This window comes from Harpia harpyja, chromosome 10 (assembly GCF_026419915.1).
Source record: "Harpia harpyja isolate bHarHar1 chromosome 10, bHarHar1 primary haplotype, whole genome shotgun sequence".
Taxonomy (NCBI): Eukaryota; Metazoa; Chordata; class Aves; order Accipitriformes; family Accipitridae; genus Harpia; species Harpia harpyja.
Genome location: NC_068949.1, coordinates 42,755,252 through 43,269,344, shown reverse-complemented (window position 1 = coordinate 43,269,344; position 514,093 = coordinate 42,755,252). Strand labels below are relative to the sequence as shown.

The 514,093-nt window shown below is 42.3% G+C and overlaps 6 protein-coding genes and 3 long non-coding RNA genes across 23 annotated transcripts; 4 read left to right on the top strand and 5 right to left on the bottom strand.

Moving 5' to 3' along the window:
• The first annotated feature begins 22,080 nt into the window (after positions 1–22,080).
• Positions 22,081–48,325, top strand: DHX32 (DEAH-box helicase 32 (putative)). Its single transcript, XM_052798527.1, has 11 exons — positions 22,081–22,400; positions 25,189–25,382; positions 26,827–27,199; positions 29,902–30,147; positions 32,400–32,499; positions 32,607–32,765; positions 42,466–42,657; positions 44,351–44,500; positions 45,594–45,784; positions 46,661–46,842; positions 48,133–48,325. Exons 1-11 carry the CDS (start codon positions 22,131–22,133, stop codon positions 48,323–48,325), a joined length of 2,250 nt encoding a protein of 749 aa, XP_052654487.1. The 5' UTR covers positions 22,081–22,130.
• LOC128146785 (uncharacterized) lies at positions 35,225–46,005 on the bottom strand. Its single transcript, XR_008236841.1, has 3 exons — positions 44,375–46,005; positions 38,665–38,820; positions 35,225–35,403 (listed from the first exon to the last, which is right to left on the bottom strand). It is a non-coding gene; the product is annotated as an uncharacterized LOC128146785 (long non-coding RNA).
• Positions 48,326–48,546: 221 nt separating the features above from the next.
• BCCIP (BRCA2 and CDKN1A interacting protein) lies at positions 48,547–60,412 on the bottom strand. The gene is made up of 7 exons (XM_052798528.1): positions 60,152–60,412; positions 56,780–56,854; positions 56,013–56,093; positions 54,790–54,882; positions 54,061–54,248; positions 52,537–52,714; positions 48,547–48,966 (listed from the first exon to the last, which is right to left on the bottom strand). The coding sequence occupies exons 1-7, from the start codon at positions 60,293–60,295 to the stop codon at positions 48,796–48,798; spliced, it is 930 nt and encodes a 309-aa protein (XP_052654488.1). The 5' UTR covers positions 60,296–60,412; the 3' UTR covers positions 48,547–48,795.
• Positions 60,413–60,707: 295 nt separating this feature from the next.
• On the top strand, positions 60,708–79,680 carry UROS (uroporphyrinogen III synthase). Of its 4 annotated transcripts, none has more exons than XR_008236839.1 (10): positions 60,708–60,845; positions 66,089–66,178; positions 66,899–66,982; positions 67,991–68,087; positions 69,852–69,926; positions 71,179–71,253; positions 75,503–75,570; positions 76,066–76,151; positions 78,144–78,242; positions 78,866–78,961. XR_008236839.1 is itself a non-coding variant. In XM_052798529.1 (10 exons), the coding sequence occupies exons 2-10, from the start codon at positions 66,116–66,118 to the stop codon at positions 79,010–79,012; spliced, it is 810 nt and encodes a 269-aa protein (XP_052654489.1). In that variant the 5' UTR covers positions 60,710–60,845; positions 66,089–66,115; the 3' UTR covers positions 79,013–79,680. The 4 variants fall into 4 exon arrangements, 2 of the variants coding, with proteins under 2 accessions (XP_052654489.1, XP_052654490.1); XM_052798529.1 differs by having other exon boundaries at positions 60,710–60,845; positions 75,503–75,586; positions 78,866–79,680; XM_052798530.1 differs by lacking the exon at positions 66,899–66,982 and having other exon boundaries at positions 60,710–60,845; positions 75,503–75,586; positions 78,866–79,680.
• A 4,642-nt stretch (positions 79,681–84,322) lies between these two features.
• Positions 84,323–113,743, bottom strand: EDRF1 (erythroid differentiation regulatory factor 1). 3 transcript variants are annotated; one of them, XM_052799012.1, is made up of 25 exons: positions 113,584–113,743; positions 112,504–112,712; positions 110,335–110,401; positions 109,284–109,409; positions 108,642–108,766; positions 108,010–108,169; positions 106,636–106,737; positions 106,223–106,344; positions 105,116–105,227; positions 104,244–104,391; positions 104,061–104,169; positions 103,604–103,715; positions 99,906–100,166; positions 97,917–97,988; positions 97,654–97,804; positions 95,204–95,392; positions 93,942–94,142; positions 93,330–93,552; positions 91,291–91,510; positions 90,730–90,888; positions 90,294–90,443; positions 89,460–89,613; positions 89,071–89,186; positions 88,168–88,331; positions 84,323–85,172 (listed from the first exon to the last, which is right to left on the bottom strand). In XM_052799012.1, the coding sequence occupies exons 1-25, from the start codon at positions 113,647–113,649 to the stop codon at positions 85,001–85,003; spliced, it is 3,690 nt and encodes a 1,229-aa protein (XP_052654972.1). In that variant the 5' UTR covers positions 113,650–113,743; the 3' UTR covers positions 84,323–85,000. The 3 variants fall into 3 exon arrangements, with proteins under 3 accessions (XP_052654972.1, XP_052654973.1, XP_052654974.1); XM_052799013.1 differs by lacking the exon at positions 106,636–106,737 and having other exon boundaries at positions 113,584–113,742; XM_052799014.1 differs by lacking the exon at positions 113,584–113,743 and having other exon boundaries at positions 112,550–112,713.
• A 9,065-nt stretch (positions 113,744–122,808) lies between these two features.
• On the top strand, positions 122,809–290,142 carry LOC128147143 (uncharacterized). The gene is made up of 3 exons (XR_008236945.1): positions 122,809–123,425; positions 125,911–125,966; positions 289,990–290,142. It is a non-coding gene; the product is annotated as an uncharacterized LOC128147143 (long non-coding RNA).
• A 5,092-nt stretch (positions 290,143–295,234) lies between these two features.
• Positions 295,235–437,879, top strand: CTBP2 (C-terminal binding protein 2). 7 transcript variants are annotated; one of them, XM_052799421.1, is made up of 11 exons: positions 359,810–359,864; positions 360,368–360,467; positions 374,548–374,707; positions 425,761–425,915; positions 427,229–427,373; positions 430,233–430,439; positions 432,219–432,433; positions 432,906–433,036; positions 433,884–434,011; positions 434,799–434,916; positions 436,579–437,879. In XM_052799421.1, the coding sequence occupies exons 3-11, from the start codon at positions 374,650–374,652 to the stop codon at positions 436,757–436,759; spliced, it is 1,338 nt and encodes a 445-aa protein (XP_052655381.1). In that variant the 5' UTR covers positions 359,810–359,864; positions 360,368–360,467; positions 374,548–374,649; the 3' UTR covers positions 436,760–437,879. The 7 variants fall into 7 exon arrangements, with proteins under 7 accessions (XP_052655380.1, XP_052655381.1, XP_052655378.1 ...); XM_052799420.1 differs by lacking the exons at positions 359,810–359,864; positions 360,368–360,467 and adding an exon at positions 295,235–295,413; XM_052799418.1 differs by lacking the exons at positions 359,810–359,864; positions 360,368–360,467 and adding an exon at positions 364,838–365,012.
• Positions 437,880–438,858: 979 nt separating this feature from the next.
• ZRANB1 (zinc finger RANBP2-type containing 1) lies at positions 438,859–486,940 on the bottom strand. 4 transcript variants are annotated; one of them, XM_052799426.1, is made up of 12 exons: positions 486,795–486,921; positions 478,560–478,624; positions 473,744–473,841; positions 472,132–473,030; positions 459,699–459,886; positions 457,933–458,086; positions 455,410–455,481; positions 454,660–454,858; positions 450,634–450,754; positions 449,640–449,769; positions 444,142–444,371; positions 438,859–443,234 (listed from the first exon to the last, which is right to left on the bottom strand). In XM_052799426.1, the coding sequence occupies exons 4-12, from the start codon at positions 472,943–472,945 to the stop codon at positions 443,016–443,018; spliced, it is 2,127 nt and encodes a 708-aa protein (XP_052655386.1). In that variant the 5' UTR covers positions 472,946–473,030; positions 473,744–473,841; positions 478,560–478,624; positions 486,795–486,921; the 3' UTR covers positions 438,859–443,015. The 4 variants fall into 4 exon arrangements, with proteins under 4 accessions (XP_052655386.1, XP_052655384.1, XP_052655385.1 ...); XM_052799424.1 differs by having other exon boundaries at positions 472,132–472,982; positions 486,795–486,919; XM_052799425.1 differs by lacking the exon at positions 478,560–478,624 and having other exon boundaries at positions 486,795–486,940.
• A 22,911-nt stretch (positions 486,941–509,851) lies between these two features.
• On the bottom strand, positions 509,852–510,457 carry LOC128146734 (uncharacterized). Its single transcript, XR_008236831.1, has 3 exons — positions 510,317–510,457; positions 510,152–510,200; positions 509,852–509,997 (listed from the first exon to the last, which is right to left on the bottom strand). It is a non-coding gene; the product is annotated as an uncharacterized LOC128146734 (long non-coding RNA).
• Positions 510,458–514,093: the final 3,636 nt, after the last annotated feature.

Sequence of the window (514,093 nt, the reverse complement as noted above, 5' to 3'; positions counted from 1 at the left end):
AGTAAATATGACAACACTGCAAGAACATGCACACAAGTTACTTACTAAAGAGTAGCAAGCTACAGGTGGGAGAAATAACTTCTGTGGATCACCAGAGCCCAGGGAAGAAAAAGCCAAGACAGTTAACAAAAATCATCAGAAGGAATACAGGTTCTAAGGGTAGGATTGCTGGAGGCTAACAACAATTTTATCAGCCTCCCCACGATCATCAGTTCTGTGATTGCCAACCACCGGGGTTGAATAGGTGTCAAACAATGCAGCAATCAGCACACAAGGATTTTTATGGATTTACAGCTTAACTAAGAAGCATCTGCCGAATCCCCAAAGAAGTCTTTATGCTGAGGTTCTGTAATTTCTGGACTACCCTAGCTGATACCATTTAACACACGGGGTGGAGGTGGCGTTTAGTAACAGCCTAGAAATAAAAGACATAATTACCCACCTGCAGAACCCTAGACCTAAAACGACATTATTTGGATGGTACCCTCTAGGCTACAGAAAATTCCTGAAATTCTGTAAATGAAGAGCAACGCCTAATGCAGATTAATTCCAAGCTACCTCCCTCTTTCTTCGGCATTATGCTTTTAAACAGTGCTTCTGCACATCCAGCACACTGAACTCACCTGCCTAAGTGACTTAACTGCAGCTGTTTAATCCTTCAGTAAAAGGGACTTAAAAACTGACCTACAATAAACAGAAACTGGCATTTGACTACGTACTGGATCTTCAGTGAAAATAGCATAATAATACTTTCAGGGTACAAGGGAAGATAATCAGCAGGACACACAGGACAGTGTACAGTGATGTACAGTGATCGTTTGCTTTTGAATATGGAGAAATAGGTTTTCTTCAAGCAACTCCCTCACAAAATGTACATGAAGTGGAGAGGTCTGACACAGAAAAGGATGCCCGCTTTTTATCTGGCAGTGCTCCCATGTTATGTGGAAGTCTGCTGTAGTTTAGCTTGGGACAGCCATTTTTAAAGACAGATATTAATTTTGTTTGATTTCTTTCCTTGCAAATCTACGAATGCACACATGGATTAGTGAGCGGAGGGGGGGGGAAATCACTATTGGTTAGAGCTGAGTACATACAGACCTTCAGTAATACATAAAGAATACATACAGCAAAAGTTTCCACTCTTTAGATCCCATGTAAAAGACATCACTTCTGACCTACAACGTTCAGTGCTCAAAACTGAGGCAAAAGCGGATTGTCAAAGCCCCCCGGTTTCCTGAACAACACGGACATGAAGGCAGAGACGCACAATTGTTCTATACACGGCTACAGGACTATTATGCCTCAGCTGCTTGATACCAATTCTCTGGCTGGAGATCATCATCCCCTCCAGAGAGTCTGCAAGGAAACTCTAATCTGCTTCACTGCAAGTTCAACCAGCTCCAACCACACTCACTGGATATTAAGCTAACTGGTTTAAACTAAGCAGATGAGAACCTGCACCCTAGGCATGGGCTAAGGGAATGGTAACCTCCAGCCAGGGGTCTGAATGGGCATTTGATTGTTTTCAACTTCAACACCTATAGCAAAATCTGGAAAATATCAGACAACCCAAGACAAAAATCAACAATATATTTTTTAACTGTGATCTGAACTAGATGGTAAATCACAATCTCCAGATGTGAAAAAACAATGACATAAAAGGTACTTCATATAATTTAATACAGATATTGATATCATTCTAGATATATACAGCAATATTTATATGTCCTACAGTCTCTATGTATCATATAGGAAATATACTCACTCTATACCTGTCTTTTCCATTTCCATTCTTCTGTCTGTTTTTGCTTCAATATGAATGCTTGCAGAGTAAGTTTTAGCTAAAATCTGCAAATGTAACAGTTAAGCCTGATATAAAAGAAGATACACTGATAATTGAATTTTGAAAGTACAATAGCATGTCATTTATGCTATTATAACATTATAATGGCAATTATAATGTAAATAACATTTACAGAACATTGTATAACACCATTATTAAAACATTTAAATAACATAATAATGCTATTTAACACTTCTAAATCTGTTCTTTTAGACCAGAACATTTTCTTACCCTCCCTGAAGAATGTAAAAAACTGCCTTTACACCGTTTACACTAACAGCCAATGGCATTGTTCTCCATCCATTGGTTCTCCTATAGAAAGTAAAGCACAAAGCATTTTTTCCAAAAAAGAGTTGGACACATTCATTTTAGTCGTACAGTATTAAGCTCCTGCTGGTAGATTATTAATCTTCATGTTTCATAATACAATATTCTGATATCTTTTAGTTTCCGGTTTACTTACTCCAACAACAGAACCCTTATCACAATTTTCAGTTAGCTATGTTTCATGTAATATATTATTCGAAGTTGTGATAAGATCTGATATCATTAATGTGACAAAATATTTCAGATATGGCCTTCTTTGGAAACTCTGAAGCGGCTTCAGAGTCTGTCTTAAAAATACCTTCTAAAGGAAACAAAATAGGATCAAATGAAGTCTTTGTATCCTTTTGCTCACCAATTAATTTTAACATCTTTTTATTAAAACAAAAACAGAGGTTAGGTTTAGATTTTGCATGTTTATAGTTCTTTGTGTTTATTTGCTAGGTAACCCAAAGCAAATATTTTTCAGGTAAATACATAACACTGGAATAGTCCCAGAACCATGTAGAGAGGCCCCTAACAGCCATCCCACATATGAAGAGGGGAAACAAGGGCAATGAAAGCTCAAAGAGACAAGTTGCAAAACCAAAATAGGAAGAACAAAGCTAGAGGCAAGGGCAAAACAAAAGATAAGAACATAACAACTGAGCACAGTGACAGTGCTTAGCTGCAAAAATTACTTGCAGGGAGGAGGAAAAGAAAAGGAGATACAGAAGGGAACAACACAAGAGAGAAAAAGTATGAAAGAACAGGAAGGAAAGCTGAAAACACTCAAAACTTTTGTCAAGTTGAATTGAAGTCTTGTATTTCACTACATTATACTTCCCTGGAAAACGTTGCAACTCCGCTGCAAACCTGCAAATCAGCAGTCAGAAAAAGGGAGTAGCACAAAATCCCAACCCAAAAGAGGAGCTATAATTTAAAGTAACAGAGAGCTTGTGGAAAATAAATACAACTAAATGGAGACTATGGAGAAGAGGAAAAAAAGAGATAAAGGCTGCCCCCAGCTCCCAAACAGAGGGTGCAGAGAAGATGGAGAGCCTCTTCCCTAGGTACACGATGGATGCTTTGGATGATGGGAAATTCTGACTTGATATAAGGAAACTATTTATTTTACCATGAGGTGGTAAAACACTGGAACCAGAGCACAGAGAAGCTGTGGGATCTCCATCCGTGGAAAGCTTCAAAACTCAACTGAACAAGGCCTTGAGCAACCTGCTGTAGTTAGATCTGATCTGAGCAGAAGGCTGGACTGGGTGACCTCTGTGGGTCCCTTCCAGCCCACAAGAGTCTGTGGTTCTCCACGAGAATCCTTTTTCAGAGTGAGGAAATCTTCACAGCCTGGTATAATTTTTAACAAGAAATTAATCTTTTAGCTAGGGAGATTAAATACGTTTTTTCCCTTGGTTTCACACAAGAGATCTGACCTTTCACAGGAAATGTGATTATTAGATGAAAGCAATGAATCTGTGAAGGTGAAGGTCACATATTTGTCTTTTGAAATAAATTCTTCATGTATTATCTGAGCTGCTCAGTTGCAAACATGCAGGCAGTCATATCGCATGGTGATAACACCTTTATTTACAGAATTTACCAAAAGCAGTGAATAAATGACAAGTCCATTGGTGACGACATTCACCAATTAACAAGCAGCAGCTGTTTGTCGTCTTTTCTTAGGGTACAATTGATTAAAATTGCATGCTTCATTTACGCTAAATTCTCTTGCACTTTACCAAAGGGGGAGAGAAAACTTCTTGCAAATAGAGCAGTTTATTTTCTGATTTATTGAACATCTTTCCAGCCGAATACAAATTAGAAACCTATTTTGTTTTGTTGTGTATAATATGCAGACACTATTTGAAAAATCAGAGTTAAAATATTTTGAATATTAAACAAATAAACTGTAACAAAAACCAGCTGGTGCAACAAGTTATTTCAGGCTTAAACTATACGTCCTTTTCTATTTAGTCCACATGTATATGTACACAGATACACACACAAACACACATATGTATGTTATATATATGTGTATTAGATAGTATGAACTGACATGTTAGTATTAAGACTTTCTGGATGTTAGATCAAGCTGAGGACTCCTTGAACCAGCATGGTCTAATCTGCAATGCAACCAACCTACAGCAAAACTACTTAAAGAGATTTCTGCTTTGTGCAGTTATGTAATATAAAAGCTTGAATGCAGTTAGAAAGTATCTAAAACCCATGATGACATCTCAGCTCTTCAACGTAGTAGGCAAAGGCAGACTAAGATGCATCGACTGGAGCCTGAAACTAAGGAAGTATACACCAGAAACAAGGTGTACCTTTTTAACAGGGGTAATTAATCTCTGGAACAATTTACGTACTACTGTAGTGGATTCTCCACAGTTATTCCAGTTCAGCCATGAGCAAGAATTTGAAAAAAAAATCCTGTTGCAGATGTTATGCCAGATATTAGATGCTGCCTCTAATGATCTGGGCAACTTGCACAGTAACACTTTTCAACTAAAAAAAATATTTTAAGGAAGTTCTGATTACTTAAAAAGCTGAAGCTTTGTTATAAATGCATGAAGAAATGTCTCAGATTTGGAAGAAGTGCTTCCAAACAAATGAATCTGCTTAAGTTTACTGCATCTAAGTCTCTCAAATATTCTATATAACAATTCTTAAACACTATCAGTTTTAAACATCAAAAGCATCCATAAAAACACATGTTCACATTTTAGGAGTGCTCTCCTTCACTGTGGAAAAAACTTCTGTAATGCCAACTTGGAGACTTAATGAAAAAGGCTCATGGTAAAAAACTAATTCCTGAAGTAATTTCAGGTGTTATCTAAAAATATGCAAAAATAGAACTTCTGAAAAACTTGCAAATGAGTTGCCTGATTCCAAGCAGACATTATTTAAGCCTGACAATGTTTATTAGAAAAAAGTATTTACTATTTTTATCGTTAATGATTTTTATATTATTCTCATGATAGCTGAACATCTGCCAGTTACAGAAGGTAGTCTTGCTTCTGTCTGCTTAAGAACACCCTTTATATAGTTGGCCTCATCCCACTGGACACCTCCAACAGCAATTTTTAACAACTTTAGAAGCACAACATGTTCAAGGCAAGGTATTCACTGACCAGGGTCTCAGACACCTGAAAAGAAATGTCACTTATATTCTCAATAAAAAATGTTAAGTAAGTCACAGGAAAGAGCATGCATGTCTACACTTTCATTGATAGAATCATTTCTGGTATCACAATCATATTTTTCCTAAATCCAGCAGACATGAGATAGGCTACATAAAAATTTTGCAGCTGCTTTTCCTCTGGCTTACCGTGAACGACTGTTACTTGGCTAAGGAAAAAAGATTTTCAATTTTTTTTTTAAAAAGGAGGAAGGAAATCAAGTAACCTTTTATTCTTCATTTTTAAAATTATGTTAGAGAACACTCTAGATACTATTATAACTACAATTTAATCTACAGAATAACTTTAGTCTATATTAGTTAATCTGAGTGTTAAAGTAAAATTATGTGATTTTTCCTAATGTCTGCTCAGAAAACACATTTTTTTAAGCATTCCTTTTTTTTTTTTTTTTTTTGTAAATCTAAGGAGTCCTTGAATTAGTCACTTCATTATAATTTAAAATCTGTACTACTTTCTAGTAGGGAACACAGAGATAACTGGACTATAAGCAAAAGCTCCTTTAGGACTAGTGACCTTTAATCAATATCTGTAGGACATTCTTGGCTCACAGCCACCTACGACATGCTGTGTAGCACATCCTCTAAAAAGAAAAGAAAGTCTCATATGTTCCTTCAAATATTCCAAACACTTTCCAAACATTTCAGCACATAGCAAGTGATCAGAGATGTTTCTACAACGTTTTCAAAACATATGCATTATCCCTCAAAATAAAATGTCCTCAAGTTCTGCATCACTGCTCCCATACTGATGCATCTGTCAAATCTAGGCACCAAGATATAATCTATATTGCAACAAAATGATTTTTTTCAATATAACCTAAGTCATAAATTAAGACCAGGATACAAATGCTATAATGACTGTTTTTCCAATTAGAGCACAGCTTTTTCAGTTTTGCTTGTGTCCCCAACTAAAGAGATTTAAAATTGTCCCCCACAGGAAAATCCTACTTTGTAAGTAACCCTAACTGTGCCTGTGAATTAGCTGTTCTCATATGAAAAATGGCATTTAGAGACAAGAAAAGACATTTGCACATATAAGTACCTCAGCTGCACGTGTAGTTAAAGCAGTATCTGAATATTAGACATCTTTGGCAAGCACCAAAGGGCAACAATATGTTTTCATTTACAGATCTTCTACAAATTTGAATACTAACATACTTCTAAAATGTGGGAGTGAAGATTTCAAAAGAGCAGTTTTTATCACAAATCCAAAGCGAAGTATTAAACAAATATTTACAACAATTCTGAAGTCCAGCATATTATACCTGTTATTTTAAAAAAAATACTCCTTCAAAAGAGCTTAATTTATTAGAATTTATTTTAACATTTAGATATTTTTGAATGCTGGGTATAGTCAAAGAGGTATTTATGGAATAGAAAGAAGCCAACTGGACAAATCATAAAAAATGTTAGTACTAATACAGTCTAATTCTGCCACCTAGTGACAAACTCTCCTACGTAAATTTTCGAAGGACATTATATGTGTCACTAGAAAACACAGTCATCTGTAGGAAAAGGACAAAAGCATGCAGCCTTTATAACCAAACCAGCAAACTCGAATTTTACTACCACCAGCTCTTTCTATTTAGTTCAGAGGAAAGGGAAACAGAAAGACTCAGTACTCATTTGTGACTACCTAAAAAGTGAATATGTTATCTAAGCATATGGAAAGTATTGGTTTGTTACAAGTGACTCCCGAATTGTCAAGAGCTTATTTGGGAGATACCTAACACATAAGCAAGGTAAAAAAAACCAACATCCCCGCTGAAGTCAATAGAAGTTGTGCACGTTATCCCTCCATGGACTGACTCTCTTTACATAAGAAATCACACTATGATAGATCTGAAGAAGACAGACATGCCAGATTCCTAGGTATGCAATAGCTCTGAAATTATTCAGGACTTGCAATGTCCCCTTCTGAAAAAAATCTACATGCAGCAGAGTAGAAAAATATTCCATACTAATATTTACAGTAAAAATGATATTATTTCAGATATGTATTAATAAATTACTTTAAATGTTAATAATATAATGCAAAATTCTAATTTTACATTTTACTTTTGAAAAAGATACATTTACGGCACATATTCAGCATTTCAATCACTCTCAGCTTCAAAATGCTTTACAAATTTGAAGACAGTACCACATTAACTTTGCACCTACGTATATATGACTCCATAAGTATGCAGCATTGGATCTCCTTTCTTCAACTGAATGTTATAACCATCATCCTTATGATCCTCTTCCATCTGCTGCTTTTTCTGGGGCCCAAAGGAACTGCATATAGTGGTGTGTCACTTCTGTAACTGGAGGATGTGGTTTATTGATGGTTCTTTTTCCTAAAAATGAATAAATATTTCAAAACATTACTTTTACAATATAGTTTGTAGAAATACTTTCACATATGAGAAAATGGATTTTGGACATTCAATCATAAATTACGTTATCGTTTGATTTAGCACTTGTACCTATAATAGGTGCTTGGAGAACCACAAGTACACACAAAAACTATGCACAAATTTTGCATCTATATCTAAGTAACAGAGTCAACTTTTAAATACACTATTTGATGGAGAAATAATATCTAAAGTTATTGCATTGGATTACTTTGGCAATCTGGCATGGTTGTCATATTAGCATACTAAGCCTATGCATTCAGTTTTAATGCAGTCTCTACTTCTCACTATAAACCCTTCTATACACACAGAGCTCTTCTTACTGAATTTCTTTTCTACAAATCTGAGATACCACATGTTTGCAGGAAGGCTTTGAGCTACTGTATATCAACATGCAGCTCAAGTCACAAAGCAAGCAAATCTAGGAAGCAAAAAAAGACCAAAAATTTGGAATAACAATTCAGAAGTTCCCCTCTATTTTTCTATTTAAAAAAAAAAACCAAACAAATCATATATATACACATAATCTGGACAAAAGAAACCTATTGGTAGTGTAATATATAATGTTAAAAAATCATAGAATCATAGAATCATTTCGGTTGGAAAAGACCTTCAAGATCGAGTCCAACCATTAACCATGCCCCCTAAACCATGTCCTGAAATGATGTAAATCATCATGCACGTATGGTCTACAAAGTCTACAAAGAGCTGCTTAATTAACCAATAACTGCTCAACCTCAGATACTGAGTTTCTTCGCTGTATAAAAGGAAAATCTCTATTTTTGTGACGACAACAAAAAGCAGAGTTGGTCACCCTCCTGCATTTATAGCCTGGATGATGAAATACATGGTGGCCTATACTTGCAAAGCACGGCTTTACAAACACACACCCAAAAAGTGAGGACAACAAAAATCTGTATGCAGGAATTTTAAATTAGGCAAGACATATCAGTTAAGGTAAGCAATTTTAAAACCCAACCAGCGTTTTCATTTCTGGTTAAACTGCTTCCAATAACAAAAATCAGGATATAAGAAAGATAATTTTGAAAACAAAATGTGACTCTTGGTAAGCATCAATATAATGAGAAAAATACATAAATGAGAAAAATATCTGTGCGAAGGGTGAAGAGAGACAAGGAATGTTGGCGTTATACATCTTCTCAGGGAATACAAGATCCCATAAAAATAGCAGAAGAGTGGAAGATGCATTTCCAATGATAAGGAGAGGAAAACCTCTGATTTTGCAAATTATTAGGATGTCTGACAGTCAGGCTGGCAAGAAAGTATTTCTCAAAAAGCAAGCAGGTGAAAGAGTCAAACTCTGAAAACACCCCCACACCCCTGAGAAGCTGGGATGCCCAATGATATCAACACTTGCAGCTGACTCTTAAAAATGCCATTTTTACATAAATTTCCTTTCATAAAGGAAAAAAAGCAAACTCTAAAGGCGTCAGTATGATAAATATTACCTGAACTCCATAAAAATATTGCTAGGTTTCCTTAAGAAGTTGCCATTTACAGAGGCTGTGAATGAAGTAACCTTAAAAAATTTAAATTGCTCTTCAGTTATGTTTTAAAACATTGCAAGATGTACTTACCCGTTTGAAACTACTGTGAGAAAGCCAGTAGTGTTTTCTGTGAGCTATACTACACTGTACCAAAACAGTATGAATACTGTATTTTTTTTAAGCCAATGACTAACATAAGTCCTGTTGCATTTAACAAAACCCACTCATTATTTATTCTCCCTCTGATTCACACTATTCTGCACTCATTCCATTTAAGCCTAGGTAAGCTAAATGTCAACTCAACTACTTCTCTTATGACAAAAATACCTTACAAATATATTCTTAACATGTTATTAGTTAATTATACGCCTCGGTTGTAAAACTTCTATCACTTTTGCACAACATGGTAACCACCAAAAGCGCTGGGCTTAGATAGAAAGTAACTAGGTTCAGCAGCATCCATACAGCATAACTAACGGATTTAATGTTCTCCACCCAGGTGGTATAAATGCTTCGAGCAAGTTTTTACATCCTCTCCATGCAAGACATCCATTTTTCAGGGCACATTCCCTTTCAACACATAGTCTGAATTATTAGTGTGTCTAAATTTCCCCTTGTTAGAAGGACCTGAGCTATCGTGGCAGGTGCCTGCTCTTTTGATAAAATGGTTTCATTTCCCTGAAGAAAAGTTGTCTTTCATTGCAAAGCCATGAAGCAGCATTTAATTTGAAGGAAAGTCCTCTAAGCTTCCTGTTCCCATTATACTTTTACACATTGTCAACTACAATTTGCGTAGTTTCCAGATGCGTGCAATAGAGAATGGTGTATTAGCAAACACAAGCCTTCAAGACTTACTACCACCTTCAGAAATCCTAAAAACCGGAAAAGGAGCAACCTCGTACTAGACGAACTGAGCTCTCCATCCAGCTAAGTTCTTTGGCCAAAGCAGCCTTCAGAAAGAGCTGGGGATCACATAATGCAACCCCTGTTTTATGGTTACATTTCTGCTGCCAGCCTCTCGAGGTAACTAGGTCCTACTCAAAGGAACTTAAAAATTCAAACATTTCATGAATGATTTTCAAATCCCTTCTTCCCTCTGTTTATTTTTGGAGCACAGAGAAACAGTATAAACAAATGATTTATCAGAAGTCTATATGCCCCCACTCCCACCTATGGTTTTTCTGCAGTCTGGAATAATAAAGTTTTACTAGAACAGTGAGACTATTTTTCTTCAAAGTTAACCTAAAACATTTACAGCTGTTTTGTGTATAAAGGAATGAATTATACACACATGTACTACATTTCTGTTACCATATACATACCTCTACCATTTCCACTTCATGATTTGCTCTCACTTAAATCTCCTTTCCTTTAAATGAAGAGAAAACACTGTCTTCATTGGCAATAGTTAACAGGCGAATTAGCTAAATCCCTGTCCACTGGATACATTTTAGCAAGAGCAAAATTGGACTTGCTCCACCAGGAGCAATTGGACTCTGGACTTGCTCCACCAGGTCCAAGTCCTCCTTATGTTGGGGACCCCAGAGCTGAAGGCAGTACTGCAGGTGGGGTCTCACCAGAGCGGAGTAGAGGGGCAGAATCCCCTCCCTCGACCGCTGGTCATGCTGCTTTTGATGCAGCCCAGGATACGGTTGGCCTTATGGACTGCGAGTGCACATTGTCGGCTCACGTCCAGCTTTTCACCCACCAGTACCCCCAAGTCCTTCTCCACAGGGCTGCTCTCAATCCTTTCATCCCCCAGCCTGTATTGATACCAGGGGTTGCCCCGACCCAGGTGCAGGACCTTGCACTTAGCCTTGTTGAACCTCATGAATTTCACATGGGCCCACTTCTCAAGCTTGTCCACGTCCCTCTGGATGGCATCCCATCCCTCAGGTGTGTCAACCGCCCACTCAGCTTGGTGTCATCAGCAAACTTGCTGAGGGCGCACTTGATCCCACTGTCTAGGTCATTGATGAAGATATTAAAGAGCACTGGTCCCAATATGGACCCCTGAGAGACACCACTTGCCACTGATCCCAATCTGGACATTGAGCCGTTGACCATTACCCTCTGGATGCAACCATCCAACCAATTCCTCATCCACCGAACAGTCCACCCATCAAATCCTTATCTCTCCAATTTAGAGAGAAGGATGTCGTGGGGGACCATGTCAAAGGCCTTACAGAAATCCAGATAGATGACATCCTTAGCTCTTCCCTTTTCCACTGATGTAGTTACTCCATCGTAGAAGGCTACTAGGTTGGTCAGGCAGGACTTGCCCTCGGTGAAGCCATGCTGGCTGTCTTGAATCATCTCCTTGTCCTCTGTGTGCCTTAGCATAGCTTCTAGGAGGATCTGCTCCATGATCTTCCAGGCACAGAGGTGAGGCTGCCAGGTCAGTAGTTCCCAGGGTCCTCCTTTCTACCTTTTTTAAAAATGTTTCCCCTTTTCCAGTCACCAGGGACTTCACCTGACTGCCACGACTTTTCAAATATCATGGAGAGTGGCTTGGCAACTACATCAGCCAGTTCCCTCAGGACTCTGGGATGCACCTCATCAGGTCCCATAGACTTAAGTATGTTCAGGTTCCTCAAGTGGTCACGAACCTGATCTTCTCTTACAGTGAGCAGGAGCGACTTTGCTCCTCCAGTCCCTGCCTTGCGGTCCATCCGCTCAAGAGGTGTGGGAAGAGAGGTTGCCAGTGAAGACTGAGGCAAAAAAGTTGTTGAGTACCTCAGCCTTCTCCTCACCCTTTGTTACCAGTTTGCCAGTTTTGCTCATCAGGGCGGGTACGCTTTCTTTGACCTTCCTTTTCTGGCTGACATACCTATAGAAGCCCTTCTTATTATTCTTTGCATCCCTTGCCAAGTTCAGCTCCAGCTGTGCCTTGACCTTCCTGACCCCATCCCTACACAACCAGGCAGCGTCCCTATACTCTTCCCAAGATACCTGTCCCTGCTTCCACTGCCTGTGCATTTCCTTCTTACCCTTTAGTTTGACCAGCAAGTCTTGACTCACCCATGCCGGTCTCTTACCTTCCTTTCTTGATTTCTTACACCTGGGGATCAAGAGCTCTTGCGCTCTATGGAAAACATCCTTAAAGATCTGCCAGCTCTGTTCTGCTCCCTTGTCCCTGAGGGCAGTTTCCCAGGGGGTCCTATTGACTAGTTCCTTGAAGAGCTGGAATTTTGCTTTCCTAAATTTCACGGTCCTCACTTTACTCTTCGCCTGACCCATACCCCTCAGGACTGCGAACTCCAGCAGTGCATGATCACTGCAGGCCAGGCTGCTTCCAATCATGACATCACCAATTAGCTCACCTGTGTTGGTGACCAACAGGTCCAGTATTGCACCCACTCTGGCAGGGCTGTCTATTACCTGGCTTAAGAAGTTATCCTCAATGCATTCCAGGAGTCTCTGGGATTGCCTATAGCTCTGCCATGCTACTTTTCCAGAAGATGGTGGTTGAAGTCCCCCATGCAATTTGCATGTTATTAAAAATACTATATCTGTAAAGAATTAGAAAAAATCTTGCCATTTGAATCAAGGAAATAACATTTTCCACAGACGATGAGTGTCTCAGAATTTTCTACACTTTAAACCCACTGAATAATAGTAAGCGCAGGAGAAATAAGTCAGCTTTAGTCCATTTTGGGCACTCTCTCTTCAGCAGCCTCTGTGAGCACAATTTGCATTTTGGGCATTTAGGCACAGAGCAAAGCAAGCTGGATGGAATGCCATTGCTCCTGCTCTGGAGATCAGAAATCATACATTAAGGTGGGGAGAGGGGATGAAGGATGAGTGTGTGATTTGGGGTTTTTTACCTCAAATTATTCCATAATCTCATCACTGGATTCCCAACCTAAGAAATCAACGCATACCTGCACACAGATTTCAATGAGTATGATTTTAGTGCTTTAACTATTCTGAGAAGCTTTTCCCCACCACCACTTAACTTGAATCACATTTGTCTCACTTCACTGTCGCTTCATCAAACATGCATTGCTCTTCATTAAGCTCGAAAGCATATACAACACAGTACTTAGCATTAGATATATTTTACCTACAGGAGAAAGAAACAGACAAAAAACCCCTCCTTTGTACCTTGCTAGAGCCAAGACTGTGATATATTGCCCCACTTGTATAAGATTGTTCTTAATGATTTATTCAATAAGGGCCATGACTGAAAGTAACTGAAAAGCAAGAGTGCAGAAATAATGAGTAGGTGAATTTCAATACTCAACAGTTCATTCAAAGCTCACAGAAACGTGTAATTCTTGAAAATAAACAATACCATTTAGTCCATCCGATTATATTCTAATGTGTAAACCAAAATACTACCTTTACACTCCTACAAAAAGCAAAGATAATACATTTGCCTCCTGTTTCAGAGGCTCTAATTTTTTTTTTTATCTAATTATTTATTATTATAAGAGATACCAGATTTCATTACCATGACCATATAGCCCTTCCTAACATATTGCAGAAAGGTTCTGGTGCTGCAGTTTACTTTAGCACTATCAAAGGAAAAAGTCAAAGTTATCTTTCTGGAAACTTTCAAAGTTAAGATGACATAAAAGGTGAAACTTTCTCAGAAGGAGCAACATAGTTACTGAGAATGAAGAAAAAAGTACTAAAGCAGATGTTTTTCTTAATCAACATGTAAAATTATATTTTCTTTCTTCTACAGAGGTAAACAGAAATTCAAGATCAAGAGATTACTCATTATCTAGCATTTACTTTTTTGCTTGCATCTGAAAGCTATAATGAAGTTTGACCTCACATAAAGGGTTACTCTACCTTGAGAAAATAAGCTACATTTCCATAATTCTTTTAACCACACACGTCTCTCAGATACATTAACAACATTTTCTGGAAGAAAATTTGGCTTGATTTATATCAATGGCAAAATTCCCATTAAATTCAAAGGCCAAAAATTTAGTTCTGCATCTGTAATGAAGCAGACATTCACACTAAATATTATCTGCATATACAACAACAAGAAGGACTTGATTTGGCAGAGTATAGCCATGCCAATTCACATTGACTTCCCTAATATTTTGGCTTGAATAATGACTGTAGGGTGAAAGCCAAAGAAGGAAGACTGACTCCATTTATGTCTGCAACAAAACTCCTACTGACCTGATTAGGCTTGGAACTTTGTAACACCTCAGGCAAAATCAATGCAAAATGGTGGCCAAAGCAATGACGTGAGAATTTCTGGGTCTCGAGTTGACGATCATGGCGTTACAACAGCTCTGTAATGAAACCCAACAGTGACAGTGACCAAAAGCAGCTGAGAGGCACTGAGCCAGGGCAGTGTCATATGAAAACAATCTCCTAATGTTAAAACAAAACAAACTTTTATTTTAGAGCACATTGATCCTTGCCAGTTCCCACTGACACTAACTGTGTGACCAGAGGAAAACAGCCATGTCAACTTCAGCTCAGTTCAAACAGTAATGGAAAAAAAAAAACAAACGTTCAACTGCTGCATGCAAAGTCAGTCCTTCATAAAGGCAAAGTTCTCATCCTTTCGACTCAGTTTTTATTTACAGTACTGCAGCATTGTGTTTTGCAGGAGCGCAGTATTCGCTTATTGGAAGACATCTGTAATGTGCAACATTTTCACATCTCATGCTTCATTAAATAAGTTATTGAGTTACAAGTTCCTTAGAAGTTAGTAAGGATAAACAAGTACTAATAAATGAAATCTTTTGGAACGTGAAACAAATCAATAAAATTTGTACTTACAACAAAGTAGCCACAAAATACTTCTTATATTAAGAAATAAACTAGACTAACTTTATGTATGCATTTTCCATTCTGCATGATCTAAAGCATTAGAAATCCATACCCACAGAGAAAAGAATAAACCTCAGTGTAGAGAAAGGCAGACACCTGTGACATAACAACACTTTGGGGGGGGTGTAATATATTTTATTGGGCAAATATAAAAAATAGCCACATCACTCAAAGCCTAAAGAGGCAGTTGGAATATCTTAGAATACAGAAAATTAATTCTAGAGTAAAGAGACTTCTCATTCTATCATCCATCAGAGCAGCAATGACCACTCGGAAAGTTTCACGCCTGCTGCCAAAAGTTGTAAAGAAAACTGAAGCCATGAATTCACAAAACAACTGCTCAGCCACACTCTGCTGACACAGCAGGTCTGCTCGTCTCTGCAGTAACCTTTTCTACAGTTGGAAACATCTTCTGAATTTGAGGTAGGTAATCCAAATAGCCCATATAACTCCTTCTCAAATTCTTTGGGTTAAATCATGGCTCCTTTTCATCAAGTGCAAAAGCCTGCTGACTGCTAGGTGACTAAAGGTTTGCCTTCCACTTGATCCCTTGTCAGCTGCCCATAAATCTATCACCACCACTATTTACCACTATCTGTAAAGGCTTCACCTTGTTCATTTTCCATTACATCGCACAGCTTCCTCTTTCATTGCTGAACATCCCTTCCGTATGCTCCACTTTACCTCCCCAAAACCCAGAAATTCATATTCCAGGCCATGAAAATATTTCAGCCTTCTCATTCAAATTAAAATAGAACACCACCACTGATATTTTTACAAACATAGTTCCCAACTTGTTCCAAGAGACTTTCCAGAGAATATTTTTCATCAGCTTATAAAGCAAAAGCACTCTCTGACAAACAGCCTGATGTTTCTCTATCCCCCGCACTGCTACAGCACTAGTTTTTGTTGCTGCCCCATCAGACATTTTGGCCCCTACCCAAACTTCTTGTCTGTAGTTCCCGTCATCTGGAACAAACTGTACTAATACTGTCTAGCTGACTCTTCATCTCATTTCAAATCCGAGATCAAAATATCCTTTATTCTCTTCCCTATTAATTATCTCTATTTCTTCCTCCTCCTCCTGCTGTTCCAGCTCTGGAAAGCGTTAAGTCTACAGTATGTGTGAATGTTATTCTAATGAATTGAAAAGAAAATGCTGGTCTTGCTTTTTCTAAACAACATAAAGAGAATAGAAAACAGATGAAGACATCCCATTACATTAAAAAAACACTAATAAATTAGAATAAAATTCCATTTAGGCCTCCTATCATCTGTCGTCTTAAGATGTCTTGGTGTTTAAATAACACTTAAAGCCATTCTCTAGAACAGCTCAGGAAAAAAAGTACTTGCAAAAGATACATATAGCTACTAGTTTGCTTTTCATATCATCATTCAAATGAAGAGTAAACAAACAGATCTGATGCCTGGCTGACAGTTTTGTGGATTATGTCCTAACGCAGCTATACTACAGATAATGAGATAGCCAATGGTTTTATTAAGCAAATGGTGGTGATAAATATGGTAATATACAAGAAAAATTTGTTTTAAGCTGTCTTTTTTTTTTCTAATTATGAAAGTTAAGGGCATTCAGCCTGTGCCTCATACCAAGCTGGTCCATCCTGCAGTCCTTTCCTGGAGATGATCTGGGGACAGAGGGTTCTGGCAGTAACCTCCCCCAGCCTCCTTCCTCACCACCATCTCCTCTTCCCAGTTCCCATCACCAAAATGAACGTGCTTTTCAAACTCAGCAAAATCCCAGCAGTTCTAGGTTTGCTCGGCACATGTGATAATTGCAGTACTAGTGGGAACCTAACGCCTGTTACTCTACATGGTAACAACTACAAGGTCTTTCCAGAGGTACTGTTTTGGTTTAAATGGTACATAAATTAATCTTACGTATCCTTATCTACAAAAGGATACCAGATCTCACTAGTGAAAATCATCAAAATTGCTCATGCTACTGATTTGGGATGGGCAGGATACTGAACAATTAATAAAATACTGAATTGTATATTTAATTTACTTTTTCTCCTTTTAAAAATAAAATTTACTTAAACTTCAGTTTATGAAAAACTATATTAAGTCTAGAACTCACTGTAACCCACTGGTAGAAATAATACTCAAGCAGTTTACATTTATTTCCAGTACTGAACCGAGCAAAGTCACTGCATTGTACCCAGAGCCTGCTGGAATGATAAAACAGCTTCTGACCATTAAAGACTCCACATGAAAAGAGAATATTTTCTTGATTTGAATCTTGTAGGATTATACTAATCTCAAACCATCCTCTCAAGTCACTAGCTATTAGGCCACACTTCCTTTTCTTAATAAATCTGATAGGAATTTTAAAATATTATATTTTTGTTATTATTTTCAAGATTATTGAATATGTAAAAAAATTACATTGTGATTTTAAGTGAATTCCAATTTCAATCCACAATTAGAAAACCACAAAAAACCCCAAGAAGTGCCTTACATACTTTTACTTCACTTTCACATAAACGTGAAAATGAAGAATCTCAACAACAAGCAAGTATATTGCTTACACATGCACAATTTCAGCTCAAAACCCATAACATTCTCATTCAATACTGGGCAACCAGTAAGTTAAAACTAGATTTTTTTTTTTATTTGCTGACTTGAAACACTTTGTTCTAAACCAATCTATCACTGGCTGACAGTACTTTTAAGAGCAGTAATGCAAAACTAATAATATTTTCCCGGCCGACAAAAACTTAAGTGGAAATTAAAACACAATAGAAGTGTGACTCATCTGTGCTGCTATAGTCTCTTTCATATGATGGAAAATTTCTATTTTAGTTTTACAGTTTGCTCAATAAACAGTAATATAGTTACAGTATAACCAAGGTTAAATGTTGCTATCAGTAGGCCAACAGAGAAGCTAACAGAGTCTTCAAATCAGAGGGTTTTTTTTCCACATTTGTTTGCTGTCAACAGACAGCAGGCACCAAGATTTCATATTCATAGCAGTATGAAAAGCAACCAGAAAAGAAAAAAAAATCCTGCAGAGACTATTAAAGTGTCATTTTTAGTAATAGGACTCCATCAATCATGGTGATGTTCTCACCTCCAGGTTCTACTCGTGCTTGGCACTGCCTCCCCCTGCCATCAGCTCCAGCGGGTTTATGCACACAGGTTACTGGTTCAGCTTTCATCATACACAAGACGACCCCCATCCCCATCCCCTGTCCTACTTTTATCTCAGAAAAGCTCTTCAATGAGGATTTAACATGGGCCAACATCTAGCTATCGCCCAGCCCTCCTACTTGCATCACCTGCCTGGGTTGCAGGGGAATGCTGGCACCGCGATATTGTGGATGGTGAGCGCAGGTCCAGGGGACAGCCTGGGCTTCTCCTTCTCCTCGACACCTTCGTGGCCCTGGAGTCCGACAACTGAGGCCACCCAGGGAATAAAGTTAAGCTATCTGGGTAGGTGAAACAGAAAGATGTCTACTTTTGGAGGCCATCGGTCTTCTGTGCTGCCTTGGCTCCACATAACCCTCGCTTGGTCTCGTCAGGAAAAATAATGAGTTCAAACAGATGACAGCTCCTGGTGTAAAGTGCAGGGGAGCAATTGGGAGTTGTACCAGGCACACAAATACAAATATGTTACTAGCATACATCTTTTTTTATGTTAAAAGGGAAGATTAGCAAAGCCTTCAGGACAAATGTAATTCAAGGTTAAGAACAGCCCCTCCACTTTCAGCTGCAAAGATGCAGTTCCATGTCCTGGTGGACATACGCAAATGCTGGAGGGATTTGGCATCAAAAGATTGTGTGCTGGAAAATAGGCTGGACAGAAGAACTGTTCTTCACAGCATCTGCTGGTTCTCATCTAACAAGAACAAACTATAATTTTGCTTTTTAAAATGTGATATATTTCACATTCATATTTCATATGCTTCATTTGCTTCATTCTAAAGTAAATTTAATCTGAAACCCTCTATTTAAACAACATTCTTGGGGAAAAAAGAAGTGACACCCTTAAATTCCCATTGCGATTGCAAACTATCGCTGCCAAAATGGGGGAAGAAAAATGGAACAGAGAAGAAAGAATTTTGTAATGCCATTGATACTACAAATCCAAATTCTGTATAAATTACACACAGAAAATCCTCCTCCTCTGAAAGATTTAATAGCAAAGCTGCAAAGAGTACCTATATATTAACAAGGCTTTATTAAAGAAACAGAATATGTTATGTGGTATTTACTGCTTTCCTACAGCACGTTACCATAAGCACTTGCACAACAACGTACAATTTAAATCAATAGCAAAGTTCTCATTTATATCTTTGAAAGCAGCTTATACCCTAATTTACTAAAAGCACTCATCTGCAGCTAGTGTTTCTGTTATTTATTAGAATTACTTAAATCCTTCTGTATTATGCTAAAAAGTTTATCTTGTAAATCCTTAAGGGCCTAGCTATAATGACAGCAATCAGAAGAGATGATCAAGAAGCCTTATCAGAAAAGGGTGCGACACTCCAGAGGGAAGAAGAGATCTCACTAAATAGCAAAGCCAAAGCCAAGAACGACTGCAGCGGCACTACAGGAGACAGAATGGTCAGAAGCCAGTGGAGTGACACGGACCAGGACAGAATAGATAGACATCATGAGGTCAAAATCAAGGACTATAGGAGGCAAGACCAGAAACCAGTACTCTGGAAGAAAATGGCAGAGCTCTAGCAAGGAGGCATATTGAGTAGCAAATTGCTACGGCTTGGATGTCTTAATTCGCAAAGGCAATGCTCAATCACGGTCCTAACCCAGTGTTTGGCTTTGTTCATTAGACTCCTCGACTGCCAGAGAAGCTGGCTGCGGAGAGCTGTTGGGCTGGTGCTCCAGGAAGAGGCTCAAAGTACTCAATCAGATACCTGGCTGAAGATCAGGGTAAAGCTTTTACATGGCCCATTTTAGCAAAGATAAATAATGTAAACCTGTTAACAACCTGTTCTGTTAAAACATTCATTATCACAAAAGGGGTATTAGTTTCATAATATTTGGTTTTCAAACAGTAAACATTCTTCTTGATTTGGTAACATTTAAACTTGCGCTCTTCCATTACAGGTACCAAAAAGGAAAAAACAAAAAAATTGCTGTGGTATGACCATTCAAATTTGTTCAATGAACCAGAAGATATTGCTGTCCAACCCTTAATGTTTTGAAGACAAGCCTATACTGGAATTGAGGAAAGCAGAGAGCACATACTGCTGCTGCAGCTAAGCATGTGAAAAACAAGTAAAATGCAGGGTAATAGCAATTTACTGTTTGCTTCATGTCATTTTAAGCTGATTTTCCCCCCAAAAAACCTCTGTAGGATTGTAGTTTCAGTCCTCTCATGACATTTATGCATTATTGAGTGATTTCAACCACATTTGAGAGAGGCAGAGATCTCAATGGTTGTGAGTTTGTAACCATAAATAGGGAAGGATGTAACACAAAATCAGATAAACCATTAGGTACCAAGCAATCCACCAAGGTCACAGGAGAAGTGGTTTCCAAGTTCACCTGAACATGAGCGTGAAAACTGGTCTCCTGTCATCCTGTCATCTTCACAGGTATCAGGTACATCCTCACTGGTGGTTAGTCCGAAGCACGTTTTGCAGTACTGCAATGCCAGAGGGTGGGCAGATAAGTTACCTGGTCCTTTTGCCTTTCAGAGATGCTCCTCCAGAAGATCACGTTGGGTTTTGGCCCTCAAACTGGGCAGTCTGTCAGCCTTTGCTGCCAGCCACTCTAAGTGCCAATAATCAGCCTGTTTTGTGAGCAGCATATAATTGGCCTTATCTCATTTGGATTGAGATATTCAGACTGCTGAACAAAAGATTTTCCCCTACTCCTCTTTGTTGGTTTTCTATGCTGCTGTCCTCAGAAAATGCATTAATAGCATTGTAGCCAATATGGTCCAAAGCTATGAAACAAGAAAAATTTGTAAGAAGAGGCAATAACTTTTATTATATTACTTAGTGCAGAAAAAGCTTGGTATAGAAAAAGCATACAAGCGTTGTGCTCAGTCTGTTCACGACATTATCAGTATCATTGTTCAACAGGACACTTGCCTCTGGAACTAAAATAAAAAAAATGTTATTTAATATTTTTGTTACAGTACAGATCAGTCAAGATTAGGAGACTCTATTTTGTTACTTTTGAGGCCTAAGAGTTGGAGTTAGTTTACGTCAGTAATTTGTTCTTCCCCCATCTTTCAAGGCCACTTCTGGTGCCCTTGAAGGATTAGAATTGGCATCTCTCTGCTTTTTTTTAATGTATTAAGTACATCTTAGATTTTTAATTGTGGCAAAAAGCTGTTAAAGCCTTGCAAGATTTCCAAGTTAATACACAGAGTACATAAAAAGACTTTGCTACTCCAACTTTCTAAACCACTACAAATAACATAAAATAAAAACACTGCCTGTTCCTGACAGACGCTTTCACGCAGCAGTTACCTCCCGTTAACCGCACGCTCGCAGCCCCTGCGCTGTTTTTGCTGCACCCATTTTTGGTGAACCCCATTGTGCCGGGATTAGCCAGCCACATGACAATCTCTGCAATCACAATAATCACTCCGTAGCCTCCTATTCACGGCAGCCGGGGCACAGGCGAGAGCGATAAAGGTCAGGCTCAGCGTGCTTTTTCCCAATTATTCTCCAGCCCGGCCAAGCAGTAGCAGACAAGAGCAAACACACTGGCTGGTACTCACGGTCCGGCTTTAACGTGCTACTAAAGGGCAAAAGCTACTCGGTTTCTGTTTAACGTCTTTTGGATTAATCACTGCTATTTTGAAGAGTTTGGAGGATTTTTTTAAATATGTTTTGTCGAGGTTGTTGAACCACTTGAAGTGTGACAAACAGACCACAAAGGCGGCAGCTGGACCCCAAGACTGAACTTTTAAACTGAAGAGCTGGGAAATACTAATCCTGAAGCAAGCAGAAATGGATTTCCTCAGGTTTAGGGGGCCTGAATGATCAATCAGTACACAAAGGACCCCTTCCACTAATAAAGTTTTTTTGCTGGGAATAATATATGTAAGAAAAATGGAGTTTTTAACCATTTCTCCAGAGATCCACTGCTTTTCAGAATTACTTGACTGCAGTGACGGTGATGAAGAGGAAATACTAGTATGCGGAGAAGATTTAGAGCTTAATCCTTTTGATGGCTTGCCTTACTCTTCCCGTTATTATAAACTTATGAAAGAAAGAGAAGAACTTCCAGTATGGAAAGAGAAATATAGTTTTATGGAAAGTTTGCTCCATAATCAAATTGTGATTGTGTCAGGAGATGCTAAGACTGGCAAGAGCTCCCAGGTCAGTACAACATACTTGGTTGGGGTTTTTTTATTATTTTTAGAACATTTAATGTTGTACACTTTTCAGAGTTACTATTTTACTAATAATACATATTTTTAAAACAGAAAAATCTTTTTGCAATTTACTATTTTTACTATTATTTAATATTTATTATATTTACTATTTACTATATATATATATATACTTACTATTTTTTTTTTACTGTTCACTGCTGTTTCCCTTTACTTATGTTAGGCACATCAATATCCAGATTTATATTATACTAGTATCCGGTTTCTGTCAGTAGTGGGCTATTGCTATGCCAAGTACTGTATGGTATTGCAATACAATAACATCCAGTTCTGAAGAGTTCAGCTGCGGTGTACACACACAGAATTGTATTGAGTTTAGCAGTTCTCAGTGTAGAAACAGATGTGCAGGCATCTATTTTAATTTGAGGTGTTAAGGCCAGAGAGGGAAAGTGAAATACAGAAGGTGGCAGAAGACTAATGCAGTGAAATATAGATTTAAAATACGTATATATAAGCATACATTTAAACAACTTCTTCAAATACTCACAAACAATTGGCACTTACTTTACATTTGTCCATTACAAGCTGTTTTTACTTGGTTAATGATGTCTTTTGGGCTTCCGGGTAAGTTGAGCACTGAACAGTAACACTTCTCAGACTGTGATTGTCTGACACAGCTTCATAAACAACTGAAAAATCTCGAACTACAACTTTTTATGTACTAAATACTAAATTTAAAAATATCAAGCCCTTTCTGAACACTGAAGACCACATGCATTAACTACTATAGTTTAAAATTCAGAACCAAATATACACATAACCTTAGAAAAATTCTGTATAAAATTTTCTTGTATCTATCAGTATGTGCACTGTAAATTATTGCTTTGTTTGTACATCTAAACACCACATCTCAACTTGTAAACCTATCAACTATATACTTTAATATGTATTACAGAATGTATCAGCTAAAATCCTTCCCTACTAAAATTACAGGTGTATTTCTACTGTCTTTAGAGAGGCCATGGCTAAGTGTAAAATACTTTAGGATTTATTTCAGATTGCATTACTATTTTATCAATAAATCATCCCTTCTACATTTGGCTGGCCACTATTTTGTTCATTTGAGAATTTTATTGCCTCCTCCTTAATAATGACTAAAGTTGTCATTTTATTCTCTTTTTGCCCATCATCACATTGAACGCCCAGTGGAAACGGTAAACTCTGCAATGCCTGCATTGGATTCAATGCATATTCTTACTTCGAAAGTGTGTTTTGGTTCTGATTAGTGCTATAACAGCAAAAAAATACAGTGGATTTGCAGGCAGGTCATAAGAGAAGGTGAAAAAAGTTCTCAGGGAATGAAGGATTGAAATCAGTAGGGCTGTTTCTCAGGGAGAAGTAATGGTCTTTCCCTCACTTCAGCCAAGAGCAAATGCTTTTTCCAAGAATACACAATTGCTTTACAGAACTCATATTAAAAGGCATCACTGAAGCCAAGATCTCAGTTGACTCTAAACACACAAATATCCCCTAGGACTATCAAATTCTTTTGTAATAATATGTAACAACCTAAGTCTGTTACCGCAGCAAGCAGAGAAGAATTTTCAAGCAAGTGTTATACGCCAAAACATTATTGTTTATGATTGGGATCAGGCAAAAACTTTCCTGCAGGTAAAGCTGTAGGATAATTACTGTTGCAGGGCATCTCATATCTGCCAGAGACTTTCATGGTGGACACTGCTAGAGATCACATATGGAAGTAGAGACATCATACTTCTCATTGAAAATTCCTATGCTCCTATAAAAAGGATACACGCCTACCTGGTGCCTGTAATTTTTTTTGGAGTGCAAAGTCTTTAGCCCTTGTTATTGACTTTAATTTATACAAAACAAACTTTGAATAATAATAAACTACATGCTAAGATACGTTAGCTTTTCCAATTGCCCTTAAACAAGTTTAATAAGATGTAACACATTGCTGGCTGTTTTTTAAATATTTTTAGAAACATAAATAATTATACAGGAATGAATTATATGTGGCTGATGCACCTAGTTTATATATGTTGATTAAGTAAATGATTTGAAACCTAATACACCCACTAAAATAATATTTATAATGTAATTTTACTTTCTCATGACAGTAACACATTAGTATTTTCTAGTGTTGATTTTTCTACTGTAAATATATAAATTAGAGAGCTACTGCATAAGTTTCTGGAGCAGTTCAGTTTCATTTTTATTTGTTTACGGAGTAATCAATCTGAAATTACATATATTTACTATGGCATCTGTCAGTTTGAAATCCCCTTCTTCCTGGGACATGTTTCTCATGTCAAGCACCTGAATATGATATAGCATGGGCAGTTTTACTACTGAGCCAGCTGAGAAGCCCCTGACAACAACTGCACTAACACTGTTGGATCAATCAGGAGATGCTTAAGAATGATACTGCCAGTGTTACCTGCTCCCCAGAGGCCAATTCTGCCGCTTCTGCGACATATTCAAACTAATCTAAGTCCAGTTGAGAAACTCCCAGGTAAACCTTCTGGCCCATGTCACTCCAACTCTTGACTACTTAAGAGATTCTGGGTCTGGACATTTATCAAGGCAGATAATTTCTGTGTTGGGTGCAGCTCATCCATCAGTAGTCAGGCAGACGATAAGAAGCGGGTGCTCAGGTTGATTTAGTTCTTCCACACTGTCTACTTCTTTTGTGTTACAGTCTCTGCTAAGTGTGTTAAATACCAAATATGTCTGTTTTCTTATTTACTTAGATTCCTCAGTGGTGTGCTGAGTATTGCCTTTCTGTCCGCTATCAACACGGCGTAGTCGTATGCACTCAGGTCCACAAGCAGACAGCGGTGTGGCTGGCACTGCGTGTAGCTGATGAAATGGATGTCAACGTTGGCCATGAAGTGGGCTATTTCGTCCCATTTGAAAGCTGCTGTACAACAGACACTATCCTGAGGTTTGCGTGTTTGGTTTTCAATGCCTTCAAACTAATATGTAGCCTATAGTTCTTTGCAAGTGCAAAAGTTTGTAGCTGACAGCACTCCAGTCCCTAGCTCTTCATTGCACCACTCCATTAACATGGTCAGGACAGATAACCTAACAACCAGGGGGAAACATTGCTATAGTTGCAAAAGATTTTTGCATACAGTATGAAAACAAAAAAACCCAACTCTGCTTTATAAAGTTGTGTATAATATTTTAAAAGGCAGATACTGGAGATTTTGTGATTGATCAATAAACTGTAAAAGGCTTGAAGGAGGTATTCTGTGCTAAATTGTAGTAGAGATTTAAGTGGGCAAGGTTACCGTCTGTGCAAAACTTCATTAAGCACCTCTGTAACCTCCATATCATTCCACTTTTTCTTTCTCTGTTTTCCAGTACAGGAGTGTTCATTACCATAAGAGAACATGGGATAATCCATCACAAAGTAAAGCTGGAATTTAAAAGCAATCAAAAATCATGGCTAGAAAACAGTATATTCAGTAACAAGAGAAAAAAGCGTTTAGGAGGATTTTTAAGAGATAAGAAATGAACTTAATGTATTAAATATAGGCAGGTGACAGCAGCAACACAAGGATTCAGATTTTGAGCCTCTCTGAAAGTTAGGAGAGTTATTTTCTCTGGTTCCTTACTATGGCAGGCACAAACTATAACATCTAGATCATAAGCCTTTTTCCCAGTCACTGATTTCCAGTGGAGAAGAGGATACTCTACTCACCACTTCTGAAAATCAAGTTCAACCACTCTTCCTTTTGTGTGTCCTTCCTCTTTCATGGAGAACTCTGTAAGCCTCATCCTGCAGCACATCTTCCTGCAGCTGCTCGTGATGAATCCTACCCTCTCCCACATCGAAACTTGGTTCAAGAATTCAAGTCCTGCTGAGCAACACAGCAAAAAAATATCATTTAAAAAAACTTTCAGTAGCAGGAATAATAGGGATAAAAGTGAGGAGGACCTTACGGTATGAATTAATCTCTCACCTTGGTTCTGGCACTGCCTCAAGTGCTCATGTACACCTTCTTTTCCTCATCTAAAAGTATTAGTTCCTAGCTTGAAAATTGGTTATGGCATGCAATATGCTTAGATGGTTTGGAAGATGAAAGGCAATATAAGTTATGATTTTAGGGCAGGTGTATTTCTTCTTTTGCCTAGAGCATCCTTTCAACCACAGTGCCACTTAGTGTCATTGAATTACATTGAGTTTCTAGCTACTTAAAGAAGGATTTAAATACATAGTTGAGACTGTGATACTGGCTGCAAAATAGACCCTCTGTTCTTACCAAATCTTTCTTGTTAGAACAGAAAGAACCAAGCTGCCCCCAAGACCCTGAATTAATTTCTTACAATCAAATCTGAATATTCCAAGAAACTTCGCAGAGTTTTCTGTTTGTATGTTGCAGATACTGTACAGATGATATGCTACAAAGGGAAATGATGTCTACACCTCTTCTGAACTATTATGGCGTTATCATCTTGGATGATGTGCATGAAAGAACTGTTGCAACAGATGCATTACTTGGCCTTCTTAAAGATGTCTTGATATCAAGACCAGAACTGAGGCTGGTAATACTCACTGCGCCTCATATGTCCAGCAAACTGCAGAATTATTACGGCAGCATCCCCTTCATAAGAGTGGAAAACAAACACCATGCAGAAGTTGTATACTCTTGCAGCATTCAGAAAGACCACTTTCTGTCTGCACTAAAACTGCTCTTTGAGATACACCATACAAAAGAGAAGGGTGACATTGTGATCTTTCTGGCATGTGAACAAGTAAGTTATTAACTGATTCCAATATTTCTGATTTTAATCAAGAAACAATTTACATCTGTGTTTTTATATGACCTATAAATATCTTGTTGCCAGTATCTAAGACACCAGACACTGCCAACAGTTTTTATCATTTCAGGGTTTTTTCTACAAAGAAGTTATGGTATACATAACACTATATTATATATATATATAGCATAAACTAATACAAGGAACTATCAGATTGTCTGTAGGCTTAAAGAAAGGCCATCATCCTTCTGTGTGATGCAAAAAGTAGCAAAGGCGGCACACAGGGACAAGGGCCATAGATGTAGGGAGTTAATACATCACAACCTATTCTGGCATTGGGTACACCACACTGTGTTATCCCTCTTTTGCAAGAACGGACAGATGTCCAGTTTGCATAAATGTCCTACTTCACATGAAAGTTTTTGCCTTAAACCTGCCTAAAAGGTTCTTCCGTTTGCATTCTCCTTTATGGCTGCAAACTTCCTAACCATTTGTGTACACAACAGCAGGAGGCAAATGTCAATCCAGAGGTGCTACAGATAATGCAGGAATCTGCATGGGCTTGGCTATTCTAAATAGCGGCATCTCTGAATCCCTGAAGACAGGTGTGATGCCCTAAATCCACTGCTGCCAGGATTGCATGATCAGGTCCTACTCCAAAAAATTTCACAGTACTTTATAACTGTCAAAGCAATCTGCCCATCAAATAAACATTCCAAGACTTGAAATTCTTATAAATTATTATTATTTCCTGATAGTGATCTTCAACCTTCCACTTTGTATCATTAAATCTGCTTTAGAGCAACAAATTCACATTAGTAGCTCCAGGAGATAATGACTTTTCACAAGCAAAGATAAATTGCCATAAACCACCCATGTAGAATTGCTTTTCACTGTAAAAAGGGATGGACATGTAACACTTTCACTAATGCTAATTATCAGTTGTAAACTTTAGAGACACAAGTTTTACAAATGATGAATTAATGAATTCTCTGTATCATTTCCCATATTTACAATAAGTAATGTAAAGAGACAAAACACATAGTCTTTCCATTTCGAAGGACTGGGAATAAAGTCTTATTTCTGCTAAAAAATATTTGATGGGCAAGTCTCACACAATACTAAAATAATAATTTCTTTCTTGCCAAGAAGAGATTACTTAGTTCTCTCTCTCATGATGAACAAAACACTCATTATGAACTGTTACCACACAGTTCACATCCCATGCATTCTTGCTTAACTGTGATTTAAAGTTTCATATTGCTAATGGCTCACTGTTCCCTAGCACTCAACTGTCTTTTAAGCTGAACAAAAATATGAATAAACTAAGAACATTAAGATTTATGTGTTGTCTTGGTGCCAGCCTTGCTATTAGATGCCACTGTCGTATCTTCATAAGAGTTTTTATAGAATACTTTCAGCCTATAACTACTATGAATGTAGTGACATTCTCAAATAGAAACTCAATCTGGTTTCTCAATTTTGAAAAGTGTTTGCTAATAAAAATGCTTTTGAAAAAAAAATCCCTTTCAAACTGAACAAGTCTATGAATGATTTTTTTATACCTTTAAAAAAAAATTGTTGACAACACAAATGATTTTATATTTTAAAAAAAGACTAAAACAACAACAACAAAAAACCTTTTACAATTTATATTCAACCCCTGAATTTGTGGACTGTTTTAAAGGTGATGTTCCATTAACACAGCTTAGGGACATTTTATTGACTTTATTAAGCCTTCATAGAGTTTATTAATCATTAGGAGGGACACCCCCCCCCCCCCAACAAAAAATCTTCACAATACTTATATGTCCTTAAACATAACGATTAAGGTAAAGTAGGGAGGTTTCTGCATACTTTTATCTTTTTATGTATTGTAGTTGGACTAAGAACATAATGGTAGTTTCCAAAGTGCCCCAAAGAGGGGCTCTGCCATTTTAGCCCTTCCAGTGATGGGGACAGTAGGGATTGGAGAAGGTTGGAGCAGTGATTTGCTGTGATCTGTTCCGACTCCAGGAGCACCCGTGCACATGGCACCTTGGCCAGCAGTGCAGGTCACCCCGTTGCCAGCCCCGGGGTGCACCGTGCACGTATAGTGAGCTATCTCCCAGAGGACACTGCCACTCAGGGCACCCCACGTGCATAACTTTGGTTCCAGCAAAAGAGAAAACATTTTGGGCACAGCAGTGGGGTACCTGAGTACCTGCTACAGCATCACCAGCCCTACACACATGACAAATTTGCACCAAACTCTCTGGCACTAAATCACTGATGTGGATGCATCTTACATATCCTATATACATAAAGTTTAGTGACCTTTTTGTAATTTCTCAGCCTTGCTATTCCTATACAATATTTTTGGACAACTGTCTTTCCCTGGAGGTTGGTTTGGATATCATCAAAACCAGAAAAGACTATTTTGAAAATTGCAGAAGAGAAGACGACATTTCAAAAAACAGCCCAGCTTTTCCCTGGTCTATAGTTAGCGGATACAGTCAGTAAATTCTCATACATAGTTCTGTTCCCTTTTGTTTTCCTTTAATTATTAATCATATAAGATTTAAATGTTGTTATACTTTGATACATAGTTAAAATTCATTTTAAAGTAAAAAAGTTGATTTAAAATTAAATATTTATATTTGTTTTACATATTTGAGAGGGAGGGAAAAAAAAATATATCTTTCTCCTGATTACAGGAAATTGAAAAAGCTTACCAAATGATCAGACAGGAACAGTCTAATTTAAATCCTGACCTTGGAGAACTCATCCCAGTTCCTTTATACCCCACAAAACAAGACCTAATTCCCAAACCAAATCAAGACAAACAGAAATGCTGCAAAAAATACAGAAGAAAAGTGCTACTCACCACAAGCTTTGGAGAATCTTTGATTTGGATTAAAAAAGTAACCTTTGTCATTGATGTCGGTGTTGAAAGAAGAAAGGTTAGTAAAGTTAACCAGAATCAGTATGCCAAAAAATGAACTATGCATAAGATTTTTTTCAGGGTGGGGTAAAGGGAAATGTGCAGCTAATAGATTGATGCAAATGGTTTCTAAAGGATCAAGTATTTTTATATTCTTTCATAAGTCAGATTCTATAATATTTTTAACATTCAAATTAACAAAATTTAAATACCTTTCATGGACATCTGATGTGAAAACCAAGCAAAAAAACACAATTACTTCCTAAATTCAGTCAGAAAACAAAATCTTCACGTTTCTAAAGCCAGATTAACACTCCCAGCTGAAACTGCCATTCATTTGGGCACGAAACAATTGACATTTCACTTGCAAACTATATCTCACTTTAGTTTGGGCCTATGAGTCATAATTATCTCTTCAGTATTTTATCGATAAAGCAAAATACAATCAGTTCTTGGCTACCTATTGGCAGATTACCTGGTTTAGTAGATTAACCTCATCCCTTGTTTAACAACTTCGTAATCAGTGTAGTGCCACAGATCACATAACGCCACGCGATGCTCACACAGGGAACCACTCCTTTTTAAAGCTGCTTGTGCTCCTTCTGGATACGTGCTTCCATCCAAGTACCTCAAAATGCTGCGATTTATCAAATTAATCTTGACCTTTTACATTTCATTCTATGTATGTCCTCAGTTCTTGTTTTCCACCCTATCCTGGGAAGGACTAGTGCAGCTGCAAACACGTATCTCTTGTTTCTTTCATTTATACAAATCTGATGTCCTAAAGAATGAGTGACTATGTAGGAACAAGTCATTACATGAATTGGAAAGCTGCACTACTACAGGCTTTGTAACAGTCCTATGTGTTTTGCTAGTCAAAATAAATATTGCAGGAATAGGCAAAAGAAACAATATAATACAGTTTCTTTATACAATCCAGAATGGAACCACCAAAATCAAAGTGTTCCTGAAATTTTGGACCAGGGATCATTAACTCTGATTAGCCTTGAAAGTAGTTCAGGCAAAAGCTTGGGAACTACCACTACCTTTCATTTGCAAAAAACTGTGTCTAACACTGTCATTTTTAAAGGTTCTCATATGGGAGTTTTAAACTAACTCAGCCTCAAGTTAAGGAAAAAAGAAAAATTGTCATACTTTTGTGTGAAACTAACAAAAGCCTAAAAGCAGTTTTCAGTTAGGCCATGCATAACAACTTACTTCTGGAACTACAGTTGTCTTGGATGACGGAAATGAATCTCACTTCCACAGTAATCTGAAGCCCAAAGTAAAATTCAGTGCTTCCAGACTTCTGTGAATCAGAAATGTGAAGCAATAGGAACAAATCAGTTTCAACACAGTCCTGATGGCCATCAAATCACCTCTATTGGTTATGCAATTTTTACCCTTTAAATCAACTATTTCGTCCTAACAGCTAAAGTTTAGTCCTCTAATATTGATGCCTCAGCAATTCAAATTCACATTCAGTCCACACGGCTAAAAGTCAATAGAACATAAGAGGGAACAGGCAAAGTTTTGTGCAGAAAAAAGTCCTGCATAAGTCTTGCAGTTGGGATATATAATAAATTTACCCAGAGGAAGAGAAATTTGTCCCCTGCACTGAAGCTCATTTTATCTTTTTTATTAAAACCCTGCTTAAAGTAGACAAAGTTGATTCAGATGACATGATTAGAAAGTTGCCTTATCCAGATGCTTTATGTCTTGCCATATACTACAGAAGCTTATGGACATCATCTGGTGGTCAGAATAGTGAGTGAATTGGCTCCTCAGTTTAATCAAAATAAAGTACAATTAAGAAAAAAATAAAATGGGGCATTGTACACCTTTGTTACAGTCCTTGTCTCCTGTACTGAAGTGACAGATTTCAGTATTAAGACAACAATCTGGAGTTATGGAACAAAATGCTATCAGACAACGTTGGGATTCTGTCATTGGAAGAAATAAATAATCTTTTTTGATGCTTTTCTCGATTATACCATAGATATACATTTTGTGCTTTAGTAAGGTACATTTCTTCAGAAAAAGACATTTATCTTAGAGTATACTTACAGAGTTATTGCAAAACTTAAGTGTCTGTCAATTTATCAAAGTGCTGACTGCTCTCATTTCCAAGCTGGTGAAATATGTAGTATAAAAAGAAATGAAAATGTTACTACACTTTCTGTAAAATGACCTAGACAAAAATTCAATACAGACCATTAATATTTTTGTAGTCTTCACTTATCTGATGCTTAATATCTCTTTCATTTAAAGGTGTACAATCCTAGAATCAGAGCAGACTCTGTTATAACGCAGCCTATCAGCAAAAGTCAAGCAGAGATGCATAAACAAATTCTGGGCATGTCTTCATCAGGTAGAATTATTAGCTCAAAATTTAAATCCATTAGCTCAAAGTATTAATAGAATCAATGTGGCAATGCAAAAAAAAAAAAGAAGTAATTTTCCTGAAATCTCTTCCAGGAAAACTCTTCTGCTTGTATCCTGAAGAATTTACATACAAAGAAATGAAATCACATCTACCAGCTAAAATACAGGAATCTAACCTAACTAGCATGGTTCTCTTCCTGAAGAGGATGGATATAGCAGGGTTCAGACACTGTGACTTCATAAGCAGGCCAGGTAATGATGATGCACCAATTTTCCACATTTTTATTATTATTTTTGCAGTTATTTAAAGATTAATTTTGTCCTGTTATTCACAGTACTGTTTTTTATTGAAGTACTTGTAACAATATTGCTACTGCTTTTACCACTTATCTGCTAGAACCATGCACAATGCAATAGTTGCACTTAGAAAAACGGTACCGTGTATGAACTGTTTGCTCTGAAAAAGGCCATAAAGTATCTGAATGGAATTGGAATGAAAAAATCAATATTCCAAATATCTTCTTATCTAGGTTTCATATTATTTTCCTGGAACCCACAAAGAAAATTTGTCCCCCATCGTACAAGGCATTGTACACATATCTAATAAAACATATTCCTTTAATCAAAAGTTTACAATCCAAATAAACTACTGTTGTTACCTAGGAGATATATTTGGAGGAAATCAGCTTTCTTCTTATCCTCCAGCATCTCCCACCTCAAATTTACAATAAGCCGTTACTTAAGGACAGTATTATTTATAAAATAAAGCCAAATAAACTTTCAATACTAGACAGGGAATACTCTGAATTTTGAAGTAAAAGTGTGAAGAAAGTGGTTGCTTTTTTTTTTTTATTTTTCTGACTTCATATTTTAGGGCTTTTTCTATAGAATTATATTCTCCTTTGTTCTGACCTACCACAAAACCCAAGTACCACTGCAAATTCTGCTATTGATTTGAAGCCAATTAAACTGAGGGAAATAGTACTGATTACACTGGTTTGGGGATCACGTGTCCTACCGCTAGCTTCATTTATGATAATTTTCCAGTGCAAATAGGAAGAATTCCTATATTATCCTCCCTTTCCTCATGCACATACACAAAATTAGAACAATCACTTGTCTTCTACCTGTTGTGCACTGTAATTAATCAGTAATAAAGAGTTTAATTTCCACTGTTGCATGTTGTGATAGATTGTAAGTGGAATTTTTAAGTAGAATTTATTCTACTTTTCCCTTGACTGCCTGTTTAGCAGAAACATGCCTAAAAGAAATGTGAAATAAGCATTGCCAGTCTGAGCAGTAACTCATTCAAGACTGATGAGAATTAGAGTATTTTGGTGCTATGAGTGTCACCTCTTGTGTCGAATCTAGGAAACCTTAATGGAAGATGGTTATGGAATACAGTTGGCTTCCACTCAAATTTAGGCAGTATTTTACCAAAAGAAAAAAAAAAAAAATCTAAAATGTATTGTTGCTTTTACTGAAGAGAGGTTGTGGCTGCCCCATCCCTGGAAGTGTTCGAGACCAGGTTGGATGGGGCTTTGAGCAACCTGGTCTAGTGGAAGGTGTCCCTGCCCATGGCAGGGGGGGCTGGAACTAGATGATCTTTAAGGTCCCTTCCTACCCAAACCATTCTGTGATTCTATGATTTAAAGGCACAATGGAGACAGTTGGTATTCAGAGAGAACGAAACGCTAGAGGCATTTAAGGAATTCACAGATGTAGGAATTCTAAGTTTTGTCTGGTTTTTTGAGATAATGCAGCTGAAGAAAGCGTCTCGCTGATGTGCACAAAATTGTAAAGGCATTTGATGAATGCATCAGCTTTACTTGGATTGGCATCAAATTTGAAAAAGTTTTTGCTAACTAGATCAAAAGCGCAAGGTCAAGGTATTGAAAAGTTTGAGGAATTACTGAAACAGCGTGAGGAATATTAGACAAACTCTTTGAACAAAGAAAAAATCCCACAAACACTGTAGGGGGTCCACTGAAAGGAGATGAGAAAGTCTGCACAATTTCCTCGTCTCCTTCCTGTCTTAAGGCCCCACACAATTAAACATTCGAAACATTGCTTTAATTGTCTATTACAACGCTTCCTTTATCCTAGGATAGATCACACATTGGCTTTTTTTGCCTTGGAGCTTTCTTTTTCCAACTTCTGAGTGGGCAACAAACCTCTTCCCTCCTAATACTTAAGTTATATCCCTACCACAATTCTCCAGAGATGACTATAAAGCTCACACTATCGGAATACAGACAGTTTGAAGTATCTGGTTGGTCTGAAAGAAACAGAAATACTGAAGGAAGCAAATTTGTAAGGGGAGTTAGTTATTGTATTAGACCAACTTACAGAACTCAAAATATGTCAAGCTTTCAAGCACATAAAACCTTCTTTTGGGCCCTCCCAAGAACTTTGGGTCAATGATCTTAGCCTGTGAAAGCCCAAGTCTTCTCATTCTGTGCTGAGATAGCCCCAACCTGCCGTACACACTCAATGCCACACAGGTCTCCAGCGGCTAAAGAAGCATGACCTCCTCCAGCAGAAGTAGAGACCGAACCTAAAGGCACACCATGGAGTCCTTGCTGCCCAGCTCCAAATACCTCTGGTATCCAGTTAAAGGGTAGCCCTGAAGCTTTTTCATTGCTAGTCATAAGGTCAAAAAGATGTTACACCTTTCTGGATTATGTACTGCAGGAGAGTGTTGCAGAGTAGGCAAAAAGAAGAGCTATCAGAGATGGAAGGCATCCTTTCTTGAGCAAGAGATTTTAGCTTCCCAAGAAGGTTTCATTATCTTTGCTGCAGTTGGTTTAGTTGCATAAGCCTTCTGTAACCTGAAGTGATGAAAAAGGCTGAGGAAGAGGAGGAGGGCTCTCTGAGACGGTATACAGACCTAAGTGAAAAAGATGAGCAACAAAGCTCACAAAACAAGCAGTGTGAATTTTCTGACCCTAAGAAAACTCCTGGGCATATCAGTTCTTATTCACATCTACTGCCAATGCATACAAAGCCAATTTGCCCACCCTCGACCAAACATGCCACAAGATCAACTGGACCAAAAAAACCTCCCACAAACAAGCAAACAAAAAGACATGGCAGTATTTCTATATGCTCTCATTTGACCTGGCCAAATCATACAGATGCTAAAAACACAAACAGCCTTTCTATTTCTGCCCAGCACAGTTTGTCCTGGGCTTGGCTATTCCGTGTCTCTTCACCTCCTTGGACTTGATTTCCCTTTGAGTAAAGCAAGTAAACACATTGCAGCATCCCCCATGTGCCACACATGCCACAGGCTTTCCTATCCACCATTTCTGTTCAGCTAACATTCTCAAGTTTTCTTTGCAATTGAAACAGATGGAGGCTTTGGGTTCTTTTAACCCAAGGTGAATTTTTCCTAAACAAAATAATGTTTTCACTGAGATGACAGAGTAACGTATGGACATGAACTACTGAACAAACAAATCAAAAGTACACCGAAATTCATAGCAAGAATTCAAAGAGAAGTACTTCACAGTCCATTCCCTGTACATGAAGTAGAGAACATATAGCAGATAAGTAAAGAAACAAAAATTACATCAGTAAAACATTTTATTTCTGCTCAACAACAATGTGCATAAGGTTTTTTTCTGCTGCTCTGAGGAAAAATAAAAGCCTGGATTAACTCTGACTCATTACTGCATTGTGAAAGCAACAAACATGTCAGGCTTACAGCTGTTGCATTTAATTCACACTATAATCGAGATGAGCAAATGCAGTGGACTTGTTACCCTTTTTAGAATTCATGAGCCATATGAAAATGTATTTGGCACTGCAGCTCTGAAGTGCATTATTTGAATTCCTGTGCCACTATCATAGGGGCGTGTTTACATTTTTATCAGTTAATCAGCTAGATCTTTACTGTGTTATATAATGGGACAAAAGAACTCCTTTCCCATAGACTGCAGCAGCATTATGTATTTTTGTAAATCACAGGAAAATCCTTATTTAAAGTATGCAAATCAGTATAAAGATGAAGCCATGTAAAATTTCCATAAGAAATCAAGGTGAAAGCAGTTTGCATATGCTGCATTCATGCAGAATTACCATAAACAATTTTCAGATTAAAATATTTGTTGATGGTTATGGATACCATGACTTTTGAGTGCTATGCTATTATTATAACCCCACTGAGAATATATTTCTAGAATATCCATAACAACAAGAGTTGTATAAATGCATATAATTTCAAATTGTTTCAGAAACAAAATTTGTTTTTGTATTTTTTCATTAGAAACAGACTGTCAAAGACAGAAACTCAATGCACCATGTAAAGTCTGCTCAACAGAGGTCACTTCATGGCAGATTCCTTATCTTATGTTCACTTGTTGATTCTTTGATGTCTTAATTTCTGCATTTCATCGATTAATTAGTATTATATATCTCCTAATGAAAAGCTTTCTGATAGCATAGACGTGGCCACGTACCTCATAGTCTTCACTGCACAAATCAGTGGAAAAGCATAAAAGGAATTGGAGGAGGTAAGGACCAGACAGCAAACACACACAGGAATCAAAGTATGGACTGGACAACCTGATGCTTAGCAGCAGTCCCATATCTATGGGATAAGAGGCATCAGGAATGGCAGTCAGGGCAGTATGTATAGCCCAATAACTGAGCACATACCACACTGAATGTAGACAATTGTTTAAAATAGGGAGCTGGTATCACAAAGGGCATCCCCAAAATGAGAAGGGGTAGCCCTCATTAGTAGGTTAAAGCTGGACTACTCTCATGTCACTTACTAGAGAGTAACAAAAGAAACCAAAGTGATTCAAAATATTTTTTATGCCATTATAGAATATTTAAATTATACTCTTTGTGGATATACATGTTGCACAGTCACATACATGCTTTGAGGATGACACAAAGCAGATAGAAAACCAACTTCACTAAACAGCCAGTGCTATCCCTGGTGTCTGGATATTACTCAGTATATTTGTGTTAGGAAAATGCAGGTCAGCCTCTGTCCTGGCTGTCCCTGCTAGCAGAAAAGCACAGTAGGGACCATTACCAGCCAGCTTGGAGGAGTGAAGACACAACATAAGGGGGAATGGAAAGATTGCAAGGTATGCGTTTGGAAAAGTAATTTTTAATCATCAACTATAACTCTAATTTCAAAATAATAGTTATGGAATTGGTGACTTCAGAGCATGACAGACTCAAAAAATCCTACCTCAGAAGCTATAGGGGGGAAAAAAAGAGAATCAAGATGAAACCTGCACACAGAAGCTTGTCCTTGCAGAAGAAAAATCTTTGCATAATTTGAAGAAAACTTGGCACTAGATTTCTCCATATCTTCAGTTTGCTATCCAAGGACAATGTTAAAAAACAGTAACAGAAAACGTCATTCCCCAGAACTGTTCTCCCTGCAGTAATTACTTTGGCAGTTCTTCATGCCGTTAAGCCTAACAGAAGCTGGAAAAACTTGTGGTTTGCCAGGCAGTGAATCAGCTCCTTAAAGACAACATCCCTTCACCTGAAATTCATGTCAGCTCTAACTTTATAACAGTTATTTCCGTGGAAAGAAAAGATCTGTCAAGGAAAAAGTATTTTACGTACTCAACATTTTCACAGAGTAGGAGACCAGAACACAGGACCTGTAGATCCTCTAGATAAGCATGATACAGCAGTTAAATGGGCTATTAAAAATCATGAAATTTACGTTTCATTCCTATCTCTATCATTCACTTATTACAGAACTTTGGGCAAATCACTAAATCACTTGCTTCCTTACACAACAAGAATAATACTTTTGTATTTATTTTATCACACCTTAAGCACTTCAATTTCATCCATGTCAGATGTGATACTGAAAAGATTAAAGGTGCAGCTACCTTTAGAAACATAACTTACTCTGTTCATGTCAAAGTTACAAAAAACTGTGAAACAACAAATATCATTTTAAGTCAGCCTGAAACTCTCAGAGAAACGATTTCAGTGCTAACAATAACATTTAGTTAAGTATTTGCTTTACTAAGCCTAAGTATGATCAAGAGTAGGATCTGTATTTATAGAAAACTGGTCAGATTTCCTGAAACAAGTCCAGAGCAACCCAGTCTTAAGTAGCCAAAGAACACAGGCAAGGGAAAGAAAATATCAGATAAAGAAATACCTTTTAAACTTCCAGGGATGTGACAGTTTCTTGCTGAAAATACAGGACACATCTTGAGAGCTTCTTTTTAACTTTGCTCCCGTGAAAGCAGCAGTCAAGTCACAAAGCCTTGTGGTTTGCCTCGATGGCAGCAGTGGTTGGCATTGGCAAGCAGCCCTAAAAATAATGACTCTTGCTAGAAATCATTGTAAGACAATGCAGGTTTCTGTTCCTTAAAAAGAGCTTTCCATATCTAAACGCTTACACTACTTTTGTTTTACCATAGTTTTTATTTAAAAAGGAACCATACCATAAAGAACTCTCAAATGAGAGTTTGCTGTTCTTACAATGGCTTTTTATTGAGTTTGTGCCTCAAAATGCAGACCCATACCTAAAAGCCCCATTCTGTTTTTCTTTTTTTTTTTTTTAATTGTTCCTTCACCTGCTGTAATCTATCTTTACTATCTTGTCTTTTCTAGCACAATAAAACTCCAGGAGTCTTCGTTTTCTTTTTTTTTTTTCTTTTTCTTTGGTAACACTCATAGCAAAATAGGGAAGTAATTTGTGCTTATAAATCTCAAGGCAACTAACTCTAGGGCATAAAAATGCAAATTACTGATGCTACCAGGGGATTGAAAATGGCTGCCATATAACCATATATTTTGTACGTTCTACCACAAACTACTTTGCTGATTTCTGGAAATTAGCTTTCCATGATTTCCTAGTAATTACTATATGTCTTAATGACCATTTTACTCTCCCTGTATTTTCAGTCACCGATACCTATTTCCTGCCAATTCTTCATCAGCTGTTACTTTTCATTTCTTTAAACTTCCTAAGTATTTTCTTCTCAGATGCTTTAGCTATTGCAAGGGCTCATCTTTTATCCCATTAAACCTCATATGTCTGATAACAAATGTTCTCTCTAGACAGAAACCCCTCATGTTGTACAGGCAGAGATACGAACTCTAATACTGAAATGAAACAGGTCCACAGTTTTAACAGGAATTTACAGACTCATGAGAGAATTTCTCTAAAAACTAATAGTAAGTGTTTTAAAATTAAGTGAAGACACAACACTAACAGATTCACAGGCTGGAAAAGTTCTGTAAAAGCTCACGTAAGGGGAATTAATAAACTATTTTTTCCCTTCAAACATTAGTAAAAGAAAAGGTTTAAAAACAACCGGTGCTTGCTTGCTTCCCATTTTACCTTTTTCTTTACCTTATTATAACTAGTTAATTACAGTGATAGCAATAAACTAGCAGTTCACTGCCAACAAAGTGAAAACCCAAACTCAAGATTTTCTTGCAGGAAGGCAGGGCACCTGAAGTGCGGCATTATGGCTAAACATGACGTACCAGCTCCTTACAGGCTTGCTTTTTCTTTTAATTGTCGTGGTGAAGAAGTAGCCTGCCAAAGACAGGTTCCCGTTCATACTGAATTCAAGCAAGAAATTATTTCTAGTCATCTACTAATGGAGATAAAAGAACAAATACACAACATGCCTGTGTGGGTAGCTGTGGTTGTGTTTTGGTTTTTTTATTTAGAGATTTTTTTGACATTAATATGCAATGTGACAGCAGTCCACAGAAGCCTGAAAAATTGCCGGTGCAGTCATTTATTTCCCAGTGCTGGGTATGCTCGGCTGGGGACAAGGCCAAGTCCTGCTGTAGTGGAATTTTTGCCACCAACTTCAATGGGACTAGAATTTGTTATCCATAAAACAGAGAGAAAATATCAAACAGTCCCTTAAACTGGAATAAGGAGAAAGTTGCTGCAGTGATAGGAGAGCAGTTATGAATTTAAATGAACTGGCACTCATAAAAGACATTCACCATTACAATAAGACCTCAAATAGAAAACTACCTTTGAAAAGAGCTGGGAGGAAAGAGCCTTCACACTTCAAGAGTTCCCAAATTTCCACCAATGTCCTTCATGCTCTAGCAACTACTTTTTGGAGAATGTAGGCTTGACAACTTCCACTCAGCTTTCAGGTTCACTCTCTCTAGCCGCAGGACTGTAGCCACCGTGGTTGCACATAAAGCTCTTCTATGCTTGTTTTGCCAAAGGGACCTACTTGCAACAACAGCAGATTTCCTACAGACCTGCTCAAGTTCTCATTTCAGGTACTGATTTGCTTAATCCTGTCCTTTCAGACATGTTTTCTTATAACTGCAACTGTGAGGGTCTGAATTCCTTACACCATTCATTCAGCAGAACAAAATGTCACTGAGAAAACACTTAGACTAACTTTTTCAAAATCTGAAAAAAGTCAGAATAACACTTCAGATTCTTCTGGCACCACCTATCAAAAGAAAAAACAGTCAATAATAGTAAAAGGGTTAGGGTATACATAAGCTGATTCTGTCTTCCATTGCCTCAGATGCAGAAAAGCAAGAGAAAAATAGTGGAAAAAAAAAGGTAAAGGAGAAATGCAGCATGATACTTAATGAGAAAGGAGAGTCTTTGTCAAACTCCTTTATTATTTACTCCCACCCAGCTGAGAGGTTCAGAAGAGCTACTACAAATGCCATCTTTTGCTGTATCAGGAAATAACTGATAAGATGTAATGATAACTGATGAAAAAGGTGTATTTGTGTCCATGGGGATAAGCCACTTCTGTATCTTCAAATCTTCTGGGTTGTTGATTTCATTCACCCTCATCCATGAAAGAGGAAGACAGACCTATGACTTGTGCAGGTACTCCTCATAGAATAAGCTTAATATGCCATTGATCAAAACTGAATTAATTGAACAATTAATTGAATTAATTGTTGATACTCTAGCAGTCTTCAGAAAAAGTACACAGACCACTTTAGCCTGAAAGCTCGGTGTTCAACATGCACAAAGCAAACCTTCCTACCAAACACTCCTGGCAGGCCTCCACTTGCATTTACCTAACTTCTAAGATACAAACCCAATCACTTCAGTCTTTGTTCTCCTCTGCTTTCACTGTTCAGACGCCCATCTTAAACGCTAAACCCTAACTCATTATATCCTTCATGTTTGCGCCTCTTCAGTCCATCTCGTATTCATGCTCCCTACTCACTGTGTGGTCCAAATTCACTTATTTCCTACTTCTTTCCCAAATCAGTTTCTCAGCCTACCTAATTATTTTCCTATATTCACTCATTATTTTTTCTGCCTCACTGTTCACACTTCTAACTATGGAGGTTGTAAGGAAGTTATAACCTACAATAAGGGAAAATTGAACATTTAATTTTGGGCAGTGAGAAAGTACAGCCAATTGCTAGGGAGACATTTTCTTTTACTATGTTCCCTTTTTTCTTCTGACATCATGAGAAACTGTGTAAAAAAATAATAAGAGCTAAAAAAAAGGCAACCAAGAGAACTCCAAATACCTGCAAGAATGGTAAGACATCTACAACTTCTGTAGATGTTTGTGTATCTCTCATCACCCCTCGAATGTGACCACCCCTCTCTAAAATGAATGAATGTACACACAAAAAAATACCTGAAGACTACCAATAGTGGAAGGAGGTTTTGACATAGTCTGGGCGCAATACACTATTCAGCACTGTGTCTGGACTTTTGACAAAAACTGTTCTGACACAAAAAAAGATCAACAAAGTTATTTGCAGCCCTATAATTGTTAGCCCTTATTTTCTTCCTCTAGAATGTTCTCAGCCTTCCATTCGTCTCTTTTATTACTTTTTCTTCTTACTCATTGTGAAATAATAGAAGCTGACTTCCATTATTTTCACACAGGAAATATACAACTGAAATACTATGAGAATTCAGACATTCATTTATATGTAGCCATTCTCAAGAATTTGAATTATCTTTCCTTTTTATTAGCTCCCGAAAGCCTGATGCAGGCTTTGGAAGATCTCGATTATCTAGCAGCCCTGGATAATGATGGAAACCTTTCTGAATTTGGAATTATTATGTCAGAATTTCCCCTGGATCCACAACTATCAAAGTCAATCCTGGCTTCGTGTGAATTTGAGTGTGTTGATGAAATGCTAACCATCGCGGCCATGGTAACAGGTACTCATAAATAATGTCTTACTGCATGGCTTATGCCACCTGCCAAATCCACGTAGACTCTTTCAAAGTCTTATTCACAAGGGCAACCCAAAGGCAAACTTTTGTTATTCACATCCTACTTATTTCAAGTAAATTAGTATCTTTGGCTGTTTAAGTCTTGACTTCAAGCATGCAATGAAACACAAGTAATGAATCCGTAAGTAGCGCTCCATTTCCATGCTTCAGCTGCCCCATTAGCTTCCAACCTTTTGTCAGAAAGCATACACAGGACATCCCTTTAAAATGAACATTCTTATCTCACACTCATGTACATTTGTTACAGACTGGAGCAGCAAATGAGGAGAAACTCTAATTATAAACAATATTGAACTGTTGACCTACAAATAATTACTTTGTGATCTTGTTTCTCCACTTCAAATATTTTATAAAACTAACATAACCTTAAGTATCCATACCATTCTGTCCTGATGGATCGCTCTGCTCCCACATGGCACTGTGAGACAAACCAGCTGGCCCCAAAGACTGGACGCATGAAGTCTGGACTGGAACATTTATATTAGAAGGTTGTTAACTATAGAACTGCTTTCATATGATGCGACAGAACTTTCAAACCAACGCATAAACCCCAGAGATTTAAAACTTTTTCATTCTGCGAAAGCTGCTATTGAAATCTTAATACATCAAAGATGTACAAAATCAAAGATTTTAGGATAACCAAGAGGAGGGTGACTCCAGAAGTTCAAACAGCAAATAATGATGATGACTTCTCAGGATCCTACCAGACAGTGCAGGACAGGGCTAGACTTACATCCCTTCGGGTCTCAGTGTTACATAGTGTTGGTGGCTCCAGCAATATTTAGCTGTCTCGCTTCTCTCCACAGCAGCCTCCTAACCATATAGCACTATGCTACCGATTTTACTGCATAACTCTAGTACAGAACCAATGCTTGAGAGCTATCTACTGCTCAACAGCCACAGCTTAACCTTGCCTGTAGAGAATGTTTTAGCATGGCATTGTTGTGCTCTGCCCAGAGGGAACATCTTAGGCCCAGAAATTGGTGAGGAGTCTTAGACAGCAAGGACATGAACACACAGGATACCATGCTGAATTAGTTGTTTTCCTTATAGAACAACTTGGTTTTATGCCTAAACTGGCTTGATTTTTAATAGTGGGCCTAAACTTGTGATAAAATTTTTAAGTACATACAACAAATGTAAACGATTGAGCATAGGCACACTTTAGTTTTTAAAAAGCTCAACCATCTCAAAAGACACAATTACGTAGCACAGTACCACAACAGAAGTAAAATGCACTGGAAGGCACAAATTTCAACATACAGGAGCAAGTAAAGGCATTACATCCATAGATTTAGTTTCTTTCTATATTAAAGAAACCATATGCTTGGATTCTGGATAAATTGGAACATGCCATTATGAAGCATTTTCGGCACCAGTCTAGGAGAAAGCTGCTCACCTTCTTTTGTGTTTACAGCACAAATTAACTAAACGAGATTGAAAGAACATCCACATAAATAAAACCTTAGTGAATGCAATAGATTCAGTTTTTCAGCAGCAATCCAACACTGAAGATTAAAGGGAACCGAGAAAGGAAAAAAACAAAAATACCAGTGGAGTTACTATCTGTGCATGCACCTGCGTGTCTTAATAACCACTGGCTTGATTTTTTTCTAAGCTCCGAATTGCTTCTTACACGCACCTCCCGGAACAGAAGAGATCGCTCTTACTTGCTGGCGAAAATTCTCTCACCCTGCAGGAGATCATTTCACCCTTATCAATGTCTTCAATGCCTTCAAGGAAGCCAGCGCCAACTCTGCAAGCCAATGTAAGTGTACCCATACCAGACAAAATGAAGCACATTGTAACCAATTTTGAAAAAACAAAACAAAAATCTGAACAGTCATTGTTAGCATTAATTCATAAACCCTTTTTGAATGATTCCTTCTAGAATTGCTAATTTGCAGGGAGAAACCCAAAATAGTAGACATTGCAAATGAGTATTAGTTTTAGCTTACTAAGTAACTGAAAATGACCTAGGGCAGCATACCTCATCCAACAGGGATACGTAAGCACTATTACAATTGTCATTTTAAGTGATACTGTACAAAAACAGAATGATAGTTCCTCCTGTAAGAGCACATAATCAAGGTTTAAGATGTGAAGTGACAAAGTTGAGGAGGGACTTGATTCCCCCAGCAGCCTAACAATTCTGGTGTTTTTCTGATAGCTGTCAACTAAAAGGAAAGTTTAAGGGAAAAAATTGAAAGTAGTAAAGTTCACATTTACAGGAAAGCAAATAAAAGCCAAGGGACTGCACAGCAGACAGCAGCTCTTCACAGCATTTTCCTGTGCTCAAACATCTTGCTCAGGTTCATTTAGCCTGAGTCCAGTACTTGGAATGCTAAATTTGCATATACTAACTAAAAACTTAGGACAGAACAGTAGGATTGTTTCACGTTCAGTCATGCTCAATGCTGAAGAGAGGTCCAAGAGAACCTGTCCTTCACCAGCATGCAGGATCATCACCAGCATTACAGATGTGATTTCAGTTCCATATCCTGGCCTGAATCCAGAAAGCCTGAAAATAGACTTTCTACTCATTCCATTTGAAGCTATTAGTTTTTACAGACTAAATAAGGGATTTTGAATATTTTTATGCAGAAAGATATAGCTGAAATTCTATAAAACCAAGCAAGGATATCGAGTATTGCCCACTTTACCAGCAATATCAATGAGCCTAAGCTGTCCACATGGCTCTTGTTATCAGAATTTTGGTCAGCTCTGACATAGCTAGTCGCTCCAAAATGTTTTTAATCTATTGCACCAGTCAAAGAGCATTTTATAGTGCAGTATCTCTGTGGATAGTACCTATCAGTAAGACTTTGCTTTAAGCCAAATTACTGTTTTTTCCTCCACAGACTACAGTAATGAGAAATGGTGTCGTGATTATTTTCTAAGCTGTTCTGCACTGAGGATGGCAGAAATTATCAGAGCCGAACTAGTAGAGATTATGAAGCGTATTGAACTTCCCATTTCAGAACCGGACTTTGGATCAAAAGAAAATATACTAAGCATTAAGAAATCTCTCTTATCTGGTTACTTTATGCACGTAAGGAAAAATACTGTGGTTTCATCTTACTGCATTGTTAAGTTATATAGAATGCTTCCAGAGAACTTAAGTTAGGTAGTGAAATCTCTTGATCATCAGAAAGGATAAAAGCCATTTTTCCCAAGTGTACCAAACATTTCTGCCAATGCCAATCTTCTGTCTGGGGTTTAGCTATCACAGCATGAAGTCCACACACTTCCCTGCAAGAGGAAAACTGTCAATATGCCTTTCACTCACAAAACTTTTTTGCCTCAAAAAATTCTTTAACTTGTAATATTCTCTCATACATTATTTCCTTTTTGAAGATGTTTTTGTGAAAATACCCTGGAAACAGAGAATTGACTTGTTGAGTATGTTTAGATATACATAATATACAGTTTTCTTCATCTCAACCAAATGAGGTACTCTAACTGTAATTGTAAACATGAACAAGAAAGATTTAATATATTCCCACTCGAAAACATGCTTTCCTTCACATCACTATGCTCCACCTAAATACAAGAATGACTCCTCCAAACTACACTACTTCAAGTAGTATTTTAAAGTCTTACAATTCTTTAAGAATACATCTGTTTTCACACAGACCCTTCAAAGCCAAGTTCAGATACTTATTGTGTAAGCGTGCCCTCATTTGTTGCAGACAGTTCCCTTTCAAATATACTGATCAACATTTTCTTTAACCCTAAGCCTCATTTCATAGTATCCAGTCCCTAGCTTTCCCACAGAAATTTGGGAAGAGGTTTAGGCTCTCCAGTTGAAAGTATCTGAATACGAGTTTAATTCCTGGGTTTAATATAATAGGGAAACACTGATCTATGCATCTCATACATTCAATTAAGTAATGGATAACTCCTTGCATTTTTTTTTTTTTTTTAGATTGCTCGTGATGTAGATGGCTCAGGTAACTACTTAATGTTAACACACAGACAAGTGGCCCAGCTTCATCCTTTCTCATCATATTATAACACCAGAAGGATTCCTGAGTGGGTTTTATTCCACGAGTTTAGTATATCAGAAGACAATTCCATCAGAGTTGTCTCCGAGATATCACCCGATCTGTAAGTTAACAATGATGAAACTGTTTCTTCACTCATACCTCTATCACAAAAGCAAGTTAACTTAAGTCACAAACAGGATAAGGATGTGTGTGTACATTGAGAGCAATGCTTGGAGAAGTCAACGCCAGTCATCTCCTTTTCCTTCATCTCTGCCATAAAAATAGCTATCGTCTGGTTCTGTTGAGAAAACATTCCAAGCATAACTGATTCACTCTAGGTATAGATATGGGTTTAAAAAAACCAAAAAAAAAACCCCAAAACCCCCAGTAAAATAGGCATAAGAGGACAATTTTCATACCTAGTCAAGCAACAAGAGGAGTTGACATCACTGGAAAGGTGAAGAAATTGCTGCTTTTCATACTTTTTATATTCACTAGCGAGCATATATGGGATAAATTTTATTTCTTTGTTGCCAGTATTGTTCTGTCACTGTGTGTAGCTTTGCTTGATGTCTTCATTTTCGTTCAAAACACTCACTGCATTAGAGCTCAGAACTATTAAAAAAAGGGAAGAACTGTGATCTCCCACCCTTACTATTCTTTTCATGCAAACGAAAACACCATTTAAGTCAGCCTTTTTTATTTCCTAATGTGTGCTGATCTGTTCAGGTAATGAAGTAAGTCTCAATGTCTGCCGCTGCAACTGTAATCAATTCATCCATTGAAAAAACACCTTACAAGTTGCAAAAGTTTCTTACAAAGTAAAATATACAGAAAAAAAAAAATCAAGGAAGAGTTAACACAGCAGTGTACTCATAGATTAATCTAGCTGGAAATTTCTTTGTTCCCTGAAAAGCTATTTTCCAGCAAATCTTTTTCTCGACATGTTTTATGTACCCAGCCAGCTAAATCATCCCATATCAACTGTTTATGGATTCAAGAAAAGACTACAGTCTTCCTTCTGCAAAAATCTCTTTACAACGAGAATATACATTTCACTGTCCTATCTTTTCTATTTCCAATGTTTATAAGAAAGGCTTTTTCATAATTTTATTGAACCCAAAATATGTTCAAATCCAGAAAAATTACTATTTAATGTGATCTGCAGCATTGAGTACTGAACGACAATCACCTGAAGCGTAGACTGAGTACATTAAGTGCAAGTCTACTGAAAGCATAAACTACTACTACATCTTGCAGAGTTTTGGTTTTGAGTTGAAATACCAACTTTGTAGCTTTATGCATCAGCATGTTGCTGATGTCTTTTGTACAAGCCTGGAAATAGCTACTCAAACGTTTCAAAATTCAATTAAAAAAAAAATAATAATGTTTTGTCTTCTTTCCTCACCAGATTTGTGGAGCTGGTACCTCAGTATTATTTTAGCAATCTCCCTCCTAGTGAAAGTAAGGATATTCTGCAGGAAGTGATCAATCACTTGTCACCTGTTTCAACCATGAAGGAGGAACAGAAAACTAACAATGACAACAAAGAAAATGAAAAATTTCCCCAAAGTCCCACTGAACAAAGATGTATTATTCAGTGATTTTAGACTGAACTATCATATATTGGACAAATATAAATAAAAGCAGTATATGCAATATACAACCCCATCTTAACCCATGTAATTATTTCAAACTTTTGACATAAACATATTTAACAGAAGAAACACAGAAAAAGCACTTTTCTCAACAAAAGGAATTGCATGCATTATTTCATAACAAAAATATACGATTTAGATTTGTTTAAAAACATATTGAGCAGATCTTCAAGTTTTCTTGTAACATTGGGGTTTTATTGACCGCTTAATGATGATACCAAAGCATAGTAAGATAAAATATTTAAAAATATTAATTTGATGGATATTTTTAATTGTACCACCTACTTGTCTTCTAAGTGTACAGAGGAAGCATTTGAGCAGTACAAAACCATTAACTCAATAGCAGTCTTCTGAAAACATTGTGAAATCATAGTTCTGCATGGCTGCTTTATAAAAAATGGTGTTTATAGGAAAGTTCAGAGTGAGAGATAGTCTTTGAGTTTATCCATAATTACATTAATTCCATCAGCTGGAACTATCATAACAGTCCGCAAAGGTTTCATTGGTACATCATCAAAGGACCATTTGCCGCCCAAACAGGTGTCACTTTCCTCTTGCACAGAGTAGCTGAACTTCAGAAGGGCTTTCTAAACAACAGAAATAAATGCATTAGGACAAAAATTTTTAATTAGCTTGAAGATATTACATCATCTAACCAAAGTAAAAACGACCCTATTATGCACATGCTTATTAAGAAGTTATTTTCTTCCCTCTCAAAAGGTCCACCAAAAAAACCTAGAAGAGAATCCACTATTAAGTGTTTCAAACTATTTGCTTTTCACAGAATTTATATCATTCATATTAAATTCTAAAATGATTGCTATCTTTATAGTTTGGTATCAGAAAAAAGACCTAAGAGGAAAAAAAAAAAAAACCAACAAAAAAAACCAATGCCCCCTTTAAATGCTTAGTGTGCCTCATTTTAGATGGTTTTAAGACAGCATTTCATTCCATGTTATCACATTAAGAAATGCCAACCCTCAGAAGCTATTGTGCCAACTAGCAGGGATCCTTGACCAGTAACAGGAATATCAGGTTCTTAACAGACTTTCAACCCCGGAACAAGAGCAAACCACTAGCTGTGTAATTTTGAGAATTAGCAGATCAGCCAAAACCCAGGTAAAAGGAACAGCGAGAAGAGTGCAGGTAGAGTAGAGCCTGCATTAAAGATGATAGCTTGGTGTAGTCAACATGTGGCAGGCCTGTAGCAATGAACAGGCTCTGCTCTTCTCATGGCCTACTCTAAAACTGCTCAGAGTCCTAAAAATTAACGTATCTGTAAGAATATGCCGTACAGTAATCCCCTCTTTCACACTGCCAGTAGAAATTAAATATTAAGGGGATGGGCACTAATATGAATTCTGAGCAGAATTTCAAAAAGCTCTTGGAAAGTCTCTAGGTGGCTGGAGCCACTAAAAGACACACTGATAAAGGATGCTTCTTCAAATAGGTAGGTATCCATAACGTGTATTATTTCTTTTCAGTGATATATATGGCATACAGATAGAACAGTCCCTATTTATTAGCTTTCCTAGACAAAATGCCTGATGGATAAGAAAAACTTAGACCTAACAAATGTTCCTAGTTCCCACACAAGTCAGATTAAAAAGTATCAACTCAACTTCTAAGCAGAAAAACTCATCTAACCTCTTCCCTTTGCAAGGGAAGTTAAGATCCTGTCTCCTTTTAGGCTTGCTATTTACTAACAGTATCTCAAGGTTGGAAATTTAATTTTGGAAGAACCATCACATTATTTGGGTGGCTTTGTGCAAGAACAAACAATTTGAGCAATGGAGGCCCTAAACCTTTAATCAGTTCCAAGTCGGGTTATAATAGAGCTTTTCTTCTGCTCCCTCAATAACATTTTAAGGAACAGAATAAAGCACAGGGAACTGACAAGTGCAAAAAGGCTTCTCTCTGTTTTATAGGGCTCTAAGTGTCCGCCTCACTGCATTTAATACTATTTTATGGCAATCTAATTAACGTTATATGTAATCAGAGAGGATATACGCTCCAACACTAATTTAACGCATATACATTATTAAGTACAGAGACCCACTTAATCTAATATCCTCCATAATGTTTAAAATGAATTTGTTAAAAACACTAGAAAGACTGTTGAAAAGAAAAGCATGTTCAGTTTGAGTCTATTCACTTGAGTTGAAAATTATTGCAATTTAGATAAAAGCACACAATTAGTCTTTAAAATGCCACTCAAAATAACAAAACCGAGATAAATACAAAATAGGCCTTCTAGAACATAATACCCATGGACACATGGGCATCACAGGCTTCTCCCCTTCAGTTTTTCATTAACATGTTTACATAGAGTTCAAGTTCAGTTGGTAAAGCTGCTGTGGCAGGAACACAAAAAGAAAATCCCAAACTGTCACTGCATAGAGGCTACAACAGTATTCCCTATAGCCAACAATGAATTCACCCACTTACATTTTTCTTCTTCCCAAGAAATAAAGTTCCGGCCATATCATAGCCTCTAACAGAGAATGTCATGAATGATTACATACAGGAACCTTTGCCATTAACCATATGTTGCATGTGCAAGTACTTTATCCTGTAGGCACTGCCAGAAATGAAAAATAATAGTCTCCTGACAAAGCAATAATACTGTAGAATAATATTTTTAAAGCTTTGAAAAAAAAATAAAGAACAATGAAAACTTCTTTGCATTTCAAAGTACATTTTAAATTTAATTTCCTGCATCTTCCCCTTGCCTGATCTGGCTTGGGACCAGCAGAACTGTGTAGACAGGTTGCCTTAGGAAATAGGAAGTAATATTTTCATCTCAGTGTTTTAGCACTTTTTATTAATACACCTGTCCTGAGTAGAATACAGACAGAAAAGCAAAGTGATAGCTAGTTATTTGGATCTTCAAAAGTTTTTTATTCTGAGCATTTTTTGAAAGTAACAGGTGTCCGAAAGGAAACAGATAAATCAGCTTTCCACATATAACCAACAATGACACAAATGCAGAGCTTTGCATCTGTTAAGTTTCTTGGGAAGAGATCTCGAGAGAAATGCATTTAACTGCATTACCAAATCCAAATAAAGCCTCAACAGCTGTTTTCTTCTGACACAGGACTAACTACGTAGAGGGAAGGAAAAGAGATCTGTGTATTTAAGCATTAACATGCATTGCAGATGCTGATCAAGACTGTAACAAGAGAGATTCCTCTGCATTTTTTTTAATCTTATTCTTCCAAGTGCTTAAAGATGTGACACATGATTAAGTTAGAGCACCCTTGCAAGTTACTACCTGTAGTTTGAGCTGCCACTCTTAAACGTTTGCAATGTAAATCATGTCAGCTTGAATCTCATGGACAGATATTCAAGCTAACCTGCACTTCCTGCAATTCACACACCCCCAGTCAGTCTTCCCTGTTCAGCTGACACAGCAATTTAACAAGTCTTTCACATTTCTTATTATTCAGATTAAAGACGACAACTGCACTGTTCCCCAAACAAAAGGAATTTCAAACTTCGTAAACTCAGAAGTCCTGAGACATGCTGCTAAATTCAACATCCAGATTTATTACCACTTGTTCGTCCTAAAAATGTGGACATTCCATTCACAGTATTTCAACAAGTCAGACAATTATTACATTCAATTCAATCTCTTCAGCATTGCTATATGAGTAAAGAGATGAAGTTTGTTAATTCTTTGAGGCCAAGACACTGGCCTCAAGACAAAGTAACACCTGACCTTTCCCCTAAAGTCTCTGCTTATTTCAGGTATTCTTTGAATTCCTCCATTATTCTCATAGCACTGGAGGCCCTATCAGGTAGTAACGCTGCCACAGGCGGTCTATGCCATACCATCTTATAGTCAGATTAATTGTGACCTGATACAAATAACATATTAGTAAATTCATGCCGATACAGAGGATTAATTTAATAATTTGGACTTAGGGATGGCACACCTCTCCACGATTCTCTAAATACAAAAGGTGTTGTGTTCAATACATAAAAATAGGTTGCTTGCTCAACTCTCAACACTACTCTAAAAAGAGCTGGATTTGATTTAAAAGATATGTGACCATATCTTATTAAAAGCCCCCCTTGAATTTAAGGTGAAACACCTTTTTGCTGATATGTAAAGAAAAATAAACATTTTAAATTAAAAGAATCACATATGTTACCTCATAAAAGAATTCTTCCTCTGCATTTGCAAACATTAATTCCTCCTTTTGCTGATTTCTCCCTTCCCTCCTCTTAGAATTGCTCTTTGTAGCTTCTGTAAAGGTCTTGCTGATAAGAAGATAGTAGTGGCACTTTCCACAAGGTTTGTTTGTTCTCTGTGCCTCAGTCAACTCTTTCCTAAAGATAAATAAACGTGTACAGATACAATTTAAAAGTACATTTACGTACACAATTTAAACCCTCAACAAGTGTGTAAGTAAACCTTATAATGTGTTAGTATCGAAAGGATATTCATATTGCAGCCTATTCTGAGTGCCTCAGAAAATAAATTTTGCATACGCATTCCTAGTACTTAAAAATACTATTTGCACTTTAAAACAATAAAAATATGGATGTCTTTCGACATGTCACAATATAACCCTTTTTTCCCAGAATCTTGTTTATGGTAGAGAGTCTGTGAAATGATTCCAAGTGCAACTCTCCTGAAAATGCATCACACTACCACTTCCATGAGGAACTATAACTGAAGAGCCAGAAAATACTCTTGCCCACCCTTGTGTTAAACATGTTGTCACTGCAACTCTCCAAAACCTTTAAGACAGAGAGGCTGAGATCTCAGTTTCAGTTGTGACAAGTGCTCTACTAGTGGTAAACCTCAAAGCTAAGCCATCAAGCACCTTATTTCTTTCTCTAAAAACTTTCCTGACCAACCCTATCTACATGTTTTCTTTCATATCAAGGTAGTAATTCCTTAAAGGTCTATTTTATTGTTTAAATGAGCTATGATAGCAGTCAACTTAACCTGACTTCTACTCTCACCTCGCATGAAAGAAAAGAAGAAAAAAAAAAAAAAAAAATCTTCATTTGATTACTGGAGTTCCTTACCCAACATAATTTCCTGGTTTTCAACACAGCACTAAAACAATGTAACGCTGTATCTCAGTGGATTTATTTACTTACTGTCACCCAGCCTATGATATAAATCCACGCACTGGTAGAGATCAACCAGCACCTAACCTGCTTTACTCATTTACTTGAACCTAATCAAGACACTGCATATGGTTTTCATGGGCCAGAACTCATGCACTTTGTAAGCCTGTCCCTCAGTCCAAATCTTCCATTCCAGAGCCAGACATTAACACAAGAACAGAAACATCCAAGTTGCTCGTTATCAGCATGCTACAAAAAGTTCTCATTTTTAAATTTTCCTAGATCAAGATGAAAATAATCTGCAATACAAAGATAAACTACAATATACATGCAGCTATTTCTGCAATAGAACAGCACATATTCTTAAATTATTTCCTGTATCTTAAAGTATAGAGTTTGAAAAGCCTAAAGGTATTAAAATATTAAAAAATCAACTAAAGATCTTACACGAGATTAAAATAATTTTTTCTGTTCATGTCTCACACCTATAGTATCACCTGTCTTAACATAGTTTATATACATAAGATTTCCGAAAAAATATGAAGAAAAAGTACTATTCAACATCATGTCAAAAAAAACCCAAACAAACTTACTGAAGCTGCTGGTGCATTGGCAGAGCAATCTGCGGTGGTACGTTAATGAATCTTTCACTGAGCAGAAGACCCACAGGCTTAGTACTGTCATTTAGGAGTTTATTCAGTTGTTCAACTACATGCTGTTCGCAGCTCTTCTCACACCGACTTAGAATCAGCTCTTTGATTTGTTCAGCACACTGTGTACCCTAGAATCAAAAAGTATATTTTCTTCACATTATAGAACAATTATTTACACAAGAAAACCTTGAATGTGGACTTCAGGAGAATATTCTACAGACCTATTGGCAATTTCCTTAAGCAGTCCCTAAAGCACTGTACAAGTTCTCTGAGATTATTTACCAACCCTGAAGCTGAGGGCAAACAAAGGCTCTTAACCGATAGGAATGCAGCTAGGAGCTGCAACACCAGTACACTCAATAGCAAAACTCAAAAGCTGCAAAAGGTGAAAGTGAAGAAATACAAGAGGCTGACAGCTCAGTTACCCTGGAACTACTTCTTAGACCTAGTTTTAACACTCTCTTCCACTCTTTGCTTTATGTTTGACCTTCAGCAAATTACACAGGACTAGATCCAAAAGAAAGCTAAGTGATGTGCAACTTCTAAGACCATAGTCCTCCATGGTGGAATTTAAAATCCTGATGCGGTTGTCTAGGCTTGTTATACAAGGCAGAAAGGCAGGACGCAGTCTCACTTATTACTGTCTAGATGTTAATGAGGAATACCAACCTTCCTTTCCGTTAAGTTTAAGCAGCTTATAAAACCAAAGACTTCATCATCATCTTCATCATCGTCACTACTGTCTTCCTGGACTTCTGCTTGCTATTTAATGAAAGAAAAAGCAACAACTCATATTGACATTCTATTTCCACTCTCTGCAGCAAGAAATGTTTTTCTTTCCAGAAGATGCTCAGCAGATGACAACCATCTAGGTAATCTGTACAAACACACAACCTACAAATTCTGGTTACGGTTATGAAAGTGCTGCATCATTGAATGTCTCTGTGTACTTAGAGTCAGCTATATAGAGAGCCAGGTCATGTATCTTCTACAGCAGGATCTTTTGAAAGGCACTAAAATTTGATAGCTCACATATAATAAGCAGCATCTCGGTACAAGGGGTGGCAATATCTTAAGCAAAACCAATTTTCTTCAGTTTCTAACGTAGGGAAATAAACATGCAAAGTCTTTAAAACCACAGAGCAATAGAGCTTTGATAGAGAGTGAAACAAAAAGCTCAACAAAACTCTGCAATGAAAAACTTGGGGAAAGAACTGGGAGTCATGCAGTTGTAATATAAGGATTGTATTAAACTTGGGCAGGAAAACTGTTGGCGCAGGACAAAAAGGGAATGTATAGCAATGATACCATGCAACACGGTACAACAGCACAACTGTGCCATGGGGCAGCTTGTTTGGGTTTGAAAGCAATGTGGCCATGACATCTTGAGCATTATACAGTGCTGAACAGCCAGGAGTAACTCAGGAGCCTCTGCAGAGTGCTCCACTGCCATAGCAGAACTTGTTCAGGACTCGTTTCAGGATCCTTTCCTAGGCCCAAAGAACTCTGCACAAAAGGAAACTGTATGCAGGACATTTTTGGACTATTATCTCTGTACATCCTGAGAATGTATGGAAATCACAAGGTCCTATTTCTTATGGTGATGGTAACAAACTTCTCCATAGCATTTTCAGCATTATTCTCTACTACAACAAAATTCAAAGCAAAATCAAAAAGCTTTCCATATGTAAAAAGAAATCAACCAAAAAAATAAATCAAATTCCTTGTTTGGTTGAAAGTAGGCATGGAAAATTCCAGCTCCCATAGAAGAATTATTCTCAAAGCAAGAAAGCATACAAATTACAAAGACAGGATCCCCTTCTGAAAGTCTGTGATGTCATTTCAGCATAAAAAGTGTTGTACTTCATTTACAAATGTAAATTCTGTCTTACCTTGATAATACTTCCAATATGATTCTGTTGTATTAATATATCAGTTAATTCAGCAGTGTTAACAGGAGCTTTTAGAAACAACTGGAAAATAAGGAACAAGTATTAAGAAGTTTTAGGCCTGATGATATATCATGGGCAACTCAGTAGAAAATAAAGTCAGTAATTTCTCTAAGTTGTTATGCAATACTCTGTTCCATTTTTAATTTCCATTTAGTGAGTTTATTTATTTAACTTCCTTCAATACAATACTGTAAAGACTAAAAATCAGCTTCTTGAAGCACTTGCTCCTTGACCCTCCACAAGCTGGCATTTTGCATACCTGGTATCCTTTTGAGTTTGGTATGATCTGAATGCTTGCTGAGCACAGGTTTACAACAGAAACATTCAAAAGAAGACTGGAAGCTGCCGGGTTGAACAGACAGATTACTTGTTTGTCTGTTTTCTAAGGGCTGTAATTTTTAAAAAAAAACAGCTCCAGGAAGCTGATTAACATTGAATGAGGTTTTCTGGGCAGCAACTAACACAATGAAGATGGAAAGATTATACACACCGTGGAAGAACAGCCCTACAGTTCATTGGGTAAAATTCTTGAAACCATGGTTTAGAAGACACATGTTCTTTGTGGCAGTAATTGTTTAATCATCATGAGCTGAAGAACAGTAAAACTATGAATCAATACAGATAATGTGAACTGATGACTCTGTGTAACTCTTTAGATACTATTTATCAATGAACATATCAACGAAGCTAACAAGAAGTCAAAGTACCTGCTGTAGTAATTTCTTTATCCCATTAAAGTCATTGTCTGATATGGAATGTGCTTCGAATTCAATATTCACTTCCTACGAAGAAGTAAAATAGAGAATATCAAACATACCTGGCAAGAAGCTATATCAAAACAAAGCTAAACTATAAGAAACTTGAAGACAAGTAATGGTCAACATCAGAAATGGAACTTATTTCCATCTTTCAGTAATCTCAGCAATTGTTACAGTTATCATTTCTTCTGTAATCTTTAGAGAGCACCTGTAAAAGTAAAAGTAACTTTTTAAAACTGTGTTGTGAACAAACCTTTAATGCTTTGTTCCTGCAATCTGGTTCACACAATTATGTTTACCATAGCCACATAGACTCTTACTGCGGAGAGGCTTGATCCAGGCAGTTAAACTCTTAAAACTGCAGGATTGGAGTGTAACGCCTTGGCTAAAGATGAAGATTACTGCAGACATTTAAATAATTACACCCCAAACCATACTTCTGCTAACTCTCAAATCCTAATGGTATCATTAACCCCACTCTGGAAGTCTGCTCAGTAGGCACAGGATGAGACCTCGTCACAGCAAAACAGAATGTGAACTTCTGCTTCTCCTTCCAGAACAAATGCTGTGCACCTACCAAACATTTCTACTGGTATTCTATATTAATAGTACTGCCTGCCAAGGCTGCTTTGCCTACCTATTCTTCTGTGAACCACTGTTCGAGATCATCCACATTTACTTTGCCTTGCAACTGCTGGTTTGGATTCCACTTTCTGAACAATCTAAGCCACTGAGCCTTACTTCTGTCACCAATGAAGACTCGGAACTCTCTCCAGTCCCATATTGAGGTCATGGTCTTTATTGTCCACTGGGAGAAGGGCCTTACAGGCAAATTTACAACGTAGAAAGCAGGTATACAACCACTTTTGAGGGAAAAAAAAAAAAATACAGATTGGGTCACACACTCAGATATTCTTCTGTGGTCTAGTAAAGCAAGGATGCTCTATAGAAGTAATACATAAGTGACTTTCTCAAGGAGGGCACATGATTTACTTCAGAAGCTACTTAAATAAGAAAACAGATTGTATCTTTGGTGTATACAGCATTCACTCCTGGCATCCAGGAACTTTTTGACTGCTTTGAAATTCAAGGATCTCACTGAATGATTAAGCCAGTAAATTCTGAACAAAACACAGTTTACAGTGGTTCTGAACACTGTGCAAATCATAGCCATAAAATTGATATAAAACCATGGGAGCACTAGATGTTCTAACACTGGTCTTGCTTCATGGCTTTTCCACTACCCAAAATAACAGCCTGGTATGAGAGTTTACAAACCCTCCATCTTTCATCTATTAAAAAAAAAGGCAAATAAAGACTCATCATATATTTTGGTGTGTCCTGTCTTGCTACTGTGTACTTTATTCTCGTCCCCCCCGCCTTGCACCCAAAGCAAAGCAAGAGCCTGCAAAGCAAGCTGTTACACGCAACAACACTCTGCTATGTACAACAATACAGAAGTGTGCAAAGCTCCTTCTCAACAACCAGGCCCTACCTGGCAATCATATTATTGTTCTCAGATTGACAGAATTACACATGCTTCTTTCTACGAAGAAAACATCTGCATGAAGGAAGAGATTGTCCTTCTTCCACGTTAAGTGGTAAGAGGTGAAGGGAAAGGCTAATATGGCAAAAACAAAAATGCTGAGAATTACAGAGAAACAAATGCCCTTCAAGTATATGACTTTACAAATTTCTAAGTTTGTACAGTTATAAGTGTTCAGTACATTTCTTTAATATTAGCAATGCACACCTTGATGTCTTATACAAGAATTGAGGGAAAGTCAACACATCTTTATATCAACACTTCCAAACTGAAATAGATGTAATAATGATATATCATCCTCAAAATCTGGGCTACTAACTTAAAACAAGTGTTATATTGCAAATTTTAGCCAGTGCACAAACAATTGCAAATAAAACACAGTAGTGCACACCAGTGCAGGACATAGGGCAACCATCCTCAAAACCCCTGTCACTGAAGATTCAAGAAACTTCATCCACAAACACCACAATAAAAAACACTGTCCTACCTACATTATGAAGGAATGCTGAGCACAAAAAAAAAAAAAAAAGGGAAAAGGGAAAAAAAAAAGGATTACTGCCATTAGCTTTAATTTCATAGTGTCTAGACACTAGTGCAACATCTTGTATCAGTTTACAAACACCAAACAGTACAAAAACTACTGGCAGTGCTAGTCAAGAACTTCACAAACATATGTCAGCTCAAACTAAGTCAGTACCCATTTAACATGGCAGACATTTCTAGCACATGGTAAATTCGCTTTTCCATCATGTTAGTATGACTGATAACACAACCAAACTTACACTTTTTATCATGACAATGGTTTTTAAAAAAGGTAGGGTTTGGTTTTTTTATTTGCTAACATAAGGTAACTAAGGCCTCGTCTAAGAAAAAGGAATTAACTCAAAGTGAAATCCTAGCGAAGACAATCAAGTTAGCAAAGTATTTAATTTGAAATGTAAGTTAAAACCCATAGATACTTTTGTTCTTCGGCCCTTTTAAGCTCTGTGAAAATGACAGATTGCCTTATCACCCAAGGATTTTAATAAGAGTTCAAAGTCAGCGCATATCTCTTCCTTTCCTAGAAAGGGGGACTCCTCCCTCAGTGTTGTGTTTCACAATTAAATAATGCATTTTCACCTATGTCCAGGTGCAGATATAGAGAGAGCGAGCAAGCTCAGAAAAGAAATTAATGTTTGATTTCCGTGAGGTCTGGTGTTTTTTCTTCTCCCCTCCCCCCCCCCCAGCCCCTTACACAAAAAGCAAATTAGAGCAAATCTTTTGTGTTGAAAGCATTATTTTCAAGTGGCTGCCTGCAGTCCCACACAAGAACGACGCAGACAGGCTACACGCAAGGGCCAAGTCTGTACAACTGACTGCGGCCTCGGGGATTCCGACATTTAAAAAAAGAAGAAAACAATAAAAAAATTAAGACCCTCCACAACTTTTAACGCAGCAACAGGAACCCACGGCCCCACGCTGGGGCCCCCCCCTCCCCGACCCACGGGTGCTTCGTAAGGGGCTTTACAGGGGGACAACCCCCCCCCCCGCTCCTTCCCAACAGCTTCCAGTCACGGCTTCGTGTGCCCGGCTCCTTGTTTCTATCGTTTTACAACTTATGTTAGCGACGGTGGATCAAAAGAGGAGGGGAAGGCTCCGGAGGAGGGCAGGGGATGGCCGGGGGGGGGCACCGAGGGACTCTGAGGGGAGGGATGGCGGGCGCGGGCACCGAGGGACCCTGAGGGGAGGGAAGGCGGGCGCAGGCCCCGCGAGGGGCCCCGCTCCCCCCCGCTCACCTCATCGATCCTCTCCTCCTCCTCCTCCTCTTCTTCTTCCTCCTCCTCCTCAGAGTCCGACTCGCCCGACTCCGGCTCCGAGCCGCGCTCCTCGGCGGCGGGTTGGGGCTGAGGCCGAGCCCTCCGCTTGGCCGGCGTCGCCATGCTGCCTTGGCGCGCAGGCGCTCCCCACAGCCGGAATAGGCCGCGGCGGAGAGAGCGGCCGCGGGCAGGCGCGCTGCCCGCTCCGGGTGGCCCGGCTGCCGGCACTGCGCTTTAGGCGAGCGCCGGGCCGGACACCCTCAGCAAGGGCCCGGCGGGAGGGCTGTGGCCTCGGCCGGGCCGGAGCAGCGGCGGGTGCGGGCCTCCGGCTGTGTGGTGACCGCAGCGCGGTAAACCTCCGCAGGCGGGAGTTGGGGTTCTGTCCTGCCTGCCCGCCGTGAATCCCAGGGAAAGGCTGTGTTAAACGGCGAAGGGACGGGGGTTGAGGGTCCCGGGGCCGGGCCTGCCCCCGCTGAGGTGTCTGAGGAGCTGGGGGGGGGGGGACGGGACACACGTCCCGGTCCGCCCCTCTCCTTGCTCCTAAAAAAAAAAAAAAACCACCACAACTTGGGATTCCCTCTTCGTGCTGCTGATGTCACCTGCTTTAAAAGAAATAGAGTATTCAGGGAAAGTCACCCGGACTCTGCCGTGACTCCAGACACGCTTGGAAACGGTACGTGGAAGCGTGGGTGCGTGTGAATTGTTGTCGCTGCCTGCTCTGCTTAAAGGCAAGCGAAATAATTGACCCCTGCGACAGATGTCTTCAGGTTTCTTCCACCCTCACCACCTCTGTTCTTGGCCTGGTTCTGTTGAACCTGTCCGTTACACCGTTGTGACGAAAAGAAAGCCAGACGGAGGCTGAAGTAAAGTACAGGGGCCTAAAAATCTGTCCTGAGCATCTATGACGTTAGTCAAACTGCCGAAAGCCAAATTAAAAAAGGAATCAAGTGCTTACTTAAAAAAATAATTCCCAGACTTGTTACACGTAATTCCAGGCAAACACACAGAAAAGGCAGTGAGGTGGAGTACAGTAAACACAATGTAAATGTGGCTTTCATAAAAATACTCATCAGGAAAATTTGTTGAAAAATGCTAAGCACTAAAAGCATAGAAGTGGCCATTAATGTTTGAGCTCATTCATGCAGACCGTGTTCCATTTAAGTCTTCATGTCTAGTTAAGAAAGGTAGGTGTTAATGAGGTCATTTGAGGAAGAGGATTGGGCATTTGCTACTGCCAGCCAGAAGAAATGCAAGGCACAGGGCCTGGGATGTAATTTTGGCTTTATAAATATAATCCAAATAGAATTTACATGTCTCTTTAAAGTATCAAACATGTGTGTGTTTATTTTTTTTAATTATTTTTTGAGAGCTGTGTCTGCTCTGGGAGCACTTAGGTCATTGCCAAAATACAAATACTGATACACAGGGTAAGAATTAAGTGTGGAGAAAGATATATTGGCAAAGCCCTTTACTGCTGCAGTAAAACTGCCTCTGTGGGGATGCAATCTGTATCTATATACAGTTTTCCATTTTATTTTTGAAACTATATCAGTCAAGAATGACACTAATTACTAACACTGCTTTTGGTAAAAGTCCATGACGTAGTAGAAGGATCTGAGTCCTTTGCTGCTCCTCTGGATTGCCACGTTAAAGAACCAGTTTTGTTGTTGAGTTTTGCAACATAGACACCCAAACAGTAGGAATTGTTGTGAAATCTTTTGGTGGTTGTTGTTGTTACTTGATGATACAGGTATTACATTATCTGTGAATTTGGTAGATTTCTGAACCATACTTCATGGCAGCCTTACAGGTAGGCTTTTTTTCTTCTCTGGTTATTAAACCCATCAAATCATAGTAAAAGAATATTGGTAAGAAATGCATAGCTTCAAAAATCCTAGCCCAGGGATTTTAGAGTTTTTTTAAAAATCATATCTCAGTAGTGTCTCCTAATTAATTTCCATTTATGTTTATGATGGAACAGACAATTCCCTTTGCACTTGGCAATCAAACCTTATTGTGTGACCCATACAGTTGCTTATAATCAGAACAGTGTTAAAAAAGTTTAATATATTTTGCAGCTCTTGGTGTCACGTAGCAGCAAGAAACAAAAGGACCCATTTATTTCTTTTTACAAGCTGTCCTCTATTAGAGATAGTTGGCAATTAGTTTGGGGACAGCTTTTGAAATCAAAGTTGAGTGACCCACAGACATGTTCTTTCTGTACAATGTTTTATATAAAAAATCTGCAAAGGTTTTTTTAATATGAAAGAGTATTGCTCATTTTTACTGCAGTAATATCAGGGGGACACATTGTAATTAGCTTTATATTTTAATTGAAGGCACAGGGATGTTGAATTTTACTGTGTGATGCTGTGAATGGGAAACATTTCAATTATGTCTGTAAGCATAATGTTCTGAATATGCAACGTGACCTAAAATTACCCTTCCTCTAAATTAAGTAAGGTGGACTTAAGTAATGTGAACTCAGAGAAATGGCACCAAACTGGTTTTAGCCTTCAGTCATGATGTAATGCTTCAGACACTCCAGTCACTCTTGTAGTTTGTTATCAGAGCTAACTGGATGGTTCCCAAACCTCAGATTGACTAATACAAGTTTTTCTTCATCTTTGTGTCTGTGTGCTCAAGACAAAAAATCTGTTATCTCTTATTAGCTGTTTTCAAGCCTAATGGGTTTTAAATGGTATTTTTTTAACATTTGAAGAACAATCTTTGCAGGGTTGTTATTGGTGCTCAGGCAAACAAAGTGCTTGTTTAGTGAGCCAAAAGTGGGCAGTCAGCATCATCCAATAAACGAAGACTTGGCAGTGTAAAACTTATTAAGGTTATTCATACACATTCTCTTTTCCAGATACAGATTGAGCACTGCTGGACTCTGCTAAGTCCATTCATTGTTCTAAATAGAAACTTTTAATGGTTGTTCAGAAGTTTGCGCATACCTCTGATTAAATATATACTATATAAGATATAATTTATAAACAAAATATATAAGATACCTAAAGTATATCTTTGTATTGTAAGTATTTCCCTCAGAATACATCAAAAATTACTGAAGATGCTGCACGTCTTCTTTATGTGCTTTCTCCTAATGCTCTTTTATTCAAGAGGAATGTTTGTCAGGGTTCTTGACTCTAAGTGTATTTAGCAGAAAGCTAGCTGTTTGGAAAATTGTATTTCAGTCATTTGTAGGGCACTCCTTAGTAACATCTCAAGGACACAAGTAAACCAATAAATATACTGTATTTCTCTTACCATTCCCAGTGCAGTGGGACCCCCACATCATTGCAGCAAGTCACAAAAACTTCTCTGTACGTTTTTTTCCCCGCAAAAAGAATCCATCATGAAGTTTTAACTTGTTCACCCTTTGAATGTATATTGGCATATTTTTGGTTTGAAAATGTGCTCATGTGTGCTTGTTCCTCCTCAGGATCTTGTCGGCCTTCTTTTCTGCCTGCCCGTTAAGATGGCCTTTTGCCCCGATTCACAGCAATGTGTCAGTGGTGGGGGGGGCACACTTGCTAAGAAAGTGTTGGGTGTGATGACCAGGCCTTTGGAAATGGGTATATTCCACGAGTTTTCCTTTGGCCACGCCTGTCACCAAATGCGTGGGAACCTGTCTGAACTGCGTAGGCAAAAAGAACAGAACGGTCTGAGAAGTTAGTGGCTGTGGAAAAGGAGACTAATTTTTTCAGCAGTAAAACCAAATGCAGTCAGAAGGTAGTTGCAGATCAAAATACGTTTTTCATGAATGCACAAACTTACAGATTCTCTAGGTCAAATTTGTCTTCTGTTGGACACTTGCAGCCCCTTTTTGGGGTCGATAAACGAGCTGCCTTCTGGCAGAATTGAAAATAAGCCAGTGGCTTCTAGGAGTGCCAGAGCTGTGCAGTCTTGCTCTTTATACAAGTGAGCCAGATGGCTGAGTCCAAAATACAGCTTGTATGATTTCTTTGTAGAGGAGACAGCTAGGTAATTGCATCTGGCAGTAGTTCATGATATTTTATGACTTTGTAATTATTGTTTGGTTTCAGTATATATTTTGTATGCAGGATCTAAACAAAATAATTTGATTATTGTAAGTCACCTTGTTAAGCATGGGTGTTTACCCATTTCTTATTGTTATTCATTACTTGACACAGTAATAAGGCATAGGATGGGAAGTTAATTTGTTCTAACTACCTAAAGTAATTAATTAGAAATCGGCTTTCCCCAGGTGTACCTGAATTAACTCTCTCATGTCATCTGGGGGTTTTATTACAATGTTTTTGGAAATTGCTCTTTCCGGAAAGTATTGTTATCTTGTATTATACAGTTTGGAAGGATTTTTTTTTTTTTCCTTACATTTATGTTTTTTTGACTTCCTAATGTTATTAAATCTTACATATTTTGGAAATAGGAAGGTGTGGTAAGTTAGAGCTAACATTTTTATTGGTGCTGTTAGACTTTAAGAGTACTAGTAGAAATGTAAGTTTATCATACTTAGAGCATAAGCACTGAAGGTGGAGTTACAGGAAAGATTGTTAGTAACATCAGTATCAGAACAACAATCTATACTACAAAGAACTATGGGCAAAGAATGTTTTTATAAGAATGTTGGATTTTTAAAGTGAAGACTGTTACAATGTTAAAGTAACTGAGAAAAGTCACTTAGCCCTACCTTCTTCAAGCTACTAGCAACTGGATACTCAAGTATTTGGGTGTCCAACTCTTGAAAGCCATGGATGAGATCTACTTTGGGGTCTACTATGGTCTTTGCTCTAGTTTGAAATCGGTGAGAATTACACTTTTTGAGAATGTGGCCCTTGACAAAGTCCTTGTTTCTTCTTCTGTGTGTGTTTTTAGTCGTTCCCTTTGACTTCACTGGCCTTGGTATTTCAGAACTGCAAAGCCCTGCCAGTTCCCATTGTGTCAATACTGAGCGCTGGAAGACTTGTGGAAACGAGGACTTCCGTGTCTAACGGTTAAGACGTTTTGTCTTTGATGAAGTTTTGAGGATTTGAATGCATGTCATGCAAATGAATAAAATTTGAAATGTTCTGTACATTTGAATATTGATAATTATTAATTTTAAAGTGAATTTGCTAGTATGTATCAGGAAAGTAACACATAGATAGTTAAGGTAAATATGCAATTAGAGAATGGATTTTTGTTTGTTTGTATTATCACATTTGTTTACTTTGATGCTTGGTATATTTGCTTACATGTTGTAGCAGTCTTTGAGTTCAGCACCAAAGTCAACTTTTAAGGAACTGACAACTATCTTCTATTTTTATGACAGAATATATTTTTTCAGTCTTGCCTTGTTTACTATAGATATATCAAAGAAGGCATAAGAATATCATATATATTATATTCAGATGTATAAATGTGTGTATATATACACACACATATGTTGGTATTTTTTTTTAAAAAATTGAAACACTGCCTTACACGTTCTCCCCCATGAAAAGGGTGAGACCCCAAATGCATCAAATTAAATCACTTGATACATAAGTGCTTGCATACTCATTATGATGAGCATAAGGTGGAAACTAGCATGGAAATGAATAGAATAGAATAAGTTTTTATAGATAGGAGCTTATTACATTGCTGAACATGACTGCATTGTAGGGGTTGTTACTTCTTTTACAAAATATTCTCCTTTAAAATGTACTCTCCTTGATGACTTTCGTTATAGCTTCTCCCTTAAGCAGTATTATCTAAAGACAGCATGTTATTTGTTGGTCTTATCAGGGTGGATGTTCATGCTCAGAGAATGTACGTTAACTGCTTACTCATTGTATAGAGAGCAGTGCAACTGTTAGCAACCCAGTTTCTTTGAAGCTGAGCTATTAAAGTCTCTGTTGAGTAGAAAGACGTCTAGATCTAATTTAGATAAATTCTGTTATTGTATTTCAGAGTTCTTTTGCAGTTATTTGGTAAACAATGAAGGTTCTGTTGCTGAAGGATCCCAAAGACAAAGATTCAGGACCAGATCCGTATATTAAAGTGAGTAAATTTTTAAAAAAGTAAACAATTGTGTCGTTCAGCAAGAGAGATTAATTTAATTGTTTCAAGTGAAAAAAGTTCTTAAACAAAATTACGAATGCATGTCTGAAATTATGCTAAGAAAAAAAGTATGCTAGAAAATTTACTGTTACTGAAAAAATTATTTTAGTTCTGGGGCATTCGTACTGAATTCACCGTTAAAGCTCTCAGCAAAGTACTGATATTAAAACTATTTCATTTTAATTAATTAATATTGATTATGTTCATATGGATAGAATTAAGATTACAAAAAATGTTAGTAGTAGTACTGGGAATGTAATGTGAAAAAGAGGTTGTGGTCCTTTCTGCTATTGCCTTTAGTCATGTGAGTAGGTCTTACTTCTAAGAGCAGTTCTATTGACTTTAAAGAATTACAGAGATGTACAAGAATATTTGCAGGACTAGGTGATCGTTTGTCACTTAGGGACTTCAGAGTTATGTGCTGGTGTATACTGTAACTATTCAGTAGCTATGTAGGAGGCCTCAGTTTCACAGTTGTTTGTTTAGTATTATGTTGTAATACTAAATAACTAACAAAACCAGATTCACTAGTAAAAGGAAGTAAGATGCCTTTGTATTTTACTTTAGTAAAAAGAAATATTTGTGCTTAGTCAATTCTTTGAAAAAGAAAAAACTACTGTTTGAAACCTATTTCAAGTGCTGTAAACCTTTTTTTGGTAGGAATTAAGATTATATGGATTTGAAGCAACTTTGATTCCAGTTTTGTCATTTGAATTCGTATCTCTTGAAAGCTTATTTGAAAAGGTACGTTTTAAATTATTTCAGTTGTCTTATTTTCAACAAAATTTAGGCCATGGTTCCTAAGATGCCGTGTCTTATCTTGATTTAATAATGCCCTCTGTGGTACCTTTTTTTGTGTTTCCACAAACACAGTTGTATACAATACAGTATTGTATACAACGCAATACAGTATTGTATACAACATCAAGTATGTTGCCCATACTTGTTGAAGAATTAAGTTGATCAGATAGAAATCATGTTTAGCGTGATGGAGCATAGGTAGTCATAGGTTGGGGCATTTAGTCACAACAAAAAATGAGAAGACTGTAGTGACAACTAAAGGTTACCTGAGGTTTACCCTTACGTTGTACTGAAATAGTGTACTGCATCTCCTAGTTACATGGCATAAAATTGCATAATCAGTGTTTTCTTTCTACTCTTTCTTCAATGTATATATTTCATTTTAAAATGTGAAAAGGTTTTCCAAGGAAGGTTCCCTTTATTGACAATCTCCAACAGCACTGAATTTTGTTAGGTGTTTGAATGTATCATGATCTTCATCTACAAGTGATCCAAGAACATTTTTCCTTTTTTTGTACTGATCTTTGAGAGCCCCTTAGCAATCTTAACTGTTCTTTGAGGGGGCAGGGGGCAAGCAGCTGTCTGGGTAGTACCCTCTGTGTTACTACTTGGAATAACAGTTCATTTCTCTTGTATGAATTTTTAAGTACCTCGTATGTCATTCGCCTGTCCGTCCAGCTCATTTCAGTGACAGGAATCCTTGTCCATTCCTACAAATTCTCAGAATTAATATAATCTGTGCAAGTTTTGTTCTGAATTTGAGCTTTGTTATACATTTCTGTTATAAATACTCTGGATACTGATAGTAATGAAATATTTGCCCTTTTCGGTTTCAGACACTTATTGAAGCTGTTTTGTTCTTCACAAGTTTATAAAGAATTGACCAACTTAATTTTTAAATTTATCTATTAATTTTTTAATTTACTTCTTAAATTTACTGTTTGTAAGTAGCTCTCTCATCCAGAATGTTATGGAGGCCTAGTTTTTACCAGTCCAAGAGCATTAGAAGCCATCAAGCTATGTTTAAAAGAGAATAGTAAAAGTGAAGGTAAGTGCATATTTATATTCCTTAGTCTTTCTGTTTCAGTATTTTATGGAGTCTGTAATTTTATTTCACCCACCAGTAGGTGTTTGGAGTATGCCTTTTTTAAAAAGCTATATATCATAGTTCTTTTGGCATCATAAAGGCCTCGTGAAATTGAGCTTTTAAGGGGTTGAGGGCTGGGTTTTCTGCACTTATGCTGTTGTTAGAAATGAGAGAGCTTTTGGTGCAAATTACTAATTAGTATGAGCTTTTTCAGTTGTGGTTATCTTTGCTAAAAAGAGTTGTAAACAGAAACTCATGCGTGAGGAGTATTTTGCTGCAGTGCCTAGTTTTGCTTACTAACCACTTTCCTCCCTTAAAGAGAGGAGCATTTTGTAGAAACTGGCCACTGCTATTTCAGTGTAGACTTCACGTGGAGTCTTACAGAAAAACAGATTTCTTTGTCTTGAATATAAAATTTTTCAAGTGAATTTAGCATTAGCTAAAAAGCACTGAAGACATGGTGATACATGAAAGCCAACAGATTAGTTGTAAGAATCCTGCAGAATGCCAAATAGAAATTACCATACCAATGATCTATCAAATCCTTGTAAACTCTTCTGAATTCCTATGCTAAGTGTTAACTACTGGCTTTGAGTTTATGTGTGCACTTAAATTGTATCATTACTTTATCTGCTCCATATTTTGGCTGTAGTCATACTAATCAATGTACAGTGAGTAAGGTTACACTCTTGAGTAAATACACTGTCAGCTCATTTTAGCATTTTCAACAGCAGAGGGCTATATTTTAGGATTTTTGGTCAAATGTAGTATCTTACCTAAAGTTCGTCTGTAGTTCTGATTAGTAATTTGGGGAGTCTTTAGTTCCTATTTGGGTTCCTTTCAAAGGTAATAAATCCTTTTCCTTCTTTAGAATAGTTTCCTATGATTTTTTTATTACTGTTGTAGTTTCTATTTCTAATTTTTTTTTTCCCCAAGAATACTAGAAAGGAACTCAATGTCCTATGCTGTACTGTTTTAAGACAAGATAGTAAAAGACTTAGTGTATCTATTTTTGACCCGTTAGGATTTCAGGCATAGGGATCAGGTAGCTGGATCCAAGAAGTGTAATCTATAAGATACAGCCTGAAGGAGGAAAACCACTTCCTAGTAATTTTATTTTGGTCTCTGGTAGATTTTATTTCTGAGCTGATAACTTATTTTTGGTGTACTTTTAAAATAGAATCAGTTTCTCTATTTTTCTTGTATAAGAAAGAGTTGTGTTATAGAGTACTGTAGTGCATGAATATAGATTTTTACCCTTTTATTTTTTGTCATATAAGATTATATGTGGGTTTTTTGCCTAAGCCTTCAGCTTTAAACCACGAGTTTGTATGTCTAAATCTCCCTTTGTACTATGTGCTGTTTTTTCCTATGAGTTTTGATGCTTTTTAAAATTCTTAATGCCAAAATATAAATTAACATTGCAAGTTGCGTGTGATCTGGCATAGGGCAAGTGTGCATTAAAAATGCTGCTTAGCAAAAGCAGCTAAGAACTGTTTATTCAAATTAAGCTTTTAAAAACATGTTGTAGACTGCTGTTTACACAATGAAAAAAAATACATTAAAAATGCATTTTGTACGTCCAGATTTTCTGAAATATGTAGTGGAGTATTAGTTGTTATTATTATTATTTTGCTGTATTTGTAGATTAAACAGAAGTCCAAATACACATTTAGCATTTGTATTTTGTTGCCACATGCTTAAATTTAATTTAATGTTTTTCAGCCTGGTCAAAATCTCTTGAACAAAGATGGAATACCAAACCAGTATACGTGGTAGGAAAAGCTACAGCTTCTCTAGGTAAGCTAGGGTTTAAAAAAAGAAGTCTTAGATAAATCTGTCTTGTAAAGTACATTTTTTGGAATATTGGCTGCTATTCAAGGGTGCTTAGAAGAAAATATAGGGAAGTTTTATAAATGGATAATTTTGAAAACAGGTAATTGTATACACATTAGAACTGTATGTGCTTAGTTTAGATAAGGTTCTAGCTTCTGGTTTTTCATTACTTTTGTATTGTGATGGTAACTACTTTAAAAGTTTGGTCAAAAAAAAGAAGAAAAAACCCTTTGTTCTTAATTTGCATGTGGTTTTTTTCGTTCACTTTGGAAATTAAATTGGATGAAGGGGATTATAACATGGTTGTCTGAGACTGTACAAAGTGTGATGCACTGGCCCTTCATTCCCTCAGTGTTCCTGTGAGGCATTTGCCAAGCAGAAGTCAGCAGTATACTTCCCATTGACTTCAGTGGGTCAGCTGCTTTATTCGTCTTGACACTGGTTTTAATTTGATGCAATACATATTTTATGTACATAAAAAAATACAACGTAGATTTTAGTTTATGAAAGCCTTTCTTATTGTAAGAATGCATTGTAGCTTTAGCTTCCACTGAACCACACAGGAAATATTATGAAAAGACTAGCATTTGAGAGTTTTAAGAGTCTTGATGTTTTTCTGCTTCTAGTACAAAAATAGTTCAGATAAGTACTGGCTACCTCTGTAAAAAGCATATTTTTTCAGGCAGGTTGGTTAACAACACTGAATCACCAACCGGTAACACCTAACAAGCATCTTGAATCAATCAAGTCCCAAATTAGTTAATTTATCAGGAATTCATCTTAATGCTACTTACTGGCTTAAGAAAGACCAGTGTTATACTCAGATTTTCTGATAGTATTTCAGCTTTCACTACAAAGAAGAGCGATACACTTGTTGGGAAGCTGCCTGCAACCGTACCATGCCAGGAATTGCAGCCCATTCAGCGCAGTCAGACAGTGCTTTCTGTTTCACCGCTTCAGGTAGGAGAGTTTAGAAACTCTCCAAAACAGCTTAGCTATCCCCAGAATTCTTCTTGTGTACTTTGTCTTTCTAGAACCAAAATCAAATCTTTCGTAGCATGTTACTACTTCAAAGGCTCTGATTTTTTGCTTTTCAAAGAAGTATTTGTGAGTGTGGATCAAGTTGTGTCTCCCTTTTCAACCCATGTTTCTGTGATAGTAAATCTGAATTGTTCTCATTGATTTAAATGTTTTTCTGTGCTGCTTTTGGTTATAGTGGAAGAAATTGGTCTTATTCCACAAGGAGAAAAGTCTGGAAATGCTGAAAAATTAGCTGAATATATTTGCTCAAGTAAGTATCTAAAATATTCTACTTAAATTAAGCTAATGTATCTTCCGTTGTTTTGGAATTTCCTATAAATCAAGTGTACGCTGAAGCGGAGAAGTACTTACTGCATATATCTCTTTTATACAGAACCCATGAATCAACTTCTGGTAATGCAGGTGATATCTTTAAAAGATGATAAAAAATACTTTGAAATATCTATGCAAAATACTAATTTACATGAAATCTCAGACTCTGTAATTGATTAATAATACTATATGACCCAGTAGAGAAAGTATTTTTTTTACTAAAAGATCAGAGCTGTAATGATTGGAAATTGCTGCTTAATCATAAGATTTAAATGATTGTGACTGTAGGTGTGCTGCTTCTCTGTGAACTTTGGGTGACCTGACTTCTCTTGCTTCAAACCAGTTGATGCTGGGGATTTCTCACCATGCCATAGTTCCAAGTAGATAAGGGGAACTCCTTTCCTCAGAATGAACATGTGGTTTCAGAGGAATCTATTTTTCAGCACCAAAGGAGAGTGGTTTTGAAGAAGATGCAGAAAGGGTTAGTTAAAATGATAGTTTGTTTTGTTTAACCATTTTGTTATGGTTGAAGCTGGATATGCTGATCTGTTTGCTGCTTCTAAATGTATTATCAGATTGTTGGGTAATTTTTAAAAGTTTAGGTAGTCTACTGCCTCGGGGGTTTTTTACTGTAATTTGTTAAAATTTCCAGTAGTAATAAGAAACATTTTTAGGCTTAGGGACTCATTATTTTTTGAGTGGGTGGGTCAGTACAAGCTGTGAAAAAAGAGGCTGTGTTTTTGTACAGCCTGGGATGTAGGAGTTGGGTGAAGAATGTCATAAGAGGGAGCTGCCAGTGCAATGAGTTTGACCTCGGAGCTTCTGACACACGTGGTGGTGTTCCAGGGGATCCACGACTGAGGTGCATGCTGCCTTCGAAGTGTCTGTCTTGAGCATCGGCTGGGAGGAACAGTTATCAAAAGAAGTCAGCAAAATTAGTCCCCAAGCACTCTGAAACTCGTTGCTAAAATAACCTCTGTACCAGGTGAAAATTGCACCTAAGGTTCAGTATCTCAGCAGCAACCTGTTAGCTGGCAGATTCTTCTCTGTACTTTTACACGACCTGGGGTGCATCCCCGCTCATGTAAGAAAGCAGGGAGCTGTGTAGTGGAGCCTCATAGTGAAATTGGAGGGTAGCTTTCAGTCTGATACCAAGGTATGTCCTTTGCTGAAGGACTGTCTGCCCCAAATTTAAAAGGGGGAACAGAAACCTTCATCTAGAGGCTCATGCAGTGTCCACGAATGGGACAGAGAATGACCAATGCTTTGAAAAGCCGTGTTATTCAGTCAGTCAAGGTAAATAGTCTGCCTTTGGCTAACCCTAGTCAGAGAAACAAATGACAGGGCAATTATTCTAGATGTTGGATGAATTATTGTATCTGCTGGTTTAAAAGCCCTACTGCTGACCACGCTTTATGAACTTGCTGAATAAGGTGCTAGGTGCTTCAGTAGTGGAAATGATGTCAAGAACCCTGACACGTTATTTTTGGCTGTTAGGCATGTTAGATGTGAAAGAGAGTGTTGATTAGCAAAGTCTGCATAGTAGCAGAGATTTATAGGTAAAAGAAAAATTGATTTGAGCTGGCAAGTATTGTTTTTTATGGGCAGAGTGCTCTGTTATTCATTGGCAAATAAAATATTTTAACTATATGGAATATTTCATGATAAAAATTAGAGCTGCCAACACAAGATTAAGTAATAAATTCTGAAAATTAAAAACGAAATTTTCAACACAAAAATGCCATAAGTGAAGAATAACCCACATCTACTCTTCAAAAGATATTTTAAAACAAAGACTGGTTTTAGCTGATTTTTTAGTGCTAGGAAATTTACTTCTGGTAATGAATTAATGTTTGCCAGTTTGCAGATGGAGGGTTTTTTTGAGAAGGAAGATGAGAAAAATACCTATCTCTTTTGTTGCATGAGTGTGAAAAAAACCCTAGGATCAGGTCTAAAGAAAACAATGCATGTAGTACCAGGAGTGGAAAAATTCCTTGTTGGTGCACCTGTGACTGGCACACTTACTGCATCGTAACATCTTCTTGGTTATTTTCTCAGTCCAGTCGGGGATCATCCCGGTTCTTTCTCCTCCCTTGGGAGCTGCTTGGTTCACAGACCCTGTTACTTCTGACCATGTCTGATCCCGTGGCTATTTCCCTGCTTTGCCTGCACCCTCTTGCCGAGTTAGGAGCTGGCAGTCACAGAGGGAGCCGGACAGGGAGCAGCACTTTCTGGTGAGAGCAGAGAAATTCCAGAGCCAGCAGCACCTTCTGGTAGCCACCACAGAAAGAGAGAACTATGTGTTTACAGCCTTTTACATAGAGTATTCTGAGGGCAGTTTCATACCAGAACACCAGCAGGCTATTTAAATTAACACAATGCTGCAACATTTCCATTATCCTTGCAAAAATGACTGCCTTTGAATACCCTTCGGTTTCGATAACCGAACAGTGAATTTCAATCATTGGAGACTGCCTGTTGTTGATACATATAATCATACTCAATGATTTATTGGATTTTGCATACTTATGCACTCTCAATTTATCAAGTGGTTTATAAAAACCTCTGAAGTACAGATTAAATTACATCATGTTCCCTATTATGTATATATTTAATTTTGTTTATGCATAAAATGATAAGTAAATGAAAAGAATAGCTCTAAATTTGTTATATCATTAGAATTTATTGTCAGAATAAAAATAAAATCTGAAGCAATGAAATTTCTTCTGGTATTCACCTTTTGTGCTGTGGTACCCACTTCAGCTTAAGTGATTGGGAAAATAAAGAAATTTACTCCTTAACTAGCTAGTTAGCTTTACTCTCTTTTCAAGGCAAATATTTTTTCAGTTTTATTACAGTGTAACATTTGTGTTGGTTACAGAAGTAGGGGATACCATGAGGGCCAATGCTTGTTGTATTGTTCAGGCCCACTAAGGAATTTTTCTGTGCTTTGTAAACACAAGTCGAAAAGGATTAGTGTTTCTTTACAGATATCATACTGACATTTCAATTAACTGACATGAGTTGCAGGAGGATTAATGCTGAAATATTTAGGTTTTATCTTATTATTTTACAATCTCTTTTACATTCTGTCCCAAGTTCATTTGTCCTTCCTGTAATTTATTACAAGCATATCTATGGCTTCTAATAAAACTTCAGTGTGCATTTAGGACAGTCAGATATATCTGTGTTGACTCCTGCTAGGGTCTTTCCGTTTGATTTTTACTATGCTGTCCTTCCCCCCACCCCCCGAGGCATCTCTGATGCCTACTGTTATAAACCAAGAATCTACTTCCAGCACTTAAAAAAAAAAAAAGCATTTATTTTTCTAGTAGTCATCTCTTAAACATTTGTATTAATGTATCTGAATTAGTAATAAAAAAATGTGTTGAGGAACTCTCATTTATTTTGAAAGATGAATGCAAAGTTGCGTGCAGCTGCGTAGAATTTAATCTTGAAATTTTCTCTGTATTTGTTATTTATAGGAAAGGCAAACTCTGTGCAAAAAAAGCCTGCTGTTAAATTCCTATCCAAAAATCAAATTCTTCCTTGATTAAAATGCTCTTTATCTTTTGCAAAGTGTTAATATTCACTTTTATTAGATAAAATCTAGCAGTGAAAAACCTGTCAAAACAATTAGTTTAAGCCCTAAACCCGGCAAATTATTGAGAATCTCATACAGACAGTGCTATTTGCTAGTTTCAGATAGATTGAAACTTTTCAGCACAGTATTTCTGTCCTCTTCTTTGTCTGCCTGAACATTCTTTTATATAGAGCAAGCTGTCATGTATTGAGTGGGACTAAGATTTTAAATATAAAATTGAGGAAGATTGTGTTTCTGAGGAGGAGGAGGAGGAGATAACTTGCACAGTACTTGTTTTGCTTTGTAGAATGGCAAGGAGAATAGAAATGCGGTTTATCTTTTGTGCAGTCTTTTTAGCCAATGTATTCATATTATAGGTATGGAATATTTTTTAATTTACATGCTAAGTAGCCTCTGTCCTCTGAATTGTGGATGCAGTTGCACTGCAAATGTTCTCAGTTATCTTACGGCTGTGTCTGTGATGAGGCATGCAGCATTTACTGCAGTGTTCAACACCTGATACCTTTAAAATGTATTAAATGTATCATGTTTAGTCTTTATTAAAAACATAAGTTAATTAAAGTTCTTGCTTGTGTATTTACAGGAGAGAAACCTAATTCCTCAGCTCTTCTTTTTCCTTGTGGAGCCCTGAAAAGAGAAGTACTTCCTACAGTACTTAGAGGAAAAGGTTGAACTTCCCTTGGAGCCTCATTTTAATTAGTCAGTTATGAGAAAAGTTGTATCTAGAGCTTGTGAACCAAATTTGAATACCTAAAAATTGAATTTGCTATTAAGTTGGCTAGAAGTTAGAGGATGGGAGTAAAAACCGCGAGGTTGGATTGCTGCCCACAGCGCTGGGACTGAGCTGTAGCATGACGTGAGCAAGGTTATTTGCCTTGTTCTTCACCTGCGTTCTCTTCTGTGCGATGGGAGATAACTCCCAGAAACGCTGCAAGGCTTGCCAGTTTGCCAGAGTGCTTCGAGGTCCTCTGATTACAGATGCTTTAGTACATCTTGAAACTCTAGAAGTACCTTTTCTCTATCTTTTTAATCTTTTTAGCCTAAAATAGTACACTTAAGTGCAGTTAGCATGTTGAGAGTGGTTTTTTGAAATAATAGAAATTTAATGAAACCCTGTTTAATTATGAATGTATATCCTGATTCCAGGTATACCTCTGGAAAGCCTTACTGTTTATCAAACAACCCAACACGCTGACCTGCAAGAATCTTTGAGCAGTTACTTCTCACAACAGGTATTAGATGCTGATGTAATTTGAGGTTTTTTTGAGGTATATGATAATACCTAGCAGAATGTACTCCTTTTTTTCAGCTGTCTGTAAATGGTAATTGTGGTGATACGGGAATATCCTGCATGGGCTTCTTGTTTTGTTTCCCTGTTGACTACCAAGAAAATCTTTTAGCAAAAGTTTCAGACAGAAAGTGCAAGTCCCTCAGTTATTTCTTATGACAATTGTAAACGAGCCCAAAAGACACAAGAAAGAAGAAAAACAAAACTTTTCACATTTTGTCTAACTTTCAAAATACATGTATGTTTCAGAATTACTGCATAAATAATTACATATATAACTGCATAAAAAATTACATATTCAGTTTATTTCTTTGAGCTGGACAAGACTGCTTTTTAAGCAATACCGTGTCAGAAATCACATTTAGTGAGGATATTTATTGAACAGCTTTATTATTAATTTTCATTAGTGTAATTGAAATATCAGTGGACATCTTTGCTGTATACTACAAATCAGAATCCAGTAGTAATCTGCCCTACATAGTTTCAGTGTTCCTTCTCTGATTATCCAATTTATGAATGTAGTATTCTCATTTTAAGTGTTAGAATTCCAAGTGGCATGCTGTTGACCAGTGTATTGAGATATATTTGCTAGAATTATCAATATTTTTCTCTTTTTAAAACACTCTAGTAAATGTCATTAATCAAGGATCAGTGCATAATAAAAGATTTGAAGGTACTAATAATGGCTTTTATTTTTTCAAGACTGGCTTTCTGAATTTTCCATTTGTAGGAGCCTACGTGATATCTAGGATTAATTTTATTCAAAATGCAGGCCTCCCTTCTTACAGAAACTTGGCCTCCTTGAGCGTGTTGCACCTCTTTTTAGAATCTGTGCATTAATGTCTTGTTAAATTACATACTGATTTTAAAGTTCTTTTTCAAGAGGTCCTAAAAGGTTATGGTGTGGGCAGTCTAACCAATACAATGTAGTATATCCTGATGTTCCCCAGTGGATATTGCAGTTCTGAACCCCACAGTATTTGGTTTATAGCAGTTACAAAATTGAGTCAGTAATGCACATACATTTTGTAACTGTCTGAACTCTTTTTATGGAACTCCTTGCTTGCCGCAATTAGATGTTAGTTTCAGTGTAAAGCTGCTAAAATGTGTTTCTCATGCGCTTTTTAGTTGTTCTTAACTGATGATATCGTGGTTATATATTTAGTGCGCGGAGAGCTGACATAAAACGACAAGTGTTTAGCACTTGGTGAGACAATGAACAGCACTGTGTTAAACTGTCATTCTGGCCTCCATGAGCTAAGGCTAGCTTCCAAGTCATGCGCTATAACAACAGATGTAGTTTGAGTGGAACTAGTGTATCTTTCTTGTCAGACAGAAAATCATGATAAAGGAGGCATGTGCTTTGGGTCCGCAGCTCAAGAGCTTGGGCCCTTCACTCCAGACAGAATTTTGCAGTTTTCTTTTGGCTACAGAAGGTTTCTGCTGCTACCTTAATTAGGCAGGCTTATTCTGAGAGCGAGCGAGCCCTTCCAGGGGTCTGCAGTTTTAAGGCAACACCTCATCTTTGCCAGAGCTTCTCAGGGCGGGCAGAACTTAGGGTAAACCACATGAGCTAGGAAACAGAGAATATGTGCAGAACTGAGATAGATGGGAATGGATTTAGGGAAATAGCTTGCTGAGTTTTCTTGCTGAACAGGAAAATAAGTACAGCTGCAGAACACTTTCAGTACATTTATCAGCAAGTGCTTGTTTGACAAAGTATTTGTTTCAAGTCATACCTGAATTTCAGCATTCTGTGGTATGGCAGGCTGTCTGCACCACAGGATACCCTTTCTGTTGGCTTAACTGCTGTTCCTCATTAATAAAAACACTTCACGTCCATATAGAGACAGTTGAAAGGATTTATGTGAATGTGTGCTGATACACTGCTGGAATAGTGAGTAGTATATGCCAACCTACGGTTACTTTTACTCAGGGATTTCCAGCAAGCATCGTGTTCTTCAGTCCATCTGGTGTCAAATTTTGCCTCCAGCACATTCAGAAGCTTTCGGGGGATTTAATCAACCGTATCAAGGTATCTTCTCTTTAAAAGGGGTGAAATACAACAGGGAGTAAGTTTGGGGTGGGCAAATGAGAGATAGGAAGGCTGTTAAACCCTTTACAAACCTTTGTTTTCTCTTTTGTTGGTGTTTTATTTCTCTGAAAAAACAGATTATAGCACATACATAGATAGCATAACATTTGTATTTTATATAGCTGAGAGCCTTTTTTTAAAAAAAGTAATTGTTTTCACCTAGAATTTTTTTCCCCAACTAACTTGCCCAGTCTCCACTGGGTATAGGCTTTTTTTTCTGTTAGTGATGTGAAGGTATGAATAGTTCTTGCTTGAATCAGGCTGAGGCATATTAAAATTCCTCTCACTTTTCCTGTTTTGAGGGACTAAGAGCTTTAAATGTTTATAATGGTGAGATAAATAATAATCTTTCCTAAGTAAATTCTAAGGAGCTCGATTGATAGGCGGTTTTTAATGCTGAAAATCTTCAACCTGAAATGGTTAGTACAGTTTAGTAAGCTCAGCCATGCAAGTTGATACACTGACAATGTCAGCAAAGAAGGAAGGATATGTACCTAAGTAACTAGTAAGAGCTGATGCCATAACTGACTACGCTATGATAACTGTAAATAATGTCATTTCAGTTTGCTGCTATCGGTCCAACAACTGCGGAAGCCATGGAAGCAGCAGGAATCCCAGTTAGCTGTACTGCAGAGAGTCCGACTCCCCAAGACCTCGCCGCTGGGATCCAAAAAGCACTTCACTTACAGAACTGTTCTTTAGCTAAATGAGAGCACAGCATGCGTTCGAAGGTGAATATGGTGCTGTAGAAGACTTTTCCATTTTCCAGACCTGTTGTCCTGCAAGAAAGTATTTTTCAGGACTATGCAACACTGTCCTTGTCAGGGCCTTGTGTGAGAAGCTTGCATCTAAACATCTAAGAAATCTAGAATTTGTCCAGCATATTTTAAAGCATCTAGCTATTCCCCTTTTTCTCATGTGTGCAGTGTAAATATTTTATGTGGGCATTCCTTGAAAACTAGTTGTGAGAGGCTAATCTGCATCAGAGTAGTATACTGAAATAAATGTATCACCTCAGGTACCTCCTAGCACACAAGGTAAGGATTTTCCTTCTCTGTATAGTCAGTTTTACGTGCACATCTTCTTTTTCTTTTGTAGAAGAAAAGGATACTTACAGTGAAGTATTTTCTGTTGTAAAGCTTACTTCTTCATTGTTCTGCTTTTCAAACATTTATATTAAAATGATGATTGTAGATTCTCAGTGGAATAGGACAATCCTTGAAGTGAAGTTGCACTGCGTGGAGCTAATAGCAGGTCAGCTGTTGCCACTCAATATCCTTAAAGTACAGGGTCTTAAAAAATTAGGTTTTGGTTTCTGTTTCTCTAGTGAAGGATGATTTAGTAACAGAGAAATAAACTGCCTTATCATCATTAATAATGGTGTTAGAGTTGTCTTGGATGTGGTTTATGCTTTAATTGTTTATCTGTGAAAGGAGAAAAAGTAATCCTATTTAGTGCTAATGCTAAGAAATTCATAGAAGATTTAAATCATAATATACTCAATTATAATCCTCATGGAAGTCATTCATGTTGTTAGTATAGTGCTGAGGTTCATAGAATAACAGAGAAATCCTCATTTGCTGTAAGTTTCTATTAGCTTAATTCTGAGTATATGACCTGAATTTCCAATTAGGTAAGATGCTCCATACCTAGAATAAGAACCCAATTATGTTAATATAAACTGAAGTAATTTCAAATTGTGTATGTGGATTCATCAGTCAGACTGGGCACAATAAGACAACCATTTTGCTTTATAAAGCAGTTCAGTTTCTTGAGATGAAATAGAGTCTCAGAAGTATACTAATTTCTGCAAGATAATGTTGAACAGTGGGAGGAATACTTCATCATTAAAGAAGAACATCCTGTAGGATACTAGAATCGCTGTGGTAACTGGATGTGGCTGCAGGATGGTGTAGACATGCCCCGGGGAAAGAAGGAAGAGAATGGTTACGCAGCAACTGTTGACTTTGCCCCTCCCCCCCCCCCCTTTTTTTTTTTTTTAAAATGAGTGAAGTTAAGCTGTTGAACATTCAGATTCAGCTGGGTAGCGTCATTATAACAACAAGCATGCAGTACTGTTCATCTCTTCATTCAAAAATAAATCCACGGCAGAGTGAGGATTTGGAAGTCTGTTCAAGTCCCCTGCAGTACTACTCACATCTCTAGTGTCTGACACCGTAGAGGGCAGCTGGGAGAAGTTTTGTGCGAGTTCATGCCTTGGGGAAGAGGAAGAAGAGGAGACGTGGTCAAGAGAAGAGGGTGAGAACCGGAAACAAGCCAACCGTAGGCTTGTGCTCCCTTGGACTATATGGCAAATTCTTTTGCTAGCGTAAGTTACATCTATTTGTTTGTCTCCCTCATCAGCCCAGGCCTATTTCTACATGTCTTTCCAGCAGAAACTATCAGTAGCCATCATGGCCGAGTAACACGTACTCATCACATTTAATAGAACAATGTAAAACCAAGACTGGGCTCTAGGAGGAAATCGGGTTGCCTTGCTTCTGTCACTTCAGATAGATCGTGTGCTCCCTCTTGACGTGTGACAAAAAGAAGATAACTCAGAGGACTTGACCTGCAGTAGAAGAGGTTAACCTAAGTAAGTAAGGAAGGTGTAGCTGGCATTTGCTGTGGGATGTGGAGGCCACGCAAACAGTTGCTGTGACTCGATACCATCTCTGAATCTGAAATTCAGACATACTGTTTGTCAATGAAAAACACCAGCTTGAGAAAACACCGGTTTGAGAATACCAGCTCTATACCTTGGTTCACGGTAGTATGCAGTAATGTATCGCAGTAAAAAGAGAAAAGGGAGTAGAATTGCAGCAGTTGAACTGGTTTTTATCCCTTTCCATCCAGATCAGCTACGTAGAGGCCTGGCTTGGCTTTATCCAAGGAACCCTCCCACAGCTGAAACCACCATTCCCAGATCACCATTGCTACCGAGTTCTCCCCAAACTGGGGCTGGGGAATTCATCCTTGTGGAAGATCCAGACGACAGTCCATACGATGGGCCCTTGGTTATTTTACCTGCTACCGACCTGGCTTTAGAGCACTGTGCGAGCCTCCTCCCCGCACACAAACGCCGCTCTAAGGAAGAGACCACGCTCCCAGCTGCTGCCTTTGCAATGCTGAGTCTGCCTGTGTAATTAAGAAGCAGGAGATGTTTTCCTGCAGAGGATGAGTCTTACCCAAGCGCTGCAGCATTCATAAACCAGGGAGGGCTTAAGACTTTTATTAGTAAGTAATTTGGCAGGTTACAGACCTGATCTATTCTATGTATGTGACTCAGTGAGGTACTGTGAAATATTCCTTCCATTTTGTTCTAAGGAAGCAAGAAGAGGTTACACAACTTCCCCCACAACCACAGGAACAGACAATTAACTGGTTCTCAGGGCTTATGCTGAGGCTTTTCTCGTCAATTGGCTGACAGTCATGGGCCTGCAGAAGCACACAGTGGTATTGATGCTAGCAGCTGCTTCTGAAATAAGCAGGATAAGGGAAGGTGTAAATGGTGTTTTTCTTCTGGCTACTTTCTACAGCGCTCATTTTGGTTTGGGGTTTTTTTCTTTTTTTTTTGAAATCGCAGAAAAACCTACTGCCCCTACAACCCTCACCCCTTTCCATTCTTCTCTTCTGTATTGGGTTTGCGTGGCACAGTTTTGGTAACAGGGGGGCTACAGGGGTGGCTGCTGTGAGAAGCTGCTGGAAGCTTCCCCCGTGTCCAACAGAGCCAATGCCAGCCGGCTCCGAGACGGACCCGCCGCTGGCCGAGGCCGAGCCCATCAGTGATGGGGGTAGCCCCTCTGGGAACAGATTTAAGAAGGGAAAAAAGTTGCTGCAGCACAGAAACTGCAGCAGAGAGAGGAGTGAGAAGATGTGAGAGCCCCAGCCCTGCAGCCCCCCAGGTCAGTGCAGAAGGAGGGCAGGAGATGCTCCAGGCGCCGGAGCAGAGATTCCCCTGCAGCGCGTGGGGAAGACCACGGTGAGGCACGCTGTCCCCTGCAGCCCAGGGAGGTCCACGGGGGAGCAGATCTCCACCTGCAGCCCGGGGAGGAGCCCACGCCGGAGCAGGGGGATGCCCGAAGGAGGCTGTGACCCCGTGGGAAGCCCGTGCTGGAGCAGGCTCCTGGCAGGACCTGTGGGTCTGTGGAGAGAGGAGCCCACGCTGGAGCAGGTTTGCTGGCAGGACTGGTGACCCCGTGGGGGACCCACGCTGGAGCAGGCTGTGCCTGAAGGACTGCAGCCCGGGGAAGGGACCCCACGCTGGAGCAGGGGAAGAGTGAGGAGTCCTCCCCCTGAGGAGGAAGGAGCGGCAGAGACAAGGTGTGATGAACTGACCCCAACCCCCATTCCCCGTCCCCCTGCGCTGCTGGGGGGGAGGAGGTGGAGAATTCGGGAATAAAGTTAAGCCCAGGAAGAAAGGAGGGGTGGAGGTAAGGTTTTTTAAGATTTAGTTTTTATTTCTCATTACCCTTCTCTAATTTATTACCAGTCAAATCAATTTTCCCCAAGTAGAGTCTGTTTTGCCTGTGATGGTAATTGGTGAGTGATCTCTCTCTGTCCTTATCTCGACCCACGAGCCTTTCGTTCTATTTTCTCTCCCCCGTCCAGCTGAGGAGGGCAGTGACAGAGCGGCTTTGGTGGGCACCTGGCGTCCAGCCAGGGTGAACCCACCACACCTTCCTTCCTAAAGTGTGCCTGCTCCCTCAGATTTTCTCAGGAGAAAGCAGTGCCTTTCAGCGTGGATCAGTGCAGTGCCTGTAAAATGCATTCAGGCAGGCAAAATCTCTTAAAAAAAAACCCCATTTAGGGAGTTTCAGTTTCAGGAGGACCAGAGATTACACTCTAGTCTGACACTTTTTTTTGGGACAGACCTTCCAGCCTGTCCCTCGTGAATGAAGTGAAAACTGCAGCACTGCGTGCACTGACCTCTTGCCTTAAGACAGCCTGCTAGATTGGATCTGATCAATGGGTTTCAGCTAGAATTTCCCCTTACCATCAGGAATCTGCCGGCAGCTGTCAGAGCAGTAGACTGTTCTCTAACCAGGAATCTCTCTTCTCTGCAGCCAAAACACTGTTACTGATCTCAGCAGTCTTCCTTAGTCACCCCTCAGCTCCTCTGCTCTGAAGAGATTTTTGTCATGAACATATTTCTTCTACCCCTCACCCTTGCCAGCCTTCCCGATGACAACAATTTGAAGCTTAGTGCTTTTAGCCTTCTTACTTCAGAAACCCACTGATCAATTTTCTGCAGCTTTGACCTCACCAAAAGTGAGGGGATGTAAGGGGTGTTGCATGGAGCCAGCCCTGAGGTGGAAGGCAGGAAAAGACACAGAACCCTAAGCCCCCAGTCTGCTTTCTTCTTCAAGTCAGTCATTCCAAATCGGAAGCAACAGAACAGATACATACGATCTTTCCTCCTTTCACAAGGTGCTTTTGCTTCTCTCAGGTGCATTTGTGCTCTGTGTTACATCAGAAAGATCTGATTTCTTCTGAAGACAGATCTAAGGATGCACTTGTAAAACCATGTTTAAATTGTCAGGATAGAAATGTCTACAAACTGGGGTTTTCTGGGTGAAAACACACCCCATGCAAAAAAGCATCGGTCTGTATCTCTCACCATGAGCATAAGAATCACCTCCTCAAAACAAGCAGCTGACATAGTGAATTCACTACTTGTGTCTAAGTATAGAGATTAAAAAAACCCCACACATGCACGTGTACACACATGTAAAAACTGTTCCTACCCTTAAATAAAGTGTGTTTTATATAATAATGCACCACATTTGTAGAAAAACATGAAGACATCAGATGTTATATTTTTGAAAACTTTAAATAATACACATTTCCAAAAACAGAGTCCTCGCATGCTGAGATAAGACTACATTCATTTGTTAGGCCTGATTTTACAGTTTCTTTCCAGCCCCCACTGCCTTTCAAATAGTTTTAATTCTGTTGAGCAGTTTGCTTCTCTGATGAGGGTCATAACAGTCATAAACAATAAAAACAAGGCAGACTGATTCATGAGTTTATATTTAATAAATAAATTTTTATTTAAAAATATGCTCTCATTTATTCACAGTTTCAAGTCTGAAAAAGGTAATACTACTCTTGATCGATTCAAACACAGCTAAAACCATTCACTTTCTGGGGTAAATGAAGTCCCAGTGATGGCTAATATTTGCAAGAGTCTTGCATCAAAGCTAGAAAGGCACACATTTTTGTGCAGGATAGTAACTGTAATAGAAGTAGTGTGTCCACATATTCAACAGAAATTTCCTTGTGGGACTTCGGTTCATGTTACTCGTTAAAGTGTTTCAGTGAAGCCTTGCTTACAAAGTATATTTCATGAAATATCAAACCAGAGCAACTGTGAGATTACATTTTTATGCAAAACGTTTACATCACTGCAAAGCCCATTATCTGTAAGAGAAAAATCATTAATTTCTCCAATGTGAAAAATTGTTATGTTTATATCCAGAACCCCGAATTGGCATTTCAAACAAAGAAACGCTAGTAACCGAACCACTACAGAGTTCTTGCAGGATAGAAAGGAATTCCTGTTCTTTCCCAGATGTACAGTGTAACCACACAGGCGGTATTAATTGCCTTCAATAAATACAAATATCACATGGGAAAAAATACCACTGATCCCATGCATAGCAAGGCACTGTTTCTGCTATTTTGCAGCATTTCAGTCACTGAATTCCTCCATTACTAGCTTCGTTATTTTGAGCCAGCTGTTCCAGTAAATTTAAGATTACCTCTATTCGTTCTAGCAGAGTCATACTTTTGTTAGCAGTTGCACGCAACAGCAGGGAGTAAACTTGCTTGTTTGTTTTAAGAACAACTTCTTCTTCATTAATGCCCCTAAAAAGAAAACAGATAATACAAACTATTAACCTGACCACAATATTTTATTCTGCAAATTATCAAAACAATTATTACATAACAACATTGATGACCATCTCTGTGAAACCACATGGCTGGCGTTTTGATTTGAGTCTCTTACCTCCTCAGTTCTTATTTCCTACCATTTCACAGCACTGCAGTCAGAGCCTCTGTTTATACTGCAGGAGGGATAAGGCGTTCTGATTTTTATTCGGCTCCAGTCCATTTGATTAACTCATAATCCCAAGTCACATCATAAACCCTCCGAATCCCGCTCTCCACGCCAAAACTCTGTACTTTTGTCTACGTTAGCATCTGATCAGATCATGCCAAACGCAGACAGACACCTGAACACTCGGGAGACACGGTCTCTTTGCTCCCCGCTGCCATGAGCTCTCCCCTCTAAACCACTACGGACATCATTTTCCCGTTCAAGACTGAATGCCATGATCTGGCCTCATTCTCTCGAGTTCCATACATCTAAGCTATTTCCCTACAATAGAGACTTTCCCATGTTCAACACCTCTGCACAAAAGAGCTTCTCTCTTCTGCCAGTCTGCAGTCTAAGCTCCCACCAATTTTCTCCATTTGACAAATATCGTTGTAAATCCCTTATCAGACATGTGCTGGTCTTCTGCTTCAGCGCTGTCACCCCTCCTCTCTGCCACCCTGCTCTGCTACATTTAATGTCCAAGACTAATAAGTAAGTGACCCAAACCAGAAAAAAGAAAAATTAAAATGCTGCCATTGATACTATAAATAAATAAAGCATGTATGTGTGCAAGCAGCAGTCAGTTTAATTGCAAATGCTTTGGGAATTACCAAGAAATGGTGAAGCAAATTAAATTCATAACACTTGGCAGAAATCAGACAGGTTTGTTTATTAAACAGAACAGGTAGTCAATAAAAAGCCACTGAAATGCAAAGTATTTCCAGGATAAGTTACAACAATTCCCAGAATGAAACATTACTTTCAATTACTTCTTTCCTCCAGTTTACATAGCCAAGTTCAGTTATGCTTATGTATTTAACTTCTAGAGGGTAAAACTCTGATTTCATCCAGTTTTATTGCCAGTCTGCAAGTTTCACTATCAAACATCAATTTTACCACGTTCTGTTCTCTGCCAAAGTGCATCTGAGACCCTGAAATAGCATTCGTGAGCTCCAATTTCCTCCCTTTTCAGTCTATTATTAAAACAGAAGGCAGACATTATCTTCTTCTACAAAGCAGAACTGAGGAAACGTACGCAAGATGTACACAAGGTACTAGAAAGGTTGAACAAAAGGTAGTTTTAAGCTTAGCCTCAATCCACCATTGTTTAAAAAAGTTTAACACATTACAGCAACACTCCCATTTCACAGTATTCAAATTAAAACTGTAACGCGTTCCCTATATGGAATCTTCAGTACCAAACCCCACTCGGGAGAGACAACGATGAGGAAGTAAATGGGGAAAAAACCCACAAAACAAAAAAACAGCAGTTTTTTGTTTTACAACATTTACCCATATCCTAGCAGAACTAAAACAATTTACTCCATTACTTGGGACATCTGCTTGGTTACATATAAATTATACTTTAATACTCTGCATTTCACATATTCAGATTGCCACCTTGTGGAAGGTCTTTTTTAAAAAGTGAAAGCACCAAACAATGCACCTAAACCACTGCTAAGAAAGCACACAGGCTTTCTTCTCATATCATGTTTTTCTATTTATCAGTCTCCTACTATCGGCAGACAAGTTACTGTGCAGAATGAATTCATTTCACAGTTTACTTCTAGCAAAATAGCACTTGCATCAGCAATGCTTCAATCTGAAAAACTATTAACTTCCAACAATAAAAGAATTCTCTAGAACTATATACTAGAACTAATGCCACATTTTCATAAATTAACTTTATATAACATTAGAAACAGCAGTAGTATGCTGCTGTAACTTCTGCAATCACACACATTTGCTGCTCAGGGAATAAAAGGTATTTTTTGGATCCCAAAAGCAACAACACACACATTCAAATCTAACCAACAGAAGCAATAGTGGTGGTGTAAGGAATTCCACTGCCGTACCTAATGCCAACAACACTTCAAGGTCAACACAAAAAGAAGCCACGTTTGTTTTCAATCGCAGCAGCAAGACAGAAGATTGTTTTTTCACTGCACTCCATTAGGCATTAGAAAAATTCTTTAACACCCGCAAGTATCTTCCCCATATACATCCCTCTCTATTTACAGCGTTACTGATGTGCCTACGTTTATTCTGAAGTATTTTGCTTGCTAAACTATGCTGTCACTGATATATTTTATCAAGATATATCAAAAGATCAGCAGTACACAGTAGTTTCTCTCCCACTAACTTTCACATGCTCTGTCACAGATGACGACCAATGTCAATTAAGATAAAGGACACCATATATGTGTACCTCATTCCCTGAACAAACATTTTGATTAAAAAAAAAACAACCAGTCAATGGCAAGTATGCCAGCAAAATTACAGCAGTACAAGTTAAACTGCTTTGTGTATGAATTTATACCTGTGAAGGACATAGGATTTATATCCTCTAAAGGGTAAGTTAGATATCACAAAGCATGATAAAGCATCAGTGATTCATAACTGTACCATGCATTTCAGACAACAATTACAAACTATTATTTTCCTATCTGAATACAGCCATTCAAGTCTGACTTTTTTGTCCTCGCTCAGTCCTGGACTGCTATCATGAAAGAGGAGAGAAAAAACCTGTCTAGACACACTCAGTAAAGATGTTTCTTGGTCATTCCCTCAATTGCACACAAAAACATAGAAAACTTGCAAAATTTAGACAATCAAGGCATATCTCGGCTCCTTCTCCACACAGAAGAGTCACCTCCATAAAAGAATAAGTATCACACTGTCTAGCATGCTTAAGTGTACATAGTTTGTATGGATTTATGGATGAGAATCACATCTACGCACACATATCTAGCTTCAACTTACCCAATTTTTTTTTTGGTTGAAGTTAACAATTTAATGGATTGGAGGAGAAGGAATGACATTCTGGACTCAAAAATACTAAGCAGTTTCAATACTTCTTCTTTGTTAAGTCCAGTAGGGGAATCATTAGGTGACACATTCTCAGCACTACTTTTATCCTTGCTTTTCTACAACAGGAAAACAGAAACCATTTCACTCAACCCCACCATTAAAATGCACTGCAATTAAGTCATACAACCACACTTCCAGGTTAGCTTACTCTTCGCAGGAGTGGTACCAACATCACAACTGCTATGACACCCTGTTTATGAGGCTTCAGTAGTTAGCTCATATCCACACTGTACACAAGTTATGCCAACTGCCTGTGTTGCACTTACATATTGGAGTATTTAGTTATAAAAATGTCAGGAAAATATGGACTTGACTACGACATCTGTTGCTCAAATTGTCAGCAAGGGACAAACACGTGTCAGCATACATTGCAAGTAATATAGGCATCAAGAACCTATTAAAACTAGCTACAGATAACCTCCTACACTTTAATATTTCAATATTAAATATGCTATGTAGAGACAATCCCCATTTATATTGTACATACATTCTTAAGTTCTTTAGGAAGACTTTTAAGGGATAATACAGAGTTCCACAGAAACCCACTCACTCAGACAGTCACTCAGTATGCATCCATATACAAACATGTTTTAATCCATCTCCAGATCATGTTCTAGAGTAATTTTTTTTATCCACTTCCACTTAAAGGCTAGAAGAGAACCCTGTCCACACTATTTAAGCAACTAGCTCTACTGAAAAGTAACCAAGCAATAACTTAATTGCCAAATGACCAGTTTTACATGAATGCAAGAGATACAAGGGAGCAGATAATCAGACCGCTTGACTTTTTTTTACCTGTTCACTTTCTGCCACTAGCTCCTTTCTGATGAGCTGGAATGCACCCTTCGCTTTCACCATTATATCTAGGGCCCCAAACAAAGTCTTTAATTTCCCAGCACTGCTGTTCTGACCTAAAAAAAGTAAAAACAAAGGACACAAACAGCTTATGTTATGGATTGTACTTTTTCTTCCATCCAAAGATTTCAAGAGTTCTCATGAGAAAAGCACGTACTGTCCTAGTCAACTGAAAACTGGTAAGATAAAAATGTCTCTTCTCTCTTGAAGAAAATTCTATTCTGAGAAGCAGATTACTCCTACTCTCATATACAAAGTTATCTAAAAATGAAATTAAATAGATAATGGTACTTTGGAAAGCTGTTGTAGTAAGACAGAGCTAGACTTACTTGCCATCTGGAATTCTGCAAATGCCACTCTTTCCAGCTGCACACGAAGAAACTCACAGGGTGCATCCTTCAAGAGTTGGAAGAGTCGTACTGCCTTACTATAATGAAGATCAGCAAGTACTCGGTGTTGTTTCCTCAAATGTTCATCACCAACCTGCACTCAAAGTATGGTAGATAGTAAATCCCAGAGAATTTGTATGTCCATAAGGTAACCATTAGAAAAAAACCTGCATATGTTGGTACATGAGGTACTAACAATTGTTCCCCAGCTCATTTCATAATGGTTCATCTAAAGGTCTGCACATTTCTAGAATACATCATCAGCCTGCCATCTTTGAAGCTATTGTAATTTCATAGCTAATGCTAACAAATTCACACCAAGTTGAATTAAGTTAACCATAAAGAATAGTAATTTGGAAAAAAAAAATTAAAAAAAAAATCAGAAAGCGACTTGCAAGTCTACACTAAGGTGTTAATAAATCATATGCTAATGTTCTAGCAGAGGGCTGTCTGCTTATATATCAGAAGAGTGGCTGGGATGCAAAACCAAACCAAAGAAAATATTTATCATCAATGCTTCTGTTATGAGAGAACAGAACTACTTAGAATAGACAGAACCATAAAGCTCAATACACTCTATAAAAGACCGACTGCTCTTAAAAGTAACATTGTATTTCACAATGATTTGCAAATAAACCACCTCATATTTCTTTGGTTAAATCCTTTAAATAAATATACCCCAACTACAGGTAGAAGGATAAATATCAATCTCCACACACATTGGACACGTTAAGTGTGGAACCTATACAGAAAAACAAAAGTTTGTACTAATACCTGGTTTCTCAGGCAACTGTGGTACATTGAAGCAAGCCTGTGGTGGATGGTTGCAGCCCTGTATTGGCAGAGAGGCTGCCGTGCAGACACTGTATCAACATCGCAGTATTTCAGGGACTTCTTCATGGCCTCACTAACTTCCTTCTCTATCTACAAAATAAAACAAAAAAGCATAGTGCGATTACTTTGAAACTAGAACGCCACTACGTGCAAGTGTAAGGGTTAAATCTCTATTTCCGGCATTATCTTTTCATTAAGCAAAACCTGAAAATGCAAGTGACTAAACATTTTATAGTTTGCAAGAACTACTTCACAAAAGTTCTTCAATCTAAGGAAGGTTTACAAGTTATTCCAATATCAATTTTGCTCACTGTTTAGTTTTTCAGGAAGACAATAGCGTATTTTACCAGATGTTGTCACAAATGCTCTTTACTACCTGTTCCTGAGCCTTTCGAGATAGTGGAGCATAATCCTGCTGTAGAGTTGCCATAGTGAAATATGTAGTAGACAGCTCCCAGTTCACAGAATCCCAAACAGCTGGATGCACATCTCTCTTACCCAGTGATCTTAATGCCTTCAGATAGTAGTCAACAGCCTACAGATTATAAATAATATACACACATGGTTACCGCTTTACTCATTCTCAAGGAAGCATTCCAAAATAATCTGTCTGAGCGTTCTTCAGTATTTTCCTTACACCCATTTTGGTCATAACTTTAATCCTGACCATGCATTTCTGTCTGCCTTCTGTGTGGTATTGCAGTCTGTTAAACATCAGGATCTGAAAGTCACAGCATTTCATATATCACAGCAATGGAAGCAAACCTCAACAACAATACTGAAGCCTATACAGCAAGGATTAAGATAATATGAAAGCAGGAGAGGTATCCCAAGTTATTACATCAAGACTTACAGATATTTACAAATATATTTACAAATGTTCTATGGTAAAAGGCATATTAGGGTATAGGCCATTCTAAAAATACTATCATGTTACCTTATTATAATAAAGCGCCTCTTCTGGGGAAAACTCTCTTTTGAAGTCACCTTCAGTTGCACAGTGCGCTTGAGCACAAATTCGCATCAGTCTTCCCGTGTTGCACAGCAGCAGAGCAGCATTGGTTGCATCATCAATTGACTCAAAATTCTGAATTCCTTCTTCAAAGCAAGAGAAGCTTTTCTTCCAGAGTTGCTGCTCTGTCGTCGATACATTTTTACTCACTAGGGTTAAGACACAAGGCTTACCACCTCATTCAAATTCTTGAAAGATACTGAACAAACATTTCCATTATGTTCTTTTTCTCGTTTTAGAGTTTAAGGGTGGTAAATGATTCTGAAGACCCAATTCATGGAAAATACTCTTAAGAAAACCTCAAACATTAAAATCTTAATACCTAAAGTGCACTATTACACATACTATACTTTCAAAAGAATTGTGATAACATGACAGACAAAAACTAGGGTAAATTAACAGGATAAACATAGTTGGTTTTTTTTTTTCTCCACAGTAATATTCTGGGTACCACAGTTACTTCTATAAACATACAGTATGAAACAAGTAAAAAGTGACTTCTACAGGCAAGTGACATTCAGTATTTGAGCTTTGACTTCAGATAAACAGCAGTTCTGCAAAACCACAGAGATTATGAAAAATTACAAAATTAAAAGTCCAACCCCAAATCCTTCAAATATTAATTGGACAAAGGTCACAGAAAAAAGCCAGTATTTGGGAGACTGGAGCTGTTTACAATGAACCACCAGCATCTAATTTGTTCTAGCTCATATAAAACTCTTACTTGTTGTCCTGGTTTCGGCTGGGATAGAGTTAGTTTTCTTTCTAGTAGCTGGTATAGTGTTATGTCTTGGATTCAGTGTGAGAAGAATGTTGATAACACACTGATGTTTTCAGTTGCTGCTAAACAGTCAAGGATTTTTCAGCTTCTCCTGCCCAGCCAGTGAGAAGGCTGGAGGGGCACAAGAAGTTGGGAGAGGACACAGCCAGGACAGCTGACCCCAACTGGCCAAAGGGATATTCCATACTGTGTGACATCATGCCCAGTGTATAAACTGGGGGGAGTTGGCCTGGGGGGCAGATCACTGCTCGGGAACTAACTGGGCATGGGTCGGCGAGTGGTGAGCAATTGCATTGTGCATCACTTGTTTTGTATATTCCAATTATTTTATTATCATTTTATTATTGTTATTTTCTTCCTTTCTGTTCTAGTAAACTGTTCTTATCTCAACCCACAAGTTTTACTTCCCCCCCCCCCCCCCCCCCCCAATTCTCTCCCCCATCCCACTGGGTGCTGGGGGCAAAGTCAGTGAGCGGCTGTGTGGCGCTAAACCATGACACTTGTAGACACAACATTATTGGTTTTGCTTTCAAAAGACAAAAACCCACCAAACACCTTACCATACCAGGTTGCCCTTAGGCAACCTCCATTTCCTAAAAAAACCAACCAACCAAACAAAAAAACACAAAAAAACAAACACAAAAAAACCCCAAACACAACAATACAAAACCCAAAGAAACAGAAAAAAAAAAAACCAGAAACAAAACCCAAGAAAACCCAAAAGCAAAGCCACCAAGGATTTACTTACCAAAAGACATACAGACTGACTTCACTGAAACTATTCTTACGTTTAAATTAAGTTTACGCTTGTTCATGCTGGGCTAAACCGAACACATCAAGAATGCAACACGCCCTCCCTTCTATAACTGAGTTGGCTTAAAGTTTCCATCATGTTTTTTGAGGGCATTCTACACGCTTCAAAAGAATTTCTCCAAAGCTATAGATTCCATTATTCAGTTTAGGCTCAATTAAGTACAATGTACAAGCCACAGTAAATCTACTGTAGACAACTAGTTACAATGGACATTAAAGTTACATAACATCAATTACAGAAAAGTATTTACTACTAAGTTCTTTAAATGTCGTCTTTGTAATCAGAAATACTCAAGATTTCTCGCACTATTAGTGAACATGATCGTTATTGTAGCTCCGCGAAATAGTAAGAAGTGGAAAAAAAGAATACTTGCCCAGTCTCTCAGTCTGCACTGCAGCAGCCTGGTTCATGTAAAACACTCCAATCTCATTCCTGATATTGCCCATCCTCTTTAGTACCTGTATATGCTGCTCTGGATTTTGGTTTTTTAGATTACTGAAAAGTAAAATTTCATAAGCTGCTTCATAACATTTACAGCTGACAGAAAGTTGGCACTCCAAGTCTGTAGACAAATCTGTAGCCCAGGCAAACACTAGAAAACAAAATTCAAAGCCTGCATGTCAAACAGTATTTCCAAACAAACTTACATCTGTGACAGTCTAGAGGAAAATGCCAAAAAAGATGACCAAGTATAATAACCATGTCAGAACAATCCCACAATTTCTGCACATAAGTAAAATTTACCCATTACTTAAACAATGTCTCCCGTTATTTTACAGCTTCAGGCATGTCATACAATATCTTGACAACCTCCTTACATATGACAGGCACAATAAGCTTTCTCTGAAGAAAACAGAACTGAAGCTTAATAAACCCTCCTCCAGAAATGTTACTAGTGCATGGTTTTGAGGAAGCACAATGAAATTATTTATGTCTGTCACATAACTGCATTATGGCAGTTATCTTGTATCAGTATCATACCTTGGCACCTGGATTCTCTATGAAGACTGTGTAATATTTCCTGATCTTCTTTTGTCTGGTAATTATACTCTTCAAGATATGCAGCTCTGTTGTTTGCATTCTGAGCAAGCATTAATTGGATATCTCCACAAAGGGTTAAACACTGACAAAGAAATACTAACACTTCAGGAAGCATGCTGGCGCAGAGACAACAGTAGGTATCTATTAGAAAAAAAAATTCCATGGATGAGGGAGCAGGAAAGAAAAGAATTAAACATCAAAAGGTTTGACACAGACTGACAATATAATCGGTTTTTATGTAACCTGTCACACTTATTCTCTGTATGCAGACAACACATGTTCTTCTAAGAAGAACTACCATATTTTAAAGTCATAGTTGCTCTACACAGCTGACAGTTTGAAAAAGAGCAGCTATGTTGACCAAGATGAGCAGTGAATCTGGTAATTACAAATGCTAATCTTAGATTTGACTGAAGGAAAACCTACTTTCTACAGATTAACTCAAATGAGATACAGCATGAAAAATTAAATTCCACAAGGTACAGTTTAAACTTGATTCTCAAGTCTTTAAAAGACTGAAAGCTGAAGAATGCTTTGAGTTATTGATAAGCATATTGATGCTTTGTGTTAAGATCAAGCACTCTTGCTTTATAAGCCTCCTCCCACCCCAAGCCCTACAAATACTGAAGCAAAATAGCAGCACTACAGTACTAAGCTAATGGCATTTTCTGATTAGTTATTCTCATTATGGTAGTAATATTCTGAACAGCCTGATCTTCCTTCCTTCGTTTTCCTCAGTAATACTTGAAGATGTACTTCATTTTAGAGGAGTATCCAATTCAGCTGATGAACAAGTTTGGTATTTCTGAGTCAGGAATATGTTTAAATGAAATGGGAACCACCAGGCATTTCCAGGCAAAAAACATCTGCTTGCAGCGATAGCACTTAGACCACAGAATACTGTCTTGGTCTTGGCACCAGGACTGACTCTCCCAGCTTCAAATGCTCTGAAGCGCTGAATCTGCACTCTAAGTTTCCCAATCTGTCAAAATGGGAGCACCTTTCTACCAGTGACAGGAGTTATTCTTACTACAGACTTCCCTGCTGAATAATGAGCTAGACGCTTAGTTTAACTAAACACATGGTTGTCAGACTTGTCACTGCATGCCACTAGGATAAATCATGCACAAGAGAAGTATTTGATATCATGAAAGGTTTATACAGGCAATGGTACAGATGACAAACACATTCTAGCAACTTACCATGGCACTGTAAAGCCAGCTTGATGTATCGTAATGCTCTCCCATATTTCTGTAGAATCATAGCAGCATCAGATAGGACATAATAAGCCTTTGATGACTTCAGAATGAGCTGGAGTTTCATTTTATATTGCCACGATCCAGGAATCATTCCTGACTGACTGCAATGCTTACCCTTCTGAAATGAGCCCACTGTAACATGGAACAGAACCTCATCAGTAAATCTCATCTCCATAACATATGCCAGAGGTTGGACACAACTTCATCAGCATACAGACAGAATGTAAACTGCCTTATTACAGCTCTGCACAAGTAGAGTTATGCCAACTTGTCTGCCACTACATTTTTCATCTGCAAAATGGACCCACTACTTGGAACTTTTCCATGTACTCCACCTGATAGTGGGATGCTCGAACACAGTAAGCACAGTGACAATGCAGCTAACCTCTCATGCTTTAAACAGCCATTGCATCTGTGTTTCAAAAACTAAGACTATTCCGTTAGGTAGCAGTAGAAAAGAACAGGAAAGCCACAGGCATAGTTTGTCATGTCCTCCACCAAATCCTTAGGATACATGCTCTGCTTCTGTATGAACAGTCTCAAAGTGAGAAAGACTCCATTTGTGGGTTTAGCCTCCAGCACAGGAGGAACTGGATAACCCGGTCCTTCCCACAAGAAAAAACAATGTCTGTCTCACACTCATTTCAAGACATTCTCAGCATGAGATTATGAAGGTTCCTTCTTCAATGCTGCAGCAGTTATGGAACCAGAAAGAACAGGCCACTGAGTTTAAGTTTACCAATGGACAGAATTTTGTCCTGACAGTATTTGCACACAGAAATGAATCTCTTGTTTACAGGTGGACCTACAAGGCCTGACTTGCAAGCCCACTATCTTTAGTAAGTTATAGAAGAACTACATGTTTACATTAGGACAAAGACAAATCTAATACAGTAACACCTCATGCAGTTGAAGATACAGAATGCACATATACTGTATCTATATACTAATCAGAAGTAGTTCTCTTCAAGAATTAAGAGCACTTATCCTTTCTGTATCTATGTAAACATACACATGTAGCAGAGAAACTACATAATTTGCATCACAGGAAACAAACCAACCCAGACAGTGGAGAAGCAAAAGTTCCTCCCTTCTGTTTGAACTATTTTTCTCTAGGTTGAATTCAATCCTTACGACCTAAGCAAGTAGCACCATTGCTACTTCAGGGAAGAACTCCAGCACAGCTCCAGAAATCAACCAAAGTATTTTTTTCTGATCTGTGCTATATTTATCTCCTACATCCCCCAGGAAACACTTGTTTCTAAACAGAAAAAGTTAGCGTGCAGACATTCTCCTTGCCAGCTGTCAAGCAGCTGCAATGTGTCATCAGTTCCAAATTCTTCTGAAGGCAGAAGACAAGAGCCTGGCTGCCGGAGAGCTGAAATAAGCACACTGTTCTTGCTGAGCTGACCTAGGTAAAATTTCTCAGTAGGTCTCGGTAAAAATTAGTCTCACAGTCCATATTAACAGTACCATGCAGAATTTATGTAAGCTCAATATAATATAACTTTCTGATGGAGGTGTTAAATTCTGTGGTCACATATCTGATAAAAACTAAGAAAGTATGCATACATCTCCAGGTCATTGACATTCAAGAGACAATCACAAAATTGGAAGTGAAACATGGGAACACTTAAATGAATAATTCGGAACTGAACTTGCTTACTATTTAGAGATTTTCAAAGGGGGAAGGGAGGAAAAAAGAAAGAATAAAGAATTGTAAAAATATTGAAGACAAATTTCTTTCTGAGTTATGCTTATAGGGCTTCTCGCCCTGCAGAGAACTCTACTACCTTCAGAAGAGTCTATGGCACTCCAGAGAAAAATAAAATACAGACTATAGTCTGAAACTTCTGGAGTTTGAGTATTTAAGCAAACAAAACATCTTTTATTTTCTGCTTCCTTCCACAATTGTAGAGGTACAAGAAAGAAAACAAAATCCTAGTTAGCATTTTACATGCAGTTCAGAAGCAAGCATAAAGTAGCAGAAAAAACTGCCAGAAGTAAGAAGTTCTTCCACAAAACTTCCAAGTCACAAAAAAAGAATGAAGACTGTTTTAAAAACAATGCACACAACTTACAGGGCTCCACATACCAAACTCCAAAATACTAAGCCCTTATGGAAGTCATCCGCAAGCCATATCTAAATAGGGTCCAGTAAAATTATGTGTTTACTAATAAAGGATGCTTTGATATGCAAAAATATCCCAAATGAGCTATTCTTTTCATACCTAAAAAGGAACAGACTGTTCTCCAATTCTCAGTATACTGCTTTTGCTTATGCAATAGTATAATTAGTGACTTCTAAGTACACTGTTTTGACAATCAAAATAAAGTAGCAGCAGTGTGTGTTGGCACTGGAAATGTCTTATTTGTACAACAATACAACTTACTTTTGTCTAAAAATAATGCCATCTGTTTTTCCAGACACTCGGGACCACCACTGGTGGATTCATCTTCGTATTTCAATGGGATTGGTGTGCTGGGGTCAGCTGCAGGAAGGTCACCCTCTTTTTTAACACTGCTGTCAACAGACTTCAAGCCCTGCAAGAAGAAAGCATTTAATTCACCTTGAAAGCAATATCTAGCAAATACAGAATACATCAAGAGTTGGGTACTAGGTGAAACTTCATTAGAAAATTGATGGTAAATTTACCTCCAGGACATAGTTGAGCACTAGCCTGCAGCGCTCCTCGGTGCCATGGCAGACAGGAAATGCACAGCTAGGCTTCATTGAGGGGGCAGCAGGGAAGAAATAAGAAGAAAATAAACGTTCAACACGTGAAACATCAAAATTACTGGCTAGAAGATACAAATGAGAGACAGCACTAAGAAAACCTGTTAAGGGAACTGAACTCTACACTATGAAGTGTCACAGTATTTCCTTCCTTTATCTCAGTGAGCAATTCATATACCTGGTCATCTACACTTGGTCTCTCCTGGTAATCCCAAAGACAATGCAAAGAAGAGAAGAGATGAGATGATGCTATTCCATAACAGTAATTACAAAAGTATCCACAGATGGTCTGTGATGCAGACCCAGGAAGACAAGCAGATTCAATACTATACAGAAACCACTTCCTCACCCTATACATCCAAGTTGCACTTTCATCACCTTTGAGCAACTCAGTGCCTTGGGTTTGGGGTTTTTGGGGGCAGGGGGAAGGGTGGGGGTGATGTATTTTTGTTTTCTTCTGGGATAGAGTAGAAGGGGGAGAAGAAAAGGGAAATTGAGTGCTTCTGCACCTGTACAAGTTGTTGTATTTTCAGCTGATGGACCTTGAAGTGTTAGAAATTAAGATAGCAACAAGAGTTACAATTTTTTTTTTTTTTTTTTTTTTTTTTTTAGGAAATCTTGTTCTTTGCACAGACATTAGAAAAAAGGTTTAGCTTTTCACCAATGAGAGTCATTTTGTAATCATATCCCTATATAGGCAAGACAAGCAAAACACCAGAACAAAAGTAAAATTCTATGAACAGTTTCTTCACTGATCTTCCCAGTTTCTCATATTCCTCTATTTTGTTTCAATAATAATGCACAGAAAGTGCAATGAAGGTAGCAGTATTACACTTCTGCTGAGTTGTTTATGAAGCACACGTATGTCAATGAAGTTTCAGATATACTTATGGTTATGCACCCAGGTAAATGGTATTCTGGCAATTACAAAGTGTTAAAAGCATTAGGAATCTCAAATTCCTGACAAGACAAAATTGCGCGATGTATGTCAAGAAAAGCTTTATTTACTTCTGTTGATATTGTGCATATGTTTGCAAGTCATTTGAGATCTATTCTAAGAACTTAATCATCTGTTACTGTTCTGTTTTTATATCGGGTTTGCTATACTATTACGTGTTGTTCTTATTGTATTTACTGTTCTGTCTTATGTTGTCTTTGCTGTATTACCACTTATTGCTTCGCTGTATTACTACTTAATTCTTTAATAAAACTACCCCTGGTACTCCTGCTCTGTTACCCTGGCACTGGAAAGGTCAGGATAGTAAATTGGAACTCGTATTCATGACGTGTCACACCAACCTAAATTTGGACAAAATACTAATTGGAAATGTCAAAATTTTACCAAATGTGCAGAGTAAAGCTCCATCTCTCTTTTAAAATTAACTATAACCAGAACTTCAAGGAGTCAAATTGCTGTATTCTGACCAGTTACCGTGGAAAGACAAATCAAAGAGGGAAATCAAAGACTAACTCTGTGGACGTGAAGTAGCTGATGCTCCCAGAAAAAAAACCCCAAATGTTAATATTGCTCCAGGAAAAAAAATACTAAAATAACCTAGGTATCCACACAAACTTGTGGTCATCTACAGCTCATACACATGGCCACAGTTGGCAATATTTTCTCTGCTAGAGTGACAGGAATAGTTTTTGTGTAGCCAGCTATGCAGAATCATGCCACAACGGACATGTGCAAGGTGGCAGAGAAAAATCTACATTAAACCTGCTACACTGCAAAATTCAAAGACCTCAAATTTTATGAGCAGCTCATGAAAAGTTTCTTTCCCCACTGCCTCATGCTTCAGTTCACCTGAAGACAAAACTAACAGGTAACTGAATTTCAATAACAAACCTTGCTACATGAACGGAATCTTTCAAGAAACCCTTAAAAAAATCCATGACTTCACTTACACGTATTCGATGAACAGATTTGTATTTTTCTGGTACCGATAACTCTCCAACAGATTTGATTATAGCCACTGCTTTATTGTCATCTGGTGGATCAGAACTGTTATTGTAAGAACCATTTTCATCACTGTCTGGCATTTCTTCCTCTTCCTCGCTATAACTTTCATCAGAATTTCCATTTATAGGGAAGTCTGTACTGTCTTCTTTTTTAGGTTCATCCAACTGAAAAAGCTCTGATAACATGTAGTTTGCTGAAGCAATAATCTTTTCAAATAAGAGAAAAAAAAGTAGTGTTTTATTTTCAAGTTAAATTTTTCTTTTGAGAGGCAGCAGCAATATAATTTGTCTTAGAATAAGGAGTAAACAGTACATGCAAGTAGACATTTGATAAGCTGTAAATACAGCCTGTACACGCACACGCACACACACACACTGTATGACTGTTTGTTTTAGCATTGAATTTTTAACAATATTTAAGAAACAAATCACGGCAGACAGTATGTTGTCAACTATCTGTATATGTGCGTGGAGCTCCCACAACCAAGCTTGCCCACACTTGGTTTCACCCCCCACCTTACAAGGTCTTCATCTCCTGTTTTGCAAGTGAGGGTGTAAAGGTAAAATTGGGAATACAGACACCTTGGCCCAAGACAGCTTTGGTTTTTCCCTTTAAAAGAAAAATAAATAAATAGGGGCAGCTCTTGATCACATTCCTTTCTTCTGCTTCCCAACATCCTCTCTACTTCTGACCGTTCAAAAAAGACATTAAATTTAATGCCACTGAAGCCCTCTATTTCGGACAGCATTGTTACCGTATTTCGTTCGCATGGCATGGTTTTGGTAACAGGGGGGCTACAGGGGTGGCTGCTGTGAGAAGCTGCTGGAAGCTTCCCCCGTGTCCGACAGAGCCAGTGCCAGCCGGCTCCCAGACGGACCCGCCGCTGGCCAAGGCCGAGCCCATCAGTGATGGGGGTAGCCCCTCTGGGAGAACAGATTTAAGAAGGGGAAAAAAAAGTTGCTGCAGCACAGAAACTGCAGCAGAGAGAGGAGTGAGAAGATGTGAGAGCCCCAGCCCTGCAGCCCCCCAGGTCAGTGCAGGAGGAGGGCAGGAGATGCTCCAGGCGCCGGAGCAGAGATTCCCCTGCAGCCCGTGAGGCAGACCACGGTGAGGCAGGCTGTCCCCTGCAGCCCAGGGAGGTCCATGGGGGAGCAGATCTCCACCTGCAGCCCGGGGAGGAGCCCACACTGGAGCAGGTGGAGGCCCCCAAAGATGGCCGTGATTCCATGGGGAAGCCCACGCTGGAGCTGTTCGTGAAGAACTGCAGCCTGTGGGAGGGACCCCACACCGGAGCAGGGGACGAGTGAGGAGTCCTCCCCCTGAGGAGGAAGAAGGAGCTGCAGAGACAAGGTGTGATGAACTGACCACAAACCCCATTCCCCGTCCCCCTGTGCCGCTGGGGGGGAGGATGTGGAGAACTCGGGAGTGAAGCTGTGCCTGGGAAGAAGGGAGGGGTGGGGGAAAGGTTTTTTAAGATTTGATTTTATTTCTCATTACCCTACTCTGGTTTGACTGGCAATAAGTTAATTTTCCTTAAGTCAAATCTGTTTTGCCCGTGATGGTAATTAGTGAGTGATCTCTCCCTGTCCCTATCTCAACCCACGAGCCTTTTGTTATATTTTCTCTCCCCTGTCCAGTTGAGGAGGGGGAGTGATAGAGCAGCTGTGTGGTGCTTAGTCCCTGGCTGGGGTTAAGCCATGACAGTTCCTTATAGTTCCTGGTTCTAGTAAAGGGCACATTCTAGCTCCTGGTTCTGCTGGAGTCTAGTGAGACCAGACCAGAATACAGTCCAGCAATTTCATACAAAGTAGAATTGAGATACAAGTTCTCCACAGTAGCACTGCTATATCATGTAAGCTATGTTAAGTAACTTTGCATCAGAACAGCAACCTTTTGGCATTAGACATTTGGCTGAACTGCCAACCAAACAACATTTTACACTTCTTGTGTATTTTTGAAGGGCTTTTTGCAGAGGTGTTAAAAAAAAAAATCCCAGAAAATTAGTTATTCTACTAGGCTGTTTTCTGAACCAATATACAACTGCTGAGAAGGGAAAGGAGGCCACCCCTGTGCAGGAGCATGAATTCAATTAACCAGCTCAAATAAGCACTCTCTCCTGCCCTACTGAAAAGTTACGTATGGAGTTAAAAATCCCATATAGGAAAGGGAAAAGGATTCAAGCCTGATCAAGTTTAGAAGAGAATAAAAATCAACTGGTAAAGAATGAGTATTACCTGTTCTAAAAGCTTGTAGATCACAAGATGCAAACCAGAGAAGGATCTTATGCAAGCAGAAAAAAAAAAAAAAGTTTTCAAGAGCTTCTAGGGGGATTTTGAAAGCTTTCCACAACTTTAGAAGGAATCTACAAAATAGTTACTAATTTAGTTAATATATGCCATGTCACCTCTTGTAATCCATTTTAAATACAATTCAGATTTTTCACATCACATTTTTGGGATCACTTTTCCGTTGAAAACAGCTTAAATCTGGACCACTTACACATAAATTAAATTATACTTTGGATGAGATTTCAGTTTCAGTATAGATATTTTTCTGAAATTTATGATGCGTTGCCTATAAATAGTAAAAACATTAAGTTACCGTGTTAATGTACCATAGCCTGCATAAAGCAGCTCCTGCCCCATCAACTTCCAAGCCTCCTGCAGTATCCCAGTTTAGATTTTGGTTAAACGCATTGATACACCCTTAAACCATTCTGAACCTACAGATTACTCAATTTAAGAGGAGGAGGAGATTGTGAATAGACTCAGTCAAAAACCCAACGAGAAAGTAGCATACTCTGTTATCTTCTGCAACTAAAAAGGAAGCTAGCACATCTGACAGTAGTAATTTAAGACACACACACCTTCTTTACCTCCCTAAACTTTAATAAACTACTGTCTTTCAGAGCAATGGGATTCCTGTTTTTCTTAGAAAAGGACCAGAATCAAGTACTGGAATAAAGGAGGTCAATACAGTTTCATCTCCTCTTCATTACTTTTCTTACTCCTGCTGAAAGTGCAGAGCATCTCAAGGTACCGATGGCTGATGCAATGGTCTAATGAACAGATCAAGAGTTTGAGGTTCCTTTTCTGAATCTCCCACCTAACACAGAATAGCTGAGGTTGGAAGGAACCCCTGGAGATTGTCTAGCCCAATCCCCTTGCTCTAAGAAGATTGCTCAGGACCACATCCAGTCGGGCTTTGAGTATCTCAAAGGATGGAGACTCTATAACCTCTCTGGTTGACCTGTCCAACATTCAGCCACCTTCAGAGTAAAAATGTTCTTACATTCACATTTTACAATGTCTACCTAAGATCTGCTTCAGTGTCTGTACAGCTTCCAAACACAAAAGGGCTCTTTGAGAACAAGAGCAAAAGAGCAAATGTAATGACAAGTTCCTTTTTAGAGCAGGACAGAAGACTCATGCGGCAATGACAGTCAGTGAAGGCTACTTACTGGGGAAAAAAAAAAAAGTCTGGGGCTTCTTTAAACATAAATCAATTTCTAAGTTTATAAATAAATTTAAATTCTCTCCCTTGCAAAGGGAGGAGGAACCACACAAAATATTACCAGGTGTATTACAATGATGGCATTTCTACTATATTTACACAAAGCAACAAGAAAACACGTAATTCTTACTTGAGGATGTCTGCCATTGTCCAATAACTTAAGACAATTAAGGAGCAATGTTCTGATAGTGCCATAGTGTTTCTTGTTCTGGTTTTTCTTCAGCATCATATTGCAAGCAACTCTAAAAGAAAGTTGAACAAAATAGTAAATCCCTGGATAAATTCTTTGTGCTAGAAGAAAAAAGAAAAAAGAAAAAAAAAATCTTTAAACAATACTACTGCAAATGTAGATCTCCCAAACTTCAGGATGGGTCTACAAAACTTACTCAGCAAGAGTGTAGTTTACATGAAGAAATGGTGAAAACGAGAAAGTCTGTTTTGATTTAGTGAGACTGAGGCTTACCAAGCTTATGTGTAAAAGAAGATTTTAACTTAATGCATTTTCATGTCATCATAATTTTTGGTCTGTATTCTTAATACAACTGCACCAAGAACTAAGTATTACAGCAAAAATTATAAAAACTCACTTGTATAGAAGAATTGCCACCGGCATTGTAAAAGGGTTTTGGTATTTGTCTTCTGTCTCTTCACAAAGGGTGGTTAGGTCATAGAGCTTTACTATATCACTCCCACTTGCTGGAAGGTAAGACCTTTCATTAATCAACGTGACATTAACACAAATCTTTTCAAATTGATCTAAACCTACTTACCTTTAAATAACCAGTAAGTATGTCCTTCTTTGGTGCAATTTGATTTCAGAAAAGATAAGATATTTTGAGCAATATCTTTTATCACTTTGGTAGAAAAATTAGAGTTTTCCAAATTGGGAATATCTTCAGTCTTTATCATTTCATATTTCTGCAAGAAATATATGTTAAAGCTCAAGATTAGGAGGGTTTTCTGCCACCTACCCTCCCAAAATCTACAGATCAGTGTCAATGGCTAAAAGAAACAAAGGCTACTATTATGATACAGTGTCATGATAAACTGAGTTAATTTCTACGATTTACTTTAAAAGCAAGTACATCTTGATTATACTACTCAATAAAAGCTTTAAAGAGGATTCACTTCTGTGACAAACATGGTAAATGGAGAACAAAAGGTGAAAAAAAAGAAGTGGTGAAGGTGCAACATCTAACTATTACTTCGATGAAACCTAGTCAGCCTAGTAAGCAACTATATGCTACCAGGTACAACAGAAAGCTGGTATGTGTGGTCTACTGTAAAATAGTAAAAACAAACAAAAGTTTAAAAAGCATGCATCTGTCTTGGCAAGTGAACACTACAGATTTTAAGATGCAAGAAACTGATGTATTTCTGCTGCTACATTTTTTATTTTTGCCTTCAGTCATACATCAGGTGAAGAAGGAATCTTGCATGCATGGAAAGGAAAAAAAAAAACCACACACAGTATTTTTGGATGACTGTTGCAAGCTGCATAGATGCTTCTCACTCTGCAATAAAGGATTTTTGTAATCTTTTTGTGAGAGCCGTAAGATTAGAAAGAGATCTGTTACAACTGGAGCAATTCCAGAAACTGAAGAATGGCTTAACTAGGCATAATGCAAAGAGCCAGACTTACCTGAACAATTCCATTAACATGAAAGCACATCACAAGCTCTGGTACATTGCATATTAAGTTGTCCAACCAATAGTCAATTCCTGTTAGCACATTTATTGGCTTGTTGTTATCCCTAAAAACAAATATTTCTAGTGTTATTTAAGTCTTTACTCACTCTTCAGAAAAAATTAGGGATGTTTACTAATGGAATTTAGATTTAAGTCACCCAAGAGTGGATGGATACTAAAACAATTATTTGTGAATTGTTATAAAGAGGCAAACAATGAGTCATATCAAACAAAACAGATGTACTGATCTCTCCAATAGAATACACTCACATTCCCTCAGCAGTTTTGAATTTTTGCCCACACTTACACTGAAACTTTAAAAAGCTTCAGATGTCACATTATTACCAAGATAATAAGTACGTAAGAAGTTCTAAAGGAATATCAGTATTAGCTGCAACTAATTATAGCACAAGCCTTCTCCCAGACCTTCCAAAATTCCTTGCAAAGCAAGGTACTGCTCATTCCTCGATGCATCTTGAAAAGACGACAAATACACCAAACAAGTTTCAAGTTTTTGCTCATTCTTTCCGATGCATAGGCAGGAACAGAAAGACTGGTAATCAAGTGATCAACATAAAGCGAACAGTAAGACAGTCAGAACTTAGAACTACTATAGTCACAAGTTTTAAGTACTTACGCCCTACTAGCAGTTATTGAAACTCAGAATCCCAGTAGGAGAAATATTACTGCCCTCTTATAAAAATAGCAATAGAACGAAATTAAGGACTAGATGTACAGAAGCGTTTTAACACTTAAGATTCACACTGAAGTCAGGAAAGGTTGTAAACTGCCAGTACTTTCAAATACAGATTTATTTACAGAGCCAGAAAAAGCAGCAGAGCATCTCAAGTCTCAGTGCAGTGGCACAGCTTTGGGACTGCTTCTGTTTTTCCTGCACTTTACAATGCCATCACCACTTAAGTCTAAAGCATGAATTTTATTCCTTAAACTGCACATAAAAATTAAGAGTCAACCAAACAAAATGCAGATAGCTAAATAGCAAGCAAAGCAACAAGTCAGTCAAGGCTGTCATATGTATCTCATTAACTTCAAAACTCACCTGAGACGCAAGCTCACAGCAGGGTATCTCCCACCTCCAAATATAGGCATATTTGATCCTACTAACATGTGGATATCTTCAAAGGTCCACAAGATATTACGAACAAAGTCATTTTTAAGTCCCTTCGTTAAGAGAAAAAAATTGGTCTATAAATCACTAGTATAAAACTTGTTCTCTATAACATTCTGTGGAATTATGAGAAAGCAAGAAGCAAAAGCAGCAAATAAAAGACAGCACATAATGAACTATGCTACGCATTCACATTAACTTAAAAGACTGAGATCACAGATGCCACAAAAGCTACTTCTACAGGGGACTTAGTTTTTCTCTTGGTTCCAATTTAGACCAAATTTTAAAATGTTTGATTAAATTGGGGGTTCAGTGTTTGAGCTCAAATTTCACATATAGCATACCTGACTGTTTTCCCCGTCATTGAACAAAGTAGTCAGGTTTTGTTCTTTGGGGGCTGAGGCCACATGCCCCACTATATATGAGGGTTCAAGAGGCACACTTCCCTGTGAAAAGCACAAGGATAAGGAGTGATTCTGCTGCTGAGGTAAAGTTAGGCCATTAAAAAAAAAAAGTCTGAACAAAAGCATGAGGAAAAAATCTTTACCTCTAACATCTTTAAATAAATATGTATTGAACTACAAAAAGCTTCTAGTCGGTGACTAGAATGCTTCTTTTCTACAGCTAGTACCAAAAACTTGCACTTTATATTCTCAGAGGCTTTGGAAATAAATCAGAAAGTTTTTATAGAAACTCTTTATTACCCCAGGGTCAGCACCAGATTATCAGTCTCCAGAAGTAAAACCTCTATCCTGATATCTTATTTATAAATTAAAGGACACTGTAAAAATGCACAACAGCTTCTTTACGATTAACAGTCTGCTGTATTAGGCAACAGCTCCTAAAGAAGGTGGAAGAGAGAAGTAGTCCTTTTTCAAAAAGCTTTCAAGTACTGAAATATTTCTCCACTTTAGCATATTACCACACTGCAACATACACATTTACAATTTTATGGATAATGTAGGTTAGAGCCTTCATAAGTGAGCTGACCAAGTAAGTATTTGGCATACCAGTTGGTAATACTGTCTACGCGTAACTATAGCATCATTATTACATAAATGTAGACTGAATACAACAGATCTTTCAACTTCTCAGAAATTTAATCAATACCTGTATTATATTACTCAAAACCCACAGGAATTAACAGTTTTCATAAATAAGCTTAGCCACAGATTGAAACCTTGGATTAGGGCCTAATACTGATCATAGTTTGTTGCATAATTACTATCAACACCTTCATCTTCCACTTGTGTAACCTCATAGCAAGTAGTTGTAAATCTTGCTTAATTGTTTTGCAAACATTTTCATAGACCTTCATTTTCCTTTTCACCTAATAAATTCAGGGCCACAACAGATTCATTTTAATGGCGGATTTAAGAAGAAAGGCCAAAACCTTAGGCTTCCATACACACCTTCTGAATATCAGATTTTCCTACTTTTAGGTAAAGTCATTGATGACTACTCCTAGCCTAATGTTTTGTTTCCCAAAAATGCATAGATAAATATGTATTTAGCATTACAGTGACAGAAAAAAAAAAATTCTGAAATTTGGAGCTCTGAAACACTGGCATAAGCTAAACCGCACGTACTGCCAAGTCCTTCTAATGCCTTAGTTCATTTCTTTCAGCAAAAAATACTGCAGCAGCACCTTTAAAACCTTTCAATATATATGTCTCTATGAAAACTAAGGTGCCATTTAAAACATTACAAACACTAACCTGGTTAGAGGCACCTGGATCTTCAGATAATGAAGAAGGCATTTCAAAAGGAGCTGGCCAGGACGACCTTCCTGCTTCATCACTCTCACCTGAAACAGGACCCTCCTGATGCTGTTTTGAAGTGGAAGGAACAGGCTGAGCAGCTCCATCACCATTAATACTGACAAAGCAACATTAAAAAGTTCAGTCGACAATATGCAAACAGATCCTTTCTAGAATTGTTATATTTGATGCCCTGTTCTCAAAGAATGACTTTGCTAATACGCTAAAAGATTGCTATATCAGCAAGTTGTTCATTGCTCAAATTTGTACAAAATTACAGCAGGTGTCACAGTCTACCTTGCATATTTTAACTTGTTCTTCCCTCAAACCCATAAATATTGAGATATGCAGTTAATTAAGTCATGCTGTTTATTTTATTCTTTAATACTTCAGTTTTACTTTAAAATACTTCAAATTCTGTTAAAACATTTACATGTCATTTCCTGATGTCATCCCTCAATTTCCTCTGTATACGGATAAATCAGTAAATAAGATAGACCATAACGGAATTTTAGCATTTACTTCAAGACAAGAAACCAGGCAAAAGTAAGTGGTGCAGAGTTCCAAGATTCATGCAGACATAAGGTTACCTGTAATACAAAAATTTAGAGAGTATAGCCTTCTGGTACCAATGTTCTTTACTCTTCTTTTTTCGTTGCCACTTCTGATCAATCAGCCTTTGATAAAACTCTTTCAGCCACGTCCAGTCCCCTGTCTAGGCAATATCATAAATACAAAATTAGTATCAAGAAGCATCTGGAAAGTAAACCAAGTGCCTCACGAACTTATGAATACTCATCCACAACAACAACAAAAAAACCCAGAAAATAACTTCACAGCTAAAGTCTTGAATTGGTCATTTATTGAAAATGCTTCTTCTAGGAAAGTTACGTTATTACTGAAAAGTTGACTTCATTAGAAAGTCAGATACACGGTAAGAGGTTACACAGGTAACAAATACTTATTAATAATAAAACTAATAAAATAGTATAGCAATACTGAAGTAATTACAGGAAAGTGGGGCACAGAATTTTAATCTTACAATACCATAAATATAGGACATCAGATGCAGTTCGTGGGTAAACCGACTGCTGCAGAGTAGAGCACCTTTTCTACTCGCATATGATTCTCAGGCATTTTGATACATACATGCTTTCTTGCTGGCTACAGTATTCTTGAAATAATGCATTTTGACCATACGACATACTTAAAAAAAAAAAAAAATGGTTAACCTGAGATGATCTCATGAAGAGTTCTTGAATATCTAGCTCATCCAACAAAAGTGTCCGCCCAATGCGATGTACTGCCATGCTCACATGTGACTTGCTATAAGGTATCTTCAGAAGTTTTTTAATATTCTTGCAGGAGAAAAAGAGAACAGAAATAATACTCAATACAATTATACTGCATTGTAAGACAATTCTCAGGAAACTGTAAGCAAAGAATACACTACTAAAATTGCAGAAGCACAGGCAGGCAAATAAAACCTTGTAGTGCCAGTGATTTTAAGAAGGCCATTCTACAAGAAGTTGCATTTGTTGAGGTCAGAGAACATGAATGACCATGATAAAGAGACAAAGTAGTCAGTATAAACCACATACATGGTTTAAACATGGTCTCTCTTTGGATCATCACAACCAGGCAACATCAAAAGTGACAAAAAATACAAATGGATGGTTTGGATTTTAAAAGCTTTATCTTCACCACAGGAATACCAACACTTTGTCAGATACCCAGAGGAATCTGCACAGAGATCTAAGTCTGAATAAAAACCTGCCAAACATCAACACTGAGACAGTAAATGAGTATGTATGTTTCCTCTTCTGAAGTGCCTCATCTGAATTCTACAAGTATTACCAGCACCAAAAGAGCTGACAAAAATCAGAGGAAAGAAGAAGGTTGAAGGGGATCTATCTCTTCTAGATAAGAATAGAAAAAAAAATCATCTTGAAAGTAATAATTCACATTAAAATAACCGATTTCAAACACACAAGACAACTACATTGCAAGACTGATGTGCTGCATTCACTAAACCGCATACTTTAGCTGAAGATTATTTGTAGAAATCCACAGGAAATACAATTTTGTCTCTACATTTCTTATTCAGTGATCACAACTCCCTTAAATGACAGAGCAAAAGTTAGGTAATCTGTTTGTGTTTCACTACGGGATCTTTACTTGTTCTCAAAGGACACAAAGATGACAGAAGCCATGACAGTATCTTAAAATAAGGTTTATACAATGTAAGAGTTCGAATGATAGAACTTAAAAAGTTATACATACCTCTGAATCAGACACAACATCTACATCATTTCCAACTGAGTCAATGAAGTCATACGCCATCCCAAAGCTATTTAGAAAATATTACAAGTTAAGACAAAGGCAGTGTGACATTAAAGATAGACCTGTTTTTTTTAAGTTTATTAAATCTTTGAAAGTTTTTTCTTGTCCTGGTTTTGGCTGGGATAGAGTTAATTTTCTTTCTAGTAGCTGGTACAGCTTATGTTTTGGATTTAGTACAAGCAGAATGTTGATAACACACTGATGTTTTCAGTTGTCGCTAAGTAGTGTTTAGACTAAGTCAAGGATTTTTCAGCTTCTCATGCCCAGCCAGCAAGAAGGCTGGAGGGGCACAAGAAGTTGAGAGGGGACAGCCAACCCAAACTGGGCCAAAGGAGTACTCCATACCATGTGATCTCATGCCCAGTATATAAACTGGGGAGAGCTGGCCCGGGGGGGGGGGGGCGGGGGGGAAGGCAGATCGCTGCTCAGGAACTAACTGGGCATCCGTCAGTGAGTGGTGAGCAGTTGCATTGTACATCACCTGTTTTGTATATCCCAATTCTTTTTTTATTAGTATTGTCATTTTATTATTGTCATTATTATCATTATTACTTTATTCCTTTCCGTTCTATTAAACTGTTCTTATCTCAACTCAAAAGTTTTACTTTTTTTCCCCCGATTCTCTCCCCCATCCCACTGGGTGGGGGGGAAGTGAGCGAGCGGCTGCGTGGTGCTTAATTGCTGGCTGGGGTTAAACCACAACATATCTTCATTAAAAAAAAAAAAAAAAAAAAACCAGTCTAGCTAAAAATTACCAGGTGTAATTAGATCTAAAGTTAATTAACAAAATAATTTCATTTTTACATTCTGCAAGTTTTTCAAAGATATCTTTGGAAGTGCTTAGATCCAATTTCAAGATGTTCTAAGAGGTAGTTTAAATTTTGTTAAAATCAAGAAAATCAGAACTATTTAGTGTTTGTTAAGACAGCTATGGGAAATTGCAGAAATTCAGGTTTTAATTTTTTTTTAACACTAAAAACGAGGACAGTTTTTCAAAGAGTTTCTCTTTAAGGCAGTAAGTACGTTAAATACTTTCATTTTAGCAGCCGTCATTTTATTTTACCTCTTATTTATGTTTTCTAAAACTGGCCTACATGTAGCAGACACATCCTTGTATCTTCATCCACCCTCATTAAGGCCTCTCTAAATTACAAGCTATTTAAGTTAGAATATTTCAGCGTACAGATCATTCTTTAAAATTAAACCAGATATTACTATAACCCAAACAAATACATCATGTGCAAGTGTCCGAAGTTATACTTTCACTATTAGCTTTTTAATACCAACACTAGAGACAGAGATTAAACTGCCAGCCTCTATTTGACAAACAAACATGATATCTAAAATAAACAGAAAAATTCATAAAGCCCTGGGGAACATGTTACTCTGCTCAGAAACATACATCTCCTAAAACAGATTATGAGGATTTCAACACAGACCCTCCGCAAACTGTTAGATTTCACTAACTACTTGACTTAGTGTGAATTTACTTGTTCAGCGCAGGATTTAAGCCTCCTATTTATAAACACTCTGAACTCAACCCATCCAATTATTTAACAAATATCCATACCAAAAGGTTAACACTGCTTTTTGGTGTTGCCCCTTATTTCACCTTCTGCATTCACTCTTGACATGACTATGAAATTTCTATTGCCATTAGTTAGCCAGGTCCAGTTTCTAAAGATCGAGAAGAGCCATAAATTGGCGCTGTAACTTTCAAGGGGAAGAACATTTTTTCCATTTTCACCTGTTATCGGAAGCAGAATGGCTGGCTGAACCAGTCTAGTTTGACTTTGGCCAACCGGCAACAGCCAACCAGGAAAGAACATGAAGTCAGTTTGACTTTGTCAGGCAAGGTGTCAACATGCACTTGAAAAAAGTAATAATCAACAGCATTACCAATATCATTAATCATTTACAAAGGAGTCAAGATTATGGCATACAGGCAAGAACTAAGGATGAAAAAGTAGAGGGAGAACGGTTAAAAAAACCCAATAGCTAGTTGCTATGGTAAAGTCTGTACTTTATACTTTGAATTACATAGGGTCCAAGTTCACTCTTAGAATTATTATTAAAGGCATGGAAAGAATAGGGCCTGCTGTTATTTACCTTGAAAATGGTTTACTTTTTTTGTTGTTGCCAAGAATGGTTGTACCTGCTGGTCCCAGCTTAGCGCTTTCGCGTAACCAGTTGGCAGGTGGAAGTTTCAAGTCTGTTTTCTCCTGAAGACGAGCAAACGCTGCTTGTGGTGGGGCAGATGAGTATTTCACCACAGCACTGCTTTTCACTTCGTTGCCTCCAAGAAACAACACCGACCCCTAGTTTTCAAAGGGAAATATTTGCTTATAAAATAACAGAAATTAACACTATCAGACTTGCTCTATAATAAGCTGTTTTTAATGGTAACCGACCAAAGGCCAGTGCTGCATTCACTCGTGATTTCCTCCTGCACACGTTCACGAGTATTTCAGTTACCCTGATTCCAACACTTGCGTCAAGTGTATGCTCCGCTTTAGGAGTTACAAGGCTAAAGTGCTATTAAGGACAGCTCCCCACGGAATGTGAAATTACTCAGAAAGGCCGAAACCAAAATACAATTCCCAGTAATGCCGCAAAAGTTTGTGAAAGTAAGTGCTCGCTAACAAACACCGACATTAAAGCTAAACACGTTTCTGCCTTTGTAAGTAAGCCTTGTGACCGCACATTTCTTTTCAAATACAGCAGAACACGCAGCCGTCACACTCGCGTTAAGAGCTGTGAACCTATACACGTTAAGGGAAAAACAGATCCACAGGATACTATTTACGTAAACACAACGCAGCGCACCGCACTTAAGCGTAACAACAGAAATACTGCTTACAATTAAGGCTTAATCATAATTAGTACGCTCCCTACTGTACTCCAGTCCTGACAATAGCGTTCCCTTACTCGCCAAACTGGAAAGAGGATGCAAGCCTATGAGGCAACCGAAAACATTACTGTGGGCTGTGTTTACAGCCCCGCGCTTGCCGCGGTCAAACCGGCGGCGCCCGGCGCCGGGCTACCGGCGGCGGCACCGCCGGGCAGCGGCGGGGGAGGCTGCGGGACACCGGTACCCCTCAGCCGCGGGACCGACCCCCGCTCCCGCTGCAGGGCACCGCGGGCAGAGTCGCGTTCCCCACACACACACACCGCCCCCCCCGCCGTTACCTGCTTGGGTTCCTCCGCGTCTCCCCTCAGAGGGGCAGCGGCCCCCACACCGCAGAGCTCCTCCATTTTCCGCTCGCTTATCCGGTGCCAGCCCCGGGGCTGGTGCCGCGGCCGGCCGGGCGATGGAAGGGAGGGAACGGAGCGGGGGGAACGCTCCCTCAGGCGGGGCGGGAGGCGGGGGCAGGCCGGGGGCGGCAGGCCACTGTCAGCGCCCGCTGCCGGCCGAGAGGCGGGAGGCGCGTCACGCCGGGAACTGCCACTTCTCGCGAGACTCACCCCTCCCTCCTTCTCTCCCTCCGAGATAGTCGCAGGGAGGTGTTAGAGGTGGGGAAGAGCGGGCTCCTGGCCAATAGGAGAGCGCGGAGGGTGGGGCTTGCGGGAGGGGCGGGACCGAGGCGTGAGGAGAAAAGGCGGGCGAGGCGGGAGGCGGTGGCTGCGTAGGGTCGCCTCACGCCTGGGTTTGATTTCTACGGGCGGCTTCCAGCTCCTCAGGGGCGCTGAGCCGAAGCGGGTGGTTGAGGTGGGGGCTGCACCAGTACCAGTACCAGTACCAGCTGGTCCGGCCACGCCATTCTGTGCGGTACCCGAGGAGTGAGGTGCTGTGGGCTCCAGGTTGTGCATTTCTGTGTGGCAGGGAGCTGCCGAGCCTCTGGGGCCTGCTCATGCCCACTGCTCCCGGAACCCGGCTGACCTGGCTTGTCCCAACCCTGTCCTGAGAAAGGACTAGTACATTGCCATGTTAGGTAGCTTAGGTAAGGGAAGGGGCCTGTGGGGCTTATTGGTGGGGTTTGTAGGCGTGCCGAATAACTGTAACCTTAATGAAACCAGTGGACGCTTGGTGATGGGGCACCTTAGGGTGTGTGGGGATCAAGAATTGTGTGCCAGCCTCTGCTTATGCACTGAATTTGACAAAAGCTTAGCTGTGATGGCCTATTTGAAGGCAAATGGTGCCTTGAATAGTGCCCAAAGGGTTTTTAATCTTTTTTTTTTTTTTCTCCTGTTAGATGACATTCTGTATTCTCCATGCCACAAGAGATGGTACAGTTTGTGACTGGTTAGGAAGTACAAATGCTGGCTGCCTGTCATTCTCCTCCTAGACAACTGTCGTGGTTTAACCCCAGCCAGCAACTAAGCACTGCACAGCCGCCCGCTCGCTCGCTTCCCCCCCACCCAGTGGGATGAGGGAGAGAATCGGGGGAAGTAAAACTCAAGGGTTGAGATAAGAACAGTTTAATAGGACAGAAAGGGACAAAATAATAACAATAATAATGAAAGAATTGGGATATACAAGACAAGTGATGCACAATGTAGTTGCTCACTTGTGGACTGATGCCCAGTTAGTTCCCGAGCAGGGATCTATGCCTCCCCCCCCCCCCCCCCGCAACTCCCCCCAGTTTACATACTGGTCATGACTTCACATGGTATGGAATAACCCTTTGGCCAGTTTGGTTCAGCTGTCCTGGCTGTGTCCCCTCCCAACTTCTTGTGCCCCTCCAGCCTTCTTGCTGGCTGGGCATGAGAAGCTGAAAAATCCTTGACCTAGTCTAAACACTACTTAGCGACAACTGAAAACATCAGTGTGTTATCCACATTCTTCTCATACTGAATCCAAAACATAACACTGTACCAGCTACTAGAAAGAAAATTCACTCTATCCCAGATGAAACCAGGACAACAACATACATAGCAACTGGGCCAGGGTCTGCCTTTCTTCACTAGTGTACTTTTCTGACCTGCCACTGATCCTCATGGAGCTTAGACGATCCTAGTCATCTTTGAAATTCTTTCTTTCTCGTCAAAGTTGATAGAAAATAGCCTGAAGACTTGAAAATTATGATGGGATCTCAGAGACAGAAAGTGCAGTTGCATAAGCCTTGCTTCCTTTGTAAACCAAGCTGAAATACTCTAATTTTGCATACTTTTATTAACACAAAGCATGTCTTTCAGCAGTAACAACAATATTATAAATAGAACAATACACTTTGGTATGCAAATATACATACAGAATCTATTTAAGAAAATAATTATTTCAGATAATGTTTTAAAGCAGCTTTAGTCAAACTTTTATTATATCGGACCTATGCCTACTGCCATTGCAGATTGGCACAACTCTTTCTTAATTAATTATTCCTTATGTTTCGTTAGAATCCTTTTATGGTATTAGGATGGGACCTTTTAAAGTTTCAACCTGAAACGTTTTCAGCTTTACCCATAGCTCACTGGAAAACAGCAGTAAATACAAAACTGTTGCAGTTCTTCAGAAAAAAAAGAGATTTTAGTGGAGTAGTATTTTAAAAGCCAAAGTGCTGCTTGTTTGAGTTTGCAATAATGGGCCCCAAGTTACTGAATCTGAAAATGAGTAGAATGGAATGAAAACAAATTGTAGGTTCATCTGCCTGTCGCATTTTTTTATCCTTCTCTAGTTGTTATCCTTCTCACTGGCTTACTCGGTCTTAAAAATAGCCTCAGTTATCTCCACAGCCTTCTGAACTGATCCTGGCACATTCAGACATGGGCATAGTTCATTACAGTCAAGGCTGAGATGACAATACAATCATGAAAGTATTTCAAAACATGTTGCTCTTACAGCTTGTTTATAGTTGTTCTTTTTTTTCCTTAACCAAAATTGCATTATCTGGAACAGCTTATTTTTCATTAGCAAAGTTTACATTATCCTCTGTAAATTGTCATAAAAGTCATTTACCTACTTTTGTACTTAAAAGTAACTTGCGGCATGGCATCATTAATTATAACAAGTTCCAAATAATCACTCTTATCTGTATTATCAAAAGTTCAGCAGATACTTAGAGAAACAAAAAGTAGGTCATTTAAAAGAAAGCCTTGAAAAATTCCATGATGGCAGCTAGTATTCCCAAATATCATTACCTACGTCTGATAGTAAGATGGAAAACTAGATTTTCCCGCAGGAACTTTGTAATTGCACTTTGTAAATGGCTACACCTGTCTGAATCATTCATACTTAACTAATACAAGTACCATATTTTTTCTTGTTCCGTTTGCCAGCTGTGGTATCTGATTCTCACGTAAGTTAGTCTTGATTATCAATGTATTGGAAAACAGGCCACTTACCATTTGAGTGTCATGGACTTTACAGTCTGTCAAGGCCTGGGAGGCAAAGTCTTGGTTTGTGCTTGGTTTAGTGAGAAGTTCTGCCTTGTCTGCAGCTCACCCACTGGCTCATTTCACAGTGAGCAAGGGCTTTGTGCCTCAGTTTTTCTTTCTGTGAAATAAGCCTTACATTTCGGTTGGTTCTCCACTTCCCCATCCATAAAAATGTGTTACAAAATGTTATACTTAAAAAAAAGTCTGCTACATTCATCTTGGAGACTATGCCTGTAATATGAATGAACGGACTAGGGACTTTTTTGGCCAGCAGGCAAGTGACATGGTGCAGATGGCATCCATGATCCAGTGCTGTCTGCCACCCGGCAGGGCAGCCACCCCCAAATTTCTTGAGGGACACAGTCCCCGATGCCAAACCCCTGCCAGGGCAGTGCTTGCTACCGGAGTGTGCCAACAGTTAAATGGTATGGATGTTTACAAGTCAGTGCTCAAACTCGGAGGCAAAATATCCTTAAGGTGCTGTCAGGTGTTTTTTTTTTTAACAAATATTGTGTATGCGATTAAGATAGAATCATAGAATCATTTTGGTTGGAAAAGACCTTCAAGATGTGTGTATGTGTAAAGCGATTTTAGAAAGATCATGAAGTTACATCTTAAAAATAATATACCTAATGTCCTTGGTTTTTTCCTCAAAAATGACCCTCCTTTCTTCAGATATTACCATTCAGATTGTAAAGTGTTATTGAAGTAATGGTGCAGAACTAGTTAATTTTTGAACCGGACTCCATTCCCCTCCCGTTTGAAGACAGCATTCAATACTTTTACCAACTTTTTTTTTTCCCCAAACGCAGGCGAAGGGTAAGAGCAGCGTTGCCTTCGCTCCTCCGGCTCTTACTGAAACACCAGGATCACTTAGTGACGCAGTCAGGGAGGGTCTGAAGTCACGGCGGGGGGGTCCCGTTCCCCTGTGAGCTGGACAAGCGGCCGCCGTGGCAACCGGGGTGCCCGGGGGGGTCCCGGGCAGAGCGGCCGGCGGCGGCGGCGGCGCGGAGCCATGTCCAAGGGCCGGTGCTCCCAACCCAGCGAGCAGCGCGCCGGCGCCTGGGTGAGGGCAGGGGGGAGCCCCCGTGTTCCCCCCGGGGCTTTTTTTTATCCTTAAACTCTCGAAGAAGCGCCGTGTGGAGGGTGACTTTGTCCTGTAGCCAGAAACGAGGTTTCCCGTTCCTGTTGTTTATGAGGAAAAAGTGCCTTAGGTATTCAGAGGAAGTATGCTAAAGCGAACTCTGGCAGGATTTTTTTTTTCTCCCCTCAGTTTTCCAACAGTGCTGGAGGTCTCTTATTTTATATTTAGCCCTAGTTGATTATCTTTATCTTCTGGAAAATGCCAGCTGACGTTTGCCTCAGTTCTCAGCCTCAGAAGTGCCCCGGCCCCCATCGGAGACCCTGGGCTGGGACATCTGGGCATCCCAGGGTACTGTGACGCACTCCTGGCACAGGCTCTTCTTCAGTCTCTCAACCCCTGGGCCTAACGTTTGGCTGAGCTGTTCCCCAAAAGTTTTGTGCTTTCAAACCTATGGTCGTACAACAGCAGGAGCAGCATGGGGTTAAAAAAAAGACGTTATAGCATAAGTGGGTTTGGTAGATGGATTATCGCTATATAAACAATTTTTGGAAAGTTTCTGGAGAAATAATATTCTTGTCAGTTTTACTGATGTACGTCATGAGGTCTTTATGGTAGGGGTTGTGTTATGTGGGGGAAGCTCCTGATTTTTCCAGAGGCCGCTAGGTGCTGCTGCAATCCAAATAATAAAAAATAAATGGGAAAAGACAATTTTGCCAACATTTCTGATCCTATTTATTTGGGGTTTTGTTGTTAGCTTTTTTTTTAAATGGGTCACAATTTTAATTATTTTCTAGTTTGCTCATGTTGGAGTATGCCAGGATCAACCTGAGTCAACTACAACCTCTGCACTAAAACAGGTCCAGAACTCAGGAGCAGCTCAGTATGTTGAGGATAGATTGCCGCTAGCATACAGAACTCGGGAGCAGGTGAGTTACTGTGGCAATACACTCAATCTACAAAGCTCTGTTTTGCAAGATATCACTTGCTAAGTTATGAGTAAGAATAGCACTTATGGTAGTTAGCAAAGCAGTCACTATGGTCTGGCAGACTTTGTGCCTCAGGGAGTAAAATGATTGCTAGCTGTGCTAAGGAAGAAACATATTTTGCTGCTACTCAGTTATAATTTTGGATACTCAAAAGTCCTGCTGTAGTTATTGCTGATTTCCAGCATCAGTTACTTTTCCCTTTTATTAGCTACTATAGCTGTTTGAGGCATGTTTATGTGCCAGAATATATTCTGATGAATCTCAGTCCAAAACCTGCGTGTAAAGCCCTGTAAGAATGTTTAATTGAAATTTGATGGTCTGTTTTGAATTAAATGTCAGAAATTCTGTATAGTCGGGCAAAAGATTTTTTTTTTAATCATTAAAAAGTTAGAGGCTTCCCAATTCAAACATTTTTAAGGCTTGCTTAAAAATTTGGAGATTTGGGACAATTTTGGAAACAAACAAAACACTATTTTAAAATCACGAGTATTTAAAATGTTACAATTTCATAAGCACATTTTTATGGCCTGATTTTATCATCACACTGAGCTTTGCTTTACCCACCCACTTTGTGCACAGAACATTTTCTATTTTCATTTTCTATAAGCATAGCAATTATATTGAGTTCATTTCACAGATTTTGCTATAATGAAGAGCAGAAATGGACTAGGAAGGAATATTTAAAAGGGAAGCTTGGGGCTATTGAAAAGAAAAAGGGAAGATTATACTGTAACATGAGCATACATTATGTTGATATTATGTATACCTTTCTGTGGAGCATCTGGCCTTAGCCACTGCCTGAAAAGGAGAACCAGGTTAGATGGACCTTTTATCAACACTAGTATGACTGTTCACCTGATGTTTTATGTCTTGTATTTACCAGCCCTTCACTGGTAAAAAGAATTAGTGGGATTCCTATCTGTCATAAATCAAGAATTAAAATGAGATCAGCAGTGAGAGCACGAAGATGCATTAAAGGCTAAAATGTGATGTCACAGAACAATCTGAGGAAATTTGTTTATGTGACACTTAAAAAGTGCTGAATAGAGTGTTTGAAGCTCACTGCATGTGAAGCTGGATGCCTCTAATCTCTTTGTATGAGGGAACTCACTGGCTGGGAGGTTAATTAATTTTCTCAGTAATATAGTACTGTTTAAGCTTATATTACCTCTTATTTCTTACTTCATGATAGTCCTATAATTATTCTGTAATAGATTTTTTTTTACCATTAGTTAATATGGGTAGTCCTTCCAAGAGCTGATACTCAATATTTACCATCTTGGTTTTCAATTTTCCTGCAGCATATAGGCACTAGTAATAAACACTATTCTTAAAATGTTAAGATTGACGTGTAATTGCAGTAGGATATTTTAGTAAGTCTTACATTTTACTGACTTAGAAGGTGCTTATTTTTAAACACATATATGAGAATGTATCCGTTGAATTTACTTACCCATTGAACTACAGTCTGGTTGAACCTGTATGAGAAAACAAGTGAACGTGTGGCACGTACCTAAAAAAGGTAGAGAATCTGTCTAGTATACCAAATGCCCTAAGATATGATCATGCAGGTGACTCCGTGCAGGCAGATTTTGTATTTGGTGATTCTTCTTGCTGGATCAGGCCTCCAGTTACATTTATCTTTAGAACTGATTCAGAGTCACTTACTCTTGAAACACATTTTTTAAATTGTGTTACATTAAAACTTGCTCTCCTGTTTGGAGGTGAATATCATAGTTGGAGGATGAAAAACATATTCCACAATATTAAAAGTAAAAATTGCTGGAGCATTTACAGAAAAACCAAAAAGTTCCCAACATGAAGCAGGAAAGTAATGCTTGGGGAAGAACAGAAGCAATCTAATAGTCCGGAAGAGTTTTCAGTGTTTCAATTTTTAGCTATTTTAATAATATTGCAATGTTATATAATAAACAAACTTAAAAAAAAACCCCATGTTAATTTACTTTCAGAATAGTTCTTTTGCAGTTGTCCTTTTTTTCTTCTAAAACTCTATTTTCATTTTAGAGACTGGATGAACATTATGTTAAAGAATGAGATTATAAATTAGTTATGCAGTTAATACCTCCTCCACTTCCCCTGCAACAAGCAGTGTACATGACATTCAGTACATAAATCATAGATTAATTCAGTTTTGAGGTCCCTTTTGTAGTTCATTTTAATTAGCTTTAGGCTTACTAGTGAATCAAATAAGGCAATCCTGACATATCTAGTATTTTGCTGCTTGCAGACAGAATGTATCATTTCTTATTTGAAAATTCACACTTTTATATTAATCATGTATATATTCAGCAAGTCAAGGGAACACAAACCCTCCTGATGGTTTTGTAAAAAAAAAAAAATATATACAGAGGGTTCACATTGCCCCTATAAAATTATGCACAGTTGAAGATTTAACATATGAATATGACTTCTCTGTTAGAACATAGGCAGCTGTAATTTCAGCATCTATCGGAATATAAAAACTAAGACTAGTAGACTCCAAACAAGGTATGTGAAAATTCATATTTTTTTGCTATAATTTCTTTTTTTCAGAGAGCAGTGAACAACAATTTCCCATTTTCTTCTCATGACAACAGACACTGTCTACAAAATGTAGGAGAGTATTTTGATTTTGTAAGTACCCAGCACTGAGAAAAACCAAGCAAGTTCATATCTCTCAGTCTGCCAGAGATTAAACAGAGTATCTTTTCTCTCCCTTGCAAATATTATAGATGCTAAAAATTGTGAGAAGTGAAAAATGTAAACAACAAAGAAAAACATACTTTTTATTAGTATAGTGGTGGGACTCCTCTGGGGCTGGCACAGATATACCTCAGCACACATGGTCATTGAGAGTGGCAGAATTCAAGGGGAACAACAAACTCATGATTTGGGTCTCTGACCGGCATCTTCTAGTGGTCCTGGTTGTTATGGCTTAACATGGTTTTGTACCCAGTTATATGTCCTATTAGTCTGCTAAAAGTGATTTGCCTTGTGATGAACTTTTGTAGGGGTCTCAGCCACTGATAATTCACAGTCCCACATATGTAGTTCAGACTCATCTTTATCATAGTTTAACCGAAATCCCTAGGACACCCACAATATATTTTCAGAATGTATAATTTTCCATTCCACATCTCTTTATAATATACCTGTTTAAATATATATTGCAGAAGCCACAACTTTGAATAGAATTTAAATTGTTTTGGGCTTTTCTGTATGTGCAACATTTTTGTATTTTTCCACTTCAATTGTTGACGTCTTTCTAGGCAGCAAAACAAATAGTGCAGTTCACAAGATAATAGGTAGAGGAGGAAGCAGTGAATTGTGATATGGAAAGTTTGTCTGACTTTGGGCTCTCTTAGACCTAGATTTTTTGGTATTCATTATTCACTGAGTAACCTCCATTTCTGTGCACTTTGTGCAGTGTCTCACAGTTTTAGAGATACTGATCAACCATAATTCCAAATAAATTTCCTACACGCTATGGAGTGTGAAAATCAGGCTCTGTCTCTCTGTGTTTGGACATACAAGGGATAGCTTTGAAGATTCAGATTTCATGGTCTGTCTCGGTTTCTTTATTGCAGTCTGAACATAAAATTATTAACCTATCTATTTCTTTGGGTTACTCTGAAGATTCATTTAGCCGAGTATAGCTAAATAGGCTTGAGTATATAGTATGCTACAGAAATGCAAAGTATAAGTGGTTATTAGTACTAAGAGGTGGAAGGTGAACAGATTTCCCATTATATATGCAACCAGAAATGTTCATGCAGGCAAGTCTGACAATATTATTTTTGACTTGCTGAAGATGAACCATGAGTTCTTGAAATCACTGTGGTAACAGCTTCGTTAACTTCCCAGTGGGGTAGTGACTGTTACAAGATTAATCTGTGAAACTGTGATTGTAAGTCATATGTTTAAATGAATTTTTCTTTCAATTTTTTTGCTAGGGTATGGGCCGGAGGAAGGTGGAACCAGAGAGACGGCAACAGAACTCACAGAACTTCTTCCTATGGGCTCATGAATCAGTTCCTAGCAGCGAGGATGGCTTAACCATTTATCAGACATCTTTTGTGAAAGATCAAAATACTGAGAGTCCATTTTGTAGGCGGTATCCAAAACACCACTCAGGAAAATGTTGCACTGACAAACCTGTTCCTGAATGAAAAAAACCTGCAGCCAAACAAGTCATCTTAATTATAAAAACACCTTTATAGCACTGACTTACCATCATCAGAGCCTTTTCTCGAGATCTGAACTACTTGTTACTCAAATGGATGATGAAATAAACATTTGTGTAAAGCAAATGTGGTAGTACAGTTGAGAGTTCATTGAAATCAACAATCATATGTTACTCTGAAGACATACATTACTATAAAAATTTTAATGAAGAGGAGCATTATAAGGAAAAGCATGATTGTACGTATTTTTAGAAATACCTCGATTAGGTGAACAGAGGTAGTGATTGTACTTGTGTTATCTGATAACTGGTTGACCCTCATCTTGATACAAAAGCTCCTTCAACTTCAGAATCAGTGGTGTGGCTGTGCCTCAAGCAGCTGACAGGATCTGTGTTGACAGAAGTGTATAATGGAACTGGATCCTTGAGAGTTTACCACAATAGGGAGCCAAAACTGCATGTTCAGGTAAGAGAGAAACTTTTCTGAAAGGTTTCATGGCTATGAAGGCAGGTTACTAGCCATTAGAGAAACTAGATAAAAAAGAAGCTGCACATCACATTGCTGTGCAAAATAACTGATGTTCGGTTATAACACAGGAGTTGTGTAAGTAAAGAAAGAAAGGATGTTGTAAAGGATGTTTGCGTGCCTGTGCGTGCACTCACAAAATGTGAGTGTACGTATGTATGCATCATTCATCGCAGTAGGGAGAAAAAAAGCTCAAGCTGAATGTGGAAGGTTGCATGAACATTTGAGTTTGAGGTGGACTGGATCTGAAAAAAACTCATGATTTTATAGTTACATGTCCCTAAGGAAGGGAATTCAGAACAAATCCTCCAAGCACTCTGCTCCCAGAATACTTACTGGCTTTAGGATATGAAAGGCGTTAGAGTCAGACCTCCAAATAATGTGTTTTCCTCTTCTGGATCATTTCCATTAATTCAATAAAATAATAAACCAAACTGTGTGTCTTAAAATATACTAGAAATAACCTTGTTGCCATGCAAAATAATGTTGACTAGTAAAATTTAAGCATAAGTTTATGGGATAGTTTCCTTTGTTTACAAGATAAATGGAAAAATAAACCTCAACCCTTAGAATTCCCTGCATTGTAAGACATGCCTTGAGAATGAGCTATGTTAAGAGATGATTTCTGCCTTTCAGTGAACACATCTATCTTTTTGTATCAGCATGCAATGGCTGACTTTTTGTGTGCCATCAAAATAGATTGTATTAGAATATTTCCCCAAACGTGTAGCAATTTTATTAGCACACGCTGAAATAATAAACTTCTTTTTTTTATGAAGTTCCCCCTACTAAAGTTCTTGGGGTGCTGCACAATACATAGAAATGCAAAACATTAATGAACAACGTAAAAACAGATAAAAAGCCAAGTAACATAGTGTTATTAAAAAGAATTATTTTTTCTCAAAGTAAAGACAGCCTGCCTGACAACTCTAGAGTCACAATTTCCAGAGCTTTAGCCAACAATTTCATCTCCAAACTGATTCAAAACTAAAGTGTGTGCCAATCACATGGTAAATGAAGTACCCCATGCTGTTTGGCATACTCAAGAGGGCAATCTTGGACCTCCATCAGAAGGAAGAAACACATTCTTGCTACATTAGTAATGTTTATCTGTGGTGTAGCATTACAGCTGGGTATGGTGAAATAAATTGCTGTAGTTTGTTATGCCTTAAAACACCAATAGAAAGATTCCAGATTTCTTCTCCCCCCTCTTTTTTTTTTCCTTCACATTTTGACTCAAACATGGATTTTTTTTTTAAAGTAACTGTGGATTAATACATGTTCTCAACTATATTGCGATGCAGATTCCACAGGAGAAACTGGAGAGACCATGAAACCTCTATACAAACTGAAATACACTGTGCTGGGTTGAACAAAACAGGTGATTCCCACATATCTCATGCTCTGGCTTTTTCTTGGGTAAATAACATGAGATACACTGAATTTCAAAATGAGTGATAAATGCCCTAGATAAATTCCAAAAAGTCATAGCCTTGTGTTCTTTGGGTAGAAACCATCAGTTTTGTTTAATCTTGTGATAATAATGTCTCTAAGAAGGCCCTATTGAGTTAAAATATTTTTGCAATACAGAGGTTTTTTTTTCTTGGTGGATGGAAGAGAGAGGAGGAGGGCTGGTAACTCCCATAAAGGTTCCTAGTCAGTGCAGGAAAGTGGTCCCAGCTGGTAGTTAATTAGGATCAGATGGGTGTTGGTAGGCTCAGCAGAATGAGCATACTATGGGTTAACTCAGCCAAATAGTATTCTGGAGAAGTAGAGGTTATGCTCTAAGTGATGCTGATAAAGATGGACTTCTTTGTACCTTGTTTTAGTTGGGAAAAAAAAATCCAAAAAACAAGCAAGTTTGTTGCAAAATTTCCTTGAACACTATTATCAATAATTTGAACACAGCCAAAACCTCTTTAGAGAAACAACAGGCTTCGTACGATAATCCTTTTGAATGAGCAGGTATCTTTGCCCTCTGTTTTTATTCCTGAGCCTGCATCAATTTAGGGACTGTCTATACAGCTTTCTCTAAGAAGTGTCTTTCACATTAATTTAAAAGTGTTTTCAGTATGTTAGCTAAATTCACAGAACTCAAGCAAAATTTATTAAAAATATTAAACCAAGGGGCTGGGCAGATGGCTGCAAGTTCTTTTCGTTTAATGAGTTGCTACTTATCAGCTGAACCCTGTGTCCTGGGTTAGCAACAGGCTAAGGTTGGTGATTAATATGGCTGAGCTGAAGAGTAGCAATTTTGTCACTTAACTTCCCATGCCCTGGTTGAAGACAGCTTGCTTCTGAGGTTGCATTGGTTCAGCTGCATTGGAATACAGTCTTATGCTTGTGTCTGCATGGTTATGTCCACTTGTTTAAAGTGTGTTTGGTTTTTTTTTTCTTTTTTTCTGCCCTGGTTGCTGGTAACTAGATCTGAGAAAATGGTCTCATTCAAAGCTGCTGTCTCTTGGACCGTGTGGCCTCCTGGTAAGCTGGATTTCAGTTTCTATAGCTGTTTCATTTATGAGGTGTTGTGACCTATGAAATGCTTTTAATAGTCATTTTCACCCTGATAGGCAAACTGCTGATGTTGTATGATAGCAGATTGGGTTTGGTACAATAGGAAGCAAGATTTAAATTTTGCCTTTTGTTTACTTAAGTGTCTAAAGAAGCTTAAAGAGATTCTTAAAGCTGAACTGCCTGGCCTGTGGGGAGGGTTGGGTGGAAGGGGGAGTGCTGCTGCTCCTGGAGCTAGTAATTCAATGGGGATGCAGCAGCTTGACTTCCAAGTCATCTGCTGCTAATCTAATAATTCTGTGTTCATAATCGAATCACTCTGTGTAGCTGAAATGTTGTTTCTTAGCATGTACTCTCAAGGTTAGTCTGAGTGAAGTAACTTGATATAGACATTGTACTGAAGATGAGCCCTTTTCCTTCCCTGGGCTACACAGTAGTAATACTGTCTAAACCCAAAACTGGTGCTGATTTATTTACGGTGATATCGTTCAAGTATGGATAATATGAAGCTTCTATAAATGTTCTTACATGGGTTTAACTTTTCGATAGCTGAGCAAAATACTGGTATAACTGTGATGGTGCTAATGTTGAAGCAAAAGGATAGGCGTGTATCTAATAGAAATGTTTATGTTGATACAGTGGCCATGCTGGTTGACAAGAAATAAAATTCTGAAATTAAGTAGAAACTTTGGATTAGGCATCTCTACCTCTACCTCTAAATCACAGTCTGCAAACTTTTTTTATTATTATTCCTTATCCTCCCCCCTGCTGCTGCTGCATTATCTAATGAGCAGTAGATGGCAAGTACAGAGACCCATTCCATTCTGGAGTGGGAATGGACTATATAGAGCTGCCTCATCCCAAGTTTCTTGTTTTATGCCTGCCTCCCCAACAAAGTAATAAAATAACGAGCTGTTAAAACATTATCTCTGGAATATCTAATTAAAGGGAAGTCTATTCAACAGGGAAGTAATCCTAACTGACGTTAAGTTGGATGTATGGCAATAGCGGGTGTGAGTGAACCATTAAAGCACCCAATTTATGATTCAGGCAGGCAGCTGTGTAGCATTTATGAAAAGCATGTTATCAGCTTGCTCTCTTGTCTGATCATGGTTTGTTATACTTCAGTATATTCACCTGAAAGTGAAATATCTCAAATTATCATTTCTTAAATGTGGTGTACAGAAAGAGGTAAGTTTCAGCCGAGTAGAATCAAAGAAGTGCTGCTTGGAGGGGACCTCTGGGACATGTCTAGTCCAGCTTTTTGCTCAGGCCAGACCCTTGTTAGCACAGGATTGGCTCAGCCGTGACTTTGTTGATCTCAGTCTAGAAAGCCTCTAAAGAGGGAGCTTGCACAGCCTCTCCAGGTGACCTGTTCCAGCACTACAGTGCAGTGCTAGAGAACAATATTTTCCTAATATCCATCCTGAACCCCCCAGTCTGCTCTCTGTGACTGCTGACTCTTAGTGCATCATCAGGCTCTACCAAAAAGTTTGGCTGCATCACCTTTGTAACTGTTCCTCAAGTAGTCACAGACTGGTCTTAGCCTCATCTTCACCAGACCAAACCAACCCATTTTCCTTAGCCTCTCCTCACAAGTCATGTGCCTCTGACCATCTTACTTTTTGCTGGATCCTGTCCTGTTTCACTGCAGCCCAAAGCTGGTCACAGTATTCTAGGTTCAGCCTACAATACTGAGGGAATAATAACATCTCTCAGCCTGCTCATGGTAAGTGATTCTCAAAACTTTAATCTCTCCTGAAGCCAATGGGTTGAAAACATCTGTTTGGACAGCCTGTAAAACAGGGTTTAAAAAAAAAAAGCGGCGTGAGCTTGCATTTTCTCCTTCTTTCTGAGGTTATGCAGCTAATTCTGTATGTAGCAAAAGTGGAAACTATGTAGAATTTAGAGACTATATATATTTGAACTTCTGTTAATCTGATGGCAGATGCTAGAGACACCCAAGTCCCAGAAGTCTTCCATAGGTGCTTAAAATGCTACTTCTGGACAAGTCTAAAGTGCCTTAGTCTTGACAGCACCAAGTTCAAACTTGTATCGGGGAAAAGATCCACAAATTAATTATTCTCATGTCACCACCATGCTTTAAATTGGAAAAATACTCAAACAGATCAAGTTCTTCAGAGGGTACATGAAGAGCAGCTATTATCATGTCTGTGTGTAAGAGCTTAATTGTTACAACACCCATTTGAAATAGGTTCTATTCTTTCCTCTATTCTTGCATTGTTTCAGGGAGAGGGTTATGGCTTATTACACAGTGGTGCAAGTTTACTTTCCTCTTCCTGCAGCTGTCTCGTGCATGGAATATTTAGGTGTTCATTAAATCAGCAAGAGAAAGTTCACATGTCTATATGAGTGAGCATGATGATCTAGCCCAGGTGTTAGGACACCCACCAGAGAGAGCGGGTTGCCTGGGTCAGGGTCCTTGTATGGCTTTTAAATTTGAAGTAAACATTAACTGAAGCAAGGACTGGAACTCAGGTCTGCCTGCTCACAGATGAGTGCCCAGACCACTGAACTAGAGAAAACCCTGTGCTTTCTTTCAAGCCCAATGTTTAACTATTTCATAGAAAATGTAGCAGCTCTGGTAGAAGGGGTATAGAGTGGTGATTTCTCCAGGCTACCTGAACCAGTTCAGAAAATCAGAAGAATCTTAGGAATACGGGTTTTTTTCTCCCCTTGCTGTGGGATGTCTAGAAATGGTGATATGATGATCATAAAGCACCACCCTAATAGCAATGAATTAATCCTTACAGTAGCCCCATGAAGTATTTAAGTAGTAGTTCTCATTCTGCAGATGACTTAATTGTGGCATGCTATACTGAGGGTGATTGCTCAGTCAGCAGCCAAGCCATGACTATAAAATGGAGGAGTCCTGACTCCTAGACTTTTACTGTAACCAGCACTTCTTACCCTGTGCATAGATTTGCTATGGAGTATTTAGAGCTTTGTTAGAGACCTACTTGCCTGACAGTGTATTATTTTAAAAAACTAATGGCTGTGTGTATGTTTTTATGATCGCTTTCGATATTCTGTGGAATGAGAGACAAATTTTGTAACTCAAAGCATGCTATTTCTGAAACGGAAGGGGTTTTTTAAATTTAAAATGAACACCTGCTCTTCCTCTCTCATCCCCCTCACCTCCAAAAATAAAGATTGTGTTTAGATTGTCTAGCATATTCTAATACCTACAAATGGCAGTGCCTACTATGCAAACAGACTAACAGAAATATCAAGTACTGTGCTCAGATGTAAATTCTTGTGGGATCAGGCTCTATAATACTAACCAGACATTCATGCCTCAAATGGCATTTTAGGCATGCGTTAATGACCCTAAGCGACAGACCTTCTCATCTTATTGCTTAATTAATCAATGGCCCAGTGGCACATTGGCAGTGCTCTTTTTCAAGCTGTGCCTCCCCTCAGATGGTAATCAGATGGTATATAGCTGTATCTACTTATGGGAAAGTCAAAACCCAATAAATAAAGTTTAATTTCCTGATTCCCCTGGGATATAGTGATTCTTTTTAACAATGCTTTTTCAGTTGAGTTGAAATTAAAAAACAGCATGATCAACATATTGCGTAATATTTCAAGGATGGAGTTAAGTACCAGGTTTAAAGACTTTAAAAAAAAAAAAAAAAAAGACTGGTGGGGGGAAGACTGTTGAAAGACTGTTGATACAGAAGCAGAATATTTTCCATCAAAAATGCCTCATCCTATTTTTATTACTGGTGTTAAACTCTACGTTGTCGGCTTTTAAGCATTACTGTGAAGGTTTTCTGTACAAGTGTGGCATTAATTTTCATTCTAAATTAAGTTTGCTATCATTCGGAATAGAATTAACATTTAATCTTAAAAATATTTTGTAACATGCAATACAGTTAGGTACCATAGGAGGGCAGGTGTGTTGAACAGCTTTATTTTGGTATGAGTTACATTACTGTAAGATCTACTGTAGTGAGTTGAATTATCGGAATTGTACTGGTATCAGCGAGCTCTCAATCATGTCAGAGAAATGCAACAACTTGATTTGGACACAGGTGGCAATATGTAAGTCTCATGGGTTTTATGGATTTAAATATCTTTTTCCAGTTGTTCATTTTTGATGCTTACAAAGTTCAAAGATTTTTCAATCCACAGTTATTTTGTTTTGTCTTTGAGAGCCTATAATCTGACTACAGTTACTTATTTAATCACTGACAATATCCAGCAAATTAACAAAATTAGTTCTTTAGTTTACAACTTAGATTTAATTCAACTTTTTATTTTTCTAGTATCAAGTTTTCAATATGTGCTAATTTATGCTACAGTTTTCTTTATGCTTCAAGTTAAATTCGGGCTTAAATATAAAAGAGCTTTAGCCTCTGCATTAAACAATTCCTTATGAAATTTGAAATTCCGTTCAGTCTTTTTCAAGTGAGAGGAAAAACGAATGAAACTTGTTTTGTTAGAGAAAGAAATGTGTCTGCATACTTTCATGACTTACATGATCCCGTCTTGCGGAGTAATTGGGAGGGACCCTGCTACAGTGATGGGTTCCTACGCACTGAGCTTGTGCCGAGGTCCCCACTGACAGATGGTTAGATTCAGAAACACTGTCTCAGAAAATAGTTGTGATCTCTCCAGTCTGTCCGTTTGGCTCTATTTTTTCTGACCCCTAAGTATCACAAAAGGGAGATCCCTGCTGAGTTGTTAGGCAGAGGCTGTCCTGCAACCCGGGAGTCCTGCTTTGCTGTAATGATTGTAGAACGAAGGCTTTCAATGGGCAATACTATTTCTTCTGAAAGCGGAGAAAAATTTCCAGCATCTTGAGCTGAAAGAGTAAGATGAACGTTTCATCTATCTCATATAACGAAGTCCCTGAAGTAGAAGAGGGCTTGTTAAGCAGTGAAGACATTAAGAGGTGCAATTTCTAAGACAAATCCAGTCCTTCAGATGCAGGAATAACCGTGTGGCAGCCTGACCCTTTCTTGCTGTTCAGCTGACCCCACTTCTTCCTTCCGAGACTGGCCGAGTCTCTCTCGAAATACACGGTAGTACCTGCAGAAGGGATTCAAACAGATTTCCTGCAGCATGAAGCAGCTGTAAACTGCTGTGGAAGCAAATATTCTTAGGTCACAGGAGGGTGATGTGGAAGAGTGGTATTCTCTTGTCCTCAGCCCCAACAGCCCACAGAAAGCAAACACCACTGTGCTCTAAAAATAAGTTGTCACGGGGTCTGTTAGCAGATGGGTCAGTGCTTGCTTGCACAAGTGGATACTTTTGTTCCTTATCCTTCTACAACACAGCTTTGGACTATCAAGTTTTTCCAAAGCATAGTTTTGGGACTATACCTTAAGGAGGAAGATCCTCCTCACTTGCATTCTCTCCCTTATTCTCTGGTTCCTCTTATATTTAAACTATCCAGATTCTGATCTTACTGCCAAAGTAGATATCAGAAGCCAATATGGCAGCTGTCATACAGGCAAAGATCCTGCTGAGATCTGTAAGAATAATTCATGTGTCAGAACACAGGCCAGATGATAATTTTATTTATCTTGATGTGCAGGTGTCTTGTTGGATAAATTCAGAATAATCTCAGCCCACTGCCCAGTGTATGGTCTAAATGCTCATATCTAAGGCAGGAATACAATCTGTCACAACTGTTGATGTCCTTAATACACTACACACAGGAAGTCTGTCTTCACATTTTCTTTGCACTTTAATAACGAGTATGTACAGCTTGCTTCCTATAATGAAAACCTCTCTCCCATTTTCCTGAGCGGCATGACTGTAGGCTAATGTGCCAACATTGCTCTTTTACAAAGATGCTAAAACTTTTATAGCCAGCTATATGTTTTGCTATTTCTTCCCTACTTCTCCCCACTCCCCTTTAACTCCCCCCAGTAGGATTTTTGCAATACATTTCTAGAAATATTGTATGCATTCTGACACAAAACAATATCTTCAGCAGTAATAATAAATTAGATGCAGTGGGAATTTAAGCTTGTTCTTTTGTCCGAGGTGATATAATGGAAGTCATTCATAATGAAGAAAAAAGTAATTGTTATGCAGCATTTTTGTATTAAACATGCCTCCCCAAATTATCCAGAGTATAAAAGAGAATGTTTTTAGAGCTTTGTTACAACCATGGTTGAGCAAAATGCATGTGAAAGTCCTCTTATTTGCATAAATAGGATTTCTTAAAATACAAACCATTTGTATTGTGTTAAGCTCCCTCAAGCCTTGCTACCTCACAAGACGTATCATAGTTTTATCATTAATCAAAACAAAGCCCAAATCAATAAACATGCATAATCAGGAGTCTCTGATTCCAGTATGCAAATACACTACATATTGATGAAATGTTTCTGAATCTAAAATAGTTTTACTCTTTTTTTTTTTTTTTCCTCTCAGAAGTCCCTGAGCCTTTTAATTTTAATATTTTATGCATTGCAATGCAAACAGTATGACTTCATGTATCGGAGATAATAAGTTAAAAGATAAATGTTGGCTGAATCTCCTCTTAGTTTTTGTTTACTTTGTTGACTTTAAAGGCAGTTTATGCTTCTGAAAGGCTGGTAATTACTTGACCTTGAAAGGCCCAATCCTGCAAAAGCAGTTGCTCTGCCGTGCACTTTCCAGCCAGTATCAGAGCAGGGGCAGCCAGGTCCCCGGGCCCTGTGCCAGGGCCGTTTGTTAATTAGTGAAAACCAGTTGTTCCTTATGTGTAGGGCAATCAAAGTGTTACATTACAGGGGGACTGATATGACGTTCAGTCAGGACAAGTTTTTGTCCTTGGCCTGTGGCTAAGATAATGATCAGTACCTGCAGCTTCACGGAGCGAGGGCACTGTTTGGGGGGGTACGAGCTCTGCTTCTAACCCTGCTCAAAGCTCGGCTCTTCTCACACGCTAGCAGATCATGCAAATCATTACTGATACGTATTTAGTGCTGCCCTCTGTAGTTTTAAATTCCTTATCAAACATACGCACATTATGATACAAGGAACATTACGGTCTGAAGATGGATCCAAAAACAAACATTTCAACAAGAGACTCAATAATTTCATATGTTTCAGGGGCGTTGCACCACTACAGTTAAGAACCTTGATCAGCGCGTGGCTCAAATTAATGCTGCAAATTCCTTTAATCTGAACCACAGTTTTCAAACAAGTGAGCTGTGATGGGGTAAATCTTATCAGCAACTACTGCTTACCTCATTCTGAAGCTGTACGTATCCATAGCAAGTACAAAACACAGACCCAGGAAATGGGCACATCAACAACCAAAGGATTAAAATAAAACAAAATTCTATGAAGGCCGAAGTTAAAGGAAAAGAAGGATGAAAAAGATCAGTGGTAGAAAAGCCAGGCTGCAATTAAGTTGAAAAAGTTCCTTGTTTGCTAGTCAAATAATAAGCCGTGTCAGAGCTGTAGAATTGGCTATTCTAGCGTAATTGCGTCTCTTGTGTATCTGTGGGACTCTGTTAACCACAGGCACGATCCTCTCGTGAGAGTCATCCCCTCTGAGCTGATTTATTAGCAATGTGAAAAGTTTAAAGGTGTGATGTTTATTTTATATCCTAATAAAATAAATGTGGCAGCAATCATAGATTAGGAAGCACAGTTTCAAACTGTGAGAGTCTTTTAGGCTTATTAATTTGCTGTAGTTGGGTTTCACGATGGGTATGTCTATTTGCCAAGTCATGCTTATTTACATTTGCTCAATGCTTGTTTTCACAACCATGGAGTGTGGAAAAAAATTTCTTATGCCTTTGGTGGGAGTAGGTGCTCACCTGAAGAGAAATGGTAGATCCTATGTGTAGCTGCACTCCCTATTTATGGAAGCAGCCCCACAAAAGTCAACAGGATCATGTGTGTGTATGTATACGCATACATACAGATAGATATCTAAGGTGACGGGTGCAGTGAGCTCCTCAAAGTCAGTTACTTCTTGACTCTCGTTTCCTACAAGGATGGTTTATGGGAAACTTTGTAGTTACACTTTTTTAACTGATTCTTCAATGATCTGATCTGAAACTTTTCTTTTAAAAATAGGATAGCAGTTTTAATTTTCATGGCAAATGCCTCCACTAAGGAGTGTATTTGGCGAAGCGAAGAATAAAGGTTACTGCAGCGATGGGTTGATGATCAAGAGGAACTGACGTTTCAAGCCAGAACATCTCTTGATGATGTTCTTCACTTAAATTGCTTTACTGCTCCTTCATAGTGCTTGGCACGTGTTTGCCTACCTCTGTGTGCCTTAACCACGCTGCTTTTAGAGGATGGTGGTCTCTGGCAGCAGTGTGCTCTGCCAGGATAACTGTGTGTGCTAACAACACTCCAGAGAGTGTGGCAAGTTATTCCTCAGCATCTCCCTCGCTACTTAATTTTGCGAACCAGCAAAAGGAGTGAGAACTGTTTATCTTTGTTTCAGCCTTTGGTTATACAGTGTGAGGTAGAACTTAATCTCTAACTTTTTCCTTCCTGATTTTGGTAATTGTAGTGGATTGCTGCTGGACTATAACATGCTTACAGTAGCTGTGTCTGCTTTGTCCACTGTCACTTAATAGATTGCATGCATGAGATATAATGTTGAGTCTTCTACATATGCTTGTTGTTTATTTTAACTTAATTTCTCATTTCAGTAGGTCTAAGGCTAATAAGTAATTGTTATGACCTGAGGTACCTTGCACACAAGTTCTGCTTTACGTCTTTTTGTACTCAGTTATCTTCAGAAAGGAAAAAGAAAAATCCATCAGCCAAACCAGGAGAAACAAACTACAAAATCTATCTGTTTTTGGCAAGGATGGTAGAGCAAAATACAACTGAGTTCTTTTCCTTATTGCTTGTGGAAGGTATTCAAATAAATAAGAAACTAGACAGAATGAGAGTGGTGATGCAAGCGATTAATATTTTTAAAGCTCTTGGGTTTCTTTGGCTCAAACTTTCTGCAAAAGGGTGGAGTATTAACATTAATCACAAGCAAGGACCTTCAGTCTCCAGGACTGTCAGTCCAGCACCTCTACTCATTGCTGCATTTAAAAAGGAGGGAATAAAAAAAATTATCTGGTGATCTTGCAGGAACATTGCAGAGGGTAACAAGCTGTGGGGTAAAGGAAAACACAATCTCTTCATCCAGGTCTGAGGGCTGTAAGTTTTAACATCTGTATTGCAACTCAAAGGAATGAATCTCATTGGGTTTATTAATCTCTAGCTACATGGACTACCACTTACGTTTAGACTCGTACAATGTTTTGTGTTTTGAAAATATTTTTCACATGAGACTTCTGAAGTGCATTGAAGAGAATAAATGGACCTCTCTCCACCCTGGAGAGGTATAATTAACTACTTGGCAAAGATAGGATTGGAACCAAAGAAACCCCTTGCCTTTATCTCCTTACCCAGCTCTAAACATTTTCATGACCTTTTTTGGAAAAGTTTTGCAAAAGTAATATCAAACAGAGGACTTTTTTTCCCATGTCCTCCTCTGTTTTGTTGCGCAGTGTGGTCTGTTTTAAATAAGCTCTACAGTGCAGTCATTTAAGGAAATGAAGATATTTCATAGCACGCTTAGCATTTGCATTTGAATATAGGCCACCCTGCTGTTTGATTAAACTGGAGTTTAAGAAAACTATAAGAATCGAGGTTCATATGCAGTGCAGTACTTCACACTCAGATTGCAAAGGTTGTTGAAGGAAAAAAAAATGATAATATCCTTGGAAGTACATGACTAATGAGAATATATATAGCACTTCTGAGACAGCTCAAATATATAATTATTGTGAAGATTTCACAGACACATAAATATAATGATCTTCAGCTAAGTAAATTGCTACCTACCAATGAAATAAATATGGTCCCTTCAGAATTTGAAATAATTCAGTACTGTAGGTGGTGGGAAATGATTCACCTTAGCTGTTATCTCTGGAACAGTAATATAGAAATATATCTGCCAGTACTGTTACATTTACATTGTTCTTCATATCCTGTGGAGTTTGTCAGAATATCTGTGGTCCCCGCTGATTTCCACCCCCTTATTTTGATAAGGCTCCACACAGCATGGCTCAACAATGGGTTGGAGCAGCTAATATTGTTTACCACAGTAGGCATCTCAGCCATAATATTTTTCCAAGAAACACTGATGTGTTTAAAGGTCAGGTTGATACTGATTTGACTGCTAAACATGAATTCATTTTTCTAGGAGTAGAAGGGTGTACATGCCTTGGGATAAAGGTTAAACTGTTGTTTATGCACTCAATAGGTGGAAAACACAAGGCTTTAATACACAAATCATAATAGCCTATTCTGGTCAGTCAGGGAAATGCGGTGCTTTACATTTAAATGGAAGCTTTGAATCCACAGGCGTTCTCTGACTATTGCTATGGAAGAAAACTCATTGAAAACTTCAGCGCTTGCCCGGATGATCTAGACTTTGCAACCAGTTTAAACTTTTTTCTGAGCATGGTAGTCCAGAACTCATCCACGTCTTTCAGCAGTGCTGGTAAAATAGAATTTTGCTACGTCTGATGGGATGCCAGAGACGGGCCCCTCCTGCTACGGTAAGGGGAGTGAAAGGAAGGAGGGAGGGAGAGAGGGACAGCCCTACAAGTTTGGATTTGTTGTTCTTGCCATCCTCAGTGGAGTGGGAACAATGCTTTTGCCAAAACGAAGGTCCTGCTCTCCCCTTGTAGCTACCATGTCTCCTGTTCAGGTGCCTCTTTCCATGGCAATGAAATCGTGGTCAGTAAGGCTGGCTTAGCCATGGACGCTTCTAGCAGGCAGCTGCACTAGACACCTGGATTTAAAGGAAGAGGTGATGTGTTCTGATAGCTTCAGCTGGGCTGGCTGGGCTCCCTGGGAAGGCAAAACTTAGCCAGAACATGCTCAGTTCCTGATTTCTTAGAGGTGAGCCATCAGATGGAAGTGTGAGCACTCGGTGCTGACCTGTCCTCTATCTGCAGTTCCCTCTGTGCTCGATCTGTGGTGTTCTCCAGGCTAGGTGAAGAGGGTAGCACATCCCAAAGCTGAGAAGGAGCCTCTACAACATGAGTACAAATAGAGACCAAGGATACACAGGCACATCCACATAGGTGTCCTTTCCTGGGTTCCATTTTCCAGGTACTTGTTCTTATTTAAGTATCATTTCCTCCAGCCTCTGAAAAATTATGCTGCTCTTAAGAGATTTTAACCAGACCCCATGCTTGTTTTTGTGGGAAGTGTTTTCTGCTGCCTTCAAAGGGTGTTCTTTGCCAACAGTCTCCTTTCTTTCTTGCACTGATCCATGTCAGTCACCCCCTCCTTCACTATTCCTCTCCTTTTCTCTTCCTCCAGCCTCTCAAGGTCTGAGTCACCTCATTTACCCATCCTGTTTATACCTTTCCTGCCAGCTTTCTTCTTTCTTTCTGTAATGAGAAAATCTTTAATGTCAGGTTAGAAAGAGGCGATGGTAGCCATGTGGGAGGCTAACATACTTTTCAAAGAAATAACCAGTGCTCTCTGATCACACTATGTATTTCCTTAACCACACCTTTTGATATTTTGGGATAGGGCTTTTGGGGCTGTTTAGGCGTGTAGAGGGGACTGTGTCACAGGTTGTCTGGTGCCGTTTTCAGTACGGTATTCAGCTTCTGTCTTCATTGGGGCAATGGGATGCCTCTGCAGTAGACCAACGCCAGCTCTGAAGATGTATTTTAAGAACTCAAGTTTGCTATCAGTGCTGATAAGCACACAATTTCTGCTTTTAACTTTGCCTTGTAAAAGCATCAGTTATTTTCACTCTTTTTTTTTATTTTTAACATTCATTGATTCATTTGGGTTGCAAACTCTGCTTGAAAGCCTCAAAGTCCATCCAGGATTGTTCCTATTGAATTATCTTATAAATGTTTTCTAGATGTGTTGTTGTATTTTGTTTCTACAGATTTTGTCTCTGCAAAGACTCCAGTCCTGGCACAGCAGCTCAGGTCACTTCTTTGATCTGGTTTTCAGTGGAATGTTCTGACACCTTGACCATCTTGGCATTTGCTTTGAGAACAGATGGAGAAAACAGTCCATAATATGCCTGTTGGCCTAAAAGCAGAGAATCTAGTAGTGCCATGAGTGGCTTGCTTGCTGACATCAATAGCACAGGATGCTGTATTTGATTAGCTTTGCTTTCACAACGAAGACCCACTGTATTGTTTTGAAGAATGTGTTCAGTTGTTTTAGCAAACTTAAAAATCCCCCGTGGCTACAGAAATAAAACGTTCAAGTCAAATGGCTGCCATGTCAGGGATAAAAAGCCTTGCAAAATGTTCTGTCTACAGATCACCCTTAATCCTAAAGCTGTATCAGTTCAGAAAAACTTCTGGATTTCTTTTTTTCTTTCATCTTCTGAGGACAGATAAATCTAGAAACCCTGCAGGAGGATTTCTGACTTAGCAAACAGAGCTTGACTGCATTTTGGTTTGGTATTTTAGCTCAGCATTACAAATACTTGTGTCAAAGATCTTGGCTTGAATCCTGGAATTATTTCAGATGCGGTGGTGTGATAATAAGAAAAAAATCCTTCCTAGTTTTTCATGCCTGCCTCTTATTTCTGCCAGGTTGCCATTACTCTCTTACTGAAGAGGAGACGTTGAAAAGCTAACATTGTATTCCTGAGGTTTCTTATGGGAAGATGTTTCCGTGGATGTTGTTTAAGGAAACTTCTTAGGAAAACACGACACAGGAAAAAAAAAAAAAAAGGTCCACTTGAGGAAAAACAGCACCGGACTGGAAATGAGAACTTTCATTTTCTCCCTGCTGTATGTTTTTCTTCTTCCACCCCCGCTCCTCGGGCCAAGGAGTCCCATGCCCTGTTTCCGTCCTTAGTATGAATCATACTGCACTGATAACTTCTAATTGCTTTCTTAGAAAGCCATCCCTCTGACTTCCTGATAAGTAGTGCCTTATCCCTTAAATGTTGAGCAGTAGTGACAGCCACATGTTAGATTAATTCCAGATATGGATTTTACAGGGGTAAGTCCATATTTCTTAAACATTTTAATAAGTATTTAAAAATATTATAAAAATAGATATTGTATCTAATATCTACTTTTGTTGGTCTACTTTTGTTGGTCTACTTTTGTTGGTCTACTTTTGTTGGTCTACTTTTGTTGGTCTACTTTTAAGGAAGTTAAGTGAGTATTTACATTTGGTTGTTATTTTAGAAATATAATCCTACAGATTTTTGTAGAAAGCAGAAAATTGAAAAATATGGGATAAATATCGTTCCATGTTACAGTTGTTTCAAACCAGAAAGAAGAAGAAAAAAAAAGCTTAAGAAGAGAGATGCTAGGTTTCTTTTCCTTTTTAATAGCAAGTAACACATATTCACCACAAAGTGTTAGTTTAAAATATTAATTGTACAACATAGAGGATACAATTTGATTTCCTGTTTACCGGTGAATTTTATATCATCCCCATTACCACAGTGTCTGAGCATTTTTGAGTCACCCTTTAAGTGACATAACTGACATCTGTCATAGTTTTCATGTCTCTTCTTATGGAGATTTGTTTATGCACATCATACTTTGGATTGGTACAGTCTTGATTAGGTACTTTCCCCACCTCTGAAAGGTACTCACCAGGCAAATAAACCACATACCGTGTAGTGAAAGTAGACCATGAAGTGTTTGATGAATTTTTGGATCCTGAATTGCTGATCAGAATAGTAGGTTGAGTGATGCCTCGAGTCTGAACACTTCCTAGCTTTGCATCTGTTTTTCACCAGAGCATTCATCATTGCTAGATAAGCGTTTTCTTTAATGGAAACATAGAAAGCATAATGGGTAAGGAAGACACAAAAATACAACATAATGCCTGGTTGTATAGGTTGAGACGTAGTATTGCACTGCCATGTTGACACTACCTTGAAAGGAACTAAAAAACCTAGTGCTTTCTCAATAATAGCACAATACAAACCTTTAAGTATGAGATGTTGCCTGGGCAAGTGTAAGGCCTATTTAATGGTAAAAGGAAAACAAACATCCCAGATTTAAAAGGAAAAAAAAAAAAGAAAAGGTGAAAAGACTGTGGTTCTTGTTAATAGTGTAAGGCAAGGATTGTAGACACCTTCAGATTGAAAAAGGCAATTAATATTTATTTCATATCAAAGTAGATTGCTAATTAGGGCTGTGCTCTTCCCATCCCCCAGGGAAATAATCAGATGAGTGAATCTCATCTGGAAAGTTCATGTATGGCAATGAGAAGCTCATCATGAAGATAAAACCAGAAAAGAACCTGGACGACCTGATGAGATGTTCAGCCTATCTCATAGACTTTGCTCTCTAATGGGGTTTAAAAGACCTAGTATTAGTGAATTTATTTTACTGGTTTTCTGGTGACACTTTCTAAAAGGCCATGATTATATATAGCTCAGTCACTTGTCAGTGTCCTTTCATTAACATGCCTAAAGAATCTTAATTGCTCAATCAGAATAGCAGATTTTTCCTCTGCTGGTAAAGTTTAAGAGGTTATTCAAGCCAAACAGAGGAAATGGAAATCCTGCCCAAATGGATCCAATAGAAAGAGCAAACTATTACAGGAAAAAGTCAAGCAAGACTAAGAAGGAAATTGAAGAGCAAACAACTGAAGATAGAAAGATAAACAAGAAATTATTTCAAATATACCAAAAGCAAGAGTGGCAGGGGGTAAGGGACAAAGGCAGTGCTGGATATTGATATGTCAGAAAATGACAGAGCTGAAATAAACCAAAAAATTGAAAAACAACAGATAAGCTAGACTAGATGGACTTCAACATTTAAATGTTTGAACTACTAAATAAAATACGGAGTCTTTCCTACCTGCTGGGTACAGTGCCATCCTATGGGCGTTCAGTTCTGTGTACCTTTAAGTAAACACCCAAGTGATTAAGTAAGCCTATCTTTGCTATAATGATGAGTAGGAATGATGTAAAATTTTTTGTTAATCAAGAATGCCCCCTTTTTTTTTCTTGACAAAATCTTGTCTGTATGTGTGCAGAAGCAGTTTGTTTTCCATTGGAAAATTTCAAATCTTACCAGCCTTCCCAATAGCACCATCAAGGTCCCCTCCATTGAAAATTGAATGTTTGGGTTTTGGATGAAAAGCTCATATTTCTGTCTTAAAAAAAATTAAAGAAATTATTTGGGAAAATTGCTGTTTCCAACCAGATCTAATCATAACTGCACTGTAAGACATTTGGGAAAAATATAGCTGCTTTGAAAATCATGCCTTTCTGATCTAGTAGATTTTTTTTTTTTATGGTTAACTAGTTAAGATAATAAATTTGGACTTTCAAATGTCTATGATAAGCTGGGAGAAGAACTAAGTTGTCAGGGAAAGCACTAATTTTTCTTCAGTTTCGTAACTACTTTTTAATCTGAAAAAAAAACCCCAACAAAATCATCAGAACAACAGTCAACTTCTAGTGTGACAAAAAATTAGCAGAGATCTATCCCAAGGATTCATACCGCATCTCATTCAATCTCTTTACTTTCAGGATACAGTGTGAACAAAAAGACACTAAAATTTACAGATTAAACAAAATAGCTACTTACTGAAAACTAGAAAGGCTGATGAAACTTTGAGGGAACCAATATACATTGGTGTTTGGACATCATAAAAGAAATGAAATTAGGTGTTAAAGTTGCATTAAAGCATATTTAAAAGAATCATTATAACTAACCACACGGCTGTAACACAAATAGTTTCTAAATTTATTCCAGACCCTCAGGAAAAAGATCCAGAAGTCCCTGTAAGAAGATTAATGGATAACCTTTCAGATGTATAACTTTCAGCAGTTAAATATAAGGCTGTTTTCAGAAATGCATAAAAGTAAAACTGAACTATTATAATGTCTTATGTCCATTCTATGCACAGCATTACCTGAATTGCTTTACTCGATTCTGATCAACCCGTATTAGAAAAAACTTAGTGGAAATGGAAGAGCTAATATATTATTATACCTACGGGAAAAAACTTCCCCAAAGAATTTGAATAATGAATAATAAACTCATGTAAACAAAAAGCCTTCAAAACAGTTCAAATAAAACCCGGTAAATTTAGTAAAAGAACCATGCAATTTTCATGATGTTTTCCTGTGTGGGTGTGTATTTAAACTGCTTCAAGTTGATTCTTTGATGTTTTGTAGATTGTATTATGCACTTTGAGGTATTCATGTGAGGAAAGGTGAATGGCTGGAATTTTTTCTTTTCTTTCTTTAAATGCCCTGTTTGCTATTTCAGATTTAACTGAAAGGTAGAGGTTGTCTCCTAGAAGCTTAATGTTATTAAATCAGGAGCAAGATGTCTGACATGGTTTGGCATTGTTCTCAAAAAAATAATTAGACAGTGTAGTGGAGTCAACCCCAGTGGACTACAGGTATATCTGCTTTATAACCTTTAAGGCACGAGTCTTAATTACACTGTGGCAGTAGTCACTTCAGCACTTCGGTCCATTTTGCTGGATGTTGACCTTACCAAATTATCTCGTGTTCTAAATGCAAAGTAGCTGATTTTTCCTAAATGCATTTCTTGGCAACCAAGAGATAAATTGGTCTGGTTCCATTTTTAAGAAGGACTTTGTCCTTTAATGGTCCTTAAATTAATCCGGTAATTCCACCTGAGAGGATGGCACTTCTAGAAAGCATATAAAAAAATAGTGCATTGTATTGCTTGCACGCATTTACAAATATTCTGTAGTCTGCTCCTATTCACACAGAAAAGAGATTTCTACAGTTGTTTAAGAACTGATATATAAATAGATTAATAGCATTAAAGAGCAGCATTTCTGTCTTTGAATTTAATGGTAGAGCTTTAGAGGAAGTGGAGGACAGTTTGTCCAAGAAGAACGCGAGTTCATTTTCAGCAGAACTAGATCCCTTAAATTAGGTGATAGTGATACATTTATAGGTATACAACGTAACAATTTTTAATACATCTCCAAACCACATTGTTTAGTCCATCTTAATTCTTAGACTGATCCTTTAGAATAAGAGATTGTTAATAACCTCTCTTATCTAGTGAAGCTGTAAGGATCAGTGTTTGGGGATTTACATCCTATTGCCTTTGCTCCTTTACATAAGACAAGTTTTTAGGCTCAGAATTTCAGTGGCTGTTCTGGGATTAAAAAAAAAAAAAGGTGTGTTTAGGGGAGCCAGAGCAGAACCCAAGTCTGTCGCTCATTCCCAAAGTCTCTCCACAGAGTCCTTTGGTTTTTTTTTTAATATCTGTGATCTCATAGGGCTTTGCAAGTATTACTTTGGAGAAAAGTGGATGCTGTGTTTAACAACAGGGAAGCCGTAGCACGAGAACTGTTAAAGAACCAAACCTGCAAGATACTAATGCCAAGAGCTGGGCTGGATGTTCCCACATCATATGATGCAGCCATGCTTTCTCCTTTCCTTCCACAAACATAGATAGTACCTCTACCTCCACCAATCAGTCTGTAGTTAAGGTAAGGCTTTTGTCTTACACCCTGTGTGCAGGGAAAGGAGACTGTGTTGCCTGTTTCTTCCTTTCTAGTAACCTGAAGGACTGAGAGAGTCCAATGACAGCCTCAGAAGAGAGATCTTAACGTAGCACTGACTTCATGAAAGCCCCTCTGAGCATCACATACAACAGTGGACAACATCTACCACTTGAAACTGTTGTCACAACTTTGCCTTTCTTTACTTTTTTAATGTGTAGAAGGGATGCATGTGTAGTATGGACTGAAGGCATTCTCCGGCAGATGGGGCTGCTGCAAACTTTTGCATAACCCAGCACACAGCTCATCCCTCCGGACGTACAAAGAGGGCAGTTTGTCTGTGTACACACACTGACTTAGGGCATGGATGTTTATCACAAATTTCCTGAAGAGGTCTTTCCACCTGAAAAGACTCCAGAAAAAATATCTGCCTTTACTTAACATAGCATAATGTGTTTTGAGCATCGTAATTACAGCTATGTATGCCAATAATAAATAAAGCAATGCAAAAAGTTACTTGGCAATATAGCAGCTCCATCATTTAAGATTAGAAGGACATCAATCTTGGTGCCTTCAAAGAAAGACTTCCTTTACTGGCCACAAAAAGGAACTAAATCAAGCTATTAATAAATCTGTAATAGTGTATCAGAAAAAAGAAGGGACTCTGCATGCTCCCTTTCACTTGGTTATGGTATCGGAAAGTCTTTATAGTGTGGTATACAAAAAAAAAAAAAAAAGAGGGCTTGAAGAGTATCTGTACTTACACTCCTTCTGTCTGATTTCTGTAAAGGTAATTATTTACATTTCCGTGATTCCAGGTTAAGACAAATAAGTAAGGTTAATAACAGTAGTTCAAGCTCTCTTCCTGACTGCTTTTTCTCTGAAAATTTTAATGTTAAATTTCCTTCTTGGCCACACAAGTAAAGAGGAAGGAAAGAACTCTTAAAAGAGTTAAACTTTCAGTTCAGTATCTGAACCTTTCTCTTAAAGTCCAGGATAGTCAATGGAGATTTTAACACTGTCCTTAATCAGCAGGATCCTAGAGGCCTCAGAGAGTTTGGATTTGAAACAGGGAAGTATTTATCAGTTAGAAGATTAGTAGTAGATTAAAGTGTTGCCTGCATCAGACTTTTGCAGTTATTGTAGATAAAGTTAGTATGATATGCTACTTTTAAATGAATACAGCTAAGGTCCCATCATACCTCACTTTGAACAAACCTCCTGTCAAAAACTGAGCTGGACTTTAACGTCTCTGCTGAAATGCCAATTGCAATGAGGGCAATTAAGTAAAAAGCAAAAGCCACAATACTGTTTTCACTTCCGTCTTCCTGATTCAGAGTTCTGCATTCATTCCTTTGGGAATGGAAGAGTTTGTATGGAATGGGACCAAGACTTGGGAGCAGAGACCTGCCCACATGGAATAACACACGGAGATAGGCAGAGCCAATGCTCCAAAGAGAGACTTTTGTGTGTGTTTGTCTTCCTGGTTGCCTTTGATGGGAACAGGGCAATATTACAAAGTAGTTAAGAACGTATTTTGTAACTGAATTAAAATGGTTTAAGTCCATGATGCTGCCAAAAGGAGGATCTGGGCTTCCTCCTGGTTCTCGGGCTCATGGTCCTAGTCTGTCTAGAACTGACAGCAGTGCTCGAGTAATTATGCAGATGCTCAAATCAACAAGATGATGCTGCTAAAAGCACACTTATCTGAGAAAGGAAAAGGAAAGTTTAGTTTCTTGCATGGACTGCTAGAGCTGAAAGCAGCACTGGAGATGTGCACTCAGGATGAAAAGCAGGTCAGGATGACCCCTTTCAGAGCTAACGTAGACTTAAGTATGCTTCAGCTGGCTGCCACACTGTACCCATAGGCACCTAAATATTAAGTAAAATTTACTGGCTAACTCCAGAATGGAGTTCCCAAAAACTTTAACTTCCTGGCTATGCAGACCTGAAGATGCCCAAGTCTTTAAATGCTTCTGTTCCTTACCTGTGTTTGCTAACTGCCCGAGAATTGTCCTTGGTCTCAATATCAGCTTTGACAAAACCAGGTGAAGAGCTCCAAGCATAACTCAAACCTGATCCCCAAAAAGATTCAGAGCTGTAGCTGAGGAAGGATGGAAGGACAGCAGAAGGAGGGAAGTGATCTGAACACCAAAATGTCTTGCAAATAGCTGTGATCAGACTACTTAAACAAGTAAATGTAATGTGTTGCATAAATAGAGAGGTATGTCCCATTTCCTCCTTTGAATAGTGAAATTCAAATCTCATCCCTCAAGTGACTTATTTGAGTTATAGGTGGATGGGGCAGGAGCATTACTAATTTTTCCTGTTCAAGATTCATTAGTCCAGTGAACACTAGTAGGAACTGGAGTCCGTAACCTGGTACATAGGGTACTGACTTTGAAAGGGGAAGGGCTGAATGGGATCTGTCTTAAATCTAGTGACTGTTTGGCTTGACGTACGGAGGAGGGATGCTCTAAAGGCAGTCTAAAACCTATTATATATTGAGTTGCTGCATCTCTGGGAAGTTATCAAATCTTATTAATCCTAAAATCAGACCTTAACGTAATTTATTGAAGGATCACAACTTGTGCATTTATCTGCTTGTCATACTATTTGCAATATAGTGCTCTGTCTTTTTATGACCCTCTGTGGTGGTATCATCTGACTAAGAATACAGCAAGCCCTTGGGCAGAATGATTGCTGTAGGTTAACTTTCTGCTATTGTGTGTATGAGTGTTTGCGCTGTAGCTGAATTAGCCACCTACCAGGACAGCAGACAGCTGGAAATCTCAAGTTTCAGGCAACCCCATGTGAGAAGTGCATGTACAGAAATGGTTTTGGTTGATTCTGCTGAAAGATTATTTGGTTCAGTCTGAACAGTGACTTTTTAAAGACCAAATGTGCTTCGGAAGCATTGCTTGAGAGATTGAGGTTAGAGGGTTGGTTGGTTTTATTTATGTGGGGTAAAAATAGGGGAGATTTTAGAGGGAATGGCAGTATATGCATAATGATGTTGATTTTAGTACAAACTGAGCTCTGCATCTACTTCTGGAAGATAACAAAAAATGGGACTCTTTTCCCATAATTGTGGTTAAATAACTGCCCTGTGGCTGCATTTCTGATGTCAAAATTAACTAAATATATTTTGCATTGCTTTTATTGCCACTGGCAAGTGAGCAAGTCACTAATAGTAACAGAGCCGTTGTGTAATCAAAGCTAATCCTTACTCATGGTAAGAATCGGAGTCAAAAGCCTATAATCCTACTGTAGGCTACATTCCTCTGTAGGTTTCCTCTTAATATCTCTTGCTTTTTGCTCCTTGTGAACTATTTTCTGTATTTTTAGATTAAATTCTTGACCTAAAATTTGTATTGTTATTTTTTTGAGGTTTTTTCCATGGGGAATGTGTTCTTTGAGTTTGCCTCAGTGCCCCCTTCATTGCGTAGCAGTCTGCTGTTATGTCTTCAAAGACAATCACAGTACTGGCAGCGCTTACACATTTCATTGCAAGCCTTGCTCTATTTGCTGCATTGCTCACATTCCATATTTTTAGATTCCTCCTTTATTTCTGAGACCCTCAGCTTTTATTTAATAAAGTAAGAGGAAATAAAGTCTTTGTGGCTGTGGAGAGAGGTCTACCATAAAGGCATATAAACCAGAGAAGAATAAAAGAACTTCAGATTCAGTCCCCTATTTTTGCAGACCTGATTCAGAAGTTTTGAATGCTTCTTCCAGCTTCGTATCTTAATGTTTGGTTTACAATGGATTGTGGTTAAAAGGGACATTGTGCACATGCACATGTAGGTGTTTGCAAAGGCTTTTCCTCTTGCCATCATTGAACAAGTGCATCTAAGTCCTCTGCACTAAACCATTCATTGGTTAGTGGTTCTGGTAACAGTTGCTGGAGATTAATTATAACTCTTTAGTGCCTGTATATGCTGATTTCCTGACATACTGAGTTTATCAAATCAGTAATTAATCAGTAACATCTGTTCTGTGGCTTCTTGCACGGAGTTATTTTTTTGGAATGATGTACATCAGTTGTGATCCCCAACTGTAATATATGGCTTCAGTGCCTATACTGGAATGGACTGTAGATCCATCGAGTGTGCTAACCAGTCCTTACCAGCGGCTAACATCTCAAATTGGAGAAAACAGACTGCAGGCAAACCACAGTGCTCACAGACCAGCTCAGTGCATGGCTGTGTGGGAAAATTCTTCTCTGAGACCTGTCGGCAATCATCTTGCAGCCTGGAGCATGAGAGTGAATACTTCTTATTATCTTGATTTGAATGGACACAAGCTCTATAAAAGGTAGAGAAGTCCCCCACCCTCCCTTGCTTGTGTGCCTGACCTGGGGCAGGAGGGCTCTCTGCAAAGGCAGTCTGCCTCTTTGGGTAGTAAGATGCCTGGAAACAGTGGAGAGCGGCACAGCAAGCCAGCTCAGGCAGGTCTCACTGCACTCTGCCATGAGTGGATGACTACTGTATCATAGAAGGTGGTGCTAAAAAGGAGAACTAGCCAGAAAAAGCATTGCCTAAACTAAAACAGAACATTTTCCTTGCAATTTTTTCTTCTTCCTTTTGCCAAATGTGCATCTCTGATTGACTGACCCAAATAATATGAGAAATGCAATCCTGAAGTGGCAGCACATTAACTAGCAGAAGGCTCACGTAGCAGCCAAAGCGGTAGGTTACTCTTGTGCATCTGTGTATATGACACAATTCAGTCATTAGATCCCTTCTCCCCCGCCCCTGGAGGCAGCTCTCAGAGGTTACGCTCCGAAGCATGCTCCCGAGCTTCTGGTCTCTGTTCTGCCCTCTTCCGTGCCCAGCGCTCCTTCAAGTTGGGAAGGAGATCCCTGGACAGGACCCCTTGTGTAGGGGTCACAGTTCCTGCCTCTGGACTGCCTTTGCTATTATCATTAATATGTTTGGGCTTGGTGTAACTTGTTCTGTGGGAAGGAAGCAGACGAGCAGTGCCACTTGGCATAGAGGGTTACAGGTAGGGTCAGCACTGTCACATCGGAAGTTCCCAGGTGAACTTTAACAAGGACAGATGGACTGTGGCTCTAGGCAACGCTTAAGCCCTAGATCAGGCCTTCTGAAACCACCAAAAGTCAATTTATTGGTTTTCTGTCCTCTCTTCCTTTCTTCCTTCTCTGTTTTTCCCATAAACTACTTAGACTTGCTCATTTGGAGGTATTTTTCCTTTCTGAAACTTCTTATAATTCTTGCAAATATAATCTTCGGTATTGAAGGACAGTAAAAGGAACCACAAATCGCTTTGTAGCCAAAGAATAGCCAGTATGTGAAACAAAGCTGCTTTAAAATCTTTTTTTTCTGGCTAAAATAAAAAAATGGTTAAAACTGGGAGGAGACTACAGTGTTATCAATGATGAATTGAATGAGGAAGTTTGCAGATGGACATGCATTGGTGATTAATTTGATCAGAAAACAAGATTTATGACCAGTCTGCAATGTACTCATACTGGTTTAAACTCTATTGAAATTATTTAATCTTGTGTTAAAGTTACGTAATGCTGGTGGAACTGAGATCGATATTTTTCTTCCAGTTGTTTTAGGTGGAAAAGAAGAATAGAAAAAAGTTTATTTATGAAGTTTTGAGATTGTTAGAGCTTCAGGTACCAAACTCCCAGTTGGATATAGTGCCATACTCATTCTTTCACCTGCAACAATCAACACTTCATTATCACTTGCCTTATAATCTGGAAACTTAATTACTACCATCAATTACTACCACCGAGCAACAATTTCCCACCACTTACCCTTCCCTAACACAATACATGTACTAAACTCCATGCCTAATGTAGAAATTAAGTAGAAAACTTTCCATGGAGTTTCAGACAGGTATTTTGGATTTGTCTGTTCATTAGAAGTATCCTGTAATACTGCATATTGTTATATGCCGCCTCTTGTGTTTCCAAATAAACTATGGTAGTGAAGTGTGAAACCAAAAACTTGATACACTGTTTCTTGAAGTCACAGGGAATTAAAATAAAAAGCTTTATTGTCTAACAAAGAATGCTTGTTGCTTGTCATCAGCAACAATAGATTTTTTCCTTGCTCTTAGAGTTTGAAAATTTCTGCCAGTACACGACCATGAATGAAGAGTTTTTACACAGCCCCAATTTTTTTTTTTTCTTTTTAGATTAGTAGAAGTTTTGTGTATTTTGGAATGCAGAACTTCCCTTGAAGGTTTATTTTAAATAATTTTAAATCTAGAGGGGCTCTACAGGATGAGAGATACACAAAGCATTGCAATAGATCTTATAGAGAGGTTGTGGCATCTCCATCTGTGAAAGCTGGTTGGCCTCAGAAGTCACTAGGTATCATGATCCTGTTTGTGGCTTGGGATGAACCAAATGACCTCAAAAAGTCCCTCAAAATTCTATTATTTTGTGATTACGCAGTAACTTGCCAAAGTTTGCTCTCATACACATCTTGTATAAACCCAGGCTCCTATCACCAGTGAGATAAGGATTTATACCAGGATGTTTCAGAAGCAAATTAGGAAGCCCTGCAAAAATCCAATGGCAGTTGTCTCTTCTGGCACCTCATTTGTTTTTTGACTCCACAGTCCTCAGAGGCAATGAAAAAAAAATAGAAGACACATAACTATAAATATAAAGACATCAGAGGAAAGACACAGTGGACGGGTATAATGAATGGCAAAAGATGATTCAACAGGGAGGAAATGTCCGTATATATTATACATAGGAGACAAATAGCTTTTAAAATCAACAGTTTATTTTGCTGAACTTTGTTAATTGCAAACATGTAAGCGAAAGGATCAAAAAGCGTTAGAACGCGCTTCATCTCTGTTAGCGTCTGATAATAAAGATTGAATCGGTGAATATTATGGTGAGTTTCCACCAGTTCAATTCATTGCCTTTTCTTTCATGTACATATATTTTCTAAACTGTAGCAATGAACACTTGTGTTTCTGAACAACTCCCTTAATGTGAATAGATTTTTTTTTTTTTTAATATTAAACTGAGTTGCATATAATACATCTCTTTTGCAAATGGAGGTGCTTTGGATAGCGATAAACATCCTCTTCCTGCTATCAAGAGTTTGGCCCTGTGATCTGTCTTCATCTTGTAGCTGTCTTACTCTTGTGTAGCTGGTGATAGGAACTGGTGTTTACTAACTCTGCAGACAAGGTGAAACACTGAGATCCAGTAGAAAATGACAAAAGCTCCACCGGAGACTTTGCAGCATTTTGCATGCATTTTATTGTGCAGAATGGTGTTTTACTCTATTCCAGCTTTCAAGAACTGACTGAAGAATAATTTTGTATTTAAACTAAGTAGACATTTTAAACTGGCTAAACTGCTTTATCTGTCAACATTTGTGCCTCCTGTCAAATGGCTAAACCTTGCCCTTCAATGTATTTGCAATTTCCTTTTAACTGTCATGCGTTTGCAGAAAGTAGATGGCCCATATGCTACTTCCGGCAAATCTGTTACTTCTTTTAAGCCAGAAATGGTCATTAGATCTAGTTTAGTCTTGTATGTAACATATAGTCCAGGATTTCACCTGGCTATCTTGTTTTTGAGTGCAGTCATTTTTCATTGAGGAGGAAGAATCTGAGTCCCATTTATTAAAACCGTCTTTGTTCTCATACAGGAGGAGAATATAGTCAGAGATAATCCTTATCTCCCAGTCTCTTGATATTGCAGAAAAGCAGCTATCTTGAGAGCTGGGTTTCAAGTAGGATGGAAAAATCAGAGATTTTTTTCCTCATGAAACTTCATTTTTAATTTTTAAGTAATTGGAAAATATGAACAAAAAATAATTGGAGGAGGTCAACCATTTGTGATCACTGCAAATAAACTAAATAAATTACAGATGGCATTTTTATTAACAAAATGTTCAAAATGCCTCAGTTGACAAATATATTTAGCTAGAGTGTATGATAAAGTGATGAGCAAGTCAACAAAGCAAACCAAAAATAAGAGATTATTCCTTTTGGAGATGATGCACACGAATTGCAACTGTTGATAGAAGAGCACAGTAATTGGAACCAGCGGATTAATCTGCACGTACGAGGACTAGGCTCAAAGCAGGAGGAAAAGTTTCAATAACAACAATGGGAGCATTGTTGGGAAAAATGCAGAAAACCCATCTGCTGAAGACATGTGACTGAGTCATACACAAAAATGCAGAGGAGATCTGTGCATCCCAGAGAGCAATCTGGTACTCAGCTGAGAGAAGATCTGAGCTAGAGACAGGCTGGACCTGCCTTCTTGAACACCTTTCTAATGGGGGGAAAAAAAAAGATCCTAAAAAGAAATTTCAAATAAAAAGTTCCCACTTGTTCAGTTGATGGAGTGACCTTTCCAGAAACTCTTACAAATTTCCAACCTCTGAGTCTTAGGTTTGAAATATGAATTTAAAAGGGGGGGTTGGGGTGGGGAAGGAGGTAGAAAGGGAGTGTGTCATTTCTTTTGGTATTTTGTTTCCAGCTCTATCCTTTGATCTCTGGAGCAGTGTAGTTCAGACAATCTGTAGAAATATTGCTAAACCAAGTTACTTTGTTATACTTTACTTCAGCCATTTGTCAGCATATGCCATAAAAATTTTAGTTTTCTCTCTTGATCTTTATCAGAGATTGCTGTTTCTCTTTGATGTCTCCCTCCTTATTTGACATTTGGGTCTGGTTTCCCATTTAATTATCTAACTCTCTATTGCTATTTTAGTTTAAAAGTTCACTGCAATATTTTACTCCTCCTGTTTCTCAGTCCATTCCTCTGTGCTCCAGCTGAGGCACAAGAAAATGATGAGGGTAGTCACCATGTCAAGGAGTTTTGTGCCTGAGCCCTCCTGTGAACAGAGGGGAGCACAGACCTGTTGGTCAGTGAGCATGGGCTGCAAATGTAAGCTCAAAAGCTGGGTCTCCTAAATCAAAATTTCCAGGGGCCGTTCTTTAATTAAATGGTAAGCTTAGACCATTTCATGTAGGTTTGAGAGTCTGAAATGTAAACAGAAATGTAGTCAAAACAGCTGTAAAATACGTCATTTAATACAGTCACAGTTCCTACAAACCACCTTATGAAAATACCATCCTCACTGGTTGGCTGTGTCAGAAAGCAGAAGGAGTTCCTCCAATTTTGTAGCCTAGCTGAGAAGGAGATTTGCCCTCAAGAAAGTCAAGCTGAAGCAAGGTGGACATTTTACCTCCCCTCCGAATTTCTAGGAGCGGACTGAACCGGTGAGGAGCTGAGACTTAGTGCGACAGTCCAGCAGACATTAGGTGTCTGTTGTACGCACTTATTCCAGAAAGATGTCTCGTTATAGCTGGAAGCTCTTGAGGTCAACTGGTTCTTGGGGCTGCTTTGCAAGCTGTAGGGCATTGAACTAGGTGGGGGTGACCAAAGAACGAAGGATGACTTGATCTAGTCAGTTTATTGCTGTGTAGTGTGGCCACGTGAATGTGATATATGAAGGACTGTCTGTCTGCTGGCATGGCTGGAGAAGTGCGTGTAAACCAGCGAGGTAACCATGCCAGTTATGGTTAACATCAACGTCAGTGATGTGATGAAGTCCTGGTAAGCTCATACTGGGTCAGCAAGTGGAATAGAGAAATTTCAGCTTCACGCAGAACATGACAGGTTAGAGGAAGAGAAGTCTGGGCACTCTTTCTTGCTCTGCGGTATGGGGCAGGTTAGAAAAACCTCTCTATGGGTGCTCTGAGATAAAGGATGAAAATATTTCCATTGATTATTATTAAGAGCAGAACCGGGGCCATGTACAGCTACAGGGTAAGTCCTGCCATATGGGCTGAGGGTCTTTAGTGGAGGGTGCGGAGCTCTGTCTGGCAGGCCCAAAAAGCATACCCACTGGGAGCCTGCAGCAGAGCCGCTCTGCAGACTGAACATATTGTGCTTCTGGCTGGGTGACCTCCTCCCCCGCCCCAAATTTGGCAGCCAGACTAAAACGGTGGAGGGAAATACTAGGTTTGATCAAACCATTCTTTTTTTTTTTTTTGGGGGGGGGGGGGTGTCTTTTTTCCCCCTTTTCAAATGAAATCTTTGAAAGCAAAGAAGAAACTAGGGAAGTGATGGTCCCAACCTGCTTACATTCAAGAGTCAGAGTGCTTGTCTAGAATCAAGCAGACCTAGGTTCAACCCCCTCTTTTCCCTGAGAAGGCTGAAGTTCGCATTTCCCACTGTTAAGGAAAATAACCCAACTACTGAGATATCTGGAGATGTATTTAGATATGTGGAGATATTTTCACATATTTGCCATGCGTCTTTTCTGTTAAGTCAGTTCTTCTTTGTAGGAAGTACTCAAATATTGATGGAGCAGAAGAGAAAGACTGTGAGAGTGACTCCCTGGCATAACGTTTCAAGCCAAGAAGTATTTTCTGCTCTTTGCACTGCAATAGCTTATTTTTGTCTGCCAGATGAGGCACTTCCCACAAGATGGTGCTCAGAAATACACTCCTTTGGAGACAGGCAGAAAATATTCTCTCGCCTCTGGATTCCCTGGACACATCCAAGGCTGGAACACCCCGTATACCACATCTGAACAGGGTTGTGAGTTGGTTTGCTGCCTGCGTGGAGATGAGGCTCTGCATTTGTCTGCCTCGCCCTGATTTACCTTGCCTCCCAATGTGAACTGGGATTTAACAGGGAAACAAAGGAAATGTTTGAAACTCAAGGTAGGTGTTTGGTAACAAGATGTAAGCAAAATAAATAATTCTGTGGTCCTGCTCAGTAATTGAGAGGGAGCTGTTCCCTAGCTCTTCCCTCTTACTCATCTAGATTGTGGTTTGGGGGATATTTCAGGTGAGTAGATCTCCTTGGGTGGTACAAGGAACTTGATCCCAAGCCGTTGGGTGTGAAGGAGTGTCCTCTTATCTGCCCATCAAGTTTTATTCTAGCTGAAGTTATTCAGGATTTCTTGGGCAATTTCTAGGTTATTCTTCAGTTTAGTGTTCAGGGGTTGGGGAACAGAGTTGACTGTGTTAATTAGGAAGAGGTCATGATTTTGTGAAGCATTTTTTTAAAGTACAGGGAGGAGTTTGATACTGGGAGAGATGTTTTTCAGTAATATTTTCTCTTCTTTGGTGTAATTCTGTTCAAGTCAACTTTCAGCATGTATAGAATGCCTCGTCTCTAATGGGCAGTGACAATAATACACCAATGACATTGGAAAACACCTTTTTCGTTTAGCTTCTCAAAATGCAAGAAATGTAAGTCTCAGGGATCTCAAACTGTTGAGCTGTCTGTTTTCTCGCTTAAGGTCAAATTTAATCTCATCCCTCCCGGTACACCAATAAGCCTTTTCCTTCACTTGCACACAAATCCTTAGTAAGTGGATTTTTGTGTGAGGACCTGCAGGGGAGCAGGAGAAGTGGGGATAGCTGGTCCATCCCCACTGACACGGGCAGAGGAGTGCTGCAGTGTGGGAGCCCCATGGGTGGCCCATGCAGCGACACCAGACAGGTCCCTGGCTCTGCATTTTGGCAGATCTCCTGGCTTGCTCTAACAACAGGCTTTGCATCCTTTGCACAGAAAGGATAGTTCAACTTCAGGTGACTGCAGAGCTGTATTTACTTCCCTGGCATCTTGTGTGTCCCCGTGGAGGAGGGAGTTTGTATTTGATTTGTAGCCATGCGTTGCTTTAAAAAGACTGCTAATATCTTTCTAAGTTTCCTTTCAAAGTTATCACAGGGGAAAAAAGAGAGCTAAGGCATTAAGGACATTACACGCTCAGAAGGACAGCAGCAGAAAAACAAAGAAACTTAATCTGGGATACACAAAGAAGAAGTGGGGGGGACCATGATGTAGCTATAATGAGAAACGGCAAGATTGACATGAAAAAGATGGGACAGGCAGCAGAGTATAAATAGTAGCTGCAGTTTATTTGTAACTTTCATTTTTAGGTGGGGATGATTGACACATGGATGGGCTGGATGAAGGTAACCTCCCTGATCTTTAACTTGCAGGTCACATGGAGAAAACTTTGAGAAAATACTCCAACATGTAGATGTCAACTTGAGTGACAGCCGCGTGTGAGGTGAATTGCATTTACTGGCTTTTTTACATGCATCACTTCACAGAAATGATGGCTGCCATTTGAACAAAAAGACATCCTTCCCGACCGGGGTCAACAAACTGACAGTGCCCACCCATTAATAGAAAACACTGTCATTTAAAATAAAATGCTATGGAGAAAACTTCAAAAATCTATTAGCCAACACAGTGGATAGTATCAGTTTATGCACATGAATTACTGTATACCATTCCAGTGTTAACGTACAGCGCAGTGTGTGGTACAATTTTCATCTGTAACAATATATATAGAATGCCATATGGCTGACAGCATGTACTACACATGTCAGGCTCTTCTGTTTTCTAGCTCTGTACATCTTATTTGCTTCTGTCTAATTATCTTGTTCTGTTGAGGGGAGTGAGAGAAAATAATAAAAGCCAATGAGAATTCAAAAATCAAGGGCAACAAATAGTGCCAGTTACTTAATTTCAGTGTTAATGTGTTTCTGCAATATTTCTTAAAAGATGCAATTGGACATCCGTTGCTCGAGGTGGAATGTGGTGCCGTAATAAAGGCTCTAACTGTGGCATTTAAAAAAAAAAAAAAAGGCAGGCAAATGAGAAGGAACAGCCCTGCTTTATGTTGTCCGCTTACATTGTTTAATTCTAGGCATAATTTTTCCAGCTGCTAGAATGTGCCTCTGTTGCTTCCTATTCTTAATTCTCTGTCTAAAAGTAGTATCTGGATTTTTTTCCCAGCAGAAGCAAAATAGAGCTGAAAAAGAATGCTACAGAGTTGGACCCCAGGATCTGAAATGGTCTGAGGAGCTCCTCAGAAGTTTAAGCCCTGAATTTAAGTTTTTCTGAGGGATCTTATATTGTTTAAAGGTCAAAGCCCCACGATTTGTCTTCAGAGATTTAGTCCTGGCTCATCTGTCAGTCACTCTCACCCTCGTAAAGGCCAGAGGCGATTGCCAGCACCCCCCCACTTGCTGTGCTCGCCTCTTGTCGAGCACTTGCTCCACTGAGAAATATCTTGTTCTAGACTGGGAGGAGGAAGCTCCCATCTCTTCTGTAGTGGGAACTGGAGATAGAGAAGAAAAAAAATAGGACTACCACCTACTTGCAAAGATCCTGAACGGGGCAGAACTACTCCCGCTCTTCTGCTCCTCTGGCAGTGGTTGCAGTGATGGAGTTGAAGACTGTTAGGAAGATTGCAGGGCAGCTGCAGAGCTGCTTAGAGGGTCTGGGATGTGTGGGTGCCCGGGATCCTCGGATTTTTACTCATTTACAAAGCACGTGTGTATTTGCCTTCAAGTATCAGGCTGCAAAAATCTGTTGGATTTTGTATATAGATTCTGGGTACATTCCTCCTGACAGCCCTTGAAGAAGGGCAGGTATTACTTAGTTGGGATTGAAATGTGCTTGTATTTCACATGTGCGATGTAACTTGTCAAGTACCGAGTACTTCTAGGTGGTGCTGCCCAAGCGGGGCATGCAAGGGACCGGAAAGTTTGGGGACGCGTGGCTGCTGCAGCCTTCAGGCTTTGTGTTCTTGCAGGGCTATGAAGCAAAACCCTTAACTCCATGGTTAGAAATGATTGGTTGGTCCACCATGAGCTTAAAATAGTAACATTTTTGGATCATTAACTTTTACTAGCTGCTGCTTTTGAAATGAAGCTCAATGCTGTGCTGAAAAGTCAATACAGTTAGAAATAATTATAAAATTGGTCAGGAAAAGCAAATGACGCAAACAACTGGCTTGGTGCACCGATAGGCTGACAGATGCTAAATAGTACTAGTTAACATTAGTCTGCGTATATAGTACATTCATGAGTTAGGGGCATAAAGTGAACTCCATTTTTAATCCGCACAGCATGGTCTTCCAAGCAGGAAAAAAAGACTTAATCCATGAATGTGGTGTTCAGAGCTGCCTTGGTGGGGGTACCTATGGTCTATGTGATTGGAATGTTCCAAAAGGGGGCATTCTTTGATCAGTAAGGCAATTTTCTCTTAATGTTTTCAATGGCAAAATGGTTTTTATAGTAGAAATCTCATTGAAAATTCAGGAAGCAGCCAAAGTTAACAGCACTCTGCTCTGTTGTGTGAGGATCCCTTGCCATATTTTCTCTTAAACCTAATTAAACATGACTATCCATTTAGGAAAAGAACCCCAAGTATCAATTTCCAAAAGTTTTCTTAATTCAATATATTATCACTTTATACCATGACATTTTCCTCAGTGATAGGGCCATTTCTGCTAAACTTATAGCATGATTGCAGCTGGAGTTTCCTACTCCCAGAAATGTGTGTTCTTCCTATGAGTTGTCGTGATCTTTGTATCAATTCCAAGTACATGATATTTCATTAACACACATTTCTTCTCGTTCATATTTTTGTTGATTGTGTCAGATTCCTTCTGCACAAATTCCATGGTAATTATGAGGAAGAAGCATGTTCCGCGCTCCCATTTTGGTGTGAAACCTGTTCCAGCAAATGGCATATAATTCCTCTCTCCTGATTTTAAAGAGGAGATTTAATTTTCACACCAGAGGTGTCTGAAATTCCAAAATAGGGGCACAGTGCAGCAAGGCAGAAATAGAAAACTTTTAACATAGAAAATAGGAATATTTGATAGAATAAAAACCAAAAAATTGAAACTCTTAAAAAAACACTCTGAAGCTTTAAAGACAATAGCCCCTGTCTCAGTGATGGAGAGGCCATGGCAGAATTTTCTCTACATCCTGCTCACTGCAAATACTCTGGTATCTGGTAGGGGTGAGGCACAGAAGGACAGATTTCTTACAGATGGAAGGAGTCCTAGTCCTAGTTTTTATATTCCAAAAAAAGTAGTTGTTGCAAAGTTGAGAAAGAGATTACAACAGCATTGAAATACTTTTGGGGGAAAAAAGGGCCTGGGGCAGAAAAGCAAGGACAGGGTAGCCCTGGAGCCACAGGAAGAAGTGAGCTGTGCTTTCCCTTGTGTGTGCTCACTCAGGACACAAACGACGTTACCTTTGCTCTACATTTCTATTTTTCCCCCTAAAAAAAGGTAATTTAGAAAAATCAAAGTATCAATACATGTTTGAGTCTGAGCATCTTACTGAATAACCACTTTGTTATATACATACTTTTACAAATGTTATATACTATGAGTTAAATTCGGCTTTTTCACCCATAGTCATGGAGATTCAGCCCTCCCAAAATGGATAGTTGACAAAGACGCGGTATGAATGGAAAAAATAGCTCATGTATCCATGGCAAATTACAAGATCAAGTTCTACTATGTTTCATTAGTGCAATCCATAGTACTTCAGTTATTTGAGCATCATTTCTCTGGCTTTCCACCAGGGCATCTTAAGCAGTGGAGTATACCATGCTCTAATGTCTGTCAGATTGATCAGGCTGAGGAGTATTTTGGTATTGAATAAATTATTTTTATGACATCTTGAAAATAACACTGAGCTAGGTTACCCTCTAGGCTCAGGCAAATGAGGCAGTTGCCTGGAGCAGGAGACTGTATGGGAAGCTAAATGGCCGTGGCCCTTATCCACTGCCTGCTTTGCTACAGCAAAACCCCAGGATAGCCAGAGCAGCTTCTGCTGCTAAGCAAAGCATGATCCTGGAGGGAAAGCATGGCAGGTACGGCCAGCAGGAATAGGGTGTGAGGAGTGCCCCCACAACAGCAACAGTAAATCTCTTTCTTTTCCCTCCCGTGGTCAGCAGAGAACCAGCCAGACGCCTCAGGGCCCCTGCCTGCTCCCCTTCCTGTACCCCAGTTCTTTGTTTCAAATATGCTCTCTGCCTTTTTTCCTTCTATCTTGCTCCTCATAGGCATGGCCCAGCTGAAGCTCTGGCCAAACCCTGTGCTCATATCTCCAGGATATGAACGTTCAATATTGCCTGTGCTGCTGGGAAACCTGTGACATATACCTGTGATGGTTAGGATGCCTACACGATGGTCATAGATGTCATTTTGTGACAGTAATATCTCAATAAGCTGACCTGCAAGAATAATATCTCCGGTGCCTATCCTGCAGCTTTTATGCATACCTCCTGTAGCTAAAGCTAAATGTTGCCTACCTAAATATTCCCTCCTTGTTAGTAGATCACGCTGGGTTTCTCCTTCCCTCCGGTCTATTGCTGTGAAGACATTACAGAGCATCTCTGTTTCTGTCTGAGAAAATGACTGTATGCATTGGTGTTTGCTCTAGAGCTGGCTTCTGGGTAATATTAATCATTAATTCTAATGAAGTTAGTGGTTTGGGTCCCATTTCTGTGTTGCAGTTTTGTAAAGAACACTTATATTCTTAGGATGAAAGGTTCAGAATAAATGCGAGGTATAATCTGTAATGGGTATGAATAGCTCACTTATTGAAAACAGTGTGAGTGATTAACTTTGGCTGTTTGGTCATTAATTTTGGTCACAGGCACTTACAAGAAAGCAGAAAGCCTGCAGGGAAATCACACCAGGCCTTTGCAGCTGCCCTTTCCACCAGAAAAGACATTCCCGCTTCCTCTCCTTTGTGACTACAAGAGCTATTCCACAGGTGGAATGGGTTACCATATGGATAGATTCTAGTTACATGACCCTATACAATTGTTAGTTGTGTATGTGTGCATAAAGCACGTATAGATCTCAGTGGCTTCCCCTGCTGCTGCCAAATAACTCAGTACTGACATGGATGGCGAATGGGGAGCCCATGGGACTGCAGTTCTGAGGGGCCAAGTGGAGACGCTTCCATGGTGCCAATATCTCCTTCTTCTTGGGAGAAGAAGCTTCTCAACCCTGTAGGCACTGCAGCCTGGTCAAGCTGTTTCCCATAAAACCTCTACAGTTGTGACCAGGGAGAGGCTACTGCAGAGAGGAGAAATGGCCTGTCTCATTGTAGCAGGGTCTGCCAAGTGTGGGATCCTCAAGGAGATAAGTGTGAGACAGGGCCTGAAAGGAGTCTGGGGGGAAAACATTGGGTCCATCCAGTCTGGAGTCTGTGGTCCTTCTCTGGCACTTGATGTAGAACATCCAGAAACTGGATCCGACATCAGCCTTTGCTCTGGGTCCTGTTGCTCAGACTTTCAGGAGGTGTTGTGGGTGCACCAGGGGCCATATAGCTTGCCTCTGTTGCTGCAATAGGCTGCTCGTTTGTAGGTTACACATCTCTGCCTTTTGTTACACATCTCTGCAACACTCAGGCCCCTCAAACCCAGTTCATTTTCATTTCTGGGGAACAAAGCTGTTGCTGCAGGCCAGCTGTGTCTGGCCTCACTTGTGCAAAAGTTTCCCTATTTCTCCCCAGCCGAGCCCCAAGGTGAGCAGCGTGCTTCATGCTGATGCCTCTATCTGCACTGTCTCCTCTTGACTTTGGTTGCATGTGAAAATTCATCTGTTTTGCTCCTTCAAGGACATGTGTCTGTTCTGGGACAGGAGGTGTATTTGTGCTTCTAGTTCTCGTTACCCAAATACCACTGTGTTTCTATTCTTTCAGTTAACTTATAATCTGCTATTGGAACTGCCTACCCTATGGTAATATTTCCAGCCTTGTGTATCTGGCTACTCAGTGGGAAAGACAGTTCCCAGAGCAACTGCTGCAATAAATGCTTTTTGGCATCCAGATGTGTATTCTTTCGTTTCCCATGCTGTGCACGTGCTGTCTCTTGCATCCGTGCATCAACAAGTGTGGACAGGTATAGAGGCATATGGTGGTGTTATTTCATTGCTGACACTGAAGAGAGGCTTTCTCATAAGAAAGAAACCAACTCAGCTACACCTGCGTTGTTACAAAGGAGACCTCTTTAAAGTCAGCGGCAATTCTTTGCTTCAGTATTGACTGGCTTGCAAGTGGGCAATTTGCTATCCATTTCAGCCACAGATATGGCTGAAAGCATCCCGCTGAGAGATTGTGTGTATGCACTATGCTGTTTGTTAAGCAAATGATTCCCAGACAGGTACGCTGGGATAGGAAGCCAATCTTGACGTGACAAAGCCAAGCTTACATAAATGTGCTGTCATTAATCCTGTTCTGTGTTGGATTGCTCTTCGAGAGTGACCCTGCGTTACAGAAAGTGAATGCAGAAGAGATCTGTGATTCTTGGCGGTGCTTTATGCCTCATTCCTAAAACAGCAGAAAACATTTAATCCATTTTATTCCAGCAAAATGAAATTTAGATACACAATTAAGAAAAATGCCTCCCATGGGATTTCCTGCACCCGCATAGCTGGATTTCTTTTCTGCTGCTATTCACTACACATGGTATGCCGATATTGTACAAAGGATCTACAGATTCAGAAGCTATAATGGGGGACTTTTAGCTCTTTGAATTTCTTTATTATCCTTCTTCTATCTGTACCATATGCTAAATAATGCTGTTAAATTTGGCTTTGATTTTTATTGTTTTACAGTCTTGTAACATTTATAATCTTGGCTAATCCTAAGAGTGTCTGTTTGGGAGCCTTATTCATTATTTAGGCCAAAATATTAAAAAATGTCTGTCAGTTCTGGGGCCTTGCTTTTTTGTGAGTTTCATTTAGGTTTTCTGGACTTGTTTTTTGCAGCAGTGTAGAGCATCCCTTTTCCACCGCTGAGAGCAGAAACTTCAGAGGAGTATTCCTGTCTTGGAAAGCAGAGGAGCCCTTTGCGCTGCACTGAGTACCGGGTGCACAATGGGTCTTCTCTGGGGGAGATGTGCAGTGACCTCTTGTGATTGCCAGGCACTAGGCCACACTTTAACGAAAAAAAAAAACCCAAAACCAAACCAATCTTTTTGTTAGCCTGGCCATACTTTGCGCTAAGAAACTATGTTTGCTTTTTGTCAATTCCCCAGCAATGTCTGTAGGACACAGCATTCCACAAAACCTCCTGCCTAAACTCTTGTATTCTAGTTGTGAACTCCTGAAAAACTATTCTGCTTCATCCCTGAACTGCTACTTTTCAGTATTGAGTAAACTCTATTTCAGTAATGAAACAAATAGGTTTTCCAATGTTTATTTTATTCACGTTTCCCGATGGTGCCTAAGGGCTGACTGTTGTACAAATGCAGAGCAGCAGGCAGCTCCTGCCCTGCCGAGTTGCGACCTAAGTAGATGAGACATGCGGTAGGGTGGAGGGAAGGGTCTGACAGGCAAGCAGGGCAACCAGCGCGGTGGCAGCAAACGGCAAGCCGGCTCCATGGCTGCGTGTGTGCTTTGTGAGTTAGAGTGGGGCTGAGGCACCAAAGAAGTGGGGAGAGAGAGCGGAGGACAAGCAAGAGAAACAGGAACGAGCTGAGCCTGAGAGTCAGCAGGAAGAGATTTGAAGACAATAGTTAGTAGAAAGCAGTAAGAGCCCTCTTTCCTGTCTCAGAGTGTTGTGGCAAGGGGAAACTGGTGCTACTGAAGCTCTAGGAGCTGTACGTGGAGGAGTGAGAGTGGTTAGGAGCTGGATGTGCAGGCAGTGCTGCCCGTCACGCTCACCAGTGGTACCTGGTTCCTTTTGCCAATGCAATTCTGCACCTGGAGCCCCAGGTCTTAGTTCTTAGCCAAAGAGGTTGCAATGTGCTTTTTTTCCTCCGCAAAGTACCTCCTGCAGTACATACCCCCGTGCAGCCGTGGCTGTGAGATGCTGCCATGTATACCCAATGCTATAGATTAATAAACCTGAATAACAGAAGTCTATAACGACAGCAGCTTGACTAGCCAAACAGCCAGCTTTGTGAAGCAAAGTGCATTTACTTCCCATCATGAGTTCAAAGTGTGGCAGTAATCCTGGACACTGAATATATAGACTTCCACACAGCACGTGTACTTGCCGAAAAAGGACATCTACTACAAAACTTGTACATAGCCAAGCCTTCCCATGCTGGTGATGAATATTTATGCCATGAATGTAGAAAGGAAGGTGGCATCTTCCATGATGAATTGGGGGCTAAATGCTATGACTACATTATTTAGAGCGCTTTATTATAAGGGGTTACAATTTTTATTGCCTGTTGCAAAGCAGATAGATACAGTAGATCTTCCCAAAGATCAAAGTGTGTCTCTAGGGCAGCCAGTAAATTAGTGGAGATTATAAATGAGTGCATAGTCATTGATGTCTTGAGAGCTCGGCTCAAGAGATCAGAGAGTATTCTTTCCCCCTTTCTGTTCATAAGTCTCTTTCTAGAATAGATTACTTTTTTTACACTTAAAAGCAATATTCATGGACTTCATAAGAACAAGTATTTCAGTAGGACATGCTCTGATCACATCACTCCCTGTTGTATATGGTCTTATTATGGACTGATGCTTCCCTGTAATAGAGAGTCATGGAGACTGATGTCAGTGATGTGTGTTTGGGGAATCGTATCACTTAACTAATTTCATCATATTTTATAGCAAGTACAGCCTCTGTAGGAACTTTTTCGGCAGAATGGGAGCTCTTCGAATCTCTGTTATGAGGTGCAACGAGTGTATGAAGCAAAATAAAAGCAAATTAGAGAACACTTCACTATCCTGAAAGAGGAGATTATAGCTATGGTGGGGAAAAGTAAATGTAAAACAAATCACACTATGCCAAAAATTGCAAATAAAAAACCCAAGAATAAACATCAATTTCATGAAGGGATTTGAAGTTAACTTTTAATATCCAAGCTGGGAGAGAAGTCAGAATTGTGTCTTTGTGCAGAAAATGGAACAGAGCTCTCATTTACTATAACAAATCTGGAGCCTGTATATTGTAAGAAAACCTCAATCTGAAACATTTAAAAACTTTTTTAAAAGTTTCTGTGTATTCCGTGAAATAGAAAGAAAAAAATAATCCCAAACCAGAGTTTTCTGCACCATTCAGCTTTAGAGAAATGCTTCGTGTGGAAGTTACCACTGCGGAAATAACTGAGTGCTGGTGTCAGTGGAGATAACTGTTAGGTTTTCAGGGGCGGCTTTGATTCATTTATCATAGCCCTATTACAGGAGGTTTCTGCTGTCGTTGCAGCGGATGCTCTGGTCTGGTCGGTCTGAGAAGTTTAACCCAGATGAGAGGTTCCTAGTGGAAGGAAAGACTCCTAGTGCAATATGAAATACAATGAGCAGATCAGTTGATGGTGCTTTTCCACCTGGCTGTCTGCTCCTGTCATATGCAGAATGACTCGGACAACATTGCAATTCTTCATTTGACTGCCCCTGGGTGGCTGAGTCAATTTTAGGAATATGCTACTTTTTCCTTCAGGCCTATTCTGAACCTTCTGAGTTCTCCTGAGTTCAATAAACCAGACTTTTTTGCCTTTGCAATGACAAGAAGGTCAGCTCCATTAGTTTTATTTCTTGTTTAAATGAGTATTGGCCATCATGAAAATACTACATAAGCTGTCAGGTAGAGCAAACACGGTTTTGATAGGCTGGGCAATCTTAAGTAGTATGAATATCTTGCTCAGTGGACAGGTTATGTTATCTGATCTTCTAGTCTTGACTTTGCCTGCTGGGGCCAAGTCCTGTGCTTGGGTTGCAAATGTGTATGGGCACAGTGGGATGATGTTTTGTATGGAGTGTAGCATCTCATGACCGGCCACTGAAGCCTGTGTGGTTGCAGGGTAAGAGGTAACCAGCCCTCAGGACTGTTTCCAAGTGAATTGTACGTTCTTTTTTCTAACTTAATCCATGCCAATGACTCGAAGGAAGCCAAAGATGTCACAAAGATGCCATAAAGTCCAATGTGATTGAAAAGTACTAGATGAAACACCATGCCACAAGTAGCTTCTTGCCAAGAACAGGTTTGCCAGTAGGAGATGAGTCATTGTGGCACACTGCTGAAATGCTTCACTCCTCACTGGAGGGACTTTAGATGTGCCTTTGTCTTTTCTCTCCTCTTGCTATGAGTGGTAGGACTAACCAGGACAGGCAGTTAGCACCAGCAGAGCAGTGGATTTTGTTCTGTAGATCAGCATGTTTTGGTTTGGCTCCAAGTCACACATTCCTTTAGCTGAAACACTACTACAAGTTGTAGACATCCGTTGGCCACCCTAGCTGCTGCAGGAAAATTAGACATGAAAGTTTACAAAACAATGCTCTGTCTTTGAAGATGTTAACATTTTGATGAGGAAATCCAGTCTGTTAGAAATCCCTGATGATACCTGTCGCTGTGGTAGATTGCATAAAACAAATTGCTAGCTGTAAATAAAAGTGCGTAGGCTTTGTTTGCCATGTTTGCACTATTACCCAACTTAAATGAGTGACATACCATAAAGTGACATGCTGTCCTGAGTGCGTCGCTTGTGCAACATAGTTCCTAAGGGCTTAGCACTGAAAGCTTCATTTGGGTGAGTGTCTTAAGCTGTAACATCTGCTCAGAACTGTAGAAAAATTGATATTATTAGTTTTTACAGAAGGAAATTCCTACTCCCCATGTGAATTCCTTTGGAATTTGTTTTCCCTCTCTGGATGCAGAAGATTTAATGAGTGACAAACTACCACGTCAAGAACAGGTCTGATTATTGATGCTTTTTCATATGGAGAGGAGTGGGTTATTTGGGGAATTTCTTTGCTTGCAATGTGGATCCTATTTCCTAAGGTGATTCCTGGAATTTTTGTCATTATGGTGTTGTGCTTTTCTACCTAACCTTAAAAAATATTTATCCCGTTTTTTTAGACTTAATGTGATACTTTCTTAAATGTCAGTTGGTACCAACTTTGATGACATCTGCTGCTGCTTTCTGTGCTACTTAAACTCCACTTTAATTTCCTCTCTGTCTTTGTTCAGAGGTCTTGATTACCCACTTTGGTTGTTACACAGTGTAACTGTTTGCTTGATTGTTAAGATCCATCTGAGGACAAGCTAGGTTGAATGGCCAATGCAATGTAAACATGTGTGACTAATCCGTCTGATATGGTGCTGTTTGGTCTTTAATATTCTGGGCTGAAAGATAATGTCTGGATGCGCCTGTCAAAAGGGGGTGGGAAAGGGGCAAGAAGCAGCTTCCTTTGGATCTGAAGAATAATCTTGAAAGGCTATCAGGTGGTAAACTGAGATTTGAACGAGTCATTAAAATATGTTTAACTGTTGGGGTTTTTCTGGGATGTGATTGTCTGAATCAACCTTTCATTCAGGTTTGAGTGCTCTGGGTATACTTAAATAGCTAAATTACCCCTTTCGTGTTTCTGCACAGGAGAAAAAATACACTTAAACATTTTAGCTTTTAAAATATGGGGGGAAAAAATCTGTCCCTGTCTGCTGTGGTGGAAATGTGTGGGAATCCTACCTGAATTATCTGGCATGACATGTTTTCTCCCTGTCACTGGATTGCTACTCTGGTTTTCAGTTCTTTCTGGGTGAGGAAACATCTACATGAAACACAGATTGCACATGAATGTTTGTCTTGTGAAAACAGGTGAAATGACTCAGTAAAAAGGCATTTGGCCTCAGAAATGTGGATGCTGAATGTTACTACACTAGTATAGTAACATGCTGTGAAAAGGGATGGGAAATTCAGAGATGTTTGAGTCAAACACAGAAGAATCCTTTTCCTTTGGGGAACGTGTTATTGACCAAGTTTCTCCTGGTACCTGAGGGAAGTGGTCGAGTTCAGAGGGGGAATATGAAACAAGGTGTTTGCAAAATAATGAAAGACCAGGCAGTCAGAGTGAAAAATAACGCGTTTATCTCAATGCAGAGAGTTTTGCTCCTTCGCTAGGTACCGCATCCTGAGCCCTGTTTGGCAGAGCCGGCAGTAGTACGCTGCTCATCCGCCTCGCACACTCCGGCATGCCCGTGCAGGCAAAGAGGACGGGCTCCGGCGTGTCTGCATCGCCGTGGCCACCGTATCGCCACGGCTGATGGGCCGTGAGCTGATTCATATTGATCGGGATGCTGCTGACACCCGCTCAAAGCTCCCGCTCCCATCGCCATGGCAACCAAGAGCCCGAATACTTGTCCACATACTTTAGGAACCTCATTAAATCAGGCAGCAGGACAGCAGCTGTGGTCTCAATGTGTTACGCTGACAGCCGGGGACTCGTTTTATGATGCTCAGGTGATTTTTGGCCCTCTCTAGGCCAAACTGTTGAAAATGTGGGGATAGTGGGACAGATGGCAGAATAAATAAATATTGCCAATATGTTTAATGTGCACACATCTTCTGAAAGGTGCAAAGCAACCGCGCTCAGTTTTATCAACTCTGGTAATTTTAAACAAAGCATAAATAAAGGATAAAAGAGTACAGCTGAGCTGAGGGGGCTTTAAAAAATTTATTTAAGAAGCTGATTTTAAGAGCAAATGGATTGAACTTAGGGCTTATAGTAGATCTCACAAAATGTTACACAATTAAAGTTCTCTTATCTTGATATATAATCATTAAAATTAAACCAAGCAGGGCCCAGATTGGTAATTTTTACCACTGCCTTCCATGAGGCTCTGCCAGAGGTAACATCAACAGAATAATATCTGCTATTTCTTAGGCAGAGGAGTTTCTCGTGCACCATAGGAATGAAATACTCCAGCCACCCCCCCCCACCTTTGGCTTTCACCTAGCTCTCTGGTACACTCCCCTGAACTGGGGTTTGGTATTATTAGCGTAAATGTGACTTTATACCATGGGGCTATGCTAAAGATAGATTTAGCCCAAAATCTAAAATCATGTACAGTGTATTTTATGTGATAACGATTGCAATTATTTCATGTTCTTCATAGTTTGCCTATTTTGACTTAGGGTGTTAGAAAGCAGTAAAGTCAGAATGTAATTAGACACTTCATGTCCCAGTATTTTGCATAATTTTGAGTTGGTTTGGGCTTTTACATTATTGCATAAATAAAGTGGAAGAATGGTGGCATAGAGTTCTCATACTCCTTTTTAGTGTAAACAAAATTGGTTGCATCGCTGATGAATGATTCCCCCTGGTGAAAGGTGGTCACCCAGTGTATATTCATGGTTCCGATCATTTCAAGACCAAAGAAAGCAAGGAAAACACCAAACTACATAGAATAAGCATATTACAAACCCCAAGATCTCAAAGATTCAACAAGAGCTGAAAAATAGCAATACTGTCATCCAGGTGCTTTAATTTTCTGTGAGGGAAATGACAGATGCCTCAGACCCTAAATCATAATTCGTAGATACTAAACAAAGAACCTCAATTAACCACTAGTAAAGCAATTATTAATATTGGCTGGAATCCATTCTGCCCAGGGTCTCAGACTGCAATCCAGTCCAGTCAGCTGCCCAGGACTGTCTGACCTGGTAGGCACCTAAATTCATTTGATAATTCCCTACATCATTTGAAATTGCTCTGGGCCCTTAACCTTATAGCCAGGACTGGGTCCTGTGTTTTGCATTTGGATTTTTTGGTAGCCATTGATGGTGTCATACAAAACAGGCACCTATCATAGGACATGTGGCCTGAAATGCAAGAGTTTCTGCCTGCCCAGCTGGTGCAAGGTGTTCGGTGGGAGTGAGATATTGTCTGAGCTCCCCTCTGGCTGCCTCGTGAGCTGTGTATGCCCGCCTGCAGTGTTGGGAAGAAAGGCAGAGTCCTCTCAATCTGATTATCTCCTGGCGAGAGCATTTTCTTGTGAGGTCAATTCAATTGCCCTCAATGCCTAGTACATAGGGCCACCCTCTTTCGTCCCCTAGACTAGTATGCAAAAGCAGAGCCCCACTGCTGCTAATCTGATTGCTAAGAACATTCAGAGATAGAGCTAGAAGACCTGGATCCACAGTGGACAACGGCACCTGATGTTTCCTATTGCTTCCCCATAGCCTCGAACAGGCAGACATTCATCTTCTCATGAAAAGAAAACCCACTGAGGGGTTAGTAAATCTATAAAAACCACCTCTTGCTCAAAAAATCTTTCATTTGCAAATAGTTAGTGAATGGGAGTACTGGTCTGGCCACTCTAGAAGACAGGACTCTGCCCGAGATGGACCTGTGGTCTCATCTCAAGTATGACCATTCTTATGTTTAACTTTAGTGGATTGGATTGCTGTCTAGAGGCACTTAAATTTTGTATATAGCTGTTGGGAAGAAGGAAATGCATACATTAGACAGATTGGATTGCTCTCTGTGATTCTTCACGTTTTCCATTAACTGCATTAAAGATTAAGCAGTTATATGAGATGAACCCGCCTGCCCCTGCTCACTGCCCCTTGGTGCAGGTATCTAAAATCTCAGTCAGTCAATGATTAAGATAGGTATATCAGAGAGACTGTCAGGATATCCTCCTTAGAATAATATTTTTGGACTACTCCAGCCATTTTAGGAATCTGTCCTATGCATGGAAAATTAGACCCTTTCTTTTTTTGGCAGGTTTATTTTCTCATCCACCGTCTTCTTTTGTGTATTTGGAATTCAAAACAAATGCATTGCTTTATATAGTTCATGATCGAGGGCACTTGCTATGCAGCTAATTTTATTCCATCCATTGAAAAGAAAAATGATACAAATACCTTTTTTGACTGTGTGAATAAGATGAGCAAAAAGAATCTAAATTTAATGACCAAATCTGGGTTGGCTTTCTCCTGCAGTAAACTCGGGGGAATCTGCTTAAGTAACTAATGTGCACAGAATCAGGCTTTAAATGTGGCCGTTTTACCTGAGAGAGCTGAAGGACCGACTTAATGGCATTCTCCGTGAATCCTGCACAAGAGAGAGATAATGCCACTACATATGCAGATAATATGTGATCGTAAACTGCAAGTAACTATGTGATAAAAACGGCTTTTGGTTGCCAGCACAACCCATAAGAGCTCAAGGAAAGCTACTGGGGCATTTCTGTAGCCCAAGTGCTGCATAGCATTGCTGATAAACAGTCTCTCTTGGGCCAAGTTTTGCTTTTCCAAGTGGAGCACAAAATGTTTCTGACACATGCTTGTCAGGACTACTCACCTCCACCTTACCGGTAATTTGTAACTGTGTAGGTGTTGACCATGGAAAAATACATTGGAGTCTTGACTTTGGTAGGGTAGAATTACACACCGAGTCACAGATGAAGTATTTGAATTCTTAGTCTGTACGACAAATATCCAAAATAATATCATATAAGAGAAGGGAAAATCCTATTTATAATGGCAAATCATTAGTAACTGACACAATTAGGATAGTGACAGAGGCTGTCCATGCCACAAGTAACTCGTAGTGATGTTTAATAACTGATAATACCTTTATTCCTTTCCTATATTCATTTTATGGGTGCTTGCTTAACATATAAATATTTGTATTGTGTAATTAAAATGAATTAATGGATTCCCAAAAAACATGTATTAATTTAAAATGACTCTCAGTAAAACCAATTAAACAGCAAGTAATTGTTTTACTTTGTATCAGTAGTTTTAAATTGGCTTTTTAAATTGAGAAGCAAAATATAGCACAGTGAATGCACCTGTGTTTCTAATTAAGCAGTCCACATTGAAAAAAACAAACAAGAACACTTTAAAATGATAACAAGTGAAATCCAATTCAGCATACATTTTAGTATTTGTTGTGCCCAAAGATAATGCCTGAATCTCATCAACTTCAGTGAGACTTCAGCAAAGTTAGAAAATACTCCCTTTTACTTAGTACATACCCCCAGACTTTGCTGAAGAGTTGACTTAAATTAAGGCCCATGACAGGCAGTAGTCCTGTTGGAGCCATCAGAGTTATATTAGCACAGGAGAAAAACGTACCATGTGATAGAAGGCATCCAGGTGGGAAGAACCATCTTCTCAAGTTCTTCTTGAAGGACATGAATTTGTGCATGCTAAAGGCAGAAACCTCACTTGCTCTCAAGAAGAAATGACCATTTTTCCAGTAACAAATTATTTATTCATTAAAAAAAAAAAAAATTGGTCAGTCCAAACTTTTCTATAAGGCCAATCCAAACTTTATATAAAAATGATTTTTGATTCTGTATTTACAAAATAGCAGTGGGCCATTTTTCTACTCCCATGCTAACTCGATGATGGTAGTAAGCCATATAAGAAGGCTGGTTCCTGCCTGGTGTGACTAATTCAGACACCCAGAATACCCCAGCAACTACCTGGAAAGCATTTTAAGGTGAAACTCTGCATCTCCTTTGGAAATACCAGTGGGTTGGATCTGGGAGAGGAGCGTGCGGTGAAGGAGGTCTCCACCAGCTGGGGAACATGCTGGTTTGAGCATCTGCTCCCCGGAGATCAGGGTCATGCTGCCAGGACTTTGTCTTGGAGGTGCTGCTGGCGAGGGACATGTCATCGGCTGTAGAAAGGGATTAAAAGCAGATTCAGGTTAAATTTATTCTTTCCAGAGCTTATACGACTGGGAGGATGATGTATGTTCGGCTCTCTACTGGCCCAAGGCTAGTTTGCACATCCTGTGGGAAAGGGGTCGGCTACTTGGCAAAGTTCCTTTGTGAGCCAGTAGACTATCAAACAGACTCTCAAAACCTCGTTAGTAGCATCACTTGGATTTATCTGTATATAAATACTGGTGAATTAGGAGGTAAATGTGTTCTTCAGCAACTGTATAATTTTACAGATTCGTTTTCAAGCACTACCATACTTTAAAAATTAATCTCTTTTAAATGAAATGTTCATTTAAAAATGATGTTTAATGAGGTCTAATGCATCCTGAGATGCTGGCAGGAGAAGGTTTGTTCTGCAGCTGATCCTGACAAAGGAGGGTGGGGAGGTAATTAACAAAGACAATCAAACTTTCATTAGTATTAATAAGGCCTGCAAGTTAAAATGTTTTGATGCAAATGACTGCTATTTGTGTTTCAAAACACCATTCTTTTATATCAGTACATCTTTTAAAGATGCTTTATTATGTGGGTTTCTAGTTGACACCACATGTAATAGATTTCTTGGAAATAGAGTTTAACCATTAAACATGAGGATGTATGTCATTATTTTTTTCAGCTAAATGCCTGAAGGTGAAGCTGAGTGAATTTAATGCATTAAGAAAGGTAATTATCAGATAATCTTGATTGCCAAGATTCTTCCTGCTCCAACAAAAACTGATGGTGGCATAATCTGTGTACACGAGCATCTCATTTTTCCTTTATGGCTTTGATTTAGGTTTGACAGTAGTATGCAGCAATGTTTCTATGTTATATTTGTATTTTTCTTCTAATATTTCTTCTGTATTTCTCATCTATTTCCTTGTTCATCCCCATAAATTACACTTCTTTTACCAACTCCTTTTCTTTAAGTAATAATTATATGGTCAAATGGATTGCTGTGCATTAAGGGCTAGAGGGAAAAAATTGGCAAATTTTCCAGTAACAGATTTTTTTTCTCCTTTTCTGAAAGCTGAGGTGTAAGTTTGTCACAGCTTTCGCAAATCTTCTTTCTCAGCAGTCATGCATCAAAGGCTTAGAACTGCAAATGAATTATTTTGATTACTGCTGCCCTGGGAAGATCTCCAGGGATGGGAGGTGGCAGGCTTAGCTACTGTCCATTCCTGCCAGGCCAAATCCTGCTCCCAGGGAAGTAAGGCATTAGTAATTTTGCCACTGACTTCCGTGGGGCTAGGATTTAGCATGTAGAGCACAGACGTTTTTCTTAAGAAAAAAAAAAAAAAAAATCAGGCTCCTCTCTGCTCATGGTGGTCAACTCCCCAAATTTGGTGGAATTCAATATTTTGCTTCCCTGCACTATGCCAATATTTAGGTGAGGCAAAAGAAGACAAAATGAAGACACCTGAGGAGACAAGAAGAAATAAAAGAAAAAAAATTCTTTCCAGATATATTTGCATTATCAAAGGCAGAAGCACCTTTTCCTTCCCCGGGTTTTTGCTTTTGTCTGATAGATCCTTACAAGACTGATTCTGCCCCCTCACTACAGGAAAGCCTTAGAGATGATGATAAGGATAAAACTGATGAGGACTTGGAGAAAACAGTCAAACCCAAATAAACTCAGTATTTTCTGCAGGATTTTTTAATCAGTTCACAAAACCCTGTACTACAAGGCATGTAGGGTTTTCTTCATTACAATTTTTCCACTATGCTTCTCAACTGGTAGGGGAGAAGGTTGGGGCAGGAGGAGTTTCTGGGACTGGAAGCCTCTCTCCACATGCTTGTCTCCTTCATTTTCGGTCCAGCAGAGCTTACCTTACTTGTGCTTGGCAGCTTCCCCAGGCCCTTAGGGTCAGCTCAGCCTCAGACTCCACTCTCTTGGGTACTGAGTGACAGCCTGTTTATTGTAGACCCTCATTTTCAGTCTCTCTGAGCATGTCTGCCAGGGAAAGTCATGATGAACCTGGATTTCCAGTGCAAAAACTCTTTTTGCTGACTCCCTGGCTGTTCTTACTGCCTGCAGCTGAACCTGCACCTGGAAAACCTTACCCTCGACTGTGTGCGGGTGCCTTGAGAGCAGAATAGCACCTCCATAAATAAGGGCACAACAGCTATTCTCCAACTGCTGTGCCAGGCTACTCCGTTAGTAAAGACCTGTGTAAGCCTGCACCAGCTGTGCAAGTTTCTCCTTCCACCTCTGTCAAAGCAATTTTTTAACAAATCTTTTGTGTCTTTTGATCTTGGGGCTATCCATTTTGGCAAATAACCTTGTCATCAATGCCTGGTACTTTTGGAGTTGATCCTTGTGCCTCAATTATGTGGCATTCCTCTTTCAGAGGATGCTCCTCTAGACCACTCTTACCTTTCCTCCTGCAATCTTCATCAATCCTTTTGATCTAGCTCTATAGCAATAATTCCTCACAAACAAAAGCATGCTCTTACAAAATGATACAGCAATTTTTCAGTTTTCTATGTCCCTCAGTTAACTTAACTGAGGCCAGAATAAGTGAACTGTTGGTTTTCTGTTCCTTGAGTATATGCAGGGACTCTTTAAAAACAATTTTGTTTTTCTAAATAGAAAAGTGAGATAAATATATCAAGTATCCCCAGCTGTAAGGAAGACGTGTATATTTTTCATAAGCACATACAACCCAGCAAGGTTTGGCTTAAGGCACTTCTTTCTGATCCCATGTTCTGAATCTACCTTTTAGTGCCTGTGTTTGCCTTCAGGGCAATTTGGAGCCTGTATTCTCCCCTCTTCTCCCCTTTTCCTTTGTCACCCACCCCTTAGGGCAAGTATCTTCTTGTGCCCCACAGAGGGGTATGGTCCTTTGGAAAATTACAGATAGCACTGTATCCCCAAAAGTAAACACAAAGGTAGAACGAATTCTATAAATTGGATCATTGCAAAGGGCAGAAAAAAAGATAGAGGTGGACTTTTTTGAAACAAGACAATAAGGTCTTAGAAGAAAAGCTTCAGGTTTACTTAATTAACTGAAGCAGAGGGTCCATTTCAGGATACATGTCTTCTGGCACTATGCTGCTGTGGGGCTGGCCAGCTTCCAGAGCAGAGCACTTGGCTTTAATTTTCTTCAGTCCTATGTAGGTCTTCCCACAGCTTCTTCTGACCTTGTTGGTGTTCCTGGTTTGAAATCCCTCTGTCTCCTTGGTGGTGGGGAGATGGATTGATCTCTTGTTATCCCTGAATACTTACTGTTATCGCAATTTCCCTGCAGACCAAGTCTTAGAGTAGTACAAACCTTCCCTCAGAGGCAGAGGGATTTCCTCAGCCATGCCGTTTCCCTCTGCCATCTCCAAACAAAAGGGATGTTCCCTCTCCTTTTTCCCTTTGGCTGTCTCTACCTCAGTTGCTATGCAAGGAGCTGTGCTTTCCCCGGGCTTGTCACAGGTATGGAACCAATCCCTTCTTCATCACTAAGCCAGCCCAGCCCTGCTATACTGGCTGCTCCTCTCCGTGTGAGCTGGGGAGGCTCAGACAAAGTCCAAGAGCTGGGAATTCCCAAAGGAGATTATATCTTAAAGCACAAAAAATCCATGGAAAGTATCAAACGACCAAAAAGCATTGCTATATTTATACAGCAGCAATAGTGGATTTGCCAGATAGCATGAAGGCAAAGTTCTTGCCAAGGAGGGCATATAAAATAGTCTCTTATTTTAATTAAAGTAATTATTCATGGGACTCCAGATGTTTTTAAAAAAGAAAGAACAAAACCCGTTGCCTGACAATGAATAGCAACATAAATTGTCTGAGTTCTCTGTGTCAGAAGGGCAGAATGGATCCACTGATCAATATATCTCTCCGGTTTTATAAAATAATGTTAATAGCCATTGCTGTCAATACTCCTATGGAAAAAAATTTAATAGAAGATTATTGTCATTCTATGACTTTTTTAAAATAACCATTCATTAGAATTATATCCTTCTGCAAGTTGTCTGAAAAAACGGCTCTGAAAAGGACTCCCTGCTGTACTAAATTCTATAGGTCTTCAGAGGAAATTCCATAGAGCTGTATTACATTTCTATAGATTTAATTCCTAGTGCTTTCTATGGGAGTTTTTCTCTGGGAGGACATATGTGAGAGATCTAATGCCCTACTTGTACGTGCTTTAGTATTCAGTAGTTTTCATCCTTTTTTTGTTTGTGGGCTACCGAAAAATTTTCCACTAGAACGTGTGGGCTCTTGTATATTGAATTTAAGCTCAGTGACCATAGACTTAACTGCTTTATGCAGGAATTAGAAGTCGGCAGACTCCAGTGGATCTGTGGACAACACGTTGGGAACCACTGCTTTGTTTCTTTCCTTTACGCTGGCCATGGAATAGAAAATCAAAAACCACCACTCCCTGTGTTTGTAACCCACTGAGAATAGCTGCCTCCGCATTTAGACTTGTAACACATTACTGTAATCATCACCATTGTCATTTATTAATTTACACAGATTCACATCTGCTTTTCCAAAGTGAAGATCAGGCTGGAATTATCCCCTGAAGTAGGAAAACAGGAGCAGTTTTAAACCATAAGTAATACTACTGCCACGGTGTTAGTTTTCAGAGAAGCAGGATTAGGGGAGTGGCGGGGATGCTCAAGGAAGAAAACATCCCCAGGCTGCTGGGAAACTCCAAATATGACAGAGTGTGCAACTAATAAAAAAATCTGCAACTACAGTACTGAAATGCAGCATGTGTGTTTGAATGTGTGTGTGTTCAACTTTGGGTTCCCACTGATACTTATTAAAACATGAGAATCAGTGGACTTTTATTTTTTCAGAGACCAGTATTTTGCCCCCATTTTGGTGTTGAAAGACAGAAGAAGAACCTGTATAATATTGCACATAATTAGATTTTCTTGACTTCTAGACAGTGAGTGTTTATTGTTGTATCCGTCTCTGTAAGCAAGCTAGACAAATCATTTATAAAAGTGTTCTTGCTGGCTCTGAGAAATCATACAGGTGAAGGAGCAGAAGTTTTAAATTATCCTGATGCAAAACAATTCTCAAGGCAGGGTAGACTTTTTTTTTATGTTGTAGGAACTTTGCAAGTCCCCATGAATCAGTGCATTTGGAATCTTATGGAACAGGTTCAAAACTGTCAAAAAGGTCTATTCAATATTGAATATGCTTGCACTGTGAATAGCGGAGAGGAAAATCCAATGTCTGCCAAAAGAATGTAAAAAGGACTGATAAAACAAGCAGAAATCAATTCTTTCAACTCCAAAAGGTTTTGTTTCTTTTTTTTTTTTTTTTTTTTTAAGTAAAAAGACATAAACACAAAAGCTGCAGTTGAGAGTGTCTCTTTCACAGCACTTTTGTAGCCATTTAAGCAAAACAATGCAAAGCAGCTTTCTGGAGGACGCTGGCAGAACATACTGTAGCTTTCAAACTTCGCACAGGCTGGTGAGAAATGAAATGTTTGACTGAGAAGCTGATGTGGGTTTGGCAACATTGCTTAATTGATAGTGTAAAAAGAAAGAGGATTCTGCTTCCACCATCTGCAACAGTAACGGGGACCAGCTCTTTGCCTAATAGCATCCGTAGCGTTTCTTCCACCTCTGCCTCACCAAAATAGGTTACTTGCAAGGAAACAGTCCAGCACATGTATCTGGAAGGATCAAAGAGTGTGAATTTCCTTCCGGGTTTAATTGCTAACATGAAACTCCTCTTTGGTCTTTCCTTGTACCTGTTGGAAGAAAGATTGTTTAGAAATCAAGTGAGGGGCAGGGGCTGGTAGGACAGACCGCTGAGGTCTCTGCTGGGCTGTAATGGCCCTTCCAAGGCTCGCAGGTTGGTGTATACCCCAGCTGAGAGGTGTGAGGTGCTTTAATGTAGGACTTCCAGCGTTGCTTGTGCATTTGATAATGCGATTGGGATTTCCTGCTATTTACGAGTTAAAAATACTTTGCAAGCGATTCGTGGCTGTCATACCAATCCTTGCTCTTCTTTGGATGCAATGGCAGAGCCACCTGCGGAAGCATTCGGGTGAGCCCTGGCTGAGTACCTCCACACACTGCAGTGCAAGTAAATCTATCACACTCATTTTACATGTGGTGTTTCACCTAGTTGTAGAGTACTGCGTATACCGCACCATGCCAGCCAGAGGTCAGGTGTCTATACCCAAAGTTACAGTCTTCCTCTTACCTGAAATCTACCTGCTTATGTTTGGGTCCTATTTTGTTTACAAATAGACCTAATCACTGAAATGGCTGTGTGCATTTTGACAACGTGCTCTGTCCTCCCACTTTGAGTAGGAGGATTTTCTTGTCCTTGAGCAAACACAAGAGTTGCCTTGACGGTCCAGAGCGTGGCCTGTTTATTCCAGCATCCTATCTCTGGCAATGCCAATGCAGGGAAAATGCAAGAAATATAACAAGGCCAGTTAATGGATAAGCCAGACCAATTCAGAACACTTCTTCCCAGTACTCATAAATCATGAGCTAAATTAAGCCCTATGACAGAAAGTTTTAAATCTCTTAAAAAAAACAAAACAAAACACTGACTTTTATTTTCAGGTAACAAAAGAGTGATCTCTCGTGGAGTTTTCCACACTTCCCTTAGCTCCTTCCTTGTTTTCCTTTTTAATATGGAAAGGGGCCGATCTAGCCCTGATGTTGCACAACTTAACCAAAGAGCAAGTTTCCCAATCAAATTACTTGAGCGTCTGTATGACCAGATTTAGGAATAGAGCACTTAGTTGTCAAATTTTGATATGAAAGAATTTTGCAGAAAGCCTCTGGTAAGCATAAAAGTTTTATCCCACCAGCATTTGAGTTTCTGTAATGCTTAAGAGATAAACTATAGGACAGTTCCTGCTATTGTATAAATATAATCTGTGAAAATAATTTTGTGTGATGAGAGTGTTTGTGACTAAGAAGAAGTTGCACTGCGCATTGCCATTATCGGCTTAATCCTCCTCAGTGTCCATCCATCTGAATTCCATTCCCAGTCTGCCTTCAGGCATGTTATGTACAATTAATAAATCATCCTTAGCAACTCTGTTTTTTTCCATATATGTAATTTTGGCTGATTTATGTTCAAAAAAGGGGGCAGTACTATTGTACTAACTGGAAATATTTTTGTATAATGCTTGATATACAAAGCCTGTATTTCTAATCTCTCTTTTATTTAGTAGCATATATCATGCCACTCGGACAAAGTTGTAATCGTAGTAAATCTGCACCCAGAAGTAGAGAACAATGTCTTGGTCTAGCAAGCCAGTTACAGTTAAAGTAAAGAATACACTTGAGGTGACAGTGGACGACTCACAAGCAGGAGAAAATGAGTGAAATGTATTGAAAATTTGTTTTCATGAACTTTTCACCCAGCTCTGATTTGGACCCCTGAGCACAAAGCTTGTCCTCCTTGCTCTTGGGAGCGTTCCCTCCCAGCAAAGATTTCCTGGCTTTCTCCCACCACTGCCCTCGCTCGGGCTGCAGTCCAATGTCAGTGCTAAAATGTCTGCTGCCTTTTTTCTCCTGTTTTAACAGTTAGACCTGCTCAAACAAGGACCAGACTAAAAGCTGGTGAAGTGCCTGTGCTCTGAGTGCATCAGCAATGCTGGGAATGTTGCTTCTCTTTGGGAGCGTGGTGGGGTTGTGGAAGGAGAGAATCCCACCAAGAGCTGTGCCACAGCTCGGGTGGGCACAGCAAAGTGTGATGTGCGCTTCTCCAGCACGGACAGCCTGAGGGCAGTGTCACGTTGTACATCTCTTTCACTTGACCTTCTCTTGTCTATTAGCTTGTACTGGAGTTAGGTGGAAATGGTGGATCGTTGTCGTGCAGCTCCCTCCCATTACAAGCAAGGTTTTCACTTGGCCTGCCCTCCAGCTTTTACTGGGCAAGAAGGGAGTCTGCTGGACATGGCCAAAGCCAGACAGCCATTTCCCTTTATGAGCGTCAGCACTCATGTCAACAACAGAGTGATGAAGTGACATTATTTTATGCATAGCTCTTCAAGATGTATGTAGTCCTTAAATGCTAATAAATATCTCTTCATTTTTACACATACTAGCGAGAATCCTGACATTTTCTAAAATGTCAAAGCTGCAGTAGTAACTTGCAAAAATTTATACCTTAAAAAATCTGGGGACCCTGTTTGCTGACTCTATTTAATTAATTTTTTTTTAAGTCCTAAATAGGCAAACACAATTTCTTGAAATGGTGTAACCCAGAGGGAAGCATTTAAATGTACTGGCCTCAGAGGAGATGACCCCTACTCTTGTGACTTGTAATTAAGAGCCTCTCATTGAAATTGCCAGGAGTGTCTGTTCATTCTGGCTGTCACTTGTTTTTACTCCAGCTGGGTAACAAGAAAAAAGCGGTTTTCTTGCAGGTTTTTATCTGGAAAAATCACAGCAACCTGTTGTGACTGGTATAGATCTGTGAGAGAAATTATAGCAATGTTTTGATATGTAGCGCTAGTGGTAATGCTTCTGTCATCGACACCCAAAGCTGAAGGCAGTGATAAGTTCACCAGGAGAGGAATTAGATAAAGTAATCTGTAATAAATAAATTTGGTCTGGGTTGTAAATCGCTTCAACATTCTTCACAGCATTTTGTCTCCCTCACTGGCCTTCAGAGGTTTGGTGTCTTCCTTGTACTTGACAAGTGTCTGTGTCTCTTCCCTAATGAGCAATTTGAGTAGGACAGCAGGTGCGAAGGTTCTGAAATCTGAGCTTAGGTTTTTATAATTGAAATTTTGGGGTTTTATTTTTGCTTCCCAGAAACCTACCAAATATTATGGGGGTTACTTCATATGCAGTAAGGCTGAAGAAAAGGTTGCAGAGGAAGCAGAATGTCATTCAATGGAAACCTTGCTGAAAAATTTGAATATTGATTTTATTTAAAAAAAAACAACTTTAAAGTTTCGAAATAATTCCACATAAAATGACTTTTTTTTTCTTTTAGCAGACAGTGCTTACAAAAGTGTGCTGCTATCACTACTCCTGTATTGTACATATATGTTACTTCTTATTACTTCCATACAATATTTGAAACCAAGCACCACCTTTCTTAACACTTCTTTTTAATAACAGAGACCCCTCCAATACAGATAAGAATAGTTCACCACATTTTATATTGCCTCTTTCTTTCTTGGAACCAAGAAATTGTGCTTGGGACAGAGCAATGTTTCTGAAGAAGAGGTTTGTCTATTCGTGCTTCCCAACAGTTCATGAGCCAGAGATAAATGAGGCAGCAGCAGAAGCACCACCAGCGGAGTCTGGAACAAGTAGAGCTGCGCTAGGTGAAGCTGGCTCGCTTTGCGTGGGGACATGGCAGCAATACTACCCACCTCCTCTAATGATGTGCTGCAGGTGAGCGGGGAGACTTCTCCTGGGTCACCCCTCGTTAGTTGATGAGACAGTGACCGAGCAATACACTTTTCCTGGCCAGGCTCCTCCATGCCCGGTGCCCTCCCACAGCTAGTGAAGGCAGGCAGCGCCTGCCTCTGCTTCCCGGGACACCCCGCGGCTCCAGCCAGACTTCCTTCTCCTCCCTCGGCTTTTGCTTCTTCTTAGATATGTTTTATACTTCACACTTGGCTAAACCTCCCCTGGATACGAGCGTGTCGCTGTATATTTTCAAACTCCTCATGTGGCATGCCTTGCAGTTAGCTCATTCTTTCTGCTGGGTAGAACCTCAATACATTAAAAAAAGGATTAGTATGTGCAAGCACAAAAAAAATCAGAATACTGTAGAGCACTTAATTGGCCAACTGCCGTCAACCATTTCAGCACTTGCATCTTCCTAGCTACTTGTACCGTATTGTTAGAGGAGAATAAATCATTTGACACAACTAGGTTTTAGAAAAATATGTGAAAACCATTCAGGCAAAAAATCAGTTGAAATGTATGAAATTTTCCATCTGAGTGCTCTCTGCTAAGAGAAAATATTTCAGTGAGGTGCAATATTTAATCTTGTTTTAAAATAAATAGTTTACTATATAAAATCACTCAGGGTGTGATTTTTAAAATGCAATGTAATTTTATTTTAGTTTTAAGGTTTGTACCGAGAAATGCTGGAACATGACAAATAAGGTCTAGGCAAACTTGTGCATTAGAAATAATCCTGCTGCAGTTGAGTTGTATACGGCACATGCACAGATTTAAATGTACGACACACTTAAACCGATGGAACTCTTGAAACATGGCTAACACAGAGGAGAGCCCAGGCTTGCTTTTAGACAAAGCGTGGCTTTCCCACCTCTACAGTACATAACCTGGGTGAGATGTTTTTCCTCATTTATACTGTTGGAAGTGGTGGATTTGCACTAGCTCAGAGGAGGAAGGAGACCAAGTAAATGATGGTCTCGAGGGCTGAGCCCGGGTGGCTGTACCCATGTCCTGCCAAGGCATTGCATGGTGCACACGGATGGTTGGGACCTCTGGCCCTTGGTTGTTTGCATGTTTAGAGTATGTCATAAAAATACAAAGTTTGTGGAAGATCAGTATGTATAAAGGTTTTATTACAGACTCAGCTTTCTGGACAGAGATTTAAATATAGAAAAGAGCTTGTCGTACCTGAAGTAACGCATTGAATATGTCCAACATTTTGCTAAGTTATGAAAACTGTAGGGGTGTTGCAACATATGCATGCATGTACCCAGTCATGGCTCATTAAAGTCCTAATCTTGAAAGCTGCTGAGAACAGTAGACATTTCTCTGAACTGTGCAATCTTTTGCTCTGAAGTTTTATGATCTACAGGAAAACAGTACTATATCCGACATCGATACATGACCGATACAATCAAACAGTAAGTGGCTCCGCATGCATTCTCTTAATTGTTAGCTGTCATATTGAGATTAAATTGGGCATTAAATTAAAGTTAAAGAGAGATTAAATTGTGACCTGAGGGGTAGTAAAGTCATATTAGCACTTAAATATAAACCCCATTGTTTATTGGGAATGAAAGAACTCACGTTGCTTTGTTTGTAGAATTCAGTTTATTCTTCTTAATACAGATTAAGAAAATTTAAAAATAACTTCTGACTGTGTACGGTCTGTGTTTACTCTCTCAAAGACAGAGCAAAAGGAAAAACTTTAGGGTCCGGAAAGCTTTCCCATGACCCTCCAGCTGCTTCTGTAACACTCTCCTCTGCTCCCCTGGTAGTGATCAGGGAACCTCCTTAGCAAATCCTCTGTGCACTGCTGGGCATCTTGGGTTTTATGGATCTTAGAAACTGAATTTGAATCATTCTTTCTGAATGCATAGGGGAATGTTTATTTTCTTTGACTTTGGGGTTGGAGGTATTTTTCTTGTTTTTATCATTGTTTTGGTGACTCAAACAACAAATATGGGGTTTGGTCCTTTAACAGGAAGGTTAGCAATGTACGGTGCAGATGCTGAGAAGGGCGGATGGGTGGGGGGTGAGTGGTGGGCAGCAGGTCCACATAGGCTGGGGTTTGGGAGCTGCAGCATCTGGAGGAGGCTGCACATCACAGCCCCCATTTCCCACTGAATTTGAGACTTAAGTGGGACCAGCAGCCCTTGTCTCCCATAGCAGCAAGACATTGCCAAGCAGCTAATTGGCTGCATCTTGTATCTTTGAGAGGCCCTATCTTCTGACTCCCACCAAATCCCTGCCAGTGCACGTAACCTCTAATTGAAAGAAAAGAGAAGCAGTCTGGCATGCTGCTCCTAAAAGCTTGCTAATCTTTGCATTAATGACCTACTCTTTGGTTTTGTTTTCTTCCTGCTTGTGCTATCGTGTTTTCAGCTCTGCTTGCAACGTTCCTTCTCTCTGTATTTTGTTATTTCTCCGTGGTTCGTAGTGTATGTCAGTCACTGTCCAGCTGAGATTTCCAGCGGTGACTGGGAAGATGGTAATGAGCACTCATTCAAAGCACTTAGGCCTTTGGGGGAATCCTGGCCGTAAATGACTGTGTCTGTGAGTGGCAAGCCTTAGTGCACGATATAGACCTGGCACAATTTAGCTCTAAAACCAGCATGCCACTGCCCTGCATGGACCCTAGATGAGGTATGTCTTCTGTCCATGAGGCTTGGTTTTCCATGGTGAGTGTACGAACAGGGTGGTCCCAGACATAGGAACAGGAGGACTGAGTAATGCATAGGCTGTGCCTGGCTGAAAGTGGTAGCTGAAGATCCAACCCATTATATTTTCTGTTCTTTTGAGGCTGAAAATAATGTTGATGTGAAACATGGCATAAAGTTAAATCATCAAAACACATAGTGAGTTTTGGTCTTTTAGGTATTGTCAGGCAGAGAACTGGACAACCTTGGATGAGTTTCATAGCTTGCGTGAGACAACAGGCTGAAGCAGTGTCTAATCTGAAATAGAACTTGAAGGTTTCTGGCTCCCTGTCCAGTGCTCAGCTCATTAGACCATCCTTCCTCACCACTTCAAATAAGCTCTTCTACAGTTTGCTCATTTAAAACCCTTTGTTCCTCTTGCTCCATTTCTTATTTATGAGAATGTTAAATTAAGCATTTGCCTTAAATCAAATCATGTAAGTCTGTGGTATACTTTTCAGCAAATATTATGAAATAAACCTTGTCATATAAACAATTAAAACAAAGAGCAAATTCAGACGTATTCTAGACATTGAGCAGTCAACCTTTGCAATGAAATGCAATTGCATTCATAGAAAAATAAATTATGAAATTAGATAATTAAAAACCATACCCAAACAGGGCCATTGCATAAGAGCTGATATATAAGAGCTCCATGAGATCAGTTCTTGAACCGTAGACCTACGGAGAAGATGATACAATGCCTCTCACAGCAAAAACCTCCCACAAATGGGCATGAGCCATAGGCATGAATTACTGTAATTACAATTCATTTAGGAAAATTAGGCTTCATATTACTCATAGATTTGAAAGTGGTACGGGCATTTGAAGAGAAAAGGTGATGATCCCCATGCTCAGGAGATGATAGAAGGTTCTTGGAGTCAGGTGGTGGCATCTCCAGGACAGCTCCTGGCCATCAGAGCTTGACAGAGGACTCCAACATGAGAACTTGGCTTTAACTGCCATGAGATTATTCAAGATTTAGATAATTTATGTCAGCTTCTGAGCCAGATCCTGTGCTAATCTGTACTTTGTGCAAATCCGTGAGCTTGCAGTGTTGGAAATTAGAGCAAAATTGGATCAATTTATGCAGAATTAACATGGTAGTGGGTGATGCATACTTGTTCCCTTCATTTCTGTTGATCATGTTTTCACTGGATCTAAATTTGCTTGCTCCATGGTCCACTTAATTGCAGTTGTACACTGTGGATATTATCTTGCTCTCGGTTGGTTTCTGTAGACTTTGCTAAAGGTATTTTTTTCTTTCCACCTGAAGACTGAATTGCATGCTGTTTTCAGAGAGGTTTTGAGGTTAAATGCTCCAATATTTCTATTGCTATTTCTGGGCTTGTAGTAAAGTTTTTCTCTGCTATTTCCTCACTGACCTCTTTAAAAATTGAAATTACTTTGGGCTCCCTGTTATGTTTGCAGAAGACTTCTGCATTTCACCCCACTGTTGTGGCATATTATAAATATTTCCTTTGATGTGTGTCTTTACTCCATTCCCTCCCACCCTCCTCTTTTCCAGAAGGGCGTACTGTTCCCTTTCATTTTCTTCCACACCATGGCTGCTTATCAGCAGCCCAAAGCTAGGAGTTGGTTCCCTTTAGCATGTAAATAAGCAACACTTTTTCCAGTAAGTAGCTCAGGCTGGCATTATATGCCAGAAACTCTGATCTACACAATGATGAGTTCAAGTTCTGCATTGTGCAAAGGGTTTTTTCTTTCACAGTAGGAAAGGTGATCAGTCTGCAATTAGTCCTCTCTTTCCTTCTCCTTCCCTCTCCTTCCCCAATCTTTTGTAACTCCATCTTTGCTAGTTTCTTGTCTGCAGGACCAAAGCCAAAGGTAACTTTTTTGGAATCCATTTAATGTGACAGTCCTCCCATCATCCAGCTCTGCATAAAATTAGCCTGTCCTCCAGCTGACAGTAAATGATGTGGCATTAGAGCAATATTTGGAAAGATGTGCCTAGAGTTCACTATTCTGGTCAGATGAGCAGGGAACATGCTTTTGCATTTTAATTTGAAATTCAGTGAATATTTTGAATGCCACAGCATGTCTATAACATTATTTAAAAGATCCTGTGCACTCAGGCATGTAATGATTGACATTGGCTGTAACTTGATGCAATGTTGCACTGTTTTAATTCTTTTTGGGGCAGTGTTATCTTTGATCACTTCGTATTCACTTGAAAAATCCCACAATTGCAATCCCACATTATGTTTCAGTGAGGATGCCAAGTTCTCTATGGTACATAGCTATTCAAGGCACTTTGTCCACCCTCAGGCTGCTCATTAAAGTGATGGCAGTTTCTATTTTAATGAATAAGGTAGAGTGCAAATTCCCAACTTCATTCACAGACCTTGAATGGTAAAAAGGAGTGGGTTCTTTTTTCAGTTCCCAACTTCTTTGTTTTCTTGGAAATTGTGTAAATGTGTTCATAACCATGGCCACAACTCCATGTGCATGCAAAAACCATCCAAGTTTTTTACTTGTGTCCAGGGTTCATATTATTAAACTTCATTCTGTGACCAACATCCCCCGTCCCAGATTTCATTTCTAGACACAGTTACGTGCCCATATTGCGAGAGGTAAGAGTAGGAAGATGTCTGACAAGAAAGACTTAGTTCCCTCTTTTAATTCTCTGTTATTCCCTCGCTAATCATCGGTACTGTGCCAGAAAGCCTTTCCATACAAAAATAACATTCCTCACTTGCAGTGACTGCCATTTAAAAGACTGCACTTGCCCACAGTTACAGGAATATGAAAGCTGCTGCACATTTCCTCTACGGTTAAAATATAGCACTTTAAGGTAAAGCATGAACTAAGTGCATCACTGAAGTGCTGCACAAGTGTGAACAGTCAGTGTCAGGGAAGGAGGCAGAGTTCCCCGCTCACGCTCCTGCCTATTGTCCGTGTGCCATTCAAAACTAACGGCCTGGATGCCTTCTTTTGACTGCTGTTACTCCTCGGTTTGCTGTGAAAAAACTCTTTTTTCCTGCCCATTACCCAAAGTTTGGGAATAGCTGTGGCTGCCAAGTGGAGGTTTTTGAAGGCAATGCTGAGTTGCTCCCTGAAACTGGGTTAAGGAGCACGTGTATTTTTTGCCGTGCCCACGTTTATTTCTATCCCCCCTGCAAGCCAGAGGGAGAGATGTTTTGGGGCGCCCGTAGCTGCCCTGGCTGATAACAACAGCCAGCTGGGGGGATGCACCGATGCAGAGATTTGGAGCGCTGGGCTCACCCCTTGGCTATCAGTCTGGCGGTGGGAGGTTTCGCTTTGGGCTCTGTTTCAGCTTGTGCTCAAACTCAAGAAATGAGCAGCAAGAGCCACTGAAGGCCCTTTCCAACCCCCCAGCACTCTGGTAAAGCACCCTTTGCGCTTCCCCGAGTTTGGGCAATCCCTATGTGTCTTTTCCACAAGGCCAAGCCATGGGGCAGTTGGAGACCCACCAAGAGGACTCTGCCTCCATCTTTCCCCACCCGCAGCTCCTTGGACCTCATCCAGCTTTTCTGCGGAGATTTTGCCTTTAGCTGGGAGGTACAAGTTTCTTTGCTTAGTGCACTCTGATTTTTACCCAGTTTTATACAATCAGAGAATCAAGTACAGGCGCCTTTTATTTTTTTCCTTGAGAAAAACTGAAGATAAATATTGAAATAAAAAAAGGGGTTGGTATTTAATAGTATTAAATAACTACACATGGTTGTAGGAGACTAAGGAATAATTTGCATATTATTTTCATGTGCATATGTTCTTTCAAAATCCTCTCGCTGAAGCATACAGTTGCAGAGGGGAAGCTGAAACATTTAATTATTTAATAAAAGCAGCTCTTGCCATGTTTTTGTTATTGTCATGGCTTTTACATGCCAGAGGATCTTTGTGGTACACAAAGAACATGATCCAGAAGGAAGAAGTCCTACCTCTTTCCAGCTACACTAAAGCACCTTTTTTCCTTAAAACTCTTCACCTTCTTTATCCGTGGGGCTTAGGGCTCCTGGGATGAGGAGTTGGCCCCGACACCGGGGAATTCCCACCCCATCATTGTGTTTTGATAGAAACCATGTTTGACTGGAAAATGTGATTTATGGTAGCAACTGAAAGTAGGTCCATACACACCTGAGTCAGAAATGTTAAATAACTACCAAAACTTGTCCAGTGTTTTCTGGAAGTGTCTTTCTTCATTCAGTAACTTTATATTTGCATCTGTTACCAAACACCGTTGCCTCTGTTTCATGTACACATCCACAGCGAGATGTGCACGTAGATTTCAGTTTCCCCTCATGATTTTCACCATTTGACATGTTACTCTACTGCGTAAAATGGTCTTTCCTTCAGGCATAACTTTGATGATCTGTTTTATACTTTATAATTTGGAGTGATTAGTGGTTGCTGTGAACTCGGATTTGCAATACAACTATAATGTCATTTGCGCAGTTACATTTTTTTCCTGAAGTCAAAAAGTGCTAGTTTCTTTTCTTCTTTACCCTGTATTAGTAGAATTTATTACACTTGGGCCATGCAAAACTGACACCCCTGGAGAGCGTGGTCTCCCTGGACTCCTCTGTCGGGCAAGTCAACCCAAGTTGGGGGGCTCCTTCCCTCTCCCCATCTGCAGAGGCTGAGGTTTCCCTCTGAAGGCTCCCAGCTGCACAGAAGAGAATTTTTTACTAAAACTTGCTGTTTTGGTAAGATTGGTGTCTGCTCCCGGAGAGGGAGCACTGTCACCATTGAGCAGTCGCTGGGCTTCGGTGCTGCCTGGCTGGCAGGAGATGTGTCCCAAGTGAGCCAGGCTCACTGCAGAGCCTGCACGGAAAGTTTTGGCTCTCCTTGGAGAGATTCCCTGGGATGAATCGCGACAACTGGCTCAGCTTCAAAACTGCTGAAATTAAACATTAAATAAAAGGTTGGATTGGGTTTTTTTTACCTTAACTGGTAGCTCTGTGAATTCAACAGAGAAAGCTACTCGGTGGCCTTTTTGGCTTGAGCATCCTCAATACAAAGATTTAGTCTTTGGAATTTTAAATTATGATTTGATGATTTTCCACGTGCCACAATAGATATCGCTCAGTCTCCTAGGGCTGCATGAGCTGCAAAAAACCCCAGAGAAAAAGCAGGAGAGTTAAACAAACAAACAACACCTCAGTGTACAGAACTTGAGCTTTTTAAGGAATAAACACATAATCGCAAGGACTGTGGTCTTAGAAGTGTATGACCCCTAACACGCAAAAGTAGTAGATCATTGAATTTAAAAAGAGTCATTTTCCAGAATGTAATTGCACCTTAAGGGCAAATAAATACCTTCTTGCTGCTTAGACTGGTAGCGTTCCTTTCCATAACTGAAGCATCAGGAATAATTATGCTAAAAGACACTTAAGCTAGTAGAGAAAACACATATTGCATTTTATGATGCTCTTGCTGGGCTTCTTGTGTAACATGAGAGAAATTATATTAACACTGGTGCTACATCGGTGTAGAATTACACCCCCGTGTTGGTCTGAACTGCATTGTGCAGCTTTCCTCACTTTTTATAGCTCTATTAGTGGTTTTCAAAAATTGTGGGCTAAAGGAGTATTAAAGTGTCTTGGCAATGTACTGTTGCTCAATCTTTTTATTGTGGGATTACATATACCTTGTTTCTATTTGATTTTGATTGCTTGCTTGGCCTAGATTCTCTGCAAGCATTTGGTATGACTGAATAATTTTTAGTTGTACTTTCTTGCCATGCTTTATGCTAATCTGCTGATGTTTTGCAGCTACAGCATTGCCAGTCAATGCTGCAGTCTACAGTCTTTATCCTTTACTGGATTTTTAAAAGGGTATTTTATTGCCTGTCATTACCATTCATTGTGGCTTTATGGACTGTGCTCGCCGCTCGCGCGCTCTCCCGATGCTGCGGCTGCTGCTCGCTCCCCACCGCATCTCCCGCTGCCTTTGTTCTGCCGCGGGGACCGGCCCCTCCAGCACAAGTTTTATATCGTCCCTTCTGCCTCCCGCCCTTCTGGAGTGCCTCGGCTATCCCCTTTTACTGGGACTGCTGGAGCTCGCAGATGGGAGAGTGTAATTTCAGTTCCTGAATGTCTTCGTGATTTAAACGGAATGGTTTTTTCCAAATATCGCTGGCTGTTTCACAGGGTAAATGTTAAATACAAAATGCATAATGCATTATGCTTCAGGAGTTTTGATACCTCTCAAGCGTTTTTTATTATGCTAATGCATATTTGAAGGAAATTGCAACGTTTCATTCAAATGACATAATTAATAATTATTTATTAAGAACACATTCAATTTCTCATACCCTGCTTATGAATATTTCTCGACCTTATTTAATAACATACGGGTATGGGTCAAAATCAAACCCATATCTGCATTTCCTCAAAACTTTGGTGGCTTGCGTAAAGCAGAACTCAACTCTAAAAAAAATTTTATGACCTTGAGGAGGTTCTTACAACTCAATGCTCACCTTCTTTCATCTTCTTTGATAGGTATACAATTTTGGATACTTTCTTTTCATTGGAGATGCTTTCGGGACAGTTAAATCAAGCCATCAGGAAAATATTGAAGCTGTATCAAAATAGGGGTTTGTCAGTCTAACTTGCTGAAAAACAAATATAATGAATCAAAATAATTTTTTAATGCAGATGGGACCTAATAGCATGCTCCTAGCCCATAGACCCGTAGACCCATGGATGAGTGTTGCCCATGAGCCCATCAATATTGCCTCTGGTCACAAGAAATAGGGAAGTGACAGCTGAGGCTGGCAGGCAGAAAACAGTCTGATGTTGCCTATGGTGCATCACTTTTTCAGTGCTGTTGTCCTTCTACCTGTGAAGGTCTGAGATCATGGAAAGGAAGGAATACTGGAGATTTACTAGTCTGGAGTTAGACATGAACAGAGGTATTTCTGTATGAATACGAATATGCATAAATCTTTGCCTGACTACTCAGCAAAAGGAAAATGGATAGTTTCCTATAGCAACACTTAAATGTTTTTATTGGTGTTTTTAAAGTAAATAAATCATTCACTCTGTACTTTTTCGTGAAGTGATTTATATCTTTAAAATGCAGTGTTCTTTCAAAGCAAGCGAATGTGTTAGATTGGGAGAGCAGGAGCAGCACTGTGAAAGCCCTGCTTCTCAGGCTTGATTATCTGCAGTGGCTGTTAACCAACAAGTTAGCTCCCCTGTGCTGCAGAGACATACATTTTAAAAAGCCTGGCTTGAACGCTGACTTCAGTGGGAGCTGAGTGCTCAACACCTCCCAGGATTGGACCTCAAATACTTATCTGTATGAGCTTTCCATTATTCATCCTACAAATGAAACTGGTTGTAATGTAAATTATAGAATGAATCTTTCTATGGCTTAAGATCCTGTAACTTAAACCTCCTAGGCTGCTTATCTGCCTTCTGCCACCTACCTACAGTTTATCCAGTGCACTTGGCATTCTTGATTGTTCCTTGCATATAAATTTCAATCATACCCACAGGGTACCTCTATTCTATAATAGCTTGCATTGTGAGCAATTTAGCAAGAGAACCGTTCTGCCCAAACAGTGAGAGAGACATTTGCTACTGGGAAAAGCAAAACCCTTGGGAAGTACCATGCATATTCCTCACATAACGCTGTAATAAGGCAATTGTATTGAAATTAAAATAGAGATTGAGAGATTTATCTCCCCTTTCAGTCGCATGGTATCATGGAGCTGTCCGGGAGCCTCTAAGCAAAGCAATCCCACGTATGCAAAACCAGCTGTCTCAGAAAGTCAGGCTGATTGGCTAACGATGGCTTGATACCTTCTACAAAAGTCATTAAAATTCTTTCTTATCTCAACAGAATAACTTTGCACTGTAATAATCTTATTATACCCCACTTGTTCTATTCCTCTGCCAGCCAGGTTAAGCACAACGCCTGCCTCTGTGATTCTGTGCCTGCCTTTCATCCCGCTTGGCGTTCGGCCCCAAGCCAGCCCTTTGCACAAGTTTCTCTGAAACACCATAGATGCTGCTGCAGAAGCTCCTCTGCAACATTAAGAAGTGAAAAATGGTCACTGGCAGTGCATGCACATACACCGTAGACCTCAGAAAAACCCTGCAAGGAGTGTATTAACTGGAGTAAGGGGGAAAGCATGAAGGAAGTCTGTGTGGTAGCAGTGCTTTCCAAGAGAGGTAGCAGTAAACTCCGTCCTCCACCTGCACTCCCACTTTCTGTCCTTGGCATAAGGGGGTAAGGGAGAACATGGAGAAGAGCATGATGGGTTAAGGAAATGAGGCCGGTGTAAGCAGGGATGAAAGTGGAATGAGTCTGTGAGAAACTGTAAGGTGGAAAAGGTGCCATTTGTATGATATCAGCCAGGACTGTGATTTGGAGCAGTTCTTAAAGTATCCCAGCCAGATGTGTTCTTTTCTAGTGAATCCTGAGAAGCTTGGACATTTTTTATTGCATTTAAATCTGTGTAGGTTTTAATTTAAAAAAAAAAAAAACCACCCTTGTAAGTAATAAAAAATTGCTCATGTGATTTACCATCTTTTTGTACCTCATAGCAGCACAGTCGGAAATGGAGCAGTCTCTTTGGAGAGACCACAGAAGGGCCCCACAGCAGGAACTGTTTCAGGATGTTGTAGGCAAAGGAAGTCTCACAAAAGTCTTCTTGGGAACCTAAAAGATGTATTCAGTGGTTCCTACCAGTATTAGAAAACAGCAAGAAGGATTATGCTTAAAATCTATTGCAAGTGATTTCCTTTAATAAAGTTAAGGAGATTTCTCTCTGTAATACTCATCATGTTCCTCCTGAATTTCATTCTATTATCATCCTTATTAGTATTTCCTTGAAGCCTTCCTAATATTTATGAGATAAGAGAGTTTTGGCCTCAGATATACAGGAAAGCATTTTAGGGAGGAAAGACTGTTTGTCTGTCAATCACAGAGCATGGCAGAGTGCTGGTGTGTCCTGCTGGCATGACCACAGGAGAAGAGTGTAAAAAATGTATTTGCCAGTTCAGCAAATGAACAAAAATGCAGTTAACTTCTTTTAGTAGTCCTTTCCAATCTGAACTGGAAATATTTTCTCACCGAAATGAAAAACAAACCAAAATCTGAAATACTTTTTCGGGTCAAAACTGGTAGTAGTTCTCTGTTAAATAAAATGTCTAAATTTGATGTGGGGCGACTGCCAAAATCAAAGAAAGGAGGTTTCAAGGAACAGTGATGATAGTGGTTTTCTTTTTCCCCAGCAGTCTTTAACGGGAAGTTCGCCCATGGCAGGAATTGCATCATCCAAAGGCCTCCAAGTTAGGACTCACTCTTAAGAAATCAGAGGTACTAGCTCAAGCAGCATGATGAATTGAATTTGAACCAACCACTCTTAGGTCAGTGTCCTCACAAGAAATCTCTGGAGCATTTCTGGGCTGGACAGTCTGTCCTGTGAGATTCCACACTGTAGAAAACACTTGGAGAAAGTGTAAGTGTCTTTATGGCGTGATGGTACCACATTTGCCTAGGAGAAACCTGAAGGCCGGTCTCTGTCCAAATACATAGACATGAATTAAAGGTTAAGAGACGTTGAAAAGATGTCTCAGAAAGTCTGTGGTGTGCTCTACCCTCATCTCTTCTACCGTCATTCCTCCCACTAAAGCCAAAATGACCTTTCTCAATCTTGTTTCTTCTACAGTTACTACATTATATTCCCAATATGTGCGCAACACCGTATGTAGGGTGGGGTGCTTGAGCTCAGCTGGAAGAATCTGAATCTGCAGAAGAAAGAAGATTTTCTGTTTTTTTCAGTGTGGCCCTCAACTTAGGAGCTTTATGAAATAATTCTCTTCTTTGGCTTCACCTTCAGTAGAAAAGTAGGGAGATACCCTTTATCCTAACCTATCCATTTAGACACATGATTTTTGCATATATTTAAGAGAAGCTTTTAAAATCAAACTTTAAGGGAGGATCAATTTGTTATGTTTTAGCTGTCATTTGCAATAATCCCTAGGCTGAAGTCTTGGTGTGAGACATCATACAATCAAGTAGTAAGAGAAAGTCCTTGTCTGAAGAAGCTAATGGTCTAAAAATGAAAAAAAAAAAAAGAGAAAAAAAAAAAAAAAGCTGTATATTCCACATGTTTACACGCGGGAATTCAGACCCACGTTAAATGACTGATCCTGGGTGGCTCCTAGAGTCTCTGGTAATCTCAAGAACCAAAGTCATTACTTCAAGCCCCAGTCCACATTTATGTGCTCCACGCTTGCTCATTTCTTTCTCTAACAGGTAGAATAATCAATATTTCTCTAACACTGCCTTTAGCCAGCTCTAACCTGCTTCTGTGGAAATTAGTGGCAGAAGTCCTGACTTCATGTGGAGCACCAGCACAGCCAATGTGCATTATAAACACAAGGTGGTAGTAATTATGTCTATTCGTTTGCTGCACGACGTCTGTGTAGGACTTTCCTCTGTCTTTGTCCCAAGAGCTACAATATGTCTTAAAATCAATGAAATCGATACCTTTAAAAAAGATTTGTTGATGTTTGGACTGCACATAAAATTAGATCCTCTGATTAATACTACGACAATGTGACAGCATCATTACATTACAGTACGTGAAGCCCTTCCTCGTTCACCCACTTACAAAGAACTGTATCATGTAATAATAAAGACTAAAAATTACAGCTAAAAGAATAGTTATTGACTTCCAGAAATAAACTGCAAACTCGTTCCATTGTGCTCCCTTTCCATATGCATTGTATTGTCATTTATTCACGTCCTTCCTCATGCTGGATGTCAGAGCACTTAACAAAGCAACAAACAATGTAGTCCCACCACAGGGTTTATGCGGCGACTGCTATGCTGTAAATAACAGCCCATCTTAACCAGCCCCTCGGCTTAGCAGCTCTTCGGAAGAACGGTGCTGGAGGCACTTCGGAGTGAGTAACCATCTCCTCCTCTGGTGCTGGTGGCTGCATGAGTTATCCCTGCGAGCTCCAAAAATTTAACTCTCTGCTTATAAATACTGGACTCGAGGGTTTGTCTGTCTTTTAAAAGATTAATCTAAGTGATAGGTATTATTTCCAAATGTTTGCCGGTTTCAGCTTGTTCCCTAGACTCTCCTAGAATGTCTTCTCAGCTGTCTTAATTTCAGCCCCTGGTTCAGGGAAGAGCTTGTCTGTGATCTAAATTTTGCAGGTATAAAGGTAATGTAATGTCACTTTTATTAATAAGCTTACATCCTTGTAAATGAGAGCATGAATGAGGTTTGTGCATTAGGAATGCAGTTCAGATGGCTGACCTTGCTGTGCGCGCTGTGTCCTCTGGACGTAACTTAGGGGTGCAGAATAATTTTGGAAAATAAGTGTATGGGAACTTCTGAGCCTGCACACAGCTCAAAAAGCTGGTGGCCAAACTCTCTGCCCACTGATAATCTTTTTATACCCTAGGGCCTTCAGAGAAGTTGTCCCTGAGTCATATTAACATCAGAAGCAAATTGGCTTCAAGTTGTCCAGCACTTCCCTTCCTACTGCTGTAGATGTGCCACAACACCCGAGGAGTTTCTTCTCCAGCGTTCTTGGGCTCTGGGAGTGTTTCTGGGACCAAGGAACTAGCAAACGGGAATGCTTTGCATTCAGACTGGGTTGACTCTACTGCTTAGGTTAATTAGATTTATGTCCCATCTTATAAACTTTTGTACCATCTTACTGCACATCCATAGATTGACCTCTCAGTAGATTGGTTTTAATTGCAGTGCGGTGTCTCTTTTATTATCAAATGTTCTTCTCTGTATTTTAATTTTGGTTACAAACCTGTAGCTCCTATAAACCCAGTCTCAATGATATTTTCTTTCTGGAGTAGCTTGTGTTTCTCTTGCATCTGTGTAGTAAGAGAATTCACTCAGTTCCTTTTGAAAATAATTATTTCCCCCCCTTCCCTGACTTTTCAATCTTAAATAACTGTGTCAGGGTATATTATTTTTTAAAGCCTTGATAAGAAGCTATTTTATTATTCTTCAGATGAGTAATCAAAGTCATCTGAGACTGCTAGGTGAAACAGAATGAAATAACATGCTGAAACAGAGTCTTTTTAGAGAGAACAAAGCAGCTGGTAATTGGCTGCATTATCTGAATGTGCCTGTTTGGTAGGAGGAGCTGCCAGGCACAGGGATGCTGCGGGAGGTATACGGTGCCCGGCAATGGTGATGGTGTAAACCAGAATAGGGACAGTCTGCTTCATGGTGTGTTTACTGGAAACCAGGAAAAGGAAGGAAGGAAAAGAAGATTTGAAAGAGTTTGGAAATTCCAGAAATGAGGAAGGAAGCTCCAGCTCAGGGATGTGTTGCAAAGGCTTTCTGGAGAGTAGCAGAAACAACTCACTGCGTTGTTATCCAGAAGACAAATGGGAATAGGGGGATGTGGCTGTGCTGTTCGGGTGAACTGCCTTCAAGTGTGAGTGTGCAGCCATGGCCAGATGTCACCGGTGATGACAGCAAAGGTAGAAACCTGATATGTTCTTGAGAGGACAGTTTTTGTAAGGATGGGATGAGAAAATGGGCTACAGGTGGGTGCTGGGTGAAGTTACAGTTGGTGAGCCAGACGAATGGCTCACTGTTGTGGTTTAACCCCAGCCAGCAACTAAGCACCACACAGCCGCTAGCTCACTCCTCCCCACCAGTGGAATGGGGGAGAGAATTGGGGAAAAAAAAGGTAAAACTCATGGGTTGAGATAAAGACAGTTTAATAGGACAGAAAGGAAGGAAAAATACTACTACTTCTACTAATAATAAGAGAATATACAAACCAAGTGATGCACAATACAATTGCTCACCACCCACTGACTGATGCCCAGCCAATCCCTGAGCCACGGTGCCCCCCCAGCCAACTCCCCCCAGTTTATATACTGGGCATGACATAATATGGTATGGAATACCCCTTTGGCTTGTTTGGGTCAGCTGTCCTTGCTATGCCCCCTCCCAACTTCTTGTGCAGTCCCGGCCTCCGCTGGCAGGGCAGTATGAAAAGCTGAAAAGTCCTTGACTTAGTATAAACACTGCTTAGCAACAACTAAAACATCAGTGTGTTATCAACATTCTTCTCATCCTAAATCCCAAATACAGCACTATACCAGCTACTAAGAAGAAAATTAACTTTATTCCAGCCGAAACCAGGACACTTGCTGTCATCAAAAAAGAGATGTTCTCATTCCCCCTCTCTGCTACTGGCCATAGTCTTCTTGCTTATCTGGTGCTGCTTCTGCCACTTATGAGTTCTCATCTTGAGCCTTGACAGTTTGCTAGATTATCAGGAAAAAGGTGGAGCAAGTCCAGGATGTCCCCCACTTTGCCATGGTGGGACTGGCTGTTGGGTCAGCTTGGCCATCCTGTGCACCGTCGCTTTGAACCACTTATTGATGGAGGGGACCTCGAGCTGTGAGGAGTGGGCAGAAGGAACCACAACCAATGCTGGCCCTTGCTGCTCGCTGAACCATCAGGTAGTGGGGCAAGGCTAAGTGATTAATCAGTAACTCTAATGCTACCACGCTATTGGGAGATAAACCTACCCTCTGCAATAAGTTGTAGGAAAAAGAGAATGAAAGACCTAAAATCTGGGCGAGTGGCAGCAGCGGGCAGCGGGTGCCGTCCCACTGAAGGGCAGGGAAGTTGGGCAGCAGGGAGAGGGATTGCTCGGGGAGCCTCCAGAAGTGGTTCATGCGTCAGTGATTTGCTTTGCAGCTAGACATCTGGCTTTTGTTTTGTTTGTTTCTTCCTCTCTTTTTGTAAATTAAAATGGAAGATTCTTATCTTCTAACTTTATAGCTTGAATTATGGGACAGTACAGCCATGTGAAACACTTGTTAAGATGGCTTTGAGCATACTCACTATTAAAACACTGACCTAAAGCATCTCTTTTGTTCTGAACGAACAAAGTGTTTCTCTCAGAAGTATGTCATATTTAATTTCATTTTGTCACAGCGACACCCCATTGAGTGTTAAAGAAAAAAGAAAAAAAACAATTTCATTTGCTTCCGCTCTGCGTGAAAATGAATTGAATGTATGAAAATTGAAGTTTTGTAACTAAGTAAGTTCTGTAACATTAGGAGAAACAAATATACCTGGGAAATGTGTGCTGACCCTGAGTGGAAAAAGTCAGTTCTGTTAGATAGTGTGTGTACACGAATGTAGATTTTCCTGTATCTTTATATGCACACAGACTTGCACACTTCTTCATGTTTTCTGCTGAAAATTGCCCTTCACAAGCACACCTCTGCCAAGGAGCCTCATGCAAACCTGGGTCTTGGAGATCATATTTGCACACAGAAGATGTCACTCGGATGGGTCATCCCCACGTTGTCAACGGGAACCACATTTGGAGCAAGCTGCTATTTGATCACGTGGAGTCTGGAGCACAGTGAGGGTCACCTGCAGAAACGTAGGCTGCTGGAAGGAGAAAAGGGACCTTGGGGCAAATTCTGCTCTCACTCATATGCAGCTGCACGGGATTATGCTGCTGCAAGAGACAGCCCTGGTCTGTGGGCTCCTGAGGGTGCTCTGAGCAGCTGGGTCATCCTGCTTAGAGGGTTGGGCAGAATAATTCAGAGAAAAATAAGAACTGACTCAAAGCTTTGCCTGCACAGCCTGTTGTCCTTGATTTTGCACATTGCTGAAGATGAGCAAACTCAGCAAGGTGATAGGTAGGAGCAGAGAGAAAGACTGAAAAATTCACTGTAGCAAGACTTCAGATTGACCTACGTATGAGTATGTCCCTGGTATTTAGTCAGCTGGGGTCCATCATACTTATGAATAGATATATTTGAAGTAAAATTCTTGCTGTTGTTTGTGACATGGGGAGATGACTGTTAGGGGAACGTTCACTCATTTAATTATCCTTCATGTAAGGATGGGAATACTTAGAATATGTAAAAAAACTCAGAGATACTCAGTAAGGTATTTTTGTCTTGTTAAACACTTATTCCCTCCTTCCTCCCTGTGAACAGCACAGGAAGATTCAGAGAGTTCAATATTGTTATGGTTCATATGACAATTGAATCCCTCCTCTTGTTCCATGCAGGCTTAATTAGCTTTTTCATGTGCATTTACTTGTTCTTGCTGAAAAGCCTGAGATGAGAGTGAAGATGTTCAGGTAATTAAGTAATTATGAAATACCCATCTCTTTCTTTGGCTGCCCCAGGGAAATTCGCCGACTCGCTAACCTGTACTGCCACTGCCTGCCTTGTCACCTGCATTGTCACCTGCCCTGTCACTTGCGTTGTCACCTCCCCGTGAGCTGCGGTCAGGCTGCGGGGTCAGTGCTACGTGGCGTTGTTTTGATAGTCATCACCAACATACGTGTTACTGAGAAGCTCTCTGATAGCGCGTGTACCGTATTTTGGCGTAAATGCAAGGAATTGATTCACAAATAAAGACCTAATGAGTTGTCCTTTCTGCTGCGCTAGGACCATTCCTGGTGACCATCTCTCGGTACCTCTGGAGAGGGTGGAGAGAAGGTGCGTGCCCAGCGCAGGCAGGAGTGGAAAGCAGCAGACAGACCCACTCGCCCGCCTTTCTGGAGACTTCATAAGATGTCCCCATGCTAAGGGCTCTTGCTGAGCCCCGTGCCCATTTGAAATCGCAGGTGAAGTGGAGATTCAAAGCCCAGGCTGGTTGGCAGCGAGAGGAGGTTGGCGAGGAGAGGTGTGGGAGTGTGCTACTGCTGCCTGCCCAGCTTGGCGTGTGGCCGCGGCCATCAGGGGGTTTGCCACGACATTTAAAAGGAGGAGAGATGGCTTCTGCGCCGTGCTGGCGCAGTGCTGGTGAACAGGCTTTGTACAGGCTGATCCATTGCCCGTCATGGACAATTCCCGCTTAGGTGCTTTGGGGTGGTGTTGCCCATGGATGAGAGGGGCAGCAGAAGCACATTAGTGGTCCTTGCAGGACCGGACAGCTTGGATTTTGCTGCCCTTCCCCTGTGATTGACAGCCTGCATACATGTATGGCACTTTTCAGACCTCACTACAAACACTGAAATTATATGCTTTAGCTGAAAGACAGCCAAAATGTCTGAAAGGCTCATTGTTTCCCAAGCAATATTTTCAGTACAAATTGAGCTGAATGGTTCTTGAAAACAATTGTATATTAAACTCCAGCAAATATACGTGCTGTTCAGGCCCACACAGGCTAATATAAACGCCAGCGTGACTGGATAAAAGCACAATGAAAGGTTCTATTTTTGTTAGTGTCAGTGACCTTGCGTGGCTGTTTGAGGACTGTTCAATCTCCTGTTCAGGATGTATAAAATTAATATACCTAAGGGGGAGGATGTTATTAGGAGTTAGCTCGGAAATGCTACAGGAAATGCTGCAGATAGATGGCTGAAATTACCCTGTAGACATTGTTCAAACAGATCTGTGTTTAAAATTAAACTTACAAGAAAATCCTTTTACTAGTTAGTCACCAACAGAATAAGTATCTATTGATTGCATCTCCATTTGTTACATCTTAATAAAAGAAAGAGTTTTAAAACTACATAAAAGAACAAGGGGGGAAGAGTGTTAGAAGTGTTATTAACATATTAAAAGATAACCACAATGGATATAATAAAATACATTATTCACGAGGCATGATAGCAAAACTCAGTGAGAGTGTCTTTGCCCCTGCAAGTTCTTAACATCACTGAAAAGAATTATCTCTCTTCATCTATTTTCTGCTGCCTCTGCTTTACCTCAAAAGCCATACATTACTCCCCCAATCTATTTCATTGAGCAAGATAATTATCTATGCATGGATGCTTTAGCATGAAAGACATCTCCCAGGAAGTACAACTTTCCCATTTATTTTTTTTTTTTAACAAAAGGGCTAAAAGAAAGGTGTGTGGGAGAAGGAAATAAGGATCAGTGTTTAAAACATAGCTAATGACATGCTAATGTGCACAAATGAATATTGAAAGAACTCAAACATTGCTTTGAAATTAATTATACCACTCCCTTTGTCCTGTAGAAATGGGAGATTAAAACCTGTACAGCGATGTTTACTATGTTTAATTTTCAATTGTTTCTTTGATGTAACAGATAGAAAGGTTTGCACCTGCAAAGTAAAAAGGCTCTGAACAGATTGCAAACATTCTGCAAACACTTCATCAAGAATTTTAGTTGTCAGCCTCCCCAAGCACAAGGGAGCCTTGATGATATCTTTGTGTGCCTTTGACTCCTTTTGATTAATAAATGCAAACAAATTTCGCTCAGTAACCTCTGGTTGCAATCTATGCATGACAATTAGGGACAGCCTCTGGTGAAGGGATGCACTGAAGTCTGTTCCCCCTTCCTTTCCTACACAACAAATAGTTGATGTTTAATGTTTTTTGACAATTAGAGAATGAAATCTTTTGTAGTTGTGCAATCCTGGCTACTCTTCATCATTCTGTTCTCAGCAGAGAAAGATTGGTGTTTGTTATAGTACTACAGTGGTTTGGGTGGATGGGCTAATTTTTTTGTCTCCTTTTCTTTTCCTAATGCTACTTCATGCCATTATTGAAATTTGAAGTGCAAACGCTGCTTTTTTACTGAACAGCGTTGTGAGTTCCATCAATATGATGGATTTCAGCAAGAACTGTTAGGAACTTCCATAAAACCCAAGTAAAGTATTGCTTGACTTTGTGGGTCCACCTCGAAAATAGTGCTAAAACTGTCTTAAAATGGTAGGGAAAAAGCCCAACACCTTGGGCAAGCAGCAGAACCTGTACGTATTTACCCCTGTGCTAGGGCTGCGGTCCTGTTACTGCACCCCTTATTCCTGTTTAGTTGTTTGGTAGTAGGCACGGAGGCCGACTCGACTCTCCCATATACTTGCACATGGCAGCAGCTTATCAAATGAGGCAGATGGTTTTAGAAATGAATGAACTGAGTTGCTTTATAGGTGGGAACAGATGCACAGACAGAGGATGCATAACTTGTTTTTATTAACTCTTATGTCCTAAAGGTATGGTTAGCTGCTTGAAGGAATTCAGGAGAGATGTAAAGAAAAAGTAAGCTGACAAAACCTCAGCCAAAATAGGCTTTGCAAGGAAAAAGAAAAGAGATACTGAGGCTTTTTATGGGTAAGAAGACAGAACAAGAAATGAAGACTATACAGAGGGTGTTGTATAGAAACAATCAAAGTATGACCCCCCCCAAATCAGTGTCTGTGTCTTGGTTTTCAAGAAAGGTGATAATATGGGACAGAGGCTGAATGGCTATGGGAATCAAGCTGTAAGAATTTACCTGGTCTCAAGTAGATGCAATATTCAAGTTGCTCAGTGTGCTCAGATTAGGAAGGGTTAATACATTTGTTTAATTGGAGACAGTGCTGTAGGTTTGGAGAATAGCACACACAGTAACTGCACTTGAGAATGGGGGCACAAGGGGATGAACAATGTTCTCAACAGCCAAAGCCTGATTGTCTGATCTCAACAGTGTACCAAACTTCAGATGCTATTTGGAGAAAAACAGTAAATAAAAGCTTTAATTAAAATAATTAAAAAATAATTTGCAAAAGAGGATATAAATGGAAAACAGAATAACATACAAATTTTTTTGACCGATGGTATCACATACCATGCTAAGCTGAAAACTTTCTCTGATAGGGTAACTGATTTTCTTGACAAAGAAAATGCAATAGGACTCATCTTTATGGACTTCAGCGAAGCATTTGATATAGCACCACATGGGAAATTATCGGTTAAAATGGAGGCAGTGGAGATTAGTAGAAAACCTGAAAGGTTGATAAGGACTGAGCAACAGGTGGAAATGAAAACAGATTGCATTAACAGAGAAGACATCACCTTAGAAGGAGGTTATCCGTAGCATTCCCCAAAGTCTGGTCTTGACACTATCTATCTTGTGTAATATTTCCAGTAATGGCCTTGGGGAGGAGGACCATGCTAACTGAGTTTGCAGATAGCACAAAATTAAAAACATCATCAGTACAAGAACTTGCTATGTTGTATACAAGGAATTTGGGACTGGAATAGTAGAAAAGGATAATAAGATTGAGTATATGCCCTTAGGGACAAACAGTGACAATTTCTGCGATAAGCTGAGCCTCGCAGGTTAGGGGCACATAGGTGAAAGAGCAACCTGGCCATACTCTGCAATCCCAGAGGATTTTCAGCCATGATATGATGCCATGAAGGTATTTCGAGTAGTGCTGGTGACGTATCCCTGTCTGTAGGCATCCTGCTGCTTCTGCTGAGCTGCCGTGTGTGGCTCTGATCCCGCTCGAGATCCGCAGCTGGCCCCAGCGCTGAGAGCTGAGATTTCAGGAGAGGATACAAGAGCCTGGATCATTTAGGCCAGCAAAATAAATGCTGAGATAGGATATGATCGTTCACTGATAAATGCCAAGGGAACAAACAGAAGTGAGGGAAAAAGAGCTAATGGACAATGTTGACACAAAAACAAATGGATATAAAGTGACCATTAATACATTTTCTGATCACAATTGGATTCCCAGCCTTCAGAGATGCAACGTGCCTTTCAGCAGGAGAAGCAGGAGGGAGAAATATAACCATTTATAAGATGTTGCTTTATCAGATTATTTGGTGTTAAGCAGACACTTAACAGCCTCATCCCATCCCAGTGTCCCTTTTATTCTTTATGTGGTGGATTTGACCCCTTCCCATGATAGGAAAGCACATCACTTGCTGGCGATGCTGCGGGAGTGTGTAGGGAAGGAATGGGAGCATTCCCCAGGGTTTCTGGGACATCGGTCTGAGGTGACTATCGAGAGGCGACTGATTACAGGACCCGTCATTCAATCCTAAAACCATAGGGGAGGCAGCAAGTCTAATTACTTTAGGGTGGCATAGGGAATATACACCTTCCCGTGCTTTTCCTCAACCCCCAGAAATACCTCCTGCATCCAGACCATTCCCAAGGCTGTGTTGCTGGAGGTGCAGCCGTTCCCACAGCATCCTGAGGCAGGGTAGGTCCTGGGTCCCACACTAACACAGCATGTAGTCTGCCCTCAAAACCTCCGGGTTTTCTTTTTTCTTTCTTTTTTTTTTTTAATGAAAGCATAAGTTAGGAGGAGTGGTGCCTGTAACATTTGCCAGACGTCGCATGGAAGCGGTAACACATGCTGAGAGCCTTGTATATCTCGCAGATGTTTAAAATAATTCCACCTCTAATAACTCAAAATGTTTCCCTACCTTCCAGGTGAAAATAGCTCTATTCCCTAGATCTCAGTAGGGATTAGGAGCTTAAATGAGATTGACATTTTACATCAAGTAAATTTTAAGTTACAAATGGGCCCAAAAAAAAAAAAGTAGAATAATTTTTCTAAAGGCGAAGCATCATCAGTTTTCCCAAATTCCACAAATGTGTAATGATGAGTCACTGGGAATTCAAGCATATAAAAGCAGTTGTTTGCTAGGGATAACTGAAAATCTAGCTGGGAAAAGTTTTCCAGAGTATTAGAGGTGATGAGGTGGAAGACTGGTCATACACTGAGAACAGTTTGTCAGCATCAGTCTTGCAGGAAGAGATCCTGAGTCCTTAAGTCACTGTTCACCACTCTATTACCTGAAAACGACGCCAGTATCTTAGTTTACTTCTCCTCTTTTTTCCTGGTAAATCCTGAGGTGACAAATCAGAACATCTACAACAGGTGTGAAATGTTTATGTAACTAGTAAAAAAGATTTAAAAAATAATTAAATGAAAAATTGCCTTCACATTTGCTTAGTTGCCCCTCTAACTGTTATTGATGTCCTCGATCTCCATCTCTAGCCCCTGTGTTATGGCATGTCCCAGGGCACTGGTTCACAACAGCCCTCGAAGGAAGATGCTAGGAGAAGAGATGCTAGTCCATGTGTAAATAGTTACAGAGAAGGGACCTGGAGATGGTGTCCAGAAATGTTCCTGGGGGCTGTGTGCTCAGGATGGGTTTGTTTTCATGCAGTTCATGTGTACAGTCCTTTACGTCCAACTCTTAATAATACCCAGTTTAGTAGTGTTGGGGCAGATATATTTATTCTCTGTGTTATTTAATACCCAGATAACTACTGCTGGGGCATTTAATGAGTTCTTTAAAAAAAAAATCCACTGTGAGCCACACATTCTCGCATACCTCCGGCCTTATTTCATGCACTTAATGGACTCCAGCCTATGCTCTGGTAGTTAAAAATCTTCCATTACTATCACTCCAGCATTTTTACTGCTTTTTTTTATTTGCTCAATCATTTCACAGTCCAGTTGTTCGGTTTTGGTCAGGTGGGCTATAAAATATTCCTGTAACAAGTTCAATCTCTGCAACATCTCCGGCCTCCATCTATAATGACTTTGCACCGTTGCTAGTTTCTCCCAAATCACCGCTTTCAAGAACTAACAAATCTTCTTTGCAGACAAACACACATCCCAAACACACACACCTCCTTCCCAGCAGCTCCCAAACAGCAACAGTGTTTAATACGCTTGGTTATTCTGTCCCCATTGGAAAGATATCATTTAAAATTTCCTGAATTTGAATAAATGAAAGCTTGCAGTGGCTAAGCACCAATTTACCCTGCTGCCTACCCACGCTTTTGGGCTCCTCTCAGGGTTGTTGTTCCACAGTCCTATTTTCCTTGGCTTTTGGGTGTTTTTGTGTGTGGTTTTTTGCCCTTCAGTTTGTTTCATGGAAGGTTTGCCCAAGCAAGAGCTGGAAAAGCTTGGCTGAAGCCCCATGAAGGGTCTGTTTGGCAGGACCAAACCCCCGTGTGATGGCTGCAAGGCTCAGTCCACGCCGAGGGACCGCCGGGAGCTGCCGGTGAACGGCTGTGTTGTTTCCTCTGCCAGCTGCAAAGAAAAGGCTGCGTTGTGTCCTGTGCCTATGTGTGCAGGCAAGGGGGGGGGGGTGGTGTAATGAGATTGCGCCCTGCTCACATGCATCTGTCATCATTTCGGTCCTTGGCTGGCGGGGCGGTGACGCTGCTGCTCTCCGCTGCTGATGGTGAGCCCGTGTCGAGCATCCTTGCGGGGCATGCGGGTGATGCTGCGGAGGGCTGTGACCATCTGCCTCCTCCGGCCGGAGTTGCTGCCCAAGCTGTGGGGAGGAGCAGGGAGCCCCAACTCGCTCTACGAGAGCCTGTGGCCCTCTTTCCCTTGCCGTGGGGAGATGAGTTGATGGATGGTATGTGTATATGTGTGCTCTGGAGCTTCCAGGCGCTCCTCGGGGACAGCAAATCCTCTGCCAGGTCCCAAAAGCTCCCCATGCATCTGCCTGAGCCTGCCCTGCCGGAATGATATCTCCGTCCAAGACACAGTTAAGGAATATTGTGCCCAGGCCAACCCCGGTGTTTATGAGGCAACCCAAGGCTGTTGAGCTCCATACCAGATTCAGGCACTTTCTGGAGGTCCTTGTTTGCTCTGCGGGCTCTGAGCCTTTTAATGGACACAGATTCCCATGTATTCACATGTGAAATAAGAAACGGGACATTTAATGAATGATATATTAGGAATTTGTGGTGGTGGTGTGACTGTGGGTTTCTCTCCTGAAGCTTGTGATGGGAGGGAGGAGGTTCAGCATCCGCAGAGGCTGGCGTGCGGCTTGTGACTTGGCACAGCGCTCGCTCCTGCCCTGCGGCACCATTTGCGTGCTCATGAGAAGGAAGATTTCAGCATCTCTCTCCAACGTGCTGCGGTTCTGCTCTTGGTGAGGAGGGGCAATGGAGAGACTCAGTCTATAAGCCAGCAGAAATTTTAAATAAGGGAAGTTACTTCGCTCCATGTCTTGCATTCAAATAGTTGCACGTTCCCATGAGGCGGACCCTGCATCACCAGCCAGTCGAGCTGGCAGCTCCTGTTGGATTGGCTCATTGATTTACTTCATGTTGTAACTCGATGGAGTGGTTACAATATCTGTGGGGTTTACGCTGCAATCTTCCTCTGCCTGACTCACCTGGCTGGCTCCGATTATCTCCTTCCCTGTCTATCGTACCAGTCAAAATCGCTTTCCAGTCCTTTCCCACAGGTAAACATCATCTCCAGCCCATGATGCATTTTGTATCTCTCCAGAAAGTAATACCTATAGAAGTCAGCACTTCAGTGATTTATGTAATTAAAATATGATGGATCAAGTCATTAAAATTCACTAGCGCTGATACACGTGTTCACAAGTACACAACTTGTCTCCAACTATGCCTGCCCCATCATCCCAAGATGACCTTGTTTTATTACTTAAGCTTTTACTCTGTATCAGAAAATTATGAATAGCAGAACCAACTGAAGAGTGGAATTAAAAACAAGAGTGCCTGGTATATTTTTCTGCTTGTATTTACTTTGTCACTTCAAAATGACAGCTTTGAAATTCCTGCATGATCTTCAGCATGTTCTAAAAATGACAGCTACTATAATTCAAATTTACTGCTGTATTTTTTTTTACTAGTAATGAAGTTGTAAATGCAGCATTTCTTTCATTACCTATTCATTAAAGATATGACATGAAAACAGAGTTACCATGGAAATGGCTCTGTGAATTCTGAGTACATAATAAGAATTTCATTGTTTACACTACAGCATAGATAACTGATGGGTGTTGTTGTTGCTGGTAAAGTCTTATTTAGCCTCAGGAATGCTTGTAAGGGGGGAAAGGTTATGCAATTGGTCTTCCACTAAGTGCCTGCATACAAGCAAAGCTCTGTAAAATCATCAGTGCAGAAGAGTTTTATGATGAAAAGGACTGAATATGTTTTGAGCTTTAAATCTTTGAGCATCATTTGGAGTTGAATATTTAAACATTCAAAATAGAGATAGCCTAGTTTGTGTGTTACTAATAGTCTCATCACAGATCTAATGCGTACACATCTCGTCTAAATAAATTAACATACAGAAAATTTAGGAGTTTTTATACTTAAACTGAAAACAATAGGTTTTAGTAGCATGAAAGCATCAGATTTAATAAATAACAATGTCAACAGCTTTGCAAAAAGGTAAAGGTGCTAGAAGCCTTATTTTTGCACCAGGGCTTGCAATTTCAAATGAAATAATGAAAATCGGGAGCAGTGTCCTCTAACTGTATAACAAGGACTGCACTTTTGTGCCGTACTGCACCTATGAAAAGGATCTGGTTTTATACGTAATGGGACTAGGAATATTCTTAAACAACCAAATGCCATGGTGACCCTTTGACAGCTAAAGTCAGAGTGATGGTCAGCAGCACTTTTTCTAGCAACAAGGTTTTAATCCGATTCTGCACAGCTCTAACAAAACCCACGGAATAGGCTTGAGCCCTGTTAAGAATAAATGAGTCAGGATTGTCATTTATGCCACAAAACCTTGAATGCCTCTTTCTCATTTGAAAACCAGTTCATTCTAGGGAATGAGCCATAAAGAGAAGCATTATAGATAGTGTGTTATAAAATAGAGTGATAATGATATCTCCTTTGTGCCTTAAATAAACATTTAACTGTTCCTAGTTTTAAATAATAAAATGTGTACATCTGCACAAAGATGAGGAGTCTGAATGTGACCGGGCATGTCCCGAGTCCTTTGATGTCTGTGACAAGATTCTCCTTGATAATAAAGGTGCTGAATTGGGGTGTTTGATTTACATCAGTACTCTCCTGTTCCAGAGTTGTTTGCACTAGGCAGCACTAATCACTCCTAATTGCAGTTGATTGGCAGAATAACATTAATGACGTCCCTAAAGCAGCTTGCGCGTTCATTTTCCTAGGTCCTTTGCAGGAGGACTGTTTCCTCCCACGTCTTCCAGTTGGTGAGATAACGGGTGGAGGGAAGGGACCATCCCAGTGACACGCACGGCAGTGACAGGTACAGCCCCAGGTGTCAGGTCTTCCCAATCCCAGCCCTGTGCTGGGAGCTCATGCTGACTCTCATTTTAGTAGAATTTGGTAAATTTGGGGAAAAATTAGACATGGCAGCCGTCATACATAATAAGACATAATAGCTTAAAGCAATAAGACTGTAAAGAGCATCGGATGGGTCACCTACATGCAAATAGCAGCTAGTACTTTCTCCCATGAGCTAGTCTGCCATAGTGCAGTGATAACCATATTAAATCTGTCTTTATGAATACTTCCAGTATTCTGAGGGACAGCCACGGACTGCAGTTATTGCATAGTATAAATAATAATTTTGTAGGAAAGGATTAGAGTGTTATTCCTCAACATATCTGAAGTTACTTTAGGAGAAGAGATTTAGGCAGTGGGGGGACTAGATGCTACTGCCACACATTCACCAATAACTTATAGTTTGCCTTGGACATTATGTTTCATTGGCTTGAGTGGGAAAAGACGGTTAAAATACTAGATTCTCTCCTGCTCCCGGTAAGAATTATCTTCCACCTTCAGCTATTAGAAAGGATACTGCTGTCCACACACTCATCTTGGTGCCTATCATACATCTCTCTTGCATGTGTTCAGCTGGCATGTAGGGATGCGCTTTGGCTTTGGCTCAGCTCGGTCAAGTTATGCAGCAGCTGATGGGCGGCCAACAGCATGTGGCACAAGAGGGGGAACAGTTTTCACATCTTGCTGTTGATTACCAAATGAAATGTAACTCAGATTATTGGAGCTGCTCAGATTAATGATCCTGGTAGTGTTTTAACTTTGCAGAGCATCTGCACCATATGTGATCCCACCAGTGTTTTGTTGGTTGAATCACTGCTGTGACAGAGCAAAGAAAAAATGTTTAAATCACATCTTCTATTGGAACCAGTAGGCAATGTTTTGCTTTTGATAAAATTTCATCAGACACAAAGAGTAGTTAAATGAAAAAGGAAAGCTGTTTGAATAATGAGTGCACTGACCATCATATTAAATATAAAGACTTACACAGTAGGTTACATTTTGGACCTAAATTGCTTGTTTGAGTCTGTTTTGGTTTAAAACATAATTATTTTTTTCTTTTGCAGTGTTGTAAACTATTTTTACTGATTTTATGGGTAGGGTCGAATTTTGCTGATCAGATAGAAGAGCACAAAGACAAAAACGTTCTTCAGCTGCCTCCTAAATGCACGACGTGCCATAAATCAAAAACTATAGGAACTATGTCTTGGTCTGAAGAGTTTACCTGGCTCCTCGCATGGAGTTTTCCTCTGCGTGGTACTGCAGGGAGAGAACGAGCAGGAATTTCAGCCCTCCCTAAAACCTCTTTGAGCGTTTGGGTCTCCCAGCTGCTGCTGGTGTCCCATTGCTGAAGGGTGCAGGGGCATTGGTACTACATCCAGCATCAGCTCAGTCCACACTTAGCTTTTGCATGGAATCCACATTAGTCTCTGGGGCCCCTACACGCCCCTCATCACAGAAAACTTACTGCAGGATGTATAGATGAGGCTGGGGGTATATAAATAACAGAGGTATTTCACATTTTACTGTATTTTGCAGTTTTGGTTCTCCAGGCTTATTTTCTACACAGCAGGCGCAATTTGCACATAATATCTTTGCTGCTGGACTGTGAACATTTATGCTACGTGAAGTTAAGCAGCTGGTATAAAGCCCTCAGAAACAGAGTTTTATAAAAGAAGTGCTGACACACTTTTAATTGGAGTGCTGGATGCCACAGGAGCACTGTGTCATAAGCCTAGGTAGTTAGTGTATCTTATTTTGCAGCTTGCAATGTCCAAGCTATAGGGCATGACTGGCTTTTTAACGCAAAGTATAGCTTATTTCCAACTGTTGAATTGCAGGTACTGGGAGCCTTGCTTGCTCTTAAAACTGTTATTAGTAATTCGAAGAAATTGATTATCTGAAGAGCAGGCAGATCCTTGCAGGCAGGGGATAAACACAATTGTTTGCTGTCAGGGTGGTTTGTTTTTTTAAAACATTTATTAAAACTGCTAGAAACCATGCTGGCTAAAAGTGTAGTTTGCAATTTTCTGAGTGCTTTATGTCTCTTTCAGAAAAATTCATTATAGTAACAGAGTAACCAGGCTGACTCTCTTTGTGTAAAACAACAGACTCTCTGGAGATACTAGAGGGGTAACAAAACAAATGTACAATGTCCTGATAGAAATAAAAGTATTGATCTGATGAATATTGCAGCCTAAAGACTACATGTTATTAGGGTGTAATGAAATCTTGTTGTTTTGGCTTCAGAGCTATAGCGCTGCTGCTGATCACTACAACACTGAGTTATTCAGAAATTGCATCTTTGGTAATACTCAGGCGTTTTAGAAGATGCCATCAGCTTCCTTGTTTCTTTTTGTTCTTCTCCCCCATCCAAATGCTCTTTTTTGACTCTAAATATTCCATAGATGCTTGAAATAAAGCCTTTCCCTCCTGCTTTTTTCCTGTTTGACAGAAGCCGAGGTTGTGGTTCATCGATACAGTAAATCTGGCACTAAGACTCTTGGTATTGGATCCAAAATGCCACAGGCAACTGATGCAAAGTGCTGATTCAATACAAACTGACTCTCATAGTTCAAATTTATTTGGAAATTTTTTGATAGATTATAGCATAAGGTTTTCTGCTGAATCAGGTATTGTCAGTACTCCTACTGCTGCAGTAAAGTTGGCATAAAACCAGCATGAACTTAATCTCATCTGCTTTGTCTCCTTCAACAGAAATACGATCATGTGCCCACTCCTATCGCAGATCAAACGTGTGTGCTGGGAAGCCCAGGACTGTGCAGGCTGGGTGTTACCGGCAGCAGAACCTCCGCCTGAAATGAAACCTGTTCTATCACAGAGAAAAGAGAGGGTGGAGGTATTTGAGGTGCCATATCCAATGTCAGAGACAACTTATCCATGGAGCAGCCATTCTTGTATAGCTCCCCTGGGATGCAGGTGTTATCAGATAGGCTGGGAGTTTTGTGGTGATCGGCCCTTCTCACTGACCAGTCTTTCCTTAGTAATTTCTACAGTCTGCAATTGACCCCTCAGTGGATTTGCTACTGGCCCTGCACTCACGCTGCTCATCAGTAGCCTGGTTCAGCGGCAGCGTTTCAGTTTATCTGGAGCCGTTGCCTCCAGACTGTGGTGTACGTAGCAGTCAGTGCTCCAGCCCTTTTCCCTCAGCTGTGCTGCAGTGAAATTACTGGACCCAGAAAGCACTTCCCAACTCCGTGGTGACTCAGGTAATGCCCTCATGTTTCCTGCTCACAGACAACCCACCCATAGCGGAGTGCACCTCCCCAATATTCCAAGCAGCACCACCTCCGCTGGCTTCCCTCCCTTGCTCCTAGTCATGAGGTTGGGTTTATATATAGCTCTATCCATAGCTATGCCCAATTTCATGTTTTGGACATAGATGAAAGACAGCCTGAAAGTTTCAGAGGGAAACAGACCATCCTTTGCTGCACATGATGTCTTCCTACCCTTCCAGCCTTGCATTATTAGCACAAGTGTCCTTCACTGCTATTTCACTTGAAATCAATCTCTCCAGCACTGATTGGTATGTCAGATTCCCTCTGTAGGCAAGCTTGCTGAACACTTTTATTGTACTGCCTGGAGGCAAAGTGGTCCCACAAAGAGCCCTCTAGACTGAGCTCAAGGTCACAAGTCCTAATAGCTTCTTTAGGATGGCTGCATTCTCTGTCAGAAATTCACTTTCAACCTGATCTTGCTGTGGAATCAAATCCCACTCAGCTTTAGCACCGGTGAAAGCTGTTGTCCAAACCAGACCATTGCTTATAAAGGACTTATCTGCAGGTTTTTCTGGAGCTCTGGTTCTTCCCTACAGGGAGTAGGTTCTGGCATCAGGGAAACTTCTGAAGTCAGGCAGCTATCTCAATCTTCTAAAAACAAACACACAAATTCAGTGGTTAAGTGTTATCAATTCAACATATAAGTAAACATTTCTTCTACTGAGTCGTCTGTTCAATCCCTTTTACCACTGCAGGCAGCGATGAATCCTCTGCATTTCACTTTGCTGCTTAACTACAGTTCATCTTAGTCAAGGCGTGGTGCAGGTTTGACAATGAACTACATAAGGATGAAGTTACCAAAGTTGAACTTTTTACATTGCCCCTTATAGTACGTGTGTAGCGTCATAGGTAGCAGGTCTGCTCAAGCAGACCTCACTCATGGAGCGAGCGAGTTCTGGGCAGCTGCCTTTGGTACTCCCGTGTCCAAGGAGATCAACAGCATGTTGGGATATTCCCCTATTAGGACTCTTTCCCTCTCTGCCTCTCTTCTAATTTGGTGTAATTTGTTTATTTGTCTTAGATGCCTGCGTTCAGTCCCGCTTGTAGTTATCTCTCGATACACATAACAATAGGTTGTCAATCTGTTTTATCATACATAGAATCATAGAATCATAGAATGGTTTGTGTAACTGTCAGATAAAGGAAAATAGCTAACATTTATCTCTGGAGGCCTTTAAGATATTATTATTGTTTTATTATACATATAGCATTATCTTCTTGTTGTTTAGGGTCATTTTAAGATCCAGTGCACTTCACCTTTATGTTCTGCACATTACATGCTTTTGTGTGTGACCTTTCAACAGTAATAAAGGGAGAGGTTTCAAGAACACATCCACTTCTGCTGTATATTGTTCACCTTGAGCTATGCTCTTCCTGTTTATGACATGATAATTTTCATAGCAACCACTTTCCATACAACATAATGCAAATGAACGTGGTACTGCATCATCCCCATACCACTCTCGCAAAGTTAAGTAGTTGCTGTAATGGAAATGTTACGGTAAGAAGGTGTGAGGTAGAGACAATAGAAAAGGATAGGCTGCCAGGATTTGATAGGTGAGAGGTATTGTATGTTGAGGTAGAAGAATGACTGATGTAGGATGGCAACGTGGAAAACAAGCAGTGAACAGAGCCTTTGAATATTGGATTTTTCTGGTTTGGTGACCATGGTACAGGAAACACCGTATTAGTTTAAGTAATTACCAAATAATTTAATATGAAATTTTTGTTAAAATCAGAACAAACAGAAACAAATAGTTCAGATTAACCAAATGTTTTGGTCAAGATATGGGAAGAGGTTATATATTTTCCAAATTTAACACAAATGCAGTTTTGAGTCCCTTTCCACTGTGCCACACATGGTGCCGTTCTCTTAGGAATTTTTTTTAAAAAGAAAATATGAACTCACTGAGGCCAAGGAAGGTGGATTAAGATATTGAATGTACAATGTAGACTTATATGGCAACCAAGATTTCCTTCCAGACAGGAGAAGGAAAGGAATCCATTTTAAGATTGCTACCACGGGTACTTGTAGATACAAAAGCCCATGAGAAGACTCCTATTACCTTCCATTACCTTTTGATCTAACTCTTGGAGAATTGCTACAGGATATTAGTACCCATGGTAAGAATTCTCACAGAGAAAACATAGGAGCTACAAGCCCTGAAGCAAACCACATCAGACACCCAATAGGCCCATGTGTAAAGAATTTATGTTAAAAGCCATATTGGGTAAGTTTGCACAAGGACACAGGTAGTTTGTAAGAAAATGTATTTTCCCCAAATCAAGCACCAGCATCTTTTTTTTGTCTTTCTGAAGCTCTGGTATCAGTATTTGTGTCCCTCCACTTTTGGGGTCTGTGCCCTTAGAATGAGGTGTGAGTTCATTTGTTGCAAAGGATAGTGAAGAGGAGCAAAAAAGCTGTTCAGACTTGTGTTATATGCCAGGTAAATACAATCACTGATAGTGCAGCCATTTCACATTGACTTTACAGTTATCGTTGCAGCTAGATTATTTTCCTGTGTTAGATGTTTTATATATTAAGCAAAGATGCAAAATGCTTTCCAGGGTACACTGCAATTTTGCTTTTTAAGTTGGAAACTAATTTACTCTTGAAACCATAGATGTTTAAAAAATGGCATTGCTTGAAAAAATTAGCTTTTCATGTTCCCTCTAAATTAGGAGAAGAGACTAATTGCTGTGTTTTTTATAATACGGTGGAATACCCTTAATATTTCTTCTGGAGTTGCCTAAATTGGGAAATCTCTGGAGGCCCCAATCTTTCTCCATCAAAGAGAGAGAGAACCTGTGGCCATGTAGGCTCCTTAGCTAAGGTGCCTCAATAAAGTACCTGCAGTCTGTTGTCCCCAGCCTGAGGATGGCTCAGAATAACGGAAAAGTGACTTTTCCCTAGCACATTACTGCACGTCAGCTAGCCCGGGGTAACCATCTATGTAGGCACTCTCCATCTATGTCCTTTGCAAGGCAGCGTGTTGCCGTAGGTTAGTGTAAAATCAGAGAGGGCTAAGTTAACTCAAATTATGGTGTGTTTTCTGCGCACTCAGAGCATGCACACAGACCAGCTGATGTATGGTAACTTACTCACCTGATGTAATTTGTGGTTTGTGTGCTGGAGCCCTTGTAGTCTACAGTAATGAGGTTTTAAAAAGACAGATGCTTCCTCAGCTCCAAGGTCTCTTGGAAATGTTGTGTATTTCTGATGTCTCTTTTCACAGTGGAGCTGATGTTTTCCAACAAGTTATTATCACTGCTCTCCAGGTTTCAGATACACTTGACTGTGTCTGGCCCATGTATAGCAGTCACGCTTTTATTTATGAATGACTTCTCTGATGCGTTTTGGGGGAGAAATCCATTTCGTAGGAATCTGAGCATTATAACGCTTTTATATATGCTGGGTTTTGCATGTTTAGTTGACACACAAAGTGTACCACTATTAAGAGGCAGATAGCTGTTGGCTGTCCTCACAGCATGACAGGCCTGAGCACTTTCACCTTTGTCACATACGGTTTGTTCCCTGAAATGTTGTGACACCTACCATCGACCTTGGGTTTGCCTATTGCATGTTCACCTCAATACTCGGCAACTTCTCTACCCCGGGGTTTAGCAAACACACATCCTTTGAGTTTGGGGGTCCGAGGCTGGAGCCACCTCTGCTCCCTTCCTCCACAAAGGAGCCAACGTACTTCCATGTGGAGATACGTGAGATGCCAAGTTACTGACTTGAATCCTGGCAGCGATACACCCACTGGGCTAATTCGCTTGGGAAGATACCTTGTTGACATGTCCAGGTCAATATGCCATTAGCTTGAGCTGAAGTGTTTGGAGATTGCCACATCTATGCAGCCCTCCCTCGCACAGGGGATAGCCCTTCTGCAGACCTCACCACCTGGGAAGATGGAAGGTGATGGCCTCACTCTTCATCAATGAAGATGAAGATGATGAAGATGATGGCCTAACTCTACAGGACCCCCTAACTCTGATGGAGCGAATGGGGCTTTGCACGTCTCTTCAATGCAGCTGAGCTCAAGAGGCCTGCGGCAGAGAGGATGTATGTTTTATACCACTCTTCTTTCCCATGTGCCTTTTAAGAAATGGAAAGCAAATTGCATTTGTCCCTGCTGTTCTACAGTGGTTGGGTTTACCACTGCTGCCACCACTTCTTGGGAGCAATCCCACCCTCTAAATCTGTTGTGCAGTACCTGGGGTCAGAGGACACAGAGACTCTTCAAGGAGGACAGAGACATCCAAATACCTCATCTTCATCCGTCATTCAAAACACATGAAGTTCAAAGGGCATCAAAGTTGTCTTAAATGTCCTCCTTTAGTATGCACATGCAACACCCTTTCACAGACTGAAAGGCTGAGACATCCAACCCAGTATACTCAGAAACAGTTTATCTTGCTGAAATATGTAGTTACAATGGATGGTCTTCTGTGATTTATTTAGTAGTGTTCTGTTTTTCACTCTTTTTTTAAACTCAACCCTCTTGCTTCTGCAGTACAAAGGAAGAGTCAAACCGACTACTTAACTGACTGAATACATCACTTGGGATGTTTCATTCTAAAAACCTGGGTGGGTTTTTTTTCAAATTATTTACACTTCAGAGTGGAAAAATAGCAACATTACTATAGCATTAGATTAAATTTCCCCAGGTTAATGGGCTCAGTGTCACAAGTGCGTTGCCAATGGAGAGACCATAAAGGCACGTTCCTTTCACAATATATTCGACTCCATGAATATATTAAAATATTTTTCCCAGTATAAAAAGAACGGAAATAGCCTTTTGTTTTCCTCTTTTCATAGCAAATGCTCCTGTCATTCGCAACACAATGAATTCCTTGAATCTGTACCAGTCAGTTTCTATCCTTCCTTCAAGACCCAGAGGCCACTGGAAAAATCCGTCACATGGCTAAACTTTGCTGAATATATTTAACCAGTAAATTATTTATCTTCTGAACTAGAAGAACCAATACTCATTTATGTTCTAAAAATGGTTTGTTTTACTTACTTTATGAGTTAGGTCTGCAATAGTAGCAAAGCCAAAGGACATTTAATTAAGTTATATTTGCTTTTTCATGATCTTTCAGCTTTAGATTATAAATCATGAATCAATGAGTACTTAATTTCCTCATATAGCATTAAAAGTAATTGCTTCATAAATTCGTTTTAGTAATCCAAATATTTGCACAGAGTGCAGCACAAAGAAGTTGTTTCACTGATGAGAGTTCTCACTTCCCTTTCCCCTCTTGGAAGAAAATGGGGTTTGCTCATTTGGGGTCCAGTCCTTCATGTTACAGAAGTCTCTGAATACTAGTGGTGGTATTGTGTTAAATATTGATGTCATACAGATTTTTTTGGTCATTGATTTCCTTGGCACTTGAATTACAGTGAACTTCTCTCTAAACCCCAGTCTGGCAAGCAGAATCTTGTGAGTAGGTCCATGATCCTGTGCAGGGCCACCGAACAGCCATTAGCTACAGATATTTCTGCTTTCTTTCCAAAATCCAAGCCCAGATGTGGAGACATGCTTAGATCCTTGTGTATTAGATACTGCATTCTTGGACTTGAGTTTCCATTTAGCAACATGGAGCAGAGAAATTCTTCCTGCATCACTCACCACGGCAATGTACCATCTGTATAAAGAACCAGCTGGGTGAGAAGCTATAGCCTTCCAAACATATTACGTATGTAGAGTACATACAATGCACGTATGTATTGGGTCCTGCTCGATTATAATGGTTTGTTATCAGGCATTGCTGGTTTTCCCAAGTGGAGGATTTCTTTTACTGAGTTGTGGACAGTGTGCTGAAAATCACGGTCTTTTAAAAAACAAAATGTCACTATAGTGCAATGGTCCAAATTGTATGCAGCTCCGTGAAAGCACTTTTTCAATTAAAGGCTTCATTTGAATTGGAAAGCTGATGAATTGGTTTCTGATGGAAAGAAGAGGAAAAAATTGCCAGCAGCTGCTGTACGGAAAAGGGTCAGCTTTTCCAAGTTCCTATAAGACTCGACCGATTCCTGGTGCTGTATCTTGAACACCTCTGAAATGGGTTTCAGTGGGCTTTGCATTGCTTCTTAGCCACAAAGGTGGAAGATAGTGAACTGATACTGTGTAGAACCATGCAGGAATAGAGCTTGTGAAAAGCAGCTGACCTCCAGCATCATCTGCTTTGTGGTGCTCCTAGGCACAAGAAGAGGGAGGGCATCCTAAAGAGCAGCTGTAGAGCATGAAGCACACCTGAGGTCTGGCTGGTAGGGCCCAAAGCCCATGCTCCAAATGGGGCTGATGCAACATTTCCTCTAGACTTCACACACCCCCAATCTGTGATTTTTAATGGGATATGCCCAACATAGAGAGTTTTCTCTAGCTGGACTTTGAGGAGTTCCCACAGGTATCCTTAGGCAATGATAAGTCAGGCAAAATCTCCAGGGGAGTGAACAGCAATCTGGGCAAAATAAAGGGGAAGGGAGGAGGAGGTAAAGGAGGAGCTGCTGTGGCCATAATTCCCTTGTGTCTGAAAAAGGTTTTGAGAAGGAAGTGTTTTATTTCTTTAATGGAGATATGGGTGGCAGGGAGGGGTCAGAAAAAGAGGCCTGGGGTTAGAAACAACTGTTATCTTGGAAGAAGATCTCCACTGGAGTGCAATGGAATAATCAAGATTTATTTATAAAATATTGCTATTAAATAAACATTACAGAAACTTTCGAATATCAAGCTTATTTATAGCTTTAGGCGTGAAAACCCACATTAGTATGTTGAATTATATGAGTTCACTGCTGCCTGCTAGCTGACAGCACGTCAAATTATTTGCAAATATTTTCTGGAACAGTAACCTTGAAGGATGCCAGCACCATTCAGTGTAACCTTATCACGAGACAGGAACCAAGTGATGAGATGAGGACTGAGGATACAGAGTTTTTAGCAGCAAGCGACCTCTGACTCGCTGCCTAAAAACAGAGTTCACGTGGTACCTCCCTCAGCAGAGAAAGATGCTTTTTTGTCTCTGACATTTGTGCTGGTTCTGTGCAGGGGTTTTGGAAGATGGTGTGAGTGATGTCTAGATGAGAAACTGCTCTGGGCAGGAATTTGAGAGTACATTGGTCACATTTAAGTGGGTTTATCTCCTCCAGCCTGCAATACCAAGCTTCTGTGAAAATTATGTAATCATTTTAACAAAGTGTTCTGTAATTGACATGAAAAAGGCAAAGTGAAATAAAAATGAATTTCTCTGTAAGCAGGAAGGTTCATTCATTTTAACTGCAATCTGCAAGAGGGAAAAGGGAAAAAAAATCCCAAATGCAGGCTTTTTATGGAAATTGTGGCCTCGTTGAAATTATAAGCTTTCTGCTATTTAAATGAATAATGTTCCCTAACACAGACTATTTTCTCATTTAAAAGTCTGTTGGGGTATAATTTCATCCTTTTACTGTCTGCTGTGTTTTAACTTACAGCAGTCTGACTAAATATTGTATTTTCTATCCATCAGAAATTGTCGGTATAGTTTGTGCAACAAGCATTTGTTGCTCAATTAGAAGGCTCTGACTTTGAAGTGTAACATTCTGCACGGAGGTATATAGGACCCTTGTCACATGTAAAGCAGGTGGTATTAAAATGCATATTTTCTTCCCTGGCGATGGGCAACAGCGATGACACCTGCTTGGGCGCACAAGGAGTGAGAGGCCATAGGAGTCCAAGTGATTGCACATTACCTCTGGGCAAGATGCAGAGAGGCAGGCCAAGTGGCAGAATGACTGTCCTCCCTGCGAGGAAGGGACAGAGGGGACAGGCAGGACGAGTGACCAGCTCTAACCCACACCAGGCAGAAGACCCGGTCCAAGTGGTTGTGGCTTTGGCACCCCAGACATGTTGGGGGGCTCCCTTGGGTGCAAAGTGCTTCTTCACACCAGCAAATTCAGTCCAGCACAGGCAGCCAAGTGCCTTTATATCTGAAAAGCAGTGATTTCCATGTCCCACATGCTCCCAAATCTTAAGTCACTGCTCCCAAACCTGGTCTAAAAATAATGAGATATGAGTAAATACATGCACTTTTGGTTTCCTCGCCTTCTGGTTTTCAAGCCATTTAGTATGCACCCGGGTCACATCTTCATGTTTTTATCCATAGCTGTGATGACTAGTACTTTATCGTTGTTGTTAAAACAAATGCTGAGGTTCTCACATACTCACTTGGCTGGGAGTTGGGGCTTTTAAAGAGCATACTGTGGGGCTCACGGTAAAATGATGAGAGCAAGCAACTTGCAGCGTAAATTACCTTCGATCTTTTGAGGGCATCTTCGTTAAGCAGAAGGACACAGCGGTGAAAGATATTTAATGACAACAAAAAATGTCTTGCCTCAAAGATGCAGTTAACCTTGACAAATAGGTGTGAATCCTCTAAGGAGCAATAAAAGTGCTCACCTATTTTATGTCTGTCGGTCTGTCGTTTGGATGCTGGTGCTGGTGCATGCTCTATCAATTCTTACAGTATTTCCAGTGGCGAGGCCAAGCGGTTTATAAAGTTTTACATGCTGCCTGTGTGCCGATAGAATTACAGCCATGGCACCACTGTTACAGCAGGAGAGGAGTCCCCAGTGGCTGATGGCGAAGCACTGTTTGTGCGAGGTGAGCATAGGGACCCGTGCTGAAACCAGGCTGCCCAGACTGGGCAGGCAGGCAGCAGGCACTGCCTGTAATCGGCAGCGGGAGCCATACCAGAGAGCCCGCAGCAGGAGTGGCATTGCTCTAAAACAAGGGTTGGCACCTGCTTCCAGGAGCCTCCTCTGCTTATTCCCCATTGGGGAACACCTTCTGGATATCTACCCACAGTTTTATAATGCTGAACTCTTTATCCCTCCCACAGGGACAACTGCAACTTGAGGACAGCAGCCCTTACACGCACGATGATAAAAATTAGCACCCCTGGAAAGCCACTGTCCGTGAGGCTAATCTTTGTTACCATGTTAATTCAGTGATTAACTGCAAAAGTTCCTCTCTCCTCTTCTCCTGCTGGGGCGGGGAACATCCCTGACTCCATGATGCTGTCATTACCTGAGCTGCTCCGTGGTTTGTCCCAGCCGGTGGAGAGGCACTGGGGGAGAGCAATTGGGGACGACCAGCACTTAAGTTAAATTGTGGTCTCACCATCTATACGGCTCCTGGCCTATGGACCCTGATGATTCAGACACCCTCTGTTGAAAAAAAGACTTAAACGTGGGACAGGTATTTTGAGGCCATCGTGAAGGCTGCGTTCAAGCCTGAGTTTGCTCTGCACTGAAGACATGCACATTATGAAGGGAAATCGTTACTTTTTCTTTTTAGTCCTTCCGTGCTTTTTTTCCACAAAAAGTCCTTACCAGCTCTTGTTTCATTTAGAAATATGGAAAATACCCAGCTGTAGATATCCATGGTGAAAATGACACCGCTTTGAGAGGGCTCTTAATGCTGCTTCACAAAATAGGCCACACCATCATACCTGGTCTCTTGCAGGCCAGGGGCAAATACCTGCTAAGCAGCCTGAAATCTTTGCCATCTGCCTGGATGAACATACCCCACATAAGCAGGACTAGGCATGAGCAACGTAAGTGGCAATAACAGTGGAAATTCAGATTGCACCAAGAGACAGGGCTGGAGGCAGTTAAGGTGCAAGAAAAGACCAAGCGAAGAGTCCCCGCATGGAGCACTGCCATTGATCAGCATGGAGATGATGGCCTGGGTATACGAGTTTTCAGCTCCAGCTATCAATATCACAGCTGTTTCGAAGGTCTAGCAAGCCTGCAGGTTTGCTTCCTAATGCCCTTACCTCTTTGCATTTACAAAAGCAATGCAGTTCAAACCATGCTAAAAGCTTTTGGCCAAACCAGGCTTGACCTTCACAGTCCCCATGGCCACCAATCTCCTGAAGGAGGCAGCCGGCAGCACCAGTGTAATTATGCCCTTTCAAGCTGCGATTAAACTCATCAAAGCCAAAGCTGAAATACCCTCTCTGTCCTTCCTAGGCCTGTTAAGCAATGGAGTGTCTTCTCTCATGGCAGGTTTATTTAGCACACCTTAGGAGACATTTCAGATTTGCTCACGTAACCCAGCTTTGTACTGCAGGTTGAAGGAACCAACCTGGTTAATATGTTAATTCTTCCAGAGCTGAACAAACTCTTCTTACCTCTCAGGTCCTCTCACTCTGGCATCTGCAGGGGGATCTCCATGTGTTGAATGGGCACAGTGTTAACGTGTTAGCTTAGTTTTTGTCTAATTGTCATTTTGGCTTGACATAGCAGTCCTAATGCTTCTCTGGCTGCGTGTCCATCTTGCTCATGCCCTTTCTGTGACTGATCATCCACTGCGGAGTTCCTGAGATGTGGCAAGAGGTGGGAAGGAGCTTGCCTTTCAATTGCTGCAACATGTTGCTTAATGCTATTTACTTAGTTTCGGCTTGAAATCTTACTCTTCTCTTGCTTATTGTCATTACTCCCAGCAGTTTGTTTCACCTCTTATCTTGCCTAACATGAAGTTTGAATAAAGTCTCATAAGAAACAGCCCAAGTATGCAATAAATAGCAGCCGTAGGAGGCCACAGCCAAGTACTTCCAATTCTTGCCTTTTCTATTGTTTGTACTTAAGGATACATTTTAGACTTCACAGTCCAAATTCATCCTATTCAAATGAAGTTACCTCAGAGACATGCTTGGCTCTGTTGCTTAAAAAAAATAGATAATCCCAAACAGCAGGATAATTTTATGACCACTAATTACATTTGTTGCTATGCAAGCTAAGATAATGATAAGAGTAATCGTATCTCATGCTTCAGGGCATACGCTCATCACCTGTGGATGTCAGGAAGGAATTTTTCTCCCTATGTACAGAACAGTTCAATTAACTAGATATATTGTGGTGGTTTTGTTTTCTTTCTGTTTTCTTCCTCCGAAGCATCGTCTATTAGCTGCAGCCAGAATAGGTATACCAGATTAGATTAACTGACAGTCTGATCCAATATGGGTATTCCTAAATCCCCATACTGGAAAGTAAAATCAGCTGAGGAAAAATATGTAATCTTTTGCAATTTGGAAACAGGTTTGTTTTTTTTTAAATGCCTGAATATCCCACCTGTAACCAAAGTTGAGAGTGCAGCAACACTGAGCTTTGAGCTACTGTGTCGCATAAAAACCAGTGCCACGAGTGTTCCGGTTTGAGGAGACTTGGAGCATTGCTCTCCTCTTTTGACTCGGCGAGTAGCATCTGCATTCGAGCACCACTGGGTCCTACGGATTATGTTTGTGGCTACCCGTCACGTTGCATTAGAATAGCCAGCCTCAGCCAGAAAAGCAATTGAAAGGCATTGGAAATCTGCCTCGCTGCCCACATCCAGGGAATAAGCTCTCTGATAATCCTAATAGAGAAGATCAAATTTGCCAAGAAAATAGAAGAGATTGTTTGTATTTTGCTTCATTCTCCTCAACTATCTTTCTGCTCCTCACAAGACTTAATCAACAGCTAATAAACCTTAGCTTCTCGGTGCACAACAGAGTATTGTCTTTCTAGTACTTGTGTTGGGACTGGGATTTATCTGTTATTGACTTCATCCCTTCCCTATCCTTCCCTTTTGTTTGGTCCCCATTCCCCTTTTCTCACTAGCGCTTGCTTTATTTTTATCTCTAGTAAAGCAGGTCTGCCATTTAATTAGCAGATTGGACTCTACCTGAAGCCAAATGAAACGTAGTCTCCTGTCGACCTGCATGCAAGGTAGAAATTCCATGTCTGAAGGATTTCAACATTTGTCTTTGCTCGTTTCTGGACAAAATCAGAAAACTTTCAGGTTTATTTCTGAGAGAAAATTCTGAAAACAAAATGGTTTGGATTTGTCAAAACTTGTTGGGCCTCTATTTTATGTTACCAAACCAGCCAAAAGGAAGCCATTTCACAGCAAAACAATAGCAACTCTGCATTAATTCCACTGGCCTGGGGTAATGAAAAACTTAATAGTACCATATTCAGATGCAGCTTTTGATGGCAGATGAGACGAAGAACTCCTCAAAAATTAAACCAGATCTGCCCTTTGCTATTAGGCTAGTGTGCTGTGCAAAAACCCTCCTGAGCTGAGTGGCTGAGCGGCAGTGCTGCAATCGCTCGGGAGCAGTCGCTTTCCCGACTCTGGCAGCAATCAGGTTGAATCATGAGATACGGCTATTCTTAACATCTATATACACCTGTGTTATTAACTGTTCATAAAACTATACGGCCCTTTTAAAACATCCAGCTACAGTTATTTAATTCTCTTGACTTGTACAATAAAAACGAGATGGGAGAGGCTGTCAAACACTTCCCCATGAGTCAGCCCCACAAATACGTATCTCACGGGGCACCTGAGCTCCTGTGGTGCTCAGCATCACTGAGCATTGAACCAACATCACCTGAATAAAACCTCTTGATTCATTTTGAGAAGAAAGGTGTCGTATCATAATCAAATAGCAGAGGTCAGTGTAAGCAGTGACAGCTTATTTTCATTGTCGAGTCTGCACTGCACAAACACCTATCTGTCAGCATTCGACTGGTTCAGTTCCAGGCAAAATGACTTGCTTGCTATCCAATCTGGCGTGCTGGCAGTGCGGGAATGCAAACAGCCAGTCCTTTGTGTTCACCTGCAGCTTTATTCCCGTCATCAATAACTGCTAAAAAGGCAAGTGAAATTTTTTGTACGTTGATTCTGGAATTATATCACAGCAGTGGTTTTGTTTGATCAAAATTTCTAAATTTTTCTGTAACTTGGAAGAGCATAAAAATTACAGTCTTGAAAATTACACATATGCCTCATCCTAACTTGAGGAATTCTAAAAGCTACTTGTGAGACAAGTCATGCTTACCATATTCCTTGCAAGTTGTCCAAAAATGTCCATCAAAAGCAATGGCAAAATGGTCAGTGCAGCTGGGAACATACCACTGCAATGCAGAATTCTCCTTAGCTGAGACTTCCAGATCTATACACTTGCACAAAGTATGCATTAACAAGACTGAGCACTGACCTATCAGTTTTATCTGTGTATCTTTAGATCCACAGTATCATAAATACGGCTGTTCCCAGGGGCTTTGGCATGGGCAGATGCCATCAGTCCTGCCTCTAACAGAAGTCTACTGAAGCTGAGGGTAGTTGGTACTGATGGGGAGTGCACAGCATTTTGCAGGTTGACTCCAAGGGATAAGTTGCCTGTTTCTTTGGGTTTTTCTCCAAGCTCAAAACCATAGGAGCTCCACACAGTTCCCTTTACCTTTTTCAAGAATTCAGATCCAAAACTTTGTATCTGGCTCAGCTCTAGCTTTTAAGAGAGCATTGCAAGTAGAGAGTGTGGCATTAGTTGTGGCACACAGAGAAAGAGAAATGATTAGGAGGACAATTAGGAAAGAAGAGTAAACATGGAGCTGGAAGAGAGGTGACACAAAAGAAAATTAAGTTACCTCTGCAACAAGAGACAAATCAGGAAGGACTCCAAGGAAGTGGAAGTTCACATGGTCAGAATAACGGGAGAAGTCAACTTCAGCAGGAGAATATAAGCAAGATTTCAGAAGAGGGATGGATGGAAAGTAAAGAGGAGAAAGACAGTTCATGGGCTTTGGCTTCAAAGGGTAGGGGGAAAGGATGGATTTAGTACTAGAAAGAGGAAAAAAAAAAAAACAAGTGGGAGAGCCTAAGTGCAGGGGGAGCAGGAGAGTCAGGACTAAGGCCACACTGAAGTTACAAGTCTGTGAAGTGGAAAGTTTAGTAAAGTTATCAGCTCTGACAAAGAAAGTGTTAGGAGGGAGGAAAACAGCTTTGTTCCAGGGAAACCAGATCTGAGATAATGGCAAGACACTTAGCAGGAGAAGAATTGAGAGAGCGAGCTGGAGACAACAGAGGAAAGAAGGAAAAAAATGGGCAAAACAGAGAGAGGCCTTGGGCTCCTTAGCATTAAAACCCCGACTTCTTGGGAGTGTTCACACTGAAAGAGTGACTGTGTCCTTTTATTTTCTTTTACTTGGTGACCAAGAGCAAAGATAGAAAGAGAGATAAGGCTTAAAACTAAAAAGAAACCTGCTCGGCTCATCAAGTTTGTTTCTCAGACACCCAGAAGCCAGCAAAAAGCCGTAACACCACTGGATTGTGCAGGGGAGGTGGCTCAAGCAAAATAAAAAATAATCTGTTTACATCTGGCAACAAACAAATATCTTAACAGCAGCTGGGAAAATCAGTTCTCTTCTTCTTATACATGGGAAGTGACAGTGCCCAGATTGAGACACCGCTACAGAAGCTGACGTGCTAAATGGCAATTGTTTGGTACTGGGTTCCTGCGTACACCCACATATATTACATTCTGATGTTTAATGTTCACAAACCATTAGATACATGTATATTTATGGTTTGATAATCAGCTGTCATTAACAGATGAGTAAACAACATAATGTTCATATTTAGGAGGAATATGCAAACTAAAGAGAAACTGCCAACTCCTAAGAACATTTATTTTCTCTACACTTAATGGGGGGAAAGGAGGAGGAAATACTCTGTCTGTAAATTAATTATGGGATATTGGCAATGCCTCCACTACTGTACAACTGTAATTATCTCATCTCAGTGCGTGGGACTGCAGTCATGCACCCCCAGCTATTCACATCCATGGGAGTTAAGAATATACCCATCAGTGTACGTTTCCTAAGTTAAATAATTTTTTCTGTCTCTTTGAACTCGGAAGAGCAGAGAAATCATGATCTTCTCAACCGCTGTTATGCCAGGATGGTGAGGCCTTCTGCCCTACTCCCTTCTTGTAAATCAAACGTGTTTCAAACTTCAGGAGAGGGTGGAAACTTCTCCCCATTGGTAATGCCAGTTTAAGTAAAGCTGCTTGACTTGAACAGGGTTTTCATGCAGTTTTGGAGATGTCCTCTATTTTCTTACAGATTTGCTTTTATCCATCAACTACAAGCAGAGGAGACCATGAAAACACATTCTCAGCCCCTCCACAAATGTCCCTGAGATGAATATGGTCCAATGTAGTTCTCACTCCCTGGTAATATCTTTAACAATCCCTGACAGTGCTTTTCATCCAAAGACACTTTATGAAAGGTATCATTATCCTATTTTTATGGATGAGGGAAACTGAGGCAGAAAGCAGGATGGGATTTACCCAGGGATGAGGCAAAAGAAGTAGAGAATTATAAGGAAAGGTCAGGTCTGGAAAGAATGAATCTGCAATGATGAGAAGACACTTCATTGGACATGGCTGAGAGAGCTGGAAGAAATAGAAAGGCATCCAGTTAGGGATGAGGCTGGGAACAGACTCCAGTCTTCTGACTGTCACCTCCCCACTTTCCTACCAGCTAGGCCATGTGCTTGCAAAATGGTACACGTATTTATAACGCATATGGATACTTGACAAATAGCAGATTAACATTAACAGTAGTTTCCTGGACAAGGTAACCAACTTTTCCCTTAGCTGATTCTTTCCCCGCCTTATAAAATTAGAACATTTTGCAATCCATTTTGTAGATGAAAACAGCTCATGTACAGATGCAACAATTTGGCATGTTATCACACCAGCATTTTCAGCGTGGGATAGCAGAGCCTCTCCAGATGCTAAGTATCAGTCCCTTCAGCAGAACCAAATTCACTAATCTGGTGCTTCCTCCTGCCCATAGCCAGGCTTATTGGGGAGGATTATCTCGTTGTCCAGGGGTAATTTTCCCAAATAAATGGGTCAAAGCTGGTGCTGGCTCCCCTCCTGCAGCCCCGCTGAGTTCAATGGCTTTGCTCAGAGCGCAGACTGGTTCCTCATTTCCATCTAGATCCTTGGGCTGTGGCTGAATAACTAGAAGTGGCAGGTGAAACTGAAGGTTTTGGCTTTGTTTTTTGTAAAGAAGAGATGAGTGCAGCAGAACAACATATGGTACACTGCTTGGCTAAAAATGATTTAGTGGGAAACTATTGCTTCATTTCTGTCTCTCTGCAACCACATACACTAATGTAGTGGTGTAACTATTAATCTAATAAACTGCTAATATTTATTATTAATTGAACCATTTAATCTAACAGTGGATTAGGGGAAGGAAAATGTAGGACTTAATGACTCTGCTGATTGGTATAAATTTTAACAGTGAGCACAGGCTGTATAATATAAATTGTGTTCCTCCTGCTGATAAATACCTTGTAACTGGAAGAAACTGTGCTCAAGCAAAACTTGCACTGGCTATCAAGAGGTATTTTGTTGTTGTTGTTTTAGTGTACACCGTAGGACTTAACTCCAAAAGATGAGGTCACTGTTTATCACTAGTTGTTATTATACTAATAGCAAAGTAAATGGTTATTAGTAATGTCTGCTTAACATTAGAGGTCATCTTACATCCAAAATAGACCTCTGAATGGATGGTATAGTGCTGCTATGAGAAACTGAAGTGCAGTATAACAAACCTTAATTATCCTGCACTTCTAACCAAATCCCCTGTGTTGTCTGCAAATCCATCATTGCCAGGGCTATCTCTAGCCCACCCACTGTTGTGAACAGCTCCAAATTCCTAGTTTTCTATAACTGGAAGCAAGCACGCACCCACATCTTATGGTAGACAAATATCTGCTTAGTGCTAAATCCTGTTTCCCAGACACTGGTGCATGGGAGCCTAGGAATATTTCAGTTTGGACTGGAGAGATGCTTCAGCTCTGTTACCTTTCAAGCCTTTGTAGTCAGAAGCGATGTCTGTGTCCTGTGGGGAAATTAATGGAAAAGCCCAAACTTCCTAATGGGACGTATCTTGCTCTAAGTTCTTGGAGGACCTGAGATCTTAGACTTTATCATTGTGACATTATGGGCTTTAGACAAGCTATTTTTAGAGGTTTCTTTAAAATTTGATCAGTTATAATTTTCCCTTTCGTATGAGCTCTATAGCTAATACAATAACTCTTGGAAACATGGCAGCACCCTTTCTAAGTGGGGGGTATGAAAAATACTCCTAATTAAAAATATTCTTTGAAACATTTGCAAATTAATTTTTGATTTTTTTTTTGGTTATACGTAGGACATATGGTGATGTTGTGCGGCTCACAGGCATTTTGATCTTAAATAAGTTATTGCGGCAGTTCCAAATTTCGTGCTGAGAAAAAGCTGATGCCACTTTCCAGGTCTCATGAAAATCAACGGCATGTTGTTATTCTTGGCTATCCTACCGTAGGGCTTCATGGGGCTTGATGTTAGCAGAAAGAGTCTGGTTCAGTCTATGTCTTCTAGTGCCAGCAGAGACCAAAGAATGGAGGTCATCCTCCATTTTGTATGTCCCCTCCCCTAATTTTGCTCTCCATTTTCTACAGCTGATGGAAACATGCCCTGTGCTTTTGCTATGAAAGCAAGGATGTGTTAAAGAAACCAGAAACCTATCTTCCCCTATCTGGAAAATCTATCGTGGCAGGGTGGGGGGGGGGGTCCCCCATCTACTTCTGGTAAGTGAGCTGGGAGAAAAGCTGGTTCTTACCCTCATGGCCTCTGGAGGTCAAGGGAGGAGAGAAATGGAAGAAACAAAAAGCTGAGGGATGAATTAGAAGAAAATAAAGAATTGGTGGAAAGATTAGAGCAGGGCAGAAAGAAAGGAAGAGAACCTCTCCACGAAAGAGATGACCTCATGGCTTGCTTACCTCTTTGAGATATAAACGTGCTAGGAGTTTTGGCAGAAGTTGCTTTATGAACTTGCCTTGGTTGGGAGCTCTCGATCTAGCTGCAGTATAGGCACGTCATCCTACTAACACAGCTACGCTGCCTCACATTTCCCATGTTATCCCACACCTTCTACCCTTCACGCTCCCAAATTAGCTGAATCTGAAAGAAAATGCAGCTAAGACAGTCCAAGGCAATGGAAAAAGTGAAGGGAAAAAGTTCAGCAGAAGGACGTACACACTAGAAAGACGAAGCAGAGAGAGAACTGAAGCAGAGGAAACCCTGATACAAAAAAATTATCAGGATTTGAATATGGAAATTTGAAAAACAAAAGACACAGCAAAGTGTCCTCAGTTCCAAGTAGTAGCTGTCAAGTCACATTTTCTGAGCAATCTTCAGAAAAAGAAAAAGGGGGTGCAACGCGTTAGCGAAGGTGTCAGCATTCAGCCGGCACAAATGCTTAAAGTTGAATTGACTGCTGCTTTGGCACAAAACCCAGGCTCTGCCCTCATCTGCATTGTACTTCTGAAAGTTAATAATAAACGTGACTCAACACTCACCAAAATCAGTGCAGAGGACCTCCCTTGCTTAGCTAGGTGTTGAGTCCTGCTGCGAAGACCAGTTCCCTGCTGTAGAAGGAAGTAGCTCTGAGGGCGAAATCTCTCACCTGGGAAAGTCTGAACTATAAACCAGTTTTAGGAACTGGTGGCGAGGGAAACCACAGCTCTTGGCTGGCCCAACACAATAAAGCAGCTCAGCGCTTGCTGCTAGCAATTTTGCTAAATGCAGGTGTAATTTTTCAGGCGTGCAGGTCAGAGCCTGCATCTCCTTCACCTGTGGAAATTGCCAAAAGTCTCTTGACCTCCCTGGAAACATGCTGGTTTACACCATGGCTCCCTCTCAACCAGTTTTCTTCTTCCTTCTCTGAGTGCTGGTTGATATTTTACAGGTGTTTTCTTGCTCCTGATGCTCATTTAGGTTGCCAGGTTGTTTTGGCTTTTGGTGATTCTCGTGCCCAGCAACAGAATGGGGCTGTAAAAATTTACTTTCTTGTTTACATCCACTCAGCAATTTTTAAAAAGAAAAGTGGGAAAAACCATAAGCAAAGAATCAATGCTTGCGTTTAATAGTTAAGCATAAAAGTCATTCTTAAACAATATTTTTATTTCACTTTTAATGAGAGACCAGAAATACCACTACTGGGTTTTTAAGGCCCATAAGGTGTTAGTACTCTTGTTATCTCTGATGTTCATGGTCTCTCGCACACCATTTATGCTGGACATTATTTTTGACAATGCAGTATGGCAAATGCCTGGACTGGGATTCCTTGGAATGAATAAAAGATTTATAGTGGAAATTCTACAAGTAATATCTTGTTATAATACATTTTTGTGCTAACTGCAAGTGACAAGTGATTGCTCAAACTTGTTCCTGCAGCTACCAGGTTTTTCTCTTTAATCCTATATTAGTTCTACAGAAAAAAATATGAAATACAAGGAGAGCTGTCTTTTCATTTATTTTATCTTGCCACTATAGGAATATTTTTATGGTAAATTCAATATACTTTGTCCGAAATGTAAATGGAATGTTCAATATATTTTTAACTCAAGCACTGTTTAAACATTAAAATCCTCTTTTGCAAATGCCATTGTGATAGAGGTTCAAGACTTTGCAGGGGCTTAATAACTTACTGAGAGGAAAAGAGGCCAGTTTTGTAGTTAAGACTTGATTTTAGAGGCTTCACTTCCTTGCTCTGCTGCAGGCTTCCCATGGGACCTGGGCTAAGTTTTTAATTTTTGTGTGCATCGTTTCCCCGTCCACAAACTGGACACTGTGGGCAATGGGTGCTCTGCAGTCTACAGGGCAGGGAAACAAAGGGAAACATTAAAAAAGACTAGACACAGTTAGGAGAACTGCAGGTGGGCATTGATGCAGATCATAGAGGGGATGGTGCTATCATAAAATAATTTGTAATCTTCTTTGTTTGTAATGTGGCAACCATATTTTGGGGTCATGAACATAAAGCTTGGGAGCTTTTGTGTATATTAGTTCCGCTATCATCTACATGAAGTCATAAGACGCCATTTGGGTTGTGAATTTAAAAAATCTTTAAATGAAAGAGGAAAACCACAATGAAGTTTGAGACTGGTGGCATGGTGATGTGTCACTGCAGATTGCAGTATATTCGTGTTTGCAGTGCAAGCAATGCAGACATACCACCCTGGTGTACCAAAGTGCAATATTTCACTTTGAGTAGAGGTTACGATCAAATGTTTCCGAGGAATGTACAAGAACCTCCTCAAGTATCAATTAACAAACTCTATCCAAACTAAATTTTCATCCCAAGTCCAAGGCTGTTTTGGCAGTTTATGTCCTGAAGGTTGAATATGTATCCCCTGCATCCCTTTTTCCACGCTAATCTAAACACAGGATGTTATCTTTATTATGTCTTATCAAAACTTGCACAGGATTTTATTTTGCTTCTGTATGAGAAGAAAAGGAAAGGAAGAGAGAAACTGGCTCGGGTTTTGGGGGAGTAAAAACAAACTGGAGGAGCTCTTGGAGAAAAGATGTAAAATGGTCTAAGGTGATGTAGCTGCTCACTCAGGGAGCGGTGAGCAGCAGCTGAGTAATACCTGGCTCCATGCTCTGTCGGCTTCAGCAAGCCTCTCCATTCTGGGCTAGAAAAACACTTTCCAATTCAATATCCAGGCAATGTTCAGGTTCTTTGCTGAGATTGCCAAAGGTACCCATTTGGGTACTGGTGATGGCCTATGTATGGATGGCTGCTTACCAAAAATTGCACTGATAACACCTGCTGTGTCTGTCAGCTTTTATTGCTACCAGATGTAATTGGATTTAAGTGGTGACAGGAGTATGAGACAATCTGCCTCTTAAAATGGGATCTTCTGGACACAAAAACTTCTGAACCTTGGTCTATCCTTTTGTTAATCGTTCTGCTGGTTTCAAGATTCCCATGTTGCTTTTGGATTTCTCACTGATTCATTCCCACCCATGTCCGTTTAACAGAGCTTACATGAGGACAGCCGACATCTCCATTTGTTTCTATTTTCTCTCCCTTTACTTTTTTCTCGTCATACTTGGTACCAAAATTTTCTTCAAGCAGAAGTATTTCAAGAGCCATTAGCTTTTCCTTGCTAGCCTGAGTGTTGCAGTAGCGGATTGTATCGTAATTGTGTCTTGTTTGTTACAACTAAAAGCTGGGCTCATTGGTTGTATGAATTTCTTGGTTTGTAGCCAAAATCAATCTGTGCATATGTTTATCGTGCTGTGACACAGTTACTGTTTTTTTAAAGCAGTAGTTTCTCTGACAGCTTGGCTCGGTGTCCTCTGGATAATATCAATTTGCCGTAGGTAGACCTTCCTACTGAGTTGCAAATACTTCCAACCCACCAGAGTCAGGACTGAGCCCGCTCACCATCGGTGGGTCTGTATCTGTAGCACACTCCTACTCTCAGGTCTCTTCTTGGAGCCCAATCTGCAGTTCAGAGACAGAAACGGTGGCCCAGATTTCTCAATCCCCACATTGTTTCTGCTCTCTCACTTGCATCTTACAAGTCTGCCTTTGTGGACAACACAAAAAAGCAGACAAAGCAATGGATTAATGAGGTTCACCTTGCTCATCAAGGAGGCTGCAGAATAGCAGTTCTTCCAAAGCAGCAAATGCCATTGTGCTGTCCTTGATCTTGGTTTCATCCCTTTTGTGAATCCGCAGCTTTGTCAGTATTGTACTTCAGGAAAACCATCACATCTTCACTTTACTTCCAGACTAGTTTTGGTGCAAGCAGCAAGAGGTGTGATCAGGCTTGTCTGCACTGAAGCCACTGTCATGGAGCCAACTCCATGGGTGGTAGCTGAAAGACAATTATGGTTACGTCTTAGATAGCTCTGTCTTGGCTTCTCAAAGACATTCAGCTGGAGATCAACCTCCTTCCTCAGGCAAGTGATTCTGAATATATCACAATAACCTTGTGGTGGATATTTCTCTATTTGTTCGGCTTCAGACCGAGGCTGAAAGCACTGCTGGAAATACACTTTAGCCAAAGGTTGTTTAGGTCAATTGTTCCTTCTGGTATTAAAGTTATGAATCATCCTGGCATCAAGGTGTGACCTTTCCTCCTTACACTATTATGTCACCAAAAAGAAGGCAGAAATGGAAATAGGAAGATGATTGCAATAAATTTCTCACCACTGATATAATGTCTCGTGTGCACTAGGAGTATTGCACTCATAAACCTCATCTTCCTTGGCACAGATCCACACTAAACTTTGTTTCTACTAACAAAATACTTCTCTTTTTCCAGCACAGCTTTCTCGGCATCATAAACCACCTGCTGGAATGAGTTCTCTGAAGTGACAGTGCAGAGATTTCCATCCAAAACTGATACAGGCAGTCCGAAAAGCTGCACTCACGCAGTGCAGAGTCCCCACAGGAATGATCTTTCCAAACAGAATGTTTTGATGTTGCTTGTCCAGAGGCTATAGTGAATAAAAACATTTGAAAAAACTAAAGCGTAGGTAACAGTGAGGGAATAAATGTCAGTTCTTGATCTGTATCTGCCTTGGAAACGGTTAAATTTGCAGAGCAGAAACTCTGTGCTGGTTATTTACTACAATTCTAATCTCTCACTAAAAAAGATTTTCCCCTACAATGAAAACTCTTGAAATTAAATTTGACACATTGGAGTCTGAAATAAACTCTATTTCAAATAAAATTGTATCTTTGAAACAACATACATCAAAATACAGAGGAAAATTGCAGGGAGATTATGATAGGATTAAGCTATTTCCTGCGCAGAGCGATAGCGCTGCAGCCCTGTCAGGAGCTCTTCTCCAGGATAATGCGGTTGTTCACCATAAAGCAGAGCTCCTGGAGGATGCTATTCCCTCTCTAACCTGCCAAGTGGAGTGGTGTTAAAAAAATGTTGCTACTAGGAAGTTTGTCACCTCGTATTTCAGCTTGGTTTAGTTTCATTGAGTTCAGGTGGACTGTGTTATCCTGAGCTGGGTCCCCCAGCTGAAAAGTGGCCCCCAGGGACACAGCGGTGGGTTTTTGGGTGCTTCATCGAGCTTTCAGGAGAGGGAAGGGTGCTTTAGCCAAGTCTGCGATAGCACTTTGTTCAACGTGAAGGGCAAAGAGAGTGGGAAGGGAGGGTAGCAGATGTGGGGCTTGGGAAAGGGGTGCAGGGCGCTCTGCCGGGGCATCTGGATGCGGGCAGTCGACCCCAGAGTTTCTCTAGGGTTAATCACCTTCAGCCCCTCTGTTCAGGAGAGCAAGGAGAGCTCCCTGTCACCTTCCTCCCATACCTCTCCTCAGATGCCCTTCCTACAGAATTGGTGCATTATCAGGATTTAGTGTAGAGTAAAAACCTCCCCGTATTGCAAACCACTTCTCCCATGAATCCAGAAGATTTTACAGCATCTCACTCTGGGTGTCAGTCCATCATCAAACTGTACATGTAAAATGGTAACGGATAGTTTGATTTTAAAAGAAACTTGTGGGTTTTCTATGCCGTTGTAAAAACTCTTAGGCATATAGAAAATGGCTAGCTTTATATAATAGCAATCCTCTTGTCAGTGTTCCCAGACCTCAGCATTATTTCCCACTAACCTTTTTAAAGAAAGATAAGTCATATAATTTCTTGTCTGTGAGCAGGATGTGTCTGCACTTTGGGATTGCGAAGATGTGCTATCCCTGACCAACGTAGCAGTGCCAATAAATGCCGCAGGCATGGCTGTATCTCTTGAACCGAGCTGGCACTGGTGTGCAGGAGATAGTATTGCTGCGACAGGGCAGGAGGAAGCTTCCCGGTGTAGCTGCATCTGCACGCAGCATGCTTTGCCACGGTGCTTGCAGTGGGAGAGTGTTCCTACGCAAGCCTGCCTTTCAATTATTAATAGGAATTGGACTTTCTTCTTAAAAGTGAAGAATGTGATTCATGTTGAAGTGTTGAAAACCCTATTCCGTCTTTGCTCCCAAAATGTCAATATTTTGTGATGTTTTATTTTCTGATAGCATTATACATACGGCTCACCATCCCAGTATGATAAAAATCTGAGAATTATATCATTTTTTTGATAAAAGAAAAAGAACCAAAGCGTGCTTACTCTAATTTCTATGTAACTGTTAGTAGAGGACTAATTAGTGTGAACTTTTGTATCATGATTCCATGTAACTTATTTAAAAAAAAAATCTATTTATAATCTGATTCCTGTATTTTGACTAATCAAATAATTTGCAGTAATTAGTTTTCAGGATTAATAGAAGTAAAAGGAAGAAGCCATGGGAGACTAGCTCCATATTTTAAGCATGCATAAGGAGTTATTCCCATTTCCATTTAACTTTACATTCAGTTTGCAACTATTCCTGGGATAAAATTAACACATAGCAATATTATTAATATCTTGAACTTACACAGTGCTTTGGATATACCCAGATCCTCCATGGATCATTCCTACCTCAGTAGAGTTGGGTTTCTGCCCTGCCATCACACAAGAGCTCCACCTCGTAAACCATTAAATTGTCACACAAATCAAAACTTTGCCTATCTGGACCATGTGAGTGGGATCACTCGGCTACAGCTCAATTCCCAGACGTCTCATTTAACGCTTTCAGAATTTATTTCCAAAAGCTCTGATCCAGCATGTGATTTGAGCAGGCAAGTGGTTCTGTTGAAATCAGCTGATACAGTGTGGAAGTTAGGCTCAGGTTTATGTTCTCGGCTGAATGGTGGCCCTGGCAAGGGAGGGAATGGAAGTTTGGGGATGTAAAAACACCATCTTGCGAACAGGAGGGGTCAGCATCCTTCCAAAGTCAGGGTTGGCACGCTCAGAGAAGGCAGTATCCAGAAGTGACTGCTGCCAGCAGGCAAAAGAAGCTATTCTGTGGACGCAGAGATTAGGGGCAAGGGGGACAATCAGCCCACCCAGGAGGTTCCACGTAGAGGTTCCCATCAGCTGTGACTGTCTCTTGGTTTCATTGTGTGCTCTCAGCCCCTGCTCTGCTCCTACCTTGCTATCCACTGACCATCTTTTTGACATGTGAATGCACCTTTGCACGCTACTGCAGCACAAATAATAGGAAGAAGAGGCACACAGTGGCTAAAGAAAAATCGACCTTTTGCTCAGGGCAGGTGCCACAGGCCATCCCAACCAGGCCACCTGTAAACGGGCACCTGATTCCTCTGACTGGGCAATCAAAACCATTTGACTGCAAAGTCTAGGCTTATCATTCCCATATTGGCAATGACAGCTGCTGTGCTCACACCACACTAAGCACTTCTAAAAGGCCAATGGGTCTTGTATAAACTCTAGCACAACATGATGGGTGAATAATAAAAACAGGGACCTGGGAGCACTATATGCCCTTTGACATAGTTTGTTATGTTGTTTTATAACAATAAAATTGAAGCTTAATTTTATTTACCAATACATTCACAATACGTATTTGGATCAGTTCCTCAGATAAAAAAAAATGCTGAATTCTATCTGTGTTCGATAACTGACAGTCTAGATGCCTGTTTGCTATTGATGTAGTCAACATGTTTTGTGTAATACCTAACAGATAGATAATATCTATCCCTGCCCCATGGAATTTACTTTCTAAGCAACAGTTGTTAGTGGATTCAATATTTGCTGAATTGATTAAAACCCATTTTAGCTTCATTCAAGTCATTTTCCAGTTGCAGTAGATCTATAGTGAAAATAGTTTACGGTTCTTTAGGGTCAATATCCAACCTTATAAGACTTGTTCACCTAAAACAGCTGTTGAGGTAGAGGTGTGTGCCTTCAGCCAAAGTTTTCAATGAGTATGTACAAGATGTACCTTTCATATAGCCCAGATATTGTTATTGCAGCCACCAAAAGGTCACATGTTGTTGTCATAGAGTGACAATTGTTTTGTGAGGAAATATATTAAACACTTCTAAAGTAAGATTATCTTATTCCACTTCAACATCTGAACCACTACAAATATTTACAAATTAAGTAAGCTGCAGGAAAGAACATCCAAACGCTTGAAATAAAAGAGCAGGAGTGGTTGGCCCTGATCATGATGATAGTTTTACCCTTGTAAGTGCTTTCACCTGGTACATTGAAAATACTTCTTGCAGAGAAGAGAGGCCTTCCTGAAAATGCCACTAGCTGTCATTTATGCATTGTTCCTGGTTTTGGCAGTGGGCATTTACACTACAAGGCCACTGCTTATTCGACTTCCAACACGCAAGTTTCCCAGTGAAGCAAATGTGAGTTATACCATAAAGATGTAAGACATATCGTGTCACTTCAGACCGAAGATTCAAGTAGCCCAGTATCTTCTCTGCAACAGTGGCCAGGAGAGAATGTTTGGTGAAAAAGAGTAAGTAGGAGAAGAGCAAGCACAGTGTCATCTTTCCACTGGAATATACTCCCAGCTTCTAGGGAGTTTTAGGGACTTCCACAGTCCTACCATTAGAAATTAGAGTCCTAAATCAATTATTTTTGTGTCCTACAGGTAAAAAAAAAAAAATGTTTTCCATTTCATTATTATGTTTTACTAGAGAGAGTGGAGCAACTAAGTAACAGTATCTTGCAGATAGAAGGTGCTATTGAACTGCAATGCGTTTCATACCATCTGGTGCATGTTGCAGCTGCATGTTGCTCCTAAGAAATGAGAGTTGCAGTCTTGCAGGGGAGCAAGTGTTGCTTGACTCCATTTTTACAAAGAAGCGTAGCAAAGCTAGCCATCAGCATTTGCCCCAAGCCCTGCTTGCACTTGTAAGGCTGTGTCATTTCTCATACCATTCACATCACCGTGTACTGATGTACTTCAGAGCAGTGTATTAAAAGAGATGACTAACATCTTTCAGATGCTTTCTTTCTCCTGTCCTCTCTTGTGTAAGCAGTGTAGTGTTTTATTTGGAAAGGTTTTGTTTCTGTTTCTAATGTACATGCTGCTGAGCCTTTATGACTGAGAAGGCAAGTTCAGGAGTACATCTTGTACTTTTAGTGGAAGGTGTTTGGGTTTGTGATTGCTGTTATTTCCTGTGGGAGCTGGCTGTCAGAATTATCTGCCACAGCATTATGTAGTGACTTGCAAAGATATTATACCTGGGATTGTGGATGTTACCAGCCGTGCTGGAACCTTAGGCCTTTTAGCAGAAGTAGTTGGGGAAAAGATCATGTCTAAATACCAGAGTGCAAATCAGAGCCAGCCTCTTATCTTCTTCCATACAAATCACTTCTGCTTAATTAGGTATAACTTCCTATCCGTTAAGCTTCACAAATTCCAGGAACAGGTTAGGAATTAGTATCCCAGATTTACATATGGAAATCCAAAGCCGTGGAGAATCCATTATCCAACATCATATGGGAAATAAAATACAGATTTCCTGACATCCACGAGGTTGTCCTCTTAGCCAGTTATACAACCCTAGGTCATATGAGCATTTAACGGAGACAGTGACAGAACAAGATGGATAGCAAAGTTGCCAGTTCATATAGAGGAAGATTTCCATAAATATGCAAAGGGGTACCAAGCTCCTGAAGTACCACCCTGTGCAATGCCTGCCCCAGTGAAGCCAGGAGATTGCAGGCAGTAATGAATGACCAGGAGTGGAAGCTTGCCTTAAGGATGGTCATTTATCTCATTAGTTATTAATTGATGAATTTTCAACTATGTTCCCACTGCACTGATTGGTATGGATTCACACTTGCAATGAGTGCACAAGGAACAAGAAGAAGCTTTTGCACTCATGTGCAGAGGAAAGAGGGAACTGTTGACTGTCAGCCTCTATGGGGTGACATGGCCGAGGGGAGAGGAGAAGAGGTTTTAATAGCAAAAAGCAGGATATCAGACTTTTTTTTCTTAATCCCAACTGAAATATTTAGAGTGATCCTCTGCTGATTTAACAGGCCCAGCAGTTTGATGAAAGTGAGATAAACCAGAAGAACAGCAATGATAAAACATGCAGGTCTTGATAAGGAAATACAGGGTGCTCAAAGCCAGCTAAGTGCTTTCCCCTACTCGGCTGCACAGCCTGCCCTGTGACAGGAGGAGCAAAGCGGGAGATGGCGAGAGCGATCACCTGAAGGAGCAGAGATGATTAAAAGTATAGCTCCCTTGTCACACATGGTGATATTGTTAGCACGTTTCCTTAAAGCTCTTGTGCACTGACTTGAAACTGGGAGGTTACTTGCTGAAACTGCAGTGTGCCTCTTGTAATGGAGCCAGTTTGTTAACAGAGATATCTATAAACGTTGGCAGCCTCTCTCCATTTGCTAGTGGAGAGATAGCTACATCCTAAAAATCCATGGTAGTTTTCTGGTTGGCACCGAACTGGACGAGGAGACCGATTTTGGAGCTGGTGCGGAGGCAGCACTCCTGTCCCAGCCCTCGGCTGGCTGCTCTCGGCGCCGGAGTCACTGCAACGGGGCGGTGGGAGGAATTATTTATCCTGCTGAATAATTACCTGCGTGTAACAACAGGCTTCAGTCTCCTGAGCTATCAATCTGCAGTCTTTCACCAGCGTTAAATTAACTGGGGAGGAATCTGCAAGTGTGTCTGGAGAATATATAGGAAAAGTTCAAAAGTTTAGTGTGCTGTTGAGGCTGCATGCTCACTCCACATAGCGAGAAGGAGAATAGCTTCTTTAGAAACGAGACCTCCCTGACCCACCTGTTGCAAAGACAAAAAAGAAAAGGAAGCAAAATGATGATGCTCTTTATGATGCTTTTTCTGAAGCCAGCCTTTGGTTTTGGATCCAACTACTTATATGGGACTGTACAATGTAAGTGCTATTGCAGCAGTTGTCCAGTTTCTACTTTTTGTCATCAATGTCCAACATGCTGTAAAGAACAAATACTTCAGGTCAGAATTTTTAATAGTTATTAGAGCAGAAAGGAATAAGGAAAGATGAAGAATTTTCAACAGAATTCTTGCTCTCAATGTGGTGTGTCAGGAGAGACTGTTACATTTGTTAAGTATTGATTTTTTTTTTTTAATAAAAAATGAAGTCCATTTCTTTATGGGAGATTTGAGTGATTGGATTCTTCCAAAGCTTCTGCATGCTTATGTAAAAAATCTTGTGAAAGATATGATGGACTCTGAATGCTGACAACTGATACGCCAGCAACAACTGGAACCCAATAATCCCACAGTACTTATGTAAAATTCCAGTACAAATGCGTCCTTAAAAATTAGTCTGGTGAACTTAATTTTACACCAATTTCCTTATCTAGAAAATTATTCAATTTTAATTAAAGGTGTTGTGGGTATACACTCTACAAATACTGAAAGTACACATCATTATTTTTTGTAGATATTCACCAATGCTTTGAAAGCTTCATTATACTTTGTTCTGCTACTGATATCTATACTGGACATCAGAGTACGGTAGTTAGAGGACTGAAAATTCACATTAACTATTTTACAAGCCTAATGGTGCCTTGAAGATCCTACAGTCTAGACAACTACTTGAAGAGAATATCAGACCCATGCAAGATGAAGAGACTTTGCTGCGGTCAGACAGTGGATTTGTGGCTGAGATAGGAACAGATACAAGGTCCTACCTTCCTGCTCCACACTGCATACGTTGGACCGTATGAGGTAGCCCTTTGGGGTTGATATGTTTCTTTTGACTTTTTAATTTGTACATTAGCTCTTTGTACATTTTGGGTCCTGCAAAAAGGAAAGAAACAACTACTCTCAGAGGTGGGCTTTTGCAATAGCAGGAAAAGCCATAGAACTCTTCTTTCATTTTAACATCACTGTTGATAAATGTATTCTGATGGACCACTCTGTTTCTCATTCATGGAGATATTTAGTACATTCCTTTAATGGTTGGTGATGCACAAATCGGTTTTAATATCAATAATGAACAATTTGGATGACATTCAGATTCAAGATGTGCCAAAAAAATTTGCTACACGTCAGGATTTATTGAGTACGATACAATGAGGTTGCCAAAGAGGCTGGAGTTCCTTCAGCAGAAAAGTAAACAGATGGTCCCAGGAAAGTGAGCACATTCTTAAACACTGAATTGCATTTGGACAGAAAGGAGTCACATCTGCCAAAGCTCGCTGGCCAGAAGTATGGCGGAAGGGAGCCATCAGAAACTAATGTGACATTCTTCAAGCTCTTTCACTTAATATTGATATTAGTAATCTAATAGGAATGTTCCAGAATTGCCAGGTGTCCTTTTGGTTGGCCAATTTGGGGGAAGGAGACATGATTAACAGTTAGTAACTGGATACACATATGCACTGCGGTCTGAAGTGTTCATTGCTAAATATATCCTTTTAGGTCATCCATGTCCACCTGGCCTGGAGCTAAAATGGTAGACGCTCCTCATTTCAAATAATCTGTTTCTGATTTCTGCTACCAGAAGCCAAAAGATAATCTTGCAAATGTGCATGCCCCTCTGAAAGAATGGCTTTGAGAGAAGACACCAGATCTGGGAGTGCATAGCACAATTATTCTGGAGATCTTCTCAGACTTAGCACGGTCAGGGGTTCAGGATCAGGGTTCAGGAGGTATAAGGAGTAGGATATGTGAGAAAATATATAGATTTTATGAATGCTAATGGATTTGTGCTTGTGCAGTGCTTTGTAAATATAAACTGCAGTGTAAGGGAAAAGACTGTCTTGTTCTTCAGCTGCATTTGAACAGCAGAGTGGAAAATCATCCAGCATAGTACTGTATGCGAAGGAGACACATCCTCTGGTTCAAGCAGAGTCTTCAGAGGTGCAAGATAAGGTTCTAGCTCTTGGTCTAGCTTTGCAAATAGTAAAAATGTCACTAAGTCTGCTCCGTGACTCAACTTCCCATCGTAATACAGGGATCATAATACTCACCTCACAGAACTTAATTCATCAATAAATACAAAACATGAGGTCCTTGTATGGAAGGATCTGTAGGATAGCACTAACTGGGCATCGCTGCGAATCACAGGAAGAAATCACATCACTGATGTGGTGGCAGAGGTTGTCTGGAGAGCAAGGAGCTCTGTTAACGGTCGAGGTGAGACAGCTAACACACTCAGTGAGTTATACACACAGTAAAATGTTAAAGAAATGTTAAGGTTCAGTTTGCGACTGGCACCTACGAAGATGTGCAGAGGTAGCGTATCAGTAAATGCAGTCGAACGGAATTTATTCCTTCTTGCATACAACAAACAAACAAGTGAATTTCACCGTTTTATTTCCTACCCTGAAGCTGGCACATGGAGCAATGGTGCAGCGAATCTCACACAGACCTGGGTGTCAGCACTCATGGGTAATCAGTTCTCAAATGATGCCAAGAGAAGTGGGAATTGTGAGCTTCACCTTATCCCTCTTCTCTGCACCTTCCCATCAGCGAGTCTGGGTACACCTTCGTGTAAGTTAAAACTGGTAGTGTGTGTTTCCTAGGTACTGGGAGATGGGGAGAGGGTTGGTGTCATTGCTAGGTGTGAGGTTTCTCCCTGGGCAGAAGTTGCTGTGAACCGTGCCTGTCCTGTAGATCTATGTGGTGTGGCTGTTCTGCACAGTCTGCCTGTTTTGTTGTATAGAGTTAACAATGTCTTCGGTAATATACACTTTTGCCTTGACTATCATATATATATATATTATTTCTTGGGATCAAGCTTTTTTTCCCATCGCAAGGCTAACCACTGCCGGGTCTCTTTTCTGCCTTTTAGTGAAAGAGTCCTTCCTGCCTAGAACAGGTGATTTCATCCTCCACATCTACCCAGCACAGACCTCAGTATGTCACACCTCAGCCTATGTTAACCTCAAGCCTCACTATAGGGAGGAGCAGCATGTTTGTGTTACAGGCAAAAACCCTCAGAAGTAAAAGCTCTCACAAACTGGGTACAACGAGCCCTTTCATCCTCTACTTCCAGCCCCTACAGTGACAAATGCGGCATAAACTGTTTGAGCAAAACCTCCCACTGCCATCGGGGGTGATGGGAAGATGCTCAGCACCTTAGAGTGGCACGCAGCATCTTCCCCTAGCAGTACCAAAGCAAGTCCCCTGCCAGTGTGAAAGGAATAAAATCTTTCAGTCTATCATCTGTGTGTGTAATGGGGAAATGGGTAAAATTTTCTTGCCTGTGTTTATGCAGGAAGTCAGACGATACGATCATAACGGTCCCTTCTGGCTGCAAAATCTATGAATATCCCTCTGTGCTTAGTGGGGTGTTTCATGTACACGTAGTGAGCCTATTTAATCTCTGGTTTAACTCCACTGACATCAGTGAGTTACACCAAGGATAAATTTGGCCTTGTCACTGTGTTTTGTACTGTAATTCAGTTCCTCCTTTGTTTAACACTTTTGGCAGCTTAATATATTATAAGTGCCACGTATGTATAAAATGCATTTCTTTGAGCAAAGAAAAATATGCTAATATGCATATTCCTACTTTGTCTCTTTCTTGTTACCAGTTAATCAATCACACAGAATGTTTGTGACACTTATTAAAGGGAATGAGTAGATAAAAGCACATGACTTTCATTTATGAGACCCTGATAAGTTGGAAATACAAAGGATCTTACCAAAAGGAGTCAGTGTATACTAATGGGTAGAACAAAGAGCCGAGAATGAAAAAGACGTTGAATGTGGATCCCAGTTCTATTAACTCCCTTTGTGATCTTGTGTAACTAAGCTATTCCCCACACTTTATACGTGTGACCAGCTCCAATCTGGAGGCCATGCTTCAGTTGAATATCATTAGGCCAATCATTCTTTTAAATAAAATACTTCTGTGCTGTCAGCTTTTAATTGCTATCAGCCAGAAATCCAGATTAAAATCCTGGAGCCTGGATCTGGGAAGATTATGTTTTTAGTCTGTGTTCAGATGCAGCTTCAAAAGAAAAGCAAATCCCAAATGCAGTGAATATCCCTTTTTTTTTTCCTCTCTTAATTTCCTTGTGTATTTGGATTGACTGGCAAATCTGCAAATCTTTATTCCACCTGGTTGCATGGTACAAACTGAGAAATCTGCTCTTCAGCTGAAAACTCTGAGGCTCTAGATAAATAAACGCCTGGAAATACCAAGTTGAGGAGCAGAATGGATATTGATCCAACACGCAGTGTTTCTCAGAACACATTACTTTCCTTTTCTGTGGAGAGTGGGTCTTTCTGAGAGCAGGAATGCCGCCCCGGTGGCAGGTGCTCCAGCACAGACAATAACAGCGGGGTGAGGGATGCACGCTGCCTTTGCAAGGCTGGGAGGAAAACTAGCACTCCAGCCCAGTTGCCATGGGGTTGTCCAGGTGATGGTTATTACAGCGTGTTTCAGCACAAGGGACCCCAGGAACCTTCATAGGCTAATTGACATTTTATGCACGCTTCTCCTTACATATCCCAACTCCAGATGTCCCCATCCTGGGGTGGGGAGAGAGGTGGTGGCCATCTAAGTGTCTCTAGCAATATTTTTCAAGTGGAACGGGCAGATCTTGGCCACGGGCTTGGCTCTGAGGCACAGTCCCGTTCCTGGGGACATGTAAATTCAGCGCCATGGGACAGCAGTGCTCCTCCGCTGCACCCAGGCAGGCAACATCAGTCCCGGGGCTGCCCTCGGTGCCTCTCAGATTGAGGATCAGGGTCGCAGAGCTGAGGAAAATAAACATTTCATGGGCTTGTTCTTGTGTTGCTTTTTCCTTACATTATTTCCTGTAGGCTGCTATATAGCTTTTCACTAGCTTTTGAAAGGCAAATGTTAAAAATGGCCTCTGAGAAAAACAGTACTTGCCTCTGCAAGTTAATTTAACGGTTGAGTGTATGAGATGGTGACAAGTGGCAATGCACACTTAACCGTAGAGCAACCCCCCCCACCCCGAAAGCTGGCCCTCTAGTAACTGTGGAGGTTGGGTGCCTTCTCGCTAGGGCGTTTGGCTCCGTCAGAAGGAAGTTTGCGAAGGTGGCTGGGCAGGTTAACAGCTCCCTGGGAAATGAATCAACCACTTGACCTTGCGCTTCTCAGAGGAACCTCCAGCTCGCAGAGCGATGCCCTCGTGTGCATGTCGCTTCTCCCTGGGAAGAGTGTGGCAGAGGAGAGGTATGGGTCCCAAGGAGAGGAAGGGATTATTGGAGGTGTGCAGATATCCCCGAGATAAACAGCTGGGTTTGGCACTGCTTGGAAGAAAGGCTGAGGTCTGCCATTTTCTCACCAGGTTTAAACATGCAGCCGGATCAGGTCCAGCGCCCGGTCTGGGCAAGGGCAGAAGAAGCCAATGGACAGAGGGTGGTCAGCCATGAAGGAGAGCTGAGCTCTGGTCCTGGCTTTGACGCTGCTCTGTTAGCACCGGGCAAGTCATTTTCTCTCTCTCATTTCCCCATCTGCAAAGCTGGGATGATGATGCTACCCTGTTTCGTATCGTTCTTGGAGATTCGCAAGTGAACAGTGATATTGTTATTATAAATGAATCTGTAAATCTATTAGTTCAATGCTGCAGCAGCATAATAGCACACAGTACCTTAAATATGGTTCTTAGGTGGCTGTATGAAACATATGCTGTTGTTATTTTAACTTCTTTGTATATTTTCTAAATTCCTCCCTTTTGGTAAGAACAATTACATTATAAAGTTTGGAAACTGAAGAGAAGCGTGCAGTGTAAATGCTCAGGAATGACTAATTTTGAGAGTTTTTTACAACAAAGAAGTTCAAAATGCAGTTAAAGGCCTGACTGTTAACAAATGAAAAAAGTAATTTGGATACTACCAGCAGTGCAGGAGGTACTTTTATTAGGTAAAGCAATGCAAAAGTTTGGCATGGGTTCAGTAATAATAAAAGAGCAACTATAAAGAGTTAATTATCTCTGATCCCTAAAGGAAGTATATCTTTCCTATCATCATCGAGGCCCTTTGTAGTGCAGTGTTGGGAAAAACACAACATTTTGGCTGAGAGCCCAACACCTGGCCTGGGAATCATGTTTTACAGTGGCCAAAGATCATCAGCTTCTACTAGACAGAGTGCTAATAATGTGAAATCGGTGCTGAAGTTACCTCATTAGTAGCACCACAAGTAAACTCCATAGCATTCTTTCATGGAAAAAAAAAAGAGAAGAGGCTTGGAGTCATGGTGTTTGCCTTGCTTTGATCTTTAAATAAAAATGTCAGTGTCGTTTCCTAAATGAAAAAAAGGTATGGCTGTTGTTGGCCTAACCCTTCCTTGTCAAGTCCCCCTCACTGCAAAAATGGGAAATAAAACCATACAGGCTCTGTCATCTGTGTTCAAAAAGGGGAAATTAGGAAGAAAAAAAACCCTGTAGAGCTATTTGGAAAATGCTCCCTCTTCTACCATTCACTCCAGCTGAATATTTCTAATTTTTTTTTGCCATAAAACCAGATATTGGTGAAATATTTTGATTCACATGTAGCCTGTCCCAGTGGTGCTGCAAGTGCATCATGACTCCACACTCCTTGGCAGCCTGAATGGTGGCAGCCTTGATGCTTTCTAGTTGACAGGGATTTGAACAGAAAACTTTGTGTGTGCTTATGTGCATGCATGCATGTATGCATGGATAAAGCAAAGGAGTTTTAAGAGAGCAAATCATACCAAAAAAAATTCCCCTGACAACTGTAGAGCAGGCACACAAACACATGTGGAATCTGTGACAGGTTTAAGCATTACTAAAAATATACATCTATGGACACTTTTTGCGTGTGACAATGAGTTGTTACAGGTTGGGGATTTCGCTGGCTTTCCCCAGGCCAGCGGGGATGAAGCATCTTGGCTGAAAACAAAAAGAGGCATATAAAGGAAAGCTGCAAGGTCCTTTACAAAGAAGTAGCCTTTTTTTTTTTTCTGTTTTCTGGCTGAATAGTCTCATCTTGTTCGTATTACCTGGATAGCAATTAATCTGTAGTCTTCTCTTAAACCTGCCCCACGTTATGCCACCGCTGCGTGGCCCTATGAGGGCAGAATAGCTGAGGAAGATTTTAGCAAAGCTGATGATCTTAGTGAGGTTCATACATTTCTGGTGGGGAGGGACCCCGCCGCCGAGGAGGGGGGCTGCAGCACCCTCCCTGTGCCCGGTCCTGCCCAAGTGCAGGGACGAGGAGCCACGACATCTTCGTGGGGTCCTTCGGCAGAAATGAAGTTCACCGTCCGCCGCAGCTGCTGGAAGGGAAAGGAGAAGGGAGGCCCCCGGCAGCAAATCCAGACTGATGTTTAGGGCTGTTTGGTCCTGAACCAGGACTCCTCTCATCAGCTTGATGGGGGAAAATAAAAGCCAAAAAAGCAGGTAGTTTCTTTAAAAGAAAGTGACAAATGTGGAAAACAATATCTGTAGTCATTTGCTTTGCTAGAAAATAAATCTTTCTTTAAAAGCAAACGAATAAAACCAAAAATTTAAATTGCAAACGCTTTACAAACCTAGAACAAATCCTTCAAAAACCAGTGGGAAATATTTCTGTTTTGTAAGGATTTAATTTCATCTGCCCCTGTTCAGAAATTCAAGTCGGAAAGCAAGGCCGCCCTTTATTATGTATGCCAGCCAACAAGTCCCTTCCATCCTTTAATAACTGTGTCACAACACCTTTTTCAGATGCTTGATGGTATAACGCAGAGGTTAATTGGTTATGGAAATGGCTGCTAATGTTAGAAGTATGAGGGTAATTTGTTCCCCCGAGCGGGAAGAAGACGCGGCAGCGGCACGTGAGCTGTTGCATCCCCCCCCAAAGGCCCGTCTCCCTGCTGTCCCCACCACCGTGGCTGTGGGATGCTCTCCCGGCATGTGCTGGTGACCTTCCCCTCCACCCCGGGTTCCCCAGCCCTCACCCCAGCGTTGCATGGGCTGCCACGCCAGAGGGGGAGATCTCACGTCCATACTTGTCGGTACCTTCCAGATCTCCCGGGAGGAGCAAGTGAGCCGGCCTTACGTGAGCCCCCATCCCCAAGGAAATCCAGGTGGCTGCATCCCTCCTGCCCAAAGTCAGTCTAATGCCCGCGCTCTGGGGATGACGGTGCTGCTTGCATTGTGTCTGCCACGGACATATGCTTAAGATCTGCTCTGCACTGCTTCCAAAGGCAACTTTCCCATAAGAAAAGTCCTAAGAGGCATGAATAGCAGCCAGGTATGAGCTTTTAGGCCAAGAGAGGGTTTGAATGCGTTTCTGCTTCTTTGGTATTTGTATTTCCTAAGGGATGTCCTCCCTGTGCTGACATTTTCAGGTGACCAGGCAGGCAGGTCCCAGCCTGGCTCTGCAGTGACAGCGTGCTCTGTTTTGGTGAGATCTGGTGCTGCTGAAAGCCAAACCTTGGTTTGGCTTGTTGGGCCTGGCCCAGAGCCCGGGGGGAAGCGACCCTTGGTTCCCCATAAGGGAGGAAGCTCGGTCCCTGGTCCAGGCAGAGCTTCTCTGCCCCTGCAGTGGAGGCTCACTGGCCGTTGATGGCAAGCGTGGCATGATACATGATGCACCAGGCAGCAGAAGGGTTTGGAGGGGCTGTCTGCGGTGGTCTGGATGCATCCTGGCAGGTGCTGGTGCCTACACCAACGAGGTGTGGGTGCCTACACCAATAAGGTGCTGCTGCCCCCCCGGGATTCACTAGGGCTGCTCTTTGGGTTGACATCATGTTTTAACACCAACTTCTTAGTTAGGGAAGGAGCATATACGTTACCAAGTCCTCTATCCTGTATTCACCATGGTTTAAGTTAGCGTCCAAAGTGCAGCAAGTACCAATATACTGACATCACTACACTTCATTTTGCACATTTCCCTTGCTCAGTAATAAGGGACATTACTTTGGCAAAGGAAGAGTTAACAATCCCCATAGACGTACTTATGTTTATAACATACTCATCAAAAGCTTTTAACCCAGAATAACATTTACACGAAGGCTGCAGAGCTCCATCATGCTGCTAATGCTTACAAGATTTCCCTAAATACTTTTCCGGCAGCTCTTCTTATGGAGAGAGTCCAGAGGGAATAAGTGAGCCGGAGCTGGGCGCGCTACCCTTGTGCGCATCCTTCCCAGTGACACCATTGCCGGTCCAGCCTTGTCAGATCCACTCACCTGCACACCTCGGTGGGGTGGGGAGCTGCGGGGGTCCCATGCTCCAGCATGGGCTGATCCAGGGCGGCTGGAAAGATAGTTGTGGCTGTGGTGCAGCTGGGCTGGTGCAAAGGAACAGTGATGGATCAGCTCATCGGATCTCCCATGTCCCAATGAGAAGGCAGGGAGGCAGATGCTTGAGACTTCACCACTAAGAGAAAGAGCTCTGGCAAGTGCCACCCTTCCAGGGAAGAAGGACAGGACTTGCAGTGCTGTGCTGCACGCATTTGGCTTTCCTTTAGATCTCCAGTGAAAAAATTGAAGGCTCCTGCCATTTCATTCATCCTTTTCAAAACAAGAGAGTGAAAAAGGCTTCTCTTTCCTCCGGCTTCCTCATTCCCCAGTCCAGAAAATAATGTGCCACTTAGATGTCTGCATTTCCCTTGATGACAATTTATTGCAACAGAAGCGCCGTTAATTTGGCTGCATGGCTTCCAGGTGGGGCTGTGCTGGAGCGGCGTGTGCGCTCGCTGTCCTGCCAAAAGTCCTCAGTCCCCAGCCCCGAGGAAATGAGCTGGCACCCGGCGAGGCACCGTGTCCCTCCGGAGGGGAAGCATCCAGCTGAAAGTCTCAGCTACTGAGGGTGGGTTTTTCAATTTCTAACCTCCTTTTGCTTTAGAGTAGTCCAGACATTAAATAGCAAGGCTGGATCTCTGAATCCAAAATGCAGCAAGTGCGAATCGATGTAGTAAAGCCAATGGAGCCAACAGAATTTACATTAACTGAGGATCAGGCCCCCAGTGTGTACTCCATAGCGTGGTAAATTCTTACCTGGAGGCACGAGCATATTTAGTCCTGACATCATGGGAACATTACCTACCTGTAGCGGCTTAATTTACACACTCCCCAACACCTTTAAGATGCTTTATAACCTTGAAAATCCCCTGACAACAAATATTCTCCGCTAGCATATGCCAGCAAGGAAATGGTGCAGTATAGCCATACCAATTAAGACTGAACATTTCATGCGTCCATGGTATTTTTTTATTGAGGTACTGTCTATCTTTTTAACTAGGTTTGTTTTTATTGAAGCAAAAACCTGCCCTTTCAGATGAGCAGGCTAGTCTATCAGAGCTGACATTTAGTGGAAAACAAAGTGCAGGCATGAGAAGGTTACGAGAGCTGGCACATGCTTTAGCCCAGATTAGCCCATAACAGAACTGGACCCGTCTAGTTTTACTTTCAAAAAAATCCTTCCATCAGTAAATTTTGTCCTGCTTGTGAGCAGAGTAGGAGGCCAGAGCAGCAACGGTACTCGACAGCTGTAGAAAATAAGGGTTTGGGATTTATTCCGTCATATCCACTCCAGAATTGATAAAACAGGTCAGGGCTGGCTCTAGTTGTAAGCTCAGTGGCTAAATCTATGGTGGCTTTATGTTTTTGCACCGAGGGGGCACGTGTTTGGTGTGCATCCTGAGGCAAGGAGCCGAGCACGGTCCCCTCTCCAGGACAGAGCGTTGTCCCCGGTGTCATCCCCGCTGTCCTCCACTCCATCACCCCATATCCACTCCTGCTCCACTGCCGCCTAGCCCAAGGCAGTGTCTTATCTCTGAACAACCTCTGCTCCCAGCAGGATTCGGGCCGTGGGCGCTGAGCACCTCCCAGCCTGTCCATTAGGCCTGGCAGGATGTGGTGTTGTTGGTTACTGATTACAGCAAATTTGGCCATGAAACCGCCATCCTCACCTCGCTCTCTCCGTGCAGCTGCCATTGGGATTGGCAGGAACTTTAAGCTTTCTTAACTGTGGGTTTCTAATGGCTTTTTTGGACCATTGTAGGTAAGCAGGTTTTATTATCCATGTCCAAATAATAATAAATTAATTATGCAACCTAAACTTGTGCAGTAGATATCCGATTGCAATCATGACATTTACTAACCACTGGGGAAGGCTTTTCCTGGCGTGTGTTATTTGCATCGTACAGTCAGATATTGGCCCCCAGCTGAAGGGCAAGGGTCCTTTGCCCTAAGACAAAGAGACTGTCCCAACCCCAGGCAAGCCACAGTGTAGCTTTGTGTGGAGATAAAGCAGGAGGGAATCAAACTGAATTAATGGCAGGAGTGTGAGTCTTGAAATCATGGAGCAAGCGGGCTTTGCACAGGGAGGGCACTGGGGAGGGACTGGAAGAGAAGTGTTGTCTTCCCAGGTATCGGTAGGAAGTTTTTTGCAAGCGAAGGAGTTGCAATCTTGAGGTTTTGGAGCTATCATCACCAAGTTGCCTAGTATTTTTGTGTTTGAAAGGGTTTGGAAATAATATTCAGCTGATTTCAATCCCACGTAGAGTGAGCTATTGTAGGCTTTTGGCATTCATGCCTTGCTCTCAATGAAATGGAAAAGACCAGTCGCTGCCAGTCTGAATCTGGGTTTAGGTTTGCTCCAGAAGAACCTGGTCAGCACAGAAACTAATCAAATCCACAGAGTAAAAATTTTTAGGAAAATATTTGCTTCTCTAAAACTTAAAGTCTGAGTGTATTTGCTTTTCATACAAATGTCATTATTTGCTGGTAAATATTAATAGTGGAGATATTTAAGATAAATGTTTGGAAGAAAAGCTTTCCCTCTGCAATTCAGTGCCCTTATCTCCCTATTCATAGACCCAACTCAAAATTCTTTACTCTTAACATCATCATCTGTTGTCATAGAAACTATTGCAATACATAAGTACTCTAAATGACTGCAACTTCCTTGAATGGCAAGGGATCAAGATGGACTGTGATGGGGGAACACTTTAAACAGGTATATCTATTGAGAACAACTGATGGCGAGAAGAAGTATTCAGTCTCTCAACAAAGCAACGTGTACAACATTCATTTTTATGCTGACAAAATCATGGGACGGTATTTATTGAACCTTTTGTTTATTTTGTGTATTCTTTCCTATGAGACATATAAACCAGGAGGCTCTTTGTTTTCTGTGTAGTCCAGTTCTGAACTAATTTTACTGGGATTTCTTGGTGAAATTTCCTATGAAGAGTTTGGGCTTACATTCCTTATTTCTTAAGTTTATGTTTATTTATACCTTGCTAACAAAGAAATAATACGTCATCTGCTTTTTTTCCTGTGGTTGAGAAAACCAGCACTGAGCTTTGCCTCTTTAGCATTTATACACCCATATTCTCTGCAAATGACTAGTGAAAATACATTCACCAAAACCAGTTAGGTTTTAATTCTACAGCAACTTATACACCTCCAGTAAGTCTGCAGTCCTTTAAGTCCCATACATCTATCTGAGGTATGTACTGTTCCCAAGAAGCAGAACAGAAGGTCAGTTACAAGTTATCGGGTTTTTTTCCCCTTGCTATAGCTGCAAAATGCCAGAAGAGCTTCAATTTGAAGCCCAAAGAAACTGTTATTCCTGCATCATCTCAGTGGAATGCAAAGCTCAGACAGGTCCTTAGGATGTGTAAATGTCACAGAGATTCAGTTTTGCAGAGAAGTCATTGACACTCCAGTGACAGCACAGCAGTATTTTGCTTCTGGTTCAGTACAAATTACAGACAACTTGACATTAGAGACCTTCGAATGCAAAAGCAGACTGAAATCCTACATGATCAACTGACTTTCCCTATTTACAAAAACACAGCTTTCATTTAGACGTCTCTTCGGGGACAAATTGATGGAATGGAAATGGAATGGGGAGAAAAGCCAGGGAAGTTTCTCATTTGCATGGTACTGCTCGCTCCATGCTGAAACCTCTGAAGTATGGCTGTGACTCTCCCTTGCAAGGTACTACATGTAGATGTTACTGGCACATCCTTGAGCTCTAATGTTCAGCCTCTGCTCCCTGAACTCCCCCTGCGTAAAGCACAGAGAGCCAACCCGTTTAAATAAGAAGAAACCTTAGCAGCGCTTCCAGTCCTTGCTTGTATTGTTTATTTCAGATAATTGCCTGTGTTCATATATTTTGTCTGGTAACTTTGCAGTTATCCTCTTATCTTTCTTTTTACACATAATAACAGCCCGGTGACCATTCTGTTAAGATGGTTGAACGCAGATTGATTCTGCACTTTAAAGTCATTTGCTGAACATAAGACAAGAGAGATCACAACTCGGCTAGGAACTACTGCGGGCCATGGGTCAAAATAATGCTTTGGGCTCTACAGACAAATTAAAGAGCTCAGATGCAGGGTGTTGCGTGTATATGGGGCCAAGATATTGGGTGAATGGCAAAAGGACTGGAGCAGCAGCTTTAACTGCCTGTGAAGTGGAGATATCCTGACATTCTCCCAGCTTAACCTCGTGGAGATCGAGTGACTGTTCAAACATTGCTTTAAAAAGCACAGGAGAAAAGGGGTTAATAAGAAAAAAAATGTGCCAGAATATGTTAAGTGTGCTCTTGCCCCAAAGAGTCACCCCATGACCTCAATTCCTACTGGCAAATGAAGACCAAATAAAAAATGCAGGAAACATTTTCATGGCTACACTGCCCATATTTTGATGTCTTACAGGTTGGGTGGGGGTTTTTTAACCTACTCCCAGCTGTGGCTGTGGGCTGCCTACAAAAGCAGCCATCCCATACCTTCATCAGAATAAAAATGAGCATTCCCTGCGAGCCCGGGCTGCATCTGCTGGGGATGCTGGGGCAGGGGCTGGGCCATCAGAAGAAGGGATCTTGTGAGCCCCTCTCTGCCATTAGAGAGGGCAAAGCTCCTCCTTGGCAGCTCCCCAGTCCTCAGCGGGAAGACGAGGGTGGCTCACACCCGGGGACGTGAGCACCCGCCGCGATGTCCAACCTTTCGGCCGTGGGAGGACTTCTGCATTTCAATTCCCGCGCTAGCGGGACCGCCTGACTGGGATCGGAGGAGCAGCAGCCCAGGTGATGCCAAACTCCTAACTAGTGATGCTACTTGGTGAAGAAAAGTCACGGCAACTTGTGGCGCCAGCCTAGCAAAGCTTGGGCCAATCGGAAGGCAGGGTTTATATTGCCTAATTAATTCAACTGTCATGAAATTAAACTATCATGTACTTTGATATCTGTCTGTTTTCTCAGGTGCAGTTATATTTGAAGAGACCCCACGCCTGTTTAGCTGTGATCCCTTTTGGAAATAATTGGCGTGGTTTTGATTGATAATGTGTATTCCTCTTTAAAAGAAAACACACTATTTTTCATAATCAGAGGCTGAATGCATAATGAGTGCTCTGGTGCTGCCTTTAGCATCAGGTCTGTCAAACTGCACAGTTATTTCCATATTGATGCAAACTAAGATATTACACTCCCTCATTACATTGACATGGCACATCTTTCAACAGTCAGCTTCCAATCATACGTTCCTTGCAAACAAAATTACCTTCATTTTCTCTTTTGCTACAGAAGGAACTAGCAGTGGAAATGTGCCCTAACAAGCTAATCAACTAATTTTTAGAATATGTTTGAACCATTTAATATTCTAAAAGAAAACAAGAAAAAGTTGCTAATGGGTATGCTGGCATAAACAGAAATAAATAGACAACTGGTTGACTGAACATTAGCATACTTAAGTTTTATCAAAGTCACAGTGGAATTCATTTTGCAAGTCAAAAAAGCAAGATCTATTTGTATCCATAAGCCGAACAACCTCATTTATTCTGTACATTCTTGAGCAGATAACCTTGGTTATGAAGGTAAAAGAAAAAGAGGAAACTATCCTTTTATGAGCCAAATACTTCAGGCGATAAATTGATTTTAGTGGGACCAGTGTGTAGGGCTACTGATAATAGTTTGTGTGATGCTAATGGCCTTGCTGCTAGGAGAGAAGAGTCGGACTCTTGGTTATGGGCTGGCATTCAGTGGGTTGGCAGGGAGCGAGGGTGTTTCCAAAGCAACATCCAGGGATGGGAAGAAGGGAGAAGCAGCTTTGCATCGCTAAATCCTAACTCCTGTCCCAAACAGGCAACCATCAGCAGGGAGATGAGTTGGTGTTTTAAATGACCCAGTTCAATGGAAGGGGAAGGGTCGAGCTAAGCAGACTGAAAGGGACCACAGGTGAGGAGTATTGACTAGAGAAAGCATTGCTAAGGTAGCGAACACCATGCAGGGAAGTTTGCGGCAGGCGGGCTGAGGCCACGAGGTGCCTCACCAGCCTGTGGCCAGGTCCCCGACCACCCCCTGGGAGCTTCACAGGGACCCTCCGATTCTTCCAGGAAACACATTGTTTGTTTTGCTGCAGGAGGATTACAAACCCTGTGGAAAGATCATCATTCTGCCTCACATTGTACGGTTTGTTTTCAAAAAAGGAGCTTGGTTTCATTTCCTATCAAGATATAGCTCTGCATTTGTTACGTATGTTAACTTGCTTTGAGAAATTCATGGAAAAGCAAATTATTGTGCTGATAGGGTGTTTGGGCGAAGCTTCGATGTCTCCGCCAGGTGTGAGCGTGGGAACAAGTAACAGTCCTTCCCTGTGCCAGTGTATGATTGCAAAGCCCTGACCTGATAAGGGCCATAGTGGTCACCGAGGCTGGTTGTGCCTGAGGACAGCCCTGGGCAGCACCTTCTCCTGAGGCAATGCCAGAAAGAGCAGAGCCATCCTCATGTGAAGCAGAGACTCGCCTGGTGCAGCTGCGTGTCCTCTGTGTGCATAACAGCTTCAGACAGGGCACCGATACCTCCATACGACAGCTTGCCTCTTCTGATAACTACACACTGCGCAGGACGTGACTTTCAGCCCAGTCTGAACCAGGCATTTGCTTCTCCACCGTCGATTACTCCCAGATTTCATTAAGGTTGTGGACCTTGAAGCTTGTGAGTTGAGCCTGAATACTTTGATGTCCAAGTTGTAGTCGTTCCATGCACAGGTCACCGTACGGAAAATATGGGGTGCTTTACACATCTGAAACCATAATCTGGTAGCAGAACCTAGTCATTCCAGCTGAATGTCTAAAATTTGGGTACTATATTTTGCATTTCATTTCCTATAGGACATTTGAGAATCCAGCCCTGAAGGCCATTACGTTAGAGCTGCTGTAAAACCTAATATTATTATCGGCTGCATTTCCTTACACACCCAGGGAAAAATACCTTCCAAAGTTGACAGTTGCATGGGAATGCACCAGACTGTTCCCTGACGTGGGATTAAACAACATACTGTGTAGCAAGAGAAACATCTGTTTGTTCTTGAGCTGAGCAGCGACTGTCTCGGATGAGGGTCCGGAAGAGGAGAAGGACGGCTCAAGATGAAAGCTTGCACTTCAGCTGTTGGGGGAAGGAATACATCCATGCTCCTGTAGAATATTTCCGCTCGATCGTAAAAATCAAGGCAGTGGCTATTCCAGCAAATACCCCAGCACCACTGTGGCATGACAGCCAGCAAATGAAACTGGAAACATTTCCATCATAAAATCACATCCTACTAGTCGAAAAGGCGGGCTAGAGAACAGATGTCCCAAGATCTGTGAATGTATCGTATCCATTATGGATGTCTTTTAGTCTAGAAAACAAAAAGCGGTTTCTGATGGTGAAAGTGTCTGTTGGAAAAGGAAGGGTGGGAGAAGCTCTCATCCGTTGCTGTGACTCTGGCAGCCCGTATCCCACCAAATGGAGCATGCGGATGCGGAAGGGAATGTCACGTAAAATCAGAGGTTGTGGGCAGCCGGCCGAGGGAGGGGACTTGGTGTGTAATGTGGTATCATGGTTTTCAAGCAGTAGGGCTGATGTGGGGCATGGAGCAGGAAAGGCAGCTTTCCTTCTTAAGTGTGTCCTTCTTAAGAGGTTTTGAACAGGCTCCTCAGTTTGCAGATTTAGATACAAATTTGTACAAAGAAGTGTGATAACTCTCCCTGAAACCTGATTTGATTTTCTCCCTTTGCTATCTTATCTGGCATAGAAGAGATTTAAGTCATACCAGATTATGAAGTGTTATCCTCTCTACTCAGACACAATATCTCTGGACAGTCAAGCTTCCAGAGCTAAGCTTCAGGTTGCCTCTGACTGCAAGTTTAAATTTTGAAGGTACTTTATACCCGATCGCTGACTCAAAAGATACAAACACAGAGTCTTACGCCTGGTAATTTCTTTACATAAATAACAATTCTGCAAAATATCCCTTTAATGACATCAATTATATGTAACTAAGTGCACTTTAAAGACTGATTTCTTTTTTAGGGGGTTGTTTTGAAGCCTCTTTGAATTCATTAAGAGTAATTTTCCCTTTATAAACTAAAAAGCAAGTTTCCCATAGAAGCTAACCCCTCTGACAGGTACATTGTTCCACTTTCAGGTCTAGTTATTTACTTGCCAAATGCATCAGATACAGAGCCCGAGAACAGCTGCAGAGATATAAAAATACATGACTTAACCTTCCGCTTTTTCTCAGCCGGTGCTTGTGCACGGGCTGTGCAACCGTGGGTAGTAGACGGAAAAGGGGACATGCCATCAGGGGCATGCTGGGGGCTGGCCTCCCTCCCCCGGGGGCTCCCCTGGTGCTGCAGCCTGCATTTAGCCCAAGCTGCCTACACAGCGAAAGGAAAGAAAAAAGTAAGAGTTGAAATTACATCCTGTAAAGGTTGAATTAAGAAAGGTGTGAAGGTTAAAGGTTTCGTGCCTGCTGTCCGTCATGAATCATACCCATTCACTGAACAGGCTCTGATACCAGACCCGTTGTAGGCATCAGTACATTCTTCCACCCAGGTCATGTTCCCAAGAGCATCAAGACCACCTGAAAATGCAGCAATTTGAGTTTTAACTCGTGACGGTTTTCCACATTCTGCTTGCAAAACCTGCGGGAGCTGTGGCCAGAGCCACAAGACTTCTTCCTTCCTTCCCGCTTCTCTGAACAGCAATAGGAGGTCGTGTCCAGACAAAGGGCTTGTTCCCTTGGCGGAGCGAAGGAAACCTTTCTCTTGAATTAGGTATGCAAAGCTTCATTCTTGGCCAAAGATCTAAACCTCGACTGTTTGTGCTACATTGTGAGAGGTTGTTTTATACTGTCCCCATTCACAGTCCCTCTGTGCAGGGAATGGGGACACTCATCTGTGCCAACTCACACAGACGCTGCAAGAATAACTGCATTAAAGACATGAGACACTCAGAGCTTATGGACATATGGATATCTGCCGCAGAAAGAGAAGACTCCAATCACATCATTCCCTCTGCCATGGGAGCTCCTGTTTCTACTTAAAATTTCACTGACAATATAGAAAAATGCCATTCAGGCAGAGCAATATGCCTATGCATACTGGATTGCTGGAGAGTATAAAATAACAGCCAGCCAGCAGCTGATAATCTGCTTGTAAACTCCTGTTTGAAAATAAAGACAATCCCATTTTACAGTAACCAGATGTTTAACAGAATATTAGTATTTACAAGTGCCTTAGGCTATTGTTTTATAAAGGTCTGAAGAGGGCTTACAAAAATGTAAAATCACAAGCAAGTATGCAGTTCAAAGGCTTCTCGAAGCTGTGAAATTTCGTGTAATGTGGGATAGATTGCCTTTTGTTTGTGCCTGGTATGTTGGATGTGATTGATTGCTGAGTGTTCCTCCATAACTTACCTAACCAAGTTCCTCTCTGCTCAGATTTTTCCCCGTTCTTTATTATCCATAATTGGATAACTTCTCTCCAATTTTCTCCTTGGAACACTGAAGATAAGGTTTCTGTTTAATCATCCCACTTTAAGTACTTGCAATCAGACAGGATATTGCTGCTTTTAAAATAAGACAATGACATTTAATGACTTTCATTTCTTCCTATACAAAAGATTAATTTATATGCTGGAGTCATCTTTTTCATTGGAAAATTCTCTCCACTCTTTTTGAAATGATTCAACCTGATTAACAACTTCATTTTCCTTTTATATTTCTGATTTTGTGGCTTTCACTGCAAGCATTTGCTTGTCATCTTTTTACCAAGTCTAATTCAGCTTTTGTTTCTGAATTAGCCTGAAGTTAAGAAGCCAGACAAGTTGTAAGGTGTGTGAGGGCAAACATGCCACCACTGCTAGTGTGCAGTGTTAGGGAGGAGGTGGGAAGGATGGCTCTGTGCTGATGGAGCAGCAGATAGCATCACCGCGCTTGGAGGCATGTCATTAAAAGCTGTAGGAAAACAGAGGGATTCCCTTAACAGCGCTTAGAGGCTCTAAGAAATTCAGGTGAAGGACTGTGGGGTCTGTCCCTCAGAAAACACAGGGCAGAAGTAGCACTGGGGAAGCAGAAAATGCATCACTGATGTTTTCCAGGCAATTGGGAAAAGCCCCCATATAGGAGGAGGCTCTGTGGGGCAGGGGGACAGGTAGGGAAGGGTGAATGAGCCAAGAGCTGCGAGGGAAAAAAATTCATGATCTAGAATATACCTTGACTGGCTGTTTTAAAATGCGAAAACACAGATTATTTAACCGGCCGGTTTTAAACTGTCTACTTGTAGTGTTTAATATTCTTCTGGAGTGCTGTCGGAAAGAAAAGTTTCATCAAGATGCTGTCTTATGAGCACAGCATCTGGATGTTTCTCTAAGTACAGACATGAAACATCTATTCAAAGCTTTGTACTTTCTGCATCGTTACTGATGATTTGATGGTTAATAACATAAATTAAAATGTAATCTTACCTTCAAACAGGTGAATGTTTGCCTTTAGCAAGGTAAATACCATTGTTAGGAACTTATTTTCTTTTACTGCTAATAGGCTTTAAAGGTATTATCATTTTCTTTACTCTGCTGGCCATCATTTTCTTTTTGCACCTTTTTGCTTTACTTAGCTTCTAACTTTTACTTTGCTTTACTTAGCCTCTATAACTTTCTGATTTATATTTGTTACACTTGACTTCTGTGGTGTTTATATATGTTCTCTTAGCTTTAGAAAAGTCTTCATTTTTTCTTTCAGATCAAGCTGTTTCTGTTTGTTTAAGTCAGCAAGGCCTTCTCCTGCAGTTGTGGGATTAGGAGTTTTCAGCATATAGGAAAAGGTACTTGAGCAATCCCCATTATTTTTTTCTGACAAAACTCTTATGCCCAACAGTTTTAGCCCATAATTGTTTTCTGGACTGTGAAACCAGTCTTTCTAATGGACCTAATCTATAAATACAATGTTGAAGTGGGTTAGCATAAGCCGTGTGAGAACTTTTCAAAAGCTCTAATGGCTTTTTCTACTTTTCTGTCTTTGTATGAAAAGAACGGGTGGGCCCAGATGCTTTTCTTTCTTCCCAGTACAGTCTCTGTATGTGCATGGGTTGCCCTTCCCCTATGTGTATAACAAATGTAACAAGGTTGGCATGGAGTTCAAGCTGTACCACCGCATTCCCATCCTCGCTTTAGTGCCACACTCAGTTTTTCTCTGTGTCAAGATATTACTCCCTATCGCTGCCATTGCTACTGAGTGGCACTTTGTTTTCAGTTAAGTGGCATCTTAGTTTTTGAAGATGGCACTTTGTTTCCAGTTCACGTGCTGTAAATAAAATCTTTGGGGGCCTCCTGATGCACTCAGCCTCAGGGCAGCAGGAATCTCATTTTTGCTGCTCCTGCCCCGACCCCAACGCGGTCCCACGTAGCGCTGGGTCCAGAGCCTTGCTGCGTCTGGCCCAGGGAAGCCCTATGCGTGGTGGGCAGCCCATAGCGGGCCCAGCTCTCCCTTGCATGGGAACTCCTTCTACCCCAGCCCCGAGGGCTTGGGAAAGGTGGACATGCATGTGCAGAGTGCCATTCGGGGCCGTTAAGCAGATGCTAATGATACTTCCCATCTGAGGACTGTGAAGTATTGTAATGATGCTTTAACACAGCTCAGCAATCAAACACTAGAGTGTAATGAAAACACGAATACGTGTTTACCAGAGTATAAAAGCAGATAGAGAACAGAATGAAAATGATTCTTCACTTAAGGGCACACACATGTAAATACACGTACGTGTCACTTGACTAATCCGTGACACTTAAACCCAAACACAAACTCTATTGCTGGGGCACGGCAGCCACGGACGGAAGTAATACGGCAGACTAGATTGGATCCACTTTCCAGATTAAGATCCTAAGCTTGCAAATAACTCCAGGCTGCTGAAATCCTACAGCCACGTGATGTCCTCTGTGCGGTGTCTTCCACACCCCACTGGGGATCAGCTCTGCCCTGGTGTCTGCCCTGTGCCCCATTTCCACCGGGATGGCAGCAACGATGAAGCAGCTCACTGGAAATGCTGGGGTGCCAGGCAGGGCCCAAGCAAAATGCCTAAGGCACCAAAGATGACAGATAACGAAAAACTAAGTAGACTGGGGGGAAAAAAAGCCTGGCTCAGGACATTTAACCCAGAGCATTGCCTCTCCTGTTGAATTGGTTTTGCAGGCTAGAGAGGCAGCTTTGATGCTGTTAGTACTCCGAGCGTAGTTTTGGCATGGTAATTTCCTTTAAGAAAAAAATAACCGTGAAGTGAATGAGAGTTGACATGACAGATTGTATCTGCTGTGCCTGTTGGCCCCAAAGGCAGTCATTTGTGTTTTGAAATTCAGTAATTATGTATGTACACAAATGTTTCTAATGGGCCCCAAACAGTCAGCAACACGGGCCACCATCCCCAAGCGCTGTGTAGCAAATGCGGGAAAGACTAAAATTAAATAAATGAGCGAGGAATGTGAGGTTCACCTCTGTGTAGAGAAACTTCTAGAAGAGAAACCTCAAAATCAGGAACAGCCACAGGTTCCTGCGTCATGAGGAAGGTCACTTGGAGAAGTCTGACCGGAATGAAAGAACAAAACCCCCCAGGAGCTTTGCAAGGCTGGTCACCTCTGCCAGAAAAGCCCGCATCCTCCTCCGAACGGTGCTGCCCGTGCAGGCAGGGAGCTGTTAGGCACACAAATGCACACCCTTTGTCTGGCTTAATCTGAATCTTGACCGTGCCTGAGGCGTGGGCTGGCTCTAGTACAGATTTTTATTCATCTATTTTGAGCAGCTGATTCTTCTGTTAAAACCCAGCAGAGACCCTTGACCAGGCAGGATGGGCTGTCGGGGCAGCACCTGGTTAATGAACCACCGCGGCACCTTTGTTTCTCTGGCTGCCTTGTGCCCTGTTCTCACTTGTACAATTATTACAAAAATCAGACAGAATGTTGCCTTGAGATATGATTTTCATAGTGGGATAGATTTTATTATACCAGCCGTACAATACCCGCCATTATCATTTTGATTATATGCTCCTCTCATTTGCACTATTGGAACATTATCTGTGGTACATTCATTATTACTTCATAAGAAACTGAAACTACATCTTTAAGATGAATTGTAAGGAAGGATTTCTATTTCCTCAGATAGATACTTTGGCTGAGAACATTAAGTGGCAAACATTATTTGTAAAAGTTTATTTTATTTTATTTACGTAAACTCTAAAAGAAAGAAATAACATAGATATTTCTAACAGACAGAAGACCCTGCGGCTAGTTGCAACAAATGACTGCAATTTAGAATTCATGTACTATTAAGAAGTTCTGATTAAATTGTAAGTTCCTTCGGAGGAAGGAAGTTGAATAAATGAAAGTCTGGTGTTGGCCCAGTGGGCTTCGATGGGCTCGCGGGGGCCGAGGGTCCAACGGTGGCTCACATGTTCCCTCTACCCCCTTGACCCAAGATCTCTGACGATCAGATCCATCATGAACCCGGAAGGAGAGGGCAGAATGTCAGGAAGATATTTGTGTTTAATAGCCCAATTGGGTTTCAAACAATGGGTTTAAAGAGATGCTGGATCACCTGTATGGCTGGTGAGCATCCGTCACTGGAGCGCAGTATATGCCCATGGGTGAGACCACCTTACATTGTATGTCCACAAACAGAGATGGCCTTTTCCCCGAGGAGTTTGCTCCCCACCTTTTCTCCATGTTGCCTTTACCATGCAGGAGGCCTCATCCTCCTGCACACATGGGATGGGAAAACCGCCAGCCACAGAGACCTTACCCAGCCCTCTTGGTGCAGGTTCATCCCTGCTTCCAAACCAAACTGCCCCACTTCTGCCCCAAGTACCTGGGCACAAATCCTGACCTTATTCAAGGTCTAAAACTTCCCATGACTGCGATACAACCAGATTTTCACAGGTCCTCTGGCTGAACAGTGGCAAGAGCTCCTAACTCATGAAGCATTCCATATTTCTGTTGAAGATGTCCCTGCTCATTGCAGGGGTGTGGACTAGATGACCTTTAAAGGTCCCTTCCAACCCAAACCATTCTGTGGTTCTATGACTCGGTGGTGCTGCTCAACTTCCATGGCCAAATGGGACTCGGCACTCATGTTTAAAGGGGATCAGTTGTTTCAGCTGCCACAGAGTAGTTAAACCCCAAATTGTGGGGGAAGCTGGACCATCTCAAGGAACCTGCTCATATGCGAAGCCCATTGCCAATTTAAAAAAGATACTTTGTGACTTCAGTGGAAGAAATCACACTTTGCTGTGTAGATAAGAGAACATTTTCAGGTTGATTGGAAATCATAAATATTTGATGTACTGTAATTACTGGTTCTTAAGTATCATTTTCTAAATTATTATTATTTCTATTAAATGCACAGAAACTTGGGAAGGAAGAGTGAGATAATGCAGTAACGCTTCATCACGGAAGATCTGGGTTTGTGAAAGATCATAAGTGAACTTGCCTTTCATTTCTTCCCACCCCCCTGTCTCACAGACCACTGCAAAAAGTGGAATCGGTGCTCAGGTGATCCCAAACTTAGCAGGACAGAAGTCACAGGCTATGTGACACAATTTAGGCAGTTTCTGCCTGCATAATGCCCAGCTCTGGCTGGTATTTCTAGTCTCCAGAGAACCGAACTCTTCTAGGCACAAAGAGCTTTTAAAAATAGCATTAGTCATCAGCTAGTAGAAGCTAAAAACAACAGTAATGCCGACCCGTGAGAATAAGGGCTGGAGTCCTGCTATGATTTTACACTCCTCTTTACTCCTCGTGGCTGTGTCATCATGGTGTCTTTGGGCAAATTATTTAATCTCTCTCCTTCCTCAGAGCCATCTGTTAAATGGATGAAACAATTCCTCTTTCATGGGTCTGTGATAAGGTTTAGCTGATGTTTGTAAATCACACTGAGATCTCTGATAAGAGGCATCCTATGAAGCATGTTCATCTTCAAGCTGTTCAAAGGAGCAGGACATGGACAGAGGTGTCACTGGAGGATGAACCATTTGGGAGTCTCGAGGTCCAGTCCTTCTCTGCTCCAGCAAATCCAGCCTTGACCCTCTGGGAGACCACTTGTATCCAGATCTCCGAATCCAAGTTATTTTTCCTGTGTATCCCATCCATCCCACACCATAATCTCCCACTTGGCAATGTTGGGCTTGAGTTGCTGATGATGAGCCACAGGGTGCAGCTGCAGCAACCCAGGTGGAGATTTCTCCTTCCAAGGCATTAAATAGCGTCCTACAGCCACCACTCCAAACCCCCGGGCATGGCACTGGCCAAGTCCCCATTGGTGGCAGAGGTAGGTGGCCACAGCCCCCTCTCTGGCCAGTGGTTTCTGGGCCAGCTCTGGATTCCTGGTGTTTGGTTGGTTTCTTTGTGACCCCTAGTGCTATCCAAGTGCACCGATTCTGTGGCTCAATTATTACTTACAAGTTGGTAAACAGAAAGAAAATATTCAAACTAATCTGGAATAAGTCAGATATACTTTTTTTCACCTCTGGGGAGATTTTCAACTATAACAATGTAGCTTTGAGCTTCTGACAGATGCTAATGAATTGTTGTTTACATGTTTGATTTACTGCCTAAACAAAGATAAGACATGCTCTTGAAAACACATTGAATGCACAATCCAAACACATCCATTAAATCTGTCACAATAAACATGACAGCTTTCTTCTAACCTAACAACTGGCGTGCCTTATTTACATATTAATGAGAAAACTGGGATCAGTCTGCACAAATTGCTTCTATCTTGCGAAGGGGAAGCACTGACTGACAGTGCAGCTCTCCGTGGTGTAAATACAACAAGTAAATACCTCTGCCATCTTAATGGATTTTATTTTTATTTGCCTATTTGGTTCCACGGTTATTGATTAGTTGTCTCTTGTGAACTGCAGTGACAGAAGTTACAACTACAGGGACAGACATTAAAAGAGTTCCCACAGCTTCCTGGGTGCCTGAGGTCTTTGGGGTTGGCAAGTCTGCTGGGCTTTGCGGTTGGCGGTTCCCAAAAGGGCTTGGTTAAAGGCTGGATCTACCTTGAAGACCTCTCTGGTCTCCATCACCACAGGGTATATGTCCCATTGCAGCCAAGTGCTCTGTTGTCCTTAAAACGTGCTATATTGTCCTTAAACCTCTGGAGGATGAGCCATTCTGCAGGTGGGAAATCAAGGCACAGAGGGGAAACTATTAAAAAATCCGACCCTGTGCCATTTCAAATGTGACTTGGGAGCTAAATTCTTGGAGTTACTTGGACTGCTAATTCTGCAAAGGTTTTACCAGAGCATGCTTACCCCTGTGCCGTTAGCAGCTAACAGTGGCATCTAAAGATCATGGAAATCTGAGCTTTAGGCATAGCAGTGACCTATAAAAGAGTTTTTCTTGGACTACAGAAACTCTGAAGTCACATCAACAGGGAGTTACATACCATCTGACAGGGTTTTTTAGTATCTGTACCCTACACTGCATTTTAGAATACTAAAAGCCTACTTTATGTATCTCTAATTATCTAAAAGTTAGATATCCGGTCTTAGCTGGATGCTCAGGCTCACTCTGTGCCAGTGGAGAAAGCTCAATGCCTACACAGGGCAGACCATGCCACCTACGGCTGTCACCAGTCTCAGGAGCGTTGCTCTCCGCTGCCTGTGGAGGAATCCTAGGAAACCTCGTCCAACTTTTGGACAGCTAAGGGAGATAGGGTGAATTGCACCCTCAACGTCATCGACTTTCAATCTGATTTACACTCTGAAGTGCTTAAATTACCTTCTAGAATGGCACTTAGTTTTCTAAATCAGCTAGCTACTTTTGGAAAATTGACTTTGAGCGTGTATTGACCCAGCGCTACGTGGCTGTAGCACTCAAAGCCTTGTGCTGTGCAGATGTTCCTAAGACAAGACCCATGCTCAGGTTCAGCAGGGGATGCTCAGGATCCTCAGAAGTAGATCCCAAAGTACGGACCCTAGAGACCATGTCATTATATGTTACCATATCAAGGGATCATACCATTGTACACTGCAGTGAACGTGAATTTTCCACAGAGCCAGGGGCCCTTGCGGTAGGGACGTGGGAAGTTGCATGCTCCAGGTCCAAGGCAACATGAAGATGAAGCAGATGCAATCCTCAAATCCAGCCAAAACCTGACTAGATCAGGAAGAATGGTATAGATTTAGAATCCATATATTCAACAGAGGAAGCTTTCAAGCATTCAGACGCAGTACTTCTGACCATTATGTGTCTGTTTGAAGGCACTGGAGAGCTATTTGCAAAATTTTGATCTGCCTCTAGGTGTACACTTAAGACATAGCTTGGGCTTTGGATTTAGGGAAGTTTCCTGTTGTAATAGTTTGCTCTAAAAGGCTGTATCAATAACAGTAGAATGATCCAAACTGTTCCAAAGGACTCCAGGGAAATTAATGCACTCCTATGCTTTTGTTCTGAAGTCAAATTTTTTTTGGTCTCAATGAACTGCTTCTTCCCTACAAAATTGTGCACACTGCTTTATTCTTCTGAGGCCCACAGAACCAAAAATTTCAGAAGGCTAATTTATCTCCTGAAATTTATCTCCTGTTTCTAGAATAAAAGGGATGTGTTCAGTTACCCTTGGATAGAGATTTCTCCTCCTCCTCTCCAAGACTCCGTTATCTGACTCATGTCTCCAGACGTTAGTGGTTTGCCCCTGAAGTAGTCTTTCATCTGTTTATGGCTGAACAGTTTGTGTGCTACTGGGGCATGGCATGATAACTGAATTTGTATTAAATAATTAACATCAAATGTAACAGATTTTGCTGTAAATGTTATTCCAATCCAGCATTCTGGAACTACGTTCAAATGAATGAACGCACCCAGAGAAACCCAGACAACCTCCCCCAAAACAAAAGAAAACCCCAGCCTCCCAACTTTCTCTGGTGACAAAGATCTTCATTCAAATGCAGAGACAGATCCCCCAGCCTTATTCAGGATGAGCCCTCCCTCGCAGTAAGAGGCTCTGGGGAAGCTGATGGGGTGTCTAGTAGAATAAGCTATTGCTCAACCATGCTGAGCAGAATTAGTTGCATACAACATACAAGCAATGAACTGATTTAATTTCACTGTCAATCAACAAGGAAAAAGGGCCAGCATAATGCAGATAGTCGCTTCTCTTCAATCTGAGAAGAGCTTTGGGGGAAATATTGTAAATGTCATAATACAATATGTTAAATATAGTAGTTAAAATACTGTTCTGCAGCCAAATTCTCTTCTTGGACACATACACAACTCCCACTGGCAGGAACAGGAATTTTGCAGGGTAGCCCCAAATGAGGAAAATCTTTTCTGGGGAGGGAAGGAGGGCTGGTCGGCGTGTGCGTGTGTATGCCCTCAGACTGAGCGTCAACAGGGACCTGTGGATATGAAAATATTCAGGATGTCTTTGAAGGCTAATGAGGAATAATTTTGGAAGAGATTTCTAATCTCATGCTCCAGGACACTGGACTAAATCCTAGGTCAAAGCCAGCATTTCTGTTCCTCTGTACTAATGAACCATGGACTAAGGAAGCGCAGGAGTGAAGCCAAGAAGACCCCCAGTCCTAATCCCGATTTTAACACTCCCTGTTTGTGGTTGCATGCAGATGACTTAAAGCTGCTTATCCCACACCGTGCAAAACCTTAAACATAATTGTACTGATAAGGGCAGCAGCTGTGGAGAGGCTGAACACAAGGACTGTGCTTCCCATGTTCTGTGGTCGCTCTTCCTCGTCTAAAATTACAACAGCTGCACAGGCAGAGATTTGCTTTAACTAACGCCGTTGCTAACCAGCGAGCATCGACACTGTGAGGTCCCTGTCTCCAGCACTTCCAGCTACAAACAGCTTCCAATCAGTCAAGGCTTAACAGATGAACGAGACTAACATATGGGGCAAAGCTTTGCTGTGGGGGTAGTTAATAAATACGAATAGATAAATATTGTTTTCCTGGCAGTGATGGTTCCAGGTGGTAGCTTAGTCTTCGTTATTATGGGAAAACTAGGGTTTCATAAGGAAGCCAAAGCCAGTGAGGAAGCATACGTCTGATGATCCTGTGAAACCAGGATCACCTGGCAGAAGAAGATGGTTTAAATAAAACACTGTGACACCGAGTGTGTCATCATCTATACTTTCCACTCCTTACGCCTGCTCCCTGTAAGAAGCTAGAGGCATGCTAAGGCCATATTATGATATATTCTCCATATGTGATCATATTCTCTAGTGACCAGCAGGAAGCTACATGAAGTAGAAGCTGCACAGTAATTAAAGAGCACAGAGTAATCAGCATGTGTGGACATTGAAGGAGGTGCGAGACCGCTGAAGAAGGTACGAGTCATTACAGCTCAGTGCACTATAACTAGATGAGTAAAAAGAGGAAGAAAGAGGTGCAATCCATCCTTTGGACCTTTCCTATGTAAATTTGTCTAATCCCTTTAAAATCCATTATTTTTTTTCTTTTCTTTAGCGTTGACGCACCAAGGCAAACGACTTCCACAATTTAAGTAGACTATGTGAAAAAAGGGGCGCCTGGTATTTGCTTTACCTACTGCTCAAAAGTTTCATTTGGCATTCGCTTATTCTTAAATTGAATAACGCATAATCGCTCCCATTACACCTCCTCCATGCCACTCAGGCTATTACAGATCTTTATCATATTCCCCCTTCAATCATCTCTTTTTCTAAGCTGAGGGGGATACGGGAGAACTGCACACAATACTCAAGAGGTGAGCACACATGAATATATATAGTGGCATAATGATGTTGTCTGGTTTAGTGGTGTTTTGCTGCAATTGTGGTGGTCTAAGGATACAGATGGAACAGAGTTCATAGACAGACGTAACACCTTTTATTACAGCAACGTACATAGCTGGAAAAATTAAATGAGCTTTCAGGCGCACATGCCCATAATATTCTAGTTGCCTTTCTGGCTGCCTATGAGCTTTGACTGATGTTTCTTCAAACTATCAGCAGTGGCTCTCAGATCTCTTTTCTAAGTGGTAATAGCTGAAGAAGAGCTCATCAGTGAGTATACAGAGGGAAGGCTGGGTTTTTTTCCCTTTGAGCTTATCAGAATTGAATTCGATCTGCTGTTTTGCCACAGAGTCATTTGGCACTGTGAGACCCTCCGCAGCTCTCAGGAGGCTTTGCCTTTGACTTTTGTATCATTTTGTATCACCATTTCATTATTCATCTGTTTTCTGGAGGAAATTTGTAAAAGGAGGTGAATAAAATGCAGGGGTCAAATTAGTATATGTGTTTCTTCTGCACTAAGGCGCAGGTATTGGTGGGCTCAATAGCTATTCAGAAAGAACAATCACTCCAACATAAGAGTTTTTACTGAGGCATCGGCAGCTTTTTAAAATCGCAGTTCGTGTGTACTTTTTTCATGCTGGGTCCCGATCATTACAGTTTCCAGCTGAGCAGCTGTCAATTTGGGCTTACCTTGCTTCTAGGATCCCAGTTGGGAAAGCCTTGTTAAACTCTCGTATTGCAAAGCAATCAAACATGTTTGTTTGTTTGTTTGTTTGTTTGTCTGTGATGATTTATGCTTTGATTAGGCATTTGATATTACACTGGTTAGGGTAAGGTGCAAGCAATCTCTTGAAACAGTGCCAGCACTAAGTCAATATTTCATTAAGATTCATTTATGAGAGAGCAGACAAAGTACTATAGTGAGGTCTTTACACGTTTCATATGCATCTGTTTGGGTAAGGCTGCTGATTTTTTAAAATATATTTAGATACTTGGTATAGTTGTAACTGGTACAATTCCTAATGTAGGAACAGTCGTAATGATAAAAAGTGTCTTTTATTAACAAAATTGAATCTACTTCCCTAAAAAAATAAAGACTGTAAATATGTGAGTGTAAAGACACTGATACTGCTGTATCTGCACGGATGTATAGACAAAGCTGTACAGAACAGTGGGAAAGTTTGAAAGAAGAGCCTGGGCAATATTGAGACCAGGCTGTGCTGCCTGTGGCAGGATTTATTTATAGTATTTTTTGCAGGGGCGTATATTTCTTCCCCATCTTTTCCCTTATACTCAATCTCTTTGCTCTCGGTATCGCACACAGCTAATCCACGCTGCGTGACCCACACTTGCCAGTTTGGCCGGGGTGGGAGCGGCACCGGGGTCCGTCCGTGCCCCACGCTCAGCCCGGGCACCGGCAATGAGTTCCCCTCCGGCTGCCACGTGCGACTCCTGCTGTGGTGCTCATCCAAAGTGGGACAACAAAAGCAACAACAGCTTTTAAGACAATGCAAGTTGCCAAAAAGTAGATACAAAACCAAATGCAGAGCCAGCGGAGAGATGTAAAAAGCAGGAGTATGGGCCAGGCGCGTTGCAAGAGCTCTCCTTGGCAGGCAGTGTCTGTTGAAGAGACGCTGCCTGTTTATGCTGACGGGTGCACACTGCTCCTGGAGACTCAAAGGAGAAAAAGTGTTTTGCTTATATGAGAGTCCAGAGACAGCTTTTTACCCCAAAAGATATTTTTCTCAAAGTTGGTAGCACTATAATGCACCATATGATTGAGAAGTGTGCAAGTAAGTTGTTGGCCAGATACAGATACATCCACAAGATGAGCTCCTTGGCCGGTACCCACTGACAAGGAAGGCTGGAGCACCGCAGAAAGTCTCGTGTCAAGTGAAGGAATGAAGTGAAATGTAACGCCGGCCCTGACAAACGGTCAGCACCGGTGCCACTGGGGAAGATTAATGCCTCCCTTCTCCTTACCTGCACCAACATGATGTTCTCTGACACTCAGATCTAATTGTAGGAGCTGAGGTGTAGGAAATGTCACCCTCGCTTAAAATGTTATCACGTAATCGGTCTGTGATGATGTGGAGACAAACAGGAGGTTAACAGATAGGTCTTTATCTTCTGCATGCGGAAGAAGGTCTGCGTGTCTGCCACAGCGATAGCAATCACTGTGGTATGTGCTTTCCTGTGCTGGGAGGGAAATTATAAAGTGAGGTCAACATACTCAACGAGATGCTGCCAAAATATGTATTTCCTTTCTACAAACCTTTTTTGAAGAAAAGCCTCATGCTGGAGACTGTAATTAATAAAGGAAATATTTATACAGTGTCACAAAATTTACCAGTCACTTTATAAACATAGATGATCCATGTTGCCTGTCCCAAAGCACTTACAGTCTAAAAAAGGCAAGAGACAGCGAGCAGTTTAGATGAGGGAGAGAACAGGGATAATTAATGGTGAGAAGAAAGAGGGTGGGTTGCAGGGAAGGCTTTGTAAGAAGGGAAAGCTTCATCATGGAAATCGAGGTGGTCGTAAGGTGAGGATGAAAAAGTTGGAGATTAAGGCAAAAGTGTTTTGAAGGGGCAGGTACAGATGTGGGCACGCATCTGGGAGCAGAGGTTCAGGGGCAATGCTGGTGGAGTGACTGATGAGAAAGCTGTGGAGGGACTCTTAGAGGTCTGGAGGAGCAGAGGGAAAGGAAGATGTGGATCAAAAGAGCTTCAGGACGTGGGCTGTCATCAAGTGGCAGCCTCAGCGGAGAGGATGAGCAGGGGGCTGGAAAGCCCTGTGAGCTGGGAAAGATGCTGGACCAAGGGGAGCTAAGGGAAAGGTGGAGAGCCAGTGATCGAGAAGGGAAGAAAAGTTGAGGAGTCATTGCAAAAAATGCTGAATGAATGTGCGGTGGAGAGAGGAGAAGTAGGAACGCAAAGCGGTAGAAAGGAGAGGAAGTGAGATAAAGGAAAGGAAGTTCGGGCAGCAAGAGTTAAGAACTTTGCCATTGATTTTGGAGACAAAGGAGGAAAATAAATAAGAATGATAGAGAAGTAAGTGGGATTAGGGGAATTGCTCAAAGATAAGCAAGGCAAGAAGGTAGAAAGCAAAAGACAAAGGCAGGCCGGCAGCACGGGGGAAGAATTAATTAGGGTCAGGCAACGGGAGGGAACGGCAGAGCAACGAAGGAGCCCAATCTGGTTCTGACATTGTAATTTTTCTGTTCTGGTGGGGGAAAAGAAATTGAGATTACTTTCAAATATAAGGACAATAAAACTGGGGCATTGCAACTGCTCCCGCGCCATCACCGCTTGATTCAACCCCACTTGTGCGCTGGCCGGTGGCAGGACCAGGGTGGGGTTGCAGTAAATACTGTAAGTGGCAATGCTGCAGCTATGGTGAAATTGGTTCTTATCCAAAAACCGCAGAGTTCAGGCAGTTCAAATATACAGTAGTTTCCTATATTCCCTTGGAAAGATAAAGTCTATGTATGTCTGAGTTTTGAGGTAGTAAAATGCCACAGTATTTTTAGTCTTTGTTTGATCAAAGAAAAATGAACCAGATAGACAAGTAAAAAATTACCCAGGAGCTGAAGTCACTGGTGATGTCTTTTATTGCGCTATCATACAAATAGGAAGGATGTTCTTTTCATCTGACATAATGAAAAATGTATACCCTTTTCAAACTTACTGGTATTAATTCTGAAGTTAGCCCAAAAAAAAACCCCAGACGTTACCTAGAACTTGACGACTTCTGATTAATTTAATAGGAAAAATCTCTTGGTATCAAATACCAGCTACTGTTCAGGAGAAGGTGAAGAGAATATGAATTTTCTTTTTAAACCATCTATTACATACAAGCAATGATAAAGAGCAATTTTCAGACTTTTCTCATACTAATATTTATTGTTCATATTAGATTAATCAAGATGGAAGTGTTCTCATAAGAGGTAGGGACAGTTCACTCCTGAGTAGTGCAGCTCAGAGCATTATCCAATCAAGTAGGCAAAATAAGATTTTCATCTCATGTGAAAAATGTTTTCTACTCCAAAATATCAGTGCCTTTGCATCACAGAGGTGTCAGCCAACGCTGGGGCAGCGTTGTGCAAAGTATGGGGGGCACTTTGAGCAAGATGTCCTCTGTCCTCCCTTGCTAGAAGTCCAGTTGGAGACCAGAAACAAAGTGGTGGTGGTGTACCACTGGGGACAGGCACCCACATTTAAGTGACTTCCCCAGGGTTGCACAGGAAGTCTAAGGCAGAAATAAAACCTGAAATCAGATCTCTCGGGTCCCATCCAGTTCCTTAACCACAAAATGCTCTTGCCACACCCTGTGCAAGCAAAGTCGAAGCATGTGTAGCAGCCCCTGCAAAGCAGACCCCGAGCTACAGTAATAACAGGCTGTTGGGTCTCCTTTGGGGTCTTACTCTGCACTTTTTAAAGCTGATGGCAAAAGTCCCGCTGAACTGAATGGCCAACAGTCAAGCCCTGAGGTGCTTTCATGCGAATTATGTCCTTCATTTAATTTTGCATGATGTCAGTGAAAATGCATTCCTAGCACACAGCCCTTTGTGGTTTTCAACCTAGTGATGGCCATATCTAGCCCGTGTTTATAGCCTTGCCTTTGAACCTTGTTAGAGAAGCATATGCTTTCACATGCAGATTTTTATGGCAATTCATAAAGGCTTCTTCTGAGCTACAATTTAACATAAAACACAGTAGAAGTTAGTGAAATTCTGAGCTGAATTTGGAAGGCAAAAGAAGATCCCTCCCAAAATACAGTTTAGGGATATATTACTGCATCTACAAAGTATTCCCAAATAAATGGGAAATACAGTTCCTGGCTGTGCCACTGGGTGGTATGTGATTGAGGTGCAGCCAGGGAGATCCTGGGGAAACTCTTCTGACTCTCAGTGCAGGTACAGTGGAGAAGTTTGCATTCATTGCTGCCACAAACTCTAGAGTGAATGCATTTACAGTTTATATTTTGGTCATTAGTTTGGTGGTGGACCACACGTTCTTACTTTTGAGTGTGGTCACCATTGATCAGATAGATAGACACGATCCAGAAGCTGAATGCTTTTGCTGCAGTGTGTTGAGAATTACATTCACAATTTTATATTCAAGCAAACAATGGAATGAAAAAAACCCCACCAGCCACAGCCTGGGTTCTCGTGGTACTGAGATGCATGGAAGCAAGGGGGAAGATGACTTAAGGTCTTGCTTTTGTCTTAAATTTGCATAAGAAATCACACTTTTATTAGAAGTAGCTTTGGCAGACTTAATACGACTGGTCCCATAGTTTAAAAAATGTCAGTGTGAGCAAGTGATTGTAAGCAAGTGGCCCTTGGAGTGTGGAGTCTGACACAGTCAAACACTGGAGCAACAGGGACTTGCAAAAGATTCTGACTATGCTGAAAAAATAAATAGAATTTATTTTTTTGATTTTGAAGTCCAAATTAAGAAAAGAGCATAAAAATAGTAAAATACCGTGAATAGTGAGAAGAAAGTCTTTTGAATACAGCTAGCACACTGTGTGATTCTCTGTACAGAAAAGGATTTTGCTTACATGCAGTGTGGAAATGCCCAGCTGATTGTCCCTTTTGAGCAATGTTAGGCCCTGAATCAGGAAAGACAACCCCCCACACACACATTCTAAAGGGCTTTCCTGATGACCAATGCTTTCCTGAACCGAGGCCATAAGGTTTGCCTTTCATTTGAATTTATAGCTCAAAATGGGTTGAATTGGTTCCTTTTGACCTTTTCTTTCTGTGCCCATCCCGCCTGCATGACCCTGACCCACCACCCTGAGCCAGCAGCTTTTTCCAGAGGCACATGCTGCAGAGGTAAGCGAGTGGGGTCCAGAAAGGCTGAAAACCATGGACCTGATGGATATGCAGGGATGAAAATGCCTCCAGCCCCTCCTGATACCTGTTTGAGTGTGGTTTTTTTAATCACAAGCCAAAATGGGCTTGCCCTGGAAATTGCATTGTGCACAGAGAGACAGGGATTTGTACATCAGAGACCAAGATGCGCTAGATGAAAGGGCACATCCTCTTTCTTGCAAAAGAGCCTTGCAAGCAAATCAGGTGTTTATTGTTTCGTGCACTTTCATGGTAGGAATCCTGTCTTCAGGTTAGGAAGATGAAGCAAATGATGTTCTCATGTTTGCATTTGATTTGTCAGCTGGGATATTTAAAATATTTTTCTTCTGTGTACTCAGCATTGCTTAGAGGAAAAAAGAGAAAAATAAGTGGAAGCAGCTATGAGATGCTCCTGTATGGAGTCTGGACGTACAGATTTCCAAAGTTTCTTGCCTAGCCTGTGAAGCACTAGCCATGCTTTCTATGGACCTATCATGTTTGCACTCTTTTTTTGCATAAGAGTAAGATGAAGATCTCCTTGGTGACCGTGCCTCCTTTATTAATCCTCCCAGCGTGGTACCTATTCAAATTCAGACCAGTTTTCTATCCCAACTCTTTATACCCTCTCTCCTGGAAGGTGTGCCCTGCCTTCCAGGCGAGGGCAGGAGCCTACGGCAGCCTCATCCCACTGATTCCCCACAGATTCAGTGATGCCAGAGATGGGTCAGGGCTTCTTAGCAGAAAAATGCAAATTTCTCATCCGAAGGATGATGGGCTGGACTCAGACCTCTTTTGCTATAGGAAGGGACAAAGCTGGGAGCTCTGGATTTCCAGACTTGTTCCCTCTTCTGACATTTGCTAGGTTTTTCTTAGGGTCACCTATATGTTTCGTTTTACTGGAGTAGCACTGTATAGGCTTCTGCATGCTTGAATTACTGTGTTTCTGTTTCAGCAAGGGTGCTTCTCAGTATGAGCTGTTAATGTGCTTATCACTGCGGTACCATGCAGTGGAGGGATGACCCGGCTCAACCTCCTCTGGAGCGGGAGCGAGCGTGGTCCCCAGCTAGAGCCAGTGGTTTGCCCAGTACTCTAAAAGCAATGACACTACTTCGGTTTTCTCCATCGGCATATGTATTGCTGTACGTCTCTTTCTTTCACTCCGTTTTGGTGCTCTGCTTGCATTTTCTTTAGATAAAGGTGGAGGTCTGGTCCCACATGTTCCAGGTCAGCGGGACATTATAAAGGCTCTCATTTCGGGCAGCTACGGTGGCTGTGTTCGCTGGGGAGGGAAGGGGACAGGCTCTGTTTTGTGCGGACTGAAAGGTCTTTCTGTTGAAGCTTTTTTTTTTAATCAGAAGAATCTTTTTCTATGCTTTCCCCCTCTTTATCTCCCTCAGTAAGGGGCAAACAAGGAAGGAGAGAGTTTTCTAGGAATTACGCTGCATGATCCTTTCCTGTCTGCAGTCAGTTTTACCAGTAGATCCTTATCCAAACCTCTGGGGTGGAGGTTTCCTGCAGGTGGAGGCAGAAACATAATATTTTCATACTTCAGAAAGAGGGAATTTTTTATTTTCTAACAGTTTTCTTGCATAATAATAATCCCCACCACTTTGCAGGATCCTTGTCGTAAAAGACTTCTGGGATGGATTAAACTCCTTGGCACCTCCTCAGTGATTAATCAATCTCAATAGGCGTTTATTGCTTTGTTCACTACAGCGCAGGAGAGATTATCCCTTAAATATACTTGACTCTTTTGGTACCATTCAATTACACAAAAAAGAGCCCCAACACATATACAATTATTTTGAACTACTTCTCCAGCGAGGAGCAATTGATCTTTGAGAGTCTCTTCCTCTTCTTGTTATGCTGATTAATAGCCTTGGAGTTAGTCCCTGAGAGGAAAACATTTCCAAAAATAGATGACAGTTTCCATCTTCGTATTTTAATCTCTCGAGGGCCCTTTACATCCACAACGAAGCCTGGAGGAATTTTCCCATTTCTCCCCATCTTTTTTAACCTCGCCACCTCCATGACGGAGCCACCAGCTCCCAGTGCAGGGGAACAAAACGGGAATCATCGGTTTCTCTTTGCTCCCTTCCTCCGTGGAGCAGAGGTAGGGGCACAGAGTCGTGGATGGCTGCTGCCGAACGGAAGGACCTCTTCTCCGCTCCATGGCTCACAGGTGCTGGGGGGCATGGGACAACCTGCAGCTAAAAGCCAGTGCGAGTCATTCCTGTGACAGCAGAAGGAATTTGTCCATGTGATGTAGATTTTTAATGCTGCTGAATTGTGATATTGATCTCATTCTCCCATTAGGGAGGAAATAACTTGAGTGGTTCATAGCAACTTGCACTGACGTAACCCACGGAGGTACTTCATGGCATCGTCAGAGCATGTGTTTGGGAAACGTGCTGGTGGTCTTGCCAGTTCCCCATTGCTGCTTCCCATCAGCATGGCTCTCAAAATCTCTATTTCTATACTACCCTTAGTTTGGAGTTTGGTTCACCCATGACACCTTGTCTGCTACTGAGGTTGGCCAGCTGGGACTGCATCTCCCAACACGGGGGTCCCTGCACGAAGGAGAGGGTCACACCGGGCAACGCCAGCCAGACCGGCTCAGCATGGCATGTGCTGCTCTAAGTGTGGTATCGGGGCTCTGGGGCAGGTTAAAAGATGTTTCACCTCCCTTTCGGGCCACCCTGCGTGTGCTTGCGTCCCATGAAAGGATGTCAACATCCTCGTGGTGAGGCATCACTCCAGGGGAGGACAAACACAGTGTCAGAAACCAGTGGCTGTAGCAGGGAAGGAGTGAGAGAGCCCGGTGCGTGCCAAGCAACTCTCCTCCAGTGCTGAGAGAAGCTGGAGCATCGCCCTTACCTACTGCAGTAGAAATTCCCGGGTAAATAATGACAGAAATTCCAGGAAGGGGGAGAGGGTGGGTGGCAAAGAGGGGGAGGGCAACACGATGAATTGCAGAGTGTGGCCTAAGGAACCCACTTTCCTGCTGGAGACAAGCCCCTGCAATTTCCTACTTTTAAACATAAGTCTTATATCTAATTGTACATTTATAGCTGCTCTCATGGTGAGCAGATGTGATTTTAGGATTGCGTATTGTAGTTACTCTTATCCTAGGAAATTTTTTTTAATACTATCCCATACCAAATGAAAATAGCCAGAAGGAAGAGGTGACTGTAAATCTCAGAGCTTCCCATCAACCATGAACAAATAAAATCTACTGTATAAGCAAAGCAATGCTGCAAAAACATCCACTGGCAAAACATACAGAATTGGAACAAGCTACTCTCTGGACCGTACGTGTACAGGGGATTAGTGCCTCAGAGCAACCAGTCCTGCTCAGACATTTGGGCTTTGAGGCTTTAACTCTGTTACCGCACGCCACGGCAGATGTTGTGTAGCCGCTTCAACGAAACACTTCATGGAGACGGGCAGATCTGCCGCCTGCATTCCCGTAGTGGAGGATGTGGTCCTGCATCAGCATCCTCCCTGCACCATCCCTGACACCGGGGAAGTGCACGGCGAGCCCAGGTTACCACCACAGCAAGTGGCGTGGGGCCAGCCGAGCTCCCCGGAGCAGGTCCCCGTGTGCTGTGCGGGAACGGGCTGCGGGGAGGAAAGGGATGCAGCTGACGGGGTTTGCATTGCCGTGGCATCGCGCTGTCGCAGCGATTTCAAGAAGGAATCGGCTCCTTTGGTGCAAACGGTACTGCACCTCGGGTCCTGCTCATGAAACACCTTGCTCTTAACAGGAGAGGTGCAGGGCTGTTTGCTTTCTGCATCTCGGCTCAGGGCGTGCAAGCCCCGGTGCTGTGCGAGCACCGCTGCTGCACATTTTCCCTTTAACGTGGTGTCGGTTTGCAAACAAAATAATGATCTTTTGTTACTTTTCAGGAAATGATTTTTAATATACTTTATTGAAGCGAGGGAAAAACAATTTAATTGTGAGAGCTGCTATGAACCATATTTAACCTCCAAAGTACTAAAAGGAGTGTTTTCAGATAAGTTATGGTTTTTAATCTAAGTTCAACCATTATGTACATAAGCACTATGTTTTTGCTATTCTAATAACTGCCAGCTTGGACTTCCCAATTCTTTTTTTATCATCTTTTTTGTCTTCCAAGACAGACTGCTCCATTTGAACTTTAAGAAATATTTTACATTTTATTCTTCTTCGTGTCTTTTCTACAATGCGCAGGGCAATACTATATTCTTAAATCTGAGCATGATTTCCCTCAGCATATCTGTAATTTACTGGCTTTCCTGGGAGTTTTGAAATGTCTGGATAAAATTCTTGCTTTTGAGAAGTGCATGCAAGTGGTCGCATTTCATCTGTCCTGGATGGCATCCAGTGGTCTGTTGTTAGTTCAACACTGATGAATATTTTACATATACTTTACTAGCACTTGAAATGAAGTTTCTTCCCTGCAAAGATTAATTACTGAATGAATGGTATTGAAACCGTATTATTCTCGTAATTCATTTGGGGAGATAATCTTGGTAAAACATGAAGTTAATTACATGACAGCAATAGAGAGGGTTTAAGATTTACACCGATTTCCCTGCCCTTTGAATAACTGTCCTTAGGTTGCAACAAAACACTCTACAATAACAATTTCATGTGTGAGAGGCAAAAAAGAACATTTTAAGAAAGAAAACTTGACTTTTTAGTTTTTCTGTACATAAACATCACATCATTGCGACTCCTTCCCAGTATTTTATATATCCATTGTGCCTCTCATGCAAAGACCCAGAAATGCTTTACAACCATTAATTAATCAAAGTTTCTCAACAGCCCTGTCCGTACGTCAGGAATGAGTGCCCTGGCTGCAGCAGAGGCAGGTTGGGCACAAATAGGTTAAGACGGGGAGGGAAAGGGCAGAGACAAGCTGAGAGCCCCGGAGATCTGTGCTGCAGGCAGATCAAGGGGTCATCCTTACAAGAAGTATATTAATAACTCTTGTTTATTCCCACGTCTGGCGATCTTTCTTTGTTATTAAAAAATACATCAGAATCACATACTCTGTTCCCAGCAAACAATAATCCAGAGATAGTAATTTTAACAAAACTTTTTTAATCAAGCGTTTTCTCCACCTTTCCAGAGAAATGAACATTTCTTCTCACACTAGCCACTTTTCTAACCACTTTTCAAGTGCGCTCCAGGGATGACTATGGTGCCTAGTCCCTATCCCACAGCAGCACCAGCAGCTACTGGCATTGCCCAATAAGTGACAAAAAGCTGTAAGCTTTGCAGGTTTGGCACTACGGGATTCAGGGACCCCAATGGCGTTGTCATTTCTCAACTTTTATTCTCAGTCTTTTTCTAGTTAATTCTTAATATCATTTACCAAGTCTTTGAGCAATATTGACTCAACACTATTAAGTTTAAAATTATCCACCACCCTAAAGAACGAGAGATAAACAGCTAATCAGAGCAAACACCTTGCTGAAAGGGCAGCAGCCATTACATGGCCCATGCAATGTGGTTCTTCTCTCCTGCCTCTGCATTCCCCTGCCCAAGCTGCATGAGGCTGGCAAACGAGGCTCACATATCTCACGGCTTGCTCACTTACATACTCTTACCCTGGAGGTATGGCACTTTTAGCCAGCATAACTTCCAAGCCCTTCTCTCCTTGTGGGATGGGGGACCAACTTCACTCTCCAAGATCCCACTCCTTTGTGGAGTCCTTTCCCATCAATGGTAGGAAGACAACTTTTTTCCTTAGGATGATTTCTTTTAGCATTTTCACCCATCTCAGTTCTCTCCCAAACACATTTTAAGTATTCTCAGTCTCTAAAAGATCTCAGATTTTTTGGATTCTGGGCCTTTCAGTGTCCTTCAAGAATATTATCACTTGGCTTGCTATGTTGAAATCAGTGACTATCTATCCACAACCTCAATTGTATTGAGCCTGAATTGTGGGGTTAGTATGCCATGAGCAGGTCTGTTCTCAGGGAGATGCTGCCAGCATTTGTCTGCCAAGCGGTATTAGCACCAGCAGGTTTAGTCTACAAGCAAGCCAGTCTGCACAAAGAGGCCCATCACTGAGAAGATCTGTCCCCACATGGGAGCAGACACCCTGTCAAATGTTAGAGCCATTAGACCTCCTTCAACTGCAGTCCCTCTGGCTCTTGCTGAGGTCATCTCTCTCTTTACCACCATCTAAACACTCAGTGGCTTCACTTCCACAATCTGTCCCCTCCACCACCCGCAGAGATGTTTCCACCTTCCTTACAGGAGCCTGGACATGCCAATGGAGATTTCGTCCAGAGCTCCTGGACAAGGAGGTGCCACCCTGGGGATCGTTTGCTCTGAGCTGAAAGAGTCCTTTCAGCAAGCAAGGATAATGGGAGGTACTCCTTAAAAAAATTGGTGCCCCCTAAAAAAGTTGCTACCGGCACGGGAGTTTAGCTCTGGGACATGATCGGTAAATTATGATGAAAAAAAATACTCTCTCAGGGACTAAAGCCATCAGCTTCTAAACTCCTCAGGAGGCAGTAGCACAGGGACACAATATAAGGGAAGAGAAATCAGTGCTGCAATCGTATTTCTACTTTGTAAGTCAAACAGGCATTGTCTTACGCAGCCTTTTTCCACTGTTAGTTAGCTTATGACAACGGTTTCTACCAACACCAGCCACATGCTGGCAGACTCTCTGTCTCTTGCTTGAAGATAAAGATTACAATAGCATCTGGGTGGAGGCCTGGGTGAGGAAACGCTTCCCACAGCATCTCCCGGGATGTTGTCTGGAGCCCCGGCAGGCATGCCTGTGGTGCCCAGGGACCGATGCTCCTGCTGGGATTTGCAATGCCCGCAGCCAGGTCTCGTGTCTCAGGAAAGAGAAGAGCCTGTCCGGAGGCAGGTGGGTAACTCCACTCGTGTCGGCTGCAGGGCTCTGCCACCACACCGGCCTGTGTGGGGGCATGGAGGGAAGCAGGTCTTATTGCTTCCACTTATAGTTGGAAAAATGAAGATGCTGAAAGGCTTTGCAAGGTCGTGCCCCGCAATATAGGACTTGGTCCTGCTTCATGCTGAGCACTCTTTTTCCAAATCAGCCAAGTCCTTAAGCGCGTGAGTAGCCCTAATGAAATCAGCAGGATTACTCCTGTGCTTAAAGTTAAATGCACACATAAGTGCTTCGCTGGACTGCAGCCAGACTTGGCATCTCGCAGGACTCGGGGAGAAAATGCTGCGCAGCCAGCCGGCGTCTCAAGGGGCTGCTCCCCATCCCTGAGCCCCGGAGGTGGCCGTGGCTCTCCCAGCAGATAAAGCTCCAGCGCCGGCTGCCAGCTGCATCCCAGGGCAGTGCCTCCCTGGAACACGGCTGCGTGAGCACCTTGCAAAAGTTTGGGAACTCCTTGGTTAGAGGAGCTACAGGACCCCATCGCCTCCACGCAAGCAAGTTTCGCTGGTGCCTCCCCTGAAATAAGTCGTGCTGTTGCCAGCAGACGGCGGCACGCCTGCCCTGGATAGATGAGCGCTACCCCCCAGACTTCGCCAAAGTAAACTCTTTATGTATTGCTTGTCAGTCCCGCTGTCAGATATGCTCACAGTGCAGTGTATTCACATTTTTCCCTCCCTGACCCTCAACATCTCAATTTTCAGTCTGCCTTTGAAATCTTGGCTAATTAGGAGGCTACATGTTCCCTGTGAGACTGGCCTTTTGTGCAGAGTTTGTAATTAGAGTGACTGTGCAGTGCTCTATTAATTGCAAGAATTGTGATTTTTAGATTAATGAGTTAATTGCTAATATCTGCATACGACATTCCCTCAAGATGTATTACATTACAGTAAATAAACCTTGTGTCTGGAATGGTAGACAGTAAAGGAAACTGCCGTGATTAGTTTGAATACTTTAGATAGCTAAAATAATATTTACTCAAAACACAATGTGTGTAAAACTGGATTTTAAAGCCTTTTCTTTCCCCCAGCCCCCCTGGCTAGATAACATTTATATTTGATAGCTCGCAGACAGGAGCTGCCAGGATGCTGCTCTTCCCGTAGAGGTCCTCCACCTCTTCCCCAGCCTGTCCTCCTGACCCAGCCAAACCCTCCCCAGCTTCCACTGTGGGCCCTCCATCAAGCCCTCCATCTCCAATTACACTTTGTAGCTCCTTTAGACTTTATCCCACACGCTGCATTTTGTCTTTGTTTCCCCCTGAAGGGATGCTCCAGCAGCCTGCAGCGGTTGCCGTCGCCCCTATACGCGTCCCCAGCCTGCAGTGCAGCAGCACACAGGAGCCAGGGAAGAGCTCAAGCTGCAGAAGTTGCAACAGGATGGGGGGAATTATCCATATTTAAACTCCCAGGCCGCTCCTGCTTAACTGTTGTGGAAAAATCCCATTGGAAATGTAACAGCCAGAGCTAGCCAAGACCTTGGTAACAGCTGAGTGATTTTCATCAGACAAGTAGCTGTTTGCTGAAAAGTGTAATTTTGGGACAGCTGAAACTATTTGCAAATTCATCACGATTTCAGGAAATAGCCTTATGTAGAAGAAAAGCCCCAAATGAAAAAGTTTCTCAGTTTTCCAGTTTGATATTTTCTAGATGAAGTGCCTCTTTTTGTTTTGCAAATGAAATTTGATTTAGATATTTATCTAAATTAAATAAAAACCTGCAGAGAATGAATGCAAATGCCGGTTTGCACGACACAAACCCTTCTGGGTTGGCTCAGAGCAGTTCTTTCCTTTTTGTACTTTCTGTTTATTTGTTTAAACAAAACCTAGGCTCTCTCCAAAACAATTTCCCAGGATTTTAGTTCAGTCCGCAGGCTGAGTTACTCACATGAGTTATTCTCTTACTTGATAATGCATAGAGACAAAGGGAGGATGGGTTAATTCCAGTAATGAGCAACTTACTTTCTGCTTGGCTCAGTATCAATATCCAATATACTTCTCAGAGGCATAGAGAAAAGTTTATATGGAAACATGTCAGTGCATTCGTGCTTTTTAAAACTCCTGTTTGCTTATGCTGCTGAGAGCCAATACAGCTCAAGTGCTGAAGACGGGTCCCCCCTGCTCCCCCTGCACACCTTCCTCACAGCAAACTGTGTTACCTATCAATTTCCCGGAGAGACGCTAAACACCAAAGGCAGCTACACTACTCGTACACACCTTTTTAAATTTAAAAGCTCTGCTTTTGTGCTGCTGGAGCATGAGTCTAATGTGACAGAGACTAATTCCAACAGATACAGTCTCATATTAATGGGTTCGGGTTGCGTTTGGCCTTGGGATGCTTTGAAGGGAAGCTCTTTCACCAGGCTGATACGGCGTGCGGTTTGGGCACTATCCTTAAGCCTCACGTGCAAGCACAGCTGAGAGTCGTTTTTAACACCGTACGTAAGTCACCAGGCTGCAGCCAGCCCCGGTAGCCACGCTACAAGCTCTGGTGACCCCGAGGTGGGATGCCTGCGGGCTCTTACTGGGGAGAGGCAGCTGCCGGCTGCTGCCCCTGCGCGGCACAAGACACCGTCTGACGTGAGTGTGAAAGGGCACACGTGTCTTTTCTTTCTGAAAAGCACTGGGCATGGCTGGGCTGCTTTACGGCTCCTCTAGCAACAGGCATTCTGTCTTACCTGTTTTCTATTTGCATTGCTGTGAAATGTCAGGACTGGACGGGCAAGGAGGGTTGGATGTGGGGTGCTGGGGCCAAAATCTTCAGTGTTAGGTTCTGTGAAAAATTTGGCATCGAGGCCAGTGGTGAGGCATCCGATAGGACTGATGCTCACTAGCTTCCTTGACAAGAATCACTGCGGACTTAGCTCCTATACCTTCAGGTACCTGATTTTTAAATAAGATGGTTCTTTACATGAATAAAAATTTCATTTTAATGAAATGAAAACAGCATTAATGACAATTGAAAAATCCTTTTCACATGTCAAATTATTTTAGATTTTATCATTTTGAGTCTGGTTAGTCAAAAGTTCACACTGCTTTCCCGAGAAGAGCAGATGTCTGTATTGCTGCCTGTTTGTGCATATGGTCATGTCAAGATACATGCTTTAGAGAGAGGATTGCAGGGTGGCTGGGCATTCTTTTGGTTTGGGAGATCTGTCTGTACCTCAGATATCCACCCAAGGACTACTGTACCTCCCAGGGCTCTTCATGGTAGGTACTGTGGATGCACTTACTAAAACCTTTGAGATACAAAGGTATTGCAGCAGAGGCCATACAAGTGTGCAAGATGAAAAGAAGGACCTGTCCCAGACGAGGAAGTGTCCCAAACCACACCACAGTCTATAGACACATTTGGTATCTATGACATTTTATCTCAGTGCTATTAACTAAAAAAGTCACTTTGGGCTGTCCTGAGTCTCACCAGGTTCTCTGTCTCTGAACTGCATGGAAGCTGGACTCCAGACTCATTCTTGCATTGCCGATGTGCAAGGATCGTAAGAGGATGCGTAAGCCAGCGAGACACTCAGAACATCCTGGATCAATTCTTAGTACATTGAATCCATGAAAAACTTGTTGGCCAAGAGGTTGGAGCAGGTATGAAAGAGAAGGGCAGAGAAGGAGTAGTTGACTAGCAACATCTCCCGTAGCAGCTCTCTCCACTGCGCCAGCCCCTCCGCTCTACTTCTTGCCCACCCCCTCCAAGTGGCAAAGATTTACATCAGATGCCTTCACTGGGGCTGGTTTTGCTCACTTGGGATGAGGCACCAGGCACAAGCAGGGGGAGAAACTTGCTCTTTTTCCCCTAACAACATGTGTTCACTGAAATCTGGAAGTCCACCAAGGCTGTGACCATGCTAACGCTCTGGGCATCCTTGATAACCTTTTACAGATACGCACCTAGGGAAACAGCACTGCTTAGAAGCTGGCTCCATTTGCCTGTCATCACCACTGAATACACAGTGCTTGTCAAAATGTGACACAGAAAACAATCAGAAACATCTCTTACTGGAACCTCCCTAAAACCATGGCAGAAGAGCATATGTACAAAAAATGCAGGGCCCAGTGGAAGGTTGGTTGCATCACGTGCCTCCGCGAAGATGCTGGAACAATCAGGAGCATCCATCCTGTCTCTGTATTTTGGGAGATTTTTTCCTGACCACAGATCCTGGGCATCAGGGTTTCCTGGGGATTTAACGGCAAAGGTTGAAGGCATTTCTCTGGCTGCCCTTTTCTGAAGTCTAATCAGGAAATAGGAACATAAGAGACCAGATTTTCTGTGCCTTTTATCTTTCTCTTTAAAGGACTGGATTCCTACGGCTTATTTATTGACAACAAAAAAGTAAAAATGCTTACTTGGAAACGAAGGACTGGTGTTCACTGCAAAGGTCTGTTGCTTTAATACCTTTTCTGTTAAAGCAGGAAAAATCCTTGCGGGGACATAATTCAACTGATAGAAGAAACGCATACACCAGTGCAGCTTGTTCTAATTCGGAAAGTAAAATAAGCAAGATGGTACGGGTGCGTGTTTACGCCAGTATAATTATATCACAGTAGGACTTCCAGGGTGTAACTGTTTCAGTTTAAAAAAAAAAAAAAAAAATCATATCTCTAGCTGTCACTGCTATAACAGTAGTACTGTTCTCAGGCGGACTGTCCTTTGCTTCAACGCACACAATCTGGCAATGAGCAGCTTTTGGAAAGATTGGCTGAGATTTGGCTACGGTGCTTTGTTTCAAAATGAAGAAGAGGAGGGGTGAGTGCAGGTAGCTTTGCTGCTTGTGCCTGGGTGGAATCGCTCCCAAATGCCCGACTGACCTCTGAGCTGATGTCCTTTCTTTGAATTCCCAGTCAGAGATGGTAGCAGTCCCTACCGGGGATGGTGTCCATCGCAGGAGCCTGTGTTCAGTCCCTCTGGGTTATTTAGATTACAGTGGCAGGTACAAGGCTCACACAGCTCAGGCCCCTTTGTACTGTACCGACACCATATAAATGTCTGGCAATCCACGGGCGCTGCCTTATCTGCATTTACCTCGCTTGGTCTTGAGCTGACACCACACTTGCTACATCTCTGGTGACCAGAGAGATTTAAGACACAATTGTATTATCAATGAAATGCAACTTTTGCCTTCCAGGCACTTAAATCCTTGGAGGGCCTCATTCAGGGCTGCACTGCTTTCTGCCAGTAACTTCCTAATTAGCATAAAAACTAAAGACGGGTGCTCTGGTGAATAGGATGCTGGCCGGGGACTGCTGAAACCCAGCTTCTTCTCCCTGACCTACGGAGGGACTTTGTGTGAGTCACTTCATCTCTTTTCCCTGGTATTTCCTCCGACTCTCTAGCCTGCAGGTGCTTTGGGACTGCGATGATCTTCCCAAGGACAGTCAGTGTAAGAAGGACAAAGTCGGATCTGCTGTCCGGCCCAGCTCCAGTCCGCCTCGCCCCATCTCGTGTCTCCTGTGGGGCTTGCAAAGGATGCTTCAGGGCAAACTCTGAGGAACAGCAAGTTTCCCTTCCAGCTTCCAACAACCAGCGGTATGAGGATTCCCTGAACCCAGAGACCGTGCCTAGATGGCCATGTGCTGCGATCACTGATGGACCTGTGGCCCATGAATTTATTTCAGCCCCACTTAACCCACGATATAATTTGGCTCCACAGCATTTTGGCGGCAGGATGTTGCACAATTTAATTTTCTAGTACGAGAAAAAATTCTCGTTTTTAAAACCTGATACCTAACTGTGATTCAATACATTCTTCTGTTTTAAGAACTGTGAATGCTCGTTCCCTATTCCCTTTCCCATACCCTTCAGGGTTTTATAGACATCTGACATACCCCCTTTGGCCAGCTCTTTTCCAGCCAGATCTCAGCTGATGCCCCAGGCACGACTGTAATTTAAACAGCAAGTGACAGCTAGAATAAGGCGGCCGTGAGTTGGGCCCAGCCTGCCTACAACACGGCGCTGAGGAATACAAGCACACGTGTTTTGCTTCAACCGCCTGTAATGGCCATGCAGGGTGATTACCAGTGTCCCAGCAAACGGCAAATTACCTGGAAGGCCCAGGTCACACTTTCATTTTGCTACCACACTCTTTTCTATTGACACTATAGTGTTAAATCTCCCAATAACTGGCTTACAAAACAAGTAACAAATGCGAACTAGAGATTGGGAGCTATAGTATTCCCCATTAAGATATTAAAGTACGCTGAAAGCGCAGGCAATTGAAGCAAGCTGGCGTTTATGGAAGGAGAACATTGAGGAAGCCCACGGCAGATAAGGGGGAGGGAGCGGGTAGGGCCCTATGTGTCTTTATCTAATAACTATTTGTTTAGAAACAGCTGGCACATACATCAAATTAGTGCATCCAAATGCCCTTCAAACTTTAAACCAGACAGATTGATTCAAGAACCTTTCATTAAACTTTCCTGGAAAGATTAAACATCAGCCATGTGTTATATCAGCAGAACAATTATGCTCACGTGGCGATGACATTAAGATGTTTTATAGAAGGGGTATACGAATGCATATGCACTCTGTGAGGCTTTTCTCCAGACTTGTAATTCCTTGCTTAAGAATATAAAATGAATAAAATGAAAAAAAAAAAAAAACCCCAAACCCAACAGTTCTGCATAACGATTTCACACGCATGCAGAGGGAAAAAAATCCCAGGATTATCGAAAGAGAAATTTCTTGTATGTTTGCATCCTTTTGCTCATGTTTGCAAAGGGAAATGGATTTGAGAATTTCCCACCGCTGTTGAATTCAGTGTCTGTAGTACGGCAGAAGTAATATGTAGTGCCTCTTTCTAATCATCGATTCAGTTCAAGAGTTCTCAGCATGTAACTCCTTTTCTTTCTCAATGGGAATAAATTTGCCAAGAAGGGATAACACCAACATATTATGAAAAATATCACCCGGCCCCTAAATTTGTGCGACTTTGTGAAAATCAGTCAAAATCTATATTTAATTTAATGTGAAGAAAGTACGATACTGAGACCATAGTTACATCACAAAACAACTGTTACTATTACGATCAATGTACTATTGAATTAAATTGTTTTATATATTGTATTAGAGTATCCCATGCATTTTGCTGGTCTTACAACGCACTTGTTGCTGCAGTGGATGCCAGCGGAGGATTAACGTATTCTGATAACGTCTGCGGGTATCCCATTCCCTGCCGGCAGCCCCTCTGCGATCCCACGCTTGTCTTCCCAACGCAACCATGTGCCTGTATTTAAAACAGAAATATTGAACACCGCTGGAGCCTTTTCTCCCACAGATTCTGCGAAATGCAGCGTCGTGGTTCTGGGAGTGAAAATCTAATGCCGTAACCTCTGCTGCACGGTGCACCGGAACAGTAATATATTAACATGAGGTCGTAGCCTGACAAATGCTTTTAAGACGGCATAAGCCAGCGCTGCCATAAAACCAGCCCTGCGCTCCCTGCCCCGGCTGCTCATTCCCACCCGTGTGAGCCTCTCCCCGCGCGAGCAACGTCTCTCATGCGACTGAAGGCAGAACCAGGTTGGGGAACAGATCCAGCTGAAAATAAGCTTTTTTTTTTTTCTTTTTCTTTCTTTTTTTTTTTTTATTTTTTTCCTTCCCTGGGATTAGCGTTCAGCTGGATCCGTTCCCTGATCCACTTCACCTTGCAGCTGCACAAATGCTCGTGCTGGCAGCGGGAGGAGGCAGCGCGGGCTGGGAGCGCATGGCCGGGGCCCAGAGCAGCCAACTGCTTCTTGAGGCACTTGCAGCAGCAGCTGAGCACAAGGCTGCAGAGCAGCTATTTTTTTAATAGGCTCAGTTTTCTTTCAAAATTAGAAAGAACCAAGAGAGCTTCTGCACAGACTGCAAATAACCCTCACTTTTCCAACTAGGAGCTCAAAGTACACCATGACCCCACGGCAGGACGGAACCCGGGATGTGCGAGTCCTCCAGCTGCCTGCAGAGCTGCTCCGGGAGGCAGAGGGCAGGACAGAGGAAAAAGATTCAGGCTCTCAGAGCCCCTAGAGAGCGCACACGACCACCCACGTCAGTTTGGGATCAGAGCCTGGGGGACCCAGCACCTCAAATACCAAGGTAGCATCAGTATAAGATAACAAATGAGGGCTATCTCCCCTAAGACACCCACCTGAAATACTGCCACGGAAGTGGAGAAGCAAAAATACTGGGAAGTAGTATTCCTGGCAACCTCCGAACTGAAAGCTGCCTTGATGGCTTCTTTTTTGCTATGACAAGCAAGATTCCCCATGCTTTTAAACCACAAAAAAAAAAAAAGACAAATCCATTCACCCTCTTTTTTCTGGGTTCCCACAGAGAACTTGGGGCATGAATGAGTCCTTTTCATTTACATTAAGTTAAATACTGTTACGGTAGGAAACTCTGGGTCTGTAGAGCAAACCTGTTAAACGTGTACAAAATAACGTTACAGTAATTAAATACTAAAAACTAATCCTAAAATAGGGGGTGGGGAGGGGAGTTGCTGATCTAATAAAGATCGTATACTGCCTTCAGGAGCAATTTTTTTCTACCGGTGCAACCCTTCACACCGGATGACATCCTTATGGTAAATGATACAAAAAGGGATCTGAACCACCCTCTTAATGAACTTACTTTTACAAGACTGATACCAAATGTTGGATTTTTGACTTCTTAGTAGAAGGAATTGTGCTCAATGGCGCTTGTATACCTGTGTCAGTCTGGTGTGAGATCAAAACTATAAGAAAAACAACCCGTCTTCTAAATGCTTAGTTACAAAACAGTTTACCAAATATGTTTTGGAACAAATTCATCCCTGCTTTGCATCAATTACAGCAGTGAAATGAAGGATGTGTTTCTCTTAACGCATTTTAAAGTTAAACTAGAGTACTAATATTAAAAGCAGATTATGCAGTAAAATAAACCAATTAATTTCTCCAGGCTCCAAATTTGCACTCACAAAAATCTTTACGGAAAATTCCTTAATGTATCCATATTTGTGCTTATTGTACCGGTATTACAGACAGTTAAACCAAACTCTAGGCTTACGTTTCTAGCTCAATAGAACCTGTAGAAAACGAACGTTTGCTGCCACTGATTTGTAAAAAACACATGAGCACCTTCTCAAACATAGATGATTATTTTAATGAATATCCATTATAAACTAGCCAACAGGTCTGTTCAAAACCAGTTATGTCTTAAAAACTGGTAAAATATAAATGGGATATTGACATCGGTGCTGGATATGTGGCGTTACTCAACATACAAATTTCATTTCTAATGATCAAATGTGGTCTCTGGCTCGGAAGGATCTAAGCAGGATTTGTGTCTGCCTGTTCCTACATAGCACTGAGTAACTAAGTTGCACAAACACTTGGAGCAGTAAAATAACTGGTCTATTCTAGTCAACAGATACTCGCTCTAAATCTGCAGAGAGATGCATGCGCTTAAATTTATGCACTGAGAGTCATCCAGCTGAAGTCACTGTGACTCCTCACGCTACATAAAAGCTATGCAGGAGCATCGTCTTTGCAGGATCAAGGCCCATATTTGCATCTGCAAATCAACCTCTTTATGAAAACCAGATTGTAAATTTAATTTTTTTTTTTTTTTTTGTTAGCTCCTTGCAAGGTCTTGAGACGTACCAGTGTAGCAGGAGGTGCTGCACTCAGGCTGACGTGTCGGTGAAGTGTAGAGGGAAAAGTGTGATTGTGCTCCCGGTTGATGGAGTGCCTCGTGTGACATGCATTCAGCTGCTTGGAAGCCAGCATGTGGGTCAGGAAACAATATTTGAACATCACCATTTTCCTGAATCCACTGCTAATAAAAACCAAGTTATTCACGAGAGAAGCATGTAATCCCTTACTAAAAATAACGACAAATTCTTCAAATATAACTATTATAGATACAGGGGCTACAGACTTTCTGCTATATTTTTGTAAGTAGTTAAGCTGCAACACTGGATGAGCACAGTGAGTACCGCAGTTAATTAGCAGCAGGGAGGAGCATTATTTTGGCAAGTGAGGTGAACCCTGGCTGGCAGGGAAAAGGGGTGCCAGGTAAACCTTGCACCCCCAACACCCGGTTCCCATATTGGAAGGACACATAAGAAGTGCATTTTTTAAAGTTCATTTGATTTCACAGAAAAATGATGCTGGGAGGGCTTGGTTCCTGAACACTGCCGGTAACTTTTCAGTACGGCTACCCATAGGTTAAAATAAATAGAAGAGAGGAACAGCTTGATTTTGCTTTGCTTTGCAAGCACCCCTCATAAACTAAGTTTTCAGGACTATTCTTCTCCTAGCAGGGATTATCTGCACAACCACCCTCAATTACTCCTCAAGGATGGGAGCCTCAGTCTTTTAATATACAGTTAGAGATGATGTGGAGAATCCGCCTTTCAGATAACAGCCTACTGCCTGAAACATCTGTCCAGAAAGTGGATAAAATACAGAAATAATCTGGAGGAGAGAGGCCAGAAGAGAGAGGTCTGCTCCGTGCCTGCCCGGGCAGCAGGACGATCCTTTTCCTTTGGCTCTTATGTCTTTCCCTTGCCCCAAAATTGCTGCTCCCAAGCTCTGGGAAGCCGAAACGCCCCACTCCAAGCACGTGCTGAATTTTGCACAAACCAGTGAGATACTGGAGGAGTTGAAGCTCCCTCAAGGTCGGTCAGCAGCTGAATGGAAGTTTTAAAAGCTTCAATTTGAAGTTAAAGACCTGTCCTTTCAGGCTCCCCACCGAACCTACCGTGTATCTTCTTTCCTAGCACCTGATTACAAAGGCTGTTTCACACTTGATAAATGTTTGATTGCAATCCAAATAGTTTGAAGAAAAATCCACATGCTTGAGGATTGCCCCCTGCTAAACCTGAAGATGTTTGCTTCAGAGCTTTCTCCTTTACAATCTGTAATCTAATTGCTCCAGTAATGATATAATTATTTGTGTCTTTGGCCTCAACATATGTCACTTACTTTGTTTGTATCATGAATTCAATGTTATGTATTAGAAGCAATTACTGTTTTCCTGTCCCACGCCCCCATACATTGCATACGTAATGTTTAACAAAGCAAATCAGCTAAAGCAAAGAGCAATGGTGGTTGTGGTTTAAAAAAACCACCGCTGAAATGCCACGGGCAAGTCCTCGGTTGGTGCAAATTGCTGTTACTCGTTGCGGCCCAAGTTCCGTGTGCTAAGGAGCTGCCCATAATATTTTGACAGTTCGCAGTGTTGCTAATTTTGGAAATCCAAGAAATCTCGGTAATACGGGAAACTGTGATTTTCATGGTGAGGTTTCCTGCAGGCAGGCAGGGTTTTCTCTTCGGAGGGACTTTTGCCAAAGGGAAGAGTGCAGGATTAGATGCATCTTCCAGCCGAAAGCTGCTAAATTTTGCTAAAATCTACTTGGAGGTGCCCGGCTGTACCCCGTGGCGTGCAAGGCCTGGGTATCACGGGGTGGCCACAGCAGCGGCCATCTCGGCACCTCCGCCACGGGGAATCCCGGGGAGCTGAGGCTGCGCCAGGCTTCAACTTCTGCGGGACAGAGGCAGCAGCTCCTGGCAGCAGGTGCTCGGAGGACAAATGACGGACACGGTGTAAACATCCAGCGAGGGTCTGAAATGTGCTTATAAGAGAATCAAGATCTTTAGGCTCTTCACCATGTAATTTCACCCGCAAAAACTGAGGCTGGCTTATTAATTTTGATGGACGATTGATCTGGTTCAAGGGTTTGATTTGACTAGAAAAGGAATGTGCTTTTTCCCAGGCTGGTGGAGAAGCACGGGATATATGTAATGCAGAAGGCTCGATGATTATACAACAAAAAGATGGGATCACCACCTGCCCACATTCTTGTGATAAGCAGATGAAGAACGTCTGTCAAAACATTAATTCCCAAATCTATGGGGGTAACGTGGAATATAAATACAAATAAACGCACGTCGGAGCGCACTCTGGTTATCTCGCCTTCAGCCGAACGCCCCGGCGCGACGATACGATCGTCACATCAAATTGGGCGCTCGGCGGGGATGGATGCGTCAGTCCCACCGTTTTTAAAGATGTCAACGGCGGGGGCCGAGCGCGCCTTGCCGGCCTTTCTTCCCCGGCCTCACGACATCACTTTCCAACCCTGTGCGGGGCGAGGACGGGTACGATATAATAATTGCACGCTCAAGCGGAGGGATGACGGCGATACAAAGAGGCGTGGGGCGCAGGCCGGACTCCGGTACTGGATCCCGTGGGTGCTGGGTGCCCCCCCCCCCCCCCCCCCGCTAGCGGTCCCCAGGCCTGGCAATGCCAGCCTGGATGCGACCGGGACGTGGAAGGGGGGGGGACACGGACACATACACGGGTGGGGGGGGGAAGCGCGGAAGCCCCGCGGGCGCGTTGAGCGCGGGTGGCCGAACAAAGGCGGCGGTCTGCCGGCCCTACACGCCGCCCCCCCCCCCAAACCCACCCACAACCCCCCCCCCGGGCCGCCGCCGAGCGCAACAGGCACCGCGGCCCCGCGGAGCCCCTTCCCCGCCCCGCGGAGCCCCTTCCCCGCGGGTGCGCTCGGGGCGGCCCCGTCCCGTTCCCTGTGTCTGTCCGTGTGTGTGTGTCCGTCCCCCGTTCCCCCCCCCCCGCCCATTCCTCGCTGCGTCTGTTTGTACTTTAGCTGATCCACTAATCCCCCGAGAGAGCCTATTTGTAGTGAAGAGTATCTATAGGGGGCGAGGCTGGTCCATGTGGGTTTGTGTCATTGGTTTGCAAGGAGAGACCCCGCCTATTGCCCAAAAAAAAAAAAAAAAAAAAAAAAAGAAGACGGAAAAAAAAAAAAAAAAAGAAAGCACTGAGAGCCCCTACCTCTCCCTCCGCTCACCCAGCTCGGCGAGGGGGAGAGTGCGCTCCGCCCAGCACCGCCCGGGCACTTTCCCCCCCCTTTTCTGGCTTATTAAAAAAAAAAAAAAGAGGGGGGAAAAAAAAAAGAGGGGGGAGGAAAAAAAAAAAAGGAGGAAAAAAAAAAAAAAACAACGACCCTCCCCCCCAAGTTGCAATTAGCATCCTCCCCGCTGCTGCTGGGCTCCGCGGCGGGGCTCCGCTGCCCCCGTCCGCTCCCGGCGCGGCGGCGGGCGGAGCAGGAGAGCGGAGAAGAGGGGGGGGGGGGGGGGAAGGATTAAGTTGGGTTTTTTTTCTTTTTTTTCTTTTTTTTTTTTTTGTGCGGTGTGCGAGCTGGTGGCGTTTTTAAGGTGGATCTCCGACAAGCAGAGCCCGGCGGTGGTGGATGCGGGGAAGGGATGCGGAGCTGAAGCGCGGTGCGGGGCTGCCGGCGGCCGGGCCGGGAGCAGGTAAAACGGGACGGGGGTGGTCTATGGGGGGGTGGCGAGGGTGTATATAGGGGGGTGAGGGGGGGGGGGAAAACGGCGTCCGGGTGCTGTCGCCTGGGCTGCGCTACGCGAAGGACAAGGGAAGGCGAGGACATCTTTGCTTCGATGTCCCCCGTGCGATGGGGATGGAGGAGGAAAAGGAAAGAAGGGAGGGGGGGGTGTAGGGGAGGAGGAGGGGGGGTGTATTGTGTGTGTGTGGGGTGTTGATGGTGGTGGGAGGCCGGCCGCGCAAGTTGCGCGGGTGCCGGGCGGGCGCGGAGCTTGGGGTGGAAGTGGGAAATCTTTTGTTGTGGCGGGCCCCGCATTGTTTACTTAGTACCGAGCAGCCGCCGACAACATCTGCCGGGGGATTAACGGGGCGGCGGCAGGAAAGTTTGGGGAAGGGGAAACCCGCGGAGCGGCCGCCAGCTCCGCGTCCCCCGGCCGCCGCATCCGCGGCGGCCGGGGGACGCGGAGCAGGCGGCCGCGGTCCGTTGTGTTGCGTTTTTTAAAAAAAAAAAAAAAAAATTTAAAAAAATTTAATATTTTTACTCTTCTCCATTTTAATTTTTTTCATTATTAGTAGTTTCTTTTGGCTAAAGAACCGCACTCGCCCCCTCAATCACTTAGCAACTCTCCGGGCTTAACCCCGCCGTGCCGGGTGTCCGCAGGGCAGGGCGGTACGCGGGCCGCGCTTCGCTCCTTCCCCCCCTGGAGCCTACACCCCAGACTTAATTTCTCCAATATTTATGTATTATCTTATTCCCCCCCTGCCCCGGTTTGGAAATTTTAAACCCTCCCCCGATACGACCGGCAAGCAAAATCAGAGGAGCTGCGCCGGTGCGCGGATTTACGCGTGTTGTTCTTTTTCACCAAAAAAAAAAAAAAAAATTACACCACCCACCCACCCACCCCAACTTGCTGGACTTGCAGAGGGGGAAAGAATAGCCTTTTGTCCTGCCGAGGGACGTGCCCCTAAGGTAAATCCTGGCTGGGGCTTAGCGCTTGGTACTTTGCCGGGTCCCATGGCTCTGCCTGGCTGTGCTAGGGAGGAGGAAAGTGGGAGATGGAGATCTCAAAGTAGTAGAAGTAATTTCTTCTTTCAGCTACACTTCTCCGCTGCCTTTGAATTGCCTGCAATGAATGTACGTAGCTCTAATTGAAGTACTTTAATCATTCACACTTGATTAAGTATACCGTGACCAGAGGAGAGGAGTACACACGGCTCCCTAGAACGTGAGGGATGGTATGACATTTTAATCCCGTGTTTTAAAAAACATTAGTGAAGCAGGAAAAACGATAGCCGGTGACAGTTAGGTATAATGGACCGTTGTTTTCATACAGATGGTGGCTTACTGACGGGAATGAAATTGCAGTTATTGCAGATATTTAGGCGGCGGGGGGGGGGGGAAGCACATACTTTTCAGTTTGTTTAAGCACAGTGAAGAAAATAATGATAGACGAGATGCCTGGTGACAAAATGCTTTTGTTCCTGTTTCCATCAGTGCATAAGGGCGCCGACCTGCTTTAGCATTCTTTAAAGGTCTCTTTACCAAGGAAAATTGAAGACGGTCTCATTATAGGCGAGTGTGTTCAGAATACTATGAGGTATTTATGAATTCAGAGGTGATTGTTGAATCGCAGACATTTCAATTACGCATCCTGTAGTAAAAAAAAAAAAAAATTATTTGTGGCAATGTGTTCTGTAATCTGTTATTAACATAAAGCTGATTTGTGCTCGAGCTCCGGAGCTGGCCGAGGGAATGGGTTCGTCCACGGGGCTCGAATCTTAAACAAAGATTTGTATTCTTCGCCTCGCAAAACTTTCTGCTGCAGGGGCAGCCTGAAGTTCCTATAAAAGCGATTGTTCGGGAAACGTCAGCTATCGTCAGTATTTTTCTGGAAAATCTGGCGTGAATGCAGGGCAGTATTTTTAGAAAGGAGCTTTTTATTTTTGGACGCGTTTGGGAAACCCACCTGTTAGTCATTAGCGGGGAGCGGAGGCAGAGGTTCACTTTCATCGTTAGCGAACCCAGGCGCATCTGGGGGCTGCGGGCAGTTACTCCCTTCACCTGAGCAGTTCCAGTCGTGGACAACCAAAGTATCTTTCCCTTTAAAAGTCATAACCCAGCATGTCTAAAACTGAAGAGAAGATAAAATAGTTTAGTCAGAGCGGTGAAAAGCTCCTGTGTTTTGAAATGCGGATTGCCCGAGTGTTTGACTTTTCATTTTTCCCCTAGAACTTCAGACCCAGATGCTTCCTCAGTCCAGAGTTTTATTGTCAACTTCATAGCCTACAAATTGGAGATGATGTTTTCTTGCGGTCAGCTTCCCCTGGTTTTAAGGTAGTTTTCTTCCTGGCCCAGCCCGTTTGGGATTCCCGGGGTTTGGCCGGCTGGGGCGGCTCTGGACCGTGATGCCCTGCAGAGCTGCAGCCCCACAGCCCTGATCGCTGACAGGTCTCTCTTATCCCAACCTGCTTTTCGAGGGCAAAGTTGTTGCCCTTTTCCACTTTTGCTCTTCCTAGATGGAAAACGTTCAAAGGAATTTCCCCATAGCAAAAACTGTAGCACAGACTGTCATCTTTTAACGCTCTTGTTTCAGTACAGAGACTTGTCCAGTGATAATGTTCCTCGTATCAGGGAAAACATCAGCCTCGAAGTATGAGGTCCCAGGCACGAGGTGGAAGTAGCGTACTGAAATCTTTGGCCAGGAAAGTCGATTTATCCAACAGGCTGGCAGCAATTCAAATAAAACTTCTTCAGTTCAGCTCACTCTGGTAAGAATAGGTACTTTAAGGAAAAAACTCCCTGAATCTGGGTTTGCCCAAGCTTTTGGAAAAGGTAGGTTAATTTTCACTGTTTTTTTGGTGCTGTTTACTAGCTGTGGGAATTGAAAGTGGCTTCGTGTTTAAGTGGAAGAAATGGAAAAGCTTCTCTAAACACAGCACTGGCAATTTGCAAGGATTTTGTTAAAATCTGGTGGATGGATGATGCTGTCTCAAAAAATCTGATAGGTGTCATATTTACTCCTCACATCAGATCTAGCAAGTATTACTTTCTTTGCTTGATACTCTGGCTGTAGTAAGTTAAAGAAGTGGAGAGCAGAGCTGCTGGTGAAGACCTTTTCAGACTGGGGTGATTACACCTGCCCTAGAAATTCGGGATTTTTCAGAGTACGGGGACCCTTCGCCCCCAGCAGTTTCCCTCCCCCCAGATCTGTTTGCAGCTTCCCCCCCCCTCAGTAAAATCACGCTTTTTTGTATGTTTGGTTATTCCGCAGAACTTGAGAACAGCACCCTGAGCCAGTCTCCTAGCTCTTGGGGTTTGGATACAACAGAGAGTAAGGAAATGTGATACGGATCTTAGTAATTTTTATATTTGTTCTCCTGTTCCAATAGGAATCACAATTTTGTCGTAAGAAGGATAAAGCCCTGAAATATCTTTTAGTTCCTCGGCACAGCCCACTTAACTCTTAAAATGAAAATTATTCTTGCTCTAAGGATATTTAGATTATAGGCTCTGACCAGAGGAATGGCATCGGGGCTCACAAGCGAGTGCAGGGGGGAGTGCGGGGTGGTTGTTGGGGTCCCCTCTTGCAGGGAATGCTGAAACTTTGGAGGGGAGGTTTTGGCATGTCACCGCTGGTTTCGCTCTTGACTGGGACAACACAAACATTTTAGCCAGGAATTGGCGTTTTCTCCACCGCTGTATGTGATGCTGAAAGATGCGATTCCAAAATGGACTTTGTCATGCCCACATGCGCCTGGGCCAACTCTCATTCCTTCTCCCGTGTTCCCGTGGTTCATTGTTTTGTTCCTTCTCCTTTGCCAGAGGAAGTAAAATAAAGATAAGTTTTAGGTGAAAGGATGAAAAATGCCGTGACTGTCCTTTGCCCCAGCGAGGGCACGCAAACCAAACCTTCTCATTATGCCGTGCATATCTTTTCCTTCTGCTCAGCCCCATCCTGGTGAGGAGTCCGGGATCTTTGGCATTTTACAGAGTACTAGGAAGGCCCCAGATTACATTTTCTCTGAAGTCAGCAGGAGTTTTTTGGTAACAGAGCACTGAAGAATCAGTTCTTATTTATTTAGTTCTACAACGACCAATGAAGCTTTATGAGTGTGCACTCCCCTTTTGTGCACCCTGAACCCTAATGATTTCTTAAAAACCAGGAATTGTTTTCACAGGACTAAACATCTGGTGTTTTTAAATTATTTTTTGTTTCTCCTCTCTGAGGTGGTAATGCTGGCGGGATGTCGTGTTTGGGAAACATGATGGTGAGATTGCAAAGAGAAAGGTGAAGACTTCTTGTTTGGAAAAGAGGTACTGGACTGTTGGGAAACAGAAATCCCATTTTGTCACCTCTGTCTTCAAGGCAAGAGGGGCCTGAGTCCAAACTTGCTCCAATCTCACCTAGATTTGACGCCCTACTTGAACTTTGTGGGTTGACACTGCGAGAGAATCCCTGCTGCACCGGCTTTGGGGTTCGCTTTGGTCGGTTGGGTTTGTTGTACTTGGTCGGGTGAGGGGGGAGCACGGTGGTGCTGTGTGGGAAGATCTTGGTGGTCCTGCTGGCAAAGTTGTTGGTGGTTTTTTTGCTCTGTAATGATTGTTAGTGCCTGTGTTATATTCTTTGTGGCTTCCATGGGATTATTAAAAAGAAATACAGCTGGAATAGTTGGAGGGGAAAAACGCCTGGTGGAACCAGAGTGGCCTGATCGTTAGCACCGGCTTTGATGGACCAGTCAACCCCTCACGGAGGTAATCAGTGCTGCTGTGTGGCAAGGTTGCCCACTTCTGGGATTTTTATGGTGCTTTTAGCCCATCCTGAAAGTCCAGCCAGGAGCAGAGCCCTCTCCGGGGGGATGCCGGAGGCTTGTCCCTGCTCTGCGGTTTTGCCAGGAGAGGACAGCCCCCGGGATGCCATCACCTTTCAGGGTCCCCCTGCTCCGCAGCTGACTGGAGCTGCGTGCGCTTGCGTTACACGGTTATTTTGGATAATTCCGCCTTGTTTTTCAAATACATGGTCTTCTGGGTGGATCACGGTAGGCATCTTGATAGGCTTCCATAAAGTCCAATCTGTTCTGGGACTTTACTGTAAAATGCAAATTATACCCAAGTTACTCAAATACGTCAGTAGTAGATTTTAATTATTAATGACTTGCTCCTCCAACATTATCTGGCAGTAATTTCGTGTATACTTTAAGCCAATAAAAACCAGTGGCCCTGCTGAAAGTAACTGCCCTGCTTACTTCTGGGCTTCTGCCCATCCCTCCCGCCAGAAATAAGCTTTACATGGTTAAAACAACCTGCTTAGTTGTTGAATTTTGGGCTCTGCTTTGCCCAGGCCCTCTCCCTAATCCCCACCAGCAGCCCGAGCAGCATGAGATTAGGAAGGAACTTTGCCACCACAGTGGCCAAATCAAGGTTGACCAAATCACACCCCTCTTTGGACCCAGGTGCAGAAAGCGCAGGGTACCTTGGCGGTGAGTTTTTTGCGGAGATGCTGGTAGGAACCTCTCTGAATTGATTTGTCACACGAGGACCGCCGCAGTTGCTCCCTTGTACATTAACTTGTGTAGTGTTGTCAAATACTCAGCCACTATTTCTTTGCAACAACGCATACCAATTATTACTTAAATAGACCCCTGAAGCACAGCGCAGAGGGAGAATGTGTGGATTAGAGACATAATATTTACAAGGAGCCAAGTCTTTAATGAGACCAGGAATAATGCAGATGGATTCTCTGTTGCTAAGTATAACAGATATGTAATGGATGCTGCCTATCATTTTTTTTTAGCGACCCATTCACTTTGGAAAAAGAGTAACTTCTGTGCTGCGGAGGTTGGCACAGAATTGTAGGATATTCCAAAATTAGCCTGGCTTTTCGTTCTTATTGTAATAACTCTAACGTATGGCTCTGCAAGGTATAAGCGACCCTGGCTGGGAGTATGGTTGAGCCCCTTTGAAATGCTGGTGCACTTTGGGAAAAGCGATGGGTGTACAAGGAGTGCAGGATCAGCCCCAAAAGAGGCAGAGGGAGGAGGTAGAGATCCATTAGGTTCCACACAGCTGATGCACTGGTGGAACTGATAGCATCATCATTAGCACAGAAAATAAACAAAACCAACAATTAATCACACGGCTGGCTCCTGTGCAGTCGACGGGTGTCGCGCCATGGGGTGCGATGAGCTCTGCAGGTCCTCAGCCTGCCTTTATGGATATTTCGGTTTATATTTAGGGGAAGCCGCCGTGACACGGTCCCTCCCTTCTCAATAAACAATTCCCTTTTGGCCCCGCTTGCGCTTGCCGGTGTGAGCACGGCGACAGCGCCGTCGTCGAGGGGGTCTCCCGGCTTTCCTGCATCTTTTCTGTTACAGCATCCCAAGCGTGCGTGCTGACATCCACGTTGGTACCTGGCTGAGGCTCCCCCAGGGTGTGAGGTCTCCGTGAGCACCTCATTTCTCTGCGGGTGATGCACTAGGAACGCTTTGGGCATAAGGAGCTCGTAGTTTATGTTCCAGATAAAGCTTTTAATTATAAATTGGCCTTCTGCAGGCCCCTTTGAATAACTGCGTCTTGGCTTTCCTTGTCAACTCTCCTCCTTGGTTTTATCAGCGTACCCTTTAGTTTCACGACGATAAATGGGTTGGGGGAATGTCCTTTGTTTGCGTTAGCTGGAGGGAAAACCCTGTAAATTCCCCTTCAAAAGCGTGCGAGGCCAAATATAAGAGATGGTAGTGGTACCTGTAGAGCTGTCATAAAGTGTCCACTTTTTTATTATCTTTATGCTGAACACCACGTTTGGCGTGAGAGGGGACGTTGGAAGAAATCAGCAATTTAGGTGAAGTAGTTAGGCTAAATACCAGACGTTACACTTAAAAGTTGAGACTTGAGCTTTGCTGTAATTAGTTGTGGATGAAATTAATTTCAATTCAATACATGGAAAAAAACCCCTTTCCATCAGCTTTCATGATTTTGCAGTTATCTAAAGTTTCATGATCCCGCAGCACAAGCTTGTGTAAGTTTTATATTTGCCACTTGTCTAAGCTAGTAGCTCTTTTTGTACAAAATGGTACGGTGCAACATTCGAGCCTGGAGTTAGGGTATCCAGAAGTTTAGTACTGGAATACCTGTGCTAACTTCAACTTTTACCCTTTGCTAATAACAGCAGCGTTTCTCAGAAGAAATACCTATTCTACCTATTCTCTGTTCCTAGAAGGAAACAGAATTTTTTAATATGCTGTAATATTATTCCTGGGTGAAGCACCAGGATGCCCGTGTGTCTGGTAGCCCCGTGGCCAGGGTCAGGCAGGGCTGTGGTGTGCCGTGAGCGCAGCCGTGTCAGAGCATCCAAAGTGGCAGTGCCTGTTGCTTTTTCAGGCAACTCTGTATTATTCTGACATATTTTTCCCATCTGTAATGTTTGAGGAGCAGAAAACGTAGATCTGTATCTCTCTCTCTGGACAACAAAGGCTGTGAGCATTAGAAAGAAGCAGCGCAGAGCGATTTGGGGAGACGAAGTGCAATTTTAGTTTTGTCTAGCCAAAAGTTCAACATATTTCTTGCATTTGTGCTTTCTTGGAGGTGACCCAACTTCACTAAATACTAGTTCCAGCCTTGCTTGGAGTATGAAATCTCACTCACATTTAGCCCCAGGCAGTCAGGTTGCGGCCAGTGACTTTTGTTGCGCTTGTTTCTGAAAAAATTTTAGTTGACTGATGTATCAGAAGGAAAAATCTGGCCAAGCGGGTCTCCGCTTGCTGGCTTTACCTTCAGCCATCACCCTTCCAGCCCAGGCTGTTTAAGGTGCCGGGAGCTGAAATGGGATGCACAGTCCTTACAATACGGTTAATGTTGCACAGCCGAGTGCCTGAGAGGGGAATCGATAGCAGAGAGTAGAAATCAAAGCTTGAGGAGAGAGGCAAAGCGATGCAGACAGAAGCTGCAGCTGGTAGTGATGAGAACAACCAACGGTTTCTGTAAAGTATTAGAAATAAAACTAAGTTACTAGGTGATGTTAATAGAAAAGACAAAAATATTACACTTTGGGGGGGCAGAAAAAGTAATGGTATGTTTAGACCCCTGTCACAATTGTGGTAGACGTGAATGTTAAACAGCCACTGCTTTAGTCAGGCCTTTGTACACCAGCCCTGGTGTCTCTCATTGAAGAGGTTTACAGAGTAAACTGAGCCAGTAACGCGTATTTTTTACTAAGTCTTGAAATACTGGAGTATTCCCTGCGAACTGTAGCAATGCTTATGTTGTATTATTATAGGAAAGCCATAAGCGGGCCAGGCTGTGTAACACAGACCTGTCAGCTTGACGTGAGTCCTGGGCAAATGATGTGAGTCGGTGGTAGGGGACTTGTTTAATGAAGGAGGGAAGGATGGCGATGCACTCAGTCTCCATCAGCCTGAGTTTAGGGGCAGCACATCCTGTTGAACTAATTTTTCTTTTTTCATTTAGAAAGCTCATTGATGGGATTGGTAAAGGTAACTGCGGGGATTTTAAAATTCAGCAAGAAATGCAGCTTGGTACAGCACCACTGTTGTGGCTGGGGATGTGCAGAAGAGTGACTGGCGGAGACCCAGCAGACTGTCAGCTCCCAAAATACAGTTGTAAAATCAGAAGTAATTTCCAAACATCCGTTTCTAGCAGCCTCTCCGAGCGCTCGGTTTTGTCTTTACGCTGCTTAACATGTTTGTGAGCAACCTGTGATAAGGCAGAGAGTCACCGTTGCTAAAGCTTGAAATGTCACTAAGATTGGGAGAGTGGTAAATAATGAAAAGGAATGACCGCTGGTAAAAGCAATTTGTATTGCTTGGATACAAGCAGGTAATATTTCTCAGATGGCCAACTGTAAATTTCTCTATCTAAGAGAAACAATCGCAGGCTGTACCTCCAGGATGCTGTCTGGAGAAATCACGTCTTTATAGAGGAGCAAGGAGTCATGAGCGAGCGCTGCCAGTATGACATTATGGCCAAAGGTCTTGCGTGCTCCTTGCCTGCGCTGGCAGGTACCTGCCGGGCTGGAGGAGGGACGTGGCAGCCGCCGTGTCCCCGGCACCTGTCGAGGAGGGTCTGCGGAGGGCTGCCGGAACGCCGAAGGAGTCGGGAAGGGATGCAGGGGAAGGGTCCAGGGCCTCCGTCCGCTTGACTTATCCGGGAGAGTGTCGGAAGGTAAATTGGTTAAGGCAATTAGTGTTGTCATAGGGAAAATAAATTGAATAATAAGGAGCTCTTGGGTCTAGCCGGTAGAGTTTTAACAAGGCCCGACAGCTGGAAGGTGAAGCCAGGGAAAGGCTAGAGCTAGGGTCCATGGTTTTGGCACCGTTGACGGTGGAGGAGGCTGCTGAAGGCGCTGGCGGTTTCTCCACCTTTGGAAACACCAAATTCAGGGATGTTTGTTTATTGGAGTGAACGATGCTCAAGCAGGGATTAATTTAGGTAAGTTAGCGTGGAGTGTGCCGGCTGGAAAATCACAGTGGTCTCTTCTGACCTCAAAATCCAGGAGAGCCCGTCATTTAAATGAGAGCGTCCAGATGTTTGCAGATCCCAAGCACCAGCATTGCGGGTTTTCTTCAACAGGATGACTTGCAGAGACGAGACCTGTATCTGAAGGTGGAGATTGCAGGATGTGACCTTTAGTGCTCAGGAAAGAGCGTAGGTTTTTAATTTTCCCACCATTTCCCTGAAAAATTCTTTGTATCCATTGCAGGGATGAGTTACCTCCAGCGTCAACACCAGGTACTTAGCACTAGGTAAGAAGTTAGTAGGGGCCACATTAGCCTGTATTATGGCTAATGCCTGGGTCAGATGCAAATAAGTTTAGGTGGAGGAAGGAAATGAGGGAGGATTACTTTTTTTGAAAGTTGTGTGCTTTATCTAATTGCGCAGTATTTATTCAAATTCCGAGTCAGCTCTTGGTGGCCACGGGACATCAGAAGTCACTCCAGCCCTGGTGGGACACTTATGAGCAGAAGAATACAGACAGGAGTGCAAACTGATCAAAACAGGTCAAACCCAGATTTAAAAATTAATTATCTGTTGCTTGTGTCACTGTTGGAACTAAACCAACGCATTTGTGTGCAATTTATTTTTATTTTGAAGTGAGACTGTACAGCTGGATGTTTGCAGATTTACTCTGCTTTTAGGTGAGTTTTCAGATTGGTCTGTCCATCTCATCCATCATTCATGGATGAGGTTTGTGGGATCGCCGGGCTCCGGTCCGTGTTGTGCTTGAGTATGTATAGAGAGAGATATATATATACACACACACAGAGGTACATATCTGCTGGGTTTACACTGGCTTTTTAGGTCTAGAAGTTGAATATGTTAAAAGCCTAGTTGCAAAGAAAACAGGGAGCACATGAAAACATTAGGCAGCACGTGGCAACATTTAATGGTTTATTTGGCCACTCGAGGTCTCTGTGTGCTGGCTGACCTCTGGGAGCGAAACTGGAGCAAAATGGGAATTTTTTGGTGTAGTTAAAAGCAGGATAGTAAGGTGGACTCGCATGGTAACACAGCTTGGGCTAATGCTGTGAATTAAGGACATTTAGATGTTTGGCTTTGTATGATTTAGCTTAAACAAACAAACATCGCATTAATCTCATTACTCAAGCAAATGAAATAAACCTTTAAGGCACTTAAAACATGCTGATAATAGTTAGCCGTCAGACCACCGAGACCCATTTCCAGACAGCGTGTCTGCTCCCGTGCATAACGTTACTCACGTGTGTAAATGCTCGCAGAATGGGGAATTACTCCAGGGTTGGCGGTGGGGCTGGCGTGGCTGGATGTCTGTTTAGTGGGAATTGTGGATGCAACGGGAATTGCGGATGCAACGGGAATTGCACTGGCCTGGCTGGGGAGAGCCAGGGGCACAAAGGACGAGAATTTTTTTGCTGCTGAGTACCGGGCACTGTTCACCGTGTTGGGACTAGCATTGCTTCTTCATCCTTCCGCTATAAAAGATGTGACTGCAAAGGTCCTTGTGGGGAATGTAATAAAACCCCCTAAATTTGTCATTAAAAGCGATGTATTCCTATGTACCATGTCCTTACATCGCTCTGGTAGTGTAATGGATGTGACAAACCTAAGCCTGGAGACGTTGGTAATTTTTTTAGCGTCCTGCGCTTTGCACTTTCATTAGAGGAAAACATAAGAATTTTATTAACTTCGACGCGTTAGGCTAGCCCAGGAATTTTCTGTTGTCTTTAAGTTGCATTTGTTTGGGCTTTGGTTAGGCAGAGAAATGACTGAGTGACGTGTCATGTTTATAAAATCAAGAGTACCTAGCTATTTTCATACTGATCTCTTAATAGAGATTAAACACAAAATAAAGCAGAATCCATCAACAGTGATATTCCCATAAGCAATATTGTAACTTGTATGCAGCGTAATTATATTTTGTACACTTGCCAATTAAGCAGTTATGCTTTGGAGAAAAATTACTTTGAAGAGATGGAAGAAAAGTATCGCAGTAAATCAAATAAAATATACATGTGTTAGAGGGTTTTGTGTATGCAGCTGAAATTTTAAAATTTCCTGCTGTGTTCAGGTTGCAGTACGTGTAATGATGCTCTGTGTCCTGTAGCTTTTTGGGGACTGGAAAATAGCAAATAGGAAAAAAAGGCATAAAAAATGTTTTGTTTCCTGGGACAGCTGTGTGCCACGTGAAGCCGAGATGCTCAGGCAGTCCTGCTCTCTTTCCTCACTCCTGCTGAGCTTCTGCCCGGTCACCCTGCCCCACATGCTGCCCCACGGCAGGAGAAGGTGCAGGCACCCCCAGGTCGGGTCCGTGGACGCCCAAAGCGCAGGGCGGCCACCCCGCAGCTCACAGCCGCTGCAGCAGTCGCCCCTGCTTCCCTGGTACGTCTCGTCTTTCCCTGTTTTGTTGGCCGGTGCGTTGGAAAAGGGCACTCGGAAACGCGCACGTCGGGCGCAGGGTGGTTTTATTCTGTTCTCAAATAGTTCTGCTTTTGCTGCTCTCGGGGCAGTCGTCTTTTCGCTCCCTATCCCGTGATGGCGTGGAACCGCGCTGAGCCTTATTTGTCATTAAAAACTCACAAACTAACCCTCTTCCAACAATTCATGACTTTCTCTTCTTCACCCCCATTGACAGTAACGTCACCTGCAGCATGAGGAGTGTGAGATGTCTGCATGTGGTTAACAAATTAATGTTTGCCTGTAATTTCAGTGACCATCCTTTGGTACCTTGGCTACCTTCAGTGGTTAGACCTGCTTTGAGGAGTTGTGCAGAGCAGTCACTGAAGTTGTTGTTTTCTTATACCTAAGGGAAACCAGTCTTACTTTCCTCTAGGTGTAGGCGTCTGTACCTGCCGACGCTGTGTCGAGTGAGTGATGCTCTGTTCATGTGCCACCAGCCAAGACCTGAATGCCTGAAATAACTTGCATGGAAGTGTACCCAGAAACGTCAGGTTTCCAGTGCGTGGCCAGGCTGGGCTGCCTGGGAATTACAGGGAACTCTGTAAAGTCATGAAAAAGTTACCAAGGTACTGTTATTTGCTGAACAGGCACAGTATCAGTTCAGTATCTGGTTAATTCTCTTTCCTGATGTAAACTCAGTGCTGGGTGAGTGTTGGGGAGTTTAAGTGGCTGGCAGAAGTGATAGGAGATTTTTTTATTACACTATGAGGTCTTTATTTGAGGATTTCGAAACATTTTGCGGAGCATAGGTGGGTTAAATGAGCTGGCCAAGCCCATGCTGGGTGTCTGGAAGGAGGAGAGGGGAGCCCCGTGGCTCTTGCTCCCCATCAGCTGTGGGAGCCTCTGCTCATACAAAATCTCTTCTGTTTTTTTTCCTCTAAATCACTAAATGTATGTTTTCATCAGTAACTCACAGCGCTCCTTTAAAAATCACTTTCTATCATACAGAATTAGGAATATCTCACTTCAAATGTGTCAAACAAATACACTGAAGTGAAAAAACAACCCTGAGAAAACTCCAGATAAGGTCCGCTGGGAGGAAAGTGCTGCAGAAGACTTCTCCTCGTGTCGTGGCCGCTGGCCTGGCGGCCGTCCCTGCCTCGCCGTAAGCCGAGGGACGTGTCTGGCGCTGGGACCTGGCTTCCCCCCTGCCTCCCCGCACCAGCTGGAGCTTGGGTTCGGAAATGGCGTTTCCTCAAGTCGTAGCATGTGTGTGTGTGTGTTGTGTCAGGGAGACAATTAATTTAATGAATTGATGGTGGTCCTCGTTGAAGGATACATCAGCGTTTTCAGAATAATGCCCTTTTATTTTAAGGGTTTAAGTAGCCCACAGTGTAGTCTCCTGTGATGTGCATCTTCCCTCAAACCAGCTAATTATTTTTAAAAAAAGCTTTCAGATAGTTTTGACGTCCTTTCCTGAACTCTCTAATATAAAAACAGTCCTGTAAATCAGATTAAGAAGGAATCCAAGCTAACCAGGTGTTTGCTTTGGAGGTGTGGCTGCATTTGTGAGGCACAGGGCTGGCAAGGGACGGCACTGCTGGAGCCGTGTAAGCGAGGCTCCGTTCAACACACTGGGCTTATGCACCTGCAGCCTTTGAAATAAAATATTTGTTGTCTAAAATGCTAGTGTTTTAAATGTTAACGTCTGAGTGTGCCTGGCACGGTTTATTGTTTCAGTGTTATAAATCTGCATGCTTTCAAAGCCTTACAGAAGGTGTTTGCACGTAAAAGCTTGTGATGAGAGTTTAGTTTGAAGATGACAAAATAAAACAGTAAAATAAAAAAACTTCAAATAAGTGTGGTGTAGAATAAGGTCACCAGCTGCCCTCTGTCTCCATTTTCATGGACCCTGGCTTGCAGCATCACCTTCCCATGCGCGGTGTGCCAGCTTCTGCCTTTCCCAGCTGCGCTCTGGGGAGGATGAGGATGCTCTTGGGCAGGTTACCGCTCGCCTGCTGCGATTCCATGCCCGGTCTCCGGGACCGGCAGCGAATCTCTTACCTTTTTGCTTCTGACACCGTCCCTTTGCTGTGCTGCGCAGTACGAAGTGCTGGATGCAAATTGATGACTGCAGAGGTTTTTTTTTTCCCCTCAAGTCCTGTGCGTTTGGTTCCTCAGGAGGCTGGCAGCCAAGGCAAGTTTATTTCTGTCAGTTTATTTTTAGCCTGATGCTTCTGGCCCTGCTGTTGACGCTGGCCGCCGCTTTGGAATCCGATGGTGTGGAGCGGTGTAACACGGCGAGTCAGCATCTGTGTGGGGGTTCATTTCTCCAGGGCATTTATCTTGCCCGTCCCCGACATGCCCACGTCAGTGGCTATGACCACTGAGCTCCATCCTTGCATGCAGCAAGCAGGCCGTGTTTGGAAATGCTGAGGGTTAATTACGGGACACAAGCAGCAAATTTCATGGAGGGTAAAATAAACGTTCACCCCACGTGTCCTGTGTGGATGCATTTTGCAAAGTCTTTCTTGCCTTTTTTATGGACATTGTCACAGATTAATTCCTGGCTTTATTTATAGCTGCATTGCTTGCAGCAAGTTTGGGGGAATTGTCCTGGTATTAAAATTACCTTTTTTTGAGGTCATGCACTTCATTGCCTTGAAAACCATACCATGAATCCTATTAACATAGAGTCTAAATTGGATTTGGCATCACTTTTTTCCAGCAACCTAGCACTAGCGTGCCTTCTGCTCAAGATGCAGGACTTTGGTCAAGTTGAAGAGTTTCCTTGTCGTACCTTGGGTTTATCAGTGCCTCATAACCTTTCCTCCTCTCCTGCCCACCAGCCCGAGCCTCTCTGCTCATTTTAATTTGAGAAGAAATAAGCCAAGTTATGCTTTGAGTAGAAGGAGATTATTATCACAATGGAATAATTACATTTTGGTACTTGATTTGATTTGTTAGCTGGAAGATTAGTCTGAAAGCAGAGAAGAAAATGAATGCATTGTTGACTGCAGGAAGTTATTTATGAGTTTTTACTTATGTTTAAAGGAATTCCCCCTGTGACTTAAGTAGCAGTGCGATTTATGGCCTTTCACGTTGGATAGCTGAATAAATAAATAGAATAAAGACAGGAAGAATAAAAAGAAATGGTACCAGGTTTTGTGGGTGTAAAGTTTCTGTTGTGGAATGCAGGAAGCAATGGCTTTCAAAAACCCAACCAGACAGATCAACAAAAATAATGCATGCATTGCATTGGAAAAAGAACATGATCCCAGTGTGTTTTGCATTAATTATGTTATAGCAGGAGAAATGCTTACATACTCACACGCTCTGTATGGGGTTTGTGTTATGTTTCTATAATTTTTCCATAACTATCTTCATGTAATATTCCTTCCATGGCTGCTTCTCCTATTCCTGCTTCCACAAATCAAGCAAATAGCATGATCCAGGTGGGAGAAATGGTGTCCCTGCTGGACATCTAACTCTGGGAGCTGCTGGTGCTATTTAGTGTGGTGGCACCATGGCAGATGGAGACGGAGGAGATGGAGGAGGATGTGGGTCTGCTGGACACGGGTTAGGAAACACTCGAGAAGTGAAGGGGCTACTTGGAGGTGGGGACAGGTTTGGACAGGACTGACTCCTGCGGAGGGGACGCTGCAGCCATCATTGGAAAGCTCATGTGGGGAAACTTAACTGAGAAGCCAATCTGAGTGGAGTTAGCGTGTCTTCTGCTGCTGTCATGGAGGACATGAGGTTGGCATGGCCCTTCTTGCGGGCCGGCCTCCTGAGGATGTGTCCGTGTGCATGGGTTGCTCACGCGACAGAGCAGAGTCGCTAAATACCTGTCTTCCAGAAGCAGGCTCTTAGCACCAGACACGTGTTATCACTTGACTATTAAATCTTGTCACTCCATACTTGGCATTTCCACATCGTGTCCTGGGTCAGCAGGGTGCAGTAAAGTGGAAATAAAGGCAAACCTCCTGCTCTGGCTCTGGAAAACGTTGTTGGACGAGTGCGCTGATTCTGTCAGAGGAAATCAGGGATGCTCCTGCGCCTCGGAGCGTCGACGGGGGCCAGGCTCCGCTCTCTGCCGCGCTGCTGTAGTGATGCTGATTTACACCAGCTGGTGATGTGGTCCAAAACTGTATTTCAGAGTAGCTCAGACATGGATCAGACTCGCTGCGCATTTGGGAAGCCTGTTGGGCAGATTTCCTACCTTTTCCAGGTGGCATGTCCTGGTGTTGGCAGTGGCTGGGAAGAAAATGCCAGCCAGAAAGCAGCCCACTGACATCTACCAAGGCTTCATTTAATGAGTATAACCTTCAGGGTTTGAAGGTATTCTTCTCAGGGGAGAGGCCCGCTTGAAATACTGCATATACAATGTTTGGCGGTTGGTTCCTTCACTCTTTCTTTGGAAAGGCAGGAGGGGAAAGGAGTCCTGCCTGAAGTCCAGACCACTCGTTTCTGTGGACAAAACCTGTAAGAAGACCTTACAGAGGCTTGAAAGTACCTGGACTGACTGAAGTTGATTTAATCGTTAGGAAAGCTTAACTCTTGTGCTCCCCAGCACTGCAGACCAAAGGGATTGGTGGGACTGGGTTCCACAAATCAGTGAGGATGGAAACGACCAAAGCTAAGATGGTCCCATTTACATCTAAGGTGTTTGGTTGCTCTTGCATTTGTGTACTACCATGTATAAAAGCAACTGGGTAAGCAGAAAAGCAGAGGCAAAACACAGATTCCTTGCTATCCCCACACTGCAGAAGAGTCTTGGTCAAGAAGCGCTTTCCAGGTGCAAGAAATGGGAATAACGCTGCCCCTGCTAGCAAAAAGATTCATTGTCTTTGTGGGAACTGGAAAAACGATGTGGACCTTGGACAGGGTATATGATAAGATTCTGTGCTGTCAGGTGCTGGATGCCCTCACCTTGGAAGATGTTGCTTGCCATGTCTTTCAAGAGGCTGTATGAAGAAATGAGCTTTCACGTGCAGTGTTGAGTTTATCTGGGTGCACGTGGTGTGGTGGATGTCAGGCAGGATCTCCTCCGCTGGCCCAGCTGGCGTGAGTCATACAGAAGATGTAATTTGGGAGAGCGACAGGAGGAGCTCGGAGAAGTGGAACAGTGACTTACTTTGCATACTTGACAAACCCATCAAAAGTGATGTACTTGACTGCGGCTGTATTAAACTTTCACTGGTTTTACTTAAATGACGTTTGTGACACTGATCATCAGTGTCGTATCAGCAGAAGTTATTGGTAGATCCATAAAATGTAGAGTAGCTGGTCACAGAGGATATTTGTCGTTCCCAAGGGGGTCTTTGGGAACCCCCAGAAATCTTGGAAGCCCTTTGCGATGGGTGGTAGAGGGAAGGACAGGGGACTGGGGGCAGTCGCTTGGTTGCCCCTCACAAGCTGAACCCACGGGTGTGTATTTTCCGTGGTGAACGGGCACGTACGTATATGATCACCTTGGAGAGAGCATTGCTTGTCACGGGCAAGGGTGGGAGGCTGGATGTTGAAGCTCAATGCAAAGGTCCTCTCCATCCTTAACTACATTAAATTTATTTCTGGCATGATGATGAATGTCATGCATGAATCCTCCAAGAAAATGCTGATTGTGGTCCTGGCTATTTTCAGGCAAGCTTGCTTTGGACACCTTCTGCAGTGTGATCAGCACAGAGTGCTGCCAGCGGGCTGCCTTGTGTCCCCGTTGCCTGGCACTGACATGCTTTCTGCAGTACTAAAAGTCCCTTTAGTAATTTTCTGATTTTTAAATACTGAGTGTAAGCTTTAAGTAAGCCAGAGTTGTGGTGGTGATTGTGATTTATGTTATGATGGCCATGCTGTAATTTGCTGTGTTATGCACCAGAAAGTTGAGAGCATTAGGATAAAGTCTTTCAATAACGTGCAACAAATTCTCATCATCAAGGAGTAACTGTTGTAAACGTTGTGTTGAGTAATTATAGAGTACAAGGAAGATTTGATACAGGAATTGTGGTTTAATCTCCTGCACTTCATTACATTTTCCCTGTGGTGGTAGCAAGAGATGGGAGGTGTATTTTATTTTCCAATTTGAGTATGCTTGCTCAGGATGGCCTTGCTCTTAATGTTGCTTCACGGGGGAGAATTTACAGTGGGGATTTCCATTTGTGCTAATGAGAGGTATGCCCATGCACTTCACTGGCCTGGTGGCAGAGGAGGAGAAATAATAATTAAATTCTTTGTCTTCTAAAAAAATAAAATGACCCCAAAACATCCAGTGTGTCGGTGGGAAGTGAGTGAGAACAGGATCTACCATCGTTGCTGCTCTTGACTGTTTACTGGTAGCTGAGAGGGTTTTCCTCTGTCCCTGTTCTCTGTTCCTTAAAAGAAAAGGGAAAGGGAAAAAAATCCAGAAATGCATTCTAATTGGGGAGAATAATGAATAATCTAAGGATAGATATTGTGATTATAAAACAAAACATACAGGTTGCTAGCATAAAGTTGTCTGAAATGAGTTGCAGTAGGTTTTCTTTATGCTTATGATTAATACACTCTTCCATTTAAAGCCATTAGGTATAGTGCTGCACTTGATTTAAAGTAAGTGCAGTTAATATTTTTGGTTATAAATTTCAGGCATGCTGGTAAGAAATCATCAAAAAGTACATTTCTTCATGTAAAGCAACCACAAATTCATGCTAGTCCCCGTACAAAACAAGAGGCAGGTTCTTCTCCGGCAGCTGGATTTTGCTGGTTGGGAAGGGCTGGTTGTGTGTTGGGGAATTACAGCGAGGCCAGCGTTAATAGGAGCTGTTGTGACACATCTTTTGTAGGGGAGTCTATCAAAAGGGAGTGAGGAAAGGGCTATACTTAATCAGTATAAATGTCAGTAGCATATTTTAATAAATTCTTGATTTTGCTTGGACTGTTTGCAATTGCATATTTAAAAGGAATCTGCCATTCCCTTTCGAAGGTATGTGACATTTAAAAGATCTGTAAAGAAGATTGGTTTGACAGCTTCAAATTACATTTGAGAGAGTTTTTTCCTTTCAAAACAGAAAATGAATACTTCCTATTCTAAATGTCACTGCAAAGACATAAACATGTTTAATCAAATTATATATTTAATTTATGTAAAATGTAATTTTTTATTCATGCAAGAGACTCACTTGTTACATTTTTACCATCTCCAAAGCTTCGCAAAGTTGGTGAACTGCTGAATCTCTCGAATAAATCACTGCTCAACAATTTTTCCGATTCTTCCAAAACAGCCATTGGCTTATTGTTCAATCTCCCCACTTCCAGGTATTTGTGTTTCACCTCAGGCTGCCATGCTGCTCTCATCAGCAGAGCCGAGGAGTTGGCCGGGTCTTGCCGGGATGAAGGGTGCAACTCCCACGGAGGAGCTGGGGTGGTTGGGGGGTGGTGGAGGACCTCTCGGGATGCCCTGGGCTTGTGGCACCGTGGTTGCACACCAAGCTTGTTGCTCATCTGCATCATCACAGAGGGTGAGGGCTGTTGACCATCAGCTTGTATCCTCTTGGGCGGTCATTTTGTGGTGAACCCGTCAAAGTGATGAAGCTGCTGGGCCAAAACTGTGAAACCTCTCCTAGGGGAGAGGAAAAGCGATTGGATTTGGTGCTCTGGACTCCAGCTTTCATGGCGTATGCATCAAGGGCAGATATCTGAAACAGCCCAGCAGGTCTCCAGAAAATAAGGAGCTTTGGCTCCTGGCAGGGTTGTCAGCCTTTCTATGCTGCTGTGCACAAGCTTGCCGGAGCAGCTACCTGCTTGTCTCTGCCTCCGGCAGCAAAACCTCACGGGCTGGAGCCGCAGGCAGCTGAGCCAGCAGTCCAGCACTGGCTGCCTTTGAGGATGGGCTGTTTTTCAAGAAAGGAGATTGAGCAGTAATCCCGGGCGAGTCCTGAGAGCAAAAGCCTGCTTTAAGCGGACTTGTGTCATCAGGTGGTGTCACCCAGCTCAAGATGGATGGGCGTCTAGGGGCTTGGGCTTTCTTGCTAAGAGTGGAAGCAACGGAAGAGGAATCAACATCAAAAAAGCAAAACCAGGGAATTCAGATATTTCGCCTTGTTTCTATTTCGATGTCTGCAAACTTCATGTATTTGCTGAGCAAGTACAGATGCTAAACTCATGCTTGTCCCAGAAAAGGTCAGAACTGTTAGGTCATACCTGCCCAGGGACAAATATAGTAGGGCTCGGCAAACCTTTGACCATGACCTGTTGTCTTGCATCCGTGTTTCAGGATGACCAGGCAGACTGTGGGTTAGCTCCGGCAGACCGGAGGATGTTGTGCAGGTTCTAAAAGCCAAGAAGCAGCAGAGAGTGTAGTCGTGTTACTGGAAGCCTCCTCTGAAGGAGGGAAGAGCAGGACCTGCAGGCACCTCTACTGAGTCCTGGGCTGACAGTGGAGCATCTTGTTCAGGTGCTGGCCTTGGAGAAATGTGTTGGTTTCGAAAACTCTAGTGATACCTTCCTTTTCCATTTTTTAATCTCATCAATAACTACAATTAGTAATTCTGGTTTAAGTGCTCACTGATCGGGGAAAAGTTATGGCACTGGAGTTAATTGCAATTCACCACCACTGCCGGGCAGATCCTGGTTGAGGGCAGACCCAAACTACCGGGAACTTGAAGGCTTGGGATACATCAGAAGGCATAGCTTGATCATTTATTTGCTAGACAGAGGTACCCTCAGTCTTTCAGAGAAGATAGGCATGCACAGCAAGGGCAGAGCAAGCAGAGTCAGCATGAATGCTGGAGAACAAAACTCAAAAACCTGACGGTCCTCAGGTAAATCCAACCTCCAGCAGGAAAAAGTGTCAGAAGTCTTTCATCTAAGGTAGGTCATGTTCTCACAGTCTTCTAAAACTTCTCTGTCCTCTTCATGTTCCCAGCGGGTATATTTGTATGTATTTATTCATGTAGAAGATGGCTAAGCCAAAGTAACTTAAAGGGGGATGTTGCATGCAAAGACCCCCATCCTGGAGCAGTTCTGGAGAGTGCTCCACATAGACGTGGTGGCTGTGGCAGCAATGACCATCAGGCCTCCCTTGAAGAGGAAGACTTTCTTGGATAAACCCAAAGATCTGGAAGAGTTTGGGTCTTTCAGCTCTTTTTTGCTAACGGCAAAGAGGGGTTGAGTGAATGAAGTAATATTGACAAAGCTATAATTTAGGTAATTAGCCAGCTGTCGTGTCTTGAAAAGGACAGGGAATATTTCTTCCCTGGTTTGCAGTTTCCTTAGAAGGGAAAATGTATCCGACTGAAGATACATAGGAACTTGCAGTTTGCAGGTAGCTAAAAATACTGGATTTGACAAATGGGGGGAGACATGCATTGTTAGAGCCCCCAAAGGGAGGTCCTGAATGTTTTCTAAGTCCTCCTCCTTCAGCGTACCTCCAGCGTTGGCCTGATATTGAAATAGTACAGGAGATAATAGAGGGGTTTTGATCTGCACTTGCTAATGTAAAATTTCCTGATCCTTCTCTGGGATTTGAAAGGATCCTTATTCGGGCTGAAGGACACCGAGTTCCCATGCAGTGGGGTCAAAGTGTGGTCAAAAGGGTTTGCCCTCCATCTCCATCCTTATGTCAGGCTGGAACTGAAACTCAGGCTGGGCAGAACATTCTGGATTCAGAATATATTTTATGTTTATATTTTATTTCTAAAAAAACCCTTGAAAATATTCCCAGCAATATTTACAGTTCAAGCACAGTAGATTGGTGTGGAGATTTTGGAAGACAGAGAGTAGTAAACAGTACAGATTTTCAGTGTATTCCTCCTTTATGTTTTAGGGGAAATGCACAGTCTATAGTTTTTTTTATTACCCATTTCAGTATGAAATATGTTGCAACATTAAGTTGTATATTTCCATTGAAATATATGGCAGGAATAAAATTCCAGATAAAAGGTAACTATTTGACATTCTGTATAGTTGTTGTCATGCTGTTAAAATAACACATTGACTACTAACTTGATATGAGACAAAGATGAAGAGGAAGCTGTGTCAGCAGGATTTTCTGAGGAACCCTGTAATACCGACATCCAGGCGGCTGCCTTCGCTCGCTGTACCCTTTCCTCTGAACTGCAAAAGCAGAGGTTGCCCTGAAATATTAACATCCTGAGAACTTCATTTTCTAAGTAAAATAATCCGCCCTGCCTCTTCCAAAAGAAAATATACTTGCAGTACATTTCAGCAAAGCATGATGTTTAAAATTTGTTTTCACCCTGCATGTGCTCTGCTGTAGAGTTTAAATATAAAATTACAAGAAAGTGGAGGCAAACTGCAGTTAGTCAGCTGGGCTAACGAGATTTTAGGAGATTGCAGTTCCACACCGTACACCGGCCAAAGCCTTAATGCTGTAGGGCATAGGATCATCTCAACTGAGTCAGCCAAAATTATTTTAAATGTTGCATTATATATTTTGCCCATGAGTCCTAATTGCTCTCTTTTAAGCTCTTGTTGACCTGCTATGTACCATCAATAGTCTTTGCCCCGTCAGGAGTATGTCCTACAGTTGCTATACTCGATGCAAAACAACCAAGTATGTGCAGAAATGAGTATTTTTGCTAGTGCGGAATATTTTACACATCTGCTTACATGCTTTAACAACATAGCTGAAGTCTAGTATGAACACTAAGTCTAGCTACTGCCATGCAAGAATTTTGCAGGCAACCTGTAGAGTGTGAAATAGCTGAAGGCAAAGGCATCTAAAACAAGAGCAAAGCCAGTGCAAGTTTTATCAGCAGTTTGACATATTGCAGTACTCGACGATTTCTCCAGGCTCAGCATCTAAACTGCCCCCGTACATCTCCCAACGGAGATGGAGGTTGTTCCCCAGAGACATGACTTCGGGCCGTGGACACCTTTCCTGTGCAAGCTGCATGGAGCTCATGGAAGTGCAGTAATGAACCACAAATGTCTGCTGGAACCAGCAGGCCAGGAGAAGCAGTTGGGGGCCCAGTTGTGTATAGGTTGTTTAAAGTAATGCCAGACAGCAGTGGAAAATGTATGGTAGAGCAGAGTCATGCAGGACAGGGGGAATGGACTTGATGACCTAATGCATCCCTCTTGCCTCACCTTTTCCCACAGCCAGGCTTATTTTGTCTCATTGCCTGGACTACAAAGGCTTGTGAGATGTGGGAAAGAGGGAGATCTTGGTTTCCAGAGGGTTTTTTGTGCTTGAAATGCACTACTGGCTGAAGCTGTGCTTGTGGTTTCTCTAGTTACTATGTGTGAACATTTTCGGAGCTGTGTAAACGCTCAGCTTTTTGCTGTAGGTGATGGTCTCATGTGGACCATGCTGTTGTGGTTGCAGATGTTCCTGCTCAGCTGGAGGTCACCATGGCCACCGCTGACATACGGAGTTTGTGAGCGCTCCTCATCCGCTCCGGTGCAAAGTTTGCCATTGAAGGGGTAGCGATGATGGTACCTGGGGCAAATCTGGCTGACCTTGCGGCGAGACAGGTCAAGAAACACCCACCAAACCCTGGCTGCTAACTCTGCCATGGGAGCGGTGAGTTTGTAGATCACCACCGCTATTTCCAAGATGATTGTATATTTAAAGTATTATTTAAGAACTAGTACTCGGGGAGTTACTGGGTAGGTAGTGGTGCGTTGCCCCAGCTGAAGTGTTGTCTGCCTTACCGCTGTCTTTCTGAGACTTCAGACTTTCATTTCTCGCGGTGGCGGGCGTGACCCTTAGCTGCACCAGCATAATTGTTTTGGCAACTTTTAATGCTCTTTCCTTCCAGCGGTCTGTGCAGTAAAGCATCCCACTGTGTGTTTCCTCATATGTGCATGTCCTCTGGGTGTTATCCCCTCTTACTGCCCACTTCTGCTGATTTTAGGAGGCGGTGGGTCAAGTCCAGCGTCGTGGTGTTCCTGCCCAGGCTCTCCTGGCACAGGTCCACGCTGTTGGAGTGGAAGCTCAGGCTGTGGTGGTTGTAGCAGAAAAGCAAACAGAGCTGTGCTTCTGCCTGTGCATCAAGATGCTGCAGAGCCTTATTTCAGCAGCTGGGTCTCACTGGTTTTTAAATGCTTTGAAATTCTGGGGTTATATTTGAATTCCTGCTTGCATGTCAAGGTGGTGTCTCAAAGCAGTGAGCAGTGACCCATCTCTGCTCCTGGGGAAGTCACCGGGACGCTAAACCCACCCTGCTCAAAAAAATCCTGCCTGGAGAGCCCCACTGAGGGCTGTAAATATGAGCTGTTATTAAAAGATCCTGGAGATAACAGTTGTAGCAATCTAACAGCAAAATTAAATAGCTTGATAGTAAATTCGATTTTTAGTCAAATAGAAAAAATGTTCATTTTTCCATTGCAACTGACAAACTTGGGGGTTTTGCACAATTTCTTCACTTTTCATACGTGCATTTTCCTTGCTATTTATAGCTTTACATGTGTGCAGCTTGAAAGCAGCCAGTTTGAAATGTTCTAATCTCAGATTTTCCATAAACATTCCTGCCTGTACCGAGACCCTTGTGCACCGAGTTTATGAAAACAATCCCCTCTAGGCAAAGATTTTTCTAATTCCCTGAATATAAGGGGAGAAGTTTATAATGAAGTGTTGATAGGACCTTTAGTGTAATGTGAGTATGGCTATCTACAAACATGGTAAGAATTAGTTCTCAAGCATTTTGCTGAATAAAGGATAATTTTGCATTCGTATTATTGTTTCTGTAACTTACTTCCATGCAAAATGTACTTTTAAATATGTAAATAGTTCTGCTTTGACAACATATACTTTCCAGTTTCAAAATACCTCTTTCAATATGAAGAATGACTGCAAAATAATTGATTCTGCTCAAACGTCTTCTCTTAAGCAGGTTTAATGTTTGATATAAGAGGCCTTGCAGAGTGTTATTTCAGACGCACACACAATAATATTAAGCTATTAGGCATTTCGCCCATATGTTAATACTTAAAGGCTAGCCTGACATTAATGTTATTAAAAGGCTTTGCAGAGGAGGGCATTGCATTATTGCTGGGTGCTGCTATAATTATTACACTTGTGGGATATGCAGGTGGTGACCACCAGCAGCTTTCTGTCCCCTTGCAGCGATACGGGGTGGTGTGCTGGTGAGGGCTCCCATTAACCCAGTTGCACGGATGAAGTTTGGAGGGTGCGAGCGGGAGCCAGGAAGCCCCTGGGCTGGGATGGGTGCAGGCACCCTTGGCTGCCTGTTGTGGTCCATCCTGGTCCTTCGTCACCCATCCCAGGCTCTGCCATCCCAACCCCTCTTCAAATTTCGTTGTCGAAGTGGCTGGCTCCGTAGCATTAAGCAGTGTTTAGCTGAGACCAGGAGGATCTAAAACGTTGTGTGGCCATTGATCCCGGCATGAGAATAAAACCAATCTTGGGCTTTTTGCTGTGGTGGCATGATGTTCCCTGGTGGACCTTCCTGCATCAAGACCCACAGCTCCAGAGAAGGGAAGACACCAGCCACAACATCTGGCCTTGCAGATCACTGAAAAATAGGATCATGTCCTCGGGTACTGCCATTGCAGAAGTGCTGTTTTCCAGGCTGCTAGTCAGGTAAATAATAAAAAAACCTGGACTGTGTTCTGGGTTGTCCTTATGAATCAGCTGTGGGTTTATACCAAAGTCCTTCGTGGCTTCCAGATATTTTGTTGTGCTGGAGTTTCCTATTTTCCTGGCAATTTTTCTCCCGCCCCCGGCTGTATGTTAACAAGATTTGCTGGCCCTTTGAAATGTTTAATATAACGCGGACAGTGAGCAGCATGTCCAGTCACTGGACCCTCTCTGGAGGCTGCTGGCACTCCTGACATCTGCGACGCGTGGCTGGGTACAGGAGGGTGCGGTGGGGTCTGAAAATACTCAGAGTGCCCCTAACAGTTATGGGCTCACATATAGGGGCCATACGTGTAAGTTATGAAAGCCTGAGCCTCTTGTGGGTGCTGGTTCACTGACAAACTGGTAGGCAACAGGTCCGTGGGAGAGCTGGGCTGCACCCTGCATGGTGCTGATCCCGCCGTGGGGTTGGCCATGGTGCTCTCAGTGGAGATGATGGTGGTTGTAGTCCTTCTCTTAACGGGAGCCCTCGTGGCACCGGTGGTTTCGGGACTTGAACTTCCTTGGAGTCCCCATGGATAGAAATCCTAAATTCACCTAAATGCGATCTTGATGCCGTTCCTACCTCCCTAGAGTTAACTTCAGAAGACTTTGGCTGAATCTTGCTAGAACGGGACCATGGCTTGGTCAGCTCAGCAGCTCTTCAGTCTGCTTTCAACAGCACTTAAAAGATGTTAATTGGAAACAGCATCTGCATGCATCTTATCCCAGACTTGGCTTCTGCACTCCCTGGGTGCTCCAAATTACTGTTCCCATCTCTTGGGGGTTCTGGTTGTAGAGGGATGCTGGAGGAGGATGTGCTTGGAGAACCTTTCTGGTAATACAGCTCCATAATCATGTGCAAAGAGTGAACCGGGACCTCTGGATCAGGGGCTGTGAGTTGCTGCTGCTAGTGCTAACAGCGTTCTGTTTCTATTGCTTCCAGGATTATTTTTTAGCTGTGATTTTTAGGGTTACCGGTACTCCAGGAAAGGTAGTCTGATGCTTTTGGCTCCAAAATACCTGACCTTTGGCAAAGACTGCCCTAAAATTACTTACCTGGCTTTACCTGTTCAGAAAATAGCTGTTTTGTGTAAGGTTAACTTGAATACAGCTTTTAAAAGGTATTTCTCTCATGACACTTTTGGCAGTGAGTGTTCATCTCTTCTGCACTAATGCTGCCTCCTTGATTTCCTTCTCCAGCATCCCCGATAGCTGCCAGGCTCGAGGTGCAGCCCAAGACCTGATATTTGGGTGCAAAATCCTTGCTTCAAGTATTTCAAATATCCATGGTAAAGGACCCCCTGGAAGGAAAGGTTTGCAGCAGGAGCTGGGAGAGATCTGTAGCGATGGTGTTGCAGACTGCGCAGCGCCGCTGTAATGTTGTGTGAAATACTGTACCCTTGCATTACATTTTAGGAAAAAAGAGTGTTGTAGCAAGCTGACACTTTCCCCTCGGTGTTCGGCTAGTCCTTTCTGTACACGCTGGACTGTGGCTAGTGCTGCGGAGGAAAGCAGGGTAGGAAAATAACGATGATAATAATGGAAATTACGGATTGGAAAAGGGACAAAAATGCAGGTTGGCATTTACGGGGAAGAGGAGTAGTTGGTAAGATTACACCAGACCCATCTGTTGAACGAAGACCACTCGGGCCGGGGCGGACCATCCCTCCCGGTGTGCCCAGCCCGAGGTGCTGCTCCCATCCTGCCCAGGTGGGTTTTCCCAGCCCGTCTGAACTCAAAGGGTATCTCCGCCTCTCACTCAAATTTAGGAGGGCTGCAGGGAGGATGGAGACGGATGCGCTGCCCGTGCCAGCCGGGAATGGCACCACGCTTCTCCTCTTCACGCTGCACCCTCCTAATGTATGTGAGTGCTGCTAAATGCATCACCTCATTTCATATTGCATTTGCAGAGAAAGTGCAATTTTATTGAACATTAGGATTGAATTCTTAACTGACTAATCAATTTTAGTAGTAAGTTAAAATGCCTAGTATTAATGGACAACTGGAGCCATTAATCAGGGTTACAGTAGATTAACAGTTGTCAGCATTTATGCTAATCGTACTTACATACCGTGGGCTTACAGATTGTGCTCGCCACTTCCATATTTTTTCTAAACATGTGTAACACCCCGGCTTTGCATCTATTGATTATTCTCTCGCTTCTCGGGCTCTTCTTTAGAAACACAAGCCTAACGGACATTGGTATGTGGCTTTTTGCACAGTTGGTTTCCAGTCAAAAGAGATGGAAAAAGTTCATTTGTTCAACTAGTTGACTGTTTAATTTGATGTGGTGTACAACTAAACCAAGACAAATAGAGTGTTTTTAATGAAACTATTTAACAATCTCTGGCAGCTCCAGAAATCGTAAGGCATTAGAAAAATACAATTCAAGGAGTTTAGGTGGATGTAAATAAGAAACGCACTTCAGGATTCACTTGCCAAATTCGTTTTGCTTTCAGTGTTTTATCACAGTAAGCGGCTTTTTAAGCCAGTGAAGCAAAATTTTTGTTCAAAACCAACCAACATAGAAATGGGCCTTAAACCTTCATAGGTTTTGTGAACATTTTTCCTTCATCCGTTTTATTGGGATATTTTTCAATTTGAAGCTGGGATTTCCTAAAATCTTTTTAGTCCACAGTCTTCAATTAGCTGATTACTATAGATTATATGCATACTCTGGATACCTCATCAAGCTGTCTAATAGCTGGATCATATTGATTGTCCTTCAATTAATCATGTCCCCTATTTTCATTTATCAAAACCAAAATACATGTAATTAACTCTGAAGTGATATAGCTCTACCATAAAGTGATTTTGCTACTGCTATAGAGATAACTCAGTAGATTATACTAATAGGAAATGCAAGTTGAAATTAAATTAATGGTATCATGTCCATCACAGAAGAATAATTAAAAAACTAAGTGAACGACCATAGCGAGGAATCCTTTGTAACGGCAGATACAGATGTTTGTGTCTGTTTTCTTGCTTGCATCTTGGGAACTTGCCATCCTTGAGCTTTTGAACGATTGCCATCAAGTCTCCCAGAGGAGATGCAAGGAATGCCCCAAATTTCTCACCCGGGGGGATGACAAGGGGGTGGGGGGGTGGGACTGAGAAGGTGCAGGGTAGGTAATTGCAGATTAATTTTTTTCCCGTCAGTGGGCCAGTTTATGAAAAAACTACCAGATGACATTGTTTTGCTTTAAAAGCAACTTTATTAATTTGAATGTAATCTCTCCTTCCCCTAACGCTCATATTGAAATTGGCTCAATGTGCTTAATTCCATGACAGACTGAATTGTAATAAATAATATACAATATCCCCAAACCAGCTTGCTTCAATTGGCATGATATTTATGAACAGCGAGTTTCCGAATTGCTCATCACGGTTGAGACTTTAAGCTGCAATTTTATTCATAAACACAACTGTGTGTAAACTCGGGGAGAGCAGAGTATTTGTGTGTATCATCATTCATGCTTCCAACCAAAATGGACATACTCTGTAAGTGCAGGCTTTTTTGCAATGCATTGGCACTAATTATTGAAGAATTCATGTTATTTCAAAATCACTCTCTTTTTTTCCCCTTAAACCTTAAGGGTAGGAATACATTTGTTTCTGGAGCAGAGAAGTTACCCAGGTTATCTTAGGCCTTGTCACTGATCCTTTGATATCCCTCAGGACCTTACGCTGAAAAGTGCTTGAATTATCTCGTGGGGTTTTTTTTGATACCCAGAATAAAAAGAAATAATTTTTAAAAAATAATTGTTGGCTAGAATTTCCGATGTGCTTCATTCAAATAATGTCTGCGATGATACAAATTAAAAATGATTATTTTCCTTGAGCTGGTTTGGTTAATCCTTGGAGAACAGGAGTTAGAGCTTTGTCAGTAGTGCTGTTTCACCACCACTTCAGCTTTCCTGCCTTAGGCACTTTGTTATCAGACATTAATATCTGCAACAGCAACCAATTATCTTGTAATTTTAACAAAGGCGTCAGAAAAGAGAAAGTGCTTGTTGGTTCGATGGTCGTAAATATATAGATCACAAGCAAAGAGCCTTTACTTTTATTATGCAGAATAATGACTATGTAGCTGTTAATGGAATTTACTTTATACTATGACAATTTATACTTCTGCATGTCTGTGGAAGAGCTTTCCCACTAGGCTGTTTTGACAGCTCTCTGTAATAATATAGGAGAGTGATGTGTCTAACGAAGTCTCCGAGAAAAATATCTGGTTTGCATTTCAGAACTTGTCATTCAATATGTTTTGCAGTAGGAGATAGCATGGGAAAGATGCCTTCCATCTCGGGCTGCCATCGCATCCATACAGCGTATGTAGGGGCTGCGGCTGCCTCTGCCGAGCGGGATGGGAGAAGGGTCCTGCTACCTTCCCAGCGAGCAGCGTCCAACCTTTAAGGAAAACTTTGGTTTTCCTGAAGCTGTGTACAGTGCTATGTTTTGTTGGTCCAGGATCGCAGCATATATTGGGCTGCACGATTGTGATGCCTTTTCTGGGGGGGAATAAAGCTCTTCTTGCAAGCCTGACCATCTCAGATGCCGTCTGCGAGCTCTGTGCTAACCCCGTGGATGATGGGGATTTTAAGCTGTGGTTACTTTGGCTGGAAGGGAGAGACCGGCAGGACCTGCTCACCAACTGTGCATGGGAAAGGGCTGGTGATAGAATCTGCTCTGATAAAATAGGTAATCCATACATCTGTAGGAAATTATGACTGTTGGAAAAAATTGTAAATAATGCGTACATATAACAATGCTGTCAAAACAGTAAATGGAGTGTAATCGGTTGGGGTTCCCGTATCGGTGGAAGTGGGAGCAGTCAGACAAGGAGTGGATTGACGTTAATGAGAGATTGCTACGGCTGGTGATTCTCTGCTACCTTTGCAGAACTGCAGAGATCTGATTTCTGAGGTTTGGGACCAGAGGGAGAGCGATTCTCACCCTGCCCTCCCGCCCCAGCATTGCAGGGGGTTGCAGCAAGCCTCGGTCCTCGGTCCCTCTCAGCGAGGTGGTCATGGCCAACTGGGAGAGGAGGCAGTTCCCATGGCACTGGGATCTCTGCCGGCTCTTCCCACCCCCGTACCGGAGCGGACTGGGGCAGCGAGGGAGCGACGCTTGGCCAGGGATGCGGCTGAGTTTAAGTGTTAAGTTAGGCTTTGTTGTTGTTTGTCTCTTCCTTTTCCTTAGCAAGCTTTTCTTCTCTGCTAATCCTCAGAAGCAGCCCAAGAAATGACATTTATGCATATTTCATAATGTGATTTCTGTAGGCATACGGAGCAAACAAATCAATTTCTCAGCAGCACGCTGTTTAAAAGAAACAGCAACAACCTGTGGGATAAGTTGCAGAAGCTGTTAAAATTAATTATAAATGGCAGAAGATATAACATTTGGGGGAAAAAGTGCTAATGTGTGAAGAATAATAAACATTCAGGAGATGAAAAGGAACTCTCTGTCATCTGATTATTTAAACTTCATATATTTATAAATATCATAACACATTAAAACAATGTACCGCTCGCTACCAACAGCACATTACCATTTTATTCTGGGATTGCAACAGCCTCATCTGCTATCTGAAATAATAGCTTTCACCTTTCTAGGCTCGGAGTTTTACTGCAGATTCATGACTGCATGACTATAAATGCACTATAATATTTTTAAAAAAACCAAGGAGTCCGTCGGTGGTGAATGTTGATGGGGTTTTACTGCTCTATGGGCTTAAGTTGCTCGCTTAGGAGATGTTTTTCTGTTAGGCACGGTCTTGGGGACTACAGATCTAACTTGCATTCAGGTATTATAGTGTAGCTGTCAGCGATGGTGGATGTTTTACTGATATCTGCTGAAGGATCAAGAAAATGGAAGAGAACATCTGTTTGAAGTGAGAATTGGGTAGAATAACCCAAATTGCTAGAAACTGATGCTGATACAGAAGCATTCGCTAGGGTGCAGTTGATTTCCCTTCAGCCTTTTTTCAGTAGCAGAAGCTCCACAGTAGATACAGTCATGCTGAAATATCTTATTTTTATTGGGAAGCTAGTGTAAATTCACCCAACCAAAGTGGTTTTTAATGGTACAGGCTTCGGTGAGAGTAGGGTAGGGCCTGCCAATATATCTGTAGTCTGTTCATGGTGCCTCTGGACCACAACGCTGTAATTTCTGTGCAGCTAGCACTTGGGTTTCTTAAACTGACCATCCCACCTGAGCTATGGAGTTTGTGTTACTGCTGTTTGTACAGGTATTGAGAAATGTGATAGCACGGATGAGATCTTCCCTGGTAACCAGGACCAACGCCACTGAAGTTAGCCGGGGTGCTGTTTCTGTACAGTGACTGTACACTTTGTACAGCGATAAGCACGGGCCTTATGGTATTAACTTTTCTCAGATTGCCTGTACGGTGAAGAAGTTAGGTCATCGGTCAGCAAAAAATGCCCTAATTAGAAATAAATTGTTATTTTCATCCTGCTTTTGCAGATGAGATCAATGGAAAATACTCGGAAGACAGCGTGTTCTCGCTTGGGACGTCTCGTGGTCCTGGGCTTGGGAGCGTTTAGGTGGGAGGCTGCTTCTGGCTGGGCAGAAAACCCGCTGGGTGGCCAGCAGAAGGGCTGTGCAGGCAACGAAGGATGAAGAGCCTCTCAGCTGCGAGAGGGGCTCGGGGAGGTGGATGGGATACAGAAACCTGCGGCAGAGTGACATACTGAGCATCATTAAGCCAGAGGGCTTTGCTAAATTATGGCTGGATTTTGCCCCTGATGAGTTTGGCAGGGTTTTGCCGTTGGCTTCTGCGGCACAGGGTTGGTTCTCCACCATGCCCGTGAACCTCCCCTATGGTTTTCGCAGCCTCTCACTGCAGTTATTTCAAAATCCACCATTTTTTTAACTTTTTTTTTTTCCCCTTCACCCGAAGGTGCTGACCTGATAACGCGGCGTCAAAACCGTTTGGTCCCCGTCACCCCACGGCCTGTCCGATGCGATGTGACACTTCGTTCCTAACATATGTCACTCCGCGCTAGCACGTTCTCGCTCCTCGGCTGCTCGCGGGAGACCTCCTCTCTCTGCGGGGAGCGTGGGGCTCGTTTCCGTGGGTACCACCTCTGGAGCCCCGCTCCGACCTGGGGAGCATCGTGTACCCGCGATGTCCCCACCGGCGCAGGGATGCCGCACCGGGAGCTCGGTGAGGAGCGTTTGCCGAAGCCCATGCCGGCTCAGGCTTCGCGGCCGTGACCTGGTCGGCGGCAGCGCGGCTTTGTCCCGGCGCAGAAAGGGAGCTGGGGCTGGGGAGTGAGGCCATTTCAGCTGAAAGGCTGTTAGATTCAGGTCACTGAGTTTGGGCTGCTGCGTTTTCTGACAAAGTCTAAAAAATGCAGATTTGTAGCAACCCTATGTTAATGAATTCAGACTGCTTGAATTTCGCACTGAATAATGGCCGGAATTACCAGAGATAGTGACTTACGAGATGTGATTGAATATCATTCTTTTCTCGAGATTAAATTGATAAAATGATGTAATATCACATTGTTTTTATTAGCATGCTTTGATACAAAAACCTCCGTGGAGCTGAAGATTTTGTTATAATGAAACAAAGGTACTAGAATGACAAAAATATTCAATAAATTTTTAAAACGTAGTATCACATCTTAAATGCAATTTTGTGCATATGGTGAGTGAATGCAATACCTCTTTACCCTCAGGCCGCCCACTTTCATACATTAAAAATATTCTATTTAAATGCAGATTTTGATTTGCTATCTGGCATGGCATTCAAGGAGAAGAGACAGGAGAAAGGGAAGAATGCGTGCATCTCTTAATTTAATTACATGTTTCTTTTGACATGCGAAGGTACAAGCAGTTGTTAGGTGTAAGGGCATGCATGTATAAAAAAAAAAGCACAAGGTCGATTTTCGAAAATCTGTGAAAGAAAAGGTAATCTCACCCTCAAAAGAGAGCCTAGTGCGATCTTAGGGCTCTAAGTGTGTGTATCTGTGTGCATCGCCACGTGTGTGTTACAGGCTTCCGCGTCCCTCACGCCGGACGGCTGGTTCCCAGCACCGTAATCGTGTCAGCATAACCGTGCTGAAAATCAGATCTCAGCTGAAAATAACTGCCTGCTAAACCAGAAAGATTATTTTTAGCCAAGATCAATGCAATAATCTGGTTTCTGGTGTGGACCCATCCGGTGTGGCAGCGGGGTGCAGGTTGAGGGGCTCTCCCATGCGTGGGGGGTGTTGGGTTGGGTGCCCCTTGTTCTGTTCGCTTGGTGTCATCCAGATGGATGTGGGTTTTTGGAATGAAAACCAGAATTTTTTTTTATAACTACCTTAGAAATGCTGGAGATGATTGACTGCAAGGGGCAAAAGTTGTAGTTGCAAAATGCTTTGAACACCATGGAAGTGATTTTGCCATTGATTGTGTAAAAACCGGGGAGGTTACATTTGGTGTTGGTACTCTTTGTCTTCATTGGTATGTCGTATGAGTGAAAGCCTATTTTCAGAACTCAAGAATATTTGAATTTCAGTGCCCTGGGGCAAATAGGTTGAGTGGTATCAGAGATTATCAGATTTAATTCATTTATTTTAAATGTAAATTGATTTGAAGCCACTGGGAGCCGTTAAAGTGTGCAGTTGTTGGCCTCCGCACTTGCCGTATATTATTTCTCCTGCCATCCACCTCCGTCCATCCCTTCTCCCAGTCTTTTATCAGACTGGTTTGTTCCTGCTATCTCAAAGAGACCTGAGTTTTGGGGCTCTGCACATCTCAGCATCACATCAACGTGCGATGCCTCTTCTCCTGACAAGTGCTCAAACATTTTGGCTTTGCTGATGAAGTGCTGTGGCCGCGTCCCAGACCGTAATCTCCCAGAGCCTGAATTTCTCCCTGCGTCCGTCCACCAGCATTTCTTTCCCTTGTTTGTAACGCATAGATAATGCGGGTGTTTAATGGAGTAAGGGGATGGTTTAATTGGGATAGGTAATGATGATTATTCCTGTGGTCCTTCGAGGGTACCAGTCCGCAATGGGACTGACTAAAAAACACTGGGCTCCCAACTCTGCTGCCTCTCTGGGCTGAGCCAGCTCCCTGGGCATGGCTTCTTCGCTCTTCTGAGTTTGGTGCAAAATACATGTTTTCAGGGGCTGTGTGATTTACCACAAGCAGCTTATAGTTTCCTGTAAATATAAATTCAGGGCTGTACCAAATAATGCCAAATGTGTATTTTTAAGTCTATGTATAAAATTATTTGATCACTGAGAGCATCGCATTTGCCAATTTTTCTCTCAGGCACATAGATATTAAAATCATATTATGCACAATATGCAGTCGTAAAATTGAAGTCTCAACGGAAAGCAATATTGTAATATTTTCCCTTTAATTTTAGTCTAAAAGAATGTGTCCTTCTGAAGAAAAGGTTATTTGTCTAATGTGCTGGAGAACAGTTCGCAAAACTAGATAAGAGTTATCCCCACAATATGAGCTGCAAAGAGAAAGCAATCCGCGGAAACACTTGGGACTCTAAACCCATCTCAGTTTCCCAGCACAACTGCAAACTCTTCATTTCTCGGTCTTTGCGAGCGTTCGGGCGGCGGGGGGGGATTTGCTGCGGGGCGGTTTGGGCGTGCAAGGGATGCTCCTGCGCTTGGAGGCAGGACGGAGGGTGCTCTGACTCACACGTCCGCTCCTCAAACCAACGGGGTGGCATCGAGAGGTATTTAAAATGTGCCCTTCCTTTTCGGGAGAAGTAAATCCCAACGTGTCCCTCTCCTTCGGCATTCAGAAATAAAAGCGTTTCGAAATGGCTATAGCCTTAAAATAAATGTTAATAGGTGAGTAATAAACAGCTGATGTAAAACATCCGGGGAAGCGTTGATGATACTACCTGTCTTGTGAGCGCTTAGGGACTCCTCAGTTTCAGACTGATAAGTTTTGCTGGGTTTTGGGGTATTTTTTATTCCAAACGTGGTGGGAGGAGGAAGAATATCAGTGGAATTCGTTTACATACTGCCTTAACTACTCTCACAATAGTGAAAAGCTCTCATCAAGTATGTATCAGATTATTTTATTATGCCAACATTAATATTGGAAGCACACACGTAATCTGGAGTCAGCAGGTTCATACACTACTATCTCATTAAATTTTCAGGCAAAAGCTGCAAAAATTAATTGGAGGCGTGTAATAGTTTAGAATGTGAGCTGGCTTATGGTAATATAAATTACACGAGGAGAAGACAGTTTTATATACTGAGAGAGGGAAAACTGGTTTACTTTAATGAGAAGAGATAGAAATGTGGAGCTATTTTTTCATTACAGATGCACTCTAAACTGTTTGGACTTACTTGATGAATAGAGTTAATTCTCTGCTACAGTTCCAATAATTCATGTTGCACAGTTTAATGACTTCTAGATAAAAACAGGATTGAAATGTTAATTTCTATGAAGAAATTGGAGCACTCTCATACATCAAGCTTTTTTTCTATTAAACTACTAGTTAATTTCACTAAACAAGTCTCTTAGAGATATTTCATGGTACATAGATTTTTGTATTTCTCACCTGCTTTATTTTATTCCATTGGCCACGAGCATTGGCTACCGCATAGTGCCACTGAGATGCAGAAAAATTTCAGTTGTACTTAACCTACCGTTACAATAATGAAAAGATATTTTTTTTCTGCAACGCACGCAGTGGTGTTGAGACCTTTTGGTGTTGTCTCCTGTATATCCAAGTTGATGCTTCACCTGCGGAGGGTTTTAGGTTCCTGCGTTCACGACCCTACTGAGGGATGGCTGGGGGAAGAGCTGCAGCCGATGCCGCCTCTTGCCGTGGCCCCATTGCGTGTGCCGGAGGTAAAGCTGCTCAGGACTCTGCTGCCTTTGCCACCCAGGCGTAGCCAGCGGGCTTCATCCGAGGAGCATGTCTTGCTGCGGGGGCACAGGGAGCTGCTGGGTGCTTGGTAGCGTCTGGCTACCGTGCTCAGACCTCCTCCTTCATTCGTTTTGACTAGTGGTCTTCTGCATGCTGCCTAGAGGTTGGGTACTGCTGACTGGTGCTGCATAGAGAGACCAAAAGTGGTTTTTCTACTGCATATTCCTTGTTTTAGGAGTTTCGCTGCTAACTTGAATTTGTTACCGTTGGTTTGGTTCTGTTTTCATCATCATAGATCTGTAGTCCTTGCAGCAGCCTTGCTTTTCCCTCGTGTTCGGTGCCGTACCACGTGCCGTTACATGTGCTCCTCTGTTCACCTTCCATCAGTTGCTATTTGCAGTTTTATATCTGTGGTTTCATATTTGTGATATTCTGCAACATTGTTAGGTGGGGACCTCATCATACAACTTCAGTTAGCAGAAACCAGCTTGATCTTGCCTTTTACATGGGATTGCAGGACTCATGCTCCTGCTGGAGGTACCTCTTGCCCGTGACTTACCTGCCCACCCCGTCCGTGCTGGGCTGCCGTCCCCTCTGCCCACGGCAGCTCCCCAGCTGGTGCTCTCTCTGCTGCCAGCTCTACTTCCCCAGGGGGTTCCCTGCTTTTTTATTTTGGGGTTTCCTGCATTCATATTTCTTTCTGTGGCCAGGTCTTGCCCGCGGTGCTCAGCTGAGAGACTGCGCACTGCTGCGGCACTGTTGGGAGTGTTCATTTCATTGCTCGCTGCAGGTTTGCTGGGAGCCAAAGCCCGGATCTGCCGAAACACTGACCTGGTCAGAGGTCAAAAATTTTCTGTCCATACAGCGAGGTGATGGTCAGACACTCATTTTTACTTCTTGTTCATTTATGTTCACTTCAATGTAAAGCCGTTCTGCTTTTCTTCTTGGGCAGTGGGTGGATGTTGAAGGACTTTCCCCCTTAGGCTGGTAAGCCGAGGACGAGGGAGGTGCCGGGGCTGTTGCAGGAGTGCCGGGCTGTGCTGGGCTTCTTTCTTCGGGTGCTGTAGCAGCCTTCTTGGTAGACTCCATACATGCACGAGCATTACAACACATGACATCGTTTTGATGTTTCGTCTCGGCTTTTCTTTGCTAAAGTGTCCCCCCTGGCTTCACTGGGACCCCGGGTACCATCAGGAGGAGGACTCATGCACGTGGTGGAGAACTGGACTAAGCGTGGCTGCTTTTGGGGACTTGGGTTCCCTGCAGGCCTGAGTGGGTCATTGCCACCAGCGGTCCTGTCCCCGCATCCCCTGGTCCGCGGCTGCCGTTCTTACCTAGCACCGTAAGCGTGCAGGGAGATGGAGAGCCAGCATTGCTGATGGAGGAGCTCCAGCTCCCATGCCGTGACCACGGCAGGGAGGGAGAGACATGGGCTGCCCAGCACGGGTGGCACTCCCTTTGGTTGTTAACACATGCTTCTTGAGAACGGGTTTTCACCTTTTATATTCAGATAAAGCTGGGTTTTGTGCACGCAAGAGAATCTTTTAACCTTGCACTCTAGACGTATGGTTTCATGGGGTTTTTTGTGTGCGTGGAGGTGAAGAAAACATCTTCCAGGTGCAGGCTCTTGCGAAGAAGTGAATTATCAAGGTGAGCTTGGCCGGTGGGTCGGTGGCTGTGGGGACACTGCCGTGGAGCTGCAGGTCAGCTCTCCCTTGGGGCCGGGCACGCTTGTGCCGACTCTCCTCTCCCGCACCCTCTTAGCATCCATCTCCAAACCCCGGTGGGAAGTGGCTGGTGCCGGTGTTTTGCCCAAAGGAGGAGGAATTTTGGGACCTGGTGACATCAGCCAAGTGCCTGTCCAGGTCGGAAAGCGGGGTCGGAAAGCTGTGCTCCTTAGGCTGGTTTCTCCCATACCGTCCCTTGGGCTGCTTGTCCTGAAAAGCGCTTTTATACATGGACCTTGTACCGTATTGTGCGGCCCCGGTGTCTGACACCGGATTAAACAAAGTGTCACGCGTGTGAGGTGTACGGTACAATTATTTTAACCCATTTTGCTTTCTAGTGTGGAAAATCTGCTTAAAATAGGACTTGCTAAAGTCATTGTACCATATACAAAGGGGTTATTAAAATGCACTCTCGAAATAGAAAATAGGATTAGAAGAGACACTTTGGCTTTGAGGCCTTCTCCAGCCGAAAGAAGGCCTCATGGCCAAAATGTCTCCTTTAATCTCATTTTCTGTTTTCTGGTAGGAATTTTATTAGCTCTCCTCTCCCCCTCTCCCAGCCCCCCCACTTCTCTCTGCCCACGTGCTGGTATGGCACCGCTCAGCTTTCTTCCCACAACTGGGCGCTCATAAGACAAAAGGATATTTTTCTCTTATCATAGTGGCAAGACCTTTTATCTGTAGTCCAAAAAAATTCCCCCCGAAACACATGACCAGTTTCTATCAACTGACTTTTGGTTATTTGTAATCTGGCTCCCATCTATCAGGATTCTTTGCTCTTCAGTCCTGGCGAAGGCTTATTGTGCTTGTGTGCCCTTGGTACAAAAATCACCTGGAAATGCTAATTATTTAATGTGAGATGCTGCATTTTCTGTCTCTGAAGGTAATTCAAAGTGGATACCTGTGATGTGGATACCTGTATACCTATATATCTATCTATTAGTTGGAAATGCAAAAACTCCATGATATTCCAACAACTTCATGGTTTAAACATTTCCTATAATTTAAAGTTGACCTTTCCTAGATAATATTGAACTGGTATCTAGTTGCTTCACAGCCTTCTAACATTTCGGTTCCTAAATGGAGTTTTTAATTTAATATGTAAAAATTTGTGCCCCAGATTAGGTACAAAAAGCCCCCAAATCTTGCTGTAACTCTTAATTACAGGTAATTACTGTATTTCTTAATTAGAGTCTTAATTTGCAACTATTTAACTTTAGTGAAACTAACTGAAAAGAAGCAGTCCACAGGGAACCCATCTAAAAGAAGGAGTCATGCTGCTTTCATATTTTTTGTATTTTGAGGGAATCCTGAACGCATTGAATTTTATTTCTGTAACTGGGAAGGACAGCTGACTTTGGCCGTAATTGCAGCAGGAAAATTCTGGGGGAAAAAATACTCTGTTTGAAAGGATTTGCATCCAGTTTGCAGGTTGGAGGAGAGAGAGAGGCGCCCAGGACCAAAAGTGGGGAGATGTTTGCAGAGGTTGAACCTGCGGCATCTCCAGTAGCTTACTCACCAGTTGGAATAATAAATATTTGAAGAACTTGCCAGTGACCAGATTTTTAAGTGCGAAAACCTTTTGGATTTTTACAGTTGGAGCCTCAAAATCCTTCTCAGCTAGTAATGTTGCCGCATACCCACCTGAGTGCTAACGTGAAGGTCCAGCTGTGGTATTTGGCTTTCCTCTGAAGGTGCATGCTTCAGAAATATCACCTGCCCAGCCTCCCCAGGTCACAGCCTCCCTGCTCCCCCAAGAGCCCTGACACTCATGATTTTTATTTTTTTCCTCCCAAAACAAAAGTAAACACGCAGGAAAAAAAAAAAAAAGGGATGTTTGCTTGAAATGCAATACCAGACGCGAGCGCATTTCTGCTTCAGCAAGGCTGATTCTCCCTTGGAGAAGGATACAAATGGTCAGCTTTAAACCTTATAACAAAAGGTTAATTTTTCTTCCTTGACGTCTTGCTGACTAAGTCAAACCCTGAACATGAGGTCGTTTGCCGTTTCATACGTTTCCAAAGACGGCTTTATACACTCGTGATATCAGTTTTGTGTCTCTTGGCAACAGATTGGTTCTGGCACCCTGAGGACGGGGCGCCTTGGCATTCTTGAACTGCCAAGAGACACAAAGCAGATACTGGGGGTATTTGATGCCTTGCTGAAAATACATTAAAATACGTTTTGTGTGATAATAATGTGTTTTGAAAAATGACCTTTTTTTGTTTTTTTCTGAGCCAGTCCTCCCCTTTCCCCATTCATCGGTATGTTTTTAATGCCTTGGCTCCCGCCGCCCTTTGTGGATGGACGCGTCCTATCTGGAACGCCACTCGCCCTCGCCCAGGGGTGATGCCTCCATCGCAGAGCTGTTTTCTTTCCCTTTTCCCTCTGTGCAGAAGGAGAAAACTGCTAGAACCACAAGATGAAAACATTTTTTAAATTTTTTTTTCTTCAGGGAAACTGTCCTACCTTAGAAAGAGCCGGCAGTCCAGCATTCATTGAGGTGTTTTTCTCAGAAAAAAAATATGTATAAAAAGAGATGATTCTTTATATTATAGGGCTGATTATGATGTGTCTTTTAGATGATCTTGGCAAAGTCTTAAGTGCCTTATGTGCATAACCAGGACAAGTGCTGAAGCCTTGTAGAATAATTTATAATGCACGGCACAGCCAAAAATCTACTGTCATTCAATCGGTGAATTAAATAAGCATCATCTTACCTAGCTTTGAAATCACCCCGTTTCGCTACCACAAATGACGCGTTCAGTGGTGAGGAGCGATGACAGCCGGGGAGGTGCTGCACAGGTATCTGCTTGGGATGGGAGGGACGAACATGAACTTGGGGATTTCTGCAGTTTCTCTTGCCCGATAGCAATCGCCAAGCAGACGTGGGCAGAGAAGTCGTGATGACCGGAGAGGAGGTTCCCACTTTCGTTTGGGTCCGCGGGCACTGTGCCGTTGGCTTCAGTAGGACCGGGCTGAGGTATTGCATGAGAGCAAGGTGTGGAAGACCCAACTCAGAAGAGGTGGGCGCGGGAAAGAGGAGCTGGAGGAAAAGGGCCAAATGTGAAATTTTGAGGTTTCGAACGCGGTGTGGATGTGCTTGAGGAAACCGGGGAGGAAGAGCCCAGCAGCGAGGCAGAGGTTTTGCGTGGTTTGCATGTGTGTGGCTCTGCTTGGAGTGGCTGGTGCGGTCATGGCAACTCTGCCTCTGCCCCAGGCAGTGCAGAGCTGTTTGGGACACATCTGATGATCACTTGAGAGCTGCAAAAACACCTCTCTGCTTTATTTGCAAAGGTAGATTCTTATTTCTTCTGTGCTTGTGCCCCTAAAGACCCCTCACCTGCTGTTAAGGAGGTGCTCATCAGGGTGTGCAATACCGGTGAGGTATGTCTGAGAAGTTTTGTGTTGGTCTTCAGTTAAATCCTGTTTTCTTATGGACACAGAACAAGTGATCTTTACCTTGCTTCCTTTCATGCTAAATTACGCCGTCCTCTTTTTGTTATGTTCACAAATCTTGAGACTTGACTGTCGTCTTCCAGTTTTAAATAGAGCACGTGGGAAGACCTAAACAGGCAACTTACTCCGTGTCTAGTGGCGACTTGATATACTTGCCAGCACGTAGTCTTGTATTTATTCCTCTCCATTAAATTATATGCTCAAGACCATTTTTAAATGTGCACGTATCCAATGTTAATTTCAAGGAGCCAGATTTTTAAAAATACATATACTTAAATGGTGATGGAACCCATAAAAAAAATCTATTTAAAATCAATTGTGTGCGAGAAGAAGTCAACAAACAAAAGGGCAGAGACAAGCATATCAGCTTTAATTTAGTACTGGATTCCCTTTGACAGGAGCCATTTAGATAGAGGGCAAAAAATTATCTCACTGAAAAAGGCAGTGATTGATCACATGTTGGTAAGTGAATCAAGTCTGCAAAAAACAGAGGCGATTAAGGGACAAAGAGGAATTATCATATTACAATGTTGCTGCCTGTCAAACCTCCGTTGTGTTGTGCATTCATGTGTCACATTGTGACATTCGATCAGTGCTTAACTCCCTGGGACAAAGGGATGGTCGTTAAAAATCTTTAAATGCTGCTAGGAATTGCGCTGGGGGTGTAAATCCGTGTTTTGACTGCTGACAGAGATCTTTATGCCCGCAAGAATAGATACGCAGGACCTGGCTGACAACTTATTAAGTAGATCTTAATGCCAGGGTGTTTCCAGCTCTTGCTCGACTTTGTTGTTGCTTTGCTGGCCAAAACGGGACGGGTCGGGAGGTGCTGGGGAGAGCGGGCTGGTGCTGCTCATGGGGGAGGTAAAAGGAGCTGATAATGGGTTGAACCAAGCAGGTTCATCTCTGGAAAATGGAAAATTACCTGGGTGAAGCCAGGAGGTGGGCTGGTAAAGCCTGCTATGAAAATCAGGGGACTGAGGGTGAGGTGGAAGAGGGTTTGTAGGAAGATGTGGGGAAAGAAAAGAAAACCCGTGAGTGGCAAAGCTGTAGGGAGAGGCTGTCCGCTCGGATGGACTTCTGGGGGTTAACAGCAGATGTTAATGAGGCTGGAGATGGAGGAGAGAAGACGTGCAATTTCAGCATCAGCGTTTTCCACAGGCTAGACCCAGTTACTATCTAGACCAGACCAGCTTCGTTCAGGCGGCGGTGTCGGAGACGCGGGCGGCGGGCGCGCGCCGATGAGGAGTGACAGGTACGGGGGAGCAGCAGGCTGGAGAGGCTGCAGCGGGCAACCTCGTCCCGCAGGCATTGGGCCTGTGCGACCCGTGTCCCTGTGGGTCTGTGCCTCCCGGCTTGACGGCATCTCCCGTGGCTCAGCGTCTCCTGTGGCGAGGTGCTGGTATCCTGCTCCTGGGGGGCAGAAGCTTCTGGAGACCGTGGCACGTTCATAAACCTTCTCTAGAAACCCGACAAAATATGTGCCCTATCATTAAAATAATGTACTACAGTTAGAAAAAGTAACAAATCTTTAATTTTTGCATTTTGTGGCCATGGGAGGCGCTCCTAGGGTACCGCTGGTGTGGCTCTGTCCTTTCCCACCCGTGTGGCCTCTCCTCCTCTGGACACAGCAGGACACTTGCATGTCCCCCGGGTTGCCAGTGCAGGAGCTCCATTGGAGAAGCCCCCTTGCTTTGCTGCTTTTCGGGGTCATGCTCACATCTCCTTTTCTTGCTTTTTATGCCTCCAGTACACACAACTAACGAGGTCTTGCCTGCCTGGGTCTGCACAGAATGTGTGGCTCCGTGTGGTTTACCTGTCTGGGGTTTTTTTCAGAAAAAAGGAGGGAAGGACAGTTGTGTGCCTCATCTGAGTACCAGTTCTTCCAAAAAAACCATGGGTAAAGATATCTACGTGACAAGGATGTGATAAGAGAAAAATAAAAATCACAAATCTGTTTGTTTTTTTTTTAAATAGTACATGAGCAAAGTGGTAGATCTCAGAGAACCAGCCTGTGATTTTCAAAGAGCCTCTGTTTAAGCAAGTATTGTGGGGTAAAAAAGCTTGCTCTGGATTAGAACAGAAAACAAAGCATCAGCTTTTTTTCAGGGAATAAGTTGATGCTGGACTGCTCTAAGTATCTGCGTCGTGACTGTATGTCTGAATATTTTCATTAATAATCTGGAAAAAAAGAGGTGGACAGTGAGTTGGCGGCACAGAGGCAGCAGGAGACGGCACGGTGTCACCGGTGGGAGCCAGCCCCGTGAAGAAGGTGGCAGAGCTGAAGTTAGGTGAAGGAGGACCACAGGGGCAGATGAAAGTCACCACTGCCAAATGGAAGGTTAGGCACCGGGGAAGGAGCAGCCTGAGCTCCTCGTACACATTGCTGTGCTTTAAATGAACTGTAACCGCTGGGGAGAAAGACCCGAGGGTCGCTGCGGACAGCTCGATGAAGACATCTGCTCAGTGTGCAGCCGCAGTCACAAAAGATCAAACAAGACATTAGGCCATAGGAAGAATGGGTGAGAAAATATGGAAAATATGATAATGCTCTTATGCGGGTGTCCGTAGTGTCCTGATCTGGGTATTGTGTGGAGGTCAGCCCCTCGCCTCTGTGGCACAGGAACCCCCGAGTTTTGAGAGGCGGCAGCTGAAATGGTCAAAGCTAATAGTGTCACTTCTGCGTGGTTGAAAAGATTGGGATTGTTTAGAAAGATCATGTGAGTAAGAGGATTCGTCAGAGAGGTTTTGTAAACTAATGCTTCACGTATTTAACCTTTCTCAAAATGAGAGAGCAAAGGAAAATCCCATAAAACCAGAGCTGTGCGTCGGGCACTCTGCAAGGCGACGTTTCTCTCCCAGTGCTCGCTGCAACGCCGGGGCCGTTGGGCAGCCCCTGTGCTGCCGTGGGGTCCCTGCTCCTGCCATCAGAACCATCGTCTGCTTATCTATCAACCAGCATATTTTAGCCCATTTGATGCTTTTTGGCAGCGTATACCGAAACTGCTTTTCATACCGTGTTAGAAATACGGTCCGTCACAGCATGTTCTCCTCTGCTACCAAATCCTTGCTGAGAATCTGAAATATTTTGAAGTCACATTCAATTACCGTGACTTCTTCTGGAGCACAGGGCTTCACTTAGCAGTGTTTTCACCACCTTCACCGTTTCCCTTTGTCGTGCAGAAATGCTTCTTACAGTCCAGTCTCGATGCAAGCGATAGGGAACTCTCATACAGCCGGTGGGTATCCCCGGTTGGGGACGGGGTATGTGGTAAGAGTGCGTAAGGCCGTACGGGGTGCTTAGGCTGCAGCTTTTTTGGAGGGGACTATGTTGCACACACATCCCTCTTCTTCACACTTTTTTCTTTGAACTCAACAAGAATTCTTGGACTGGGAGGCATGATTAATGCACAGATACTGAAAAGCGTAGTCGGCTTTTTAAAATTTTAGTTACTTGGAAATATGGGCTGGCTGCCATGGAAAAGGGTGCTGTAGGAGTTTATCTGAATGCAAAATACTGGAAAGTCAAATTTTACAGTCATTTAATTTGTCCAGTGTTTTCAAATAAGGATACTAAATGGATATATTTAAAACAGTGTTACCTCGAGAAAAATATTTATTTGACAGGGTCACTGCAAGTTCACTGTGACAATACTGAAACAGCACAATACTGTTTAAAGTGAAGATGGAGAGAAACGCCTGCTCAGTTTAAAGCCCTGGTAAAGCTGCCCCAAATCCAAGTGTGGCGGTGGCAGCAAGCAGTCCTGCATGCCTGTGGGGCATGCTCCATCAAAGGTGGCTTTCTCTGAAGAGACAGCTTCAGTAGCTGCATTTTGCATATGTGTTTTAGAATCTTGTCTGCTTGCTTTTTTTTTTTTTAAATAGTTGCAAAAAAATAAGAAGGAGTGTAGCAGCGTGCCCCCGTAACAGAACGGCTGGGGCTCATTTTCTGGCATCACCCCAGTACATCAGCAGCGTGAGTGGGAGATGTGGTGTGGGAGTCATCAAAGAGAGGGCAGATGTTGATATACTGGCTATATAATTACTTCTGAGCCTTAATCAGTAAAAGATTAATTAAAGTCATCTAATCCTTATAAAACCTGTAGAAGCAGAGCTCTCCGATGGACTGGAGGGTTTCATTTGGGACACTGGTGATGGAGCAAGGGTGAGAGTTATCCCAGGTGGGTCACATCTCGTGGCCCGGGTTCACGTGTCACCTCTTCACTGTGGTCTGGTCTAGTGAGTGCACATCTGGCCAGAAGACACAAAGAAGGGTCCCCATCCCGTTGGGTGCTGATTGCCTGTTAGTGAGCCGTCACCACGAAGCGGGACACCACTCTGTGCTTCGTGCGTGGCGGGTGAGATTGTGGAGGGCTCTTGGGGGACGAGGGCTGTTGGCCATTGCCGAGGCCATTGCAAGGATTCAGAAATGTTTAACAAAACCCTGCTTCTCCAAAGAGTCAGAAGCGGCTCCAGCCAAACTAGCCCAGTGCCAGGAAACAGCTCGGATGGTGGAGTCTCCTGCCGGCATCGCCGCTCTGCCAACAGCTAATCCCCTGCAAGAGCACGGGAACAAAACTGTGCCGCTCGCACAGCTACTCCTCAAGCACAGTCTAATTAATATTAACCCCGTATCGCTGCAAAATTCACGCTATATTTTTCATAGCTTACGCGCTAAGCATACCGCTTTGCCAAGGATCATACACCAAAACACGGAGCGCAGAAGTATGACACTTGGCCCGTGCCGCCAGGTTTGCTCGGAGGTAAACAAAACCCTGGCACCTCTGCAGATGACAGCCTGCTTTGTTTTCTGCTCCTTCGAAAGCGCTGGTTCTCCTTGGGAGTAGGCTGGCGAGCCTGCAGAGGTGTGGGGACCCACGCCGTAGCTCAGGGTATGAGCGTAGAGCCAAGCTTCAGAGCCCCAGCCTTAATTTCAGTGCCAAGCCCGATGTTTTTGTGCCCAGGAGCTGGATGCGTTGCTTGCTTAGTAAAGCAGGTTAATGCTTCGCTGGACTCCGACGTGCCAACGGCTCGGTCAGTTCAAAACAAACAAAATTCCAGTTTGGACTGAGCTGGCCCAAAATGAAATGCCTAGTTTTGTTTTTCCTCCTGGAGTTTTGGGCACATTTTCCCCACGTGAAGTTTTCTATTTGGCTGGAGTTGCATGTTGGTGATGTGAAAGAGCTCCAGAGGAAGAGTGGATAAACATTTTGATGTCAAGGTGTCTAGTGAGAGAAAGTTTGCATTTAGGCTGCCTTCAAATTAGGGGGTTTGGTGGACGCTTCATCTCTGTCCAGGATTTTTTCACATTTCCATCTTGTAATCTGTGGACCAATACAGCCAGGTTTGTAGGAACTTTTGGAAATGAATCCATTCCAAAAATGAAAGTCAGAGGACAGCTGAAGGCAGGTCTCTGCTGCTTCGGGCAGTGAATTTGGCTCACGTTTCCAATGCTGAGGCTCACTCAGTTCTCAGAGGAAGGATTTGAAAAGGAGGAGTAAAAAACCACAACAGAGGAACTGCTGTGGGTGATTCAGAGGGGGACGCTGCTGTTCCATCACTTCTGTTGCTCCCCTGTCACGGTGGCATGCTGCATCCTCACCAGTGGGCACAGCTCCTCCATTTGTTCTTCTCCCCATCAGTAAAGATGCTACAACATTTTTTCAAGAGCAGGAAGGCATGAAGTCATCCTTTGTGCTGCCTGTAGTGGCATTTTGATTCCTCAAAGGTCCCTGCTTTCCAGTGATTGGCGAAGGGAAGTGTTACGTGTGCATTCGTGGGGTCCTTTTGGATTAAAATGTGGTATCTGTACATACCTTTTGCTGTAGTTTTTTAAAAGATGCTTTTTAAGTATCACTGCCTTTAGTTATAAAAAGCAGATGTTGAAATGAAGGCTATTGGAATTTGAAATGGTGACCAGAGAAATTTAGCCATTGTCTCCTTCTTTCACAACTGGTGAACCCTTGGAGCCATTTTAAGCAGACCTAGGGTGAAGGCATTGGAGGTGATGATCTTTGAAAACAAGCAGAAGAAAACAACCACAGAAATGTTTGCACTGAAGAAAAACCTACAACATGAGGCATCCAGTGGGCAAAGGTTGCTTTAAAACGTCCCGGTTCTGGGCAAGCTTTGGTCAGCATTTGTGTGGTCCAGAAGACACGTGGGAAAACAAGTTTCATAAGTTCCTGTGCTTAAAGAAGTGGTTGGTGTTATCATGGCTCTCGTTGTTTGTCTGTTGGTGTTCCTTGGGTATGTGTTGCTCTAGTGGGTGTTACTCTTAGGTGATGTGTAGATGGACAGCCTGCTCCTAGGAGTAGTTCGTGTGCATGAAACGTGTCTCAGACCCCGCAGCCTGTTTGTTCCTGTGCATTTCTAGCAACGGGGAGAAAATTCCCACTAGCGTTGTTCTGTGAAATGCTTTTTATTTAAGTCTCCTAAGTTTTCTAACCACTTTGCCCCTTCGTTCTCAAGTCAGTAGCTTTTATTATGAAAGCCCTGGTGTATTGCTAACTATTGGGGAAATTCCCTGAGGCTGCTGAGCAGGAATCTGCCTTGATGACAGAGATCCTTCCAATTTTTAAGCAAAACAGCCTGTAAACTGTGCCATCAACTAACAAGTACGGGATCCCTGCTGTGTAGTGTGTGGGATCCTGTAGTATTTTTATTTCCAGGGTGATACCCTCATGGTAGCATGTGGAGCTACAGCTGGGCCGCCAAGGAGCATCCTGCTTTGGGAAGATGAACAGAGAATATGTTCCTCAGGATTGCCATGCCTAATTAGCCTCAAGTTCTGGTATTAGGAGATGTTAATGAGCTGGAGCATATAAACTAACCGCAGGAAAAAAACCCTTTTAATGGCTACGCCAGCGGTAGGAAGAGTTGCGCTGCTGCGGGGGGAGCTGACTCACAGCTCGAGACCGGTGGCACGGGGCAGGGGGTCGCGGTGGCCACCTTGGCCACAGGGACCTTGCGGCACACGTGGGCACGGCCCATCTCCTCTGAGTGGTACATCAGAGACAAGTCTCTCTAAGGTTGGTGATTGGGAGGAGGTGTGGTCATTTTCTGTAAAATGGTCTAATTAGCACAAGGAAGGTCTCTTTTTTGGATTTTTTTTTTATTTTGGGCTTGCAGCACTGGTGATGACCAGTATACCCAGTATTGCAAGCTAACAGCGTACAGCTTCGGTTATGCACTGCCTGCTCACATTTGATGTTGTACTCTATTTATCATCTTTTTTTTCCCCCCTTTTTTCCATGGTGAAGATAAAGGTTTAAAAAAAGAAGTAGGAGATTTAATTCATTTGCAATTCTGTATCAAAATTCAGAGAGGTCAGAGAAGCTCATTCTTTCTACTTCATTTTGGCTCATTTGGCATCTTTCTTTAGCGGCAGGTGAGGAAGTTGCACTTCCATTCTCTCTCCTTTCCATGCACCTCCATCGTGCACTGTTTTACAATACCAGCTATTGTATTCATTATTTCAAAAAGTGCCGTGTTTATGGGCAAGCTAAGCAGGCACAATGTAAGATTTTTATTCTTCATACTGGAAAAAATATCTTGTCTTTTTTTCCCCCCCCCTCATTGCTTTGAAACTGTATAAAACAGATATGGGGGAAAAAAAAAAAAAGCCAGCTTGCCAGGCTCTTAAGTGAATTGATTGCATTGAAGAGCAGAGTTGGAGAGGAGCCAGCACAGAACCCCTGATCAGGCAAGAAGAGAAGGGATAACGCAGCCACGGCAAGGATGTGAAGCTGGAGAAAACCTCTGAGAGGAAGAAATAATAGAGGTGGGGGCAAATGAGAAATGTTTGATAAAAGGATGTTGGTTAGCTACCAGCGCGGAGCGAGTCACGAAGAAAAAATGCGCGTGTCAGGCAGGGAATCGGCAGAGAGGGGTGTTACAAATGCCTCCACAGAGCGCCCCGGGAGACCCTGACGGGGATGCTGTCTGTGCTGCTAGCCACCACATCAATAAATTTAGGCTGAATTTAAAAGAAAGGTTATATTCCACTGAAGAGTGAAGTTTCTCAAACTTCATGGCCCAGAGGAGTCAGCCAGTGAGGTCCCTTCCAGCTGCAGAGTCCTGGGTCCCTCTGGGGCATTTGCCTCGGGGAGTGGCACCTTCATAATATTTTAGCCGTAAACTCGGTGTCTTTATGCTGGAGCTCTGGATTATCCTGTTGGACTTGGTGAAGCACATCTGTGTGTGCTGCAGCAGCTAGCCTGTAGTCCTGCAGCAAGTAGCCAGGGATAAACTGCCCCTGTCATCGTCTGCCAGTGAGGGTGGCAGCTCCCAACAGTCGGTGGCTTCAGCACATGGCCACTCCAGATAGGCTTTAGATCAAAGCTCCTGCCAAAGCCTGAGAGATGCATGCATTTTTCCAGGATGGAGAACGAGCATCTGGGTACTCGTTTCTGACAGCAACAAAATTGCGGCAAGAGTGCTCTGCTTGGCTGTCGTAAGGGCAACACAACGAGGTTCTCGTTGGAAGACACCTTCCAAGCCTGACTTTGCACTCTGGTCCCACTGGAGCTGGCATGGAGGAGGCCACGTGCAAATGCTATCCTGCTATAAATGCCTCTTCTGGAGTCTGAGGTGGTGGTGGGACTCATCTGTGTGCCCGCAGCTGCCCACGGGAGGGGAAGGCGGTGGGAAATGTGGGGCTCTTACGCTCCCACTGCGTGTTCTGCAGCAGCTGCCGTTTGAAGGAACAAGTCCCAGAGCTGGCAGCCAGCATGGAAGAAAGTAAATAAAGAAAAGTCATCCCCATTTCAAGTTGTGGTATTTTTACTTAGTTAAAATATTTATCTAAGAAATCTGATGGGGAAATGTAAAAATGTAAGTTTATGAATGTTCCAAAGAATAGGAAGAAAAGACAAAAGGCCTGGGAGAAAATACCACAGTATTTTCATTCTTTTAATGATATCTGGTGGTTTTTTTAAGTGCTTGGGGATGAAGGACTTATTGTATTGGTCTGATTACAAAGTAGTCATAGAGCCCAAGTGTAACCGTTACAGGCAGTGCTCATTTTCTGACATCCCATATTCTTGAGCTCTGGAAGCGTAATACCAGCTATTCCCCATCCTATTTATTGCATCCAGCTTTTTAAGTAATGGGCCAAATAATGATTGCAGATGCTATAATCAACATTTTTTGTTAATGATTTAGAGCTCTATTTGCAAAATAATTAGTTCTGCAGAGCTCCATGGTACAATACAAGAGGAATGCTCTCCTGACTTTTTATAGCCACAAGTTAATTGAAACTACAGAGCCCGGAGGGTGCAAGACAGTTGAAGGGCAAGCCCGGGAGCCTCAGCCCCAGGATTATTGTAGCCTGATGGGTGTGAAATGAGCTTAAATGTCAGCCGTGAACCTGCACTGTGACACATCTGGATGCCTGGAAGAACCTCCTTCGTTCCCAATGGCAGCAGTAGGTTGTAGCTGCTGCCTGTTGAAGTTGGGCTGTGCAATTCCTTGCAATTTTCTATAGGTTTCTTGCAGCTTTGCTGTAGGTTCCCAGAAGACCTGTTCCATGGACCCATGCAGTAACAACTGAGCTCTTGAGGACGGGGACCACAGGGAAACCATCCTGGTTTCTTACAGCAGCAAATGCAGAGATGGTGCCTGACAAACCCAAACGCCTGACCCATCCTTACTGAGAGGCAGATGAATCCTGAGAGCTCTTAAAAACCACTTGAAAGAATCAGCTCTGGCTACAAAAAAAAAAATGTGTGCTCAGTGTCCTCCCTGCGTGACCAGGGTGGTGGTTGGGTGCAAAGCAGACGGATTTTGTTGCTGCCGTGGCTCCTGGCCGCACTGGGTAGGACCGGCGAGGTCCCTTGCTCTGTTTTCCCTTTTATCTGTTTGGATTTTCAGCTCATGAGCAGAAAGGTCTTGATTCACGCTTGGCACAACATGGCTCTGATCTCAGTGGCAGATGCCAGATGCTGCCGGAATACAAAGAAATAATGAAAGTAACCCGAAATGTGTGAGTCAGCAGTAGGTGTGATGGGGGTGCCTCCTCTGCTTTGTCTGTCTTTCTCTGGCTTTTCTTACTCCATCCACTCTGCCTTCAGCTTTAGTCTCAGCTTCTCGTTTCTCCTCCTGTTTTCTTCCTCTGGCTTCATTCCCTTTTGTCTTTCTTTTCTGCCTTTTGCCATCTTCTTACTGTCTGCTCGTGTGGCGTGACCATGTAGTGGGGGAGTGGCATTCCCCATGATGCTTAGGAGAACTTGACTTTTCTGGTAACTAGAAGTCTGTTTCCATTCTGCTTCAATTCCCTGACACCCCTGGTACCATTAGTGCCTTCTCGGCAGCGGACACTTCATCTGTGGAAATTCGGAGTGTTCCTTCCTTCCTTCTCTAAACACAACACTGTGTGTCGGTGTCATTGCAGAAGTGCTAACTGCAGTCAGTACCTCTTTGAAAAATGCTGAATTGCTTTAGTTCTTCATTGTGAATCGCTAATTTTATTTCCTCCTAACACTACGTACAGTTTCTATAGTTCTGGAGGTCACTGGAGCTTTGTAAGTGCAGCCAAAAGTGTTTTAAATAGTCATTGTGCAGCATAGTGATGCCATCAATCTCCCATGCCATTATTATATCTAGAAAGTTGGATTTGATATCCATTTTCATATTTAAAGCAAAAATTACTGGCAAGCCGCCATATCCTGTAAGGCACAGAGAGTGGTAACTTGTTCATAAAGGTTTATATAAATGTAATGGTATTACCTATTGGTTTGGGATATTTTTCAACAAATCAAGAACTGCTGGCAGCCAAATGGTTTCTGAAGAAGGTCTTTTCTCCTTAACTGGTCTTATTTTATTCTTTCATTTCCAAGCCTGTCTGTAGTCTAGCTCTAATAACGATTAGATCTTTTTAATTGGAGTCTCGTAAGCTTCAATTACTAGCTTGCCCAGAAATACTTTGCTTTTTGGCTTATGTATATATGAAAAAAAAAAAGGAAGAAAAAACCCAGAAAATAATAGTGTAATGTAAGTCTGCGGCATATTGAATTAATTTCCTGTTCCACTTCTGCATCAGCTAACCAGACAAATAACCAATTTGTTAGGGGCTCTGCTACTTCCTTCAATCACTTGCTCACAATACACTTTTTACATTTTATTTCCTGGTTTTTTTCATTTCAATTCCTTGCATCCCCTGCAGGTCTCTCTGTTTCGGTGCCAACAGCAACATACCCACTGAGGGAGGGCAGGGTGTGATCCTTCGCCTCCCAGCAACCCCGTCCGCCCTCTGCTACATGCGTTTTCTGCAAGGTCCCCGACTCGAAGGACACCGAGCTCTTTGATCAGCAAGCATCCCTTTGCGTTCCCCTTGCCAATTCGCGGGGATGCAAACCGAGGATCCCGCTGGTGCCACCTCTTTATCGCTTGGCCTTGCCTTATCGGTGGCAGCAGGAATTATGGCCGTTTCAAGTGGGTTCCCAGTTTATTGAGCTGTTTCTGAGAGCACTGGAACAGGAATATCGCCACGGCTCGGCAGAGAGGAGGAGGGTGTCAGTGGTGTGTATTGGGCAGCAGGATTAAGCAATCGTAACAAACAGGGCTTTTATTATTTTCCTCTCCTGCTGCATCATGATGGATTCTTTTGGAGACTGGTACAGCACCGGCTAACTAAGTGCGATGTGGCTTTTTGCTCCGTTCAGTGTATTTTGTGGGTTTATATTTGTATTTAGGAAATTGATTCTGGACACTCTGCCAGGGATGTCTTTCCAGAGAAATTGAGGCAATGGGGAGAAAAAAACAAACACCACTTTGCATTTCTGGGTAAACTGCCTTAACTGCCAAATGGTTCCTTGCAGATGCACAATCCTATAGGAAAAGCTGTAAGAAAAATAAAGATGTGTAATTTGAGATTTCTTGAGTAGAAGTTAAAGAGGGCTTTCAGTGTACTCTGATGGATAGGGGAGGAAGTACATCAATTCAATTGCAGTATTGTGTAGAGCATAATAAATATTTTATTACCACAGACTATCATTTAGTTACTAAACAGTGCGGGGCAGACTCTGCTTTCGGATGGTGTCCGCACATTTGCAACTCTGTGAATATCACATGAGTTCGCTTCTGCGGTCGAGGACAGTATTTGGGTCAGATCCTGCAAAATCTGTGCATAAAATATTCAAGACCCACATCAGAAAACTCTTCAGGCTGGCACTGTAGCAGTGCGTGTTAGGACAGCAGTTGTTATGAATCTAATGGTATTTCTGGTTTGACCATAAAAATACTCTGGCCTAAGGCTGAAATTTGATAAATAAGGTGAATTAGACTATTTCAATGCTTATGATACAGGATTACACATATTTTGAAATACAGTGCAGCCTTGGCTATCCAAATGAGAGGGGCGGGTAGCGAACGCTGTTTTGTAAGGTGAGCTGAATAGGCGCAGTTGGTTAAAGAATCTTTGGTCTTTTAAAAGAATCTTCAAGAATCGTAGGTATTTCTGGGTTTCAGGAGTTTCTGCAGGTGTTTGCTGTGCAACGTACATACATTTCCGTTGGAAACAAAACTCAAGCAAATTCCGAACAAAAGGTCAGTGAGGACGGATGGTTGGCAACCAACACCAGAGTGGATGGTATGACATTCAGCTGAAGCAGTTCAATAGCTGATTTAGCGGGGGGGGGAAAGAACTTGTGTAACTTTTTATCATTTGAGTTTCTTTTTTGCGTTCAGTGTGATGCGAGGAAACCAGAAAGCCAGTGGGAAACTGGGGAGGGAACATGCATGAAAACCAGCAGCAGAAATCTCATCATTTTTTAGTAATCGTTTGTGAGCTTTCTGACCAGCCACCACAGTAACTTTTGATTTCTGTTTTTCCTGCTGTCATACAGTAATAGTTTTAAATTTGTCACGCTGGAGGGAGATGCCAATATCAAACTGAGAATTAAGTAAATGGTTTTGACTGGAATTGGAAAGAAAGCGTTCTCTGCTTTAAGCTAAGTTTTACCTTAACCTAATTACACAATAATGTAATCAGTGTTTAGCTAATCCTGATAGGTGAAAATTCGGAAGTTAGGCAAGAGACACGTCCTCACCCAGACACATGTAAGTGCTTTGCAGTTTGGCAAGGAGATGTGAAATTCCTTGCTTTGCAGGTTTACATTCGAGTGACTCTTCGTGTCCCTTCATGTGCTTTTCCCTCTGGGACTTTTTTGGAGCTGTGTTTAATACAGAATCACTAGGACACCCGTGAGTTATGGGATAATAATTCCGTGTCAGGTACTGTGAGAATGGAGCTTATTTTACGAGAATTCCCTTTGATGGAAGTAGGGCCCCTAATTCAAACTTGAGTGCATTTTAAGAGACATATACATGCACACAATAAAATCCAGGGAGAACAATTTGCATAGAAAAGCCAGGAAACAGCTGGGCTTACAGACAGCTGAGATTTTAGGGGTTGTTTTCTGGGGGAATAGGGGTAGAGTCAGCAAAAGAATTTTAAATCCAGGTCGCTTTTGAGAATTTTGCTTAATATTGTATATGTTGGGATAATTTTTAAAAACACAGCTGTGTGCTGGCTTCTGAGACCAGGTAATTTTACCTAACATTAATATTGAGGTTGTTGTTCTTTGTTATTATCGGCTAACAGTAATGGTAAGAGGCACTTACTTGTCTGGGTCATATATGTATGTATTTGCTCTTACTTTAAATTCTTTCCCATAGATACAATTCAGAACAATCAATGCCAACAAAATTATTTTGAAAGCAGATTAGATTAAAAATCTCATCCCTTACTGAGCTTCCCATTGGCATATGAGATGATCCTTAGAGAATTAAGATTTGTGTCAGCGACAGAAATGCTCACATGAGATTGCTCAGCCTCTTGCTGGCCATTTTTATTTTAAATATTTGACGGAGGTGCCTGGCCAGGCTAAATGCAGTCTGTGTAGTATACTTCTGGAGGTTGACGACTAGCACCAGAGAAGGAAAAAAGTATCTGAGAAGCATTTTTCTGTACAAGCGTGTTTGTAAGTGTTTTTATTCCAGATCATGTTGCTGGTGACTTAGGGCTTTCCTAGAAGGAGGGCAGGACTGTTTGTGTTGGGAAGGCATATCTAAGCATGGGCTGAACCATTTCCAAACCCCAGCTGGCTGGCGTCTGCATTGGGAGTATCTCGGGTTTGGTTTTGTTGGTGTTAATGTGGAAGTGTGATACTGTTCGGTTGTAATTTAAGCCCGATCCTTGCCCTCGTGGAGCCAGGACGACGCTTTCCACTAACGTGTTTTGAGGTGGGGGACAAGAGGATGGTGTGGGCAGCCCTGGATCAGAGTGATGGGACTTGTGCCCTGTGCTGCTCCCCAAAACTGCAGTGCAGTGGAGGCAGAACAACCTCATCCCCTCTTTCTTCCCCCATCTCCTGGACGCCTTGAAGCATCAACCTCATCATTTAGAGGCACAACTGTGGGTGTACGTGCACGTACACACACGCATGTTGATGAAACTGTAATAAAGCTAACGGGTTCAGCTCACAGCACTTAAAAATGAACCCTTTCTTCCCTGGATTTTGGTTGAACTCGCTGGTGTTCATCCCACGGGCTGCTGGACTCCCTGGCTGCCCCAAGCAGCCTCTCTGCAGTGATGGATAGTTCTGGTCATGCACGGCGGGTGTCTGAGGGACTTGGACCTCAAAACCTTTGAGGCCCGATCCTACCTTGTCTTTTCTACGTTGAATGAAAGCAGGTCGGTGCAGATTTGTGACTAATAAATGTAACGTCTCAGCCTCCACCTGCTCTGCCTGTGACCAATCCATTTTTTTATAGTCAAGGGTAAGTCCCAAGACTGGCAAATGGTTTGGCTGCTAGAACACCGTGGTTCCAGATGGTTTAGGATGATGATTTTGTAAAGGTATATTAGGGCCATTTGGTATCCTTGCCACTTCATGTATCTATTGTAGCAAATAATTTAATGGAAAATAAGCGAGGCTGTGACTTGGGAAATAAAGTTCGGGACCCTCCCATTGTTACTGCTTTTGTTGGTTTTATTTAAAACAGGAGTCACTGTTTTTATAGATTTATTGCCCCAGCCTAGCTTAAAAGGCAAGGGGGATGGGACAATCAACAGTGATTTATTTCTTTAATGCATTTTAAATAAGTAGACCCCCAAGAACGAAGCAATGGTGCATAATTACATTACACTGGTCACAAAACTTGGGCTGTTCCTGCTGCAGGCTGATTATTTAACACCTGGTGAGCGTAAATGAATGCACTGCTAGGGTTGGAAACTGTATCTTACTCTGGTTTTTACAAAATCTGTTCTTTGGTAGCAATTTCTCTCCTAATTTCTGAAAGCTAACAAACATTTTTGCCATGTCTGGTGAAGCAGATTATCATAAAGTTATCTTCCAGTTAAGGTGCTGTGTAGAGAGGTTTCGCCGAGCTTTGTATGAAGGTTGGCTCCTGTTGTCCAGCGTGAATGTGGGGAGCGGGAGGCTGGAGAAGGAGGGACCGAGGGGTTTCCTTGGTGCCGGCGTTCAGAGACCTGTCCCCCGTCACTCACAGCCTGCTCTGTTTGCAGGGGTTCAAGTCCTGGACCTCTGCACCAAGGGGTTCCGATAGCTCCGCTCCCACGTCCATACGCTGCCTCTCCTCTATCCTTGTCCTCCCTCTCCTACACCCTCCGTGGACTTCCTTTGGAGGAAAGGCTGCATGGAGAGGCATGGAGCTCCTTTCCAGATTGCAATCTCCTAAATTAAACCAAGCGAAATCGATTTGAATATTACATTTGCCTACAAGGACCTCCTGCTAATTTCTATGTTTTTTACAATTGCGTTTTCCTGTTTTTGTTTAGTTTTTTTCATCTTTATCACTTCCCTGCTGCTGACTAAAGGAGCTACACAACAGGGGAAAGTGTGACTAACTCACTGCCTGCACAAGGGAAAGAGTGAGACTGCTTCTACGCATGCTGGTGATAAATGCACAGAGTAAACAGAATGGAAAAGTGGAGAAAAACAGCTTTTTTTCCCTACAATCTCTTTTTTTTATAGCAATGTTAGTCATTTCTTCCAGCAAGTATAGGTTAAAACAACTTCCATCGTAAGATTTCTCGCAGAAGAAGTGGTATTGGCTTAAAATTTGTACTTCCTTCTGAAATTGTTTTTAATGTCTCTTGTTGTAAGAAAGACCAAAAAATGTTTTTCCTGGTTTTTTCAGTGTCTCCTTTGGTTTGACAGCAAGTCAAAGAGATGCAGTTTTTCTCTTTCTCCTATGTGTTCAGGTCCTGTGTCAGCTTGGCAGGTATTTCCTGTATCAGTTGGGAGGGAAAACATTTAATCAACAGGAAAAGGGCAGGGGGATTCACCGAGGCATAGGTCCCGAAACTGGTTTTAACTTGGGTTGAAATGGAGTAGATTCCAGACGACAGCATCCCTTTAATTAAGCAATATAATGCCGTTGATTTAAAGCCCGCTGAAATCAATGGGAAGATGCCATGGGCTGCAAAGGGCTCTGGAGCAGGTCCAGTCTCCTTTTGTGGTATAGAAATGATGCTTCAACAATTTAAGAGCCTGGGGAGGCTGAATGAGAAGCATGACGAGTGACCTGCTCACGTATTAGGTCAGCAGCAAGGAAGAAATACAGTTTTGAGCTCAGCCCTCACTGGCTCGGGTGCTAATGAATGGCCGTGTTTTCCCTTCATGAAGTGTTACAGCAGAGCTGCTTTCATATTTTTCCTCCGAGTATCCCAGCGTGGCTTTGGAAAGGAAAGGGAAATCTATTTTGCGTGTAAACACAGTGTTGCGATGTTTGTTTAATGCCTTTGTTTACTTTTAAAGTTAGTCCCATACTAATGAATTTATAAAACCTACATTATCCATAAAACTGTCACTGGTGCAAAATTTAGTAATAACTCAGGTAATGTATTTAAACCACTAGTGAGTTTGCTCTATCCTTGAGTTGATAAATTGTATAGCTTCATTTGGTAGGAATCAGCAATTTTATGTGGCAATTAATTTTAACGGCAATAGGGAGCCAAAGGACTAAATTTTTACCCTTGGTTTTCTGCACATGTAGGGAAATATCCCAATGTTTAACGTTCAGGTTGCAGACCTGAGAAGCAGCGTGTGCGTGGAGGGAATGTCGCTTTGCAAGCGATAGGGCCGCGCTGCTCCAGCTCGTAATCCAACCTGCCAGTTTAACCATTTGGGGGTTTTCTCATCTTTTAAAATATATGTCAGAAAGACAGCAGATGACAAAAAACATCTGTCCCCAGGATCTGTCTCGCTTTACCCCTTCTCTTGCTGGTTGCCTTTTTTATTGTGTAAGTTACCACCATAAGGGATGATGCCAAAATCATGAACTTGGAGCCAGAGACGAGGAGATAAGTGTTTCTGAAGTGATTCCGGTTGTTTGTTTTCCCTTTTCTGGTCTCTGATACCCAGCCTAGAATGGTCCCATTTGTACAGTTGGCTGCAAGGCTGTAATTGTGTAGGATCTGGTCTGGGAACCAAAAATGCCTTAATTCTAGTCTTAGCTCCTGGTACCAGATTTACATAGTGGTAGCAGGTCATTTATTTCATAATTTATGTCTGTAACACTGACTGCATCCTCAGCAGTGTACAAAAAGCAGCGTAGTTCCCCTAAAGCTAAAATTTGTCTTGTAGCAATAAAAAATACCAAGGGAGGTAATTTGAAGGGGATTTATTTATGATGCTGTTAAGTAACATCCACATTTTGGTTTTTGCTGGTTGTGAAACCGGCTGAAGAGAGCTGGGCCACAAGGTGGGTTTGGGCATTGCCGGGCAAAACCCCAGGGACATCGTTGAACCCGTGGGGTAAATGAGGGTTTTGTCTTGAGGCATCCTCCTTGCCATTGCTGCAGCAGCACGGAGATCTGTAAGAGAAGCCCAGGACCACAAAGGATGAGCTGGGATGGTGCACGTAGCTCCTGAGCCTTGTTTTCCAGGTGTTGGTCTCCCATCTATGACCTTGGAGCCACTGGTGGCTCCGTGAGCACCGCCGGCTCGTGTCTGTAGGTGGGTCTGCATTTCAAACATCATTTGTGTTACGACTGTGTCAGTTCCCAAAGTGGGGTGATGGCCCCGAAATGAGGTTCGGGGAAGTTATGAACGAGGTCATGAGCCTGACAGAAATTTCATTTTGTCCAATATTTGTTCTGCTGTTTGGGGTTGCGTGGAATTACTGGTCTGTAAAATGAGGTCGCAGCTGGGAAAGAAAGTTTGGGAGCTGCTGCTTTAGAGCTTGGGTTGAAATTAATTATTTGTATACCTTGGAGGGTTGCATTGGTTTTTAAACAAGACAGCTGGGTTAGAAAAACAGTCCGAATTCATTGTGAAACATGTTGTGTGATGGCCAGCTTTCGAACCTTGCACTCCCTTGGTGCGCTACCAACCAGAAATTTCAAATTGGCTGCTTAAAATTGGCCCTGTAGTCACCCAGATATTTCATCATGTTATTTCAGAAATCCCAGTGGCTCCAGATGCTCCAGGGCTGCGGAGGAGTTCATTGTAGCCGCAGTTGGAAAAGTTGGTCTAGTGTAGCTGTGTAGCTTGCATTATACCCACAGATATTTAGGCCGCAGAAATGCGGATGCGGAAAAGAAGGCTGGCCTGGCCAACACCAGCTTGAGAAAAAAAAGCCTAGCCAACGTAGAACTGGATGTGAAAAATGCAATACCAAAGGTGTCAGCTTTGTGGCTTCAAAGGAAAGTGTTCTCTTAATTTTACTAAGATTAAAATGCCTATAAAATAGTACCCTTTAAAAAGCAGAGTACTCCTCAAACACCAATTCAAAATGCCAACAATTCTCAATTTGCAAAAAGAAAAATCTATGGCAAAATTACTGTGTTTTCGTGCACAAAACCTGTGGGCTGTCTGGAAAACAAAAAACTGATAAAACAGCAGAGCCAGGTGCTTGCGTGTGCTTTTCAAGGAGAATTTCTCTATAAGGCCTCCTTTCCTGATAGCTCCCTCACCACCAGTTGCCTCTTCTTTCGACCGGTAACCTCTCTGATCTCCCTGCCACCCTCTTTGCTCTTCTGATTCGGTATTGCTCTGATCTCCCTACCATCCTTTTTGCTCTTCTCATTTGGTATTGCACAGAGGATTATTTTCGAGGTGAATGTTTATATGCAGGCCATGTTCATAAGAGTGAGTCATGTATTCTTCTGAGTCATGAAGTGCTGACTCTGGACATTTATTTGTTTTTCTACTTGTTGCTTCCTTCTTAAAAAGTTGAAAAAAAATATTTTAAAGTGTTCTGCTTAGGCTTGAAATTCTAATTAATTTCCAAATTGCTGTGCTTTGAGGATATTTGGTGGGCAGAGCAGGCGCAGCCCTCCCTTGCCATCCGTGCCCAAGGGATGCTGCACGGGCAGCTGCCGGTTGCTAGTGCTCCTCCAGTTGCAAACTCAGCACTTGGTGGAGAAATTTCTCTTCACCTCATTATTATGGTTTGACTTGTGACTTTATTGTTGCGTGTTCTGAGTTCCAAGGAGGGGGGAAAAAAAGCAGGAAAGGAAAGTGGGGTTTCGGTACACTTCCTGCATGTTGGGGAGCTGTGCTCTGTGTTAGCTGCTGATAAGGAGGTCTTTAAACCCACAGGTTTTTAAACTCAGCACATGGTTAAGCACCAGGGAAAATAGATGCCTTTTCTGTCTCTAAAGCAGCCGTTCCCTGGCAAAGTCTGTGCTGTTTTGGAGCAGTCCATGCCAATACTGTTTGGCTCTAGGGAAGAAATACCTCCCAGCTCGGGGCTGACATGGGTATTCAGAGCAGCTCCCGGACCACCAGACTCCTGCCCCCATGCAGAGGGGAGATATAAAGAAGTGCCGAGGACCCACAAGGAGCAGACGCTGCTCTCCAGCACGGCTGTCGGCTTCCACGTTCCTGCAGCCGTCGCTCCGGGGAGCCAAGCAGGGCAGGACAGTGCCGTGCTGATACATATCAGATGGCTGAAATGAAACGCAAGGCTGCATCGGAGAATTTGGATGGGCTCCTTCAGCTGTTTTTCTCCGTTTGCCTTGCTGGGAATGGTGGAGCAGCACAAGTTGTGGTTCATCTTGTTAGATGTAGTGGAGGTGTGGATTCCCAGACAGGTCCCAGACAGCTGCAGAGATATGGATTTACTTGTCCTATTAGGCTGTATATCTCTGTGTGCGTATGCAGTGCTGCTGGCCAAACTTTGATTAAAACCACTTCATCCCTTGCTCTCTTCAGTCTACAAAGCACATTTTGATTAGGAAAGACTTACGACCATCCCGTACTCTGTCAGATGCACCTTCCTGGTCCCCAGGAAGGAAAACATTCATAGCTCGGTCCCCACTCAGGGAATGAGCCGTGGGTTTACGTGATGCTGCGTGCAGAGCCAGGGTGGAGACTTGAAGGTACAACGCGCTCCCGAAGCCCTGCGATACGGCCTTGCAAGAAGCAAACCCCTTCAGCGGCCGCCGTAGCTGGCTGTGATGGTGATGGCTGGCTGCTCCAGAGACGGCTTATCTCATCACAGGCTCCATCCAGGCTGCAAGACACGATGGCATGTGTAGTGGTCGTCTCTGTACTTGGTTGGTTCTCTGTGTTTTGAAATGCTGAAGCTTCCTTATTGCTCCCTCCTCCTGTCCCTCTCTCTCCCCTTCATTCCCCAGTTTCACAGCCTACTCATAAGAGCCGTGCATTTTCAGGGAACCGAAGAAATCATCCATCTCCCAGGTTCCTTGGGTGGCACCATGAGAAGACCGTGGGTGCAGGTGTTTATGTTCAGAAGTCACAGAGCTCCTGCATGCTTGCAGTAGGTCCACGTTCATGACGATATTTTATAAACCCCAGCCTGTGAGACCATTCTTCCCTGCTAGCACTTAAGATGGTGTCTACGAGTGTTGGCAGACACGGCACCGACTCTGCTGCAGGCTGCCCCAAAGCGGTGATTGTATTTGCCTGCTTCCTAGCAACTTGGTGTGCTGGTTCAATTACAAAGGACTTGGAAAAACACGCTCCATCTGGTTTTCCAACCCCAGATGCGACCACCCCAAAGAGTGATCTAATTCTTCTGTATTTAGACTTGAAAACTTCTCACCAGTTGGTGGTGCGGGAAATCAAATAAGAGTCCTTAGGAGCAATAAGCTCCACATGCTGGCCTAATTGCACTGCTGCTCCTACTCTAGTGTATTTGCAATGCTGCTGTCAAAGGCGTATTGTTAGGCTAGGGGAAAACCCACAAATCTTAATTTGAGTAATAATTTAATGTGGTCCAATAATTAGCTATTCACGATAGGGGCCCCTTCGTGTCTGGTGTGGTGTGTTGCATGGTGTGAGGAGAAGGCAGGCAGGCAGGACTCGTGGGCGGCCTTGGTCTGTAGACCAAGGTTTGTGGAAAGGGATAATATCTCGACCTGCTCTTCAGCACGGTCGTTGTAGTCTACATTAGATCATCCGAGAGTGTTGTTCTTGTTTTAATGTGGGGGTTTTTTTCAAATTAAGACAAAAAAAGCTGCTGCATTCCACCTCAGCGGACTAAATCAGGAGGGCAGGGTGCACTGTGGGGAAGGAGAGGCAGAGCCCGAACTGGGGAGTTACTGAGCAATAGGAAGATGTCCCACAACCTCGACGGAAAGCTGGAGCGTAAAATTCCCTCCCTCCTCTCTTCTGCAGAAGGCGTTTCTTGGTCGTGGACTTTTTGTCGACATAGGGCTGGGGATCAGAGCCTTATCGTTTTAAGCTTGTCCTCAGACATCGGTGGCTTCTCCTGCCCAGCCAACGCCGCGCTTTCCTACGCCTGAAGACCCAGCTGGGGTGCCGGCGAGGGACAGTTTGAAACCACTTTCCTCGGCACTTAAAACTTCAGACTGAGTTCGAACGGGGGGGTTACCAGCCTTACATACTCCCTCTGGTTTATTCGAGCAAGCCCTGGTTCAGAGCGGTGGTTGTTTTCTGTCAGGGTTTCCTGTGGGAGCCCCCGCGCCGCTCAGAGGAAGCGTGACCAGGCCCGCCGCCATCGATGCAGTGGTGGGGAGCGGGGCCGGCCTGCTGCCCGAGGGCAGGCGAGCCACCGGGCTAGCCGTGGAGGGGAGCCTGGCTGTCCACAAAAAAAAAAATTTAAAAAAAATGAGAAAAAGGCACGACCCCTTGGGACCCACGTTTTGTCAGCAAATCAAGCAGGCGCTATTTTAAGCTGCTATGTACCTAACGCTTCCTGTTTTTCAGAAGAAACGTCTTGTTTTTTCGCTTTTATGTTGACGGATTTATTTTAACGGCTTGTTCCTGAGGCGGCACGAAGGATTTTCTCCCCACACACACACACACACATCCGAAGCCCGTGAGGAGGGAGGGAGCTGCCGGGGGGGGGAATGGCCACCCTGGCCACCCTCGTCCCTCTCCCGAGGATCGCTCGGGGGGTTCCTGGGTGCACCGAGGGGCCTTGAAGGTGGGCAGCCGGTGGGACGGCCGCCGCGGGGGCTTTCGTCGTTTCGTGAACACTGCTAAGTTAAGCCATGTGTGGTTCTCTTTCGAGGAGCAGTGGCCTGACCAATAAGGACAAAGTAAATAGCATTCATTTCCTGCTGACCTTTTAACACGAACAGATGTTTTCTCTTACAAGTACCATAGGCCACTTCAGTCCCTGACCTCATCAAGTGGGCTGCTGCCGTTTTCGTACTCGGCAGTCTATAAAACTGCTTTTTTAACCTCTTTTGCTGAGACCCGCCTGCAGAAGTGGGTCTCCCGCCTTGGTCAGCACCCATGTGCCTTTAATGTTTCTGACTTTCTTTTCTCTGGATGGACCAACCACTTCCTCCTCATTTTTGTCCTCTGCGGAGGATGGCAGATGTTTCCTCTGATGGGCTCTATCAGGCAGCCCGGGGGAAAGGAGTTTCCCTTTATAATATTTTCCCTAGCAGTCCTCGCACAGGTTGGGCTTGTAACCCCACGGCTGGAGCAGTAAGTCCATCGCCCTTATCGCTGTTTCTGGTGCCTAAGCAGAACGAAAGGGGTCTTGGAGTCACCTCCAAGCTCAAAAAGGAAAAGGTTGGCAGTGCCGGCGCTGAGGCTTTCATCAGCGTAGCTTCCCTTCAGCGCTTACTGTGCTGCTGGAGCCATCCTGGCACCTGCTGGTGCCTCCTCCTCTGCTGCCCCGTGGGTCTTGGTCCTGCCCAAGGGAGTCAAAGTGATCTCAGCTCCGTCCCAGGCTGCTCTGCTTGGAGATCACCTGGGTCTTGCCTTTTTGCCAGTCTTCCCTACCGCATCTCTAGATCTGCTGCTGCGGATGGTGCTGGGTGGGGATCTGTGCAGGAACTGAAGGAGTTTGGGAAGCAAATGTGGTGGGAATGAGCAGTAAATCTTCCTTATTCCTGCCACCTTTTAATTTGCTTTGGGCCAAGGGATATGCAAGTCTGAGCATGACTTACATGTCCAAGAATATCAGAGATGCCTGGTTCATCCAGGAGGCAGCTAAAGGAAGTTTCTCAGCTGGCTTTCCTGCCCAGAGCCTGCTTTCTTCTGCCAGTGCCACGTGGAGACCACAGGAACAAGCTCTGCAGTGAGGTAATGGAGAGAAATGTGGAGGCAGGCTGGTGTGCGTGCCATGAATTTGTCTGAGACCTTTGCCTGTTGGTGAAGAGCCTTTTTCCAAAGTTGGCATTGCAGTAGCGTCTCATCTGATGTCATCAAGCAGGGCGAGGTGTCTCCATGTCTGGGATGAAAAAAGCACAACTGTGGTGCTTGCGGGCCAGTTTATTTGCTGTGCTGCGTGGTACACAGCTTGTGTTCCTGGGTTAGTGACATTGAGGTCAGAGAGCAAATCCTTTGGTCTTCTTTTGGTTTCAGGTGGGGGACGTTGGAGATACAAATAAATACCAGTGTGATTTTCAGTTATTGAGTTATGCCATCTGGAAAGAGATGTATGTTAATTTGAAGTTCATGGAATTACCTTTGTAGACTTTTTTTTTTTAGTACTATGCTGAACGTAGGTTGATAGAGATTCCCAGGTTGTCACTTGTTGGGTTTTAGGCCTTTCCCTAAAAGAGATATTTTGTTTTGTATTTGTTCTTTTAGTACTCTCCATATGTATTTAGTGGAGGATGTTCAGAAGTTCTACTTCATGAGTTGTGATTTCTATCCAAGAGCAGTGGGTCTGTGCAGGACAAATAAGGGGAAAAAAAGCTCTTTCTATGGGTCAGGTTACCCTCTGTTTCCTGTTCAATTAAAGAGAGAAGTATGCAAAATCTTAAAAATTCCTGAGTATTACCCAGACATTACCATTTTTATAGTTTCAAGTTTAGCGAAAATGACTCACAGGCATTTTTAATAAAGGATTGCTCAAAATAGAGTGGAGTGTGATTCACATTAACAAATCAAGACACAAGAGAGGCAACAAAGAAGCCTTTAACCTGATACTTGCTCTTCCCCATGAGTATATTGCAAAGTGGATGGCTGAGATTTCCCCTCTGCCCGTGGTGCCTGGCAGTGGTGGGAGCGACGTGCAGGGAAGGAGCAGCGATGGCTGTTGCTGAGCGGTCGCACCTCTGCTTCTGGGGCAGTTGAGACACGGTGGGAGCAGTGCCCGGTCCGACCTGCCCCTGCTCTGGTGGTGCACGTCCTCTGTCAGCCCCCGTTCAGTCCGTCTTGCAAGTTACCTGCTAACATCTTCCCAGGCAGGTTGGTTGTAGAAAATTATTACATCCCAAACATCCCTGTCTCAGGGGTAGGAATCCTGCCCATCTTATGTGTTGTTTTTTATTGGTCAGTGTAATTAGGCAATGCCTAATTGTTGTAGGCAATGGTGAAGATCAAACGTTTGAGCCTGAAGTGGAGGAAAGCCTGCAGTTGGGCACCTTTTCCAAACACGCCTCGCTGTTGCTCACCGGCACTCGGACATGAGCATGTGTCAAGCACTGCGCTGGGCTATTCCGAATTTTAAGGTCAACATGGCAAGAGAGATGTCGCATCTACAGCAGTGTGCTGCTTGTAGGGACTCCGAGCGAGGAGCCAGCTTCTTTGGCTCTACCTGAAAGCAAGGAGTGTTCACAAAGCACGCTTGTAACACAACCCTTGTGAGAAGAATTGTTTAACAAATAGCCAGATAATCTAGTTTGCCTTTTCCGCTGTGTTTTAGTTTGCCCTGTGCTGGCAGTCAGCCTTTCCCAGGTTTAACCTTGCATAGAAGATTATATCTTGTGAGTCTGCAGAGACGGCTGCTGGTTGTGGAAAACATCACTGACTTACCAAGTGGATTACTGGGCAAAATCGATTTTACTTGGTACATTCATATGCTGAAAAGCCACATAATAGCGTCTGCTTTGCTTCCACACCAGCGAGGGGGAAGTGCCCCAACATGTGCTGGAGACCCTCCACGAGTCTGAGAGGCGACTGAGTGTTTTGGACCATATTTATCACCAGCATAATTCTGATAGCATCGTTTTGGCTGACTGAACAAGACCTACAGAAATGCCTTAGGTATACGTGCTGATGTATATTTTGCGGCTGTCTTTACTTAAGTGTTAAACATTCCCTGTGCGCAATGAGAGCGGAGACCTTCCCCATGGTCCTTGCGGCTTCTTTGGTTGATATATGGTGTTTTCCCTCCTTTTTGTCAAAGTGTCCTCTGTTCCAGAGATAATGCAATTGCTATGCAGTGCCGTGCAAATACTCTTCTGTATTTGTATCTCTTTTCTATTTAATTATACTGTATAAATGTCTTCAGTAAATTTGATAAGTTGGGTGAAGGATATTGATTTTCAAGTCTCTCTTGTGCAGGGCTCCTTGTAGTAGCGGCAGCCGTTCACCAGGCCTATTTCCCGAGGAGGTTTTGAAGGTTCAGCATTTAAGTAGCTACAGGATAACAAAGGAATTTCTTTCTCTATGCTCCCGGTTGAGCTGCTGATTGCAGGGTTTAAGGCCATAGAGAAAACATTAGTGTTGCGTGGTTTTTTTAAAGCCTTAGACTCATGTCATCTGCAAAAGCAGGTGGGAAGGGAAATCGAGACACAGGGTAGACCCATTGCCTTCATTCCCGCAAATAAAGCCTGTTACCAGCTTTGGAAAGAAATGAGAGGGGGATGCTCCCAGGGTTGGATGAGGTCCTGGGGCAGAAGCGGGGGGACCCTGGGCTTGCAGCTGGGCAGCCCCCCCACGTCACCCCTCCATCACCCTATGACTGATGGTGGGGCAGGAGGAGCGGGAGAGAGACCAGTGGGCATGTGGGGATGCAAAAGGGGTAGAGGGAATTTGCAGGGTTAAAGCGGAAGGACCAATGGTCTATTTTTAACTGCAGTTTTGAATGTGAAGTGTCACCGATGTTAAAAAAAGCTCCTGGTAAATGGTGGGGAAGATGCACGCGATAGTGGAAAGCCAGCTGCAGCTTTTTGAACTGTTCGCTGGTGTTTGTGAGGAGGCTGCGAACACTTGGTTAGTGTTAATGTTTTAATTTTCCTTTTCTCAGCCTGAGGTCTCCCTACACAAGGGACTTTCTTTAAACCGTGCTTAGCTCTCAGCCTCTTAAGATTATTTTTGTTCTTCAAGAGGAAAAGAAGGGAGAAATGTAGATATTTGTGCACTTTCCTACTGCGCTCGCTTTCTTCGCATTCTCTTGGAACATAAAATGTTTTCCTTTCCTTTTTTTATGCTGAAAATTGGACACTGATTTTTTCTGGCTAATTTCCATACAGGATTTTAGCCTTGATCTATAATGCAGGCCTGTGGCTGTTCTTGCTAAAAGTTTGGTCCCGCCAGGGCTTTCATTATAAATCCTTATTTTCAGCAGCAAATTGCTTTCTGCAAATGTCACCCCTCAGAGTGGGCTGGTTTGGGTGGGTAGGGGGGGCAGCGTCCCCGCAACACCGGGCCCTGCACCTCTCGGCCATCCACCTGCAGGTCCCCAGGATTTGGGAACCTGGGGATTCATCGTGTTTGCCTGGTTGCTGCATTAAGGCAGGAGGCTGGAGCCATTGTGGTCTATCATGTCAGTGATCCGTGGAATAATGCATCCCCAAGTAGTGGCCATTTCTGTCTATTGTGTCACCAATCTGCGCATTAAAGGGACCCGAGTAGGTGTTGCTACAATAAACCGTAACAGCTCTATAGGAGCCGTCACAGTTCATTGCATCAATAATCTGTGTATTAAGGCATCCCGAGCAGGCCTCGGCACACAATGGACCGTTATGGCTCCAGATGAGCCTGTATAAATTTAGGTCAATAACCTGAGTGTTGTTAAATCCCAAAATAGCCTTGCTACAGTGAGCTGGCAAGGCTTGTAAGAAAGATGTGTAGATTATGCAAACCTGTGTTGGTTGCAGAGGATACTCTGACTTGCTGCTAAAGGTTAGTGGCGGGAGAATTATTTCATCTTATTTATTACCGTTATCTAAACCTCTCTCTGCTCATTTGGCTCCCTCCTTCCCTCTCCTTTCACTCCTCTGGAAATTAAACCATGTGAGCGATGCTGCAAGAGCAGCAAAGGTGAGATGCGGAGGGAGAGAGAGGGATGGAGGGACGGGAGGAGCGAGGAGGAGGCAGCGTTTCGCAGTTGAGCCATCCCGGAGCTGCCCCGCATCCCGGCAGGCTCTTTCCCACGGGACTTCATGGAAACACTCACACATTTTCATCCTGACTGCACTTGTGCCTGACCCCGTGGAGCTCAATATGGTCTGGAGCATGGGTTTTGCATGAGGGGAGCCCGAAGGGCAGGAGGGTCCCCCGGGGCTCCCCACACCGTTGCTTACTCCAGAAGCCACCCTCCATCTTCATCCTTGACCCATTTCTTGATCCAAGCCCTCCTTGGTCCTTGATGTAGGTAGGTGGTAGGGAGAGGAATGCCTTCAGCACAGGACAGAGAGACCAGTTTGCATTGTGGGTGTACGCCTGAATGGAGACGTAGCCTTGAACTCTTGAACTCTTTTTTTTTTTTTTGTAGAGTAAAGCTGCTATGTGCTGAAAACAAACAGGACTCACTCCGATGGAAAGAGATTGTGTAGTGGGAACAAATCTCGGACCACAAGAAACAGGGTTTTCCACATTTCCATTCTGAGACTTTCCATTTGAGATTTCGCCAGCAGTTGGGCAGCAAAAGATGAATTAGCTGAGCTGTTAAAGGTATTACATGTGTTTCCCCTTTCAGAGACTTGTTAGAACATATTTTCTTCAGGGACAGTAGTAAGTGTTACAAACAAAACACAGTTTTCCCCTTTGAATATTCCTTTACACAGAGCATCATCTACATAAAAAAAAAAAGTACGTTAAGCAACATGAATAGCTTCAGGCTATTTTACTTCATGTTGCTGAATAAGTCAATGCAGATGAGGACTTTTTATGTAAGAGTGGCTTGTAAATATAAGCACTAAGATAAGGGCAAATTATAACTCCAAACATATCCTGGAGATAGAAGTGTCACTGCTCCTTTTCACTATTTCCAGTCCAGGCAGAGCTCCCAGGACAGGCTCTGGGAGACTTGACGGAAAAAAAGGTTGAGATATCTGTGATATAATGAGAAGCACAGGGAGTTTGTTCCGTACGGGGGAGTCCGGTGTGCTAGTGGGGGGCTGAGTCTCCTGGTCAGCTGGACCATGGTGCAGCTGGGGCACGAGGAGCTTCACCTCTGCTCTTCGGGTGAGTTAGGTCCATCCTGAGTGAGTGGTGGAGTCTCCTGCCACGCAGTGCTTACGGTTCCTCCTCCGGCCCTCGACTGGGGCATGAAGGTGTGGGCTGGTGTGCACCACTGTGATCTTTCCTGGGATATGGGCGTGCGTCCCCTAAGGAACTGGGCTGAGGCCACCAAGGTACCTTCCATGATACGTAGCCATTGCCGTGCAGTAGTGTTTGCTCGCTGTGGGACGGGGCCCAAGGAGAAGGTCCTGTGTCGCTGCTCATTGCTGGAGCCACTTGGGTCTTCGTGTAAGATTTAATTGTTTGATCCTGATTATGGAAGAATTAAGAAATTAAGAGTGAAGGGTAGTATTCCAGACTTGAAGACACTTCAGCTGTACGTCCTGTAAGTCTGTAGGTGGGCTGCGCTGGCTGGGATGAAGGTGCTGTCGTGTTCTTGTCTTACGTTCAACCCGCTGATGCAGCAGCACCTGGTTACAACTCGGAATACGAGGTGGGTGCTGCTGCGGGAGTGGGGTGCCTTCGCAGAGAGACTGCCAGGCAGAGATGGTGCAGGGGAAGGAAGCACTGTACTCCCTGAGTATCCCATGTGTTTGCTTGTAAGGATGCGCTCATCTAGTTGCTTCTTCTATTATTTCTTTTATTTAGGAGCGATACAGATCCAAGGACTTGCAAGAGTCGCAAGGACAAGTGGTCTTGGTTTTAGCGTTGGTCCTTTAGCTTGGGCACCCAAAGGAAAGCATTGATATCCGGGGTCTTTTTGGTAGTCTTTGAATAGCTGCGCTTGCTGTTTTGAACTTTCTGTTAAGGAGGAATTCAGGAGTAACTTGTGAGTATTGTGGAAGTATATACTATGTACAGATGTTTAATCAAATTCTGCAAGGCAAGAGCGCTGGGTGCTGCTGCGGCGAGCTGTGAAAGGCACAGCCACCGCCTCTGCCAGCCCTGCATTTTTGGCCAGAGACCGGCAAGAGATGTGAGCTTGGCAGATCAGCAGCACAGAGTCGTGGGGATGGGAGAAACACGAGGTTTTACAGGGGGGCACAGGGTGCATGTGTGGTGGGAGGCGGGTACAGAGGTTGGGAGGATGTGGCTCTCGGCCACATGAAGATTTTGGTATGCAGCTCGTACTCAGGAAGTTTGGCCACCCTGATTACAAACATACGTATATTTGGAGATGTATAGCAAGATATCTGTCTCTTTCCTAATTTGATTTGTATTTAGATGCAGGGAGGAAAACCACCGAAGCAGGGAAGTGGGTGGCTTTGTGTGGTTTCCTAGCCAGCAGAAGCTGAAAACAGTTTAAAGTTCACATTTGGCAGTATAGTAGTAATTAGAAGGAGACCTCTGAAGGTAAGCGGCCATGTCCTACCTCTTGGCAGTGAGGAAGCTGGATTTGCCTTTGTTCAGCTCTGGAGATGGATGAGCTCTCCCCTCTAGCTCCGGAGACGGGTAGTGGTGCCATGGCACAATTTACAGTTTTTCTCAGTTAATCATTTTCAGGACTTAAAACGTAAACTGCTGTTTGTGAGAGTAAAAAGGATGAAGTTTGCTGTGTTGGAGTTAGCAGGAGGGAAGAAGTGAACTGAACAAAACCAAACCTTGAAAGTAACAATAGCTGTGCACCAAAGTGTTTATTTAACCAGGACTTTTTTCATAGCTATTTCATCTTATTTTCCTCTTGTCCTTGCTCTTGCTTGATCATCTATATACAGCATATGGAAAGGTTGAAAAGTGGCAATTACTAAATGAGAGTAGACAGAAACTGTTCTCCAGCAGCTCCAGATGGGGGTTAGTGATGCTGTTCACAAGCCGTGTGCCGGTGCTTCACTCTGCAGTATAAAATGCCCTCTAATGGCCAAGTAACTGTATAACTCATCTGACAAACCAGCAAATAGTCAATTTTTCTCGGGGTTTCTAATTTGGATGTGCTGATTTTGGTACAGGAGCAACTAACGGCTTGAGTAGAGGAGAGCTTTTGGTTATCCAGATGTGCCAATGGCGAAGGTTCGCCTCGCTGCCGCATTAATCTTTGCAATTAGTGAAAATAAATAACAAGTAATTTAAGGAACTCTGGCAAAATGTAGAATGAGATGTTATTTTTCAGTATGGCAGAGACCTTTGGAGACTGTAAGATTATTTATGTATCATTTCCTCTTGTTTTGTTTGAAAAGTTAAGGGTAGTTTCCCAGCCAGTTATGTGCTGTAGCAATATCAGTGTGCGCGCGTTATCAGTGTCATATACTTAGAAAAACAAGATAAGAGAGGCTGAAGGAGGCCCATGATTAATTAACAGATGGATTAGGCGCTCTCAAAGCTAAGTGGATAATTTGGGTTCAGCTCCTGGTTATTGTTTTGCCCACCACTAGGCCCCTGAAGGCTGTCGGTGCAGGGTAAGCAGAGCATCAGCCGGCTTCAGAGCATCAACTGGCTTCACTTCTGATGCCAGAAAGAGAGATGACAGTTATTTTCTTTAAAGCAATTTTCTTGCTGTCTGTTTGGGTTGCTTGTTTGTATTTTAGCTTTAGGAATGAAAGGCGTGCCAGTTCTGGTATTTCCTAGTTTTACTTGAAAACTCACAGAGGATCTGCAGAGGGCTGTTACTCCCTGACAAGAAAGTGTGCCTGGATCTCCTTTTATCAAAGCCAAGAATTAGTCACTAATGTTGGAAAAGAAAATTTGGGAAAAAAATGCTGACAAATAAAATAGGAACAAAACCCCAAGTATCTCACTCCCCTCTTTTTTGTACCATGGCTATTGGGGCAACTTGAATATTGTCATTTCAGTAGGTCTTCATAACTTCTTTGTGGCTACTGAGAACCCAATCCGGAGTACAATTTGTAACCTGAAATACGATTCTTAAAGAAACTTTAATAAAAAATCCAGATGCAAACAAAAACCTCTCTCATGCTTTATGCATTATTAAGATGGAGAGGAAGGAAAATGCTATGAACCCACATGTCTTTTTTTCCTTTGAAGGGCATATATATATATATATAAAGTTGTGATTCTTCTTTTACTGAGTCAACAAGTAGCTTTGATGGAGTAGAACTGATGAGGGATACTTGACGTGACTTTCAAGGGCTGAAAACAATGCAGGATCAGGCCCTCTATGTCGTCTTTGAAGCCTTATTATTTTCGCACAGTCTGTATCGTGTTGCATAATGTTTTAAGATGTGGTCTGCATCATTATGTAGCGCATTTAATTTAGCAACAGATGTGCAGGCTCATATGCCGTTATGGTACATTTTGTTCACTCATATAATAGCAAGTTCCTCAAAATTGTTACCAGTTCTTCAGCGCAAGACTCCTACAGCATGTTATTCTCCTTTTCTGTACGGTGAAGAGCAGAAGAGCTCTTTATTTGCCATCAGCAGGTGCTAACGTGGGAGTGCCGACTCTCCGTGAAGCATGTTTAACCTGCTGTGTTACTGCCTTCTCTGCCCAGCTGCGGCACCCAGTGAGTACACTTTCCCCAGCAGTTTTCGGAGGAAGGCACCAGGTAGGCAGTGGAGGGGCAAGACTTTGGTCGTTAGGTTACTGGGCAGAAAAAAAGCGAGTCACCTAGAAAAATAACGCTTATTGCCACCCACGGCATCATCCAGTCATTCCCACGGAGAGGCCTTAACGCAAAACATCGCTGAACGCTCTGTGGCAGCAAAATCATACTAATAACTAGTAAAAGCATTAAACCTAATTAACAATGGTTTTGTAGCAAGAGTCTTGCCCTCACTGTTTTGAGGGTGCTGAGGGTCCATGGGGGGGACGCAGGCTGCTGGGAGCCTGGCACTGAGGTGTAATTTACAGCCGAGGTAGTTCTCCCAGAAATTGGGAAAAAAACTTTTTTTTTCTCCTAGCATCCTATTTCCCATGCAATGGCTGAGAGCATTTAATGGAGCACGAGAAGTCCGAACCCTGGCCACACAGAAACTGCGATTCTTCTTCCCAAGTGTGAGGTTTTACATCCCTCAGGCATTTAAAAAAAAAAAAATAAAATTAACCTATTTTTTATTTTGGCTAATGAAAATCTATGTTTGTTCTCACTACCCGTATAAATGTTTAATCCTTTTTTGGTTCCTGCTGGGCTATCAGGCTTAATGGTGTCTTGACACTGTGAGTTCCCCATGTTGTTTTATTGTGCTTTAAAAGAAGACATCCAAAAAAAGGATCTCGGGAAGGATCATGTTGTCTGTCCCTTCCCTTCCACGTGCTTCCCTCCCCTGCGGTCGTGCCAGGGCTTTAGAGAGAGGGGAAGGTGATGGGGGCTGAGCAGTGGCATCGCACTTAAGGTCGTGCCACCGGCGTAGGGAGGAAGGGTGACACAGTGTTCGCAAAGTGTTCCTCCTGCATTGTACCGTCTCCTTTGTCCGCTTCCCTCCCCTGTCATTATCTCTGTGTGTCTCCTTCTTTCTTTCCTCCGTTTTGCCTTTCTTGTGCTGAACTCCGTTTCTCAGCCCCTCCTGTCCTCCCCAACGGCAGCTGCCAATGTCTGAAATGATCAGCCGTGGAAATGGCCAGCTAGTTCAGAATAGTTAACGCCCGGTGATGCTAATGCAGGGCTTAAACAGTTCACAGCTCTGAGGGGTGTTCTTGCATTGAAATCTCAATTCAAGTGCGATCGAGCTTTCCAAACTCTATGCAAAGGAGGCAGCAGAGAGAGCTGCCCTTGCCATCGGCAGATACTAACTTCACAATTACCAACCACTTGGGCATCCTGGTCTGCTTCCAGCTGAGAGGATGGATGTCCTGCAGTAACCATGAGTACAAAACCTTCTCTGGGAAACTCTCCTTTCCTGGGAGCCTAGGAAATCTCCGACGGTATCGTCAAAACATTTGGACTGGATTTTCCCTTGTTTAAGTAAGGAGTTGTACATGTGGAAACCCAGTTTAGATGTGAGGAAGGACAGAAATTTGCCTTTGCTGTTTGGAAATGGGAACTTTTGCAGTTCATGGAGCTAGGAGTTTTCTGTAGTAGGGAATCTCCATTTTGTTGATGCCATATTTCATAGAGGGTAGAAAATGTAGTTGGAAATTGTGAGCAACAGGTTTCTGTCTCCACTAAGGGTCTGGGAGTGTGCACGTGCTTTTTTTGGTTGTTTAGAAAGATGCTTGTATTTGAAGTTAGAGGACTACTACTTAACCTACGACCGTGTATTCATTGGCAGAAGTGGTGTGTTTGTACCACTTGTTCATTCGCACCTGGAAAGGCAGCAATCACGGTTTTATTGCATCGTAGCCGATGAGCTGCGTTTTGGGCAGGACTCACAGGTGCGGTTTCATGATGCTTACCAAAGCCTGCGGTGCTGCAGCGGGGCTGTGCGCTTGCCTTGGCTTCGGTTCATCGTGAAACGGGATGTAGGGAACCAGCATTCCACTTTCCCGGGGCTGTGCACAGAAAGGGAATGTGCGAGACACGGTTTTGTCCGGAGCGGTGGGAAGAGGGGCTCTTAATCACCTGCTGGGTGCTGCTGTGGTTTGATGGCCATGCCTGTGATGGATGCCCTAAAATATATGTCGCCCATGTTTGTGCTCCTGTGCTACCTACATATGCCATGAAAAGATGGTAAAACAGTGCTAGTTGAGAGAGAGAGCTTAGAAGACAACACATTCTTCGTAAAGTCACCTTTCTCTTGTTTTTGTCTAACAGTGCATTTTTTCGGAAAATCACCTTTTTGTTCTTTTTGTTTTCCATCGAAAGCAGGAAAAATAAGCCCTAATACAGCTTTCTCTGCTCTCATTTTCTGGCTCATAGATTGTGGTATTTAACGGGCAGTACTAAGAAGCTTTTTAAATGTGTTACGTCAGGATTGGTTTTTTTCCTAAAACCTTGTATTTAAGTACGTTCCTTCTTTAAATAAATAAATAACTGCTGGGCTATCATCGTGTCCGAGGGTTTTCAAGAAAATTTACATTTTGAAAGACACTGTTGGAGGCTAACACGGCCATGCAATTACTGTATGTAAATCACTTCACTTGTTTCCTAATCTTGCTGAAGATGAAGTACAATTTTTGTGCGTGCCCCCCTCTCTCTCAAATTTCCTCATACAATGAGGTTTTCTTGTATTTTAATTGCTGACCACGATTTTTGTTCTGCCTAGCCTGATTGTATTTATTTTATTGTGGGGGACATTTAGCCTTGCAATTGTTTTGAGATTGGGTTGGATAGAGAAATCATTGAGGATAGATTGAAGTTGGGTGTGCAACTAATTGCGTCCTTCCTCCCACAAATGGAAGAACTGCTTTCTTAATTATAGCTTCATACGAAGGCTGGGGAATATCCGCTTGTTTCTGTGCCCTGCACATCTGCTTTTTTCCATTTTATCCATCCCTGCCAAATCCTGCTCGGCAGCTCCTGCCACATTTTTAATAAGTCTTCTGAGTTGGGCTTTTATTGCTGGTTGATATCATCATGGACACCTGTCAGATAAAGATGGAATAGTTAACTTCATTAGGAAGGAGTTCATTCATGGGCATTACATTAAGCTGTGTGGGATTCTGATAATATGAGCAGTAATTTCTCTGATTGTTATTAGTTTCTTTTGTAGAAAGTTTTCCTCCAGGGAGTAATGCAGGGAATTGAGAGGGCAGGAGAAAAAAACTTTAATGGACACATTTGTCCTTCAGAAAATGCACTCTGTCAAAATTAAATACACTTTGCATATTGATTTTGTTTGGGAAGAAAAGGAGAAAAGAGTTGCAGCCCCTACATAATGAACCATTTGAGCATTTTCAGAAGAAAATGATAACTTTTTCTCTCCTGACATGACTTTTTTAGAACCTGGTGTTTCTCCCTGAAAGTGGAGTGGGATGTAATAGAGGCAAAAATTCATGCGTATACTTTTAAATGTTGCTCATGGAAATGCTGTTAGCTACTCTGGCTTTAGCTACGCTAACAGTTTAATTTTTGTTGTAAGAAATATTTTGACTGTAGCAAGCTTCTGCCTCTGGAATGGAAGTTTTCTGCTTCTTTTAGAATGTTTCATTAATTATTAATGTGAGTGGGAATCGTGCTCTTTAGCATCCCTATGTTTAAAAAAAATCAATTAATTATTGCTATAAATCTCAGAGATTATGCTGCAGTTGCGCTGCTGGGAAATTGGCCATTAACTACCAGGAAATCGCCTATCTTCCCTTAGTCAGAATTCAGTTGTACCAACACAACCCTTTTCCTTTTATAAATTAACTATCAGTGTGATGCATAATTGATAACCATTTATAATAATAACAATAATCTCCATGAAATTGTCATCTCAGTATGCAGCGGCTTTGTTAGAGCCTTTACCCCTCGTGTGCTCAGCCTAGCATATTGCATTTGTTAACTGTGTTTTCTGGGAAGTTATTGCTTCACTGGCGTGGTTTTAGGAGAGCCGTACACTGTTGCAGAGAAATAAAATGCAAGGTAGAAACGCCTGACCGGACTATGTGAATATGAAGAACCTGAAGTGTTTTGAGAGGATGGGTTAAGTGTTGCTATCGCTGCTGTACAGAAGGCGAAGCAGAAGTCAAGGTTACAGATGCTGCCCAAGGTCAACTTTTGGACATCAGCCTGGATTTTCCTGGTTCGCGGTGTCTTCTTGTGTGTCCTGTATTACGTGAACCCAGCGGTTTTTTAGTTTGTCGTGAAAATTTTGCTTGCAAATAATGCAGTGTGAAAACGCACCTACCATGGAGGAGCTGTTTGGGGGTCAGTTTGAATGAGTGGTACCAAGTTTGTGGTTATTGCTGGCTTTTCAGAATTTATTTATTTTTTCAACCCTTTCTAGTACTTTGTAGGCAGAGTGGTTGAGACTTTGCAATGCGATACAGATGGCCACTCAGGAGAGGATTTCTTGCTGTGCTTGTGCTCGTGCCTGTCTTCCTCTTCCTCTTCTCTCCTTGCAAGGCCTCTGAAAATGTGGTGGTGTTTTGCTTTGTTTCTAGAAATCACAGCTTTCCACTAATTCTGCTCTTTCGGTGCTTTTAAGTGGGCTTAAAAGGGTGGTGGATGGCTGGTTGGGGGCCAGAGCCTCTTGAGTGGGGTCCATCCCTGGAAGGTTTGTAGCTCTTATCATTGTCATCTCTCTGGTACTATAGCATAACTCGGTAAAAAATTAGTGCATGTAGCGTTGAATTGTTTGAATTCAGTTGTCACCGTGAGGTCTTTTCTTGTATATGTCTTGATTCATGAATACTGTTGTGGAACTTGCTTTGAGAAACTCATACTTGGATTTTACAACAAAGCTGTTGGGTATAAGAGCCACAACGGCACGTTCAGGGTCTGCAGTCTGAGCTCAGGTCGGAGCGTTCAGAGATTAAATGAACCTTTGGCTCTCTGTAGGATCAAAAGCATCAGACCTGAGAGGATCCATTGAGGGTCTTCCTCTGTGTCACCAAAATGCAGAAAAGCCTGCAGCTGTTGTCCCTTTGTAGAGCATTGCTTATAAATCAGCTACACATACCGCTTTATGGGTTGCTTTATTTCATTGGCGTTTAAAAGTGTGTGTGCTAGAAATGGCAGCTCTGGCACCCAAAGTTTAATGTTAGCCCTTCAAGTATGAAGGTAAGGACAGGCTATGGTGACAGCTGGAATATGTATCAAGGTCTAGTTGCAAAATCAAGGTCCATTGATGACTTTTACAGGGCAAGGCTTAAATAAGACATGAAAGTGGTTTGTGTGTGTGTATGTGTGTGAAAGTACTGGAAAAGCAAAAGCTACTTTCCCTTTTTTATATACTCTCTAATAATCTTTCAGTGTCTGTGAGCCTACAAAATAGCTTAATGGATTTTATCTGCTAGGAATAGATTTTTAAGACAGAAATAAAACTGGGAAGGCAGTTCTCTTGTACAATGCTGTTTTTTCTGATCGCAGGGAAGATAAAGGGGCTGTAAGCTTGATTTGCAGTGTAAGATGTGTGACTGGTGGGACGCTGGGGTTGGAATGACTAAACTCACAGCTGTCCTTTCAGAAACCTGCTCTGCTGTTGGGGACGGGTAGGTCTCACCAGGTGTGCAAGAAATCCTAATGAATCCTTTCATTTCTCTGCAGGATCGACAGTGGCGGTATGCACGCCGACTCCTGTGAGTTTTCCTAAGTTCCTGGGGGACTGCTTTGCTTTTTGAATCAGAAAGTTACAAAATACTGTCAAGAATGGCACTTGTGGATAAACACAAAGTCAAGCGGCAGCGACTGGACAGAATTTGTGAAGGTAAGAGCATGCTCCAGTTTTTCTATAGAAGCTGACAGATGGTTAAGGTAGAATATCTAATTTTTCCTTGTTTTTTACAGTGCTTAGACATAGAGATCCAGATCCAGGACTAGATCCCCTGTCCTCTCTGTTGGCTCAAAATACAGTCATACTGTTGTTGAAATATTGGGAAAGGATATACTGGTTACTTATTTGAAAGTCATCTGTAGTCCTGTGAACAGGATTTTTGTTTAATTACCAGGTTTTCTCCTTTTATCCTAATTTCTACTGAAATGATCTAGTCAGTCCCAATTTGGAACATAGCTTAAATTTATACTGTCTTTAGAAAGGGGTTGTGCTCTGTTAAATGTGCTGCTTTCTGGAGGTCTTCTCTGGCCAGAGAAAGGCAGGACGCAGAGGCTGGTGCCATAACTCTTCCTCCCCTTCCCACTCTGGGCAGTGCGGGTTGCAGTGTCCAAGACAAGTGTCACTCAGGGGGTGTGAAAGTAGACGATCTCCTGTAATATTCACTATCAGCCTATAAGAAATAGATGGAAAATTTAAAAGTTGCTGTTGGAGTATTTCTTATGGTTTTGGACGTATTGTTGGAACAGCTTTTCTTTCGTTGGTGTGTGGCGAGAAGGCAGATTTGCTGTAAATCATTCTTATTAATAGTATGTTAGAGTGTCACAGCACAGGTGACTTTTACCTTTGTCCTGGTTTCGGCTGGGATAGAGTTAATTTTCTTTCTAGTAGCTGGTACAGTGTCATGTTTTGGGTTCGGTATGACAATACTGTGGGTAACACACTGATGTTTTCAGTTGTTGCCAAGTAGTGTTTATACCAAGTCCAGGATTTTTCAGCTTCTCATGCCCAGCCAGCAAGAAGGCTGGAGGGGCACAAGAAGTTGGGAGGGGATGCAGCCAGGACAGCTGACCCAAACTGGCCAAAGGGGTATTCCATACCATGTGACGTCATGCCCAGTATATAAACTGGGGGGAGTTGGCTGGGGGGCGCAGATCGCTGCGCTGGAACTAACTCGGCATCGGTCAGTGGGTGGTGAGCAATTGCATTGTGCATCACTTGTTTTGTATATTCCAATCCTTTTATTATTATTATTGTCATTTTATTACTGTTACTATTATCATTATTATTTTCTTCCTTTCTGTTCTATTAAACTGTTCTTATCTCAACCCACAATTTTACTTTTCTTCCCAATCCTCTCCCCCATCCCACTGGGGGGGGGGGGGAGGGAGTGAGCAGCTGCATGGTGCTTAGTTGCTGGCTGGGGTTAAACCACAACAACCTTCTATTTCAATTTTCCAACAGAAAAAGTTTTTAGGTAATGTTTTCTATTGCAGCTCACATAGTGTAAGTTAGTTACGATAGAAATGAAGTGATGGCAAAGAAGCTCTGCCTTTTTGGTGTACGCTCTGATAATTCTCCTATGCAGACCAACACTCGTGCAAGTTTTACCATCAGCAGCGAAAGCAGAACGGAGTGTTATTTTAGGAAGAATATCTTAAGTTATGTCTCTTACAGAGTTCCAGTGTTCATCTGCTCTTACAGAGGTGGGTAGTGGCCTGCAGGGTAACAATTTGTAGTATTACGTGAATGCCAATGAGGTGAAATAGGTTTTGCTTGTGGATGAAAGCGCAGAGCTCACAGGGGAGTTGTACTGCGTCCATTCGAGCAAAATGTGTGGGGCTTTGTGGAGTTTCCAGTGAGTGTAAAATGCTGATCTGCAGGACAGGGTGGTTTTTGCCTTGATTTTTGTGTGTTATATATTGCTTACTCTAGCATGCCAAAGTAACACTCCTTTGCTGTTGCTTTAAACTTGGCACGAGTTACTTAGCTCTATTAATTTTGCTCTGTTGATTTTGGAGGGGGGAGGCAAAGCAGAGAAGATGAGAGTTAGAAAGTAGTATCCAGGGTACACTGCAGTGTGGAGCTGCATATTTCTCCTATTGAATGTCATAAACGCTCAGGTGTAGTATGCTATCTCATCTTCAAAATTTACTTTGAACTTGACTTAAAAGAGTTGTATCAGCTGAACGCGGATTTTCAAAAGCTGCCTTCCCGGTTTGATGTTTACTATCAGATCTAGTTGCTGAGTGTACAAGAAATTCAAAACGATCATACGACAAACCTGCTAACGGAGCTTTAGATGTGATTGAAGTTTAGATTATTTTCCTCTGATATATGAGCTTTTTTCTTCTTTCTTGGTCAAAAGATATTCTTTTCTAATCTGTAAATGTGCAGAAGACATAACTTTTTTAAGTATACTTTGTCATTTGCAACTTGTTTTGTGATTTTATTGAAACGATGGGATTCACTGTTGTAAGACACTGTTGTGTTGTATTTATAAGCAACAGATTAGGACTGAGTGTAAGCAACATTGTAAAAATTACCTTGAAAAATACAAAAAGCTTAGGATTTTCCAAAATACTAGACTTGTAGGCCAGCAGTATACTATACTGGCATCTCTAATGGTTATTTTTTATTATAGGCTCCTAATTGTGTATTATAGCATAGGAAAGCAGTGAAGAGGGGCCATTCCAGCTACTGTGAAAACACACTTTGAAAAAAAAAAAAGAGCATTTCTCTTGGTTTTGTCATGAAACGTATATGGAATAATCAGTGAACGATGATGAGAAATTAGGGAACTACTTCAGCAGACTGAGGAGAGAAGTCTTTGCTAACAGAATGATGTTCAGTAAGAAGAATCTCTACCGCTCCATCAAGCCGAGTGCAATGTGGTGCAAAGAACTTGCTTTTAATGTGTTCCTGTTCTGTGCAAGCACTTGTGCAGCTTTTCTCTTTAAACAAGTGGACAGGATACAAAGCTATATTTTCCTGATGAAAACCTAAATGTTTTGTAGTACGTAGGTGGATTTCTGTGCTTTTTATGAAGTTGCATATACTGTACCATCCCTTTTTACTATTCACAACACAAACCCTTGGAGAGTTTGCTAGGGAACGGACTTTATTCCACGCAGCAGGATGGTGGCAGGTCTGGAGGTGAAATATCCTCGGGCTGCATGTTGTAATCCCTATCCACACTGCCAACCGGATTCTTCTTCATACAGGCTTACTAAAAACATAACTAGTCACATGTTGAGGGAAATAGCTTACAAACTGCTGCGGTATTAAAAGAGTATATTAAGAAGCTGCAGTGTTTGTATTACTCTGTTAAACGTGCATCTGGCATGGAAAAATAATCCAAGCTGTACAAGGAGGTGGTATCTTTGAAAATGCCGGTTCATAGACTTTATAGGCAGGTTTATGAGTCTTCCAGGAAGAGAAGTAGTTCAGTCGCATTGCATTACTCAGCTTGACCAATTTCTCTGGGTTTTTTTTAATATATAGTTATGACATCTTTGTATGACGCCATTACTTTTTGCTCTAAGCAGGTTGCTTTGAAGAGGTGAGCTTTTGGCACCAGGTAACAGATTTTGCTCTATAGAAAAATACAGATGCGATAAAGGTGCAGACTTGAGGGGATAAAGAAATTTTGGGGCAACAGCCTGCAGTAAAGACATTTAGAGTAGTCTGTTAAGAATTAAGTGGGTTTGTGATGCCCATCTGAATGAAGCTAAGTCAGAGTGTGCTCGCAGTGATCTTGGCTTACCCATTTCTTTCTTTTCTGATTGTCCCAGGGACTTCGGGTGCCTGTTCTGTAATTGGATCCATGTGGGTGGAAAGATGTACCCAGTGAATGGCTGGGGTTTTTGAAAATAATATATGCAGAGTGGTTTACATAATTCCTGTTTGTGGAATTGTGTCTAATTACGTAGCGGGTCAAAATATGCTTTAGAGGTGGAGCTGCTGGTGCTGTGTTTAGTTAGACTTGTCCAGCACCCCCTAGTTCAGATACTGTTCCCATTAGCTTGTAATTTTGCCACATTTTAAATTTGTTTGAGCTGAAATTTTCCATTCCATTATGAGTTTTCACCTCGGGGTGAATTAAAAAAAAAAAAGTTCCAGCAAAAATTGTGGAGCCATGTCTGAGTGGGAGGTGGAGAGGGATGTTGTTTTTGCTGTGTTTGAAACAAAGCAGAGCCGCAATCCTGCAGCCGTACAGCGTGGAAGCCGCGGTACCCGCCTGCTCTGTTTCAGATAAAACGGGTCTGAATTTTGCAGTAGAGTTGCCGTGATGTCAGGAGCGTGCCTGTTATTGTTCCCAAATTTGGGGCAATTTCTCAGCCTTCGAAAGAAATGAATTGAGCGCAGCTAATGCAGCTGAAGGTCATGTCGTGTGCTCTGTAATGCTCCCCTGGGCACAGGGGTGGTGGGTGCGAGGCAGGGACCTCCGCCAGAACGCAGCCCTGCAAAGGGGGAGCAGCAGGCTTAGGTGAAGATGAGCGCGGAGTAAATCGGAGGAAGGAGGCAGGACAGAGCCTGCGTGAGGAAGGTGAGAGCAGGACCTCAGACAACTGGCCCTCAAACTTAGGTGCTGTGAGAAGTAAGGTTACCCTTCTATCCTTCATGACCGCCCTGATTTTAATTTGTTATGACGGTCTTCAATTGCGTGATCCTACAGGTATGTGTGTTATTTCTCCTTGTCTTGTAAGCCTGGTGGTTTCCTCCTGCTCTTCCTCAGTGCTCCCTGCCTCCTCTGCCTCCCTCTGGGCAGCAGAAAGGGAGTGAAGCTCCAGGTTGATGAGAAACCGTGGCAGGCCCTGCTAAGATGACAGAATGTAGGCAAGACGTGCAACATTGCTGATTTTCCTTGCTGTTTCGCTGAAGGGAAGGTTCAGCAGCATAATCTGGCCACAGACGATTGTGTCTCTGGCTGGGCAGCACCGTGGTCAAGGTGGCTTGTTGCAGTGTGTGACTCTCACAGCCGCAATTTCAAACCATCAGTGGCAATAAACCTCAGGGCAGAAGCTCACCTGCCTTTCTTTTAGGAAACAACAACAGCGGGAGATTAGGTGTAATTTTTTCTGTGCTACCTGTGGCAGAACAAGGGGTGCAGCAATGCTTCCAAGAAACCCCAAGCCCAGAAGACCGTGGCACTCCTGGCAGATGGCATCCATCGCTCCCGTGGGGCTCTGGTGCCCGCACGAGGCGTTCCCGTGCAAGGAAATAACTTGAAGCATCACTTCTGCTGCCCAGTCTGCTGCTTGCTCAGCTGTTCTTTATCCTGTGCTTCTGTGAATATGGTTAAAAAATATTAAATAATACTGGAAGCTAGACAGGGAGTGAGGAGCAGCCCTCCGCAGCTGCTGGCCGTGTCTTTGGGAACAGTCTGGCTGGGAAGCCAGAGGAGAAGCTGCTATGGCAGTGTGCAAGGTTGCGTTGTCATTTTCTCATGAAATGTAGAAACTTAATGGGGACAAGGCAGTAGCGGTGGCACATCCAGGATGCAGGATGGCAGTGTCTTGTCTGTGTGTAAAACAGGGGTTTCCCAACACCACTCAATTCCTCTCTGATGATCCCAAGTGCTGCCTCTGCTCCATACCATTGCAACTGCGCTAGCTTGCCGTCTTCAACACCATTGCCATGAAATTTTAATGCCTGGCTTTAAAGTTTGCACTGACATTTGTGAGTCAGTCGAGCTTTCAACACATGCCCCAAAAGTGGCAGCCCTTAGATGAACAAGAAGCAAAGAGAAAAAAAAATTGCAAGGCCAAGTGAGCCCAGACATTTTCTGATAAGAGTTTTTTCTTCAGGATTTGTCGTTATCCAGTGGGAAATCATGTCCTTACACATCGGTTTGTGCCACTAAAGCTGTCTGTACTTTGCAAAATAGCAGAACTGTTTGCAGTGCCAAACAAGCCATTCATATTCTTTGTTTTCCTTCAGGTCCTTTGATATGTCTAATGGCCGATAAATGCCAGCACATTCACATAGTACTTTTCAGTGCCTAATGCATGAGTCTCTCGGCTTTTTGATTTACTGACTTATATTCTGAGTGGCACCCTAGTGTCCTCTTTGGATGAGACTTCTCTGGTGCTACCCATAATTAAGATTTCCTGACAGAATTCCTCAAGTATTTACCTTCCAGTCACTATCGTATCTATGTGTGGTCTTGACCCTCACAGACCCTTGTTTATCAGTGGGAGTGGGACACCATGGTGGCTACTGATGCCTCTTGGATAGGTCTGAGTCCTTTGATGCAATAGTTCATCTTGAAAACCTTGAATAAGCACCTTCCCGTGATACGCCGACCGTTGGGATGGTGGTTTTCTCTCTGTTCTCATGTTTCCCCATTGATTCTGTGGCTATTCAAAGGAAAAGGAACAGAAGCCCTTGAACAACATACTTGCATTTTCAGGCTGAATCAGGAAACTCAGGATGAACTAGGAAATGCCTTTGTACCTCCAGCAGCCAGTTCATATGATTGGTCATTATTTGTTTGTTTGCGGTGGTGTCTGCTGTTTGCTGGGTTTTGACCAAGCCCTTGTTAAGGAGGGTGTCTGCTCTGAAGCGTTCACAGCATAGAGCACCTGATGGTTAAAACAAATATGATCTGAAAAGGAGCTGATGTCAGCAGCTGCTGCTCAGAGAAAAATCCACACGTCCTGCAGCAGTCGGGAGACAACGTGGCCCTAGTGCTGCACATCCATGCATGTGTCTGGTCATCGCTCCGAATTACAGGGTTGGAGAACTCTCCCAGCTGCAGTTGCTGAACCATCCACAAATAACCCAACAACCAAAAATCTGGAGAATTTTCTGCTGGGTTAGTAGTCTGAGTTTCTCGCTGAAGGTCCAGCAGGATGCAGGGAGGGTGCTGGGAGCACGACGTGAGCGAAGTGGGGAGCGGAGGAGGTGGGAGAAGGGTGGTAGCACTGGTGGGAGCCTAAAGCAAAGGTTGGAAGGAAAGGTTTTTTGCAAAGGTTGGAAATGGTGGAAGGAATTTGGGGAAGAAACGGGTGGTTTCATCATCAACAAGGTTGTCATATTGGCCGTGGCTGCATGGGGCTGGTTAAGTCATTTCAAGGGTGGACAGAAATTCTGTATTCCATAGTTCCACCTGTGATGGAAGTCTATGCAAACCATATCCAGTAATATTTGAATACATATACTAAGTAATGCTAGAGCCTCTGGTAAATACAAACCTGGATCTGTGGCAGGGGTGCTTTTTACCTGCTGTTTATTTCAGTTTCTCTTCCATAAAAGTGGACTTAATATTCACACTGTCAATTATTGCTTGTGGTGCACTTTCTTATCATTAAAAAAAACCAAACAACCCTCAACAGAAGTGCCCCTGAAGAATTGTAATGGTTCTGGCTTTTCAGCAGTATTTGAACACTGTGTCCTTGAGGTTTGGGCAAACACACCACTAACAGCAGAATACGGAATAGGTTCTCATTCAACAACTACAGTCCATTCACACTGAAAAATAGAGGAACCTTGCTTGTGGAAGCAGATGGGAAAATGTACTTAAAAACTACAAGGCAGTCAAAATGAAAGTTGTACAAGCAACCTGAATTCTGGCATCCTCTCATTTTCCAAGCCTTAGTGTTTTGTTAACATGGTATTGTCTAGGAAATAATCAGTAATAAGACATTGTGGTACATGTAATGCCAGAAAATGAATTGTTTCAATGCTCAGCATCTCTCTTCCAGAGCATTGCATGTGTGAGGGTCTCAGGAGTGACTGGGCAACTCTGGAATGGGGCTGCCTCCAGTTTTTGCTCCTTTGTATAACGTAACAGTGGCCAAAATGAGTAAGTTTGATATTTGGGTGGAGGAATTTTCTAACATTCTTGCCAATTTGAATGCCAAGTAGCATCTGATAATACTTATTTTTACTGCTTAGAAATAGAATCCTATTATCTCAGGAAATTCTTATCTCCACTAGTCATTTGATGAGAAACAATGAGTTAAAGATGATATCAAGTGTGGAAGAAACTGCTTGTCCTGAGTAAAAGTGACTTATTTAGAATAAATATAGACCTTTTTTTTTATAGTGGATATGAGTTTCTTTGTTCCATGAATATAAAACACAGTACAAGGATTTCCCCCCTGCAATAAAGCTTTTTTATTTTTTTTAAGTTTCCACCTCAAAGCACATAAACCATCAGGCTTTTAAGGAAGACTCGCTTACCACATTTTGCCTAGAGAGCAGGCAGAGTTAGCTTGTCAGATCCTCTGCCGTTGCACCCTGTGCTGAATTATGCTAACTGAAGATCTGTCTGGCTGCTCCTAATGTTTTGCTCTTCTTAGAGTCCATATGGAGTTCTTTGGCCTTTCTGGAGGTTTCAGAAAATCACTCCAAATTCACACAAAAGCTGGATTACACGTCATTTTTCCAATCTGGGCAGTGAAAAGTGTGCCATCCAGCAGTGCTCTTCATTACCCATTCGCTGATAGAGGCATGGCAGGTTTGGGAATTACTTGTCATTAATAGGTTTTGTTAAAATTTTCAGATTTTTACAAAATTGGACAGAATCCTATGGATTAAGAAAGTTCAAGCAACCTTAGTGGGTTCACAGACAGTATTGAAGCTTATTGACCTTATTCCATGATTTTGAACCCTTTTGCTGTACTGAATCAAGAACACTGTATATTTCTACGTGGAATTCTTCTGCTTTGTGATGGGAGGTACTGTGTACCTCATATCTACAGGTACACTGTTGTCCGTACAGCATGGAGGCACAGGCTGCTCAAGTAGTCTTCCAGTTCTGTGTAGATTTTTTTTCTATATAATCACTTATATGCAGTCTATCTCCTGTGACGTGCCACAGAGGGCTGTGCATGACAAGATGTAGGACTTGAGCCAGATATGAAGCCAGCCTGACAAAATCCCCTAGGCATCTGGTAAAGAGTAAGACACATTTAGATAAGGTTACAGACAAAAATTTCAATAATTTGGTATGCAACTTTTTTGTAATAGATATGTGACTCAAGCTATTGCAAGAAGGAGGGCTCCCTTTTCCCTGAGACTTGAGTGCTATATGCACAGAAATAAGAAAAAATACTTCTGTTCTCCTTGCGTTTAAGGCCACATTTATGGTAACTTAATACGTGTCTAACTCTTAATTCTGCCTTGTATTTTTCCATTTTCCCCAGCCTTAAGACAAGGTTCCATGTAACACGCTTTATAACTTCATGTCGTTAATTAAGAAACAATTACAGCTGATGACTTCAATACCATCAACTTAATTTTCATCCTTACCACATTTCCCATTTAAATTAACTGGTTTAGGGATTAACATGTTGTCATCATATCTGGGTTTTTTCTCCTTACTCTAAATCCTCCCCCGCATTTAAAGATTACTCAGAAAAATGATAATATCCCCAGAATAGGCAAGGAGAAGCCATGTTAAGGGGTTGTTGGAGCGGCGGCCGCGGGGCAACCCTGTCGCCTATTCCCGAGCTCTGGAATTTGGGAGTGCTGCAGAAGCCGCCTCCAGCATCCGGGGGGTGGAAGTTGGCTGCTTTACCTTTTCCAAATATGTGATGGGAAATGTCCTCAGGGACAGATGAGAACAGGATGGATTTTCCTTCAAAATACCAGAAAAAAACTCGTATCTAACTCCTAAGTTAGAATCTTTCAAGGACTGATGACGTTTGGATCTGGACCAGGCTTTTAGGTTTGATTCTGATTCTACTGAATATTTACTGGTAAATATTTTGACAGGAGTAGGACATCTGGCTGTACTAAAATAAAGCTGCAGAGAACACATTACACGACTTCTCTTTTATATTTTTTGGTATCCACAAACAGATGTAATAGATCGAAGTGCCAAAACAGTGAAGGTTTTCATTATGTCTTTTATATCTGAGAGCTTTCTTCAAAGAGCAAGTTTTCTAGAGTTGGTTGTGCATTTTTGTTGCCTTAAAATTAAACGGCATTGATCATTTCTTACTGACACTTTTATGTAGCCCATTAGCTTAACACTATTAATTTGTTTTGTCTTTTTTTTAGATTGTCTTTTTAGTTTTTTTAAACCAAAACACTCTCTGCTGCCATCTAGCACCTCAAAACTTAACTAATAAACAGCTTCAGTTCACAAAATAGCCTATAGATTGACATCCATTTTTGAGATAAAACAATGTCACTGCCTGCTGATGATAACAGGTATTTGTCTGAATCAGCAAATGAACCTAAGCAAGGGATGCAGGGCTGGCAGCTTCGGCCTCGGGGTCATCCCCATCGGGGAGCAGCCGTCCCCCATAACCGTCCCCATGGACGGTGAGGGACCAAAGTAAGACATACCTGCAGATGTGGTCCCTCCACATTTGATACTTTGATTTGATTATTGCAATACAATAATACAAAATGCCAGTCTTTTAAGAAAGCAATGCATAAATATTTTTTAGCTAAAGTAATATTTCCCCCTGTTTGGTTTAGGTTTTGGTTTTGGTTTTGGCTTTTGTCTGTGTTGGGTCTGCAAGGGAGGAACGTGTTTCAAGCTCCTGGCATCATCAGGGGAAGTAAGGCAGAGAGACACCCTGAACCCAGGCTGTTTATCTCCTCAGGACCATGTTACAATCTAGTAATTAATTATTTTTTATGCAAAGCCCAGACATGCATGGCAGAGTTCAGAATTACAATATATATTCATTTAACAATGGATTTCTCTACTGCTTTCTGGGACAGATATAATTCCCATGCTTTTCATTACGCATGCTATTTAAATCTTGATCCTGAATTCTTATTAAAAATGATGAGATTTGACCTCAAAGTCTAATACCCAGTTTTGGAGACAAGGTGCTTGATGTGATTTCTAGAGGATTATTTTTAAGAGCATTCGTAGATTAGATCTTTGCAAATAGCTGAGGGATGTGCCCAATGAACCTTGTCTACTGGCTTTTAGACTGCTGTTCAGCATCCAGATTGATTTTTACTTTGTAGTCCTTGAAAGTGTGGAGTTTTGTGGTGTAGGGATACATATGATATTTTTATTATCCCTTTGCTGATGCAGGAATGTGACAATGCTGTTTCTGCTAACTTTTATTGGAGTTTCCCCATGCTTGAAGGCAAAATTGATTCTGATTGAAGTTTCAAGAGCTTGTAGGGCTCATTCCAATGGCTCAAAGTGTGTTTTACAGCTGGGCCTCTTGTTTTTAACTGCGAGTGTATTTTAGATGATTGCTAGCTTCCTGCATTTGTTACCTGCAATTCGATTTTCATCCCGGATGGCAAATAACCAGGGCTTTGCCAGGGGAGCAGGATAACATGAGGTGACAAGTTACTGTGTGCTCGTCGGGGTGCTTCTGTGCATACCCTTATTCTGCGATAAATGCAAGGTAATTGGAGGTAGGGTACCCTTTCAATGAAATGCCTCCAGCCGGAGAGTCGTTGGGATGTGGCAGTGATTTGAGACATGCCGCTGGCTGGCTGGGAGGGTGGGAAGGAACCTGTCCCCTACACCAAACTCCTTCTGAGCAGAGATAGGCACAGAAAAGCAGCGGAGAGGCAAGTGGTCAGGTCCGCAGTGATCAAGTGAAATACGTAGTTTCATTATGTGAAATGCCTCCGTGCGCCTTCTCAGCACGATGCCAGCTGGTGTGGGTGGAAGAGGCTTTGCATCCTCTCTCGTCACGTTGACGTGTGGGGTTTGGGGGGATTCTTGGGAAATTACTCAGAACAGCACTGCAATACTGTGTTACCAATTTGGAGAGTAAATGTCTACTTTATTTGGCATGGGAGGTAGGCTCCTTTCCTGTGCCTTCACGTTTATTTAGGTACGATATTGACCTTTTATTTTCCATATGCACGGGCCCATTTGTATGTAGCCAGTGGGAACGGCAATTGAACCCAGTTACAGATTCTAGTTTGTGCGTAACATTTAGAGGCAGCGTGTGCTGGTGCATTCCTGTAGCTTGTAATGCATGTGAGCCAACAGTTACGGCACATTTCTAACCCAGCGCCAGGGGGGTTGAGTTACAAATGGACATAAGCTTTTGTTTTTTGCTTTAAAGTCATCAAAATACAGAGTTACATGAGGCAATGATTGTTTAATAATCGGCTGATCTTCAGAGTGTTTTGTTGTAACGCACCAAGTTGGTATTTGAGAGTGTTTTGTTGAAGTTACAAAGCATCTATGCTTTTGGTTTGGAAATTGGTAAAAGCATGTGGCATGGCTTCAAGCGCTGAGTGCTTTCAGATGCTGTTCTGTTCCTTTGATTATTGAAAATGATTCCAGCACAATCCTGCTAATTTTCTCTTTATACTCCTCTAATTTCAGGAGACTGTTAGAAAGTCCATCTAGGCAGAGTGCTTATTGCCACTGCGAGAGAAATTTTTGCAGAGCCAAATTTTAGCAAATGCAGTAATTTCCAAGGATTTGGAACATTTTCTTCCTGCTTTTCTTCTCCCAATTATTTTTTTTTTTTTAATTTGTGCGCGTGCGTGTGTGTATGCATGCGCATTATTCACGGTGCATGCTATTCCTTTTCCTCTCCATAGCGTCCATGGTATACCACAGTATAGTTTAGCACCAGCTCATTTCTGCTTCCCCGGCATCCTGCAAGCTGAACATAGGAGGATGATGTTCAGAAAAGGCTTCCCGAGCTTTGGGGGTCATTAGGCACAATCACGCGCGGTCCTTGAAAGCCCAGGCAGTGAGGGCAGAAGCATTTATCCTACCGGTAGCTTTGTACCTTGTCACCTTAAAATATATGACAAACACTGATTAATCTTAACACCATCTGAATGTGATAGGTGTATATTATTATATCCCTCTTGATGGAAGGGGAATCTGCGAGTAAGAAATTAAGCAATTTACTCACTGACACTGGCAGAGTGAAGTGTAAAGACTGGGTGTCCTAATACCTGCTCTCTCCATTAAGACAAGATGTATTTGTTCTCTAGAGGATTTTTCTCTACCGAGGGTAGGATTCCTTTGCCTTTAAAAGAGAAATAGCTTTTCTAATACTGATGCACCTTACAGTTTTTGCCAGAAATGACATTTGGCATATTCACGACATTGTTTCAGTTCCGCTTTCTCCCAGAAGGAAATAATTTGGGAGAAAGCATCAACATTTTGCTACATTAAAAATAATTTTTTCCAATAGAAACAAGATTTAAACTTGTAATTGAAAAGTATTTTAAAATAATAAAAAGCAAAACTAAAACCAATCTGCACTATTTTGTTACACAGATTAATTTTTCCAGCAACTTGCTTTCAGAATTTGTAATGAAATGTTTTAAATCAATGTGAATTAAACTTCACATCCAACCTCTCCTAAGTCAGTGCTACAGACACCAAAAAATGTTGTTTTCACAGTTGTGTTGCAGATTCAGCATCCTGATTTCTTATCACAGGTTTTATGTGTAAAACAGACTCTCCTCATGGCACTTTCTAGCACTGTGTAAGATAGTTGTTTCATATCTACTGCAAATTGTTTCCAGAACCAGATTTCATGCCATCCGTTTTTGAAAGTGGTGTTCAAACAACGGGCTCACCTTTCTTCTACTCTGTTGTTACCTTTTTTTCAGAGCAGACTGCTGTAGTCATTATATCATAACAAAATTTACCGCGTATTAGATCAACACTAAACTGAAACTCAGGGTATTAAGTCAAAACTGTGCGTTTTTCATGTGATCTGAAATACCAGAGCATTTAATCTCTTGATCAGCTTTTTTTTTTTTTTTCCTAGTTTTGTGTGTGGTTTTTTTCCCCAAATACCTTTAGAATTAAAAGATAAAGGGAGAATAAATTTTCCACCTGTCCTGCAGTCCTTCGTCTCCCCCTCATGTCGGGAATGAGGATGCCAGTGCCTCCTCCGCTCCTGAGAAGCGCAGATGAGATTGGTGATGTTGGGTTGTGCCCCGGTGCCTCCGTGCCCTCTCTTGGCCATTGCTGCCTGGGTCTGAATTCAGAAGTAGCTGCGAAGTTATGGGAATTCGCATAGGCGCTGCTTTTAAGAGTGCCAAAAAAAGAAAAATAAAAGACCCTTGCTGCCCAGCCATAAATATTTCATTCCGATCATTCCATATGCATTTCTCGATTCACTGGGGGTGTGCCATTTCCTTTGCTGCCGTGATGGCATGCGAGGCTGCCCAGCTCCACGGCTCCTGGGCACATCTCCTCCACCAGCCGCAGGTCTGGCAGCGGCTCTTGGTCCGCAAGAAGAGAGGCCAGCAGAACCCTCCAAAGAGGACATCTGCCCCGTGGCCGCGGGGAAGAGTACAAGTCCTACAGCCCCTGGTCCTGCAAGCGTGTACCCCTGCTTGGCTTGGAGCACAGGAAGAGATAATTTGTTCCACTGAGGTCGGCGCATATGGGGTAAATCATCCACATGCATGAGCGTTCCCAGTGGCAGGTCTGAAGTTAGAGTTTCCTGGCTCCTACGAAGCAGGTGTGAGGAGAGCACGTCCTTCTGCCCGAGGGCTGCAAGGTTGTGCAAGGGCAGGCGGGTGCAACGGCGCGTGGGTGGTTTTCGGAGCCCAGGCGTGCGGCCGCTCCTGCGCTTGGGCTGAAGGGAGTTTGGAGGTGGGTCTTCTGGTCCTGCTGTTGCCCATGTGTGCACTGGAGCTGGGCAGGGCACGGCCACCCGTTACAGATCTGTTGGTTTGGGTGAGGTTTCTTTTGTGTGTCCATCACGCGACCCAAGGGCTTATTAAAGCTTTTGTTTTTTTCAGGGGTAGTAAATGCTCAAAGCTCCCTCCTGACTTCCCTTGCAGTTGTTCAAGATCAGCATTTTTGAAATTTAATTCCTCTATGGCGTGTTTTTTTCCATTGTCAACCAGGGCTTAACATGGTGGCTATGTTCATTAGTGATTTCTTTGAAGACAATGGTGCAAGATGCCTTTGATCTATAGACCAGGATTTTATTATTTTTTCGTATACATTTTTGGTAGCTTTCTTCTGCTGCTTCAGAACAAACAAATGGCACAGATCTCACTGTATCCAGTTGGGAATACATTTTATTCTTTAGCAAAATGTTGTTGTAATAAAATGTTTCTGTTTGTTAAAATGTTCTCTGCTTTATTTATAAGCCACAAATGTGTCTTCCCATTTTGACTCTCACAAAAGAAGAAATTTTCCAATGTGCCTTAAGTTTGTTAGTTAATTCAATATGATGCCAATCAGATATTCTCTGAGAATTGCATAAATAATCTTTTGGGGCCCATGTTTTGCATGTCTGTGTAACATCCAACATAATTTTAAAGACTGTCGTTCTTGGGGATGGAATTGGAGGAGAGAATGTTTGAAGAGGATTTATAATATTTACTGCAATAAAGAAATTTAGGGATTACTCAAAGATCCTGTCAGTATTTGGGTCAGAAATATAGCCCAGAGGTATTAGTATGATAGGCAAGTATAAGCATTAGACTGTATTAGTGATTTAGCTATCATAATAGCACAATAGTCTATCATGTGATGGCTAGTGCACTAAACGTTTATTGTGGATTAGCCAGGAAAAATGCACAAGCTGTCTTGCAAACAGACCAGGGAAGGTGGCTGTTATTTCTTTTACTGGGTCCATCCTGGAAGGGGCATGTTGGAGGCGAAGAAATAATTTCCGTCTGATTTTTTTTAATTACAAAAGGAAAATGTTGCTTTACTAGCAGTGGTTAGCAAAATAAGCAACGGTTGACCTATTCTTCTTTGAAAAGGAATATTTGAGCATGAGCAGCATGTGATAATTTAGATACGTGTTTTGGGAAGCCATTTTAATGTCTTCTCTGAAAAACGGTGACTATATATGGAAATTTTTATTACATTCCCAAATAACAATTTTCTGTGGTGTGATTCCATCTAAATCCTTTTGCCTACTCTAAGTGTAAAAAAAGCTTAATCCATATGAATATTGAAATACCACTAGATACAAATTGAGTTTTGTCTGATGTTTCTGAGTGTTTTCCCATCTCATAAACATGTAGTTTTTCCAAAGGCAGCTGGAGATAACAGGCAAAAGTCTACTATTCCTTTTTGCTTTGTAAGACCAGGCTTTAGATCCTTTGATCCTTCCCTCCTTTTCCATGACCTCTGCTAGGGTCTTAAAATTATACATTCCAGATTACACCTCCACAATTTTCTGTCCTGGGATGATGAAAGGATTTACGTATTATGATAATAATGTAAAGAATCCTTTTGGAGCCTAGTTAGTACAGCTAATTTGAAACTACAACAAAAAATGTAATTTCCAAAGCAAATTACAATATTCATAAAATGTTAAACAGATACCTAACTAATTTCTAATCGGTCTTGTATTCTTGAGTATCTTGCATTGGCCTTTTTTTAGGCCTGCCTGCTTGCTCCCATTTAATTTGTCCTTAGCTGTGTGCAGTGGATTAACATTTCATCAGGGTGGATTAAGATTGAGCTGACACTGAAGCTTTCTTTTTTATTTTTACATGCGCGCGTGTGTGGACGAGCGGATACGTGCACGTTTCGTTATCTCGCTGCCTATTCCTGGTGGGTGCTGGTGCAGACGGGAGCCCTGAGCTAATGAGGAAGGAGACAAATGAAACAGATGAAATGCGTGTTAAAAAAACAACATGCCAAAAAAAAAAAAAAAAAATCATTCCCCGGGGGAGAAATTGCATTGAGGTTGCTGGCTGGGTCGGCGCGGGAGATTTCATCGGGCTAAAATGATGTCACATGGAGCGAGGGCTTTAGCGGTTTTATTTAGCTCCTAATCCCCACACACCGCTCGGTCAGTTGTCCATGTGCGCGCGCCGTCCCCAGCGGCAGAGGATAAAGCATCTGGGCTGAGCGCGGCCGCCCTCTTCTGCGGCTGCACTGCACGGGAAGGGTCTCTCCCTCCGCCGACCTGGAGCGAGAGCGGGTGGCAGCGGCCGCCGCATGCTTTGCCTACTAAGGTTTCGAAGAATTAATAATTCAGGCAACGCTTTGAAAGGCAAAACCGCCGGCCAGTGGTTTCTGAAGTCCCGGGAGGGCTCAGGCGGAGCACGGTCTGGTTTTGATGCGCGCCGGAGGAGCGCCGAGAAGGAAGGTGCCTCCTCTTCTCCCTTTCGGCGGGAGCAAGCGGCCTCGTGGCGATGCCCATCCCCAGCAAGCACCCCAACATCGGCCGCTCGCAGAGCTGGGACGCTGCCGGCTGGTATGAAGGCAACTGGGAGAGCGAGAACGCCTTCGAGTACCAAAGGCCGCCGGGCCGGAGGAGCTCCCTGACCTACGGCGGCGAGGGTGGCTGGTACGAGCCGCCGCGAGCCAACGATATCATCTTGCAGGGCGGCACGGACCTGAAGCAAGAGGCGTACCCGTACCAGGATGCCGCCTTCGCCCCGGGGCCCCTCAGGAAAGGCTCCGTCCCGGACTTCACCTACTGCGACCGGCAAGCGGCCATGGCGGCCCGGGGCTCCCTGCCGCCCCAGGATTACTACAGCGACCCTTCCCTGTCGGCTAGGTCGCCCAAAGACCCCCGCTGCTACCGTGACCACGTGGTGAGCAGGCCGCTGGCGAGCTACGGCGTCCCCGGCAGCCGGCTGTCCTGGGACCAGGTCCCGGGGCGCCTGCCTGCCCCGCCGGAGGCCGCCCGCCTCTACAGGGACCCCAAGCTGGTCCCAGACGGGCAGCGGCCGCGCGGCAGAGACGTCTCCCCGGCACGCTACGGCGCGGAGCCCCCCGGCCCGCGGTACGTGGCCGAGCCGCCCGCTTTCCCCGGCAGGCAGGCCTATGGCGATGGCGTGGAGAGGCCCCCCGAGCCGGCGGGGGGCAGGCAGGCCGCCCCCACCTGCCTGGTGGTGGACCCCACCGGCGGTGCCGGCGGCGGCTACGGGCCGGGCAGGGAGAGCGCCGGTGCCAAGGGCCCCTACGACAGCTACGAGGCGGCGGCGGCGGCGGCCCCTTCCCACCCGCCGGTGCCCCCCGGCTTCCCCGGGCCGGAGGGGAAGAGGAGCTTCGACCCCGAGTTCATGGCACTGCTGCGTGCGGAGGGTGTCTCGGAGAGCACTTTCGCCGCCCTGCTGCAGCAGGGCTTCGACTCCCCAAACCTGCTGGCCGTGATGGAGGAGAACGACATCAAGTCGGTGGCTCCGAACCTGGGGCAGGCCCGCGTGCTCTCCCGCGTCGCCCACAACTGCAAGGCGGAAATGCAGCTGCAGCGGCAGGAGCGCAGGAGCGGGACGCTGCGCCCCAGGACCCGCTCCAACAGCTTCAGCCACCGCGGCGAGCTGCCGGGCGACTACGGGGCACCCCTCGGCCCAGGGCCCGCCGCAGACGGCTGTGCCGCCCCGCAGCCCCCACCTCCGCTGCAGCCGCTCTCCCCGAGAGGAGGGGAGATGCACCGCCGGCCGTCCAGCGCCCCGACCCAGCACCTGCTGGAGACCACCGCCTACCCCGCCTCCGCCGGGGCTCCTCAGGGGCCGCACTTTCTCCCCAGTTCTGGATACAGCACCCCCCTGCCTTGCAACACGCACCCGCGCCCGGCCTCTGCCTACTCCGCTCCGGCCGGCGTGCCCGTGACCGCGGCCAACCCGCACGCCAGCCCCAAAACGGCTTACCCCACCACCTACACTGTCCCCATGGAGCTGATGAAGAGGGAGCGGACAGCCACGGCGTCGCCGGCACCCAGCCCACACGGCAGCCCGCAGCTCCTCCGCCGGCCGGGAGCGCCGGGGGACGGCAGCCTGGCACCCACCGGACCCGCTTTCCCTGCCCAGCTCTCCCCATACCCGAAGCTCAGCAGGCGCACGGGGCCCCCCGTCATCGTCTCCACCATGGCGTCACCTGAACCAAGTAATTTCCGAAGGGTCTTACCCCATACGGTAGTTTAGAACCGCCCTGTTGTTGCTTAGTTAACCCCCCCAAAAACCCACGGTCAAACATATTGGGGTTTCATGCTAAATGTTAGACACTTCCCTATTTAGAAAAGGAGGTGAACGGGATTTCTTCGCAGGGCCGCGCTTGCTACGCGGAGCTAAAGATGCTGGTTCTCGCTCTGCGGTTAAATTCCAAATATTTTATTTGTTTAGCCAACTTCAGTTAAAAGTGAGCGGTATCTCAGATAATGCTTCCAGGGTTAATCTTGCCATTCCTGTTGTTTGTAGAGAACGGGAGATTAGATACTGCGCTGGCTGAGCAATTAGGACTACAGGGTTTGCTGCAGATTGACTTTTTACCGCTGTTATCAGGCGCAAATGTGTTTCTCTGAGGAAATGGTTAGCGTTGTTTTGACTAAATTCATCAGATAGCTAATGGTGTTATTTGAGAATCGACTTACCTTTGGCCGTTACCTAAGTCTTTTCTTCTTATTATTAATTTGCTGTTTTATCAGGCATACAAAATAAACCCCTTGATTTCCTTCTAGAGATGCTTGTAAGTGAAGTGATATAGCTGTTAAAGTAATAGGTCTGCGCTTAAAACTAAAAGCCTGTCATTAAGCACTAGAACAATAAAAATGAATGGTGGCTCCTCGTCTTCCCTTCCCCTTCTAGAAGTGCTCAGGCCCTTGGCTGCTCAGATGTAAAGCTGGATAAGCTGAGCAGGCTCCACTCCTCCACTGTGGAGATGTACATTGATGATAACACTCAGAGCCTGAGAGAAACTAAGCCCCAAAACCACCCTGCTAAGCACAAGGAAATTTGGCAAATCCATTCATTTGTGGCTTGACTTGTTTGAAAAACGTGGAAAGAAATCCCTTGTAATGTTTTTCCTGGTAGTGACTCTACGAGCAGGGAATTTTCTCCCTGTGCAGTTCAGCTGAACTCCCTTGCAAACAAGTCTCAAACAATGTGCCGTACCAGCATACACGCACAAAGCTTTAATAAAAGGATACCATTTATAGGCATAGAGACAGTGCCAAACTGGTGATGCCATTCCACAGGAATCTAAATAAAGAATGATTTTGTGAGTGGAAATGATAAAGTTGTCAAAATGCAGACACTTGGCGCACCCCTTTCCCTGGCTTACCATAATTACACAGCTAGGAAGTAGATGCCATTTCTTTCATGCTTATGTGTCCTTTATGTAGCTGGTGTAATCTCTTGATTTCTAAAAAATGCTTAAATATTAGGCAACACATTCTGTGTTGACATGAATTAGATGCAGAAGTAGTACGTTCAGGCAGTATTTTTAAATAAACAATTTCCCAAAGCTTGAAAAAAAGGATGAACTGGCATAATGCAGGGAACACAAATATGTTCATTTATTTGCGGTACGTTGGATTGAGCCGGTTGATACAGATGCTGTGAAAGCCCTGATGCTAAGGGACTGACGGAGCACATGCATTGGGAGCAGTCTCCTCTGCTACAAGTAACAGATCCCTCCTTCCTTGTGTCTCGTATATAAACTGCAAACCCTATTCTCTAAAAATCTAGACACTATCCCTTCCCTTTAAAAGAATTACCGGTGCGCAACAAGAGGAAGCCAGCAGCGTTTCTGTGCTGCTGAGCTCTTTCTCGCTACTCAACCTTCTTTTTTCTTTGCCTACGACCAACTCATTTGCATGAGGATGACATTTGTTGCTCCAGTAATTTCATCTGATAATGGCCAGCTTGCAAAGCGGATCTGAAAACATATTCCTTAATTATGTGTTGCTAAGCAACGAGAGGGTTTGGCCATAATCACAGAAAGATTATCTTCTCATTGAAGTCCCTGAAAGGTTTAGCTGAAGTAGGACCTGTAAAATTGTCTTCATTTTTGTTTATTTCCCCTTTTTATTTTCCAAATAGCCTGAGAGGTTTTCTTCCTGTTAAACTATATTTTAAAAGTAGAAGCCAAGGTAAGACACATGGCAAACAGAAGGTTATGGATTAAAAATTAAAGGCGTGGCGGTTTGTAGATGTTTGAGCTGTGTTGAGGAATTACTCTTTAAGGAGCACCATTGCTAAGGAGTGTTCACACTTACACACGAGGTGATAAGCAAATATTACAAATATGTTAAGATGTTTTTAAAACTTTGAGCGGATGACAGAAACTTGACTAAATCCAGGAAAATCGTATTTGCCAGCAGGAAGAGACAGGGTGTGTTTTTAGGAGCAGTGAGCCTTCTGGTTGTAGCTTTGGCTGTGGATACTTGAGTTGCAAGGTGAAAGCAAGTTGAGTATTAAACTCTGTCTCTAAATGGCTGCAAATATTTTCTGTCGGTATAAATGTCGTCTTAGTCAGTGGAGAGTTATAAGATGTATGTTACAGTCCAGTGATTTTTTGAAGCTTGTTTTATGGATAGGGGTTTAAAATATATCATTTTGGTTATTGTTGAAGTCTTGTTGGACTATGTATTGTAGTCTTTCTACTGTGAGTTGTTTCTAGAAACCCGATTTGTGATTTTGTGCTAAATTTCGACACTCTGTACGGATTCTGCACAGCTACTGTTTACTGGAATTTGGGCAGAGGGCTCACAAGAAGAAGGCATCTTCTCCTGCCCGGTATTTCTTATGGTAGAGGCAGCATCCCGGGCAGGGATACAGGCATGCGCCGCATGCTTATGGGCCCCTCTTTTTGGTATGGTTAAATAAGGGAAAATCAGCAACAAGATTTATTGCTGCAACTTCTTTGCATTTCATAAAATAATTATTAAGAAGAAGTTAGATAAATTGCCCTTCCTGGGAATTACAGAGTTGTATGAAGAGAAGGCGGTGAATGAGCACCCTAAACCCATTGCTGTGGCAGCAGAGCGAGCGGGGTGTAGGAGCCGAGCGACGTCTCTGGAGCCGAGCTGGCTTCCCGTGCCAGGAACTCCCCAACCACGGCTCTGGCAAAGCTGCTGCTCTCTGCATCCTGGAGACCTTGTGCATGAAGCTGTCAGGAATGGCTTTCCCTGGGGAGAAACGTCCTCGGAGCTTGCTGCTCCTGCGGCCTCGCCATCCATAGCATCACAAGTAGTGAATGCACCGAGTCATCTCAGTGGCAAGCAGGAAAAAAACCCCTGCAAAGTCTGAGCAACAAAACCATGTCAGCTGGTGGTCTGCTGCCAGAGCAGGTTTGTGACCAGCCTTGTGCTGAAGTGGGTGGTAATGCAGGGAAATAAATGGTGTAGGTCAGCAAAGCTGGTAAGGGCAAACTGCATCTAACAATCACTGATTAGATTACTGGAGCTCCACCTCTAAAATGCTGCATCTTCAAATTATTATGTTTGCTAGTATTTTTATTAGATTACTTGATTTACATTTTTTTATCCAACTTTTCAGTCTTAAAGCAGTTGGCTGATAAGAAGTCCTGTATTTTTGTAGCTAGCCTAGACTTCTCCCAAACAAGGGGTTGGTCCAGATTTCTGTTTCCGATGATGGACTTAGGGAGTTCCAATGAGGAATGGTGATTCATTGCAAATACATGTCTTGGATGTTTTTTCAAACTCTAGTTTACATATGAAGATGTGAAAGCAAATGATCACAGAGGGGGAGATACTTCCCACAGGGCTGAGGAACAGGGCTGCCCCGTACAAGTTGGGTAGGTATCATAAGGAAGGAGGAGCAAATTTACTTCGCTGTAAGATTTGGTTAAAAGCCTGACCTTTTCCTGAGCAGGGAAAGGCAAGCTGAGGGTAGCAGACTTCCCTGGACAAGTAGTTCACTCCAGAGTGAAGGGGACTCATCTTCTCTTTTACTATCTTAGAGCCCAGCTGGAAATGCCTTTCACTGTGATTAGCTCAGCCCTGCTTACACTGTTTAACACGACTGTGATTCTTTTTGTTGGTATTTTCCACCCTCTGACAGATAAAAATTGTGTTAACCACCCATCAGTTGCAAGCTGAAGGTGTTCCTGTGGGCAACCCCCAAAGAGGAGAGGGGGGGTTGAACTAGCCTTGAACAACCATCAAGGCTAGTTAAAAGAGCAACATTTGCCTATTCTTTTAAGAGTACTGCATTGAAATTGTCATAGCTTTCTATGGGCAGAGAGAGTTTAGCAGCGATACTTCATACACAATATAAATTTCATGAGCATTTGTTGATGTTGGTTTATTCTTTGCCCAATGTACCATATAGTGGACAGTTCAGAAATCGACTTCTGGTTTTCTTCACTATGTCTTCTGTACAGAGTGTTGCATGTAATCACAATGTGTACATGTAAGACAGCTCAATTAACAATCCGGACTGAAACAGCACCAAAGGACGCTCCGTGCACTGAATAAATCTGATTTAATTTGCACATTGACCTGACAGACCATAGCAACTCCTTGGAGCCATTCCCAGCTAGTGTGTTACTCCAGGTGAAGTAAGTCTGCACTGCATTCACTGGCAAAACCATGGACTAATGATTTTAACTGGGATTGTAATTTCCATACAAAAATACTTGATTGAAATAAGCATACCTGTCTTGCTAGTGTCTGCTGTCCTGATGGTCACGGCATCGTTTGCAAGACATTAATATGCAAATGATAAGGGTACTAGCTGGAAATAATTGCAGTGAGTTTGGGAAAGCCTTTGAAAGGCTCACGAGGACTCTCACCAACCTCAGTTGGGCAGATGAGCGTGCGGATGTGTATCATGCGTGGATTTTAAAACTGAAGTCATAAGAACTGCTCGCGTTAGTAGAGCAAATGGCTGAAGAACAGAGTGTGCAAGAGAGGTGCTGAAAACTACCTTGATAAAGTATTGACTATATCTTGGCCAATATGTGCACACGATTCACTGATAACAGAGAATACGCTTTTAAAATACTTTTTTAAAAGGTTGAAATACGCTTTTTATAATGGTTTTATCAAAAGCAATATAAAGTGTCAAACTCATTCCAGTTGCAATTCATTGACTTTAGTGCCATGGCAATAAAAATGAACTTGGCCTGTCGTAGGAGAACATGTTGTCAGACACACAAGTGTTGTCATCTTCAATCTACACTTTCCTTTTACCTTGTCTCTGTAGTTCTCTATTATTGTTTGAACTTTCCTATATCCAGATTATTCTCTGACTATATTTGCTGACATTTTTTTAGCTTTCTCATAAGTAGTTTCCATAGCTACAAACTTAGTGTTCACAGAGGGAAAAAATTTTAAAGGTTTCTGATCATTATTGTATTAAACATTTTTTATATTTCTTCTCCTTGTCTTTCTATCTGCAGCATTATGCTACAGACCAGTTTAATGAAAATGCTGCACAACTGAATTGTCTATTATTTTTAAAAGCAAAGTAGGTGCTGAGCTGAATCGTTAAAAAGCAGAAAACGAAAATCGTTAAGTCACTGATTTAGAATAAATGTTGCAGACCTAGGACATATATTAGTAAGGTTTATATATAGCAACTGGCAGATGAGCTTTTGACTTTTGCACCTAAATAAAAGCTGACATTAACAGCATTCCACTGGCTTTTGGTAAAGAAAACTAATATTTAATCTCTTCTGTCTGCTGTTTCTAGTGTTTTGTTAAAGATGAAATGTTACGTGGGGGCGGGCAGTCACGTATGTTATTTTTCCTAGGCAATAATAGTTCCACCTCTCCATTAGAGAGGTGCTGGGCAGCCATGCCCTGCCTCAGTGCAACCGGGTGCGTCCTTAGGAAGCGTTTGGGCAGAGGTGTGGTTCGGCAGCGCGGTGGGACCCTTGCCCTCCACGCTGGAGCAGCTTTGTGGAGCGAAGTAGGAGGTTTCTGAGTGCCTGTGCCTGGCTGGCGTGACCGCCAACACCCTGTCCAGGGCCCTTGCCTTCTGCACTCGCAATCCAATTAGCTGCTCCGGAGCAGATGGAGCGGATTAGTGCCTGGCTTTCCTTCCTCCGCCCTCTCCCCCAGTGCAAAGGGTGTCGAGGCCAACAATCGGCTTAAACGCGGGTCCCATGGCACAACGTAACACGGCCCTAGCCCTGCCTGCACGGGGCCACCCTGTGCCCCTTTCCAGGTGGAAGGCTTTCCAGCTGCGAGGCTGCTGCAGTTCACTTCCCCAGTGTGATGGCTCCAGGTCTCAGGTAGTTTGGAAGACCTTGACCTAACCTCATTTGCCAGGCATAAATCTCATTTTTTGTTTGCAAGGAGTGTCTGCAGACCCCACTGCCAGATGCATGAGCAGCGTGCCCTGCGTTTCAACAGCCAGTGCCGTCGCTGCCAGCAGTAGGGTCAGTGGTGGAGGTTTGTGGTCCCTTCCCTCCTGTGGTCTTCCCTCCCGGGAGCACCCCAGGCCCTGGGGGTGCATCTCAACCACCAAGCGTAGGGTGGCCAAGGGAAACGGCCTCTCGCCTCATCTTGCACATGGAAGCGGAGGCAGCCAAGGAGGGGCTGGGAGAAGAGTGAGATCACAGTACTCTTCCCACAGTTCCCAAAAGCATCATAGTTCCCAGGAGGAGGGTGGTTTAGGCTCTGTAATCCGAGAGATAAGCAGGTTGTCAGTGTAAGAAGGAAACCAGGAGGGCTTACCTGAACGGTTGGAGCCGGTGAAGCTCCTTGGTACATACTGATATGAACAGCCAAGATGGCATTCTCAGGTTTTACTTCTATATGCAGATACATATATACGTGTGAAAATGGGGAGAAAAACTCTCAAAAAATATAATCAGTGTATCAGTCGTTAACCATTTGGATCCATACTTCTGCAGAGTCTTCATTATTTGCCAGAAGTGACTTGTTTTGGTTATCAAGCGATTTATTATTTCCTCGGTTGTCATACTGATTTGGCAAGTAAATAAGCAGACAGGACTTTGCTTAGACAGCAAACACGATGATAAGTAATAATTAAGGATATACTTTCAATGAAAGAAGTCAGAAAAAGAGGATCAAAACTGAGGTCCCATTGAAACATTTGGCATGTATTTTCCAGATGTGAAGGTAGTATCTCCAGGTGGGCTACCTCCATGCCAAGGAGCCGCATCAGGAGTCATAGGGTGGTGGGATGCAAGAACCTGACGGTGCCCCCTTCCTTGGGCTGGTCTTCTTAACCCTAACACATTTCCTGACACTTGTTCTAACACTGCAAATCCCTGAGTGGCTTCAAGCTGCCTCCTACACACTCCTTTACTGACCCTATAGATTATCAGCCTTTTCTTACGATGGTCCAGTCTCTTATGGAGGCTCTCACTGTTACTCACAGAGTGAAAAAAAACCAGGAATAGAAATGTCACATGCAGTCTTGTGCTCTCTGCCTTCCTCTGAATGCTTTATTATGAAGTTTTAAATGAATATTCAAAAAGTACAGTAGTTCATGCAAGTGCATATCTTTTGCTTTGTTGGTGAAAGGAACGTCGATCGGTATGTATTATGAAAGATAAAAGAGAGTATTCATTGTAGACAGCAGAGAGCTTATCAGTATCTATCTAGACCGTCCTGTTGGGACACTGAAGTAATCAGGAAAGCCGAAATGTACCTTTAGTTATCCCACCTGGCCAGCAGCTGCAATTCCTGTTGATCTCAAGCTTTCCCTGTCTTTGAATTCTTGCTCATGTTGAGCGGACCTGCATAAGAGTGGAAGTTGCTATCTTACCAGCTAAAACATTTGGCTAAGAATCTCAAATTTCCATTTCATTCTTGTTTGCAGCGGTTGTGGTTCTATTTCATGCGTAGTCAGGGCTAAAAGGTCCAGAAACCAGAATTACTATAATAACACCGATGATTGCACTGTAATGCAATGCCAAGCAACCTGTCATGCTCTGCATTGAAAGTTTTCCCCTTATGGTTCATATTTATTCAGCAGGGGAAGGTGTTCTCTGTACTTGCCGTTCATCCTAAAAGCATCCTGAGTAGCAGTGTGGCATCTCCCATGCCATGCTCTGGCCGGAGGGCAAGCCTGTGTATCATCTCGCTGGTGTGTGATAAGATACAGAGATGTATCATGTGGACTAGCAGCCCCACGATCTGGCTCATCAGCTCTTTTTTACTCCAGTTTTCTGTTTCTGAAGCTTGCGTGAGAAAGGCCAACGAAATTAATATTTCTAATTTTTGAAGAATTTCTTTCCGGACAAGCAGCTTCCAAAATATGGCAGTGAGAGAAGTTGTGCTTCCATCTAAAAAATGGTAGTTTTGCCATTTATTTCAATCGAAGAATTATTTTATCCTCTCCTGCAAAAGCCACAAGCTCCACATAACTTGCTTTTATTGCATTTCTTAAAATTAGTTCTACAAAACCAATGGTTTCTTTAAGCAAGAGAAGCTGTAAATTTCATGCATTGAATGCCTGTGCATTATTAAAAATAATAGGTTATATTTGTCAAATGGATAATGAGTATGTTTCTTTCTCTGTTTTTCAGTATTTTAATGAGTACAGGAAATGTTTTCTATTTATTTGCTTTCAGATTTTACCAAGGAGCTCTGGAGATAATTGTCAAATTTCCACGTGTGTATCAATATTTCATGAAGTGTTGTTTTTCCTCTGTACGTTCAGGAGTTAGGTCATTAGCACTGGAGCTGTTATTAACAGTCTGAAGCAAGACATAAAAAGGAATTCCACAGAACACTTGCAAGTTTGCAATTGAAAATTTCCAAAACAAAATTCTAGTAGGGGGTTTACGGGTAAAATAAATATCAGTAACATTGCTCAGTTTCAAATGTTGCATGTTAAATCCATTAGAGGATTTCTTGCTCGATCTCAGTTTCTGCAGCTTGTAGGCCTGATCTGGAGAACGCCAAGGCTTTGTCTGTGTGCGCGTTTTTGGCCCCACGCCCGGCACTAGCTACAAGTTGGGGTGTACCTTACAGAGATAGGATATCCATCCACGTCATGCTTTGGAAAAAAAAAAAAAATTCCACCTTTCTTTCTACCAGCAAATTAAATTCTGTTGAATTATTAAAGCTCAAACTGCTTTTAAATATAGTACCAATCGGCACTGATGTTGACTATTTAGTTTTCGGTTGGTTTTGAATGGTCAGCCTGACTTTGAGGTGCAGCACTGGCTGTGTGTTAAAAACTATTGTTCTAGTTTGGACGTTTGCCACTTAAAAGTGGTTTAATTGTGCATGTGGTTGAATGTTTCTGTTTTCTTCATTTCTGATATTTCAGTTTTACGTGAAATCATAATATTCCTGTTCTTGTTCTGATTAGGCAACTTAACCACATTTTTGGTTTACCCAGCCTAAAACTGCGATGTGTCAGGCTGGCCTCTGCTCCTATTAATGAGCTAGTCTGACTAGCTCACTGTGATGCTCTCAAGAAAAAACAAAAAAAACTCAGAAAATGAAAATTATTCATAGAGATGGACCCACTGTGCTCTGCTGTAGAGAGGGTGCTGTACAAAAATAATTGATAAATTACTGTGGCTTTTTGATCATTATAAATGGTTGAGTTGCCATACATGCTTCACTAGGCACGGTTGAGTGGTAGCTGTGCAAAGAGCAAAAACTGAGACTTTAAACCTGATTGAACTACGTGAAATCTGGAGCATTAGCATGGAAATCTGAAAGTGTACAGAGAGCTGGAAGGTGGCTGGAAAGAGCATCCAGGTCTCCTGAAACAGAAAAAGTGTTTCAGAGTTAGAGGCGATTAAAGCAGAAAGGGAAGAAACCTGAGGCTCTCGCATCTCTGAGAACGAAGCAGGAGAGGACTTCTAGCTGGAAGCGGGTGGGCAGTCATGGGAGAGTCCCCGGCTGCCCCGGAGAAAAGGACCCCAGGCGAGGGGATGGGACATGCTGCGGCAGCAGGAGGTGGGACACACAGTGACAGCAGCGGAGCAGAGCTGGATTTGCAAGACGTGCAGAGCAGGAGGCACGGAAGGAGCTTACTTGGCTGCTCCACCGCAAAAGCATGAATACTGGGCAGGGACCAGTGGCTCTTCCCTGGAGAAGGAGGGATGGGATCCGGCGGGAAGGGCAGAGCTGGCTCTTTTACAGTAGGGTTTGAAGAAGATCCTCAAAAGTGGCAGAAGATGTCAGAACTTGCATATCTGTCTATATTTTGGGATAATTTTAAGATTAGTGACACTAAGGGCTACAGTAAACCAAAGCAGGTCACTTGTGAAAGCTAGTAGCAATGAGAATTGTGGTAGCAGTTGAGGATGAGAAAGAGAAATGGCAATTGTGCAATATTGACAAGAGTGTGTGGAGATAATGAATTTGATTTTGGCTCAATATTATAAAGTTCCAGATTGTAAACAGATATTTGTCAGAGGGAAGGTAGTGCTCGGGGTGAAAAACAGGTGCTTTGCTAAGTAAAAATCACCTTGTAAAGGATTTGTAGCTGTGAGAGGTGTGTAAGAGAAATCCAGAACAGATCCATTCGATTGTCTTGTTCTTCTAAGGTGGCCCATGGAAAAGATGGAGTTTGGGAAGTTGGTAGTAAATATGATGTTCATAACTTTTGCTTAGTTCTGAAACTGAATTTTTCTCTCTTGGTAGTTGCTTCATGGTAGTAAATGAGCTTTGTCCTGGGAAACGCAAAGGGAAGTCCCATCCTGCTGTGGCTTCTGTCCCCGGTACAGCGGTGGGACTGCTCGAGCAGAGGTTGGAGACAACGCATAGCCACAGTGTTATGTCCTTAGTAGTGGTGGCATCGGAGAGAAGAGTGGTGCTGAGAAAAGCAAACCCGACCATTTGGTACCCATGCATGTGCATTCATGTGCTGCCGGCAGGCGGGCTGAGGCAGGGAGAGGGGTAGGATCAGCGGAGAGGGAGACTGGTCTTTCACAGTCGTGAAGAAAGCAAGCACATCGGCAGAGACATATGGAAAGCAGATCTCACAGAAGGATTGGGAGAAACAACATTGGCTCCTGCAAGGCTCGTTGCTCGAGAGGTTTTGCACAGTGCAGATTCGTGTTATGCAACCAGTTTATGGTACGGGAAGTTGCAGAGCACTAAGTGAGAGCCAAAGGAGATGTTCCACCATTCTCCCAGGGGGACAGTGAGCCGCTTTTGCTCCAGGAAGGAAGAGGCGTCAGATGCCAGTAAGGAAAAGTGCTGCTTTAAGTCCTTCCAAAAAGCCTCTTGCACTCCTCCCAGAGCCCTCAGGCTCCAGAGCAGCAGCTGGATTCGAGAAGATAAGCAGTTTGCAATGCAATTCCTGTCTTACTTTTGGTGGGTTTATGGTTCGGTCATGGATTGCCTGCACCAGGTGCCAAGAGTATATGACTCCTCTCCGTGATGCCTCTTGTAATGGGGAGAATCTGGACGTACTCTGCATACTGGGACAGTTTCCTGGGGAATCTCCAATTTCCTTTACTCACGCTCTGGGAAGTTATTAGGCATGCTGAATTAATATGCCTCTTACCTATTTGTTTGTTTAATCCGTTCATAAGGCAAGTAGCCAAAGCACCGCAGTACTGAGCAAGAAGTACATACTAAGAAATGCCGGACAGCCCAGGCAGCAGCCAGGCTGCAAGCACCACTGAGCATAGGCAGGGCTGGAAACCGCCCTGCAGAGTCAACAGGAGCAGCTTTCCTTCAGTGCAAACAAATCTGGGGAAGTGGGAGAGGAAGGAAGAAGGTAGGAGAGCAGAAGAAAGGGGAAAATACTGGAATCAGCAACAGTAAGCCAACCAAAATACTGCAGCAGGACAGATGGTGCCCTAAAGGTAGCCAGTTTCTAGGAAAGTATTCCATGCTTGGTAAGAACGCTGCTGGTAACATTCACAAAATGTTTGTGTTTCGAATTTTTTCTACATTCTCTCCTAAGCACAAGACTCTGGCCAAGGAGAAACATGGGTCATGGACCATTTCCAAGGGTGCACTTGAGATGCTCTTACTGTAATTGAACATGAAGCCGTGGCCTCCCAGGGCTGCGCACACTCCTCTCAAGTTGGCGTAGTTACGTGCTTTGCTTGTTTGCCTCTACCTTCTACCCTTCATGGTGCTAGAAATACTCTGACTCAAGTCCATCCAAATACAGCAGTGCTGTGTTTGGTAAGTGGGTCGTGAGCCCTCGGGGTCTGAGCAATGATTTTCAATCAGAATTTGGCAAAACAGCAAGTTAAAATTCTTTTTAAAAAAAATTTGATTCCCACAACCAAGATTTCACTCCACAGCATTTAAGGTTAATTTCCTGGTAAACAGAATGTGTAACCTGTGCTTTGCTGCTTTGTATCAGCCACGTGGAGCTCCTGGGTGTCAGCTGTAAGGTAATTTTGCGGGTCTCCTGGGGTGATGGTCATACTCCTGCTTGCAGAGGTGTTCGGGGCAGAGACCCTCCAAGGAGCTGCACCTCTCCCTGTCCAATTTGGGATGATTTTTTTCATCTCTTGTGTGGTAGAGGATCGTGAGGGTGTCCTCTGAGATTTTCTTTTTGGAGCCACACTCCAAAAACTCAGCCTTCCTGCTGCCGTCGCTCTCCAGTCACCTGTCTGCAGACCGCAGCCTTGCCCGTCAGACTTCCTCATGTCAGAACCCGCGTTTCATTTCGTTCTGGCGGCTGGTTTGAAGCAGAAAAACACAAACACCCCATGCTCAGTCACACAGGGTGGCAGCCCGCCACAGTGAGGAACGTGCGCAGCCCTGGGAGGCCACAGCTTCATGTTCAATTACAGTAAGAGCATCTGAAGTGCACCCTTGGAAATGGTCCACGACCCATGTTTCTCCTTGGCCAGAGTCTTGTGCTTAGGAGAGGCATCAGTATGTTGGTTTTCTGCTGCAGCCAAGAAGTGTTTTCGCCTTTTGCCTTCCCGCTCTCCCCAGACGCACACAGCACAGCTGCCTCTTCCCTGGGAGCACTGTTTTGGCAGCGGCCGTTTGAATTTCCATAGTGGGATGCTCGATCGTCTCAGTGTGACAGGTATCAGCTTCCTTCTGATGCAGGTGTCAGGTGCTGGTTGGATTGACAGACCTGCATGTGACCAACACAGGGGAAAGCTGCATTTTCTCTACCTGTAGTTTTCTTCACTTTCTTGTGCAGTTAACTGGCTCTCTGTTGGGATATACCCTGCGCTGGCTTGAGACATGTGCAGAGTCTGAAACGTCTCTTCTTAGGGAGTTTATTGTGCTTTCAGGCTGGCATCTGGTCTGCTGTTTAAAAAAGCACACAACCTTCCTGGTTAGTGTTTTCCATTTGCTACACAGCTCGCTAGTTCTCCTGCAACAGCACACCGGGTCTCCATGAGGACAGCCGGGCAAACGTGGCCAGCAAGCGAGCAGCGAGGTGTGGGTTTCTCAGGCTTCCTTGCGGTGGGTTGTACAGCGCTGGATGTCTCTGTACTCTCCCATTGCCCATCGCCAACTGCCAGAGCAGGGCAGAGGACTGAGAAGACCACCACCACCGCTGTATTGACGGGGATTCTCCGACGCTGTTGAAGCTGGGTTGACTGATGCTCTGAGGACATGCCAGTATCCTCGTGGACCACATTACGTCATGGCCTGCAACCACACAAAATGCTTAGCTGCAGTAGGGATGTCCGGGGGATAGAGTGACAGCTCGTCAAAACTAGACAACAGTTCTGTATTTGACATCTTGAGGTCAAAAACTGTCGCTTCCTTGATTTTTTACGGTGTCTTAAATCGCCTGGGGAGTGTTTTGAGCCTTGTCAAAATGTATTAATTAAGGCCAAGTCATATTCACAATTTGTACTGCTCTGATTCGGCAGCAGGACCACACTTGATTTTCAGCCTAATAATTACAAGTGGGTTTGGAGGATCTGAGGGGCTGATAAGAGCCGGTTTCTGTTTCCTCCAGAGCTGCATATGCTACAGTTTTTACTTGCTCTTTGCCTTGGCTGTCTGTAGCATTGTTTTTCTCCTCCTTATGAATGCAGCCAACTTTCTAATTAAGGAAACCACTCTGCAGCCATTGTGGCTGTTCATTTGAGTTCTTTGTCTGTACCAAAGTTTCCAGCTCCCCAAAAGATTTTAAGTCTTTTCCTACTAGCTGAAGGAAGATAGGAGCTTTGGCTTAGGGCAGGCTCTTCCTTTAACTCCGTTACGAAGCAGGCGTGCTGCACCAAGCACCGCCGTGTGCAGCACATTCACTTCATCAGAGCTTCAAATCCACCTCTGGCTATGACAAATACCGTTGAGGTTATTTTTCTATTGGATTCTTATATGAAAAAAAATACTTATGAGAAATAAATATCACTTTGTGCTGGGCTTTACTGCTTACTGGGCTTTGAGCCTGAAAGGATTTAAAAGTCATCATACTCTAAGGGAAAGTTGCAGCGAGAAAGAGGAGGTGGAGAGTTGCTCCAGCCAGCTGTTGTGATTTGGGAAAAGGCTTGTCCTGACCAATGGAAAGGAGACCGGGACTGAGACGGAGAGGCAGCCAGCACTGGCGCAGCTACACCCAGTGAGATTAAGACCAAATTAGAAACTTGGCTTGCAGGGGTTGATCATTTCCTTTATATTGTGACATTAATAAATGCAAATCTTTTTTATCTTAGTGGTTATCCTCTCTTGTATATTTTGTTAACGGCCATTGTCCTTACTTTATGCTGCACTGATAACTGCACGAAGAGGATGGAGACGTAGTTGCATGAGTTATTGTGCCATGCAAAAGTACCTGGGTGTGCGAGGAAAGAATATGTGCACTTCTTAATGTCTGTGTGGCAGCTCCTCTTGTTAGTCTTGAGTTGGGCAAGAGTCCTGAAGACAATGCCATGTTAATGCATCACAGTTCAGTGCTTTTGATATTTCACAGTGAAGCACAATAACTTTTTTTCTCATTTCATTTCTGAAGTACACAAAATTTGGAACATATGCACTGCATCAGGATTAATTGCTCTTGCCAGTCAACCCAGAGGAAACGCTCAGATCGGGCCTGGTCGCTCATCCAGAGGGAACTCTTCGTGTCTGCTACTCTACCTTTGTGACCCTAGCAACAGCCGCACCTTCTGCTTTTCAAATTCATTGTAGGCTAAAAATAAACAGCAAAGACCTAGCCATTCACACCTGCTCGCTGTGGCGGTTTAGAGCTCTTTGAGAAAAGCAGCGCTTGTTGCAATACTATGGTCCTTGCGCTAGTAACACTGGGTGCATGGAGGGATGCTGATGGGCGCATGCAACACGGAGGAGGATTTGCACAGAGGCTGCTCTGCACCATCAGTCTGGGGTGGACTGGGGAGCTGGGGCAGGAGAGCACATCCAGCAGATGCATACATCGTCTCGGGACTGCACTGCGTGGCCAGCTCGGGAATACACCCGCGCCCCGGCCTGGCCTCGTGGCTCCGGGTAAAGCAGGAGCTGCCCCATTTGCACCCTTTGCCCAGGACTCCTGCACAACTTGGCTCCACCGTGGAGGAGGGCCACAGTGGCCTGGTGCTCAGCTGGGGTTGGGCTCTCCATCCCGGTAGATCTGCTTTCCATCCTAGATAGGTCCCGTATGGAAGGGAGCTCTCTACTAGCCAAAATAAAGACACTCAGCAATCTGCCAGGGCCGGTTCAAGGATGTAGTCTTTTACAGGCAGAAAGAAATACAGTTTGGGGTAGAGGATACAAAATACATTCGCAAGGCATCTGAGCCTGGTGCTAAGACATTCTTTCTGTCAGCGTTGTTGTTGCCAATAGCTTCTCTTGTGCTCAGACCAAAACTATTTTGGGTGGAACATTTGCTCCCTACTTTCTAGCAAGCCTGGTCACAGGAATGAAGAATGGATTCTTTTCACTGGCCGCAGCTGGTTTGAATGATCCCCACACTGAACCCATTGACTCCAGGCTCTCCTCATGTGAATCGCAAGGAAGTAGCAACTGATTTTTTGTTTATATGTGCCTGACAGGGGCAGAAACAGAGAAGCAGTCTCCAGTCGGCTGAATGCTTGAATCCAGGCACATGCCAGGGAGGAGTCCTGGGGCGCGCTCTGTACCTGCTGCTGGCAGCAAGTCTGGTTCACCAGCTCAGGCCGAAGTAAGGAGGCAGAAGAGGGTGAGACGTGTTTCTGTCGTGGGTGTCTGTGCAACATCTTCTCCAACACTCCTGCAGGGTCCCTGGAGAGCATGGCTGCATTTGGTACAGAAGATCCATCATGCTCATTCGATGAGAGCTTGAAGAGGAGTCCTTCAAGAATTGTGACCCTTGCATTACATACAAATCAAAAAGAAATATCTTGAATCCCATCAATGTCACTTGGCTAGACCTTGAACAAGGTATTGAGAGGGATCTGCTTCAACACACCTCTCTCAAGGTCTGCTTCTTCTGAGGAGCAGCAAAATAGCTTGTTTTAGAAAACTGGGGAAATCATTTCCAAACCCAGTGACTGAGATCTGTGTATCTTCTTGTAGGTGATCTCTCTGTTGAGAGCAACTTCTAACAAGTTTCTGCAGAAGAATCACCTTCCTTTTTCCTTCTGAAGGAAGAGGATTCCAGGGAAACAAATGAGCACAGAATTTGTCTGCTTGCAGAGGGAGGACAACAGGTCAAGCAAGGTGACCCATTTGTTGGGCTGAGAACCACGGAGACATTTGGGAAAACTCTTGCTGAAAGTAATGCCACTAAATGGAAAGGGGTTTGGGGGTAATTACGAAGCCACCTCTGTATTCTCAAGTATTCTTAAGAAAGTCAGCTGGCCACGCGTTACAGATTTTTTCACAGTGTTGGGTTTTTCTTAGTACTATCAAAGCTATTAATTAGAGGACTAGATTACACTGAGTGCTGTACAGTTTACCTCTTGAGTATTTGTGGAATGAACCATGAAAACACAGACATATTTGTGTGTGAAATTGTAAAATGCTTGTTTAGCTGGGTTTCTTGATGAGTACCGTGTCTTACTTCACCTCTTTGCCACGTAGCCTGTACCTCTTGATTACCGCCAGTGGGTGTTTTCACGTCAGTGGCAGTTAATGTGTGAGGGGCTTTGGGATCCCCTAGGACACAGGCACTATGTAAGATCATTGTTGCTGCAGGAGTCTTCTTTTTCTAGATCCCAGGGAGTTTTCTCAGTGCACTCATTTGATATGTTTTGTAATCTGTAGGATGTAATCAAGTGTATAATAGTGTCAATAGGGGTATGATGCATCAAGATGCATCTTTGCCAACTGTTTTCTACTGCAAGGCAGGAAACTTTGTCAACTTTCTAAAACTTCGGTGCAAGACTCTCCCTTCCCCCCCACCTCTTTCCCAAGAAAGAAATGAAATCTGATTAGTTCATTTTGCCATACCTCTCTCTTCTGGTGGGTTTGTGGCCTAATTTTAAAACTAAAAAAATCAATTAATTGAGAATAACCATAGGGTATATAACTACAGCTCTTAGGTTGATAGGCGATGGGTTTTATTGAACCGATAAAATATAGAAAACCATTAGAAGAAAACGGCTTACTGCAGTGATATCGTTCAGTGTGATTTGCAGTTTTATAACTGTAGGCAAATTTGAAATATTTTTCACTATCTTCGGTATACATTATTAGATAAACCTATCGCTTGTGCTTACCTACATCAGCACTGACTTTCTTCTCTGTGATAGTGAAGAGACATAAAGATGAAGATATTTTTAGCCCACTATAGTTTAACATGGTTTCAAGAGCAGTCAGGTTCTCTACAGTTTGGATTTTATTTGTCTCTTAATGTGCTGAGGATGTCTGTAGGAAATGCCTCCCAGCAGCTGCGGGAGTTGCAGCGCAGCTATCCTTTGCATGCACAAGAAGATAAGACACCTTAAATGTGAAGATTATTGACCAAAATGTCAGCTCACGAAAAACAGAGAGAAAATACGGATCCTTGCAAGAGCAACTTCTAACAAGTTTCTGCAGAAGAATCACCTTCCTTTTTCCTTCTGAAGGAAGAGGATTCCAAGGAAGCAAATGGGCACAGAATTTGTCTGCTTGCAGAGGGAGGACAACAGGTCAAGCAAGGTGACCCATTTGTTGGGCTGAGAAAGTGCAAGAGCACTTTATTCCAGCATCCTGATCTCCCTCCTTTAGCTCTTGTTGCATTGCTGAGGTTGCCCCCATGAGAAAAGCCATGCGTCGGAGCTGGGGAAGGCAAGGGCAGGTCTGTCCCATGCTTTGGTGAGGTCCATCGTGCCCCACGCTGTGACCAAGTGAGTGTTGTGAACTTCAGGGGCTGCTGGGATGCAGCCTGGAGCCGGGACAAGGCGGGGCTGCAGCACTGCAGCCCCTTCCAATGCAGTGGGAGGGTAGGAAGGAGCGCTCGTGGTGCTCCAGGCTGGTGGTCAGAGACCTCCGTGGGGCCCCGTGTGCTTGGGGGAGAGGTGGGTGTTGAACTGCCATAGCACAGGAATAGCTCATCGTTCTTGGAATCAAAAAATAAGGATCTGCCAGTGTGTTATCTAGATTAATGAAGATGAAATGTGCTGTACAAATACATCTGAAGCATGATCATGCCTTTATCCCTTGGGCTACTCTGGCTCACAAGGAGAAAAGGTTGATTTGTATTTATAGATGATTTTGCTTGCTCTGCCAGTGTTCATTTTTGTTTTATTACGAAACCCGGGGAGTGTGTATTTCTTCTGCTCAAAGATGTAGCAGATTAGCAAAGATTTTTTGAGATGATCATAGTTTAAATAGCTCTGCTTTAAGATAAATTTTTCATCTATCATTACTTCTGAGGTTTAGTGATACTATTTTAAACACTGATGATAAATTAAGGAGGTTATAAGCTCTATTATTCCAGGAACTGTGCAATATTTGGACATTGAATGTGGTTTTCATAAACCAGAAGGCGCTTGCATGCGGCTGACTGGGCTGAGTGCCCTCCAGCTGGTGTGGGAGAGGTGGAGATGAAGCAGCTACAACGGTAGGATTTGCAAAATGATGAGAGTTTAACCTAGCCTTGACTTGAGCCCATCCTGGGCACACAGGAAAAACCCATGCAGAAACCCTCCTCGGAGTGCTCGTTACTCGTGCTGACAGATGCGGTGTCTCAGGGTGAATAGGTACTTTCGGTATCAAAGTTAGTGATGGTGTTTAGCAGGCATTGCTTGGTCCACTGTCGTAATTTAAGATGTGAAATGTGTGGCTGTGGATTATCAGTAATCAAAGGAGGACGTTTTTAGGGTTAGGGATGAGAAAAAATGTTAGGTATGTTCTCGCCTGTTGCTAGTGCGTGTTGCTCATCCAGGGTCCCAGAATAGTCCGGCTGGAAAGCTTTGGAGGGGTTTGTTTCAGCCTCCGAAAGCTTTGAGAGGACCAGGGAGGCGAGGTGGGGTGGCTGGAGGCACCGCAGCTTCCACCCCAGTCCTTACTGGGAGCTTCCTTCCACTGTAGCAAAAGAAATCATGTCTCCAGCATTAGCTGAGATCTTTTTGGAAGAGTTTTGGGTTTTTCCAGCCACGTCCAGGTCCAGAAGCTGTCGAGGTGGTGATGTATCAGGAGGAGGTGTCTGGAAGCTGGGGCTGAGGTCCCCAGCGCTGCCCGCAGGTGGGTGCATGCAGCCCCCAGACCTGCAGCCTGTGTTTTGCAGCAAAGCAGGAATGCTAGCGGCCAGGAAAAGCCTGATAAAGGGGGAAAATAGAGAGCGTGAAAGTTAATCATTAAACTTTTTCCGTTATCTTTATTCAGCCAGGAAAACTGGAGCTAGGCAAGGTTTGCAGGGAGAGATAATATCTTTTATTAGACCAACTTGTATAGTTAGAAAAACACACGTGCTTTTGGGACCACAAGCTTTTCTTCAGATCTCCACAATTGCACATTACGTTCAAAATAAAATTCATTTAATTTTCAAAAGGTTTAACGGATATTTGAAAGAGCTGAATTTAAAATCAACTCACAAAAAATATCTCATTTGCTTTAATTTGATTTGGACATTTTAAGAAAGATTTAATACCCTTGAATTACAAAAGACTTTTTTCTGGCTTGAAGTTTACTAGTAGAAACCTGACTTCTGTATATATGGAGTCAAAATTTCTACATGCAGTCTCAAAACCGTGTTCTTTTGTGCACCTGAGAAGTCTTCATAAGTGTATGGACACACTGTTATTTCTTTCTGAAATAAAATACCTACAGTGCCCTTTTGCAACTTCAAGATGCTCTCAGCATACAGTAATTATTAGTGAGCAGCTAGTAAGGCTCTGCAAAGTTGAAAAGTCAGGTTTTAAAAGGGTGAGTTTGAAATACAGAGTTCTCTGCCCTGACCACCACTTTTTTCCCTCAGTCTAAAAAAAAAAAGGTGATTAAATGATAATATTCTGAGATTTGGGAGTTTGTTACTTATCAGTGTATTGTTATTAATCAGTGTACTTTCTATGTAACAGGAGATAAGATGCTATTATTAATAACATTTCCAGTGAGAGGTTTTGTACGTTCACCCTGACCTCATGAAATCTTCAGCTTACAAGCCAGTTTTGTGGGGAGTGTTTCCTTTTTTCTTTTTGGAGTGATTTTTTTTTTTAATTTTTTTTTTTTATAACCTTCTACGTCATCCAATACACCAATTTAAAATTCCCTCAATCCAGCTTAGCCTCAGCTGTATTAATGCATGGCTCGAGGGCACAAATAGCTAAAAAGGGCTGTATTGTGTGGCATCTCTAAAATCTTTTTTCAGAGAAGTTGTATAAAGAGGTTGAGGTTTCTTGGGGGGGTATGGGTTGGGGTTTTTTTCTGGCTGAGTGAACAGCCTTGCAGGTGACTCAGAAGACATCGGGTGGGAGATGCTGCTGAGCCCTGCGTCGCCCTGTTCCTGTTGAGCTCTCCAGCAGAGCATGCTCCTCTGGGAAGGTGGCTGCAAGCACAGTGTGGGATCCTTCTTCATTTTACTGATGTATCTGGGGAGACAGCTTGACAACAATATTAAAAATAATAAAATATATTAGTTAAGGAACGTGGGTTGAAGCAGGAGTGACTTCCTTTTCAATACTTTTCCTAGGACATTACTTATAGAGCTCTGTCTTCTTAATGCAGTCATGACCAGTAAACCCTGCCTGAGGTTTTCCAATATGTAGTAAAAAAACCCCAGAAAATATTCAGGTTCTGTAAGATTCAGAAAGTCTAACTCAAGGGGAAGGTCGGAGCCGGCTGGTTGTTCCCTCAGCGCTGCCATTGCCTGCAGGGCCGTGCCCAGGCAGAGCTGCTGGTCTGGGGTGTCCATGGGACAGTGCTCCCAGATGCGCTGCTTTCCCTACTTACCCTCCGTAGCTGGGAATACCCACAAGGCAAACAGCCTCTCTCTGTAAACTGCTCCTCCGAAGGATAAAATCAGTTCTCATGTACATCTTTCCTGTTCTGTGTGGTGCAATCATCTTCTTTATCTCCCATGCCAGTGCACCTTTTCTCCTGGCAAATAATTGATAATGCGCCTCGAGGGGATATTGGCCCCATCCCAGTAAACATTTCTGATAAGGACAGCACGCACTGAAATACGTGCTCAGCTGAAGTATGCGCTTGAGGGTTGTCCTCCACCATGGTGGGTTCCCCGGTGGCCTCGATGACTTCTGTGGGTGAGAGAAGGACCAGGAGCTGGGGAGCTCGGGGATGGGCACCCAGCCTTCGAGGAGCACGCCGGGGGAGAACATCCCACCCAGGCTGGGGCCACACTCAGGGCCACAGAACTAGCGGAGTGCAAATTTTGTTTGCTAACCCTGGGAGAGCAGGTGGGTTTCGGTGGTCGCTGCTGAGCCCGACGTTTTGTTTGCTGTGTTTTTATGGTTCTGGGCTCCTTTAAATGTCAACAGGAATTCAACGTATGCCCTTTTTTCTCTTCAGTGTAACTGTGATTAAATCCTACGATACACTTGTAAAGCATTCGCTGTAAAAGTAAATCAACTTTAATAGCAAGTAGGTTGTAGTTAAGTGCTTTTGAATGTTAGTATTTAGGGGTTTTTTCTCGCTTAGTTATGATCCTGTGCTACAGGGAAGTGAAGGTGTTTATCTTAGGGAAATGAGTGGGATTTGCAGGCATTCAGCACCTCCCAGGACCTTCCAGAGTTATTCCCTTGCTCATATATTTCCATTTTGCCATCCTTTCTGCACTAAGCAGAATTGGTCTCAAATTCCACAAAGAGCAACGGGAGAGCACGGGGGGCTGCAGGTACGGACTGAGACAGGGAAAGAAATGGAAAAAAAGTGAAGCAAGAAACTAGGACAACAAAAGCAGGAGCCTTGTACGAGCTGTGAACGTGCTGCAGAAAAGCTGGAAACGTGGTGGTGGTTGGGCTTCCTCTCCATGCCGAGGTTTCCTTCATTTGATCTTTGCTGTGGAAAGAGGAGGTGGGGATCTGAGAGCGGGGACGCGGCCGGGAGCAGCGATAGGAAGGGAGAAAGTTACCAAATGTCCATTGCCCTCAGCAGAAATGTTTCACATTCATAGGTCAAAAAGTGGCTGTTTCAGTCTCCAGAAGGGATGACCTTGCAACAGGGTCACTGAACAGACGGTTCCAGCTGGGCTTGTGTGCTTGGCAAGTGCCCAGGAGCTATTTTAATAGGTCTTACAAGGGACAAGGCGTTGGCAAGACCTGTGGGTTTTTGGAGTGAGCTCACCATCTTTTTTCCTTTAGTAGCTAGCAAGCGTCACTCAAGCTGTGGAAGAGCCCCCGAGCACACATGGTGTGGCTCACAGGGCTCAGGGACAACCCACGTGCTTCTCTTTTGCTGGTGCACGTCACTGCAAACGGCATCACTCACTGCCCGTGGCTTGAAGGTTGTGTGCCTTTTATCACTTTGATTGAAGACACTGGAGATGTCCAGGTGGATTTAAAGGATTGAAACCATCCCTCGCCCCAGGCCAGGGCTTCGGTGCTCCCTGGATGGTCACAGCTCCTGACGCAGCCCACAGCCCATCATCTGCGGCATTTGCAGGAGGCACCGAGGCAGCTGCCAGCCCTTTTTGGCACTTTGCACTTGGCCAAAGGTTGCTTTGGGGAGGCTCTTAAGTCAAGCTGGGCTCTCACCGAGGGCTCCCACATTGCCCTCGTGGAAGGAGCATTAAGTAAAGCCTGGGCTGGATCCTCGGTGGGCTGTTGTCCCTTCTTGCTGCAGACAAATGTCTTGAGATGACAACAGCTACAGGTGGACGTGGAGAGGAGGATTTATCTTCCCAAAGGCTGCCCAGGCTCCCACCCTGGCAAAGCGGTCCCATCTCTCCAGCTTGCTCATCTGTGCTGTAGGAGCATCACCCTACAGGGAATGCTGTAAGCCAACGGTGAATGGCAACCGCTGTCCTCCCTGGCACAGAAACTCCTCCAGTGCCTTCTCGACCCTTCTCTGGGATCTACAGAAAACCTCCAGCAGATCTCAGAAGTGCCAGCAGCAAAGCAGAGCAGCATATAGAAAGCCGAATGTATATCTTGCTTCAAAGATTGATAGCACTTTCTGTCCAGCATAATGGGAAGGACTAATGTCAGTGGTTAACGCCAGCATAATTTAATTCCTACAAGTATCTCACAATGTGGCATTTTCTTTGTTTTCCAGTCAGAATCACCCATTATCAATGTGCAAACGCAAGTTTAAAAGGTGCCAGTGGCACATGGACAGCTAGTGCGATTGAACCCCTCGCTTCCCAAATCCAAGTGCTTGCTTTGATGGATTACCTTTATTTTTTCATTGGAGGGAAATTTCCAGTCTCAACCATAGGGCTGTCAGTTGTCTGTCTGTGTGATAAAACCAAGTTTGTACCCCGCAACGCTGGTACGTTGTCGGCAGCCCCACTGCTGGTCTCGTGGTGGTCTCCGGCAGCGGCCTTTCAGGCTGTCCCCTTGCCAGGGCTGCCGCTGCCGGTTGGTGGGCTCATCTTTAGTCTTGATTTTTACATCTCATCTTCCAAAACATCTTTACAGCCTCTGAATCCCTCAGGGTGATTTGAAGTCCAAGCAGCCTCCTGCTTAGATGGTTAATCTCAACAGCTCTCCCCTGTGCCCTCTTGTAAAGCATCAGCATCGTTCTCCTTGGTTTTATTTATTTTATGTTTTTAAGAAAAAAAACCCAGCAATGAAAGCTGTCCATTTCCTGGAGCAGCTCATTTGTTTTTTACTGCTGTAGTTTGTTTCCATTTGGGAAAAGATAAATGGATAAAGAGGATAGGGAGGGACCCAAAGGAGAGCTGGCGTGGGATTTCATCCCTTCTGCATGATGCCGTATGGCTGGAATGTGTGTCTCAGAGGTGAACGTCACGCATATGAAACGTAAAGAATATATACTGCAGCTGAAGTGGCAGCACTGGAGAGAAAGCATTTTCTCAGGTTTCTGGATAATATCAAGAAAGCTATCCGCTAAGCACTACAAATACAATTTGTTTTCAGCACTGGGCTTGATAATGGAGCACGTTCAAGGAGAATTTATTGGGGGGTTTGCTACCTTTTCCAGATTGTTTTTAATAGGAGCTGCAAAGCTCAGCCCTGGGTGGTGGGACCATTTGAGAATCCATATGGTATCTGAATCATAACCACAACACAGACCCTAACTGGGTTTTTCCCCTTTTCTTCCCATCCCTCTCTAAAAAAAAAAAAGAGAATACAAGAAACTCAGCTCCTCTGAGCAAGCAGTTTTTCTCCCAGGTTGTTCTTTTAGCTTTCTTGGTAGCATCCCTCACCACCCCCTACGGCCTCTCCCACCTGCTCTGCCATCTCTCTCACATGCCCTGGCATCTCCCACTGCTTCTCTGGACTCGCCGTCCCATCCGTCCATCCCCTGCTCCGCACTCCTGCTTCTTGGGGTCCCTGGCCAGCCCTTGGGGCCAGCACATCCATCGGGTACCCCGTCTCCCGTCGCCTTGCGTGGCCGTTAGGAGTTTCAGTCTAAGACCTTGCTTAGCTCCTCTTGAAGTCACTCCTGTTAATCCACGTGTGAGCTGGGGCAGAAAGTCACAGGTTGGTGTTCGTAGACACAGATTTACCCACCTAGCAGCCTGGGAATAACCAAAACACCAACGATTTGATACGGCAGGTATATAGCAGAGGCTATGTATTACTATTCTATCACTTTCTTATTGTGTTACACTAGTTTATATACTTGTGGCTGTACCTAGAGTGCTCCTGGATGAGATTTAGTTCAGTCCAGAGATTATTTAATGGAAGAGTAGTGCTCCAGAGTTTTGCAAAGCTTGTACTTGGCTTTCCTGCCCCAAGACTGCATCCCCAGCAGCGGGTTACACGTATCTCGGTGCTTTAATGGAGGTATGCAAAAGGAGGTGAAGAGGTGTATCTGTTTCTAGTGTGTGTCTACAGGAATTAAAATAAGAGCAAGAAAATACCATATATATATATACTCCTTGTATTTTTATTGAGCATTTCTTTGTGGTTGCTGTCTGCTTCTGTAGTTCAGCTGGGGACTGTAATCACAGTGTTCGTATCAGCTAATGAGGATATTGTTTTATATGGGAATTTCCCATGAATTTTTAAAAATACATTCTTAAAGGAAGCCCTGAAAAGTTATCTAAAAAAAGGGAACTGGCAAAAAGCCAGCTGTTAGGTGCTGATGGGAGGAAATGTGCCGGAGAGGTCAGGAGTTTGCACAGGCTCTTCCCAACGGCAGGTATGAGTTTTTTCCTTTCCGGCAAGGACCCTGCCCCTCACAGGGGAGGATGGGCCTTGCTGCCTCTTTGCTCATGTTTCTGGAGCTCGGGAGTTTCTCTGAAGCGTCATTTCCCGCGCTGGAGGGGACTGCCATGGACCTGTGGGTTTTCCCAGCAGGCTGGAAGTCGCCTCCGCTTTGCCGTCGTCCCCCTTCCCCGCGGCAACCCTGGCTGCAAGCGTGGAGCCCATCAGCTCCAGCTGCGTTGTGGACATCAGTTCTGAACGAAAAAATTCCCAGTCTTTTCCCAGTAGGATCCTGGCAGTCTCAAAGATGCTTTGCTTTGCTTTAAAAAAAAAACACACCATGATTATTTATAAAAAAGAGATTTGATGTCACTTTCTAAACTGGCTCTGTATTTGCGTGGCTTCTGTCTGTACAGTACCAAGTGCCTCCAGAGTATTTACAGTTAGAAATAACAGTAAATATCTGTTTTCCCCTGACTGTGAGATAAAGACTCTCTTTATTTCATTTTTTCATATGCATTTATTATGAGAAGCATTTATTAACAGGAAAAGTTAAATGAAAGGAAGAGCATCACTTGTGAGTATGCTGTGGTAAAGGAGGGTGGTCCTCTCGATCCTGCAGCATCTGCAGCGCTTTCCAAAAACATCCCCGCCCTCACAGAAACCTTCCTTCAGCACTTGTTCGATGGCACCTTCGCAACTCGCTTAGGCCTTTCTGCTTGCAAGTGATGCCGCTGAAGTTTGCAACCACCGCCCCATGTGCTGTCCGTGACCCGCAGAGGTGCCTTCCCAGAGGTTTCCCCTCCGTGCAGCCCTGAAGCAGGATCGGCACTGGTTTACAGCCCATGGAGAGGGTGGTCCAGGGCCACCAGGGTGTGGGGACCCCGGAGGCACCTTGGAAAGGCACTGCGGGACCCTGGCTTTCCAGCTCGTAACGCAGGGGTGATGGCTAGGACAGTAAATCTGTGGAAAATTTGAAATACTCAAGCAACGGCAATGTAAGTTCATGAGAAATATGTGCCTAAATCCCCTTGTCTTGTACTCAGATACTGGATTTCAGGGAGGCTGACAGGTCTTTTGATATTTATGTTACAAGTCAGTATGGGCTTAGGATAATAAACCTTTTTCTCCTTATTCCTGACCCCGTCCTCCGATTCCAGGACTCTCCTGGGCATCCAGAAGCATCTGCCAGGGTCAGCAGGACCCTTGTCTGTTAGAGGGCTGCGTGTGCCGATGAATTGCTGCCCGTTTCTCCCGGGTGTTTCCCTTGGACCAGCTCTGGGTGGTTCAGACCCCCCAGTCTGCGGAGGGGAGGGATGATGCTGTTTGAACCAGCAGGATGGTGATAAAACGGTGATGGAGAAACACAGGTCTGCACAGGCTAGCCTTGTTGCTGACAGATTCCCCATGTAGTGCATTTCTCCCGGGTAAAGCATTGTAGCCAGTACCGCCAGTGCAGCGGCAGTGCTCTGGTTCAGTTTTGGCTTCCACGGCTGAAAATCAGTTTGATGGATCCAAGGTAGTTTGCACCAAGGCCACCTAGATCCCTCTGTTAACTAACTTGCATCACTCTGTAGCCAGGGAATGACAACTGCAGGGCTAACAGTATTAAATGGGAGTGAGATGCAGATTTTTTTTTCTTCTTTCTTGGATGAGGATTCTCTCTAGCTGTTGCTGCTGCTGGCAATGCTGATGGTGACTGGAAAGATTAAAAAACAGCTGCTCCAAGCCGTGAGCTGCCACGTGCTCTGGAGACGGGGCATTGCACAGGTATGACCTGCCCTCCTTCGCCGTGTCCCGCAGCGGCACTTCCCGGCGCTCTGCAGGAGTGTGGGATTGGGATGACGATGATACGGGGCTGCTTTTATCTATTTGGGACAAACCAGGCAGGACCAGGAGATGGGCATCTCCAAGAAGACGTGAATCCTTCCAACAAGCGAGTGTCGTTTCTGATGCTGAAAACCAGTCGGTTTACACATGAAGAAAGAATTTGGCCCTTCGTTTCTGGGCGCTAGATGAGATCAGTGCAGCCTTGCTTTCCTCCAGTGCTTTGTGTTTGTTTTTGTGATGCCGCCGCTGCTGCTAAAGGCTATCAGCCTGTTTCTGGAGCCTCGTTCAATATACTCTGCATGGAAAGGCATGTTTCATTTTTAAGTTTAAAAAAAAAAACCCACACACAAAAAAAACCCAAACAAACATAAAACGCAGCGTGGCACAGATTAAATCCATTTGAGACAACTCGGAAAAAAAAACGCCGTATGTGCAAGTCAATAGGAGGAGGGGAGTGGAAGGGGGAAAAAGCAACTGTGACATATACAAACCCTTTAGTGTGCATAGCATAAGATTTTTTGGCTGGCACTCACATGATTTTATTCAAGGGCTGGGAAAGAACTACGATTAGTTAAAAGCTTCGGCAAAGTCTGGAGGGAGTGCTCTGAAGAGTTGGGAGCCGCGCAGAGGTGACTGTAACTCTTCTCGCAATTTCAGACTATTCTTCTGTGGCTCAGGACAAAAGCCTTTTCTGTTCCCTCCGTGTTCAAAGAGACATTTGTCTTGAGATGTTGCAGCTGTGGGCCGCGGGATTGCTTGTTTGAAGATACCCCCTCGTAGACGAAAGGAGAGGCAACGCACTGAAAAGTGGTAGTATTTTATCGTGTGTGGGTTCCCCCCCCTTCTCTTCCCTCCCTCTTCCTCCACTGCCATGTGTGGTTTTTAATAAGAAGAAGAATGTGGAGGCAACATTTTCCAGGCAAGGGGAAATTTCCTGTTTCTTTTCTGTTTGTTTAATAAAGTGTGTAGTTGACTGTAAAACTGTAGCTACTTTGTTGTGAACGGGTAATTCAGGCGAGTGTCAGGATTGCTTCTTGATGCACTTTTATATACTGCAAGTGAACATGTTTAAAGCCTTTTTTTTTTTTTTAAATGCTGCGTGGCGTAGGCAACTGAGATTAATAAGAATTAGGCAAATGGCTTCTGCTTTTGTTTCTGTGAGATAGTACCAGCCGTCTTGCGGTCACACAAAGGCTGCCATTTAGCAGGGAGCACTCCCTAATTCTCTTGGCAGGGGTGCCATTGGGATCGGATACAAGTGGGTGGCAAAGGGGAGGAGCGGCAGGAGAGGACAAGCAGGCTTTGTGTATTAAAAATGAAACAAAAGCACTTTATGCGCGGGGCTGCGTGCAACAAGCGGCGCTGCCTGTGAGCCGGGGTGGAGTTTGAGTTCTCAGTGTGACTGCAAAGCCTTTCTTTTTTTTCTTTTTTTTTTCCATAAACCCTTCCTCCTCTCCCTCTTCCTTAGCAAGCTCTCCCTGCAATGCTGGCGAGGGTCCGCGGGCAGCTGAAAACACCTAAAAAAAAAAATTACATACCCAACAATACTCGCCACAACTTTGCAAGAACGGCTGGGGGTTTATCGGCAAAATGAGCTTCAGATGGCGGGGGGAGCCACCAAATTGGTGAGGCTTTTGGGAGGGAGAGCTGATCCCACCCCAGCGCCGAGGAGAGCTGGTCCGCTGCCTTCTGCCCACACCACTCCGGCTCGCTCTGCTGCCCGCTGGGGAGGCAGCGATGGGTTTGGTTTACAACCCGTCGTACCCCTCGGTGGAGTGAGCCCGGTGGTTTTGCAACGCGTGGCAGAGCGAAAGGGTTAATGGCTGCGATGTTTTTATCAGAATGTAGCAGGGGAGTGTCTGGCTGTTTAATTACTTTCTGATCCGTGGCATACCTTGTTCTTAATGAAGCAGTCGCATGCAGAACAAACGTGCTGTATGAGCTTAGGTAAAGAGAAAAGCGGACTGAGTTTGGCTTGGTTTTGTCAGCCCAAATGTTGCGGTTTGAATGTGTTTTTTGCAGGAGGTAGGAACCAGGACGGTGAAGAATAGATGCAGGGTGGTGGAGAGGCAACAAGAGAGGCAGGCAAGGAAAATACACTGCGGTTGAAGTTGCAAACCTGCCAATGGTTTTTATTAAAACGTAATTTCCATACATTATGCACTTCATCTCATATTGATTTGCTTCAAAACTTTCCTTGTCAAGCTGAAGTAAATTCCCTCATTGAAGTAAGAGAAATAAGAGACATTCCTCTGACTACCTCGCGGTTTCCAGCCGGCATTCATCCTCGGCGACTGCACTTTTGTGTGCGGGCGAGGGTGACATGCCTAAGAAGCCTGTGTCATCATGCACAATTACATCCCTAATCCAGAGCAAAGACACAGATGCTGTTTCAAAAAAAAAAAAAGCTGTGTTTCGTTTGACTTTCAAAGAAGCTTATGTAATGGCAGCATAATAAAACCGTTATTTTGGGGCTCAGATTAAATGTCAAAGTTTCAGATAACCCGTGGTTTCGTCTTCCATGTGCCAGGCTCGCAGGAAGCCACCACCAGCCTCCGTGTGCCTGCTGCTCTGCCTGAGGATGGTCCTGGTCCCCAGTGGGCACCGAGCTCAGCTAGCCCAGACAGAGGCATATGGTTCTGCAGCTTGGGGACAGGGATGGTGGCCACCGGGGCTGGGACCACCACGGCCACCTTGTCCCTGCATCGGATTCCTTTTTATTTACAGTTGCGGTGTGAGGCTGATAGGTGATGCTCTAAGCCTTGGAGATCATACACGTTAGTAAGCGTTTAAGTCAGTGTTACAATTCACTCGCTTGTTAACCTGAGAAAATAATCTAGCTGTGGTATAGTGCTTCACATAAGGATTGTGTAAGCACTCTGAGATTTGTACATGTTTTTATTCTTGCTTATCTGCTTATGGCAAGCTTCTTTCAGTTATCCAAATAGTCTCGGCGCTCTAGCCTGCCTACTGACACAGTTGCACTTCCATCTGGATGAAATGCATGCAAACATAATGTATTACTTCCAGTCCATGCTAATGGAGATCTCAGTAGGAAAGACAGAGAGAAGGACCTATTCCAAAAACGTTCATGTGTAACGCTGAAAATCTTCGGTCAGGTCTGCTGGGTTGGTTGGTTCTTCATTTCTTAAAGCAGATGCAACAAAATAGGAACGGAGAGCCATTAAACCCACTCCGTTAAACCTGCCTTTTTCCATGGGGTTATTTTTCCCATGTAAAATAAATGGAACTACGTGCTATCCCGCGTTTCATACGCAGCAGTGTAGATCCCTCCCCGCGGCGATGCTGTTGGTGCCGGCGCAGTCTGGGAGGCATCGCTTTGGCCCGTAGCGCCCGCGTCTGTCACATGCGCATCAGCTGGTGGAGATCTTGCTAATACTTTACCCGACAGCAATCTGGACAAAAAGGCACATTTAATTTTCCCTTAACAAAAAAAGAAAAAAAAAAAAAGAAATCAAGTGCGTTGCTCTTCTCATTAGTTTCTTTCCCTCACTGTTGTTTTTCTGGCATGTGGGGCTGCAGTGACACGATTCCTGGCGTTGACCGCAGTCCAGAGGGCTGGAGCGGTACCCAGCCCTGCACGTGAGGGCCAGCGAAGGAGCCTCCCGCTCTCGGCTTTAGTCTGACTTACTCAAACAGTGCCACAGACAGTAGCATTTGTTCTGCAATACCCCATGTGAGATGTTTGACCCCCACAAAATACCCAAAAACAACTCCATGGAGTTCCCTCAGCCAAGCCCCGTGCTTGTCCAGCTCACCGACATCTGCAGTTTCACTGTAAGTCGTGATACCCGTGATGTAGCGTGGCAGGGGAAAACGCTCCGATCCAGAAGCAGTGAAGGCATTTAGTGTGTCTGTTAGCCCCTCAATGAAAGGATCACACAACCGCTGTGCTTAAAAGCGAGTCAGACGTTGGCTGGTAGCCCTGGAAGGTTCTTGTGCAGAAGGAGGGGGTTTGGTAAGGACTTTGCTGGGGCTTCTTCTGCGGGGGTTTGAAGGTTTGAACCCAAACCCTCCAGGTCTGGCCGTCTCATGGTGTGGCAGCAGAAATAAAACATCGCTTTGTGCCCAGAGCACCCGCTCCCCCCACCTATGCTTTTCCCAGAAACCACCTGGGTAGCCAAAAAAGATAGCTGAGATATTTTGTACGGTCCTAATGTAATAAATGGCCTTACTGAGTGGTAAATGGAGGCGTAGAAATTTCTAAGTGACTTGTCCAAAAATGAACTAGTTAATCCCCAGCAGAGCAATAAATAGGACATAAAAATCAGGCTTCTGCGGCCCTTGGTGGTGATCGTTCTTTTCCTCACCTCCGCCTGGAGAACGTGTTGTTGTGAAATGAGAAAAAAGCAGCACAGCTGAACAGACCCCTGAATACACATATTTTCAAGGGAGCAGCCCATGGAGAGGTGTGTGTAAGCGTGAGAAGAGCGGTGTCCTCCGCTGGCACGAGTGTGCTTGCTGCCGCGGTGGAGCAGGGTCTGTAGCCGTTTCATCCCATACATGCTGGTCCTTCACGCTGGCTCCAGCCACACATCCCAGAGCATCCTGCGGGATGCAGGGATAGACCGCGTTTGGTTTTGCAAAGTAAGCTGAGCTTCGCCATTCCTACCTTGAAGCCTTTTGGTAATCGGTAACAATATATGCCTGTATGGTAAAGAGGTCTTTGGTGTCCTGCTCTTTCTTTGCTTTTCCGGTAATCTGGTTTTTTTAGTGGATGGCTGTTCAGACTTGTCTCTCTGAGGTGGTCAAAATGATCATTCCTTAAAAAAACAGACCAAGTGCCAGTGTACGTCTGCGGAACAAAATCCCGGCCTTCCTGCAGACGGGAAAAAATTACTGCTGGCTTGGGTTTCGCTCCTAAGATGCTAAATAAAACGGTTGAAGAGGCCGGCAGCTCTGGCTTAGGTGGTTTGCTTGAAACGGGGCCCGTGTCGGTGAGGATCGGCACAGTGGAGATGATACACCGCCATAAAGTCAGAGGTGGCTGAAGTGGGGTTGTCCATCCCTGTCCTGGGAGCAAGCCTCGCTGCGTTTTCTCTCCAGCTGGGGCAAAACCGCAGCCATACTCCCAGACAGAAAACCGGACCTTAGGCTAAACTTCGAATTGCATTGCCGTCATCCCCCAAAATTCGTTTTACAAGCTGAAACCACCTCACCCGACACAGGAACCGTGCTGCCGGGGGGAACCTTCCCGCTGCCGCCGGTGTAAAAGCCACGCTTCTTCTGCTTGCAGGTATTCGCCCTCAAATCATGAACGGCCCCATGCACCCCCGGCCCCTCGTGGCACTGCTGGACGGGAGGGACTGTACGGTGGAGATGCCCATTTTGAAGGACTTGGCGACGGTTGCATTCTGTGACGCACAATCAACTCAGGAGATTCACGAGAAGGTAACGTGAACTGCGAGGGTGCGGGTGGGCCGGGCTGGGGGACGGTGTGCTCTGGCCTTCCTCTTCCAGTTCTTCTTGAGCAAAAAGCGTACAAAGCTGCGTCGATCAGCAGATAACATCGACAGAAGTCGCTGCAGATTAAAATTCATCGAGGCTGGTTTAGAAGCCAGATGTTCTTTTGGAAAAAAAAGAGTCACCTTATCTCTTCACATCAGGTTTTTTTACATCAGTATTATGAACGTTTCTCATTTTTTTTGAAGTTTGCTTGCTCAGTGCAGCAGTAAGAGAACTCTGCACCTCCCCAGGGTGCGGCGCAGTTGCTCTGGCTTTGCTAACACCATCCCGTGCTGCAGCTGATGGGCTGCTCGTTTCTCCCAGCTCATTTCTCCCCAGCAGTGAGCGAGCGAGGTTTGGGCAGCGTGCAGACAGATCCGTGCAGTATTCTGCTTGGAAGCTCAACTACTTGTAAATACTGCTTTTAAAATTATTCTTTGTGCACATTTAGATAACTCAAAGGAGGTTTGAAGTGATCAGAAATCACTTCCAGGATCTGGGAAAGAGAACTACAAATAGCATCAGTGCTGATCTTTGCAGTGCTTCAAATATTAAATGTGGGGGAAGGAGAACAGAGATCTTTTATAAGACTTTGATAGATGATAGGTGAGCCAATCTTGGAGAATTTGGATCGGTTTGGGGTTTCCGGAGCACTGAGGTAGCTTATGGTCCACAGCGATGAAGGTTTGAATCTCCATTGAAGGGGAAAGAGTACAGCCTTATGTGACTGTACAGCCTCACACAAATCTTTTTAGGTACTCTTGAAAACATACAGGAAAGGTTAATGTGAACAGTATGACAGATATTTGTACTTCCAGTGTACAAAAGAAGGTCAAGGAGTTATAAGTAAGTGACACACAGTTGTGTTCAAAAACAATAGATACTGCTCTAAAACCGAATTCCTGTTTAAAAGTAGAATTACTGCTGGTTGAAAGCAGAAGGATTAGCAGATAGCCACCTGGAAAAGGGTCCAGGTGAGCGACTGGCTCAGTTTTCCTCTGCCTTGTCTCCCCAGATGTAACATCATAATTTTCAGATATCCATCCCGTCTGTTCCCAAAGGGAATAGCCTCGGTGTCGGTGGGTCACACCCCTGATGGTTTTGGTGACACCTGGAAGTGTTGGCTTGCACCGTGCCTGGGTCAGACAGTAGGCCAGCAGTAAAAATGTACAATTTACTGTGTAATATTCCTGGTTCAGGAGCTGCAGGTGTCCCCTCCAGGTGTCCTGGTGGCTCCTGACATCTCTGTTCTGTTCCAGGTATTAAATGAAGCTGTTGGGGCGATGATGTACCACACCATCACGCTGACTCGAGAAGATCTAGAGAAGTTCAAGGCCTTACGGGTCATTGTTCGAATAGGCAGTGGCTACGACAACATTGACATCAAAGCCGCGGGGGAGCTTGGTAGGTCTCAGCTCTGCACCCCATTCCCTCCCACATCCCTCCGAGTCTTTAAAATCAGCACAAGTACCTGCTGCTTCCCACAGGATCGTGCTGGCAAAGTGGAGTTGCAGGCAGGACCTCCCAAATGGGGTTGATTCAGCCCCTAAAATTACAGGTGCAGTTTACATTTTTTGCACGTAGAGAATATTATGACAAGAAAACTTGACCATGACGTAAATGAAATGGTGCAGTTTTAGAAGGCAGCTTTTAGGCTCATACTGTGTTAAAACTGCCCCATCCGAGTCCCTTGCTCCCGCACTGTCCCTAGTTCCAGATGCCCCCTTGTACCAACAGATATTTGTATGGCTGTTCTATTTCTGGCACAGGACAGTTGACCTAGCTTCAGAAAAATTGGAGGAAGTGTGTTTTATTATATTTTGTTAAGCAAGATTAGTCTTTTGCTCTGATCTGGTTCTTGGAGTCATGCCCACACCGCTGGGAAGGTGACGTGTCGGATGGTGGAGCAGGAATTGTGTGTTGGGTTGTTGCCACCTCCTTTGCCATCTCATCAAAGGTGCTTCAGGAACTTGAAAAAGCCATTTACTGTGGGTACATGTCACATGGACTGCCAAAATACGGAGGTTCACATTGTCAGAAAGGAGCCCCTACGTCCAGCTATGGGATTTTTCTGCACGGCTGGGTTTGGGGGGGTGCGTGTAGCCTGCATTGCGTGGCTGTCAGATGGTGCTGGGGCCACCCAATTTCTGTACTGGTTTGGGTGGTCACAGAGACCTTTGGGTGCACACCCCCCCATGCGAGAGCTTAATTGTATCCATTATTTTAGCAGCTGAGTTGTTACAAACGCTTTTGATCATCTGATCCCAAGATTCAGTCTATCAAGCAGTCCTACAATAGTGTTTAGGATATCTTGTATTACAGGTTATCTCTGGGGAAGTGAAGAATAACGGCCATTTCACGTGAGCTGTTTTACAAAGATAATTGCGATAAGAGAGTTTCAAATAGTCATTCCTAAAAAAGCAATTCTCAATATAGTGAATTATTTTTTTTCGAGAGGAGAACAGTGTCTTCTCAATGTAATGGTTTCTTCATGTTTTTAACTCTTATTGTTATTATCCATTATAACAATGTTCTGAGGCTTTGAACATCAAGAAAGGAAAAATATAACGAATAAAGTAATGGGATACTGCAGTATAATCCTTCTTTTTATACTTGGCAAATTGGGTGGCCAAATGATGTGGTTTCGAGTAGAAAATGTAATGACTACCCACAAATGTAGCGTAAAGTTTAATTGGTATTGCTTTCCATAAGGTAGTTTTTAAACTGTGCAGTCAATAAATGACCAGTGTCTAAAAGCGTGCCTGGCTGCACGCTAGCGGCCGCCTGCACCTTGCTGGCTGGGCTGGTGGGACCAGTTTCGACCCACCAGAAAATACCCCCAGGAGAAGATGCTGGTGTTGAACCATCCGCCGTGGGTATTTAACCCTCCCGGTGCCGGCAGCTCCTGCTCTTGGGGGCACAAGAGTAAATAACAGAGCTCATGGGGACCGGAGCATCGTGTCCCTGTCACCTGAAAGGGAGAGGAGGCGGACAGTGTTTTCAGGGGTTGGCTGGTGGTGGGTTTTTTCACCCTGTAGGGTCAGTCAGTTTTTCTCCCAGTTTCTGTAGGTCTTTCAAACAGCCACAGGGTGGAAAGTGGTTTTAAAAACAGATAGGCAGCTCCTGGGAGTAGGGATATTGGCAGGGGGATGGGAAAGAGATTTTTGATTTTGAATCAGTGCCCCTTACAGTGGAAGGGGATTTTCTGAATATCTTATTCTGTCTTTATCTCCTACTTTTTCATGGTTTCTACTCAAAGGCCCCAGTCCAGTAAAGCACTTAAATACACATCCATCTTTAAATGTGTGTTTAAATCGCATTGAATCTGGTGGGATATAAGCATGTGCTTAACTGCTCTGCTGAATAGACGTGAAATTAAGCACACCCTTACACATGTTACTGAGCCTGGACGGGGCAATGATCGGTGAGGCATTTTCAGTGAACTTAATACTTGCAGCTCCGAGTGGGGACGCCACAAAATAAACCTTTTGTGGCAAAGGAACAAAAGGTCTGTTATCGAGACCCGCGCCAGGACGGGCGGGTGTGCGGTGGCGGTGCTGGGGCGGGAGAGCTGCTCCGGCTTGGCTGTGCCCTCTGCACTTCCCAAATTTTGGGAAAGCCTCCAAATTTTGTGGCAGGAGCGATTGGTTCCTTCTGCAGGAGTGTGGGTGGTGGGTGGAGGCTGTGCTGATGGTATGCATGCCGTGGTGGTGGCAGTCACCCCAAGCCTTGCCGTGGGGTGTTTTGAGTCGACTGTTTGGTGCTTGTTGGTGGAAGGGGAAGCTGGCCCTGCCACGCTGACCTGGTGCACCATCCTGCTCAAGTGCACCAAATCGTTGCTCCCTAAATAATTCAATGGTTGAACAGTCTTACTGTGGAAAAGGAGTGACTTCTGCCAGCGCGATTTAAGTTGCTTTGAAGGGCGATGAAACTAAACAAGAATAAGTCTTTCTATTGCAAACCAAACCTTTGCTGCTGGAATTACTCCTGCGCAGCTATTGCACTTGAACTCTGCACTTGTCCTTGCTCCAGAGAGACGCTGGGGCATAGAGGACCCCTGAGCATTACCAATCATGATAGTTTTTTTTCAGGCTGCTGTACCTAAACCATGCACGTCCTTGGAAAACATTACTCCAAATCCTTAAAAAAAATGATGGGTGATGTGAGGGTGAAGGGCCGGGAGCCCCTCTGCTTTGCCGTGGGGCGAGCGGCCGGGGCTGCCCCCCTGAGCCACGGTTGTGCTTTGTGGTGTTGCCTCTGCAGGGATCGCCGTCTGCAACATCCCCTCGGCCGCCGTGGAGGAGACGGCCGACTCCACCGTCTGCCACGTCCTCAACCTCTACCGACGAAACACGTGGCTTTACCAGGCGCTGCGGGAAGGCACGCGGGTGCAGAGCGTGGAGCAGATCCGGGAGGTGGCCTCCGGTGCCGCCCGCATCAGGGGGGAAACGCTCGGCCTCATCGGCTTCGGTACGTTAACGAAGGGCGGGCAGCCTGCGAACGGTGCGTTCAGCACCGCCGGCCCGGTGTTCAGCCTCTGAGGAAGACTCGGCATCACTTCACTGCCCCGGGAAGGACCTAAAATGAGCATTGTCAAAAGCAGAACCACCACGGTGGATCGGTGTGAAGTAGGGAGAACATTTTACGCTGATTTTTGGGGGGGAAAGAGCTGTATTTTGTGAGCCTTGGCTGAGTCCTTGGAGGAGTGCTGGTGAAACCCGGCAGCGCCCCAAGAGGGACCACTCCTGGGAGTGCTGCCATCTTCTCCCAAAAAACCCCATCCCTGAGCCACAGCTACACCAACCCGGCTCTTCCTGAGCCATTCTGCCCTGCGCGGTGGCAGGGCTGTGTAAAACAAAGTTTGTCTTTAGTTCACCCATAGCTAGAGAGAGCTTCATCAGCAGCAGTAGCTTCAGCACTTCTGCTGAAAGCCCTCTTTCTTTGACATCCCTTTTGGGAGCAAAGTCCAGCCAGCATAAGATGGTTCAGGCAGCAGAAACTCACCCAGCGCTTCATGGCCAGACTCATACACAGTGAGAAAAACTTGAGCAGAGGAGATTTTGGTGAGGTCCCGGTTTAGGGAGCTATTCTGGCTGCGTTATGGGGCCTGTGCCCTCCAGCAGCTGGAGGGCGGCTGCCATCGAGGCAGCACCAACTGGGAGCCAGACCACAAATGTTGCAGCAGTATTTCCACTTGCTTTCTGTGCAGTAGCCATTCTCCCCATTTGCTTCTTGCTGTTGTCTTGCAAAGCCCTAGGGTAATTAGTGCAAAAAGCTGGCATATGAGCATGTTTAAATGGGGAAACTGAGGCAAGGCAGGTGGGTGAGGTTAGAGCAGGAGATCTGGGTTAGCCCTGGTCTGTCTGGCAGGGACAGGGTGAGGGGGGCCGCGTGTGCCCGGCCATGTGCTCGCAGCCGGACCTCCGTCCATGCAGGCATCCAGCTGATGTCCCCTGGTCAACCAGGCATCTCTGGGGCACCAGGACAGCACCAGGAGTGTACATGCATGGGGGGGACATTGTGGTGCACCACTAACCAGGCACGTGCTGCGCTGCCGCACCGCTGCTAGCTGGAAAAATTAACAGATAAATGGAGCCTGCGCAGCCCTCGTGGTGGGGACGGGCAGGGGGGTCTCCAACACCACCACAGACATCCTTGCCCAGCACAGTGGCTGTAGTAGCCCTTTGCTTCCAAGCCACAACAGTTGTCTTTATCATGCCCAATTAACCAGCCGTTCAGCGAGAGGCTGAAAAACCTATCAATCACACACAAGTTGCCTAAAGAAGGCGGCGTTTTTTTCTTTCCTTTTTTGGCTTTTCTTGGTAGGCACAGCACCGCAGAGGATTGTTGCTCTGCGATGTCCAGAGCTGCACGTCAGTGGGGCCGAGCCGCACATTGTGCCTTCCCCACTAGACCTGCATGGGCATGGATGGTGCCACGTATTCAAATGGCTGTGAGCTGGCAGGTGCCTAACGGCCTCGCTCTTCATTTTGTTTGGTTGGTTTTTTTTTTTAAATTTTAACACAAACATCTCACTAAAGACAAGTACAGCCCTCCCTGTGCAAGGTGGCCTGGATTTGCCTTCCAGCCAGCTTCCCTTTGTGGGCTGTCCTGGAAGCCCAGGAGGTCGCAGGGGACCCCCATGGCAGTCCCCGGGCTAGGCTGGGGGGTCAGGGTATGGGGCAGCTGAGCCACTTGGAGCCGGGGAGGTGGGAATCAGTTAAATTAACTCCTCTCCTTTGCACACAGGTCGCACTGCGCAGGCGGTCGCGGTCCGAGCCAAAGCGTTCGGCTTCAACGTGATATTTTATGACCCGTACCTGCAGGACGGGATAGAGAGATCCCTGGGCGTCCAGCGGGTCTACACGCTCCAGGACCTGCTCTATCAGAGCGATTGTGTCTCGTTGCACTGTAACCTTAACGAACATAACCACCACCTTATCAACGACTTCACGATTAAGCAGGTAATTTATCTTGCACACACGACCAAGGAGAGTGCTTCGCTCTTCAGTGGGCAAACCCCGAGTGTCGGTGCTGGCCGTGGGTCCCTCTGCGGTCACGGCCACAGCGAGCCAGTGCCTCGGTGCCTACGGGCTGCCTCCAGATTAGCTGATTACACCCAACAGCCCGTCTGTCTCCCCACAGCGTTTACCTGGTGCTACCAGGTAAGCAAGCCCTATGCCCGTGGTGCGGAGGCAATGGCGGGAGCAGCTTTTGTTTGCCGGTACCAGCCAGAGCTAGGCTTTCTGTAGAAAACCCACGTGCGCCAGGATGGGGATTGCTGTGGGGTGGGAGCACAGCCAGTCGGCACGAAAAGTGGGGTGCAGTCCCAGGAGGAGGCACCCCGGGGCACCCGCTGCTGCGTCGGGGTGCGGGTAGGACCGGGTCACCACACTGAGCTCGCTCTCATCTCTCTCTTTTCCCGGCCACCGCCAGATGAGGCAGGGAGCGTTCCTGGTGAACACGGCGCGCGGGGGGCTGGTGGACGAGAAGGCCTTAACTCAAGCCCTGAAGGAAGGACGGATACGAGGGGCTGCGCTTGACGTGCACGAGTCTGAACCGTTTAGGTAAAGCTCTGGGTTTTTCTGGGGTTGCCGTCGGTAGCGGCGTGGCCGGGGGTACGCAACAGCCACGCGCCTTGTCGCACAACACCAGCGCTGGGGGACAGACCTGCTGGTTTTGGGAAAAGGTTGCGGCACCTTTGCAGCATCCGTCAGGTGTGGGCTGGCACCGGGGTTACAGGTGTTCAAAGGTACTCTGGGAGCTTAGAACAAGCAATCGGCCTGTGTTTTTAAAAAAAAAAACAAAAACAAAGCACTCACTAGAGCATAAGAACAAATGTACTGTGTGAGTGTTGGGTATTTTTGCCCACAGGCTGCTGCTAGCTGGGAAGGGGTTGGTTATAAGTGAGAGCGCAGCTCCTCTCACTGCACATGGGGGATGGAGGTAGCATGAGTGGTTTGCTTGTGTTTTCAGAAGCAATTTAAAAATTAAAGTGTGCTCCTATAGAGGGGGAACCCCCATGTCCACTCCTTCCCACCCTGGGCTGGGTGACCTGCAGCCTGTCCCTGCATCCCCACGCTGCTGCAGAGACACCCCCAGGCATTTATTCCCACGGGAACGTTACAAACAACCACCCAGTAGGCTGGTTTTTCAGCCCTGTTGGCTCTTCTTTTGGTGCATTTTCAGTTTGTGCCCTGCACTGGAGCCGTGCTTTCTCCCCAGAATTTCCATGGCCATTTTGGGCTGGCAGGATGCTGTCAGGCTCCTTCCAGCCCAGGTGCCGCAGGTAAGGTACTGGGGACTGAGGCTTGCGTACGCAGAGGGCAGGCCACATGCCTTTTGCCATGCATAACATATTTTATTCTTTCTAAACATTGATTAATCTTTCTTTTTTTTCCTCCCTCCTCCCAGTTTTGCTCAAGGCCCGTTGAAAGATGCTCCTAATTTAATTTGTACTCCCCACACCGCTTGGTACAGCGAGCAGGCGTCACTAGAGATGAGAGAAGCTGCTGCTACTGAAATACGGCGTGCGATCACAGGTACCCAGCCCCGCAGAGAAGTTGGGGTTAGCTCATGTGTGCGCCTGGAATGTGAACCAGGAGGGGCAGAGACGGGGCTTCACCCTGCCCATGTCTCAGCAGGAGACTGGGAAAGGGGTCTAACCCTGATTTTCTTCCCAGGAAAAGAGCTGAGAAAGCAAACTTTACTTTTCTGTCGTTTGGGCACATTTGTGGTTGGGTGAGGGGGTTTTGTGGGTTTTGGTGGTTTTTTTAAATCAGTGGCACACTTGTGCAGCATGGCAAAGATTAGTGTCTGTGACTGGGAAGGACAGCGAAGCAATAATTGCTGCCCCTTGTAATGGCGCTAACTCAAAAGATGGTGCTGACCACAGCCGACTGCATGCCAAAACCAAATCCCAAAGCAGTGAAGGCACCTGTGTCCAACTCTTGCTGTAACTGAGCTCGCTCCAAGGTGGTGGTCACGATACTCCAGCAAATGGGTGGTTCTCTTGTCCTAAAAATTGCCCTCCTTGTTAACATGGAAGGCATAGCTTCATGCATGGCTAGCCCCTGCTTTGAAAGCAGTGGGCTCAAGGGAACAGCTTGCCCGAAGGCAGAGAGTTAGGACTGAGGGTAGGAAACTGGCCTCCAACTCTGCACCTCAGGACAGCCAAAACGTCCTTCTGAAACAAGGGATATGGTATTTCTTGGGGATTTTTTCCCCATCCTTTATATTAACAAAGTGAAATGAAAAAATTGTAGCATATTAGAGGGTGATAAAGCTAGGACCTGCCTGACACATACTTACCTTTATTACCAACTCCAGGGCGCATCCCAGAAAGCCTAAGAAACTGCGTGAATAAGGAATTCTTTGTCACAACAGCTCCGTGGTCAGTAATAGATCAGCAAGCAATTCATCCAGAGCTCAATGGTGCCACGTACAGGTAAGCCAGAGAACAGGACCAGCGCAGCGGGTTCCCTGCAGAGTTTTGGGAGTCCAGGTATAAAGTGAGCAGGAAAGCCCAAGTAACAACTTCTGCATTGGCTCACCTGGTGACTGTGAATTCCCCCTCCTTGGGGCTTGATTTAACCTCAGGTTTATAAAACCTCCCGTTTATAAAGCCTTCATTCTGGTGGGCCAGCACTCACTTGTACAGCATCTCTGTAAGTTGCAGGACCCCCCCCCAGACCCGTGAACAAGCAGGACATAACTTCTAAACGGAAGAAGCAATTGCAGATTTGCTCTGCATTTCTGTCCATGCACTGACTGCTGTGGCCCTGGCCCAGCTTTTGGGTTAATGAGCCCAGGTAAAAACTCCAAATATAGGTCCGTAGTCAGGTGGCCTAATTTCCACCTAAATCCCAGAGATTAGGGTTGCTTATTGTTCCACTTTGGACAGCTCAAAGCACGCCAATAGGAGACATTAGGCACGAGGACTCAGCTGGAGCACAGGCAGCCTTCAGCATATCACCGTTACCAAAAATACTCTGAGCTACAAAAAGCACCTGCGGGGCACATCAGGTCACGTTACAGGGCAAAGAGACACAGGAGCACATTCGGCAGCGGAGCCCTTGAGAGGGCAAAGCTCTGAGCAACACGTGTGCTGTGGCCCCGCATGCTCGCAACTGCCTGCGGCTCACAGGCAGCAATCGCTCGCTTTGACCAGCAATACGCGTACGCTGAAACATCCAGCCCTGGTGAAAGCGTCCCCCTTGGTCCTGCTCCGAAGCACGTGGGCAATGCCATTACCCTGAAGACAAACCTTGGCTTCCCAGCTTAACCTCTGCCCCTGCAGGGTGCTTCATCCTTGCTAAGCTCCTCGGGAGCCGCGGCCCCGGTGCCCCCGTAAGCTGGCGGCTGGGGCCAGCTCAGCACCTTTGCGGGCAGGTAAATCCTCCCTTCCCCTCCCGGCTCCCACCTCCGCCTTTCCCTAAGGAAGCAGCAGGGAGGCGCCTGCGGTTGGAGCCCTCAGTCCCCACACGTCCAACAGACCTCCAGAGGGTTTTGGCCTCGTTGCCCCCAGGTTGCATCTTCCCTGCGGACAGCTCAAGAAATGTGCATTTCTCCTCCTTTCTCAAACTCAGTGCCGTTTCTTGGAATACATGTAACTCGCCCCGCTCTTAGAAAGGAAGGCGGACTAGATCCAACCCCATTTTTCAGCTGTGCTCTCTGGTTACACAAAGAGGATGCAGCTCACTTTTCATAGAAGGAAAACTTACAAACTGGGTGTAGGTATTCACACACCAGGATGATTAAGTCAGCATGCTAGTGTTTGGCATTTCGGAGAGCATTCAAGATGATTCCTTACCCAGTTTTTCAAAAGAGAAAGGCTTCCTTACGGTTCAACGACCTGTTAGAAGGTACAGAACAAGACATAGTCCCTGTAGCATAGTGGAGGATGCTTACCCAAGACACAGCAGCATTGGTTTAACATTGAGCTGTCCCTTGTAGTTTAAAAGAAAGACCGAACTCAGCTCTACTGGAGAAGCGGAATCTCTCTGCTGCTCATTTTCTCCATAGCCTCTGCGACGGTGGTTGGGTGATTGGCGCTGTCTGTGGCGAGCTCTGACGTGACAAACCTGCCTCTCTCTGTCCCCTCTCCCAGGTATCCACCTGGGATGGTCAGTGTCGCACCGGGAGGAATACCGGCAGCTATGGAGGGCATCATTCCCGGAGGCATCCCTGTTACTCACAATCTTCCCACAGTGGCACATCCTTCCCAAGCTCCATCTCCTAACCAGCCCACAAAACACGGGGACAACAGGGAACATCCCAACGAGCAATAGCAGATAATTTAAAAATCATTCAATAAACTTAGGACCAAGAGACATTGGAAAAGAAGTTATACATGAACTAAAAAAGAATTTGATACGAAATTTGTAATGTTGATTTTGGACAGACGCATCATTGATGTTCCAGTGTTAACGACAAAGTGATAGCAGTCAAGACTGGGGAGAAGCCCTGAAGAAGTCACCTGCTTACTGAAGTGCTGAAAACTAGGATGTGATACATTAATGATCAACTTCTGTTATTGTGTGTTAAGTTTCCTTCATCTGTGCATCAATCACATGAATAAAAAATAGATTTTTTTTTTCCCCTCAATTCCTTGGGAAGGACAGGGCTTCTGCACCTGTTTTCAAACCATTGCATTAAGCCATCTTTACAGAGTTAACATAGAAATGTTAGAGGAAACCCATTATGTGGCTTCAGCCCTTTCCTTACTCTTGTATCTGGTTACCTCTTCTAACGGGAGGCGTCAGTACTGGCTTAGACTTGGAAGAAAAAAAAAAAAAAAAAAAATCCTTTTTGCAGTCTCACAGGGCCAGTGACACGTAACAGAAGTTCTCCTGCCAGGTTTAAGTTCTAGCCATTCCAGCCGGGATCCGTGGGATGGGGAGGGCAGAAAGGGCTCCTGGCAATGGCCGCTGCCCTCCCAGGCTAATGAAAAAACAAACTGCCAGTCTCTTCTCTGCCCAATACACTGAATAAAGTAGCTGTGCATTCACCTACGCCCTGCAATGATGCAAGAAAAAAAAAAAAAAAGAAAGAAAAAAAGAAGAAAGTATTAAGTTTCACACACTATTTGTACTCAAATATATTTTCTCAGTTTTAAATCTGCAGCTATTTTATCAAGTGGAAAAAGTCTTGAGCTGGAAAGGGTTCAAGAATAATGTTGCATTTCCTTATGTCTCAGGAAACACTTTTTATGGTAACTTGTCAGACTGTCTATGAACAAAACCCACTTTTTTAGACATTGATAAAAGTCTTCTTTTCTTCACGTGATATTTTATACAAGAACACTTCAAAATGTGTTATTAGATGTGACTGATTTTAACAAATCCTATTAGATTTGTATCAGCTAGTTACATGTTATATTCATAGTCTTTTGTGAATCATCGCCTTTTTGTTTTTAAAAAGATGGCCTATTTTGAGCCTTTGTATGGGTACATTCCTGTTTCTGTGACAAAAAAAAAAAAAAATCTTAAGCTGTCCCAAACAGAAAAAAAAAAAAAAACCAATGGCTATCAGAAGTATGTTTTGTTTTAGTGTGTTACCGTTATTGTATTTGTTTATTGTAAAGGTGGACATTTAGCGTTCAGTGCAGTTTTCAATAAAAAGTGATAAAATTTCTATAATTTCTGAAAGGTAAGAGCTCTCGCTGCAATCTGACTAATGCTTCAAGTTGAAGACACTGAGAGTGCACCATAAGGTACAGAAATGTAACTCTGACCACACTGCGCCCTCCTTGGAAACAGAGTAAGATTTCACAGCAGAGAGCAGGTAAGTTTTCCTCGAGTCTGACTTCCAGCACTTGAGCAGCAGCCGGGACCTGGTCCCATCACGGTCCGCAGGACGGTGACACTGAGAGCGCCAGGACTGGCATCGGCCGAGGATCTGTCCTTGGCCTCCTGCAACCGGCTTTGAGAAACGCAGTAGAAACTCAGTGCAAGCTTGCCAAGTGCAGGTCAGTTTTTAAGTTGCACTGCTGGGGAAATGCTTGCTGAATTTAGTTTCCTATCCGGACTTTCAGGTGGTGCTGTCCATAAGCTGTAATTTGTGAATATTTAAAATCAAATGGGACATCCTATGCAGTCTAGGTGGAAAAAGATCACTACAGTTTCTGTTAAGCTACGAAAGCAGCTACACCTCAACATTTTTTGTACGTACTCGAGAAATGAAGCATTAACAAAGCGCTAGGGAATAAAGCTGAAAACATGCGTGAGAGGTGCCAGCAGCCTCAAGCCTCGCTAGACAAGAGGCCCGTTCTTCCGTTTCCACCCTGTCTTTCACATCGTGTCAAAGAGTGCCAGCACATGCGGCGTTAGATGGGGCAAAGAGCTTGGTCTGGAAAGGGACTTGAAAAAAGGTGAAACCAAAAAGTGTCTAGGTTACAAAACTCTGTATTTTGTTTGCTTTAAATTAAACTGAAAACTAGTTACCAGCTTCAAACATGTTAAAAAAAGAGGTCACCTTTTATAGATGAATGACCACTCTTTGTCAGTGATCAACATAGCACGCCAGTGATTATCCATGAACACCACAAGAAACCAGGATGATAAAACAGTTTAGTTACAGAGAAGGTATTTGGGAAACACTGAAACGACGGTAAAAACCAAGAGGAACACATCTAATTGATGTTAAGGTTTAGAGTTGTTTTAAAAATAAACTAGCTCTGGTACTGTGATTTGTTTTTAAATAAGCAGTTGCATCCCAGACGGGTGCAAGTACTTCCCTGTCTCGCAGGATCTCGCGCGCCGGTGGTTCCTCGGGCATCCGCCGCCAGCAGTGGACTCCGCACCAGGACAGCGAGAGGCTTAGCTCAGACCCCACAGGGAACAGCAAATGCTGTAGTTTTCATCCAACACCCAACCTCCCTCTCAACCAAAACCCAAGGACGGATGAAAACGTAGGCAGACAGCTTCTACTGAAGTGCTACAAGCTCAACGAGAGTAGAAATTAAGAGATCCCAAGGGTTACAAACTAAAGGACGTGTTTTGGTAACGGACTGCAGTTTTGGGAGTTCCCCTCCGCGGTTGGGTTTCAAGCGCCTGGAGTGCAATCACCAGCGAAATGCGCAAAGAGAAGACCCATGGAAGCGGAAAGGGAAGAGTATCGTCGCAATTAAGATATGCTGAAGTACCAGGAAGCGGCACGCTGCAACTCTCAAATGGAAAATTATTGGGCAAAGAAACGGGAGATAAACAGTTGCTGCTGAGGATTTGTGCCGTTACTTTGCTGACAGCCGTACTGCTGTTGTCATGCTCAAGGACGGCAGGCAGGGAGTCTCTCCATTGATGACGGATATCAGAGCAGCTTAAAACAGGCAGCTTGAAGGTGACAGACACTAAATAAAACCTAAAAAAAAAAAGGGGGGGGTTAAGGGAAGTTACTGAACAAAAGGGGGAAAAAGGAAAAGCGGCAATTAAATAAGGGCCTCTAAACGCACACAAACCGATTTTGTTAATGGAGTAAACACAGTCTAGTAATATTTGCCATAAGCCATGCAGCAGAACTTTGGAAGAATCCAGAATTACTAAATTTTAATATATTAAAAACAAAAGAAATACAGGGATTTTCACTGAGGAATTCATAAATAAAACCAGAAAAAACAACCAGATGTAAAGGAGGTAGCAATGAAAAGCCAAGTTCTGTGCTAGGAAAGCATGTGCTGCTGCGAGCAATAATATGAGGAAAATAACACTGAGAAACCCAATTTTATATATATACTTGGCTAAAAGAGCAGAACTTGCTGACAAGCTGCAAGGTAGCATTTGCAAATTAATCTCAGTATTTGTAAACTTTCAAGTATGTAATTCAAGGAGAGTACCCATTAACATACACTGACCACTGTGCTAGCACAAAGCAGGGGTTTGCATCTCTTTAATCTACAGGTACATGAGGTTTGGATTACTTTGATTCTGAAAAAAATGCTTCACCAGTTCCGAAATGACCTGTGAAGCGTGTTAACCTGAACATACCATTTTACAGCACATCGGAACAAAACAATAATGATCAGGAAAGCCAAGAGCTCTGGAGTACCAGGACTGCCCTCTCATACCAGAACTAGATAAATATCGGAGAGCACGGTGCATGCTTTTGAAAAACAGCTGAACTGACTGCATGGTGAACTTCCACTTGCTATGGTGAAGTGCTGGCTGGGGACGGGGATCGTCGGGCCACAACACAGGCTGCCCACGGACAGCAACAGGAGATGAGGAAAGGCGTGCTCATCGAATTTGGCTCAAGGTAGACTTTCACATTGGTTATTCTCCCCATGTTACGAGGAAGCTTTACTTCCTTAAACGGAACAGTACTGCAGAAAGCAAAGGCGGGCAGGGGGAGATGTTAAAATTCTGCGCAGCGTTTTGCACACCCCTTCAAGTAGCCTACTGAAGGGAGAAGCTTATCCTTTTGTCCATTCGAATGGTGCTCTGCACAGGGAAGCTAATCCTGGGTAAGCTAGGATCTGAATTTACAGCAATCTGGCCACTGAACGAGAACTTCTAAACCTGGCATACTCAGTCCTGAACGAGAAGGACCTCCAGAAGTGTACTGGGCTACACCACGACAGATAAGGGATGCCACCAAGCACACGGTGCAGGCCAGCTCAGATGATGGAAATTCTCATCCCAGCTTCCTCTGCATTCAGTTCCCCTGACAGAAAAGCTTTACACCCTCAGCTAGATGAGGTACGAAAGGATTTCACTGCAAGGTAAGAACAAGGACCAAAAAAAAAAAAAATACTGATTTAGAGAGCAAACTTGAAACAGGACCATATGCTTGTGAAGAACCTCTTTAGTATCTGTGGTTTGCCTATTTAGTTCAGGTAAATCATACGTACATTGCAGATAAGCATGCATTCTTTTACCTGAAAATTTGCACATGCACCAATCAGGAGATCTAATGGCCAAAAAAAGGTGAAGACATTTCATAATAAACCTCAATGGAATCTGTGATGGGAAAATTGCTAAGTTAATACAGTACTTCATTATTTCTATACTTTTGGTGTCGTCACCATGTTTATGTAGGAGTTGTGCACATTTCAACACCATCTAAGCAGCATTTGGAAGAAAAAGCAGCAAGTTCCTCAGGGTTTCCATAGCTCTGAACTACATAAAAATATGTGCTATGGGGCTTCTTTCCAACTTCTAATTAAAACAATTTCATCTACTGCAAAATTCCTTATTCAACCACCACACGATCAAAAGTGCTTTTCCAGACAACCTGAATTGCACTGTATAGGTAAAAACTGGCATTAACCTTTAGTGTTTAAGTGAGACTTTTAGATAAACTTTATCCATTAGAGGTTACATGGCTAAAGTTATCAAATATAATAAAATTTCTACTGGAGAATATACTCTGAACTTACAATCTTAGGAACTTACATAAGTTTAAGTATGGCCACATCAATCAACATGCAAGAAATTCCCAGGTTTACATACTGAGAAATATATAACACAGTGCTTTTAAAAACAACTTTAGCATAGATTCTTCTTTTTAATTAGAACTGCCAAGTGTATTCTCACTAGATTTAATGACCGAGGAGTAACCCTTTAAAAAGGTGTTTTTTCATTTGCAGCAATGTTTAAGTTGATGAAAGAATAAATGATAAAATGATACACGGTTTGTATCACAGCAAGACGGAGTTCTGACAATATGAAATTCTCAATCATGTCTGAGTTCTCAAATTTCACACAATTTTGTTTAGTATATGCTCACTGGAATAAAATCCCTATATTTTAGGTCACTTCTCTGAATAAATATTCTTATGTATACTGAAAGGAATCTATTAACTATTAGAAGAAAAAAATTAAAAAAAAAAAAACCCAAAACACTTTTTCAGGAAACAAATCATTTCACTCCATGAAAAATTTAGCTTCTCTTCCAGTTTGTTCCGTAGAGTTTAGATTTTATTATATGGGCACAGCAGTAACTAAAATATTAGTGAAATAATGAATGTATCTTTGCTTATGACTTGCTGTGGATATTTTGTGCAAACAAAAAAAACCTCAATCTGACCTGGGCACTAGTGAGATTTCACATAAAAGGGCCTTTCACGGAAATGTATCAGAGTATCTAAAAGGTGATGCAGAATACCAAGTTCTACTGTAAAAGAATCTCAGAGGGAAGAGATATCCATCTAACATGTGCTTTCGTAAGTGCCCTTATTTGAAAAATTTCTTTGCAATAATTAAGATGCTGGTATACTTTTCCTATTACACAACCTCTTACACAACCACATGCGGTACATTTATAGACAGATTTACAATCAGAAAGAAAAATGGTTTTTTTCTGTCTTGATAATAAAATTAGCTGTTTTTTGTTTCTTTTTCTTTGTTTTTATACAAACGGTAGTCCAGCCCATTTCGCTCTCTTCAACGCAGCAGATGAGCTTCTAGCCTCTCTCCATGCTAGTTAGAAAAATCCTTTACAGCATGTTTCCCCTAGAATTGGGTCGTTCCACAACGAACTGCTAGAGCAGAACGCTAACTCCGGGTCAGACACTCTGCACTGGTAATTTTCTTTTCATTTTCTTCATCATCATTCGTCGTCATCATCCTCATCTTCCTCGCCATCAGAAAGGGACGTACAAGGGCGGATCTGTCTGTAGCGATCGAGCCATTTCTCTACCATCTGGGTGACCAGCGGATGATTGCGCCTACGAGAGCTTTTCTGCATGGCAACGAGAACCCCTCCTTCTGTCACACAGCAGTCCAGCCATTCCCGAAGCAGCTTTTCTTGCTGCTCCTCGTTACCTATCTTTGGGGGAAAAGAAAACAGCTTGAGAACGAGGCAGAGTTAGTGTACTACTTCACCGCAGCTGGGAGTCTCCAAAAGCCAAACTGCCGCACGCTGCATTTTCAGCCAGAATTTGAAGGCTTTGGCAATATTCTTCAGCTATTCTTCCCTTCTAAGTTTTTCAGAGGTGTATTACCAAAATAGCCTTCCAGTATTTCAGTTATTTGTGGGCAACTAATTATTTATGGTAGGCACCATATATAAGGAGGATAAAGAGCCTTCTGGCTTTACAAAGCAGTTTTTAGGAGTCTAGCAGTTCCTGACATGAAACACTTCTTCTTGTAAGACATAACAAATGTTGTGGCTTGCTGAAAAAATATCCCTCTCTAGACTTAAAGGAGGAAAAGCATGGGCTTTTTCTACAGAGTGTCCACTTTGTTGCAATTACTTCAGGTTTTCCAACCCTCCCTTCCCGCATGTACACACTTTACTGAAATTGTTCCCTGTCTTTATCACAGTTATTAAAGAAGAAACAAGTTGAGCTTCATTAGAAAAAAGAGGTAGAGCATGCTGTAACTACTGGCCAATATTTGTGTTGCATCCTCAAAAAAAAAAAAAAAAAGCATATTTCAGTCTCCCGTTAGTGTCAGAATCCTTATTTCTGGGTCCTTTTCAAAGTACGTTTGTATTCGCGTGCACAGTGAAGTTACATTCAATTTACAGAGCTATAAATAAGCATCAAATCTGTGGGAAAATCCCTTTCAGCATCACCTCAAATGATAGGGAAGGGAGCAATATTAATTAAACAGAACAGCATATTCCCTATAATTCTTTGAACTGCAAAAACATGGGGCTACAGAGATTGCTGAGGCCACAGCTTAAATAAGCAGCTGTGACAAGGGCTACCAGCTACACAGCTATTTCTTACCTCTTGAGCAGAAAGGAAATGAATGTGCAATAATTTCCTCTCGCTATCCACCAACGGTAGAAAAGTAACAGTAACATCATCATCAGTGTTCAAGTTAGCACCAGCACCTCGATTGCCATAACCATCGTTCTCCATGGCAACCAGAGCAGAGAAATGGCCCCTTGTGTAGCCCAGAGCAATAGGACTTTTCCAACAAAAACTCTGTTCCCATAACAAAGGCAAATACACACCTATGACAAATTAAAACAAAGGGTAAGACTCAGAACTGTAATGTTCAACAAAAAAGAATTTTTATACAAACCTTTTGCTTTTGGCTAAACAGAGTAACAGCAGCACATTAACAAGCATTTAACATGTACTTGGTTTGGTCTACACTAATATAGGTCACATTTTTCAGTACGGCTAATTATTACTAGGTTAACATGAGATCAGTCAAGTATCTCCGCAACTGTACAAGTTTAGACATAAAAGCCTTTACAATTAAAACCAATACCACATTACCATTCCCTTAAAATCTATGGTCTATAGTATAGTGATGAACAAAAAACAAAGTTAGAAAAGTAGTCTTTTACGTTCAGTAACTCTTCTTAAAAGTAAAAAAAATTATAAAGAAAAAAAAAAAAGAGATTCTGCATCACAGAAATAAAAGCTACAGTCAGATGTCTATTTCTACCAGAACAAAAAGTCCACCATCTGCTTACAAAACTTGTTATTAAAAGAACTTACTGCACTAAATGTTATTCAGCACCTAAGTATGTAGCCCATCCCAGAGACAGTGGGACTTCTCATAAACATTGTATTAATAGATTAAATTAACCCACATCAATTATGCATATCTAGTCTCAAAAAAGAAAAAAAAAAAACCACAACAAAAAAAATCCCCAAACACTGAAAAGCTGATGCTATTTTGCTCAGATACAACAAATTACTGATGTCACAGATTCTGAAAGAAACTGCACTTTTTCTCTCCCCACCATTTTTAGCAATAAAGACAGTAATTTGCTTGAGGTGCATGAAGTCTCAAAATAAAACTAGAACTCCTTTCTTCTAGGAACATAAATAATTCTTGGTGTGTACTGCTGCAAGACAACTTAAGCAAAAGCATGCCTTACCTTGTGACAGTTTAAAAATAGCCACGCATAAACTTAAGTGCACATGTAGCATAGCAACCTTTCATAGTACAGCTGCTGCCAGTAAGTTAGGAACAGACGCTGCAGCAAAACAAGGCACTTCACTTCTCCTTCAACATCCATGGAGATGGAAACGCAACGCTAAAATGGAAATCTGAGGCAGGGGGGTGGTTTTGGAGGTTTTGCTTAAGTTTAGAACTCATGTGTCTTTGCTGCAGCAAAAATTAGTGCGGGCTACCAGTAAATATTTGTCCCTTTTTTCCCCATTCTTGAATTAGCAACCAAGAAATACCTAAAAGTCTTTCCATTTGTTTTAGATTAAGATTCACACAAGTTTTTATAACATCTAGATCTAAGGACAAATCCATTTAATACCTTCTTAGCGCTCCCTTCCTCCCATCCCCATTACAATGCAGTCTCGCTGTAATCCAGTGCTAAACACAAAAGATGCAGAACAAGGGGTAAGTGCTACTCAAAAAATTTCAAGCCTGTACATTTGGGGAAAGAACCCAACATCTGGTCAAAATTCAAAGTTACACTGAAAATAACATACGAACAGTCAAATGTAATACAGTCAGTCCCTCAATTCCTGGAAATTCATTTTTCATGCATACTCAGAGAAATAACTTCATAAACTTTTTTCCAATCTTTAGGCTGAAGCATCACCAAAACAAATCAAGGAGCAAGGGTTGGCAACACATTTATTAATATTGTGTGCTTCATTTAAATACGATGGTGCTATCCACATACATGTTGGTTAGGTTACCGAGGCCTTTCAGAACTGAAAGCATCAGCACCCTCAGGATGACCGCTTACCCCTCTTCTTCCACAAGTTATGATCATAGAGATACATCAAAAGGTCCCCTCCTTCCACTCACAAACTGTGCCAGCTCCTCGGGATACTTACACTATTGTGGTGGGCTGACCTTGGCTAGCTGCCGCGTACCCACCCAGCTGCTCTCTCACTCCCCTTCCTTGGCAATACGGGGGAAAAACCACAATGAAAAGCTTGTGGGTCAAGACAAGGACAGAGAGATCACTCACCAGTTACCATCATGTACAAAACAAGATTCAATTTGGGGAAGTTTAGTTTAATTTATTGCCAATTAATACAGATAGTTAATGCCCTGCTGCCTCAAACTGGTAGATTTTGGCCCCAAGCACAGAAATCACTGATAAGCAAAGGGTATCATCTCTAGGGACATCTCATGTCTCATCTAACAACGCAGAACTCCTGCGTCAGACATAAGGACATGACCTTTCAGGAGTGGAACTAATCTGTTTGCCTCGACATAATCTCCACGTTGAAATTCAGCAACTTTTTGGAAATTTTTTTAATCATTGTTTTATCTTAGTAAAAATTCCACACTAATAATTTCCCCAAGACAGAAGGATGTGTTACACTTTCCATTCCTCCTCAATATTTATGTGATGAGCTCCACAAGAAAGGAATTTCAAGCATTACCAGGGAGAATATCTAGTGCTCTTAAGATTTATAAAAGTCAATCTGATATAAATTGAGAAGGTAGCGTAAAAACAGTTGACATGCACACACGCCACAGAAAATGAAGAGTATGGGCTAGAACCTATCCTAGAAGCCATCCACATAGGATTTAGTTTCTCCAACCTGATCCGATACTAATTTCAGTCACCTTTTTTCCTGTTTCATTTTAAAAGCTGTATATTCATGGCATTAAATACATGCAGCTGGACCAGGAGCATACTTGAGGCTAAGTAAATAGATCTTTCACGCAGAAGCCTTAATATTTAAACAGTTGCAATCTAGGAAACAAGGAGGCTGTCAGTTATAGGATTCACAGCAGTTACAGCAAGGATGCCAAGTTGGAACAAGGAATCCCTGGAGAAAAAAATTCTGATCAGGGAGAAGATTTCAGGGGTGAGTAGGGGGTTTACAGTACCTTTTCCAAGGTGCTACAAACTGAACTATGATGTTAAGTAAGCATTAAAAAAAAATTCATTTCCTCATCTCTATTATAACCCACAATCTTTCTTTCCTCTCTCTTTTTTGGTGAGTGTGGTCTTAAACACAGGCAGGGTACTATACAGCAAGTCAGAGAAGCCCGAGCACTCCTCAAAGCTTCACTGAAGGGGCACGTGCTAAGCAAAGCTCACACATAAGCCCAGAACAGCAAGCCTTGTACAATTTACAGGAGACTTGTCTTGGCAGCCCGTAGTACCCTGAGTCTGACGGCTGTTCAGTTTCAGCTGTGCTGCTAGCATTTAATTAGCACACATTAACCACAAAAATGTGGTTGGACAGGGATAGAAGTAACTCCAGGTAATTTGACACAAGGCTCCTAAGTTCACCTGTTCGCAGTGTTGCATGTTTCTATGGATGGATGGATGCGGCTCGTGGCAAGCAAATCACAAGTCATAAATATTTATCTGACTTAATTCCTGGAAACACATGTCTAGTAAAAGGTTGTCCCAGACACCCAGTTACCTTCTGGTTCACAAAGCAAGAAAACAATTTCAGCATATTTAGGCCATGTAACACTTGTCTGCCTCAATGCCCAATCTATAAAATAAAAACATTTTGCAAACCATTCAGCCTTTGAGTTAAAAGCAACACAAACCTGGTGTCAGGTCTATAGCACATGAATAACTGTTCTTCCCCAGTCTATCCTTTCATCACCTCAAATAAAAGATAACATGTAACTACAAAGAATACCAAATTTTTATACTCTTCAAAGAAGTATTTCATTTCCTCACATAAAGAAGTTTTGCCACTGCCCCAAACTTACAAGCCAAACAGCTTCTCAGATCTTCTGAAGACTCAAAATAGTTATAATAGGTTACACATTTGACATCAACTCCACAGCTTGGAGTTCTTCTATACATTACGGGTTTGCCTCTTTCCAAAGTTAGCATACTTTTTTGAAAATCACAAGAAGAGATGTTTTGGGAAGTCCTCTAGTAAGCTATAAATAAATAGTGATGTATTGATGAAAACAACTGCAGAGTACTCATCAAGCAGATATACTTGAGGCCAGGAAGATGAACCATGGGCAAAACAAACGCCCTAACACCCTGTAACACAGCCGCAGCGCCTGATCAAACAGTTCTTCCCACATGGGTTTTGTTTACAGCTGAGCACGTACAGATGCTCCCAATCCCCTCTTACGTTTCTATTCTTTAAATAATAAAGTGTTAACATGCAATACAGAGCAAAGTCGCCCAAACACGTATTTGGCTTGCAAAATAGAATATGCATCTTTAGAAATCTACAAACATATGTCTGAGCAAACCCTGACTGAGTCAGCTAAACATCTTCGAATTTATCTTAAGGATAGTTAGGCTGTTTGCTCAGAAGACTAGCAGGAGAAACAGTCAGAAAGAACCTGATCAAGCTATGCAAAATTATAGTACTACTTGAGAAATAGGCCAGTATTTACATCACACTTGCTGTAAAGTGTGAATTACTGAAACACAGATAAATTTTAAACACTTCCTTTTAACTACATCATGGAATTCACTTTTGCAGAAAGTGAAATTTACATTATCAGTCATTGCAAAAGTGAATTTGTAATCGTAACTAAAGGTACCTAATCTTATACCTCACATAATAACTGTTGGTAGAGCATTTATGAACAGAATTCCTTCCTTTTCAGCCTCCACGCCATACGTTCAAGTTACCACCTCTTTTACTTTAATCAACTACAAAAAAAGCCCAACTTTATCATTCTCCACCCTACTTCAATTTCTCTACCCTTCTTTGTATACCCTTGCCTCTTGCTTTAAGGCTGGCTGCTTTTCCCTGCTCTTAAGGGCTGCTTCACAAAAGGTCTCCTGCAGTTCTGCAGGGTGACAAGGCATGCCCCTTCGTCCTGAAAGAGCACCCAGATACCACTGTCACTCTGGTGAGAAACTACACCAATGCTAACACCTGCCTGCTTCGACCCAAACTTCGTAAGCCTCCTTCAGGAAATGCTAAATACAGTTTAGTTTCCAAAATGAACATTCACAGCCATAGTACCACAAGCGGACGGAATTTCAAATTCCATTTATTAAACCTTTTGTGTCTTACAGCAGTACAAACCACACAACTTTTGATATGTTTTCACAATCAGAATATTTTATATAAATTATAGACTAAAGGCATGTTGAGTGGCGGTCAAAACACATTTTTACTGTGGCTACAGGCAGCATGCCCATTATACAATGAAAAACTGCAAGTTTTCAGGGGACTGTTTTGTTCTTTTTAATAGCTAATGCAAATTTACCTACAACACAATTCCACCCTCTTCCAGCTAACAGCTTGATGTGACTCTCCTTTCAACTTCCTTTATGTTTATGATTTATAGCTGAACCTTTTTTAAAGCTAAATTTGAAAAACTAAAGGCTTACCTTGAAAGCGGGTATATCCTAATGTTTCTCCTCGGAAACTCTTATAATATTTTACTCCATAAACTATAATTGGTCTTCTAAGAATATGTGCAAGTACAAAAATGTGTGTCTGCTCCAAACTCGCTCCAGGCTGAACCAAACACAAAGACAGATATCACTTAAAACAGAACCTACCATTCTCTACTTTAAAATTTGAAAAACAGTCTCCAAATTGAGACAGAAAATGCTTTTAAGAGTGATCTAGCTTTGACAGGAAAACAAAAGACTGGAAGACTATTACATATCAGTTGGATAGAAGCAAAAACATTTCAGCTTGCACAAGAACTTAAATCTGTCAAAATAATTCTTTGTCCTATTGCCCAGATTCAATCTAACATATTCTGCAGTTAGAAGTGAAACTCCACATAACGTGTAGTCTAAAAATAATTCATTCGTCTGCCAACAGGTTAAGGTAAATACCTTTTGATGATAGGAAAAGAGCACATCCGAAATAAATCACAAGAAAGTAACACCAAAATCGTGTTTATACTTTAAAAGAGGAGCTAAAAATATTCCCATAGTTGGAAGCTTATAGGAATGGAAATCTCATTTTGGAGGGGAGTTAGAAAACATCAACTTGCTGAAGTTCAAGTGGTGTAAGCTTACAGATTTGTAGGCCTGTTTTAGGTGGTAAGTATTACAGGAGCTAGGAGGCAGGACATTTAGACAATTGTGTATTAGTTTATTCTACAGAACTCACTCTGACACCAAGAGCGCCATACTTTTTTGTACTGTACTGCTTAATGGTAAGATCAAAAATTGGAATTTTAAATTATTCTTTCTATCTTGGCAAAAGAGTCTACCCAGTAATACTTTAAGATTACTGGCTTAAGAGGAATGTTTTCCTTTATACATGAAAATTCTTATTCCTGAAGAATACTTTGAGTTCTTGAAATTTTTTTTCAGAGGTTAGAGTATCCTTTCTAACAGACATCCTATAAAGAAGTTTTCTTACCTGGCTTGCAAGAGAGAGTATGAATGCCCAATCTTCCTGCCACTGTTCCTCTCGCAATGAGAAATGTAAACCAAAGCTTTGGGAATACCACGATTCCCACTCTTTCCAGCGTGTATAGAACCTAAAATGTTAGAGAGAGAGAAAGAGTAGTAAAGACAAAAATATTTACTCAACCACCATATACTTGATAGCAATATTCAAAGCTTGTAATCCTTTTTATCAAGTCTGTAAAGAAGGGGGAAGAAAAGAGAGCATACGTCAGGGAAACTGGATTTTGTTTTGGTTTTTAATCTTCAGGAGACTCCATTTGGTAATGCTCATTTAAGAGATCACTTGGGATCGCAATGCCTACAGCAGACATGCTGTAATAGATGCAAGTTCCTAACAGGCTCCCAGCTAGTTTGATACTTCTTGTAATAGGTTTTTCGAAGCCTTATTTAAGATTATTTAAGTGTTGATGTACAGGAAACATAACTAATACATTCCATTTCACCTAAGAGGAGTTGCCCATTCTTCTCACACAAACAATACAGGTATTCTCTGTTGCTGACCGTATCACAAGCCAACTAACTCCAAAGTACTTGCGTATCAACTTCAAATAGGCTGTGGTTAAGAGGCAGAATCTGTTTTACATCAGTTTTTGGAGCAAAGAGTATGGTAATTTCACATTATGTGGAACAGTTATAAAGCAGCATGGATAAGAATTGAATATAGAAAGTGGGATTAATCCAATTTACACTGAAAGTTTTAAAGTGACAGGATTTCTGTTTTTCTGTTTAAATTAAAATTAGCATTTTTGTACACTAGTTTAGTCCTAATGTTTTATCTATCTTAATCAATTAAAAAGAAAAATGACCTACACATTGAAAAGCAGATGCTGGCTTTTTAACATTTTAAACTCAGTCTGATCACCACACTATGGAAAGGCCACAACTTCACATTAGGAACACGCGTTTAGCAAAGAGTGCTAAGCCAACTTTTAAACAATGGCCTTTACTGTGAACACAAAGAAACCATTCTGAATTTCAGCTTATTAAAAAAGTCACTGAAATGAACTCATGTAATTAAAATCTGAGAAAATTAACAGACAGTGGGTGTGTGTGGAAGAAACCTTTCCTATGCTTTCAGTAAAGATGTAATCATCCTAAAATCTTGGTGTATGTAACAGCTGTCACCAACCAGGCTGGCCTTCCCAAGTACAGCTAAAATTTCTGCATGGCTTAAAAGACCTATTAGTAAGACATTTTGATAGGTCTCTGTGCTCACTCACTCTAACACATCTACAGGGAATCTCCTGGATCTACCTACATTCCAGTTTCTATCCAAATAGATCAACAGCCTCCATCTTTGCAGCTGATAGATATTTTGCCTGTTTTCCCCCAGAAATCTCTAACCTAACACCTTGTGCTAAATGAATTAATTGCCAGGTCTCCTGAAAAAAGCTTAATCAGATTCTGCTAAAAAAAAAAAAAAGGGGGGGGGGGCGGGGGGGAACAGGACAAAGGCAGGAAAAGAAAAAACAAGGGGAGGAGGGAGAGGGGAAGAAAAAAAGAAGGGGCAGGGCAAAAAAGAAAACAAAAAAAAACCAAAGAAAAAACCCAAACTATCCCCACAAAAGCTCTTCTGCAAAAGTGTTTTCCTAAAGTAGTTTCTTCCTTGAGTTAGACAGCCATAGACACAGTTATCTGTAGATGTTCACAGGAGGTAGCTCTGTAGACAGAAGTCAAGGCTCAAGATTTTTATCTCATTTAAAACAAACTTTTTAGTTTAACACAGGAGAACTGAATGCATCTGTAAAAAAAACAACACAAAAACCCTGAAAGCCAACCTAGGGCATATGCCCATTCTCCACCAAAAGCTAATGGTGGAATACAAAAAGGGACAAATCAGAACACACTTTTGAGTAAACTAGGTTTTTAATTTAAAAGGTGAGTGGAAAAGACTCCACAGGCCAGAGCCTCTGGGAGCTTCCCTATTGAGCTTTTTCCGAGTACCAGACACTAGATTGCCTCTTGTAAATAGATTCTTTGTTCAGCACCTAAACAAACATCACAAAATGAGGCCAAATGAGTTACATGAATGTTCTGTGTCTGACTATAAAAATACCTGGTTTTAAGTGTCTTTGTGAAGGCTCTGAAGAACAATTCCACTAGATAAAAGTTTAAGCATACTGTTGTTGAGACTAGTGATTGCATTTAAGAGCCTCTTCCTTCAGCAAGTATCATTAAAGCCAGTGACAACAACAGCGCTTCTTATCTGCTGCACATCCTAGCCCACAAAATTAAAAGTAAATGTATCTTCCCACATAGAATCTATACAGCAAATATAGGATGTACGGGATGATCAATTTACAACAGAACTTAACTAAAAGACTTCTCACGGCCTCAATCTGGATTTTTTGAAAGGCATTATGACTCAATTCTGATCTAGTATCACCACTAACATGTCAGTTGACTCTTCAAGAATTTCCATCGCTAACAGTCTCTTCAGGCAGACCAGTTCCTATTAAGGATGTAGCTCTGTAGAGGTTTGTACTAGAACCTGTACTAATTATTCCAGTAACAAACTAGCAAGCAAGATTATCCAGACTGAAGGTAGGCAACTGTATTCAAACCATAAAGGAACACATGAATCGGTTAAAAAAACAACTGTGCTTCCAGTAAGGAGAAAGATTAAGTAAATTCAGAGTAAAATGCAAATTCTGTCTAGAACATGAACTAAAAAAGCTTAACCAGATTTAATACACTCTAAATAATGAGTGTTATGTTAGATACAACAGTTAAGTCAACAACAGTTAATATTAACATTTTGAAAGATTGGTTTAAACCTCAATAGTTTGCAGCATGTTTTTGGATACCATGCTTGGTTTTGTTACCATAAAGAACAAAACCTGATCTATCATAAATTTCTGTTCTGGCCTCAGGGGAACTGCTTGTGATGCCAGGGACATTCCTGCATGGTCAAGATGCACACTCCATTATAAACAACTCTAAAGTAGTGACAGATCCATTTGGAAACAGGTTCTCGGGAGAATTATTACTGAAGAACTGCTTTATTGAATCCAGCTCCGGATGCTCGTTTGGGGAGTTTTCTCCAAGCAGCAGGCAGCTGGGGACAGTAATCACAAAAGCTACTTATAGGTACCCCTAAAATGAACCTTTGTTGTTGATTTCCTGCGCAGTGCACAGAGCAAGGGGACAGGCTCTCTCTCTCTAGTATGCCTGCTGATGCTGTTTGTCTTGTCCCTGACTACAAGAACATAAGAAAACTAATCGCCTGTGTCTTACATTATTTATCTTTATCAATCTCTTCCCATAGTCCCATTACACACTTGAGAGCTGTTGGACACTGCTGGTGGTCCAACTCTAAGAATTTTTCCTCTAGCAGAGGCAAACCACAGCATCAGACTAAAGCAGGTTGCCAGTGTAAAACAACAAAAGTTGTTTTACAGACTGATAAATTAATTCTATGGCCAAATGACAGCACTAGTTAAACGTCAACACTCTGTGCTTTACTGCCATTATTTTAGCAGACAGAACAGGAACAAAAAGAGCAATACCGAATAAAGCTGTAACTAAGCAGATGGAATGAAAATACTGAAAAGTTTATACAGGAATAAAAGGCTATCTTCTACTAACAATCTTCTGCAAAGCTTCCACCAAGCAGCAAGGCATGGCATGTGCATGATTTACATTGCAAGTATACAGAAATTCCAGTCTTAGTAACTGTGGTTAGCGCACTCTTGACAAGCACACAGCATAAAATATTTTACTCTATTTTAAATGCTATGTGCTGAATATCACATACTGGCACTGAGTTCAGAACGTCCAAGTTTCCAGTGCTGTCATTTAAAATACGCTAGATCTAGATTACTACATGAATCATGCTGTGACTCAACATCTCTGAGGCACACAACCCACAGTAAATTGGGGAGTGGTGGTTGTGTTTCTTTTTAATACTATACTGCTATCAACTACTATGCTACATGGAAAGCTATCTTTAAAGCTGACATAAAAACTAACTTACCAATGTGAGCAGTCATGTAAACTGTCATGAAGAGCTTTCCGCAGCACTGAATCCTTGTCGTAAATGCCCCAAGTGGCTTGTAGTACTGAATCAAGCAGGCAGTCCCCTGCAGTCCGATTCCAAAGTGCATATAATCTGCTGTCCAAGCGCGTACCCAGTTCCAGTGACCAGTTAATAATGGGAGATTCCTCTTCTAGCTCTGCAACATGACAATAGCCTCTTAAAACCTATATTCATTTGAAGTCTCAGAGAATCCAAACAGCACAGTAATAGCATAATCTCAACAATTTACATGAATAAAACTAAGTTTTCCTTCATACTACAAAAATAGGTGAACTGCAGTAACTAAAGGCATTCCTCAGGCGAAATACTGTCAAGAAAAGAAGGAAAAAAAACCCCCAAAACAAACCATAGCCTTAAATAAAGCATCATATCATGTGTTTGAGGATTGCTACTGAAGTGGAAAGATTTGTTCAGTTTTCTTTAAAGAGCTTACAACTTAAAACTGTAAAGTTTTAAAAATCTTTACAATTCAAAGATACATTATAAACACGATTTCTACAGACTCCATTTTCTCTCTCTAAAATAATTCCAGGGTGAAGATTAACTTGAAAGCATCGAATCTATATTTAAAACTAATTCAGGCAACAAAGCCACATATATACACACGTGCACTTTTTTTTTTAAAATCACAGAAATATTCTCTAATGAAAAGCAAGAAGAGATTCTAGCTATTCTCACAGCATTTACCTTTCTGAACATCTCTATCAAGTACTTCGTCAAATAACTTTTCTTGGACTGTGGGTGGTAAGTCTTCAATATCTGGAAAAATAGAAAGCAAATACAAAAGTCACTTAATGTTACTGTAAAAGAGACACATTACCAGCTGATGCTCAGGAGAACTTACGCAACAGCTTTCACCCTATCATCCCTATGTCTCCTCTGAAATGCTGCCGCTATTTTCAGATCTGTCATTTGTGACCATGTAGGCTTCATAAAGCACACTGAAGCAGATATGTATCTCAGACTGACTGTCATACCTTTTATGCGGAAAGGATCGTCACAGCACGCGTAGGGTAAGAATGGATTTCTCTGAAGGAGAAAGTGAAGTAGAGAACCACTTTGAGGTGGAAAAAAAGAGTATTTTCAACCCTACTACATTTAGGATAGTTTCAATCCTAAGCAATAGTTTTCCACCCATCTAAATGGTTTCCCCTCCCCAGTCTCCCCCAGTGGACAGGTACAGTTTGCCAAGAGACTTGTTCTTGTACAAAACGTCCACTTCCTTAGTCATTTCATGCAGACTTCAATGAAATATAGTTCAGAGAACCCCAATGGTTTGCAGGCCACAGTTTGCAGGTTAGAAAACAAGTGGGAAAACTATTAAGCTATGACACAGAAAATGCCGCTACTGACAACTGTTCCAAGAGCTTTACAGACAGAATCTGCAACTGTGGATCTAGCTCAAAAAAAAAAAAAAAGGCAGAAAATTGTATAATGGACAAAAAGTCTTTTGTGACTCCTGTATCATGTAAAATAACAAACACTGCCCCACATTCTGAAACACAAACACACAACATCTGCTACACCTTGAAGATCTGCTCATGACCTGCATTTCAATACAAGGTAAGTAGTAAAGGGTTGCTAGGCAGATCAGCAGCTAGAGACACTTTGCTAGCTTCAGCACAATTGTGAAACTTAAATATATGAAAGTTAAGGAAGTAAATCAAACAGTTAAACAAAAACATCTAGCATCCCTTCAGGCAGTCTACAGGATGATGACTGGGCTCTAAGTGGTATTTCAAGGGCACACAGACCTCTCAATTCCAGTGTCATATCTGCCAGTCCTGCTCAATACCTCATACCCTAGGGCTTCGAAAAGTGAAGTCCATATCTTAAGCATATGAGTTGCTACTGAAGCATACTATTGTTTGGTGCAGGCATGCTGTTGTGGGGTGGAGTTTTTTTTGTATGATTGATTAGGGTTTTTTAAACTAAAACTGGCTTACAGTGGCCAGCCATCAATTTAGAAGATTGGCACTTTAACGTCTGCGCATTGGCTCTTCAGGAAGATCTTATCCATTTATTTGAAAGACCGTGTGGAAACTGGTTCTTAAACTACATCATATAGGTAATATCTGAATAGGATTGTGTGATTTATACCACTATCCTTGGAAATGCTGTCTTGAGACCAACTGCTAACTGTTGACTACAAAAGCTGTTCGGTTGACTAAGTGTGATGGAAGTGGAAATACACTGACAGTTTTGATGTACAGATGCTTCTGAACGTTCTTATTCCTTAATTATTTAATGGCCATTACATGTGTCAAAGAGATGCACAGCAGTTTAAGACATGTCTCTTGAAAATACTGAACAGCTCCTCAGTTCCAGCAAGAGCAACATTTCTCACGTGTGTTACAAAACTCTTCTGTTGCCTCTTTCGCTTCTCTCCCCCAAACAGCAACGAAGTGTTAGTCTCTAGACACTTTGTACACCCACGCTGTCTGCCTCTCATATGTGACCCACAGAATACAACTGAATACAGCCCCTCAGATAGTTGATATACAAGTGGCAACTATTATCCAGACTTTTTGAAGAGGAGGAGATGAGGTAACATTCAACCAAAAAAGTTCCAATTACAATTCTTAACAATGCTACTGCTTCATGAAAAGACAAACAGATCTGCTGATTAGTACAGTTTCCATTTATGCATTTTCTTACCTCTGGTAGCATTTCTATTAAAGGAAACAGCTACTGAAGATTAAAAGTCTTCTAATAGCTTTTTGTTAGTAGACAAACATTCTCTTGATTGCAGAGTATCTCAATAGTATTCAAAAAGTGCTACTGCTATGACCATATACAAATGCAAATAATAGCTCTGGGCCTTAACGGAAAGGACTGAAAGCAAACATAGCTATGTGAAAAGTCATTTTAGAGCCCAGAAACATCTGGGCTCCAATCTTAACTTTAAACGCGGCCTTTCCTTAGAATATACCACTTTTCTTAAATTTCCTTGTGTCTAAAGAATACAACAGATGTTCACTTCACAGGAACAACGTATGGGTTGAAGTGTGCAAATACTGAATATTGATAAGCAAATTCAACTACTAAATCTGACCTAAGCTATTAAAACTTCATAAATAAGACCTATACACACACACAGCACCACCATCAGAAAGTCAAAGTATACATCCAAAACAAGCAATCCTCAACTAGGTGACCAAAAAAAAAAAAAAAAAATTCTTCCATCAGTAAGAAGAATTTTGTAACTACCTGCAGGTAACGTAAATGTTACAAGGTCAGTCAGAAAATAGCAAGCAAAGTCTCCCTTTCGTTGATGAAGAGATGCAGCAATTTCACGACGAATTTGTTCTGTGACCTCTGGACACACCATGGCAGGAATGCACTTCGCTGCATGTTGCGATACCTGTAACATAACACGGTTACTGCACTCAGTATTATTTCTAGTTAAATAGACTTAGGAGTGATAACCACCAGTGGACAGCAATTTGTTAGCAAGTAATGCAACAGAAGTATAAACATTGGTAACCTGAAAGACTAAATGTTTAGTGACTCTCAATGACTTAATGTCTCATTTGTCATGTAGCTGATAACATAAAGCTGGTTAAAAACCTCTTCAAATAAAAGAAGTGAATTAACAGGTGACCACTTCCAGCAGGAAAAGGAAACCAAAAAAACCAGGTAAGAGCTAGATAACAATAGGAAACATACCGCTTAACTTATGCATGAGCCCAGTGTACATTTAACAAAGAACTTCATTACCACAGCACAAGACAGTTTCCTACAAAGAATATTCCCAAATACTAAGCTAAGATACTTAAATTTCTCCAGATCACCACTGGCAGCAGGAACTCATTCAATGATACAGGGCAAGTGACCCAGGGATGACACTAGATATATAAAAAAAACAACTTTAACATACACATTTTCACTAGTTAATATCCTAGCAAAGGCAAGTACCACTGTGGCTCAAACACTACTAAGCATTTTCACAAATGGTATGCTGAGTAAGTATTCCTAGAAACAAAACCGAACAGAAAAATCTGTAAGACAGTATTTCAGCAAATTAACTTGTTTTTAAATGTGCAACTCCACCCAGATAGCTATGTAAGCAGCACAAAACTACTGATACTAGCCACATATAAATATATACTCTTCTCAAGGCTTTAGGTACATTTGTCTTGCTTCATCTACTCTTTTTAATTACTCAACCCGACACTTTCTGTCATCCTAATGAGCTTCTCAGGCATGCTACTTTTCTCAGGAACACATGCTTTCAGAATTGCATTAAGCATCAAAAGAGGGAAGGAGGCAGAATAAAAATTTGGCTCTGATCAGATGAGGAACCAGAAGTCTGAGATGAAGGAAACAAACAAAATAAGATAACAGAATTACTTATGGGCCTAAGTAAGAAGACCAAGATGGCAGAGGACAAAGATCACCAGAGGTGAGGCGGACCATATAAAAATATACAAGGAAGTGGAACATGCAAGAGCAAGGAGACCACAGAGAGGAACCAACCAGTCTGTAAAATGGGCAAAGGGCGGGAAACAACACAGCAATTCTCCAAAGCAAGAAATTGGCCTTTCTCTGGGAGAGAAGTTCCCAAGAAAACCAGGGAAGACCGACCAGGTAGACTTATTCATTAACAAAACTCAGGAAAAAACTACGCTGTCATTGATCTCAGGGTTTTGCTTTCAGGGCATTTCCTCTCCCCCACCCAAAGCACAGGAAGCCTCACAATAGCTCACTCCACTGCCAGTAAGGTCAGAACATGTGCCAAGATTGCTCATTAATGAGAAAACTGAACATCCTCAAGACCACCACATACATACAGTCTTAAAGTAAACTCGCTTCTTAAGGAGAAACGTCAACAAAGGCACAAAGCAGCAATTCATGTATTCTAACAATATCAGCCTCTATCTTCTAGCAAATAAAGTTACATGTCACTGGCTGCAAACAATGGCGCAGTTACATAAAGTTCCCATTCAATCTACTCAAGGGCCAAAGTAACTCACCTCCGTAAGCAAAATTGCTAGCATATCTTGTCTCTGAAAGCGTATTGCCAGATGTACAAGCGTGTACCCAACATCAAAAGCAGAAGGGCGATTTAGCAGGCGTACTTCATCTGCAGTAAGCTGGCGGGCAATATCTCCTCCTGATGACTTGTAAGCTTCAACAGCAGCTAAATCACCTTCTACAACTCCTGAAGGAAAAAAAAAAATAAATACAATTCGTTTTAGCTAGTGAATGAGCCATTCTGGATCGAGCTATCTTATTTAACACAGTTTACCTATTCTGATACAGACCTAACATATGAAGATCAACTGCATACTAAGAAACTTGCAAATTTTTATTTCTTTTTTTAAACATAAGACTACAAAATATTTACACTTACCTCACCTCCTAGAGCCTTTCCACTAGCCAAACTAGTTGGAAGACACAGCAGATCAAAATGCACCAGCTATGAAGTGGTGCCGAGGACCCTTGATGAAATACCTAGTATAACATACTCGCTAGCGTTTCATTTGATCAGCAGTACTAAAGGAAAGTCATTCATTCATATTACAGAGATCAGTTTGATTACTGTATCTTCCCTTTTAACTTATCTTAAAAACAAACTACTGGATCTAAGAAACAGATCTATTAAAAGGGTTTTGGAACAAAAGTGTTTTTTCTTTTTTCCAAATATGGTTTAAAACAGTGTTGGAAGAGGGTACAGAGCACAAAGTTTCTCTTCAGCTCACCATCTCTGCTACTAATTGAACTCATGCAGTTACCATTCAGGATACTCTATTAAAACTGAATTAAAGAGAAATTACACACACACACTGTGTGTACTTTCTAAAGCAAGATGGAGGGGGGGAAACCCGAATGTCTCAAGTCCCTAGGAATCTCTGACTTCTGTATCATGCTTCATATCAAGACCATTCATGCTGAAAGCATTCCTTAGCTGCAATTATCAGAATACACCATCAACAAGATGTGGTGGTGTTAACAGTATCAGTTCCAATATAAGACTTCCTAAATTTAGAAGTTCCTTCAAATATAAAGATTCTATTTTAGAGATATGCTTCATAAGAGAACAGCGTAATGCTGAATTGAGGAAACAAAAGTGATCTTAAAGCCATCTTTAATAGAGAAGTAAACAGAATACTTCTAATTCACTATTGAGAAGCAGCCCTATTTGCAGCAGCTCAACAACAGAAGAGCACAGATCACAGAAACAAGAAAACCCTCTCCCCTATTTTCTGTAGCTAAACCTCCTTGCCAACTCCTAAGAGTCAGCAGTTGAGTAGAGGCCATGAGGCTGGAAATTGAAACTCAAGTCTATCCTTCACTCAATTTGCTTACCAAGACTCAAAAATTGATCAGAAAGGAAAGAGGTAAGTAAGAGGTAAGTCTCAATCAGGGCACTCACTGCTGTTCAGGACTAATATACAAACAATAGACAAAAAAACCCCCCAAACCCAACCACAAAAAACCAACCCCCAAAAAACCAAAAAACCCCCATACCCCAAATAACAAAAAACACCCGAACAACCAAAAAACCCACCAAAAATCAAAAAAACAAACACAACAAATGGAACTGCCTACGACCAGAGGAGCACACTAACTGCTGGGTTACTGGTTAATCCAGGATTTAGGAAAGCATTCTTAACTCTGCTAAAAGTCTATCATTTTTAATACTGAGATTACAAAGCTTTCAGAAGAAACACGGGGGGGCGTGGGGGGTGGATTATCAGTGCAAGACATTTCTCTACAAAGTTATCAGCTCTGCTTAGTAAGCCTCTACAGATAAAAGTTAAGATTATTCATTTCAACAGTAGTCTAAAGCAGAGAAGTTCCAGAATACAAACTCAGCTGCAAATTTCAGTCATACAACATCTACCCATTCATCAAGGGCTCAAAAGTCCTAACAGGCCAGGGCAGAATGAAAACAATACAGGGCAACAATTTCTAAGTTTTCTGGTCTGCCTGTACAGGAAAACATTCCTACTCCACTCCAGCATTAATGTCTAATTCTGCTTAAGCACTTGCCTGCATATTCACCCCAGATGAGTTAAAGAACTCGTTAGACAAGAGTTTTGTCTGTCCAATTTTAGTTATTGTTCCCCAAGTTAGACCTTTGCTGATGATAAAGTATTTTCTTTTAAAGAAAGGAGCTGCTACTGATGGAGAAAAGCTACTTCAGTGAAGGGAAACAAACACTGAAAATTCACTGGTTTTCAAGATGTTCTCCAAACGTGCATCAAAGGAATGCAATACGGGATGTGAGCAACATAGCTGTGCTCCTGTTGCAACATCTCCACTTCTGGGTGGAACTAAAACATACCAAAGCAAAAGGTACAGTTTTGTCAATATATGCTGTATCCGTAACGAGAATGCCAAGTGTAGCATTTTATTTCCTTGCAATCACATTTATGCCACTGATAAGGCAATATGAAGGCTGCTTGTGATATGTCATTCCAACCAAATGCAGCAAACTGACTTACTGGGGTTTGGGGGATTTTTTTTTTTGTGTGTAGATATGTATGTATACATAGACATCAAAGTCAGACAATTTCTCGTGACCCGTCCTCTTAAAACAAGTTACACTACAGCTTTGGCACAAGATCACTTGTTAGTAAACCCAAGAATCCACAGGGAAAGAAGAATCTTGATAGAAGAGCAGATTCGCTGCCATCTTATAACACCCTTAATTTTTTATTATTTTATTCATTTAGGAAAGACATTTTGTTAAAGACAAATAGCCACTTCATACCCTTTTATATTTTAACCACTTCTATTGACACAGAAAAGATTCTTGTTACCATATCTGTACCTTCCAGCACACCACCCAATGACAAACGTACCAAAGACCACCCAAGACCGGTAGGTAGCCACTCTGACAATCCAACTATCCCAGACTAATTTCAAAATTCAAACAAACATCCCCAAAATGATCTTTCAATGACAGATGATCAGACCCAAATCATCGTAACAGTTCCAGCTGGCCAGTCTATCAAGTACACACTACACAGTAATACATGCTACTACAGCCTTAAGTCAGTGCCCAGTCAATTCATATTTGTAATTATTCTTTTAGTCCCCCACCCTCAGCTGCTAAGGCAACTTATTATCATCCCACTCTTAATCAAACCTCAGCAACAACTGAGGTCTAAGACTGATGCTGAGAGGCAGCCATGTGAGGTTTGGCAATGCCTTCAAGCACTAACTACTACAAGCTGCAGTAAGGATTCAATCAGTGACATGTGCTGTATGCAGTACTGCCAGTTCTTGCAGTTTATTCCCACGTCTTGCAATACTTGACATTCCTAAAAGCCCCATGTCCTAGAATTAATTACTAAAATTGTTATACAAGCTGTCATTTAAAAGTACATTTCTAAACTTCACTGATGAAGTTTAAGCTAAAGATCAATACATACATCAAAACCAGGCAAACTGTGTATGCTTTCTAGGCCTTATTTAAAAAAATGGAGACAGTAAATGTGTTTTAGGTATACGGTTGGCAATACTTTATCTAGAAGTGAAGAACAGTGATGGTGTGCTAAATGACACATCAGTCTAGCACAGTTACAGCTCATGGAGGGATGGTGCTGTGACTATGTGCACGCATCATATCTCGTCATCCTCTATTCCTTAATCCAAACAGCCAAGTGACTATTTGGGGGGTGGGCGGAGGAGGGAAGCATCAGGAAATTTTTACATCAAGTCCAGACAAACTCACTTTTGGATGCACTAACTCTGTTTTGTAACAGAGTCTCAACAGATAAACATGACACACAAAATCAAACCATACAGGGCTCATTCTGCATAATGTTTTGCGCAGAGACCACTACAAGCCTATCTCCTTATAAGCAGCTTCCTCTTGCAAACCTGCTGCATGCTCTAATGTCTGGTACTAACCTGCATTGAAATAACTATGACCCAAGTACCCAGAGCATCGCTACCGCAGGGCCAATGTTCTATGGTCACTACAAGCCTCTTTGGCCCCTCTTAGCCACAGCAAGAGAAGTCCAAATTTCTCTTTACCCAATCTCCCAAATATCTACTCCGTTTTAGCTACTTCAAAAGAACAGGGAGAATTCCTGACAGCTCATCAGGTGCCAGCCTGCTTACAGTGCCAGTCAGTAGAATCAAAGGCTGCAGTGAACACTAAGCAAAAATACAGTAATAACAGGCAGATTGCCGGAAATCTGAACCAGAAAACACAGATCTTGCCCCAAAACTATGCGGTAAACTTGCCTACAGGCAACATTCAGAAGAACTGCCTGCAATTCCTAAATTCAGTATCACCACTCCAAAATGAAGTCTGAATATGCTTTTATTGACAATAGGAGGCACATTCCTACAATGGCTTTGATTTCTGTCAGATGAATGAGAGCCTCCAATTCATTAAGTCTATTTAAATAAAGCTTAACAAAACACTATTTACAAGAAATATTACAGAAATATTTACTGATGTTATAATTCACTACATTTCATAACACACAAGTGCCTGATTACTTACACAAGCAGCTTCTGAATCGTGTTCTGACACAGTGGCATGCCAGTTGGATTATTCCCCACTGACACCCACTGCATTCCTCAGACTGTTAAAATGTCAAAAGGAAGAGGGGCATTTGCCTTAAGATTGTTCACACAGCCCCCCTGAGTGCTCCAGCAGCTAGACCTCTTGCGAGGGCATAACTCTGATTAGCTACAAGCACTGCACAGATGCAAACAGATCTTTATGACTCAACATCTACTTCTGATCCACAGCACGAACAGCTTTTCTTTGAAGTGGACTCCAGAAATGTTAGTTTAGTGTTGCAACTGAAGATGCCAGTCTGTGTGTGTGTGTCCCAACAAGTTTTGCTTTGCTTAATGCACAAACACACGACTATAGCCTGACATCCCAAGTGACAGGACAAAACGCTAAGTGCTGCACCCACGTCATGAGAAAATACAAGTGCAAGTTAATATTCTGTGTTTACAGGTTCAACTGTGTTCCCATTTGCAATTCAGGCATTTCTTCTTACTGGAATATTCTTTCACAGCACTGAGAGCCAAGGTTTTTTCTTTCTAGTAAAGCCCCGATTCTTAGATAGCACAGATCAGGAATATGCAATCTCAGTATACATGAGAAGACACATGATAGAGAATAAGTTATTTAAATAAGACTAAATTTAAAAAATACTAATCACACAATAACAACTATTTGTACCATCTTGATTCTGTATTTTTCCTGCTACAACTGTTACAACTATCTTCTTTATTAGATATCAGTACTACCTTTGCTCATATTAAATAAGCCCATAATCAGCCTAGCTGCTACAACCAAACTGCTTCAGCTAAGGTGCTATTAAGTTTCTTCTTTAGAACATGTAAATATTTATAGGGTTTAGTGCAGCTAAGTAAACTTGGAAAATATGCAAGAGCTTACAGGCATATCTAGAAAACTAAATCTCATTTGCCCTAATTGCACAGTCCCAATGACTTCAGAACAGCCAGATGTAAAAGTTTCCAGAGAAAATACTATAGCAGCAGCCTTTATTTACTTCACTATCTGTCTGATACTTCTAGAGCGCACTGGCTGGCACAACTTGCAAATGAAATAGGCAAATTCTTTCAAACAGACTGATGCAGTTCCGCCATGTATCTCTAGGGCAGCAGAGAGGCTGGGGGAGACAGAACTGGGCAGCAGCACTGCCTTAGCAGGTCAGGACAGGGGCCCACCAGCTCCACAAACAGCTCCCAACAGCAGTAAGGTTTAAATATGCAGTCAGAGAGACTGAAAGCAAGTAAGAACAGAGAATAGCAACCCTCACTTCAACCACATTTGCTGTCAATGTAGTTAAAGGTTCTGCAACAATACCTCAGTCGAACCGCTGCAGAGACAAATGAGTAATTGCAGAGCAGCAAAAAGCAGGGGATCACACAGCCTACAGTAGCTGATTCTGCAGTAGGCTCCTGATCCTCAAAAAAGGTAAAAGCATCACTGTATAAAAGGCACATATGCAGTCTTGCATATACTAGAGGGCAAGCATTCTAAATCTTTGAAAAGGTTGAACAGGATTAAGCTGAAATGAAACAAGAAAAACCAAAGAGAATTAATTTCAACAATATACCTGCTAAAATAAATACATTTTTTTGCTAAATTAATGGAAGAGTGCAAAGATGCCTCTGTTTAGATAAAATACCTAAAGAACCACCCAAAGATTCGAGATTTCTTTGATTCAAGGAGGTAGCAATGCCACAGTAAACAATGTGTTCTCACATCTGAGTAGACTACAAAAGGAAACACTTCATCTTAAGGAGGTCATTGTGCCTCACATGTGGGACAACAGTAATCAACTTCACTATTCCTTGAACTGCTTGGTAATAGAAGGCAGATTTCTCAAATAACCAAATGATGCATTTTAGAAGTCAGAAGCAGAGACAGATCCCTCTGTAACATACACCAGGTCAGAAACATGGAGCCCTGTGCTGCTTCTCTTCTGCTACAGATACAATTGCAAGTGGTCTACATCATACATATGCTCTCATTTACTCATCTACCGACCGATCCTAAGATTGGTTTAAGTGCCAAGGTGACCTTCCATCAAGTGAGGGGCTGATCAACTGACCCATTAAAGCCTAATTCTGACACTTGCTAAGAATCTTACTGCTCCTCTAGGCATTGAGAGTGCCGAGGACCTGTGGTTTGACCACACAAGCTGTAGCATTCTCTGGAGCTCTGCCCTCACCCTCTTCCAACTATTCACTAGGGGCGCATCAGGTGGTCATAAAGGAAGTTTTATTATCAATAACTACTCCACCATTTCAGCATTTTGAGCACCAAAACCATTCAGTCTGAGAAGAGTTTCTCCTCTTAGAGGAAGAACTCCTTTGCAAGCAAATATGACACATCAATTAATACAAAAGAGAAGGACTGTCTGAAAAATCTTTATGGGCCTCTAACCACACCCTTCTCTTCATTCTCCTCTTTCTTCATTTCCAGGATCTCCCTTGTTAGTATTACCATGTGATCAACAGCAGATCAGTCTCTAGGTAATGACAGCTTGAGACAGAACCTTCTGTACACTAAATTTTTTAAATTCATCAAGCTCAGCAACTTGCATCAGCTTAAAAATAAGTAACTTCCAAGAAAACATGTACCTTAAACCTGAAGCCATCCAATGCATGCAAGTATGACGATCACCTATTCTTTTTTCCATGTAAACAGCTCTTACCCCTACATACAGCCCATGTAGCATGTTTCTAACATATCATTACAGGACAAAGCAGCACACATGCAAGAAGAACTGTTGAAAGATGTCCTTATCCCCTCTATCTGTCAGAGGTATCCACGCCCCTTGTTTCATTAACAGCTGGTCAGTTGCTTGCAGGGTTGCACCCTAAAAGGAGGCTGGACAGTGGAAAATCGTGAATTATATTAAAGTTAACCATCAGTGCTTCCAAGGTAAATTTAAGTAACTATTTTTAACTTGATCATTTATTCAATTATTTTTAGCATAAAGCATCACCAAGCATTTAAAAAAATTGGTCAAGAGACCAAAATAAAAGTGTTTCAGGAGTTAAGATCTTCTACCAAGGAGTAAGGACTGCAGAGTTTTACCTACTCTGAAAGATATACACACACACACACACACAAATGTAAGTATGATAGAATATATGTATAGGACACAGGCGACAATACAAGATTTCTTACCCAGGTGAAAGTTGTAAGCTTGCGTCATTGTTACCTGGCACAGCAGGCAAATATGCCACACTGTACTTCCCAGTATCACAAAGGAATGGAGGAAGGAAGCCAGGCCGTACAGCTCATACCAGGGACTCTTCCCCTGCAACGATCCCAACAGGCACTGTTTGCCATATTTAGCCAAGGCCAGCGTGGCAGGTAAACACCTGTCAGTGACTAATTCTTGCTATACTTCCCTAAACAGTTCAAGCTAGCCTGAACCGACTCCAGCAAGGAACGGAGCATGACGCTTCCCCACCTCCAGCAGCTTGTTCCTACCCATACACCTCCCACTCCCTTATTACAGCATAAACAGCCCCATCAAGGTTTAGCCGTACCGTAGATGTGATGAGGAAACTAGTCTGGGTTTACTAAAACAGCAAAACCAACAAACAAAACCACCACCACACCCCCCCACAAAAATATCCCCTAACCAAGCTTACCAAGCTTCATTTTTAGCAAGATTAGTTTCCAGATGCATTTCACTGTATGCTGGCATGCAAACACGCCAGGAGGACAGAAACATGCAGCTAGGAGGCTACTTTGGGTGACAGTGCCAGCTGAAAGCGCCTTGGTACATCAGTCCCTTCAGGCTGCTTTTACTGTCAGTGAAGAGCCACATGCTCTGCAATACACAGAGCAGGAGGTGGCTGCCACCTCTCCTGTAGCTGCAGAACAGTCTGGGACACTGCCCAGCCAACTTCATACCTAAATGTGGACAGAACAACTCTCCTTTCCCACAGGGTTTCTGAGTGCTTGGGTAACACATTTGGCACTATTTCAGAAAAATGAAGGGAGAAAAGGACAAAGGAAAAAAAAAAAACCTGTAAGAGAGATAAAGTAGTTGACAAAGGAAAAACTAAGCAGACACGTATGTAGGAGTAACAGGAATGAACTAACAGTCCTTTTAAGGATGTACTGCAAAACAGATTGTTCTAAATATTTTGGATTTGTTTAAGAAACACGCTCTTACTTGTTTCTTTCACACAGCTAAGAGGAATGTGTGTCTACTTGGTTCCAGAGCCACCATCCCCAGCAGGGGAAGTCTGGCCCATTGACAGTAGTAGCTACCTTGCTGACCTGAATCAAAAGACAAGAACATGCTCTCTTGCAGCAGTTAATAAGCAGGGTTGGAGGAGAAAGGAAAAGGAGAAGAAATGCAGTTTACTTTTAATCTGTTGGCTACAGTTCAAGCTCAGGAGTTAAACACACAACCGAAGGATCCTCAGCAGTGCCCTGCAACACACTCTGCTAGCACCACTGTAAAATCCAGCCCTGAAGTGCCAGGAGAGGGGAAGATTCAGCAAGTTCTGAAGTGTGAGCCCCAAGCAAACTCTGAACACTAGAAAGACTTTATAGTCATTATCATCTTCATCCATTTGTACTACTTAAATCCACAGCCAGCTGTAACCAGCTTCACCAGGCCCCACAGCAGTACTGTTCTTCTTGCACATCAGATTCCTTATGTCCCACAGGCCACCAAACCTCTCTTACAGTCTCTTTGGTATAGATAACCATGAGTTACATAAAAGACAATGGAGCTTAATTTTAAATATACATTAGCTTGTACTAGGCCAGTACAGTAGAAAGCATCAGTGTCCTTGCAGAAGCCATTTGTAATTTCTCATTGTAATTCAAACTGGCATTTGTAGGAAGTCATGTCATTCACCGGCCATGCTTACTAGATGTTCTGCTTTGATTTTAATAAATTTTAACCAAACAATCAGTTCTAAAGTCTCATCCTTTTGAGAAAGGATCATTTGATGAATACATCCACTACTGAAAAAAAACAGTCAATAACAAAAATAACATTCAAGTACATTCACTTGCAGAGTTTGAAAGGGGGAATGCCACTAATCCTTCTGATTCAGAAAGAATACCCTCCATCAAGGAAACTATTCATGCTGAAATGCAAGATTTGCAGTCATCACATTTTGTACAGCCTAGATTTGCAAGGAATAGAAGCCTTGATGGTATGTTTACTTACTGAGGTGGGCAGAACATTAATGGATGTCTCCAACAAAACAAAAAAGCCCACAAACATGCACACAGAGGTACTTTCTAAATCCACACAAGATACACGTCTATCTTCTGTTTCAGCTAAAAAGAACAGATGTGGAAAAGAAGTAGTCCGATACATGTTTTTAATGAAACTTGACATTAAATTTAAAATCTAGTAAAAAATTTTATACTCGAGTTGAGATGCAAAGAGAGAGTTCAACTAAAAAGCTGTCCTAAAGTATCAAACATTTTGCTTGGTACCTTCTAAAAGATAATTTCTTCTAAGAAAAAAGAAAATAACCACTCTGCCAAGAATTACTCCTACTGTTGCTCCTCTAATCTTTAACTTCAGGGAAGGCTACACTTTGTACATCCAAAAACTTTAAACTGATACATCTCTCCCACATTAGATAGACTCAAAGCAAATGGACCCTCCACAACTGATTGAGCTTAAACTTGGAGGTACGCAGCCTGAAGTTACCGAATCCTAACAAGCCACCACTTGTCAGATGGACTACGGTAACAGACTACATACCAACTCTTATTCCATCAATTTTCACAAAACTTACTTGACATTTAACATGAACTTGTCCTATTTTATAACTGTGTTTGGTTAAGGATTGACAAGTGTTCAGCTCAGCTAGAAGATCACAAGAGCTCCAGCTGGCTAACAAACAGTAACTCACTAAGTCACAATAACTCAGTTGATTTCAATGGTAAGAACATATGCTTCAGGCAAAATTGTTCAATTGACAGTTAAATTGTTTTAAGTATGTCACACTAAGACAACAAAACAACCAGCATAAATGTGGCTTATTGCTTTTAAAATTACTCGTTAAACTGGTATACCTTTCCAATACAGATATGCTCTGCAAAACGTCCAGAGACAACCACAAAAGAATCTATGAAGCTTTCATCAATCTTCCTAAGGTTATTCCTGCTACAAGGAATATTTGGAAAAATATGACAGCTGTGATATGCAAAGTGAAATTCCAAAATGAAAGAGTAATAATTAACAGGTTTTGGTTGCTGCTTTTTTCCCCTCAGTTAAAAAGCTGAGCTATAGTAAGTGTTTAAGTTACAGAAAGGAATCCATGAAATCTTTCAGCAGAACAGTAGTAAAAATCAGCACACAACTCCATTTGCATTCTGGCTTTCTCATCAAGATCGCTTCAAACTATTTTCATTTTAAAAGAACTAAATCATTACTGCCTTACAAAACTTCTGTTAACATAGTTTTGAGTTTCATGTACAACTGCATAGTCACAAGCAACATTAAATACTTGCATAACGCATGTTCTTAAACATAAACACAACCATTCCCACACAGATTAAACCTGAAAGTGTGAAATATTTTAAGTAACATTGGAATAGTAAAAAAAAAAATCACTTTTCAAAAAGCAGAGGAAAAACACCCCTACTATTTAATACAATTGCTATCAGAATGCAAAATAGACTCTTGTAAGGCACAGAAACAACCTCCAACAATTGATCTTGGGTATTCAATAACTTACAAAATACCATACAGAATTTCAGTTGCTTCATTTCAGAAGGAAAAAGCACTGCACATGTGCTAGCATGTAAAGAGCTGAAGGTATCAGGAAATATTGAGGCATCTAACTATTTTCAAAAGGAAACGTGCTTGTCCAACTATTCACGCAACACAAAGATAAACTGGAATATTTATTAGCTCAGAGAAACCAAACCCATGATACCCATAAAAACATTTACCCCGATCAAATATATTAAAATAAAGCAGCTCCACAAATTAGTTTTTCGATTATAACAACCATGAAGTGACTTCACGAAACATTAAGGAACAGTACGAGACAAACTAGTAGTGCCAGAGTTTCAAATGAAGTGTTTTACTCTAAAAATAGTTGCGTATTTCAAGTGTTTAACCTGCTTGTATACTAGGGCACAAGATATCTGCTTCTGGGAAGTTACAGCACAAAAGTTAACTCACAAGGTCATTAACTGAAGAAAACCCTGCTCTCACATGTCTCTGTTCTTTAACAGCACTGGGAGAATTATCCAGAATTTCCTTAGGAAAGCACTAAAATACAAAACAAAATTGGTATTTGAATTTTTTGAAGCAGTTGACTACAAAAATACTTTCAGAAAGCCTGTAAACATTTACAACACAGTATCCGTATTAATACAACATTATTACTTTCAAGGTCAGTATTACACATGCAGTTTCTTGGAGCTACATATTTTGGTGTTATTTTTAACATCTGACAGAGCATCTTGTACTGTTGCAAGCTCTACACTGTTTACAAATACTCCCAAGCTGCAGCTGCTGATTCTACTAGCATATCTTCCCATAGCAAAAAGAAGAGTAATTTTAATTATCCAGTAATGGCATTTTTTACAGTGCTATATGCATTACGTTGTTCTGTAGACTGGTTTTGTAATTTTTCCATCTTTTGACGACTACATAGAACAACAGGATTTGGTTACAAGGATATCTATTTCTATAAAAGGTCAAAAAATCTGAGAATAGTTGGGAAACATGTTCAGATTATGGACAAACTCTGCACCCTCTCTTAGCAGGTGCCATTTCAGGAACTTCTACATTTGGTTTACTTTTTAAAATTAAAATGCAGAGATTAAAAAAAAGCTGGTTTGAAATCAAATTTCAAGTTTATGGTTTAATTCTTCATTCTCCCAAAATACCTAACCACAGGCATAACAGTATAAGGTAGCAGCAAAAGACTTACCAACGCAAGCATTTAGAAACAGCCAGTCAGTCTTTTTCATTCTATTTTTTATTTGCTTTAGTTTTTTGAAGTCAACTTCAAGTTCTTCCTTGCTGCCAACAGCTCCAGCCAATTCAATTCTTTGGAAGTCCATTTTCACATCAGATTCACGTTTGGTTGTAGGTGGAGATCTTCTTTGGCTATTACCACTACTACAGCTTCCTCTCCATCGAGCTCTGTCTTGCTCGTTTATGATTGAAGAAGCCTCTTCTGTGTCTGCCAGTTCTATTGCTTCTATGTTGTTAGGTCTGGGATGATCACATACAACACATTTCTTGGCCTTCGCCCAGTTTTCATATGTACAAACAGAACAAGTCCAGTGCTGAGCCCTTGTGTTTAGTTTATTTCTGTCATTATATTCCTCACATGGATCAACAGAAAAAGGGACTGGTCTTGAACCAGAACCTGAAGACTGAGGAGACTCTGTGGGACTCCTGGTCCTACGTTGAGACAAGCACTGAGTACACCTTATCGCTCTTGGCCAGTTCAAGTATGTGCACATGTGGCATGACCATTTATTTGCACCTTCCATACTGTAAGATGATTTAACTCTTGGTCTGGCACTAGAATCTGGACATATCAAAGGACTGCTCCCTCCTTCAGTGCTCGTAGGATCCCAGTCTCTACCAATATCACTTGAACCACTTTTAAATGGATCTTCTGTGATAATTGTTCCACTAGGTCTCTGAGCACGACACATGGTACATTTGATTGCAGACGGCCAATTTTCATATGTACAATACTCACAAGCCCATTTAATTCCACGCTCTGTCATCGTGCACTTCTTGAAATGAACTGCGTCAGGCAGAAAGCTAAGTAATCAGAATACATCATTAGTACACAACGGTTGCATAGGAGCTCTGTTTCAAAAAAAAAAAAAGTAAATGAGATTTAACCCAGTTGACATGTACCACACCAAATATAAAAATCAGGCTGGGCAAACAGGCAATCTTTTTTTTCTTGAAACTATTAGAACATTTAGGGGGAGAAAAACCACTATGAAAAGAATAAGACTTGAGCTAACAGCATTTTAAATGCAGAATTCAGGATTTCCTAATGCAGAAATGAACAGAAAACTCAGTCCTACATTTCTGGAATTTCTTAAATTTGCACAGAGGCTTCCAAAACAAATTCAGAAAACAGATACACATTTCGCACTGAGAATACTGGAGAAGAGACCAGTACAGCTACAGGTCACAAATATTAAATTATTAAAATAAAACTCAATATGAATACAGCAGTACAAGAAAAGGAACACAAAGTCTAGATCCTGCGAGGTCTATTACAAGAGCTCACAGGATCTGGAAGGAAGGAGGACTGTATCAGGTGGGCAGTTATACAGTGAGTGAGCAGTTTTCAGAAGAGTAGGGTGTAGGAGTTTACATAAAATGCATAGATTTGAAAATGTTATACATGTGCTTAACCAAGAGGAGGCCTTGATTGGACATGACTCATAACAGTAGTGTTACAAAGTTAAAATACCACTTGAAAGCAAGCACAAGCTGTGTGCATTGACAAGCTAACATAGTATTTTTATTCTACAAATCCAGATTTCAATCCAATTCCAACTCACTTTTTCTCTAATGAAGAGGGGATTCTGTCTTCATGCTGGCTCAGACCTTTTCCTCAGATTGCCAAATATGAAGGGTAAGACTAAGCAGATAACTATTCCTGTAAACAAAATGAAAACAGACTCATTATAGGTTTCCTACTGGACCTGAGTAACCAGAAAGTTAATTATTAAATGCCACACCTATTCTGATCCCAATTTACTTGTTTAAACTCAGTCATGACCTGCTAAGACTAACATACGGACTGGTGAAAATAAACCAATATTTATAAAGAACCAGTCGCTACACAAGTGATCAATCTGCTGAAGTAAAAGAACTAGATCCAAGCAACATCGAATTTACACCAGAACCTCTATAAACACTCTTATTGCAATCTGAAACTTAGGATGGGGAAGGAAAAAAAAGCTTTGTGTAGAAGGCATAATAGAGGGAAAGGGTGAGGCAGGTAGATGAAGGACAAATAGAAAAATGCATACAGTCTATTTCCTCCCTTACCACAGAATAGTTACCCAATATGTAAGACTCAATTATGTGATGTTTTTAAGCACGCAAAACTGTTCAAAATACAAATTTGTGATATCAATTGACTGACAATTATTCATCATACTGCAACTCTCTTGGCTAACAAACACACCCAGAATCTAGTAAACAAAAACTGCAAAAGAGAAGTTACACAACAGGATTAAATTCAAAACTAGACACATCAAACTAAAAATTAGTTTATACCTGTTCTCTGATTAGGAAATGTTTTATGAGTTAGTACATTCTTCACTAAAATACCTTCGCACACACCTTGCTCTACCAAGGCACAGCTAAATATCCACTTATATTTGTCACCCTTATTCCTACTATCTCCCTTCTGTGGACTCCAGCGTGCAGCATAGGTTGTTTCCAACAGCTCGACTCTGATCTATTCACCAGATCAGGTGGCTGCATGAATGAGGGGCTATCGCATGGCCAGGACAGAGGAGAGGGCAGGACTATCCTTTTCAGCGGTGATCCGTATTTGTGTTGCATGAAAGCAGATGAGCAGTCAGGAACATATAAAGCTTTCTCATAAAGCTCAGGTTCTAATATTACTTGTTTGAACAGCCTGCAGAGCACTTCACTCCCACCTATACGTTATAAAACTGTGTCAGACTAAGGAATGTGCTGAGAAGGCAATTAGACTTCCTACTGCTTCCCCTCCACCATTCCTCACAAATGTCCATGCCAATGCACGATGGAAAAAAAGGAGGGAGATCATACCAGGGTCCCCATATCTGTAATAAAATAAGTGAAAAATACATACTTATACACAAGAATACAAAGTCAACTTGATTTTACTAAAGGTGACTTCATAAAGAAGACTTTTCAGAAACTTGGAGGAAAAACAGTTTCTCTACTCCATACACAAACTAAAGCTTTGCCAAAACACCTCCTATACGACTACTCTACATGCTAGATTTATCTATTCCACTTCATCAAGCCTTTTCCCCCCAATTCCCAAAATAAGTTTTTTAATGACTTTAACATTTCTTCATAAGCTTATTCTCTCTATAAACAATAGTATTTTCTGAGATATTAACATTTCCTAGTTAGGAACGCAAGACAGTTGAACACATTTTTCAGAAAAGAGAAGGAAGCAGCATACCGTCCACACACCTGCCAACAGCCACCAACAGAACCACCAAGAGCAGTTTCACTTGTGCTACTGCAGACAACCAGAAAGTGGCTATCCCAATATGAGCTTGAGAATAACTTCTACCTGAGCAGAAGCTGGTATGTTTTGAGTAGGTAATGCTTTCAATCAAAAGCCAGATCTGTATACAGTGTGTGATGAAGCCTGAGAGGGATCTGTAACTGTAAACGGTCTCTTACCTGCCCTAGTTTGGAAAGCCTTAAACCCAGCAGTTTAGGGGCAAGAAAACAAAACATCATCCATTTTACTGACATTAAGACTGGGAAAGGAGATTGCTGCTCAAGTTGAAAAGCAGCTGGTTGCAAAAATGATCTAAACAAATACTGAGATTCTATTTATGAAACTAAATAGCACAGTACACACTGTATTACAGAAAAGCTTTCATGTATATCATGAGGTTAGGTTTTTAGCCGCGATTATTCTCTGCGCCCCTTAAAAATCTAGATGCTTTCAGACATAATTCTCAGAGAGGCTGAGTATCTGCAGCTCCAAAAGCCTCCAAGGTATGAGATCACCACCTCCAAACACGAGGCCTCAGCTTATTATGAAGCAAAGAATATAAAAAAGCTCAATGGAGCAATGCAACTTCTCTTCTTTGATAGCTCTGCCAATACCCACTACAGCACAGCTAGATGAGACAATTTAGCACATTCACATATTGGGTTTTATTTACTTTTAGGTCTTGGTCTGACCCGCAACTGCACCTCAACCCAGGGACACCAGAACCAGCTGATTTACTGGTGATACAGGATCATCATCCAGCCACTGAGCAGTTTGAAGCTTGTTACATTTTTTCAGAATTACTTCTTTGCCACTCTGTCTTCAAGTAAACTTGTTATTTTAGATTCTTCACAGAGGAGAAGTTGAATCATGTAGTACCTCCTCTCGCACAGAAATAGCACAACAGTGACTGTGAAGCGCAGGTGCATGCTTTAATGTCCAAAAAGCATGAGCAGACAAGAAATTAAAACCCACAAAACTCCAAGGAAGTTCCAATTGATCAGTTTATACAGTGTGCTAAACACCTTCTGGACAGGTTAATAGAGTAACTCAGTATATTAAAGAGGAGCATATATTAAATTCTGATAAATCAAGTAACAAAGAAAAATCAAAACATTATCAGACAACCTTTTTACTAAATAAAGTCAGTCAGAAAAGGTCACCTAGAACAGTCACAAATTTTTCTTTTGCTTTGTTTCAACTTTTAAGAACATTCTTCTTTTTAGGTGCATGGGAAAACACAAAATGGCACACAGAAATTGGGAAGAAACAATGAAGTCCTCAAATAACATTTTTATGACAGGATGTATTATGCTCCCCTCAGTTTAATTATTCACTGTGCCCAGAAGTTATTTCTCCTTTGGCTCAAACAAGGAACAATATGGAGCTCCATTTCATTAAACGAACAAGCCCTTCCTCATACACAGGCCAGATGCTGATTTAGACCAGGCTACACTACGGATTTTTTGCTGGGATGGTGCTGGCATCTGTGCTGGCAGAAACCTTACGTAACTATACTGATCAAATCAGTGTTCCCACCTTAACTCGTTCTGCTCATGCGTATGGATTTTCGAACAAAGCTAACTGCTTCTGTATTTAGAGGGAAAAGGGAGCTTAGGTGTCAACTTAAGCCTTCAGCAAGACCTACAAGGCAAAAGCGATCCACCCTCTTTCTCCCCCTCGATGTAGCTGCCTCTCTTAGGCTGCTCCAAAAAGAAAGGCAGGCTGGTTTATTTATTTTCATTTTAAAACACTGAAGCAACTTTTCAGAGGAACAATATAAGCAGAGCATCTTGTTCTGAAAGAAAGAGAACTCTCTATAACCAAACACAGAATCTATTAACTCAACAGTTTACGAGTGTGGAAGTAATACCTTTCACACATTCAACCACAAAAAGGAGGGGAGAGGAACAGGACTGCGAGTCAAAGCAAAAGATCAAACAGCAGCACTTTCACTGACTGTATTCTTTACGTATTATGAAACATGGTGTATTTAAACATACATCTACCAAGAAAGGGTCTCAATCTGACAGCTGTAATTGCTCACTAACAGCTGGATAATGTGGCTGTGAAGTTTATATATACACACAATGGACGAACAGCTTTTTAAGAAAAACTGCCTATGATTAACCCTGCATAATTTGACACATTTTCAGAAGTGCTCCCCCTTGTATGTCACCACCTCGAGTTCTCTTCCAATTACCCATAAAACATTAGCATACTTCTTAGGAAACTGAAGTTCATTCATACACAAGTAAGCTTTCTAATTAAAGCTGTAAAGGGAAAACCTGTTAAAATCACACATCTGGATTATCACCTTAAATGGTTATGATAAAATATGCACTAGTCTGAATCCAGATAGTTGTACCTGGTTTTGTTCTGTAAAACTGCAGAACTTTTTTTAAAAGATGCATAACAATAACTTGAGTTAACTGTTCACAGTAGGAAACAAAGCAATGGTTCGATTTCACTGTTTCCAAACAAATACATTTATAAACAGTGCCACTGTGTTGCTGACTCTAACCACACTATCTTTTTAAAGCTCATGTAAGCTGTACCAAGGGACTCATCAAACAAAAATTTTGCCAATTTTAAAATACAGCCAGTAGGAAGGTCTAGAAGATAGCAGAGCTGTACACAAGCTTAAATCAAAAAGGTCAATTTGTTTCTTTCAAACTTGTAAACTCTCTGAAAATCTCCTCAACCATTTCTTACATAAAAGGCATTGCTGTTTAACTGGCTCAAATTCACTTGTTATCTGGGTCCAAGAATCCCTGTGAAGTATCACACTGTCAATATACTTCAACAAAAACAACTTACATTTTTAAATAACCTATTTGAAATTTATTGCCAAGTATTAAGAATCAATTTTCACATGAAATTTGCCTTGCCTAATTTTCCAAGGTGGAATTTTACTGACACTTTCTTCTCTTAACTCACTAAACTTACTTACTCCACCTTCGACTATTCGCTATTCTTGCATGATTACTTTCTCAAGAATTCAGCATAAGCCTCAACAGATCAGTATATTAAAAGCATAAAACTTGAACCTAGACTCCTATAGTTTGAAGGGAACTAACAATAAGTTCCATTGATGTCTCTGCAAATTAGTTTAAAAAAAAAATAAGAACACTGACCTTGTCAATGGGACAACCAAATCAGATCAGCGCTGAATCTGGAAGCTTTGCAGTAAGGGCAGTAACTATTTATTATAATAAAGAATGGAAAGATTACTGCAAGTCACAAATGTAGAAGCATTTTCTGTATTAGCCTGAATACAGCGAAGCAAGGAATTTAGCACGTAAGCACAGTTTGCTTTGGTTGTTAGGACAGTTCTTTAAAAATGAAAGGACACTGCCCCAAACATCAGCAAAAAGGAGAAAATACTCTGTCATCTCAGGAAAAGAGCACTGAAATTGTTTTCTGCAAGCTGCTCTATGAGGTGGGGTCTTTTGCTTAGGAAATTTTTATTTCTTTAAAGAACACTAGCTGCACCTATCGTTACAGAAGGCAGAAACCCCTTTCTGATAAAATGCAGATACAAAGCAAGAACTATGTTGGAAGACAGAGGCTTTTGTCAAACTACATTATCCTTCCCATTGTCATCCCAGTAAAAGCACTGCTCTCAAAACACACAAGGATCACCTTTGCTCTTCTGAGTAGTAGGCTGTTCCTTTGCACCCAATAACATGGGTAACAGAAAGAACGTTGCTGTCTTACAAGAGGCATCATAGAGTTAAGGTTGGCACAAATCTCAGTTCTATCAAAGACCGAATCATTGCTATGTGAATCGCAACACAATCTACAAACTATAACATTAATGGCACATGAGAAAAGAAAAATTGAAAATATTTTAGTTATGACTAACTATTTACAATCTAGTATGTTAAATGAGTTTTAACATTTTTCTTCAGTTTTGATAGTCTAGGCTGTCAACAAATACTCTGTACTGCAGATTTTTAGGTATGACCCCCTTCATTACATACAACTTTTCATCTACTAAGTGGGCCGTTCCTTAAAATCCAGAAGACTTGATCTTTCACAAAGAAACATGCTGCAAGAAATGCAGTTCTCTTAACCAAAAAAAATTCTGAGAAAGTAAGTAGTAACTTTTGAAAACATTTAGAAGTCTGTTCATTGGGTGAATTCTGATGGGCTTCATTTACATACAATTAGTAAAAAATTGCTTTCATTTTGACTTATTGATTCGTATCTCATTTCAAAGCATATTAAGTGTACTTTATTAGGTATTTATGGTATTCAGAAAAAATTATGCTGATTTTACTTCAGCTTTCTTTTCAATATTCTGTTCACACTTCCAATCCAACTGCTATCATTTCAAATAAACCTTAAAGCCTGACTTTTCATAAGCAAGAGAATTTATATGCAGTTTTAATGCAAGAGGATGCCTAATTTGCAAATGCTCTATGCAGTAAGTAGCCAAACATTCGGGAGGTTACAGATCTTAAGAGACATCTGAAATACAAGAATTGACAATGAACTTTAGGTGAGGATGTAGACATAACTATAACCAGACTCTTCTGCAAAAGCTGAAAACTCATCACAGAATTAGCAGGTATTTGACAATACTAAACATTCACTCTTTCTGCTTTTGTTATTTTGATGTTTATCCCTTGAAGCACTTTTGTGCTCTTAACCACTACCGTTAATCCTGCTGTGTAACTTGCAAAGTACAAGTTTCCATTTCATTTGTCACTCATCTCAAATGGGTCAAACTACATATAGCTCTATTAAATTTGTGACTAAAAGCTAGGAAAACCTTAACTGCTCAAAACAACCTATAAAAAACAATAGCAGCAGCTTGCAGTTCAGTCTTCCTTCTTATTTCAGGAGACAGTTACATTTTTCAGGGGTTTTTTTGGTTTTGTTTTAAACTCAATTACAAGTGAACAACTATTTCGATGAGATGTTGTTACTACACATTAGGATGGACTAAATATGACTGCTTACTTAGAAACCAACACCATTTGGGAAAACGAGAGTAAGCAGATCCAACGGTTACATAACACACAGCATCTCCCACACAATACAAACCAAAACCAAGCAAACTGACTCAAAATAATGAGCTATGATAGCACATTCGCATAAATACAGCCAGTGACATTTAATGAATCTGATCATCATGAACAGTCAGCAACAGATGAATACTGACTCAAGGTAAGAGGTACAACACAGTAACAAACATACGTAATAAAACACAACAGAATTGCTAAAACTTCATTTTTAAGACACTTGGACTGGACAAAGTATGGAAGTTGAACAAGAGGATTCTTTATAAAAAATGAGGTTAAATACAAAAATATAGTTTATCTGTGTTTAGACTATATGCTTAAAACATGAGACTTATTTTTGTTTAGATCTCGGCCATCCTCACACAAGATGAGGAAAACCAGATGTCATGCTCTGAATAAAAACACACTGTGGAGTCAGACGTGAAAACTTAAAAGACTTAAACCTGTCCAACAACCAAGGAACATTATATTAAGACTTGTACATTTGACATTCAGTTCTAGCAATTATCCTCTGGACCTCCTCAATACCAGCTGACCATAAATTAGATCATGGCTACATGCAGACATAGTCACCATTTGGTGGAAAAAAACCACCTGCCTCCAAATAAAACAAGGAAACACACACTCATCATCAACTGTGGTGTAGTCTCCTCCTAATTAATGGCAAGCCACTTCCAGTTAACGACTCTCTTTGGTATATGCATTTGCAATTGGGCTATATTTAAGACTAGTTCTAGTTCAAGTAAGCCATACAAGCTACACTCATTTTATCCAGCTCTTCTTAAGATACTGGCTAGACAGCAAAAAAAAAAAAAAAAAAAAAAAAAAAAAAAAAAGGAGGGGGGGGAAGAGAGAAGCAAAAATGCTATTATCACAGCACACAAAAACCACTACTGTGTATATCACTGCTTAACATAAAGAACTAGTGCAAAGAACTAGTATCAAATATCACAGTGCAAACAAATTCAAGCTCCTTCTAGAGGAGTGATACCACTTTGGGTTTTTTTAAAAATCACTTTTTTTTTTGTAACCTTATGATTAGTAATCTGTATTTTGCTCATAACACATATCCAACAACTCCAAGTTAATTACTGCAAGGTACTCCAAGCTGCTAGAAAGTTTCAGAGTAACAGGTCTAAAACGGTAACCTTCTGCTTTTTTGGGGCGGGAATAACTTTCTGTTAAAGACAACACCGAATAACCTTCTTTAAATAAACCATTTAAAAGCCATGAGGTGACAATTATTTTTATCCCTGCCAAGCTAAACAGTAACGCAGAGGTCAAAAAAAAAAAAAAATGTAAGTAGTCCGGCAGACCATCCCAACCCTTCAGCAAGATAAAGATTAGCTTCTCAACAAGCACACAGTAAGGGGAAGCCTTTGTAGTCAAAACCTAAACCCACAGGCCCATCTGACAGAAGGCATAAATGACAATCAGACATTGTTAAGACACCTAGTACAAAGTACTCCTGACTTATCATGGTAGTGTGAACTGAAAAAAAAAAAAAAAAAAGGTCTAGCGTGAAAACAAGTATACTCAACACTTCTTGAAACTGCAGAAGACTTAAGACTCAGACCTGTTGATCAAAGCTGTTTCAGGGGAGATAGCAGCAACTAATAAATATGCCTGCTGTCTCTACTGAATCCCTGCTTAGATACTGGGAAAATGAATGCAGACAGAAGAAATACTTTCAAGCCCTTTAGCCTGAAAGAAGTACAAGTCAACACTTACAGTCTTTATAACCACAAGAAGTAGGATTCTCTCATAAACTGACAATCACCTTCACAAAGCAAATTTCCTAATTTTTGCTAGAATTATCCACATTATGAGATTTATGACAGTCTTTTTTCTTCCCAGATAATCAACTGACTATGCACCAAGAATTGCATGGTTTTCAAATGAATGGACCTACAACAGCGCATGCAACTTCAAAGCCACTAAAAGATTACTTGATCATAATAGTTCTAATCCACTGAAAACATAACAGACATCTCAAGTTTATTTTTCTTTCCAGAGTCACATAAACCATGGTTCTGAATATTTTCTTCAGCTCAGGAAAGCTAACTCCTGAATATCTAGAAGATAGCAGAACACCAACGTAACTTACAAAAGTTTCTTAATGTCTGTAAACGCCCCAGTAACTCGGACTTTTTGTTTCATTAAAAACAGCTACTCAAGACTAGATGCTAAATCAAATCGAATTCAAAGAATCGCATGGAGGATTTTTAAACTTTAACATTTGTTTACAGAAATAATGGCAAACTTAAGCCAAATAAAACATTGCTGTGTATTGGCTTCTGGCACGATAGCAGGAAGGAGAAGAAAAAGAAAATAAAAAGACTGCAGCCTTCTTGCTCACAACCGACAGTTTCAGAAGGAAGTCCTATTTACACTTACCAAAATAGACACAGGTCCATCCTTCCAGTCCCCCCATCCCTTGGACAGCAGGTTACGTGCCTGGTATTTGTTTTGTACCTAGCTGTCATTACTTCAAGTATTTTCAGCTCAATTCTGAACTCAGCCGTAAAGACAGATGTAAATTCTGTGTATTCTCCAGCATTTGTCTTGGAAGTACTAACTTTCATTAATTTAAAACGCACATGTGAACACAAGCAAAATTAGCAGCCATTCTCAGGAAAAAAAAAAAATCCACCTTACTAGAAATAAACAAACAAACAAACAAGCAATAGTATCCTTGTTTTAAGAACAAGCAGAACAGATTATATCAGGATAAATTCAAATAGCCAAAGGGAAAAATGCCAACTTAATCATATCTGCTGTACAGTAGAAGATGTAAAAGGGCAGCAAACTTGGCTGCTTCGTAGGCAAGATGCTCTGCACGTACCAGCAACTACCACTCTTTCCAATGCACTACCCTCCCATGTGCCTTGTAAAAAAATCTACCATTCCTTCTGCTTTCTTGACCCAAGGTCTCCATGTCAGCCCCCTCTTGAAGACAGTTCCTTCTTCAAACATCACTGCACTCATTCCCTACCCCACTCCCTCCACACCTCTCCTCTCTCTGGTCTTCACCAAAATGAGTTTTTGCATAAACGGGACAGCAGCACAGGAGAAAAGTTGTTTTGAAAAATACCAGGTGGATACAACGCCAGTTTGACTACAAAGCTTCTGAAAACTTGCCCATGCCACAAAGGAAATACAAAATCATCCGTATTATTATAGACTAACGTGTTCTCAGAATTGACGCTGAAGTACTACAGTTCTTCTTTTAAAGTATGCTAACTTTTATTAGACACCAGAGGTAACAGTCCTATTATTAATCTCGTATTTCAAGAAAGTTCCAAAAGGATTACCTACATACGTTTGAGAAGCTGTGCTTCAGCAACTGATGATGCAAAAATGAGCAGAGCCACAAAATCAACGCGATTCTGTGCAAGTTAAAGCAATGCCAGCTATGCAAGGAGTGCTATGAAAAAGAGTAAGTACTGGGAAAGTGTCTGAATTCCTAATGTTTGAGATCTTAACTAGAAGATCTAAGTTTTGTTTTTAAGGTGTAACAAATTCCATTCAACTGACATTACAAAGTTATAATTATCTGTTATTTAACTGATTTTACCAAGCTATGCCATTTGACAAGTGAAGTGGTAAGCTCTTCATCAACTGGGTTGAAAAAAAATTCTTTTTTCAACTTTGCCTCATTTCCCTCTTCATATGTAGTACTACTTAAAAAAAAAAAAAAAAAAATTAAGACCTCTGTTACAGCTAAGCCAGCCATTTTCAGCTGCCAAACTAAAGTTCAATTCCATTTCAGTACCAGGAGTTTGTGGATCATAATTCAGGCAGTTAAAGTCAGGATTACTTGTTGACATGAATTTTGAACAGCTCAGAATAACCCAGTCTTCAAATTTTGGGGGGAGGAAGGGGCATGAGATTACCAACGGAACTGGCAGTAGCAGTTTAAATGCTTTGCTGCGATTAGTAGATGGTACATCATGATAAAGAATGTATTGATCTAAAGTTCTGCACAATCTCAACCCGGTGCAAAACTGATATGGCAAAGAGAAGCTGCAAAGAGAAACGTTAACACCTAAATTAATACCACGTGAAGGAGGCAGTAAATCTCACGTTAAAAGTGCCTGAGAGTACATCTGATTATTTGTTCGACTATATTAAAAATAACCTCCCATACAATCAGTAAAGTATTTTCTACTTACACTTCTGACTTACAGATCCGTCTTGCAAAACCCACCAAAGATGGATGAGATTTCCCGTGCCCAAGGAATTTACACACCAAATGACGCAACAATTAGAATAGCCATACACAAGGCTAAATAAGACTGAAAATGTTGCCTTGACCAATTTTGCGTTTTACCTAGTCTCCAATTTAAGTCATGCTTCTGTGATGAATCCCGTTGATGCTTTTGTACCACTCAGCATTCCAATTAAATTAATATTTTTAATTATACTTCTGAGAAAATGCTAATGGATACAACTCTACAATAACAGATTACGGCCTCATCGGTCATCTCCATCTGCCTGTCCTTACTTAAGCAGCATAAGAAAAGTACATGTAATAATTTCTTTTTTCTTCAAGAGAATTGCACCACATAATTAAGAGTTTCACAAATCCTACAAAATGCAATGCATCCAAAAGCATTACTTAAAGCATTATTTAATGCTGTGACAGACTGAAATCAGAAGTGATCTTTCACATATGACATGCTAAACTCCGCACGCTGAGACACCAATTCAACTTGGCCTTTCGAAGGAGGCAAATAAAAGAGTTCCAGAACACCTCCTGCTGCTTACCCGTTTTCCCTCTCTGAGTAACCACTGAAAAAGAAAAAAAAAAAAAAAAAAAAGAAAGAAAAAAGAAACAGGCTTCACAAATCTCTTCTGCAGTCACCAAAGACATTATGAGCAGAAGCAAAACTTAGTGCAACAAATCTCTCCTGAACTACTGTTACAAGGTTCTGCTCGCACCAGAATGAGCTTTAACTCAGTATGTGTTAGAGAAAGGAGGAAGTTAAGGTATTACACAGAAGGCACCTCACCTTTCAATTTTTGCATCAACAAAGGTATCAACGTGTTAAACTCGCATGCCAGTTTCACCCCTTATGACACAGCAGGTAGCTAGTGAGTAGAGACTGTTCAAGCACAGCGCAAAGCCTGTCCAACAACATTTGTTTACTACATCGACTCCCAAGAATTCTAGAAAAAGTTGTCATTGTTATCACTGAAAGCCACCGTGGCAGCAAAAAGTTCTCAGCAGCCGTGCCGTGTCTGCCACGCAGGACACCCAGATTAATTTTCTCCCATCGTCTCTCCCACCCACTTCTCTTAGGAGAGGGGTGACTGCTGTGGGGACGGAGGGCTGGAGATCTGAGCTGAGGGCTGGAAGGAATGCCTTCTGTCACTCCGAAGGAAGGACTCACAGACACCGCCGTGACCTCCCAGCAGAAGTTTACCTTAGCCTGGCAGGAGGCTGCCGCAGTGTGGGACTGGGAAGGTAGAGTCAGAAAGGTGCTGGAAGCGTGGATTACCAAGGTTTGCCTCACTCGTTAATCAAACTTTTCTAATTTTTTTTTTTTTCAAACTTCACAAAAACAAGCTCGAGTTTGACGTACTTCCCACACCGCACTTTATTTCTGATAAAGTATCGACGATACGCGATATCGTACTATAGGCAATGTCATGGAAGTTCTGCTATCCGAAATTCACGGATACGAGCAAGCAGCTCCCATCACCTATTCCACCACGGCACGCAGATCCAAACAGGCATCTCCAAAAAGCCAAAAAAAAAAAAAAAAAGGAGGTGGGGGAGAAGAAGTGGGAGGCAGCAGAGGCATGATCTCACCCCAGCAGACCGAGGTGCTGCAGCCCAGCATTCGGAGAAGCAGCTACGGGAGGAAAAAAAAAAAAATCAGAGTTTCCTGCCTTTGTACCGAGACTCTGCTTGCTGTAACACCGCTTCCCAAGAGCTCTGTTAACACACGGCGCTGCCGGGACGGGAGGGAGAAACGCCGCATCCCTCGGCCGGCGACCGGGCTGCCCTGCCGCCAGCCGTTACCGCCGAAGCAACCCCCCCCCCCCCCCCACACACACACACCTCCCCGTTCCACGCGGGACGGTGACCCCACCCGGCCACGGAGGAGGATTCCCCACACCGCCCCGCCTCGGCCGGGCTACCCCCGGCCCCACAGCCGCCCCGCTTCGCTTCGCTCCGGCGGGCGAATCCCGGCGGGTCACCGGCCGGGAACCGCCGCGGGCTGGCTCAGCTCGCCCCGGCCGCCGGGCCCCGGCGGGAGGCAGCCGGCCGTTCCGTTCCGTTCCCCCCCACCCCCTCAGCGCTGCCCAGGGAGGGGAGAGGGGCTTTACCTCACGGCCGCCGCCGGGAGCCGTCCCTCAGGTACACGCTCGGCGCTGGAAGCCGCCTGCGCCCCGCGCCGCCGCCGCCGACCCCCCCCCCCCCCCGGCCCGCTGGCTGCGGCGTCCTCTCCCCGCTCAGGACATGGTCTCTCCCAACGCGGCGGGCTGCCGCGGCCGCGGGCGCTCCCACTCGGCTTGGCGGGGGGGGGGGGGGGGGGGGGTAGGGGGGGGGAAAGCGTCTCACCCCGCTCCCCGGACTCCTCTAATGGCGGCGGCTGGAGCGGCCCAAAGCAAAATAAACCCCCATACGGCCAGGAGCCCGCACGTCAGCCCAGCCTCGCCGCCCTGCTCCGCCGCCCATTGGCGAAGCCTGCGCCTTTCCTTTCCCCCCTCCCCTTCCCCTCCGCCAATCGGCGCGCTCCTCTTTGGGAAGAACGGGTGATGTCATCCCTGCCGCTGGGGCGCCTTGGCCGTGGGGGCGCTGGGGTTCGCCGCCCCGCCGAGCCACGCCCCCTCTCCCCCCTCAGCCCGGGTCCCGCCGAGGGACCCGCTCCTCGCTGCCATCTCCCCCGCAGCCTTTTCCTCACACACCGCCCGGCAGCCCAGCGCCCTCCCCGCCTCGGCGGGGAGCCCTCCCTGAGGGAAACCTGTGAGGGGGACCCCTGCCCGGGCGGCAGCGCCGGGGGGGGTGTCATGGAGAGAGTGCGTGTGGAAGTGGAAACAAGACCATCCAGTGGGCTTGAGACCCGCCATCCGGGGCGGTATATCGACATCCAGTTTTCTGTGGAAATAACCCCCTCATAAAAAGCCCTCGCCGTGGCGCCTTGGCCAGGCGGCAGCCGTCGAAAATGCCACTTCTGTGGCAAGTCATCCTTCCTCCAGCGTCTTGATGGGAAACGTCGCCTGCGCATGATACGATACGAAGAGAAAATCGCGACAGAAAATCGCATGCCCAGGCTGTACAGCCCCCAGCCTTCAGTAGAGTCCCATTAATTCCTTCAGTTCTTCCGTAGCAAAATACTTCCCTGAGCGCTGCTAAGAAATAAACCATCGAGGTTTCTTCCATGCGTCGATTCTGCCCGCTCCTAGCTCAGCTGGGTGAGTGTGTGGGGCTGGAGTTCAGGATGTTCACCCCGGTCTGAAGGACTCTTCGGCCAAGTAGCGGTCATGCAGTGCAAAGACCATTCCTCTTCTGGGGGGAAAAGGCCAGTAACGACTGCTCTGCCAGCCCTTGGGTTCAGTCCTCGTGCTGGCTGTGCAATCATTTTCTTTGCTTTCTACTCAAAAATTGCAAGTCTGCATCTTCCTTAAGCTGCTCTTGTAGGCTCGCTGACAGAAAAAGCGTATTTGCCCCCATCCTCGCTCTTCCCTCGTGGGTCTTACATCATTTGATACCTGACTTTTTTTTTTTTCCACCAGAGTTCCTACTTTATTGCAGGCTTTCTCATATGTTCTAGCACTTTTTATTTCCATGGTTTCATTCACTGAACCCGGCCAAGGCGATAGAGGGAACTCTGTTAGCCAATGCCTCGGGCTAGGTGTTGCATTGGGAAACTTGTCCTCTCCTGACCAGCTGGATCCATCCCTTCTCAGTCAATCAGCATAAGAGAAAAGCACCCGAGATGTTCAGGCAGAGCAGTGAGTGATGCCTTGCACTAGAGAAAATCCCTTTGTCCAGCAGACAAACAACTCGAACTGGAGTCAGGACAAGTAAAATGTAATTACTTACGGAGACTGAATTAGAAATTTGTCTCCATTTGCAATTAAATTAGTTCCCTATAAACACAAAAAACTGCTGGGGGGGAGGGTAATGTGATTTGTCTCTCCCAGACTAGTTATTTACTAAATTCTCTTTCTGACTCCACTGAAGAAGTTGGGCCCCGGTCTGCATTTTGGGAAACATACCAACAATTATGTATATTTAGCTATAGAAAAGATGGAGACAACTGTATATTCTTTCACACACCCACATATAAGATCCAGATGAACTTGGATAGGTCATGTAAAAGAAATATTCCTTATCTTAAGGAATCGTGCCATCTCTGTGCTTAGAAATAATTCAGAAAATATATCCCTTGCTCTTGGCATCTAGGCAAGATGATGGAAGAGCTGTCATGTAAGCAAACAGCAAGTAGTGGGGTAAATCCTGCATGCTGCCACAACTGTACAACAATGGGAAATTTCCAGAAATAATTGTTACAGATTAGACTGCATAAAAAGATACAAAAAGAAAAAGAATATATAATTTGGGGGAAAATACTCACTTCAAATTCCTCCAGAATATTTCCTAAACCTGTCAGAAAACCATTTGGTCATCACAGAAACATATTTTAAACAAAACACAGTGCCCTGCAGCACATTAGGAGCATGTAATGTACTTTCACAACACAGAGAAGAGCTTTGATGAAGCTAGACTCATATCGTTTCAAAGACTTCTGTTGCATAGGTAAGAAAAAATTATGACCAACTGAAAAAGAAGGTTTCCGAAGAATTCTAGAGACAAGGGATTTTCATATCTGCATAGTTGTTCTGCAGAACAGAAGCATTCCAAGTAATGAAACAGGTACCTGTATAGTATCTGTGAAGGTGAACGCATGTGGTAAAATTGAATTTTAAAATAGTTACCAGAGCTGTTAGTTTCAAAAGCAAATCCTGGCTGCATCTCCAAATTAACAGACATTTTTGATGTTGGCGACATTATTCCTAAGGCCGTGTCTTCGGTTTTATCTCAAAACACCGCTGGCATCTCCCACCAGGTTTACTTTGCAGGAGTTTGCCATTTGTTCTAGACTTAAACAATCAAATACAATAGGAATGACCTTTCAGTGGTTTAGAACATTAATATTTACACGTATATTTTATCCAATAATAGCTTTCAGGGTTCTAATTTGGAGGGAAATCAAAATCTACATGACTTGATAACCCAGTTCTCAATAGATTTAGTATGTGATCATCTCTTTTAAATGTCAGAAAGATAATTCTATGTTTATTAGAGGTAGCAGAAATTGTATGCAAGTACTAATTTCCCGTATTCCACCCCAAATTTTAATTTTATTCCACCAGTTTAAGGACAAATTTTAACTCCCTAGTAAGGAATTTGAAACAGTCATACTCGTTTGACAGCTTAATGTGTTATTTCGGGAACTTTGGTTTGTGGAGATGAATTCACTCATGCCTTGGAGATTATGTGCCTTCCTTCATTAACTGGGTGTGCAGCTGCCCTCTGTAACTCAGAATAAACCACAGCAAAACTATGCGCCTTCATTCACATCTAAAAATACAATTTGCACACATATGTGTTCCAGCTTTCTTTTTCCCCCCACTTCTCAAACATCAGAAATCCCTGTTCCTCTAACGCCCGCTGCTTTCTCCCCACCTTCCTCAGCCATCCTAGGTCTCTCCCATCTCCTTTCTTTCCTTCCAGTTCCTCTAGAACAAGAGCGAGCTGCTCAGGAGAGAACTGATAGTAAATTTCCTTGTCAGAACTCACAGATTTGATGAAATCCAAACGGCGCACACAAGTCATGCAATTTCGCAGAAATATCGGTGGAACCCAGCTAAGAAACCCACCTGGTTCCTCCCCCTTGTCAGCCTGGACCTGCACCACCAGCACTTGTGCAGCAGCCAGTAGCACAGACTGCCTGAAGCAGGAACCCTTTGTGCCTCCGAGGTGTGAGCCTTGCTGGCAGCCAGCGAGGCAGATGGCTGGGAAGTTCCCTTCCTTTTCTGCAAAGAATTTATAAATTTAGGATTTTTTTCAGAATCGCCCAGAATTGCAAATTGCCGCTGTCGCCTATTAAACAAGAGCACTTTGCACCACACTGCCTTACAAGACGCCCTATTTCTTCTGTCCTGATGCTCACTGTTAGCAAAAGGTTTCTTCCCTCAACCCTCAACGTTTCTGTTCTGATTCACCCTGCTTATAACCAAGCGAATGATACCGAAAGCTATAATTAGAAAGAAAGCGTTGAAACATTTCGCAGTAGCATATTTCTAGATGTTGCATACAATAGCTGGGGGACTCGGTGAAGCAAAATTGTGCTTCAGGTAAGCAAAAAGACAAACACCAAATTATTTTACACTGGCATGGAGTGGTTTTGTGCGGCAGCAGAAATGCCTCAGCCTGAGTGCAAAGATTACATCTAGTTAGTGATGTATAAGTGCAGATCTCGCTCTTATGTAATTCTCTTTACCCTGGTAACTACTCGCTCTCAGGCAGAGCGCTGGCTCCCATTAGGCAATTCGTCCTCGGCTTATCCAGGAGCTGAGATGTACGTGCTCACCAGATGGTTATTTCTCACTAGCTGAACTTTGAATATGCAGAACTCCCTACTCACACCGGCTCCTCGAATCCTGTTCTTGCCATTGCTTTATTCAGTGTTTTCAGGCTTTTTATGATCAAGGAAGATTTGCAACTGAACTGAAACACTTAGATAAACGGTGAGCAATAGAAATGCACAAAAATCCAAACGAAGCACAGTTTTTGAAGCTATTGGGAACAGGGTATTTTAAATGGTTGACTGATTTGTTACCATTTTTCCATCCTCTCTCTGAGTCAGCCTCAGCTTTCACACCCAGTAAATCTCATGCTTCTGGCTCTTTTTCCCATTTCAGTTTGAAACATAAAAATATTCAACTATAGCTAGATCACTATCCCCCCTATCCAGACGAGGATGAAGTCAGAGAAGGCATAATGCCCCAACCAAATCTGTTCTTCCCTGCCACGGCTGTTGGGTGTTGTTACAGGCTGCCACTCTGAGACCTGTAAGAGAGCTTCAAATATTTGCAGCTGACCTCTGGGCAGGGAAGGCAGGCAGCATCCTTCCCTGTCATTACCGCGTGCTCCCGGTCGTGATGGGAGAGTTACTGCCCTTGTACCAGCCCTGGTCTGACCTTATGGCTGGATCCAGTGGGAAACAGCTTTGCTAATTCTACCCATTCTCTTGGCTCAGTTTTTAGTCGTTTCTCAAGAAAAACATCCTTCAGAAAATATTTTCAGAGTCACAAGTTTTCTTCTGACTTCCCCAGGGGCTTTGTGCTAAGAGGGGATGTCATGCACGTGGATCAAGCCCTTCTCCTTTTGGTCTTTTTTCCTAAAAGAAAAGTGAGAGTTTCTCTCATACCCTAAGCCACCAAACACATCAGCACAAGGAGCAGGCAAAGAGCAACCAAAGAGGAAAGTGGTCCTTTCTGCCTTGCTGTCTGTACCCCTGGGAAGAGGTAGCCATCTTCTCCCAGAGGGTACTCAGAGTTCGGAGCAGCTCACATTGCACAGCGAAACACTCACCCACGCGTTCCTCCTCTTCTTCAGTTACGGGGCTGCCCTACTGCAAAAGCACTGTGGCTCTCCATGGGGCCAGCGAGAGGTACCTTGCACCTCTCCAGGTGGTGTACGCCCAGCAGAGGTGGTGGAGGGTGTTTGGTTTAGGGACAAAATAGCTGGGAAGGATAGAGAATAAACAAATACAGCTAGGAAAAACTGTGCAGAAATAAGACAAAAGTATGTACTGAGTTGTCTCCCCAGTCACTTTGAAATGTATTTCAACAGCAAAAAGGAAAAGGTTAGAAGTGGGGAGCACTTGTATTGAAAGCTTCAACGTGCACCATATTTTTCTTGCTTTCTCCCTGGTTCCACAGGGAGCAGAGGAAGGGGGTAAAGGAGCAAATCCATCGGGATAGGGCTTTCCAGCTGAAGGGTTTGGGCCACGTGGTCGGGGAACCTTAGAAACTTTCCTCAGTTAGGCAGATGCTGAGTAGGTGAAGGAGTCTGTGCTGGATGGCCAACAGAAAAACAACACACACGGAGAAAAATGGGAAACTGGGAGGCAATGGGGTGGCTGTAGTCCAGCGTGTGCATTCAGTACGGTTCTGGAGACTCCGGGAGGCTGCAGGATCTGCCCGTCCCAGATGGTGAGCACAGCGTGGCTGCTACCGCTGCTCTAAGCATGCATCAGCAGGTTTGTCACAGCGAAAAAATGCAGGGGGGAGGACAAAGAGAAGAGGAGAAAAAGAGGGAGAGGATTAAGGAGAATGTCAAACAGAGTATTAAAAACAAAGGGAAAAGAAAAATAAAACAGGAAAATGCAAAGAGCTCTTTGAATGCACTCTGAAAGAAAGTCGTGAAGGAGGACAATGAAGAGTAATAATGCAACTATAAAAGGAAGCAGCAGCCTGAGTCCCTTTAGGGGCATGTAAGACATTTGTGAGCACTCGAGACAAAAATCCATGAGAAAAATGCACTAAAATCCATAAACTAATTGCTGTATAGAAATGTCAGGCCAAAAGAAGCTGGATTCCTCTGTGCAATGGCCAGCATCTCTCTTATCCTCAACAATGACAGATTTAACTACTACCAAACACCAGGACCCCTCCAAAATGCTCCTGTCAGCAGAAAAAGAAGTGTTGACAGAATTGTGGGGTGAGCGTAACACTGACTCCTCCAATGCTGCTAACTGAGGCTAGATAAAAATACCACATTATACAACCACTGGTTTTGATGCCTAGGTTAGGTCGCTCCCTCCTCTGGGTACTAGCTTCTGTGAGCCCCACCGATGGCATCACCCCTCCCCAAACATCACATAAAAGCCATAGAGCTAAACTCGGTGGCCGTAGGTTTGGCTGTGAAGCTGAGAGGCAAGAACTCATGCATTTTTCTGCTTTAGGTCAGCACACCATTCTTCCTACGTAGCAAGTATTATCAGGTGGCATTAATATGCCCCAAATCTGAGCTGAAGTTAGCAGCCATTAGAGGCTGCCGAAAGTGAAAAGGGAATTTATTGTAAAAGGCAGCTATCCAGGAGCGTACGAGGCAACAGAGAAGAGACCTTCCGTGTTCGGTTTACAGAACACAGTACATCATGCTGAGCACAATCAGTGCCAGCTAATCAGATTATTTGATGAGCCAGAGGGAGCAAAATCTATCTTCAAGTTGACATAATCCACCGATAGACTGCTTAAGGATTCTGGATATGTTCATTCTGTGTCTCAGAAGCCTTCCCCTTACCTGTTCATTGAGACTTAGGCTTTTTATGAGCAAATCTAGGATTAAACACATACGGTTCAAATAAAAAACAGAAAACAAACCAGGTAAGAGTGAGACTCCGTGGGAGCGTGGCTAATGGAGCAGCGCCAATTGCCACACTACTGGAACTGGTAGGATAGTGAAAGAATATCAGTAATGCCAGAGGTAGTTTAATGCTATTAGTGGAGACCTTATAAGGATGGTGACTGATAAAGCTAAGGAATACATGAGTCTGGAATTAAAATGTGGAAAGGATGGTTTTCTGGAAAGTCCTGAGTTTTGGAAGAGAATAGATTTTTATTTTAATTCAGGCCTAGCCTGGGCCATAAATTCTTCTTACTTTAATACCGTTACCTTATGTTAGAGAAATGTTCTGCAAAAAATCTGTACCTTCTCCCAGCATTTCTCATCACAAATAGGCAGCTTCAACAACCGGATAAAAAGTAGCTTTCGATCTTGTTCCTACTTTTAATCTTGCAGAAAGCCATTTAGCAGGATACCTCCTAATGCTATACCTTATTTACAGATACAACGAGGAGAAAATAAATCAGAGAAACAGAAAAATAAATCATTTGCAAACCAGATTACTTTCCTGGAAGGACAGTTCTTTGATTGCTTTTATTCCTAACTTTAAAAGAAAATAATTTAGTAATTACACATTGAGCAACTATTGTTTACTTGGATCAGGCATCACAAAAGCTGCTGTGCCTTCCTTTCTTGTATGTTATGCTAAAATGATGGGTAGAAACAGAATGAAATAACTGCACTAGAACATTGTCTAGGATCACTGTCTCCCTCCCACTGCACTAAGAAATGCTGAAGCAAAGCTAAGACATTTATTGAGCAGCAGGAGCTCATTAGCTTGTTGTCAGTACTCTCTCCCATTGATAGCTCTTATGTGGCTATCCAGTAGGTAAGCAGCATTATAAATAGTCTCTTTGTAGCGCACATTTCTGCCTTCATACAAAAAATACATTTGTTGTCTCCCAAATAATCCTTGCCACCCTGAGAAACACAGATTTTGTGATTCAGGAACATGTTGCATCAGTATTCCAACCACATGTCTCAACTGCATGTGAGTTTGTCTTGCCTAAGCTCTTTGAAAAAAAGTTGAAGCTTCAACAGCCTCCACTTCCATAAGACAGACAGCTCTGGAACTGCCCATGTCCAGGGACAGTTTTAAATTTACAGGACTTCAACACAAAAGGACAATTTAGAGTATATATTGGGATTGTATACAGCTGAAATTGCTTTAATATTACAGCAAGTTAGATCTTCCGTAGAGGTCAGAGTAAGGACTGAGTATTAGAGAATTCAGAAGTATAGCTGAGGAGTAAACAAACTCCTGTCTCAACGATTGATGTCATAAGCCAGCCAGATCCATGTATAATCATTTGTCTGTACATCTCATTACTGGCCAAGCAAAACAAGCAGAGAGGGCCAGCCATTGACTTATGTTTGCCCAATGCAATTCAGGTTAATCAATAAAACCCATTTTACAAAATTATGCAAAATGTTGAGCTCCCGCTGAAGTAATTGGAAATTGCTGAAGCTGCTCGGTCTCACGAAGCGCATGTTCCTCTGCTGGAGACTGAACCTTTACGAACATTGAAATCCTTGGCCGGAGACATTCACATGCTTTCTTCCTGGACATTGCACTGCTCTTCTTGCAATGCCAGAGGTTTCACGTAGCCCAGTCTCCCCAAGACTTCCCACCGCACATCTCTCTGTCAAGTCAACTGCTACAGTCAGGGGGCCCGGGCAGACACCCAACGCCCAGTGAGGAAGTTCAGATTTGGACCTTTGCCCACAAGCCATATTTGATCGGTATAGAAAAATCACATTATGCTGAGTGTATTAGTAATATTTATTACACAACTGATGTAGATAAGAATCCAGGCTACACGTCAGAAGCAGAAGAAAGCTGTTCAGATGAATGGGGCTGATTACTTCCATCAAATTAGGAAGCTTATTTCTCAAATGGAGCAAAAATCTGTTTGGATTAGTGCTTTCCTACCACTCTGCAGAAGAAACAAAAGTTCTGCCATTTCATTTTGGTGCTGTTTCTCTTATCTTGCCATCCTGGCTTTGAATTTGCCACTTTCTTATTCCAAGTCTAGCTCTTGCCTGGATAGCTTAGTCTTCAAGAGGTTTCACATTGTTCTCAGGCACTCAGCAAAGAGGTCAAGTGGAGCTGGTCTTCCCTCAGAGCGCACATCTCCGAAGCTGAACCATATTAATTTCTTGGCTGTCTTCCTCTCACATCAGAGAATATTCCAAATAAGGTCTCACTGGTGTATTGCTCAAAATCAAAATAGCTTCATCTTATTTAAGTTTGATAACCCCCTTGAGAAAAGTCCCTTGGACTTTGACTTCCCTTTAGAGCTGTTGGCTGCCTCGGCATATGGTCCTGTTAGATCTTCTCAGTTAAACACTGTTAAATCACAGTTCTGTCAACTCTCAGTATTCTAATGTTTTTCTTGGAATATTTGCTTTTTGTCCTAGACCTCCTGCCTCTAGAGTCAAGTGATTAAGTTAGACTCTGAGGTTTTCTTTTCAAAGTAGATTTCTAATCCTCAAGGCAGTGAAGAAAAGCATAAAATATGGACTAAATATAACCTCAGTGCAATCTGAAGGTTCAGAAACTAGAAGTTAAGACAAAAAAAGAACCACAAATATTGGTTCCTAAAACTCATTACTTAAAAATATATTTCAGATGTTTTTGAGAATGACAAATTGGGGGTTTTCCCAGTGTTTTTGACTGCCAGTTCCACAATGCAGAAAGACATTTCTTTTTGTGCCAGAGCTGGACCGATATCCCAGCTTAGTACAGAGGAATGAGTAGATTTGCTCTCACCAAGAGGTCACTCAGGCTGAGGTCCTTACATCTAGTAAGTAATGATAAGTAATCATGATCTTCCTAAAATATGTCAGGAAAAATAAAGGATATTAGCATCTGTGTTCTGGGTTATGTTTTGGGTAGATATGCTCTGTTTAGTTAATTTTCTTATATAGCAGAATACCTAGGTATTCCTTTTCTTTCCATACCATCAGTCATTGCATTTGGACTGCATGGCTGCAGGAGTCCCTCCCAGAGATGACTGTGCCATAGCTCTGGCTACAATAATTTTTTTTGTACTTGTAGGTATCGTTTACAGTTTTACACAGTGTGGGTGTTAAATGTGTATCAGATAATGTCATGGAATCATAGAATGCCTTGGTAGGAAGGGACCTCCGGAGGTTTCCTGCTTCACGCCCTGCTCAAAGCATGGAGAACTTTAAAGTTAGATCCAGCTTGAAAGTCAGATCATGTTGCTCGGGGCCTTGTACAGTTGAGTCTGAATCTCTCCAAGGATGGATATCCACAGCTTCTCTTCAGCCCTGTTTCAGGGTCTGACTGACACGGAATTTTTTTTTTCCTAATATGTAGTCTAAGTTTGCACTAGTTGTCTCCAAAACATGTACACTCTGCCTCTTTTCAGTGTTGTAAGCCTATACAAAGTTTAATTTAGTGGTTTTTCATTGAGAGATAATGTGACTAGAGATCATGAAGCCCCAAATTTGCTGAGGCTGCATGAAATAGAAGAGATTCTAGATTAGAAACACAAGCCATTAACCTAGAACACCAAGAAAAGCTTTGGCTTCTTTTTCTTCCAGCCTAATACTGGAGAGGCCATGACAAAAATCATGATTTAATTGATATTTGTCATACAAGTTTATAACTAGAACTGGTTAAAGGTCATTATTTCTTTTCTGCTTGAATTTTCAAAGTTCTAAACCACTTAATTCTACAAAAGAAAAAATACTGAAAACTTGCCAGAAAAACAACAATGTTATTTAAAACAAAAGAACAAAAGGATCACAGAATTTGGGGCTTTTGTAATTTATGCAGGAACTCTGGAACTTGCTCTCCAAAGCTCTGTGTGATCTCCTAAGGTCTCCAGTGTCCAAGCCAGGCAGCCCAGGAACCCAGCGTGGCTGGTTCAGAGACGGACTCTGAAGTGATGGGGATGCCTTGTCATAACACGGGGCTTCCCCAGAGATACACTCCATCAAGTCTGGGCCACCTCCTGGTCCTCCTGGCAAACTGGCAGCACTTGTTAGTGGAGCTCAAAAATGTGCTGAAACTCATTAGCTTGTGCAAAACAGTTTGGTTTCAACAAACTGTCATTTACCATAACATCAGCATTTTTGGAAACTGTCTAGCGAGCAATATTTCCCATCTAAAAGGAAGTATTTTGATTATCATTTAGCAGCCATCTCTCCAACAGCCATTTACCTATGGGCCTTTGAGATGTCCTATCTTCTAAATGTGAGGAGAAAGCAACATACGCAGCTCACCACACTTGAAAACATCTCATTTCACTGCATTTAAACTGGGCTAAACAAGTTACATCCTAGGCACACTGACCCCTCAGGGGAATACGAACAGTCTAGTTCAGACTACAGTCACATTATGAAGACCTAATTTAGTCCTGATGTTTTGAGAAACACATGCAAGCTGGTTTTTACAAGGTCACCCCAGCAGAGACAAGAAATATTTTACTATTAGCGTGAAGACCTTGAGTTTTGAAAAACGCTCTTGCCTTTCATCATCATCTGCATGCTATTTTTTTTCCATCTTCCTTACACTAAATGGTCGGTAGAAGAGGCTGTAATTTATGCAGCGCTCCAGACAGCTATCTCAGGGGTTACATGTAACGCAACCAATTTGTGAGACCAATAAATGGTCTCAAAAACACCATATTGTTTTAAAACCGAAAAGACAATGGAGACTACCTGGTATGGATGGAAACCTGAACTTGGTTTGGTGGCAAATTAAAGCATTGAGCCACAAAAACAATGACGTAGAGGAGATAAAGAAAACAATGGTAAAAGAATCTTAAAGTAAGACATTTTGATATTCTTAGGCACATTCTCTCCCTCTTCTTATACAGAATATTTTTAAAAGGTGAGTCCTGATCCTGTGTAATTGTTCTTAAGACATAGGACCAAACACACAGGAAAATGATTTAGGTCTGCCAGCCACTAATTACCCTTCCTTGTGGTACCCATTTCCTTGGGTGCTCTGTTTTTCTCCATCGCCGTGACAACACTTCCCACACCAGAGGAAATATTTAGCTTGCATCTTCCTGTAGAGTAGCAATTTCCCCATTTTCATAACTCAAGCCTTCCTCACCCAGCAGCTGCAGTATCTGCTTGAATTGTTGAGTATTTATTTTATGGGGTTTTTTTAAGTCCTGATCAAATTAGTTCAAGGGAAAGATACCTACAGCATCTTAAAGAACAGCTGTTCTTTACAAATCAATCCCAGGAAATATTTTGTCTGTTTATGCTATGAATTGGCAGAACATAGGCTTCTTTATCCTGAAACATTCTATCATCTCCTGTTAAACAAATAGGGAACTGAATCTCTGTTCCTAGCTACAGATCATAAATGTAAGCAGGAGGAAAGTAAACATCCAGTTTAGCTTTCACCTCAATGTGTTTGCCGAGATCTGTATTACATTATCTGGTTCCAGTTCATCTGAAGTTTCTCAACAATATCCTTAGGAAAATAAGTCAGTACATTGCGGATTTTTTTCTTTTACTGGACATCAGTTTCTCTGCAGTGCTCGCATCCTTCTTGGCTAAACTGATGCATGCTAGATGGATAAAGATGTCTATAAAAAAGGAATTATTTTCTAACCTTTGCCTGGCCAGGGGCCCAAGAAAGCTATTTCCACAGCGTAGCATGAAAAAGAAATATACAGTGGAACTCTGAGGGGCTCGGTCAACCACTCCTCAGTCTTTTTTTCAATGATAAGTTACATGAAAATCTTCTTCGGTTAAAAAATAAAAATAAAATTTAAAAAAAAATGTTTTATTTTGGCTCAGTGACATTGGTGGTTGTGGGTTTTGGGTTCAGAGGCTTTTTTTTCCTATAGGATTTCTAATGGCAGCAAGGGTGCCTGAATCCTGCATTCATCACGCTTCTGCTAGCTGCAGGCAGAGAAGTAAGGACAGGGCCTGCCATCCTGTGTCAATCTGGTAATAAACAATAATAATAGACTCTAAGCTGTCATAAGAGGATATGACCAAGCCTTGTTTGGGTAATGGAGAATTCAGCCACGTCTGATGACTGTCAGCTGAGATGATCGCAGAGGGAAGGGCATCTGCCCACAACAAATAGCTTGTTGCCCACCCACAAAAACAATTTACCCATCCACGGTGACGTTCCCGGCTTCTCCCCTTCCAGCATCCCCTCTCCGCTGCACTGACCGTGCATGAGAGATTGTATTAGCCAGCACAACCCTTGCAGAGGCAACCTCAGCTCTCTCTTGTTCTGGACCAGGTGGTCAAAACTGGATTAATTTTATTTTGTCCTAAGTGTGATGTAAATTCTGTGTTCTCACTATACCACAGCTTGGGAGTGGGTGGAGAATTTTAACCCCTGCGAGATTTCCCGCTCTCAGGGATTCCCCATGGCCGCATGCAGCCTGCGGCAGCCTTCGTACAAGCGATGGAGCTTCTCCAAGACTTTGCATTTTGGGGGAGGCAGTGGTGATGTACGAGCCTTACTGCCTAGCCTGCCCTAGGACCAGGCTGAGCCCTTTCCCTGAGCAGCAGGGCAAGCAGCTTCCCCATTTTTGTTTAGGAAGTCACACTAATTACAGAGCTATTGTCTTCTTCATCTAAGTAGACAGCTTTAATCCCAATGCTGTTAAAAATGTCAACATTTCCAGCTTTCCTGAGGAACAGTGAGTGAAGAAAGGCTATTCATGGAGCAAGCTCAAACCCACGCTGCTCTTCTGTGACGACATTGGGCAAGCGGCAAACCCCGCACGATCACTGTAAATTCATATTTTGCTGGCCTCCTTACCTAGGAGCTAGGCCAGAGCAGCCTGGAACAAGATCTGTGCTCCTGCTTCCTACTGTGACAAAGAAGGTGCCACAGGAGGGCACAAGGAAAGTGAGTCATTCCTGTGATCATTAATTAATTAGTGGCCTGCTGCTCCTCCAGGCAGGCCAGACAGATTACACATGGCAAAATTGACATAAACAAGTAGAAAATTCTGCTCATAAAGGAACTTGGGAAGGCGTTCAGTCCTGAACGTGCCAGAGCCCCAGACAGCGATCCAGTCTGCTCCCTTTTCAGAATGCTCTTAGGTGTTGGCTCCATCAGGCTTCTCCCTAACGAAGGTGGGCTTCCCAGGTTAGAGGATGCTCAGAAATGCCTCTCCCTGCTGAGACAAATGCTTCTGTCTCCAACCTGGGTGGGTGAAACTTCAGGGTCTGACTAAACCACAGCCAGGGTCACCACTTCCCAGCGGGTATTCTGTGTTTCCTGGCAAAAGGCAGACACATCTACCACCAGCACCGAGATGAGGAGTTAACGGCAATCACTGCATTGCCATCTCCAGGTTTCTGAGGAGCTGACCTCCACATCCTCTGCCAGCAGAGAACTGGGTGAATCGGGAGGACGGCATCACCGCCGTCATGGTCAGGAGCCTTCGAGAGGAAATGGCCTCAAGTTGCGCCAGGGGAGGTTTAGATTGGATATTAGGAAAAATCTCTTTACTGAAAGGGTTGCCAGGCATTGGAACAGGCTGCCCAGGGAAGTGGCAGAGTCACCATCCCTGGAGGTGTTAAAAAACTGCGTAGACGTGGCACTTCAGGACATGGTTTAGTGGGCATGGTGGTGTTGGGTTGACAGTTGGACTCGATGATCTTGAAGGTCTTTTCCAACCTAAACGATTCTATGATTCTGTAAATTTGCTGAGACCATCCTGAATGGGGCAGATGGGAGTCCCTGCTCTGTCTCACTTCCCTGCGCTCAGAGAATGGTGTATCTTTAAAACTATTCCAGACGTACACAGGTGCGCTTTGTAGGAAAGCCACTAGTAAAAGCCAAATCTCATCTGGATTTGTGCACTCCCTTATCTCTTAGCGTTCCTTGTCTTGGACAGCAAAAGCAGCTGCCTGCCAGAATACAGCCTTCCCTGGTGTCTCCTCTGGACCCCATCCCAGAGCCACCCCAGAGGGAAAACCTCACCAGAAAAGGCAGCACTACTACAAAAAAAAAGGGATCTTCCAGCCCCCACTTGCTCAGAGAAAACCAGTCTGGGGGTGGGGGGGTGGGCTCAGCAGGAGGGTCCCTGCTGGCTGCCTGCCCTCGCAGTCCCTCAGCTTTCTGTCCCGCTCCCTGAAGCTGCTGGCAGAGGGGAGGCAGGGGCCGGGCACAGCAGAAGACAGCAAATACGAATGGTGCTCCCAAGAGCACGGGCTGCCTGCCAAAGAGCGCTGCCAGGTGCTTGCTGTTTAAATTGCTTAATATATCATATTAAACAAAGATCGGTATCAGATACATGGTCTCCATCCCTGTCTTAGAGCGTGAGCTTCTCCAGAGCACACAGCATCCCACCACGGCTGCACCGAGTCACGGACTCCGATGCATGGATGCATCTCCTGAAGACAGAGCTCGCTGTACCGCGTCGATCATTCTCCACCTTACCCCAGCCAAAGGACTGGAGGTGTTGAGAGAGTGCAGATAGCTACCGCTCTTAAACTGACCCTCTGCAAATTCTGGGTGCGCTTTTTGCTGAAGTACAAAACCAACCTCGGCAGGGAAACCACGGTAGGGTAACCCTCTGACCTCCGTCTGCGCAAACCTGCCTGATGACGGAAAAGCCCTCAAACCTCAGAGAAGGGTGTGTAGCCCCAAACACACCTTACCAAGTCCGTGGGAGGGTAAGTCATTTTGAGACTGATGGATAAAGCCACAACAGAGGAACCAAACCCTGTTGTTAGTCCCCATAAAGGCGAGGTCCGTCATCTTTCCAAGTGCTGTAGGCTCAGGCCCAAACTCTAATTAATTGCTTTATTGTTGTTGAGTTACAATGGTCTGCGATAAAATCTCCAGCTATACGGTGCATTTTCCTGGCACGGATTCGGAGCTGCAGACGCACCTTGATGCCTGAGCCGTAGCAGAGCACCCCATGGCTGTCCACTGTATTGGCATCCAGGGCGCAGCCGCCAAATCCCCGCGGTATTTCACAGCCCCTGCTCCAGCAGGTAGCATCCTGGTTGGCAGTAGCCACATAGCACGGAGAATGGCAAAATTTGTTCATTAACAACTTTTTCTGGACCTCTGAGTTAAGGATGATGTACTGTGTTTGGTAAGTGTATGAGGTCTCATGGCTACAATAGTTTATTAATTTGCCTCATTAATCTAATTCCCTGGACTCTTTTGGGAAAAAATAAATGAATTATATTTAGACATGAAAAGTCAGTGCAAGGAGAAGAAACGTGGAGGCCTGGCACAGAAAAGTCAAAATTCATTAAAAGATAGCGGATAAGTGTTTGTGGTGACCAGAAGCTAAAACAGTGAATATTTGTTGCTAGGAAGAAAATTCACCTCTTCTGTATATAGGTGGGAAACCCTATGGAAACCCCACATAAAACTATAAATGAGCACAGTTTATAAAAATGTCTGCTCTGCTTGAAACTGGGAACCACAGCTTGCTGGGGTGGTTTCCATGGTATGCTTACATTTGTGGATGGGTGCCTCTGTGCTTCTGTTTTCTTAAGTATGGACACAGCTTTGCAAGGAAAGACCCAGAATTACGATGTGTGAAAAGCAAAATGCTAAACTAAACCTCGTGGTAGGTCACCACAACCCCTGGTATGTCAGATGTGAGATAATCTTCCCTTGTCTACCCCGTCGGTTATGTGTGTGGTCAAGGCCACAGTTAATACTTTGATATTTTCTGTAAATCAAACTGGGGAAAAGATTAGCTTTCAGATTTTCAGTAATAAAAATTTTCCTAAGAAGTCACATAATTTAGCAGAAATTCTCAGAAATAGGCTGGAAGCTGTCCTCTGATGAAGAGCTTAAAGGCAGGTTCCCAAGTCCAATTTACCTGATTTTAAAGGCAGTTGAGACACTTGACTAAGAGATGGGTTTGGGGGTTTAACCCTTAACCGTGCAGAGGCACTGGGGAGACCTGGAGCAGAGTAGAGTTTTAGGGATTCTTCCAAGCAGGGCTTAACCTGTGGTTTGTGTAAATACGCATTTCCAAAAACATCCTACAGAATATGCAGAGAACAAATTTATAGGGTCAGCCTCCCTATTTTCTTCCACAAAACAGGCTTTCCGTTAGCAGTTATGTTTAGCTGTTTTGCATGAGTGAATTTCCATTCCCTAATGGCACATGATGTCCCAGCTTGTAACCACCATCCGTTTGATAGTTTAAAAGGACAGTTCTCCACTAAACTTCAGAGATTTCAGATTATAGCTTGTCAGATAACTCCCATCCCAGTCCAAACTAAAGCTCAATAGTTTTTACTCCTTTTGCTTTAGTATAAACCATTTGAACAACCCTGTGAAAAGCACCAGGTCCTGTCCTGTCTCCACAGAAGACAATTAACCTAAGACGTGGTCTCATCTCTTCAGGATTTCATAATCCTTTCACCATTATGACATTTTAAAAGTCATTAACTGTTTAGTTCATCTCATTTTCAGAAAGTTTCCAGCCCAGCTGCCAATACCTGCCTTATCTAAATTGAACATCGCTGTCATTTCTTACTCAGACGTCTTAGAGGGTATTGATCACGGACCATCTCAACTTCTGCTGCAAGATACGTAGTACCTGAAAATAATTCAAGGGGACCTTTCTGAGATAGATCCTTGTTTTCATCGGGAAACCTGTGGACGGGATGAAGCATTCATCAGACCCCATATTCAAATTGAGGCTAGGGTGGCAAGGGGGGGCTGGTAAATTTAAAGCAGATTATCCCAGCATTAAATGGCTCAGGCCACCAACACGGTCCTGCAGGAAGAAAGTGGGGAGGATGGGGGACAATATGTGGACAAGTCCCTGTCCCTTCACAAAATTTGGGCCTGGCTAGAAGATATTTTGTCCATCAGACACCAGCCAGTTCCCCAAGCAAGCATGATCCAGGCCTGCCAACCCCTAACCAGGCGTCTGCAGCGATGGGTGACCGCACGTTCCTCTCAGTATTTTGGGGTTTGTGCACAAGAAGGGTGGATCAGTGATGCACGTATAAATGGGCGACAGCCTGGGTTTTGGCTTATAGATAGCACTAGCGGTGGTCACACAAATGCCATTGCTTGCTCTTTTGCATGCTCTGGTCTGGTGCTGGGAGAGCTTGCTGCTCAGCCTGGATCCGTCCCCGGCACGCAGTGGCAGACAGACAGCGTCTGTCCGCTTTCTTCCCAGGCAGTGGTAGGGCTGTTCGCCTTCACCCATCACTGATTTTCACAAAACTGCTGGGAACGGCACGTGGTTTGAGCATCTCCCTGGCCATCAGCCACCTGAAGCGGGCAACATATCCAAAAGCCACCCAAGGTAAGCAGCGACAAGCAGTGGGATTTCCTTGGGAAATCAGGCTAGAAGATAACCTGGCTCACACGAGGGCTGTAAGTAAACACTATAAACAAAGAAAAGCCTCATGGTTTCCAGGTCAGGGTCCAGCCCTGCCTGCTGGTGCTGCCCGCTGGTCCTTGCGGTACCCATGCCGCCTGCTAGACCCATCGCCAAAGCCTTCCTGCCACCCCAGCATCCTTCTGCATTGCTCTCCCTTAGCTGTTCTGCTTTCTCCCCCCATGAATAAAATATAGTTATTTCCTGGAACATTTTTAAGGCTTTTGCTTTGCAGAGATCAACTTTTTCCCTGCATGAAGCCAGCTGCGTTTTAAGAGGTTGGCTATGCCGTGCAGGAGTGTATTTATTTCCACGCGGAAGCGATGGGATCCACCATCCCCTGCCTGGTGCTCGGTGTTTCTCTGCAGCTGCATCAAGTTGCAGTTTGAAACATTGCATCTACCTGACTGTCCCATCCTTCTGTGAGGGATTTTAATATTTTCTTCTATGTTTCTCTGCTGTAGCAGCAGCGGGCTGGATTTCTGATCAGCCCAGCAAAGGGCAGGCAAGGTGCAAGGACTGTTCAGGTGGCTGCCCATGGCATTTTGGAGACTCAGCCCAGACAGAGGGGATTGGTGCAGGCTCTCAGAGAGATGCTATGCCATGTCTTTCAAATGCCTGGGGACATTTAGTACCACTGAGATCCCTGAGAAGGAGGTGGGCATCGGCTGCCAAACTGTAATCCCTGCCATGGCAGCGACTCGGTGATGAGTTTTAGAGTAATTTATTTCTTTCTTTGCTCTTACCCACATAAAGGGGATATATGGTTCACTAACAGAGATCCCAAACTGGAGAAGTTTAATAGCTTCAGCAAAAGAATCAGCCTTAAGTTTGTCTCTACCAAATACACAGCAGTGGTCAGAAAAATCATTTAACTGCACGTCCTGTCGCACACAGGGAGCCGTGCGTCCCGCTGCATCCATGCCTCCCTCACCCGGCTCTCCGCTCTCTCCCGCTGCGTTAATCAGACCTTTTCCAAAGACATTTACTAGCTCTTTCCCTGTTCAAAATCCTAAAATAATTGTCAGTAGCTATTTAAAGCCCTTCACAGACCGGCGCACCACGGGTACAAACAAAACCCTTCTGGGTTAGCCCAGCCTGGCTGTTTATAAACAGGACACAAAAAAGAACAGTCACATTGCCCAGATAAGCACAGAGACTCCTGCTCGTCAAGAACATCCCCGGAGATTTGCGTGGCCAAGCCCATCGGTCATGCAACTGCACTTTAGTAATCTGCCTAGGTCATAGCCAGAACAGGCATCACAGGTTTGGGTAACGCTCCATGTCCCTGGAGACATTTGCAGCTTAAATGATGAAAATAATTCTTCAAACACACCCAGGCAGCAGCACAAGGGAAAAGGACCTCTACGTCTTTTTGGGGGTTGTGGGACCCTGTGGCACGGCTGCAGGGGTGCAGCCTGCAGGAAAACACAGCAATGCTGCTCAGTGCAGTAGATGAGCGGCACTGGACTTCGTATCCGCAGAGGGAACATGAAAACACGGGCATGGAAAACAAGAAAGCCGTCTGAGTAAGCCACAGAGGCATCCGAGCTGTAACTCTGGCCAATGGCTTACTCTGGAGTTTAAGAAACCACAAAACAGATTGCAAAAACTTTTTTGCATATTGAAAGGGGAATTAGAAATACAGGGAATTTCTTGCCACAAATACTATGCAGCTCACAAATGTCAGCAGAAAATCTTCAAAGTGGCGGTAAGGTCATTCCTATAAATAAATCATCCTGGCCCTGAGGAGCCCTACGGAGCTTCCCGGGAAATATGCATCCTGGCAAATTGGATCTACCCTGAAAGAGGAGACAGGTAATGACCACTCCTTTCAATGCTGCAGGAACTGAGAGTTTAAATGGGACCAACAATAGCTACTCCATTTTTTAATCTCTCTGATGAATAATTCAGTGCATTCAATAAGACGATGGGCAATGTGTTCCAACAAACTGATATCGAATACCAGCGGCGCTTGCGGTCCCAGGACTGCCTGTTCATTCAGAGGATAAAAGCAGAGATGGATCCACTTAACGTGAGTTGGATTTGCACACTCGAGTGTGCTGGGGTGCACACGTGCAGCACCTGGCACATTTAGCCAGGTAGGCATCTAGTGCCCACGTTGCAACTGCGTGGCTTGACCTGGATGTCGAACCTTACATATGCAATCATGCAAATACCTGCTATACAGCAACGAGCAGAAGAAAGTGCACTAAATTACTTCCACCCAACCTTACGGCACACCGTACAGGCGTGAACCGATCAAATAGGCAATCTTTCTGCGTGGCTTAAGGACCAACAAAGAGGCAGCTGCTTTGGTGGGTCTGTGTCTGAGAATTTATCTGAAAACAAAAATAATCAGCTGGCAGGTTGGGTACCACGCAGGAGGTGATGTCCAAGCCACAGAAGCATATTACATGGGTTACGTGGGACAAATAGCCCAGGGCTACGTGGTCTAGGATTTGCCCACGTGGCATGCTGTGCCACTGCTGCGAGTAAAAGTGATCCATGGGTGAAAGGAAAAAGTAATATATAGGGAATCATCTGATTATATGTTTTAATATTTATGCATTGCAGAGCTTACTATAAACTATTTTGCAAGCAGAAATTGAAATGCTGAAGAGAGACGGCATTAGGGCTAATGCAAGCATCGTGAGTCACGCAAGGTTTGCATGTTTTGTGATCGACTTCCATGGCCATTACACTAAAACTACTTGCTGTTCTTCCGGAAAATAATTAGATTTGAAAAGAATAAACCGTAATTATTTTTTAAAGTAGTATTGCTCCATCCTCATCCTAAAGCTTCTGCTGACTTTCAATAGCACAGATCAGATCCATGCAAGACCTTTTAACCTCAACCCACTTTAAAATATTAATCCTTATGCACGGCACAGCATTATTATCCCCTTTCTGGGGCTGGGGAAAGTGTGGCAGGGAGATGGGCTGAGCTGCTGGAGCTGCAGCGAGCAGGGGCTGATGTAGTACAACAGTGTTTTAAAGCAAATCCCTCCCCTCAGATGGAGCGCTAGCTCTTGCTGAGCAGAGAAAGCAGGACGGGGGCAATGATGTGCTGGGCAGAGCAGGGGGCTGGGGCAGGAGCAAGCTCAGTGCTTGGCTCCCGGGGCAAATCCGGGAGGGTGGAATCACCCCAGTGCATGGGAAGCTGACCAAACCCACTACAAGGTAGAAAGGCTTTTACTGTAATGTCTATCCTGTTTGGGAAAAAAAACCAAAAAACACGTGTTACGATATTCTCATGGTAAAGTTATCTGTGCCGTTTTTTCAGTTAACATTAAAAAAACAGCTACATTGGGATGCAAATGAACCTCTGATTTTAATTATTTTGCTTTGGAAAAGAGAAGGGATGGGGAAGGTTTCCAAGTGAGAGAGAACTGCATTAAAAGAGGGAACATGTGCTTTATGATTATTTTTCATAAAGGACAAGAATTGTTGATTAATGTGAAAATATGGAAGGAAAGGTTCACTTTGGACCGAAAAGGCTTTTCTCTCAAAACCAGTTTAAATAGAAAATTTATGATCAATAGCCAGTTCAGATTCTGCAATGAGCTCAACTGAATATGGATGGTAGACATGTACACATCCTACAGTAGCATTAGGTGGATGAAGCAACATCCTCCCTAACTTCCCACATCTTATCAAACACCGTGCAATCAAGAGATGTTGCCAGTAGCAACGATGAGCATTTCACCTGTTTGAAGGTCTCTCTCTCTCCTTTGATTTCGCTGCTTCCCGGGCCCTGATCCTGCTGCCAAAGGTTCTGCACTGCATGGTCTGTCCTTTCTTTTCCACCAGGCATGTGGCTGAAGCTCCCTGGAGTCCGTGGAGGGCTGGTACAGACCTTTACAAGATGCCTGGACACTGCATTTCATGCTGTGCTCATTTGGCATCCCAGTAAAGCCAAGTCCCTGGTGCTGGGGGGTAGGGTAGGATAGGATAGGATAGGATAGATGTCGTGGTTTAACCCCAGCCAGCAACTAAACACCACGCAGCCGCTCACTCACTCCCCCCCACCCAGTGGGATGGGGGAGAAAATCAGGAAAAGAAGCAAAACCCGTGGGTTGAGATAAGAACGGTTTAATAGAACAGAAAAGAAGAAACTAATAATGATAATGATAACACTCATAAAATGACAACAGAAATAATGAAAGGATTGGAATGTACAAATGATGCGCAGTGCAATTGCTCACCACCCGCCGACCGACACCCCGCCAGTCCCCGAGCGGCGAATCCCTGCCCCCACTTCCCCGTTCCTATACTGGATGGGACGTCCCATGGTATGGAATACACCGTTGGCCAGTTTGGGTCAGGTGCCCTGGCTGTGTCCTGTGCCAACTTCTTGTGCCCCTCCAGCTTTCTCACTGGCTGGGCATGAGAAGCTGAAAAATCCTTGACATTAGTCTAAACACTACTGAGCAACAACTGAAAACATCAGTGTTATCAACATTCTTCACATACTGAACTCAAAACACAGCACTGTACCAGCTACTAGGAAGACAGTTAACTCTATCCCAGCTGAAACGAGGACAATAGAATAGGATAGGATAGAATAGAATAGAACAGGATAGAATAGAATAGGATAGTTGGAAGGGACCTACAACGATCATCTAGTCCAACTGCAATGGGATGGCATGGGTCAGTCCATTAAAAATGAGGAGCTCCAAGAAGAGACTGAGAGAAGCTGCCCAAGGACTTGGTAGCTCATCCGTCCTTGTAGTTATGAAATCAGAAACTGCCAGGTCACATTCTGAAAACAAGTGTGCATATATCTCTCATCAGACATAAGCCAAGCGACGTAGGGACCTTACCTTCTCCCAGCTGTGGCCAGCAGCCAACCGTCAGTCTTCGTGTCTTCAAATAGATCCCATTCCCTGGTGTTCAAAAAAAACCTATCTACTTACCCCAGTTGGTTTCACCGAGTGAAATGTTTTCTAAAGATTTTATTGAAATCTAGAAAACAAAATGAAAATTGCAGCTGGGATTTTTAGTGAATAAATGATGTTAATAGTTTTAAACATTTTTAAAACCAAGCTGTTCTATTTTAAAAAACCCTCATCCATTTTTACCAGTGGATCTTCTCCACGAATACGCTTCACACTCCTCCAGCCTCCCCCCAAGGGAAGACAGCCAAAGCCTTGCTGCAGACAGCAGTTGTCAAGACAGTCTCTGATTTAAATAGGGGCTAGGTCATTTAATGCTTTACAGATGGTAAACAGCACATTACATTTCACCGGGAGATAAGCTGGCAGATGCTGCCGACAGGCCGGCAGCGGCGGGCAGGCTGCCACGTCACGCCGCAGCCGCGCTCGGCTCCGTGCCCTCTCTGGAGTCAGCACCCAGCAAGGACCCAGCCTGCTTCTCCTCGGGGACCTCTCCCACACGTCCCAGCTCCCCATCTTTGCAGTGGTTCCGTTATTGATCCACTGCGCCGTTCATCCGGCCGGACTGCAGTATAGGCTGTCAGCACCAGCTCTTCCTAAACGCTGCTTGGTTTTCCTCAAGGTCTTGTCTACGCATAAACCATCCCGAAAGACGGAGACCAAAGGGATGATAAATGTGCTGATCTGCTCTTCCAGCACCTGCTAAGAAGTTGTGCTCAACTTTATTCTATTTAGGACTTTTGGGGTTCTCTCGCTTTCCCCTGAAAAACATTTTTTTTTGTTGTTATTCTGAATACATTTTTGAGATGACAACTCTGAAAGACTTGAGTCAGTGCCTTTTGTAACTGTAACTAAAAAAAGGGTAGATGAAATATCCGCAGGGAAGTTTGATGGAGCAAAAAGAGCATCAGCACAATAGCAGGTGTCAGTCTGTGAAAGTATTTCTGGAAAAGGGAAAAGCACAGAGCATTCGTATCAGAGACGTTTTGATTATAATTCCCCCCCACAATGACTGTGCAGTTACAGCTAAGAATTATTCAAAGGTATTAAAAATGATCACTGCAAAAAATACAAAAAAAGAAGATGTAAGGCAGACCAGCACCTTCTGTCAGGTGAGGTACTGAGCCACCAGTTATCCACCTCCGTAAGATAATTATGTTGTACCCATGAAACGCTATATCTAACGAGCCTACAAATGTGGCTGGAGTTTGCCACTGTTGAGCATTCACTTTAAAGCTTTTATATCCTTTTTTCCAGATGACATACTAGGGCTTTCTGTCTTTGGGCTCCTCTTTCAGAAACTAAATGCCCTTTTTCACTTGGCAATACTCTGCCAAAACGCGGCCCTCTGACTGCTGCTGGTCAGTGCGTCACGGAAAACCTCCCCCTTTCTTTAGAATAAAGTATTTTCGGTTGGAAGGGACTTACAATGATCATCTAATCCAATCCTTTGCACAGGATTTCTTTTAAAAGTGAAATGTCATATTTTAAAGGAAAAAGAAAAAGGCACAATTATGACCTGAAGCCAATGGAATAAAAACAGGGTTACACAGGCAGAGAATACCCTCAAAGATCTGCTCAGTCCGTCCCTCCCGAGACAGTCTGTGATGATGAATGGGATGTTGAGAGCAGCTGCTCCGGTCAGCTCGCAGGACCACCTCTCTCTGATTCCAACAGTGTGTTGCAAAGCCAGACTTTAGATGCTCACTCCGGTGCGAGTGGAGTCTGTTTCCAACGTGACCTACCTCCGTTGTGAGAGCGACCGAGGTCTATGAACTCAACTCGAGCTCAGTCCTGCACGCCCCAAAGGTCTCCCATGAAGAGCCATGCAAATTGTTTGACTTGCCGAACGCCGTAGCTCTGTGTGCCTCTCCCCTCAGCAGAGCTTCCATCTCCCTCCCTACCCGCTGTCTGAAGACGAATTCCTGCAAACCCTTTCAGCTCTACCTGGATGTCTTCACACCTTCCCCAGGTGCTCTTCAAGTTTGGGAGTACTTCAGAGGAACAGTTTGCATGGAGCAAGTTGCATGAGGTTTGCCCTGTGTCCTGGGTGAGCAAAGCCCAGCTGGTCCAGAGGATTAGCTCAGATCAGCAGAGCCCATTTGTGCCTGCTTCCCTGCACTTGAATTGAATCATCACTCAGTGGAGAAAATTAGAAAAGAGCCAGCTGCATCCTGCTCACAAGCTATGGCTAACTTAATTTCGCCCAGCCGTGCTTGGAACCGCAGGTCGGCTTCCCTGGTCCAGATCTGCGACTTTACCCCCAGCCTGCACCGGCGTAACCCATCACTGCTGCATGGGACATGGGGCTTCCCAGCAGACTCCGAAGGATGCTACTGCATCACTGCGTCCCACACGAGGACCTAAACCTGTAGACGTATGAGGCTGCATGGTCTGTGTGGCTCTGAAAAACTGAAAAGTCTATCTTTCTTTGCCCATTGAATAAGCTTAAAGGCCTTCAAGTGAAGCCGTCTTAGCTGCTCCCCAGCTCTCTTATGAGTCTTCCAGCCAATGCAGGTGCAAGGTGCGATCCAGGCAGTCAAAAAGAAAAGAAACCTGAGCACAGATTTAAAAAAAAACCAAACAAAACCCCAAACTAACCAACCACCACACCAAAAAAACCAAAACGACAACAACAAAACCCAGCCATTTCAGACTTTTTAGTAAATCAAGAGAAATAAGTATAAAGAGGACGAATAGAAACCCTTGTGGGGAGAAGTTCATTAACAGATGGGTGAAACCTCTCTGAACTAGTTTTGCTACCCCATACAGCTTCATTGAATGCCCTCACTACCCCATGGGTCCAGTGAAGTCAGCTCCAATGCAGTCTCTTCTATTGCCTCCAAAAACATAGATGAGTTTCTCCTGAACACTACCCGTCCACCACTTATAATCCTGAAATCTGCCAGAAGCCTTGGGCAAGTTATCAAACACCAGAATGAACCTCTCATCTCTTGCTCTGCAGCTAGCAAATGCAACTTCAAAATGGTATTCATAAAGAAAATCAAATTTTCAGTGCTCCTGTTCTCAACTAGAGCTAAGCTGGCACTTTGGACCCGAGCAGATAATTTTAACACTTAAGTCTTTCACTTGCGTCATATTAAAATTGCAACACCCTGCAGTCATAATGTATGCTGTAACCCGTTCTGGAGATAGATAAAAAACTCAGTGCTATTCTCAGAGATCAGTTCCATCTACAGAAGTTATCCATCAAAGTAATTACGTGGACCCAAAGTCCTATAAACGCATCATCAGCTGGTGACATGCAAAATTCCACCTCCTTGCTAGAAACTGGATTGAATGCAGCTCAGCAGCTCTGATAGATCACTCAGTCCAAAAAAAACCCCAAAGTTAAAACAAAGCAACTTCATCTCGCATATTCATGAGGGTCATCCAACATGTTGGATGTAAAAGGTCACCAAAAAGCAGCCTGAGAGCTGCCAGTGAGTCCTGAGTTGGTTTTAAAGCTTATTTGCTACCACAGTCTCATACACAGGAGCCCTGTCGATACCACTGTAGCGATCCATAAATAGAATAAATGAAAAATCCCCAAACTATTCCAATTCAGAAAGAAAATTTGTTGTTCTACTTTCAGCAGGATGCTGGAAAAAGAAAGCAAAGTCCCATCCGCTTGGAGAAAATACAGGGTTTGGATGCATCGGTTCGCTGGATTATGTTGGTTACCAAACCCAACTGGAGTCTGCAGCTGAAAGGCCTGACCGGGGTAGGCTGCTCTTTACAAATTGCCTCACTTTCTCTCTCAAAACCGTGCTGGGAACAAACATCCACTGCCCTGCAAGATTTCTTCCTGCTCTGTGAGCACATTGGGCTGCTGTTGTAGCGGAGGCTGGCACAGATTTTATTTTGGAAAAAGAGATCTTCCTTGAACATCTACCAGCAGATGTGAGTCGCGAGACAGATTGGCGTTGGGGTCACCTGAGGCAAAAAGTGCCTTATCCCAAG

What these genes read in the sequence shown, in the direction of transcription:
- EDRF1 (XM_052799012.1), bottom strand. Translation starts at nt 113,649, where the DNA reads ATGGAGGAGCTCTGCGGTGTGGGGGCCGCTGCCCCTCTGAGGGGAGAC. An exon ending in ACAGTTGCCTGAGAAACCAG is followed by an intron (nt 89,614 to 90,293) that starts GTATTAGTACAA and finishes CTTTGAGTGCAG; the next exon opens with GTTGGTGATGAACATTTGAG. An exon ending in TGCAGAATTCCAGATGGCAA is followed by an intron (nt 89,187 to 89,459) that starts GTAAGTCTAGCT and finishes TACTTTTTTTAG; the next exon opens with GTCAGAACAGCAGTGCTGGG.
- DHX32 (XM_052798527.1), top strand. Translation starts at nt 22,131, where the DNA reads ATGGAGTTTTTAACCATTTCTCCAGAGATCCACTGCTTTTCAGAATTA. An exon ending in TCGGTGTTGAAAGAAGAAAG is followed by an intron (nt 30,148 to 32,399) that starts GTTAGTAAAGTT and finishes TTTCATTTAAAG; the next exon opens with GTGTACAATCCTAGAATCAG. An exon ending in CGCCAACTCTGCAAGCCAAT is followed by an intron (nt 44,501 to 45,593) that starts GTAAGTGTACCC and finishes TTTCCTCCACAG; the next exon opens with ACTACAGTAATGAGAAATGG.
- CTBP2 (XM_052799416.1), top strand. Translation starts at nt 391,598, where the DNA reads ATGCCCATCCCCAGCAAGCACCCCAACATCGGCCGCTCGCAGAGCTGG. An exon ending in CTCAGGAGATTCACGAGAAG is followed by an intron (nt 425,916 to 427,228) that starts GTAACGTGAACT and finishes GTTCTGTTCCAG; the next exon opens with GTATTAAATGAAGCTGTTGG. An exon ending in CACGAGTCTGAACCGTTTAG is followed by an intron (nt 433,037 to 433,883) that starts GTAAAGCTCTGG and finishes CCCTCCTCCCAG; the next exon opens with TTTTGCTCAAGGCCCGTTGA.
- BCCIP (XM_052798528.1), bottom strand. Translation starts at nt 60,295, where the DNA reads ATGGCGACGCCGGCCAAGCGGAGGGCTCGGCCTCAGCCCCAACCCGCC. An exon ending in ATATTGGAAGTATTATCAAG is followed by an intron (nt 54,883 to 56,012) that starts GTAAGACAGAAT and finishes TTCATTAAATAG; the next exon opens with CAAGCAGAAGTCCAGGAAGA. An exon ending in TAAACTTAACGGAAAGGAAG is followed by an intron (nt 54,249 to 54,789) that starts GTTGGTATTCCT and finishes TTTTGATTCTAG; the next exon opens with GGTACACAGTGTGCTGAACA.
- UROS (XM_052798529.1), top strand. Translation starts at nt 66,116, where the DNA reads ATGAAGGTTCTGTTGCTGAAGGATCCCAAAGACAAAGATTCAGGACCA. An exon ending in GACCAGATCCGTATATTAAA is followed by an intron (nt 66,179 to 66,898) that starts GTGAGTAAATTT and finishes TTTTTTTGGTAG; the next exon opens with GAATTAAGATTATATGGATT. An exon ending in TTGAAAGCTTATTTGAAAAG is followed by an intron (nt 66,983 to 67,990) that starts GTACGTTTTAAA and finishes GTTTGTAAGTAG; the next exon opens with CTCTCTCATCCAGAATGTTA.
- ZRANB1 (XM_052799425.1), bottom strand. Translation starts at nt 472,945, where the DNA reads ATGACAGAGCGTGGAATTAAATGGGCTTGTGAGTATTGTACATATGAA. An exon ending in TAGCAATTTTGCTTACGGAG is followed by an intron (nt 458,087 to 459,698) that starts GTGAGTTACTTT and finishes GTTATGTTACAG; the next exon opens with GTATCGCAACATGCAGCGAA. An exon ending in TTACATGACTGCTCACATTG is followed by an intron (nt 450,755 to 454,659) that starts GTAAGTTAGTTT and finishes CTAACATTTTAG; the next exon opens with GTTCTATACACGCTGGAAAG.